At 42.7% G+C, this 576,716-nt stretch overlaps 7 protein-coding genes, 1 long non-coding RNA gene and 1 pseudogene across 13 annotated transcripts in view; 5 read left to right on the top strand and 4 right to left on the bottom strand.

Moving 5' to 3' along the window:
• The first annotated feature begins 60,110 nt into the window (after positions 1-60,110).
• On the top strand, positions 60,111-176,936 carry WNT5B (Wnt family member 5B). The gene is made up of 5 exons (XM_081310882.1): positions 60,111-61,007; positions 161,301-161,437; positions 163,034-163,281; positions 168,435-168,727; positions 175,511-176,936. Exons 1-5 carry the CDS (start codon positions 61,002-61,004, stop codon positions 175,967-175,969), a joined length of 1,143 nt encoding a protein of 380 aa, XP_081167008.1. The 5' UTR covers positions 60,111-61,001; the 3' UTR covers positions 175,970-176,936.
• On the bottom strand, positions 125,127-128,674 carry FBXL14 (F-box and leucine rich repeat protein 14). Of its 2 annotated transcripts, XM_081311144.1 has the most exons (2): positions 126,699-128,674; positions 125,127-125,335 (listed from the first exon to the last, which is right to left on the bottom strand). In XM_081311144.1, the coding sequence occupies exons 1-2, from the start codon at positions 127,895-127,897 to the stop codon at positions 125,248-125,250; spliced, it is 1,287 nt and encodes a 428-aa protein (XP_081167270.1). In that variant the 5' UTR covers positions 127,898-128,674; the 3' UTR covers positions 125,127-125,247. The 2 variants fall into 2 exon arrangements, with proteins under 2 accessions (XP_081167270.1, XP_081167269.1); XM_081311143.1 differs by having other exon boundaries at positions 125,193-128,673.
• A 789-nt stretch (positions 176,937-177,725) lies between the features above and the next one.
• LOC308658987 lies at positions 177,726-238,021 on the bottom strand. 2 transcript variants are annotated; one of them, XR_014024268.1, is made up of 5 exons: positions 237,872-238,021; positions 237,047-237,164; positions 235,108-235,161; positions 234,390-234,556; positions 177,726-177,898 (listed from the first exon to the last, which is right to left on the bottom strand). It is a non-coding gene; the product is annotated as an uncharacterized lncRNA (long non-coding RNA). The 2 variants fall into 2 exon arrangements; XR_014024267.1 differs by lacking the exon at positions 235,108-235,161.
• On the top strand, positions 203,364-204,089 carry LOC308659021 (replication protein A 32 kDa subunit-like; annotated as a pseudogene). The gene has a single exon. The product of its transcript is annotated as a replication protein A 32 kDa subunit-like (transcript).
• Positions 238,022-238,155: 134 nt separating the features above from the next.
• On the top strand, positions 238,156-322,210 carry ADIPOR2 (adiponectin receptor 2). 2 transcript variants are annotated; one of them, XM_081311946.1, is made up of 8 exons: positions 238,156-238,392; positions 285,959-286,216; positions 306,226-306,345; positions 310,461-310,632; positions 313,815-314,001; positions 314,222-314,409; positions 317,294-317,487; positions 319,452-322,210. In XM_081311946.1, exons 2-8 carry the CDS (start codon positions 286,046-286,048, stop codon positions 319,578-319,580), a joined length of 1,161 nt encoding a protein of 386 aa, XP_081168072.1. In that variant the 5' UTR covers positions 238,156-238,392; positions 285,959-286,045; the 3' UTR covers positions 319,581-322,210. The 2 variants fall into 2 exon arrangements, with proteins under 2 accessions (XP_081168072.1, XP_081168071.1); XM_081311945.1 differs by having other exon boundaries at positions 238,157-238,325.
• Positions 322,211-327,542: 5,332 nt separating this feature from the next.
• CACNA2D4 (calcium voltage-gated channel auxiliary subunit alpha2delta 4) lies at positions 327,543-435,562 on the bottom strand (the record flags this gene model as incomplete). Its single annotated transcript, XM_081310768.1, has 38 exons — positions 327,543-327,663; positions 328,436-328,550; positions 328,677-328,814; positions 330,223-330,340; positions 332,786-332,806; positions 333,100-333,152; positions 333,370-333,422; positions 333,943-334,018; positions 334,442-334,512; positions 342,273-342,335; positions 342,569-342,613; positions 345,408-345,469; positions 373,214-373,294; positions 376,987-377,114; positions 379,207-379,302; positions 388,951-389,044; positions 390,542-390,639; positions 390,715-390,760; positions 392,689-392,756; positions 393,817-393,878; positions 403,130-403,201; positions 403,688-403,774; positions 408,058-408,132; positions 409,213-409,293; positions 409,995-410,072; positions 410,484-410,617; positions 411,652-411,730; positions 412,327-412,440; positions 412,550-412,639; positions 413,463-413,537; positions 415,086-415,236; positions 415,788-415,848; positions 427,316-427,447; positions 428,435-428,597; positions 429,792-429,851; positions 430,381-430,497; positions 432,039-432,120; positions 435,387-435,562. The coding sequence occupies 38 exons, from the start codon at positions 435,560-435,562 to the stop codon at positions 327,559-327,561; spliced, it is 3,420 nt and encodes a 1,139-aa protein (XP_081166894.1). The 3' UTR covers positions 327,543-327,558.
• Positions 360,145-367,614, top strand: LRTM2 (leucine rich repeats and transmembrane domains 2). The gene is made up of 4 exons (XM_081310316.1): positions 360,145-360,221; positions 360,759-360,899; positions 363,479-364,069; positions 367,060-367,614. The coding sequence occupies exons 2-4, from the start codon at positions 360,833-360,835 to the stop codon at positions 367,512-367,514; spliced, it is 1,113 nt and encodes a 370-aa protein (XP_081166442.1). The 5' UTR covers positions 360,145-360,221; positions 360,759-360,832; the 3' UTR covers positions 367,515-367,614.
• Positions 435,563-454,127: 18,565 nt separating the features above from the next.
• Positions 454,128-513,810, bottom strand: DCP1B (decapping mRNA 1B). 2 transcript variants are annotated; one of them, XR_014023953.1, is made up of 12 exons: positions 513,611-513,810; positions 507,735-507,775; positions 503,183-503,310; positions 481,820-481,886; positions 479,401-479,536; positions 471,490-471,618; positions 468,657-469,562; positions 466,223-466,471; positions 463,202-463,388; positions 459,109-459,270; positions 458,508-458,628; positions 454,128-454,237 (listed from the first exon to the last, which is right to left on the bottom strand). XR_014023953.1 is itself a non-coding variant. In XM_081309260.1 (9 exons), the coding sequence occupies exons 1-9, from the start codon at positions 513,758-513,760 to the stop codon at positions 463,308-463,310; spliced, it is 1,887 nt and encodes a 628-aa protein (XP_081165386.1). In that variant the 5' UTR covers positions 513,761-513,810; the 3' UTR covers positions 463,197-463,307. The 2 variants fall into 2 exon arrangements, 1 of the variants encoding a protein (XP_081165386.1); XM_081309260.1 differs by lacking the exons at positions 454,128-454,237; positions 458,508-458,628; positions 459,109-459,270 and having other exon boundaries at positions 463,197-463,388.
• A 51,367-nt stretch (positions 513,811-565,177) lies between these two features.
• Positions 565,178-576,716, top strand: part of CACNA1C (calcium voltage-gated channel subunit alpha1 C) — a 634,974-nt gene continuing 623,435 nt past the window's right edge. The window contains exon 1 of the mRNA XM_081309259.1: positions 565,178-566,433. Coding sequence (XP_081165385.1) covers positions 566,385-566,433 — 49 coding nt within the window. The 5' untranslated portion in view covers positions 565,178-566,384. The remainder of the gene's footprint in view (positions 566,434-576,716) is intronic.

A 576,716-nucleotide genomic window follows, 5' to 3' on the forward strand; every position in this document is an offset into this window, starting at 1 on the left:
TGATTATAAATACAAACAGTTGGGTTTTTTTTGTTTGTTTGTTTGTTTGGTTGGTTTTTTTTTGTTGTTGTTGTTTTGGTTTTTTTTTTTTTTTGGTTTTAAAATTTCAAACTTACTTTCAGAGAGCTCAAGGATTTGGGGCCCTGATGTGTTCAGGAGGGGCAACAATGTATTTAACATAAATACTGTGTATGTTTTTAAAAGGCCATACCAAACATATGCTACACATCAATTCCTTAGATTCAGAGAGATACAGCAGGGTGGGAAACTTTTGATATCTGTAGGTGCAGAGATTGGAAAGACCACACTCATGTATGTAATCTTTCTTATAGCTTTAAGTGATTGCATTCAACTTTACAATGGCTGTCTTATTTATGCACTGCTGTGCTATATAACGTGATTTCCCTGTACCAGTAAACTGCAACTTTTCAACTTGTCACCAACGCAGTGGCTCAGATAGTTAGCAAGTGAATGTGGTAAACAACTTGGAACATAATATTGTTCTAGGGGCTAAATAACCTACTTTTGAGGAATGTTATGTATTGCAATTTTATACACATTAGCCAGAGTCAGGTGGTCTAAGTAGATTTGATTTTGGCTACTGATAGTTAATAGTTATTTCACTTGCACTTCAAATATTTTGGTTTGCAATGAATGATACATCCAAATTACATTTTGAAGTCTTGTGTATTTGGGTTCTAGTCCTTTGGTTTTTCTTTCTCTAGACCATACCAAGCATATATTTTTCAAAAAATGAATTCAGAGCCACTTTACCTCTGTGATCTTTTTAGTTCCAACAGCTAAATAAATTTGGACCAGATTAGATTTGATAGTCTTTATGGCCAAGAAAACATTGTTTTTAAATATCTTGTGTACTTGAAGAACAGCCTTTATTTTACCTCTTTGAGATAATATCACATTATATAATTTTACTTCTTTCAAGTCATGTAATAATAGAAACTGGGACTCAGGGTATAATTTAGTGATAGAGCATATACTTAGCATGCTTGAGGTCCTGGGTTTAATTCTCAGCATACACACACACAAAAAAAATTAGAAATTATATTCACAGTATTATATTAGTAGCTTTAAGGTTGCAGGGTTGCATGTTTCAGAATGGCAAATTAAAGAAGCAGAAATTTAGTTCTCAATTTACAATCTTCAAGGTTGAGAGAGTAGTTTGGGAGCAGTGCTTCTCAGAGGTGGTGGTGACCCTTGAACCCTCCCAAAAGAGCTTTCCTCCTCTGCATTCCCATCCTCATAACTCAAATAATCAAAGAGAAAGTGAGAATTTTTTTTAAAAATAAGGAAAAGCCATGAGTGAGCTGTCAGACACTGTCAAGAGGGAAATTTGATTAGTTATGCAGTTTTTATAGTATTCCACAAGGTAAAACAAACCAGTAGTTTAGCAAAAACATGTTTATTTGAATTCTTAGGATCTGAAAGAAAGTTCTTCCCAATGGGTCCTAATAAAGAATCAAGCTATAAGCAACATTTTCAACATCTTTCCATTTTATGCAATAATAAGTTTCATAGATTTGTTTAACATCTCAGCAATATCATAACACCAAAATTCATTTTCATAAAGAAACTATTCTCTAGGAGAACCTAGATATTGCTACCCAAAGTACTCACATCTCTAATGTATAATTTAGTATAAGGAATAAATTTTCAAGTCTTTGGGAAAATGTAGGCAATACCTCCTCAACATTAGTATTCTTGACTAGTTTTTCTCTATATGCAGCAGAAGTTTAAGGATATAGTATCTAACCAATACCACAACGTAAATATCCTGTGTTCCTTCTAAATGAAAAGTCATTTTAAAAGTCTGTTCATCTGGGCTGGGGATGTGGCTCAAGCAGTAGCGCACCCGCCTGGCATGCGTGCGGCCCGGGTTCGATCCTCAGCACCACATACAAAGATGTTGTGTCTGCCGAAAACTAAAAAATAAATATTAAAAAAAAATTCTCTCTCTCTCCCTCTCTCCTCTCTCCTCTCTCCTCTCTCTTTAAAAAAAAAAAAAGTCTGTCCATCTGCCCTTTCCCACTTATGGCCAAGGAGTCAGCTGGCTAGGGCCAAGGATTTGACTGATTTAGCAAAAATGACCAGCAGGACAGAGGCCAAGTGTTTGATGACATAGCTGACATGTTTGGCAATGGAGCTGGATTCAAGCATTGAATTCAAGTATTTGGCAGGACAAAGGATTCTGCCCGCACAGCTGGTATGTGTGACTGGCTAGGAGCAAGGATTTAACCCACATGGCCAGTATTTTTGACAGGGCTAGGGCTCAGGATCAGCTGGCATGAGTGGAAATACTAGACTGGAGCCAAGAAGGTGGCCTCCATGGTTGAGAGAGATGGATTATACCCCAGGAGACTGAGCAAATGAATGTAAGGTTGTGTGACCCAGGTTTATCATAGGAAAAGGGAACAGCAGTGTAGAAAGGGCAAAGACAAACCTTGTGGTGTTTGTTGGGCTGCTATTAAGAAATATTGATGTGAGGTCTGGGCTTGTGGCTCAGTAATAGAGCTTTCACCTAGCACGTTGAAGCACAGGATTCGATCCTCAGCACCGTATAAAGATAAATAAATAAATAAAATGAAGGTATTATGTCCAGCTACAACTAAAAAATTTTTTTAAATATTAGTGTAAAAACACAATTTTAAACAGATAAATAGATTTAAATTCCTCTGTATGTGTGTGTTCATCTACCTGTATACATACATGTATCTCCTAACTTTGTCTGCTGAGGGGATCTGGGAGCTCTGACGTTCAGTGATAGAGAACTCACTTAGCACCCAAAGGTTGGCTTCTAGATGCCCTTTTCCACTAAAAGGAATTTCTGCTCCTTGCAGAAATGACTATGTCTAAGGTTGAGTATGGAAAGGTATAAGATAATCCCAGAACATCTTGTTATACTAGAAAGAAAGGAAGTGTTCCAAGAATGGTGGGTATATATATCAGAAGGACCATGGGATCCCTTTCACAAAATCATGGACAGTTGGGCATCAAAATAACAACCATAGTAACATTATAACACATTGAATAGAATAGAAATGTATGAGTCTATACTGATATTAAGAAATAAATCAATGGAAAGAAAGGAGAATTTGGTGGCAGGGAGGTACTGGGGATAAAATCCAGCAGCATTTTACCACTGAGCTGCATTCCCAGCCCCGTACCTTTTTTTTTTTTTTTTTTTGAAACAGGGTCTCAATAAGTTGCCTAGACTGGCCTCACGCTTGCAATCTTCTTGCCTCAGACTCATGAGTAGCTGGGATTACAGGCATGTGCCACCACACCCAACTTACATAGAGAGATTTATACACACACCTAAATCCACTGAGAAAAATTTTAAATGAGTGAATGAATGATAAAGAGCATGTAAAATGTTAGCAGTTAAGGAATCTGGAGGTATGAGAGCTCTTCATATTATTTTTACAACTTTTCTAGAAGTTAATTGTATCAAATTAAAAAGGTTTTTAAATTTTAAGTCAGTAAACTGGAGTTAAGAATTTCATCCTCTTATGAAAATTACAGTGCACAAGAGTATCAAGGGCTTAAGAAGTGTTATTAGCCTAAATAGTAAAGACCCCAAGGTGATACCCTCAGGCAGCCAAAAAATGGTACAGTAACAGACTCTACCAGAAGAAATGACTTTGTGTATATAAACTGCTTTGGTGTTACCTCACAACCAATGAGTACATATTATAATTTAGCAGATTTTACTTTAACAGAAAGGAAATTTTTCTAGATCTGTCCACAAAAAAAGAACAAACAGAGGATAATTTCTTTTTTACTGGAGAAGCTGCTCAATTGGGTTATAGAAGGAATTCAGGGTTGCAAGATGATCTGAGTTAGATTGTTTGTAAAGTTTTTTCCAGTCCCAGTTGTCTTTTATTCTAGTGTAAAAGGAATGTAAAATGCCCTCCCCCCAAAAATGTAGTACTGTATTTGAATGTGACATACTAACAAAAACTCCACAAACAAATTAGATAAAAAGAATTGAAAGGGGGGAGATAGGAGTAATGGAAAATAAACAATTGTTAAGAAAGGGTAGTTTACATAAAAAAGTTAAAGGCATAAAACTCAATTATAGGATAAATGAAGGCTTTTGCCTTAATGGTAAGGAGGGCCTTTTCCTCCTTTTTTCTATTTCCATTGAGGATAGAATGAGGGATTATATTAAATTACAAAAAGAAATATTTCTTTTAACATGGGGAAGAGCTCTCTAACTTTAGACTTGTGAAACATGGAACAGATTTCAGAACAAATATTATAGTTTCCCTTTGGAGACACTAAGGTTGAATCCCAAACAATAGTGTGCCCCTCCCCAGCCCACTATACTTATCAACATCTCCATATCCTGCTTGCCTGATACAGTTCATCTCAACCAGTCAGTAACCAGAGTGACCTATATGTTGAATGATTGGTTTTTTGAAAATGCAACTTTCAGTTTTAAACCTTGGTGGCTCTAGAATTTTAGGTAAAGCAAATGTCTTTTATTGTAAAATTCAGCCTCCATAACCAAAGATTAGCAACAGGTGGTTGTTTTAAGCCTTAATAAATAAATATGATTTAATTCTAGATATTTAGTCACATATATTGCTAAAACTACCCCAGCTCAGTGGCATAGTGACATGATACTAGAAAGAAGGGAAGTGTTCTAAACTTAGGTTAGCAAAGTAATTAAGTCAGACTTCAACAAAACTTTAAATTTCTACTCATCAAAACTGGGAGAGCCAGGCACTGTGGCACATGCCTACAATCCCAGCAGCTCGGAGGCTGAGACGGGAGAATCAAGAGTTCAAAGCCAGCCTCAGCAATAGTGAGGCGCTAAGCAACTCATTGAGATCCTGGCTCTAAAAATACAAAATAGGGCTAGGGGTGTGGCTCAGTGGTTGAGTGCCCCAAGTTCAATCCCTGGTACCCTGCCCCCCCCAAAAAAAAACACTGGGAGAAAATATTCAAAATATATATATATATGTACATGCAAGTTTATATGCAAGGTATTTTTGAAAACCAGTAATAAAAGACAAAAAAGCATATTTTTTGAAGTGGCCAGAAGACTTAAATAGACTCTTTACAAAATAAAGATAATATAAACACATGAAAAAATGCTCACACATATAAAAACCACAATTAGAATCATAGTCTCACTAAAATTAACAAGATTGATACCATTGGTTGGTGAGGATATGGAGCAACTGGAACCCTGGTACACTGCTGATCAGAGTGCAAATAGTACTATACTTTGCAAAAATGTTGGGCAGTTTCTTAACTAAATTATATATACATCTATTCCACAACCCAGATTTCTCATTCTGTGGTATTTACTCAATAAAAATGGAAAGATATATCCAAAAAGACAAGTGACAGAAGACTATTTATAACAGCTTTGTTTGTAAAAGTCCAAAGCTGGAAACAGCCCGAATGTCCACTAATAGGAGAACAGATTTTTTTTATTACTATATATTGTATAATGGAAAACTGTTCAACAATAAAAAGAAAGAATTTCTAGTATAGGCCTCTTTTTGAATGAATCTTCAAAACCCTGTGTTAAGTAAAAGAAACTAGATACAAAAGAATACATACATAATTAATGTATGTATCCATTTATATGACATTCAAGAAGGGCAAATCAGAATGATAAAAATTACAACAGTGGTTACCTAGAGCAACTCACTGAAGAAAGGTATCAGGGAACCTTCTGAGATAATGGAAATGTTCTGTATTTTGATTGGGGAGACAGCCATGTGTGTTGATATATTTATCAAAATTCATCAAATTGTATACTTAAAGATCTGTACATTTGGCTATATATCAATGCTAGTTTAATTTTTTCAAAAGATCATACCCCACCTCCAGTTTCCTTTCAACCTGTTTAAAACTAATATATTCCACCAAAAAAACTAAAAATGGAATATTTCCCTTGAGTACAAATTCTTTTTTGTTTTTCCACCATAAATGCCAGCCTCCCATCAGGGGCTGAACCACGCTGGAATGAACTTCTATCAGCCAGCCCCCTGTGTGGGTCACTAAGCTTTGGATTCCAAGTCTCTTTCCCAGCACTCGGTCCCTTTTTAATTTTCAGGAAGTATTGTTCCAGAACTTGGCTCAGATCTTGTCCTTTCCTTGGATTCATTTTTCCATTTGTTTTCTCCATATTTTGATCAATTGCTCCTTGGCTTGCACCTCTCTCTTTTCAAAGTGCTGGTTTAGGGGCTGTTAGTGCTGGGGCAGCACTGGGCACAGAACCTAGAAGTCATCTCCCTCACTCAGGGAATATGTCAGTCATCAGTCACAGACATGACATTTCATTCTTCCCTCTTGAATGCATTTGTCCTGTTGCTGTACCACCCAAGTAAGCCAAATGGGCATAGGGGCTGAAGGGGGGCAGAGCATAAGGGGCAGCAGGGAGAGGAAAGAAGAAAGAAGAATGGTTCTTTGTGGGATAACAAACTTTGTTCTGGTTCCCAGCCCGTATGTTTCTGTTCTGGTTTTCCTCTTTTTGTGATGTTTGAACTTGTTTCCTCAGCTCAGATGCTAAATTCTTGTCCAAAAAAACTAAGAGCAGCAGCATGTGAAAGGCCGCAGGAGGCAAGACTAGCAATCCAATGAAAAGAATAGCAGAACTTTGAAGATAAATGTGCGTCTGTATCAGGACTGGGCTTGGGAATGGGGTGTGTGTGTCTGTGTGTGTGTGTGTCTTGACAAATTTACGAGAAATATGCTGTGGAATAGACTCACTTTTTCTCTCCTCTGCTCTCACACAGTCTGGCACTTTCTTTTTCCTCTGACAGCTGCCATTAACCTTTTTATGCAAAGACCAGTGTATCTTGCCAATTAGATGTTGAAATAGCTGGCAAAGAAAAGCTTCTTTTAAAAAATAAAGAGATGGAGGAATTGGAGAAGAGCTAGGCAGATACACCACAGGAGGGGCATGACTGACAGGGTGCTGAGTTGGACCCTAGGGCCCAAAATTCCTACCTTGCTTCTGATAACATGCCCTAACATTAAGTTGAGAAAGAAAGAGGAAATAGGAATTTGACTATAGAAAAAATAAGGAATTTACATACTTGAAATTACATGAACATTAAGTAGTATTTGCAATTTATTTCCAATGTGAGAATAGCCTGTGTATGCATGAAAGGACATACTTAGACACAAAACTATAGGTGTTGTGCTAAATGTATGATAATCTTCTTGTGCAGAGAGAATATTGGGAGACTTGTGTAAATCAAAATTTTATGTAAAAGATCCTTCCAGCTGGGCACAGGTGGTGGCTATGTCTGTAGTCCCAGCTACTCAAGAGGCCGAGGCAGGAAAATTGCTTGAGTCTAAGAGTTTGGGGCCAGCCTAGGCAACATAGTGAGATCCCATCTCATAAAAAAAATAGCAAACAAACCTTCCAGCCATTTCCTTCCTTAACTTGTCTTAGAGAAAGATTATTTTGTCCTTTCTGTCATATTTATCAGATCTTTCCCTCCATTTCTTGACTAGTGGCTTTTTTATTTAGATGGTACTGGGGTTTGAACCCAGGGCCTTGCACAACATAGGCAAGCACACTTGTGCAGCTCCTGATCCTTGTTACTGATGCTACCCCAAACTTACCAAGACAAAATGGAACATAAAAACACCTATTCCAGATTCAGGTCTTAAGTCCCTTCAGCTTTGCAGCAAAGAATGCTAAGGCCTTTTTAAATCTAGCTTTTATTAGCCTGGCCTTGCACTGGATTCTTTGGAGTTCTAAACTATGAATGTGGAAGATTTCATAAATGATAAACTCTGCATTTATAAAGATCTTAATGCATTTGTAGCTGTCTTAATTGCACTTTTTCCCTTGTGTTCAAAATATCCCCATGGGAGAAGAAGGTTAGCACTCCTGAGTCCCCAGAGCTCCTGAAGAGGCAGTTATTTACCTTCATGGAATTTTAACTGACAATGACCACAGTCTAGTACATTAAATCAGGTCTATCATCTCCAATGTCATCTCCCAGAGATAAGGCTCCCCAAAATAAGCAAAGAAGAAGACGAATCCCAGTGAATGCTGAAGAAACACCAACATGACCTAAATAAGCACTGCAGTCCCAAAGCCAGTGGGCCTCAGAAACTGAAAACAACAGTTTCAGTCCATTCAGAGTGTTTGGAATAAATTTGCCTTAGTTTTCTTCCAAACTCTTAGGTTTAGTGGTAACATTCTAAAAACAGAGGTAACATAACTTATTATGGATAATATCTACAGTGATGTATGACAGAGACTATATCACTGCCCCAGCACACAAGCAAACTCCAATTTACATACAAATTAACATTGCCACCATTTCTCCACTTGACTCCCCTGTACCCATAACTCTAAACCTTGCTTCCTCCAGAGAGTCTAGGGAAATAACTGCCATAGCCTTCCTTCTTATAGTTATGTCCTTGCCTAAAGAATCCTAGCTACTTGGATTACCCAACCCTCCACTGCAGCCACTAGCAAGGCATTCTAGTTACTGTTGCTGTTACCCTCAGTCTTCAAGAGAATCTCCTGCCTGTACTAGAACATCCTGCTGGGGGCCACTGCAATACAAGTAGATTTTCCCCCCTGACTCTCTTCTAGTGCAACCTAGCAAAGATGGAACCAGGCTACATTCAGTTTCCACTGGGACAAGTGAGGATATATTCCTGACTATCTAGAGGTACAACTCAAAGGGCACAGTCTATTACGTCAACCATTATAAATAGTGGTTAAGGGTTGTGGCTCAGCGGTAGAATGCTCACCTAGCACGTGCAAGGCCCTGGGTTCAATCCTCAGCACCACATAAAAATAAATAAGTAAAATAAAGATATTGCGTCCAACTACAACTAAAAATAAATATTTTTTAAAAATAAATGGTGACTAAGTTCTATGGCATTGTATACCAACAGCATTCTATTAGTTTATTTGGACTACCTTTAAAAAAAATACCACAGACTGAAAGGCTGAAACAATAGAAATTTATTTTCTCACCATTCTGGAAGCTAGAAGTCCAAGATCAAGGTGTCGTTAGAGTGAGTTAGTAGGTTTGTTCCGAGGCCTCTCTCCTTGACTTTCTGATAACCGACTGCCTTCTCGCTGTATCCATCTCGCTATCCTCAATTCCAGACCATTCCTGGTGTCAGCATTTCCTCTCCTTATAAGGACACTAGTCAGATTGGATTGTGGCCCATCCTAAAGGGCTTAGTTTTAACTTAATCACATTTTAAAGACCCTTTGTCCAAATAAAGCCACACCCTGAGGCTCTGAGAATTAAGGCCTCAACCTATAAATATTGGTTGGATGGGGAGAGGTCCACAAACCAGTTCATAACAAACATTACAGGCAAAATAGTTTCATGAGGATGACTTCAGAACCTAACTGCTACTTAGGGCATTGTTTCAGGGTTTCAAACAACTCTGGAAACTGCATTCCAAATACACCTCAAAGCCCTGCCTGCTCAAAGGTAGGGGATATTGCAGAATCCATTTCATCTGCTAATTATACAATACTCCCTTAGGGGAAATTCAGGAGCTGTTGGTTACTTCCATCCAGCAAATTCTGTGAAAAGCACTTAGTAACTGAATCTTTCCAAAAGAGCTCTGTCATAGCCATAAAATATGAAGCAGATACTTGTTTAGCAAATGAATGAAGTTGGAAATTTTTTGGAGAGAAGATTGTGGTATACTTCTACACTGTATAAATGTTGTCTCACTGCTTGGCTCATTCTGTTTCTTCTAACTTCATGCCTGACATTTCACTGGTTCATTTTATTCCTTTATATTAAGCCTCTCTCTGAGATACTCCCATTTTAAAAGCAGGCACTACTAGGAAAGGTAGCACATTGTCAGTTTCTCTTCAGCATGGCTACAGAACCAAGGATAAGTAGTAGGGAAAGGTCTGAAGGGAAGCAAATGTTTAGTCCCTATTCTACCACTTAGTTTCATCAGTTGCTCTGGCCTTGGCTTCCTCATGTGTAAAAAAAAAAAAAAAGGAGAGATCAGAGGATCACTGAAGTCTTTCCAGGTTTAATAACATGACTAAGTAATAGCGCATCTTGTTCATAACAGGACAAAATTGCTGGATTAATAAAACATAAATAGCTAGGCATGGTGGCACACAACTGTGATCTCATCTCCTCAGGAGGCTGAGGCATGAGGATCACAAGTTTGAGACCAGCCTGGGCAACTTAGTGAGATCCTGTCTCAAAAATGCAGAGATGTAGCTCAATGATAGAGTGTCCCAGGTTCAATCCCTAGTACTGAAAATACCCGTACACAACAGATTAATCTCTTCCGAACCTAACTGCTACTTAGGTCATTGTTTCAGGGTTTCAAACAACTCTGGAAACTGCATTCCAAATACGCCTCAGAGGTATATATGCCACTGAGGCCTGGGCCTCAGTGATAAAGCATCATCATTCTTTTTTTTTTAAATATTTTTTTTAAAGAGAGAGAGAGAAATTTTTTAATATTTATTTTCTAGTTTTTGGCGGACACAACATCCTTGTTTGTATGTGGTGCTGAGGATCGAACCCGGGCCACACGCATGCCAGGCAAGCGCGCTACACTTGAGCCACATCCCCAGCCCAAGCATCATCATTCTTAGGATTCTCTGACTTCAGGCTACTAAGGACATCTAGAGCATATGGGACATCACTCAGCCTTTTGTAAGGCTTTGGTAGAACTCAATCTAAGTCAGTAGACATTTATTCCTTAAAGTAAATCTACTGAAGACGGATGTCAGAATGTAACTAGCAGAAAGATAGAGGAGTCATGGACAGGATAAAGTACTGAGTTTTCTCTGGCCCCAGATGATAAGACTCAGAGAAGGTACAGAGGCTTGCCTTCATGAGAACTAAAAGTCTCCTCTAGCTAGAAATAGCCTGCTGGCTCTCATTTTGGATTGCTGTTCAGCTCTTAATTTATAAGGCAAACCAGGGATGAGCTATTATTTAGTCATGTTGTTAAACCTGGAAAGACTTTAGTGATCCTCTCATCTCTCCTTTTCTTTTTACACATAAGGAAGCCAAGGCCAGAGCAACTCGTACAAGATGATGAAACTAAGCCGTACAACAGGGACTAAACATTTGTTTCCCTTTCATACCTTTCCCACTACTTCCCTTTGCAAGCCTGGGAAGGAAATCCTGTCAGCCTATCAAAGAATGCTCTACAGGAACTATATTCTCCTTCCGCACTGTGACGTTCTGCAGATGTTCTAGGGCACTTGCCTGCCAACTCAGGCAGAGTCAATTTCAGTAAGGGGCAGCAGCAGTTAGGTGCACATCTGTGTCAGTCATTGTGCACCAATCAAATCTCATGGCTTTCTTTAGGGAGAAAAATTAATAGTAGATTATAAAGAGTATTAAGAAGTTGCTTCAACCTCCTACAGGGTTGTAGCTTCACCAGCACCTCACTTGCTCCCTGTGTGGTCAGTAGAACCCTTCGTGTTCTGCTGTTCTGCTTATAAGCATTGTCTAGTGTACTTCAACCCACAGGCAGTGTCCCTGTGGGCACTGGGGATAACTGGACAAAGCTACATGCAGGAGAGACTGGGCTGTTGTTTGTTTGGATTGACCTTCACTGTTTATGTGCAGATGGGTGATTCTAGGACTCCTTGATGTTCTCTTGTCTGTGTAGAGCTCCCTTCCTCCCTTGGCTTTGTCTGAGGATAGAGCCCACTGCTCTATCTCCTTGAAAGGAAAAGTTAAGAGAAAAGACCTGATGATACCTCTCCTCTACCTACTTGCTTTGGTAGGGGCTTTGCCATTTCATGCTTGGCCATGCACTTCACATGGAGGCAAAGCAGCATGAAGCCATTTGAGGCCTGCAATGCCATGACTTTGCCACACTTTCTGGAGTAGCTGTGTTCATGAGTGTAGTGATCCTGCATTCTTTGAGCCGGATTGGACTGGAAATATCCCTGGAGTCTCACTCTCACCCTCACCCTTCATCACCCAAGTAAACACTAACAGCAAACATCTCTGAGCTTTAGGGGACTGTGGGAATATTTTTCTTTCAGTCCCAACTTTCTCCAAGAACTTTCATACAACATGACATACTTTCTTCCCTTCATCCCTCCAAAATTAGTAACACCCAACTCCAGAACCCACCCCATCCCCATCCTTCCCCATGCCAGTCAAATTAGACCTGTCTTGCCATATCTTCATATTATGCTTGCCTCTCAGCACTGCATTTGGCCTCCTTGAGATATGTATACACAGGTTCACTCAGAGCAGCTCATATGACCCCAGAACTTTGGTCATTATTGGGACCCCTTCCATGGTCCTTCTGAGTTACTGTGCCAAGAGTGTATATCATTATGTCACCTTACAAGGGAGTCAGGAAACACCAGAAAACATATCAAATTTGTACTTAAAAAGAGAGAGAGAGAGAGAGAGAGAGAGAAAATCCAGCAAGATCCATAGCCCTCTGAGGGAGCCTTTGCATTCTCTTCCTGACCTACTGGCCCTACATTAGGATACAATGTGCTTCAAATAGCAGCAGTCCTGGGCATAGAGGGTGCATTGAGTAAGTGCCTCAGTTCCTGGGGAAACTTTCTTTCCTCTCCTGCATGGCCAGAGACATGGGCCTTGTGCTAGTTTAGCATTTAAATCTCAACTTCAACAAAGCCTTGTTCTTACTGCCCTGTGTTTCAGCAGTAGATTTCTTATTCATTGTTTGGGTTTATTTGTTTTTTTCTTTCTTCTTTCTTTTTCCATCCTCTCCCTTTTGACACTTTTCATTTCTGGGAGCCAAACCAAATACACAGGGCTGGCCAGCTAACCTGGCTGAGTCTGTATTTCCCAGAACTCTGCTGTTGCTCTGATGGATCCCTTTGTCAAGAAGAGGAATTTTTCTCCATTTTTTTATAATGATGGATGTCATTTGAATGTCTCTATTTACTTCCATTAACAGATTTGTGAGAGATAATGTTAGATATTATCAAATCAATTAGATAACCAAATTGAAATTCTGCCTAGCTGAGAAATTTGCTTCTTTGTTTAGAACATTCCACACTTTCTCAAGCCTACATCAGCAAATCTTTGGTCTAATATGTCTTCTCTAACCATTCATTCATCCTTTGGTCTAAGCATTCTATCTAAGGGTGACTGTCTTGTTTGCATACAGTATTTTGGCTTTTTGTTTTGTTTTGGTTTGGTTTGGTTTGGTTTTTTTTTTTTTTTTGGTGTTTTTTGTTCAGTGCTACATCACAGTTCCTTTGGTATGCTAGGGCTAGATGATTCTCCCTTCTCTTGGCTCTTAAAATTTAGTTCATAAGGGGCCAATCAGACTGATATAAGTCTTATATTGAGTTTTATGGAGTCTCTTTCTTATTTTCACTTTTATCTTTCATAGGCATATTTTCTTTCTATACTCCTTGTCTGTCTACACCCTCACCTTACTTATTCAGAAAAGGTACAACACCTTTATCAAACTCAGATCTCAGCTAGGGAACAATTCCTTATCCAGGAAAGCAGCCAGCATTTTAGAAATGTCTAGATATAAATAGAAATTAAGACATTGGTATGTTCATGACATCTGCAAATACAAAATGGAATCATCAGAAAGCAAAAGTTTGTGCTGATTTATGTACAGGTAACTGAAACCAAATTGTTGCATCCATTGTATCTGCTGGTTCCTGGCTTCTGCTAATATGTAAGATTAATTTGGAGTGACAGGTGTCAAGCAACGTGAGTTTTGGCCATTGACCCCTGTTCATCTGCCCACTTTTACTTGTGTTCTTTGGTCTCTCAGTTGTTGACTTTCACAAAATAATGACTGATTGTAACCTTCAAAAGAGTAAGCAACAGTGATAGATAGAGCAACTCTAAAAGGTTTATAGCTAGCAAGACCAAAAGTCCCTATAAAACTTTCCTCTGAGGAAGCTTTGCTTTTTTTCTCTACAGGGAGCTTATGTATCTAGAGACAATGTAAGTTTGATCCCCTAACCACTGGTTGGGTTTGGTGGATAATCCGTACTAAGTTTCCCTGAAGCAAATACCATCATTCTAACCTACACCAGCCATTGTAGCTCTTTAGGCCTCAGTTATCTTATTCATGTTAAAGGATGAAACTGGTGGCTCCTCCAGTTTCCTTCCAGGCTTAGGAGTTGAAATTTCAGGACTGGCTTTCTCTAACCTAACACTTTTCGGCCTGGTAGTTCTATGGTAGGATATTTGCCTGGAGACAGTCTGAAAAATAAAATGATGAGCTTTATATTTATATGGATTCACTAGAAACGATAGCTATTTTCATTCTCTCAAAGTCAGGGAGCTGATAGTATCACAGAGTTTTTAGTGCCATAGCTACAAAGCAGAGGAGTTCTTGTTTGGTTTTTTGTTGTTTGTTTGTTTTGTGTGTGTGTGTCTGTGTGTGTTGTTCAGTTGTATTTTTTGTTTTTATCACTGTGCTAAGAAGTCAGGGCCTCACACATGCTGAGAAAGGGCTGCTCTACCAGTGAGCCACACCTCTCAGCCATTAATTTGTTTTTGTTTTGTTTTTAACCTTTGAGAAGTAATGGTAAAAATATGTGATGATCTATTGAAAAATCTAGCTACTTTAAATAATATGGCAACATTCATAAGCACCAACTATGTGTCAGGCATTTGTTGGCAATACTAATTACATTAGTTAGTATATGATTTTCATGCTTCAAGGCTTAGTACTTAGTGCTTCTCTTTTAAGTGAAGGAAAAGCAACAGTTCCCTTATATCAGCATGTGCATCTTGAGACTGCTAAGCAGTGTCATACTGTCCAGCAGTGGAACTTAGAGGACATACAGGCCCAAATGGAGCTGAACTTTTGTTTTTATTATACCATTTTGTTCAAGATTAGTCATGGAAGAAAGCTAACACCTTATTTACTTTTGGCCTATAAGAAACCTTTCCTTCTTATAAAAAAAAAATTCAGGCATTGCCTGGCAAAGGAGTTCATCACCTGGTAGTGGGAGGGAGGAGCGAAATACCCACAGCAGCCTCACCATCATCACCACATCCAATCATTCTTGCATAGAGCCAGGCCATGGTGGCAGTGGCTTAGGCTCCGCAGCACAAGCAGTGGGGGATGGCAGAGATAATAGAAATAAACCTAGAAAGGGCTGGGGTTTGGGCTCAGTGGTAGAGTGCTCACCTAGCAGGCATGAGACACTGGGTTTGATCCTCAGCACCACATAAAAATAAAGATATTGTGTCCACCTAAAAATAAAAAATAAATATTAAAAAAAAAGAAAGAAAGAAAGCTAGAGAATTCAGCTGCAAGCTGGGACTTAAAATATCAAGGAAGAGAGGACTTTGGAGTTTTTAATCTGTGAGAAATCATTGTAGGACAAATTCTTCAAGAGTAACTTTAGTTTTCTCTGGCACTGAGTGTTAGAAGGATTCTACAAAGTGAAAAAAAAATGACCATCTGCCTAGACAAGAAATATCTACTGTGTTTTCAAATACCCTCTAACCATACAAGTTTTATTATGGCAACAAGTATTATAGCAAGTAGGCATGAGGCCCCAAGTTCACCCAAAAAAAGACATAATGGCAAAATGCATTTCAGTTAATTCCAGTTGTTTGAAAAGCCAAAATAGGAAGTGACTTTGTCTCTGTATCTTCTAAATAGCTTGCTGATATGAGTTATGGGGCTGTAGGCCAAACCTGGCCAGGATAAGGGACCATTTCCACTTTCCAGCACCTCCAGGGTTCCAGTGTTATGCCAGTCTCACAGTTTAGACCTCAGGTTCTATGCATCCTGGGACCTAGCTGTTAAAACCTCAATTTCAGATTCTTATCTGCTTAAAAGAAACTAAGCATTTCTGTGTAATTTCCTGCCCACCACCAAAACCATCCACAGTTAGGACTTAGAATCTGAGTCACTGCTAGTTACAAAAGAATTTATCCATGGGCTGGGATTGTGGCTCAGCGGTAGAGTGCTCGCCTAGCACGGGCGGGACTCAGGTTCGATCCTCAGCACCACATAAAAATAAAGGCATTGTGTTTTATCCATCTACACCTAAAATTTTAATTAATTGATTAATTAAAAAGAATTATCCAGTGACCTCTCTTAACCATCACTTTTTTTTTTATGTACCCAGGATTGAAGTCGGGGGCACTCAACCACTGAGCCACATCCCCACCCCTAATTTGTATTTTATTTAGAGACAGGGTCTCACTGAGTTGCTTAGCTCCTCGCTTTTGCTGAGGCTGGCTTTGAACTCGAAATTCTCCTGCCTCAGCCTTCCTGAGCCACTGGGATTACAGGCGTATGCCACTATGCCCAGCCAACCATTACTTTTTTATGCTTATCAATACTTATTCCCTTTTACCTCATCCTTTGTGACTATGCATGGAGAGTTGTTTACCTTAAAATGAGGCCAAGTGTTCAGAATACTTATTTTCTCTCTTTAAGAATTTCCAGGACTGGGAGGTATGGCTGAATGGTAGTGAATCCCTAAGATGTGTGAGGCCCTGGGTTCAGTCCCCAGCACTGCACCAAAAAAAAAAAAAAGAAGAAGAAGAAGAAAAAAATGGATTTTTTACTTCATGAATTTCTAGTACTTCTCTGTAACATCTCAACTTGGCTGTGGATAGCCTCTCTAGAATCACAACCTGTGCTGAGCAGTGGATGTTCTAGGGTAATGTCCCTGAGTCATTCTGTTCTTCTGTTCTTCCATTCAGCTCATTTAACTTCCTTATCATTCTTTGTCCATCAGTGTGAGCTGTGTTCTCTGCACTGAAAGCAGAAAAGGGATTGGAGTACTTTCCCACATAGCCAGCTTTTTTTACAACAATGCCCTTGTTTGGTGTGATGCTGTAGAACTTCAGTTTTCCTTCAGAGCTTCCTCTGTCCAGCTTTTTGCTAAGCTGGAGGCTGAGGCATGCTCCCCTTCCCCACTGCTGCATACGCTTCCAGTGCATGTTGCTTTGAGCATTCAGATGGAGTTGCTATTGCATTTGTGATTCTTGGCTCAAGTCCCTCTAGAAATCATATTACTACTCCAAGTTCAAGGAGGGCTGGAACAGCTACTAAGAACAGAATACGTTATAATAACATTCAGCAGACAAAAGCCAGAAAATTCCTGCCAGAGGCCACCTTCATATTCTATGTGTGTCCTATACTCCATCTTTTGAGAATTTTAAGCAGAGTAGAATGCTATAGTGTATAGTTTATGTGTCCCAGTATCTACTAAAGGATTTGTTGTTGTTATTGTTGTTGTTGTTGGTTTCTTGTTTGATTTATTTTGGTTTTGTTGTTTTTTAATGCAGTGCTGGAATTAAACTCAGGGCCTTGCATGTGCTTGGCAGGTGCTCTATCACTGAGCTGCACTCCCAGTCCATTACAGTCTTGATCTGAGAACCCTTCAGAGGTGATCTTAAAAAGCTCTTTAGGGTCTGGGGGTAGCTCGATGGTAGAGCGTTTGCCCTGGGTTTGATCCTCAATATTGCAGAAAATAAAAGCTCTTCAGAAAGTTATCAAGGCTTTTCCCCATGGTCAGTGTCTATTCCTTTATTGCATTCACTGATCACTTTTAAATTGTCTACTATGTGCAGGTATTTTGCTACACAGCATCCATATATAAAAAACAATTTATTGAGGAATTTGCAGAGAGTTGGAGAGTTAAACATATAATCAACAGAAACAGAAGACAGAGTGAACACTATTATCAGTATTCACTGCTGACTAGGACAGGCTTCTCAGGGAAAGTAGATGATTGAGCTCAGCCATTAAGGATGAGAAAGTTAGAGAAGACAAGTGTGTAAGAGAAAAGATTGGCCGCATTCTAGACCAAACGAACCACATCAAAGGAAAATCAAAGACAAGGAGTGGCAAGTTAATGTACCAGGAGATGCATTTGAAACAATGGCTGCCATGCCAGAAAGTGTGCACTCTTTCTTGAAGGTAGGAAGTCATTTAAGACAGTAGAAGAGGACAGAGCCTATTCTATTCTGGTTTAGAAAGATTACTCTTACAACATAATGAAGTGGTTATGAAGATGTTGCAACAAACAATGCTAGGTTGTGAGACCTTGTGTTAGGGTTATAACCAGAACATAAATGAAGAAACAAAATCAAAAGAAACATAATCTTCAAAGGCATTAACAGGAAACTCAAGGAAGTGGCCAATGAGGGCATTGTTAAATGGCCTCAACTTTTGGCTCTACTGCTAATGAAAAGAAATGTAAGCAGAAACAGCCCTACCATGTTGGGAAGATTTGGGTGGTTGGTTGGTTGGTTTAATTCCCCAGTCTATAGTGAGGATGAGGAAAGGGGCCACCCTTATATGCCTTTTGTGGACTAAAAATTAGTACAATTGTTTTAGATCAGTTTGGCCACATGTCTAAAACTTTAAAGAAATATATACCTCTTTGACCCAGGAATTTTAAGTAAACAGTCGTAAACACATGAAAACTTATGTACAGGAAAGAAAGCTCAATACATGAATATTTATAGAAGTAAAAACTTGAAAATAAACTAAATTTCTAATCATGGGAAATAGTTAATTAATGGTACCTCCATTAAACAGATTAAGTGTACCCCATTAAAATTGTGTTTTACAAGAATATTTAATCACACAAAAAACTTTATAGTAATTAATAGGTGAAAACAGTTTATTACATAGTATGATTTGATGTGGAGTATTCATGAAAAGATCTTTATCAACTCCTTAAAAATGTAAATCTGAAACTCAAGAAAGAGAGGGGAGCTAGAGTCATAATTATGTTGTCATACCTGCATGATAGTTATATTTAGATGATATGGACATAGAAGATTCATTATATAATTTTCTTTTGTGTCATTTGAGATTTTTCTGTGATTTTTTTTTAAAGAGAGAGTGAGAGAGAAGAGAGGAGAGAGAAAGAGAGAGAGAATTTTTTTTTAATATTTATTTTTTAGTTCTCGGCAGACACAACATCTTTGTATGTGGTGCTGAGGATCGAACCCGGGCCGCACGCATGCAAGGCGAGCGCGCTACCGCTTGAGCCACATCCCCAGCCCTTTCTGTGATTTTTAAGAGCAAAACTACCTCTAAAAGAAACATTATTAAATTGGAAAGAAAGTATATTAAACATGTTAATACACTAAAGCACTTGGCCTGTAATAAATGCCCAATAAATTAGTTGCTGTTATTATTGTCTCCTTTTAAAAGCTAAAGTTAGACAAGATTACCTAGGCAGAGGGTATAAGAGGAAGAACAGAAGCTGGGAGTTTAGCCCAGTGGTAGAGCACTTGCCTAGCAGGCACAAGGGTCTGGGTTTCATCCCCAGCACCAAAGGGCATCAGGGGTTGGGGGGCATGAAGAATGGTGGAAAGTCTCCTTAGACCTCTAGAACAGAGGGATTGATCCAAAGGAAGAAGAATAGCACCAGAATAGAGAAGGAATGTTGGGATGGGCAGAGGAAGACCAGAAGAATGTGGATGCTTCAGGACTCACAGGGGAGAAACTTTAGAAGGAGATCAGGGTCAGGTATGCATAAAGACTGATGGGTCATGTAATTAGGTAATCTTTGGGGTTTGGTGCTGTTTTGTTGTTGTTGTGTTGTTTTAAGTTTTTAAATATAGCATACACACAGAAAGTCTAGGTAGACAGCTCAGTGAGTGTTGTACATACTCCTATGACAATACCCGGAACAAGAAGCAGAACCTTACCAGCACCTAGCACCTCAGAAACCCCTGTTACCTTTCCAGTCACCCTCATTTTCCAAGGGTGGCCTGACTTCTAACACCACAGATCAGTGTTGCCTGTTTCTAAATTTTACATACCTAGAATTATGCAGTACAGACTATTTTGTGTCTGACTTCTTTCGTTCCACATGATGTTTATGAATGCATTTGTTATACGTGTACTCTATTCATTCTCATTGCCACATGATATTCCACTGTATAAATATAGCATAACTTATTTATCATTCAGTTATTGGTAAACACTTAGGTTACTCCAAGGTTTGGGTAATTGCAACGTTCTGCCATAAATACTCTTGTCCATGTACTTTTTGAATTTACATATCCCTAAAAGTCCAGTTGTTTCAGTCATAAGATGTACTTATGTTCAATTTTAGTAGATGCTACCAGTTTTCCATAGTGTTACACCAATTTGCACTCCAGCCAGAAGTGTATGAGAGGTCAAGTGGTTCTGCACCCTTCCCAGTACTTGGTATATCTGTCTTTTTAGAAGTTAGTCACTATGGTATCTCATAATGATTTTATTTACTTTTTATTTTTTAATATTTATTGTTTAGTTGTAGGTGGGCATGATATCTTTATTTCATTTTTTTTTGTGGTGCTGAGGTTTGAACCCAGTGCCTCACATGTGCAAGGCGAGCACTCTACCACTGAGCCACAACCCCAGCCCTTCATAGTGATTTTAAACTTGCGTTTTCCTGAATTAATAAAAATAGTGACAAATACCTTTTTATGTGTGTTAGTTATTCCAGCACACAGTTGGCCTTTAAATTCAGCTAACCACAGATCAAAAATATTTGGAAAATTTTTCCAGAGTGTTCTGAAGAACAAAATTTGAATTTGCCATGCACCAGGCACTACACTGAGTCCATGAGACTGAAGTGATATATAGGTATACCCTGCTGTAGCCTTCCACCATTCCATACTTCCTTAGTCTCTCTCTAGCACTCATTTGAGCATTGCTTGCCTCATGTCTCATTTGTATACAATGTAATTAGTCCTGCAATAATTGCAGCTGTATCAAAAGTGGATGGACCTTTTTTCTTATCATTTTTCCCTAAACAGTACAGGGTAGCAACTAATTGCATGGTATTTACAATGTGTTAAGTATTCTAAGTGATCTAGAAATGATGTGTAAGGGAGGATACACATAGTTTATATGCAGATATTATGCCATTCAAATAAGGAACTTGAGCTTCAGTAGATTTTGGTATCCACAGGGGATACCAAATCCCTTGCAGATATTAAAGGATATCTCACCTTTTTTTTTATTACTGTTTTTCTTCTTCTTGATGTATAGGAGTCATTTATCACATAATGTATTACAGATATCTTCTCTCATCTATTGGCTGCCTTTTCACTCTTAATGGTGTCTTTTAAGAGAAGTTCTTAATTTTAATATAGATCCTACTTATCAATTTTCTCTCTTTATACTTAATGTTTTTTTGTGTTCTCTTTAAGAAATCTTTGGGGCTAGGGATGTAGCTCAGCGGTGGAACATTTGCCTAGCATCCACAAGACCCCAGGTTCGATCCTTAGCTGCAAAAAGAAAAAGGTGAAAAGAAATCTTTGCATTCCCTAAAGATCTCTCCTATGTTTTCTTTCAGTGCATTATTTTAATCATTCACACTTATATTTATTGTCCAACAGGAATTGGTTTTGTGTATGTATGAATAGGGATCAAAACATTTTTTTCATACAGCCTCATCACATTTCAGAAAATCCATCCCTTCACTGTACAGCATGCCACCCTTGTCATAAATCAAATGATCAAATATATATAAGATTTTGTGGATTTTTTTGTTCCTTTGGTTCTATACATCTGTTCTTATACCAGTATTAAATATTTCAATGACTATAGCTTTTTAGTAAGAGAATTTCTTAACTTTGTTCTATAAGATTGGTTTGGCTATTCTTAGCTCTTTGCATTCCCACCTATGTTTTGGAATCAGCTTGACAATTTACATATGAACACAGCTGCCAGGATTTTGACTTGGATCGCATTGAGCCTATAAATTAGTTTGAGCATAATTAATACAATTAGTGACTTTTCCTATATCCTTGGCCTTGTTATATTCCTCCATTTATGACATTTTTAATTTCTCTAAATAGTTTCATGGTTTTAATTGTTGAGGTCTTTAGTAATTTTTTTAATAAAGTGATTTCATTGAATCATAAGCAGTTCATTTCTAGTTATTAAGGAGGGAAATGAGAAACTGGTAGTGAATATGGACTATTTTTCTAAGATGTTTGATAGTGAGCTAGAAAAATTGCAGCAATCTTGAGAGGGATGCAGATTCTAAAGAGAGTGGGAGGGATTTGAGTGCCCTCCGGAGCCATAGTAAAAGACCAGGGAAGGGAGAGGTAGGAAACACAGATTTGGTTGAAGGAACATGTGGAGGAAAGGCTCAAGCATGTGAATGGGGAGCCCTATTAGCCTGGAGAAGAAAAAGGAACAAGGACCATTGTGGGGTCATTTTGAGGTGAGATGTTTTGTGTGTGGTGCTACCTTATGAACAGTTTCCCTAGGTTGGTTGCTTACACAGTAAACATTACAGAACCATTGTGGGTACTGTGCCCTTTACCACTGATACCACCAGATACTATATGCAGGATGCTTGAAGTAGCCAGACTTGCTGCCCTCATGGTCATCCTAATCCACATTTTGAAATCCTTATTTCTTTAAGCAGAATATATTTTGTCTACTGGAGGTACATAAGCGTACATTTTAGGTCCACTTCCCCAGAGTATTAGAGTAAGGTCTGGGGGGAAAAGCCCTACCACAAAATCCTAAGGTACCTGAGAGGCTGAAGGAACATTTTGTGGATATTTTCTATTTTATGTAGGGAGGATGCTTAAATTATAGGAAGAGCTGGCCAGTCCATGGGACCAAAATTGTTTTTGCAACTTAGTAAAAATTGTTTTACTCTGTGTATGTTCTTAGGCATTTTGTTGTTTGTCTCTAGATGTAAAACTGTCAATACATAAACAAAAAACTGTCTTTATATCTTGAGGGGGGTCATATGAACTTATATGCTGCCTACATATTGTGATGTTTACAGAAAATAAACAAGAAGGTATCATTTTTCACTGTAGTAGTTTCGGTGGTGGAATTAGCCTGCCACTATTAGAAAGTTTAGAACAGGTACGTTAGCTTTCCATTGCTATAAAAAACACCTGAGATAATCAACTCATAAAGAGAAAAAGATTTGTTTTTAGCTTATAGTTTGGATGTTTCAGTCCAGGATTGATTGGCCCTATTGCTTTGGGGGCCCTGTGACAAGGCAGCACATCATGGCAGGAGTACATGGTAAAGGAACATTCTCACCTTATAGCTTACATCCCCCCCACCCCCACCCCCCTCCCCCGTGACTAACTTCCTCCCATTAGGCCTCACCTCTTAAAGGTCCTACCAACCAGTGGCACCACAGGCTAGGGACTTTGCGGGGATGAGAGTCATTCCAGATCCAAACTAATGCTATAGGAAATGGAAACTCTTGCTAGATTGCTCAGTATTACTTCCACTGTGATTGGATTTGTAACCTTAACAAGGAAAGGAAAAGGGGAAAAGGAATTAATTCATTGAAACTGAGATGTAAGAAACATTTTCATTAAATTATAAATGTTACATGTTTGCCATTTGGAAAGTTCTTTTTTGGCCTTAACCCTGAATGGAACCTTTCTTACAAGGGGAGGGAAGGGGAAGAAGATAGTCAGGCAGAGGGGTCATGGGCAGCAGGCAAGGGGTAGATAGCAGCAAGAGGAGTTGGGGGTGCATTCTGTGGTAGTGCAACCGTTTAACATGTGCAAGGCCCTGGGTTCCATCCTGGCACCAAAAAAGAAAGAATGCAGCAAAAACATCCTGAGTGAGACCCGATGTGTTAAATCTCAGAAGCTAAAATACACCTTTCCCAATGTATCCATAGAATCTACTACATTCCAAAACCTTAAAAAAAAAAAACTTCCTTTTTACTTGTGACATACACATTAACAAAATATTTTAAAGTAGCAAGGTACTAATCCATCTCAGGAATTGTTTTCACACCTGTGCAGTATAACATATCTGTCTACATTTTTAGTTTGGTCATTTCACGTGGTTACTTTCCTAGATGATCTAAACACACATTTCTGTACTCCTTTGACTTGAGAATAACCAAAGCTTTGCATTTCAAAGTTGGTGAAATAAACATCCTCATTTTAAAAGTAATCTCAAGGCTGGGCTGCTGTGGCTCAGTAATGGAGCACTTGAAAGGAAGGGAGGGAGGAAGCAATTCTACTTTTACAGGAGAGGGTGATCGCTGAGTTTTATTTCAAGTCAAGAAATTTTAGCATCTAATGGATCAGGTGTCAATGAAACTTCTCCCGGCTCAGCCATGCCCACATATAAAACTGGTAAAATTCAAAAAATGCAGAATCCCTAGAGAACAGAGAAAGGCCTACCAAATGGAAAGCAGCTCCAGCTACTGAAGGAACACTTCCTTCTCTAAACCTTTTGATCCTTCTGATCCCCTCTATTTTTAAATACCTTTTCCCAAGTAAGTCATTCATTAGACTTTGGGAAAAGCAAAGCCTTATAGTCTACCTCTAGTTTTTCTTTTTCCTTTTTCCCCTAATCTCATTCCATCACTTCTAGTTATACTTCCTCCTGTGGCGCTAACCCACTTATTGTTTACACCCTCCTGACATTCATAGGTAATAATCACATTCCCTCCCCTTATTTTTTACTCATTTTGGGTCTATATATTTAGTTCTTCTAATCCTGCCTCATAAAATTATCCTCTCAGCTTCTTAGTCATGCCTGCCATTTTCTTTGAACTCTTTCCAGTTTGCCTCCATCTTTCTGGTAATGAGGTGTCTGAAATGGAATACAGGTCTCTAGGTGTGGCTTCACTGAATCTGTGTAATAGAAGGGGGTTCTCTGAGGGGTAATGCCCAAGGCTGACCAGCCCAGGGGCATTTTGTCATTCTCGAAAAGCTGGGGTTATTCTGTCAAGATCCAAAAATTTCTATATTCCTGCACTGCCAGCAACAGCCAACTGCATTTTTCTACCTGCTGCCATAGTTCATACTGTTTTTCCACTTTAAATTACCCTTTTTCTGTCCATTACTGCCAACCTCCACATTCTTTGAGAAATTTCCTCCTCCCTCTCCCCTTTCTGCTCAACTAAAGACAGTAGTATTTTAATTTCTTCTTCATTGTAGGTATTTACTGCACAATTTTTTTAGTTTTATTGAGATATAATTCACATACCATATAATTTTCCCATTTCAGATATGTAAGTCAGTAGATTCATTATGTTCTCAGAGTTGTGTAATCCTCACCATCATCAGTTTTCAAACATCTTACTGCCCAAAAGGAAACCCATACCCATCAGCAGTCACTCCCAGCTATTCTATCCTGAATGAAGCAGCCACCTGTCTACTTTCTGTCTGCTTTACTTTTTTTGCCTATCTGGCCATGAAAAAAATGAGATCAGTCAAACATGGTAGCATGCATCTGTAATCCCAGCAATTTGGGACGCTGAGATAGGAGGATCATGAGTATAAGTTGGCTCAGCAACTTAGACCCTCAGCAACTTAGCGAGACCCTGTCACAAAATTTAAAAAATAGAAAGGGATAAGAAAGTAGCTCAAAGGTAAAGTGCCCCTGAGTTCAACCCCCAGTACCCAAAGGGGCGTAAATTTGTGGTATTTTATGATTGGCTTCTTTCACTTATAAGATACACTAAATATAACATAGTTTAAATAATGTATCATACATAAGGACTTCATTTCTTTTTATTGGCCACTCAGGTAATACTTTTTGAGTGAATATTTTACATACTTCAGTTTGTCTCTTCTAATAGTCTTAGAATATTAGAATTATAACTTTAAAACTACATGCAGTTATTTATGTTGAAGGGTATTTATATTGAACCTACTGTAGTCTAATTCTCACCCTCAAATGCTCTGGTCTCTTAGTCAACATTTAGCAGAAGGAAGGGTATTAGGTATATTCCTCGACTTTTTATGTTTGATAATTCTTGACTCAGAACATCTAGATTATAACAGCAGTGGAATTAGAATTTGGTTCTCTTTGCTTTTTAATTTCCCTGCTCTTTCGGGTGATCTTATCTATTTGATAACAACAGCAATAATAATTTTAACATCTAACATTCATTAAGCATTTTTAATGTGCCAGGCATTACACTGAACTTTATATGACTGTTTCATTAAATACTTGAAACAACTCTGAAACAATGTTATGGTCCCATTTTACAGATAAGGAGGGGTCAAGGTCATATAAATTAATAATGGGCAGAGCAGCCATTGAAACCCAGGCCTCCTAACCCCAGAGCCAGTGTTCTTAACTACACTTTATACTCAGTTTTTTATTTCCCTCTTTTCTTTACTAAAATCTGCACTTCCTCAAATTGTCATCCCCAGCTGGAATTGTTAAAAATGGTTTTCTATTCTCACTCACTGAACTCAACTTTGAAAAAGCTGATGTGTCTTTGTGTGTGTGTTCCTCCCCAAGGCCCTTGAGCCTCCCTTAATTTTCAGCCACCTCAGCTCTACTGGGCTTGCTACAGTAGCCTCTTGAAGTAGTCTTCCCTCCACTCAATCCAGCATGTCCTTCTTATCTCCTAATGCATCTTTCTAAGAGGATGAAGGTGCTCATGTCACTGTACAGTTTTAAACTTGGACCTCCTCTTTCTTGGAGCTTTGGTTTGGGTTTGGGTTTTAACCAGATTGCATCTGAACTCCCTAGCTTCACGTACACAGCCTGGCCCTCACCTGTCTTTTCAGCTGCATTCCTGTCACTCTTCCCAGTCCCCTCACCTTAGCCTCCAGCCGTGCTGTGTGTTTCACATTTCCCTAGTCTGTGCCAAGCCCTTCCTCACTCCACACATCTGCATTTGCCTCATCTGCTCCAAGGCCTTTTCTGCCTTTGATCTTTCAGACAGACTCCTCTTTGGTTCTCAAGACCCACATGCCAGGCACCTTTTAGTAACACCTTCTCAGTCTCCTCCAAGAGGAAATGGTCATTACATTCCCCTCTCAGCACATGCTTCATCCTGGTCCTTACTGTGCTGGGTTGTAATTTGTCTGTTAATATGCTTGTCTCCTCTGTTAACCTAAATGGGTTTAGGACAAGGACCAAAGTCATTCATCTTTCACTGCCTAACACATAGTATGCACTCGGCTAACATGCTTAAAGGAATGTCAAAGAGGGTGTTGAAAGCAAATAGAAAATTAGAAATATGCTTATTCCTAAACATGTGGACTATCTTATATCTCTCAAAATAATCTCTTTAGGTAAATGAGCAGGCCAAAGAGTCTAGTGTATTAAATAAAAGCAGTAGAGCAGACGCAAAAGTCCTTTTAATTATATGTGTCCCTAGAACAAGGAGCACTGCGATAGCCCTCAAACCGGGATATAGGGGGGAGTTCCCACCGCAACCTGGGTCAAGGGGACTCCTCCCCCAGGGGGGAGAGCCCTCCAACCGGGGTGGCGGAGGAAGCCCCAAAAGCACCCCCCGGTCGAGGGGACTCGTCCTCCAAGGGGGAAGAGCTCTCTAAGGTTAAGATTCTATTTGAGGTCATGAGAGCCCCCTCCACTAACTGAATGTGAGATTGCAGCACAGTGGGGAACAAGACACCACCTGGAATGAGAGGAAGGGTGAATCCCAACTCTGCAGGTCACCAGCTTTGGGCTTGGAACTAGTCATTAATGTCTTCATTTTCATGAACAAATATTTGATGTTTACTTTTTTTTTAGAGAGAGAGAGAATTTTTTAATATTTATTTATTTTTTAGTTTTCGGCGGACACAACATCTTTGTTGGTATGTGGTGCTGAGGATCGAACCCTGGCCGCACGCATGCCAGGCGAGCGCGCTACCGCTTGAGCCACATCCCCAGCCCCTTGATGTTTACTTTTATACTTTTCAATTTTGATGAAGGGAGACTTCACATAGAAAGCACCTCTTTTGTCATTTATTAATAAGCAATAATTCTTAACTCAATATAAATAGTTTTTAATTTTATTTTACCTGAAATCCACTTCTCCTTTCCCTTTCAGCTTCAGGATGAGTTGGAAAAAGGCGAACGGGACAATGCAGAACTGCAGGAATTTGCCAATGCCATTCTTCAGCAGATAGCAGACCACTGCCCCGACATCCTGGAGCAAGTGGTCAATGCACTGGAAGAGTCGTCCTGACCCTGCTTCGTGGGGAGTGACCAGCCCAGCAGCCCCAGAGAGGAGCCAAGAAAGGAAAACTATGAGGAATAGGCATCCAGGAACTTCTTAGCACCATACACTACAAACCACATGATGTCTTGCTCACTTGAAGAAGTGCGATTCCAGCTTGTTTGTACGTCTGTCATCTTGCTCCGCCTTTCTGCTTTAAAAGTTGTCTCTACACTAATGTCCTTGACGTCCAAGGTGGTAAATGACCACATCTCTATGAAGAACTAGCCTCCAATCATCAGCACTGGGGAGCTGGGGAAGCTGGTGGCTCTGCTCTTAGAGGGCCGTGAAGTAGAGTCCACTCACCTTCCGTTGTCCTCTGATGTGAGAACCAAATCTGAAATCTCCTCAGAGTTCAGCATGCTGAGAGAATCCTCACCGTGGGCCAGAGAGTTGAGTGTTGGAATATCACAATGGGTGCTTTCTTCTAAAAGGGTAAAAAAAAAAATCTCAAAATGAGAGGAGGGAAGGAGATCAGAGACAATGGAAACCCAACTCTTCTCTTTACAGTCCTGTTTTCTTCTCCTGTGTAGTGTTTTACACAGGGGGTGCAGACAGGCTTCTTGCAGGCTTAGCAGGCATTCAACCCCAAGTTTTAAATCTTCATCCCAGTCCTGTCTGTCTCACTCTTCTTTGCTGTTCCTCAGTTCACAAGAGGAGGATGTGAGCAGTTCTTCCCCTGCTCTCCCTTGTTTTTAAGACCCTTCTTCTTATGTTACTTCATCACGAGGTCAAATACCTCTGTTTGAAAGAGAAGAGGGGTGTGACACATGGAGCCCTGACATCACCACCTTCAGCCTTGCTGCTCTAGAAAGTGATCTTCTTTGGGTCAGTTAGGCTGGTTTCTCCGGAACATCTCCCAGTATGCTTTCTGCCTCCACACCCATGTCCCCAGCTTCTGCTCTGCTGACATGTATGATCCATCCCTCACCCTTTTACTTTATTCTTGACTTCTCTTTCAGAATCACAGCCCCATGCAATACATAGAATCTTCTTTTGACAAAAGTTGAGTTTGACTTATCCCACCTACATTCCCTCAATTATTTCTGAGAATATTTATGAAATGGCAACTGCATACAAGTCAACATGTTAGACACTCATTGTTGAAAATGTCTTTTCAGTGAGGAAGAGATAGAGTGGATTCTCTGAGACATCTGATCGAGTCAAAGCAATAAAAAGCTTACCTGTCCCCTCCCTCAGCTTTTTTTCCCCCCTTGCTGTGCTAGGGATTGAACTCAGGGCAGCACACATGCTGGGCAAGTATCCCCAAGTCCACTCCCCATCTAGAAAGTATCTTCTAGAAAAGTCTGTCACAAATCAGCATTTCTCAGTATCATAGAATTGGTGGTTTGGGGTGACGGTCTTTTATTTGCCTGCAGGATCCCATTTGTGGTGGTTCAGAATTTTTGCTATTGTTACCCTTAAAGAGTGTCTGCTTGTAGACAGTGATTTCTTAACACATTGCGTTCACCTCATGGAACTCAGCTCCTTGATGAAATCAGAAAGTCAACCCTACAGTAGCAAATCCAGTTGAAGAATTGGCATTTCAGGGGACATTTTGCCCAAGGCTTAGACAATGGTAGTTGTGTAAAATATATATGTCACTGAGAAATAGAGGGCTTAACCCAAATCTGGCCCTTTGACCACCTCTACCACCAGGAACCCCCAAACACACAAATCTTCTCATAAGAGTTGCTGGAATAAATGTTTTTGTCTTGCATTTTCTCCTCTGTCCTTCCCTAGTTACTCACTAAGAGTTTAATGCTGCCTGTGAAGTCCACTGCATTACTTAAGCATTGGCCCATTGATTACCCAATGGGGTCTTTACATAGTCTCGTCTCTAGGTTTCCTCCTTCCCTGCCATAACACAGTCCCTTCCTACTTGAGAAGCTGTGGAGTGTTCCTTATCAGAGGTTTAAATGTACTCTACTCATAAACCTTTCACTGAGATACTTCCTGATGGCTGAGCTGGGCACAGGGGCTACAGGGGTTTGATGGTAAGTGGTGGTCATTGGTGGTCAGTTACCTCAGTTCTCTTTATTTACTGCACTGCTCATAAATCATAGAGAAAGCCCTCAGTATTTCAGAACTGGAGTATTAGAATCTCTTTACCCTCTGTAATGTAAAGAACTGAGGTATAAAAACAGCTTCACAGGGCTACAGCAGAGCAGAGAAAATAGGAGAAGAGCCCATGTCCACAGAAGCAGCCTGGCACAGGCACTGGCCAGCTTCTCTGGCTAGCAAGGGACATCAAGAGGCTTCCCTAGACCCACCACTTTGGCCCTTCTCATCAGAGGCCATGCTTGGCACCTTGCCCATGTACTGTATTTATCACTGTCCTCCTTCCTCTTTCATTTCAGTCTTTCCCATCACTTCCCTCCAGAAAGACTTAGGAAGCCCTTTGTGACAGGTGCTTCTGGGAAGAAAAATTTCTGGGACAGACATCAGCTGTCTGGTATCTATGCACCACAGTGGTAAACTCCTTGATCCTTCTTGGGTGATGATCTGGCATCTCAAATGATTGTGGGGACAGTTTAGCTAAAGTTAACAATGAATATGGCCTGCCTTTATATTGTAGGGGCACAGTTAATTTGGTTTCTATCATTGAGAGCGTCTTACTGAGTTTAGATAATTCATAGAGTTAACACCTACTAAATGCACAACTCCCATCACACTGGGACTTGTTCCATGACCCTCTGTCATTCATAGTTTCACAAGGCCACTCACTGATCCAGAAGGTTTATTGCCTTAAGGACTCACTGCAGGTTGCCTACAACCTTCCTCATATGTATCCATCCCATTGGCAAGTCTGTTGCCCTTTAGCACTTCACGTCTGTACCCCAAATCGAGGTCAGTCATGAGGAGGACTGGAAAAAGAGGGTGTGGAAACCAACCTGGGACTCATGACAGAAGAAATACCAGGTGAGTTTCTCATGTTTTCATATACCTCTGTCCCAGGTATTCATTGAGTCATTGGAAAAGTGTCTGAATTGAGATTTACGAAGACACGTATGCCATTTGAAAGGGAAAAGACTTCAAGTGAGCTTTAACATACTAAGAAATATGAAGGGAATCCCCAGATCCACCTCAGCTCTAACTTTTGTTCTTTTTTGTATCTTACTGTCAAAGAATATCTAAGTGAGTCTCTCTTCCTTAAATGTGGGCTTTAGAAATACTAGGAAAGCAGACTGGACCTAAGACCACATTCAGTGTTGCTAGTGACAATGTGACTTGCAACTTTTTGTCAATTGAAATCTATTTGGTATTCCTTGAGGAGCTCATTGGCTCACCTACTCCCCAGAATCAAAAGAGGGAGGGGAAGTCACCACAGAGTTTAGTCCACTGATGTCCTAACATCCCATCCCTCATTGAGGGTCCAGATTGGCATTTGGACTTGCTATTAGGGAATCCTGCTGGCCCCAGACACATTGTGCCCACCTGTTTGACTGCATTACTTACGCATCGGCCCATTGATCACCCATGGGGTCTTTGAGGAAAGAGCAAAGCAAGAAATACTTCACCAATAGAATGTGACGCTCATGTGGCCTTTCCTAAGTCCCAGTGGACCCTGTGTCAGCAGTGTCAGTGACTTTCACATCTGCCTCCCCAGCCTTATCTCCCTACTGCAGAGATCAGACCTGAGGAGAAAGGGCAAGAAGAGAATGGACTGCGTGGCAGCGAGCCGCCCTCTGCAGAGCCCACAGTCCAACCCTCCACCACTGCCAATCCCTGGGCTTCTCAGGAAAAGACTGGAAACATTCAAAGAAATGTTTTTTAAAGAATCTGCAATTTTCCCCCATGTGAACTAAGACAAGAAGAAAACATGCATTATAGGGGAATCCTTCTGAACAAAATGGCTGTCTTCACCTACTCTTTTTAAGCAAAAACTGTTTCCAAACTTTTTAGTGTCAAAACTGTAACCAAGTGTCTCCTGATTTTTTCCAATGTGTTTGGCGCGTACTGTGACCCTGTTGTAGGTATTTCTCCTCCTGCCCCTTTTGGAAGAGAAGTGGTTTTAAGGATTGATTTGAGGAAGTGGACTTCTGACCCATCCCACCTCCTCTTTCGTTTCTCTGCTTGTTGATATTGTCTGTGTGATCCAGAGAATCGGGGCAATTACTTTGTGTCCATTGTTGAAAATATTAAAATATTAAAAAGTAGTTGTAGAACTGAAAAATTAAAAGAGCTGTGTTTTTAAAATGCAAACCAATATCATTTTAATAAAGGAATTCAAGCTATGGGGCAGCCAAACTCCTCCCCGTCCTCCCTTTGGCCAAGGTGGCAGCCTGGCCAGCCCCTTGGGAAACACAATGACCATTCTCCAGGTAGGTGACTGCCTGGATGCAGCTGACAACTGCTTAGTCAAAGGAATGAGAATCTGGGGGTTCAGAGACTCAATTGTGCCAGGATTTTCCTATATATCCTCAGGACCTCTGAGTAGAGGTTTTAAAGTTGATGACCCAGAAGCACCCTAACCCCCATGTTGGTCCCAGCCCAGTGTGCCTATACTGTGTGGTAACCTGGGCTTGACTCTGAAGCCCCTGCCTGGCAGGCCACAGGACCTCTTTCCTGCCCACTTGGTGCTATATCATCCAGTGACCATCCAACAGGGCCGACATTGGCCTGCCTGGAGCCTGCGATCCAGGTGCAATGGATTGTACTAGAACTCAGTTCCTTCTGATTTCAGACCCTAGACTTCCTTCCCCTGAAGCTTTTTAGACCCCAAGTTGCCTGGGTCTATGCACTCTCTCTTGGCCCCAGAGATGCCATGGTCAGGAAAGGAAGTGAACCATGATAGAGTGAGATAATCCACTCCTGGACCAGAGCACTCCGGCCCAGCCCTTCTTTCCATGCCACAACAGTATTGCATCCATCCTCTAAAGCAGCTAGACCTACCTGGGGCACATACCAACCTTCTGGGCTGGTCTGCCTCACTGCAGGACCAGGAACCTGCCATGTACATCAAGATGTCCAGGATGGGGACTTAGGATTCACTCCCCTGCTTCAGAAGAGACGTGTTGCACTTTAGTGGGGAGCTGGGGAGCACTGGGTACTGGCTCCTTATAGCTTGAGTCCCTTTTGGTAACAGCAGCAGCAGCCTAAATGGTGGTATCTGTGATCCAAACGCACCTGCTGCCTTCAACTGTACATGTGTGTGATTGCTGGAGTCGTGTTGCCTACCAGATAACAACATTACAATGAAATTATGTTCTGTTCAACTTTGCCTTGATAATTATTGTAAACACTTTGTTCGTTTTTTCTTTTTTATTCACAAACTAAATCCATCAGGAAATTATAAAGTTATTTAAAAACAGTGTGCTGCATCTTTCTTTGATTTTCACTTAGTCTCATCATCCAGGCAAGACATTTCCTGCAATGTTGAAAAGACAGGAAAAGGCCAACAGTCCCCAGGACATCCAAGGTTGGGAGGACTCACAGTACCCCCCAGGCCTGCTAGGGTGTCCTCATCAGAGAAAATCACATTTAGGTTCCCTGAACTCCAGTTATCTTTCAAAGTCTTTTCCAGTTTCCTTTTTCTTTCTTCACACCTCAGTGTCCACACCAGGTTCTCCATTTCAGATCTGATTATATTCCAGAGCTTAGAAGAATCATCTGCCACTTGGGTAGTGGAGTTGTTCATGCTGAGGTGGCAGACCAGGCAGGCGTGGTCATGTCTCAAGAGGATTTTATTCAGAACTAAGATTTCCACTTCAGTGGGGAGTGCCCTGATGTGCTAGATCAGCCAGCAAAGTGTGAACACTATGAGTAAAAAGGAGTCAGGAGGCACCAGGTGTGAAAATGGCTGTAATGGTCAGCTCTGGTACTGGTCTGAAGTCTTATGCACAATAAGAAATGATTCTAGGGAATTTATTTTATAGGAATGAGTTTTCTTCTTAGCTTCATGTCTGTGTCTACCCTGAAAAGGAATTGGCAAGCCTGCTTTCTGCATTCCCTTCCTCTCCTGTGTAATCGATGATGATGCCCACTGAGTGGGTGTGGAGGACTCAGGTACTAAGAGTCAGGCATCTTTTTTGTGGGGAGGAGCATACCAGGGATTGAACTCGGGGGTCCTCGACCACTACGCCACATCCCCAGCCCTATTTTGTATTTTATTTAGAGACAGGGTCTCGCTGACTTGCTTAGCACCTGGTTTTTGCTGAAGCTGGCTTTAAACTCACAATCCTCCTGCCTCAGCTTTTCAAGCCACTCGGATTACAGGCATGTGCCACCATGCCTGGCTCAAGCATCATTCTTCTGGCAGGCTTCCTAGTGCCCACTGTCCCCTTCTCCGTCTCTAGACAGGTGGAGGAGCACTTGGGAGGCAGGGCACTATGTACAGGCCTGAGAAACCAGTGTTGCCCATGATTTCATCATGTGAAGCAGGAACAATTTTAACAATTTACTAGCAGAACGTGTATCATCCCACACAACATAAAATCACAACCACAAGCAGATGTGTCCACAGAAAGCTGTCAAACTACACGGTTTCCAGGGTTTTCCATTCATCTTTTTTTTTAATGTTTATTCACTCTGTGGTCTACCAGCATTCAATTGCAGATGAGTGGATACAAGGATCATGGGTTTGAGGAAAACGTATGAGCAGAACTTTCCATTGAAAATTCCATCCATTAACTTGGGGTTTTCTCTAAATTGGGAAAATACCACCATTATTTGATTTTTTTTTTAGGCAGAATATCTCAGGCTGGCCCCAAAATGACTAAGAACTCATTAGGTTCTAGTGAGGAGAGAGGCTCTGAGGAAGCTGGTCTGAGATCCACAGGCTTTCCTGGGTTCTGGAGACAACCTTGGACTTTTGACTTTTCAGTCTCCCTTCTGTAAAATAAAGCCACAAGTCATAATGAAGGTAATACATGATTATGTTTTTCCTTTTTAAAAGCTCCATTAAGAGCATAAATTATAAAATTCATTTTCACATCTACAGATTATTTTAAAATAATACATTGTGTGTTGGAGAGGGGGCAACACAGAGGTTGGCCAATGAGTCAGTCATTGAGGCTGGGCTTTGGGTACACGAGGTTCATTATAAAACACTCTCCCTACTCATGTATGTTCATAGTTTTCCTGAATACGCTATACTTGTCCCATCACCATTCGTGGACTTCCCCCGGTACCCAAGCAATTGCCATTCACAAATTGCCATCAGAGCATTTGGTTCACTACTGGGACTCCTATTTCTAGGCACCAGAGACACAAGGACCAGTAGCTATGGTCTGTTTGCCATCTGCCAGGTTTGGTTCTGAGAACTGGGCATGGTTTATCCCATCTCATCCTCACAGTAACCCTAGGAGGGAGGTCTTGTTACCCCATTTGCAGATGAGACACTGGTTACACAGCTGTCCCAAGGACAGACAGCTGGGATGTGGTAAGGCTAGAGCTCAGACACAGCTCTATCTGCCATCTCTTCTTCACCACAGCTGTGACCACTTCCCACCTGGGGAAAAAACGAGTTCCAGGCACACCTGGGTGCTCCTGAGATCCTCAGCTTGGACCTGGCAAGATGAGTTTTGCCATCAAAGACATTCAAGAGTGAGACGAGGCAAGGACACATGAGCAAAGACAGGGAGGTGGGAAAGTATGTGGGGACGCTGGGACAGCCAGTGCCCAGCATGGACAGATAAAGCTGAAGAGGAAGGAGGGGACATGGTGCCATATTTGTGGTGTGGAAGGAGGTGGGATAGGCCCATATGGTGAAAGGCTCCCAATGCCTAAATGAAAGGCCATCTTGGGAGAGCATCACCTCATGCCTGCTGCCGTCCACCCCTCACTGGCTCCTCATTAAATAGGAGCCTTCCAGGGGCTGATATTTTTTTAAAAAAGAAAGAAAAGGTGCTTCTCCGTCTTCTTCCTCAGAGAAGCACCTGACCTGTCAACACTGGACAGTTAGCAGCCTTGCTGACCTGAGGATGGTGGAAGACCCCTCAGGCCATGAAGAGAGAAGCCAGCTGGGAGGGCAATGTGGAAGGTCTTCTAAGGATCACACATCATCTTTCAGCACAGCTACCACTGCATGCCAGAAAGGTGGGCCCCTAGCAAAGTTTATCTCATTTAATCTTCAATTATTCCACCAGGTGAGTGTTACCACTGATTTTCTGATAGAGAATCTAAAAATCAAAGATTTTTTGGCCTCCTCAACCTTGCTTGTGAGGCCAAAGAGCTTGAGCCATGCTTCTTTTAAAAGAGTTGTGCCAGACTTGGCAGCGCACGCCTGTAATCCCAGGGGCTCAGGAGGCTGAGGCAGGAAAATCACAAGTTCAAAGCAGTCTCAGCAACTTGGTGAGACCCTGTCTCAAAATTAAAAAAAAAAAAAAATACAAAGGGCTGGGGATATAGCTCAGTGGTAAAGTGTCCCTGGGTTCAATGCCCAGTACCAGAAATAAAAAGGAGAGTTGGATGTGTGCAAAAAAATGTATCCATCAGATGTCTGAAACCTCCTTGCCAAAAAGCTGTATCTGGTGGAATTCACTCTCAGGAGATAGTTCCTGCTTGGTTTATCTTGGGTCTGAGTTTTTTGTTTTGTTTTATGATTTTGTTCTTAAGTGTTGTCAGAAATGAGGTTTTGGTCAGGATCTGTTTGTGATCTTAACTTGGACCTGGAGTTGTGCACAATTTAGTGGGTTGGCATCCCTAGGCTCCTTATTGTGCGTTTTGTGCAGTGTACGTGTGCTGGGTATACAACCCAGAAGCAAAAACTTCTGGATGTCAGTTTTGCAGCCACTGCTGTCCCCACAGTGGCCAAGGCCAGGCCTTAAGATAAATAGTATCCCTGAGTGGGTGCCCAGAGGTACTCCACATTTTTCCATCCCAAAGTTTTTCTCTGGTTTTTATCCTAAGTACTGATGTCAGATGATCCTGAAGCTTTTAGGAGCTATCTGGCCCTTTAAGGAAAAAGAAAAGAAGCAGATAGCCTTATTGTCAGACTGTCATCATGGACATTCCTATGGGGCGGGCTGCCTAGACGAGGCCTGGTCCAGGAGGAGCTGTGCCTCTCAGACAAGGCTGTCTCCAGGCTCTATGAGGCCTGTGGGGGACAGGAAGAACAGGATGCTCATCCTGCCAAATAGCAAAGAATCAGCTGCCTGATTTCAGGACAGAGTAGGGACTAGACTGGGAAACTGGGCCTTGAATACAAAGGCTGGTGGGCAAGGAATGGAGAAGACCTGGTTGCCACCCTGGCTTTGCTGCTGACAAGGTGTGTGGCCTTGGAGAAGTTATCAGATTTCTTTAAACTTCAGCTTTCTTATTTTTAAAAGAGGGGTAGCGATGCTCACTTCTAGTTACATAATACCTAAATAAGAGAGGAAGCAAGGAAAGCATCAAGCCCCATGACAGCATTAGATGGGTGCCCAGCAGCTATTCCTTCCATTAAATTTGCTCAGGTGAACCAACACTTGCTTTGGAAACTCTCTGGGCAGCATCGGCCATATGTAGGGAAGGTCATCACCATGGCTGAGAGGAGGTCCACATACTGTTTTGCCTAAAACCTAGATCTTTAGGAATGCAACCACAATCTTTGTAAAAAGTCATCCCAAGCTGACCAGATCCTACTTCAAGGGCCATTTCCAAATCCTCTGTAGATACAGAAATCATCTACGGGTGGGAAGGCTGAGGCCTGGAGTGGAAAGTCTCTTGGAAAGGTGAGGGAATGGCAGACTTCTTTACCCTACCACTGTCCCCAACTCCCTCCCTGTTCCCAGTGAACTCGGGAAAGCTAACTGGGCTTGATGATGTCCACTTGTTAGCCCTCCCAGTCACCCCCAAGACTGAGGCAAGAGCATCACAAGTTCGAGGCCAGCCTAGGCAATTTAGCAAGACCCTGTCTCAAAATAAAATTAAAAGGAACTGGGATGTAGCTCAGGGGAGAGTACCCCTGGTTTCATTCCCATACCCCCCCAAAAAGGCCACTCAGGAAGGCTTCTGGGCCTGTCTTCCTGGGAGGCTGCTCCCTGGGCAGGGGCCACGGTTCCCACCCCCAGGGGAGTCATATGCCAACAATCATATTGTTCCTGATTTAGGAGGGAAAAAACCCAGATGCCAATCGGCCTGCCTCATCATCTGGGGCTGCGTTGTCCTCCTGCAGGGATGGCTCCTGAATAGGCGCTTTGTCTGCCCTGGCTGTTAGTCACCGCAACAAAAGAGACCCAGGGAGAGCAGAGCCCAGCATGGGATTCTTAGGCCAGGACATCACGTCATGGAGTGCAAGCCGCAGCATACAAACAATCCCTAGTTCCAATATTTCTAAACTCTCCTACAGGGACTAAAATTTGCAAAAGGCACTCAAAGTGTCCCCATTCAGCCTCCAAAGTGAGAGGGACTTTGATCTTCACCTCCCTCCACCCAAATCACCTGGCCTGATTTCATTTTTCTGTGTCCTCATTGACCACAAGCCCACTGAGGGCCTGTCCTTTCACAAGCCCGAGCACTGACCTGAGCTTCTCAAGTGCTTAGGACCACTTTGCTTACTGCAGGTTTCCTGCCAGCTTCTCACTCCAAGACACTCTTTCCCACAGCTAGCCCAGTTTTAGCCCATGACATTAGAAATGTATCAGTCCCTGAAATATTAACAAGGATGTTATGAACCACACTTCCCCTGTGGGCAGGACAGGTCAGAACAAGCCTGGCCCGCAGTTACCTGATGTCACGGGGAGTCCCGTCTACTGCCCTAGCTGTTGGATTCCTGGTTTGCAGGCCAGGGTGTGGAGCTCTGTTCCCTCTGGGGGCCTGGCTGCATCCTCCTGTGGTAACAGCTGGGAGAGAAGCAGCTGGGCTTGACCTTAGAGCCTCAGGATCCTGTTTGCTTTTATTATTATAAGGTGTTAAAAATCATCCATACATTGACTGCGGCCTTCTCTCCTCCCCTACTCTGAAATCCCTGCTCCTGTGCCCCAGGCCTCTGTGAATTTTTATTTCCTCGCAGTGGCCCTTGAGCACTCTGCTAAGGTGCCTTCCTTACCTCTAGGGAAGCTGAACCCTGCCTTGGTGAGAGAGCTCTGATGGCAGTGCAGGTATCAGTGGTTCTTCAGAGGAAAATCTTTATACTAAAGGGCTCATTTAATGTTCTGGAAACTTGCCAAGGACTGAAATGCAGCCAATCTTTCTATAGAAAGATTGAGAGAGAGAGAGAGAGAGTGCATATGTGTGTGTGTACAGCTATCCAACCTAACTCTGTGTCCCTCCCCCGCCACACACACACACACACACACACACACACACACACACACACACACAAACTCTGGCCAAGGACGAGGGTCTCCATGTTATAAAGGAAATGAGTAAACAACTTCAACATTTTTGTTTCCCTCTGAGGCTTGCAAAGAAGGTGTTAAGAGCAAAAGATTTAAATCACAAACTTTATTAAAAGCCAAACAGCCCAACGTGTGACTCTTGCCAACTTGGATGGAGTCTTTGGGATAATGCTACACTGAGCTAATCCAGAAGGAATCAAGTGGAGGAAGACAGCAGGGTGGGAGTGAGCCAAAGCGTCCAACCAGGAAAGAACGAATGGGGGCTGCTGAGCCTGAGAGCCACCCACCCGGCCACCAGGGAAGGCTGGTGTGGTAACCCAGACAGGGGCTTTAAACTATGCTTTTATCTACCTTCCCTTATACAATTACCTTAAGAAGAGGAACCTCATTCATGCCTAAGGGGCTCATAGCAAGGTAGTGGAAAGTCTATGCCAAAGAGACCCAGAATTGGCCAAAATTGCCCTTAGAGACACACTGGCTAAACAAGCAGAGAGGGCAGCCCAGGCGGCTCACCCACCAGGCTCCTCAGCCCCGAGGACACCCAACCTGAGGCTCCCTCTCTCCTCCAGAGACTGGTTGCCTCTTCCATGGGACAGGGACCATGCCCAGCATCTCACAAGACACACAACCATGAGGGCTGGGGATGTGGCTCAAGCGGTAGCGCGTTCGCCTGGCATGTGTGCGGCCTGGGATTGATCCTCAGCACCACATACAAACAAAGATGTTGTGTCTGCTGATAACTAAAAAAAATAAATAAATATTTTTTTAAAAAAAGACACACAACCATGAATAAGGTCCTTGCTTGGAGGGAGTTCTAAATCCAGTAAAAGAATCAAAATGCAGACAGGAGGGGCTGTGGCTGTGGCTCAGCGGTAGAGCACTTGCCTGGCATGTGTGAGGCACTGGGTTCGATTCTCAGCACCTCATATAAATAAATAAAATAAAGGTCTACCAACAACTAAAAAAAAAAAATTTAAAAATGCAGGCAGGAATCTACAGTGAACAACATAATTTGGGACAGAGTAGGGGGAAGGGACCAACCAGAAAAGACTTTATGGTGTACAGAGAATCACTCCTTCCTCCAACCCAAATTCTTCTCCATCATGTCTTCCCATGGTGGATCCACCAAGTTCAGGAACCACACACCAGCTCAGCTCCTGGACCTGATGTTTCAACTCCTGAGTACTCAGAATGTATGATCACTGGTGATCTATGTCATTGAACTTGAAAGTGTCTCATGACTCCCACACTGGCCTGAGCTTGCTGAGGACAGGAGGCTTATTCACCTCTTGCCCTGTGGACTTGGGACGGCAGCCACACTAGTCTACACATCATACCACTGAGCTGACCCCTCTGGGTTTTTTGGCTTCGGAGAAACATGAAGACCCAGCATGGTGGCAAGGAACCCATGCAGGCCGTGACCATGGACACACCCCAGTGCTTCTCTCTTTCTGGCCAGTTGGCCTTCAGTGGCTGCAAGATTTCAGGAGGCCCACGGATCTTTCTGCCTTTATAAAAAGTATTGCTATTATTATTATAAGGTGTTAAAAATCATCCACGCAGCTTGGGAATGGCCACTGAATTCTAAATCGACTCAGCATAAACTCCTGGGTGTACAGAGGGACGCCTTCCCCAGAGTCTGCTGCCTGGAAGATCTGAGGCTTGAGGCCCGGGGACCCCATCTAACACCTTTGGAATCGCCCCCCATCTACGTGTGTTTGCAAGTGTCTCTGTAAATAGCCACTAAATACTCTTGGCTGGGAATCTGTGTCTCCAGCCAGGGCTTCTATTAAATGTAATTACTTCCTCCTGGAGTTTCTTTGAATTCTCCTCCTGAGAGGGAGTGGGAGGAGGGGCTGCTCATGCTGGTGGAGAAGAAATGCCTGCCCTCCCTGCGCCCCTGCCCTGCGCCCCCGCCCACCTCACTGCACCTGCCCACTAAGAAGGCTCCTTGGGGACTCCAACCCCCAGCAGGGCAGCCCTTGCCTTATTTTCTTTCTCTCTCGTTTTCTCCTTTACTTAAAAAGATTCCACCACAAAAATGTTTCCTTCTCTTCCTCCATACATAGAGCCACCAGGATCAGGAAACCGCAGGGGCGGGAATGGCACTGGACTGTGGGCCAGAGTCCTCCCTATTGGGGTGTGGACCCGGGGAAGTTTCAAGGTCGGGTCTGTTCCCAGAAGAGCCAGGAAAGAATTTTTCCTGGGTCTCCAGAACACAAAACCCAGCTGTTTGCCACTGGGCCAGGTAGGTGGAGGAGTTTCCTGCCCCAAACCCCAGGATTTATTTTCTGCCTCTCTCACCAGCTCTCTTGGAGATGCCTTTTAAGGTTTGCTGAGATGTGTTTGTCTCCAGGTTTGTGTCAGTCACTGTTAACTGTCAGTTACTTTAGTTACCCAAGCAAACCCACCTAGGTACCCACTTTGCATCTCCCACCCCCACCCACTATGGTCAGCTAACTTACTAGGATCCTCCCACCCTGCATGGGGTCTCCTGGTACTTCCATATCAAGCTTCCATATCCTTGACATTTGCTTGATTTTCTTGTTGTTGTTGTGGCCCTCTTTGGATTTTAAAAATGAGAATTAGAAGGCAGTTATGTACATGACTACCTCAATAGGAGGTTATTTTTAAGAGAACATACAATATTCTTGATCAATCACCAGGCCTCCCAGCTGCCATGTCAAAGAACTATACATTAAGTGCATATGACGAGTTAGGTACTGAGCTAGTCCTTTATGTCTGTTGCTGGCGATCAGTGTCCACGTTGCACACCAACGCTGAATGAGACCACGCCTCCCGTCTGTTTTGTCATCAGTATACCCCTGGGCATAGAAGATGTCTGGAGAATCCTCCTAGATGTTACTAAAAACGCACTCCATGAGTATGGAGGAAACTGAGGCCTCCACTCCTGTGGAGTCACACTGACTGGCAGTGATGGGGCAGACTGCAGGCCAGGCCTTCTGACCCGGAGCCCAGGTTCCTCCTCCCCCGCCTTCCACAGTCCCCACATCTTCTCTGAATGCAACTTGTGGTGCTCTTTCAAAGGCCACTCCAGATGGTACGGTAGTCCCTGAAGAAAAAAAAAAAAAGAAATCAAATACAGAAATCCCACTTCTGGGTATGCATCCAAAAAAACTGAAAGCAGATTCTCAGAGGTATTTATACACCCACGTTCCCAGCAGCAGCATCCACCGTGGCGAAGAAGAAACAAACTGTGGTATAGACATATGTGTAATGGAGATCTATTCAGTTTAAAAGGACTGAAACCTGGACACATGCTACAACAAAAAGGAACATGGAGACGCTGCTGAGAGAAACAGGCCACACAGAAAAGGACAAATATGGTGTGACCTCACTCACCTGAGGTATCTAAAAGAGACAGATTCACAGAGGCAGAAAGCAGTCTTTTGGCCTATTCGTGACCCCTCACATAAGCCCTGGGCACCTGGGGCTGGAGGGAGGAGAGACTGGGGAGTGAGGTATTGAATGGGTACAGTTTCAATTTGGAAGATGAAAAAGTTCTGGAGAGGGATGGTGGTGATGGTCGCACAACTTCGTGAATGTACACAATGCCACTGAATTGTATTCTTAAAAATTGTTATGATGATAAAAATAATGGTTGTGATGGTAACTTTTATGTTATACAAATTTTGTCACATAAAAAATTAATTTAAAAAATAATAAAAGTCGGCTGGGTTGTAGCTCAGTAATAGGGTGTATGCTTAGCATGTGGGGGGCCCTGGGTTTGATTCCCAGCCCTAATAATAATAATAATAATAATAATAATAATAATAGTAGCTAGAGATGGAAAGTGGGGATAAGGGAGGAAGGGTAAGTTGATGGCTAGAGCTGTTGTTGAGGAATAGTTTTGAGTATAGATTGTGGTGATAGTTACACAACATTGTGGATGTTCTTAGTTCCACCATTGTGTATTTAACAATGATTAAAAAGATGTATATATGTGTATTTTGTCACAATAGAACACAAATAAAATAATTTTTTAAGAGACAACTCAGTAGCTGCACAACAAGGCCTCTCTGCTGGACCGGCCACTGGTACCAGCACCCCCAGGCCTGAGCCGCTCTTTTGCCCAGCTGTGGCCCCAGCTTAGGGCTGTATGTCTAGAGTATTGAAAGGATCCTGGGGGTACCTTGCCCACCCAGGCCCTTCCCCGGGCAGCCGGGGACCTCCTTTCCTCTCACTGTTGACACACGCTGTCTGGACATTATTTTGACCCCCTCATGTTTACTTAAAAGTCCACCTGCAGGTTTCCTCCATTTTCCAAATGAGAAGGGGGCACAAAGAGGTTGAGTGACAACATTTTATTAGGTTTGCTTGGTTTAGAGCAGAAACCTCCTGAGAATTCACTTGATGTGAGACATAAGGAGAGGCTGCTTGCCACTGAGGGCAGTGTGAGAGGCCAGTGGGGTCCCCCCAGCTTCCCCCTTATTGAAAGAACCCCTTCAACTACACCCATCTCCTTTAGCTCACTAAAGTCAATTCCAATATGAACAGATTTTTATGGGAGAAAGCTCTTCGTCCTAGATCCATAGATGATGAACTAGAAAAGGTCTTAAGAAGTAATCTTGTCCAGTCTCTTCCGGGGAAACATTAAAAAGGCCTAAAAGTACCAAGGAGTGGGTTCAAGGTCTCATGGCTACTGAGTGGCAGCAGCCGGACCCCTGTCCTTGAACTCTTGGCTGCTGTCAGTGAAGCACACAAGGCTTCTGAGGGAGACAGCTGCGCCCTGGCTAACAGGGACACAAGCCAGGGCCCCCATCCCCACTCGCAGCCAGTTCTGCCTGAGCCTGGACAGTGTGCTCCCCTGCCCTGGGAGCCTCCTCGCCCTCAGGAAGTAAACAGCACATCTCCCCAAGGGTTGACCCCTGAGCTGGTAAACTAGAGAGGCCAGGCACAGGTGGGGCCTGGATCCCACCCTCAGCCTGGTTCTACCTCAACAATATGGCGCTCCTCCACCAGAAAGAATGACAAAGGTCAGTACTATCTGCTCCAACTGGAAATGGAGACACCATTAGGACTTCCCATGGGGAGTAGCATCTCACATTTTATGTAATCAACTGATGTTGTTGAGTGGAGACAGTTGGAGGCTCTGTGCAGCTATAACAGCACCTGGATCCTTAAACTGCCGGCAACCACAGAGATATGAACCTTACAGGGTTCACCCATCCCCCATTTTGGAGCTGCCCCCTATCTGTGGACTAGGTTTGGGCTAAGTTCAATGACTGATAGACTGATGCATGTTCAGCTTCATTCACCACCTCTGAAGATGGCCTAAGAAAAAAGCCCAAGTCACTTGGAAGAAACTTTTTAAAAGTGATCTTTCAACCCATCTATTAGACTAGGAATCCTTTCAAATGAGCTATTATGATATCTGAGAAATAAGAAGGTTTAGAAATAGCTGGGCACAACTGTGCATGCCTGTAATTACAGCAACCCAGGAGGCTGAGGCAGGAGGGTCACAAAGTGGAGGCCAGCCTCAGCAGTATAGTGATACCCTCAGCAACTTAGTGATACCCTGTTTCAAAATAAAAAATAAAAAGGATGGGATGTAGCTCAGTGGCAAAGCACCCCCTGGGTTCAAGTCTCAGTACCACAGGGGGGAAAAAAAAAGATATACACCCTTAAATTTGACTTTTCAACATGAAGAAATGTCACCTTTTTTTCCTGATATTTAAAAAAAAATTTTAGTTGTAGTTGGACACAATGCCTTTATTTTTATTTTATGAGGTGCTGAGGCTCGAACCTAGCGCCTCACACATGCTAGGTGAGCGCTCTACCACTGAGCCACAACCCCAGCCCCTTTTCCTGATATTTTGACATATATATGATGTGACTGCCTGAATGGCAGGACTAATATGGACACCTGTGACATTCACTTGCCTGGCTTTCTGCAGTCACCCTCCACCCTTCCCTTGGATGATTCTGTAAAAAAACAAACAGACTCATCTAATTTGGAATTATTTCTTTTTCGTGAACCCATAATGTGGCCTAATATTTAATAATTTCTTTTCAAAGTTTCCAAAGACCCTTTAATAATTTCTATACTGGGCTGGGGATGTGGCTCAAGCGGTAGCACGCTCGCCTGGCATGCGTGCCACCCGGGTTCGATCCTCAGCACCACATACCAACAAAGATGTTGTGTCCGCCGAGAACTAAAAAATAAATATTAAAAATTCTCTCTCTCTCTCTCCTCTCTCACTCTCTCTTTAAAAAAAATAATAATTTCTATACTTTTGCTAGAGATTGACATTAATGGTAAAAAGAAAAAGCTTATTGTTGGTGTTTGAACTCCAGCAGCAGAGATTAGCAAACTTTGTCTATAGAGAGCCAGACGGCAAGTATTCTAGCCAAGGCTGGTTTCACAGGACCTCAGAGTCAGAGGGTCTCATACTTGACTGAATGCTCAACTGTGGCCATTATGGATTCCTTTTTTTTTTTTTTTTTGGTGCTGGAGATGTTGCCCAGGGTCTCACATACGCTAAGGAAGCACTCTAACACTGAACTATACCCCAACCTCTTTAACAGATATTTTTAACAACGAGCTCCACATTTTTATGTTGTACCTTGAATTACCTAGCTGATCTTGATGATAGGTTTCACAGCCCATACAGTCTCTGCATTGACCCAGCTGAGCTATCCTAGTGCTGAAGCAGCTATAGGCAATAAAACAACTTGTGAACACTGAAATTTGAATTTAGTACCATATTCACAACTATTTTTCTTAAAAAAAAAAATCCCCTCCACTTAAACATGCAAGTCATTGAGCTTGCAGGAGGTCCATAAACAGGCAGTGGAGTGAGCGAGTCAGATTTTCCCACTGTCTCCCAGGAGTGAGTTCTGCAGTCAGCTGGGTTTAACACACACCTTCCTCCCTCTAGCCCCAGCCCCACGGGTGTTATTTATGAAGGGCCGGGAGGTCAGACCCATTCATCCCAACAGCCCAGCCCTCTCCCCAGCCACTAACCAACTGTTTCAGTCACACCTTCTACAGCTCCTTCCTGATTTGCTCATCCCCAGAGAGGATGAGCACCACTGTGAGCACCGGGGTCCCAGATGCGAATTTGACACTCAAGGAGCCACATCAGCCCCCTCCACCAGGAAGGTGATGCCCGCTGAAGGAAACAGCCTCACAGAGAGAGGGTAGAAGGGCCATGGCTAAAAGAGACACATCCTGGCACCTTTGTGAGGTGAGCAACAGGAGGAAGAAAGTCCATGGTAGGTGGGCCCCAGCGCTGTTTTCAAAATTGCTGACCAGCGGGTGAAGGCTGATGTGCAGTGGTCGCCTCTCATTATTAGTGACTATTTTAAAATCAGTTATAAATCGGTCTCAGGGATATTAAGAATACAAAAAAACAAAAACTAAGACATTGATGATCTATCTAAAAAGCAGGACAAATACGCATATTTTTAGTGTCAATGCCAGACCGTCTGTGACAGTTCCCAGTGACTCCATCAGTCAGTCTGTGTTGAGGGCCCGTAGTATGCTGGATAGACCTAAGTTTCTGTTTGTGGTGGTGCTGGGATGGAACCAAGACCTTACACATGCTAGGCAAGGGTTCTACACTGAGCCACGTCCCCAGCCTGAGACCTAAGCTTTTGGGTGTGAGGAAGGGGGACCCCTGGGATGTGGAAGTAGTCAGGCAGGCTCTGTGGACGGAGAAGACGGAGACCATGCCATGGGTTGGGAAAGATGGACAGAATCTAGACAGACTGAGAGCAGTGAAAACTGTCAGAGGAGCCCGTCCACAGGGGGGGCAGTGGGAGGAAACGTTTATTAGGGAGGCTGCTGGGCAGAACCTGGAGTGCCCAGGCACCAGCCAAGGAGGTGAGCATCGCTCAGTAGCCACCACAGGACAAAAGTGGTGCTTAAGGAAGGGCGTAAGCTTTCAGAAGGTCAGGGTTTGTTTTGATTAGCTTCTGTGAATGATATCAAACAGAATGATGAATCATTCAACTGGTGATGGGTGAAATAAGGTACACAGGGCTTGCTTCTGAGATGGTGGCAACTTTGGCAAGCAAAGCAGAAATCTATCTCTCTTTCTTTCTCACTCTCTCTCTCTCTTTCTTTCTCTCTCTCTCTCTCTCTTTCTTTCTTCTTGTGCTGGGGATGGAAATCAGGGCCCCCTACATGCAAAAAACATACTCTACCACTGAGCTACACTCCCACCACCCCCAATTTTCCTTTGCTGTGACTATTTATTCTTCTTCAAGCCCTCAACCTTACGAGCTCATATACACTCCAGCTCCCTAAAGGAACAGGGGCTTTAGGGTCAGAGAGAGTTGGTATAAAACAGTTCTACATCAGGCCTTGGTCTGATTGTCTATAAAATAGGATCTTACGTATTTCAGTTGGTCCACAGAGGCCGCCTGGCTCAGTCCTGGCTCAGGGCAAACATTTCATAATGCTGCCTCCCCTTTCTTCCTTGTCTCTCTCTCTCTCCCTCCCCGCACTCTTTCTCTCTCTCCCCAGTAGGGATAGGACCCAGGGCCTCGTGCAGGCCCAGCTCACGCTCTACCACTGAGTCCGTCCCCAGTCATTCTCCTTGTCTCTTGAAGAGCTGCAGTGGATTTGTCCCAGGCTTTGTTGTTTTTTGAAGTGATTATTCAGGAGAAGTTAGAGACCTAGTACACAGAGGCCCCCTGTACCCTTCACCTTTGAGATTTCTTCCCTCCACACACTGCCTTTGAGACTCATCCACATTCCTGCATGTAAGCTCATTCTGTTTTATTGCTGAGCAGGAGTGCATGGAATGGATATACCACAGTTGATTTAACCCTTCACTTATTGAAGACTATCTGGGCTCTTTTTAATTTTTGGCTAGTGCAAATAAGCGTTTGTGTGAACATAAGCTTTCATTTCTCTGGGGAAGATGTCCAGGTGTGCAATCACTGGATCATCTGGTAAGTCCATGTACCATTTTTTAAGAAACTGCCTGGGGCTGGGGCTCTAGCTCAGTGGTAGAGCACTTGCCTAGCACGTGCGAGACCCAGAGTTTGATCCCCAGAACTGCAAAAAGATAAGATAAACTGCCCAACTATTACCCAAAGTGGCTGAACCACTTTACATTCCCACTAGCAATGCATGAGAGATCCATTTTCTCTACATCCTTGCCTGAGTCTGATGGTGTCACTGTTTTTATTTTAGTTCTTCTAGTGTGTAGTGATACCTCATTGGGGTTTTTGTTTATGTGTTTTGGTACCAGGTTTCAAACCCAGGGCTGCTTAACCACTGAGACACAGCCCTTTTTATTTTGAGACAGGGTCTTGTTAAGTCGCTGAGGTTGGCTTTGAACTTGTAATCCTCCTGCCTCAGCCTCCCAAGCCCCTGGGATTTCAGGAGTGCACCACTGTGCCTGGCACCTCGTTGGATTGTAAATGCACATTTCCCTGTAAGTTTGTGATGAGCATCTTTTCATGTGCATATTGCCATCCATAGATCCCCTTTCGTGAAAAATCTGCCATATCTTTTGCTCATTTTCCAACTGGGCTTTTCATTTTACTCCTGAGTTTTGAGTTCTCTGTATATTCTTACTATAATCTTTTGTCAGATATAGCTTGCAAATATCTTCTCCCTACAAGTCTGTAACTTTTCATCTCCTTAACAGGGTCTCTTACTTTATCAAATTTTTAATATTATGGATCATGCTTTTGGTGTCATGTCTTAGAACTCTTTACCTATTCCTAGTCCTGAGGATTTTTCTCCTGTTCTCTTCCAAAAGTTTATAGTTTCACATTTTACATGGAAATCTATGATTTGCTTAAAATTCATTTTTAACAAAATATGAATTTGAAATTTACATTTTTAATCTGTATATGTCCAATTGTCCAACATCATTTGTTGAAAAGATGTTTCTTTCCCTGTTTTAATGCTTTTGCTCCCCTGTCACAATCATGTGGGCGTGTTTGTGTGGTCGGCTCTGGATTCTCTATTCTATTCCACGGATCTGTCTGACCTTCCGCTAAGACCCTGTCTTGAGTTTGCTTTTGGTAAGTTTTACATCAAGGAAAATAATCCCTCCCATTTTACTCTTTTGAACTTAATGGATTTTAACAATGTTCATCCTAGATTTTATTTGAGGCTAAGACCAAGCATTGCAATTTTTAACCTGAATCAAGTGATTAAAAAAACATTTTAGGTATCTGGAAAAATATGTTTTTTATGTTCTTCACAAAAATGAGCGGACACTTTCTGTCTCTCTGATTCTGGTTTTGTTTGTTTGTTTTGATTTGTTTTTTGGCTTTTGGAAAAATCTACATATCTATCTTTTTAACCACTTTGAAGTATATGATTCCGTGGCTTTAAGTGTAGTCAACAGTATTGTACAACCATTCATCTTCAGGACTTTTAAATCATGCCTAACTGAAACTCTGCACCTACTCAATGCTCATCCTCCATTCCCTCCTCCCCAGTCCCTGGCAACTACCCTTCTACTTTCTATCTCTACAAACTTGACTCTAGGAAACTTATGTAGATGGAATTATACAGTATTTATCCTTCTGTGACTGGCTTTTTTCCCTTACAATAACATCTTCAGGGATCATCCATGTAGAACGTTGCAGAATTTCCTCCCCTTTTTAAGACTAAATAATATTCCCTTGTGTTTATACCACAATTTGTTTGTCTGTTCATCCATCAATGGACAATTGGGTTGCTGCCACCTTTTGTCAACTTTGAATAGTGCTGCTGTCAACATGGGTGTGCAGGTATTTCTTCAAGTCCCAGCCTGGTTCTTTGGTCCTGAAGTGAACAATTCTATCTTAGCCAGACTCTACCTCCAACAAGAGCTTCCTTCCCTTGTTGACAAAAGACCCCAGAGCCATCAACAAGTGGGTCCACTGGGCCACTAGGGGGAGCTCCCCACCCTGGGATTTGGTGGGGTCTTGGCTTTCTCTGGAGCCTCCAGTTTTGTAGAGGTGGAAAAGGACAGGTAAGACTAAAATGGAGGATTATCATCCCCCAAACTTAGGGAGGCCTGTATCTCATGGGGGTGGCCTCATCTTTGTTCCCTAGGGTTCCAAGAACCACATGGAAATTTCACCAGCTCTCTGGCCCCAGGGATGAGAGGTGGAGGTCAGAACCAAAGAGTCACCCTTTTGCCCATTCTTGGTGTGGGAAAAATCAGTTTCCTGCATCACTGTGAACTTGAACAGATTCGATTAAAAAATAAAAATTAAAAAAAAAAACACTTTATCTTATAGGTTTTTCTCAAGTGTTTTTGATAATTCTTCCTCTCCCATAACATAGAATAGAATTTGAGCCATAGTTGATTTCTGGTCCCTGAGTAACTGTAGAAACATAGGTTCTGAAAAGTAGGAATGTGGAACCATTTTCTAATCTGGTGGTTAGGGACAGAGTTTATCTAAAAAGCAACAAGGAATCCCCTAAGTCTCTCCAGACAGGCTCCTCAACAACTGCGTGGAAGGCTGCCCTGGATCCCTGCCGGCTGTGTGATTACAGAAAGGTAACTAGGCCTCTCTAGCCTCAGTTTTTTCATCTGTGAAGTGGGATCATAACACCATTGACCTTGGAGTATTGTTTTCAGGATTAAATTTCTTAGCACATGGTAAAATCTCAATTTGAATTGGTTATTGTTGTTGTCCTCATGCTATTACCATTCAGCATTTAGTCCTAGATAGAGGTGGTTATCCCTGTGTATATTTTCTGATACCACATACACAAAAACCAGCATTTCAGCCAGGCGTGGTAGGATATGCCTGTAAGTCCCGGCTCCTCGGGAGACTGAGGCAGGAGGATGGCTGGAGCCCAGGAGTTAGAAGCCAGCCTGGGAAATGCAACAAGATCCTGTCTCAAATAAACAAGCAAAACCTCCCCCTAAGGTTTCCTTTCAGGGGCTGGGGTTGTGGCTCAGCAGTAGAGTACTCTATCACGTGCGAGGCACTGGGTTCCATCTTTAGCACCACATAAAAATAAGTAAATAAATAAAAGGTATCTTTTAAAAGGTAGAAAATTTTAAAAAGAAAAAGAAAATATTTCCTTTCACAGTGCAATTGATGAAATACCCACCTTTGGGCTGGGGTTGTGGCTCAGGGGTAGAGCGCTTGCTTAGCATATGTGAGGCCCTGGGTTCGATCCTCAGCACCACATATAAATAAATAAATAAAATGAAGGTATTGTGTCCAACTACAACTAAAAAAAATGTTTAAAAAAAGAAACACCCACATTTGGTAGCCACAGAAATGATCCTGGGAGTTAGACTCTAGCATGGTGCTGACAAGACAGTGTTCCTAGATTATGCAGCATCAGCCCGCCACAGACACCCCACCACCAGGCTGGGCCCACAGAGTGGTGGGGGTCACTAGAGGGACAGCAGTCAGGAGGAGAAGGCCAGACCGGCTTCTGTACAGTTTTGTGGCCAAAACTGGGACTGGGCTGTGAGGCGGGTTATGGGGTTATCTGTGTGGGAGAAAATGCTGTACCATACCAGGGAAGGTGGCCTGGCTTCTGGAGCTCAGACCTTCCCGGGGCAGAACAGTAGGCCTGTGGCCACTTAATGGGACTCTCATTGTGAGCCCCCCTCACTGGGTAAGTTCTCATTCTTTTATTTTATTTTTAACAATTTTACAGCGCTGGGGATGGAGACCAGAGCCTCAAGCACACTAGGCAAGTGCTCTACCACTGAGCCACACCCCAGCCCATCTTAGCCCTCCCGGCTGAGATTCTATACTTTGCTGGAAAGTGCTGATAAACAGTGGCCTCTGGGGCAGAGGTCAGGTCCTCCCAGTGGCGCCCACCAACTTTCCTCTCTTGCATCTTCTTGGAATGCCCCATGTTCATATTCCCCCTGTTCCATTCTCCCCCTTTCTACTGTTGATGATTCTTTGTTTCTGTTCCCAGAGAAGAAACTCCCCGTTTGCCAACCTGCGTGATTCACCCTTCACACACAGCCACATTAAAGGCACCCGGCCATTGCTTGTTACCTCAGTAAATATTTATGTGCTTGGCATATGTAGCAAGTGAGTGTCCTGTGTCTGGGTCGCTCTTGTCTGTCATCATTGCAAGCAGAGCCTTGCTGAGGGTTCTTTAAGTGCAAAGCAAGAGGGTTTTAAAATACTGATTGTGGCCAGATTTGTCCTGATCCTTTAATTGTTACAACAAAGCATCTTCAAAACACACAATCAAAACCCCACCCAGGAAAGGAAAATTCGGAGGATTGTGGGTTGCCTGGCCTGGCCTGTTACCTGGCAGGGCCTTTGCTGTCAGCTCCTAGACACCTTTGTCCCTATAACTTACGGCAAGCCCACATGGACATTTCCATTAAAGAAGGTGAGTAAGTAACTCCTGGCCACCTGCCACAGGTAGGGATGGTGGGGGGCCCTGAGGCGAGCCCTCCCCAGGAGTAGACTCAAGGGGCAGGCTGTTGCCTGGGCGGTAAGATCTGAAGGTACCAGGAGGCTCCCAGGAGCTTTCCCACCTCCCTCTGGGGCTCTGAAATACCTCCACCACCAGATGCCTGGTGCCTGAAATTCTACCACTGGATATAGTAGTTTTCTGTTTCCAGAAATTCCTGCTTAAAACACACCACAGACAGCAGCCCAAGAATAAAATAGGCAGGTGGGGATACAGGTATGTTACCAGGCTCTGAGAAACGGAAAGGGAAAATTAAAAGGGAAGGTAGCTGTAGGGGCATAGGAGGGATGCTCAGCATTCTGCACAGGGAGGTTACCAACCGGGCCTTCCCCCAGGCTAGTTGCCTCTTGCCCAGCACTCTCCTGATCGGTCTCCCTCCCATCCACTCAGGTTTGGGGCCTGTAAGCGGGTACCTTCAGTACACCTCTAAGCCTATAAAAACTGATAGTATTTATCTGTTCAAAAATCCCCTTAGAATCAAAGATGTTTAAGATTCATATTTAAAATTCAAAAGGCAGATTACTGGATCTAATTTCCATCTTTTTGCTGGTAATCATCTTTTCACATCTCACTTTATTTTGGTCAGTGCATGAAGTCTTAGGAAAGGAGAAATGTTGGAGACTAATTAATATTGTAGCTGACTGTTATTTTCCTTTTTAAAAAAACATTTTTTATTTAATTTTTTAAATATTTATTCTTAAGTTTTATTGGACACAATCTTTATTTTACATTTATGTGGTGCTGAGAATCGAACCCAGTGCCTCATGCATGCTAGGCAAGTGCTCTACCACAAGTGGTAGAGCACTTGCCTAGCATGCCTGCCTTGACTCTTGAAATTGAGTGTATATGAAGTCAAATTCATTGTCTTCCACTCAAAGTTCCATCTTTCTTGATTTTTCCTTTAACTGACTTGTAGATTCACTTAATCTTGGGGATTATTGAACCCCCATGTTCTTTACAGAACAGAGAGGAACCAGGTGCAGTGGTACATGCCTATAGTCCCAGGCTGAGGCAGAAGAATCCCAAGTTCAAGGCCAGTCTCAGCAATTTAGTGAGACCCAGTCTCAAAAAAAAAAAAAAAAAAAGGGGGGGGGGGCTGGGGATGTGGCTCAGTGGAAAAGTGTTCCTGGGTTCAGTTCCCAGTGTCAGCCCTCTGACTGTTATTTTTATTCATTGACTTTTTGAGACAGTCTTGTTTGTTGTCCAGGTGAGCATTGAACTCCTGGGGTTAAGAGACCCTCCTGCCTCAGCTTCCTGAGTAGCTGAGACTATAGGCACACCTCACTGCCTCAGATAATCGACATATTTTAAAAACTCAAGGATTAATGAAGCCTGCTGACACTGGTTCTATATTAGAAGCTGGATTTTACATAACTAGACTGAAAAATATCCAAGAGTAAGGGAAGGGAAGGTGTTGGGCTAAATCCTTTAAACTTAACATTCTGAATAGTTTACCAATTTTAACTGTTACACTGATACGTTCTCACTTATCACTCACCTGTTATATAACCATTTTTTCTCCAACTGGACAAGCGCTCCACATAGAAACCGTTTAGCCACGTTTCAGTAGTTTATAAATGTGTTTGATGATAATTACAAGTCAGGAGACAGACTGTTACTTACCTTGAGACATTTGGATTACCTGTGGATTTCCCTTAGTATCCTTATTAAGTGCCATTTAGCAAAAGTCGACTTTCCAGCGCAGTGGCAGAACCCGGAACCTAGTCTCAGCTCAGGTTGAGCACACGGCAAGGGGAGGAAGAGCAGGCTGCTGGAGACCACACAGCTCTCCCCACTCCCATCTCAAAGCACTGCAGTCCAGGGAACAGAGCTGGAAGGATTCCTGGGATCCAGGGGAGAGGCTTCTGTCCATCTCAGCAAGCCCACTCACTGGGTGCTGGACTGTTGGGAGCCCACAGCTGAAACTCACATGGGGTTGAGGATCAGCAGGATATGTGGGGGCTTAAAAGTTACAGACTCCAGAGCAGGTGCCATGGTACATGCCTGTAATCCCTGCTATTTGGGAGGCTGAAGCAGGAGGGTGTTGAATTCAAGGCCACCCTTAGTGAGACCCTGTCTCCAAATAAAAGCTAGAAAGGGCTTGGGGTGTATCTCAGGGGTATAGTGCTTGCCTATTATGTATGTACAAAGCCCTGGATTCCATCCCCAGTACAAAAAAAAAAAAAAAAAAAAAAAAAAAAAAAAAAGTTCCAGGCTCTCCAGGGCTAGAAGGGCCAGAGTTACAGCCTGGGAAACTATATTTTTAAAAAGCCAGCAATTCAGCCCATCAGAGCCCTAGGAAGTCCCTTCCCCAGGAGCTTCTGTGATGTTGAGACACCTCTGCCACCTGGGTTCTCAGACCTCCCCAGGAGCCACCCTGACCAGGGGCTCCTTGATGCACTGGGGCAGCCTTTCCCTCCTCTTGGTAGCTGCCTGTCCTGAATGTTAACAGACTCTGGAGAAGGAGGTCCCCAGGCTCTGAAAAGCTGGCCCCCTGGCTAAATTGCTGGCCGCCCTCCCTCCTGCTCCAGCCCTGTCAACAACAGGAACAGCTCACCCCTCCCCTTTTTTGCCGTCTGCTGGAAAACACATTACTTGACCTTCCCGGTGCCCTCCCGTCCCTCCTTCCCTTTTCTTAAACTTGTAGGTATTATCTGCACACGTTGCCCGACTTCTTCACCAGCTCTTCCTGCCTGGACCCCTCGCTGTCTGGCTTTCATATTTATCAGCTCACTTCGCTGAAACTGCATCTCCTGTCACCCTGACCTCTAACCTCTCTTCCATTTCCCTATTTCTTGCTGTCAACACTTGAATGCCCCCCTTGACTCTCGAAATTGAGTGTATATGAAGTCAAATTCATTGTCTTCCATCTTTCTTGATTTTTTCCTTTAACTCACTTGTAGATTCACTTAATCTTGGGGATTATTGAACCCCCATGTTCTTTACAGAACAGAGAGGAGCCAGGGATGTAGTCCCAGGCTGAGGCAGAAGGATCCCAAGTTCAAGGCCAGTCTCAGCAACTTAGTGAGACCCTGTCTCAAAATTAAAAAAATTAAAAGGGCTGGGGATGTGGCTCAGTGGAAAAGTCTCCTGGGTTCAGTTCCCAGTGCCAAAAAAGAAAAGAAAAAAAAAAAAACACAAAAGAAGGAAAGTGATCTGCCCAGCATAAACCAAGCTTCTCAGGAAGAGAGTGGGGAGGAGAATGGGGGTCAGGGCTTGGCACCTGGAGCAGACAGGGGCCTCTGTTGCTCTGTTTTCAATTGCTTCAATCCTGCCTCTGCCACACACACACACACACACACACACACACACACACACACACACCACACGATAGCAAAAGATCTTAGAGGCAGACACTGCCTGTTTCCTTCTTAGTGTCCCGCAATATAGAATGCATTATAGGAATTTAGTCAAAGTTAAGAAGAGGAGAAAGGAGAGATGTGGGGTTCCTAGAGTCTCAAAGGAAAGGTGGCATTTCTTGCCAATCACAATTCCAAATAGTGCCTTATTTGGGTAGGGGTCAATCACTGGAGAAGTTTATTAATAGGACCGCATTTATTCACACTTTTCATCTTCTTATGGGGCATTGATAAGTGGTGAAATGAGGAAAACTTTCCATTCCAGTTGGCTGGGGTTTCCAGGTTTTTCTCATTTTGGGACGGGGGTGTGAAGGGGTACCAGGGATTGAACCCAGGGTACTCAGCCACTGAGCCACATCCCCAGCCCTATTTTATATTTTATTTAGAGTCAGGGTCTCACTGAGTTGCTAAGTACCTCACTATTGCTGAGGCTGGCTTTGAACTCTTGATCCTCCTGACTCAGCCTGCGGAGTCGCTGGGATTATAGGCATGTGCCACCTCGCCTGGCTTTACTGTTTACAGGTTTTTACTGTTTGTTTTGTTTTGCAGTGCTGGGGACTGAACCAGGACTTTACACATGCTATACAATTGCTATACCGCTGAGCTACATCCTTAACTCTCATTTTTGCCAGTTTTTAATGATACCATTGACAGCTTCACCCTAGGTACTTGTGAAGCAGCAATTCATTAAAGGAACAATTTGAGACAGGTGCAGTGGTGCATGCTTGTAATCCCTGCTACTCAGGAAGCTGAGGCAGGAGGACCACAAGTTAGAGGACAGCCTGAGCCACTGAGACCCTAACTCAAAATAAAAAAATAAAAAAGGGCTAGGGATGTAACTCAGAGACAGAACACGCCTGGGTTCAATATCCAGTATAGAAAGAAAGAAAAGAAAAGGAAGAGGGAATAATTTGGGACTCTGTGTTCCCTAACAGAAAAAGAAGGAGGGATTAAAACCTAAAAAAATGTTTGAGGAGAACAACATTAGACTGGCCAAAAGGAAAAATGGAAAATCAGGTCACGTCTATTTAATAGTAATAAGACAAATCAGTTAACATGCATCAAATATGCATTTGTGTAAGAGACAGGGTATTTAGCTTCTACATTATCATACTTATTACTCCTGTTTGCACAAGGTAGGCAGCTTACTACTTACTACTGTCTTTCAGATGAGGAAACTGAGGCATAGCAATATAAGTGGCTTGCCCAAGATCACAGAGACTGCAAGTGTGGATTTCACTTGTCGCTGACTAGGATCTGGCTAGCTCAGCAACCACACTAGGTCCCCTCCCTGGAAGGGACCAGCCTCACTTTGGGGGAGGTGGTCGGAGCAGAACCATTAAAGAGAGATGAGTAGGGCCATCATAATTTTGATGGATCTCAATTAAGATACAGTGGAAAAGCAGTTGATATATAGGTAAGCTCAATGTATATAACAGGTGTTAAGAACTGTCCGCAGGTTGCCCTCCTTCTGCTTTTGTAAAAATTCCTTCATGATTCCAGCATCTTAATAGGAATCCGCCCCCCCGCTCCTGCCCCCATGGAAATGCAGAACCAGATTATAACTCATGCTAATGTGGTTTTCTTCTTACCGACCCTGCTGCCTTCAGCTCTCAGAATTCCCCTGAACCAGATGTCCCAAGTTGTCTCAGCTATTGTGGGTTGGCGGGAGTAATCTACAGATGGTGTCTGGATATTTAGGTCAGACTCTACCAGTTCTTTAAAGCCCTTGTTCTTAGACAAACAGTGATTTCTATGTCACATCCAGAGAACAAGCAGAAAATGAACACTGGATAACAAGAGTGATAGAGGTCAAGTGGCTGTGAAATAGCTGTTGGGATGAAAGGTTATTAGCTTTGCTTCTTGATCTTGTTCTGGGCTTTGACGGCTCATCAGGCTGGTTCCCCCAAGAAAATTTCCATGCATCCTAAATAAGCCCTTTGAAAGGGGCTAGAGAAGCAGCCTGAGGTGGAAAGGACGACCTCTGATCAAAAGGGTGCTGCAGTCTGACCACAGTGCTGCCAAAAGTGCCTTGTCCTAGTCTTGCAGATGTCGACAGGAAGCAGCTGATCTAAGGACACACTATCTGAGGGCCCAAGGAAAACCATCAAGGTTTAAGGATATGGAGGGGCCTTTGTTTCCTTTCTAGACTTTCTGGCTTGAATGGGACCCTGAGTGTGCCTGGCAGCCTGTGAGGACGTTATGCGGGGGTGGGGTGTGTGTGTGTCTGCAACCAAAGCAGGAATCACTACAAAGTTTTTCATAAGGCCAAATATCCCCCATCCTGCTCCCCTTCCCTTCCCTCCACTCACACCAACTTGGGTTATGTTCAATTTGGGGGAGAAGGCGAGAGACCCCACCCAGCAGTCACAGACAAAACATGGGTGAGGTCTGTCCACATTCCCACCACCCTGGCCTGCAGAATGGGATGCAGATTCCCCAGCAGTCTGTGACTCAAGCAGTGGGGCCCTCACCACTTCCCTCGGGCATGTGGCCCATGGATGTGCTGTCTGATCATTCACATGTCTGCCCAGCAATTCAGCCACATGCTCCTTTCCTGGGGGCACAGATCTTCCCTAAAGGGCCAGTTTTGACCCATCTTGAACAGAGAGGATGTCAGGTGGAGGACTTACCAGACTTTCAGTGAAGGTTGCCATCATCTGTCACCTGCTCTTATCCTGGGTTGTCAGTTGGGGCCAAAGTCGCCCTGTGTGCTCATTCTAAGGCTTCAAATTAGAGGTTTGCTTTCCCACACCTCATTTCTCTAGATTCTAAACTTCCCAGGGGTGGGAACGGGTCTCAGTTATCTTGGTGAGGTGAATTCCCAAATTCTCCCAAGTTGCTTCTGGAATGATCAGGTTCTCCTGGACTAGGCCTTCCTTGACCTCCCACAAAGACCCTAACTCCAGAACTGATGCTTTATGCTGAGGAAGACAGGAACTGAGCCTTTTTATAATTTGACAAGGTGTACTCAAAGCTTTTATGCCAGTTCTCCTCCTTGTCCCATCTTTCCCTAAGATGAAACCTTGAACTAGCTTCCCTTCATGAAGGCAGACCCCCATGACAGTTATAAGCCACTCATTTAGAGTTGCTGGACCTGGTCTCATAAACCCTATTCATTCCAATGTGAGAAAAGTCACAGTGCACTTCCGGGCCATGGCTGCACAATTCCAAGACTAATTAGTGGAGCATTCTCTAGAACAACCCTTAGGCTCCTTATTGTAAAATCCCTAGGACAATTGCTCCTCATTGCCTAACCCATATGCTGGGTTCCTGCTCCCATCCACCCCCTGACCCTCTCTGCTGCCCTTCCCCCCAAAAGGGGAAAGGCTGTCATCTTGTTTGGTTACTAATTAAGAAAAGGCAAACTCTTTGATTATTACTATTGCCACCCCCCACCCCTGTACTGCATTCAAAGGCAATTTCTTTAGCAGGGAGACCTCCTACTCACTCAGGGAGGAGGCTGGTGTTTTCAGCATGAAAAAGAAAAGGGATTGGAAAGCTGGCCTCAAATCATGCCGGCTGCAGGTGAGCTCCTGCGACCCTGGGACATCTGCTAATTCTTTTCACCTCCTGGAGCACACTTTTGGGCAGCTCACCAGGTGTGCTGGTTAACAAGACTTGGAGACCTCAATAAAAGCATTTAAACTTTGGTCTGAGCTGAGACCAAACAAATTCAAAGTAACCTTTGCAGGCTACTAACCCCTAACTACTAGGGTTGGTCGTCGCACTTTTATGTGCCTCAGTTTTCCCATAGAGTCAGGAGAGTAATTCAGCCCCCAGGTCCGTGACAGAAGCATTTCCCATTTGAAGCTTCTCTGCATCAGGCTTCCCAGGCTCAGAGACCTGCCCGTGCCGGTGCTGGAGGAAAAGGGACCAGGACTGAGAGGGGAGTGACCTGTGTTTACAGAGTGGAAATAATAGCTGCTGAATCACTCTGCATCTTTGAGGATTCAAAGAAGGTTAAATTGAGTGACCGTGTTCGACGTAAATATGAGATATTGATGTACACTCTCCTGTTCTCAGAGATTCGAGCTCCGTGGCCCGAGAGGTAGGTGTTCCTGGCAGGCGCGCAGGGCACAGGCTCCGGGGCGCCCCGCGAGGGTTAGACTCGGGCAGGTCCCCCGGGTCCTTTCGGAGGAGGGGACGAGTTCCGGTAGGAGGCGGCTGCGGGCCTGTGGGGCCAGTAGCAGGGGCGGGGTGGCTGGCCTGCGGGCAGGGGGGGCTCTCCTCGTGCACCCCCGCGTCAAAGTCCCGGGCCGCTCTGTCGAATGCGTGCGGGTGGCGGGAGGCAGGTGCGGAGGTCACGGTCCCAGCAACGGGGAGGAGCCCTCAGGAGGGGTGTCGCGGGCTCGGCCGGTGGGAAGGAGCGAGCTGGGGGCCGGCGCGGCTGCCGGGGGGCGGGGAGGCGGCGCAGGAGGCGGGGCGGAGGCGGCGGAGCCCCGGGATCCACTCGCCCGGAGCCGGCCCCTACACTCTGAGCTGCGGCCGCCGCCTGCCAGCAGCCAACTTGGGGCCGAAACTTCCTCGGGTCCCGCGCTCGGAGAAGAGCGCGCCATCCAGCGACGGACGACCCACTGCGGCGGCCCACGCCAGGCGCCCCGGGCCCAGGACCTCCCCTGGACTCGGCCCCAGCTCCGCAACCGCGATTTCTCCCGCCCGGCCAGCTCGGGGGTCCAGAGCCCAGCAGGGAGCCTTCCCAGTGGCAGGGGCGAGCGCGGACTCCGAGGGCTGGAAGTGTCCGGCTCGGGCCCAGCAGCGTCTGCTTCAGCACCTAGGGGGCCGGGCAGACGCTCTGTGGGACCCCCAAAACAGGGCGCACTCGCCCGCGTCGCCAGCCCCTCACCCACCCCGGCCGCGGATGAAGAGTCCGGTGCGGCTGCCCGGGCGGCCCGCGCGCTGAGAGGAGCGGGCAGTGTTGGCCCCGGACCCCACCCGCGGGGCAGGGCTCCGGACCGCCCCCGGCCCCCGCGGGCCGCGCCTCCACGCCCCGCGGCGCCCGGCCGATCCAGCGGTGCCGGGCGCTGCGAGAGCCCGGCCGTGTCGCGCAGAGAGCCGGAGCCCGCGGGCCTGACAAGCGGCGGGACATGCAGGTAAGCGCCCGCTGCCAGCTGTGGGAACCCGGAGCTGCGCGGCCGTCCCCTGGCTCGTCGTCCGAGAGACGCCCGGTCACTTCCCGGGCCCCCAAAACCTAATGGGGCTGCCTCCGGCTTCTGGATCCTAGGCGCTCAGCGGGCCGGCTGGGTCTGGGCGCGGCGGGCGCTCACGGACCGGGAGCGGGCCCTTCTCTGGCTCACCAGACTCTGCTGGCTCGGCTTGGTCAGGTGGCGGGAAGGGAGAAGGAAGGCGAAGGAAATTACCCGGCCCCGCTGCGAACAAAGCTGGGGCTGCCTGCCTCTCGGCGGTGCTGCTGCTGCCTCCAGCGAGCGCGCGGCGCCCGGCGAGGAGGGCGCGCTCCCGGCGCAGGCAGGTAGGGCGCGGGCTTCCTCGCCCTCCCGCGGCGGCTCTGGCGCTCGCGACTCTCGGGTCGCAGAGAGGCGGGCAACCCAGACGGTGGCCCGAACAGCGGCCACCTCTGAGCTCAGGGACAGAGCCTGGGCGCTACCCGCGACTGTCGGGGAGGTGTGAGCTGCTAGAGCTTCTCGAACTCTTCCCAGGATTGGCCCGGCCCAGCTGGAACCCTCCACTTGAGTGTGTCCCGGCCTGGAGCGGACTTGGGCGGGACTGCATATGGATTACCTTAACTCTGGCGAGAGGTCCCTGAATTCTTGCCTCACTCCAGAGCTGATGGAGCCCTGAGAGGTGCTGGTGCTTTCTTTCTGCTTTCTTTGATTGCTTCTCTGCGTCTGGGAGAGATGGGAAGCCACCTCTCTCTCCATCCACTCTGGGCACCTCGTTGAATATTTGGCCAAGCGCTCTGGTGAGAGACGAGTTTCCTGGATATTTGCACCTTACAAATCATTGTAAGACAATTCATTTTGCTTGAAGAATGTTTGGTTCTGTTTTACAGAGAGAGAAACTGAGGTGGCTGAAGCCCTGAAATGGTTGTTCAGCTGAGTTGAGTGGGGAGGGGGCAGTTTGCCCTCCACTTTACAGGTGGTCCTTCTTCACTGTTTTTGTCACCTGGTCACATTAGCAACAGCTTTCAGTGACGGTCACTCTGAGCAGAGTTACAGCCTACCTGGAGGAAAAAGGCTCCAGATCATGTTACCAATCCCCTGAACTTCTCCAATGGCCTAGGAATGTGCTCACTTGCCATAGCTGTGATGGGACATCTGTGCTCATGCCATCAGTGTAGGAACAGAAGACTGTCAGCAGGGCAGGGTCACACTCCTGTACTATTACCAGAACTGATACAGGCCCATGGTGCAAGCCGAGGGTGCCCCCTTCTGTGGTTGGCCCCCAAGGCAGCCTAAGTCCCTGAGAGCATCAGGCACACCTCTGAAAGCTTGAGGACACTTTCCTGCATCCAGCCTCCTGTGGTGGAATGCACATGTAATTTACTTATTGAAGGCAAGATCTCGAGCATAGAGGAGTGGATGCCAGGCCCAGAGCCTGCACCTGCACGTCTGTCCAGACCCACACACAAGTCCTGGCAAAAACATACCGACCTATTTAGAGGTGGAAAGCTGAGTGGTGGTTTTCCTCCATTTCAAAATAAGGTCTGTTCTCTCTTTGATACAGATGATTTGTAGTTATAAATAGCAAGGAGGAGGAGATGCACAAGGCAGTGCTGAAAAGAGACCTCTTTGGGGCCATTGTGAGCAGTGGTGCAGTGCTGGGGTCTTCCTGGTGATGTCAAATGTGGGAGTCTGAGGAAAGAGGCACAGCTATAGACAGCATCTCTACTAACAGGTGCAGATGGTGGTGACACCAGGGCAGGGGGTGAAGAGAGTAGGGGCCTAAAGCCACAACATCAGGGTAAGTCTCCAAGGGTAGCTGCAAGAAACACGCCCTTCTTTTCCTTTCTCTTCTTAAAGACAATCAGGCAGAAGACATATGACACACTGTGGGGTCTCCCTGCCAGGGGAGCCAGAGCCAGTCTTTAAGGAGCTTGCTGGCCCCTTTCCACCCATGGATTCCTACTTTCCCAGGTTCTGATGTTCTGCATTTGAGTAAGGGTGTACAGTGTGTATGTTTGCCCAGAGCGTCTGAAACCAGTTCCCTCCTTAGTACATTTGGTGGTTGTAATATCTCCCAAGGTTTCTTTCTTAGCCCTTTCCTGAATTTTTTTTTTCTATCCAAAAAGTTTAAAGAGTGTTGCTCAGTGGTGTAGTATGTATTTAGCATGGATGAGGCCCTGGGTTCCATCCCTAGCAATGATGATGATGATGATGATGATGATGATAATGTATTCCACAAATTGCTGTGAAAAGAACAAAAATCTAGGATTGTTCTTTACCTATGTATTTCATCCTCCTCGTAATCTAGTGGTAACTGGAAATATTTTGTTTGTTCTTTTGTGTTGTGGGGATGGGATCCACGGCCTCACGCATGTGCATGTGAACAAACATGCCAACCATACCTCTTTCCTTGGGCTCCTGTGCCTGACATCACTGCTCGTGGTGGCTCCAAAGAGGTCTCCTTCAGCATTGCCCTGTGCACCTCCTCCCCCTTGCTATTTATAACTACAAATCATCTATATCAAAGAGAGAACAGACACTATTTTGAAATGGAGGAAAACACCACTCAGCTGAAGCTCAAATGATTTTTTTAACTAATTTTAGCTGTAGATGGACACAATACCTTTATTTTATTTATTTTTATTTGGTGCTGTGAGGATCGAACCCAGTGCCTCACATGTCTTAGGCAAGCACTGTACCACCAAGTTACAATCCCAGCCCCTCAAATGATTTTTTTAAGACTTTTTGGTTTGTTTTTCTTCAAGAAAGGCAGAGGACCAGGGTGATATGTTCTGATTTTTACCTCTAGGACAGTTGTGCTGGTTTCTGGATTGCCACAGCCTGGCACCTGTAGCATAGGGGCCCATTTTGCATGAAGTGATAGCCCTCGTCTTCCCTGAAATAGAACCCAGCAAGTCCGTGAAAGCCTTCCCCGTCTCTGCGATTCTGATTTGATTCTCCCTGGCTCCTTTTCAAGCTGTCATTTAACTCCTCAATCTTCTAAATGTGCCTTCGGAGTCCACATTTGTTCCAGCCCCACACCTGAATGGAATCCTCTGAGTGTTTGTTATAGTGGTAGTTGGAGGTTGTTTTTATTACTCCTTCAGATCTCTCAAGACTCAGAACAGCAATAGATATAAAAATCCTGAGTGGCAAGAGCTTATGTGAGCTCCATGTAAGGGCATCTTGGGCTGCTTTCTATCAGACTTCTTTAAACTGTATCTGTGTCCAGAAACATCCAGCAGAGGGTAAGTCATAGATACCATGGTAAAAACAAAAAGGCCTGAGTGTTTTTAATCTGAGCAACCTGTTAAAGTAAAAACAACCCCCTATTGGTCCCTAAGGTGTAGTCTGTGCTTCCCACACAGCCTGTTGGTGAGACCCAGAAAATGGACTTATTTGGTTCAGTTCTGAATTTTTCCCTTCAATGAGAAATGCCCCTAGCACCACAGAGCAGGTGATTGCTCTGTTCCTACCAGGCCCCCTCCACTCCTGGGCGGCTCTGTTTACCTGGCTAAATTTAACCCTCCGCCCGCTCTGTCCCTGCTGGACCCACTGGCTCTGGCTCGTGGTCTGGCTACTGGGCTGGCTGCTGCGGCAGTGTTTCCTGACTTCTTTGCCCCTGTGGTTGCAGTTGGGTCTTTTTGTACTGCATGAATCTTCTTTCAGACTTTCTAAAGTTGGTGTCTCTCCTCCCTGCTTCTCCACCCATGTGGCTTTTTTCCCAACTCTTTCCCCATGGGTAATTTGGAACCTGGTTCAGTACTGGGGGCAAACTGTTCCCTGTGCCTTCCAGCTACCATGCATGGAGTTTTCAGGAAAGCTAGACTCAGGCTGCCACTGAAGGTCCTCAGGGGCTGTGCTAATCATGGTCCAGCCCGTTGCCAGACTCTGGGGTCCTTTCTGAGTCACCGAGGTGCTCATGGCAGAAGTACCACCCTTAAAGCGACGGAGCTGTTTTCTCAGAATATTTTTTTGCCCCCCAAAACCTCCATACCTACAAAGAACTCAACCTGCCCATATGTACTGATCCTTGCATTACTGCCTTTTGAGGTTTTTGTTTTTATTTTTCTTTTAGAGGTGGGGTGCACATGTTAGGTATTTTCTCTGCTATCTTTTCTATGAAGTGAGAACATTGGATTAGATTGTCTTAGAGGCCTCTTCCACTTGTAACTTTCTGTCACTTTGCCCAGCTTTAAGCCCTTTCAGATTTTGGAAATCTCTGCTGAGGCCCAGGTCTCAGTTGGGGCTGTAGGCCCTTGGAAGACCGGAAGTGTGTTCCCACCCTGGGGAGGTGGGGGGAGGGGCGGGACTGTTTCACAAAGCATGGTCTCGAAAGCTGGGCTTGTGGTCGCACTGGAGGCTCAAGTTGGGCTCCTAGCTGTGGGCTGTGGCGTGGCAGGGGCCTCTGTGGTTAGCCAGCATCCAGAGGATTAGGATGAGGCTCTGTCTCCAGCTTCGGGTGACTTGGGGGCTGGTGCTACATTCCTGGGGTGAGGCACCAGGAGTCCATTTTTAAATGGTTTACAGTCCTCCCTCCTCTGAAGTTTCCTTGAGCTCAAGAAATGCAGACTCTGAAATGGTTACTCTTGTCTGGGTAATTTATAAAGGGTCAGAAGTGGACTTAGCAAGGCCTGTGAAATGATAGCTGGGCTTGGGTTAGAAAAGGCAGTGGCTTAGAAAGTTCTGGGTTTACAAACTGTAGTTCCCAAGGGTCACTTTTGAGTTATTTGCAAATGTTCAGTTGTTAGATTTGCCCTGAGTCCTGCTGGGGGAGTGAAAAATATAAGAACAAAAATATTGCGTAATGAAACATAGAAAGTAACAACGCTCTTCTGATAGGAGCTGGTGGTAGTCGGGTTTGCTTCTGAGCCTCACGCTGCCCTTTCCACTTTGACAGGGAAAGCCCCGGATTAAAGGCAAGAAGCCACATAGCAGCCCTAAGCTTCTGGGCTCTGTGACTGTGTTGTGCGGCCCTGGTGTTATGCCCTGGGCCTGAGCCAGTGGACAGAGTGTGGGAAAGAGGCTGGTACACCCCCACCCACTTCTCTTACCCCCTGTGTTGTGGAAAGTTGAGTTGAGTCCCTGTCATAGATTGACCTTGAAGATTACATACTTCACCTATATTTGTTGAGAAGTTTCTCCTGAGAAAAGTTGAGTAATGAATTACTAAATCCTTCACAGAAATTGTGTTGGGGGTGGGGCTGGGGTTGTGGCTCAGTGGTAGAGCGCTCGCCTGGCATGCACAAGGCACTGGGTTCCATCCTCAGCACCACATAAATGTAAAATAAAGATATTGTGTCCACCTAAAACTTAAAAATAAATTAAAAAGAAAGAAAGAAATTGTGTTTGGGGTTTGAGACCTACAGTCAAGGCAATTAAACCCTTAGCAACATTTGGCACGTAAGTTTAGAAGTTCACAGGCAAGAGCCCAAGGGGCACGGAGGTGGCTGGACCTTATCAACTGGGGAACCTTAAACATGGCTGAGTTCCTCTGTGTATGAGTTTTGATCATTTGTAAATTGGAAATAGTACTTTAGACATGTCCCCAGCAGTTGCTGAGAGGTGTTACTGTGAGTAGTGGATGGAAAGCCCCAAGGCCGTGCCTGGAGCTCCTCAAGGCTCTATCAGGGTTGCACTGATGAGAGTCTGAAGGTCAGACAGCTAGAGCTCCTGGGCAGCCTGCCCCAGACTTGTCCTGTGCTAAAGGTGGAGGGTGCTGGCACTGAAGATGTGGCTCAGAGGTCGAGCCCTTGCCCAGCATGTGTGAGGCCCTGGTTTCCATCCCTAGCACCTAAAATAAATAAGGTGGCTGTTTTGTGTGGGTCATTTGCAGCACACCCCCCGCCTATGTCTAAGGAAACAATTCTTATGGATGTCCGCTAGGTGCCAATCAGGCACAGAAGTTGTTTTGATCAGCATATAGAGGGGAATAGAGGATTAGGGAATGACAGGGACAGGACACATGTCCAGAGTTGGCTGTCATGAAAGAAAGAAAAGTAATGTTCCATAGGAGCCTTGGATTCTAATGTGTCCTAACTGGCTGATACTTGACCAAATCCCTACCTGAGGAAGAAGGCATCTGGGGACCACATCTTAAGACACAGTTTCGTTTTTAATTGAGCAAGTGTTGATATATTCCCTGTGTTTGCAAATTGCTCAAAATCTTAGTGTGTGTGTGTGTGTGTGTGTGTGTGTGTGTGTGTGTGTTGGGGGGGTTACTAGGAATTGAACCCAGGGGTGCTCTACCACTGAGCCACATCCCCAACCCTTTTGATTTTATTTTAAGATAGGGTTTTGCTAAGTTGCCCAGGCTGGCCTGGAACTTGTAAACCTCCTGCCTCAGCCTCCCTAGTAGCTGGAATTTCAGGCGTAAGCCTCTGTGCCGCCACTACGCCCAGCTACTCGAGAGTCTTAAAAGGTCAAGCCAGGTGCAGTGGCACACATTTGCAATCCCAGCAACAGGGGAGGCTAAGGCAGGAGGATAGCTTGAGCCCAGATCTTCAGGGCCAGTTTTGGGCAGCAGAGTGTCTCAATAAAACAAAACAAACAAACAACAACAAAAACTTGTCAAATTTGGGGTTTTTCTTAAAAAGGTAGCCTCTGTGAAGTCTCATCTGAAGTCAGATTTAACAGGCAAGATCAGATTTGAGAGCCTTCTGTTTCCCCTCATGCCAGTCTATATTCCACTGTGAGTCAGGGTGGAAAGCAAGGGGATTCAGGAGCCAGGCAGGTAACTGAGAAGAGTGAGGGAAAGGGGAGGGATTAAAAGGCAACTGGGAGGGCCAGGCCTGCTCAGTGGTAGAGCACTTGCATCCCACACCACACACACACACACACACACACACACACACACACACACACACTTTGGGAGAAGGAGGAAGCCCTGTGGCCAACCTGGGAGGGCGTTGTACCTAAAAGCATTTGAATTCATGTATTGAAAACTCACTGAGTCGGCCCTACCAACCCCCTTCCCCCAGGCGTCAGATTGAACTCTGTCAGGAACCAAGAGTAGTGAACTGATGCAGTTGGCTAGCAGGAGCCTTCCAGCTGACAAGCCAGACCCACTGGCCCTTCGAATCCAGGCCCTTTTCCATTGTGGAGCTGATTGCCACACCCAAGGGGCTGGACCAAGTCTTTCAACTTCTCAGGGTCCAGGGGTCACATTCTCAGTGCTGCTCCTATCCTAAAGTCCCAACTTCTGTAACAGGATGGCCTCTCTATAGAGGTGTCAAGAGCCATTATGAACGGATGTTAGCCACATCCTGAGATTCCTCTTCTTACACACTTCGGGCATCATTCCTGACAGGCACAGGGAGTTTTCACACTTCCCTGACAAGACCCTCCTTGCCTCTGTGCTGCTTAAAACAGCCCAGACCTGGCACTGTAGCTGACCAAGCCCTCCCTCTGCAGCCAGCCTGCCCCCTGCCTCCCTGGCCAGCCTCAGCCCGTATCACACCCCATGCCTCTTAGGGCCTTCTTATGTCATGTGCATACCTTGTATTCTTTTAGGACCCGCGTACCTGCACTGCCTGGGCCTGGCCCTCTCCAGCTCCTTTCTGTCCTGGGATGGCTCCTTCTGTCTATCAGGTCTCAGCTTCTCAAAGAGGCCCTGGTGTGGGAGTTAGCCACCCACCCCAGACATTCTGTTCCTGTGTCCTCTAGAGCGCTTATCGCACCACCTGTAGGTCTCCTGTCTATTTATTATCACTCTTGTTAAATATCTGCCCCCCACTGTGTTTGTCCTATTGTCCACTACTTCCTCAGAGCTGAAGCAGTGTCTGAGCTTAAAAGGTGCTCAATAAAGATCTGCTATTGTCGACCTTAGGGCAATGAACTTAGTAAATGTACAGCATGTTCCTTGCTAGAAACAGGCCCCTTTGCCTAATAAGTATGCCATCCTTAATGGATTTCTGCTGAGAATTGAATTAGTCATATAACAAATATTGATTCAGCTATGTCCCAGGTGCTGGGGAGATAAGACTGCTCCTGGCTGGGCATGGTAGCTCATGCCTGCAATCCCAGCTTCTGGGGAGGCTGAGACACGAGAATTACAAGTTCGAGGTCAACCTTGGCAATTTAGCCAGTCCCTGTCTTAAATTTTAAAAATTTAAAAAGGGCTGAGGAGGTAGGTCAGTAGTAGAGCAATTGCCCAGCATATGTAAGGCCCTGGGTTTCACCCCCAGCACTGCAAAAATAAACAAACAAACTCAGGAGTTTTGGTTCAAGTAACTTCTACTACTCACAAATGGCTAATGTGCAGTCTTCCAAAACCTCTGAGTTTGTCATTCCCCCCATATCTTGAGCCAAATTCTGTATTTCACAGCATAATTATTGCAAATTTTATGCCAATTTTTTTTTGGGGGGGGCAAAAAAATGGAGTGTGACCAATAAGTAAAGCTTTATTTTTTTATTTGTTTGTTTATTATTTTTTGGTACCAGGGATTGAACTCGGGGGCACTTGATCACTGAGCCACATCCCCAGCCCTATTTTGTATTTTATTTAGAGACAGGGTCTCACTGAGTTGCTTAGCACCTCCCTTTTGCTGAGGCTGGCTTTGGACTCGTGATTATCCTGTCTCAGCCTCCCGAGAGGCATTGGGATTACAGGCATGCACCATTGCGCAGAGCTCATGAAGCTTTTTTTTTTTTTTTAAATGTGCTGGTATTACTTAAAAACCATTTATCACTCAATTAGTTTTGGGGCAAGGCACAGAATATTCATAAATATACATTTAAAGTGAATAGTCCAAATGGAGGGGTGTCATTTCTTTTCTTTTTTTAAAAGAGAGAAAATTCTTCAATATTTATTTTTTAGTTTTCGGCGGATACAACATCTTTTGTTTGTATGTGGTGCTGAGGATCGAACCCGGGCCGCATGCATGCCAGGCGAGGGCGCTACTGCTTGAGCCACATCCCCAGCCCCATGGAGGGGTGTCATTTCTTTGTGACAATTTAGTGAACATTTTTCTGGTCTGGAAAAGAAGAGTTAACACATTAGTTGTCATTGATTTGTGCATTATAGTCTAACTATTACACTTGAGAAAATTGATTACAGGGTTGCAAAGTATGGACTTACAAAATTTAGTCTTTTGCATCTGAAGATACAACTCTGCTGTCATTGTTTTTTTTTATTTTTTTAGAGAGAGAGAGAGAGAGTTTTTTTAATGATTATTTTTAATTTTCGGCGGACACAACATCTTTGTATGTGGTGCTGAGGATCGAACCCTGGCCGCACGCATGTCAGGCGAATGTGCTACCGCTTGAGCCACATCCCCAGCCCTGTCATTGGTTTTTAACCTAACATCCGTCTCAGTGCCACTCACGGAAGATGTGTTTACAGTCGGTTCTGCAGTGTTCCAAATAAACTCCCAAGTCTGCTTTCAGAAATATACTGAAGCTCCTGCACTGAGAATTTTAGGCTCCAGTCTTGGAATGCAGGAGAAGACAAATGTGCATCCATATGCATCCATATGCCACTGGTGAATACATTGCTGCTCTGTTTTCCTTTTAAGTGGCATGATGAACAGCCCTATCCCATGCAACGATTACATGGTGACAGGTTACAAACCAATTTTTGGACTGAAAAAACAGGGTGTGAAATTACGGCATGTTTCCCTGTGTGTGTGATCAGACTGAGAAATGGTGAGGGAAGCATGAGGCAGTTTCATGAGGGCTCCATCCCCAGTGCCCTGCATCTCAGGCTCTCAGTCACTGTTAAATGACATGAGGATGGCCATCTTGCTAGGCTGTCATTCCAGATGACTGACATCATCTCTTAAGTAAGAGATTAGCACATTTATTGGATACAGCACCAGGATCCAATAAAGCCTTGTTGCATATAATTTGAAAAGAACTAAGAAGAAAAAGGTCTCCTGTTGCCGAAGACAGTGGCATTGTTGCCTCCTCTGCACGGCCATCTCTCGACTTCCAGGGCGCCTCCCTCTCCTAGGCTCCCCTCCCCACCACTGACTACGGATGGTTTCCTTTGTCCTTGGACTCATCTCCTCTCTGCAAAAGGCTGATGCCTGTAAATGCTGTGTGGGCTCTGACAAACTGCACATCTTCATTCTCCTGCCTGCTCCTCTCCCTTGGCCCTGGGCAGGTAGGCAGATTGCTAGGCAGGATCTTCTCTAGGGTTACCTGCTTCTGACCTTCCTCCCTTAGACCTGCTCTTCACATGGACTTTTCTTAGTCTCTTCTACTTATATCTGTAGAATCACATAGATATTCACAGGTGTATGTGTATGGGGTGTGTGTGTGTGTGCATGGTGGAGGGCAGGGGTTGTTGGTTTGCAGAGCTGGGGTTGTTGGTTTGCAAGCATGGTAGGTGAGTGCCACACCCCCGCCTGATGTGTGTTTCTTTCTGTGCTGTCTCCCTGCTCCTCAAGGGCAAGGACCAGCTTACACTTCTGGCTTCTGTGCTGTCATGTGGCCTGGTATACATCAGGTGCACAAGGTTGAAGATTAAACTTATCCAGATGCCTGGACAGGTGTGTGGTCTATTTTCTGGTAAGTCACTGAATCTGTGCAGAGCCAGCCCCTACGGTTTCTTTGCCTTTTTGCTTGCTAGCTGTGTGATGAGCGTGATGTCCAAATCACTTTTATTTTTTATATGTACATTTTTTAGTTGTAGGTGGACACAATTCCTTTATTTTATTTTTAGGTGGTGCTGAGGATGGAACCCAGTGCCTCACATGTGCCAGGCAAGCACTCTACCCCTGAGCCCCAGCCCCAGCACCCCCAAGTCACTTTTTGGTTCCCTAAGGTTGTTCTAAAGCCAGGCTTCTGAACCTCAGCACTGAGGATATTTGGCTCTGATCATTCTTGGTTGAAGAAGGCTGTCCTATGCACTGGAGGATGTTGACAAACAGACCCAGCCTCCACTCACTAGATGCCGGTACCACCCTGTTCCCAGAGATGACACCCAGGGATGTACCCAGCCTTTGTAAATGTCCCTGAGTGGCAGGGACACAGAAGAGCCCCCCCCCCCCCCCCCGTTGAGGTTCATTGTTCTAAACTGTCTCTAATTTTTTCCTGACAACCTTTCTTTGTTTTCCCTTCCCTCAATCCTTGGGAATCGTTTCCAGTTTTGTGTCCTATTTCTGTGCTGCTACCTGAGTGTGGGTGCTGTGGAGATACGAATGATGGCAGCAGCTCTCCCAGCAGGGGTTTGTCCCTGTCCCACCCCACAGTGCTGTCTGTCACCCTGCTTCCAGACAAATCCTACTGCTGCCCTCCTGATCCACAAGCAGCCACCCTGCTGGTTAAAAGGGTGGCTGAGAGTAGCAAGACATTTTGTTTTATGCTATGTAGTTTGATTAGAATATCAGCCTTGCACACTCAGTCTAGGGGTGGTTTTTAACCCTTTAGAAGTCTTTGCCCACCCTGTTGATGTCCTCTGTTCAGTAGAAATACATGGCCTTTAGGGCCATGGACTTGGGTTTGAGCACTAACTCAGCCATTCACAACCCTGGCCTTTTAGCTTTTCTGAGATCTCGTTTCCTTTTCCCTTGAACTGGGATAATAATGCCCCACTCACAAGAGTGGGTGTTTTTCTTTTTTGATAACTAAATGTGATAATTTATGTGAATTCTGGTGAAGCCCTGCACATCATATGAATTCTGTCCATGTTAAGCTCCTTCCTTCAACCCTTCTTTGAAAAAAAGTGAAAGTGTTGAGAATTGTCACCAAAGATGCCTAAGCCCCTACTCAGACTTTGGTGGAGAAGTGAGCATGTTATAACTTGGTTTATTTTGATAACTGGAGAGACAAATGGGGAAATTCACTTTATGACAGCTACTTTAACCAACGAAGCTCTTGAGAGCTCTACAGCTCCAGGCTCTAGAAATTTCCCGAGAAGACCTCCTAATCTGAAGTGTGGGCTCTTGGATGGCAGAAGTGATTCTCCTCTGTGCTCCTCTGCCCACTGGCGATCCTAGCACTCAGCATAGTTGCTGCTCAGCAATACTGACAAAGTGAGCTGGAGATACCTAAGGAGTGCATGATTCCCAATTTGTGAAAGCTGGTCTTGAAATAACCCGACTTCACAATACTAAGACACACTGTTGGAGATCAGTATGCATCTTAAACTCAATATAGAATCATGATTTAATTGGGAGTGCTTTTCTTTCTCTCTCTCTCTCTCTCTCTCTCTTTCTTTTCTTGGTACTGGGGATTGAGCCCAGGGGTGCTCAAGCACGGAGCCACATCCCCAGCCCCACCCCGCCCTTTTTAAATATTTTTTTTTCTTAGTTATAGTCGGACACAATACCTTTATTTATTTTTAAATGTGGTGCTGAGGATCAAATCCAATGCCTCGCATGTGCTAGGTGAGCACTCTACCACTGAGCCACAACCCAGCACCCGCAGCCCCAGCCCTTTTTATTTTTTATTTTGAAATAGTCTCGCTAAGTTGCTAAGGGCCTGCTAAATTGGTGAAGCTGGCTTTACACTTGAGATCCTCCTGAACTTCTGGGATTACAGGCATGCACCACCATGCCTGGCATGTTTCTTTCTTAGTAGTATAAGATAATGGTGCATTTTAGTATCACTTCTTGGTAGTATAAGATAATGGTATATTTTAGAATCAGTATTTGGCAAAATCAGGTTACATTCTTTATCATTGTTTTCAAAGGTGACCTATTGTCATTTCCTGTCACCTACCATGGTGTTCCCATGGAAATGTGCTTCTGATTTTGCCAAACGCAATATTTAGAGTGTTGCCTTCATGTTGAACCTCTTATTGACTAAGAGCTAAAATTGAGATAGGAAATTCTAGGCAAAGACCAGATGCTCCAAGGACCCTGAACCCCAATGTGTAAGGATCCTGGCTTCCCTGCAGCCACCTGAGAATCAGGAGTTTAGGATTCCTGCCTTCTGTTAATAGGGATCTGGGGCCAATAAATGAAGTGCCAACAGTCTCCCAGTGCTTTGTAAATGGATTCATGTACCTCACCCTCTGCCTATCTCACCTGGAGTTGTTTGAAAGTAGTTGAGAAGGACTGTAAGGTGCTGTTCTTTCCTTTAGGACAGGAGGATGTGAAGAGTGGAAATGTGACCCAAAGATTTCTTTAAATCCACTGACAAAACACAGCCTCAGGTGACTCAGGGGTGATTCATACCTGGCACTTGACTTCTTATTTGTCTATTTCTAGGACAAACAAGTTTTCTCTTTGAAAACTCTGTAGAAGCTTGTCTGGTTAGGTGAAATAGTATCCCGAAGGATCAAGAAGAAGTTACATTCTATAGCCAGAGTGCAAGCCCCCTCCCCCTTCCTTTTAATACTTCCCTGTTTCACTGTCTTGGCATCGGAAAATATGTCAGATAAAACATTGCTAACATGAATTTTTTTTTTGGGGGGGGTACTAGGGATTGAATTTATGGGTGCTCTACCACTGAGCCACAAATCTCAGCTCTTTTAAAAAAATTATTTTAAACTTTTGAGAAAGGGTCCCAGTAAGTTGCCCATGCTGACCTTAAACTTGAGATCCTCCTGCCTTAGTCTCCCAAGTGTGCTACTGTTCCCTGGTTAATGTGGAGCGAAGAAGTTCTAATGAGAGAGAAGGTCTAATCTCTTACATGCAGTGTTTAAGTCCTACAGTACATCAGGTGCCAGTTCAATCCTGACTCCAAAAGTTCACACTGACTGTAAGACCACTATCTAGAGGTGACCTTGGGCAAGTCACCCAAACTCACCTGACCTCAGTTTCCCCATCTGTTAAAATCCCCCCAGGCTGGGCTGGGGCTATGGCTCAGTGGTTGGTTGAGCACTTACCTCGCATGCGTGAGGGTTCGATCCTCGGCACCACATACAAAAAATAAATAAATAAAGATACTGTGTCCATCTACAACTAAAAAAATATTTTTAAAAAATCCCTACAGGGTTGTTATGAAGTCTGAATGACATGAATCCTCATAAAAGTGCTTATATTAAATGAATGTAGAACCTCACACATAGGAAGCACTCAGGAGGTGTTCACTCTAATTATGCTTCAAAATAACCTCCAAGAGGAAAAAAAAAAAAAGTGCTATTGGGCAATTGCCAGGAACTAGTTCTGCTGACAAAATCAACCGCTTGGTTATGTCTGGGATGAAGGTGTAGAGTCGGTATTATTTTCATTCTTAAACATGGCATTAATAAGCTACACAGACATGTCAATTTGACAGTAATATGATATGAATAACATTGCGTTATTTTTTGGTTGGGGTTACCAGGGATTGAACTCAGGGGCATTGGACCACTGAGCCACATCCCCATCCGTATTTTGTGTTTTATCTAGAGACAGGGTCTCACTGAGTTGCTTAGCACCTCGCTTTTGCTGAGGCTGGCTCTCCCAAACTGCTGGGATTACAGGTATGCACCATTGTGCCCAGCCTTAACATTGCTTTTTTTTTTTTTTAATATATTTGGTTGTCAATGAACCTTTATTTAATTTACTTATTTATATGTAGTGCTGGGAATTGAACCCAGTGCCTCACACCTGCCAGGCAAGCTCGATACCACTGAGCCACAAACCCAGCCCTAACATTGCATTTTTGATACATACAGCTTGTTATATTATAACCAATCAAGAATCCTGGTCAAACCCTTACCAGATGGCTTTTAAATATTTCTTTACAAGTGAGATTCTGGAAGGGTGCCGTTAACGGTGAGAGCAGAGGAGGAAGAGACTTAAGAGAAAGTTTTCCCACTGTTATGCTTTTTTTTTTTTTTTTTTTTTTTTTTTTTTTTTTAAAGAGAGAGTGAGAGAGGAGGGAGAGAGAGGGAGGATTTTTAATATTTATTTTTTAGTTCTCGGAGGACACAACATCTTTGTTGGTATGTGGTGCTGAGGATCGAACCTGGGCCCCACGCATGCCAGGCGAGCGCGCTACCCCTTGAGCCACATCCCCAGCCCCCCACTGTTATGCTTTAAAGCCTGGGAAGCCTCAGACACCGTGCTACGCTGTGGTTCAGTGTAGATCACGGGCCGCTGAGAAGAAAGCCTGAACCTACTTCCACAGTTGAGGGTTAGGGAGAGCCTAACAGAGTGAAGTTCCCGTGCTTCCTGCACTCTGCTCATTCTTTACCCCTTACAGTATGTTGCCACAGATGAATGGTAAAAGTGCAACTTTTGGGGGGTTGTTTTTAGGTGCTGGGGATTGAACCCAGGGTCCCCTGCACATGTCAGGCAAGCACGCTACCACTGAGCTCCACCCCCAGCCCACTTTTTCTTTTTAATCAAATGTATTGGCGTATAACTTACAGGTAATAAAATCCATACATTGTTTAAGTGTGCAGGTCAGCAACTTGGGGCAAGTATGAATATTCATGCAACACAGCCCTCATCAAGATATTTCTCCTTCCCTGAAAAGCTTCTTGTCCCCCTTCATCATGGGCACATAACACTACCCTGCTGATTCAGGCAACCGCTTATCTGATTGGACTGATTCTGGATTCGTTTTACCTGTGCTAGAGTTTCACATCAATAGAATTGTACCAGAACTAAGGTAGGTTTTTTTTTCTTCTTGCTTTGATGTTCAGCTTCTTTTTCTCAGCACATCTGTGATATTATTTATCTGTGTTGTCAAAAGGATCAGCAGTTTATTCCTTTTTATTGCTATAATTTGTTTATTTACTTATTTTTTTTTTTTGAGAGAGAGAGAGAGAGAGAATTTTTATTATTTATTTATTTTTTAGTTTTCGGCGGACACAACATCTTTGTGTGTATGTGGTGCTGAGGATCGAACCCGGGCCGCACGCATGCCAGGCGAGCGCGCTACCGCTTGAGCCACATCCCCAGCCCCTTGTTTATTTACTTCTAATGGACATTTGGGTTATTCTGGATTTCAGTTAATAAGACAATCTCTGAGGGCTAGGGATATAGCTCAGTTGATAGAGTGTGTCTCCCATGCACATAGGCCCTGGGTTCAATCTCCAGCAACACACACACACACACACACACACACACACACACACACGAAAAGACAATCTCTGTCTTTTAATTGTGATGTTTAGTCTATTTACACTTAATACCATCTTTTAGTTTTCTTATTTTGAAATAATTTTAGACCTGTAAAAATGCTGCAAGAACAGTGTAGAGAATTCTTGCCTTTACTTAGTTTCCTTTAATGTTAACATTTTATGTAACCATAGTACAGTCTAACTGAAAATTAACATTGTTACAGTGTTGTTATAGTCTAAAATTATAGGTCTTATTCCAATTTATTCATTTTTCCCCAACTTTTTTTTTGGTGGGGAGGGGGGGTTACCAGGGATTGAACTCAGGGGCACTCAACCACCAAGCCACATCCCCAGCCCTATTTTGTATTTTATTTAGAGACAGGGTCTCACTGAGTTACTTAGCGCCTGGCCATTGCTGAGGCTGGTTTTGAACCTGCTATCCTCCTGCCTCAGCCTCCAGAGCTGCTGGGATCACAGGCGTGCGCCATGCGCCTGGCCAGTTGGTTCTTTTTTAAAATCAGCATTCCCTGTATATAATGTGTCCTCTCCGCACCTCTACTTTTAAGATTTTATACTTATTTTAGCAGTTGAGTATGATGTGCTTAGGCATGGTTCTTCTTTTGTTTGTACTTTAGAGTTTAGATCTATAAGTTAGCAGTTTTTTTTTTTAATTTGGGAAAATTTTGGTAACTATTTATCCCAATATTTTTTCTGTGCCATTCCCATCCTCTTAGCCTGATACTTTAGTTCTATTAGGCTGATGAATATCATCACTTAGATTCCTAAAGTTCAGTTCATTTTTCTAAAATATATTTTTAGTTGTAGATGGACACAATACCTTTATTTTACTTATTTTTATGTGGTGCCTCCCACATGCTAGGCAAACGCTCTACCAACTGAGCTACAACACTAGCCCAGTCATTTTTCTTTAATTAATTTTTTCTCCTGTTCTTCAAACAATTTGTCAATGTCTTAATGTTTACTGACTTTTTTTCCACCATCTACAATTTGCTGTTACATTTGTTAAGTTACAGACCTATTAGTTCTTGAAGTTCCATATTATAGTTTGCATTTTTCTGCTGAGATTACCTACCTGTTCCCACACTAAGGCCATATTTTTATGAAATTCTTTGAACATATTTTCTTTTAATTGCTTAAATATAATTATGATAGCTGCCTTAAAGCTTTTGTCAACTTAGTTCAACATCTAGGCCACATCAACTTTAATATCTTTTGACATTTTCTCAACATTTCCCTGTTTGTTGTTTATTTTGCATCTAGTGATTTTTGGTTGAACATTAGACATTATAATCACCTGTTTTCTTTTTCTTTCTTTCTTTCTTTTTTTTTTTTTTTGTAGTTGTACATGGATACAGTGTTTTTATTTTTATTTATTTATCCTTAATGTGGTGCTGAGGATTGAACCCAGCCTCACACATGCAAGGCAAGCACTCTACCACTGAACTACAACCCCAGCTCATGATCACCTGCTTTTAAAACTCTAGATTTTGTTATCCTATTCTGAAGTGTGCTGATTTTTGTTTTGGCAGAAAGTTCAACTATTGGCTAATCCCTTTGTGCCAGCATAGGCTTGATCTGACACTTGGCTAATGTGGCTCTGCAGAAAGCACAAACAGCTAGGCACAGTGAATCCCAGTGACTTCAGTGTCTGAGGCAGGCTGATCCAAGTTCAAAGCCAGCGTCAGCAACTCAGTGAGACCCTAAGCAACTTCATGAGATCCTGTCTTGAGATAAAAAAGGCTGAAGCTCAGTGGTTCAATCTCTAGTACAAAAAAAAGAAAGAAAAAGAAACAATGAATGAACAAACATTAACTTGACAGTTAATGTTAACTTCTGACTCTCCTCTTTTCCACAGATCATATTAGGACTTGGTTTTAGTACTACATTTCTTTTTTATGGCCAAATAATACTCCATTGTATAGTTAGCTCACTTTTATTTATGGTTTCATCAGCTGATGGACATTAGTGTTGTTTCTGCTTTGGGGCTATTATGAACAATGTTGCTATCAACATTTGTGTTTAAGTTTATAGGTGGAAATACATTTTCATTTCTCTTGGGAAGATACCTAGGAATGGAATTGTTGGGTCAGGTGGTAACTCTATGTTTAACCTTTTGAAGAAATGGCAGAGAGTTTTTTCAAATGGCTGTATCATTTTACGATCCCATCAGCAGTTGTGAGGGTTTCAATTTCTCTGCATCCTTGTCAATACTTGTTAAAAACTGCCTTTTTTAAAAATTATTATTATAGCCATCTTAGTGGGTATTACTGTGGAGTGAACTGTGTTCTCTGCTATGGGTGGAATATGGACAATGTCCCCCAAAGTTCCAGGTGTTAAAGATTGGTCCCCAGACTGATGCTATTGGAGGCGTGGTAGATCTTTGGGAGGAGGGGCTTTTAGGACTCGGCTCATTCCCTCTATCTGTCATCTATCTATCTTTCTGTTTCCTGGTTGCTCAGCCATGTCCTCCTGCATGATTTGCCACCCTCAATAGAGGCTCATAGCAATTGGCTGCCTGATCATGAACTAGAACCTTTAGAACCATAAGCTAAATAACCCTTTTCTCTTTATAAGTTAACTTCCTCTAATATTTCATAGTAGTAACACAAAACTAATCAACTCATATGTCAAAACCCTAGCTCCCATGTGATAGTATTTGGTGATGGAACTTTTAGGAGATAGCTAGAGTTAGTTGAGGTCATGAAGGCTGGGCCCTGCTTGGTTTGGTTATAGTTTACCGGTATCCCCAAGGTTCATGATGATCTTGGGCGGGGGGGATCTTAAGAGGTGGAGCCTAGTGCAAGGTAATTAGGTCATTAGTATGCTGTCCTTGAAAGTGTTGTAGGACCCCAGTTAGTTCCTGAGAGTGAATTGTTGTGAAATGGCAATATTGGCTCTTCCCCACTCTTTGACTTTCTGTCTTGCGTGTGATCTCTCCCTCTCACCATGATGTGACACATCCAAGAGGGCCCTCCCAGAGGTGAAGCTCATGGGGCCAACTGATCTTGAATTTTAAGCTTATGAACTAAATAAACTTCTTTTCTTTCTACATTATCCAGCCTGGGTATTTTGTTATAGCAGTAGAAATTGAACTAATACAGGCATTCATGATGGGACTAGTGCTCTGATAAGAATAGACATCAAAAGATTCTCTCTTTCTTTCCCTCTCCCTCTCTCCCCCCCTCTCTCCCTTCCCACCTCTCTCTCCCTCTCTCCTGTGTGAGAAAACAGTGAGAAGGCGATGGTCTAAAGCCAGGAAAAGAGCCTTTCAGAAACTGATTATGCTGACATGCTGTTATTGGACTCCTAGTCTCCAGGATCGTGAGAAAATAGTATTTTGTTATGACATCCTGAACAGGTAGGAAGTGGTATTTCATTTGGTTTTAATTTGCATTTCCCTAATGGTTAACAGGATTGGGAGTGTAGCTCAGTGGTAAAATGCATGCCTAGTATGCATGAGAACTTGGGTTGATCCCCAGCACTACAACACACACACACACACACACACACACACACACACACACACAGTTAATGAGAATGAGCATCTTTTCAGGTGCTTATTAGCTGTTTATATATATCCTTTTTGGAGAAATGCCTATTTAGATTTTTTTCCCCATTATTTTTTAAATTGGGTTGTCTTTTTATTGTAGAGATGTAAGAATTCTGAATATATTGTTGCTTAGCAGATATATATGGTTTGCCAATCCTTTCTCCTGTTTTGTGGGTTACTGGCTGTTGGATACATTGTGCCACTGGAGATGGAAGCTGGAAACTTTAAGTAGCTAAGATAGATCTCGGAGGCAGCTTGCATTACTGACAGAGGAAGAAACCTGAACATATTTGGAAAATCTCAACAAATCATGACAAATTGGCAAAATATAAATCTTCATATTTTAGTAGTATTGAATGTTGTTTTCTGACAGAAGTAGAAAATACCATAAATTGTCACTGATGTTATTGGGGTGTCAGTAGCTCAGAAGCTGGGGGACTTCCTTTGGGGACAGATGTCTTGTGCATCCTCACACCATCTTACAGGGAGCATTGCCTGAGGCAGCTCCTGGTGGGAGCTTCAGCATCTTAGGGGCATTCAGATGCCACAGGAACTTGAGCTTATGCCTACAACGTCTTTATAAGTTTAAGGGGAATGAAAGTCCTTCAAAAATAAGAGTACACTTTTTTGGAATGGACACATTTATCATTATATGTGGTGACAACTCTTCTCTCCCTCTCTCAAAATACTATATTGGGTGTCTTTTTATTTTTATTTTTATTTCTTTGTACTGGGGATGGAACCCAGGGCCTCACCCATTCTAGGCAAGCACTTTACCACTGAGCTGCATCCCCAGTCATTAGTGTGGTCTTTTGAATAAATATGAATTGAAATTAATTTAGTTTGTATTTTATGACACCTCTTGAGATAATCGGAGCTAATCAGGGCTCACAAGATCCTCTAATGGAACATTAGTATCTTGTTAAACTCTCTGGGAGGCATTTCTGGGAGTTCCGTTTCAGTGGCACGTCTGCCATTGGTGGGGTCAAGTGCCCTGTGCCAGGCTGATCTTCCCTCCACTAGTGACCTTACAGTCTATGGGAATCATTTTCCTAGAGCAGGTGATAATACGATAATGCTTCGCATGTGTGTGTATGACTCATGCAAATTGCTTTGCTCTGCCATTTGCCCATCTGTGTGGTAGTAAGAATGCTTTGAGGTGCTGGGATGAAAGATGAGGTGGACAGGCCCTGACTTGAGGAGCTCTGGTTTTGAGAGCTAGCTGTGTGACCTCAGGCTAATGCTGGCCTTTTGGGACAGTGTCCTCAGGGGCTAATGTCGGCACTACCGGTCCACCTGATATTGTGGGGATCAAATGAAATGGTATATCTGAGTGAACTGGAAAACTGCACTCATTTCGGCAAAGTACCATGGGAAGTACTTTTGGGTCTGTTTTGCCATCTTTCTGCCCTCCAGAGTAAATCATGCAGCATTGCAAATCAGAATTTGGTCAGGGGTGGCTTATAGGTGCCCATATCAAAATAGGCTAGTGAGAGACCTGGGAGGCCTGAGAAGGGATGATGGAACTTCTCACTCTGGAGCTTTTGCAGAGATCTCCACACTGTTGGGCTCTCTGGCCCCAAGATGGTTTCTGTGCAGACCTATTTACTGAGCTTTCTGTCTCACATGTAACTTCCACCGGATGGTTTCTGTGGTCTCAGGAGATCTATGAATCCTGTGTTCTTAACTTGCTGTCATTTCAGAGCTGCAGGGGCTTGTCAGCATTTCAGCATGGCAGATCCATTTAATCCTCATGGAGTTTCTCCGTGGCTGTTTCCCTGGGGACGCGTTTTCTGTCAGCCTCCCCATATTAAACATACACACACAACCTCAGGTTCAGGATTTAGGAGGGTACACGAGGTGAAGCGAATTAACCGAATTCCTGTGGAGAGCTGTTTTCCCTCCAACATACACCGCGCTTTCTTCAGAAGAGAAATAAAAGCCCTTTTTAGGACAGATAACTGGGCAATGTGGCTCACACCCATGCCATAAGCTAAGTGTAGAAGATTGAGCTTTTACTGTGTTTGGTTGTTAGAGCAGAAATGAAATCGGGCGTCCTGAAATGCAGCTGGGGCTACTCCACAACGCACTGCCTGTAAGCGCTTCTGCCATCGAGGAGCGCGTGTGGTTGTGGATGTGATGGAAGCTTTGTGTTTCCACCGACCAAAGTGAATTCCCCATCACCTTCGCGGAGACCCTGAACGGTAACCGCAGGGACTCGGGTTATCAGACCCTGGCGCTGCGCCTTTGGCTGGCCACTCTCTGCCCTTCCCTGTGGCTGGATTTAGTGCACATGGATTAACTCTTCGGCTGTCCCGTGGACTCAGTTCCACAGTGAAGGTGTTCTGCTTGGGCGGCTGGGCACCAGGGCCTTCGGTGTGTCAGGGCTTGGATCTTAACGTTCCCCAGAAGCTCGTGTGTTCAAGACTGGGTTCCCCAGCCTCTGGCAGACTGGGAGGTGGGGGGAAGTTTAGGGGAGCGGGGCCTAGTTGGAGGAAGTGGGGTCATTAGGAGCGTGCCCTTGGAGGGAATCTCGGGACCCTTGACCCTTCCTCTCCCGCTTTTCATTTTCTAGCTGCCACTTTGTGAGAACTCTGCTCCTCGTCGCGATGTTGGCCTCTCCTCAGGCCCAGAGCCACAGGGTCAAACCATTGTGGACCTCTGAAACCATGAGCTAAACTAAACCCTTTCTCCTTTAAGTTGATTTATGTCAAGTATTTTGCCACGATAGAGATCCGACTAACACAAGTGTGGTTCAAGTTGTCTCCAGAGCTGACTATGGAACAGCAATCCAAGAAGCCTGGACAGCCAGGGTAGAAGACAGACAGCCAGGATGAATAAGCAGTCCTTATACATCAAGGACTTCCCCAGATGTGCTGGCTGCTGGAGGAGGGGCCACCACTTAGGTGACACTTGGGCACCTCTGTTCAGGCTGCTATGACCAATCATCCTTTCTTCTTCCCATTTTCTTTGGTAATTTCCCTTACCGTGCTCTTCAACGTGACAAGCAGAGTCAGCTACTAAAAATGCTGAAGATACTCTAATGAGAGGGGTACTTTGAGTAGAGATTATGTGATTCAAGAATTATTTACTCATGGTTTTGCAGCAAGATGCTCTAACATGAGGGAGACATTGTCTTTGCCTTTAAGGAGCTTATGTTGTGCAGGAGAAATTTAAAATTACACAAAGTACTCTCATACAGGGCAGAACCATTTATTGTCGTTGGGAAGTCACTGAACTTCTCTTGAGCATCAATTTTTTCATCTCTAACAGGGGTTCTGAGAATTCACATTGCAGATTACTTAACTGTAGAACAGAAAAAAAAATTGTTTAATTTATATACATCACCTTTTCAAATGGCTACTAAGTCATTGGAACATAAATACTTTTTTTTTTTTTCTGTCACATTGCCATGGACCAGACTCAGAGCCTCATGCATGCTAGCCACTTATGCCCCTCATAAGTACTTACTAAGTTGATTGGACTGAATTATTTAATAAATAGAACTACTAGGTGTTTGTTGTTCTGGAGCCTCTGTAAAAATTACTGAGACACTAAAGGTGAATGGAACCAAGAATCCATTGACTCTTAGATGCCTTTGGTGTTGTGTTATGCTTTTATTTATTTGTTTTTGAGACAGGGTCTCACTGTGTTGCCTAGGCTGGTCTCAGACTTGTGGGCCAATCCTCCTGCCTCAGCCTCCCAAGTAGCTGGGACTACAGACTGTTAAATAAAAATAGTGCCAATTACCTATAAGACAATGCCTTTAACATAGTCCTTTGAAATGTATGAATTATGCCAGTCTCTTGCTTTAGGATTCTTTCATCTGTTCTAAGGCTTGCTCCATTTTTTTGCCTCCAGGTATATTGTTTAGCTTGTGATAAGCATCTCTTTATAAGAAAGAACCCAGCTTCATCTACCTGTGCAGATTATCCTTAGTCCCATGAAGTTTTTGGTTGTTGCCTTGAAAGAAAATATGGAATCTTGGTCATTCCTCCAATGACAAACATTTGATCCACTAATATAAATTTTATATTATGTTGGCTATTTCTGTGCTTTTCTTTGTGTCATTGAAACGTCACATTTTTCAATGCCAAATCATGATGTCATCTTTTGATGACATGGCAATTAGACTCAGCATGTGTAATACCAACCAGCCACATTATTTAATTGGTGTGACAATATGAACAACTATGACCCCAGGTTCTCTCATTCAGAGAAGTAACAATTCTATCATAACTACTGTTTGACTGATGGCATTAAAGTTTGAATTCTGCTTTCCGAGTTGTTAAACTGTGATAAAATTGTGTGGGGGTGTCATCTCTGGTTGGCTGTTGGTGGCCTCCTGGGATTACATACATTTTTAAGGAGAATTATGAATGGATTTCTGTAGGAATGACTCCACCAAACCATTATTAACTGGGTCCTGGGTCAGGTAAGAGGCAGTAGGGACAGATGTTTGAGGATTTTCCCGCCTGGAATTCGAGAAAAGGGAACATTTAGGAGAGGTCAGGGTGGTGCAGTGAGATGACAGAGTGGCACAGATGGAGAGATGATAACAGAGGCAGATGTTGTAAGACTTGTCATCTAAGAAGGCTTCAAGTCTAGCTGACTTGACACAGTTGCAGCACTTGTGAGAAGAACAAAGTTAGGGGCTGGTTTGAAGGAAACTGGATGGAATCATTTTGGGGTACATTGAGTCTGATGTGGCCAGTCTGTCCATGAAGTTGTGAGTGTGCCCTGAACTCCTTTGAAGAGGTTGGGCAATGAAGGATAGAAATGGGGCAGTAACTTGAGGGGTATCAGAGTCAAAGGAAAACTCAGAGGAAGGCAGGAAAGGATACAGACACATGAGGGAGGAGCATGATCCGTGGAGCGAGGTCCCAGAAGCCTAGGGAGGGAAAGGTATTGAGAACAGGTGACGGGGTTAACCTGTAACCATTCATTCTAAGTGGGTGGCTAACAGCCAGACAGACTCAGCTATCCATGCAGCCTGAGATATCTACTAGCCCTTCTTCTTTCTTCCTTGTCACCCTACAGCTCTCTAATGTCTCCTCTTCTCTGGCCCTGAGGTTGTGCTATACTTTCTTTCTTTATTTTATTTTCGGTTACCTGCACTTGTCAATGGGGTTCAGTGTGATATTTCTGCACATGCATATAGTGTGCACTGATCACATCCAACCTTCTTTAGCCCCTTCCCTCTCCAACACCTTTCCCAGCTTCCCAGTTTCCCAGTCTCTGTCCAGGTCCCCTCATTTTGGGGCTTCCACATATAAGAGGACATGCCGTATTTGTCTTTCTGTGCCTGGCTTGTTTCACTTCACGGTGTCTTCCAGTTCCACCCACTTTGCTGCAGATGACAGGATTTCATTCTTCTCTATGGCTGAATAAGACTCCATTGTATATAAATACCATGTCCCCTGTTTTCTTGCTAGACCCTCCTCACCTTTAAGTGGTCTCCTGACAAGGTGCCTTTTCATGGCTTCTGTGGTCCCATAGAAGAAGTGGGGTTTTTGTTGTTGTTGTTGTTTGTTGGTTGATTGGTTGGTTGGTACCAGGGATTGAACCTGGGGTGCTTAACTCCTGAACCACATTCCCAGCCATTTTATATTTTATTTAGAGACCCGGTCTTGCTAAGTTGCTTAGAACTTGCTAAGTTGCTGAGGCTGGCTTTGAACTTGTGATGCTCTTGCCTCAACCTCCCAAGCCACTGGGATCACAGGTGAGTCCCAGGATTCTTGCACCATAGGTGGAGGCTGTTTTCCTTATAGCCTCCTGATCCTTTATCTCAGCCTTTCTTGGTACCCAGAGGATTTCTATGAAACTGTCTCATGCTTTCCACATTTGTTAGGTCCTTTTTCTTCTAATCCAGGTTTTCCTAGCATTATCTGTCAGCCAGTTTGGTTTCCTCCCCGGACTTTTCTTTTTACTGCTCTCTGTATTATTTCCTCTATTCACTCTGATCCTCTGGGCCTCTCTCGTTTGACCCTTTATCAATGTCATCACACCCTTTCCCCTATCACTGGTTTCATTATCTTAGAACAAATGTTAGTATATCCAAAACCCATTTACATTTTGATTATTAGTTCCAGCTTGATGACTCTATCCATAAAGCAATGGATTTTAGTGACTGAAAGGTAGACTGGAGATCATCTAATGCAGCACATTCCAACATGTGTTCCTCCCTTGGGGTTGTAGGTATTCAGTGAAAAAAAAAAAATGGTGTGTGATCAAAAAGTTTGAGAAAAGCTGGTTTCAACAAAATTAAACATCTTCTTTTTTCTTTTAAACCACAAAACTTTAATGTGTTCACATGCAATGTGAATTCCTCAGGAGGGAGAGTTCTTCCCTCACTTCCTTGGCTTTGGGACCCTCTCTTGTCAGAGCAAGTCGCTTATCTTTAGTAAGATGAGCCAACTCTGGGTGTGAGAATCTGATGTCTCTGAGGTTATTCATCTTAAACAGATCCCAGTGAATATTCGAGGCTTTACTAGGAACCTTGGTGAGGATGCCACTCACCATGATGTTTAGGAATTTTTAGCAATGCACGTAGTGATGGCTTTAACTCTTCTGTGAACTGACGCCTAAGGGGAAAGTGTCCTGAACTTTCCCAGCTGTAAAATAAGAACTGGGTGAGATCATCACCAACTTAAGCCCCTTCTAGAAGGGAACCTCAGGCTGCACCAGGGGAGACTGGACTCTTGCTCCTGAGTGAGGTGTTCTAAACCCTTCCTGATTGGCTTCCATTCCCAATGATGTCTCTCCCAGATGGACTCATGCAGGTACCAGAGCACAGTGCCCTTTTTCTGCCCCTGCCAGCCTGTGGTGCTACCTCATCTACCCCAGATTCCATCTCTTCATGCCTCCTGCCCTCACCTGGCAGCTTGACTTTCTCCTCCAAGCTCCTGAAGACACTTAGGCACAAAAATTCTCATAGAAAACCTTGCACATTCCTTTCACTATTTGGTTTTAGGCGATCCCCTCTCCCGTCTGGGGACTTTCAAGCAGAAACCCCCTTCCATGTACCACTGTCCCCACGGCCAGTGTGGGTAAATTTGGTGAAGTGCAGGCACCCTCCCTGGGGAGGCTGACTGGTCAGGGCAGCCGCAGGAACACCACCAGGCTGGGAAGCCGAGGAAGCCGTTCCGGACAGGCGGCGTCTGAGGAAGGGCTTGAAGGAAACCATCCGACTGACAAGCAAGAGAAGGAAAACTCTTCCAGGTGTGGGGGAGAGGGTCTGGGAGGAGGACAGAGGCGTGACCGGGAAGAAAAGACACAAAAAGGCGGATGACTTATTACCGGGGTTGGGGGTGGGGGAAGAGCCGGAATGAGGGAGGGGTGAGCTGGCAGGACCTGGGCTGAAAGGAAGGCTTTGAAGGAGCGGAGGGCGGGCGGGCTCGCGGGCGCAGAGGCGCACTGTCCATCTGGTCTGCAGCTGCCCCGTGGAGCTTGGGCCACGCCCTCACCCAGATGTCTGCGCAGTGCCCCGGCCAGGCGCTGGCCAGCTCCCAAACGTTTAAATCCGGGAGACCGTCACTGAGGAGGCTGTCCTTTCAACCTGGGCGCTGGCTGTGGTGGGTGGTGACTCGCATCGTCTGGACGGAGTGGCAGGGAGGCTCCGGGTGGAGCAGAATTGAATGTCTGACTTCCCTCCTGACAGACTGAGGTGCCGGGAAAATCACTCGGATCTAGAAAGATCACACTTGGCCATCTGCAGCCCAGAAATCGTGGGAAATTCCCAGACCAGGGATCCAGTGCTCAAAAACTAATTTAGGACATTTTCCAACTAAAAATGCTATGCTCACGTGGCTCTCCTAGGTAGTGAAATTTTAGCTGCCAATTCTTCTCTGCTCATTCATATTTTCTAAAATTTCTGCAAATGGACATGCGACAAAGTAAAACCCAGATGTTATTTTAATTTATTTATTATATTTTATTATTATTTTTTAAACTTTATTTTATCTCCGTGTGGTGCTGAGGATTGAACCTAGTGTCTCATGCATGGTAGGCAAGTGCTCTACCACTTCAGTAGATCTACATTGTAGCATCTACAACCCCAGCACGGCACAAATGTTATTTTTAAAGATGCAAATACTGGGACTGGGGTTGTAACTCAGTGGTAGATCACTTGCCTTGCATGCATGAGGCACTGGGTTTGAAACTCAGCACCACATAAAAATAAATACATAAAGATATTGTGTCTATCTACAACTAAAAAATATTTTTCAAAAAGATGCAAATACTAATTAATTATAATGAAAACTTAAAAATATGTAGTATGAATAGAATAGCAGCTTGCACCTGGTCTCTTTCTTTGAATTTGACATTGACTTATTTGGCAAAGAGCCAGTCACTTAACTTCTCCATACTTTATTCTGTGTATTTAAAGGAAATTTAGAGTGCCAATTATAAAGACAAAATTTAATTTAATACCAATGATAGCATAACATTTGCATTAAATCATAGTGCTGAGGTATAGCTCAGTGGTAGAGCACTTGCCTAGTATGTGTGAGGCTCTGGGCTCCATCCCAAGCACTGAAAAAAAAAAATTCTTTTAACCATTTTTAAGTGTACAGGTCTGTGGCATTAGGTGCATTCATAATATGCAGCTGTCACCACCATCCATCTCCAGAACCTTTTCATCTTTCCCAGCTGAAATTCTGTTCAGGACTAATACTATTGTTTAATTAATATTTTTTAACATTTTAATTTTTTTAGTTATAGGTGGACAAAATATCTTTATTTTATTTTTATGTGGTGCTGAGGATCGAACCCAGTGCCTCACATAAGCTGGGTGAGTGCTCTACCTCTGAGCCACAACCCCAGCCCAACTGTTTAATTAATATTATACAGTAACTACCCATTTATCCTCCAGCACCCCTTGGAAACAACCATTTTACTTTTCTGTTTCTGCAAATTTGACTATTGCAAGTACCTCCTATAAGTGGTCCACTGTGTTATTTTGATATATGTCTACTTTGTAGAATGATTCTATCAAGCTAATTAAATATCCCTCAACAAACATACTTTATAGTGAGGACCTTTAAAATGTATTCTTTTACCAGTTCTGAACTATACATTATATAATTATTAACTATGGCCACCCTGCTGTGCAATAGATTTTGAAAATTTCTCCTCTAACTTTGTACCCTTTGACCAGTATCTCTCCCTCCTTTATTCTACTCTCGCCTCTTGGTAACCAGAATTCCACTCTCTACTTCTATATATTTTACTTTTTATATTCCACATGTAAAGGAGATCCTGCTTGTTTATCTCTTTGTGTCTGGCTTATTTTATTTAACAAATTTTATTTAGCTTCATTCATGTTGTCACAAAACAACATGACTGTCTTCTTTTTTCAGGCTGAATCGTATTCTGTTGTGTATATCTGCCATGTTTTCTTTACCCATTCACCTGTTGGTGGACACTTAGCTCAGTTCTGTATCTTGGTTTTAGTGCTGCAGTGTACCCAGGAGAGCAGGTATCTCTTCTAAATACTGATTTAGATATATAGCCAGGAGTGGGATTTCTAGGTCATATGATAATTCTATATTTATTTATTTATTTTTAATTTATAAATAACAGAAATTTATTTCCCACAGTTCTGGAGACTCAAATAGCCAGCAGATTCGCTGTCTGGTGAGGACGAGTCCTGTTTCTAAGGTGGCCCATTCTTGGTGCGTCCTCACATGGCAGAGGGTAGAGAGGGAGAAAAGGGCTAGAGTGCTGCCTTGAGCCTCTTCTATAAGGGCCCTAATCCCATCTGTGACCCTCATGACTTAATCACTTTCCCCAAAGCTCCACCTCTTTAAGACTATTGCTTGGGGGTTCAGTTACAACACAAGTTTGGAGCAACACTTTCATACATTCACACAGCATTCCGCCCCTTGTCCCCTTAAAAGTCACGTTCTTCTTTCATGCCAGATGCATTCATTCCATTCCAGTGGCCCCAAAGTCTCCAGCACCCACTCAAAAGCCTAAGAACTGAACCTGCATCTAAAGCTCATCGAAGTCAGGCATGGCTGGGATTCAGAGCCGTTTTATCCCAAGGCAAGTTGCTCTCCAGCCTAGAACCTGTGAAATAAAACATGTTATTTACTTCCAAAGTTCAGTGGTGGGATATCCCCATTCTAAAAGGGAAAAAGAAGAAAGAAAGGGGCAATAGGTCCCAAATCCAAAACCCAACAGGGACAAGAGCAGAGATCTTAAAGCTTTAGAACAATCCTCCACTCAGTGTTCCCCCTCTGGGCACGGGGGTGGGGGGAAGTTTTTTGAGAAAAATGCTATGTTGTTGGTTTTTGTTTTTGTTTTTCAAAACTTCTACATGCATACACAACACACACACACACACACACACACACACACACACACACACACTACATTGCAGTGCTGTGGATCCCACTCAGGCCCTCATGTGTGCTAAGCAAGAATCCATCAGGCAGCTGCTCTTCCCACCAGCCCCTTAATATATTTTGAACTATTCAGTAATGTGTCTGTCTTCCCATTAGATTGTCAGCTCCTTGATGATTTTATCCATCTCTGCTATAGCTCAGTGCCAGGTGGCTCACAACATGTTGCATGAATGGCTGGTGTTTTGATTTGAATATTTCCCCAGAATAAAAGCCCAGCTCTCAACATCTGGTTTTCCTACATAAGACTGAGCCACCAATCTTTATTTTTCTGAGCCTTCTGATTAGGGACATAATTTTTTGGTACTAGATTATTTGTCTGATCCACCACTCTTAGAGCTTTTCAAGTTAGGGTTGCTATTGAAATACTCCGCCCCTATTGAAATACATCGCCCCCACCACCCTATCCCACAAGAACCTCTTCTTGGATTTCAGAAATTCAAAAGTTGCTCTACTTGAAAGCACATAAGACTTGTCATGGATTTATGTTTTGTTTTAAAACAAATTGTTATATGGAAAGCAAATAATTTGAAAAGAGTCTCTGTCTATTTCTCATGTGGCTAAGTCCTCCTTGACCTCTCCTTCTTGTCTTATTGAATGCCATTGTGCTCTTTCCTCGCCTCCTCTTTCTCTGTCCTTTTCTGAGACCCTAAATGACAGTGAATCTATGTGTTAGCTCTCTGTTGCTATGACAAAATACTTGAGATAGACAACTTAAAAGCAGCAAAGGTTTATTTTGGTTCATGGTTTTAGAGGTGTCAGTCCACAGTTAGTTGGTCCTGGTCATTTGGGGGCCTGTGGCAACATGGTACATCATATGGAAGCATGTGGCAGAAGAGGCCTGTGTACCTTAAGGTGGCCCAGAAACAAAGAATGAAACTGGAAGGGGTGAAGCCCCAATATTCCCTTCAAGGGCATTCCCCAGTGACCTGACTTCCTTCCACAGGCCTCCTAAAGACTAATAAGGGCTCCACACCTCCCACTAGTGGCACAGGCTGGCAAATATGCCTTCGACACAAGGGCCTTCGGGGACATTCCACATCCTAACTAGAGCAGCATGCCTTTAGCATTTCTTTCTTTTCCCATATGATTTTTCTAACTCTACCTAATCCGTTATCTCTAAAGGGATGATTCTCAAAACTCAATCTCTGGCCAGGACGTCACTTCCAAGTTTCGTTCTGTGTTCCGGCTGCCTCTAGATGTCTCTATCTGATGCTCCTCATGCCTGAAACTGGTTCTAAAATTCTCCCACATTCCCCCATCTTCCTTAATTCCACCATTCTCCCTAAGAATTCATCCTTGCTCTTCCACCAGCATCCCATTCCTTTCTAAGGAACTATTTACTGAGCTCTTGCCGTGTGCTAGACCCCATGCAAGGTGCTTAATCAGCTAGCCAATCCAGTAATTCAGAAACTGGTGATCAAACCTCTCATTCATGTTCTCTCTTCCCCTTACCATTTGTTTTAGTCAGCTCTTTCATCACCGTAACCAAAAGACCTGACAACAACAACTAAAGAGGAGGAAAAGTTTATTTTGGCTCATGGTTTCAGAGGTCTTAGTCCACATTCAACTGACCCCATTGCTTCGGGCCCCAGGTGAGAAAGGACATCATGGCAGAAAGGTGTGGCAGAGGAAAGCAGCTCAGGACATGGCAATCAGGAATCAGAGAGAAAAAGGGGACAAAATATAAACCCCAAATCAGGGGGGACGTGTGTTCCCTCTCCATTTACAACAGACAAGGTCCAGTGTTGCCTATTACCAGGCAGGATAAGGTGGGGAGCCCTGGGAGAGCCCTGGAGGGGAGTTCTTCCTCCTTCATGGGGTGTTCTCTGTGACTCTTCACATGGCCCTCCCTATAGGCCCTTTTTGTAAGGACACCTGACTCATATTGAGTCAGGAACCACCCAATGACCTCACTTTAACTTATCTCTGTAAAGACCCTGACTCCAAATTAGGTCACATTCTGGAGTACTGGACGTCAGGATGCGGGAAACAACTCAACCTATGACACCTGTTATCTCTGCTCTGCTTTCAGCTGTCTGGTCTTGTCCAGCCCTACTGGTCCTCTGGGCTGCTTCCACACTTGCATTACTATCCACCCCCTTCTTCATCATCATCACATCTGCTGAGGGCCATTACCAAGTAGGAAATTTCCTTGCCAGCGTACCCCATGTTAATTTCGCTGTTGACATTGCATGTTAGGTGACCCTGCCCAAGGACGAGGGTGGATCCAGGATTAGGGTGTATCCTGCAGTTTGAGGAAGTATCCCAATCCTTGGGTTTAGGGCGTTCCCGGTTTAAGACAAGTTTAAGGCGTTCCCAGTTTAAGACCTTGGATTTTAGGGAAGTTCGATGTTGAGGATTATTGCTGCTGGAATTAGGGCGTTCCTGCTGCCTAAGCTCCTGTTGAACTCTCCTGAGATTCAGAGAGCATTTTGGGAAATAAGCCTCGTGGAGTAGGTGATTTGGGAGCAGCAGAACTGGGATTGCCCCAGAACGTGTGTGGAGGCCGGTGTGAGTTCGGGAATAAAGAATTGCTGTTTGAATCTACAAAGCTGTGTGGTGGCTCGTGATTCTGTGCCCAGCCAAGACTGCGGCACACATCATCATCATCATCATCACGTCATCGTCATCATCATCATCATCATCTTCTCCTCCTCCTTCTCTTCTTCCTCCTCCTCCTCCCATTTCTTTTTTTTTTTCTTTGAATTCAAGAACTTCATTAAAAGAAAACTGCAATGAAACCCTTCAAAAGCTTAAAACAAAGGGGAAATTTAGACGCCTCTCCTCAGGCACAGGACCAACACTTGCACTTCTTTTTTTTCTTTTTAATTTTTTTTGTTTAGTTGTTGATAGACATTTATTTTATTTATTTGTATGTGGTGCTGAGAATCAAACACAGTGCCTCACACCTGCCAGGTAAGTGTGCTACCGCCCAGCCCCAGCCCCAGCCCACTTGCACTTCTTTAAACTGAGACTCAGCTTCTATGCTGCCCCACTTGGTCAAGCTGCTAGACCAGGACTGTGTCTTCATCCTTCTATCCACAGGGCTTAGCTAGTACTTGCTTTAGCCAAGCATTCCATGTTTAAATGAATGAATGAATGAAAGAACTAATGAAGTTGGTCTCCATCTACCTTGCCAACCTTGCGTTCCATCTTTCCTATTCAAGCAACCAAATGTTTGGCTTTTGTCCTCCACACAGTTTCCTTTCTCTGTCCCCTTAGATTCCAGTCCTCGTCCAAGACCCAGCTCAAATTCCACTTCCATCTGCCACCTCCCAATGTTTGCCTTCTCATAACTACTGGGGTCTTTTCTGTGGCACCTTTAACTTCTGCTTTGTGTTACAATAATTTGCCACAGAACTTTTTCATTAAAAGGCATCTTACAGATGAACCTCATGAGACCAAGATATCTGCATTTGATCACTCTGGGACATTTAAAACATTAAAACATCTGCCTGGTGCATGTGAGATACTGGGTTCAATCCTCAGCACCGCATAAAAATAAATAAATAAAATAAAGGTGTTGTGTCCTTCTACAACTAAAAAAAAAAAAAAAAAATCATTACAAGCCCAGCATAGTGATGCACAGCTATAATCCAGCAACTCCAAAGGCTAAGACAAGGGGATCACAAGTTCAAAGCCAGCCTCAGCAACTTAGTGAGACCCTATCTCAAAATAAAAAATAAAAAAGGATAGGGATGTAGCTCAGTGGTAAAGCACTCCTGAGTTTAATCCCCAGTACCTCCCAAAAATGTCATTACAGATCCCTGAGCCCTATACTAGAGGTTCTGATCAGCAGGTCTGGGCTGGTCCCTGAAATCTATTTTTAAGAGTTCCCCCAGGTCATTCTGTTACACAGCCAAACCTGGGAACCATGAATCCTGTCCAGCCTCCTTATTGTACTGAGGTCCAGAATGGTTTAGTGATTTTCCAAAGATTATATGATTAGTGGCTGAGCCATCCAGTTATGTGGGTCTCTTAACCTTTCAATTAAGCCATTGAGGAGCAGTGTCTGTACCTTGCTTATCTCTGTGACCTATATCGAACCACCAGTGTACCTTGGTCAAGACAAGCAGTCCACAATGAGCTGCTACGTGGCGACTCAGCTGGTGGCTGTACTGAAAGCTCCAAATGAGCAGGTATTGAGCCTGTTTCTAGCACTAAGCACAGTTTCTGGCATATGGTAAGGAGCGTCATTAATGTTGGTTGAATAAATGAAGCATCTGCCATATACTCGGCACCAAGGTAGATGGTTGACATACGTCATCTCATATATTCCAACAATGACCCTGTAGTATTCCCATTTCAAAGATGAGGAAACTGATGTCTGGAGGTTAGATAATTTGCTCAATGTCATGCAGCAAATCTTTGGCATAATTGATTTTTTTTTTCTTTTTGCTGTGTTGGGGCCGGAACCCAGGGCCGTGTGTATGCTAGGCAAGTACTATCCACTGAACCACCCCTGGCCACCATAACTGAGTTTCAAACCCAGCGGTCTTCCAATGGAGCTGTAGAATGTACATGTTCCGTGTTCAGTTCTCTTTGGAAAGCTGTAGGTCCCTCCAAAACAATAAATTGTGCAAAGGTGTTTAAAAGTCTCAGATGTTTAGAAGCCTCAGTGTGGTTCTCAGTGCTGACAGCCTTGCGGCACCATGAGGTAAGAGAAAAGGTTGTTCTGTTGAAATTTTTATTGTGTATATTCTAGAACACGCAGTGCTCTTACCCTCATATGCTTATGTGCACATGACTCAGTACACCAAAAGCTGTATTTTCAATGCTCTTAAAATCCTCTCCTTTTGTAGGACAGAAGTAAGTGCCAGACCCAGGGCAAGCAGGGTTCAGAGAGTGTCCCAGAATGAACTGTTCTAATACCAGGTTTCAAATCTGAGCTAATGGTTGAGAAACCCTAGAGGGGTTGGGTTGGCCTCACACACCTGGTCCCCTGCCCAGATGACTTGCACAGCGAGCGGGTTCCGTCGCACCGGAGGCATCGAGTGCCAAAGACCCAGTCTCTAAGAAATGACAGGGCTCTGATTCCAGCTGTCAGGCATGAGAAGAGGCCTGAGTGGCCACAGTGCAGAGACTGAGTTTCAGCCTTGTCGTCTGAAATGTTTCTGTTATTTTTTTTTCTTTCCGATTCGATGTTTTACTTGGATGTTGGCCTTGAATTTATACTCCATGTCCACGGTTTCCTTGTTCCTTGTGGCCTCCTTTTCACTGCTGTTGCTTCCTCGGTCAATCCTCTTGAAATTGTAATATCACCCCTCCCCCAACTCAGTAGCGTGGGAGGGGGCAGTGAGTCAGAGGACCCCCGCTCCGAGGCACTTTCAGAGACGTGCCACTCCCATGTGATGCCCCATCCCGCCTGCTTCTACCCTGTCCCTGGATGTTTCCAATGAGCACACATACTTCCTTCATAGGCTTGCTTATCTTTCTTCCTTTTAAACGGCCTTGAACAAAGTTACTTCAATAAGGACTCCCAGAGGCAAAGCTGGGACCACAGAGCCCACTCCCATGGGCCACCCTGAGGCCTGGGTTGAGTCATGGCGTGAAGCCTAGGGTGTCTCTGATCCTCTGTAGCAAATTGCATATCAGATCTGACTGCCTGGAAGACAACTAAATGGGGTATGGAGATAAACTCTGTAGGGGTCCTGGGAGAGCCATATCCTCGAGTTGGATTTTGTAATATGCAGACACTTTAATGGCGAGCCATTTAGAAGTCAACTGTCATCTGAATTATGGACTTATCCACCTAAGACCCATATATACACTATAGACCAAATCTTCTTACAGTAAAATCCCCAATACCATCCAGATTCTTTTGTCGTATAATACTAAACTCTGACTGATTAGATCTCACTATAGTTTGTAGATGGTAAGCCGGGCTTGAGTTGTTTAAAAAAAAAAAAAAAGATTTTTTATTGTAGTGATATGTGTTTAATGGAATCTGACCTATATTACTTCTGCCAAGAGGAATTCAAAATTACCAATTGGAGTTAATGTGGCACAAAGAACTAAAACCTCTCATTCTCAGGAAATGGATGGGGGGGACAGTGTTTAATGAAAGCATTGAGTCAGTCATTTCTGTGGCTTAATATTGCCACATGTTGTTCCATGCACTCAGAAAAGATTCTCAGAGACAGGGTGTTATATCAGAAAGAGGGAAGGATTATAAACATCAGGAAACTGGGTTTGTCCCCAGCTCTGTAACCCAGGGCAATTTACCTGCCCTCTCTGTGCCCCCATATCCTCACCTATAAAATGCACGGGTTGAACTAGGTAAGTGCGTTTGTGGAAGTTCTTACATGGGGGGGGCAGTGGAGATCTTTTCTCCAACCCAACTTTCAAGTACATACATGATTTTGTTTCTTTTTTTTTTTTTTTAAAGATAGAGTGAGAGGGGAGAGAGAGAGAGAGAGAGAGAGAGAGAGAGAGAGAGAGAGAGAGAGAGAGAGAGAGAGAATTTTTTAATATTTATTTTTCAGTTCTCGGCGGACACAACATCTTTGTTTGTATGTGGTGCTGAGGATCGAACCCGGGCCGCACACATTCGAGGCGAGCGCGCTACCGCTTGAGCCACATCCCCAGCCCCGATTTTGTTTCTTTTATATCATCACGCAACTTAAGTGGAAAAGAGTTCTGCTTTTAAAAATAAAAATTCCTAAAAAGATGAAAGTCACTGAGTTAGAAAATCACTGTCCCTAGCCCTCTGTGATTCAGTATAAATCTGCTCGTCACATTATCTGCAGTGCTAGGTGGTATTCCCATGTTGTCAGGGAGGCAAAAGCCCCAGGTCAGCAAGGTTCAGTGTGTAAGTGAGCTGGTGCCCCAGGACCCACAACCCAGAAGGTCATTTTGGGGAGCAGGGAGAGAATTCTTATCAGTGAGTCTTTGGCCTAGATGAAGACACCAGTTTTCAGGACAATCAAGAGATGAAGCTCTCCCATGCTTTGACAGTTATGGCTGGAGCCTAAACTGTCCAAGTTAGGACAGGGCAGGTAGAAGGCGTTGGGAGAGAACGTCAGTCTTCCTCTCTGCGCTGTGTAAGCTGAGGAATAAGGGATCCAGTCTCTGTGACTATGCAATGGGATCTGTGAGAATTTCAGTCCCTCAAGTTGACAAGGTGATTTTGCAGCAATAAGAATTGTAATCAGGGCTGGGGCTGGGGCTCAGCGGTAGAGCACTCGCCTAGCACGTGCGAGGCCCTGGGTTCCATCCTCAGCACCACATAAAAATAAATAAATAAAGGTATTGTGTCCATCTACAACTAAAAAAATAAATATTTTTTAAAAAGAGAGAGAATTGTAATCACTGGGCATAGTGGCTCACGTTTATAATCCCAATGGCTCCAGAGTCTGAGGCAGGAAGATACAAGTTCAAAAAGTTCAAAGTCAGCCTCAGCAACAGCAAGGTGCTAAGCAACTCAGTGAGACCCTGAATCTAAATAAAATCCAAAATAGGGCTGGGGATGTGGCTCAGTGGCCGAGTGCCCCTGAGTTCAATCCCCAGTACCACCCCCCTCCCAAAAGATAATAGGATGGTAATCATGGGACAACACTGGCTTATGATCAGTTTGACCTTAGCTTGACCTTTGCTCTTCCAGTCCTGGGGATTCCTCCCCGATACCTGCATCCAGGCTGACTGGTTCACCTCCAGGATTTCTCTCCCGTTCTGAAGAGGCTCAGTTCGGCTGCTCGGCTAATTTCCGGTGCCTTCTGTTCCCCATTTCCTTCCATGTCTTACCCCCAGGCCTCTTTAAATCTTTTTTCTTTAATTAAGTATCCCCTGACTCTCAGAAATGAAGCAATCCAACTGAGTTTATAAAACCAGGAAATTATTCGTCTGGACCAGAGAGAGAGTGACAAAACAAGAAACAACCGCAACAGACCCCCATGGAATATGTAAGAGGAAGACCTCCACATTCTGCCCTGCCTCCAAGACAGTGGAGAGAAGCCCCTGGGGAGGGTGCAGCGTCTGTGGAATGTGGGGTGGATTTCTTTTACATCTGGGCACTCAGTAAACATTATTAATGAGTGATAATGATTTGTCGAGTGATTGAAATTGTTTCAGGGCAGGAACCGGGAATGAAATACAGTGACATTCCTGTGTGTAGTGGGAAAATTGCGAGGCAGGTCATCCAGATGTATTTTCCTTGGGGAGTTGTGAATTCCTTGTGTGTCCAGCTAGTGCTGGGTAATCACAATTTGCTTTCTCAGAAATATATGTCATCATTTTATGTATGTCTGTACATACCCGCATACCGATGTGTGCATGCATGAGTGTGTGTGTGTATATATGTACACATTTTATAATATATAATAAATATACATATTAACATCATATATTAATATAGATGAATATACACACGTATACCTAGAATCAAAGTTTTGAACTTCTGGTTTCTCAGTCAGTATGTAAAGAACTTGAAAGTTGCCACTCTGTCCTCACAACAAGTACTAACCTGAATAAAGTAAAAACTCTTTATAAAGTAGCAACTCTTCTTAATCCCATAGGAGAAATAGGGCCACAGGGCAAACCACCGTCCCCTGTTAGAGAACATCACAGTTTACCATGACAGAAACCCTGAGCAGCAAATCCAAGGGCACCCGTGCTGGGGTAAGGAAACTGACTGTAACTGATGAACTGCTGGAGAGTGGGGGGGGGGGGGAGTATGAGAGTTAAAAACTCCAAGGGAAACCAGCTTTGTGAGTTTTACCTATGGAGCTCCCCCAAGTCTCACAGTGAATAATGGAGAAAAATCCCTTCATGCTTCTGATAGGGGCGGGGGGGGAAGGTCCATTTTGAAATACATCAGAGCATTCTGTTCTTAACAGGGTCTGACCTCAGGAGAAGCCATTTCACTGGAACTTAACTGAAATGGGGGAAGGAATATCCAACCCAAGCCCAGCCTCCTCTGACCATCCTGTCCCACATAGAATCACCAAACTTTGAGAACCCAATCCTAGGACAGTGGCATGCTCCCCCCACCGTGTATTAGTGGTCTATTTTAGCAGCTCTTGTACCCAATTTCTGTGGTTCAATTGTGTCCCCCAAAAATTCATGTGTTGAAATCCTAATGTGGGGGCTGGGGATGTGGCTCAAGTGGTAGCTCACTCGCCTAGCATGCGTGAGGCACTGGGTTCGATTCTCAGCACCACATAAAAACAAAATAAAGATATTGTGTCCACCTAAGGCTAAAAAATAAATATTAAAAAAAAAAGAAATCCTAATGTGGCAATGTTAGGGGTGGGGCTTAATGGGAGGTGTTTGGGTCTTGGGGATAGAGCCTCATGAATGGATGATGCCTTTCTCTGTGAGTTCTCACTTCAGCAAGACTGAATTAGTGACCATGAGAGCAGGTTAATAATGTTATTATTGTTTGTTGTTGGGTACTGGGAATTGAACCACTGAGCCATATCCGCAGCATTTTTAAATTTTTGAGACAGGGTCTCCCTAAGGGCCTCACTAAGTTATTGAGGCTGGTCTTGATCTTGTAATCCCCCTGCCTCACTCTCCTGACTCACTGGGATTACAGGAGTGTATCACTGTGCCTGGCTGAGGGCACATTGATAGGAAGCAAGTCCACCCTTCATGCTCTGTCTCTTCCACACATGCCTGCTTCTTTTTCTGATTCCCACCATGAGTTGAAGCAGCTTGAGACCCTCAGCAGGTGCAACTGCCTGAACTTAGAGCTCCCAGCCCCCAAAACCATAAGCCAAAGTAAAACTCTTTCCTTTATAAATCATCCAATCTCAGGTATTCTGTTATAGGAATCCATCATGTCTGAGTCTCAATAAAAATTTTAAGACATACAGGCAAATAGCACAGTTTGAAGAGATAGAGTGAACATCACAACCAGACTCAGATACAACAGGGATGTTAGTTTATCAGTCCAGGAATTCAAAACAACTCTGACTCAAATGCTAACAGATAAAGTAGACAGCATCAAAGAGAAGACAGGCAATGTAAGCCAAGGGATGTAAATTCAAAGAAAGAACCAAAAAGAAATGTTAGAGATTAAAAAAAAAAAAACCCAACACTATCACTAAAATGAAGAATGCCTTTGATGGAGTGATTAGTAGACTGGACACAGCTGAGGAAAGAATCTCTGAGCTTAAGAATGTTCCAACAGAAACTGAAAAGAAAAAAGATGGGGGGAGGAAAAAACAGAACAGAATATCCAAGAACTGTGCGACAACTAGAAGGTGTAATAACGTGCGTTATGGGAACACCAGGAGGAGAAGAAAGGGAGAACAAAATACAGGAAACACATGAAACAGGAATGATTGAGAGTTTCTCTGAGTAGTCAGACCCCAAACCACAGATGCAGGAGGTTCAGAGAATTCCAGCAGGATATGCCAGAAAACCTACACTTATGCAGATCATGTTCAAACCACAGGAAGCCAAAAATGAAGAAAAATTCCTGAAAGAAACCAGAGTGAAAAAAAAAGGTCCTTACAGACAGAAGAAGAATTACACCTGACTTATCCTCAGAAATCATGCAAGCAAGAGGAGAGTGGAGTGAAATATTTAAAGGATTGAGAGGAAAAAATCTTGAATCTAGAATTCAACACCTGTGAAATATCCTTCAAAAGTTAAGAAGAAATAAAGGTTTTTTTTTTTTTTCAGATAAACAAAAATGGAGGGAATTCATCGCCAGTTAGACCTATCTTACAAGAAATGTTAAGAGAAGTTCTACAGGAAAAAAAAAAAAAAAAAGCTGGGTGCAGTGGTGGCTGCCTGTACTCCTAGCAGCTTGGAGGCTGAGGCAGGAGGATCACAAGTTTAGAGCCAGCCTCAGCAAAAGTGAGGCGCTCAGCAACTCAGCGAGTGCCTGTCTCTAAATAAAATACAAAAAAAAAAAAAAAAAAAAAAAAAAAGGGCTGGGGATGTGGCTCAGTAATTGAGCACCCCTGGTTTCATTCCCTGGTTTAAATTAAAAAAAAAAAAAAGTCAGAAACTCAGATCTACATAAAGAAAAGAAGAACATTAGAGAAAGAATAAGTTAAGGCAAAATAGAAACGTTCATTTTTCTATCTGAAAAGGTAGATAGTTTGTTCAAAATAATAGCAACAATGTATTTGGTTATGTATGCTTACATGTATGTGCTTATGTATAAACTAAAGGAATGATAATACAAGGGAGGTGAAGGAGGAATGAAGATTATTTTGTATGGGGCTGGGGTTGTAGCTCAGTGACAGTGCTTGCCTAGCATGTGTGAGGTACTGGGTTTGATCCTCAGCAGCGCCACATTAAAATAAATAGAAGTATTCTGTCCATCTGCACAACAACAAAATTTTTTTAAATTATTTTGTTATTACTCACACCTCCCTGTGAGTCAGCTTAGTGTGGTTTCAAGGGTTTTGTTTGTTTGTTTTTGGTACCAGGAATCGAACCCAGGTGTGCATTACTGCTGAGGCACATCCCCAGCTCTATTTACTTTTTATTTTGAAACAGGGTCTTGCTAAATTGTTTAGGGCCTCACCAAATTTCTGAGGCTGGCTTTGAACTTGTGATCCCCCTGTCTCAGCCTCCCAAGTTGCTGGGATACAGGCATGTGCCACCACACCTAGCAGCATGCTGTTGTTTGAAAGTGGACTTGGATTTGTTGTAAATGTCTATTGCAAACACCAGGGTGACCACTTTAAAAAGTTTTTTTTAAAAAAGCCAGGCACAGTGGCACACGCCTGTAATCCCAGCAGCTTGGGAGGCTAAGACAGGAGAATTGAGAGTTCAAAGCCTGCTTCAGCAAAGGCGAGGTGCCAAGCAACTCAGTGAGACCCTGTCTCTAAATAAAATACAAAATAGGGCTGGGGATGTGGCTCAATAGTCGAGTGCCCCTGAGTTCAGTCTCCAGTACGTGAGTTCAATCTCCAGTACAAAAAAAAAACCCCAAAGAAACAAGAAGTCGGGGAAAGGTAGCAAATATGGTAGATATTAGCCCAGCTTTATCAGCAGTCTCTTTGAATGCCAGTGGTTTAAGTGCACTGGTTAAAAGACAGATTGTCACGGGCTGGGGGTGTGGCTTAATAGTGGAGTGCTTGCTTAGCATGCACAAAGCCCTGGGTTCCATCCCTGACACAGAAGAAAAAAAAAAAAATTGTTAGAGTGGGTCAACAAGACCCAATATATCGCCTAAAAGAAACTCTCTTAAGGGCTGGGAATGTGGCTCAGTGTTAAGCACCCCTGGGTTAATCCCAGTACCCCTCCCCACACTGAAAAAAAGGAAAGAAGCCCTACTTAAATATAAAGACACATGTACGATTAAAGTGTGCTTCTCAGAGGTTACTTTGGGCCAGACAGTAAAAACTGTAGTCCTGAGACATTTAGAATAACCCAGAATAATTATCTTTAATAATATAATCATAATAATAATCTTAAAATATTAAGATTTTAATATCTTAAAATCTTAATATTTTAGGGAACAAGAAAGAAAAGATGATGAAACTTTATACATGCTATATACATAATCAATATGCTTATAAGGGTTCTATGTCTCATGCTTATGTGTCTACCACGCGGCCTGCGCAGTGGTTTCATTAATGAGGTTCTAGGCATTAAGTTAGTTAGAAGAGATCAAAATAAAACACACAAACCAGTACCTTATTTTACATTGCTAGGTCCAAGACGGCTTGCCTCCCTGGTTCCCGCCTCTAGCCGCCCAGCAGGGCAGCGAGGATTACTCAGGGCTAGCAGGAGAGAGAGAGAGTGAACACGCCTGGGAGTAGCCTTTTATTTGGGGGACAAGAGATTCAGGGGAGAATTCCATCCAATGAAGGTTGAGGGGGGGCTGTACTCCAAGGTCAGGGTCAGTGATTGGGTCTCCAGGGTCAGTGGTTACGCACACCCCCACACGGATGGGCTCTCTCATCAGGAAAGGGTCGGGATAGCTCCGACACAGCCAGAGCGCCTCAGGCCCTTAACGGGAGTCACCCAATCACGTGTCAGAATGGCTCCCCACATATGTGCATTGGTATATATATTTATGGAGACAGTAATGTGAAAGCCAAAGACCTGAGATAGCCGAGATCAGCCCAGCTCCTTACTTTGCCTTCCCTTTTTTCTTTTTTCTTGCAAAGTGGGAGAAAGGTAATGGTGGTTCAGAAGAGGCCATTTCCTTTTATCTTCTTGTCTTTCTTCCATTCTCTTTTTTCCTCCCTTTCCTCCCACCTCTTTCCCATTCTCCACTGTTTTCCTCATTCTTCCTCCCTCCTTCCTCCCCACACAGTTTCATAAATTAAGTAGGAAAATGAAGAAAATAAACCATGTGGTTCTTTATAACTGTTGAGGTAGCTCATCCTAGGAGCCTGTTGAATGCCACAGTGCAGAGCCACTTTCCCTGACGCTGTGACCGTCCTGCCAGGGACACATGGAGCGAGGGGAGGGGTGGGGTGCCATGTGTCCACCAGGAGACAGCACCTCTCAAAAGCTGTGCCCTTTTCCTCAGAACCACTGAGCTGCTTGTACAGGAAGTGAGTTCGTTCTTTCTTTCTTTCTGGCATAAAATAGGGTTTTATGGGACTAGGGCTTAAAGACCAGTTTTGCTGTTGTTCCGTGTTTAGTTGAAGTTCAGGTTTTCTTCCCCCTCTGGAAAGCCTCTCTCAGCTTTGTCTGGTATGGCATCCTGCACAGAGAAGACCTGTTGTCTTAGTTTGTGTTCCCCCAGAAGCTGACCTTCCAATGGTGACTGAACAGCAACTTGATGACGTGTGACATGAAGGAAGTAGGGTTAGGGAGTGGGAAGTGAGGCAGGAGGGGCCAGGCAGCCAGTAAAGAGTGGGCCATTGAGACGGTTACTGGTCACTGCTGGGGGTTAAGTGAGCCAAAACCCACTGGGAACTCAGCCAGGGGAGAGCCCCCGTCTCCAAGAGCTGGGACAGCAGTCCTTACACCCTACACTAACTCCTGCTAGTTACTGGCTGAAGGTACTCCAAGGGGATGTCTAATTCCTACCTTAATTCCTATGAGAGTGGGCAAAGAAGTGCAAGAGCGGGCATTTGAGATGTGCCCTGGGGAGGTGAGGCTGTGTAGTCCAGGTGCGCACCTGCAGTGCCTGTGCTGAGTCGGGTGCACTTCACCTTTGTGAATCTCTAGTCTTCCCTGGATCAATGGCAAGTAGAACGCCTAGTATTTTGTTTGGGTTTACAAGGGGAAAAGTGAGGCAAGAGAGAGGCAGGCAGGCCAAGGACCATGAGAGCCACATGGAACAGTCATTTCTGCCTCTGTTAGCCTAAGCTCTCGCTGAATAGTTCATGAACCTGTGGGGCTATGTCATGGAGACCCAGGGCTGTTGATTGTCCTCCATCTCTGTGGACTTGTGCCCTTTTGGGTATTCATGGTGGGTGTGGACAAGGTGCAGACACCCTGTGTTACCTTAGAAGTCAGCTCATTCTACCCTTGTTTGCAGAATCCCTGGGTCACTGCAGGACAGCTGCAAATTAATATATGCCACATTGACAGTAAATCTTTTCCTGTGTAGCATTTATTTTACCATGAATTATCAATCATTGCTATGAGTGGTCAACTGGACAGTACTCCACACACTGTTTTGGAATCTTGTGTACAGCTTAGCTTTTAGATATACTTGTGTATATCTTCAAAAGCTTAATTTTGCTTTTTTGATCAACAGAACTTAAGCAATACAACTCATCAGTTGCATAAACCTAAACATTGGTTTTTTTGTATTGTTTTGTTGTTTTAGAAAGTGGCTTGGCCAGTCATGGTGGTGCATATCTATAATCCCAGCTGCTCTGGAGACTGGGGTAGGAGGATCACAACTTTGAGGCCAGCCTAGGCAACTTAGCTAGACCCTGTCTCAAAATAAAAATTTTTAAGAAGTGATATGGATATAACTCTGCAATACAGCATCCCTGGATTGAATCCCAGTACTGCACTAAATAAATAAAAGACACCTGCAGGCTAGTTGTGAAGGTGAGCACCTAGAGTCCCAGCTACTAAGGAGGCTGAGGCAGGAGGATCAGTTTAGCCCAGATGTTCAAGGCTGGCTCAGGGAACATAGTGAATCCTTGGCTAGGGAGAAGGAGGAAGAGGAGGAGGAGGAGGAGGAGGAGGGAGGCTGGATGTAGCTTTATGGCCATGTGCAAGGCCCTGGGTTCAAACTCCATCGCCAAGGGGAGAAAAAGACACTTGAAATAGCCTAGTCTCATTTATATATATATATATATAAACTTTAAAATTATTAACTTAGGAAAGGACACAGAAATTATCAGAGAGTGATTTTTGAGTAAATTAAGGGGGATTTTAAGATTGGTACTAGCAAGGTTACTGCAAGCTGGTTCCTATCTTATTTGCAGTCATTACTAATAGCTCTGTCTTCCTCACCTAGGAATCAAATGAGCTCATTCCTCAAATATTTATTGAGCACCTACTATATACCAAGTACTTTGTTAGGGACATGGGTACCAAAATGCAAAGATGGTTCCTGTCTTAAACTCATCACTCCAATCCTATTTTTTCTGAAAGTCTTAAGTTCTTTACCTGCAAATTCTCCTACCAAGGGGATTTCACAGACCTTACCCTCAAGGATGGGGAGGCGTGACTAAAATGACAAAGGACAAGAGATGTAATTTATATACAACAAACACATTCATTTAAAATATATGAAATAGTTTTGTCTGAGTCAGTTTACTATTGCTATAAAGGAATAACTGAGGCTGAGTAATTTATAAAGAAGGGAAGTTTATTTAGCTCACAGTTCTGGAGGCTGGAAGTCCAAGATCAGGCAGCTGCATTCGGTGAGGGCCTTGTGCAGCGTCATCACATAGTGGAAAAATGGAAGGACAAGTGGGTGTGTGAAGAGACAGAACACAAGAGGCAGCCTTGCTTTGTAACTCACTTTTACAGTAACTAAGCCAGCCCCTCCAGAGCAAGAACTCACTCAGGAGTGATGTGGATCCCTCCACTGGGCAGGCCCCTCATGACCGGAGAGCTTGTAAACCATTCATCACACTTTGGGATTTTTTGGTTACCAAATAAGATGCATCAGGCACCATGATTGTCCTTAGGCCTTAGCCCACATGGTAACTCAGAAAGTCCCGCCTCATCCCCAGGTGGTCAGGGGGAGTGGCATGCTGGAGGAACTGTGGCTGAGGTCTGAGAGCCGCCTTGCTCACAGGAGGAGGGAGGATCCATGGGGAGGAAGACAGGCGGATCATGAGGGCTTCAGATGGTGGTAAGAACAAGCCTTTGGGCAACTGGGACCAAGGAAGTGACAGAATCAGATTTGTGCATTTCAACTCTGGAAATTGGGTCCAAATTAGAAATGAGGAGGCTTAACTTAAGGCCCCAGTGGTGGGGGTAGGGAGGAGATGAAGTTCAGGTCAAACTCTTAGAATTTAGGGAGCAGAACTGTGCTGGGCTGTGTTTGAGTGCGCCCCCCAGAGGTTCCTGTGCTGGAAGCTTGGTCTCTAGGGTGGCCATGTTGGGAGGTGGTGGGAGCTTTAAGAGGGAGGGCCTATTGCAAGGAAATTAAGTCACAGGGGACATCACCCTGGGAAGAATTCTGGCCTCAGAGTGACTTGGTTTTCACATGAGGGAATTGTAATAAGAAAAGCAAATCTGATCCCAGATTCCCTCTGGCATCTGGTCTTGTCACCTGACCTCTTCTGCACTTGCTCCTACCACTGTAATAACGTCTACCGTGAGGCCCTCACCAGAGTAGAGCAGAAGGTAGTGCCTTGCCAACCTCAAGAACTGTGAGCTAAATAACCTATTTTCTTTATATATTATCCAGCTTCAAATATTTTGTTATAGCAACAGAAAATATACTAATACACTCTGGTTGGCCATACAGTGCAATGAGAGAGAGAGAGAGAGAGGAGTCATACATAGCTCTCAGGTTTATTGTTTACCCATCGAGGTGGTACCTTTTATGAAGGCTGTAAATCCAGGCAAGTGAACTAAATTTGTGAAAAGATCTGTAGTTTTGGATGTACTAGATTGAGATGTCTGGGCTACACAAGCAGAGATGTTTAATAGTTGGGCCTAGGGATCCAGAGATCTGAATTGAGGGTAGTCAGCATTTGGGTGACATTTCACTTAAGAATTTTGATTCATGATGGGCACAGTGGTGCACACCTGTAATCCCAGCAACTCGGGAGGCTGAGGCAGGAGGATTGCCAGTTCAAAGCCAGCCTCAGCAACTCAGCAAGGCCCTAAGCAACTTAAGGAGAACCTGTCTCAAAATAAAAATAAAAAGGGCTGAGGATGTTGCTGAGTGGTTAAGCACCCATGAGTTCAATCCCCAGTACCAAAAAAAAAAAAAAAAAGAAAAAGAAAGAAAGAAAGAAAGAAAAAATCAGCCATAAGAAAATTGACTCAGAACCTTCCAGTAAGTGCTGGCACTGTCTGGGAGGCATTCTCAGACACTTGGACTAAGCTAGATCATCCAGATTTGGATTCCACTTGTACTGGGTACTTGTCTTATCAAGTCACTGCTCACACATTATGGTAATTACTGACCAATTATCTCTTCCCCAGGAAGCTGTAAGCTCTGTGAGGCTGGAACCCAAGGTTTGTTCATTGCTGTATTCTCAGCCCCAGCCCAGAGCTGGGCTCCTGATGGAAGCAGAACATGTACTTTCATACTGACCAATTGCATGGCACCCTAACTGCCTGTGAATGCATCCTTCTAGAAGAGAGGGGAATGCAAAGAAGATGTTACAACGTAGTGACACAGGTGCTAAGACAACGTGGAGTCTCAGACAACCTGTCGGGACACAGAGGATGTAGCGGAAGGTTTTAGAGTTCATTGAGTCGGGTCTCAAGAGGGTGAGGAAGAGTTCCTCAATCAAACGGGGTGGGGAGAACAGTCTAGGCCTGAGATACAGCATTCACAAGAGCACAGAAGGGGGGGATAGTAGGGGATAGGAAAGGTAGCAGAATACAACAATGACCAATAGGACATTATGTAAAATTGTGGAAGTGTAACCGATGTGACTCTGCAATCTGCATTTGGGGTAAAATTGGGGGTTCATAACCCACTTCAGTCCAATGTATGAAGTATGTTATGTCAAGAGCTTTGTAATGTTGTGAACAACCAATAAAAAAAAAATAATAAAAAAAAAAAAAAACAAGAGCACAGAAGAGTGAAATGCTTGCATGCGACCAGAATAAGAGGCTGGAATTTAGGAGGATGAGGACGAGCAGGAGATCACTGAGGGGTTACAGTACCAAAGTAAGGGGTTGGGACTTTGTTCTTTATGAAACAGGAAGCTAGTTGGAAGTTTGAAAGCAGAGCAACATGATCTGATTACATTTTAGAAAGAAATCTCTCAGGATAGAGTAGAGAGGTTGTGAACCCTGCTCCCCCACCAAACGCATTTTTGGCAAGTACCCAGGCAATTCTCGTGTGGGTCATCCCAAGACCACACCTGGAGAAACAGTGGCGTGGATGAGAAGCTGCAGTGAGTGAAGGCTGGGGGCCCGCAACGCGCCTGAGGAGGCAGGGCAGCGAATGCAGGCCACCTAGCTGGTTAGCCCAAGATGTTACCAGAACCTTCTTTTGAGGGATCTGAAATTCAGGGCCTCAGTGATCCCAGATTAAAAAAAAAAAAAAAAAAAACAAACACAAAAAAACACATGAAGCTTTACAATCCTGCCTTCGTGCCTGCTTGAACAATTGGACTTGGCAGAAAGCTTTGGGAACTCAGCTGTGCCAGTGCCCAGTCAGCAGAACCCTGCCCTACCCAAGGCACTCCATCTGCTCCCAGCCCCTGGTGTCCTGGTCATTATCTAGTATAATGTGAATATTGTCCTGGCTGTTGGAAAGGTCTGGGTAGGAGAGGAAAAGTTAGGATTTTTTTTTTTTTATGAGTTACCTTTGATGAACTTAATAGTGTATTTCAAAAGTACTTTTTGGCCAGTGGTGAATAAACAAGTTGCTCCTGAACTAGATGGGAAAGATCTAAACACATCCTCTAAATACAACAGTGAGTCTCCAAAGTATCTCTGCGTGCCTTTTGTTTGCCTTTTAAAGTCTGTACAAACACATGTGAACAGACTCCGGACTCTAAGAATAATATTTTTCTATGGGCATATATGGACAGATAAACAAAACCCCAAGGGAGAAAAAACTTCTATTAAAGTAAAAATAAAAATCTCCCACAGCAGGATCCTCCGTGGCTTCCTGGGGTTTCTTTATTTCACTTTGAGATAAAAGTAGTTTGGCTTCTCAGCAGATGCCAATGAAGAGTTGAACAAAAAGAAAATATCTATCACCCATCTGTCTATCTGACTAGCTATCTACTTGGTCCCGAAAATTCTAGCCATAAATCACAGACCTTGGTACCTGCCTGGGGTTAATGGCACTTTGTTTTTTTTTTGTTTTTGTTTTTGCTTTTGTTTTTTTTTAATTGCTTTTAGAGTCATTGGGATACAGTGGCACTTTGAATAAACACTAACACGGTGCCACTCAGGATCCCCTGGGGGAAACATCCTCCTCCTCATTGGTCAGTGATCATCAGTACTCCCAGTCTCTGCTCCCCCTCAAAAAGCACCCATCTGAAGCTTGGGCAGAACTTGGGGAAGCGAATCTGTCCTCGCTGGCCCCAGACACACTGTGCTCCTGTGGCGGCAGATTGCTGTTGGCTTCCGTCCATGCCCTGTTGGTATCTGCCGCTGACAGTCCAGGGAGTGCAGGAAGGTACCTGGTGGTTTCTCGGTAGGAAAAGAGCGAGTGGCGTGACTGTGATCTGCCCCACTCGAGTGTCTGAGCCAGGAAGCTTCAGAAGGTGACTTGTCTCCAAGGTGGTGTCTTCAGGGAACTGCCTGGGCTCAGCTGCGGGCAGTGATTACAGAGTGGTGTGCAGGTTTGGCACCATCTCTGAATCTTCTTTCTCCCTTGGCAGGATCTTCAGTAGAAAGGTCCTGTTCTAAAGGATCAGCTTGGAGGATGTGTTTGTGTCAACACCAAAACGCATATGACAAATAGCACGCAATGCCTTGACACAGCCCAACAGGTGTTTTCTGTTTACACTTAACTAGCCTTGAACAGCAGGAGGAAACCTTAAATCTTTCCTTTTCTTCTCACATATGCTTTATTGGAGAAAGCCAAATTTCTGGAGACCAAGCAGGGAGTTGATTCAAATGGTTGTGTGACTCAAGGACCTGGTTTGGCTTGGCCTTCCCTCGAGGCTGTTTAGCTGGTGGTAGGCATGTTAACTAAAATGATGTGGGTGACGGGCCACAGTGGCAGTTCTAGAGATGAGGGCCAAGAGTTGGGGGGGCAGCAGAGGTCCTTACCCGCTCATTTAGTTCCTTGCTCCTCAATTTTTTTTTAAAGAGAGAGTGAGGGAGAATTTTTTAATATTTATTTTTTAGTTCTCGGCAGACACAACATCTTTGTTGGTATGTGGTGCTGAGGATCGAACCCGGGCCGCACGCATGCCAGGCGAGCGCGCTACCGCTTGAGCCACATCCCCAGCCCCTCCTCAATTTTTTTATACCAGTGAAATCAGATGGAAATTGACCTCCAGAACAGCCTCAAGGAGGCAGGGGGTAGGGTGAGGGAACCAAGGTAGCGATTCAGAGCATTGTCACTCTCTGGAGCTACTGCTTCCAGAGGTGAGAAGGAATTTAGTTAGCATCATGTGTATAGGAACCAATTCTGCCTCTGTCGGCCTCTGGCCAGCTCCTTCCTGCACTGAGAATCCAAAGCCAAACTCTGAAGCAGCAATTCCGGACTTTTCTTTTCCTAAAACACACACAAGACACGCCTGCAGATTGCAGCCTGCAACACAGATCTGTCAGGCTGTGGCTTGGGAGTAGTTCCCAGTGCAACCCCACTTCTTTCTCTTCCACTGCTGAGAGCAGACCTCCACAGGAGGAGGTGTGAGGTGTTCCTCTGTAGCTTCGGGCCTTGGCACAGGACTTGGTCTGTAATTGCTGCCAAGTCAATATTGACTAAGTGAAAGATAGCCTTGAATCCACACTCATTTGTGTTTTTAAAAAGTCATTCATAAACTTGAGCATTTTAACTATTTAGTTAGTAAGGAATCCCAGTAAGCCAGCAGGATTTGGGGATGGTGAAGCACTGCTGCAGTGGGTCAGTCAGAAGGAATATTCCTTAGCATTTTTATCGGCTCCTAAAAGGAGCCTTGGCTCTGCAATTGATAAAGTCAGCTACAGCTTTATCAGGCCTGCCACTCGACGGTCGGCAGTGTCAGATACTCCTGATGGCTCTGAGAGAGATCTTTAAGCCGAAGAGTGGGGAAGGGATAGTCCAGTACTGCCTCATTGCCCTCGTCCCTTTGGGGGCTAACCTGGGTGGACACACGTTTCATTGCCAGATCTCATACAAATCAAGAGATTCCTAACAGGGCTGGGGTGTGGCTCAGTGGCAGAGCACCTGCCTTGGACATGTGAGGCACTGGGTTCGATCCTCAGCACCACATAAAAATAAGTAAACAAAATAAAGATATTGTGTCCATCTATAACTTAAAAATATATATGTATATTTTTTAAAAAATAAGTCTCCCAACAGAGCCAGACTAGGGGGAACTGGTCACCTTGCTGCTGTTGGAACTCGGAAAGCTAAAGTTGGGTCCAGGATGCAGCCCCTTCTTAAACCTCAGAAGAATGGGGTTAAATGAGGATTAAAGAGTATCTTTTGTTGTCTTCTAACATTCCTATTCTGGATAATTTCTTCAATAAGAATTCTTATTTTCATTTATTTTGGAGACAGGGTCTTGCTGGTCTTAAACTCTTGTCCTCTAGTGATCCTCCTACCTCAGCCTCCTGAATAGATGGGACCACAGGTGGATGCCACCACATCCCACTCACTATTAAGGATTTTTTAAAATAAGAATTTACGTTGGGTGCAACGGGTACACAACTGTATTTCCAGCAACTTGGGAGGCTGAGTGCAAATGTGAGGCCAACCTGGGCAATTTTTCTCAAAATAAAAATAAACAAAAATTAAATGTGTCTCAAAATAAAAGTTAAAAGGGGGCTGAAGATGTGGCTCAGCAGTAGAGTGCTTGCCTAGCATGCATGGTCCTGGGTCCAATCCCCAGTAATGCTAAATAAGTAAATAACCAAATAAATAAAAATAAGGATTTTTGTATACTTTATAGACCAGCCTTAAATAGGCAGGCAATGTTTTTATAAACATAATTTTAAAAAACCATGGTTTGGGGGCTGGGGCTATCACTCAATGTTAGAGAGTTTGACCAGCATCCGTGGGGTCTTGCGTTCAGTCCCCAGCACTGCAAAAAATAAAAATAAATAAAAACTGTGGAGTGGAGATTACCAATCAAATGCAATCATGGTCACTACTCCTCTGGCCACTACAATCTGCAGGAAATGGAATGTGGGGTTTGAAGGATAGTGGGGACCCCATGGCTGTTAGGAGGTGCCTGAGGTGGGGCTAGAGGGCAGAGCAGGGTCAACTCCAGAATCAGGAGTGCAAAGACAGCCAGCAAAGTCTGCAGATGCTGGGGTTGTCAGGCTGGACATGACTGCTGAGTTAGGTGAAGCCAGTGACAAGGGTACCCAGACATGATGGGAAAGAGTGATCAGAGATCATTTGGACATGAGAAGAAATCCAACGAAGACTCAAACTGTTTGAGCAGGAGTGAGGTATAGACCTTGGTTATCAAGAGCGTTGGAACAGCAGCTAGAAGGGACGCCACAGAGAAGGGAGGCTCTGTTTCTCAGGGCGGGTTACTCCACCTAGAGATGCTAAGATCTCACGTCTTCTTGGTGGAATCAAGGGCTTTTCCCCCTCTTGGAGGTATGCCAGATTGATGCAGTAAACTTGGACTGACAACATTTCAACATTAAGGTATAATTTCCTTCTCTCTTTGGACCTTGAGCAAAATTTGCTTTAATTTGAAAGCTCACATGTTGTATTTCTTAATTCTAATTGTGTTCATCTCGAGGTCTTGTTTTTGTTTTGTTTTTCTGGATTCTTTGTAATCTAAGGAGAGTCCAAAAGATGTTTGCATTCCAAAGCATTAAAGTTTTCAACTGCCCTGAAAAAACTGAGGTGCATAGTTGCCACTGTTTTATCAAATTGTATTGGTTTTGGAAGAAAGAGGAACTTTAAAAATAATTGATATTCCATTGAAACATGGTATTAAAAGGGTAGAGAAGTAGAAGAATAATGATAAATACCAAAACAATGGTGATAGTCATCGGAAAATGACTGAAGGAGTTCTGAGGGAGGAAGCTTTGGGGCAGTTCTACCTGTGATGCAGATTTATGTCACAGTTTGTTCCTTTTTCCGGATTGGGCCCACCCTAGGCTTTACTTTAGAGACACTCTACTGTCTCTTTGGATGCCCATGAATGTGTCACATCTCCTTTCTAATGAAGTTAATCTGCATCTAAAGTAAGGTGAGATGACCAGCAGGCAGAATCCAGCCCTGTCGTTATTTGGGAGGAGGTTCATAGAGTCTACTTTTGGGCTGGGGATGTGGTTGAGTGGTGGGGCACATGCTTAGCGTACACAAGGCCCTGAGTTCCATCCCCAGCACCAAAAACAACCACAAGAGTACACTCTCATTTGTTCTCTTTAGGGAAACTCAACGATTCCCTCCTCCTGCAAAACCCACCAAAGGAAGTGTTAAAGCCATTGTAAAATCCTAATATGATATTTGCATTAAATATTAAATGTAACATACTAGGTGTTATATTTGCATTTCTACCCACCTGGTTCTCAATTGTTTGGGGTTTTTCCTGAGGGAAAACCAAAAAACTGGTAAAGCAAAATATATCAATAAGGCATTTATACTGATGAAAACAAACCAAAGTTTTTTTTAAAATCAGTAGTTATCATATTATTTATTTTTGATCAAAGGTTTAGAGAAAGGACCTGAAAATTATTATTCAGCATGGTATTTAGTTTGAAATATATGCTGACTTTTAACTTTCAGAGATGAATCGTCTAATCCTCCATCATTCCAGAATAAGTTTAGGAATTTGTAATCATTTCCTTTTTACTGGGTATTTGCATACATCACTAACCAGCTAGGATTAGAAGGATGAGCAATCTCTCTATGCTGAAAAAGAAAGATAGAACCCAGGGCCAAGCTGATAGATTCATCTTTATCAATTAAGCCTTATTGAACATTCACAAATAGTTGACATCCAGCAAGGTCCCTCTCAGTATTGACAAACTCCCTTCCATAGTGTACATTTTTAAATGAAGTTTCCAGTAGACCTATTAAAATGGTTAACATCTTATATTTTTATCCATGTCTTGCCCTGAGATGAAGCATCGGGAGTGTGGTGGATATTTGCTCAGTGTTGAGGGGAAGGGTCAGTGTGTATAAATAAGGAGGAGGATATCTGGCAAGGTTGGGAACATGACCTCTTGCCCTCCAAAGCCTGGGAAGCCCCAGTGAATGCTCCCAATCTCAGCAGTGTATGGACACCGTGTGAGCTCTCCCCTCTGCACACAGAGCTGGGGTTAGAGGTTAATGAATGAGAGCTCTCCCCACACTTGGGATCCTGCTCCATAGTAGTTTTATACATAAGGGCTTAAATGAGGTCAAAACAGGCCCTGCATATCGCTTCCAAACTCTCCAAATCTTTTTTATGTAATGGTGTTCAAAGATGACATCCTTCCCTCAGAGAAGGGAGAGGACTGGCTCTCATGCTTGGAGAGGTGGACAGTACTCCTGGCTCGATATGTCTGAAGGCAGAACCAAATGGAAAGCAAAGTGGGGGGAGGTCCTTGCTGCCCCCTATTCTTCTCTAGTAATCCCTTAAAAATAATTGCAGACCCAAACCTCTGGCCTCCAGCACATTTTCCACTTGATTAGAGGCTTTTGTGAGGTAGGGAAAGGGACCTGCAGACTTGTACATTGTGCTGGGGCCTGAAATGTCCAGCTGGGATTTTTTTCCATCAAAAGGGGATTTTAGTAAAACCATTATCAGGGGCTTAGAGGAGAAAAGCTGTTGAGCTGCAAGTGAGGGGGTAGATTAGCATTAGCAGGCTTGTTTGGGGCCTGGTGGAAGGGTGGGAAGGTGTTTGCAACCACTTGCACACAAGTTCCTTAGTTTCCCTGCGAGTTCCTGGCAGGTGCTAAAGTAGCAAGTGGACCCAGGAGTGAGAACTAACGGGCTTGAAAATAGCACATGGAGCCTTTGACTAGCATGGAGCTGGAGGGCGATACAAGTGGCAGAGGTTTGAAAGCTGTGCTTCCTGCCTGTTTGGTGGCAGCCATGGGTCTTGCTTCATTACTGGTTATATGCATCACATCACCTGAAATCCTCCCGCTGGCAATGCTGTCTGTGTCCCTCTTGACAATCTGCAGAGGGGCCAACAAGAAATCAAGAAACTGGGAAGTGGTCATGCTGAATCCCTTTAAAGGGCAAATGGACACCCTGTTTGGGTTGTAGGATGGCTATTCGGAAGGTTAAGATCATAGCAGCCATGACTGTCTAGTCTGCAAGAGAGTATCTGGGCTGTGTGAATTTACACATTGAGCGATGGAAGCCTGCAGGGTGAGAGTTTAGTGAAATTTATCAAACTTCTGTCTCCCTGGGAACGTCGGAGCCTCAGCTATACCTTCGTAAATAACATGGAGTCCTGCAGGATGGAAGGGGAATACTCAGGCCATGGGAGCCGCCTGTTGCCTGGATGGAGGGCCCACGTGTGGGATGTCACACAGTCAGCTTGCCCTAGAAAAGCTTTCCTACTTTTCCATACATACATTCCCTTCTAGCATGCTTTCCCTGTAAAAATGGAAGGATGGATAAGACAATGTTTGTTTTGACTGCTGGGAAGGTGTCCCTAGAATACCAGCTGCACATTTTTGAATAGGACATTTTCTGGCTTGAAACGGTGTTGCCCTTGAGGGCCTATGGCCTGGTGGCCATATGAGTGGGCATTTTTGCATCAAGTCAAAGTCAAACTACTACCGAGAGGACCCCCCATATTGAAAACGCATGCTAGGTTAGGGCACCTGTTCAAAGAGCAAGCCTCAAAAGTCATCCCTAGGACCACCTCTAGGAGCTGCTAGTGGTTTAAGTCTACACTGTCCCCTCATTTAATTGTGACACACCAGTAATGGATTTCTAGTCTATGAAAGAGTATTTGGGCTGTGTGAATTTACAATGTGCAGGCGTCCTCCTGGCTCCTCGGCCAGCTCTGTTTCCTCCCTTTGGGCTCTGTGTACCGTGATACATTCTCTTTTCTTTCTTATGCAACCTCTTTTCTTTATTTGGGTTGTTTCTCCTGAATCTGTGTTCATTTGATATGGTCACTTGCCGATGGGATACTTCAGCTATGGTTTCTATAAAGTTGCCTAGGGAGATTTTCTGCTCTTCTAAGACTGGTGTGAATGGTGCCAGGAATACTCATGCGTTTCATGACTAGCCCCCGAGTGCCAGCAGCTTTTCCTTCCTTTCCTCTTCTTGTTTTTCCTCTAACCAAAAGTGACCACCAGCTCACTGAGATGGGGCTCACCTGGCTAATGCAGCTTGGTGGATATAGCCCTGGGGGATGGCCACCTTCTGCCTTCCACCTTTTAATTCCACTTTTGTGCCAGCTGCCCTGCAGACCCATGCTTTGATTCCCTAAGGCCAGACTATTGTGTGCCAAAAGGGCAAGACCCCCGCCCCCCAAGGCCTGTCCTGCCCTCAGCCTGTCCCTTATTGTGACATTTTATGGAATCTGGCCAAGTTGGCTTAGAAATTCTTTTTGTTTTAATTCTTGCTGTCTTTTCCTAATGTCTCTTTTCTGAATTCAAATCATGCAGGCAACTTCTTTAACAGGGCTTTTGCCATTTCTAGTTTTCTAGACTCCTTTAGATTTTATGAAAATATCTTCATCTAGGCAATAATCAGACTGTATTCCTTTTAATAACTAAAAAATAAAAATACTGGGGCTGGGATTGTGGCCCAGAGGTAGAGCGCTCGCCTAGCATGCACGGGGTCCTGTGTTCGATCCTCAGCACCATAAAAATAAATGAATGGAATAAAGGAAATTGTGTCCAACTACAACTGAAAAAATAAATATTTAAAATAAATAAGTAAAAATACTCCTAAAATTTAAAAATCTTTTTTCCTAAAGGAGCTTTAGAATTTTCATCACAGACAATATGTTTTCTATTTTTCTTCTGTAATAATAATAAAACAGCTAACTTATTTTCTCTGTTAAAATTGTCACCTCCGTGTATGACTATAAAATTTCCCATTTGCCAAACTTCCCGAATATGACATTCTAGCCATATATTGTGAGTACAACATGGTCTTGAAGAATTAGAGCAAGACATGTGATTTCCCTAGTCTCCAAAAACAGAGAGCTGCTGGGCAGCTCAGGGGGACTTTGTGGGACAGTCCGCACTACTCCAAAAGCCGTTCTCAGCATCCAGCTCCTAGGAGGTACTTCACTGATACCTTAAGTTTTGATGTCATCTTTTTTTTAAAAAAGTGAGATTCCTTTTGTCAATTCTCACACCCTATGGGGAACGGGGGACATTGCATAAAGGGACAATGACCAGCTAGGATCTGACAGCTGTGAGGAGGTTCTGTTCTGCTGAAGTAGCCTCCAACTCCCAGACAATGCTGCCGCCTGCTGGTCAAATAAGGGATTGCAGAAGTGCTGGATAAATTAATTTCTACAAATATTTAGTTTTGTATCAGCCCTACTTTATTTTACTGCATTATAATAGATCCTGAAATCATTTTCATAAACTTAGGGCAAAGTAAAACATACTGTTGGACTCCTGCAATACTTCAATACTGTTTGGATGTAACCCATAGCTTCATCAAATGGAGAACCATATATCTTGTGCTTTTGTTTTTGTTTTATTTATTTATTTATTTATTTATTTATTGTTATTGTTGTTTCATAGGAAGGGTCAAGGAACAGTTCAGAAATAGAAAAGAGCAGTTTTCCACCCTTACCTTTCAATAGCATGTAGTGCTTGACTTCTGCCTCCTAACCCACATAAACACATTTTTGTTTCTACAGCAAGCAGTAATGAAACCTTTCTTTGATTGGTAAATCCTGTGTCATACTTACAGTAGTGAATTTCTGCAGTTCCTTTTGTGATTCCATTGAAAATTAGACCCTTCTCTATGGGGGACAAAAAGAGACCAGCTGCCTTTCTGTGGGTCACATGGTTCTGATTGTCATGATTTGACTCTGAGTACAATGGCTGGGCATCTGTCTCAAGTGTATGCAATGTCAGGCAGGGCTGGGAGAGTCCTCACCTGTCTACTCCAGACTCTGGAAACTTGACGACCCTCTCTGCTCCCTGTACCAGCTAGCTGTGAGCCCAACAAAGTTCAGGAGGCCGCAGAACTTGGCCCCGTGGTTTCACAGATTCCTGACTGGCTGAATTGTGTGCATTTGAAATGAACTAGAAGAGCTAGAAATTGTCACTTTCATCTTGTTTGCTTAAGACACACCCACTGTCCATCCATCCATCCAGTTTTTTTTTTTTTCTGATAGTTAATAGCAGCAGGTTTTTGAGCAGTGAAGATTTAAAATATTGAAAGTAGAAAAGGAAGGCACTAAATAGATTGTCCTGCATCTAAGAACATAAGAATTGATTTATTTGAGTGGCTTAAACTCATGGTTTTTCCCTTATTTTAACTATTTGTCAAAGTTTAGCCTCAGTGATTTTTCTAACAGTCTAAAGATGATCAGGACTAATTTTTGTGGTTCCTCCCTATTTAGAGACCAGTTCTCAAAGAACTTTGCCCTGGGCTAGAAGATGAAAGCAGGTTCATATATAAACAATGCCAGTTTGGGGTTAAGATTTCCTGAGAAGAAATATTATTCAAGATGTTTGTGGTAAATATTTTCTCATATCATTTCTTAAAAACATTTTTAGTTGTAGATGGACATAATACCTTTATTTTATGCATTTAGTATTTTTATATGGTGCTGGGGATCAAACCCAGTGCCCCATGCGCTAGGCAAGCAGCTCTACCACTGAGCCACAACCCTAACTAACCCTTTCTTATCCTTTTTAAATGAAAACTACAATGCTTCCCAAACCAATACTGATTAACTCCACACTATTTATGAAAAAAAAAATCTGGTCTTAAAGAACTATTTTCCCATAATCTAATTCCAGAATCCTGGGTCGGTGATGACTAGTAATTATTGAAAGGCAGCTGTGTGGTAGGCTTGGTCCTACTGGAGTGTAAATGAAGGACTAAAAAATGTGAGAAGATACCCCCTACTATCAAATTAGACCCTTTTACTTTTTCTGGACAAGAGGGATTTGTAATAAAACATTTACGAGGTCAAGCCTTTTTATCCTTGAATGAAAGAAAAAAGCTAGGGTTCCTGCAATTCAATTCTACTTTATAAGAGAATGTGATAGATATTTGTAGTGTATTAAATACATGTAAATTCTTGGCTTTGAGGCTATCACAAGCATAGACTTCCAGGATTTGTACTGCACATTACCATTTAAGACAATCCAGTGTTTTGGAAACTGGCTCAAATCCTTTGCAAACAACACATTTGACACGACCAACCACTTTAGACCTAAGGGTCTGTAAGTAGACTATTTGCCAACCTGTTCTGGTTTCTCCGCTTCTTGAGTAACCCCATGTATAATAATGCTTGCAAAACACATCTAAGTTTACCTACTGTAATGCATATTAAACAGCAATGACTTTTGGCATTTGGGGGTATTTTTGTTTTTCTACTCCTGATTCTAGTGCTGGATGTTTCTGAACAGAGGGTGGTGTTTTCCAAAGAGCTACCTGCAAGTTAACTGCCTTCGGATGCTCAGTAAAGTCTGGAGCAGCCTTGGCTTCAAGACTAAATCCTTGTGTCATCTATGCAAAATCTTTTTGACTGTGTCAAGCTTCTTTCCCCACTTGTAAAGTTAAATGTACCATATCTGCCAGATCTGAGACAAGAAAATTTTCAAGACAGAAATTGAACATGCTGATACAACTAAATTCCTCCAGTAGATCACATTCACCTTCCTAACACTGTCTCACCTGGGTTTCTTTCCTGCTGCTGGTTTCTTTTCCTTTTCACAGGACTGGGAAGAGACAGTTGTCAGAAGCTGCATGACATCTTGGTTTTGTTTTACCCAGTTCCCTTCTTTGTAACTGAGACTATTATTTCCACTATAACAAATATAAGAATCCTTGTTTGTTTTTGCAATGCTGGGGATCAAACCCAGGCCCTGGAGCATGCTAGGAAAATGCTCTACCATTGAGCCACTCTCTACCAGAGTTTTTTATAAGGACATGTAGCATTTGACCCTTAAACAATTAAAATAGAAGAGTAATGAGTTAATAAAAACTTAAGTCCTTTTTAGAAAAATAAGAACCCTTTTGCAGGCTAACAAACAGCAGAGGATACACACCTCTGTCACTTTACTGGGGAAGGGGGTTGAACACATCCTGCTCCAGGGCTGCTGCAGTTAAGATGGGAAGCTCACTTTATCTTGTGCCTCAACTGGAAGACCTGGCTTTGCATAGTACCAAGCGTTCTTCGTTGGTAAAGGCAATTCAGAGCAATCCCTGGAAGAGAGGAAAAGACTAACACTGATCATCAGTGGACATTTAAAAATATTTACTAATTGTCTAGAAACACCATTTCTATCTAAGAACTGAAAACAATTGCTCTCCACCAAGTTGTGCATAGATACTTTTGATCAGTTATGAATCATGAATAGTTGATACTGCTCTCAATACCAATGTTTCATCTACTTTACCACATTTGCTTTTTAAAACATTTAATGTGCTACTTAATGTTGCAATAAGAGCATTGACAAAAATGAGGTAACTATATGGTCCAAGCATTAGCTTAGGTTTAAATGCAGTTTTCTAATTTCTAATCCTATGTTTTCCTCATGATTCACATTATTTCATCAAAAAACCTCACCCCTCTGGCTCCTCGGGGGTTCATAATGGCACAAAATTTAGGTCTTGCCCTCTACTAAAGGGATAGAATTAACTTTTAAAAGGGGTGATGTTTGGTGCAGGAAAGAGAAAGAGAACAGAGAGAAGGGACCAGTAGATGACTTACTCCAGTCCCTCCCTTTCCCCAGCAGAACACAGCAAAGATCAGAGGCCAGGGGCTTCCCTTTTCATAGGACTGGGAAGAGACAGTTGTCAGAAGCTGCATGAGGTCTAGGTTTTGTTTTACAAATCTGATCTTTTAATCAAGAGGATCTTATTCTTTGGAAACACAGTGGTCCCCTGGGGCCACAACCCCTTTCCCCTTTGAAAACCTAAGTTCAAATTCTCTTAAGTAGAAAACTGAAAGGTTTAACTTATCTGCCAAGGCCAGCATGTAAGCAGTAACCACTCAGGAAAGCACCAGTCTGGGGGGACAGGCCATACTTCAGTCCACATCCTGTATGTCCTTTTTTAAGTTCTTACCTTTAAAGAGAGACTCCAATAAAAGGAACATTTGCTTTTGCAGATCTTTATTATTAATTTGAACCATGAAAAGAAATGATCAGTTTGAGTTTTCTTCCACCATTTAAGGATGTCCTGATACTGGCTTTGAATTTCAATAAATGTAAGTTAGGCAAGCACCCTTTTGCCAAATGTAGAATAAATCAAATGGGCTTCCCCCTCCTCCCCTGCCAGTTAGGACTAAGGAATTCAGCAGGAAAGTGTCCCTGGCTGGGAGAATTATGCAGCAACACCCAGCATTCTTAGCTAGAGGTCCATTATGGCCCTTTGAGGGCTGCAAAGTTGTCTGTCCCAGTGAGAATTAGAAAATACATGAAGCCTTTTCTTGACTACTATCCAGTTCCTATTGAAGTTTATTACTGCTAAACGATAAGGTTCACATTAAGTTTACATGTTTTTTCCAGTTCTTAAGTTTCAGCAAATACCTGAATCATGTTTTACTACCTAAGAATTTAATGGAAATGCCTTTTAACTTTCATACCACTATGTATAGCAATTCACATCCTTTGGTGTTCCTAAATGCATCTCTGTCCTATAGGTGTGGTGGGGATTAAGCCCTCATACACCCCACATTTACCCTGACCCTTTGAAGTAGTACCTGTGGCATAAGCTTGTTCACGCTGTGTTTACCCAGTTCCCCCTACCTTCTCAGGGGTTACCTCACTGGAAATCAACATCTGATCAGTAACTGAACCTTTTCAGAGCAGAAGAGAGATGACCTTTAGAAGTAGACCTGTGGAATCCCTCACTTTCTGGCTGAATAGCACAAGACAGGTATTATGCCTTATCTGGAAAACAGGGAGACCTATTTTAAAAGGGTGCTTTGAGGATTAAAATTTACAAGTATCGCTGGGCATCCTGGCACACACTTGTAATCCCAGTGACTTGGGAGGCTGAGGCAGGATTGCAAGTTCTAGGCCAGCCTCAGCAACTAAACAAGGCTCTGTCTCAAAGGGGGGGGGGGGGGCGGGCTGGGATGTACTTGGTGATAAAGTGTCCTGAGTTCAGTCCCCAGTACCAAAATAATTTTTTAAAAAAAGAAGAAAAAGAATTATGTCCACATAGGTTCTCAACACATAATAATTTCTTTCCATCCAAAAAGGTTGAGAGATAAGCAATTAACCTTCACTGCTGACAGTAAATGGTTTATTAATCTTTTCCTGAGAAGGTCCAGATACATTAAGTATGCCTAGTTTCAGGATAAGGACATGATACCCATGATCTTAACTTTCAACATTAATTTATCAACCTTAAGTCCAGCTTATATATAACTTTTAACATAAAAAAAATCAAAACAGAAAATGCTTCAAGTGGTGGTAGGATTACTTTGCATGTTAAAATGAAGAATGTGAATAGAGGCAGACTTAGGAGGTGCTCAAATTTTTATTGACTGAATCTGTACAGCCATGCAGTCTCTTGGAAGAAAAATAGGCTAGGAACCTATGGCTTGTGTAACTTTCGGGAATTGTGTCAAATGCTAAATTAAAAAAGCTGGCCCTAATTCAAAGTCCCTGGTTCTTACTGGGGTTCACACATACCCCCCCACCCCCGCCTTTAGGCAATAAGCACTGTAACCTACGTGGAAAGAAAAAGATCCACACCTTCCCCATAGAAAAGGAAGATGGATCTAGTGTCAGGCTCAATTAGACCCAATTGTGATGGCTCTCCAAAAAGGAACAATGCAGCTTTTGTGATATGCTCAAGTCTTAAAGCTTGGAAATTTTACAAAACAATCTTAACCCAAGAGAAACCTGGGTTCTAGCCCTCTTCCTGGAAAGAGATGCTGATCCAGGAAAGTTTGATACTGTTCTTATCAGCTCTCACTGGGATCAGTGCTTTTTTGGTGTTTAAAAAAAGGAAAAAAGTAATCTCAGAAACAACTTAGACAAACCTATGTGAAACCAGGAATATGAATTACTCCACAACTAAGAGCATTTATACTCACCAGTTTCCACAGCTCAATCACTGGGTGTCAGATTATTTGGTTATTGTCTACCAAAGGGAACTCTTTGCTAGAATTGTTGGTATTCATTTATCTGCATGAATTCAGTCTAAGAACCCTCAACTGAGTGGCTCGAGTGGCCAGCCTCCGTGTTGGAAGTGCTTAAAATGCAAATGTACAAGAACTCCTGGCCAACCTCCCCAGCCCCCAGGAAAGTGCTTCAATGCAGCCAGGCCTGGAGGGGAATGTTAAAAAGAGGGGTAGAACTGCCCTCCTCCTTTCCACTGGGACCCTCACTCCCTCTGGGAGATTCAGTATGCATGACTGAGCGAGGAGCAGGCAAGGACAGCAGCGCTCTTTTAACTTTTCTGAACAATGGCTTCAGCTCCCTCCACCCTTCACATCCTCCCCACAGCCGCTCTAAGAGTAGACACCCTTCTTTCTTCTTGGCCACCCCCAAATCTCATGACCCATTTTTTCAGTATTACCCCTAGATCTAATTTCCACTCAAAGAAAAACTGGTCGTTTGAGGAAACTGTGACTTTTACAAGTCGAATTTTTTTAAAGTTTCATTTTGTTCAGTTTCTTTAAATTTCCATGTTGACAGTTTAAAACCAAAAACTATAGATTTCTCCACTCTATCACATTTCTAGAAATGGAACATTATTTGGGTGTCATTAGTAAACCTTACACAGAATAAATTTTTAACCATGAGCTTGCTCACTCACATAGGATGCACCAAATCTATACCTTATTTCCTTCTATCTTAGTGTACAAAGAGCACCTCCTACTTTGGCATGTACCCAAACACACAATGCCTTAAAAATAATTCACAGATACAAGTTTTTTTTTTTGTGCTTTTTTTTTCAAAAACATACTTCATATTTCCTCTTTATTATATAAATATCAGTTTAACCTTTTAATGTAAGAATATAAACGTTTTAAGAGGATCTTTGTTATTATTTATACAAATTCACAAACAGTACAATTAATTGATAAAGGTCTCTGGGTTTCTTTAACTCCATGTTCTCGCATGTTGCTGTGGAGGATTCTAAAAAAATAAACAAACAAACAAAATCCAACAAAAATATACATCCTACTCAAAAGCGATTTTTTTAAAGCCACGAGTCCCAACCCCCACCAAAATAAAGTCATCTATTCCTCCATTTAGAAACGGATCTTTTTAAAACCCACAAACTCCCATTTTATTATCAGAACACAGATAAGACATGAATTTCAGTCTCCTCCCCTTCACATTGGGGGGACGGGGGCAGGGTCTCTGTAGGCCAACTCTGCTCTGTACTTCCAACAGGAAGCCTCACTCTGTGACCTTTTTGTGGAGAAACTTGGAAGAGGGTGAGGGTAGGGCATAATTTGCATATATAATAATCATTTTCAAGACACAATCTGCATCTCAAACAAAAAAGCAGTTCAACTCTCATTTCTCCCACACATTTGTGCTATAAATTAAGTCAAGATTTAAGAACACAGTTGGGTCCTCAAATCCCAATGGACAAGGAGAAAAAGAAAATTATAGCCAGAATGTAGAAGTAGGACACACTGGGTGGATGGAGGTTGGGAAGAAGCCAAAACAAAAAGATGTACAAACCCAATGGGCATCTTTCCAGTCTAGGCACAAAAATGTTTCAGTCTCAAAATATCTCTCTTGTAGAATTCCAGGGCTTCAGAGAAAAAAGTAAACTAAAACGAGGTAGCCAGACATATATATATATATATAATATATATATATAATTTATATATATATAATATATAGAATATATTCAGCAGAAAAAAAAGACCATGATTTCCAATTTCTTCAAAAAACTAAAATAAGGAAAGCAGATAAAAATAAAATGAGTGTTAATAGCCGAGTACTGTAAAAGAAGTGATGAGAAGAGACTGGGATTAGTTACAAAGTGGAAGAAGGGTGAAAGGCCGTTGTAGTTGGGTTTGCTTTTTATACATTTCAAAATAAAAACCAGATCACAGTATTCAAACGAAAGCTTAAGTGAAGGCAGACATTTTCCTCAATTCCTCGGGGTGGAGAGGACTAGTCACTCCCCACCCCCACCCCATTTACAAATGCCAAGCAGTGGGGATAAGGTAGCTGAAAACAGTCCTCCATCCCCTGCAGAGAGAAGTAGGTGAGTAGCAGAATCCATTTCTCCATCCGCAAGGAAAAGGAGAGGAAAATAGGGCAGTGGTAGAAGAGGAACCCCGAAGGCAATGGAAAGGGGCTGGTAGCAGGGAGGGGCGTCGGAGGAGGAGAAATGAGCTTGGGCTTCATGTCGCCGCCCTATCTCAGCCATCGCCATGAACTATGTCTAAATATGCGAGTGGGTGTGTGGGGGCCGGTGGTGGTGAAGGGAGGGTGTACAGGGCAGGACAAGGGGAGCTGGTGCTGCCGCCCTCACCTGACCTTCTCACTGTCCGTCATTTGCCAGAGTCCCAGGTTGAGTACCTTGAGGCAGGGCAGCTGCGTGATGCGCTCCAGGCCACGCTTGGTGATCCGGGTACAGCCGTACAGGTCTATGCCAGTGAGCTGGCTCAGGTGCTCAGCAATCAGCTCCAGGCCCTTGTCCGTGATGCGCACACACTGTCCAATGTTGAGCGTGCGCAGCCCGTGCATCTGCCGCACCATGCGGTTGATGCCATCATCACTGATGTGGCAGGAGCAAAGGGAGAGGGACTTGAGGCCGTCCAGCCCCTGGGCTATGTAGGCCAGACTCTGGTCCCCCACTTTGTCACAGAAGGACACATCTAACCCCGAGAGGCGCAGGCTGCCCATGGCTAGATGCATGATGCCTGTGTCACTGATATTGTCGCAGGAGCGCAGGTTAAGGCTGCGTAGGCTGCCCATGTGCGACAGGTGCAGAAGGCCTGCGTCTGAGATGCCCCCACAGAAGCTGAGGTTGAGGAGCCTCAGGCCTGTCAGCCCTCGGGAGATGTGCTTTAGAGAAAGATCCGTGAGCTTCTGGCAGTCCTGCAGCGTGAGCTGCTCCAGGCCCAGGCAGCCCTCCGCTGCGCTGCGCGTCATGCCGGCCAGGTGCCCGATGCCCACGTCCGAGAGGTGGCGGCAGCTGCGGAGATTAAGGCTCTTGAGGCGCTGCAGACCCCAGGCGATGAGCAGAAGGCCGGTGTTGGTAATATTGCTGCAACCCCCCAGCTCCAGCACCTCCAGGCCCTTGAGGTACTGGGCTATTCGGCCCAGACTGCTGTCGGTGATCTGCTTGCAGAGGCTCAGGTTGAGGGCGCGCAAGGAGCCGATTTCCTGCACAAATGCGTGGCCCAGTCCGTTGTCGGTGAGGTTGTAGCAGCCGCTGAGGTTGAGGCTTTCGATGTTGGCCATGCCCTGGATCACATAGCTGAGGCTGCGGCGGAGGCTCAGGATCTGCACACGGCGGATGCCCCGGGCCTGCAGGCTGGGGAACAGCGACGGGTTGGCCCGGCGCAGGTGCAGCTTGGCCTCCACCCCTCGCCATACCGACTTGTGGTAGGCGGCGTCCCGCCAGGCCGTGCACACCTGCGCCGCTCGCCCCTTGTCCCGCACGTCTAGGTAGCCGAAGATCATGGCCAGCAGCTCGGGGAACAAACACGAGATGTGGGTCTCCATCTTCCTCCTCCCCCCTCCGCGGTGCTGGGGGGAGGAGGCGCGGGCCCCGCCGCTCTTGCCCCGCGGAGGCGACGAGCGCGGTCCGCCCCGGCCGCCGCCTCGGGCCCAACGGACGGCCCCTCCCCGCCTTCCGGCTCCGGCTGCCGCCGCCGCTCCTCCTCCTGGTCCGTCCGTCCTTCCTTCCTTCCTGCCGGCTTCGCCTCCCAGCCCTTCCCTCCCCCCGCCCCGGGCTCCGCGGGTCCTCACATCCCGGGCGGGGAAGGTGCCTCTCACTCCCGGCCGCCGCCGCCTCGGCTCTAAGCACGCCGCGCTCCGGCCGCGCTGCTCCGCCGGCTCGGCCGCCGCCGCTCCCACGCCCCCTGCTGCATCCTCCGCCTCCTGACGCCGCCGCCTCCGGCCGCCGCGGCTGCTGCGCGGGCCGGCGGGCCGGCAAGGGGGCCCGGGGCCGGGCGCTCGGGCTCCGGGCGCTGGGGAGGCTTCCTGCTGCCTTTGTCTCTCGCCCGCTTTTCAAACCTCCCAGCCCCGGGCCGCCCGCACTCGGCAGCCCAGGCGGGGGGACCAGAAGGCCAATCCGGGCCACCGGGCGCACGTTCCTTCTTCCCCCGCCGTCCGCGGGCAGTTGGGAGCTGCCGGCCCCGGCACGAAGGACGCCGCGCGGCCGGCAGCCGGAGCACCGCTCGGCTCAGACCCCAGGGCGAGCAGGCGGGCCGCGCGTTTGGTAGAGTCCGGCACCGACCCCTCGGCTCGACTGTTCCTTCGCGCGTCCCCTCCTCCCTTTCTGGCTCCCCCCGTGCGCGCCCGCGCAATGGTACAAGCCTGCGCTGCCGGAACTGTCGGAGCCGTTACCCTGGAAACCGAGTTCTTCCTAGTCTGGTCGCCCCTGAGGTTTAACCCTGTAGGCGCCATCGGAGAGCAGCTGTCAGCAACGCGCTTCCCCACCCCTTCGTCTTTTCACCCCGCAGCCCGTTATTGAGCCAGTCCCTCTCCCAGCCACGCCCCAGCGCTCTTCCTTCTCTTCTTTGGTGCAGCCCCTTCCCACAGTTATCCTGCAATTCCTGACCCTTACTTTACACCCTTCTCCTTTTATTTTTCTTGCAAGACTTTCCCCCCAATATCATTACTCAGTAATCATCACTCAACTTTCCTTCCTTTATTTGCTGTCCCTAATGGCCCTTATCACATCTCTTATCACACCCCCAGTTTCCTCCGCTGGGACAATTTTTCTACAGTTCCCTTCTCAGCAGTCTTGTGCCTTAAGCTGAGAAGAAATTGGGTATTATGCAGTTGAGTGTAACGCTCCAGTCCATTCTAGAATTTTCTAGAATTATCCATCACTACTTCCTTCTAGCAGCTTCTGGTTGTTTGCAGACACCACTGTGTGTTTGCCTCAGTACTTAATGCATCAAAACTTCCTTCCACTTCCGCACTTCGCTGCCACCCAATGCCTTCCGTCTGCTTTGCTGCTAAAAAAGAGCACCCTTCCCTAACTAGGCTTTGTTTTATCAGTTTCTTGTCATCCTCAGGCTATAAATTCCATGGCCCAATTGTACTGATAGTCAATGTATTTGTATATGTTGATACAAATGTACTTATTAGTAAAATGGAAGGACTGTTCAACTTGATGGACGATGCCCCCGCAGGGTCTGTTGGTTTATGAACTGTGTTTTATGGAACCAGAGCAATGCTTAATTCTAGAATGCATCCCTGGATCTTAAATGTACATGCAGAGGATAGGATTTCAGAGTTTCATTTAATTATTCCCAAGCCAAGTATTTTTTAAAAGAGAGAAAATGACCCTGTATATTGTTAATTAAGTTATGAATTCACACAGCTACATCCAAGACAATCTGATTTATCAGAAAAGGGGATTGATTTCATTGAGTCTTTGGGAACCTGAACAAGATTTTGAATGGATTCCATATTCAGTATATCACATTGCTAACTTTTGGTCTTTTCCTAGGCTACCAACACTAAACCCAAGTACATACAGATTCACTAGTAGCTATAGGACATATTTTATACCCCCACCTACTCCTCCTTCCTAAATCAGGAAATATAGAAGAAAATTCTTACAAGCATTTACCTTATCCATATTACATATACTATGAGGCCCGTAGAACCATATTGTTTTTGTTGTTGTTGTTGTTGGGTTTTTTTGTTTGTTTGTTTGTTTTGTACCAGGGGTTGAATCCAGAGGAGTTAACCACTAAGCCACAAACCCAACCCTTTTTTATACATTATTTAGAACCCGGGTCTCACTTAGTTGCTTAGGGTCTTGCTATGTTGCTGAGGCTGACTGAATTTGTGATCCTCCTGCCTCAGTCTCCCAAGCCACTGGGAGCCACTGGGATTACAGGCATATACCACCATACCCAGGGAGGCCCACAGATTTTTATAACCTTTCTGAAATAACAGACTGTACTCTGAGTCATCAGATGATTCCAGATGTGCAGTGACAATAAGTGTCACAACTCTAGGGTATACCTAGATTTACATTCTTCTGGGAGTTATTTAGGCTTATATTCTTCACAGTCACTTCTGCTTAAATTTTTACCTTAAACTCTACATGAAAGTCACCTTTTTAATGTTACATGGGTTTTTTACGTTTTATATGTTTATGTAAATGTCAAGGTCTTAATCCAAAGCACCTTAATCCCACTTAACACAAAACATTGTGCCAGGCAACACATGGGTGGGGGGACAGGTTGCAGATTGGAGTCAAACCTATAGAGAAGGAGCTTTGTGGTTTTCTTTTTCCTTTTCCTTTCAGAGGTGCCTGAAAGAACTCTCTCCAGAACTTGCCTCTTGGTCTTTGTTCTAGCAAAACTTTTTCTGGAGTTGAACTCTTAAGATTATATTGATACACAGCCTTTTATTTAAGGTATTCAAGTATAAATTACAAGGTTTTTCAGCAATATCACATTTCCTATTTCACATTGAATAAATAAGAAAATACAGCATCAAGAAACATCTTAGGAAATTAATATTGGTGGGGAAAAAGAAGTGAGGTATTGAATGAGCCCTATACTGAGTATGGAAACCAGCTGACTTATTTTGGCATTAAGGAAATGACCTCTTTCTGAGTCTCAGTTGGCTCATCTAAAACTGGTGAGATTTGACTAGAAAATCTTCTAGAACCATCCAATAGTAATACTCTGTGAGACCATGAGCTTAAAATGAGTCCTGCTGTTTCCTTAACTCTGAGATTATATATGATTCCTAATGCAGACTGCAAATTAAGAATAGTTTCACATGCAGTGGCTTCTTAAGAGTTTCAGTTTATTCTCCAATTTGGGACATAGAAATATATGGAGGGCATATGTGGACAAGCGGTACTGTCTGAAAAGATGTATGCCAAGGTAGGAAATTCTGCAAGACCATTCATTGTTTAACATAGGTCGAGATTTTTTGTAAATGGGTTAAGCAAATTGCAACTAGATGTTTTTTTCTGAATGAACTATAAACTTCTGTCTAGAAGCAAAAACGAGTTTTGCTTGGGGAATTTCTCCAAAACCTTACCAAGAATTTTAAAGAAAATTAAATTCCCAGATAGAATGTTTGTCACTTGGGTGTGGCCTGGGAAAATTGAGATGCCCAGCCCAAAGATCAGGCTTCCTTAGAGATGCACACTTCCCCATTCTAAGAGGGAAGATCCCACAAGAAAGATCAGAAGAGATTTGTAGCTCTCAGTGCTTCATTCAAACCTATCAATCAGTCCAAAAACTAGTGGCCCAGAGAACACCATTATGGGTTGGGTCAAAGGGGTTAAGATATTTTGTGACACAATGCCTGCTATATAGTAGGTGCTTCATTAATGTTGAACCAAAATGAATGAATTAATGTCAGAAGTAACAATATCTTCATGACAGACTTTATATGTATCAATACTTCTCCAATATTTGTGGGTAACTGATAGAAATGGATATCTGAGGATTATAAAATGCTGCCTTTCCAATTTTAAGAAAGGCCAAGCATCTGATTCACTGAGTGCAAATAAAAGATTTAAGCAAAACAAAGCAAAAACCCAAATAACCCTATTAACAAATGAGCAAAGGACTTGAATAGACACACCTCTAGAAAAAGATACACAAATGGCCAGCAAGGGTATAAGAAGACACTCAACATCTCTTAATTATTATGGAAATGCAAATAAAATAATAAAGAATCCTCTTTATGCTACTGTTAATAAAATGGAAAGGAAGCCTTGGTGAGAGTGTGGAGAAAGTAGAACCCTGGGGCACTGTTGGTAAGAATGTAAAATTGAACAACTACTCTGGAAAACAGTATGGCCACTCCTCAAAAGTAAACACAGAATTACCATATGATTCCCCAATTCCACTTCTGGGTATGTGCCCAAAAGAATTTAGAAACAGGGTCTCTAAAAATATTTGTGCAATTATGTTCATAGCATTATTCACAATACCCAAAGGTAGCTATCTTAATGTCCACCAGCAGATGAATGGACTGGGTACTGAGGATTAAATTCAGGGGCATTTGGCTACTGAGCCACATCCCCAGCCCTATTTTGTATTTTATTTAGAGACAGGGTCTCACCAAGTTGTGCCTTGCTTTTTTTTTTTTTTTTTTCCTGGGGCTGGCTTTGAAACTCATGATCCTCCTGCCTCAGCCTCCTGAGCCACTGGGATTATAGGCATGTGCAACCATGCCTGGCACAATGAAATATTATTGCAAGGAAATTCTGACACTTGCAACAACATAGATGAACCTTGAGGACGTTGTGCTTAGTGAAATAAGCCAATCACGAAAGGACAAATATTATATGATTCCACTTACAGGAGGAATCTATGGATGTCAAAAGCATAGAAACAGTAGAATGACAGTCTTGGTTGCCCAAGGGCTGGGGATGAAGGGTGGGGAGTTGCTCTTTCATGGGTATGGAGTTTCAGTTTTACGAGTCAAAAAAGTTCTGGAAATTGGTTGCACAATAATGTAAATATACCTAACGCCACTGAACCATACTCTTAAAAAAGAGTTAAGATAGCAATTTTTATGTTATGTGTGTTTTACCACAATTAAAAAATTAAAAGATTCAGCGGCATGAACCTATAATCCCAAGCTGCTCAGAGATGGAGGCAGGAGAATCACTTGAGCCCAGCTTGAACAACATGGTGAGACCCTGTCTCAAAAATGCATACATACAAAAAAAAAAAGAAAGAAAAAAACACAGAGAAAACTATACATACATACATACATAATAAAAATGAATTTTTTGAGGAAATCAAACATTTTGAAATAAGACATAAATAAAAGAAAAAAATGTGAAAAGTGTTCTTTCTCTCATCAACAGATTGCCAGGAACACCCCCCAAAATATTTGATTACTCTCTCCCAAATTATTAGTTTGCTGTATCCTGTGAACACAGGCTTAACATCGTCTGTATCCACCACCATAAAAATAGGGTTTGAGACCTGGAGAGCTAGAGCCCTCTCATTAGGGTGACTGTACACTAACTGTATTGTCTACACTGGAAAACTCGTGACATCAAAAGCTGGTGCTATTAAGAACCACCCCCAGGACTGGGGAAGTGGCTTAGTGGTAGAGTGCTTGCCTAGCATGTGCAGGACCCTGGGTTCCTTTCCCAGCACCACCACACACACACACACACACACAAAATCATGCCCAGATGGGTGGTGCTAATTTTTATTTTTGAAATTAGATTTATTTTTGTAATTTTGCAACTTTTGAGTGTTAATTCTATGTTGTCATATTTTTGGTCACCCAACTAAAGGATTCGAAATAAAGTAATAGAACAATCCCAAATATCAATTATTAATATCAACAAACACCTTAGGTACTTGTTACAAAAGAGAAAGATAGGACAACTTTGGAAAAATAAAATATGTGGGAAATATAGCCATTTCCAGGACACAGAACACTTAGAAAATTGGTTTCCAATGTGTTCACCCATTCAGCAAATAGCGATACAAATTGCATGCATCACTCTGTGCTGTGAAGTAAACAAAGATGTTGAAGAGGATATTTCTGCCTGTAAGTGCTGAGCATTCAGCAGGCGAGCTAGAAAATACCTGCTGACAATGACAGTATTTGTTAGTGTTACAGGTGCCAACAGAGTGATAGAAACAAAATGTTTTCTTCCAAGGCTCCACAGTGAAGCCTGGAGTTTGAATGGATGTTGATGGAAAAAAAGGGCATTATATATAATGGAAATTTTATTATTTCCTCATTTGGAAAAAAGATTAAAAAATCATAATGTCAACCATATATCGTCCTACATTATTATGGTTCTTCCACATTGAGGCATCAGGTTAATTTAAATCACCTTCTCAAGGAATTCTTAGCTTTATTGTACAAGAATAAGTAATCTTTATTTTAACCCTGATTTAACTGAAATTAGTATTCAGTGTCTGAAGTCAGAAAATTTTAGTTCATGATTTGCACTTTTACAACCAAGATTGTCTGGGGGGTAGATTTTCATCAGCTTTCTTCTCATTTTCATCGTGAGCCCCTCTCTGACAACAGAATGTAGTGATACCATCAAGGCAAGAAGGCAGAGGGAGCCCTTCAGTGTGTCCTGCCTGGCCCCTCAAGGAGAGGCCAGTGATTTCCCTGTGTGTGTCTCCCGTACATGCCGGGGACATGGAGGGCTCCTCAGCACAGGTCTGTTCCCAAGGTAACATTTCGGGCTAAATTCACATCACATTTGAAGCCTGAAGCTGTGTATTTGAATCCTAGCTGTCTCTCTACAGTTCACTGCATGACCTGTGGCAAATTGACTAAAGTTTTTTGAGCTGCAATTTCCTCATCTATGAAATGAAAGCAATTTCTATTCCCAGAATTGTCTGATAATTCATTCAGGGGGAAAAAAAATCCACAAGAAAGAAAGGGCCTAATATAGAACTGGCACATAGTAGGGACCTAGTAAGAGCCATTTATGTTTTTTCTTTTATAGTGGGTGGGGGGAAATACCTTGCCAGATGTGCCTCTAAATCATATATATATATATATATATATATATATATATATATATATATATATATATATATACACATTTGCTGACAGTTGAACCTTAAGTTTATTTCCTGTTTTTAAAGAAACGTACAGGTTACGGAGCGGAAACACAGCAAAAGCTCAGAGCATAATACAATGAGCTTTGGGTAAGAGCAAACCATCTGTCTGCACCTGAGGAGCAGCATGTTCCATTCGCCCATAAAGAAATTGTCCTCTGTTACCGACAGACAGCCTCCTGGTGCTGCGACTTAGGTTTTCATTACCAGCTCTTATACTTTCTTCTGCTTAGGGCAGTGGTTTTCAACCTAACTAGGCTTCTGAACAAACCTGGAAGGCTTCTGACTCAGATGTCTGGCTTAGGGCCCACGAAGTTGCTTCCCAGACAGTTCCCATGTGATATTGATGCTACTGGCCTGAAGACCTCAGCGTGAGAACCCCTGACACGACAGCCTCCTAGAGCCCAGGTTTTTTCCTCCTGCTTTAAACAATTCTTGATAGAACTTGTGTGTAGTATGTATGAGGCCCTAGGTTCAGTTCTCAGCACCAAACAAATATGTTCACACACACACACACACATTACACACACGCACACACACCTCTTAACGGGTCTTCCTTTTTAGTAAACTGAAAATGATATATAAAAGAACTTATGGGGGCTGTGGTGTAGCTCAGTGGTAGAGCACTTGCCTAGCTTGTGTGAGGCCCTGGGTCTGATTCTCAGCTCCTTAAATAAATAAATAAATAGATAAATGGATAAATAAATAAAATAAAGTTCTATTAGCAACCAAAAATATATCAGGGAAAAAAAAAGATCTTACGACTCCCCTCTCACCCAATTTTGTTCTTTTTTTTTTTTTAAATATTTATTTTTTAGTTGTAGATGGACACAATACCTTTATTTTATTTATTTATTTTTATGTGGTGCTGAGGATCGAACCCAGGGTCTCACATGTGCTAGGTGAGCGCTCTACCGCTGAGCCACAACCTCAGCCCCCCAATTTTGTTCTTTAGGTTATAAATTCCTTTAGGGCTGGGGATGTAACTCAAGGATAAAGCACTTGTCTAGCAGGCAAAGGCCCCCTAGCACTGCAAAACAAAACAAAGCCTAAGCTCCTTTGGTAGTAAGACTGAATTCCCCACCTGCTCCCAATGGTATAGCAAGAGGACATAATTTTTTTTTAAGTCATAAAGATATCAGGTTAAAATCTTGACTATCACTTACCAGCTCTGTGACTTCAAACAAATTATTTAAACACAAGGAGCCTAGGTTTTCCCATCTGTAAGATGGGGCTACTGATTTTCATATTCTTGGGAGTTTTGAGAAGGTGAATGGGGCAGTGCATATCTCCTCATACTGTCCCAGACTGTCATGAAAGCCAGTTAATGGTTATTGAGTCTTGACTATGCTGCACCATTCTTTTAAGCACTTTACATAGATTGATTTATCTACTTATCTAAACATCACCATAGATAATCTTCACCAGCAATGCAGAAGGTTCGTTATCATCTTCATTTTACAGATGAGCGCAAGGGAGTAGCCAGCTCAAGACCACATGGCTAACAGAACTGGGGTCTGAACTCTGGACTAGATCAAAAGCCCACATTTTAAACCACCATGCTGGGGCTGAGGTTATAGATCAGTGACAGAGTGTGTGAGGCCCTGGGTTCGATCCTCAGCACCACATAAAAATAAATAAAGTAAAGGCATTGTGTCCAACTACAACAGCAACAACAACAAAACTCTACCGTGCTTTGCTGCACTAACAGTATAAGCTTAGCTCTCCAGCTTGCTAGAATGCATCACTATGTGACACCAAGTAAAGAGGGGTCCATACAAGGAATGGTTGGTACTGCATGAGATATTGACTGTCGTTTGAGCAGATCTGTTCACCGTGAGGTGTCACTTTCATGAGAAACACTTTTTGGAGGTTCAGAATGATTTGCTAGGTCAGTATTTCTTTTGATTTTCTTATTTGTTCTTTTTAGTTATATGTGACAGTAGAGTATTTTTGTTAATTTTTTTTTAGTTGTAGGTGGACACAATGTCTTTATTTTATTTATTTATTTTTTAAAGAGAGAGAGTGAGAGAGAAAGAGAGAATTTTTAATATTTGTTTTTTAGTTTTCGGTAGACCCAACATCTTTATTTTATTTTTATGTGGTGCTGAGGATCCAACCCAGTGCCTCCCAGTGCCTCACATATGTGAGGCAAGCGCTCTATCACCAAGCTACAGCCCCAGCCCAGTAGAGTGTATTTTGATGTATCATATATACGTGGAGTATAACTTTGCATTTTTGTGGTTGTACATGATGTGGAGTTATAATGATTGTGTATTCATATATGAACATAGGAAAGGTGTGTGTGTGTGTGTGTGTGTGACAGAGAGAGAGAGACAGAAGAGAAAGCTGGAAAGTGAGAGCGTGCAATGCATGAGTGCACATACATACTTCAGGTAGATAAACTGATACCCTTTTTACACCTCCAGGCCCACATCTGGATCTGTGGCTGTCTCTGGCTTTCAACAGAAGGAAACATGCTTGTCTGTCATTATGTCACCCTCTAGTGGTTGCTTCCCTATTAGCCCTTTACCTGTGAAACAGCCCACTCTGGGTGTTGGTGACTCTCTTGCCAATGAGTTAGTGAGCAGAAGCTAAGGACAGTGCTGAGAAAAGAGTAGAGTGACCTGGGCCAGAAGAGAGCACAGAATCTGAGCAGAGTGAAAGGACCTCTAGAAATAATTATTAGTGAAGTGTACTCCTGGCAGAGAAGATGAGGAAGGCAGACCATCTGAGAGAGGAGAGAAGCAAAGGTCTCAAGCAAGCCAGGCTCTTGCATCCTCTCTCTCTTTCAGTGGGGGGGCGGGGGGGCGGGGGCGTGGGGGGGGGATGAACCCAGGGCCTCACACAGGCTAGGCAAGTGCTCTCCCACTGAGCCACACCCTCAGCCTTACAGACCCATTTTTATCAAGTACAGTTTTATACTTGTGGGATGGATGGTTCCTGCATCTCGAGCTCTTTCCGGAACATCAGTTCTGAGGACTGAAGTGGGAGTGAAGAAGCAATATTTTCAGCTAGTTTCAATTCTGTTTTCCAAGGGAAGTAGGCACAGGCTGTGAGACAACTCAAAACTGACTAAATTCCAAACTTGCAGCGCCCTGGAGTGGACAGCTTGACCCTGCTGCTTCTCCATTGCCAGAGGCTGTGTTCTCTCAGCCTGCAAAGGTCATTTGTATGAGGATCCTCCTGGGCTTGTCATATCTTGATAAATATTTCAAAAGGCAAAGTGGGGGAAGGGAGGGGTCAAGATCAATCTTCCTCAGACTGGTTTGTGACTCCACATCAGGCCTGGGACCCTGCTGTCTAGAGCCTGGCTGAGCAGAGCTTGAAGGTTATTCTCTTTTTGAAAAGGTGCTGGCACCCAGCCAGTTTTCTGGAAAGACCTAGTTGGATGAACCAGAGCATTTGCATTTCTTACATAATGTCAGACCCAGAGGAGTCTTGGGGATGGGCCCTGTTGCAAAGTTCACAGCCAGGTCTCCTGCTCTGCCAAGAGAGGGTTAAAGGTTTAAAAAAAAAATAGCCAGAATCTCACAGAGTAGAACAGCAAAATCTCAGCCTTGCTAGTGTTAACTCCACACACTCTGTGAAAGATGGTGCAGATATCAAAATCACATCTTTTTTGATATCTGTCATTTTGATGCCTCTGCTTGCCAGTTGTTCTTGTTCTTATGTATGGGTAACTTTGTATGAAAAAGCCAACCCAAATTTTTATAAAGTTGGGACAACTTGTCTCAATCTTCATTCCTGAAATTCAGTGAGGTTCTTATTTGTTATTTACCTTTTATTTTTAAACTTACCACATAAGTGTAAAAAGGTAATTTACTCAAATAATCGGTGCTACCACTGTAACCATTAGAATTTCTCAGTGTTCTCTTTGGGATTGGAGAGGATGGGGACCAAACCCAGGGCCTTGCCCATGCTAGAGAAGTACTATACCACTGAGCTACACCCCCAGCTAGAGAATTCCTCAGTGCCACCCACTGGTTGAGAGAACCTAAATTAGAGTTGCCTGTGTTCTGGCATAATAACAAATCTCAAGTAGGCGACACTTTCTTTGTAAAGCTCTGAAAGCACTGTGCAGGCACTTAATGATGATGCTTCTTGTTGTTTACAAATGAAAATAAGGCATAGGATAAAAGGTGCCTTTCTCAGCGTCACATTTCTCAGCGTCACAACACAGTCGGGGTTGAATTCATCTTTCTTCTGATCTGCAGAGTACCTTTGAGTCTTCTCACACAGGTGCACACTCAGGGTTAGAGTCACCTGCTGATATTACCTTTGTGCTCAATGTTTCTATAAATTGCTATGAGTTGAGATGGTAGTGGAGATCAACAGAGTACATAGACATTTGATTACTTTTATAGGCACTAGGTGATTAGAATTGCTCATTCATTTAACTTCAATCAGGGAGGACAAGTAGAAATTTCAAAGAGAGGGAGTATGCATGTCACCCAGGCATGTGATTGGCTATTAAGGTACTGTGGGAAAATGGGAAACATAGTCTTTGGGATCTTTTTTCATTTTCCTGACCTTGCTCCTATAAACTTTTATATATATATATATGGCCTACTTTGGAAAATAGTATATAAGCTGAGAAATTATCACTGCTGGCAGAACTAAAATTGAATTTACCGGCCTTGTGATTTTTGATCAGCAATGTGTCTTTGTAGTGCTTGACTATAGAAAATGCAGAGCAGCTGCTAATGAGGTTTAATACATATTTGCTTCCTTATGCTGCATTTAATATCCTGACTACCATAATTTTCTATTTTCTTTCTTTCTTTTTTTTTTTTTTTTTTTGGCCAATGCTGGGGATCAAACCCTGAGCCTTACTCATGCTAGGCAAACACTGTACCACTGAGCTATACTTCCAACCTATAATTTTCATTATGAACCTATACTTATTAAAAAGACCTCATAAAGTGACATAAACAGAGTTGTGATGACTACATAAATTAATATGTTAACTAATATATTCAGTATTATATAGTAAGTGCTGAATATTTGATCAGTTTCAAATCTTTGACCAACACAGTCACATGGTTAATTACTAGATAATCTTCAATCATCTGTGGCTCTGGGACAGAGCTTTTTGTTCAATTCCAATGCACAGGTCATGTTCCAAACTGAGGGTTTTGCTTATTTTTTTAAATCAAATTTTATTTTTTAACCCTTTCCTTTTTTTTTTAATCCATTTCTTTGGATTCTGAGACAAAGCTGGAAAAGGAAATGGAAGACATGAAAATGGCATTGTCAATCATTGCTGTTCCACCATGAGAAGAAATTTCTTACTCAAGAAAAAAATAAAAAAGCTGTTGATAATTACAAGTTTGTGGTGTTAGGGAAGAGAAAGCACCCAGGTTACACATAAAAGTTAAACTGGGGGCTGGGGATGTGGCTCAAGCGGTAGCACGCTCGCCTGGCATGCGTGCAGCCCAGGTTCGATCCTCAGCACCACATACCAACAAAGATGTTGTGTCCGCCGAGAACTAAAAAATAAATATTAAAAAAAATTCTCTCTCTCTCTCTCTCTCTCTCTCTCTCTCTCTCTCACTCTCTTTAAAAAAAAAAAAAAAAAAAACTGCTTCACACCCTGTTCCTAAACATCAGGGATGCCAACATGTGCCAGCAGTAGGTTGAAACCTGAATGTTTTCTTAAATTTTAGGAATCTCAAGGGATCCCTAAACTGAGGAGAGAATTGTTTCCTAGATTCTTCTTGAGTTGACGTCCCATATCTAAGCCCCTAGAAAGAGCAAACTCCCTGTAAATATCAGAATCAAATCAATGACAGCAATAAAACAACTTATATATTTAGTTATTGGTGCTGGGGATAGAGCACTGAGCATGTGCTCTGCACTGAGCTGAAACAACTGACCTGAAACAACTTTTTAAAGGCACATTAGAGATCCATCTGGATTCTGTTCCCACATTTTTCTGCAGCATACCAGTTTGGTTTGTCCCAGGTCAGATGGTTCTTGATCTGGGTGGTGGTTTCATGGGTATGTGCATATGTAGAAATCCATCATGTTGTATATTTAAAATTTGTGCATTTTACTCTATGTGTGTTTTGTTTCAATAAAACAGTTGTTTGTTTCTGTCAGAGGAGGCTTAATGGGTCAAGGAACGCTTACTTCTATGCATACAAATCATCTCAAAATTCTGTTTGTTCAAACGGGATAACCAAACAGGTATAGCTGCTGCCCAGAATTTAATAGGAATGGTCACTTGGCCTTGCTCCTCAACCCCTCAGTGCTCTCTGGCCTGTGATTACCTCTCCTTCCTTGGATATTTCTGGCCTGGCTGCTCGCACTGCTGAACTAGGAAAAAGATTTTTGTCTTGCTTTTCTTGCTATTTTTCACCTGTCCAGGCTTCTTTCTTTTTTTTTTTTTTTTTTTTTTTTTTTTTTTTTTTTTTTTAGAGAGAGTGAGAGAGGGGAGAGAGAGAGAGAGAGAGAGAGAGAGAGAGAGAGAATTTTTTTAATATTTATTTTTTTTTTTTAGTTCTCGGCGGACACAACATCTTTGTGTTTATGTGGTGCTGAGGATCGAACCCTGGCCTCACGCATGCCAGGCGAGCGCGCTACCGCTTGAGCCACATCCCCAGCCCCTATTTCTTTTTTTTTATTTTTTTAAAGAGAGAGTGAGAGAGGAGAGAGAGAGAGAGAGAGAGAGAATTTTTAATATTTATTTTTTAGTTCTCGGCGGACACAACATCTTTTGTTGGTATGTGGTGCTGAGGATTGAACCCGGGCCGCACGCATGCCAGGCGAGCGCGCTACCGCTTGAGCCACATCCCCAGCCCCAGGCTTCTTTCTGTTCACCCCATCCTTCAACCCTTGGCTCAATGTATTCAGTCAGCACTCAGTAAATAGTGACTTTAAGCAAGGAGGGTATGGTGGCAGTGCCTATAGTCAGCTATCTGGAAAGCTGAGGTAGAAGGAGTTCAAGGCCAGCATGGGCAAGAATGGCAAGACCCAGTCTCAAAAAAAAAAAAATTATACACACACACAACATGCTTTTGAAATCAACAGCATTGTTTTGTTTTGCTGATAGAACCCAGATGGTAGAAGAGGGTTGTTATGTGTGTGTGTGTGTGTGTGTGTGTGTGTGTATACACACACATATACACACATCATTTCTCTTTGGTTAATATGTTAGGGGTGGGAAGTGATTGTGGGAGAGAAGGGAAAAGAAAAGCTTTTTTAAAAATATATGGGTTCACCAATCTACATGTCATGGGGAGTTTGGGGAGTTACCCAAGGGCTGCTTAGGAGTTGGGATAAAGACTATACAGGTAGCCAAATGCAGTGGCACACACTTGTAATTTCAGTGACTCAAGAGGCCGAGGCAGGTGTGCCGCAGTCTGGCTGGGCACAATTCAGGAGCCACTTGTCAAAAGAAAGGAACTTTATTTTTAGAACCACACAAGCCAAACAAAACAGCTCCTCAGGAAAAACCCTCAGAGCCCAACTGCCACCACCGGCTTCCCACAAGCCTCTCCTTCAACCACCAGCCTCTCCACCTCCCACAATCCTCCTGCTCTTGAGGCCGATTGGCTGGGTCATGTGGGCGGAGCCAAAAAAGTCCCCCAATGAGCAGCTCCGTGGTGTGAAAGGGCAGGGAAACAGCCCAATGAGCATCACCGCAGAGGAGCCAATCAGCTAGATGTTGCTGGCGCCGCTGTGAGCCAATCATCAGCCGGCAGCTGGAAGTTTGCTGGGACCCCTTGGGCTGTGGCTCTCAACACAGGTGGATCACAAGTTCAAATCCAGCCTCAGCAACTTCGAGGCACTAAGCAACTCAGTGAGACCCTTTGTATTTTCTAAAGAAAATACAAAATAGGGCTGGGGTGTGGCTCAGTGGTCAAGTGCCCCAAGTTCAATCCCCAGTACACCCCTCCTCCCCCCCACACACAAAAAGACTATACAGCTACCTCTGCTTTTGCCTCTTTGTCAGTGTTTTTTTAATATTGGAAAAATGCAGTCATTTTATCATTTGCCCCACACCATCCCTTGCCTCTCCCTACTGAACTGCATCAGGTCATATTATACTTTCTGCGTGATGCTGTGTGTTTTCCATTGACTTTTCGGTTGTTGATATTGGCTTTTAGTGTTGGGCGTGTGGTTTCTCTCCACACAAACATGAACACATTTCTTACCACTGAAATTTTCCTAGGGGCCCAGGCATTTCAAGCTGGAAACTGTCATCGGGATGCGTTTTTACATTCCCGTTCTTGCTTTCATCTGTGGGTGCCACTCATAGCCTAGGCTTTCTGTGGTGAAGTAAATGGGGCACATATGAGTAGAAAAAAATGAGGCTACTTGAATGCAGCCAGGGAGAGGGGGAAACCATGGTACTGCTGTGTGCCATTAGCACACATTTGTTTGCGGTGCATCATTGCCTCAAACTTAGCCATCCTGGAGAGCAACATCCATGAGGCGCGGCCTTTCTGCACAGGACTGAGAACACTCCTTTCTCCCTATTCTTGTTCCACTAGTTGTGATCTGCTGGGGCATTTCTGCTAATGTTTCCTAGACTTGAACGCTAGGCTGTGGCCAGTGATCATGTTTTGCAAAGGTTCCTCATTCCTCATGTCAGTTTCTTGAAGTTTTTTTTTTTTTTAACTGAATTTCTAAATGCTTTTGAAATCAACAGCATTGTTTTGTTTTGCTGATAGAACCCAGATGGCAGAAGAGGGTGGTTGTTGTTGTTTTCCCATCATCTGAATCACCGCACAAGCACCATATCACCTAGATGCAGAGGGTGACTTCAGGACAGTACTGTGGCTGCAAAGCATGATTAGGTTTGGAAACGCAGGGGGAAAAAAGCCTTCTGATTCAACACTTCCACCGTCCATGTGCTTCAAGTGTATATCTAGTTACAGAGTTTTTTTGGCAAAAATAAATTTCTGTGCTAGAGTTAGCCAGGCAAGGCCAATATCTCCCCAGCCAGTTGAGTTTGAGGACCCTTCTGCCTCACACATCATTAGCAGCATTGTTTGTATAGGGCTCCTCTGTAGAATCTTTATTCATGGAGAAGCAGAAAGAAACTCAAACAGCCCAGCTGGATTTCCAGGTCCTGGGTGGAATTTGTAACCCCTTTGACTTCTCAACTGAGAAAATTGGATGCGGCTGTCACAGAAAGAGAATAAATATGGAACCCCACAATGCTATGCTTGCAGCCACTTTTATTCCATTGAATTTAACACATAATGAAAGGCAGGCATACTCTGGGAGGCACAGGGCTGAACCAAGGCTAGGATCCTATAATTCCAACTAGGCTGAGCTGGCGACGTTTCTGAGCAAGATGCTTTAGCCCCCTTGAGTTGGCGCTAGCTAACAGACACAGACAGAAATGCCTCCTCCTGCTTTCCTACTGTAATGTCCTCATTTTAAAACTAAATGATCTATAAAACGGAAATACAGATGGCTAATAGATACCTTAAAAATATATGCGGTCACTGATAATCCATGAAATGTAGTTTAAAACACAATAGCATTGGACTGGGAGGGTAGCTCAGTGGTAAACACTTGCCTATCATGAACTAACGCCCTGGGTTCAATCCCCAACACTGGGGGAAAAAACAAACTATCATAGGAGAGGGTTTTTTAAAAATGAAGGTATTCAAACATCTTAACTAGATTTGTCCTTTAAACTAACACCCAGCTTAGTGTTTTATTAGGTTTTACTTTCATTAAAGGTTGAAAATTCTAAAAATAACCTATTTGGATAGATTAATGAATTTTCCAATAAACTTAGCAATTCAATTTCACAGATTGATTGACTGGTAAATAGATGCCAGAGATGTTAAAGCCAGAAATTACTATAGGGGTTTTATTTCATTTTATTTTTTTAATTATTTTTTTTAGGTATAGATTGACACTTTATTTATTTTTATGTGGTGCTGAGGATTGAACCCAGTGCCTCACCTGTACTAAGCGAGTGCACTACCACTGAACCACAACCTAAGCCCCACTATAGGGGCTTTATGATTTAGATCCTTCTTTATGGTTTGTGGTAGTGCCGGGGCTCAAACCCAGGACCCTGCATGGGCTAGGCAAGTGCTCTACTACTGAGCTACACCTCCAGCCCCTTCCTTATTTTCTAATTGGGAAGTCTGGGACCTAGAAAAGTTGTGTTTTTTCCTTGGGTCACACAGTTATGTAGAGTTGGAACTGCATTAGTAAATTATGATGTGCCTTTATTTAGATCTTGCTATTGGTAAATAGGATTAATTTTCTTTCTTTCTTTCTTTTTTTTTTTTTTTAGATTGGGTCTTGCTATGTTACCCAGGCTGGCCCTGAACAAGTGATTTTTTTTGGGGGGGTGGGGGTGGGGTGCGGTACCAGGGATTGAACTCAGGGGCACTCGACCACTGAGCCACATCCCCAGCCCTATTTTGTAGTTTATTTAGAGACAGGGTCTCACTGAGTTGCTTAGTGCCTCACTTTTGCTGAGGCTGGCTTTGAACTTGCGATTCTTCTGCTTCAGGCTCCTGAGCCACTGGGATTACAGGTATGCACCCTTGGCTGATTATTATTATTTTTTTTGTAATACCTCAAGGACGTTGTGCTTCTCTGTCTTTTCAGTGAGACGAGATGCCATAGACCTCAAAGAACTGGCATCCAAGCATTGTTCCCTTATTGGTCCCTCTTTAGAGGACCAAGTAGCTGGACACTTCTACGTCTTTTTAATGGGGAATAACAATTCTTGCAAACTGAAGTCTCTTTGATAGACTTAGAAGCCAGTGAAGCAACTACAAGGAAAAATAAGTGTTTACATTCTAAAAGGGGCATTTAGAAAAGTGTGCAGATAAGTCCAATACAAAATAGAGCAAGTGTTAAAAGAGTTTGTGTTAGTTAAGGTCATGCTGGCTCCTGTAACAAAACCCCCAAATATAAATTGGCTCTAAAACTGTAGAAGTTTATTTCTAGCCTGTGTAAATACCCAAATGGATGTTCCTATTATCAGGCAGTTCTCCAAGTGGTCATTTTGGGATCTGGGCTGCTTTCTGTCTTATGACTCTATCTTTGGCATTGGCTTTGAAGCCTTCTGTATTTGTCAGTTTTCTGCCTTTGCAACAACAACAAAAAAAATAACCTACAAGTTAAATAACTTATAAGGAGGAAAAGTTTATTTTGGCTCATGATTTCAGAGGTATCAGTCCACAGGCAATTGTCTCTGTTGATTTAGGACCTGTGGTGAAGCAGTACATCATGGCAGGAACATGTGGTAGAGGAAACTGTTCCCCTCATAGCTCAAACATGAAAGAGAGAAAGAAAGAAGCCTGGGGTCTCATTGTCCTCTTCAAGGCACCACCCTTCCCCAGTGACCTAACTTCCTTGTACTAGACCCCACCTCCTAGAGGTTCTACCACCTCCTAATAGCACCACAGACTGAGAACAAGCCTTTAACGTGTGGGCCTTTGAGGGACATTCAAGATCCAACATGCTTGCCTGCATTGAAAAAGGAAAGAAAGTTTGGAGGACTACTTGTTGGAGGATTTTATGGGCCAGGCCTGGAAGTTGCAGACGTCATTTCCTCTAACATTCCATTAGATGCAACTCAGATGTATGACCAGATCTTAATGCAATGGATGCTGAAAACTGTAGTCAAGCGGTGTGTAATTTTAAGTGGCCATCAAGTGCTCTCCACCACAAACAGCTTTGAGGCTGAAGTAACTTCTAAGACACATATATACCTAGGAATACAGAGGTTTTGATTTCTGCTATTATTTTTAACTTTTTCTTCATTTTAACATAGAGATTTCTGCTGACTCATCCTAGATAATTATGTTAGTCAGATTTTTGTTGCTTTCACCAAAATACCTGACAGGAGGGCTAGGGTTGTGGCTCAGAGGTAGAGCGCTCACCTACCACGTGTGGGGCACTGGGTTCGATCGTCAGCACCATATTAAAAAAAAAATGAAGATATTATGTCCACCTATAACTAAAAAAATAAATGTATGTGTGTGTGTGTGACACACACACACACACACACACACACACACACACACATACATTTTTAATACAAGAACATTTTAGAGAAGGAAAAGTTTGGCTCACAGTTTCAGCGGTTGACTTCATGGAGGGCAGATTCCATTGCTCTGAGCCCACTGCTAAGCAGAACATCATAGCTGAAGGATGTGGCAACCAGGAAGCAGAGAGGAATAAAAGGGGAGTGTAAGAGGAGCCAGAGACAAAATATATAATCCCCAAGGCATGTCTCCATTTCAGTGGGTCCACTTCTTCCAGCCACACACCACCTGCCTACAGTTACTACACAGAAATCTGTGCAAAGTAACAATCCATCTAATGGATCAATCCTCTGATCAGGTTATGGCTGTTATAATCTAATCATTTCACCCCTGCATTAACACAGGAACCTTTGGGGGATGCCTTTACCTTATATCCAAACCATACAATAGTATATATACTTCAAGCTCTTTGTTTTTCAGGAGTGGAGGCTCTTTATGATTAATGGTATGCTTTTGCAAGATGACCAGATCTCATGGAGGTCAAATCTTCTCCATCTGCCTAATGTGACCTGGGAGATGAGCACAAAAATAGTGGACTCTACCCATAGCCACATGCAGATAGAGACTCCAGTCAGTACTCTGTTTTCTTTCTTTTTCATCTTGGGGATGGAACCCAGGGCCTCATGCATGCTAGGCAAGCACTCCACCATTGAGTTATACCCCCAGCCCTATCCCCTTTATTTCAGTTCAGTAGTGACCAAAGGCAAGCAGTCCGAGGGCTGCCCTATGGATAATGGAATGCTATACTGGTGGTTACTTCCCAGCACTTACATTTGTCATATCCATGGCTGGATGACACACAGGCCACACCTCCTTTCTACTCAAGCTGCTGTGTCCTCATTCTGCCCCTTACGTTTCTATTGAATGAGACTCTCAGCTGGGCCCTCGACCCCAGACCCTCACTCTCTACACTCCATCAATCATTATTGCCAGCTCAGGACTGCCAGAGTTCTCTTACATACAGATCGGATGATGCCTCTCTCCTTTTTAAATGCCTTGGACGGCTCCTGCAGGCTACAGAACAAAGCAGAAACTCCTTGGTGTGGCCTCAGTATGAAGATTTTGCTTCACCAAGAATTAATAAAATTAATTAAATAATTAATAATAAATAAAAACAGTTTTGGATTTTGACTTTGCTTCCCTTGCTCTCGCTCTGTTTGTCTAGTTGAATTTCAAACATGAAACTGTGTGCACGGTATTCTTGTCATTCTCAAAATGTGCCATGTGGTTTTCAGGCCTCTGTCCCTACCTACGGAATGCTGAGTATCCTCTTAGGGACAAGTTCAGATACCATCTTCCCTATGAAGTTTCCCTCCTTTTAAATTAAGTCTTAGGCATTGTGAACCTCTATAACTCTCTGCTAAATATTATGATCTTGTACATGTTTGTCTTACCTCTATAGCAGAGAATGTCTGTTACTCATCCTTAGGTAAGATCTAATATGTGCTCAATTATACTAGTTGATTTGAATTAGTCACAGAATAAAAAATATTCTGTGTAAATAAAAAATGGAGTCACAGAAAAAAAATCCATTTAAATTACTTTCTGGCATTTCTGCTGGGTCTGAACTTTTTCCTTGATTCTGAGTAGCAAATACAAAATAGTGCCCACTTAGTTCTGATAATGGAAAATTGCTTCAACTTTATCACAGAGTATCTGTTTTTCCTAATGATTATCTATAAAGATGAGAAGTAGAGGTTGTCATTGGAGTAGAAAAAAGATTTTATCTCTGTGGCTGGACTGTGAGTTAGAGTGGCCATGAGTTAGAGAGTTAGTTATCCCTATTCTGCATGCACATGGTACTTTCCATGTACCTTTATCATAGCCCCTACTGCACCAACAGATTTCAAACGGAGCTTTTGACTTTGTATGAGTGATGATTTGTTTCCTTGTCTGACTTCCATTCTAGGTAGCACTGTTAATAAATTCTACGTGATAATGGAAATGATCTATAAACCACACCATCCAAAATGACAGCCACTAGCCACATGTGGCTGTTGAGTACTTGAAATGTGACTACTGCAACTAGGAACTGAACGTTTAACTCATTTTTTATTTAAATAGCCACTGTGGCCAGTGGTTACCATATTGTACAGCACAGTAATATTGAGTTCTACAAGGGTAACATTGTATTAATTTATTATAATTGCCCATACAATGCTAGATAATCATAGACCCTCAATAAACATTTGTTAAACTGGGTGCAGTAATACACACCTGTAATCTCAAGGACTCAGAGGCTAAGGAAGGAGGATCACAAGTCTGAGGCCAGTCTCAGCAACTTAGCCAGGTCCTAAGCAACTTAGTGAGACCCTTTCTAAAAATGAAAAATAAAAAGGGCTGGAATGTGGCTCAGTGGTAAAGCGCTGCTGGGTTCAATCCTTAGTACCAAAAAATAAACATTTGTTAAATAATGAGCTGTTAAGAACTCATCGAGAGCCTGCTGAATGCTAGGTGCTGTCCAGAGGCTGTCCTTGTGTCACCCTCATTATGGCAGAGCCCCTTGTTGGCGCAGCATAGAGCACAAGACTTGACCCCCATCATCGCAGCCATTTCCAAGGAATTGGGCAACCAAGGGAACAATTTAGCAAGACCATTGGGAACCTGGGGAAGAGAAGCCTGGCAGAGCCCTCCATGAAATTAAAATATCTCAGTGGTGAACCAAAAGCCTCTTTAACCTGCCCGGGCCTGAACTGGGTGATCATCCTTTTTTCTGAAACAGCCACAGAAGTCTTTTAATTTCAAAATTCAGGGTCTAGTGGGACCCACAAACTTGGTCTGAAAACTGCTGGCAATGGTTTTAGTTTTGGCAAAGAAAACGTGAGTCTCATGGCATCTGAGAGGGACATAAGAAGGGATGAGCTGCCTGAGTGGAAGGGAAAACCTTTCACCTGTGGGTTTCATTAGAAAGCTGCTTGGCACCTCTTCTCTCTGAGAAGCAAGCAGCACCCCCTAAGGACTGGTTTGAGACTCAGAGGCAGTAGCTGGGGCTGGCATTAGGAGGGCCCATTTGCTTAGAGCTCCTGATTTCCCCCTGGAATTTAAAAACCAAGTGTCATTTCTGCAATAAGCAGTAAGTTACGAGGAGAACTAGCTTTCAGTCCATCTTTTCCCACCCTGCAGTTAGAATCTGCTTGGCCCAGCCCTTCCTTCCTTGTTTTCCAAGTGTCCTGACTGGTAAAGACTGTAACATGAGCCCTGGACTCAGGGTAGCTGTCCTTCCACTGTTCCTTTCCCTGCAATGTTCATCTCCCACTTGTTTACAAAAATAAATAACTGTCCTATTTCCCAAAATGGAAACTGCTACTTTTTAAAGCAGAAATTTGGCAGCTTAAGGAAGATTTCCAGAAAGCAAGAAAATTAGAATAGGTGAGGCAATCCCTTCTCTTTCAGGGAAAATTACAGAAATATTGGACTGGGGATGTGGCTCAGGGGTGCTTAACCTGTGCAAGGCCCTGGGTTCAATCCCCAGCACAAAAAAAAAAAAAAAAAAAAAAAGAAAAAAGAAAAAAAGAAAAAGAAAAAGAAAGAAAGAAAGAAAAATGAATGGCTGAATTGTTTAGAAAAAAGAAATTTAGCATAACCTACTTTCATAAAGCCCCATGCATGAAAGTCCAGATTTACAAATAATTAAGAATGAGGATGCATATAATAAAATTACTATAAGCTCCATTATATATATTGGGCTGGGAATGTAGCTCAGTGACAGAGCACTTGCCTAGCTTATTCGAGGCCCTGGGGACCTTGGGATTGATTAATCTGCAGTACCACCAAGGGGTGGAGACACACACACACACACACACACAAAAAAAAAACCACATTCTTTCTTTAAAGAACAACAACAACAACAAAGAACAGAGTGACAAACTTGGAGTATGCATATAGAAAAAATGACTGTCATATCTCTGTCTCTGTCTCTCCCTTTAAAGAACAGAGTAGCAAACTCCAAAGCCTTTGGGAACCTGCCAAGCAAAATGGATGTGGGAAGCAGCTGGGAGAACAGCGACAGAGAGCAGTGGGGTTTGGGGAAATGCATGTCCCCTCTCCTGCACACCAAGGCATTCATGTTCCAAAAATTGTAAAAACTGCTTTAGTCAAAGAGATTTGGCTGTCTTCCAGTTGGTGATCTCTGCTTTTTAAAATAGAACGATTTCCCCAGGTCCTTTTAAAATATGCTCCAGTTTGCAAAATCAGGAATACATCTACTTGGTAGCACAAGATATACTTTTATTCTAATTAGTCCATGGCATACAGAGAGGTTGTCAACCTGATTTTGGCGGGGGACCAGGACTCCATTTACTTATTCCACTTCCTCTATATGAACTTAGGATTTTGGCAGGCTGGGGGCATAGCTCACAGGCACAGCATTTGCCTATACCACGAGCCCGGGATTTCATCCCCAGCACCACAAACAGTAAAGTATAAATATACCTGGGAAGTTGCAGAAGAGAGTGGCACATATTCAGATCCACGTTTTCCTCTATAGTACTGGACCTCAAAACTTCAGAGCAGGGAAAAATAGATTACTTGAAAGATGAGAGCATCAAGGATTGGGCTGTAGCTCAGGGGTAGAGCACTTGCCTAGCACGTGTGAGGCACTAGGTCTGAGTCTCAGCACCACATATAAATAAATATAAATAAATAAACAAATAAATAAAGGTCCATCCATCAACAACTAAAAAATATTTTTTAAAAATCTTGGGCTGGGGATAATAGCTTAGTTGGTAGAGTGCTTGCCTTGCATGCACAAGGCCTTGGGTTCAATCCCCAGCACAATAAATAAATAAATATTTAAAAACTCTTACTTTCAGGGCTGGGCTGTGGCTCAGCAGTAGTGTGGAACTGCATTCAAACATCTTTCTCCCCAATGACCCCAAAACCCTTGAAAACAAAGCCCACAGCTTTGACTGCCATGCTCCTCAGAATAATTTCCTAAACCACATTGACTTATGGGTCACACATTGCTGCATTCTTTTGTAAAACATCTTTTAAAAACCATTTTAAATTATCATTATTTTAGAGAAGGAAATTTCTCTTAATTATCTCCTTTTGCTTGGTCCCTGGGAGAAAGTTGTGCTTTTCCAAATAAGACAAGGAGGAATCACCAGCGTCTGCCACTTCCAGAAACTTCACAGAACACTGGAGTCTTTGGGTTTGCTCTACCATCTGAAAATGAGTTGGTCACTTATCAGACTTCCTGAGACACTAAGAGCTGGAGCCCTGCGGAATCTCTATTCTTGGAAACATCAGGAGCTAGATTAGGCCAGGCACGGTGGCACATGCCCATAATTCCAGTGCTTCAAGAGGCTGAGGCAGAAGGATCTCAAGTTCAGAGCCAGCCTCAGCAAAAGTGAGGTGCTAAGCAATGCAGTGAGACCCTTCTCTAAAAAAATACAAAATAGGGCTGGGGATGTGACTCAGTGGTCAAGTGCCCCTGAGTTCAAGCCCCGGTACCAAAAACAAACAAACAAACAAAACTAGATTTTAGTGTGGAGGTCTCAGGATCAATTTTTGTGCCCCCACCACCCTGCCCTGTGATTGGGCATGCTGTCCTTCATACTTCTCAAACCAAACCATGTATATCAGCACTGGGAATATCAACACATTTCTGGCTTAGCATTTTTCTTGAGGGCCATAATTTAGATCTCATCACTATTCTCCACCCTGTATCCCTCCCCACATCCTTAAGGTATTACTTCTCCTTCAATCCAGAAAGACAATGAGAAAAGATACAATATTTGGGAGATGAGACTTCTTAAAGAAAATAATATGGTGAAGCTGATAAACTCCAAAGTCACCCCCACTCCAGGTTTTAATTTTCATATCCACCAACTGTCGGGGAAGTCGATCACACAAAGGATTGTCATGCCTTGGGGCTAAGAAGATTCACTGAGCAAAGCATGGAAGGGGTGTGGGGAGAGAGAAAGAGAGAGAGGAAGAGGTGGGGGGAGACCTAGAGGCAGAGAGGGACCCTTGGGAGAAATAATTAAGGCTGGCAGGGAAAGGCTATGTTAATTGAGCTGAGCAGAAAGATGAGCATCTGGGGATTCTTTTAAGGGGCTGTGGAATTTTCTGATAAAGTCTTTGGTACATTATTACATTAATATTTGGTCACTATAAAAAATGTCTTTTAAGGGAAAAGGGTATGCACACATACTCAAAAGAAACTAGTGCAAAAGGAACAGCTGGTTACAGGACTAAATAGTAATCAATGACCAAAAAAAGAAAACAACAACAAAAAGAGACAGAGGTGGCTTTGCCCGATCCTGGTTTCCCAGAGAGAAAACAAAATGCTCCCGGCATGGTAGAAGCTAGTTTGTGTACAACTGATCCAGGCACTACCCACAGGATGCTATGTGGTCTGCATGGTTCCCAGTCCCCTCCCACCTCCCTGCAGTAGTTATTCCATGTGGATGTCTCTACCTAAATTTTCTAACATCCCTTTAAGGTGGAGGTTTCTCTTTGAGGATGAGGATCCTTTTTGCATCCCACACAAAGGTCATATGCCCCATAAGACTATAGCTGTACTTTCCACTGAGAAAATATGTTCAAAGGCCCCAAAAGATCTTTTTCTGTTTTCCATTTTTTTTTTTGTTACATCATGTAACATAATGCAGGGAATCGAATAAAGCATAATGTATGCACAGCAGAATAAATTGTTACAAAGCATATAACCTCCTACCCATTACTCAGGTTGAACAATAGAGTGCTGCTGACACCCCCAAACTCCTCGAGTCCCTTCCTCATGATCCCTTCCCTCCATCCTTGAGGAAACCACTCCTTGATGTTTATGGTGAGCAGTTCCTTGCTCCTTTTTAATGGATTTTCCACCTATGTATGGATCCCTAAACACAATAGTGTTGCTGTGAATGGCATCATAGTTAATATATTCTTTTGTGACCTCTATCTTCTCAACATTGTGTTGATGAGACTCAAGCATGTGGTTACATGTTAACTGTATGTAGCTAGTTAATTCATTTTCATTTGTGCAAAATATTTCATCATAGAGCGCAATTAGTGGATCCATCCATTCTACTGTTGGTGGGCATTGGTGTTGTTTTCAGCCAGAGGTTAACAGTACTGCTTGTTTGGTTGTTTGGTACTGGGAATTGAACCCAGAACCTTGTGCATGCTAAATGCATGTTCTACCATGAGTATATCTCCAGCCCAGAGATCCCATTCTTAGATAATATTTATATATATGGACCTTTATTTATTTATTTTTACATGGGGCTGATAATTGAACCCAGTGCCTCACACACGCTAGGCAAGTGCTCTACCACTGAGCCATAACCCCAGCCTCCCTGAGATCCCATTCTTTTTTTTTTTTAAGGTTGCATATACTGTTTATTTTATTTTATTTTTTTATTGATTGTTCACAACATTACAAAGCTCTTGACATATCATACTTCATACATTAGATTGAAGTGGGTTATGAACTCCCAATTTTACCCCAAATGCAGATTGCAGAATCATGTCGGTTACACATCCACAATTTTACATAATGCCCTATTAGTAATTGTTGTATTCTGCTACCTTTCCTATCCCCTACTATCCCCCCTCCCCTTCCCTCACATCTTCTCTCTCTACCCCATCTACTGTAATTCATTTCTCTCCTTGTTTATTTTCCCATTCCCCTCACAACCTCTTATATGTAATTTTGTATAGCAATGAGGGTCTCCCTTCATTTCCATGCAATTTCCCTTTTCTCTCCCTTTCCCTCTCATCTCATGTCTCTGTTTAATGTTAATCTTTTCTTCCTGCTCTTCCTCCCTGCTCTGTTCATAGTTGCTCTCATTATATCAAAGAAGACATTTGGTATTTGATTTTTAGGGATTGGCTAGCTTCACTAAGCATAATCTGCTCTAGTGCCATCCATTTCCCTGCAAATTCCATGATTTTGTCATTTTTTAGTGCTGCGTAATATTCCATGGTGTATAAATGCCACATTTTTTTATCCATTCATCTATTAAAGGGCATCTGGGTTGGTCCCACAGTCTAGCTATTGTGAATTGTGCTGCTATGAACATCGATGTGGCAGTATCCCTGTAGCATGCTCTTTTAAGGTCTTCAGGGAATAGTCCGAGAAGGGCAATAGCAGGGTCAAATGGTGGTTCCATTCCCAGCTTTCCCAGGAATCTCCATACTGCTTTCCAAATTGGCCGCACCAATTTGCAGTCCCACCAGCAATGTACAAGTGTACCCTTTCCCCACATCCTCGCCAGCACTTGTTGTTTGACTTCATAGTGGCTGCCAATGAGATCCCATTCTTGACATACTACCAGACGTGATAAGTCCATTCCAAGGATCCACATACATACTACTATCAGAGTAGAAATGGATGATATAGTCATTCATTCTAGAGACAGTGATTGATTTGCATATTTCTTTGGTTCTGTGATTCCCCACCCCCAGGTCTTTGTCCCCCAGGTTAGGATCCATTGGCTTAAGGCAAAGGCATGTAAAAATTTCCATTTAAGACTGTGTGGTGGCACACACCTGTAATCAAAGCAGCTTGGGAGACTGAGGCAGGAGGATCACGAGTTCAAGGTTAGCCTCAGCAACTTATCGAGGCCCTAAGCAACTAACAAGACCCTGTCTCTAAATAAAATATTTTAAAAAGGGCTAGGGATGTCGTTCAGTGGTTAAGTGACCCCGGGTTCAATCTCTGGTTCCAAAAAACCAAAAATTTCCATTTAAATAGGTATGTGTTACTAGAAAGACTTGGTGCATTAATTCATTACATATTACTGTGGATGGCTTCATACAGTAGTTCTCCAGTTTTCTCATGCACCAAAATCATCCAGAAGGCTTGTTAAAACAGACTGGTAGGCACCACCTGCAAAAATTTCTGATTTAGTTGATCTGGGTGGGGTTTAAGAATTCATGTTTCTGGGCTGGGGATGTGTCTCAAGAGGTAGCACGCTCGCCTGGCATGCGCGGGGCGCTGGGTTCGATCCTCAGCACCACATAAAAATAAAATAAAGATGTTGTGTCCACCAAAAACTAAAATATTTTTTTAAAAAAAGAAAAAAAAGAATTCATGTTTCTAACAGGTTTTCAAGTGATGCTGATACTCTTAGCTTGGGGACCACGCTTTGAGAAACCTGGAACTTGATATTACCTTGACAATTGAGAACCGAATGTAGGGAAATCCATTTAGTAATTCAAGAGATAAGAATAAGATATGACTGAAGGTATAGCTCAGTGGTAGAGTGCTTGCCTTCTATGTGAGAGGCCTTTGGTTTGATTCCCAGGACCACAAAAAGAAAAAAAAAAAGGTACATAAGACACAATTCATGAGAGTGAAAAGAGGTCAGTTAGCAGGCTCTTGTGGTAGCTCAGAGTATGGCAGTAAGAGTGAAGAGTAGGAAATAAATTTTTTAAATACTGTAGAGGGCTGGGGTCTAGCTTAGTGGTAGAGCACTTGCTTAACATGCTTAAAGCTCTGGGTTCAATCCTGAGCATAGAAAATAATCATAATAATAATCCTATGGAGACACAGTCAGGAGGCCTTAGCAATTGATTTGCCATCAGGATAAAAGAGTGAGGACTCCAGAAAGACACCAAGATCTCAAGTCTGATCCAAGAAAGGAACCGAAGGGCAAGGAACAGGCAGGATTGGGAAGATGGAGTGATCAATCAGCATTTTTTACCGTTATTTGATTTATTTATTTATTTTTATGTGGTGCTTAGGATCGAACCCAGGGCCTCGCTCGTACTAGACCAATGCTCTACCACTGAGCCACAACTCCAGCCCCTGATCAATCAGCATTTTTACTTCCTACTTCTTAACTCTCTAGGAAGATTCATGGTCAAAAACAGCAGCACCAGGGTAACTGATTCCCTAAGTTTTTGGCCCTGTTCCTACATCATCACGGGAATGTTCCTGGGTAATTGCTCTTGAATGACCCATATCCGATTGTGGAGAGACTACCTGCTTTTCATAATGAATGATTCTGAAAACATTGGGAATGGCTGAAGGCTTCCTTTCTTACAATCTCTCTCTTTCCCTTCCAAAACACCTTGAAATGTTCCCTCTGTGACCGCACCGCGTCATCATGTGAAATCCTTCCTGTTCTTTTCCTTCTGTTTAAAGCCCACACATTCTTCAGGCCCTACGCAAATCCCACATCCTGGCTGCAATTGCTCCTTGGACTCCTCTGGTACTTCTGTGTCCTGCCTGCCTTTCGGAGAGGGTTTTGTTTTCCCCAGCTAGACCAAAGCAGCTCAGGGAGCAACACCTCAGACGTCTCCACATTATCTTGTCAAGTGGCAGCGGCAGGGTACTTTATGCTAGAAGCTGGATGTTACTCGTGTCTTTGAGAAAAGGACAAAGACAAAACTGGGACCTCAAATCTCTAAGATCTCTGTTAGCAGGAGATTCTGAAATAAGGGGATATGACGACAGAGGCCGCTTTCTTGCTGACAAATGGAGTTGGGTCTTATGGAAGTCAAAAGAACTTTGTCTCCATGATAGGCTGGCCTTCACTGTCTGCTTCTTATTTCCTTGAGAGCCAAAAGAGGGCTTTTCTCTTTCAGTCAACAAATATTTATCTAGCACTAGATTGTGCACCATCCGAACCACTGGAGAGAAAATGGTGAATAAGACCATTTCCAGAGATTATGAGGGCAAGAAACAAAAACACAAACAGATTAGTATGTCAAAGGATTCCATGTTAGTTTAAATAGAATTTTATGCTGTCAGCATAGAGTCTTCTCTTACTGGAGAACATTGGTTATTTCACTGTTATGACTGATCTAAAACTTCTGCCCATTTTTTCCCTAAGCCCTCACATAACTGCTCCTGCCCTCCCCTCTGCCAGCGCCTTCATTCCGGGCTGGATGGATGTGGCCCCTTAAGGGAATGAAAACTGATGACCAAGTCCTAGCAGAAAAAGGAAGAAAGCCTAGAATTCCTCATTTCAAATATGTGCTCCTTCGGTTGCAAGGGTAGAGAAAGGCAGTGTGATCTCAGTTAGGGACTTTGGACATGCCACAGAGAGGACTTGGATGGGATAGGAGAGTTACATCCCTGGCTGGGGATGGAACCCAAGGCCTCACGCATTTTAAGCAAGCTCTCTACCACTGAGTCGCATCCCAGACCCATCCCCTCCCCTCAATGCATAAATTTTTCTGGAACTGGGGATTGAACCCAAAGACACTGAATCCCTAGCACTTCATATTTCCTTAGTTTGAGACAGGGTTTTACTAAATTTCCAAGGCTGGCCTTCTGACTCAGTGCTCTGAGTTGGTGGGATTATAGGGGTACACCGCTGTGCCTGACCCTCAATACATATTTGATTAATGAATTTACTGAATGTATGAACAAATGAATGAAGTAGAGCAGAGAGGATGTCTGAGCAGCTCCTTCTGACCTCCCCCCTGAAGGATCCTGACTGAGAATTCTTCATCTTCCCTTCCCCCAGCCCTAGCCTTTCCAGGTACTAGCAAAGAATAGGGACCCCTGATTCCCACATACTTGACCACTCAGTATGTTATGTATGAAATGGCGCTGGCCTCTTCAGAAGGGGGAACTTTTTAGATCTCCCAGGACATCTGTAGTTATGACAAAGGCAGCAGAAGGCATTCAGCTTCCCTGCCTTTTGGGTATTTACCAGATCTTTCTTCCTCCACAACAGAGAGCCACCCCAGGCTGAGTCCTGCTGTAAATCTCACCAGTGATCCACCCACGGGGCTTTCCATCTGTCCTGCTCATTAAATCCAAACCACACAGCTTCCTCCTCCCCAGTGGGCTTGAGGCAAGAAGCGTCCCTTCTACCCACACTAATGAAACCAATCACAACATTTACCTTTCTAAGACATCCTTTCCCCTTTCCCTTCCACCTGGTTCAAGAATGTAACACAGGCAAACAGCTGCCCAGCTTCAATTCTGGGGTGCTTGATGGGGTGGCTCATATCTGTCTGACAGGACAGAGCATCCTGAGACGCTGGTGCGTGTGCACATGCCATGGGTTACTGTAGTGTGTGTGTGTGTGTTTAGTTTCAAGTACCACACATTTGGAAGGCAGTGAAAGAAGCCACCACATGTGCTAGATCTATTTTTTTTTTTTTTTTGGCTAATTGGTAATTTTTAAAATATAATGTTTCCTGGACTGAGACTTTGATAGAATGACCACGGTGGGTGGTGGGAATAGCTTCTGGGAGAGATTCCTGTCTCCCTACATGTTTATAAGGCCTGGAAGAGCAGGATTCACAGCTCTTAGGAAGTCCGACCCTTGTTGGCCTGACAGCTTGTCACTGGGGCAGTCAAAGCCACAGGGACTGTTAGAGGCACTTTGCTCCGGTCCTTGGCTCAGACTCAGTGGATCCTCAATGTGGCCTCAGTTGAACCTAAGAGGAGAGGGGCCAGTAAGATTTCACTGGAGCCTGTTGGAAGGGTGTGAGGGAGGTGAGAGACGCTGGTGTGGGGGGGAGAACAGAGGGATGGGAAGTGTCACCAGTGGGGAGAAAACTGAGCTATCTGGTGATGGAATGTGTGAGGACAGATGTGTGGCCACTGGCCCAGGGAATAGGGTGTTTGGGGGAGTAGTGTTTGAGGACATGGTAGTCGGGATGGACATTCTGGTGGGCAAGAGGGAAGGAAAAGAGAAGGGAGTTGGAGAAGCAGGAGGGAATTAGTCCCCATGAAGGACTGGTAGGTGGAGTTGGGGATGTTTGGACAAGGAAACTCTTTGAAGCTTTTCTCTGGTCCTCCCTACCCTGGACCAGGTCCCCTCCCCTCCATAAAGCCATTAGCTTCTGGTGCCAGCCCTATCTCTGCTCCATCTCTCTTGGTTCCAGTCGATGCATTCACAGACCTCCTGCCCTGAGGGACGGGGGAGGATTTATGGGGGGTCGAGGGGAGGGGGCGGGGGCATCCTTTAGAAGAGGCAGGAGAGGTCTGTTAGGAAAGCAGGGTGTGGGGAGCTGTTAGTCGGCCACGCTAGAGGCCGGGTCATTTCCGAGCTGCCTCTGCATGACAAAGGGAAGGAGCGAGCCTCTTCTTTGATCTGCCCCCTGTCGGCCCCACACACCTGTCTGTTGGTGCCCCCGCCCCAGCTGAGACCTCAAGAAGAAAAACCAAAAGGGGGTGGGGAAAGGCCGTGTCCCAGCGCTCCTGGATCCTGCTCAGGCCACCTTTCTCTCTTGGTGGCCCCAGGACAAAAATATTTCCTAAGCTGATGACCCAAAGCACCTGCCGCCCCCTCCCGGAGAGCCTGGAGACCCAGAACCCACGGACTGGCGTGGTGAGATGGGGGCGGGGGCAGCCTGGAGCAATGCTGTGTGCTGGTGCGTGTAGGGCTGGAGGTGTCAGGGGTCCTGGGAAGAAGACCCATTGGAGATGTGGGGTCCCGCCCCGGAGAGAAGCTAAGGGAGAAGCGAGGTGGGGGTGAGCAGGAGGGGGCGTGTTTATCTGCTCACTCTAGGATCCAGAAGCATGGATTTCCAAAGGCTTTGGGGACGTGGAGCACAGGCATTAGTTTCTAAAAACGCCAGGCAAAGATGTGGAGCTCTCTGGTGCTCCACGGGATGGGTGGTGGCTGGTGAAAGATGCGTCCTCACCACACGCGTTGGATGCGATAGATGCAGCCCAGGAGCCGGCTGTGTCGCTCGCCCGCAGTTGGGAAAGGTGTTCCGCGCCATCCCTGCACCGCCTCACCGTGGGTGCGCCTTTGGGACAAGGGCTCGCGGTTGGCTGCACGGCTGTTACATTTCTCAGAGAAGTGCCTTGAAAAAGTGAAAAGTCCTCGTTCTTCTCTGTGCTATTATTCTTTAAGGGTAAACAAGGGTGGGGATTCAGAAAACTGGTTTGGAGAGAGAAGGATTCAGATGGAGAGGGAAGACTCCTACTTGAGTATGGGTTAAATCCAGTTCACCTATGAAGAGGAATCTGAAGGTCAGAGAAGTAGATCTCCAGGCTGGGGTGAGATGTGGAGGGGATGGTCCTCCTTTCTCAGGATGTTCTAGAAGAAGGGAAAGTGTGCTTTGCAACCGTCAAAGCAGCTTCCTATGCGCAGCACTGCACAGGCTCTTTTCTTGAAATGATTTGTTTTCATTCCTCTTTTTTGGTTTCTCAGCTCATTATTTCCGTTGGAATTAAGTCCCACAGTTTGAGGTAGGAGGCCTAAAAGCCCTATGGTGAGAGGATAAGCAGTAAGAGGTGGAAGTTGGAAAGGGCTGAATTTCCTTGGGGAGGATTTGACTTCAGGTCCATCCCAGAGCCCATCCGAGCGCTTTTCTGCATCCCTCTGCTCCCTCCTAGTCTTCTCTGTCTGTTGCGTTTGCACCCTGATTCTCCCTTCATTTCTCCAGGAAGCCCCACATTGGAAGCTGTCTGTCCCAGGGCACTGGGGCGGGCTGAGGCCGACCATGCCCAGCCTGCTGCTGCTCTTCACTGCAGCTCTGCTTTCCAGCTGGGCCCAGCTGCTGACGGATGCCAACTCCTGGTGGTGAGTGAGAGGGGCTTTGGTCCTGCTCTGTACCCTAAGGTTCCTTGGGTAATCAAGGTGTGGGCAGGGGGCACCATGGGTTGTGATCACACCCTATCCATAGGAACCTGATAGGGCCTCTTGCATCCCAGGCAAAGATGGAGAGCTCCTTTTCACTCTCCAGTTCTTAGAGGTAAAGATTCCCTGAAAATAAAGGATTTGTTCATTTTTTTTTCTTAGATCCTGTTAACAATCCCTTTTTCTTGAACCTTTCCCTATCCTCATGAATTGTTATAAATAGCTTTTTTATTGAGTTAATAAAAATATTGATAGCATGCAGGAGGCTCTGGGTTTGATCCCCAGAACTGGGTAGGGGAGGGATGGGGAAGAAGGAAAGGAAAAAGAGAGAGAAAACCCTCTGAAACTGGGTGTAGTGGCACATGCCTATAGTCCCAGCTACTCAGGAGGCTGAAACAGGATGGTCACTTGAGTCTAGGAGTGCAAGGCCAGCCTGAACAACACAGAAAGACCCTGTCTCAAAAATATATATGTTGGGCTGGGGCTGTAGCTCAGTGATAGAGCGCTTGCCTGGCATGTGTAAGGTACTGGGTTCGATTGTTAGCACCACATAAAAATAAATAAAATAAAGGCATTCTGTCCATCTACAACTACAAAAAAAAAATACTTTTAAAAAAATGGGTATGTTGATATCTGGGGTTTTTTTTGTTTGTTTGTTTTTGGTTTTTTGCCAGCAGCAGCAGAAAGAGTAAAATTCCTGTTTTTATCAGTCTAAAGACTAGATGAGGGATTTGCAAGACCATGTGTGTCCTTCTGAGTTTTTAAGACCACTGTCATTGCCAAGTAACATGGAAATGGCAGACGATCACTATTTATTTTGCATCATCTGTGACCCACTTACATTTTATTCAGATGGCAAGTCTGTAGCTTTCTCATCTAATTTAATGCTTTATTATGTCTAATGGATGATGAGAAAAAGGGAGATCCCTGAACTGATCAATAGTGGGTTAGGGCATGTGTGGAGTGAGATATGGAAGTGAAAATGTTTAGAATACATTGTGATGTGTGTACTTGGACTTCTATTTTAAAGGCATAGGGATTCCATTGAAGGGAATTGATTTCCATCATGTACCCTGCACTAGGGCTAAACTGAACCGATCATTCCTACTCCTTCAACAGGCATGTGTCAACATTTGGCTCTTTTTGCCCTCTGCCTTGAATAACAGCTGCCCTGCCCACCCCACCTCCTTCTCTGTCTTTTCCCCATCCTTTAAGACCAGTACAAATTCTGGCCATCTCCTTATACAGGATTCTCCCTGGGGGAAGAGCTTTCCCTATATGATCATAGCAGATCCAGAATCTTGTCTGTCTTAGGCATTTGACATCTCACGTATCATTTGCATTCACGCCTAGCTTTCCCTTGTGTCCTTTTAAGACTTGAACTCTGTTTTACTAATTCCCCCTTCTAAGTCCTAGGTCCTTCAGGGCCTGGTACCAGAAAATATCCCATAATTGTGTTAGCTGAATGACTTTATGCTGCTCACAGGCACACACTCACTTCTTGTCCTCCCCGCCCTGCTTTCTGGATTGCTGTTGTAGGTCGTTAGCTATGAACCCGGTGCAGAGACCAGAGATGTTTATCATCGGTGCACAGCCTGTGTGCAGTCAGCTTCCCGGGCTCTCCCCTGGCCAGAGAAAGCTGTGCCAGTTGTACCAGGAACACATGGCCTACATCGGGGAGGGAGCCAAGACGGGTATTAAGGAGTGCCAGTACCAATTCCGGCAGAGGCGATGGAATTGCAGCACTGTGGACAACACATCTGTCTTTGGCAGAGTCATGCAGATAGGTAAGAGGCCACTAAAATATGACTTGGCCACAGGAACTGTGTTCACATTGGCTGGGTTCATTTAAGCTGTTCCAGGACTGGCACATCAAGAGCCCAGATGGGGACCTCCTTGGGTTCTTTCTAGGCTTGGCAGCAGCATGCAAAAAGAGAAAGAGGCAGGTACATAAAGAAGCAGCATTCTGGATAATTCTCCATGTCCCTGCAGCCTCTGCTTTCCAGCTTCACCCTGGCAGGCTCTATGTGACTCACCCTGGGTGGAACATCTGAGTTGAGTTAGAGTGGCTTAGGAGACCCGCCCATCACTGCCGCTTTTGTCTCAAAGACAACAAGGGCCTCCCTTTTAGTCTTTTTAGAGTCTTGGGTAGAGAACCCAAAATTGTTGTCCTGAATAGCTGTAAGATGTTTGCCTCTTCCACTTGGACCCTCAAGAGATAGAAACTTTGGACCAAATTGGTGATAGCTGTCATTAACCCAGCCCAGATCCAGTTTTAGCTTTTTTCATTTGTGGTTTTTTTTTTTTTTTTTTTTTTTTTTAGAGAGTGAGAGAGGAGAGAGAGAGAGAGAGAGAATTTTTAATATTTATTTTTTAGTTCTTGGCGGACACAACATCTTTGTTGGTATGTGGTGCTGAGGATCGAACCCGGGCTGCACGCATGCCAGGCGCGCGCTACCGCTTGAGCCACATCCCCAGCCCAGCTTTTTTCATTTGAAAAGGTGTGTGTGTGTGTGTGTGTGTGTGTGTGTGTGTGTGAGAGAGAGAGAGAGAGAGAAGTGGGGGGGAGGGGACAGACTAAAGAAGAAAGATGAGAGGGCCATGTCTTCCTGGATTCCTGTCCCTTTCTCTCTCCCACTGCTGGTCTAGGATTCTTTGGCTGCCCTATTGCTTAGATAGAGGTGTGATCTGAGGTCTAATTGTTTTAGGTCCTTTTGAAATGCAATCCTCCCCTCCCTGGCAAGAAATCGAGAAATCCGGCCCCATTCTACTAGGTCTTATCCCCAGGGCCATAAAAGGAAGGTGTTGGAGCACTGTATTCTGTCCTGTCTCACATTCTCCCGGGACAGCTTCCCATCAGAAGGTCACATTCTGGAGTTACCTGTTGCTGGGCTTTCCCATTGGCAGGGGGGTTGGGGAGCCAGTGATTTAAAATCCTGTATTACCAGGGATGCTTGGGAGGCCCGCTCCCCTCCCACTTATTCCAGACTTCTTTCCCCTATCCCATGTTGAGAAGTAAAAATGGGGGAAAGTATACTTTGAACTTAACTGCTCATTCTCTTTTTGGGGATCAAGGTACATAGAAAGGAATGCTCCTGTGTTCCTGAGACCGCCTTAGGGGACAACTTTTCTGAAAGAGTGGACTTGGGGGTTAAGTGGGATTCACTCACAATTTGTGGATTCTTCTAGAATTCCCTTGGTATTCGTCCCTTCTTCCTGGTGAAAGTCTCAGCAGCATTCCCTATCCTGCCTTTGGGGTGAGGACACTAGCATGATCCCTGTGTCCACAGAGGCACTTCAAGGAATCAGACCATTATTGAGGCCCTAATGTGTGCCTGCCACTGGCTGGATCCTTTTATGTGCTATTTCATTCAGGTAAAGTCTAGAAGGTGTCATTTTTTTCTAGGAATTAAAGTACCGCAGCACTCTTCTGGGTTCAGATTGCGTGGGGGAATGACCCAGGGAAGGCAGCCCCATGGAAGAAAGCACATCCCACTGTACCCTCTTCTGTAACAAACTGGATGCTTTTCCCCATCCTTTTTGTAGCTTTCCTGAAGGCTCATACTTCCTGAGAAGCTGTCCTCCCTTTCTCCCACTGGCCCTAGACAGAGTAGCTCCTGTTGAGAAATCTCACTATCTGGCCTAGGACTTCCAAGAGGTTTCTTCCTTCTTTGAAGCTGCTGCAGAAGTCTATCACCAGAGGGCAGCAGTTGCTTGGAGGAGCCATGGCACTTCACCTGGCCCCTGAGGAGCCCCGAGGCACCTTCCTGGCAGTTAGTTGGGCTGCTGTGGTAGTGAAAGGACACATGTGATGCTGTTCTGCTGTCTGCCTGGAAGGAGAGAAGTTTCAGGGCCTAACCAGTAGCTCTATGGCTGATGGTTTATTAGCCTTGTATCTTTGAAGTGGTTTGAGTTGTAACTCTGAGTTGTTTCACATATAGATAAGCCCCCCACATTGTTCATCCATTCTAAAGCCTCAAGTTCTTCTTCTGAAGGTAGCTCTAGTGCTTTGCTTCCAGAAACCTAAACAGAGCACCATGCAGGCAGAGCTACGCACAGCCAGTGTCTAATGATGTTGCCTCTCCTAGACCAACAGAAGTGACAGCTAATGCACCCAAGGGCATGTTCTGATCCCAAACCATCCTGAGGACTGGAACTATCAGAGTACATAGTATCTGGTGATATGTAACACTCACCTGCAAATACATTTTATTTTAAAAGGCAATTCTGAGAAGGCTGATTCAACTCTGAAAGCATTTAGCTAAAGGATGGTGGAAGAAATCAGACATATGTAGCTTGGAAAAAGAAAGCATAAAAGGCATATTATTTGTTTTCAAACACTGAAGAACTGACAAATGGAAAAAGGATTAGACAGTGTCACTTCAGCAGGCAGAAGTTGTCAGGAGGCAGACTTTGGTTTTTTAATACGAAGAACATTCTGGTGATCAAGTCATTTTAAAAAGATGCAGGCTGGGTGTGGTGGCACATGCCTGTAATCCCAGGGAGTCAGAAGGCTGAAGCCAAAGGAACACCAAGTTCAAGGCCAGCCTTAGCAACATAGTGAGGCTTTAAGCAACTTAGGGAGACCTTGTCTCAAAAAAAAAAGGGCTGGGGGTACAGCTCCGTGGTAAAGTGCCCCTGGGTTTAATTCCTGGTACCAGAAACAAACAAACAAACAAAAAAGATGCAATGGTTTGCTTTGAAAGCCCCTCTGGCTTCCCTGAGGAATTCTGAACAAGGAATGCTGCCAGTGGATGGGCTGTAGCTTCAAAGACTCCTTCCCAGGACACCACATCAGGGAGTTGAGGCTACATTCTAGAAAGATTTCTCAGAGATGAATCCCTCAAAGTGGGACCCAACCTGCGTCACCAAGAGGCTCTTTAGCCATCTTACCATCACGGTCCTCAATGTCACAGTCCTACCTCCCTAGACCAGATCCCTCCACTCTGTAATTCAGCACTGGTTCAAACATCCGTCCTGATGGCTGAATCATGAGCAGAACTTCCTGCCATCATTTGGGTTTTTCTTGGGGCATTCCTAGTCCACTACTGACCAGAAGCTGGCTCCTGGTTAATTGAGAAAAATTGACTCACCCAGTGTGGTCTGGGGGTACACGTCATTGTGGTGCTGAGGTAATGAAGATGTAGGGCCAAGTGGGGGATCACTGCAGACCTTTTAATTGATGGAGACTGCTGCTGTCTGCATCTGCCAAGACGGGACCGTGGGACGTCTATTTCTCACCTTGGAGATGTAGGAGAGGAAGAAAGAGAGAATAGAAAGTTTTGCCCAGTGCTGAGACCAGGATTGGACCTGTTTATTGCTAAGAACCACTCCCCACCTCCACATCTGTGTCTGCATAGGTATTATTGATTATTTCTTAAAACAGCTTTATGGAGAAATAATTCACATCCCTTACAGTTTACTGTTTATTGTTATTGTTGTTTTGTTTTTATAATGCATTGTTTAAAGTATACAATTAAATGGCATTTAGTATATTCACAAGGCTTGCAACCATCACCAATAATTCTAGAGCATTTTTATCACCCCATGGAAAAAGTGCACACCCTTTAACTGTCACTCACCATCCCCTTATCCCCCAGCCCAAGGCAACCACTAATCTGTCTCTATGGATTTGCCTAGTCTGGATTATATACTATGTGGCCTGGCTTCTTTCATGTAGCATAATGATTTAAAGGTTCATCCATGTTGTAGCATGTGTCAGGACTTTATTCCTTTTATGGATGAATAATATTCCATATTCCATTGTATGGACAATACCCTATTTTGTTTATCCATTCATCCACAGATGGATATTTGGGTTGTTTCTACTTTTTGGCTATTATGAATGATGCCACAATGAGCATTCATGTGTGAGTTTTCCTGTGGACATGTTTTCATGTCCTTCGGGTACATTCTTAGGAGTGGAACTGCTAGGTCATATGGCAACTCTGTTTCGCCTTTTGAGGAACTGCCAGACTGTTTCCCAAACCAGCTGCACTATTTAACATTCCCATCAACAGCATGGGAGGGTTCCTTACCCTTAACCAGCTTGTTATCAGCTGTATCTTTGATGATGGTCACCCTGGTGGATGTGAAGTCTCATTTTTATCTTTGATATGCACGTTGGAGGCTGAGCATTGTTTTTTAATAAACATTTTCATTGAAGTAGAACATAAATCATGGGGGGTAAGCGATGTGCTACAGAGATCAAAAGGAATATAGTTGGGATTTTCTGTTGGAAGTGGTCTGGATATTTAGAGGGACCATTCTCAGTGTCTGAAATCGTAGATGCCATTGGTGTGGTTTCCTACTGCTCTTGAGTTAGGAGGCCGTGTGGATCCTGTAGAAAAGAGAGGGAAACAGCTTGGACGGTGAGATTCTAGTTCACTTTCCATTCCTGGTCTCTTCCACTACCTTGCTAGATAACGGCAGCAATAAAAAAGACAGATGTGTAGCTCACAGAGTGGTGAGGAATTGCATCTGTGAGGGAGACATTTTTGCTAGGATGCAGTCTTCTACTATTGATCCCATGATTTCTTTCTCCGTCTCATTCTGCTGGTCTCATGTGGTCCATAAATTTCTGGCTGCCATCCTCCCTCAACTGAGGTCTTCTCCTGGGAATCTTCGAGTCCTATAGACTTCTCTGTAATGAATAGGAGTGGAGGCCAGGCCTGGGGGGATTCCTCTGACTCTGTGTGGCTTCATAGGGTTGAGCTAAGGGCAAGAGGCAGGGGTAAAAAAGAGGCAAATAGAGCTGTGGGAAGAGAAAGTGCCCCTCCAGACAGTGTTTCCTACCCCTGGGAGGGACACAGCAGAGGCTTGAAAATAAACGCATAAAAAAAATAAAGGTATGCTGTCCATCTACAACTACAATCTTTTTTTAAAGAGGAAGTGGAGAAAAGGAAAGGCCTTCTTGACACCATATTGTCTCCTCTTGCAGGTAGCCGGGAGACCGCCTTCACCTACGCTGTGAGCGCCGCCGGGGTGGTGAACGCCATCAGCCGTGCTTGCCGCGAGGGTGAGCTTTCTACCTGTGGCTGCAGCCGGACAGCACGGCCCAAGGACCTCCCCCGGGACTGGCTGTGGGGTGGCTGCGGGGACAATGTGGAGTATGGCTACCGCTTTGCTAAGGAGTTTGTGGATGCCCGGGAACGGGAGAAGAACTTTGCCAAGGGATCAGAAGAGCAGGGCCGAGTGCTCATGAACTTGCAGAACAACGAGGCAGGTCGAAGGGTAAGAAGGACCTCCACCCTCCCCTCCCCACACACCGCAGGCCAGTTGGCCCATCCTGGGCTGAGCCAGGAGCTGTGGCCTGGCCATGAAGGAAGTGTACCTTCGTCCAACCGAGGAGGATCTTACCGTGGCTGACCTAGGTACCATTATTGAACAAATCCCTCTCCCAAGGCTCCGCTTCCCATTGGCCACATTCAGTTGTCACTTTTTGTTGTTATTGTTTTGCTTGTTTTTTGAGGCAGGGTCTTGCTATGTTGCTCAGGCTGGTCTTCAAATTCCTGGGCTCAAATGATCCTCCTGCCTCAGCCTCCTGAGTATGTGCTGAATCTCATGCCTTGGTCCCAAATCTCATTTTTGAAACCTTACTTGACACCTCATAGGACTTCTGTCCCTGTAGAACTTAGGTGTAATATTTGGAACAGGATTCTAGACTAATGGAGCAGAGTCTTTGACCTGAACTGTCCTCCTTTGCAATTAAACAGAGAAGACAATTAGCAGTTTAGGCCATTAGACCTGGCCTAGGATTTATGATTTGTTAAAGGCTCAGGTAAGTCCCAGAGCTGTCTTTTAAGAGCTGCTGCTACACATATCCAGAACACCAGTTGAAAAGCACATTCAAACAAGCATACTTTTCTGCTGGAAGTTTTTTATCTTTTTTTAATCTTATTTTTTAAAAATATTTTTTAGTTGTCAATGGACCTTTATTTTATTTATTTGTATGCAGTGCTGAGAATTGAACCCAGTGCTTCACACATGCTAGACAAGTGCTCTTCCACTGAGCCACCACCCCAGCTCCTGTATTTTATTTTATTTTTTTTTATCTTGAGACAGAGTCTCCTGAAATTGCTGAGGCTGCCCTAAATTTGTGGTCCTCCTGCCTCAGCCTCCAGAGCAGTACAGGTGTGTCAGGTCTCTGCTAAGAGGTTTTTTTTTTTTTTTTTTTTTTAACAAGAGTGGAAATAAGAAAAGACAGCCGTCTTTTTAAGGCTGCAGCACCCTGTCTCATCAATTTCAACTGAAAACAGCCACTTTCTAAGCTTCAATATCAGTAGAAGCTGAAATTAGGGGAGCTTGGCTTCTCGTTTGTGCAGAACATTCTCGGGCAGTTTCCCTTTGTGGAGTGCCGAGAGCATGCCCCTTTTCTGCCTGCAACTTATTCATGAGCATCCTTCTCCAAGCATATGTCTGGCTCCGCCTTGGTCTGCCTCTGCCACAGGAAGCCTGCAGGCAGGAAGCTCTGCCTTTAGCTTGTTCAGTGTGGTGGATGTTGACAGGCACTGGAGGGCAATGTGACTGGGCCTCTAGGATTCCCCCTAGAAAGTGCAAAGGTCTGAACACTGGCAAAGTGCCTCTCAGGAAGCAGCACACACGTCTTCACTGGGATGTGTCCAGCCAGCTGACTGTGAGTCCCCAGTGAGACGCCACAGCAAAACCCAACACAAGCTAAAAAATAAGAACAGCAATTTCTTGAGAAGAAATAAGGTCAGAAGTTTAAGGTTGGTTCACTGGTGATTCAATAACAGGATATAGATATGTTTCTTAAGATGTCTTATATATCAAAAATCATCTTCATATATCAAAAGTTCAAAACATCAACTGATGTTTTATAGGAGTACATATCAAATAAATGGAATTGGACATGTCTTTTCTATGAGTCGGGATCTTGTAATGTTGGCTTGTCAGGACTCAGTACCTATGTAGACCTAGCATCATCCACTGTGTGACATCAAGTAGAAATTAGACTTGGTTATTTATCCATGTCTTCCTTATATGTCCCATCCAAAGGCTAGTTGTTGTTGGTTTTTTTAAGTCAGAAATGGGTATGTGGAGCTGAGTGTGGTGGCACACACCTGTAATCCCAGCTGCTCAGGAGGCTGAGGCAGGAGGATAGAGTTCAAAGCCAGCCTCAGCAAAAGTGAGGCGCTAAGCAACTCAGTGAGACCATGTTTCTAAATAAAATACAAAATAGGGCTTGGGATATGGTTCAGTGGTCGAGTGCTCCTGAGTTCAATCCCTGGTACCAAAAAAGAAATGGTATGTGGGGAGGGGAGGTTGGTCTGTGACATTTGGAGTTCTGGTCCTAGCTTTAGTCTGTGGTTATTATGGAGTAAGCTAGAGCAGAGAGACTGGAACTGTGCTAGTTGACTTCCACTCTGGGTATCTTTTGAGCTGCCAGTCTCCCCAGGCCTCCTCTGTTTGGCAGTCCACCTGGGTGTCTAACTCAGGGAGCAGAGAGTGATCAGTGAGATAGGTGTATCTCCTGAATGCCTACCTTCTACCCATTCTCAAGATCCTAGCTAAGTGAGGTAGTCCCAGCTACTCAGGAGGCTGAGGCAGGAGATTCACTACAGTACAGGAGTATGAGACTAGCCTGAGCAACACAGCAAGACCCTGCTTCAAAAACAAAACAACAAAATAAAAAGATCCTAGCTCAGCTGAGTGGGGTGGTGCACGCCTGTAATCACAGGAGGAGGATCACAAGTTCAAAGCCAGCCTCAGCAAAACTGAGGTGCTAAGCAACTCAGTGAGACCCTGTTTCAAAAGAAAATACAAAATAGGCTGAGTGGTCGAGTGCCCCTGAGTTCAGTCCTTGATTACCCGCACCAAAAATCCTAGCTCAAATACCACCTAGTCCTTAACATCTTTTGCATTTCCCTTAGTCTCACATTTGAACCTCAGTGGATTGTTTTTATACTTTTCTTGGTATCTTATCTCTCACTCTATTTTTACCTTATTCGAGGACAGGGATTGCCATCTATATTTCTTTACAAGAAGTTCCCACATTCCCCCCTCTAGTAAGAGGTCAAATTCATGGAGGAGGCCGCTTGCAGTCTCTGCTCTGAGCTCCCCGTGTGGCACTGTGGCAGATGCTGAGGTGACCAGGCATGTATCCTAACCTGTGGCCCTGGAGGGGTAGGGGGAGACATCTGCTTTTCCCCTTTCAGTCACAGTCTTGACCCCTCTTCTGCTGGCTCCTCACTTTATTGCCCTAAATTGTTTGTTTGTTTGCACTGGGCCTTATCTGGGCACTCCTTCCCTTCCATCTGCCCTGTTTCTCGCTCACACACCTTCTCTAGCTTCCTCTGTCTGTCTCCCAGGCTTGGGGGGGTGGGGGGGTGGGGGCGGCTCCTTCCTCCAGTCTCCACACCTCTTCCCTAGCCCTTTATCTCTCCCTTTGCCTCTGTCTGCTCTAGGTTGGGAATTCTTGTCCCTCTCTATTTTTTATCCCTTTTCCATGAAACAGGCCTCTGCCATCAATCACTATCTGAGGCCAAAGGGATTCACCTCCCACTTCCTCACACCTACACAGAAAGTTCTTCAGGAGGGACTAAGTGGAGGCAGGGATTGAAAAAAAAAAGATCTGTGATCTGACATCTTGACCATTAAAATAAATCCTGGGTATACTCTGCCAGAAATTTCTCTTGGCCTTTAAGAGCCCTTGGTAGCTCCCTCTTAGACACTGATGGCAAGACTAGTGGGTTGGTATTGCTTGGCCATCAAGGGTTTCTAAGCATTTTTCAGATAAAAAGCTTTGTGCCTAATCCTCGTGACATTCCTATCATATTCCAAGCTTGTCACACTGTTAGGTAGATGTGGGAAAGGAACTCAGGGCATTGCCAGAGGGCAAGAAGTAAGACCAAAACATTTTGAAAAGCATTTTGTACTGCTACTACTATTATTATGATCACAGTCCCGGGACTTGAACCCAGAGCCTCTTGCATGCCAGGCAAGCACTCTACCAGCGAGCTATACCCGCAGCCCCACATTTTGTTATTTTTTTGTCAGCAAGCAGGAAAGGCCGAAAACTGAGATTTTTCCCCTCCCTCCTCCTTCTCCTACAAAAGGGGCATATTAATTAATTTATTAATGCTAAATTAATTAATTAGATTAATAGTAAAATATGAAAAAATACAAATATTGCAGTCTCAACAATGTCTTTGGAGTAAGGAAGGTTGGAATGAATGCTCAAATAGTGGAAGGCAGTGACATTCCTCCTCTCCAATTTGTTTTGCTGAAATTCCTGTCCTTACTCCTCAAAGTCTGGCTTTGACTCTCCTTCCCCAGGTCTCCTGAGAGTTTATTCCCCGTTCGAGATGCTTATCCTCTTCCCCTAGTTGCTTAGTGGCAAAGTACACAGTTTTAGACCCTTAATACTTCCTTCTTTCTGCAGTTCCAGGCGCCTGCCATCCCCCTCTAAACCAGGGACCATTTCCAGAGGAATGTCAGACTGCAGCTCAGACCCAGGGGATTTGGGCCAGAGGATAATTGAAGTCCCTTTCTTTGAAGTGCCTGTTGGGATGGGTGTCAGTTCCTTTGTGCCCTGGGCCTAGAGCTGCTGCCTTTAACCTTGGGGTGGGGTTTCTTCCCTTCCCTACCCTAAGCCGCCTTTAAATCCCAAAATTGGAGAGCAGAAGTCATCACCATTCTGGCTCCCTTCTGGGTGGCCCCAGACAGATTACTGAGATTCCCCAGAGCTTCAGTTTCTCCACCATAAAATAATGGGAATAATTCCCTACCAGGAAAAAAAAAATCAGGAAGAGTTTTGACAATAGTCCTATGAGCTGATGATGGTTATGCAATTTCTTGCACCTGCAGTGGTCTCTGCTTAGCTCTGAATAAAGACACAATCTGGGGACTCTTGAAAAGAAAGCTAAGAGAAACCCTTGAAAAACGAGTCCTGACTCAGTTGGTGACAATAGCTGTGGCATAAGAAAATGTTCTGAAGCAGACATGCATTTTTTATCCTGCCATCTGCACTCTGGGCCTGCTGCCAGGGTTATTTGACACAATGCATCAGTATGCTTTCATTGAAAAGCACTTTGTAAGCAGCTTTCTGGTCTACTCTTGCTTTTAAATTTTGATTTGGGATAACCCAAGTTCAAATCCACACCACGTTGTTGAAGTTCAGTGACTTCTGGAGTAGATTTTTTTTCAAATTAATTACTCCGTAGGTAGGCCCACCAGCTTGCTCTCCTATTGCACATGGTCTGCACCTTCCTCCACACTTACAGGATCTTCTGGGGAGTGTCTAGGAGATGCTTTGGTGGAAGACTGTGGCTTTGCTTACAGATGTGATGGTTCATGGGAGGCTCCTGATGACTATGGAGTTAGTGACCAAATACCAACACAGGAAAAGAGACCATTTAATTCTTTCTTGGTTTTCTTCTGACTTGTGCTCCAGATTGTGGAAAAGCTGGGCATATTTTAGGGTTTTTTATTTATTTGATTGAGACTTTGACCAAGACTGAAATTTTGAACTGGGCATGATGGTGTATACCTGTAGTCCCAGCACTTGGGAGGTTGAGGTGGGAGGACTGCTTGAGCCCAGGAGTTCAAGATCAGCCTGGGCAACACCACAAGACTCCATCTCAAAAAAAAAAAAAAAAAAGTGCATAGCATGCATGAGGCCTCAGGTTCAATCCCAATCCCCAGCATTAAAAGCGAGAAAGAAAAAAAGATGGAGTTCTTTTGGGAATGTAGGTCAGTGGTAGAGTGCCTGACTAGCATGCACAAGGGTCCTAGGTTTGCTAAACAGGAAAGAAAGGAAGGAAGGAAGGAGAAGGAAGGAAGGAAGGAAGGAGGGAGGGTGGGTTTTTCTGATTATAAAAATGACAAATTTAGTCTAATGCATTTCATAGAATATGAAATTGATAAACAGTGAAAGTGTCCCAAGTGCTATTCTTTTTGGGGGGGCGATGTACTGGGGATTGAACTCAGGGGCACTGAACCACTGAGCCACATCCTCAGCCCTATTTTGTATTTTATTTAGAGACAGGGTCTCACTGAGTTGCTTAGTGCCTCGCCTTTGTGAGTCTGGCTTTGAACTTGGGATCCTCCTGTCTCAGTCTCCCAAGCTGCTGGGATTACAGGTGTGCACCAAATGCTGTTCTTTTTTTTTAATTTTATTTATTTATTCATTTTAGTTATTGATGGACCTTGATTTTTTATTTATATATGGTGCTGAGAATCGAACCCAGTGCCTCACACATTCGAGGCAAGCGCTTTACCACTGAACCACAACCCCAGCCCCCAAATGTTATTCTTGTAAGCAAATAGAAATGTCTTGTGTTGCCTCTCTAGTGTTCTGTGTAATGCTTTCTTTGTTTTTTTTTTCTTTCTCTTCTTTTTTTTTTTTTTTCTCTTTTCTTTTCTTTCAATCTGAGCAACTGAGGATCCTGGAAAGATTTTTGAAAATTATCTGCCTTTCCCTATTTGCCCTTCTGTGTACTTGGCCCATAGATACCCTCCCCACCTTTTTTATTGATTTATGGTATTGGGGTTCTAACCCAGGAGCACTTTACCACTGAGCCACATCCCCAGCCCTTTTAAAATTTTATGTATTTATTTGTTTGTTTGTTTGTTTTTTGGTGGTGGTAGTGCTGGGGATTGAACCCAGGGCCTTGTACGTGCTAGGCAAGCACTCCACTATATCCTCAGCCCCACCCCCACCACCACCACCCCCCCCCCCCCCCCCGCGCGCGCTTTATAAAATTTTTTGTAGTTTATTTATTTATTTTTATGTGGTACTAAGGTTCGAACCCAGGGCCTCGCATGTGCATGGCAAACACTCTGCCCCCGAGCTACCGCCCCAGCCCTCCTAGCCCCTTTTTAATTTTGAGACAGGGTCTTGCTAAGTTGCTTCAGATGGCCTCAAATTTGCGACTCCCCTGTTTCAACCTCCCTGGGATTACAGGCATGCACCTTGGCGCCTGGTCCTCACCACCCTCTTAACCTCCTCCGTCGGGGATTCTTCTTATTTTCTCTTTCTTCTTCTCCGCTCAGGCTGTGTATAAGATGGCAGATGTAGCGTGCAAATGCCACGGCGTCTCAGGGTCCTGCAGCCTCAAGACCTGCTGGCTCCAGCTGGCTGAGTTCCGCAAGGTGGGGGACCAGCTGAAGGAGAAGTACGACAGCGCGGCTGCCATGCGCATCACCCGCAAGGGCAAGCTGGAGCTGGTCAACAGCCGCTTCAACCAGCCCACCCCAGAGGACCTTGTCTACGTAGACCCCAGCCCTGACTACTGCCTGCGCAATGAGACCACCGGCTCCTTGGGCACCCAGGGCCGCCTCTGCAACAAGACCTCGGAGGGCATGGACGGCTGTGAGCTCATGTGCTGTGGCCGTGGCTACGACCAGTTCAAGAGCGTCCAGGTGGAGCGCTGCCACTGCAAGTTCCACTGGTGCTGCTTTGTCAAGTGCAAAAAATGCACGGAGATTGTCGACCAGTATGTCTGTAAATAATCCGGGAGGGTCCTGCTCTCCCGACCCTCTCCTCCACTCTGCCTCACAAAAGTCTATATTATATAAATCTATATAAATATATTTTATATTTGTATAAATAAATGGATGGATGATAAATAATTAAAAGAAGAAAATGGAAAGGAAAAGCTTATTTAAGAGACACTAGCAATCTTTGAGGAGTGGGCTTTGCTGGTTCTCTGCTCCCAGTGGGAGAGAGAACTGGCTTCTTTCCCTCCTTCTGGTGAGGACTCTCAGGATGTAGGTTCACGGAAATATTTACTGTCTATCCATCATGGCCTTGAGGAAAGAGGCAATGGTTAGATGGAGGAGATGATCCTGTCTGGAAGTCTGGAGCCTCTTGGGTATATAAGTGCCCCATTACCCCAGCCACAAGGCCAAAAGGCCCTGTGCAAGGTGACAGGACCTCAGCATAAATCCTGATGGCTGCAGGGTCTTGCCCAGAATATAAATTGGTTCCGTAAGGGGCCCAATGCTTTCTTACTTTCCTATCAGTATGCACACATAAGAATCCACATTTGCAAGACTGACTTCCTCTCTACGGAAGAGAGGTCTCACTTGGACCTTAGTGACCACAAAGGAATCTGCACCTCTTGAGAGCCCTTGGGGCCTGTCTTTCCAGCAAGAATCATTCTTCCTCCACAGTTCACTAGCTCCTGCTATGATTTCTGTCCCAGGAGGAAAGGGGGTCATGTGACCTGCCATGTCTGGAGAGACATTAACTGAGTCTTTATGCCTGGGCTGCGGAAACCCAGGTGCAACACGGGACCCAGCAAACCTTGCACAGTCCTCCCTCACAGGGAAAGAAAACTTGTACTGCTGCTGCTGTCATCCATCAAGGGAGGCCTCATGGACAACAGGACATGTGGGCAGGTCAGGCCCGGATGGCCTGGCACGCTGTCTTCATCTCTGCTCAGATGTACAGTTTCCCTCTGACATTAAACACCCTTCACCAAGGTTTCTCTCCCTCTCCTTATTTGGACACACAATTATCTTTCATGAGTTTCCTTTTATATTTCATTTTATTTTGGCTGCTAGGATGGAACCCCAGCCCCTTGTGCATGCTAGGCAAGTGTGCTACCACTGAGCCATACTCCAGCCCAGGATAGGTCGTTTCTTAAGAGATCAATATTACCCTTATTTCTCTGATTATTGCTTTTCTCACTATTTTGTGCAAATCTCTTCAAATGGTATGGTTCAATGTCATTTTTTCTTTCTTTCTTTCTCTCTCTCTAGCTCTCTCTCTTTTTTCTTTTTCTATGGTGTTGAGGATCTACCATAGGGCCATATGCATGCTAGGCAAGGGCTGTACCACTGAGCAGCACCCCCCATCTTCTTTGAGTTTTGATTTGAGTTTTAGAGCCCTGCTGCATTGTGAAAGAGAGTAAGGAAATTGAGACTTTTTAGAGTTCTAGTCTGGTGAATGGAGAGAGGGAGAGTATTATGAGAATTAAATAAGGTACTGCATTAAAGGACTCTCCCCCAGGGATAGCACAAAGGTAAACAATCAATGGTAGCCATTACTGTTACTGTTATGAACAAAAGAATTCTAAGATGTTAGCATATGCCTTCCCGTATTCCTACCTTTTTCTCTCCTTGCATTTTGCAACCTCCTGAGTTAATGCTGGTGTGTTTGCAGATTTTTGGTTAAGCCCTGGCAGCCAGGAGGCTCTATGTAGCCTTTTTTTTTTTTTAAGAGTGAGATACAGAGTGAGAGAGAGAGAGAGAGAATTTTTAATATTTATTTTTTAGTTCTCGGCGGGCACAACATCTTTGTTTGTATGTGGTGCTGAGGATCGAACCCGGGCCGCACGCATGCCAGGCGAGTGCGCTACCGCTTAAGCCACATCACCAACCCCTGTAGCCTTCTTTTTGTTGCTATCTTCAGCTTGGGACCCCAGTATCTAGGACCTGGAAAGAGAGAAAGAAAGAAAGACAGAGCTTAGGGATGCAGCAACAGAGATACTATTATTCTAAAAACAAAGGGATATGGCTCAATGGTAGAGTGCTTGCTTAATATGCATTAGGCCCTGGGTTCTATCCTCAGAACTAACTCACACTGTTATTCAGATTCCTTTGGTCCACGTTTTCATGGTGACCATCCATAAAAGAAAGTGATTGAAGTCAGCTGATCTACAAAAGATCCAAATTATGCCCGAGCTTCATTAATAGCCTTTTAATCATCTTAACCATATTTAAACATAAGTAACCAGTCACTTATCAACCACAATAATAAGGCTCTTGAAACACTTTTGTGTGTGTGTGTGTGCTGGGGATTGAACCCAGGACTTTGTAACATGATGAGCACGTGCTCTACCACGGAATTACAAACCCCCAGTCACATGTTATTCTTTTCTATATCACTGTTCTAGAGTTCTGGAGAGTTCCTTATATCAAGTGCTCAAAGTACTTTGGAGTTGAAATCCAAGTCATCCTTACAAATACTGGAAAATTAGTTGGCAGTGACTTGTCTACAGTCCTTGAAAGTCATTTCCATGTTCACAGAAATTCATTTTTTAATTTATTTTTATTTTTATTTTTTTCTGGTACTGGGGATTGAACCCAAGGGTGCTTTACCACTGAACCCCACACACATCCCCAGATTTTTTAAATTTTTATTTTGAAACAGTCTTAGTAAGTTACTGAAGCTGGTCTTAAATTTGCAATCCTCCTGCTTTGGCCTTCTGAGTCACTAGGATTCCAGGCATGAGCCACCATGCCTGACTGAAAAGTCCCATATAAAATATGGAGGTATTTCTACACAGTCGTGACAGGTGGGTGGAGTAAGTTGGTGTTCTCTTTTTGACATGGGAGGAAGTCATATGTGCAAATACCAGACTGCTGCATCCTCTGACCTATGAATTTATAACTATTGTCTCATGCTTGTTGAGTCCTGGTGGAATGGCATCTGTCTGTGGAGTGACCAGTAAGGCAGCAGAAATGTGGCTGACCAAGTTGGAAAAAAATGAGTTCTGCCCAGAACCATAGGTGGTTAGAGCAGGAAGGGGACATGGAAATTTGAGCTCTAGCCTCAGGGATTCTGAATAAGGACCTCCATATCTTGCACAGGGGCAAAACTTTACCATGTTTATAAAAACACAGAATCCTAGGTTTCCAGCACCAGAAATTTTAATCTAGTTGTTCTAGGGCAGAGCCTGTCACTGCCACACCTTTCCTAAGAACCCAAGGGGATCTTATGTTGGTGTCCAAAGACTATCACTGGATTTCCAATCATTAAGAGCTAAGCCAGCAGGGCTGGGGCTGTGGCTCAGCGGTAGAGCGCTTGTCTAGCAGTGTGAGGCCCTGGATTTGATCCTCAGCACCACATAAACACAAATAAATAAAATAAAGGAATTGTGTCCAATTACAACTAAAAAAATAAATATTAAAAAAAAGAGCTAAGCCAGGTGTGGTGGCACATACTTGTAATCCCAGCAGCTCGGGAGGCTGAGGCAGGAGGATTGTGAGTTCAAAGCCAGCTTCAGTAACTTAGCGAGGCCCTAAGCAATTTAGTGAGACCCGGTTTCAAAATAAAAAGGCCTGGGGATATGGTTCAGTGGTTAAGAGCCCCTGGTTCAATCTCCTTGGTACAATAAACAAATAAATAAATATGTGTAAATATATAAAGTATGTGTGTGTGTGTGTGTGTGTGTGTGTGTGTATAAACATCATCATGGTATTTAATTGAAAGATCATACTGCCCAGACCAAGCAGTCCTAGCTATCTCAGGAACTTTTTTGACAAGAGGGAATGGTCCAGAGCAGAACTGGTTGCCCTGGAATGTACCACCTCCCCCCTCTGCCTGGAACTGGTCAGGGAAAGCATATCCATCCAATTCCTATATTCATGTAGCTATTTGTTTTAACCTTGAATTCAAGATGAAATTATGAGAAAAGTATTCCTGACTGCTTCTATATAAAAGACAGGATGGACAGGAAGTAGATGAGCAGGGAGGAAAGCAGACTCAGCCAAGGTTAAGGTTAGGATAAGCCTCCATTTACAAAACCATCCTGAGCAAAGCCTTGCAAGAACTTGGATTCCAAGGCCTACTTTGGAGAGCTCATTTAGTTTTCTTCCACCCTCCCTTCTTTGAGGTGAGAAACAAAAGTTGCTACTTGCATTGAACCCCAAATTGGTTATTGCCTTTGAAATTCTGGCTACTTCCTCTCTTTAATCATCAGCATCTTATTTAACTCTGTCATCTCCTGGAGTTTTAGGAGCTGGCGAGACATCCTGTGCTTAAAGATTGCTCCTTGAGATAGACAGCTTACAGATGAGCTGCAGTAGCTTATCAGGAAAGAAGCCTGTTTCCTTGGGCAGAAAGCCACACCATCTCAAGAGGCTGGAAACAAATAGATGTTTCCATCTTAAAGCAGGCTCCAATACATTGCCAGACACTGCTGATACTAGCATGTGTGTTTTGCAGAATCTTAAGAGTATATGTGTGTGCATGTGTGTGTTTGTGCATGCAAAGATGTGCTTGTATACTCATGCATACCCATATGCATAGAAATGATTTTTTCAAAATTAATTTTGGTGGGGGGGTGGAGAGGCACAGGAGGCCTGGTCTATGTAAAAAATTAAAAAGAACTCATCACTTCTGGCTGAGAAGCTGATGAATATGGATTGTTTTGATTGGAAACCCCTGTCCTCCGATTACCTGATGATGAAAAGCTTCATTTCTTTTTTTTTTTTAATATTTATTTTTTAGGTGTAGCTGGACACAATGCCTTTGTTTTATTTATTTATTTTTATGGGGTGCTGAGGATGGAACCCAGGGCCTTGCACGTGCTAGGTGAGCACTCTACCGCTGAGCTACAACCCCAGCCCCAAAAAGCTTCATTTCTATAGAAGGAACGTTGTGGGGCTGAGGGGGACACGTGAGCCATTGTTGCAAAGTGTTGTTAGTTCTTTATTATACAAGAATTTCTGCACTGTGGATATCCTAAAAGGAAAAGTAAAGGATACTCTGATTCCTGACTTGACCTAGGGAATATGGGTAGTCCTACCAGTGCACTTTCTAGATTGTTCCAGGGTTGGGCGCTTATCAGGTAGACTTGTCATGTCCTTTTCTGTCTGCCTCCTGCTGCTTGCCTTTTGCTCTTCACTGAGTTCATTAGCGACTTCACCAGAGGCAGCATGGGAAGATAGAGCCAAATCAGCTCACTGAGGCTTCCCAATTAGTTTTGATAAATAACCCCATAGGAGGAGGGGTGGTTAAAAAAGATCTCCAAATTTCATGTGTCACCTATGTATATTATCTACTACTTCCCAGATAATTGAAAATAGATTGATATCTGCTCACAGTCAAAGCAAGCAGGAAACTAAAGAACTCATATCCCTGAGGGAAAAAGGATTTGCTTAGTTATGGAAGGAAAGGTGGCTGTCAGAGTGTCTGCAGGGACTTTCAGCAGAAGCAACAAGAAAAGATATCAAAGAAAAGATACTAAGAAAGGAAGCGCCTGTAATCCTAGATACTTAGGAGGCTGATGCAGGAGGATCACAATTATGAGGCCAGCTTCAGCAACTTCGTAAGACCCTGTCTCAAAATAAAACATAAAAATGGCTGGGAGCCGGGGGCAGTGGCGCACACCTGTAATCCCAGCAGCTCGGGAGCTGAGACAGGAGAATCAAGAGTTCAAAACCAGTCTCAGCGAAAGTGAAGCGCTAAGCAACTCAATGAGACCCTGTCTCCAAATAAAATACACAATAGGGTTGGGTATGTGGCTCATTGGTCAAGTTCCCTGAGTTCAATCCCTGGTACAAAAAAAAAAAAAAATTTTGGCTGGGGATGTAGCTCAGTGGTAGCTGCGCACCATAGGGTTAAATAGCCAGTATCAAAAAAGAAAGAAAGGATGGACCCTTTTCACCAGATTTTTTTTTTCTCTAGCACTGGGGATCAAACCCAGGGTTTCACATGGCCAGGCAAGCAATCTACCATGGAGTCACATCCCAGTCTCCTTTAATATTAGTTTAAAGTCAAAAGGAATATATATTGTTCTAAGTGGCCTTGGCTTTGTAGTATATGTTCTCTAAGTTTTGGCACTTAGGTTGTTAGTTGTGTCCACTAGCTCTTTGGTTGGTACCTGATTGGAAAGTTATGTCTTCTATATATTTACTTTATTTCCAGGACCTTTTTAGAAGCTGAGTTTCATAAAGGAATTTTTTAAATTCCTTATGTTCCCTGCATCTTCTCCTAGAACCTAAAATAGTGTCTAGTACATAGAAAGCACCCAAAAAATACTTGCTGAATGAATAAAAGATGATTCTCACTGAATAGATGAGGAAATTGAAGTACAATGAGAATAACTATCCAGGCAACTGTGTAGTTTGTAATAAATCAATTTGAGCCAGATCAGAAGGAGGTGGTCTAAGCGTTCCTGAGAGCCTCATAGACTCTGGAGTCTTCAGGAGCTGAACTGGACACCTCTAAATTTTCCTCCCTTCCTCTTCTCTCTTCTCTGAGGTCAAGTCTTTCTTCATCGCCATCTCCATCTTACTTTCTCTGTGGATCAGCTTCCTCTGTCCCCCATGGTGGGAAACATGGTAACTGACAGCCTCTGAGTTAACAGACTACATTCCCAGTTATAGCATGTGACTCTGAATCTCTCCTGATTCCTATTCCAAATTTCCAGGGAGAGGTTGCTGGCCCAGAGCTCTTTCCACCATCCCATAACTTTTTTAGCAGTTCAAATCAAAGGAGCAGAGGAATTTAAGACTTTGTCAGGAGTGGCCAGGAGTGGGTAATGTAAGCCTGTTATTCCAGGAACTAAGGAGGCTGAGACAGGAGGATCGAAAGTTCAAGGCCAGCCTCAGCAATTCAGCAGGGCCCTAAGCACTTTAGATTCAAGGGCTAGATGGACTGTACTCCCAAATAAAAAAGAACAAAAGAAAGCTAGCTAGAGGGCATAAGCGAGTTTTCAAAAAGCTTGCTCTGTTTCTCCCCAAGAGCTGTGGAATATTCACAGAAAAATCTTTGCAATGCTTACCCATCTCAGATATTTTTTTCTCTGCTCCCCACCTCCGGCCTCCACACTGGGGATTGAACCCAGGGAACTTAACCACTCAGTATTTTATCTCAAAATAAAATACAAAATGGGCTGGGAATGTGGCTCAGTGGTTAAACACTCTGGCTTCAAGTCCTAGAGACTCCTAAGTATTTACTATGGAATTTCTCATAATGTTTACTGAGGGGTCCTTTGTTTGTGAAAGTGCCTAATTATAGGAGAAGTCCTGGGACTTTTTAAAAGAATTGGAAAGCTAGGCATGGTGGGGCAGGCCTGTAATTTCAGAGGCTTGGGAGACTCAGGAAGGAGGATTGAAAGTTCAAAGCCAGCCTCAGCAAACTTAACCAGGCCCTAAGCAATTTAGCGAGATCCTGTCTCAAAATGAAAAATAGAAAGGGCTAAGGATGTGCCCAGTGGTTAAACACCCCTGGGTTCAATAACCTTGGTACCAAAAAATTAAGATTAGAAAATCCAAGTCCACTAGTGTGAAGGCCCTGTTCCCTAGAAAACTTTGTGAATGGGATTAATTCTATAGATAGATGAATACTGTGCCCTATTCAAAGGACCATTCTCATTAATGATTTAAAACATTTTCCCTTTGACAGCACAACTCTACAGTATTCACTGGTTTCTCGTACTTTTCTTAGTATTTCAAGATCTGAGTCCACCAAAAAGAAATATCTGCTGGGCATGGTTGCTCATACCTGTAATCCCAGTGACTCAGGGGGCTCAGGCAGGAGGATCACAAGTTCAAAGACAGCCTCAGCAATTTAGCGAGTCCCTAAGCAACTTAGCAAGACCCTGAATCAAAACAAAAAATAAAAAGGGCTGGGGATGCGGCTTAGTGGTTAAGTTCCCCTGGGTTCAATCCCCAGTGTGGAGGCCGGGGGTGGGGAGCGGAGAAAAAAATATCTGAGATGGGTAAGCATTGCAAAGATTTTTCTGTGAATATTCCACAGCTCTTGAGGAGAAACAGAGCAAGCATTTGAAAACTCACTTATGCCCTCTAGCTAGCTTTCGTTTGTTCTTTTTTATTTGAGAGTACAGTCCATCTAGCCCTTGAATCTTAGTTGGTGGACAAGAAAGATACATTTGTAAAGTAGGAAATAATTTCACTCATACTTGTTTGCTGTTATTTCTTTCCTCATTTTATTTTCTAACTTGAAAAATGGGGTTTTGTTGTTGTTGTTGTGTGTGTTGTAGGGGAGACTGAACCCAGGGGTGCTTAACCATTGAGCCATGGAGCCATTTTTTTTATTTTTGAGACAGGGTCTCACTGAGTTGCTTAGGGTCTCATTAATTGCTGAGGCTGGCTTTGAACGCATAATCCTCCTGCTTGAGCCTCCCCAGTCACTGGAAATTTAGGCGTGCACCACTATGCCTGAGGAATCAAACTAACTGCTTATGTGACAAAGACTATGAACAAGAACATTCTCTGGACCCACCCAGCCTGGGTCCAAACGTATGGGACTTTCCACTTGTGCGGACTAGTCTAGTCTGCAGTTCTTTATTTAGCCACATGGGGTCACTGTCTCATCATTCCAGCCAGAAGTCTGGGTTGCACACCCTAGTGCAAAACTTGGTCAGTGGGGCCTTGTGAATTGATGGCAGAAGACAAAGTGGGGACCTCAGTGAAGTTGAGTTCTAGATTTTTCACTTGGATGGACTGGATAAGAATTAGGTCAACATTATTTTTACTTATTTTTTAAAGATTGAGTGTGGAGAGTAATGCAGTCAGAGGGGATCACTTCATCCTGTTTGGCTAACACCAAGATCACAATGGAGCACAGCCCTGAGAAACATCTGTGTATTAAGCACATGCTTAGTCATGGCTATGTTTATGCTCCTCTCTCACTTCCAAGCAGCTGGATATTTTTACTTGAAGGTTATCATTAAAAAAGTGCGTAAATTATAGCTACCATTTATCTAGTACTTACTGTGTGCTAACTGCTTTACATACATATATATGTACTTCTCTCAATACCTAGGCATTATTATCCACTTATTTCAGATGGGGAAACTAAGACTCAGAGAGATTAAGTAATGTCCTAGGCCTCACACAGCACTTGATACTGGCTCTTCAGTGGATTTCTGGGTAATTAGAGAACGTGGTGATACTTCCCTGGCAGACGAGATCCCATGATTAGGAAGGTGGTATTTCCAGAGTGAGACCTATCCATTGTACTCTGGATGTGCTGACTCCTGTAATTTCCCCAAAAGTGGGAAACCTGACTACATAATTTGTGGTAGTGGGGTGTTATGTTGGTACTCCCCACCTCCTCACCACACACACACACACACACACACACACAAAATGTAGCCAGGCATGGTGGCACATGCCTGTAATACAGTGACTTGGGAAGCAAGAGGATCACAAATTCAAAGCCTACCTCAGCAACTTAGCTAGACCCTAAGCAACTCCACAAGACCCTGCCTCAAAATAAAAGGATTGGGGATGTGGGATGTGGGATGTAGGGATGTGGGATGTAGGGATGTGGGATGTGGGGATGTGGGTCAGTGGTTAAGCACCCCTGGGTTCAATCCCTGATTCCAAAAAAAAAAAAAAGAAAGAAACAATGTAGTTATCTGAAGTAAGAGATACTCGTTTACAGCTAAGTCTCACGATATGATTAATGATCAGCCCTATCTTGCCACCAGGAATTTTTTCCCTTCTGTAGTACTAGAGATTGAAACCAGGGCCTTGTGGATGCTAAGCAAGTGTCCTTCCACTGAGCTATATCCCCAGCCCTTTATATTTTTGTCTTGAGAGGGTCTCTCTAAGTTTCCCAGGTCATCCTCAAACTTGTGATTCTCTTGACTCCCAAGAAGCTGGGATTACAGGTATCCACATGCACCCCCTCACCTGGCACCACCAGGAATTTTGAATGGGAAGAATAATAGAGGAATTTCACTTGATAAAGCATCTGGCTGAAGCAATTGTGGACTACCAACTGAAAGTCAACAACAAAACATAGAGGGCTAATGACATAAGCAATAAAAAAAATAACTAAATATATTGAGATACATTTTAAAGCAAAGAGAAACTGGTGGGAGACTGAGTTTGGAAGGTTACATGCCTAAGACAATAGATAACTCATAAAACAGTAAATAGTTAACTCCCTTTAGGCATGAAATGGAAATCTGCCTCACAGTGGGATCATTTTACAAGAGAGCCAAGGGTGTTCTCTGGGCAGCTTCCCCCAGGTTTACACAGAGGGAAGCCATCTTTCCATTGCCTTTCTAGGGTGTTCTAAGTCTGAGGTTTTGAAAAAGAATGATTTAGACCTAAAATTCGGAAGTGCAAAAAATGTGGGGGGAAAGAAAAAAAGAAGTGCTGGTTGGGGTATGGCTAAGTGGTAGACTGCTGGCCTAGCTTGCATGGGGCCCTGGGCTCCATCTGCAGCCCTAAAACAAAGCAAGACAAAAAAGCAGAAGTGCTCAGTGCTCCAATGTGTCTGCTATTAAGCTGATAGAGCCACAAACTGAGCTTCTGAACTCCCTTTTCTAATTTGCTCTTCTGGCCTCTTAGTCTCCATGCTGGGACTTAAGTCTCCATCATGATAAATACATAATTTTTATCACAAGAAAAGGGGACCAACTAAAATACCATCATACACATATTTTCAGCCACTGAAAGCCCTGTCCCCAAACTCAGTATGGCCGTGGCACATTGCGTGCTAGTGGGTCAGTGTCCAGGCAGGCACAGATGTCTCATGTTGGGTGCAATGAGGGCCAGAAGGGGACAGGAGGTGCCAGGAGGTAGGAAGTGGAGGCAATTATTTGTACTTCCCAGTGAGCAAGCAGGGCTTATCTTGCTCCTCTTCCCAGATATGGCCACTGGAGCATAAAAGTAGGAAAAATAGTTCAGTGTCTGCCTAACTCAAGAGTTGTCACATGGTGCTCAGTGCAGGGGTCAGGAAGGGATAAAGGTGTCAAAGGAGAGAGGTGGAAGGAAGGTGTCCTGGACTCCTTATCCCAGTTCTTCAAATGAGAGAAATGAGCCTAGGTCAAGGCGAGTTGCTCACATGTTATGGGAGAGGAAGCTTGAAATAAACTGAGCAGAGTGGATTGCAGGAATTCATTGGCCCTAAGACCAGCCCTGAGCCCCAGTTGCTAAATGTTTACCCTTGATCTGGCTGAATTAAAATCACGGGGTGGGGGTGGGGGCGGCTGAGAGTATAACTCAGCAACAGATTGCTTGCCCAGCAGGTGCAAGGGTCTGAGGTGGATCTCCAGTACCACCAAACCAAACCAATGACAAACAAATCAAAATGGAGATTTAAGAATTCAGACTTGGGGTTGGGGTTGTAGTTCAGTGCTGGAGTGCTTACCTTAGCATGTGCGAGGCACTGGGTTTGATTTTCAGCACCACATATAAATAAATAAAAATAAAGTTCTATCAACAACTAAAATATATAGATACATATATAAAAAGTTGATGTGTGTGTGTGTGTGTGTGTGTGTGTGTGTGTGTGTGTGGCACTGGGGATTGAACCAAGGCCTTGTGCATGCAAGGCAAGCACTCTACCAATTGAACTATATCCCTATATCCCCAGCCCCCTTAAAGTTGAAGATTATTTTAAAAAAATAAGAATTCAGGGGGAAGATGGTGGCGGGAAGTGAGTAAGCCGCTCCGTGCTCCGCGCCGCCGCGCCCGCAGCGTATGTTGTCGCGTCTTAAAAGATGAAGTAAAGATCATTAAAGGAGATCTGTCGACAAAGACTCAGCACCGTGTCAAGAAAGGGGCCTAGGTGGAGTGAGTCCATCACGACTTCAGCGCGAGCAGTAAGGCTGCAGCCCCCAAGCTGCCCGGCTCCCTCGGCCCCTTCTTCTCCTCTCCGCCTTTCGCTTTGCTTCTCCCTTTCGCTTTCTTTCACTTTTCTCGGTCACTAAATCTAGATCTCAATTTCTTTCTCCCACCCCGCCCACTCTCCCGAGTGTCCAGTACCCGGCCCGCGCAGGCCCCGAGGCGCTGCCTCCCCTCCCCCAGCCCGCACCCCCCTCCCCGGGGGTCCTGAAGGCCACAGCTGGGCCGCCGCCGCTTCCCGCGGAGCACCATAGAGCAGACTCTTCACTGCGCGAGTGAGCTGCTGAGTTAAATTGAACAGCTGATAAGATGAGTGACAATTTAAAATCTAAGTGATCCAACATGGCGGTGGACGCGGAGAGATCAAGTCTCTAACCCCTTCAGCTGCGAGAGCATAGGGAGAAGTAAACTGTCAAAATACTGTTCGCTCAGGACCACTAGGCACTGTTGAGCTGAAGGGGATCCCGGGCGAACAGTCTGCCCCTCTCAGAACACACCGAGCCCGGATTGGGCTGCATTCTAGTTCTGGTTCGCCTGCTTCTCATGACTCAGCACTAATGATCCTGCTGAAATAACTAGTCGGCCCACCTGATCTCACAGAGGTAAAAGCCAACTGAGCACAATAGTCAGACCCAGGGTATCCCTCTGCTGACAACAGAGGTCCCTTGCACCAGCTACCAGGGGAGTTGCTACCTGAGGGCAAACAAATTCGCTGGGGGTCCTCAGCCCCAAGCCCTACAAACTTAGGGTCTGAGGGAGGCAAACAGAAAGGGTGTGCCCAGGCATCCATGGAAACAGGGCTCCCAGGAGCAGCAGACCCGGCATGTAGCCAGTATTGTGGTGAGCGTCACAGGTGAGCGGGGCCTGGCTTGAGGAACCACAAGAGAAGGCCCTAGGCACTCAGGATTGGAGACCCGCACAGTCTGGGAAGAAGAGCTGAGGCACAGTGATTGGCTCCCACCCATCAAGAAGAGAAGCCTGGCCCAGTGGGCATAGCTACACCTACTGGAAGAGAAGTTAACTGAGCTCTATGACTGCATTTATTATTATTTTTTTTTTAATGATTATTATTGGTATATATCTTTTTAATTTTATTTTCACTTTTTGTTGTTGATGTTGTTGTTGTTCTTCAACTTTCTTATTAATGGTTTCAATTTTTTAATTCTTTTTATTCTATTATTATTACTATTATTTTTTAAACTTTAATTTCCATTTGTTTATTATCATTATAATTTTTTTTTTGGTTTTAAATTTTTATTTTTTCGTTTTTTCTTTCTTTCTTTTCACTTTTTTCTTTTGTCTTTTCATTTCTTTTCAATTTTCTTATTTCCCCTTTCTTGAATTCTACCTGCCTACACTCACTCTCTTTAGTGACTTCTTCCCTTCCCTTCTAATATCTCTCCTCCCAAGCATCAAATAAATTTATAAGAGTAAACAGTAACTCAGCAGTTAAACAGAACAAGAAGTATCATGAGCATAAAAAAGCAAGGAAGAAAAGGAGTACAAACAATGAAGGACAGCCTAAATATTCAGGAGGACCTGGAGTCATCAGAAAAATGGCCATATAAAGAACTCAAGGAACACCTTAGACAGATGGAAAGGAACCTTAAAGATCACATTGAAAATGAATTACAGGGGCTGGGGATGTGGCTCAAGTGGTAGCGCGCTCACCTGGCATGCGTGCGGCCCGGGTTCGATCCTCAGCACCACATACAAACAAAGATGTTGTGTCCACCGAGAACTAAAAATAAAATATAAAAAAAAAAGAAAATGAATTACATAAACAGATAAAAGAAGAAGTTAAGCATGTTTATCAGGAGATAGAGATTATAAAAAAAATCAAACAATAATTCTAGAAATGAAGGAAACGATAAACCAAATTAAAAACTCAATCGAGAGTATCACTAACAGAGTGGAGCAAGTAGAAGCCAGAACGTCAGATAATGAAGACAAAATATATCATCTTGAAAAGAGTCTAGCCAACTCAGATAGGCTGGTAAAAAATCACGAGAAAAACATCCAGGAGATTTGGGATAACTTAAAAAAACCAAACTTACGAGTCATAGGGATAGAGGAAGGCACAGAGATTCATACCAAGGGAATGAGTAACCTGCTGAATGAAATAATTACAGAAAACTTTCCAGAAATAAAAAAGGAAACAGATATACAAATTGTAGATGCATACAGGACACCGAGCACACAAAATCACAGTAGACCAACGCCAAGACACATTGTTATGAAGATATCCAATATACAGAACAAAGAGAAAATATTAAAAGCTACAAGAGAAAAGAGGCAGATTACATTTAAGGGTAAACCAATAAGGTGAACAACGGATTTTTCATCACAGACGCTGAAAGCGAGAAGATCCTGGAACAACATATTTCAAACACTGAAAGACAATGGATGCCAACCAAGAATTCTGTATCCAGCAAAATTAAGCTTCAGATACGACAACGAAATAAAAATCTTTCATGATAAACAAAAGCTAAAAGAATTTGTAGCCAGAAAACCAGCATTGCAAAGCGTCTTGAGCAAAACTCTACACGAGGAAGAAATGAAAAACAATAACCAAAACCATCAGCAGGAAGTGCCTCGGTAAAGACAGAAGACGGGGGGAAAGCTAATCATGGAGAAACAAACTAAATTAGGGGAAAAAAAAGATATAAATAATCAAACATGGCAGGAAGTACAAACCATATATCAATAGTAACTCTAAACGTCAATGGCTTAAACTCTCCAATAAAGCGACATAGGCTGGTAACATGGATTAAAAAAACAAATCCAACAATATGCTGCCTCCAGGAGACACATCTGATTGGAAAAGACATACACAGGCTCAAGGTAAAAGGTTGGGAAAAAATATACCACGCACGCGGTCCTCGTAAGCAAGCAGGGGTGGCCATTCTCATATCGAATAAAATCGACTTCAAGACTAAGTTAATCAAAAGGGATAAGGAAGGACATTATATACTGTTAAAAGGAACCATTCACCAACAAGACATAACAATTATCAATATTTATGCACCAAATAATGGCGCTGCGACGTTCATAAAACAAACTCTCCTCAAGTTCAAGAATCAAATAGACCACAACACAATAATCATGGGTGACTCCAACACACCTCTCTCACCATTGGACAGATCCTCCAAACAAAAGTTGAATAAAGAAACTATTGACCTCAATATCACAATCAATAACCTAGACTTAACTGACATATATAGAATATATCAACCATCATCAAATGGATATACTTTTTTCTCAGCAGCACATGGATCCTTCTCAAAAATAGACCATATATTATGCCATAGGGCAACCCTCAGTAAATATAAAGGGGTGGAGATAATACCATGCACTTTATCAGATCATAATGGAATGAAACTGGAAATCAGTGATAAAAGAAGGAAGGAAAAATCCTACATCACATGGACAATGAACAATACGTTACTGAATGATCAATGGGTTACAGAAGACATAAAGGAGGAAATCAAAAAATTCTTAGAGATAAATGAAAATACAGACACAACATATCGGAATCTATGGGACACAATGAAAGCAGTTTTAAGAGGGAAATTCATCGCCTGGAGGTCATTCCTCAAAAAAAGGAAAAACCAACAAATAAATGAGCTCACACTTCATCTCAAAGCCCTAGAAAAGGAAGAGCAAAACAACAGCAAATGTAGCAGAAGGCAAGAATTAATTAAAATCAGAGCAGAAATCAATGAAATTGAAACAAAAGAAACTATTGAAAAAATTAACAAAACAAAAAGTTGGTTCTTTGAAAAAATAAACAAGATCGACAGACCTTTAGCCATGCTAACGAAGAGGAGAGAGAACTCAAATTACTAACATACGAGATGAAAAAGGGAATATCACAACAGATGCTACAGAAATACAGAAGACAATTAGAAATTACTTTGAAAACCTATATTCCAATAAAATAGAAGATAGTGAAGACATTGATAAATTTCTTAGGTCATATGATTTGCCCAGACTGAGTCAGGAGGATACACACAATTTAAACAGACCAATATCAATGGATGAAATAGAAGAAGCAATCAAAAGACTACCAACCAAGAAAAGCCCAGGACCAGATGGGTACACAGCGGAGTTTTACAAAACCTTTAAGGAAGAATTAATACCAATACTTTTCAAATTATTTCAGGAAATAGAAAAAGAGGGAGCTCTACCAAATTCATTCTATGAGGCCAACATCACCCTGATTCCGAAACCAGACAAAGACACCTCAAAGAAAGAAAACTACAGACCAATATCTCTGATGAACCTAGATGCAAAAATCCTCAATAAAATTCTGGCGAATCGGATACAAAGGCGCATCAAAAAAATTGTGCACCATGATCAAGTAGGATTCATCCCTGGGATGCAAGGATGGTTCAATATACGGAAATCAATAAATGTTATTCACCACATCAATAGACTTAAAGATAAGAACCATATGATCATCTCGATAGATGCAGAGAAAGCATTTGACAAAGTACAGCATCCCTTTATGTTCAAAACATTAGAAAAACTAGGGATAACAGGAACTTACCTTGACATTGTAAAAGCTATCTATGCTAAGCCTCAGGCTAGCATCATTCTGAATGGAGAAAAATTGAAGGCATTCCCTCTAAAATCTGGAACAAGACCGGGATGCCCCCTATCACCACTTCTACTCAATATAGTTCTTGAAACACTGGCCAGAGCAATTAGACAGACGAAAGAAATTAAAGGCATAAAAATAGGAAAAGAAGAACTTAAATTATCACTATTTGCGGATGACATGATTCTATACCTAGAAGACCCAAAAGGGTCTACAAAAAAACTACTAGAACTAATAAATGAATTCAGCAAAGTGGCAGGATATAAAATCAACACACATAAATCAAAGGCATTTCTGTATATCAGCGACAAAACTTCTGAAACGGAAATGAGGAAAAACACTCCATTCACAATATCCTCAAAAAAAATAAAATACTTGGGAATCAACCTAACAAAAGAGGTGAAAGACCTATACAATGAAAACTACAGAACCCTAAAGAGAGAAATAGAAGAAGATCTTAGAAGATGGAAAAATATACCCTGTTCATGGATAGGCAGAACTAACATCATCAAAATGGCGATATTACCAAAAGTTCTCTATAGGTTTAATGCAATGCCAATCAAAATCCCAATGGCATTTCTTGTAGAATCCCTTTCTCTTGCCATGCACAAAAGTCAACTCAAAGTGGATCAAGGAGCTAGATATCAAATCAGAGACTCTCCATCTGAGAAGAAAAAGTTGGCTCCGATCTACATATTGTGGGGTCGGGCTCAAAATTCCTTAATAGGACACCCATAGCACAAGAGTTAATAACAAGAATCAACAAATGGGACTTTCTTAAACTGAAAAGTTTTTTCTCAGCAAGAGAAACAATAAGAGAGGTAAATAGGGAGCCTACATCCTGGGAACAAATTTTTACTCCTCACACTTCAGATAGAGCTCTAATATCCAGAGTATACAAAGAACTCAAAAAATTAGACAATAAGAAAACAAATAACCCAATCAACAAATGGGCCAAGGACATGAACAAACACTTCACAGAGGAGGATATACAATCAATCAACAAGTACATGAAAAAATGCTCACCATCTCTAGCAGTCAGAGAAATGCAAATCAAAACCACCCTAAGATACCATCTCACCCCAGTAAGATTGGCAGCCATGATGAAGTCAAACAACAATGGTACATTGCTGGTGGGACTGCAAACGGGTGCGGCCAATTTGGAAAGCAGTATGGAGATTCCTGGGAAAGCTGGGAATGGAACCACCATTTGACCCAGCTATTGCCCTTCTCGGACTATTTCCTGAAGACCTTAAAAGAGCACACTACAGGGATACTGCCACATCGATGTTCATAGCAGCACAATTCACAATAGCTAGACTGTGGAATCAACCCAGATGCCCTTCAATAGATGAATGGATAAAAAAAATGTGGCATTTATACACCATGGAGTATTACGCAGCACTAAAAAATGACAAAATCACGGAATTTGCAGGGAAATGGATGGCAATAGAGCAGATTATGCTTAGTGAAGCTAGCCAAACCCTAAAAAACAAATACCAAATGTCTTCTTTGATATAATGAGAGCAACTAAGAACAGAACAGGGAGGAAGAGCAGGAAGAAAAGATTAACATTAAACAGAGACATGAGGTGGGAGGGAAAGGGAGAAAAAAAAGGGAAATTGCATGGAAATGGAGGGAGACCCTCATTGTTATACAAAATTACATATAAGAGGTTATGAGGGGAATGGGATAACAAACATGGAGGGAAATGAATTACAGTAGATGGGGTAGAGAGAGAAGATGGGAGGGGAGGGGAGGGGGGATAGTAGAGGATAGGAAAGGTAGCAGAATACAACAGTCACTAATATGGCAGTATGTAAAAATGTGATGTGTAACTGATGTGATTCTGCAATCTGTATTTGGGGTAAAAATGGGAGTTCATAACCCACTTGATTCTAATGTATGAAATATGATATGTCAAGAGCTTTGTAATGTTGTGAACAACCAATAAAAAAAATATAAGAATTCAGACTTATGGGGCTCAGTCATAGAAATTCTGACTCAGGGCATCTAGGAAAAGGTCTGGGAGCTTGCCTGGCATGCAGGAGGTCCTGGATTAGATCCTCACACCATGCAAAAAAAATAAACAGATAAGTAAAAATGCCTTGAGTGGTGCTGGGGATATAGTTTAGTTGGTGTAGTGCTTGTCTTGCTTCCCCAGCACAAAAGAAAAAAAAATGCCTTGAGTGTTTATGATCAGAATCTAGGTTTGAAGATTGCTGGCAGGTTACTATACCCGAATTCACCAAGCCTCCTGAGATGTAGGGGCGCTGTTTGCAGAGAGAGTTGGGTTACCAGAGAAAGTGCGGCCAGGGCCTCAGGCTGTTAGAGGTCGGAGGATGGAGATCCAGAGTAAGTCAATAAGGTCTATACACTTGAAGGACCCCAGCCCCATAACCTAAGGCCCGATTATGAAAAGTAGAAAGTATGCAGTAAACAGGGTGAGCTCACCACATAACCAGTTGAGAAAGGGCACCCTGCCCACATCACAGGACATGCTTGAGCAAACTGGGAACGATGAGCGGGAACAGGGAGGAAACAAAATGTAAACCTGTGAGATTTATGAGTTTTTCGGGAACCTATAGTGAAAAACAAGTTTATCATAGTGAAAAACAAGTTTACCCTTTAAGTGACCTGTACGTTGGATTCAAAGGGACCAATGGGACACCTGTCACTGTGCTAGGCGGGAAACAACTCCTTTTTCCCTATAAAAGATCTGTACCCCAAAGCCCGGTGTGCCAGTTCACCAAAGCTTCGGCTGAGGTTTTGCTGTGCACCCGCAGGCGCCTGTGTATTAATAAACTTGCCTCTTGCTTTTGCAGCCAGTGTGACGCTAGTTCTCTTTTGGATGGGGGAGTTGAGGGTCTGAGGGTCTTTCACACTCATGGTTGGACCTAGGAAAGGAAATGGTAAACTGTTCCCGATTAGCATATTCTGACAGATCCAAATCAGGAAAGAGTGTTTCCAAATCCCCCTACATGACAAAATGTGTAGAAGTAGCTTCCTTCACCCAGGTCAGCAGGGCCTGCATTAAATGATCAGATGAGGAGGATGATTTGGGGGTTTGCCTCCCCAAGTCCTAAACTTGGCCTGCTTCTTTGATCTGCTCCTCCAGCTCTTCTGGAGAGATGCATATAGACCCTGCAACAAAAAGCAGCATCTCTCTCAAATTCTAGAAAATCGCATAGCTCCTGGATCTGGACAGACTTGAAGGACAATATCTCAATGGAAGCCTTGAGTGTTGCTGGTTCCCTAGCAGGCCTGAACAGGGCAAAGCCAGCCACTGTACAGTTGCAGATGCTCTGTGGACTCTGCCCCAGAACCAGCTGGCAGAAGCCAACTAGGACTTTGTGTTCTCTTAAGGAAGTCCCCAGGGATCATGCTACCTCTAGCAATCCTGAACTTGGAAACTCAGCTTGGGCACTGAGTTAAGAACACACCAGAATAAAAAGCTTGTTACTCTCTTAAAGTCAACATGAGTTTTTGATGGGTACAGAGATTTAACTTTATAATCCTGGGTGAGGAGACTGGAATTCTAGCCCTGGTTCAGCTGTGGATTTGCCTGGGAGCATTGGTGGAAATTCCCAGGCTTCCATTTGCTCATTAGCTCCTGGCACTGAAGCCAGCTCAGCCCGCCCCCTGGGTTTGTGTGAAGCTTAGCTGCCACAGAAGATGAGAAAGAATTTTGGAAGATGCATATGATCCCATCCTTACATGAGGTTATGTCAGTTCTGCTGTGGACTGTTGTGAATTGACCTAGTAACCAATGGCAAGTTCCTTGTCCTTTTTTTTTTTTTTTAAGCCCTTTAATGCTTTTTTTCCTCCAACAAAGTAGTGAAAAACACTTTCTCTACCAATCTTCTTTCTTTCCTCTTTCTTCTGGTTCTTCTCCTCCTTTTTGAAACAAAAAGACCCAAGATAGACCTAAAGAATGGCTTTCTAATCAGAGAGTGGCTATTTGTTACCAAGCTGAGAGTTATGGATTTCATTCCCTAGAGAAGTTTAAGAAAATAAGAGGTATTGAATGTTTAGGATAATTTGGTCGGGTCTAAAACCAGGGAGAAAACCAGATATTCTCTGGAGGCTCATTTCTGTTCCAGGACCCTGAGAGTCCTGCGTTCCTATGGGGAACTAACCAACCTCTCAAACATCAGAGAGGGTGCAGGATTTGGTGCTCACCTGGCTTCCCAACCAATTAGCTAAGTGATCCCAGGATTCGGGTGGGAGATCTTAGCAGGAAAACAGGGATAATAATGTCTCTGCCTGCAATAAGATAAAGAATGTGAAAGACTTTTGCACAATATAAGCCTTTTAAAAATTGAAATACCAGGCTTGGGGTGTAGCTCAGCTGTAGATTGCTTGCCTAGCATTCAGAGGCCCCGGGTTCCATTTCCAACACCACACACACACACACACACACACACAAAGAGTTAAAAATTAAATTGCTAGTCTAGATACATGGATCTTGTATCTTGGCAAGATCAAAGAAAATATGATTTGTTTTGTTTTGTTCTCTTTGTTTGTTTTCAGGGCTGGTGCTGAAAACCAGAGCCTGTTGAATACAGGGCAAGTGCTCTACCACTGAGCTTTCTCCACCCCAGCTCAGAAAACACGAATTTTTTTAAAAAGTTCAAGTTCATGATGAAGCAAGAACAAAGGTTCAGCAGTTAGTGTAGATAGATAAATCCAGTCGAGTAGGGAACTTGGAAGCTGATTCAAAGAGGAATGGAATGTTAATACCTTCAGGACACATCCTCCCCCACCCCCCACCCCCGGCTTGCTCAGGGCCAAAGACACCTGCTCCTCGGGTATTGGAATGTTAATACCTTCAGAACACTTTCCCCTCCCCAAACCCTTAACCAAATAGTCACCTGCCTCCAGGGAGATTGTCCCTCCCAGCAGGGAATTATTCATGAGCATTCGCTGGGCAGCTTCCCCTGAATTGCCCCTTTCCCAAGGGATTAAGGGAAGGGACTGGAGGAATATAAAACCTGAAAACCGTAAAAAGGAGGAGATTCGGGCTGGGATTGTGGCTCAGCGGTAGAGTGCTCGCCTAGCACAGGCAGGATCCAGGTTCCATCCTCAGCACCACATAAAAATAAAGGCATTGTGTTTAAAAAAAAAAAAAGGATGAAATTCACCCCCTCCCATAGGCACCTATCTCTGGACCCCCCCTTCTCTGTGGAGAAGTCTGTGTTACTATTCTTTAAATAAAACTTGTTTTCTAAACTTGCCTCACATTTCCCGGGTGTTCAATCATGTAAGACGCTGAGAATCATGTCTTGACTGAAGATGATCACAAATGCAAGGAATCTAGCCTTGAGCATCTGGATTTGTTTGGTCTTTTGTAGACCCAGAAATCCACCATTCTTCTTCCTGACTTCTACCTTATTCTTTCCTGAGAGGGACATAAACTAGGAAATGTGCATTCCATCTTTCTCAAATGTGGTTCTTTTTTCTTAAGCCCTCAATCTGTGTGCCATGTGTCTATGGGACGAAGACCTCAGGAAACTTCCAATGGGCAAAGAAGCGGAAAGTCTGTCCCAGGGCCTGGATGTGGAGCCAGATTCTTCAAGGGGTTCTGGGACGACTCCAGGGTCCGGTCACCCCACACCCAGCTCTTTCCATCCACTGGCCTCTACCCCAGGCTGTGGTGACAAGGGTTGGGGAACACCCCTCCTTTCTAATCACAGGATGGAGTTTACACAGGGTGGGGCTTCTGTTACCCTTTGTACAGCCTTTGATTTTAGCCACACAAGAAGTTCTTTGGGGCTGTCCTGAATCATAAAGATTACTCATAGCCTTGTTTATCTGGGAAAATGTCTTTCAGTTGAAAACAATTGACATACAAATTCTTTTGAGAACAATAGCTATTCATGAGATGGGGACATTCTGTCCCAGAGACTTCTGGCTGGACGCTCACAAATTTCAGGAAAGAGAAACGAGTGGTGTGTCAACCCTCCAAAGCTCAAAGCTCCTCTGTGCTCAGATACCAGTGTTTGTCAGAAATTCATGAGCACACTGAGGTGACTGGTCCTAACTTTCTTGGAAGAGCACACATGAGCATGTGACTGTCGTGCATTCTGCCGGCGTGCCACCTCACCTTTACTCTGAGCTGAAGAACATTGGGTAACTGTGTACTCAACAAGGTCACAGTGATACACCTTCGGGTACCATGTAGGCCAAAGAATGTTGAGGAAAAAAAATTCACTTCCCTGTAGAATACTTACCATTTCTCCTGCTAATTGTTTAACAATTCAGGGGTAGGGACTTGGTTGTGAATTAGGATAATGAGGTTCTCTCATGCCTCCAACTTGTAGAGTTGAAGTAGAGGCAAATTAAATTTAGGAGGCCTGAACTTATATCATCAGCATGGGGGTAATTTTTAATATTTTTGATCCAAAATGATGAACAGGATCTCACAAGGCAAGAAAAGGCCCTGAAACTTAAGCTTCATGCTCTTCATGGAGAATGTAACTCTGGTTCTAAAAGAGAAGATTCTGCAGGCACAGTAGTGCACACCCGTAATCCCAGTAACTTTGGAGGCTGAGACAGGAGGATAACAAGTTGGAGGTCAGCCTCAGTGACATAGCAAGACCTTATTTCAAAATAAAAAATTAAAAAGGCTGGAGATGTAGTTCAATGGTAAAACACTACTGGGTTCAATCCCAAGTACTGCAAAAAAAAAAAAAAAAAAAAAAGAGAGAGAGAGAGTGTGAGTGTCAATGGGACAGCCAAGGAGTTCCTAGAGAGGTCACCTTGACTCAGGACCAGTGAAGTTCTTGGCTTACATGAAGGAAAAGAATTTTAGCATGTGCCAGAGACAATAAAGTTTTATTTAGGAAAGCAGAGACCCATTCAAGTGAGAATGTGGGCTATCTCCAGAGTGAGACGATTTTAGGGTAAATCAAGGATGAATGCTGGCCAACTCCAGAGGGAGAGTCAGAAACCGCTTGGTGTGGGGTGTTAATATTTATAGAACAGTTGCTAGTGGCTGGACTAGAGGTGGAGCCGGTGAGGAGTTACACAATTATGTGTCAGTTTTCCCTGTCCTTAAGTTACTTTTTGCAGGGAAGGGAACATGCTGGATTGCTTGGGTGTTGCAACAGTCCATGGGCCTTTCTCTTAAAATTTAAAAAAGTCTGACTTTTCTGTATCCCCAAATTCCTATCTCAAGTCTATTCCATGAAAAGGCAACTCTATATAAAGTTTTAAATTACTTCCCCGAAAATACTCCTGCTACTTCTTGTCTTAACTGAATTCTGAATTTTCCCTGACAATGTCATTTGGTTGAGTTTGTTTGTTTAAGAGACAGGGACCTGCTCTATTGTCCTGGCTGCCCTAACTCCAGGAGCTGGGGCTACAGGCACCTCCAAGCCCTGCATAGTCATTTGGCATAGGTATGGGTTAAGAGCTCTTCCTCTACAGCACCCCCAGGCTGGGGGCTCTCTGGGTCTCTACATACCACTGTCACAGGCCTGTGCTCAGCCATCCCTCCAGGCAGATGTCCTTTCCCTGTTTTGGTCCTAATCTCCATCTACCCACCATGGGGGCCCTCTGCAAGCAGAGGGACAGAGGTGCAGGGCCCATGGAGGAAGCCACTATCTTCCTTCCTCTTAGCCCATCTCCCGACAGCAAGCAACTGTCAGACTGGCCACACCCTGGGAACTGTCATACTACCCCATCTTTGATTTTATTATTTTTTAAATAATTATTTTATTTGTTCTTTTTAGATATAAATGAGAGTGTATTTTGACATACTATACATACATGGTGTATAACTTTCGTTTTTGTGGTTGTACATGATGTGATGAATATAGGAAAGTTACCTTGGAATCATTCTGCTCTCTTTCCTATTCATTCTCCTTTGTCTAATCCAGTGAATAGAAATTCTTCCCTCCCTGCCCCCTGCTTGTGTGTTAGCATCTGCATATCAGAGACAATATTTGGCCTTTGGGGTTTTTTGTTGTTGTTGTTGTTTGTTTGTTTTTTGGCCTTTGGTTTTTTGACACCCTATCATTTATTATGGGAAAACCACCATGCTCATTCATATCCCGTCTCCAAACTCAACCATAACTCTCCCCCACTGCCATTCCATTCCTGGTCCCCAAACCTGGCTGTGGCCTCCTCAGGACACTTCTCATCAACTTTCTGACCTCCTGTGACTTCAGGTCCTTCTTTCCCCTGCCTGGAGCCTCTCATTCCAAGCATCTCAAACCTCCTCCCCAGCACATGCAAATCCTGCTTTGCCCTTCCAAAAGAAAAGCACCCCTCAGCAGCATGTGGGTTCCCAGGGTGAAACTGGAAGAACTGAGCCACTCAGGAAGTGCTTTTTTTCTTAAGCAATCTGATTCCTGCCACCCACAGGGCAGTGATAACATCTTACCTTCAGCACACCTCTTTTGGAGCATTTATAATGCTTAAACACACATTATCTCGCCTGATTTCCTCCTCTCTTGATCCACCACTGGCTGCTTTCACTCTGTACCTTTCCACCCATGTAGAACTGGATGAAGAAAATCCCATACCTGGGCCAATTAGTACAGCACAAATTCAGGATTCCTGACCTGGGCAGTTCTCTACTTGCTCATGACTGTCTTCCTCTCCCTTCTTCAACTGCTTCTGGCCTTTGTGACACACCTGATGTCTTGCCAATGGACCTCACTCCATTCTGGCTTAAAAATCCTGAATTTTTAGCTGGGTGCAGTGGCACATGCCCATAATCCCAGCAGCTCGGGAGGCTGAGACAGGAGGATTTCGAGTTCAAAGCCAGCCCCAGCAAAAGCAAGGCACTAAGCAACTCAGTGAGACCTGTCTCTAAATAAAATACAAAATAGGGTGGGGATGTGGCTCAGTGGTCGAGTGCCCCTGAGTTCAATCCCTGGTACCCCCTGCAAAAAAAAAAAAAAAAAAAAAGAAAAAGAAAAAAAAAGAAAGAAAAGAAAATCCTGAATTTGTTGCTTTTTTCCCTTCTTCCTCCAAATTTGTCCTTTCCTTCCTGAGACCTTCCCTGTGGGAAAGAGAGCATTGCAGAAGCCTCTAGTATGGAAATCGATTGTTTCTCTCCAGTGAGAAGCCCTTACCCCACACTATAGGGCTGTCTGCACGTGTCTTTAGCCTTTTGAATTATGAGCTTTTTAAGGATGGAATTATGTCTTCCTTATCCTTTTGGGGCCCAAGACTATTCTAGCAGCCAGCAGTTAGTAGTTGCCTGATTGCTCCATATCCCCTGCTGCATCTGCTGATGAATGTAAAGAGACAAAAGTATCCTGGAAGCAAAGTACAGAAGAGGTGGCCATGTGAGAGGAATGCAGTCAGTTCTCAGAATGATCATCTTTAGAGCAGGGCCGCCACCAGCCTGGTCTCTTGTCTGGGAAATGGGTCCAGGCATCAGGAGACCCAGGGAAAAAAACTGAAGAGGCAAACAATTGGTCAGGCAAAGTGGCCTTTAATATCTCTCCCAGGGGGCTGGCTCAGTGGTAGAGTGCTCGCCTAGCATGCAGGAGGCACTGGGTTCCATCCTCAGCACCATGTAAATGTAAAATAAAGATGTTGTATCCACATAAAACTTAAGAATAAATTTAAAATAAAATATCCCTCCCAGCTCTTGAGAGACTCTTTTCCTGTTAGCTGGGCACTAACTGGCTCTGTGATCTTAGGCAATTCCCCAACTCTTTGTAAAGTGCAAATCATGATATCTCCCCTCTCCCCATCCCTTGAGGATAAGGGAGCCAGTGCATTTTCATCAATTTTCTAGAAGTAAGGAATAGGTGTTTTTCTTTCTTTTTTTTTTTTTTTTTCACAGTACTGGGGATTGAACCCAGGGCTTCACACATGCCAATCAAACACTCCACCCGAGTCACATCCCCAACCAGAGGACTTAACAGCCCTCTCCTCCAGTGGGAGACAGAATAGTGCTTTCCCCAAGGGCAGTTTGATGCTGGAAGATTGAGAAGGAAGCACAGAGCTATTTAGTGACCAGTCAACCCAAGGTGCCTACTGTATTATCTGCTTGCTGAAGGTAGCACTTGTACCTGGCATATGTTTTACTGCTGGATTGTCAATGTCTGGCAGAGCGCTGGGAGCTCAGTAAGCCTTTGTGGGAGGAGGAAGATGGTGGGGAGAGGGAAGGCGAAGAGAAGGAAAAAGAGGGAGGGAGGAAAGAGAGAAGGAAGGAAGGTACATAGAGCTAGATTGTTTCTAGGGAGGATGCAGCTGTGTTAAGGGCCAGCAAAAGGTGAAGAATATCTGAGGAATGAGGGATGAGCCACTTGGTCCCCGACAACAAATAATAATCTTGTTTTTGTTTAGTTTTTTTCTCAGTCTTATTTTTAATTCCAGATGCTTAAATTATGTTTTTTTTTTTTTTTATGCAGAGCTTTGTATTTGGGTAGAAGAGATGAGGAAAGAACAGAGGGGCCACTCTATATCCCTGCCCTTATGAAGTAGGGAAGAGTAATGAGCTAAATGTGTGTGGCAAATGTCTAAAGCACACACAAAAGCAAATTAAATAAATATGACTTGTTCTGGGTGCGCATGCTTGTAATCCCAGTGGCTCAGGAGGCTGAGACAGGAGGATCGCAAGTTCAAAGCCAGCCTCAGCAGAAATCGAGGTGCTAAACAACCTGTCTCTAAATAAAATACAAAATATAGGGCTGGAGATGTGGCTCAGTTTCTCTGAGTTCAATCCCTGGTACTGCTCCCTCCCACCGCCAAAAAATATGACTTGCACTTGTACATATGCATGTGTTGCTACATCTTTCTCTGTGTATTGAAAACCATCATGGGACTGGGGATGTAGTTCAGTGGTAGAGCACTTGCCTGGCATGCATGAGGTCCTGGGTTCCATCCTCAGCAATTAAAAAAAAAAAAAAGAAAGAAAGAAAGAAAGAAGGAAAGGGAGGGAGGGAGGGAAGGAAGGAGAGGAGTTTGTGGCGCCACAGAAAAGGAGAAACAATGCTGTGGCAGCAGCGGGGTTTTGAGGTGTTCGGTGAGCCTACCGGCCCAGAACTTTTCTGGACTTCTTTCCCAAAGAAATCACGACCAATATGTGAAATAAGAGCCCAAGCCCAGCATATTGTACCCTGTACCATATCTCAGCTGCTTGCTGCTACTCTGGTTGATGAAGTGTTCAAAATTGGGAATGTGGAAATTTCAAATCACTGTTGTGGGAATAATCAGACATGCAGAGAAGGCTCCAACCAATACTGTTTACAAAATAGATGCATGACAGCTGCACCCATGGATGTTCATCAGTGGGTGGACACAGATAACACCAGTGGTGAAAATACTGTAGTTCCTCCAGAAACATATGTGAAAGTAGCTGGCCACCTGAGGTCCTTTCAGAACAAAAAGATCCTGGGCCTTTAAGATCATGCCCCTAGAGGATATGAATGAATTTACACACATATCCTAGAGGTAGTCAACAAGCACATGGTGCTGAGCCAGTCCTCAGAAGGGAAAGCATCTATTCAGCAATCCAGGAATGGGGGAAGCAGGAAGCTTTCATGGAAATAGCTTCATGCTAACAAATGGCCTCACCAAGGCCCCAAACCAGGTGCTGAATTTGATTAAGGCTTGCCCAGACCTGAAGGATTGAACTTTCAGAATCTTGGGACCCAGCTCCAACACATGCTTATAGCTTCAATCAAGCAAATTGTGGATTTTCTTTTCTTTTTTTAATATTTATTTTTTAGTTGTACACAATACTTTTGTTTATTTATTTTATGTGGTGCTGAGAATCGAACCCAGGGCCTCACACGTGCTAGGTGAGCACTCTACTGCTGAGCCACAACCCCAGCCCCAAGTTGTGGATTTTCTTAGGAACAAGGGGCACAACTATTCTACTGTGGAAGATGATCACTTTAAACCCACAGATGCTGGATTTAAATAACTGGATCTCACTGGGTACCTGAGATATTTCCAGCTAGATCTGTTTGCACAGTCTGTTGCCTCCAGCTGTGCATATGTTTGGCCAAGTGACTTCAAGGAAGGAACTTGAAGGAACTTTAGTTCATCTGAAAAAGGTTTCAGCTGGCTTGAAACTTACTGCTTTTCTCTTTTTGTATTTTGTGGTTTTGAAGCTCAAAGGGAGATGGACAATTGACAGGGATGTAAATCAGTGTGGAATTTCTTAAGTAAACTCATTAGGACACTAGGATAGATGCTTCCAAGAGAGTTGGGCAGTTTCTTAACACCTGGGAGTTTCTGCTCTTGAAATGTTTCCTATTCAGGGCTGGGGATGTGGCTCAAGCGGTAGCGCACTCGCCTGGCATGCGTGCGGCCCGGTTCGATCCTCAGCACCACATACCAACAAAGATGTTGTGTCCGCCGAGAACTAAAATAAATAAATAAATAAATTCTCTCTAAAAAAAAAAAGAAAGAAAGAAATGTTTCCTATTCAGAGACAATGAGCAGGCTGAAGGTCTGTGGCCAAGGAACCCACTGCCTTCTGTCTGTGTTTCCCACTCTGGTTCTGTGTTGTTACTTTCAAAATTGCACTTTTCTTCCCCTTCTTGCCTTGTCTGCTGCTGAAGGTGAGTTTATGTGAACATGAGTTTTAGGGTGCTGGCATCATAGAACAGATAAGAGGAAGAAATGTTAAATAAAACAGTCTGTTATTGCAAGAGAAAAGAAAGAAAGGAAGGAAGAAAGAAAGCCAACCAGCCAAACCATGAGTTCACAATGATAATCTCTGATACCATGAAGTCCATTCTTGTTTTTTTTTTTGTTGTTGTTTTTGTTTTTTTTGGTACCAGGGATTGAACCCAAGGGTGCTTCAACATTGAGCCACATCCCCAGCTTTTTTTTTTTTTTTTTTTTTAGAGACAAGGTCTCACTTAGGATTGCTTAGGGCCTCACTAAGTTGCCAAGGCTGGCTTTAAACCTGTGATCCTCTTGTCTCAGTGTTTTGAGCCACTGGGATTACAGGCGTGAGCCTTCGCACCAGGCTCCATTCTTCTTTTCTCCCTTTCCCTTCCCTAACAGTAAGAAACTTAGGTCTGGTGGTGAGGTGTATTTTGTTTGATTTTTTTGTATTATTAAACTGGGGAGGGGCTGGGGATGTGGCTCAAGCGGTAGCGCGCTCGCCTGGCATGCGTGCAGCCCGGGTTCGATCCTCAGCACCACATACCAACAAAGATGTTGTGTCCACCGAAAACTAAAAAATAAATATTAAAAAATTCTCAAAAAAAAAAAAATAAATAAACTGGGGATTGAACCTGATCTGAATACCAGAAATATTATAATCAACAGTCAATAATCCTATATTTATTAATGTGTGTGTTGAATAAAAGACTGGGCCCAGGCTGTAATGTGAACTCCAGAACTTAGGTAGACTTAATGTGATATAAGAGTCTACATCCAGGGCGTACACCCCAAATCTCACCTCAGTTGCAAGCACCTGAACTAGGATTTAAAAACACAGACTTCTCATGGGCTGGGGGTAGGGCAGACACAGGAATAACAGGACCTGGACAGAGAGGCTGAGGCCCCCATCTCTGTTGTTCCCTCGTACCAGACTCCTTCTGCCTAGATCGAGTTCCAGTGACCTGGAATTAAGACATGTCACAAGTGAGCTTCTGGGACCCATGGGTGTAGACTCAATTAGGACTTAGAATTAGGATGTATGTCTGAAGTGTGATGAGCATCAATATAATAGCTTTGATTGAATCTGCACTATTGACTGAATCAATAATAACTGCTCATGACAGAACCCAGGGGCACTTTACCATGGAGCTACATTCCCTAGTCCTTATTTTTTGAGACAGGGTCTCACTAATTTGCTGAGGCTGGTCTCAAACTTGAAATCCTCCTGTCTCAGCCTCCCAATTTGCTGGGATTACAGATGCGTACCACTGTGCCTGGCTAATGGGGAGTTTATGAAGGAGTCTATACCAGTCCCACTAGGAGTACAGGTGCTGCCTCCAAGAGTGTAGGTCAGAAGACGGCAGATTCAATTTAAGAAGAGTAGCTTGGGCTGGGCATGGTGGCCCATGCCTGTAATCCCAGTGGCTAGGAAGGCTGAGTCGGAGGATCACAAGTTCAAAGCGAGCCTCAGCAACGGTGAGGCACTTAGCAACTCAGTGAGACCCTGTCTCTAAATAAAATACAAAATAGGGCTGGGGATGTGGCTCAGTGGTTGAGTGCCCCTGAGTTCAATCCCTGGTACAACAACAAAAAAAAGTAGTTTGGAACCAGAAAGTTCCCTCCAGTTGAAGGACGTCCAAGAGCATTCGTGTTTGTTGCAAATTTAGGATACCCTAGATATACACAGCAGGATGAAGCTGAGAAAAGGGCCCTGGTGCCTCACGGGGTTATGATGAATTAATTATGGGCTGGCTTCTCCCTGTTGATCTGACCCTGGACACAAAAAACTGAGGTATGGTTTAGATTAAAATAGTATTAGATTAATTTTGGTATATAAAGAAATGGAAAGTACTATAGTTTGGCCCCTGCAGTGAAGGCTTTGCTCTTGGAAAGTGGTGGAACATCTGTGAAGGAGAGCCCAGTAAGAGGAAGTTAGGTTACTCAGGGCATGCGCTCCTACAGTACGTTGGTTTCCTTCTTCCTCTTTCTTTCTTTCTTTCTTTCGCATCCTGGCCACTGTGAGGTCAACACTTCTCTCCACCACATGATACCATATAATGTGTTGCTTCACCACAGGCAATGTGGCCAACCAATCATGAACTGAAGCCTTCAAAGCTTTGAGCCAAAACAAACCTTCCCTCTTCATTTGTCTCAGGTACTTATTATATAATAGAAAACTGACAAACACAGAAAAAGAAGGAAACAATAAATTTGCCTGGCTCAGTTGTGCATGCTTGTAATCCCAGTGACTTGGGAGGCTGAAATAGGATTGCAAGTTTGAGGCTAGCCTTAGCAACTTAGCAAGGCCCTAAGCAACTTAGCAAGTGCCACAGTCTGGCTGGGCACAAAATAACCAAGCCACCACAAAAGCCTTGTAGATTCAAACAACAATTCTTTATTCCCAAACTCTCACCGGCACTCTACACGCATGTTCTGGGAAAATCCACACCTCCACCGGGCTCTGCATCCCAAATACCCTCTGAATCCCGCGAGAACTCAAGGGGATCTCAAGGAGTGGGCGCCTGAGGCAGCAGGATACGCCCTATTCCTAGCAGGATCCACCCTAAACCTGGAACCGCCCTAAACCCGTATCCGCCCTAATCCCTGAGCAAGGTCACCTTTCAAATCAAAACTCTCAAGCATTCATGCAATGTCACTGCAAATGACCTGGGTCCAAGGCAAGCCCATTTCCACAATGGAGAGTCCTCCCTCTAAGCAACATTGGGTAGGCTGACAAGGAAATTGCCATGTGTCATTCCTACTTGGCTATGGCTCTCAGCCAGCAAGAATCTATCTCAAAATAAAAAATAAAGGGGCTGGGAATATAGCTCAATTGATAGAGTGCTTGCTTCACATGCACAAGGTCCTGGGTTCAATCTCCAGCACCACAATAAATAAATAAATAAATAAATAAATAAATAAATAAATAAATAGATAGATAGATAGATAAATAAAACTTAAAAAGCTGGAGATGTAGCTTAGGGGTGAAGTACCCTTGGGTTCAATTCCCAACACCTAAATAAATAAATAAACAAAGTAAGATCATCAGCACAAAAGAAAAATGGGCAAAGGATCTTAAAAAAATCTAGAAGAAACATGCAATGGCTTTTAAGCACATCAAAGATACTCAACCTCATGAATAATATGCTATGGTTTGGATATAAGATGTCCCCCCAAAAAGCTCATGTTAGGTAATGGAGCAATGTTCAGTTAAAAGATTAGAGTGTGAACGCTGTAACTAAATCAATGTATGAATCCATTTGATGGATGAACAATCTGAATGGATTTCTGGGTGGGAACTGTAGGCAGGTGGGGTGTAGCTGGAGGAAGTGGGTTGCTGGGGACATGCCTATATATTTTGTCCCTGGCTCCTCACATTCTTTCTCTGCTTCCTGGCTGCCTCAAGGGGAGCAGCTTTTCTCCTCCATGACCTTCTACCATTGTGCTCTGCCTCACCTCTGTCCCCAGCAATGGAATCAGCGGACTTACACTGAAACTTCTGAAACCATGAGCCAAAATAAACTTTTCCTCCTCCAAATTGTTCTTGTCAGCTTATTTTGGTCACAGCAACAAAAAGCTGACTAACACAAAATAGAAGAAATGTGAGTTCAACCTGTAAGATGACATGTAATTTTTTATTTGTTAGATGAGTAAAGATGAAAATTTTGATTACTGTGTGAAAGATGATGTGAAGAAATAGGTAATCCACACATTTTTTTGTTTTGTTTTTTAATATCCACACATTGTTAGTAGGAGTAAAAACTGTTACCACTTCTTCAGAACAAGCTATCAAAATAAAAAGTGTAAGAGCTGTGTATAGAGGTGTGAATTTATAGCCCTGGCTACTTGGGAGGCTGAGGCAGGAGGATTCCTTGGGCCCAAGTGTTTAAAGCCAGCCTGGGCAACATAGTGAGACTCATTTGAAAAAAAAAATGTACACATCTTTTGATCCAATAAACCTTCTTCTACAAAATTATCATACAGATACACTAACATGTATGCACAAAATGTATTGGCAAGAAATTTCCTGCAGCATCATTTGGAGAGCAAAATCTGAAAGAACCTAAATGATTGTCTACAGAGAAGGAATATTAAACACAGTTATTGCATAAGTTGACAAATTGCTGAGGGCCATTGCCAAGTAGAAATGACGCATCAAAATTTCCTTGCTAGCGTACCCCATGTTAAATGGATTCCGCTGTTGACATTGCATGTAAGGTGACCTTGCTCAAGGAAGGCGGATCCGGGTTTAGAGCTGATCAGGTTTGAGGAAGTATCCCGGTCCTTGGGTTTAGGGCATTCCCGGTTTAAGACAATAGGGGTTTTAGGGAAGTTGGAGGTTGAAGATTATTGCTGCCGGGATTAGGGTGTTCCTGCTGCTTGTTCCCCGTTGAGTTCTCCCGAGATTCAGAAGGTAGATTGGAAAAAAGCCTCGTGGAGTAGGTGAATTGGGCGGAGGAGAACTGGGATTGCCCCAGAGCGTGTGTGGAGGCCGGTGTGAGTTCGGGAATAAAGATTGCTGTTTGAATCTACAAAGCTGTGGTGGCTCGTGATCTTGTGCCCAGCCAAGACTGCGGCAACAAATCACAGACAATGATTCTGTATGTTGTTTACAGACAGTTTATATGTACATGAGATATCAAAAACCACCAAAAGAATGTAATGCATCCATGCTATGCTCACCTCTGGGAACAGGAGTAGATGAACAGAAGTGGCTAGGAAGGCCCCAGAATAGTTCAACCTCGTTTATAACATCTGATTTCTTTATGTAAGAAAAATGAAGGAAAGAAACAACTGTGATTAAATGTTTGGTTTTTTTTTGTTTGTTTTTGTTTTTAAGAGAGAGCGAGAGAGGGGAGAGAGAGAGAGAGAATGAGAATTTTTAATATTTATTTTTTAGTTCTTGGCGGATACAACATCTTTGTTAGTATGTGGTGCTGAGGATCGAACCCGGGCCGCACGCATGCCAGGCGAGCGCGCTACCGCTTGAGCCACATCCCCAGCCCCAGTGTTTGTTTTTTTTTTAAAAATAAATATTTATTTTTCAGTTTTCGGCGGACACAACATCTTTGTTTGTATGTGGTGCTGAGGATCGAACCCGGGCGGCACGCATGCCAGGTGAGCGGCGCTACTGCTTGAGCCACATCCCCAGCCCTGTGATTAAATGTTTTCATCAAGGCTGGACAGGGGAACTTCATATTGTACACTCTTTACTGTGTTTTTCCACAAAGCATGATACAGATGAGTGGTTATAAGATGGTATCAGGAACAGGCAGGATGTGTGTGCTTGCTTATGTGTGAACTGCCTCCGGGAAGATCAACAAGGTACCTGCAGTTGACTACAGGGCAGGGCAGCAAGGACAAGCTGGTCATTGCACATTCTTACTGTTCACATGTTCAAGGGGTTGGTGATATAGCTCAGTGGTCTAGCATGAGCAAGGCCCTGGGTTCCAGCCCAGCACTAAAAAAAAAAAAAAAAAGAAAGAAAGAAAGAAAGAAAAAAAAAAAATAAAAGCAGCAGCAGCCAGGTTCAGTGGTTCTAGAAGCAGGAGGATCATGAGTTCAAAGCCAGCCTCAGCAACGGAGGGAGGTCCTAAAGTAACTCAGCAACCCTGTCTCTAAATAAAATATAGAAAAGGGCTGAGGATGTGGCTTCCTGGTACAAAAAAAAAAAAGGAGAAGACAACGACGACAAGGGGGTGGGGGGGACATAAGCACACTGACTGTTTTAGGCTTCTCTGAAGCCTTTGCCTGAATCTGGTAAGTAAATACTGAGGTTGAGATCCTGGATGTGAGGGAGGTGGAAGGAGGAAGGGGGAGGGAGAGAGAGAGACCCGAGAGTCCCTGAGAGGAGCAGTGTGGGCTGAGCTAAGAACTGGAGCAGCTATTACCACACCAGTGGACAAAGCAGGAAAAAACACTCCAGACTGAATAATGTCCAGGGTGGCCAAGGTAAGTATGTTTTAAGATAATGTGAAGGAAGCAAACTTTCCATCTGCTTTCCTGTCTTCAGGGTCAAGAGTCCTCAACTAGAGAACAAAAATCGACAGTCAAATAGTGAAAAACAAAATAGGGAAAACTGAAACCCAGGGAAAACCTGAATAAACCTTTTAGTGTCACTTGCTTTTATTGTTTTTAGTTGACTTTAAAAATCCCCAAGTTTAGGGATTGAGGGTGTAGCTTAGTGGCAGAGTGTTTGCCTAGATGCAGGAGGCCCTGGGTTCCATCCTCACCACACACACACATACACACACACACACACACACACAATCCCTAATAATTCTGGAGGTCATACAGCTGAGCTATACATCAGTGTCCCATTAGCTTTGCTGTAGATAACACCTCTGACTTGTGGGTTATGATGATAATAGTTGCTTAGGAAGCTTTTGAGGGACTTGAACTTTTTTGGTTAAAACTACAAACTTTTCATTTACTTGGACCTGTGCAGTTTTTTGCTTCTTTGTTTGTTTTTTGAGAAGTGACCTTTTGACATCAGGACCCCAAAACTCCACCCTCAGATTACACTAACCTGCCATTCTTTGAATGGGACACCCTGATTACTTCACCTCCAATCGCCTTTCCCCATGCCTCAGAACACCATGCCACACTTGGCTGCCTTGTGAATAAACTTTCTCATTTGCAAAACTCATTATTTCAGTGATTAGCAGAGTGAGCAGAAGAAAAAAAATGGGCCTGGTTTGGTCACAAAACTAAAAATAACCATGGCTGAACTTTGTTATGCTAAGTGAAATGAGCTAGTAGGGAAAGGACAAATATTCTGATTCTACTTGTAAGGAGACATCCTGGGTATTCCTGGATACTTCCAGATGTCAAATTGAGGGAGAAAGTAGAATGGTGGTTGCCAGGGGCTAGGGTTGGGGAGTTGGTGTGTAATGGGTACAGAGATTCAGTTGGGGAAGAAAAAAATATTTTGGAGATGAATGGTTGAATGGTGGTGATGGTGACACCAATGTGAATTTGCCCTATGTCACAGAATTATCAAGTGAAAATGGTTAGAATGTAAATTTTGTGTTACATATATTTTACCACAATTCAGAAAAATAGTTACATACCCTGTTGACTGAGAATCTGGACAAATCTAAAACCTTTAGCTAGACACTTAAAAGTGTGGTGCTTAGGGCTGGCGTTGTGGCTCAGTGGTAGCGTGCTCGCCTAGAAAGTGTGAGGTCCTGGGTTTGATCCTCAGCACCACATAAAAACAAATAAAGGTATTGTGTCCAACTACAACTAAAAAATAAATTAAAAAAAAGTACGGTGCTTAACTGGGCTTATTACCTCCTATGAAGTGGCACCCCCTTTCTCCACTGAAAAGTCTTAACTGGGCTTCTCCAGAAATCCTCACCATGGCTGATTTTGGGACTGTCAGCCAAAAAGTCTCTGAAAAAGAGTTCAATGTAGATAAACTTTCCTATTTTCATGTCGCCCTGTTTACTTGGCCACCGGCCAAGAAGATACCAGCACTCCAGGTGCTGGACATCCCCTTACAAGTTTTTCACAAACATCCAGTATAGTACTTTGAAGAAATGTGCAAACAAGTCCTCTGGCCTTGAGCTGGGCTTCACAGAGATGTCCACATTTTTAAGATAAGTTACAAATGGGCTTCATGGTAATAGCTGGCAGGGGGAGGAAAAAAAGGAGAGAAGAAGCTCTCCCCTTCTCAGGTATTGTCCTTGAAGAGTTAACTTGCCCAGAACAGTGAAAGAAAAAGCTGCTTTTATGTAAGCCTCTGCAGACTGTGAACTTCTGAGCCCCTCCCCTTACATGCTGGGTATAAAACTCTGAAACTACCTGAACTCGGGATTCAGGGGATTAATTGATTACAGCAAAAGCTGTGCCCTCTGAGCCTGGCTGCAGCCAAATAAAACTGTTTCCTGCTATCTTCGGTGCCTTGCTTCCTTTGTCCCTACAACACCTCATTTTCTTAAACTAGACTCTCCTTTATTCTTTCTTTCTATAAATTTTCAACTATAAGCATGACAGATATCTTGTGACACACTCTTATATATTTAAAAGCACCTAAAAATAGCAACAGAACCCAACCATATTAAGTGATGAAGGCATCAAGTCTCAGATTTTTCTCATGTCATGGAAATAAAACTCTCTTGTCCAATAAAACAATCTTATTCTCTGTGCTGGCCAAGTGAGAAAAGTTGCTATTGTGAGAGCCACAAAAACATATGCTTACTTCAATACTTCGACCTGAGAACAGGCATAGCATTTTTTTTTTTTTAAAGAGAGAGTGAGAGAGGAGAGAGAGAGAGAGAGAGAGAGAGAGAGAGAGAGAGAGAGAGAGAATTTTTAATATATATTTTTTTTAGTTCTCGGCAGACACAACATCTTTGTTGGTATGTGGTGCTGAGGATCGAACCCCGGCCGCACGCATGTGAGGCGAGCGCTACCGCTTGAGCCACATCCCCAGCCCCAGGCATAGCATTTTATAAATAATTCATGCTATAAAAACAAAACAACACACACACACACATACACACACACACACATACAAAAACAAAACAAAAAAAAACAACTGAACAAAAAGCAACACAATGTCATCACAGGAAACCTTCACCCACCTTCTTCCACCCAAAGCTATCCCCTGCTAAGCTTCAGGTGGATGGTATTTATTGCTTTTTTTACCTTTTAACCAGAATCCTACCTGAATATCTTTCCAAAGATTGGGTCACAATCTGTGAGAGTGAGCTTATCTTGAGTTCTGGGCCTTAGGGAGAGTCCTGGTCTTTGGAGTTTGAATAGAACTAGGGCAGAGGGACTCTGATATCTTTTTTTTTTTTTTTTTTTTAGAGATAATTTTTTAATATTTATTTTTTAGTTTTCGGTGGACACAACATCTTTGTTTGTATGTGGTGCTGAGGATCGAACCCAGGCCGCACGCATGCCAGGCGAGCGTGCTACCGCTTGAGCCACATCCCCAGCCAGGGACTCTGGTATCTTGAGGAGATATTGCAACTGCCTTTCTCCAGCCAAGTACAGGTTTTGTAACTCTTTGTAGCCAATGACCCAATCACTGCTAGCCCCAACTCAGATCAACCCACTTTTTTCTATTCTTGCTTTTTGAAACAGTCTGGGTGAGAGCCAAGGTGTCCCATGGCCAAGTCACTCTATATGGCCTCTGCTAGTGAGAGGAGCCTTCCAGTCTGCCCTGAGTGGCCTCATGAAATCAGCACCTGGGGTGGAATGGCCTGGAAATGCAATTGCTGTGGAACTCAGAGGAGGGAATTGAAATGTGATATTGATTGGGAAGCTTAGCTTAAAAAAAAAAATCCCTGATCTGGCTTGATCCTTGTCTAAGAAGTCCTCTTATTTCAATTGGAACTCATCTGACTGGTAAATATAAGCTCTGGCTTAGAGAGGACAGGAACGAGGAGAAGTAGACCATTACAATGGGGTAAATGATTTGAATCCATTACACATTTTCATTATTATTATTATTATTCCCCTCAAATAAACTCTAATAAGTTGCTAGATATGTTACAAACTGCTGCTGGGATACAGCCCTTTCAGAGACCACAGATCCCTCAATATAATTTTCTGGTGAAAAACAAGAAGACTAATTCTAGACCTGCCCACCACACCTCACAACAACCATGCTGGGGATTGAACCTAGGGCTCACCATGCCAAGCTACACCCCCAGAACCTGCTAGAATGTGACATGTCTCCCAAAGCTCAGACCATGAGCAATAAATAGTTGGCTTCTCCCACACTCTAATCTGACTCACTTTCTGGAAGAATTTGGAGAGGTGAGCGCTAATGTCACACCACTTTCTTTCTTTTTTTTTTTTTTAAGAGAGAGAAGAAAGAGAGACATTTTTAATATTTATTTTGCAGTTTTCGGTGGACACAACATCTTTATTTTATTTGTATATGGTGCTGAGGATTGAACTCAGCACCCCACGCATGCCAGGCGAGCGCGTTACCACTTGAGCCACATCCCCAGCCCTGTCACACCACTTTCTGAGGCCAAGAATCGGATGAGGCAGGGAAACAGGCTTCTTTTTTTTTTTTTAAATCTCAATATTTATTTTTCAGTTTTCAGTGGACACAACATCTTTGTTGGTATGTGGTGCTGAGGATCGAACCCGGGCCGCACGCATGCCAGGCGAGCGCACTACCGCTTGAGCCACATCCCCAGCCCGAAACAGGCTTCTTGAAGGAGAGAGAATAAACCCGGAGAGTGGTCTCTGAGACCTTTCATTGCTTTCCCTGGAGGCATCTGGAAAATGTCTTCACTTGGGAGGAAACACGTCAGCCCCTTCTCCTCACCGGCCTCTCTGCTTTAATGGTACCATTCTTACTTTCCTTTTTTTCTTTCTTTTTTTTGGCAGTGGGGGGTGGGTACTGGGGATTGAACCCAGTGGTGCTTTACCATTGATTACATCTGAAGCCCTTTTTACAAAGTTTTAAAGTTTTAAGTTGCTAAGTTGGCCAGGTTGGCCTTGAACTTGTGATCCTCCTGCCTCAGCCTCCTAAGTAGCTGGGATCATTGGTCTGTGCCACTGCTCCCGGCTTCATGGTACCTGCTTTCATGTTTTCACTATATGGGGTTGCTAGAGTTTGGATGCTGAATGGGTCCCAAACCCACGTGATAGTCACCAAGGCGGCACTATCAGGAAGTGGTGGAATCTTTAAGGACCTCCTAGTGAAGTCCCTAAGTCACTGAGGGATGCCCTTGAAGGGGATTGTGGGACCCTGGCCTTGAGCTGAGCAGTTTGCTCTGCCACCCCACACTGCCACCAGAGTCCTAAAAGCAATAAGTCTGGCCCATCATGGACTGGAAACTCTAAAACCAAAGCACACCTTTTCTTATTTTATAAGTCGATCATTTCAGGTATTTGTCACAGTGGCAAGCAGCAGTTTTCCACAATGCCCCTCAGGCTGGCACCCCTCCCCCTCACTCATTTATCTCATTCGAAAAGACTTAAGTGTAAGTTTCTCACTTCAACTGTGTTAGGGGGAAAAAAACATTATTTTTCCAATATGAAGTTGTTGATGTGTTCCCAAAAGATGCCACACACTGTGTTCTGAGTCATGAGTTTCCTGGAGCCTGGTGAAAGGTCAGCCTTGTGACCGAGGCTCTCTTGGCAAATGCAGTTCTCCTTTTATTTACCGTGTGATTGATGTCTTAATCTTGAAGTTGGAACAGAATAACTTTTCCCTGAGATTCACATCAATTTATATTTTTCACCTTAATTTTTTTAAAATCAATTCAACCAAACAGAATTGTTTCTCCTCCAATTGCTTTTTTTCTAGGTTTTTCCTTTTTCTTTTTGTACCAGAGATTGAAAACAGTGGCATTTAACTATTGAGCCACATCTCCAGCCCTTTTTATATTTTGAGACTGGGTCTTGCTAAGTTGCTTAGGGCCTTGCTAAATTACTAAGGTTGGGGCTGAGGTTGTGGCTCAGTGGTAGAGCGTTCACCTAGCACATTCGAGGCCCTGGGTTCGATCCTCAGCACCACATAAAAACAAATCAACAAAATAAAGGTATTGTGTATAATTAAAATATATATATAAATTGCTGAGGTTGGCTTTGAACATGCAGTCTTCCGGTCTCAGGTTTCAGAGCTCCTGGGATTATAGTTGTGTGCCACCACGTCTGACTTCTATCTCTTAAAGCTAGGTAGTCACAGAGCCCACGTTTCCACCAGGTGCTGCATAAGTTCACAGTGTGGATGAGAAACACATCAGCAACTGCAGCCTAATTCCCATTGCTGAAACTCAGGTACCCAGGGCCTGGCATTCCTTCCAGGATTTCTTTTCTTTTCTTTTTTTTTTTTTAAGAGAGAGTGAGAGAGAGAGGAGAGAGAGAGAATTTTAATATTTATTTATTTTAGTTCTCGGCGGACACAACATCTTTGTTTGTATGTGGTGCTGAGGATCGAACCCGGGCCGCACGCACACCAGGCGAGCGCACTACCGCTTGAGCCACATCTCCAGCCCCCAGCATTTCTTTACTTGTTTTTTACCTGGTTTTCCTGCCTAGGAACTATGCTGCCTATAGTGCCATGTCTGCACAAAACTGGCTCCTTTAAGTGTCCTCTACAATTTTTTTCTTTTTTTGCACTGAGGATTTCACCCAGGGGTTCTTTACCACTGAGCTACATCCCCAGTCCTTTTTATTGTTTACTTTGAGGCAGGGTCTCACTAAATTACTGATGGTCTCACCAAGTTGCTGAGGGTGGCCTCAAACTTGTGATCCTCCTGCCTCAGCCTCCTGAGCTGTTGGGATTACAGGCATGTGCTGCTGTGTCTGGCTCTCCTCTACAAATTTGTGTGTTCCTCGTGAGGCTGTCAAACTTGACCTATTGCTTTTCCATTCCCAGATAATAATGTGTGGAGATGGGTCAATCAGAGGCCTCCAGTCTCCCTAGCTATGGTGATTGTTTCAGGGATAGGTATAGACCCCATAGCAGCCCAGTCAGAATTCTTCTTAGAGTTTTTTTTTTCCTTAAAATAAAGTTTCCTAGAAAGATGGCCTTTGCCCATTAGGGCTGCTAAGCTTGGAGAAAGTGAGACAGGGACAACTAATAGCCATCTTGCCCTTGGCAGCAGAGTCCACCCCCCCCACACACACCATGCAGTATGAACTAAGCAAATACAAGCAAAGTTCAGAGATAGTGTGGTGGATTGGATGGATCATTCTCAGCTCTTCAGTCCTTCCCTGTGTGTGTCTCTGTGTGTGTGTTTCTATCTTTATACCCTTTGCCATATGACTTTGTAGTGTCTGCCATTAACGTAAATGGAATTCACATCTCTGCCCCTTAACTCTGGATTTGGCTTCATGACTTGGCTGATCAGTGTAATATGAAGATATACATATTTTTAGTTTTCATGCACAGTTCCTGCCTCATAGTACCTCCCCCAAGGGAGGCCATAGAAAGGCCACAGAACAGTCAAGTCTCTTCTCACTCCATGGGTCCTATCTCATACCCCGGAAGTAGGAATGCTGCACAGAGAGGCCAAGAAGAACCTGAACACACAGTTCTTGCTGGGTTTCCCCACCTGGGCTATGAGCATTCATGTCTCTGTAATAGAGGCTCCATGAAACCCCCGAAGGACAGGGTTTTGAGAGCTTTCCAGATAGCTGAGTGTGTGGAGCTGCCTAGAGGGTGGGGCACTTGCATAGAGAATGGAAGATCGAAGCTCCTTCCCTCATCTCTTGCCCTGTTCATCTTTTCTTCTGTATCCTTTGTAATATCCTTTATAATAGACTAATTGTTATGGTTTGGATGTGAGGTGCCTCCAAAAGCTCACATGTGAGACAATGCAAGAAGAAATGATTGAGTTAGGAGAGCCTTAACTCAATCCATGAATTAGTCACTGGATGGGATTGAGTGATAACTGAAGGCAGATAGGGTATGGCTGGAGTCGGTGGGCATTGGGGGCATGGCTTTGGGGTATATATTTGTATTTGGCAAGTGGACATCTCTCTCTGCTTCTGATCATCATGTGAGCTGTTTCCCTCTGCCACATTCTTCTGCCATGATGTTCAACCTCACCTGGACCCCTGAGGAATGGAGCTTGCTGTCTATGGATTGAGACCTCTGAAACTGTGAGCCCCCAAATAAACTTTTCCTCCTCTTCAGTTGTTCTGTTTGGGTCTTTAAGTCACAGCAGGGAAAAAGCTGACTAAAACACTAATAAATGTAAGCAAGTATTTCCCTGAGTTCTGAAAGTTGCTCAAGCAAATTAATCAAACCCAGGGGAGGGTTGTGAGAACCCCCATTTATAGCTGTTTCATCAGAAGCACAGGTAAAACAACCTGAGTCTTGTTGATTGGCATCAAGTGGTGGGGAGGCAATCTTGAGACTGATCCTCAACCTCTGGGATCTCCAGGTGGATAATATCAGAACAAAACTGGATTAGAGGACACCCAGCTGGTACCTGCTGCAGAATTACTTGATGGGTTGGATGTGAGAGAAAATCCAATACACCTGGTGTTAGAAGTGGTCTGTACTGTGAGCATATATGGAAAGAACTAAGTTTGAGTTGTATCCTCAGAGCAATGTACCAGTTCTTTTTTTGGTACTGGGGATTGAACCCAGGGTGCTTTACTACTGAGTCCTAGCTCTTTTTCTTTCTTTCTTTTTTTTTTTTTCCCCGAGGCAGTTTTTTGCTAAGTTGCCGAGGGCTTTGCTAAGTTGCTAAGGCTGACCTCAAACTTGTGATCCCCCTGCCTCAGGCACCCAAATTGCTGGGATTACAGGTATGCATCACTGTGCCTGGCCAGAGTACCAGTTTTAAGATGAGACCTTAAGAGTTTCCACTAACTATTTTGAACCTTCTATATTCTGCCGTGAAAAGAACTAGCTGGGCAGGTGGTTCATGCCTATAATCCCAATGAGTTAAGGGGCTGGGGCTGGAGCAATTTAGTGAGACTCTGTCTCAAAATAAACAATTTAAAGGGCTTGGGGATGCAGTTTGGTGATAAAGCACCCCTGTATTCAGTCCCTGATACAAAAACAAAACAAAACAAAACAAAACAAAACAACTACAATTAAAAAACATGCCCAAGTAGTTGCTCATCCTTCTGCCTGGTTTCAGGAGAAAGACATTAAGCAGATCTGTAGCTAACCTGAAATCTGGAGTCCAGCTGAGCCCAGCCAAGCCCAAATGTTTGTTACTATAGTGACAGATGTATATTTTAAAATTTTATATTTAAAATTTATATTTTTATAAATGTATATTTTAAAATTTAATCAATAATATAAACAACACAAATTGTATAACAACCCTTGTCACAATCTAGACTTTATCATTATTATGATTTTGTCACATGTGCTTTTTTTTGTCACTGAAAATGCCTTTAACTGCCATTCTTGGTCCTATTCCCTCTCCCGCTTCAACCCACAAGTTGATGTTTTTTCTTTTTAGTTCCAACAAAAGTCATTTTACTCTTCTTGTTATTTTGCAACTTGTTTTTAGTCCACATGTTTTGTTTGGCTTCATCAAAATGGGGTCTCACTATGTGGCCCAGAATGGCTTCGAACTCCTGGCCTCAAGCAATCCTTCTCCCTCAGCCTCTTGAGTGGCTGGATCACAGGTGTATGCCTGTAATTTACCATTTTAAAGTTTATATACAGTTAAGTGTTTTTAGTATTTCTATGAGATAGTGCAAATATCACCAGCATCTAACTTTAGAACACTTTTATCACCCCCCACTAAAGAAACACCATATGGGTTAGCAGTCATTCTCCATTTCCTTCTTACCCCATTCCCTAGCAACAACTAATATACTTTCTGTCTCTGTCTCTATGGATTTGCCTATTCTGGTCATTTCCTATAAATGGAGTCAAACCATCATATGTGGCCTTTTATCTCTGACTTCTTAGCATAAAATTTTCAAGGTCCATCCACGTTGTAACATGCATTAGTACTTTGTTCATTTTTATAACTAATACATTTAGTTTCCCCATTTATCAGTTGATGGGTATTTGTATTCATTGTGGGGCTCTTATGAATGCTGTTGCAATGAACATGCATGTATGTGTTTTTGTGTGAATATATATACTATACATATACTGTTGGGTCAATTGGTAACTTTATGTTTAATTTTTTAAGGAACTGACAGATTATATTCCACAGCAGCTGCACTGTTCTACATTCCCGCCAGCAATGTATAGGGGTTTCAATTTTAACACATCCTTGCCAACACTTGGTATTTTCTGTTTTTTCAAATTATAGTCATTCTAGTGGGTATGAAGTGAAGTGGTAGCTCATTGTGTCTTTGACTTACATTCCCCTAGTAACTAATAAGAGTGCACATTTCTCATTTGCTTATTAACCATTTTTAAATATTTTGTTTGGGGGGGTGGTCCTGGGGATTGAACTCAAGGTCACTAGACTGCTGAGCCACACCCCCAGCCCTATTTTGTATTTTATTTAGACACAGGGTCTCACTGAGTTGCTTAGTGCCTTGCTTTTGCTGAGGCTGGCTTTCAACTTGCTATCCTCCTCCTGCCTCAGCCTCCCAAACCACTGGGATTATAGTAATGTTCCACCAAGCCTGGCCACTTTTAGATCTTCATTGGAGAAATACTTATTAAAATTATTTGTCCTATTTTTTTTTTTGTGGGGGGGACATGGGGACTAGACACAAGGGTTGTGCCACTGAGCCATATCCCCAGTTCCCCCTACTGTTTTTTTAGACAGGGTTTTGCTAAATTGTTGAGGCTGCCCTGAATTTGTGATCCTCCTGCCTCAGCTTCCTGATAGCTGGAATTATAGATATGTACCACTATGGCTGGCTGCGCCCCTTATGTTTTTTTTCAGAATTGCTTTGCCTATTCAGGATCCCTTGCCTTTCCACATGAGTTTTAGGATCAGTTTATGGATTTCTGTAGAAAATGTAGCTGGAATTAATAAATCTTTAATTCCTATCAAACTCCCTTCTAAAGTATCCTCCAAGAGGACTGGCACCTTGTCCAACTTGGTCATGTTGTATCTCCAACACCCAGCACACGCCTGGCTTAGAGTAAGCTCAGTATTTGGTGAATGAATAAAAAAAAAAAAAACAACCTACAATTTAAAGAGCAGCAGTAAAATGTACCCAACCTAAGATGGGTGCAGTGGCCCACATCTGTAATCCCAGTGACTCATGAGGCTGAAGGAAAAATTCCAGGCCAGCCTCAGCAACTTAAGTGAGACCCTGTTTCAAAATAAATAAATAAATACATACATACATACATACATATATAAAAAGGTCTGGGAATGTAGCTCTGGTACACAGCCCCTGAGTTCAATCCCTAGTACAAAAAAAAAAAAAAAAAAAAAAAATCCTCAAGCCATGAAATGGAATATTGTTATGCTTTAAAAGCCACTTTGAGTATGTAGCTCCAAATAATACTTTAGCTAGTTTTGCCTATTTAAATTTTTTAGTGCAGGCATGGTGGCACATGCCTATAATCCCAGAAAGTTGGGAGCATGAAAGTAGAGGATTGCAAATGGGAGGCCAGACTCAACAATTTAGAGAGGTCCTAAGAAACTTAACAAGACCCTGTCTCAAAACAAAAGTAAAAATGAAAAATAAATATTTTATAAGTGAAACAATGTTGCATGTTCTTTTGTAATTTTTTTATTTCAAAAAAATGTTTTGAGATTCATTCATACTAATACATGTAGTTGTTGATCTTAATTTTCACTGCTTGGCATTCTATTGAATAAATATATAGCACCCTATTTATCCATATGTTTTTTCCCCTAGGCTTTTTTCTTTTTTGGCACTGTGGATTTAACCCAGGAGTGCTTAACCACTGACACACAACTCCAGTCCTTTTTACTTTTTATTTTGAGATAGATTCTCACCAAGTTGCTTAGGCCCTCAGTAAGTTGCTGAGATTGGCCTGGAACTTCTGATCCTCCTGCCTCAGCCTCCCAAGTTGCTGTGATTACAGGTGTGTGCTACTGTGTCCTAGCCTGCTAGGCCTAGGCCTCTGCTATAATAAACCAACTTAAGGTTTTTTTGGTGCTGGAGATTGAACTCAGGGTTTCATGAATGCTAGGCAAGGTAAGCACTGAGCTATATCCTCAACCTTCCTAGTCTTTGTTTAATTGAAAATGTCTTTATTTTGCTTGTACTCTTTTTTTTTTTTTGAGTGGGGTGTTTACAGGAGATTGAACTCAGGGGCACTTGACCACTGACCACATCCCCAGCCCTATTTTGTATTTTATTTAGAGACAGGGTCTTACTTAGTTGCTTAGTGCCTTACTGTTGCTGAGGCTGGCTTTGATCCAGCGATCCTCCTGCCTCAGCATCCCAAGCCACTGGGATTACAGGTATGCACAAACGTGCCCAGCTTGTCTGCACTCTTTTTTTTTTTTTTTTGTAATCTATATTTTTTTAGTTGTAGTTGGACACAATACCTTTATTTAATTTATTTATTTTTATGTGGTGCTGAGGATCAAACCCAGCGCCCCGCATGTGCTAGGCGACTGCTCTACCGCTGAGCCACAACCGCAGCCCTTAAAATATTTTTTTTAGTTGTTGATGGGCCTTTATTTTATTTATATGTTGTGCTGAGTATTGAACCCAGGGCCTCACACATGCCAGGCAAGTGCTTTACCACTGAGCCACAACCCCAGCCCCTTGCCTTGCGCTCTTTTTTTTTTTTTTTTTTTTTAGTTGTTGATAGACCTTTATTTATTTATACATGGTGCTGAAAATCAAACCCAGGGCCCCATACAAGCCAGGTGAATGCTCTACTGCTAAGCCACAACCTTAGCCCCCATCCCCATACCTTTTTATTTTTTATTTTGAAATAGGGTTTTGTTAAGTTGCTGACAGTTTCACTAAATTAATGATGTTGAACTTGAATCAGTGATCCTCCTCACTCAGTCTCTGGAGTTGCTGGGATTACAGGCCCATGTCACTGTACCCAGTTTAGCTTTATTTCTTGAGTATTTAGCTTTGCATTTATAAGAAAGTTTTTGAGGGCTGGGGATGTGGCTCAGTGGTAAAGTACTTGCCTGGCATGCATGAGGCCCTGGGTTCAAACTCCCCAGCACACACACACAAAAGTCAGCAGTTCTACGTATCCGTAACAGGAGAATTTGAGGTCATCTATCTGCCAACTTGGCAAACTTGAAGTCTATTAATTTTTTTCATTAAAAAATTTCTAACTGTGGCACAATATGCATACTATAAAAATGTTATTTTTTAATAGGATGGGTAAAGTTGAAAACTGAGAGCCCATGTTTGTTGCAGCATTAGGAAAGACTTCTTATCTGGCTAATAAGAAGCAAAGAATTTCTAAGGAATGAAAGAGGTAGAAAGTGAATGACATATATAGTAAATAGTTGTTTTGGTTTGATGATAGTTCATGGCACACGGAGTAATATGAGTAGTATGTTAGGGACAGATTGTGAAGGGTCTTAGATTTCAGCTTAAGGGAATTTGGATTTTGAGAGCCTTTGAAGGTTTTCTGAACTCAACTCATTTTGTTATTTGTTTTTGTTATTTTCTCTCCTATTTTAATATTTATCCCATATTATGACAGTTGTACATAATGGTGGGATTCATTTGCACATGCCCACAATACAACCATGTGATTTGATCAGTATCATTCCCCAATATTTCCTTTTCTCCCCTCTCCTCCCTGAACTTAACTCATTTTGAAAGTTGGTCTTGGCAGCAATATATAGAATGGATTAGAGGGTGGTGAGATTAATGACATAGAGACCAATTAGGAAAGTACTGCCTAAAAGAAGCTTCAAAATACAATAGGGATAAGGTCTAACAGACTCAGAGCTGTTGACATGACCAAAGTATAACTATAGTTATTAGCCAAACTGGGTCTGAGAGAAGATGCCATTACAGACCTATGACAGCATTCTCTAGGGTTAAGTTGCTTTCTCTAGGGCAAAGTTGCTTCCCAGTGGAATAGCATTATGAACTTTTAGAGATTTGCTGATGTCCCCTAATGAAGTCACATGCTATTTGTAAAATGCCTGCTAATTAGTTTGTTGAGCCAGCTAGGGTTCTCTAATCTGAACCTAGACTTGAAAAGCATGCCCTGGGACAGTTTGAAAAACAGTATTAAATAGAGAAAGTAGAATAAAACAGACAGATAACAATTGGACAGAGCATAAACAACTATTCTTAGTATCAGTCGAAAGAATTTAAGTGCTCTCCTGTTCTTTGCTTTTACAATATTTAACAATATTTTCTAAAATCATTGCTCTCCAGCCAGGTGTGGTGATGCACACCTATCATCCTAGAGACTCAGGAGGCAGAGACAGGAAGATGACAAGTTCAAGGCTAGCCTCAGCAATTTAGCAAGACACTAAGCAACTTAGTGAGATCCTGTCTCAAAATCAAAATAAAAAAGGTCTGAGGATGCAGGTCAGTGTTAAAAGCCCCTGGGTTCAATTCCCAGAACTGCCAAAGATAAAACAAACAAACAAACAAACAGGGCTGGAGATGTAGCTCAGTGGTAGAGTGTCCTTGAACTCAACCCCTAGTGCTCCAATAAAAAGGTAAAATAAAATAAAATCATTACTTTGGACCTTCAATCTTCTAATTTTTTAGCAGGACAGTTTAATCAACTGTTCGTACTAGGTTGTACATTCAACTTACGTAGTAGCAATCCATGTGCATTTATTTTCACATTATTCTGTATGTTCTAACTGTATGTTCTAGTATTCTTTTTAATTTTTTTCCTCCCTCTCTCTCTTTGTAGTGGGGACTGAACCTGGGGGCACTTTACCATTGAGCTCTATCCTTAGCCCTCTTTATTTTGAGACAGGGTCTCACTAAGTTGTGGAGGCTGGTCTCAAATTTGCGACCCTGCCTCAGCCTCCAGAGTTGCTGGAATTATAGGTATGTGTCACTGCACCTGGCTCTTAAATTATTTTCATACATAGCCTGCTTGTTAGCCCTTCTTTCCCAAATTGTTTTGGGTTGTATTATAACTAGTTTGTTTGTTTTTTGCTTTCTGTACTGGGGATTGAATTTGGGAGGACTTTACCACTGCATTATATCCCCAAATCCTTTTTATTTATTTATTTTTATTTTTTGATACTGAGGATTGAACCGGGGGGCATTAACCAATGAGCCACATCTCCAGCCCTTTTTAATATTTTATTTTGCAACAAGATCTCGCTGAGTTGCTTAGGCCTCCTGAAGTTGCTGAGTCTGACTTTAAACTCACCATCCTCCTGTCTCAGCCTCCAGAGCTGCTGGGATTACAGGTGTGTGCCACAATTGCCATATTATTTTTTATTCTGAGGTTGACCTGAAATTTGTGATCCTCCTGCCTCAGTCTCCTGAATCACTGGGATTACAGGTGCATACCACTGTGCCTGGCATGAAGCTAAGAAGTTAATTGGAGAACTCAAATTATTTGATTCTGAGAATTGATGTTGATCAAGAAATGGGTCTAGACTAAAGGAATTGTTTTATACATATTTTATATATATAGATGTTGAATGGTATTTTGGAATCACATTTCCTACAGGACTAAAATGCACTAGGACACACCTGCTCTTCTTTTACCACTTTCCTTCCCTCTATTCACAATTATTGAACGCATATCATGGACCAAACATCATGGTGTTTGCTGAGAGTTTCAGTGGTTTACTCTTCCATCTTAAAATAATTTGGCAATTGATGAAAAATTTTCAAGTTTGTTATTTAAAAAATGGCCAGTTCTTGGATTTTGATGACATGGTATTATGCAAGACTTGTAGTGTTATTATTATCCTGAGTCCATACTGAAGAATATAGAAAATGACAACCCCCAGGACAGGGAAATGACAACCCCCTAAAATTGTCTGAACCGGAGGAAGAGGGAGGAGGAAGGCAATCATTAATCCTTTCCCAGTAACAATGGGCTCCAAGGGGGAAAAGCAAACTCTCATCCCTTCCTGGGTTCATCCCCAGCATCTCCACCAAAAGTGAGCATTCAACCCTTCCCAGCCACAGTGGTCCTGAAGGGAGGAGGCAGATACTGAAACGCTGGGCCCTGGGCCTTTACCCTTTCCCATTGTCAACAAGGCCTGGAAGGAGAAAAGCAAATAGTGACGCTCTGGGAAACAACGAATCCCAGGGAAAGAGGATAAGCAGTGAACACCAAGTTCTGAGCTCAGGGACAATAAGTTCTGGGTTTTTTTATAACTCCTTTCCTGACTGTCCAAACTAACACATCCTGCTTCAGTCTTCAGTAATCAAACCATCCTCTTTTTAAACTATAAAACTCAAACCCATCTGTAACCAGTGGCCATTTTTCTACTCAGAAAGTGACCCCTTCCAGTGCCTGATTGATTGACTCCACTGTAGAATAAAGGAAAGCTTGCTGATTCCTTTGAGGTCTGTTTCTGACATGGTTTTTTGTGTTTTCATAATGGTGACAAAACCATGTTGGTTATTTTTGCTTACACATACTTCTCAGTGTCACTAGATTTTAAAAAAGCCTTTGTCTTTGGTAGTGATTGGCATTTTACAGCTTTAAGCAAATTGTACTTGGAATAGGACTGCTTTTTTAAAAATTAAATTTATTTTAGCAGAGTGCAGTAGCATACTACTTGGGGAGTACCTGTAGTCCCAGCTACTCAGGAGTCTGAGGCAGGAGGACTGCTTCAGCCCAGGAGATCCAGGCCAGCCTGGGAAACATATCGAGGCCCTGTCTCAAAACATTTTTTTTAAATTATGGTACACACTTGTAATCCCAGTGACTTGGGAGGGTGATGCAGGCCAGTTTCAGCAAGTGAGACCCCTTCTCAAAATAAAAATAAAAAGGGCTGGGGATATAGCTTAGAGGTAAAGTGCTCCTGAGTTCAACCTCTAGTACACAAAAACAAACAATAATTTCAAGTGAGTAAATAAAAGACATAAAAATGTATAGATTGAGGGGGTAATGTGATGTTTCAATTGGAATAGGAATTCCTAACCAGTAATTGAGTCATAAATGTAAATGTATGGGGGCTGGGATTGTGGCTCAGCGGTAGAGTGCTCGCCTAGCATGGGTGGGACCCAGGTTCCATCCTCAGCACCATATAAAAATAAAGACATTGTGCTGTGTCCATCTACACCAGAAATAATTTTTTTTAAAGTAAATGTATGGTCTTAGAGGAGTAGAGACAGTCCTCTGTGAATTTGTAGATACTTGATGTATGCGTTTATTTTTCTGAGAGTTTTAGATGCTCAAAATCCAAAAAAGGCTGAGTGACTCTATCTGCTTTGCTTAATAAAGTTCTCAGAATAGTGCCTTTGCTACCGAGACTGGTAGTTAAGTGCTCTGGAATTAGAATTTCCCTCTCTGTGTCTGAATTCTGGCTCTTCTAGTTAATTACTGTGTGACCTTAAACAAGTCACTTAACCTTTTGTGCCTCAGCTTTCTCATCTGTAAAATGTGGATAACAATAGTATTTATTATGCCATGGGGTTATGATTATATATAAATAACTAGAAAATGGTCAACACAAAGTAAATGTTCTCCATGTTAGCTATTGTATGATAATTATTACACAGATGTGGCATTGATGATGATGTTGAAAATCATGTGACTTATACCTTCTGAAGCCACTAAAGAGCGAATGAAAGGGCTGGGGATCTAGTTCAGTGGAAGAGTACTTGCCTAGTATGTGCAAGGTCCTGAGTTGGTTCCAAGTACTGACAAAACAAGCAAACACCAAGAACAAAAACAGTGAATGTAAACAAATTCCCACCAACAATATTGACTAAGCAGCTGATCATTCTGGGTCAAGCTAATGTAGTTTTTCTTCTCGTTCTACTTTAGCCACATTCAAGTTGAATCACAGTGGCCACAGCAGTTTTTTTTTTATTGTAATTAATGAATTTTGGTATTGGGAGTTGGACCCAGAGTGCTTTACCACTGAGCTACATCCTCAACCCCTTTTATTTTTTTCTTTTGAGACAGAGTCTCGCCAAGTTGTCCAGGCTGGACTGAAACTTGAGATCCTCCTGAGTTGCTGGGATTGTAGGCATGCTGCATTGCACATGTCTGAAAGACATTTTAAGTCTCTATCTCTACCTACTAGCCTCCAATGCTGAAAAGATTAGTAGAATTAGATCAGATTAGAATTTATTCCAAAAGTCTTTAATTTTTTCTAGCTTTTAAAGCTTTTTTTTTTTTTTAGATAATTGAATTTCTGGGTCAGCTGATCACCTTTGATTGGTCAGTTTTACCTACCCTCAAATGCTAGAAAGTGATTTATTTTTTCCCATGCATTATTTTTGGTGTCTCTACTTTTTTTCTTTTTCCATTCTTGGCCAGAATAGCTGCCAGTTCAGGCTGGCACCGTGGAGGATGCCTGTAATCCCAGCAACTACAAGGCTGACATAGGAGGATTGTAAATTTGAGGCTAGTCTCAGCAATTTAGCAAAACCCTGTCTCAAAAGAAAAAATAAAAAGGGCTATGGACATAGCTTAGAGGTTGAGGACCCCTGGGTTCAATCCTCAGTACTGAAAAACCAAACCAAACCAAACCAAACCAGCTAACTAACTGCCAGTTCCTGCAGCTACTGACCTTAGGAATGTGCCTCTTATAATGACTTCTCTTAGATTCTCTCTCTTTCTCTGAAAAAAAGTCCATTCAGGGACTCCCTGATACCAAAATGCTTTATTGGGCTGGGTTGTAGCTCAGCAATAGAATACTTGCCTAGCATGTCCCAATCCCTGGGTTCTTGTCCCATCATGGCAAAACAAACAAAACACAAAACAATAAAACAAAAGTGCTTTGTAGAAATATTACATACAATGATTTTTTTTCAGATGCTGCCTCTCAGACTAAAAATCTAATAGATCTATGAGTAATTCCCTAGAATATTTTCAGTAGGGGAAGTTTAAATTCTAAGGTCTCACCCCCATTTCAATTTAATGGCCTATGGGGAGGACCCAGTGTAAAAGCAAAACAAGGACCTCTCATTCAAAAGACAACAACAATTTCAACATAGTGAGAACAAAGATCAAACCAAGCATGTGTTTTTTGAGTGTAGGGCCTCAACTAACTGCAAGGTCATCAGCTCAAGAAGCCAGCCCTCATAAATGAAGCCCATGAATCACAGTCTCTGGAATCTGACTGGTAGAAATCTGATTTCTGGGACCTATTGGAGAATCAGAATCTCTGGGATAGTCTCTGGGAATTGATACTCTTCACAAGCTCTCCAGACCTTGATTTTGTACACAAAAGATTGAGAACCTCGCACCTATTTTCTTTATGTGGTAGACAAGAAGAAAAGTTTTAGAATCACATGATTGGCCAATGCAGCTGATGATATCTATGGTGCAGCACCATCACCATTTCTTTTTGCACAGAACTCTTTTTCTTGCGGGGGTGGGAAACAGGAAATTGAACTTGGGGACACTTGGCCACTGAGCCACATCCTCAGCCCTATTTTGTATTTTATTTACAGACAGGGTCTCACCGACTTGCTTAGTGCCCCACTTTTGCTGAGGCTAGCTTTGAACTTGTGATCCTTCTGCCTCAGCTTCCTGAGCTGCTGGGATTATAGGTGTGTGCCACCACACCCAGCCCATAAAAAACTCTTAAAAGTCAATAAGAAGAAGGGAAAAAACAAAAAATTTTAAAAATAGGCAAAAGATTTTAATGAACCCATTGTAAAAGAAAATGAAAAAATGGTCAATAAGCACAGGAGAATGTCTCAACATTATTAGAAAAGGAGAAAGGCAAATTGAAATCACTGGTGAGATAACACTAACGTATACATTAGAGTAGCTAACATAAAAAATCTGATAATACCAAGTGTTGTCAAGGATGTGGAACAACTGGAAATCTCATGAATTGTAGGTGACAGTGTGAATTGGTACAACCATGTTAGGAAGGAATTTACCAGCTTCTCATAGAGTTAAACATAAACTTATCACATGACTCAGCTATTCACCTCTAGACATTTACCTCAAAGAATTAAAAATTTCTGTTCTCTTAAAGATTTTTCATGCATGGTTATAGCAGCTTTATTCATAACAATCAAGAACTAGAAATTATCTAAACATTCATTAATGTGTGAATGGATGGTCAGCCTTCCATCACTATAAAAAAGGTATCTGAGATAATTAACTTATAAAGATAAAAAGATTATTTTGGCTCATAGTTTTGGAGGTTCCAATTCATGATTGGTTGACCCTATTCTTTAGGTCTACAGTGAGTCAGCACATCATGGTAGGAATTCATGGTGGAGCAAAACCCCTCACCTCATGGCCAGAAAGGAAAAGCTAGTGAGTAATGGACTGGTCTCACAATTGCCTTTAAGGGCAAGCTTTTAATGACCTCAGGAGCTTCCACACAATCCCATCTCTCAAGATTCTATCACCTCTGAATAGCACCACCTTGAGAACCAATACTTTAATACATGGGTCTTTGAGGGACATTTAATATCCAAACTATAGCAATCAATAAACAAACTGTCATATGCCCATACAAGGGAATACTACTTAGCAACAGAAAGCACACACTACTTATGTCTGCAATAATATACATAAAACTCAAAGACATTATGCTGAGTGAAAGAAGCCAGACATAGAATAGTGTATATTGCATGATTTCATTAATTTGAAATGCCAGAAGAGGCAAAAGTAATCTATAGTGGCAACAAGAAGCCAGGTGTGCCTGGGGATGTAGCTCAGTCAGGTGTGCCTGGGGATGTAGAGTGCTTGCCTTGCATGCATGTGGCCCTGGGTTCAATCCCCAGCATCACAAAAAAAAAAAAAAAAAAAAAAGAAAGAAAGAAGCCAGCTGTGATGTTGCACGCCTGTAATCCCAGCAGTCTGGGAGCTTGAGGCAGGGGGATTATGAATTCAAAGCCAGCCTCAAGAATTTAGTGAGGCCCTAAGTAACTTAGAGAGAGACTGTCTCTAAATAAAGTATAAAAAAGTGCTAGGTTTGTGGCTCAGTGGTTAAATACCCCTGGGTTCAATCCATGGTGCAAAAAAAAAAAAAATTTTTTTTTTTCTAGTGATTGCTAGAAGCCAGGTTTAGGAGTGGGGCTGTTGACTACAAATGGGCATGCAGGTGCATTGTATTACATGCAAAGCATACCCCAATAAAGCTGGTTTTTATAACTACAAAGAAAGTTCAGAGAAACCTCTAATACATATCCATGTACATATCAGTAAGCACTAATAAATGTAAATATTTTGTTATTTGCTTTATCTTTTTCCATATGGATGAAATAAAATATTACAGGTAAAAGTAACATCTACTTTTCTAGACTTATTCTCCGCCCTTTTCCACAGGCTTCATTCATAAAGTTTGTATATCTTTTTTGTTTACATTCTTTTTTTTCTAAACATCTATTTCTTTCTTTTTTTTTTACTTTTAATTTTTGTAGTTGTAGATGGACAGAATGGCATTATTTTGTTTGTTTATTTTTATGTGGTGCTAAGGGTCCAACCTAGTGCCTCACACATACTATGCAAGCGTTCTGCTGCTGAGTTACAGCCTCAGCCCTAAAACATGCATTCTTAACAATACATAACAATGAATCCCACTATTATGTATAATTATAATACACCAATAAAATTATTTTTAAAGGGGCTGGGGAGGTGGCTCAAGTGGTAGCGCGCTCGCCTGGCATGCGTGCGGCCCGGGTTCGATCCTCAGCACCACATATGAACAAAGATGTTGTGTCCGCCGAAAACTAAAAAAATAAATATATTTAAAAAAAAACAACATTATTTCTCCAAATGATCATCACAATAATATTGGTATTGTCTAAATGAGTCACTTTAAGGCAAAACTCTCTCCTAATACATACACTTTAAAAAAAAATTATTTTTAAAAACTGCATTTGGCTGGGGGTTTAGCTCAGTGGTAGAGTGTTTTCCCAGTATATATGAGGTAATGAGTGTAATCCCTAGTATGGCAAAACAAAACAAAACAAAACAAAACAAAAAAACCATGTATTCAGAGACATCTTAATTTTATTTGACAAGGATATCAAAGCTTAACAAGAGCAAATGCACAGGACATAGTTAAACAATGAGTCAGTTGGCAGCATAGCCAGTAATGATGTTCTGACTTCTGCTCCTTCCCCAGGGCTATGTCACCCAACTTGTGTTTGAGGAGTTACTAATGTAATTCATGTAATTATGAGGGTGTTTATACTGCTCTTTATTTTCAGTTTTAAACATGACTGCAATTTGGCACAAATGGGAACTTAGTGTGTTATGAAGTTTCTACAAGAGCTCAGAACTCCCTGCTTGTAATTTTTTTTTTTTTTTTTTTTGCATCAGGGATTGCACTCAGGGGCATTCGACCACTGAGCCACGTCCCCAGCCATATTTTTCATTTTATTTAGAGACAGGATCTCACTGAGTTGCTTAGTGCCTCACTTTTGCTGCGGCTGGGTTAAACTTGCGATCCTCCCGCTTCAGCCTCCCGAGCCACTGGGATTACAGGCGTGCACTGCTGCACCCAGCCCCTGCTTGTAAACTTTCAAATCTAAGATTAATATGATTTTAAACAATAGAACTCTTTGATACCAGTGATATCTTTAATTATAATTAAGATGGAATATATATATTTATATATTTCCTTCTAATTTTGCCATTTAGATTACTATTTTCAAGGTAGCTAACACCATGGAAGCCAAATTAGCTGACTGGATTTATATATATATGTACATATATATGAATGTATATATACACACATACACACATACATATATACACACATATATGTACACGTATGCGTATAAAATATATACACACGTGTATATGTATGTATATGTATGACAATCACAGGAAATGATCTGACATTCCTTATTCTTTTGGTTTGCTATGTTTTATCATCCACTTTCTATATTATTCACATTTTTTTTCTTCAGTTCTAATGTTTTTACACACACACACATACACACACACACACCCCACACAATTTTTTTTTTCTGGTGCTGGGGATCAATCCTAGGGCCTGGGGCATGATAAGCAAACACTCTACCTGTTAGCACAAAAAGACTGGGCGGGAAGCAAACTTCACAGATCAGCTCAGCTCTTTTATTCAGGAACAAAATTTCATGCAGGAATGAGGTAAGCAGGAACAGTGTGAAGCGCCTCTGAGGCCCCCACTTTCCTGGTGGAAAATGAGCCACTGGCTAAAGGAGGAGTTTGGGCTTATATAGGTTATACTAAGGTGTTTCAGTGAGCATGTCAGTTTGGGTACTCAGGAATTTGGGTTTTTGGGTTGGAGGTTGTTAGTCAGCACCTGGAGAGGATTTATCTTGGAAAAGATCAATGTTTCCCAGAGATTATCAGTTTAGATTTGATGAAACACTTTCTCCCCACCTGTGGCCAGTATCTGAAAAGGATTTATCTTTAAAGAGATGAATGCTATCAATGAATGACTTTATTTTTCACTCCCTTTTCCTAGGTCTATCTTGGGGTTTTTCATTTTCTATAGCTAATACTACCATTAAGCTACATCCCCAGCCTAATGTTTACATCTTGAAAGCTGATAGATATTGGAGGAAAAACTAAGAGTTTAGGTTAGTTTTAGGTGTTTTTGTAATGATGAAACTGTTCATTTCCCTTTAAAAAATTTTTAAAAACTCAAAGATAGGTCTTTCAAATTTTGGTTTTCACTAGCAGAATAATATATTTTCCCCTCAAAACAGTAATTGTTTCTGAATGGGAAAAATACAATTATTTCTCTTTTTTTACAGGAGAAGCAACAAAATCCAATTATAAAAACAAATTTAAATTCACAATGATATGTAGACTGTTTTGATTTGAAAACTGCACCTTTGTTGGTCGATTTAGATACATCTCAAATTCTCATTGGCTATTGCTTTGCATATCATAATGGAGGTTAAGTCTTGTATCATCATGTCAGTAACATTGTAGTGTCACTGAGGCCACACTGGATTATGAATGTTACTCACCCAAATGTTTCCTTCATGTCAACATCTGGTAATTGCTGAGATGACTGCATCAGGCAAGCTGTGCCACTAGGAACTGTTGTGTCACTGGTGACTAGCATGGGGGAAGGGTGGAAAGACATGTCTTTTTGGTGCTGCAGAAGATGGACTCCACTTTCCTATTCAGAAGTCTGACACCATAAAAAATGGAGAGAATAGTAATTCTTAAGATCCCTTGATTTTCGGACAGCTAATTAGAAGACCATGTATAAAGACTGGTAACTGAAGTATGGTCAAGGAGGGAGGCCTGAGAAATCTGCTTTGGAATGCTGACATCTAGGTAAGAGAGAAATGTGAAGTCATCCATGGACATGGGATTTAGGGGAGTGCCCCTCAGCTCAGGGAGGGTGGCAATATCCTTGTTAGCAATATCCTTGTTAGCTAAGAAGGTGTGAGTGTTTTGAAGAAATAATGTGGTTTGTTTCATCATTATAGGAGCATTAGGAATTGCCAGTAGTAACTTGGGAATGGGATCAAAGTGACAGAGAACAAGGTGAGGTGTAAGAAAATAAGATTCTTTTAAAGCTGTTTCAGCACCAGGGACTTTTTCCTTTATAGACTAAAACAGACTCATAAAGAGGAAGGAATGTAGGAAAGCTTTTAGATTTTTTTTTCTTTCTTTCTTGGGGTGCTGGGAATTGAACCCTGGGCCTTGAGCATAAGAGGCAAACACTCTACCAACTGAGGTATATCCCCAGCCCAAACTTTGAGATCTTGAAGAATCTGTTTTGTGTGTCTTTTTTTTTTTTTTTTAAAGAGAGAGTGAGAGAGGGAGGGAGGGAGGGAGAGAGAGAGAGAGAGAGAGAGAGAGAGAATTTTAATATTTATTTTTTAGTTAACAGCAGACACAACATCTTTGTTTTATGTGGTGCTGAGGATCAAACATGGGACATGGGATGCACGTATGCCAGGCGAGCGCGCTACAGCTTGAGCCACATCCCCAGCCCCCCCCCCCCACCTTTTTTTCTATAGCTCTTTCACTTTTAGTAGACCCTTCTTAAGCCTGAAAATCTTGTTCTTCTTTGCTTTATGTGAGTTGGAATAATGGGTCAAATTTATAATCCTCAAATGCCTGCATTTTGTTTCTGATGGGTTGTGGAAGTGTGAAATTGTTTTCCTTGATTTAATCTTGAAGCTTTGTCTTTACCTGGAACAGGGAAATCATTATTGCTATGTCTTTCACAAATTATGTAAACTTAAAAAAAGATAACTTAATTTCCAATGTAAACTATCCTTTAAAGAGAATTAGTTCCCTTAAATTTAGTTCCTTTAATTTTATTTCTACTAATTTTACCTCTTCAAGCTTAAGCGAGTGGGCCTTAGATGGCATTAAGGCCATCTTAGTCATGCTTTGTGATTTTAGTAACTAGTGAATTACTTAAAATTGACATTCTAGGCTGAAGAGTTCTCTATTTTTTTTCTTTCCTTACATATCAGACTCCAGCTTATTGGATGTGAGTCCCATAAAACTATTTCCAGCATCCTTTGTTTTCCCTTCTTGTGGTCCAATAGGAAGGACAATAAGCTGTGGGCATTGGCTTGCTCTAAGAGCTCATGGATTTCCTTCAACCGATATCATGAGTTTTTAATAGTTAGACATTTATTTATCCTAAAGAGAGTGAAAATTCCTCCTAGGACTGAATGTGAAGGAACTGTTTTTCATCTGCAATTCAACCCTTGTACTTCATTTTCTTACAGAATAAGTACCTATACCACTTCCTGATTTCAAAGAAGTTGAGCAGAATTTAAAGCTCACTTGTGGGAGGCAGAGGCAGGAGAATATAAGTTCAAGGTCAGTCTCAAAAACTTAGCAAGGCCCTAAGCAACTTAGTGAGACTCTGTTTCAAAAATTAAAAAGGACTGGGAAACAGCTTATATAGCTTATCTGGGTTCAATCCCCAGTATAAAACAAAAACTCACTTGTAGAAAATCACTTGTCCGGCTGGGGATGTGGCTCAAGTGGTAGCGCGCTCGCCTGGCATGCGTGCGGCCCGGGTTGGAACCTCAGCACCACATACAAACAAAGATGTTGTGTTCGCCCGCCGAGAATTAAAATAAATAAATATTAAAAAAAAATCACTTGTCATGAGTATGCTGTCATTAATGTAGAGGAAACACGTTTGTGTTTTTCTACTATGTCTTTCTACCATTCATCCAATAACAATAAATTCACAGGCTACACCATTTTCATTAGTGGCAGTTCACTGAGTACTTGTGGGTCACCTTATTGTCATAAGCTGGAAAATCACAGGTTCTTTTATTCCAATCTTAATTTCTAATATCTATAACACTCAAATCATACATACTTCACAATGATATATAAACAGGACACAGAAAGGGTTAAAGCAGCTGCAAGTTTAAAGGATGCTGTGCCAAGAGCACAGGAAGAGAGATATGAATGCAGAGTCAAAGGGTCACCGTAGGTGGTCAGATGAGGATATTAATGAACTAACCAGAGCAGAGTTGTGATAGCAGAGGGGCCAGAAGGACAGCAGTTTCAGTTTCAGAATGTCAGCTTGGAGAGGGCCAAGCATGGTCATCATAGGCAGGAGAACCCACACTTTGCTAAATATAGCATAATGGGAACAGGACATCGGACCTTAATCGCTGTAGCGATTTACCTGGGCAAGACCCTTGATGAGAAACCAGGTGATGGGGGTCAAGGTGCTGCGATATCCAGTCTTGGGGGTGGGGTGGGGCGTGCTCTCTTTTACTGGGTCTTGAGTGTGGAGTTCTCACCTGGAGAGGTTGAAAAGCTCCTGTGTCTGGGTGTTCCACATATGATGTGGGATGTCTTCATGTCCAGATACTCCTTAATTTAGTTTGGTAAGTTGGTACATTTATTTATGAATTTGTGCCTTATGATGGTGCCCGGCAGAAGATAGTTGTTTACTTGTAAAAATAAGGTGTGGAGTCATTCTACCTTGACACCTGTACTCAAACTGAAGTAACTTATGGCAAAGTAGTGCTTTACAAAATGGAGTATCTCAAGGTTAGGCACATCCTAAAAACTGATGTTCTATACATCAAAGAGTAATTCAGAGCAGGACACGGCCTGCTCTCCACATCAAATGGCCACAGACACATATTGCTTGAGCAGTTTCTGATTGACCATTACATAAAAAAAAAAAAATTAAAAAAATCATTCTATGAATTTTAAGTACTAATGGGTTCATAAATATATACTTAATAAGTACTAGGGCAAAAATCACTATATGTTAATAAAGTAATGAAAGGTAAACGCTACTGTTTGGGGCAAGAGTTGACTAACGCTTTCGGAATTCGGAAACCTTCACAAGCCGACGCCTAGGCTTACACTGCCCACTGGCACAAACACACGCTCCAGCCTAAATCCCTAAATTGTGGCTTCTGCCCAAGAGGTGTATCCCGTAACCACAGTGACCGGGAAAAGCGTTTGAGAGCCGGGGTGGCCTCTTGCTCCTTACTCTGAACTGCTTCCCTTTTCCGTGACAGGAAAAAAATGAAGAGTTGTGTATACGCTGGCGGAGCGCTCTTCCTCGGTCCCTAGACGCCCAGCACTGTTTACGTTGAGTTCCTGACTGAACCACAACTCCCAAGATGCACTGAGGTTTTAGAGCAGTCAGAGGGGCAGCTTCCGGTTTGGGCCAGCGCGGCTGCGCACGGAATATAGCCTTATTGGCTCGAACCTCCTCGTGCGATGCGCGTCACGGCGACGTGCGGTCGTGGGGGCGGAGAGACGCGGCGGCGGCGGTCGCGGCGGCGCAAGCACGATCTCAGACGCGGTATCGCGGCGGCGGCAGTGGTGGTGGCTACACCGGGTCGGGCCCCCTCCCTCCTCCGTTCCCCCCTCCTTCCCCTTCCCCTCAGCGGTGGTTTGCGAGGAGTCCAAGACGTGCGGCGAGGCGGCGACGACCTCCGGTGAGGCTCTCTGGAGTGCGAGTGCCGTTTCCCCGGCGCAGAGGGGGAGCTCCGTGTCTGGGAGGAGGTGAGGGCTGAGGGGGCAAGTGTGCCCGGAGCGGGCTGGAGGGTGCGCGCTGCTTCCCAGCCTTCAACTTGGACCCGGTAGTTGTGACCTCTGCCCTACACAGCGTGCGATAGCTGGAGGGGCGACCGTGAGGGGCCTGGGTCTGCTCTCCTTGCAACTACTGTCACAGTTGCCCGGCGCCCACCTCCGGCTCGCCCCTCTGGGCAAAGGGTCATAAATCCCTTGCCCCCCTGAGCTGTCGTCGCCTTTGGATGCAGTTGCTCTTCTATACTGCCCGTTGAGAGAATCTGCTTGCTCTTCCTTCTTTTACGTGTCTTTTATCACTTCTAGGAATTTCTTTGGTGGCGGGCTTTGCATGGGTTCTGCTCCGCATTACTTTTACCCTGACAGGAGTAGGAAGATTTTCCTTACCTTTTCTTAGATGGCGCTTCAGATCGCCTGCTTGGATCCTGTTCTCTCAAACTCCCTTTGGTTTATCTGTCAATGAAATTGAAATTGCTGATAACAAGGTTACTAGTTAGTTTTTAGGGTCCTATTGAAAAAGTTTGAGTTGGAAACGGATATATATTTTTTTCTTCTTTCGGCTTTTAACCTTGATTTAAACTTTGAACTCCGGAGCTTGACAACTTCATGAGATAGTCCAACGGCGAATTTTGGTAAAAACATTACATGACCAACTGGGATTTTGTAGAGTACAGTGCTTCTTTGCAGGTTGTTGGGTCTGTCTTTTTTTAGTAGAATGATCTCTTGGTCTTTAAGTTTTTGGACTTTGGCTTTCTCAGCCTATTATCCCCACTATAATCTTCCAAAAACGGACCTCCCCCCTTCCTGAAGAAACCATTGAAGACGCCAAGAAATCTCTCATAACATTTAAAATTATTTGATCAGAAAAATTTCCCTAGTGAAATGTTAAAATAAATAACTTCAACTCAAAAACTTTGTTTATTTGAAAATACAGGGATTGAACTCAGGACCCTTGCACATGCTAAGAAAGTGTGTTCTACTTACCCGAGCAGCACCTCTAGCTATATTTTTTATTTAAAAAAAATTTTTTTGTAGTTGTAGATGGACAGAATGCTTTTATATATTTTTATGTGGTGCTAAGGATCGAACTTGTGCCTCACACATGCTAGCCAAGGGTTCTGCCACTGAGCTACAGCCTCAGCCCTCCATTTTTTATTTTGAGACCAAGAGTTTTGCAAAGTTTCTCTGGTTGGCCTGGGACTTGTGATCCTCCAGCCTCAGACTCCCAAATAGCTAGGATCCTCCGCAGGGGTCACTGCCCCTGCTCCAAGCTTCATTTTTTTGAGGGGAGATTTTAAACCTTGTCATTTCTGAAGTTCTAAATGTCCTTTTGTATCTAAGGCCACCTTAATTTGTCCTTTCACCACTCTTTGACTCTCACACTCAGAAGATAATTCCTGGATGTTTTCATTCTTTTTTACAAATTTGTCAGAGTGCTGATAGTGATGTTCTGTAAAGTCAAATTATTTTATCAGGAGTTGAGACTTTCATAGTGGTGGCAACTGGTGGTGAATTAAGAAATTTGAAAAAAATTTCAAAGTAAATATGAAAGGCATCTTTGTTTTAGTTTCTACTTGTTACTGCTTAACCACAAGTATATAGTTCTATCTAGACTTTTGGCTACTTAGTAGCAGATTTCATTTTCTTCCTGGGTACTAGGAATGAGAGTAGGATTTCCAGAACTTAAAGAGATTTTTGGGCCCTAGGCTCATTGTATGAATTAATACATTAATTTCGTTAATAGTATTGAACCCAGGGGCACTCTACCATTGAGTGACATCCCCAGCCCTTTTTATTTTTTTATTTTAAGACAAGTCTTGCTCGGTTGCCAAGAGTGGTCTCTGTTATCCTCATACTTCAGCCTCCCAAGTTGCTGGGAATATTTTATTTATTTCAGAGGAAGGTCAGTTTTATATCTTGCAAGCTAATTCCTTTGTGCTGTCTTTTGTTGTAAATAAGTTTTTGGTTTTTTCCCCCAAAGAACTAACCCGTATCTAGTAGTTTTAGATATTTTTGTGGTTGTGGCAGCGATCAATATGGCCTATAAGGCCCAAAATTCTTACTATCTAGCCTTTAGTAGAAAAAAATTGTCAAACTGAAAATGATGCTTATTCAGCACAGAAAATTAAAATAAGCCAGGAGTATAAAGGAGGAAGTAAAAATTATTCAGAGGATTTTTGGTGAGTGTGATTATCCTTACAGAGTCTCTTGTGATTTTTATGTAAATAGGCTCATATTGTTAAATGTTGGTTTGTAATATGCTTTCTTAAAAAAGATATCTTAAGATTATTTCTATTGGCTTTTGATTGCTTTTATATTTTCAGCATTGAAGATTTTGCTAGAAAGGATCTTCATGAATCAAATTTTCCTCATCTGTTTTACCAATCAGGATATAAAAAGACTACTCAGGGATAATAACGCTTGCTCCTGATGATAATGATTAACATTTGTTGAGCACTTATTATGTACCAATTTTCTACCATTTTGCATGTACTGTCATTTAATTTCCCCAAAAGCTTTGTGAGGACATACTATTATTCCTATTATACAGGCTAGGAAACTGAGGCAATGAAGAATTTATGTAAGTGTCAAAGTTTATTAGCTAGGTAAATCATGGAGCTGAAATTTGAGTCCATGTAGTCTGATTCAGAATCCAAGCTGCTAATATGCTGCAGTGCTTCTCTTTATATTAATGCTCAATGTAGAAAGTTGAGACAGTGCTGAGGGATATGTTCTTTTCAGTATCATTCTTTGTAGGTGACCACTGGAAGCATATGTAGATTTTTCTAGCTTTTTTTCTCCTATATAGTAGTTAACTTGCAAATCTGTCTCCATATGGGGAATTTAAAGGAATTTATATATTTTATTTTTTAGACCGGTTTTAGATTTACAGAAATTTGAGCTGATAGTATGGAAATTCCTATATTCCCCCTCCTATTTCCTGTATTCTTTACATTTTATATTACTGCGGCATATATATAGCTCAGTTGAATACCAATACCAATCTATTGTTGTTAATTAGTCCACAGTTAATATCATAACTCATTTTGTGTTGCAGAATGTTTTTTTTTTAAATGGGATTAAACTGGTCATTGCTCAGCAGTGTGAGCTTTTTTTCCTTCAAAATATAGTGTTTCCAGACTATTATTATTATTATTATTATTATTATTATTATTATCATCATCATTATTTTAAGGTACAGAGGATTGAACCCAGAACCTTGCATATGCCAGTCAAGCTCTCTACCACTGAGCTATATCACCAGCCCTTTATTTTATTTGAGACAGGGTCTTGCCAAGTTGTGAAGGCTGCCTTCTTCCTCAGTTTCTATGTAACTGGGATTGTAGATGTGTGCCATTGTACGTGGCTACTCCTGGGGGATGGATGGATATATATAATATTTATTTATTTTTTTGGTACTGAGGTTTGAACCCAGAAGATCTTCACCACTGAACTATATCCTCAGCCCATTTAATTTTGAGACATGATCTCCCTGAGTTGCTCAGTTGCTGAGGCTGGCTTTGAACTTGTGATCCTCCTGCTTCAGCTTCCCAAGTTGCTGGGATTATAGGCCACCATGCCCAGCTTCTTCCTGGATTTTATTTCTTTTGTTTTTTTTTTTTGGTGTGTGGGGGTACTGGGAACTGAAGTCAGGGACACTCCACCACTGAGCCACATCCCCAGCCCTATTTTGTATTTTATTTAGAGACAGGGTCTCATTGAGTTGCTTAGTGCCTTGCTGTTGCTGAGGCTGGCTCTGAAAAATGTCATAGTGCTAGCTGTTTTTCTTCAAAGGGATGTGCTTTTTTTGTACTGGGAATTAAACCCAGGGGCTCTTAACCACTGAGTCATATCCCCAGCCCTTTTAATTTTTTAATGTTTAAGATTTTTCAGGGGTGGGGCAGTATTGGGGACTGAACTCAGGGGAACTCGCCTGCTGAGCCACATCCCCAGCCTTATTTTGTATTTTATTTGTTGCTTAGTGCCTCACTTTTGCTGAGGCTGGCCTTGAACTAGCAATCCCCTCCTGCCTCAGCCTCCTGAGCCACTGAGATTATAGGTGTGGGTCACTGTGCCTGGCATGTTTAAAAATTAAAAAAAATTTTTTTAATTGTAGTTGAACAGAATACCTTAATTTATGTATGTATGTATGTGTGGTGCTGAGGATCGAACCCGGGCCTCACACGTGCTAGGCGAGCACTCTGCTGCTGAGCCGCAACCTCAGCCCGTGTTTTAAAATTTTGAGACAGGGTCTCACTAGGTTGCTGGGGTGAGCCTTGAACTTGCAATCCCCCTGCCTTAGCCTTGCAAGTCACTCGGGATTAAAAGTGTATGCCACCATGCCCAGCGGGATACTTATCTTTTGACCAAACATCTTGGCGATTCTATATCATCATTAAGGAACCTGTTTTTTTGGGGGGGGTGGGGAGGAGGAAAGGGGGCTATTTTCTGAATTTGGAAAATGGATTCATTTGGTATTCTTACTCAAATTCTTTTTGATTCATCATTCCAGCCATTTTATTTGCTAGTCTTTATCATACCTTTATTTTGTTTTTATTTTTTTTTATGTGCTGCCAGGGATTAAACCCAATGTGTCATGCATGCTAGGCAAGTGCTCTACCACTGAGCCACAACCCCGGTCTTACCTAGTCTTTAATTTTTTGTCAGACTTTGGCTTTAAAGAAATCATTTTTTTGAGACAGGGTCTTAATATGTTGCTCGGACTGGCTTCAAACTTCTGGGATCAATTAACCCTTCTGCCTCAGCTTCCCAAGTAGCTTGAATTACAGGTGTGTGCCCCAGATTTTGGCTTTATTATGATGACCGTAGGTTCCAAAAAGTAATTTGGTCTTCATCATTATCTTTTCAATATATTTCCATTTTTGGACTTTGCCTGGGGTCAGCAGTGAATTTTTTCCTTAGTTGGGCCATGTAGATGTTCTGAAAGTCATCCTGCAGCTTTGATGCTCTGCTTATGGACATGCTATTCAACTTCTTGGAGATTTCTTGCTGTTCTTCATTGAAACAGTGTTGCACATTAACTCATTTACTGTCAGCATCTTCTTCCCTGAGGCTAGTGTTTCCCCATCCATCCTTATTATTGTTGGCTTCTCCTCTTTCACAACTTCCAATCATGGAATGTAATCTTTAGCATCTAATTCTCCATATTCATGCACTTTTGATTTTATTGAGGCCTCTCTGGGTTTACTCTGAAATTTCTTTGCAACATCTGAGGATTTGGAAGAATGGAATCAAAGTTCCATCAGATATTATCACTTTCTTATCTTTGTGTTTTTTATTGGACCAGGTCATAAGGAAGCTCTTCCAGTCATGGCTAGAGGACACTGAGTTATCTTTTTTACAGCATTGGTTCTTACTGATATGACCTCCCCAGAATGGTTGGTTATAGTCATAAGCAATGACTGAAGGATCTCTGAGACTACTGGGTGATAAGATTCTTGTTCAGCAAACAGAAAGATTCTTCTTCTTCTTCTTCTTTTTTTTTTTTTTTTTTTTGGTGTGCTTGCAGAAACTTTTGCCCAAAGGCATAAAAGCCAGAAAACTCATGAATTTCTACCAACTTGGAGATGAGATTCTCAAGCATTGTCTTCATTTCCTATTTTGCCAGGTGTGGCTCATGCCTGTAATCCCAGCCACTCCAAGGCTGAGACAGGAGGATCTTGAGTTCAAAGCCAGCCTCAGCAACAGCGAAGTGCTAAGCAACTCAGTGAAACCCTGTCTCTAAATAAAATATAATATAGGGCTGGGGATGTGGCTCAGTGATCAAGTTTCCCTGAGTTCAATCCCCAGTACCCCGCCCCTCCAAAAAAAATCCTATTTTTCTTTTAGCTGCTTCAGTGTCTTGTGTAAAACGTTGGGGAACATGAATCAAGCAAATAGCTGAAAGTTTTCAAGTGAACAGGAGAAAGTTAACACCTGGGTTGGTTTTTTAAAATATTTTTTAGTGTTGATGGACCTTTATTTTATTCATTTTTTTTATATGTGGTGCTGAGAATTGAACCCAGTGCCTCACACATGTGAGGCAAGCATTCCACCACTGAGCCACAACCCCAGCCCCTACACCTGGGTTTTAATCTTTTGTTTCTTTGACATTTTCTTCTTCTTTGGTATTGGGGATTGAACCCTGGGATACTTTTTAGCTCAGTAGAGCTACTTCTGCAGCCTTTTAATTTTCATTTTGAGACACGGTTTTGCTAAGTTGAGAGGCTGGCCTCGAACTTGTGATCCTCCTGACTTAGCCTCCCAAGTTCCTGGGATTAAAGGTGTATACCACCATGCCTGGCTTTTTTTTTGGGGGGGGGGCGGGTAACTGGGAATTGAACTCAGGGGCATTCGACCACTAAGCCATATTCTCAGCCCAGCCCTATTTTGTAATTTATTTAGAGACAGGGTCTCACTGAGTTGCTTAATGCCTCGCTGTTGCTGAGGCTGGCTTTGAATTCCCGATCTTCCTGCCTTAGCTTAGCCTCACGATCCTCCTGCTGGGATTACAGGTGTGCCCCACTCATGCCTGGCTTTTAAAGGGTTTTTATTTTTGTTTTTTGGTATGGGGGATTGAAGCCAGGGGTACTCTACAAGGCTGGGGGCTCTGGGAAACTGAGGCAGGGCGAAGGCTCCTCTTTAAAGCCAGATTTAAAAAAAATTTTTAAATTTATTTTTAGTAGAATTATTTTTATTTTATTTTAAGTTGGACACGATACCTTTATTCTATTTATTTTTATGTGGTGCTGAGAATCGAACCCAGTGCTTCCCACTTGCTAGGCAAGTGCTCTACCGCTGAGCCACAATGCCAGCCCTAGTAGAATATATATATACATATATATATGTAAATTTTTTAGATGTTGATGGACCTTTATTTTATACATTTATTTATAAGCGGTGCTGAGAATCGAACCCAGTGCCTCACACATGCTAGGCAAGTGATCTGCCACTGAATCACAGCCCCAGCCCCAGCCCCCCAGTAGAATATATTTTGACATACATACCAAACCCTGATTCTTGTTGAGTCAAAAAAAATTCAGACACGCTGTTCAAGAGTTACAGGCATGAGTTTATAAGAAGGAATCAGGAAGGAGAAAGGGGACACTTTTAAGGGAGAGAGTGTCCTCTCGGAGAGGGGAGATAATGCACACTCTCCTGCCTCCAGTTTTATTGGGGGTTCCAGAGTCTTGCGCAGGTCCATCTGTTAACTTTTTTTTTTTTTTTTGGAAATCTTTTAAAACTTTATTTTATGTTCAAAGAATTAGCATGTTCTCCTTCACTGGGTAATCCATTCGAGGAAGATCACTTAGTCCAACTTAATGAAGCCTATATCCTTCGCGTTCTGCCGGAAATACTGCTGGTACACGTTAAGGCCATATTTCCGTTTGAACACACGCAGCAAGAGCGAGACCAAATTTTTGCAGGTGGCTCCAGTAGAACTGTTGGTGACCCATCTTTCTTTCAAGGGTGCCACCTTTTTTTTTTTTTTTTAATAAGCTTTGGGGGTACTTTATTTATTGGTAGAGGGGATTGAACCCGGGGTACTTTACCACTGAGCTACATTCCCAGTGTTTTTATTTTTTATTTTGAGACAGGGTCTTGGTAAGTGCTGAGCTGGTTTTGAACTTGGCATCCTCCTGTCTCAGCCTTTGGAGTGCTGGGATTGTAGGTGTGCACCACTGTGCCCAGCTCACCTTTTGACTTTTGACTGACAGCAGGATAACATCAGTCTTTCAAGTCCACTCTGCCATGACCACTTTGGCCTATGCTGACCTGTTATAATTGGAACCTGTTCTTTCAGACTTTATGGTTGAGGGTAATTATCATTGTCTCACTGAGTTCTGAGATTTGGTCTTTGTAAAGGTCACAAAGCCCTGGTCCTTCAAGTGGCTTATGTTCTTATCAGCATTTCCAGCCTGCATTTCTCCTGCAGATAACAGGTAGTTTTCTGAAGAATGCAACATATTCTGTTTACTTAAGCAAAGTGGGGTTGCAGGTAAATCGCTTTTTAAAAGTGAAAGCATGTGGGGATCAGCACATTGGGATCAATTTATAGATTTATTCCTTTAATGTCATGTTTCCACCACTCATGTCTGTCTGTCCCTATTACTACTTCTGAGTAGTAGCCCATCCCTTTTTATTAAAAAATTTTTTGAGATAGGGTCTCACTGAGTTACCCATTCAAGGATGACTTTGAATTTTCGATTTTCCTACCTCAGTCATAGAGTCACTGGGATTACAGGTGTATGCCACCACACACCCAGTTCTTTGGCAGTTTCATACCTTTTCACAGTCTTTTGTGTTTGGCACCTCTCTTCTGTATGGTATATTGGCCTAGTAGTTCTCTTCCTGTTGTTAGCCTTTATCTTCAGATTATTATTATTTTTTTCTCCCAGTACTGGACATTAAATCCAGGGGCATTCTAACATCCCCAGGCCTTTTTATGTGACAGTGTCTTGTTAAGTTGCCCAGGCTGGCCTTGAACTTGTGATCCTCCTGCTTCAACCTTCCCAGTGGCTAGGGTTACAAGGATGTGCCACAAAGTCCAGCTCCTCAGATTCTGAGCTTGTGTTCTGTTTGTTTCTTTTTCATTTTATCCTAGGAAGAATATCAAGGCACAACCAATATCTTGGTGACCTTATAGAAACATGCAGTTGTGGTAACATAAGACAGTTTTGGCATATCCCAGATGTGTCTTCTGTAGAGGTCAGATATCTCATATCTTAGTTGCACAGTTGCATGATTGTCTCTTGACATGATGTACATGAAATTATGATATTTTATGATATCTTCTTTGTTCTTGTGTTTTGCACTTACATATTTTCCCCTTATCTTGGGGATCTGATATATTCTTAGTGATGATATGAGTATGTAAAGTGTCAGAAGCTTATGGCAAGAGAAGTTCAAAGAGGAGCTCTTACAAGCTTGATGCATTGATGGGATTCTCATTTCTCTGTGAGATCATAGCTTTGCAAAATATTATTGGAAGGTCTAGATTCAAGGCATGCCAATTGTAGGAGAGTAGATACTTCAGCTCTTGAGGAAAGTTATCTAAATGTTCTGGGCAGCAGTGACCAATCTGGGCTATCAGTATCATCAGTTCTTTCAATTCTTTCCTGGGTTATTTGGTTGTAATCTGAAAATCTTCATATTGGATTTGTAGTGAATATTATATTGCTGTAGAAACACTTTAGGCCAGCAAATCTACTTTATTAGACTCTAACTGCTGAAGGTGGCAGGGTGGCTAGTTTTTGTTTCTGCTGGACATGTTGGTTGCCAACTGGCTGCTGGAGGTTTCTGGGTGGCTAGTTTTAGTTTTTGCTGGACTTGTTGGTTGCCAGCTGAATCTGCAGAGAGAGAACACTTCTCAGAAAACTCACACCTCTGACACTTGCCAACACTTTTTAGTTATGGCATGAGCTGTGCTTCTGAATGTGACCAGAAACAGTACTGGGGAGCTTGGCAGGTGGTCTCATCTTGGCTCATAGTAGTTGTGTTTTTAAAAATTAATATTCATGGGTAACTTTCCAGTTAGTAAATCTGCATAGATTCTTCTTTTCTTTTGTGTGTGTATGTATTTTCTTTTGGTGGTACTGAGAATGGAATAATTCAGGGCCTTGTGTGTGCTAAGCATGTACTTTACCACTGAGCTACATCCCCAGCCCTTACTCTTATAGTTGGATTTTGTTGAATGGATGTGTTGTAATTTACTAGTGTTCTTATTGGATATCTAGATTGTTTAAATGTGTCATATATTGTCCTTATTCATTATAGATACAATTATTGCATGCTAATTTCCTCTTTATGGTAATTTTCTAATAGCCTAATTACTGGATCAAAATACACATTCATCTTATATTACCAGATGGCCACCCAGAAGGTCATAGCTGTGTACGCTCTTAATAGAAATGTGGGTGATATCTAGTTTTTCCATGCCATTGCTAGTTTTTTTTTCTTTTAAAATCTGATAGGCAGTGAATTTGCATCATACTCTAACTGGGAAATAGGCCTTTTTCTTTTTTGTGATATTGGGGGTTGGACCCAAAGGGCATTCTCCCCCTGAGCTATATCCTCAGCCGTTTTTAAAACTTTCATTTTGAGACATATCTTGTTAAATTGCCCAGGCTGACCTCCAACTTGGATTTTCCTGCCTTAGCCTCAGTAGTGGCTGTAATTACAGGGGTGCACCGTCATACCTGGCTTCCCCCCTCCACCCCAAATATAAGGGTTTGAACTCAGGGGTGCTTTACTGCTGAGCTATACCCCCAGCCTTATTTTTTGAGATAGGATCTTGTTGAGTTGCTTGGGTCCTCACTAAGTTGTTCAGGCTGACCTTGAACTTGTGATTCTCCTACCTGAGCCTCCTGAATTTCTGGGATTTCAGGCATGCGCCACCAACTGAAGGGCTTTTAGATGAAGCTACTCCACCTTTTTGTGTTCACTTGGCTCTTGAAAGCACATAACACCACCCCTGATAAAAAAAGAATTTGGATGTCTGCCTACTAGACTAAACAGTCACATGCTACTAAATGATAGAGATGTGTTCTGAGATATGTGTCTTGAGGTGATTCGTTGTCTGAACATCATAGAGTGTACTCACAAACCAAATGGTACAGGTCAGTCACTTGACATGGCCTCTTGATGTAGTTAAGTGATTCAGTAAATACAAACTATATGAGGCTGATGCTGGTGTAATATGGTATATTGTTTTACAGTAAAAATAAGTAGGAATATATTCTAAAATGAGAAAAAAGAATAGTAAATACATTAATGCAAGACCTCATGAGTACTAGGCAAACATTCTACCACTGAACTACACCCCCCCAGCCCTGTGCTTTAAACTACATGTTGTGATTCAGGGGGTTGTGAAATCATTTTAGGGATTAAAATAGAAAAGATAAATATCAGATTTATTGCAGACAATAAAGATAAATTGTGAAATTTTTATTAACAGTACCTGCATTTATCTGTGCTTATTAAGTTTGAAATCAAATTCTCTAGAGTAAATTACCTGGAAGTGCAGTTATTGATTAGGCTGAAGGTTTTGGCAATTGTGGGAATTTTTAACTGTGTTGGTGGGGACAAGTGCATGGAGTACTGCATACATGGCATACGTTACGGGCGTCTGAGTGGCAAACCACTCCACAGTACTCCATGCACTTGTCCCTGCAGTGTTGGATATTGTTAGATTGCTTTCCAAATTCATATTATTTTGCATTTAAAAAATGCAACAGTATATGAGGTTTTCCAGAACCTTGTGATTCATGGCATGGTCAAATTTTTTTTAAATGTTTAAATTAGATGAGAGTGAATTGGTATTGCATTGTCTTAATTTTTATTTTTCTTGATTAATTACGAGATTGAGCAGTTTTCAAATGTGTGACTGTTCAGTTTTCTGTTTTTTCAAATTGGATGCTCTTCACAGCCAGTTGGATTGTCCTTTTAAATTGATTTTAATTTATTACATATTCTGATAATATCTGTTAATTGAATTGCAGATATCTTCTTTTTTCTGTGGCTTATTAACTTTTTATGTGTGATTTACTGCCACAGTCTGGCTGGGCACAAAATTACCGAGCCACCACGAAGCCTTGTAGATTCAAACAGCAACTCTTTATTCCCGAACTCTCCTGGACACTCTGCCCACACTTCCTGTGAACACACTGCCTCTACCTGGCTCCACGCACCAGTTCTCTCAGAACCCTGCGAGAACTCAACGGGAACTCCAAAGAGTGGGCAGCAGGATACGTCCTAATCCTGGAGCCACACTATTCCCAGCAGGATCCACCCTAAACCTGGAGCCACCCTAATCCCTGAGCAGGGTCACCTTTCAACCCAGAAATGCCATGTGTCATTCCTACTTGGCTATGGCTCTCAGCAGTTTACTTTGTTGAATAGAAATGATTATCAGATTTCTCACTTTTTCCTTATTGGTTTGTATCCTTTGTGTTTTATTTATTTATTTTTTGGTACCAGCATTGAACCCAGGGGTGCTACTGAGCTGTATCCCCGCCCTTTTTTATTTTTTATTTTGAGACAGTAAGTTGCTGAGACTGGCTTTGAATTTGGCATTCCTTTCTCTCTCAGCCTCCCAGGTTGCTGAGATTACAGGTGTGTTTTATGTTTTGAGATCTTTTTCGTATTCCATTGTCACTGTTTCTGGCATATTTTTAAAAACATTTTTTATAGTTGGAGATGGACATCATACCTTTATTTTGTTTATTTATGTTATGTGGTGCTGAGAATCGAACCAGTGCTTCACACATGCAAGGCAAGCGCACTACCACTGAGCTATGACCCCAGCCCCTTTCATATATATATATATATATATATATATATATATATATATATATTTTTTTTTTTTTTTTTTTTTAAAGAGAGAGAGTTAGTTTTCAGCAGACACAACATCTTTGTTTGTATGTGGTGCTGAAGATCGAACCCCTGTCGCACACAGGCAAGCGCTACCGCTTGAGCCACGTCCCCATCCCCCCTTTCCCATATTTTTAAAAGAAGTTTTAGAAATTTGTTTTTTATATTTAGGTCTTAAGTCTGCTTGAAAAAATTACCTTTGATATATAATGTGAAGTAGGGATCTAATCTGAATTTTTTTAAAAGAATATTTTATTAATTGTTGATGGACCTTTATTTATATGTGGTGCTGAGAATTGAACCCAGTGCCTCACACATGCTAGGCAAGTGCTCTACCACTGAGCCCCAGCCCCTCTAATCTGATTTTTTTTTTTGTGCATATCCAGTTAGCCACAACATGTTAACAGAGTGTTTTAAATATTTGAATTGTAATTCTTTTAAGCAGGACATGGTTTTTGTTCAGTACAATTAATAGCTTTTTTTGTTTTTTTACCAGGCTGCTTCTTGTGTTCAAGTTTGTGACCTTTGGGTTGGAAAATGTGATTGGTAGATTACTTAATCCAGAAATAGAACCTAGAGGAATAAATAAATATAGAGCATGTTTTGTATATTTCCTCCAAATGTCTTTTCTCTTAACTACTTTTTTAAAAAAAGAAATTGGTTTGCTAATAGTTTTGATGAGGAAACAAGATTGCTTGGTTATTGGTATTACTAATTACTATTCATAGACCTTGGGAACTGGGTAAGCAGTTGGTCAGTTTATATCTTGATCTAAAACTTGCATATATTTAGTCACTCAGTGCTGTTATCACATGTATATTATGAAGTTTGTGGCTTTAAATTTTTATTTTAGGTTAATTATTTGAGTTATTTTTCTGAGGTATCTGATAGGAAGCACTATAAATCAGTTTGGGGCTGGAGGTATAGCTCAGTGGTAAAGCGTTTGTCTAGCATATGCAAGGTTCCCAGTACCATGCAAACACACAAAAATAATGTAAATAACTTAGTTTCAGAATGAACTTTTTTATATATATTTTTAAACTATTCTTTAGTTGTAGACAGACACAATAACTTTATTTTACTTATTTATTTTTTATGCGGTGCTGAGAATTGAACCCAGTGCCTCACACATGTCAGGTAAATGCTCTACCAACTGAGCTACAACCCCAGCCCATGAAAACTTTAAAAAAAAAAATTTTTTTTCCCTTGATGTAGATGGACAGCATGCCTTTATTTTATTTATTTTTGTATGTGGTGCTAAGGATCAAACCTAGTGCCTCATACATGCTAGGCAAGTGCTCTACTGAGCCACAGCCACAGCCTTTTTTTTTTTTTAACAATTTTAATCTGAGAAGAGTTGCTGAGGCCTGAAGATAACTCGTTATATATCCTGGGTTTTTCTTTTTTTCAGAAGGCCTTGTGATTTAGTGGAATTGAGCATATTGAGTTATAGATGCAAGTTTTATTTTTAGATCTGTCTTGTAATATAGAGTGTCAGTGGTGACTAACTGCTTACTTGCATTCTCCATCTACAACATTTTGAAAACATGAAATGATTTGCATTCTTGAGGATACTATGAGAAATGAAATAGGGCCTTGAATGATTGTGTTTTTTTTGATATTTATTTTTTAGTTGTAGATGGACACAGTACCTTTATTTTATTTATTTATTTTTTTATGTGGTGCTGAGGATCGAACCCAGGGCCTCTCACGTGCTAGGCGAACATTCTACCGCTGAGCCATTACCTCAGTCTAGTTTACTAATGGGAGAAATGTAGAGGTTTGATTTTTGCCCCAAAGGACCAAGTATTTGACTTGCGCAGATTTTGTTTCTGAAATAGTTGAACAGTGGGTTATATGGTATTATAGTACAGATGATTTATGGAAGTAAATCTTTGCATATTTTACATGTTTTGGTTCAAAGTAAATAAGTGGTAACATTTATTTTTGGTTTTTCAGGACAGTGTTCCTTTATGTGTATTTGCATGTTGTATGCTAATTTTGTTTCAGAAGCAGCATCCAGTCACTATACATCTTGTGACATGGGAATGACCTTGTAATATGGCTCTAAAGAGACTTTTCTCCTTTAAAAACGTAGCTTTTTTTTTTTTTTTTTTTTTTTGCAGTCCTGACCATAACTATTGACTATTATGCACTCTGCCTTTAATGAAGGCACCACTGTAAGATGGTGTAAAAGCATGGACTTTGGAGTTACAGGGACAGGATACCTTTATTTTGCTTATTTAGTTTTTTTTTTTTTTTCTTTATGTGGTGCTGGGGATGGAACCCAGTTCCTCACACACGCATTAGGCAAGCGTTCTTCTACCACTGAGCCACAGCTCCAGCCCACATATACAAATTTTAATTCAGGTTCTTTCACTTAAGTATGTGTTTTTGATGAATTGCATGATTTCCATATGTCTCTGTTTCCCCATCTCTAAAATGGTATCCTGCTGGGTGCAGAAGTTTAAAGCCAACCTCAGCAAAAGCTAGACACCAAGCAACTCAGTGAGACCTTGTCTCTAAATAAAGTATGAAATAGGGCTGGGGATGCAACTCAGTGGTTGAGTGCCTCTGAGTTCAATCCCTGGTACAAAAAAAAAAAAAAAAAAAAAAAAAAAGCTATCCCATTTCATAAGTATTGCTGGAGGAATTAAATGTGATGGAGCTTCGACAACGAAGGGTCAGTTACTTGGCTTAGTTCCGAATTGGCTTCAGGAAGTGTTAAGTAGCATTTTACCTTCTTCCTCAGAGATAACATCATGGTCTAGGAAGAATGGAAAACTTATCTTTATGGGAAACTGTTGTATAATGGAGAGGATTTACGCTGGGTCACTTCTTACTTTTTAAATTTTGTATCTTGTGTAACCTTGAGAAAATTATCGGTAAAGTTTCTCCCTCACTTTCTCGTTTGTAAATAGAGATAATATTACCTATGTAATAGGTAGGGTTTTAAGAATGAAACAATATAGGACTGGGGTTGTGGCTCAGTGGTAGAGCGCTTGCCTAGCATGTGTGAGGCACTGGGTTCGATTCTTAGCACTACATACAAATAAATAAAATAAAAGTCCATTGACAACTAAAAAATATTAAAAAAAGAATGAAACAATATATAAAACCTAACTTTATTTGGCACATGATGCCCTATAAGTTTTCATGGTAATAGGCAATAATGTTATGCTTCTGAAGTAGGTCACCAGAAGGGCTTTTGTTTGGAGAAACCAGAATTGTTATTCATTTAGTTCATGTTTATAAGACAAAAATTAGGGAGCAATCCTTAATTGAAAGAATACTGTTAGATATGATGGTCCAAAATACAGATGTTATAGTTGTTCAGTTCATATCAATTTGTAGTTTCCTCAAATTTTCTGTAATCTAGAATTATACTTTGCCTTTAAAATTTGGATTTAAAATTAGCTTTATTAAAGTATAATTTAACATAATAACATTTTCATTTAATATATAGTTAGATGGATTTTGGTAATGTATACATTTCAAATAACTTCCACCTCAGTCAAGCTACAAAATTTCCATTGTCTTGGGCCGAGGTTGTGGCTTAGTGGTGGAGTGCTCACCTAGCACGCTCGAGTGAGGCACTGGGTTCGATACTCGGCATCACATAAAAATAAAATACAGGTATTGTGTTCACCTACAACAAAATATATATTTAAGAGAAAATTTCCAGCATCTCTAAAAGCTCCTTTCTGTCCTTTGCACTCATTCCATTCCTCCTCCCCTCATGTCTGGCCCAATGAAACCATTGCTCAGCACAGAGTAGTTTTTCTCTTTGAATTTCTTATAAATAAAATCATGCCCTGATTTTATTTATAAGAATCTTTAATGTCTGGCTGTTACTCAGCACCATGTTTTTGAGATTCATCAGTGTTACTTAAATGCACCAGTTTAATTTTCAGTTGCTGAGTAGTGTTCACTATAGTATATCTATACCATAGTTTTATTTACCTGATGTTTAGATTTCCTGGTGCTTTAGCTATTATAATTAAAGCTGCTGCCAGCTTTCATGTACAAATCTTTCTGTGGATTTTGGTTTTTAATTCTCCTGGTTAAATACTGAGGAGTAGGATAACTGAGTTATGTCGTATGTTTTTCAGTTTCTTAAAAAATTAAACAGTTTTTCAAAATGGTTGTACTGTCTTATCTTCCCATCATAAAAGTACTAGTTTTCATTTAGTGTTTGGTGTTGCATTTTTTTTAAAGTTATTTTTTCAGAGTGAAGTGCTATCTCATTGTGGTTTTAATTTGCAATTTTCTGTTGGCTAATGATGTTTAACATCTGTGTGCTTACTGAACATTTGTATACCTCCCCTTTTTTGGGGGGGGGTACTAGGGATTGAACTCGGGGGCACTCAACCACTGAGCCACATCTCCAGACCTATTTTGTATTTTATTTAGAGACAGGGTCTCACTGAGTTGCTTAGCACCTCACTGTTGCTGAGGCTGGCTTTGAACTCTCAATCCTCCTGCCTCAGCCTCCCTGGTCGCTGAGATTATAGGTGTTGTACCATTGCACCTGGCTTTGTATACCCTTTTATTAGGTGAAGTCTGTCCAGTTTTCAAATCCATTTTAAAAATTAAGTTGTTTTCTTATTATTGAATTGCAAAACTTCATAAATTCAGAATACTTTGTCAGACATGAATTTTGAATGTATTCTTTTATGGGTTATCTTGCCTTTTAGGTGGTTTGTCTGTTTAGTGGTTTGCCTTTCACCACATTTCTTAATTTTGTTAAGGCCAATTTATGTTTTTTCCTGTGTTTTGTGTTTATTGCTTTTTGTTTTCTAAGAAGTACCTAAGGCTCCCAGGTGGTGAAGACTTTTACTTGTATTTATTTTGAAAATCCTATACTTTTCAATGCATTCAGTTCTGTGATCTATTTCAAGTTCATTTTTGGGTTAAATGTAAGTTAAGTTGAGATTCGGGCTGGGATTGTGGCTCAGCAGTAGAACGCTCGCCTAGCATGGGTGGGACCCAGGTTCGATCCTCAGCACCACATAAAAATAAAGACATTGTGTTGTGTCCGTCTACACCTAAAAAATAAATATTTAAATAAAACAGAAGGAAAGAAAAAAAGTTCAGATTCTCCCCAACCTCCCCATTTCATGTGGATATCCAGTTATTAAGCTCTTTTTGGTAAAAAGACCATCCTCCTCATTGAATTTCTTTGGCATCTTTGTCAGTAATCAATTTCTTATATATGAATGGATTCTTTTCTGGGCTCTGTTATTGCGTTGACCTATATATACTTATGTCAGTATTATCCTTCTGGATTACTGTAGCTTTGATAGTAAATTTTGGGTATTCTATGTCCTTTACATTTCCATAAATTTTAGTCTTTGTGTTAATTTCTACCACAAAGCCTGCCAGCAGTTCATTTGGGATTGTATTGACTATATAGATAGTTTGGGGGATAATTAGCATCTTAACAATATTGAGCCTCTGGTTTTTAAATATGGTATATCTTTCTATTTTCCAGGTTCTTTAGCCTCTCTCAGTGGTTTGTAATTTTCTGGGTAGTAGCATTGGACATCTTATAGATTTATTCCTAATTATTTTAGATATTGTAGTAGGTGGGAATTAAAAAAATTTTCAGTTATTTGTTTCTAATATGTAGATTATAATTGATTGATGATCTATCTAGCATGCAGAAATCCTTTAATGTGTAGTCAGATAAATTTATTCTCATTTAACTCTTGGGCTCTTGGAAAAAGAACCATATAAAATAACAAACAATTACTTCTGAATTTTAATGGGTTTCAATTAATCTATATGACTTACTAAATTTCCTTAAATTTGAAACAAAAGTATGTTTGGACTTTATGGAAAAATGTGTAGTAATGGATATGAATGGAGACTATGGAGATCTTTCAACAATTTGAGAGAATGTAGTTGCAGAAAAACAAAGTTGAAAATTTTAATTAATGTGTATTTATTTATTTATACATGCATTACATATATACATACATACCAGGATTGAACCCGGGGGTGCTTTACCACTGAGTCACATCCCCAACCCTTTTTATTTTGAGACAGGGTCTTACAAAGTTGCTTAGGGTCTCGCAAAGTTGCTGAGGCTGGCTTTGAACTTGGAATCCTCTTGCCTCATCCTCCCACGATGTTGGGATTACAGGAGTGGGTCATCACATCCAGCTGAAATTTTAAAATGGTAAAATAATACTCATTATTTATACTAAACGTAATAACTTTTTAATATTTTGAAAAATACTTGATTAATATAATTTTAAAAGGAACCTTGAGCCAGGTGTTGGTGGTACTTGCTTATAGTTCCAGTTACTGGAGAGACTGAGGCAGGAGGATTGTAAGTTCAAGGACAGCCTGGGCAAATAATGAGACCCTCTCTTCATATAAAAATAAGAAGGACTGGAAATAGAGCTCAGTGATAGAGTGCTTGCCTAGCATGCTCAAGGCCCTGAGTTCAATCCCCAGTAGATTTAAAGAAAAGGTGTGTATGTGACTTGTTTTGGCTTTCCAGTATGTCTATTACTGATTTAACTATTTTATTTTGTGTGTACAATTAGATGATGTGCCATTTCCCAGCCCAGCCTGGTATATGGGCCTAATATAGGTATCTTGTCTCTTTCAAGCTATACCCTTGGTACTGTTTGTATTCAGTCTGCCCAGAGATTGTTGGTGTTTTCACAGTTTCTGATAGTTGGTGCCAAAACATGGTATAATCGTAAGGGACTACTGTCTTCTAGACTTTGGAGATTTGACTATGGTGTAATTCTGATGATACTTACAGGCATTTGTCTATTAAGAAATGGGATGAAATTGAAACTTGGCTTAATGCCTTTTTGCATCATCATTTAGATTAAAACTGAAGACAAACCTTAAGAATGTTTATAGTTGTTAATGTGACTGGAGACTGGAACTGTTTCAGTTTGACCTGGGAGAGAATAATACTTCTCTTAGACATTATGTAGGAGATGTTTGAATTTAAACTTTGAGCCTTTGTAGTGTGTCATTCCTAACTTTTCTGATTGAAAGGGTAAATAAAATATATTAGCACTTGCAATTACATTAAAGAAATGATGAAATTTCAACTTTAGAAAATCATACATTTTAGAGAATTGCCCTGCTCTAACTTTTTTCCCCAATACCTTCAGTACTTGAGTGACATATTTAGAAGATGCATCTGGGTTGGCCAAACGTAGTACTGCACTTGAATTATGTTGCCAGTATTTATGAAGTAATTTCCTAAAGATTAATTTTCTTTAGTCTCAGTAATTTTTTCTTCAAACCTTTCCCAGGTTACCATTATTTGCATATTTGATTTTTATGACAAACCATATCCAATAAACTTAAGTCTTTCTTTACCAGAGGATATGTTGAAAAGTGCTTTAATTGATGCCTGACCAAACTCAGCAAGTAAACCTTAAGCAGGTGACAAAAGTTAAGGTGGTAATAGTCTCACTTTGTATGCAAATACTCAAATATAAGCTCTGCTGTTGGAGAGAAAGAAATAAAATTAGTTTTAAGTTGAAATGAGTCAACTTGTTAATCATCTACCTAGTCTGCTGTGGTAGATCAATAAGTTGTATTTCTTAAGAGGGCATAATATTTGGAATTAGAAATTTTAAAATTTAAAAATCCCAAAAATCTCAAGAGAAATTACAACATCTTTTCTATAAACTCTTAAAAACAAAACAAAACAACCTCCAACAACTTTAGAACTTGTCTTTTGGTGATGTGATGAAACAAATTGAGATTTTTTTTTTTTAAACTGAGGATTTAAAAACAATTGTGGGGCTGGGGATGTGGCTCAAGCAATAGTGCGCACACCTGGCATGTGTGCGGCCCGGATTTGATCCTCAGCACCACATACAAACAAAGATGTTGTGTCTGCCGAAAAACTAAAAAATAAATATTAAAAAAATAAAAAAAATAAAAACAATTGTGACGTTTATGGTATTTGTTCTCTTTTTAAAAGAGCCAGGTTTATTGAGGTATAGTTTGTACTTAGTAAGACCCACCCTTTTTAGATGAATAGTTCCATGAATTTTGACAAACATGTCTAAAGTGAACTGCTATCTAATGGGAAATCCTAAAGTAGCGCAGTAAATAATTCTGTTGTTGTTGTTCTTTTTTTAATATTTTTAATTTCAGATGGACATAATACCTTTATTTATTTTTATGTGGTGCTGAGGATCAAACCCAGTGCTTCACACAGGTGTTAGGCAAGCACTGTAGCACCAAGCCACAACCCTAGCTCAGTAAATAATTCTTGTTGCCTTGTTTTCATTTTGGATTTGCAGTGCTGGGAATCAAACTCAGGGCTTCATGTAACAAGCACTCTACCACTGAGGTCTATCTCCAACCACTTTGGAAATCCTTACAGGAAGATTCTTATTGGGTATTTTCTTGTAGATACAGTGAGAGAATGGCAGCATGGTAGACTTTCAGTGTCTTTTCCCCCAATTTTACTTAACCTAATGACAAGATTTGCCTGTTTTCTTTTCAGGAAATTTTGCCAGTAGGATAGGGTAGTAGGCCAGAACAGGTTTCCCAATCTTCTTTGATAGGTTGTTCTACTTAATCCTAGGGGAAATAAAGTAAAATAAATGTTGTAAAGTGTTGCCGATCTGTATATCTTCAAAACAGTCTTTAAAAAAAAAAACATGAAACTGCTGTTGATTTGAAATGTTTATTTATAGCAGTTAAGATTTTATGAACACCAGGGCTATGAGATGCCTGTCTTCAAAGTTTAGGTGCCAGCATTGGAGGTATAGCTTAGTGGTGAAGTACTTGTCTAGCATGTGCAAGGTTCTAGGCTTGATTTCTCACTGCAAAGGCCAAGGTGCTCCTCAGTTTTCAGCTCTTTTTTTTTAAGGACCAGATTAGTGGTATATGTTGGGAACTCTCCCCATTTTATTAGTTAGTTTTTTTTTTCTTTCAGTTAACAAGCTGTGTGTTATGGGCATTTCTCAGAAGTGTTCTAAGTACTTGGGAAGAACTCCACATTCAATTGATCGTTTAACTGTTTCTGGTATATAACAAGCTTCATGTCCTTCTCAGTTTCTTGACTTGAATATTGTTGTAAAGTTCAATCTACTGTTAACCTTAACTCATGTTTGGGGCATTTAAGTACTATCATGCATTTGAGAATAGTTTATGGCTCATTCAGACAGAGGATTGTGAATAAGAGCATTGACTTAGGCCTCAGGCCTAATAGATTGAATCCTCACTCTGGCACTTATTAACTGTATGAACCTCAGATGTGTTAATTATAACCTCTAGCTATTTTGCCATCTGCCAAATGGGGAAAATAATCATATCCTATCTCCCAGGATTATTATAAGGTCTAAAGAAATAATCCATGGGAAATGTTTTTTGTATGTCAAACACTGTATGGTAGCTGCTCCAATCATTGTCATTGTCGTCATTGTCATCATCATCTTCATCATCATCCAGCAAATATTTTTGAGCTCCTATTTTGCATCTCAAACCATGCTTGGTGTGGTAGATACAAACATGTATTCTAAGGAAGGCTAAGGATTTCCACAGTTCAAAAGGGGAAGACAGGAATGTAAACAGATAAATGCAATTAATTGTGACAGGTATAATGACAAACAAGTGAAAAAAATAAGGGAGTTAGTTGTCATAAGCCTGGGAAGTTCAGGGAAATAAATTTCTAATTCTTGAATTTATTCTTAAAGTGAAGTAGTAATTTCCTACTCATGTATTTGGCAAGTGTTTACAGAATAGACCAACTGTGTGCCAGTTGCTAATTTAGATGCTAGAAATATAAATGTAGAGAAGGCACACAGTGTCTCTGTTCCTCAGTTTCAGTTTCATGGGAAAAGATCAGTGGTAAAAAAGAAATAAAAATACCAGACAGGTGCTATTAAAAGGTGGTATAATAAAAAGTGACACTGTGGTTGCTTTAGATGGTGTGACCAGGAAAGATTTTTTGAGTTAAATAATCTTTAGGTTAAAATCTTCATGTCAGAAAGGAGCTGGGTAGGGTAGGGGAGTGAGCATTCCAGGCATGGAGAGCTAGGTTATACAAAGCTCTTTGAACTTTTGGAGTATTTGAGAAATAGACATAAGGCCATTGTGGATAGAAAGGTAAAGGTAAGGGGGAGGTTGGTACAAAAAGAGGTGAGAGATAGGGTCAAAGTCATTTAAGGCTTTGTAAGCCAGGGTAAGTTTATAGCTGTATGAGAAAGCATTTTATAAGCCAGGTGTGGTGGTGCATACATGTAATTCCGGTGGCTTTGGAGGTTGAGGCAGGAGGATTGAAAGTTCAAAGCCAGCCTCAGCCACTTCATGAGGCCCTAAGCAACTTAGTGTGATCCTGTCTCAAATTTAAAAATAAAAAGGATTGGGTATGTGGCTCAGTGGTTAAGCGCCCCTGAGTTCAATCTCTGGTAACAACAAGAACAGCATTTTATAAGCTGTATAAGAAAGCCATTGGAGGACTGTAAGTAAGGGTGTGCCTTTTGAAAAAGAGTAGTCACTGCTTTCTAAGGAATGGATTCTGAGGGTCTGGTAACAACAGGGTTAGAGCCTAGGAGGCCTTTGGAGGCTGTTAGTAAAGAAGAGAGATGGTGAATAAATAGCAGAGAAAAATGGGTAAGTTTGGGCTGTACTGAATCAGCAGGACTTGGTGACTGCATAAGACCCAAGCCAAATCTTAGAACTTGAGCAGTTAGATTGGTAATGCCATTTATTCAACTGGACAAGGGGTGAGAAGCTATTTAGTGAGATAATATTATATATATATATATATATATGTGTGTGTGTGTGTGTGTGTGTGTGTGTGTGTGTGTGTGTGTAATTTGGGGGGAGGTACTAGGAATTGAACCCTGGAGTACTTCAACACTGAGCTACATCCCCAGCCTTTTTATTTTTTATTTTGAGTTAGGGTCTCGCTAAGTTGCCTAAGGCCTTGCTAAGTTGCTGAAACTGGCTTTGAACTGGTGATCCTCCTGCCTCGGCCGCCTCTGAGTTGCTAGGATTACAAGTGTGCACCACTGTATCTGGGATGAGATAATTATATACGTTCTGTTAATTTTGGAGTATGAGTTAGACATCTGTATGAAGAATTTACATTTGGTAGAAGGTTTTAATAGTACTTTGGTATTCATTAAGAGGTTAGGACCAGGGGAAAATATTTGGGAGTAATTGACATGTGTCTGTTAGATTTGGTAATGAGGAGTCTTGGGGTCTTGTCAAGCCTGGTCTCAGTGGGGATATAAGCTAGACTGTAGAGAAAGATTGGGTGAGAAATTAATGAGAATGTGAGGTGGGTTTTGGATACTCTTGGGAAATTTTTTTGTGTGTGTTTAAAAAGGGAAATAGAAAAATAGTTGTGTCTACAAGTGAGACCTAGATTTGAGTAATATCTTTACATTTGCTTGAGTGCAGGTCTTGAGTGTATATGAAAGTTTAAGGTATTTATTTGCCTCATACAATCCTATACTATATTGAGGTAGATGGTGTTTTTTCCTCAGTATACATAAGAAAGTTTAGAAAGTCAAATGACAGTCCAAGGTCATTAGAACTTATAGTCAATAGAACCTGTACTTTTACTCAGTTTGGTACCAGATAGTATCTTTCACTATAGCAAAATGCCCCTTAGATCTTGTATGACCTTGAAAAAGACAAGTTCCATTTACTTCAGAGCTTTTTACTTTCTCTTTTATTTTTTGAGACAGATCTTGCTGTGTGCCCAGGCTGGCCTCAAACTCTCGATCCTCCTGCCTCAGCCTCCTAACTCAACCTTCTGAATAGCCGGAATTACAGGTGTACATCACCATGCTTTTGAAAGGATTAAAAGTGAGAGATGTAAAAAAATTTTTTGTAAGCTGTAAATTGTCACAGAGATATAAAAATTTCTTACTTTAAAGTGCTATATTTTAGGCATTTTAGGACAGAGTAGGCAATGGCCTTTAAGTTCATTTTTGAGTCTTAGTCTTTATCAGTAGTGCTTTGAAAATGTAAGGAGATTGTTAAAACCTAGAACCTGTCAAAGATATTTATAGCTTATGATTTGAACCTAGACCTCGTTTAACAACATCCTTACTATGGTTTGATGATCTTGTCTTCTGTGCATGTTCTGCAAGGTCTCATAATTCTCCCCAAAGGAGCTTTTTCCTGAAAGAATTCTTTATAAAGCATGGAGATTTACCAGCTCGTTTTCTCTTCTCCTTTTTAATATTCATTCATTCATTTGACAGATATTGATTGAACATTTCTTATGTTATTAGATATTAGCTATCATGACATGTTTGAGTATGTCATTGTTCTGCCAGAAAAAAAGGCCTCGTTTTGGTGTTTTACTTGGAATTGGGAAACTTTGTCATGAAGTTTAGCTATAGCTAAAAATTCAGGTGGAAAGCATCATTAGCATTTAAAGTCTTATCAATTATTTTATGAATCTTCTCCATCGAAGAGTTACAGATGAAGGGGCCATCTGACAGACAGATGGTACCAGCTTTGCCTGGAGCAGGACTTACTGCTTTGCTTTTGTAGCCTCAGAAACTAGTAAGCCAATCAGTAAAGGTCATTCTGAAGCTGTGTGTGGTAGCGTTTACCTGTAATCCCAGCTACTTGGGAGGCTAAGGCAGGAAGATGGCCACAAAAGAGTCATCTAGAGCTTTTGTGGGAATTTTAGGGGAGAAAAGTATGCAAACGGTACAGAAGAGAGCTGGGCATTTGTAAGTAGTCTCTTTTTAAAAACTTCAAACTTAGTATTTTACTTTACTTAAAGATGCAAATGTCAATATATTAAATACACTTAATAACTTAGGTTCTTTTTTTGGTTCTTATCAATGTTTATGAATGATGTTTAATTTCATATCTTAACATAAGTGAAAAAAATTTGACTTACATGTTTTCACCTTTACAAGGACATTTCAGCTAATTAGAAGCTTGAAAAAGAAATATTATTTCTTTTTATTTTGAATAAATCTGTTTTATTTTGAATAAAGTTTAGTACTATGAATTATAAACCTTGACCTGATCATCAAAATCACCTAAACAGTTTAAAAAAACAGATTCCCATTTTCCATTCATCCCTAAAAGAATAAACAAAACCAAAAATCTTAAGTGGATCAGACTTTTTGAGGATGAGATTTGGGAATTTTTTTTTTTTTTTAAAAAGATCCTTGGATAATTGTCGATTGTCGCAGCCTCCCGAGTTGCTGGGATTACAGGCATGTGCCACCACATCTGGCATCACTTTCAGTTCTAAATTTGGATTACTTAATGGTGGAGGATAGGCTGCAAAATATGTATTGTGGTTTTGTTGGCCTATCATAACTAAGATGAAAACAGCTGATTTCAAAGTGACTTAAAAGGTGTATCCTGGAATCCTTACCTATCATTCTGTAATAAGTATATGTTTAAGATTTCTAGTATCAAGTAGATGCTTTGATTTGATTGGGAACCCGAATGGTATAAATTGTTGTGCATGGAAGTATCAGTATGTTGTATCTCTCAGTACCTCTTCATTCAGACTTCAGTGAATTAAAATATAGTGGAGACAAATCTGAATCTACTAATTAATGGAATGAAATTATTTTTTTAGAATGGAATTATTTACTTGAGCAATAGGAAGAGTAATTATGTTAGTCAGTTTTTTATCATAGTGACCAAAATACCTGAGGAGGATAAGTTTGTTTTGGACTCAACTGTTTCAGAGGTTCAGTCCATGGTTGGCGCTCCACTGTACTGGGCCTGAGGGGAGGCAGAACACCACAGCAGAAGGGCATTCTAGAGGAAAGGTGCTTAGCTCATGGCAGGCAGGAAGTGCAGAGAGAGTGAGGAGCCGGGGAGAAGATATGATCCCCAAGGGCACGCCCTCAACGATTTACTTCCTCCAGCTCTACCCCACTTACAGTTACCACCCTGTAGTCCATTCAGATTTTTAATTCATTGGGTTAATCTATTGATGAAGTCGCTGCTCTAATCCAATCTTTTCATTCTGAACATGGTTGCATTGTCTAACAAATGAGTTCTTGGGGGGGGGCACTTATTTATTTATTTATTTATTTATTTGGAAATACTGGGAATTAATGGAACCCAAGGGTGCTTTACTACTGAGCTACACCCACAGACCTTTTTAATTTTGTTTTGAGACAGGGTCTTGCTAAGTTGCCTAGGCTGGCCTCAAACTTGGGTTCCTTCTGCCTCAATTTCCTGAATTGCTGGGGTAACAGGTGTGAATCATCCCACCTATGTGGGGGACATATTCAGATTCAAACTGTAGCAGATAGGAAAGGTATCATATTTTCTATTGAAAGACACCCCCCCCCCCCTTTTTAGGTGGTGCTGGGGATTGAACCCAGGGCCTTGTGCATGCTAGATAAGCACTCTACCAACTGAGCTATATCCCCAGCCCCACACAGATCATTCCTTTCTTTTTTTATTTTTAATTAAGGCATTTTTCTTTTTCTTTTTTCTTTTTTTTTAAAGAAGGAGAGAGGAGAGAGAGAGAATTTTAATATTTATTTTTTAGTTTTTTTTTCGCCGGACACAACATCTTTGTTTGTATGTGGTGCTGAGGATCGAACCTGGGCCGCACGCATGCCAGGCGAGTGCGCTACCGCTTGAGCCACATCCCCAGCCCCAGATCATTCCTTTTTTAACAACTGAATAATATTCCATTTATGTTTATAGTACATTTTGTTAGTTTATTCATTCACTTATGTACAGTTATTTCTACCTTTTGGCTATTGTGAATAATGAGGCTATGAACATTGCCTTACAAGTATCTGTTTTAGTCCTTGCTTTTAGTTTTTTGAATATATACCTAGGAGTGGAATTACTGAGTCATATGGTAGTTCTGTTTAACTTTAAAAATTTTTTTTAAAGATGTTGATGGACTTTTATTTTATTCATTTATTTCTTTGTGGTGCTGGGAATCGAACCCAGTGCCTCATATATGCTAGGCAAGCTGCTACTGAGCCACAACCCCAGCTCCTGTGTGTTTAATTTTTTTTTTTTTTTGAGGCGGGGGAATACCGAGGATTGAATTCTGGGGCACTTGGCCACTGAGCCATATCCCCAGCCCTATTTTGTGTTTTATTTCAAGACAGGGTCTCACAACTCAGTGAGTTGTGAGGCTTAGTGCCTCACTGTTGCTGGGGCTGCCTTTGAACTTGTGATCCTCCTCCTGTCTCAAGTCTCCCGAGTCACTGGAATTATAGGTGTACACCACCACGCCCAGCTATGTTTAACTTTTTGAGAAATCTATTACTGTACTTTTAATCATCGTTTGGTAAAATGAAGTTTTGTGCAAATTGGTTTTGGTATCCAGTTGCCCTTAGCATTTATGTTATGTTTCTTTTACTGGTAAATTATGTGCATGATTTTCTACTTCTTGCATTGAAATTTCTAGAATGGAGTATTTTATGTAATACTGTGGACTGGTCATTCCTGCCCCCCTTTTTTTTAATATTTATTTTTTAGTTGTAGTTGGACACAATACCTTTATTTATTTTTATGTGGTGCTAAGGATTGAAGCCAGAGCCTCAACACATGCTAGACGAGTGCTCTACCACAACCCCAGCCCTCTTTTTTTTAATAAAAACTTAAATTTGAGATAATTGTTGATTCATGCAGATGTAATAAATAATACAGAGATACCCCATTTCCTTTGGCACATTTTCCTAATGGTAAAATTTGGAAAAATGTAGTTAATATTACTGTGATATTGATGTTGATGCAGTCAAGATAAGACTATTTCTATCACTCCAAGGATCCCTCATGACAGTTACACCCAGTTCCCTCACGCATCTATCCCATCTGTACCTCCTTAAACTACCCTTTCTATAATTCTGTGATTTCTAGAATACCATATAATCCTTAGTGTATTTGGCAGCTTTCCATTGCTGTGACAAATAACTGAGGAAAAATACTTGAGAAAAACATTCTTTTTCAGCTTGCTCCATTATTTCTGGACCAGGGGTGAGACAGAAAGTACATCATGATAGAAGGGTGTAGTAGAGCATAGTTGCTCACCTCATGGAGGTTGTGAAGGAGAGAGAAAAATAAGCGTGCACATGCATGTGGTACACATCAGGATACGGGAACAAAATATACCCTTTGAAGGCACACTCCAGTGACCCACCTCATCCAACTAGCTCCATCTTCTGAGATTTCCACCTCCAAATACTACCACCAACTGAGAACCAAGTATTTTACACATAAGCCTTTAGGGGATATTCCAGATCTAAACTATAACGTTCTGCCCCAGCTCCCAAAGAATAATACTCATCTCACAATGCAAAAAACATTCAATCCATTTCCAAGAATCATCATAGCCTTAAGAATTCCAGCTTTACTCAAGAGTCCAAGTTCAAAGTCTTCTTTAAGATTCAAGACAAACATTTAGCTGTGAGCCCCTATAAAATAAAAAACCAGAATATATACTTTCAGCACACAGTGGTGGAACAGTCCCAGGGTAAACAGTCCCATTCCAAAGTGGAGCAGTGGGGGGCACAGAAAGGAGAGATAAGACCTAAGCAGGACTGAAACCTAGCAGTGCAAATAACATTTTTAGCCCTGAGTCCAGCATGTGAAGCACCTGGTGGGATATGGACCCCAAAGGGGTTAGGCAGCCCAGCCCCTGTGGTCTTGCCAGCTGCAGTCCACATGGCCACTCTCTTGGCCTAGCTGTGCTCACTGTCTGCAGCTTTCCTTGGCAGAATTCCACATTCCTGGCATTTCTGTGTTCTTGGGGTCTCTACTAAAGCTTCAGCTTTACTCTCACAGCTTCATGCATAGCCCTCTCAGGGGCTGCCTGTAGGAATTCTGAACCTAACCACGCACTACTGAATGGATTCTCCGGCTTTTCTTTAGAATCTGTGTGGAAACCTTGGGGAACCTCTAGCATTTTTTCTTTTTTGGTGGGAGGGGGTACCAGGGATTAAACTCAGGAGCACTCCGCTACTGAGACACATCCCCAGCCCTATTTTGTATTTTATTTAGAGAAAGAGGCGCACTAAGTTGCTTAGCCTCTGGCCATTGCTGAGGCTGGCTTTGAACTCATGATCTTCCTGTCTCAGCCTTCCTTCCAAACCACCGGGATCACAGGCATGTGCCACTGCGCCTGGTGCCTCTAGCATTCTTTTTTTTTCTTTTTAAAGAAAGAGTGAGAGAGAGAGAATTTTTTAATATTTATTTTTTAGTTATCGGCAGACACAACATCTTTGTTTGTATGTGGTGCTGAGGATCAAACCCGGGCCGCACGCATGCCAGGCGAGCGCGCTACCGCTTGAGCCACATCCCCAGCCCTCTAGCATTCTTTATACCTTCAAAACCAACATAAATGGTTGATGCTAATGTCTGCTGCTTGTGGGAGCAATATCTGGGGATGCTTGCATCATGGGTTGAATGACTTCTGAGTGCCTGAGTGGCAGAATATGATAAAATGATTCCTAGGGAAGTAATTTCCTAGTCAGCTCAGTAGGAGCAGGGCACCCTGGTTCTCTCTTCTCAAAATAGCCTTTTCAAAGGAGTTTGTCCTTAAGCTTGCTATGGATGGGGGTTTGGCTAATTTCTGACATGCCTTCAAAACGTCTTTCCTGTTGTCCCTATGCAAAGTACTTGACTTTTTAAAAAGTGTCACTCTTCAGTAAGCATATCTTCCTTAGTCCCAATTTTTACACATGCTTCTTTCCCGGCCAAACTGCAGGTTTTTCCCATCTTTCTGCTCTGCTCTTTTCTCTCATTTCTCACAGTAAACCTGGTTTAAAGCAGCCAGCAATACTCATGCCACATGAATGCTCTTCTGTCTTGAAATTTCCTCCACAGATAAAGTAGTATATTATTTTTTTACTCAACCTCATACAGAATCTTAAGGCATGGCCCAGTGTAACTGAGTTTTTTGCCAGAATATAACATGAATGGCCTCTCTTTAATCCAATTCCCAATGGATTCTTCATTCCCACCTGAAACCTCGAGCACAGTTTTCAGTGTTTTCATTCCTGTCAGCATCCTGGTCTACTAAGCTCCCAACATTATTGCCCATTAAATTCTGCTTAAAACATTCTAGGACTTCTCTGCCCTCTGTCTCCAAATCTTTCTAAGCTCCTCCTTAAGACCACTCTCAACCTTCTGACCTATGTGGTCCCTAGTACCCCCCCCTAAATTGAAGACTCCAAACTACTCCTTTCCTTTGTGGGAGACATTTGTGCAAGACACACACACACATTGTTACCATATTCAAAATTAAAAAAAATTAAAGATAATAAATTTGTTACATATTAATACAAATAACATTTTTAGAAAAAGTAACTATTTTCCAAAATAAAAAAATTAGAAAGTTTTGCAGATTTTTCTAACATTTGGGTTAATTGAAGATAACTGCATTCTCATATCTATTTCTGCATTAAAACTTGAGTTATGGTGGGAGGGAAAGCAAGAGGGAAGGGAAATTGCATGGAAATGGAAGGAGACCACCCTCATGGTTATACAAAATTACATACAAGAGGAAGTGAGGGGAAAGGGAAAAATAATACAAGGGGGAGAAATGAATTACAGTAGAGGGGGTAGAGAGAGAAGAGGGGAGGGGAGTGGAGGGGAGGGGGGATAGTAGAGGATAGGAAAGGCAGCAGAATACAACAGACACTAGTATGGCAATATGTAAATCAATGGAAGTGTAACTGATGTGATTCTGCAATCTGTATACGGGGTAAAAATGGGAGTTCATAACCCACTTGAATCAAAATGTGAAATATGATATGTCAAGAACTATGTAATGTTTTGAACAACCAACAATAAAAAAAACTTGAGTTATTACATATCACATAATCTCTGGGTAACTCCATTGTTCACTTGTGAAAGAATAGAGGCAATAAAGTTAATGTCAGTATTACTAATTTTGACCTGTTAAGACTTCCTGAAAGGGTCTTTAAAGATCTTGGAGGTCTTTAAACCCCACTTTGAAAATCAGTGTCTTAGCCAGTGACTAATCAGCTTTCTTAAATTTTGCTCTTTAAACCTAGCATAGATATGTGGACTCGTCCATTACTTTATATCTGTCTTTATTGTGATTATTAGCGATTTTAGAGTTCTGTTTTTCCAGTCCCAGATTAGTGTGTGTGTGTGTTTGTTTGTTTGTTTGTTTGCTTGCTTGCTTGTTTATTTATTTTTTCCCACTAGAGAAGACCATACATAGGCAGTGGGAATAAGAAAAACACAGTTGTTATTAACATGTTGCCTCATTAAGTTGGTGTTTAGATAGTTTTTTACGTTGGACTCAGTCAGGTTATACAATGATTTGAAGAGGGAAGATAATATAAAGAAATAATGACTTTTAACAGAGAATTTGGGTAAGGAGGAGTTGCCTAGAAAGAAACAAAAAGAATGTTAATGAGTATAGGAATAGTAGCAGTTACAGGGATAACCACTATCCTTAAGTTTGGGATGAGTACCTAAGGAAGAGAGCCTTCCACTCTTACCCTTGCCTGAAATCTAGATCTTGGAGAGGGCATGACTACGGTTCAGAAAACAGTAGAGAAGTTGTTGTGGTCCTGAGCTGCCAGGACTTGATGGAGAGAATACCCTCTGGAATTTGCTGGAAATTTACTCTTCACTAGAAAACAAAGCTCTATTCTGTGTATCTTTGTTGGCAGTTCCCTCTACTGATAAAATTTAACATCATGCCAACTGGCAAAGGAAAAATATTTGAAGGTACCAGATGATTTTCATAGTGCAGACAAAAAAGGTGAATTCGAAATGGAGATACAAAGTTGGTAACAGGCATAATCCACCCCTTTCATAGTCCAGCTTCTATTAAACTCATCTACAGAAGTCAAAAGGTAATTAAGAAGGACATACATATTTGTCATTTTTTCCAAAGATGGGAACCTTAAAAAGCCAGTATATTGGGAGGCATATTATTAACACTATGATGTCATTTCAATTTTTGTTTGTGGGCATTATTTATATGTAACTTGATAGGTTGGAGATACCCTTTTCCAGACTATAAGCTTGGAACAGATTTTGCAAAGTATTTCTGTATTGGTTTACTTGAGGAATCTTGTATTTTTCAAATTCCTTTTCAGTTGGCAGCAAAAATTCACAGCTAAGGATAATTTTTTCATGTCTTTAGGTTCTAGATTTTTGTTAGGAAGTGAGATGAAGCAGACTTTTAAAAAAATTATACTGCGTAGTTACCAAGTGAATTAGAAAAACATTTTTAGTTCAACTTCAAGGTTTGTTTATATACTCATTTCCTGTTTGCTATAGTAACATATCACCACAAATTTTAGAGACTTAAGATAATGCTTTATCTTGCAGTTCTGTAGCTAAAAGATCTGACAAAATTTCACTGGGCTGAAGCCAAAGTGTCATTAGGGCTGAGTTCTGTTCTAGAGGCTTTGCAGGGAAATCTCTCGCTGTGCTTTTTCCCGATTTTAGAGACTCGTTCCTTTAGCGGTATTGCAGTTCTCTTTTCTTTTTGGAGTCATGTCTTTCTGACTCTAAACTCTTCAGTTTATCTCCCCCACTTTTAAAGACCCTGATGATTATAGTAGGCCCACTGGATATTCCGGTATATTTTCCCTGTTCACCTGATTCGAAACATTAATTACGCCTCCATTCCTGGTTCTTTGTTTTGTAACCTAACATATTTGTAAGACATTCACAAATTCTAGGGATTAGCATGCTAACCTTTTTTGGTGGACCATTATTTGACATGTTACAATTCACTTACTTTACAGTTCTTCTAAAAGGTGGGAACATTTAGATATTATGTTCCAGGTGTGATTTTGCTTAGGGGGAGAAACAAACTGAGCAGCTATTTTTTTACTTCCAGGTAGAAAATTTTGTTGTGTAAAATACCCTTAAAGTTTTAAAAAGGATCTACTTTAAGTCTCATACCCATATGCCAATGACTACTCACTGGAGGATGATTCTTCAAAATGTCTTTCGTATTACTCTTTTACCTTAGTTTGAGAATGGGCAAAAAAGAGAAATACACACACACACACACACACACACACATACACACACATACACACATACATATACACAGAGATAGATTTTTTAAAGAATTAAGATAAGTTGGGCATGGTGGCACACACTTGTAATCCTGCCTTCCAAAGGATCATGGCTGTTTTACAGTGCAAAATGCATGGTGGCACACACTTATAATCCCAGGAGCTAAGGAGGCTGAGGCAGGATTGCAAGTTCAAGGCTAGCCTCAGCAACTCTGCACAACACTGTCTCAGAATAAAAAATAAGAAGGGCTGGAGGTGTGGCTGAGTGGTAGAGCACTCCTGAATTCAGTTCCCAGTACTGGGGGGAAAAGGTTTTACTGGAATGTAAGTAAGCACAGTGTTTAGATATCACTCAGCTCATGACAGCCAGGAAGGGGCAAGAGAGAAGGGTGAGTCGGGTGGGAGTGAGGAGAAACAAGAAATGAGCTTTTAGTACACATCATCTGACCTCCAACCATGCCCCAACACCTACAGTTTCTACTACCTTCTATTAATCTAATGAGCGATCAATAGATTAATGTACTGATGAGGTCAGGAGTCCGTTTTGCCCAATAGTCCAGCCTCTGAACATTGTGCACTGGGAACCAGGTCTTCAACATATGAGACTTTGGGAGACATTCCATATCCAAACTGTAAAATTAGCTCCTGCCTCCCAAAGGATCATGGCTGTTTTACAGTGCAAAATGCATTCATTTCACCTCTGCAAATCCCCATAGTCTTGAATTCCAGTGTTTCTCAAAAGTCTGTGTCTCTTAAGAGATCAAAGGCAAACTCTTAGTTTTGAGTCCCTATAAAAATAAAAAAGCAAGATACATACCACCAACAGAGAGTGGTGCAGAATAAATGTTTCTATTCCAAAAGTGAGGAATAGGAAAGATGAGGGGTGGCTGTGGCTCAGTGGTAGCGCACTTGCCTGGCATGTGTGAGACACTGGGTTTGATTTTTAGTAAAGAATAAATCCAAGTGGATAGTTTTTTGTTTCACTATTTACATAGATTTGTAGGCAGAGGTATATACTTGCATTCTAGATATTGGGATGCTATGTTAATTATTGCTATGTAGGGAAACCTCAAAATTTCTTTCTCTGATATGGCAGTGATAGAGTTGTTGCTATAACTCTGAGTTGGCAAAACTGTAGCCAACCCTAGTATCCTGCCTGATTTTTGAATGAGCTGATTGCTTTTTTACATTTAAAAAGTAGTTTTAAAAATAATGCTTTGTGATATTGGAATGAAAATTAAATGAATTGTGAATTTTAGTGCTCATAAAAAAGGTTTTATTGGAATATAAGCACAGTTGTTATTTACATGTTGTCTCTGGCTACTTGCGTGTTCCAGTGGCAGAATTGTGTAGTTTGCAGAAGAGACCTTTTGTGGCTTACACAACCTAAAATATTTACTATTTGGCCTTTTTTCCTTTTTAAAATATAATGTTATTGTATTTTTTATACCTTTATTTTGTTTATTTTTATGTGGTGCTGAGGATAGAACCTGGTGTCTTACACATGCTAGGCAAGCACTCTATTTGGCCTTTTTAACAAGAAGTTTGTTGACCTTGCTTTAGAGTGTTGTGAGCACTGTTATTATCTTGCTCACACATGCTTTTGAAGTAGCTTCTTCAAATTGCTTATTAGATGATTAAAATGTAAGGGTTACCCTACATAAAGGGTTATGATGATGTCTTTTACTGGTAGAAAATGTTGAGAAGCTACTGTGTTTTGTTTTTTTAAAAAAAATTTCTGTAGAAAAATGTTAAAACAGGGCTGGGAGTGCTTGCCTCAAATATGTGAGGCGCTGGGTTTGATTCTCAGCACTGCATAATAAATAAAAAAATAAAGGCCCATTGACAAGTAAAATAAATAAATAAATGTTAAAACGGCATGTAGTTCTGTCAAAAGCTAAATATGTTATTTGTTAGGGCTGCCCATGAAGTACCATAGACTGTGGTTTTAACAACAAACTTATTTTCTCACAGTTTTGGAGGCTAGACTTCTAAGAATAAGCTATTAATAGGTTTGCTTTCTCCTAAAGCCTCTACTTGAATTGCAGGGTGTTTTAGTCCTGGTATGCATTCCTGGTGTCTGTTTTTTTCTCTTACAGGGCCATTATTCATATTGGTTAGGGCCCCATCTTTATAACTTCATTTAATTATCTCTTTAAAGTTCCTGTCTCCAAATACAATTGCAGTCTGAGGTACTAGGGGCTAGGGCTTTAACATATGAATTTTGAAGGGATCAAGTTCATTCCACACCACCAATAAATTTCTTTTGGAAATTTTCATTTATTCAATAAGCATATCTTGAGGATGACAGTGTTCAAGATATAGATGGTGAACAAGACAGACAGGTCTGACATTTAAGGAGTTTATGGTTTAGTAGGGGAAGACAGAAAATAAAAAGGAAAACAATTTCAGAGAGTGGTACGGGCTACAAAGGAAATTTAACAATATTATGAGTAACTAGTATATCGGGGTAATGTTAGGGTTGCCTCAAAAATGTGACTTTCACCTGAGAAGTAAATAACTAGTTAAGTACCCAGACCTGTTTCTGGGTTCTGATGCTGTTCAACATTGGCGTGGAAAAGGATCAAATGGATAGTGAAAACATTTAAATTTTGTAAGTTGTGATTTGAAAGGTCAGCAGGGTTGAAGTCAGGAATGATTTTTTGGACGTTATGGTAAGGATTTTGGTTATCCTCTGCACAAAGAAAATCTGGAGGGATTTTAATAGGGGAGTGACATGATTTTTCTGTTTGAAAGACTATTTGGCTGTTGAATAAATAAAGGAGACTGCAGGTACAAAAGTGGAAGATAGGGAGATCACTTAGGGAACCCACATATTCTAGGATGGAAGTATTTTGGCCTGTGGTAGTTCCAGGGAGGAGGAAAAGAAATGGAAAGAATTTGAGAGTGATTTTGGAGGTCAAATCCATAGTATTTACTAATGGATTGTGTGTGGGAATTTGGGAAAAAGAGAAAAATATCTTTGACAGTAATGTTATAGAATACTGTCCTCTGTGGCAGGTAAACCCTGTAGTGTTAAAAGATTAGGTTATTCCTATAGCAGCAAGATGCAGAATATAATTGAAAAGGTAAAGCTTTCAGTTATGAAATAGGCAAACGTAAGGCAAGTACACAGGCTATAGTTTAATTCAGTGTCCTAATGACAGGCTTATAACTTCTAGAAAGCCTGTAGGGAATTCATAGTTTGTCAGAAAGTATGCCTTTGGGAATAATAACCTGTTTGGAACAAAAAAGACCCGGAGAATATTATAGTGAATGTCAGGTTTGATGGCATGGCTATGCATGCAATTAAGTGATTTTCTTTCTAGAGTTCTTTACTCCAAGATAAATGTTTTTAAAGAGAACCAGCCTTTTGGTGAAAGTGGACAGGATATATGAATTAATGGTAGATAAAAATGAATGAAATAGGTCAAGGCTTCCTATATGAACTTCTTCCTCAAAATTTGAACTTTCTCTGTCAAGAAGAATTTTAAGGTTGTTAAACTGTTAGTGTGAACCCAGAGAGTTGTGAGACTTGGGTCTTGTTTTGACACCCCTAGTTCTGAATCTTAGGGTCCTCATCCATAAGACAGGTCTCTTTGAGATGGGTGATTTTAGAAGGGAAAAAGTATGTATTGTTCCAGATTTCTGAACGGAACATACAGAAGTAAGACAATTGTGATAGTAACCTTCATTTCAGAATTACCAAGTGTCGCCCCCTATTTTGTTTTTTTTTCCTTCTGAAGAAACAGGGATTGATGAGTTTAGTCATGTTACTTTTATTAAGGGAGAAGATAGCAATCCTTATAGTGTTTGCAAAATGTACCTCTTTGAGAAGCATATTTAAAAATTTCCTTATGTAGGGATTTTTAAAAAATATTTTTTAGTTGTAGTTGGATACAACACCTTTATTTCACTTGTTTATTTTTGTATGTGGTGCTGAGGATCGAACCCAGGGTTTTGCATGTGTGAGGCGAGCGCTATACCGCTGAGTCACAACCCCAGCCCTTATGTAGAAATTGTATTATGATAGTACTAAATTGTATGGAGTGGTTTTGGCAGACAGTGATTCAAACTCAGTAAAACATGTAACTCAGATTTCCAGGAACTAGTTTTAATGACTTTTTCTCAAACTTAAAATGGAACTGTATGTGATGAATAGGCTTTTATATGCTACATACAAGAATAAGATTGTGAGGGTTGTCATTTCCTTGTCAGCCTTTATTTTTCCTTTTTTTCCAGACTATCATTACAGGTGTGTGCTCCACCCAAGGAATTCTATCACTAGTTGTTTTTAGCTGTTAATGATGATAGAGGTTATGAAAATAGTCTATATCTAACTGCAGAAAACAGCACTGACTTTACTGTTAATTTTTTAAAATATATTTATTTTTTAGTTGTAGGTGGACACAATACCTTTACTTATTTATTTTTTAAAATTTTTATGTGGTGCTGAGGATCGAACCCAGTGAGTGCCTCATGCATGGTAGGTGAGCGCTATACACACTCTGAGCCTGAACCCCAGCCCCTACTGTTAAATTTTATATGAAATAAAGTGCTTAAAAATTCTTAAAAGATACTTATAATTAATGTTTGTAGAATTATGAACACTATTTTTGGTGCTCAAAGCTATTTTCATTATTTGCTTAATTAAAATATAATTATTAGAATAAATATATGCAGTATAAAATTCAAAAGCTACTAAGTGATATACAACAAAATATTCTTTTTCCTATATTTTCACTTATCCACTTTCCTTTCTCAACTTCCTAAGATTTTATACAAACACACTAACTTGCCTTTTTTGCATAAAAATATTGGAAATATTTATGTAAAAGGGAGTTTTTAAAATGGTTCTTACACATAAAAGATTAAGCCCTTTAGTAAATTATAGATTATTTCTAATTGTTAAATATACCATGAGAAAATAATTTATTTCAAAATAGTTGAATTTATGAGTCGTCTTTTTAATATTTATTTTTTAGTTGTAGTTGGACCCAGTACCTTTATTTATTTATTTTTATGTGGTGCTGAGGATCAAACCTGGGGCCCCTGTATGGGCTAGGAGAGCGCTCTGCCACTGAGCTACTGAGCCCCTTATGAGTCTTACATGTTCTGGGTTTTGCCTCTTAAAAAGTATTTTGAATCTTGGAAAAAAATCTGAATAGAATAGAATATGGTTTGTTTTAGTTCTTAGATGTCTCATTCATTCATTCATTCATTCATATGTTTATTTAGCCTGGACCTTATTGTGTTTTACAGGCCAGCCTCAAACTTGAATTCTTTTTTTTCTTAGCCTCCTTGAGATCACAAATATGTACCATCATAGGTAGATTTATTTATTTTTATTTTTTGGTACTTGAGATTGAACCAGAGGCAGTTAACCACTGAGCCATATCCTCAGCTGTTTTTATTTTTTATTTAGAGACAGGGTCTCACTGAGTGGCTTAGGGCCTCACTAAATTGCTGAGGCTGGCTTTGAACTTGTGATCCTCCTGCCTCAGTTTCCTGAGCCACTGGGATTATAGGCACGCACCACCATGCCTGAATATATTTCTTTATTTTTAAGGTTTATATCTTTGAGTGATTTGTACTTTATTTTGGCATAGAGTTTGAATTAGGAATCCAATTTTATTCTTTCCTGGATGATTATCCAGTTAGTTCTATGCCACAATTAAGCCATCTTTTTTTTTTAACATTAAATAAATATATATATATATATATTTTTTGGTCTATTTTCAGACCACTAGTTGATTCATTGATTTGTTTGCTAGTACACACTTTTTTGTTGCTGTTTTTTAAAAAAAATTTTTATTTATTTATTTTTTGTAGTTGTAGATGGACAGCATATCTTTGGTGCTAAGGATCGAACCCAGTGCCTCATGTGTGCCAGGCAAGCGCTCTACCACTGAGCTGTAGCCCAGCCTAGTACATGCTTTTAATTGTTATTGCTTTAAAATGTCTTTATATCTAGCAGGAAAGTTTCTTAATCCTTACCCCTCAATTAGTGTCCCTTTTTTTCAGAAAAATTTTGGCTTTATATTTGTTACTTTTTCCATTTAGACTTAAAAATCCATAAATTAGGAAGCTCCAGGCTTTCGTTGATTCAAGGAGACATAATCACACCACCCCTAAAACAAAAACCACTACAGAAGAAATATCCTGGAGACTGGCTGAAATGATTTCCATAACCTCTGGAAAACAGTGAAAGGTATATAACAACCACGTATGAATACTCAACCAAGAAAAGGTCACATTTTAAATGGTAGGAAATTTGGACATGTTTTTATTTGTTCTTGTTCCACTTTTCCCAGTGTAGTAGTCGTCCGGATGTAAAGGAGTCTGAGATCCCATTTCCTTCCTTCAAACCAGAGGATCAGAGTAGATCTTATTGAAAAATTCTTTTGCCAGGGTATTGCCTGCAGAAGTGATCCCTGCTTTGTGTAGTTTGGAGCTCAGGTAGGGAAAGGCAACACAATTTGACTCTCAGAATGGGACAAAAGGCAGAAACCTACAAATGCCTGCGTGTTGGAGCTCAGGTAGGGAAAGGCAACACAATTTGACTCTCAGAATGGGACAAAAGGCAGAAACCTACAAATGCCTGCGTGGAGGTGCAAGAGATTTGAGGTGGTTGCATATAGTGGATCATGTAAACCATAAGAGGAATTAAGGTGAGGCTTTTTCAGAAAATAAGACATTCAAATGCAGTGTCAGTATGGGGGATTCATAAACCTACCTACAGACCCAAGCAAGACATATTCTCAAAAAAAGACCTCAGAAGGTCTTCAAGCCTTCACCTTCATCTGAGGGCTCAAAGCATGTCCTTTTGATAAGTAGAGGACTGCCCTGTCACAGAGCTAGACTTCAAAGCTGAAAAGGGTGGCTGGTTTTTTGAATTTTGGCTCTGGGGATTGACAGTAGGCCCTTTCACACATGCTAGGCAAACACTCTACTACTGAGCTACACCTTTAGCCCTGTTTGTTTTTTCAAATGCCAAATTTTCAACAGAAAATCTCACAAGGCGTATAATGAAACAGGAAACCCTGATTCAAAGGAACAATAAATTTCCAGAAACTGCCCCAGAAGAAATACTGATCTGGACTTAACTAGACAAAAAGATTTTAAAATTACTGTCTTAAATTTGGTTAAAGAGCTGAATGAAGGAATACACAGAGAAAGAATTAAAGGGAATTATGGAAGAGATTCATAAACAACCTGATTTTTAATTTTGCGGGGGAGGCACTACTGAAATTGAACTCTGGGATGCTCTTTTACTGGGTTACACTCCCAACTCTTTTAAGACATGGTACTACATTGCTGAGCCTGACCTTGACTTTGGACCCAGCTACAAGATATTTTTGGCAAAGAAAGATTAAAAAAGGAGGGGTTGGGATTGTGGCTCATCGGTAGAACTCTTGCCTATCATGGTAGAACTCTTGCCTATCACCGGCGCTTGCCTAGCCTAACACGGGAGGGACCCGGTTCGATCCTCAGCACCACATAAAAATAAAGGCATTGTGTTGTGTCCATCTACACCTAAAAAATAAATATATTTTTTTTAAAAAGGAAACAGATTCTGAGGTTGAACAACATAAAAATTGAAAATTCATTAGAAGAGTTTAAAAGCAGGTTTGAACAGGTAGAAGAATCAGTGAACTTTAAGATAATGAGTCTGGGAACAAAGAAGACAAAAATGGAGAATAGTCAATAGAGCCTAAAGAACTTATGAAACACCATCAAGCAACCCAATATATAAGTTATGTTAGTTCCAGAAGAAAGAGATAAAGAAAAGAGCATATATTATTTTAATAACTAATAGCCAAAAATATCCTAATTTTTTTTTTTTTTTTTTAGGAGGAGGGTATTGGGGATTGTTTTCAGGGGCACTTGGTCACTGAGCCATATTCCCCAGCCCTGTTTTGTATTTTATTGAAAGAGTCTCACTGAGTTGCTTATCACCTTGCTTTTGCTGAGACTGGCTTTGATCTGCATGCCTCAGCCTCCTGAGCTGCTGGAATTACAGACGCAAAAACATGCTTCCTAAATTTGACAAAAAACCTGAATCTAGAAATCCAGGAAGGTCAATGAGTTCTAAGTTACATGAATTCAAGGAGTTCATACCAAGACACATTATAACCAAACTTGAAATCAAAAGGAGTCTTAAGCAGCAAGAGGAGGATGACTTGTTACACACACAGTGTCACCAGTAAAATTATCAGCAGATTATTCATCAGAAACCTGGGAGGCCAGAATGTAATGGGATAGTATATTTAAACTTCTGGGAGGGGGCCAGGGGAGCTAGCCATGAATTCTGTATCCAGCAAAATTGTCCATCAAAAATTGGAGAGAAGTAAAGGCATTCCCAGGTAAACAAATGCTGAGGGAGTTGGTTATTAGTAGAACTGCTCTATAAGAAATGTAAAGGGAGTTCAAGTTGAAATGATAGTTACTAGGATGTTAACTTTGTACCACCACATAAAAAGATATTAAGGAACTCTGTGAAAGGTAAATAGATGAGTATGTTAAATCAAGCATTATAGAAATCTATACATTATAGAAATGTTATAAGTCAACATTTCTATGGGTTTTACAGGGCAAATGAGTAAAAAAAGTACATTTGTGTTAATGCATGTACAGCATATACAAATAATTTATGACTTGTATTCAAAAGTAAAATGAGGTGAGCTATATGGGAGTAATGTTTCTTCTATGCAGTTATGGCTTTTATTTGTTTTGAGCTATTGTAACAAAATACCTCCAAGTAAGTAATTTTGCAAAGAATAGAATTTATTTTCTCGTGGTTCTAGTCAAGGCACTGACAGCTTTGGCATCTGGTGAGGGCTACTCTCTGCAGATAGCACCTTATGGGTGCATTCTCTGGAAAGTGTGTCCATACACCTAGTGTATGGACTATACTTTTCTATTTCTTTATATGCCTTTTAGTTTTTTTGTTTGTTTTGTTGTTTTTGTTAACTGGGCATGTTAGATATCATATTTTAGCAGTTCTTGGTACTAATTCTCCCTTCCTTCAGGTCTTGTCATTGTTACTTGGTTATTTGATTAGTAGCTGAGTGGTTTATTTTAGTGAAGTATGTTTCCCTTCTTAGTGTTCAGTCTCTGATAACTGTTCCTCAGAGGGGTATAGTTTTGGATATGCTCTTAGTCACCCTGAGATCTTAGTGCTTTTGGTGGGGAGGATATAGAGGATTGAACTCAGAGGTGCTCAACTGCTGAGCCACATCCCTAGCCCTATTTTGTATTTTATTTAGAGACAAGACTCACTGAGTTGTTTAGCACCTCGCTTTTGCTGAGGCTGGCTTTGAACCCGCCATCCTCCTAACTCAGCCACCTGGGCTACTGGGGTTACAGGTGTGTGGCACCATTTCTGCCTATAATGCTTTATTTTATTTATTCTTATTGTATTTGTAAATTTAGAAAACATTGTTGGTAGGAATGCATATTGATTTCAGGGCTTTCCTGGAAATTGATTTTCTTTCTTTCTTTTTTTTTTGTCTCTTACTTTAATTATATATATATATATATATATATATGTATATATATATTTATATATATACATATATATATAATATGTTATATCTAATTTGTTATGTATGACAGCATAATGCAATTCAGTTCATATTACACATACAGAGCACAGTTTTTCATGTCGCTGGTTGTACACAAAGTACACACATTTGTTTTCATACATTACTTAGGGTAATGATGTTCATCTCATTCTGCCATCTTTCCTACCCCTGTGCCCCCCCTCTTCCCCTTCCTCTCCTTTAACCTATCTAAAATCCATTTCTCCCATGTCCCCGCCCCGTCCTCATTATGAGTCAGCATCCTCATGTCAGAGAAAACATTTGACATTTGGTTTTTTGGGATTGGCTAACTTCACTTAGTGTAATTCTCCAACTCCATCCAGGTACCTGCAAATGCCATAATTTTGTTTTCTTTTAATGCTGAGTAATATTCCATTGTGTATATATATGCCACATTTTCCCTATCCATTCATCTACTTAATAGCCTTTGGGTTGGTTCCACAATAGCTATTGTGAATTGTGCTGCTATAAACATTGATGTGGCTATGTCCCTATAGTGTTTTTTTTTTTTTTTTTTTGGTATAAACCAAAGAGTGGGATAGCTGGGTCAAATGGTGGTTCCATTTCTAGTTTTCCAAGGAATCTCCATACTGCTTTCCAGATTGGCTGCACCAATTTGCAGTCCTACCAGCAATATAAGAGTGTGCCTTTCCCCCCATATCCTCCCCCAAATTATTGTTGTTTGTATTCTTAATGGCTGCCATTCTGACTGGAGTGAGATGAAATCTTAGTAGTTTTGATTTGCATTTCATTTGCTTGAGATGTTGAACTTTTTTTTTTTTTTTTAGATATTTGTTGATTGACTCTATATCCTCTTAAAGTGTCTGTTCAGTTCCTTGGCCCATTTATTGATTGTTTTTTTTTTTTTTTTTTGTGTGTGTGTGTGTGTGTGTGTGAAGATTTTTGAGTGCTTTATATATCCTAGAGATTAATGCTTTATCTGATGTGCATGTGGTAAAAATGTGCTCCCATTCTGTAGGCTCTATTCACCTCACTGATTGTTTCTTTTGCTGAGAAAAAGCTTTTTAGTTTAAATCCATCCTTGGAAATTGATTTTCTTCTTTATTTATTTAGAATTCTTAAATTCTTTGGGAAAACATTTCATTTGCTTTCTTTTTTTTAGATCAAGGGCTACACAATGATTATAATTAAGTGTGTTATTCTGTTTACATTTTTACAAATGAGCAGCACTTTTCTATATAGCTCCTGCTATGAGAAATTTGTGGTTTTATTTCAAGGATTCTTTTAAGAAACTTAATTCTACTTGCTACAATTTAAGAATGAAGATTCTGATTCTGTAGTTTACTTGTGTTATAAACCATCTAACCTTAGGGTTCAGGTTCTTATCTTGACTCCTCTACCTAAATCTAATTTTGTTGACCAGTAGAAAGTACATGAGCTTCGTGAAGTTTCAAAAATGGCTTAGAATAAATCCTGGTGGCTCTTTTTTGTATCCTAACAACCTTGAATAAGTTACTTAACTTTCCATCCTCAGTTTCCACATTTATTAATTAGGCAATAATAATATTTCAGAGGACTATATTTAGGAATTAGATGAGATAGTATCACTGGAAACCTAGGCCAGAGACCTACTTTTGGAGGTTTCCAACAAATCAGGTACAGCTACTTGCCCCCAAAACCAAGTGGAAAAAGTAAGTAGTGGTGCAAAGTAGAAAAGAAGCTTTCATTTGGGAAATCAAGGGGACCTACATTCTTAGCGCTGTCTTTGGGGCTACTGACAGGAGCTTCCAGATTATATAGACAAGGGGGACCAGAAATATGCATAGTCAAGCAGTCTTGGGCAAACTGTTTTGGTTGATCACTTAAGATTGGTGGTGATGGGGTGCTTATTTTAGATAGCTGCAGCTTCCTGGGGGTATTCTTTGGATTCAACACAATATATTATATATGAGACACCATGTTCTTGGAATCCAAGGTGACTGAGAGAAAAGGAGACCAGATGCAAATTGTAGGCAGAGGTGCCAGTTTTTTTTTTTTTCTAAAATCCTTCTTTTAGTTGTCTGTTGCATGCTCAAATGAAGAATCTTAGATTCTTGTCACAATACAACATATACATTCTCTGGTACAGTGTTTATCCTAGTTAATAAATGTTAGCTGTCTTTTCTCTTAAAATGGTATCCCTGAAATAGCTTTGTAAGCTATAACCAATTAAATAAGTATATACCATTAGCATTGTTTCTGTGAGGAAAGATGTGAATGAAAGAACTAAAGAGAGGAGAGGCTGCTCAACAGTAACACAGGTTTATTTGGGACAAATATGAGGTGGGGGCCCACTGGTGACTGAGACCTGTGTTCCATTTACAGGTAGATACAGGGGAGTGGTGAATGGAGAGATTTTTGCAGTTGTTAGGGGATTGTCAAGAAAAACTTCTTGTTAGGGAGAGGGTCCTTGTGCTGTCACCTTCCTAAGGAACCTGGTGTTCTTCCAGATTTCAGTCCAGATAACAGTTTCCTTTCTTACGATTATAGAGTATTATTTGAGATTTCTTTGCATAATGGAGTACTGTCTTCTGTCTCTGGTTTAGGTCAGGCTGAGCCAGAGTGACCTTGAGGTGACTCTTGTTCTAAGATGGTAGGATATGTTTCAAACTGGCATTGCCTATGTCAGATTCTTCCTAACAATTTCCTCTTCAAAAATGGTCATTAATATAAACTTCTTAGGCTTGCTTAAGCCGCTAAGTAATAGATGCATGCTCAATTTTGGTGATCCTTATAGATTTGTGTTTGTTCTTACCATAAACTTTAGAAAGCCCGTAAAGAAATGCTGCAGTAAACTCAAGTGACTTATAAAACTGACTGTTGGCTAATATTTAATATAATTTCAGTTCTTTTTTTTAAAGTTTTTTAGTTGTTGACAGACCTTTATTTTATTCATTTATTTATATGCGGTGCTGAGATTCAAAACCCAATGCCTCACATATGCAAGGCAAGTGTTCTACCACTGAGTGAGCCACAACCCCAGTTCCATTTAGAAAGAACTTTTGAATCGCATGGGATTTATGAGTTTGGCATGTATGTTGAGCTCATCATGTTTTGGTATTTTTAATTGGATTGGCTGTGGTAGTCTCCTAATTTGGATATTCAACAAATTGTCCAAAATAAGCTTGTACTGAGTGCCAAGGACTTGAAAAAAGACTTGAACCTCTAAGAAACTAAATTACTGCAGTCCAGTTTAGAGAGAGATTGATTATTTCTGAAAGTGTCTTTGCCACTCAAGAACATTGAAATGTCATCTAGATCAAATATTCATTAAACATTTATATACATAGCACTTTCTGGGAACTAAGATGGAATAAAAGGAGTATGTTCTGGTTCTTTCTTTCTTTCTTCCTTCCAAGGTAGTCTATTCAGAGGTCAGAACAACTAAAAATTGTTGAAATGTCAAACATGAAGCATTTTGAATGTTAAACATTACCAGTAAAAAACCAGGTATGTTGGTATACAGCCAGTATCCCAGGAGGCTGAGTGAGGTAGGAGGATTGCAAGTTCAAAGCCAGCCTGGGCCTTGACTAGTTAGTGAGACCCTGTCTCAAAAATAAAATAAAGAGAGCTAGGGATATCGCTCAGTGGTAGAGGAATTTTTTAGCATGTGCCAGGCCTTGGGTTTAGTCCCCAGCGTTGCATGCATAAATGAATGAATGAATGAATGATATTCAGTTCCCAGCAAATATATAAATAAATACTACATAAATTCAAAGTCCCTGAACTTTGTCTTATTTATTTCATGCAAAATTTGGTGAAATAGAAATAAAAACACCTTATACTAGTATCATTCTGATGTTTTGAGATTGGATATGTAAAACTCAGCTGTAATGTAAAAGCCTACATCTATTCTTTGAACAGTTAGGTATGTTTTTATTTGGAAAAATAAATGACACATGGTAGGAAGAAAATCAGGCACAGCAAGGTGAAAAGTCTTCTCACTCTATAGACTTCACATGTACTTCTTTGCCAAGAACATAGTTTTGAATGCTTTCTAGTCATCTGTGTATAGGTATACTTTATATAGCTAGACATTTTGGTAACATGTAAGTGGGAACACATTAAACATTTTGCATTGTGTCTTGTTTTTTGTTTTTTATTTGCTAAAAATTTTCATGGTATTTCTTTATAGTGTTTTACTTTCTCCTTATTAGTAATGATACTCTTTTTTTATTCCCAATTTTGGAATTCTGAGTCATTATCATTTTTTACTATTAAGTCCATGATTTTTCAATCTTGTTAACCTTTTTTTTTTTTTGCAGTAGTTTAATCTTTTTTTTATTTTTTTTTATTTTTATTGGTTGTTCACAACATTACAAAGCTCTTGACATATCATATTTCATACATTAGATTGAAGTGGGTTATGAACCCCCAATTTTACTGTTTTTTATTTTTTTAAAAGATCTTGGTACTCTTTCCTATCAGCAAATACAGATTTTTATACATTCTTTTATTGTTCTTAATGATTACTGAATTTTTTGTTTTAATGTGTAATATAACTGATATGTTCCACTCAGCATTCACATGTTTATTTTAAAAAATACTTAAGCAAAATTTTTCTCTTTTTAGGATCAACTCTCTATCCTGAAAAAGTCATTCTCCCAAGTAGAAGGGATAGAAAGAAAGACTACTTTGTAAGAAAGGATTGGGTATCCCATGAACGAGCCAGCAGAAAAACGATTGGGGTGCAACAGGACTCCAGAGCCAGATTTAAGGCTCAGAAAAGGGCACCAACTTGATGATACAAGGGGAGGCGATAATGACATCCACCAAGGAGATTTGGAACCCATTTTAGAGGCGTCTGTTTGTTCTTCCGGTCATAAAACGGTAAGTAAAAGTTGAAATTACACGAACAAAGCAAAAATTTTATGAGGGTGTAGTGGGGAGGGGGAGGGAGGATACTTTAAAAAAAATAGACACACACACAGTGCTATTGCTGGAAAGAGGGAGAGGGAGGGGTATTGATTTGTATTTTTTAATTCACAATAATTTGAAATCTTTTAAATTTAACTCTGGTATTATTTGATTTTATATTTTACTTTTCCACTGACACTTAAAATAATGTTTAATCTGCTTTCTCTTGTTTAAGGGAGAAGAAATGCTCTTTTGTATTACCATATAACCTTTCTTATTTGATCCATGTTTAGTTATGATGTTATCAGTAATGTTTTTGGAGAAATTTTAATTGTATGCTGAAACAGCTTCTCCAGAAACTGTTTATCTTCAGTTTATACCTTGGGGGTTGGTAGAATTTTGAAAACAGAAGGTAGATTTTAATTTTTCCTTTCACTTCTCAGAGGAAAGACCAGTCTTTTAATCAGCAGCTGCCCTTAGAGAGCAGAGGTATAAATTTTTGTGAAGAACAACATTAGAAAGTCATTACAGACATTTTGCTATGGGTTTTGGAAATGTTGCATTATGTAGTATATGTTTAATATTGCAGCGCTAGTAGTACACTGTTTCTAGACTGTACTGTGTGCTTGTTAGTAGCTTGTGAATTAATGTTAGTCTTACATTAGTATTTAAAAGTAGGGGCTGGGCCTGTAGCTCAGTGGTAAAGCACTTGCCTTGCATGTGTGAGGCACTGGGTTTAATCCTTAGCACCACATAAAAATAGATAGAGATACTTTGTGTTTATCTACAACTTTAAAAAAAAGTAGAACACAGACTGGGGATGTAGCTCTGTGGGTAAAGCACAGCATATGGGAGGACCTGGGACCCCAGCACTACAAACAACAAAATTGAACAGTAAAAAATAGGATGAAAATATTGAGTGCATATGTAGTAAGTAATGTACATTTAAACTACATGAAAACTACATTAAATTTTATGAAAATTTTTAGTTTTTGTAGTTGGATATATGTGTATAAATATGAATGACATGAAATATATTTCTCACTGAGTTTTGGTAATGAAAACGTTTTGAAGTCTTTGGTTGGAATAGCAGCTTCACCATCCTAAAATATATGCTTATTGGTAGCAGTGTTATTGGGTTGAACTACAGAGCCTTGTCCTTTCAAATCTTTTATAATAGTGAAATTTGTTGTTCCTGGTAACACTTTATAAGACCAACTTTATAATTTTGGCTAGATTTTTTTAGAATAAAAGATTATGTATGTGCATATCTGTGTGCTTACATACGTATCAGCAGATAGTCTGATTTTTTCTCCCCGCTCCTCTTTGATGGTATTGGAGGTTGAACCAGGGCCTTGCAAACCCTGTACCTCTGAGCTATGCCCCTCCTTCCCCAGTTTTTCCTTTTGGACGTTATTTATTTAATTCTTAATTTTAACTGGATTCAGATTAGGAGCAAAAGCTTTTGTAGAGGACAGACTGTGTCTCTTGGCAATCTGTTCTAGCTTTTCTCTGTTTCTTCTTTGATTCTCTTGGCCAAAAGTTTAGCATATTCTGCAGTCATTTCGTTAATCTTCTTTGTAGACTTTTTCTCCAGAACAATATGCCCATGTTGATGTGGCGTAATGAGACACTAATCTTGGTGCTTTGGTTCTGGGTTTTTTATCTTCCTTTTTTAAGGGTTTTCTGACAATGTATTTGTGAGATTGAAAAGTTTGCATGTTCTGCCAGCTCTTTTGGGTCCCAGGTGATGAGGCACAGTAGTATTTATAAGTCCAGGAATATATATATTTTTTAAACAATAACCAAGTTGAGAATGCTCAGGTTGCCATCCATACTTTTTGCAGTTGATTGCCTACAAGGCACTGTGAAAAGAGAACTCCAGCCCTTTAAAAAAAAGAGACAGGGTCTTTCTAACTTGTGTAGCAGACTAGCCTTGGACTTGTGATCCTTCTGCTTCATCCTCCCAGTAACTAAAATTACAGGTGTGTGCCATTGTGCCTAGCCAGTTTATGGGATTTTAAAAGAAGGTTAAGAGTATGTATAGTATGGGGTTGGGGTTGTGGCTCAGCGGCAGAGTGCTCGCCTAGCACATGCGAGGCACTGGGTTTGATCCTCAGCACCACATAAAATAAATAAAGGTATTTTGTCCAACTACAGCTTAAAAAAAATAATATGTATAGTAAATATGGCCTTTAAACCAACATTATTTGTTTAAAAAGAAGTTTGACAGATACTGGTGGTAAGAGTTTTCTTCTATACTTGAGACTTTATTTCATGTTACTGTTTTTAGTGTAGCATATTAGCAGTTTAAAATTCCCTAATTAGGCTGAGCAACTTAAGCTTCCCTGAGTTGCTGTGAGACCTAAGTACTTAGGCCTAAGTAGTTACTCTTTAACTAATAAGAGCTTTTACTAGGTGTGGGTGAGTAACTGGGATTTATCATTTTTGTTGTTTTTTCTTTTAATTGTAATTTAAAAAACCACATAACATGACATGTACCTTTAACAGTTTTTAAATATATTATACAGTATTCTTAGTTAGCTATATATTCAGTGCTAAACAGAGGACCTCTAGAACTTTTTTTATCTTGCATTATGGAAATTATGTACACCCCTATTGAACAGCAATTTCCCATTTCCCCTCCCCCATGATGACAATCATTTTACTTTGTTTTTATGAATTTTACTATTTTAAATACTTCAGATAGATAAAATCATGCAGTATTTTTCCTTCTGTCATTGGTTTACTATTTAATTTAGCGTATAACATCCACAGGTTTCATTTATGAAGCATAGCATCAGGATTTTCTTCTCTTTTTTTCTCTCTCTATTTATTTTGGTACCAGGTATTAAACCCAGAGGTGCTTGATTTCTGAGCCACATCCTAGCCCTTTTTATTTTTTATTTTGAGTACAGGGTCTTTGTAATTTGCTTAGAGCCTTGCTAAGTTGCTAAGGCTGGCTTTGAACCTGCAATCTTCCTGCCTCAGTCTCCCACACTGCTGGAATTCTCGGCATGCACCACTGTGCCCGCTGATTTCCTCCTTTTTTAAGGCTGAATAATATTCATTGTATCTATATGCCACATTTTCTTTATGTATTCACCCACTGATAGACGTTTAGGTTGTTTTCATCTCTTTGCTAATGTAAGTAATGGAACAGGGAACATAGGAGTACATCTCTAAGATGCTGTTTTCAATATTTTAGAAAAATAAAGGGAGATCGTTGAATCACAGTCATTACGTTTTAAAGTTTTAGAGAAACTGCCATACTGATTTCCTTAGCATTTGTACCATATTATCTTGCATAGCTGTTATGCCATTTTATATTCCCACTAGCAGTACAAAAGTTTCTGTTTTTTTTTTTCACATCCTCGTGATCATGGCCATCCTAACAGATAGGAGGCCATACTAATATAGAGTAGCTCATGATGGTTTTCATGTATAGTATAAGAGTCAAGTTTCATTTTTTTTCATATGGTTGTACAGTTTCCCCAATATGTATATGTAATTTTGAAGTCACATTCCTTTTCCTGTTGTGTAGTCTTGGCATCCTTGGTGGAGATTATTTGACTCTATATGTGTATGCTTATTTCTGGGCTGTCTAGTCTGTCTGCACTATTGGTCTATATGTCTGTCTTTATGCCAGCACCATAACTGTTTTGATGACTGTAACTTTATAATATGTTAAAGCTAGGATATAGAAGGCTTCCACCTTATTTCTTTGTAAAGTTATTGTGGCTGTTTGGGTTTCAAAGTTACTGTGTCTTTGTGGTTACATGTGAATTTTAGAATTTTTTTCCTATAACTCAGATTATCTTAAAGGAAGTTAAAATGTAATAATAATAATCAGAATAGAAGGTTGACCAAAATATTAAACACAGATTAGAAGACTTAAAATTTGCTTAAAAACAGGCAAATTATTTGATCTCTCTATTTTTTGTTACATGTAATATGAGAACAATAGATAATCTCTGTATTCCTAACTACAGTAGGATTCTATAATTTTATTAACAATATTAAGAAGATGTCATCAAGTTTGGGGAGCCGCTCTGAATGACCACACCTTCCAGTCCTGATGTATGAGGTATATTTCGTAGTGACTTGGGTGTTGTCCCAGCTTTGATAGCAAGCTGTGGTTCTAGAAGTAAGTGTCACCTGGTGGGGTTGAGTTGCACTCTCCAATTCCTTTGTAATCCTACCCCTTGCCTCATTTGAATGGCTTCTCCCCAATAAAAGGGTTTAGCATGTGCTTCTCACTCCTCTTTCCATGGACCCCTGAGGTCAGAGGAGCCTTCACACGACCCAAAGTAAAAGGTATTTCTATGTCTCTATGTGATTATTTCGTGCTAGCCCAGTTCACCTGGATTGACCTTAAGTGTTTCAAATGTGCACTTTGAACTATTGTGAAATATGCTTATATTGAACTTAAAAATACCAGTGTTGATGAAGAAAATAATTCCTCTGGTAACTTCTAGAGATACTGAATAGTAAAGGATGTGAGTGGGCTAAGAGGAAAGGAGGGAATTTATATAGGGCCTTTCAAGCAACAGGAACAATGTGTGCGAAGTCCTGAGTCTAAAATGAGTTTGCTATTCTTGAGAACTGTGGGGAAAGGAGAGAGGGAGTGTAGTATTAGTCAATTAAAAAAAAAAAAGAATAGGAATGAACTCTTGTAGGTGATAATATGGAAAAATGGTGTTGGAAGCTATTGGAAAGTTTTAAGCAAGGAAACGATGACAACTTATGTAGATTTTGAAAAGTTTCACTCTTTAGCTCCTGTGTAGAAAACTTAGAAGTGAGTTAAGCGATTACTATAGAAATTTATGAAAAAAAAAAAAAAACTTGATAGCTTATTTGGGGTCCATGATGATAGTGGAGTTGTCAAGAAGTAGATAAATTTGAGCTATGGTTTGGAGGTTGAGTTGAAAGGATTTGCTGTTAGATGGGATGAAATAGATTTAAGGAGGAGACCTGGTGTAATGTGAATAACTGAATTGATGGGGATATGATACCGTATTCTGAAAGTGAAAAAACTAGAGGATGAGTTTGGAATTGAAGGTTTAGGTTGGTGGATCAAGAGTTTGCTTTTGGCTATGTTAAATATGATCCATCTTAGTGGATTTGTTATGGTTAGTTGAGTATGAGTTTGGAATTCCATAGGGGTTTGTGTTGGAGATAATATTGAGGAAGTAGCAGTATATAAATAATATTTAAAATTATTAACATAGTTTAGGTTGCTCAAAAGGAAGAGAGTGAAGATAGGAAAAGATGAGAGTTCCTGGGACCCAGCCTGAAGAATACCATTTAACATTTGAGGTGGTAAGACAGTGCAGCCAGTGAGAAGAGGAAAGTATAAAATGAAAAAAACCAAGAGAGTGTTTCTAGAAGGAGAGGAAGCAGGAATGAGTCGGTTATTGTTAGTCCTGCTAGAGAGATCAAGGATGACTACAATAGAAAAGTTAGCATTGGAGGGCTGGGGTTGTGGCTCAGCGGTAGAGCCCTCCCCTTGCACGTTCAAGACCCTGGGTTTGATTCTCAGCATCACATAAAAATAAATAAGTGAAATAAAAGTATTGTGTCCAACTACAACTTAAATATTTCTTAAAAAGTTAGCATTGGTTCTGGCAACATGGTGTTCATTGTGAACTTGAGAACCCATTTTAGTGGAGAAGTGGGAACATAAGGCACACTTTGGAATAGGCCTTTATTTTTGACTTATTTTCTTCTTAAATAAATACATTTTCCAGTTCACATTTGATAGCAAATGTGTAGATGTAGGTATTGTTTTTTAAGATATTTTTGGACCATAAAAGGAATGTTCTTTAAGACTGTTTTATTTTTTAGCCAAGATGTTGTGGCACATGCCTGTAATGTGAGCGATTCAAGAGGTTGAGAAAGGAGGATTACAAGTTGGAGGCCAGTCTCAACAACTTAGCAAGACTGTGTCTCCAAAAAAAAAAAAAAAGATAAATAAATAAAAAGGGCTGGGGATATAACTTGAGGCAGTGCACCTCTGGGTTCAATCTCTAGTAAGGGGAGAGCAGGTGGGCTGGGAGAGAAGTGGAAGATATCAAAGTGTTCTACATTTTAACACTCTGTTTCGGATGTTTCCTGGATTCTGTCAACTTGTATTTGGAATCCATGCTATTCTTACTTTGTACTTGGTATTTTAAATATCACAATGTGGATTATGAATTGTAAAACAACTCTTCAGTGAAAATACTGAGGATAGTAATTTTTTTATTCTAATAATGTTTGTAATTGCATATTCATGTTGAATGGAAAAAAGCAGAGGAAAATATTTTACATGCTTGCAATTTATAAATTCATATACCCTGAAATTTAGAGTTACATAAACATTTAATGTCAGTGTGCCAGAAAAACTTATTTATTCCTATATTAGTCAGCTTTTGCTGCAGAAACTAAACACTCAGAGGTTAGTGATTTAGAGCAGTAAGTACACATTTCATGAAGGCTACTGTCAAGTATGACTGTTCTAGATTGCTAGTCTGCTGAGGTCAGCTCCACATTTTCTCATGTGAGACATGATAGATTGCAAATTCCCATAGACCAAGTCAGATTACCCATTTGCGTTTAAAGTTTCTGCTCATATGTGGTATATGTTTATCTATTAATATTCTATTGGACAAAGCAGTTAAGTGGCCAGGTTCAAAGATGGGGAATATTCCTCTGTGGAGAGAAGTATATTACATTGCTACAGTACTTCTATTACTAAAAAAGTTTAAGAATTCTAGATATACAACGTACTCTCTCTATATTCCTCATGCTCTATGTGAGAACCATAATATGTGAGGACCATATTATAAAATCTGTCAGTTTTCCATTCCAGGATCTTTATACAGGTTAGGTTATTGTACTTAGAGTATTAATTAATTCTCAGTGATGAATCTGATAGATTGTTTTTTATTTTCTTTAAAAAAAATTTTTTTTTAGTTATACATGGACACAATATCTTTATTTTGTTTATTTTTTTGTGGTGCTGAGGATCGAACCCAGGGTCTCTCACTTGCGAGGCGAGCGCTCTGCCGCTGGGCTGAAAGATGGAAGATCTTCTGTTTATCAAGTTTCAGATTATTACTTTATAAAGCTACATTAGTTTCTCTGCAAAAGAGTAAAAATGCTATGTAATATCTTATATAATGATATTTTGATGTGAGGATTTATTTTCATTTTTGTTAGATTATGCTTATGGTTGTTTATATTGATTGACTAGAATTTTAATAATGAGCTTTGGGTTATAAAACAAAAGCAGTTATATATCCAATGGTTTCTTCAGATTATAAAATACTGTGTCTAGTTAAAGTGACTGTACTGTGGTATGTTGAACCCTGTGTGTTAGAGATGAGAAAAAGAAAAAGTTTAAGGGACCTAGAGCCCATTAATAAATAAAGCAACTGAGATATAGGTTATTTTTAACATAGTCCAGTGTTGGATAATTTGGAGCAGTTGTCATACACAGAAGACATTTGGCAGGGTCTGGAGACATTTTGATTGTTATAACAATGGGATTGTGCTACTTTTATTTAGTGAGTAGAGGTCTCAGGAGTGCTGCTAAATATTCTACAGTACATAGCTCCCACAACAAAGAATTATCTAGCTAATAATACCAGTAGTGCTGAGATTGATAAGCCTGATGTATACCTCAGGAGCATGTTATATATCTAGAATTCTTAAACATTTTAGTAATAGAAGTATTGTAGTAATGTAATTTTCAGGCCCAGGCTGAAATTTGTCAACAAATTGTAATCTGTGTAAACAGCCCATCTTAAAATTGTGCTGTGTGTGGCCTACAAGGTGAAACCACATGGCCCTTTTGATCTACTCTGGATCAGGTACCTTTGTAGTTACTAGGTATATAGTGATTCTTGGTGCATGGCTAAAGTGAGAAGTGGAAAATACACAATCTGTAAATCCCTTAAAGAATAAATAAGATAATTACTGTCAGTGATAAGTCCTTTAATTTACATATAAGAAGTTTTTTATTTTTTAAACATTTTTTTCTAGTCAATTTGTGTAAAGTACTGGCTATTGCTGCCAGTTTCAGGTTCAGTTGTATTAGTAAACATGGGAGCAAGAAAAGAAGGAGTAGTTAACAGAATACTATTTAATTTTGAGACTGAGATTAAGGCAAAATATTGACTTAATATCTCCAAGTGATTTGAAGAGTTCCATATATTGATATTTGTTTTTGGAGAAAAATTTATTTCTCGTTATTTTCACTTTCGAAGTTGAAGTATCTAAACCATTAGCAGTAGTGTGTATATCTTTCTTGATAATTCTAATAATGCCCTTAGTTTGTAGATAGTACTTTTTACAGACGTTTTCTCATTAACTTCTCAAAACTGCATTCTGAAATAGGAAGAACAAATAAAATCTCTTTTTGAAAAAGTATAAAAGTAAGATTCAGGAAGGTTTGAGTCATTTGCTGAAGGTCCCATGCTTAAATGAGAGCCTGTGCTAAGTCTTCTGACTTCTCTTTCTGCTAAACAAAGCTGCCTTTAAGAAAATTGACACCAGATTAACTTAATGTTTCTGAATTCCAAACCCTGCCCCTGAGTTGATCCCACAGGTTAGATTCAGCACTTGATTTTTTTTTCTGCGCAGAATTGTTTCATGTGTGTTTTCTGTTAGACCAATATAATTTTGCTTCTCAGGTGTGTTCTTTTTAATGAGTTTTCTCTTTATTTTGAAAATAAATTGATATGTACCATAGTGCAGTATTTCACGTTTAGAACAATTTTGCCTCATTTTCTTTTTAAAAATTTTTTTTGCATCATTTTTGAGCATTTTTTTTCCTGCTCTGTTTTAAAATATAGAAGCTAAGTAGATTATTTAGTCTTCTTTCAACAGAGCCCTCAGGCTCACTGTGTCAAATACCAATCATGTATTTGACAGATAAAAGTGTAATTGCAAGGCAATCAGGGTGTCTTTTTTCTTTAAGAAGTTAAGTGAAATTCTGAATTAATAAAATAAGATTTAGGATAGTCATAAACATTGCAGAATGATGTATCTTCTTATGTAGTGTTTATTTATCACTAGGTTTAAATCAGTGAATTTATTAAGACTGCTCATTTGAAAAAAAAATAAATACAAATTGCCACAATATTATTCCAGACCTACTGAATAGAGGGGGTGGGGAGAGACACAGACACAGACAGAGAGATAAGTAACAAAGATGCTTATGCTTACTAATATTTAAAAGTTAGTACCAATTTTCATTTCTGTGTCCTGCATTTGCTTTACATTAAAATGAGATGTTGAACTAGGTAATAGGTACCTAAGATTTTTCTCATTCTCAATTTCTGTGGTCTTTTTCACAATAGTTTTAATACTTCTTTCTTTCCTTCCTTCCTTTTTTTTTTTTTTTGGTTAGAGGAAAGAAGATGAGATTTTCCCCCCAGAAATCAGTCTTATTAGGTATCTTTGCTTAAGCAGTCCTATTTAATGGGTTTTTTCATACTTTTTATTGAGTTTTGTTTAGTGAAGCCATTTCTGTATACCAGTAGATAAATCTCAAAGCGGGGGAAAAAAGCAAGGTTCAGTCTTCAGAGTCCTGAATTTGAATCCCTGATTGCTTTTACAGTATTGTTACCCAGCCTTTTTGATTAAGAGAACCCTTATAAAGGAAAAACAACAAAAACCTTATAGAAGTGCAATGTGTATACAGATATAAAGTTTTAGACATTTTTTATAAACTGGACACAAGTATGTAAATCTGTACTCCTAGAAGTCCCCTTAATAATGACTGTGTATTTCCTTCCTCCAGAGGTAACCATAATGTCATAGATTAATTTTCTTGTTTTTGTACTTTATATTACTGTAATCATTCCAGATATGTATGTCTAGTTTCTTTGTCTTAGAATCATGTTTTCAATATTTATCTTGTGTTTTATTGCTTCATGGTATTTCATTGTGTTACTATACAACATTTTATTTACTTATACTATTGTTGAAGGCAGTCTGTGTTGTTTCCAGCTTGGGGCTATTATAAATACAATTGCTATGAACATTCTATTTTTTTGTTTATTTGCGCTCTCTCTCTATATATATATGCATTTCTGTTAGCTACATACCCAGGAGTGGAATTATTGAGTCAGGATTATGATCCCATGTCCCTTTTAAATATTAAAAACAATAACAGACCTCTTTATAATAGTCACATTTTAAAAGTTTGAATAACCATATGATAGAAATTGTCTTTGAATTTGAAATGTTCATGTAAGTCAGTTTGTTTTTTGTAAATCACTATAGTACCTACTTGTATTTGAAAAATAATAGTATCTACTACTGTATTATGAGATACTCAGTTCAAACACAGTATTTAATGAGCCTAATAGACTTGTATAGTTATTGAAGTGATTATTCAAGATAATGTCATTAGATGGAGATTCAAGGTACTACTTAGAGCTGTGTAACTTCTCTTAGCTTCTGTTTCTTTATTTACCATGCTCGATCTAGACTTCCGTATTACAAAATGGGAATGGATATACTCAGAAAATTATTGTGAGGGTTTAATTTGCAAAATGCACCTATCAGAGTGTCTGGCATGTAGTTAGTGAACAATAAATAATTGTTGTCCTGTTCTTCCTTTGTAAGGGTACTCCGCTGATAAAATTGGTAAACACATCCTGCACATATAGCCTGATCCACCCCCAACAGTTCTTCCACAAAGGTGATTTCTAAGTCAATTGGACTTTTCACTGTTTTAGATTGAGCTAATTTAACTTAACTTCTCCCCCACCAGCCTTTTCTTCTGATGTCTTAATGTTTATTAAATAGTATTGGCTTGCTTTCAAGTACCCACTTGATTCCTAGAGTGTCAGAGTGGGAAGGAGCCCAGAAGACATTGGGCATGTGTGCCTTTAATTGTTCTTCAGATGTTTTTAGTTTCTCTACCATGTGACTGCCGTAGTCTTGGCTGGGCACAGAATCACGAGCCACTCACACCTTGTAGATTCAAACAGCAATTCTTTATTCCCGAACTCACACCGGCCTCTATACACATTCTGGGGAAATCCCAGTTCTGCTGCCGCCCAATTCACCTACTCCACGAGGCTTTCTTTTCTAATACTTTCTTAATCTCACGAGAACACAACGGGAACTGTAGGATCCGGCGTGCCTGAGGCAGCAGGATACGCCCTGTTCCCCTGCAGGGTACACCTTAAACCTGGAACTTCCCTAAACCCAAGGACGGGATACTCCCTAAAACCTGATCAGCTCTAAACCAGGATCCGCCCTGGTCCTTGAGCAAGGTCACCTTACTAAAGCATACATGCAATGTCCCAGCGAATGTCCTCTAAGCAACATGGGGTACGCTGGCAAGGAAATTTCGATGCCTCATTCCTACTTGGCAATGGCCCTCAGCATGTGACGGCACTTTGGGCATACAAAGATAAGACATGGGGCTGGGGATGTGGCTCAAGTGGTAGCGCGCTTGCCTGGCATGCGTGCGGCCCGGGTTCGATCCTCAGCACCACATACCAACAAAGATGTTGTGTCCGCCGAGAACTAAAAAAAAAATAAATAAATAAATATTAAAAATTCTCTCTCTCTCTCTCTCTCCCTCCCCCCTTAAAAAAAAAAAAAAAAAAACAAAGATAAGACATGATTTCTACCCATACGTAGCTTACAGTATAGTTGGAGAGAAAGATAAATAATACATTTGTGGTGAGTGCATTGTGACTGCATGCATAGGATGCTATGGTAGCAACTCCAGCTGCAAGTGGGAATTAGAAGAGATGAAACATGAGTTTCAGAGGTAGCTAGGAAAAAGGACTGAAGGGCATTCTAGACAGAGAGAAGAACAGTGGATGCAAAGGCTGAAATGCAAGAAATAGTATGATGCTTTTAGGGAATAGTATTGAGAGCTAACATTTATTGAGTATATACTGGTGCATATATACTGGCATTTTTCTGATCCTGAAAAGAATTCAGTGTCCCTGGAATGAAGAATCAATGTTACACAGTGGAGGATACAGTAAGTTTCATCACTTAGGGTATACAATCTAGATCTTTTGGTTTCTGGTCCTGTATTCTTCCATCTTCTGAAATTGTTTTTGAAATGTATAATGTTGTGTATTGGTTGAAGTGAGTAGGCCAGTGTCTCTGGGCCTTTGACCCTAAAGCCTATACTCTTTTAACTATGTTTGTTTAAGTTATAGAAGCATTTTGTAAGCATTGAGACAGGAATACAAGAGAAATTTCAAACTAGGTTGCCTTGATCTACAATTTTATGGCTTTCCCCCCACATCTTTGAATTTTCAAGGTATTAGGTTGAATAAAGAGATCAGCTTTTATGGTTGTCCTACTTTTCCTCTGTTTCAGATTCTTCTTCATAAATCGGGATATTAGGAACTACTTTTTATTTATTTAGCCTAGAATTTATTCCATTAAACTGATTCACTTTAATCAAATTAAGGAGTACCACTGTATTTTAGTTTATTAAGGGAAAGCTAACTTGTAAATAGACTCTTATAATTTTATTTTTATGAAGAAGTCTACTTAGATCTTGATTTGTTTGATAAGTAACCAGATTTGCCCAGTTGAACAATTTATTGTCCTAAGGATCTGGTTGAGCAGTTTATTATTCAGTTAAATGAATTTTTAAGATATTCCTTAAGCTAATTGTGAAGTTATTTACAGGTTTGCACCCTTACTTTCTGAAGTAAGAATCTTCTGAAACAAATAATAAAGTTATACTAACATAGGGACCTTAGATTTTAGTCTTCATAACATAGAGGGTCTCAGTTCTCAGTAATGTCTATAAAGGCACACAAATTTTAATCAAAGATGTGCTTTCCCTATTCCTGTGTATTTTATTTCATGACCCTTTTCTTTTAATTGTGGGTAATGGATGGTAGTATGGTTGTGACACTGTGTACTAACTTCAGCTAGTGTTTTAGTACATCATTTATGTTTCGCTGTTCCTCCCATTGCATCTGAAGCTTCTTTCTCAAGTGGTACTTTTGCTTTTTCTGTCTTCAAACTAGCTATATCTTATTTCTCTGATAGCCATTTACATAGCTAATTCAGCTTCTTTTTAGAATGAGCCCTATGGAAGGTAAAGGCTACATTTTATCTCCCCCCCGCCCTTTTGGAGACAGAGTTTCTCTAAATTGCCCAGGTTAATGTTGAACTTGTGGTCCTCCTGCCTAAGGCCTCCCAAGTTGCTAAGATTACAGGTGTGCACAACCACACCTGGCTATTCATTTAATATTTGTTAAACTGAGTTGGGCTCAAACAGATAAATGCTCAATAGGTTTGTAAGTACCTATTGAGCATTTATCTGCTTGATTTTTTTTAATCAATAAATGTTACCAATGATTATATCTCTAGTGGTCCAATGTATGAAATAAAACAATATAAAACTGGTGATCAGACATAAACATTTCAATAAAGACAAAGTTTCACACATTCCAACATGTCAGCAAAATTTCAGAATTTTTATAAGAGAATGTTTCTTTTTTGGGGGCAGGGGGATACCAGAAATTGAACTCCAGGGGCACTCAATCACTGAGCCACATCCCCAACCCAACTTGAAGACCTTTCTTCTTTATCAGTATGGTTCTCTGTATGATTTTTTTTTTTATCTTGAAAACCTTTCTTCTTTAATCAGTATGGTTCTCTGTATGATTTTTTTTTTAAATTGGACAGTTCCATCAAACTTTGGTAGTAAACATACTCTAGAAAATTATTATTTAAAGTTGTACTTTGTATGAATCATCAGAGTCAGATCTTTTCACAGATGGACTTCATTGAATGTAGGAGGGGAAATATTAAATATTAAAATGTCTATATATGGTAAGTCAGCATTGACTTCTTCGAGATGCCCATTGGGAGGCTGAGTCAGGAAGATTGAGAGTCCAAAGCAAAAGTGAGGCACTAAGCAACTCAGTAAGACCCTGTTTCTAAATAAAATCAAAATAGGGCTGGGGATGTGGCTCAGTGGTTGAGTGCCCCTTGAGTTCAATTTCTGGTATCCCCCTGCCCCCCAAAAAGAAACATTCTCTTATAAAAATTATGAAATTTTGCTGACATGTTGGAATGTGTGAAACTTTGTCTTTATTGAAACGTTTATGTCTGATCACCAGTTTTATTTTTTTTTAAAGAGAGAGAGAGAGAGAGAGAGAGAGAGAGAGAGAGAGAGATTTTAATATTTATTTTTTAGTTCTCGGCGGACACAACATCTTTGTTGGTATGTGGTGCTGAGGATTGAACCCGGGCCGCACGCATGCCAGGCGAGCGCGCTACCACTTGAGCCACATCCCCAGCCCCATCCAGTTTTATTTCATACATAGGACCACTAGAGATATAATCATTGGTAACATTTATTGATAAAAATACTGATAAGCATAGTTACAGCTTAGAAATATAATTCATGGGTAAATTCTTATTCTTGACACAGATTGGCATTCTGTTGAATTCGGATTAGCTTTTGTAGAAGTATGATTAGGAATAGAAAGTGCAGTTGTAATAGATGAAAGAAGAACATGCATGCATATAGGCAGCCCGTGCTTTGCAAAGTTTTAATATGCATGAGTTTCTGTTATGGTTTGGCTCGTCAGCATGGTTCAACTTTCAGTTATCATGGTATATTTAATATGAATAGCTGCATACAATACAAAACTTTTCAGTTGGATTTTCAATCTGCAGGTTGCTGTGCAGGTAATAGGTACACATCCTGATCAGATACCAATCATGTCACTTCTTTCCAAGTCTGTCATTGACTGGTTATTACATATCTGAAAATGCAGTGACTGCACAGATAACAAAGTAGTATTGCTTCCTTGTCTCTCAATAATAAACTCAAATGGCTTCATAAACAAAAATGAATAGTAAAAGGAGGGAATGGCCCACAAATGTAAAAGTGAAGTACAGAAGTCAAAGTGATAATACTGAGAAGGAAGTTAAATCAAACATAATGGAGCTACAGAACATCTAGGGGCCTGTGGGAATGTTGACTTGGCAGTCATTTTAGAAATCTAGATAAGCAGACAGAAGAATTTCATGAAGGCAAGCTTGCCAACGTAAATGAGTAAAATGTTTGCTGGCAAAAACAAGTCACATTAAAGAAATCTCTGAAGATATTTTGTGCCTTGAAAGTGCAAATAGTAAAATTACCTAAACCTAGAAAGGAGTGTGACAGTTTGCCAAGGGGTAGAAAAGATGTTTACTTAAAATCATAAATTATATGAGAAGGCAAGCATTGTTCAAACTATTCCTGATAATTTTTTTAAGAGAGAGAAGAGAGAATTTTTTAATATTTATTTTTCTGTTTTCGGTGGACACAGCATCTTTTTTATTTTATTTTATGGTGCTGAGGATCGAACCCAGCGCGTTACCACTTGAGCCACATCCCCAGCCCATTCCTGATAATTTTTATAGAACACCCATAAATAGTTTTATTTATTTTTTTTTCCATTACCTTGTAGATTTGAAACTGACAGTTTTTCAAGTTCTGGCAAAACTTTTTAAGGTCATGAGATAGTAGTTTTTCATTGATTATTAAGAGTGCTTTACATGTTTTTTGTTCTTTTCCCCCTCACGATTGATTAATTTTACTATCCTACACTAAAATACCAAGCAAGCAAGGCCTGCCTGTGTGTGTTGGTCAAATATTAGTTACCCTCTGCCCATCCAATTGGGCAGTTTCATAGCTAGGAAATGGTGCGAAAACTGGAATTGCATATATGGACATGAATTTAAACATAAAATTCTGTTATTTTCTAAGTGTCTGACTTTAAACAGATCATTTAACCTCAGGGTCATTTTATCTTTAACACAGTAACTGCTTAATGAATACTTTCTAAATATGTTGAACAAATGCAATACTTTTTTTTTTTTTTTCTGATGTGAACACATAATGTTGTGCTGTGGCATATATAATTCATGGTATATAGAACTCTCTTTCAGATTAGGGATTCTCAACTACTGTTGACTTTTTGACCGGATAGTTTTTTATTGCAGGGAGCTCTCCATCCTGTACATTGTAGGATGTTTAACAGTGTCCTGGACTCTCCCCACTAGATGCTTGCCTGCCAGCCTTCCTTCCTGTTTAACCCAGGGATGCTTTGTCACTGAGCTACATCCTCAGCCCTTTTTCTTTTTTCTTTTTAGATGGGTTCTTGCTTAGTTGGTGAGACTGGCCTTGAACCTGCGGATCCTCTTTCTTCAGTCTCCCAAGTTGCTAGGATTACAGTCTGGGCTAAATTCACTCTTAATCCATTATTGCAAGTCATTTTATGCTTTTTGACAGGGGATTACTGGGAATTAAACCCAGAGGCACTTAACCACGAGCTACATCCTCAATCCCTTTTTATTTTAAGACAGGTTCTCTGTAAATTGCTTTTTGCTTTGCTAAGTGGCTGAGGCTAGCCTCAAACTTGTGATACTTCAGCTTCTGGGGCCACTGGAATTACAGGCAAGTGCCATTATGCCTGGCTAAAACTTTCTTAATAAACAGTGTTCATCCCAGATAATACATCCTGCATTCTTAATATAATTTTATTTACTTTCAACAAAAATTTATTAGCACCACTAAGGACACAAAAGTTGTTTCTTCCTTAGTAGTAATGTCATGATTCCTCTTCTCTTCCTATCACTTTGGTTGATCTATTAATCAATCTCTCTTTGTAGAGAGTACCTATTTAAAAAGGTGCTCAGAACAGCCCAGAGTGATGTGCACACCTGTAATCCCAGAGGCTCAGGAGGCTGAGAGAGGAGGATTGTGAGTTCAAAGCCAGCCTCAGCAAAAAGTGAGGCGCCAAGCAACTCAGTGAGACCTTGTCAAAAATAGGCCTGGGGATGTGTCTCAGTGGTCGAGTGCCCCTGAGTTCAATTTTGGTTCCTTCTGCCCCCAAGTGCCCAATCTGCAAGTTTTCTTCATCCAAGTCTGTAAGGGAAGATTGTGTGTGTGAATTGTTCTTTCTCTTGCCAGTGAGGCTAGTTTATTTTTTCCTATCAGTAATCCTCTGTTGATCCAATTGCACATATCTTGATCTCAGAATTACTAAGTTTAAGCAGTCCCACTGACATTTCAGACTCTTTGCAGTCTCACCAGATTTTACAAATAAGGGAAACATTGAACTATGATTGTATCTTATGTGCTCATTTATACTTTAGTTTTGTTTTGGTACTGTAAATTGAACCCAGGGGTACTCTACAACTGATCCACATCCTCAGTCTTTTTTTAAATTTCAAGATAAGGTCTCACTAAATTGCTGAGGTTAGCCTCGAATTTGCAATCCTCTTGTCTCACACACTCCAGTAGCTGGGATTACAGGAACACCAAATTGTGCCTGGTTTATTTATGGCTTTGAAACTGCTGATACAATTTACTTGTATGGCAATAAAAATCGAATCCTTGTTTGTTATACATGTTGAATACGCATACATATTTGAGCTATTTTATATATTATATAATTTTATATTTTAAAATTAGTCTGATTATTTCAGGCTGTTGCCTATTTTCATATAATTCATGTTTTAATGGAACTTCATTTTACATTTAATTAGGCACACTCTTTAAAGCATTCATTAATTAAACCACCATATATGGGGAAGAAGACAAGCAGACACCTAGACCTAATTTTGGTCTAAAAAAGTAAAATTTTATCCAATGTTAAATAAAATAGTAGAAGTTAACAACAAAAAAAAGAGTCTAATTAGATAGATACTCATTAATTGGCCAGTGAAAGACACAGACTTATACGTGCTGAGGAAATTTAGAAGAGGAGACAGTTCCTATGGGTTAGGTAGGGTGTGCATTGTCTGAAAATTGGTCCTTGGTCCGAGGAAGAGTGAAAAACTATTAAATATTACAAGGAATTTAGTCCTCCACAGGACTACCATGTACAGATATGTGTTTGTGTTTAAAGTGTCATGGGAATAGGATAGGGGGAAACAATCTAAAAATGTTCCTGGGGTGGGGGAAGTGGTAATGAAAGAAAGGTTGAGAAATACCAGGTGAAAGGAAGTTAGGGAAGCATTTAAAACAGGAAGTATAAAGGATAGTTGGGCACATTTTAGGTAATCAAAGACCGTGTGTGTTTTATTAGAGAATATACTCTTTTCCTAAAGTCATAGTTTGGGCGTGTTTGGGCGTGTAAATCTAACATGCTATGTAATAGCCTCAAGCTAATATTTTACAAAGTGAAGAAAGGAATAAAATCTTTTTTTAAAAAAAATAGGTTCAAATTCGAGTGCTGTGGTAGATTCCCTATTGCTTCTGTGTGTTTTTATTCTTAATAGTTTTCTGATCAGGGATAGAAGATAATTTTCTTCTTTTCTTAATTGCCAATGGATTTGTGTGTGTGTATATGTGTGTGTGTGTGTGTGTGTGTGTGTGTATAAATAAACTTTTGTGTGTGTATATGTGTGTGTGTGTGTGTGTGTATGTGTATAAATAAACTTATGTGGTGGTGAGAATTGAACCCAGTGCCTCATACATACTAGGAAAGTACTCTACCACTGAACTACAACCCCAGGTGCACCCCCCACCCCAACTTTCTTCATGTAATCATGTTAGCAGCACTGTTTATCTAGCAGAATCTTTGGTTAGATATGGAATTCCAGTTCTTACACTATCATTATTCATTGAATTATAGTATCAGAATTTGAGAAATGTAGGAGGCTATATCAGTGAGAAACTTTAGGCTTAGAAAATTTGAGTGACTTCTAATAAAAACCCTTCATATTTGTGGTTAGAAGTCGCCTGACTTTTTTGTCCATTTCCCTTTTTATTGTTCTATCTAAACTATAAGCTTGGTCTAGAAACAGAAATCTTCATTTTAGTGATTTAAATCGTTATTAGATTGTTACTTTTTGCTCCATGTTCCTGGACAAAATTTTCTTTAGAATGTGGAAAGACACTGGGGTTTTGGATTTTTTTTTTTAACTTTTCTACTTGACTAGCTTTAACCTTGGACAACTTATTTAACCTCTTTCTCTAATGTTCTTATGCATGGTTTGTGTTTTGGAGGGGAGGAGAGGTACTGGGGATTGAACCCTGGGGCTCTTTACCTTTCAGCTAAATCCTCTTTTATCTTGAGACAGGATCTCCCTAAATTACTTATGGCCTTCCTAAATTGCTGAGGCTGGCTTTGAATTCATGATCCTCATACCTGAGGGGGGGGGGCAGTCTCTCAGATTACAGGTGTATGCCACTGTGCCTGACTAAGGTTATATGTTAAATGGGGATAAGAATACTTAAGTAATAAAAAGATGGTTATGAGAATTAAGTTTGATAACCTATATGGAGCCCTTTCCTCTGTTTTGGGCATTTATTTGGCATTTGGGATTGTAGCTGAGTGTTAGAGTGCCCACTACTTATTTTAGATATACCAGGTGGGAGTCTTGATTTTCTTCTTAGTATAATATTATGTGGTTTGTGAAAATCTTAAAACCAAAAAAGAATCCAGTAAATCTCCAAGAATTTGATACTGAAACAAACAGGGATGATGATGTAGTAGATAAGTTCACTTATCTGTCAGAAAATTTGATGCTGTTCTTTTTTTTTAATATTTTTTTTTAGTTGTAGATGGACAAATACCTTCATTTTATTTATTTTTAAATATTTGTTAATATTTATTTTTTAGTTGTAGTTGGACATAGAACCTTCATTTGTTATTATGTGGTGCAGGGGATCGAACCCAGGGCCTCGAACATGCTAGGCGAGCGTTCTACCACTGAGCCACAACCCCAGCCCATTATTTATTTATTTATTTTCATGTGGTGCTTAGAATTGAACCCAGTGCCTCATTCGTGCGAGGCAAGTGCTCTGCCACTGAGCCACAATCCTAGCCCCAATACTGTTTATTTTTAGTACTGATGATGCTATAATAAACTAACTTTACTTACTGTTCTTAAATTTTTTTATCTTAATTTGACAAGCAAACTGTGTTGTGCCATTTAGCTCTTAAGTCTCTTGTTTACTTTTTTTTCCTGTGATTGCCTTGCAGAGCTCTGAGGAACAAGAGTGCAATGATGACACTTCTCAGGAGGATGAAGGGTTTATGGGCATGTCCCCTCTTTTGCAAGCCCATCATGCTATGGAAAGAATGGAAGAGTTTGTTTGTAAGGTAAGATTGTGGTTTCTTATCATTTTCTATGCTCTTTACCAACCCCCCCCCCAAAAAAAAAAAACCAAAAAAACAAAGGGGGTAGTACTTTGACCTTTGGTTTACTTTGGAAAAAATCTCTGGTAAGATAAGGATTGGAGGCTGTTTCTTAACTTTAACCCTGTTCAAGGCATAATGCATTTGTTTGCCTATAGCAGCCTTGATAAAAGTTCTGATAAAACTAGAATATCCATTTGGGAAACAAACTTTTCCTGATAAGAGTTTAGCAAAGTAAAGGTCTTGTTGATTAGATAAGATTAAACCAAGTTGGAAGTAGTAGATATTCAAATGCTGTATTAAAATAAATGTACTCTGCTGTTAGGATAGGAAACCTATTTTTCTTTCTAGGGATTTGATGGGCAATCAGACTACTTTTGAGATTGAAATTTTCCAGTTTTCAGCTGGTATATTTTCTGTCTCTGCGGCCTTTCTTTCAATCCATTGGCTGACTCTGTTAGGAATAATTTTGTTTTGTTTCCCTAAAATGGTAGCTAGAATTGCGGTTGCTTCCTTAGAGAAATAGGGACACTGGTGAATGAATAGGTACTTGATTAATCAGTAAGGACCTTGGCAGGTGTATGGGTATGTATGTATAAATCCACTTATTAAACATTTAAAGAGAACTTTTAACTATTCAGAGAGAAAATTTTATGAAGTGTAACTTTTCATGGGTTTTAAGAACCACAACTTTTTTCTTTTATTAGTGCATTATAATTGTATATAATAATAGTTGGGTTCATTTTGACAAAGTCATGGAATTTAATTTACTCCATTTCAATCTCTGGCTCCCCTATTTTCCCTTCCCTGAAACCACAACTTTTTGGGGGGTTGGAGGTAGACACTGGGGATTGAACCCAGGGATGCTTTACCAGTGAGCCACATCCCAGCCCTTTAAAAATTTTTTATACTGAGACAAGGTCTCACTAAGTTGCTTAGGGCCTTGCTAAATTGCTGAGGCTGGCTTTGAGTTTTTGATCCTCCTGTCCTGGCCTCCTGAGCCACTGGGATTACAGGCAGATTAGATTAGATTCTGAAAACTAAATTTAGTTTTTCCTGCATTCACAATGATGTTGAAAATAATTGAGACCGGTTGACTTAGAATACTATATATTGGGCTAGGGATGAGAAGAGAATGTTATGATTTTAACATAGATAACCCTTCCAGACTAAGTGCTGGGGCGGGGGTGAGGGTAAATATAAACATTTGTAGGTCTCATAGAACCCTGCACATTTTAGTCAGTGTGTAAAAACTGATGACAGAAAAAGCCAAATAAAATAATAAATTCATTGTGATCACTGTCTCAGGAGAATTAACACAAAGAAATAAAATAGATACATTTTGTTTTTCAAAAAATGATTCTGATGTGAAGAAATCTCTTCAAGTCATATAGTTAGTGTCTTAGCCATTGGGGAGTTTTAATATTTATAGACCAGTTGGGATACTTAACTGCCATTTGTTCTCTTTCTGAACTGAACAAAGGATAAAGCAAATAAAACTTAAAAATTTAATAGCTAATGGGAGAATAGATAGGATGGGCATTTGCATGCTACATATGAGTTACTGAAGAAAAATGTTTGGGTATAAAAACTATTTCCATTCCCTTATCTTCTACCAATCTGTTTGTGAGAACAGTCAGGAGGCATCCTGTTACATGGTGTTCCAGTGTTACTGTACCTTGCTGTGGCAGGGCAACTGACCAGGCTTGAAAACTGGCCATGTCTACCGACAGTAAGATTCTGTTTCTTGAACTGGAAGCAAGTAAACAGAGACAGTTTAAAATGAGGTGTGCTTTGGCTTTGCTGGTGTTACCTTCCCTTTTGGGGGAAGTAAGTAATTTTGTCTTTAAAGTTTCCAAGTTTGATCTGATCTCTTTTTGAAGACTTTGATTTTTGCTATTTTACCAGCATAGCCAGGTTTGTGTGGGAATAGGAGGTGTGCCATGGGTAGTGGAAAAAAATTGGTGTGTATATGCATGTATGTTTTAGGGTCAAGTATAAACCCAGTGGACCATGGCTGAGATGTTTGATAGAGGCAGTATCGTTGTCAAGCTTATAAATAAATCTTTTGTCTATTGTTTTATCCCAGGGAGTAAAGGTTGCCTATTTGTGTTGGCAGTATATGATTTTAAGTTGAGAGTGAGGGTATATAGTATCTGTTAAATATGTCACCAAATAAAGTATAATTAAGGAAGTAGTATTGCTCTTTGGCTCAGTGTTTGGACCACTAGAATATTAGAAACAATGGGACAAATCACTGGCATTAAATGCATATGTGACTAATAAACAATATAAAATAAAATTTGGTGAAACTAAAATAAGCAGCAAAATTTTGTAAGGTTAATGTTTACAATAATTATTTTTGCCAAGTTCAAAATAGATATTAAAAATTCAGTGTCTTGATCTTTGTCTCTTCCTGTGGAAGATCTCATAATACAGCCACTTTTACAAGTGGTAATGCAGCCAACCCTCTTTATCCATGGGTTTCATGTCCATGGATTCAACCAGCTGTGGATTGAAAATATCTGGGGGAGAGCAAAGTGTGGTGGTGCCTATCATCTCAGCTTCTTGGGAGGCCAAGTCGGGAAGATCACTTGAGCCTGTGAATTTGAAATAGACCTCTATCTATCTATCTATCTATCTATCTATCTATCTATCTATCTATCTATCGTACTAAGAATTGAACCCAACTAAAATATGTGTGTGTGTGTGTGTGTGTGTGTGTATTTAAAAAGAAAAAGGAGGGTCATATTTGTTCTTAAGTTGGCAGTTCTCATTTTCTTTGGAGTCAGAGGAGGTGTTGCATAGTCAGTTCTTTTGTAGGTCTTAATAAGGAGGTAAGAGCAGAGTATAGGAAACGGCTGTGGGCACAGTGGCTGGGTGAAATCTTTCTGCATAGTAGAGAGAAGGAAAGCCAACTTTCTGTGGCTTAGCTATGTTGTTTTGTACAAGACCCCCAGAGATAAGAAGTGGTAGTCTTTGGAGGTGAGCTCTGCTCATTTGTAGTCTGGATTCTTGCTTTAGGGTAGTAATCTGGAAGCACTGCTGAGCCCACATTAACTGTAAGGTAAACCACATGCCTGGCATTTTCATTACATCTTTCTGGCTAGCAGAAGCAACTTAGTTCTGGATAAGTGATCGTTGTGGTATGAGCTCTGTGACCTGAGAGACACTGTAAAGAAACAACTACAGAAATTGATAGACATTCTAAGGAGGAATGACTCCATCCCTCTGTCAGGGAGAGGGACAACAGGAAAAGGAAGAAAAGGGGGGCAGTGGGAATTGAAGGGCAGTTAAAGTGGAGCTTCTTTGCTGTCTCTCTAGCAGGAGCAAGGGGGACTAGTCACTAATTCTTAAACAGGTAATAGCTTCTAGGGATAATTAAGGACTAGGGGTTGCTAATTTATTTATGAAGTTTTTGTATCATTTTTGTTTGATCCTCATGATTTCCTTCTTATGTGGTGAAACACTGTTTTCCTCAATATATAAATGAGGAAAGTGAAGTTTGGAGATTTTATAATTGATTAAAAAGCCCATATAATTTAGTCAATACTCGAGACCCAAGATTTTCTGACCCCTGTGCTCTGATTCTTTTCTACTTCATCATATTTGATATGGTGGAGAGAGAAGAAAGAGTAAAGGGAAGTGGGGGCCAGGGGAGAGTTTAGCAAAAGGCACAAAAGCATAATTCTATACAATTCTTTTTTTCCCAACAGATAAATATAAAAAGTCATATTTAATGTCACAGGAATTTTTCAGAAGTCTGTTATGAGGGATGAAGGAAGGTCTTTATGGGTGGGACTTTAGACTCCTCATCCGTTCTTCACTCGGACTGAAGTAAAGCTGTTTTAGGGCATGTTGTATAATTTTTCTTTACTCCTTCCTTTTCCTAATGAAAAAGAAATTTGTCAGTCTTAAGAATTCAGGATATGACATTATACATTTTGCATATATTTGCCTTTTTAAAAACTATTTTTTTTCCATCGTACAACAATGCGGTAAAAGAGACAGTTGTTTGGGACTGTTGTTGCTAATAGGACAACTAAAATCACAAAGATGTTCAATAACTCTTCTTCCAGGTATGGGAAGGTCGATGGCGAGTAATCCCTCATGATGTGCTTCCAGACTGGCTCAAGGATAATGACTTCCTTTTACATGGACATCGGCCTCCTATGCCCTCTTTTCGGGCCTGTTTTAAGAGCATTTTCAGAATACACACTGAGACAGGCAACATCTGGACACATCTCTTAGGTATGAAATATCAGTGGTAGATGAATTAGTGATTCACTTGATAATCTTGTATTTGAGGGTAAGGATAGAACTTAAAAATGTATTGTCACTGAGGATTGAACTATGTCCAGAGGCATACTGTGATTTTATTACAACTAAGTCACATTATTCTCTCCTAGATCTTTAGAACATTATCAGTATTTTTCAATAAGTAGAGATGAAGGTGATTTTTCAGTCATTACTTATTCACTATTAAATTTAATTTGGCTTAAAGTAGAAAATGAAATATAATGTTTTCCCCATCATGATTGTATATTAAACGTAAGGTCGGGGAGGCGGGTGAAGAATAGTCTTCAGCAGATGTTGCTAGGATAGCTAAATAGCCATGTATAAAATAAGTTGGACCCTAACCTCACACCATAAATAAAAATGAACAAAGACCTAAACACAGAGCTAAAACTATAAAACTTGGGGAAAAACATAGATATAAATCTTTGTGACCTTGGATTAGACAAATTTCTTAGCATTGACAAAGCACAGAGGAAGAAAAAAACCAGATAATTTAAACTTCATCAAAATAAAAAATTGGTTTATGTCAAAGAACATGATTAAGAAAGTGAAAAGAAGTTGGACCTGGTTGCATATAACTGTTAATCCCGATCAATTGGGAGGCTGAAGCAGAAGGATTCAAGCTTAAGGCCAGCCTTGGTAATTTAGAAAGACCCTTTCTTAAAAACAACAAGAACAAAACAGTTATGGAGATATAATTCAGGGGCATAGTGCCTCTGGGCATAGTTCAGTCCTCAGTTTGGAGAGGAAAAAGTAAAAAGACAACCCTCAGAGTGGGAGAAAATATTTGCAAATCATGTCTGGTAAGAGTCTAGTAAAGAACTGTTAAGGTAACAGTCAGTTTGTCTTTATTGGTAAAACTCAAGAGAGACATCATTTTTATAAAGACATACAAATCAGATGTATTGAGAAATGAGTTGAGGGACTGGTTCACTCCTACCAGGATAGCTGTAATTGAGAAAAAGAAAAATAATCCCAGTGGCTTCGGAGGCTGAGGCAGGAGGATAAAAAAGGGCTAGGGATGTAGCTGAGTGGTTAAGCACCCTTGAGTTCAAATCCCTGGTTTAAAAAAAAAGAAGAAATGCAATATAAGTTTGATGGGGAATATGGAGAGATTGGAACATTTGTATATTGCCAGTAAGATGTAAAATGGGGCAGCCCTATGGAAAATAGTTTGTTGGTTCTTCAAAAAGTTAAAGACAGTTACCAGACATTGCACTCCTAAGTATTAAAATCACATTGACAGAAAAACATGTACATGAAGTTGATAGCATCATGATTCATGACAGCTAAAAAGTAGAAGCAACTCAGATATCTACCAGCTGATAAACAAAATGTGGTGTATAATACAGTGGAATTTTTTTTTGACCTTAAAAAAGGGATGAAACACAGATTATATTACAAGAGTGAGCCCTGTAAACATTTGCTAAGTAAATGAAACCAGCCACCAAAGGCCACATAATTTTATGATTCCATGTACATGAAATGTCCAGAGTGGGCAAATCCATAGAAGCAGAAAGTAGATTAATGGTTATCTAGGGTAGGGTTGAGGGGGGCTAGAGAGTTGGGAATGACAGCAGGTACAGGACTTCTGTTTTGGAATATATATAACAAGTGTTTTTTAAATACATATAGTAATAACATTTTATTTTTCTTTTTAGTTATACATGATAGCAGAATCTGTTTTGATATATAAACATGGAATATATCTTATCTAATTAGGATCCTAGTCTTGTGGATGTACACAATGTTGTGATTCACTGTGGTGTATTCATACATGTACTTAGGAAAGTTACACCAGATTCTTTCCACTGTCTTTTTTATCCTCCCTCCCTTGCCTTTATTCCTCTTTGTCTAATCCAATGAACTTCTGTTCTCCCCACCCCCCACCAGTTGTTGTGGGTTAGCTGCCACCTATCAGAGAACATTTGGGGGACTGGCTTATTTCGCTTAGCATAATAGTCTCCAAGTCCATCCATTGAATGTCACGAAGTCATTATGCTTTAAGGCTGAGTAATGTTCTTTTGTGTATATATACCACAATACCTTTATCCATTCTTCTGTTGAAAGGCACCTAGGTTGGTTCCACAGCTTAGCTACTCTGAATTGAGTTGCTATAAACATTGATGTGGCTGCATCACTGTGGTATGCTGATTTTAAGTCCTTTGGATATATATATCAAGATATGGTATAACTGAGTCAAATGGTGGTTCCATTCCTAGTGTTTTGAGGAATCTTCATACTGCTTAACAGAATGGTTGCACCAATTTGCTGTCCCACTAACAATGTATGAGTGTATCCTTTTCCCATCTGTTTTGGAATTAATGATGGTAGTTATACATTATCATTAATGTAATAATATAGTTTCTGGCTTTACTCCATTTGACTTGCATTTCTCATCACACATTTGATTTCTGCTGTGCCTCTGAGTTCTTGCCTACAAGAATAGTGAAAGTAAACTAGAGAAAGAAAAAAATCCGATTAAATCTGTTGGAGATATCTAAGTCAGAAGTAATTTTTAGGTTAAAACGATAAAATAGGATCACTTAGCAAATGTTTGACTTCTAAATATCTGACCTTCTTTGTGGTAAGTGGTCTAAGCAGTAAGAGCATGGTATCTTGCTGTGGAGAACAGTTCAAGAACTGGTTATGAAATGCCCTGAGTAGGTACTTTGCTGTCCCTACTGGACCATCCTGTAAGGACCAGAGAAGCAGCATGGTGCTTCTTGACAGCTATTGGTATAGGAAAGCTATTATTTCCTGTCAGGATTTGGAGGTGTTGGAATTCACAGTGAAAACAAAAAGGACCTTTCATAGCTGGGCTGTATGTATATACCAAAAATTTCATAAATGAAATTTCATGCCAATTCTAAGAAGTAACAGCATTATCTGATTTCCTTTTGGATTATGCTGTTAGATTAAGTTATTATGTTCTGTAATGCCCAATTTGTGAAACTAAATTTTATATGATATCAACAGTATTTAAAGTAAATTTTGGATGAACTTGGAAAAAATTTATGGAACTTTCGATACAGGTATCATTGCTGCTGAGAAAGATTATAAGCAGAATTAGTGTAGAACACTGTCTCTTCAGAAGAATAATATTTTCTTCGTCTCCTTCATTTTTTTCCTAGGTTGTGTATTCTTCCTGTGCCTGGGGATCTTTTATATGTTTCGCCCAAATATCTCTTTTGTAGCCCCTCTGCAAGAGAAGGTGGTCTTTGGGTTATTTTTCTTGGGAGCCATTCTCTGCCTTTCGTTTTCATGGCTCTTCCACACAGTGTACTGCCACTCAGAAGGGGTCTCCCGGCTCTTCTCTAAGTAAGTATCTGTACCGTCCATAGTTTGATCAGTGATTTAGAGTCAGTGTAAGGTTAGGAGAAGATATCCGTTCTTGATACCATCTGATGAGAATTTTTTTTTTTTTAAATTAAAGCAAGCAACTTGCCTTCAGTTGTTGATAGCTCATGTTATGGGGGATTAATTGGGACCTATAACAGACAGTAATTTTTAGCATTAAATATTTTTTTTTTAATTCTAGACTGGATTATTCTGGTATTGCTCTTCTAATTATGGGAAGTTTTGTTCCTTGGCTTTATTATTCTTTCTACTGTAACCCACAACCTTGCTTCATCTACTTGATTGTCATCTGTGTGCTGGGCATTGCAGCCATCATTGTCTCCCAGTGGGACATGTTTGCCACCCCTCAGTATCGGGGAGTAAGAGCAGGTAAGTCTATGTGGAGGTTTTACATTGGACATTCATTCACCAGTCATTGATTAAAGCTCTGCCTTTAGCCAGGTGTGGTGGCACACACCTGTAATCCCAGTGGCTCAGGAGGCTGGGAGTTCAGAGGAGGATCATGAGTTCACAGCCAGCCCCAGCGATGGCAAGACACTAAGCAACTCAATGAAACCTGTCTCTAAATAAAATACAAAATAGGGCTGGGGATGTGGCTCAGTGGTTCAGTGTTCCTGAGTTCAATCCCTGGTACACCACCCCCACCCCCACCCCGGAAAAAACCACCACCCACAAAACTCTGCCATTACACAAGCCTTATGCTTTGTTTATGATGAAAGAAGAATAAATATTAGTTCCTGTTGTTGAAGAACTTTTAATATAGTAGTCATGGTTGTTTTCAGGGTCACTGGTTTTCTTAAGGCACAGGGTTGAGGGCAGTGGTGATCTGGGTGAGGTCCTCTGTTTCAGGCGTTGTTTATTTGAGGCCAAACACTTTTCATTAGGTGGTTTGAAGGCTCTGCAGCCTTTATGAGGTAATGATTTCTTTATTCTTTCAATTTAGTGTACTTTTTAAGTGACTAATTGTTATTGTGTTTTTCGTTTTGTTGTATATTTTTATTTTAAAATATTTTGTAAGCCATTGAAATAAATAAGGTTTCACCTATACAGCTCATGTTATGTGAATGTAAGCACCACCCATCTCTTCTGATATGGATAAAGGCGCTTTTAATATTTAGGATAATGCCTGTTTAATTGGCATCAGATGAAGTTCAAAAGCCTCTTAGCATCTTGATTGAGTCTTCTTGTTGGAGTATGGAGTTAGCAGAGAGGTTTTTGTTTCCCATTGAACTGGGCCTCCTTGTAGCCATGGATGTGTCTTCAATTTTGTAAAACCCAGTGCCTCTTGAGTTTGAACAGTATTATTACAAGCAGTATGTTTTCTTTCAATCTTTCTTTTTTTCTTTTCTTTTAACCATTTAGTAATAAAATTCAAGCTCTGGTAGATGCCTTAAGATAGTAGAATAGAAATCAACCTCATATTAATGACCATTGTCACCACACTTTGCCTTTTTTTTTTTTTCCTTAAAGCGAGTGCTTCTATGAGTAGATAAACAGTGGTCAGGGTTGGCCTTCAATAGCCCTTCAGTAGTTCTGCAGTGTTAAGCCTGCTGAGCACATAAGATAAGAACTTCTTTGCTGAGTAGAGCTGAGCATTCTGCTATTTATATACCTCAGAAGAACCAAGTTCCTTTGCCTTTGCCTCAGAGAATGAAAGGCCATTAGCAGCCTGTGCTTAGTATGTAGAGAAAGAACTGGATCATGGTACTGTTTCTATATAGAGTAGTAGAGGTAGGAAATAGTTTTAACTTAGGTCTCTTTGGTTCCTATATTTTGTGAGATCAGCATTATTATTTTCCTCCTCACTTAGATGCCCATTTTATTTATGCGTATGCATCCTATATATATATATACACACCTATATGTATTATTGTACCTCAGCAGTTTATTTGGTAACATCCAAATTAAGTAATGGGCTTCTTGTCTGTTGAAAGCTTACCAATGACAGCTTATGTTGTAAAGGTCATTCTTAAGTCTGCCTGTCAAAATGTAGGAGCAGTTGCTGCCTGATTGAGTGTTGCTTTTGTTGACACACAGGTTTCAGACTGGTTTTAGATAAGTAGACTTGAAACTTTTTTTGATCATGTCATTTTCTGTTACAACCCTAAATGTGTATATATGTATGTATTTGTGTGTGTGTGTACTTACTTGATCTTTGGACTTAGGTCATACCTAGAAGTTTGAAAAGTGCTACTTTATCATTATTATTATTTTTAAAAAATATTTTTTAGTTGTAGTTGGACACAATACCTTTATTTTAATGTGGTGCTGACGATCAAACTCAGGGCCTCACATGTGCTAGGCGAGTGCTCTACCACTGAGCCGCAAAACCAGCCTCCAAAAGTGCTACTTTTGATAAATGATTTTGAAGCTAGTAGGCTGTGCTGAGTAATTCTGACAAAAGTGTATGGGAGTGAACCCAGGGCCTTGCACATGCTAGGGAAGTATGATACTGAACCACACCCTAGCCATTCTGACAGAGTGATGTACTTGTTTGGGAGCTTGGGAGCTCTCTTCTTTAATCTGTCATTTTACTTGTTAATGTATTAGACCATTTGTTCAGGGCATTTTAAAAAATGTTAAATACCTATTTTTAGATCGTAAATTTAGATTACTAATACGAGTATTTTAGCTTTATGGTATCACCTCACCAGATTATTTGATCATTCATTGCCTCCCCACCCTAAAAATGTGCGTTATATGTTGCTTCTGCTCCTCCTCTTTTTTTTGTGTGTGTGTGTGAGATATATATATATATACACACATACATACACACATACACACACACACACACACACACACACACATATGCTGGGGTTGAACCCAGTGCTAGCTAAGCACTTTCAACACAGAGCTACATCCCCAGTCCCAGAATGTCTGTTGCTTCTAAGAGAAAATAATGCTCTATATTTAAGCTGTGTTTATAAAATGGCAGCATTTAGAGAAATTTAAACACTCTCGGAGCTATCCCTTTCTAAAGCACATAGCAACGTGATTCTAAACCCTTGGTCTCTGCTCACTTACTAAGCTAAACCTCACTTAGCAGGAGGCTACTTACATTTGTAAATATATCTTTAGCACATAGCTGTGTTATCTGTGTGATGGTGTTCCAGAGTTTGAAGAACCTCCCTTTTCCTTTAAAATAGGAAGCTAATGTTGCATTCTACCTTGGAATTTTCAGTTTTACAGATGGTACTGTGCTGAAATATTGACTCTTCCTTCTTATCTCCCCCCCCCCCCTCATGATTCCTAGGAGTGTTTTTGGGCTTAGGCTTGAGTGGAATCATTCCTACCTTACACTATGTCATCTCAGAAGGATTCCTGAGGGCTGCCACCATAGGGCAGATAGGCTGGCTAATGCTCATGGCCAGCCTCTACATCACAGGAGCTGCCCTCTATGCTGCCCGGATCCCTGAACGCTTCTTTCCAGGCAAATGTGACATCTGGGTAAGTGTAATCAGGGGTAATCAAGCATGTGTACCTCTTAGTGGATTATTGGCAGACTAGGAAGTGAGAAAATCAAAAAAGTTTCAGACTCAAAATTGAGACTTTTATTCTGGTCCTAACTCTGTCCCTCATTAGTTGTTTCTCTGGAGAGCAAAAGTAACAACAATTCCTATTTATTTCGTGTCCAGCACTGTACTAAGTACTGTGTTTGGGTTACTTATTTAATACTTTAGCTCTATAACTGTTATTTATAGTTTCATTTTGCAGATTAGTAAATTAAGACTTATCTAAGGCACATGGCTATTAAGTGGTAGAGTCAGGCTAGTTCTAATCAATCCTGTTAACTACTCTGTAATAAAAAATCATTTAACCATTCTTTAATCTCATTTTCCTCAGTAGTGAAACAAGGTTATGGACCAGATTTTTGCCAAAGACTTTTTTTGGGACCAGATATACTAACTAAGGTCCTTTTTAATATCAAAGCCCGGTGATTTGTAAGGGGAGATTGTGTGTATGAATTGTTGGAGGAGGAGGAAGAGTTAGTTAATTGGACTGTTGTTAGTAAGATAGTAGAAAAGAGGAGGAGAAAAGAAAATATATAAGGGACTGGTATTGATAGGAAATTAACAGAAGAGGGCCTGCAGCATTTCAAATGTGGAATTGGAGTGTTGTTTAATATGAAATCTGACCTTTAGAATTCTGTGGCTTAGCTGTTGTTGATTTTTATAGACTAAGCTGATTATGTAATCACTGTAAAGTTTAGTTTAGCTGTCTATAAAATGAAGATGATCCTGAATTTCAAGCAGTCTTTTGACCTTCAAATTAGCTCATTTATCCCTTTTGTTTCATTATGATTTTGAAATTGATATGGAATAATTTTTATTTCTTCCTGCCTTTTTGGGAAAATTAATCTCCTTTGATTTCTAGGAAACATCTCTTGGGATATGACTTTTTTTAAAGTGTATATATATATATATTTTTTTTTTTTTTAAAGTGTATATATATATATTTCTCAAATCAGTGTCTTTCCCTTAGTAAATACTGCTTTGCCACTGGGCTTTTTCATTTTGAGACTATAATGAGAGAATAGTATAGGTTTTGAAGTGATGCTTATTGAGCACATCAAGCTTGAGATGTGAAATAGCATTCAACAGAACAGGTAAAATTTAAATAGTATCACGTGCTTATAGACCAGCTTCTGACTTGATAGGAAAGTAAGAGGCTCTCTTTACTTAGTCTTTTTTTGGGCGGGAGGGGGCAGGGGTAGCAGGGATTGAACTCGGGGGCACTCAACCACAGCCACATCCCCAGCCCTATTTTGTAGAGACAGGGTCTCACTGAGTTGCACCTCATTTTTACTAAGGCTGGCTTTGAACTTCTTGTGATCCTCCTGTCTCGGCCTCCTGAGCCACTGGGATTACAGGTATAAGCCACCACACCCAGTTTACCCAGTCTTTTGATATATATATGTTGTTTGTATAGTTCCAGAATCTTACTACTGAAGTAATAAACTCTAGGGACTTTTTTTTTTTTTTTACTTTTCTACTAGATCCTGGTAGTTTTCTTTAGTTTTTCTAACAGAGAGCATTTAAATGACCACAGCTCTAATATTCTTGTCCATGAACAAAAGTATTTGGTCATATTCTGCTGCTGGATATCAAAGAATCCCTAGGAACCTTGTGGTCTTATTGCAAGACATTCTGTATGTTGTTTGCTCCCAAGTTCACCAATACTCTAACATGCAGATTTTCATGTCTAGAGCTTAGTGGAAGAACCTGAATTTCTTTGGGGAGAGATGGCTTTCAACTCAGCAGAATGTGATATACCTAATGGTATATCAGGATCTGTGGAATCCTTGAATTTGAACTCAGTCATGTCCATTCCCTATCTTCTGCTTAGCATAAGCCAGGATTAAATGATCCTAAGAATTTTTTACCACTCCTCTTTTTTTTTTCTCTCTCCAGTTTCACTCTCATCAGCTCTTTCACATCTTTGTGGTTGCCGGAGCTTTTGTTCACTTCCATGGCGTCTCAAACCTGCAAGAGTTCCGGTTCATGATCGGTGGAGGCTGCACTGAAGAGGAGGCACTGTGATAATCTACCAGTAGCCAGGGACTGTTACCCTGAACCCAGGCCTGCAGCATCTGCAGGCCTCCCTATTGGCCATTTATGCCAGTACCAGAGGAGCCCCAAAACCTTGATAGCCTCATGGGCTTTGTGACGGCCCAAGGGCTCTGCGTGGTACACGACTGAGAAGAGAAAAACAAAAATAAATCATACCTCAAAGGATGGAGTGCATCAATTTGGAGAAAAGGAGGAATGGCCCATACCCTGACTTATGCTTGGGATCTACTGATTGAGGGCTTTGCAAGACCCTTGGCAAACTGGCTTCTGATCCGTATCATAATTTATTTGTAGAAGAAGGGGAAACAGTTTAGCTGGTGATTCTCTCTTCTCCCTTTCTCTTTAAAACAATAGTACAGTCCAATTTAGGTGAACATTTATATCCAATTAAGGGGTGGGAGTGTGATTTTAGATGCTCTTTTGGGAGAACAAAGACATTAATGTAAATAAGATTTCTAACTTACTGTTTAAAGAATTTATATAAATGTTTAAAACATAAGGGTTGGGGAGGGAGGGAGAAATTTTGTATAGAAACATGCAAGTACCACACACTGTTTCAATTTTGCACAAAATGAGGGAAGATCAGGTGGTAGCCCCAGAATGTGCAGCAGTCTTGGTGCACCAGGGTGCCTTCTAAAGGCCAACACGCACACCTTGGACCCTAGCAGGGCAGAGATATTAGCCAAGCCCAGTGATCACTTGATCACTCTCAATTCCAATAGCCTTTGGGCATCCTGAATTAGAGGTAGGAGGAATTGATGTGTGTTTCTTCAGTGGAAGCAGCACATAAATGACTGACAAGATGTGTTTAGGTAAAAGGCAGTCATTTGAAAAGCTGTCTTGTAGGCCGATAGTGACCCTTTCTAAAGAGAAGAGCCAGCTAGTCCTGTTCTTGATACTGGTGGAGACAGTGGAGGAACCCTGGGAACGTTAGCACAGGGGCTCATCTGATCACTTCCTGGCATCCTGTTCAACTTGGTGGTAGTTTTGGTCTGACTTGAGGCGTGGCAGTTGCTATTGGAGCTCTGAACCACCCTGTAAATTTCTATTAAAAATCATTCTATTAAAAATCCTGCAAATAAAAATTGCCTATTCCCTGGCATCATAGTTCTGGTGTGGAGCCAGCCACAGATGAGATTCTTATTTGTGTAGAGAAAGAAACCTGTCTTTAGACCAGAAAAAAGTTGAGTTTTGCCTCTGGTGTGTGGTCTTGGTAAACCTGGTGTGACGGACACCGAGGTTGTCTTTGAAGAAAGCCTGCAGAAGCCTCCAGTGCCCACTGTGGCATTTTCAGCTTCACTGAGCCCCATGTTGCTGGGGGACATGTTTAGAAGGCAATGGCATGTTATTGCTATTGAGTCTGGTAGAATCCTTAAGTCCATGTTTTTGAATTGCTACTAGAAGTGAAAAACTATTGCTCTTGACCCAGGGCTGCCTTGTTATGGTGTCAGGGAGAGTGGTGGCAGGGAAGGATCTGGTTCTTAGACAAGATGTGTTCTGATCTTGGCTCACAGGTGAACCTCTAAAATAGCACTCAAGTCTCGGGTTACTGCCATCCAGGACTTCAAGAGGGTGTGTTACATCCTGGGGGGTGGTAGGTATTAGAACTGCCACTTAGGTCCTAAGGCAGAGGGGCTGGCATTGTCAAAGGGGTGTCTAGGAGTATGAGAAGGATGTCTGGTTTGTTCAGTAGGGTTTTGTTATTGTCCCCACCCTGCCTTCCTTTCCCTGTGAATCTCCAGCTACAGCTGGGGTCCAGGAAGAAAGAATCAGTGCAGAAACTTGGGAGGAACATAGGAGTGTTTTGGTTCTGGATAAGGTCACTGCCCTAGGTGGCCCAAGCAAAAGACTCAGTGGATGAAGGGCCTGACAGAACGAACAGTATTTGTTTCTTTAGAAAATAGTCCAACAGGACAGTGGCCAACTGGAAGGAAGCTCACTTAGTTTCCTGGGAGCAACAGCACATATCAGAAGCCAGACTTGCTCTTTGGTCATGCGCTTTGGGGTATGGGGGTATGAGATGCAGCCCTGTAACAACACCCAGAGAAGTAGCAGTCTTTGGGCCCAGTCACCCCACACCCCAAAGCAGGAAGATTCTGGTTCAACATAGCACAAACCCTTAGGGAATATGAAACCAACACCACCAATGTGTAATCCAGTCAACTCTCCCTCTTTTGGGTGTGTATGTGTGTGGGTATGTGTATGCCCACTTGTGTGTGTGTGTCCACGTGCAGCTCACTACCAATAGCCTCTATGTGCACTTGACCTACAGTGCCCGCTGAGAACTCACCAGGTTGGCGCCTGAATGCCTTACTCTCAGCAGTCAGAGGCTGGCTTGCTCTGTGCAGATTTTTAATTTTCTTTTTTGGCCCTGGGCTGTTTAGGACCTCTACAGCTTCATTCTTTCACCATTAAATAGTGGCCTTTTTCAGTATTTTCCCCTCCCCCTTACAAATCGCTGAAGCCACAAAGCACATTTTTTGGGATCATAGAAGGTTGGGGTTCCAGAAAGGTATCTGTGATGGTTCCACTCACCATGGGATTTCCCTACTTGCTGTATTCTCAATTTCTCTAATAAAAAGAGCCAAATGGAAAATGAACTTTTGTTGTATTTTTGTTGCTATTTTTTCATCTTACTTCCTTTAGCTCTTGGCATATCCTTGAAGCCTTAATTCAGACACTGAAGTTTAGGAAGTTTTAGAAACTTCCCATCGTAAATACACAAATAAGTGTGCTTGTGCCCTGCTTGCTTTTCCTGACTTTCATTTAACTTGGACCATGTTTAGAACAGAGAGGAAGGCTAACTCTAAGAAGCAGTTCTTAATTTATTGTTGGAAGTTTATAAAAACAACACCCTAGGGGCTTGGGATGTAATTCAGTCGTGGACCACGTTAACTAGCATGAATGTGGCCCTGGGTTTGAACTGCAGCACTACCCAAGAAAAAAACAACAAGAACCTAATATAATGAACACTAGGCCATGAGTTGTGTTAAATAACTTTCTCATAACCTTATCCTGTACCTCGTCCTATAACTGTCAGCTTTTGGTTGCTGTGACAAAATATCTGAGAAAGTCAAAGGAAAAGAAGATTTATTTTGACTCACTGAGAGGTTTCAATTTGTGGTCTCTTGGCTCTGTTGTCTCCTGGTCTGTGGTGAGGCAGAGCATCCTGGTGGGGAGGTATAGTGAAACAAAGCAGAGAGGGACAGAATATACCCTTCAGAGACACAGAGACGCACCTCTTCCAATTAGGCCCCATTTTTATTTTCTACCATCCCTGGAGACCAAGTCTAGCAGTCGACCTTTGGGGGCCCTTTTCAATCTAAACCCTCTAACAACCCTATGGGCTAGTCATGCTCATTTTATACTTGAGGAACCTGAAACCTACGAAGTTTTTCTGTCTGATGCCAGAAGTGTTCACCAGAGAAAAAGTGAAAGAAAATTTTAAGGAGAAAATCGTCGCTTGTCTGCAGTTGAATCTGTTATATCAGACTGTTAAAACAGGTATATTGAAGGTTTGGGGGTTGGTTAACCTGATCTCATTTAAGGTTAGGAAATCTCAACCTTCTTGCCTTAGGTAAATTAGTATTTGCTGGGGAATTTCCAGTACTTGGTTATTTTCATGTTGAATTCTCACTTATAGAGTCTAGTTACAACTTAAGGTTTTCCCGTGGGTTATCCAGATGTAGGTCGGGACTGTGTTAGATTCCTGGCAAAAACTAAACAGGCCTACAGAAAGCCTGCTTTGATTTTTCCTGGTCTCTGGCTGTCTGTGTGCTTTCCATTTCTCAGGTGATGTCCTGTACATATTGTAGAGATGAGGACAAATCTGAATTTTGATTTGATGGAGTGCCAGGGCTCTGAGTGCCCAAGAGAAGCCCGTGGACAATGTTCCTTCAAACTTATCCTGGAAACATCCTTTTCTTAAATACTTTGCACCGTTTGATGCAGTATATTGCATTTCCTTATTCCCACATGGGGCACAAGGGGCATAGGCTGTTCACTCACCACTTCCATGCCTTCAACTGTTTTTTTCTATTTTTTATTGGTGCATCATGATTGTACATAATGGTGGCATTCATTGTGACACTCCGTACATGCAGACATAGCGCTAGAATTTAGCCAATATTGTTACCTGATATTTCCCCTTTACAAGCCCTTATCCCTCCCTGGTCCCTTTCCTCTACTGATATCTGTTCAATTTTCATGAGAAACTTTTTCGCCACACCCCTGCCCCCTTCTTCTTTTTCTTTGCCCTAACTTATGCGTGAGCAAAAACATGTTAGCACTTGACCTTCTGAGCTTTCTGCCCTCAAGTGTTTGACTTGAAAACAAGGCTAGTGTGGTTCATTCTTTGCCGCTGCTTGGCATGGTCTGGATCTGGGAGTGGGAATCATGGGGCCGGGAATTAGACTGCATGCTCAAGTAGCTTTGGACTGTACCCTGCCATTGCCCCTTCATGCTAGCCTAGGAGTGAACAGTGGCAGGCTTAGTCCCTGTTCTGCCATTTGCCATGTCACGTGGGCAAGAAATTTTTACCTCCCTAGCCTCTGTTTTCTCACCTTTCAAGAGAACTGATGACGTATCCTTTGCATCCTTCACTGAGATGCTGCTGCTCTTAGTGATGACATTCATTCCCCACGGTGATTCTGCCAAACCCTTGCTCCAATCCTTCCTTTTGTGGCCTTTGAGCCCCGGCCACCCCCAGACTTATATGTCTGTACATGCATACATAGTGCTAGAATTTTCTTGACCTAAAGATATGCCACTCCCTTAATCTTCCCGAGTCAAAACTTCACTTGGCATCACAAAGTGGTTGTTGAAGTGTTTTATTGAAAGCCCTGTTATTAAAACACACACACACACACACACACACACACACACACACACGTTAGGTGGATTTAGTAGTCAGTGTATTCCTGGTACTGAGGAAGGGGAGTCTGACAGCAGCCTTGAGCTCTTCTCAGCCGAACAAAGGGGTACAGCACTGACAAGAGATGCCAAGATTTTGGACCCCTGTTTACTAAATGACTGAGGTGCCAACTTTGCCCCTCTGAAGTCAAGTTGACGGTTCTGCTGTGTGAGCCAGACTGCCACCTGCTGTCCCTTCATGGTTCTGTTAAATGTGGAAAGAGGAAGAATAGCCCTGACCTTCAGAGGCATCTATAGAAGAGCAGTGCTGGTTAATCAGAAATGATTTCACGGGTTCAGAGAGGGTTCCAGATCTCACAGGCCACCCTTGGCTGTATAGAGACGAGGGACCCAGAGGAAGGCCAGCACTCCTTCTGCTTGCGTCTTTCACTCTGTTGCCAAGATAGTTGATAAATTTGCCTGAAAATACTTTCCCTGGTTGGGTGGGAAGACAAGCCCTTCTGAAGACAGCACTGGACAACACTGTCCTGGAGAGAGGCTGGAGGCGGTGTCTGTGGTCATGGGCCACAGCAGGGAGTGGCTGGCCCAGAAGTCAGGAGATGCTCATCCTGCCACGCCTGCCACAGTTAGGTCTTTTTTTTTTTTTTTTTTTTTTTTTAAAGAGAGAGTGAGAGAGGAGAGAGAGTGAGAGAGAGAGAGAGAATTTTTTTTTTAATATTTATTATTTTTTTAGTTCTCGGCGGACACAACATCTTTGTTGGTATGTGGTGCTGAGGATCGAACCCGGGCCGCACGCATGCCAGGCGAGCGCGCTACCGCTTGAGCCACATCCCCAGCCCCACAGTTAGGTCTTCATGATGTAGGGAGGCACTCAGCTATGGCATCGCCATGGTGGGAGAGAGGGCTCCCTGCTGTTCCTAGCCCACATGGGCCAGGTGGGCACCTAGGACCTTTGGCCATTATTCCTGGTTTCCAGGATGTAATTTCTTTGTCCCCACCTCCAAGAAAAACGTAGTTGATAATCGTAGTTAACTGCCTACGCAATTTTAGGCAAATTACATGAGTGTATTACATTTGATCTTCCAATAATTTGGAGCCAGTTTTCAGCTCTCTAAACCCCAGTTTCTCGTCTATAAGATGGGGTAAACATGTTACCGACTTCAAAGGGTTGCTGCAAGGAGTAAATGAGTAAATGCATGTTATTTTCCTGGTACATGTAAATCGTAACCATTGCTTATACTTTCCTGCCACTTAAACTGTCTTCTGCAAACGTCAGTGACTTTAGCTATAAATGGGAAATTGATCCCTTCCTCACAGGATTGGTGTGAGACTTAAATGACAGAGTAACAGTGTGACAGTCTGTAATGTAAGGCACTTTCAAACGTTCTAATGAACACATGGAGTTGGCCTGCCTTAGAGGGAAATTGGAGCTGTTTGCTGGTGGGGAACTGGGCCAGCTGAGGGTTGTGGAGGATAGGGAAGAAGAGACCTCTGAGTTCCTGTGTGTAAGCCACACCAATTCTTGTGGGGCTGGGCCAGGCCTTCTCATCTGAGATTGTTTTCACTTCAAGGATCTGAGGCACCCCAGAATTTCTACCTGGGTTCTGCTCGTATTATTGCTCCTACAACAAAGTCTGCTGCCTTGGGCTGGGGTTGTGGCTCAGCAGCAGAGCACTTGCCTCACACATATGGGGCACTGGGTTCAATCCTCAGCACCACATACAAGTAAATAAATAAAATAAAAGTATTGTGTCCATTTACAACTAAAAAATATTAAAACAACAACAACAACAAAGTCTGCTGCCTCTTGGGATTCAGATTTGGAGTAGAGGAAGCTCCAAGATGTCGGGACCCTGGGGGGAGATGGGTGTATAACTGTGTGTGAGGGGTGTTTCCAGATGCAGCTGCCTTACCAGTGGACTCTGCTTTGTACACTGAAATGTTCCCCAAAGTTCCACCTTCAAGGATTTGGGACAAAATCAAGTAATTTTTTTTTTTGTAGATCCCTGGCCAGCAGATGCCCATGACCAGGACCTGGACCTCATGGGGAGTCTGGAGTTGATGCTCAGGAGATATCTCACCATGCCTCTGTGAAGGTCTGTGGGTCACACTGAGACCTCAGTTTGGTGGCCCCAATTCCTGCCTCCACCCCTACAAGTACATCATTGTCCCATGCAGCAGCTGCAGAGCTCAGCCTGTTTTATTTTACTTTATTTGTACCTGGAATTGAATACAGGGATGCTTTACCACAGAGTCACATCCTCAACCCCTTTTTAAATGTTTTATTTTGAGGCAGAGTCTCTCTGAGTCTTTAGGGCCTTGCTGAGTTGCTGAGTTTGGTCTTGAGCTTGCAATCCTCCTGCCTCATCCTCCCAAGCTGCTAGGATTACAGGCATGTGGCTCTGCGTCCAGCCTGACTTTTTATTAGCTGCAAAATTTCCTTTAGCTAGGAATTTTTAAAAAGAAACAAACAAGCAAACAAATTTTTCAGAAGTTCTTCAGCAGCAACAGTCTGAAGACATCACACACAGGCATGTTGATAGTTTCCTAAAAGGGTTTGATACATATTCCTATCCTGTTCTTGGTCTTTCTTTTTACTATTCCCCCCCCCCCACACACACACACACCAGCAGCATCTAGGAAATGCTCCATCCTCCTTTTCAGCCAGGCATGCTCTTGCCTCAGTCTCCTCCCTGCCCTTGGCCTCACTCGGCTCCTCTTGCTCAGCACCTGTAGGTCCGTGGGTTCTGAGGATCAGCTTCATTAGAAACAGGTCTGATCTGCAGAATAGGTGGAACTAACTCTTTTGTCTTGGTCTAAGTCCGGCTCATGCTGGACTCCTGAAGAAAAGAGACGAAGCATAGCAGGATGCCCACAGAGCCTGGGTGAACCATACCAGGCACCCTGGAGGGTCTTTGGAAAATGGCGTCTGGGGCTTTGTTCTCTTGTTCTTCCAGCAATCTCTGGAAGCAGGATGAGCACAGGCCCGGGAGGTAACCCAGCTGTAGTGAACTGCAGCCCACACCAGAGGCTAACTTCTTAGAATGTCTCTGGAAGGATCCCCTTGCAGTGAGTGTCACCGCAGAAGCTGAGGTGGCAGCACCCAGGCACCCAGAGGCAGCAGGAGCAGGGGGAGCCAGGCCGACGTGTCCGAGGCACCGCCACAGTCCTGAGCGTTCTCCTGTGAACCCAGAGCAGAGGTGAGAGGGCGGCATCTACAGCAGAGGCACCTTCCCATCCAAATGGGCAAGGATGGCAGGGGTCTCTGGGACTAAAGGGGGTCAAATCCTGAGAGAGAAGGAAGTTTCAGAAAGTAAAGCCGCCATCTTTCTTAGACCTTTCAGGGGAAAAGTAGAGGCTTCACACTCACTGGAAGCTGAGACCAGGTCTCCTGACCCTGTTGCTCAGGGGTTTCATGGTGGGTTCCTTATGTAGCATGATCGATGAAGTCATTGGCCACTGGTGGCAACTCCATCTCCAATCCCCATCCCTTGCCCAGAAGTCAGGGGATGCGGCTCAAGTCCCAACTCTCTAATAGGCCTTGGTCTTTCTGGTGACTAGGCCCCATGCTGGACCTAGGGGTCCCAGACACCAGTCATCTCATTAGAACACAAATCACTCTTATTCCAAAGGTCTTAGAAGCATGGTGTCAGGAACCCAGAGACTTAGGCCAAGTGTTGTAACAAAAGATGTCCTTCTCACTCAGGTCACCCAGGAAGTTACAGGGGTTTTAGGAGTTCTGTGCCAGGAACTGTACAAAGACCCCTTGTGGTGTCCCCATTTCACATGATATAAATATGAATGCACAGGTATGGACACTTCCCAGTGAGATGCACGTGTACGGTTGTATTCATCAGTGTCCAGATATGCTGGCATCTACAAGGGCACACACACTTGGCAGAGAATGTGGAACCAAGACCAAGACCCATGCCACAGCCCACCCAGCCTCGCACCTCTGGATGAAAGGCATGGCAGGAATCTGGTCTCCGGCGGGGCTTCTGAGAGCGCATCCTGTCACACTTGACAGAGGCATTATGTATAGAACTCACAAGGTCAAGGTCAACTGCTCTGAACCCCTAGAAGAACCTGCCCCTGGTGGGCCCAGCTTCCAAGGATCGGGGAGGAAGGAAGGCTGGCCTCAGCCCTCAAAATCTGAGCCCTCAGTGACACCTGAGCCCACCCTCCCCACCCCACATATCCTGGAGGATAGGAAGGATATATTTGACTTCTGTGGCCTTCTGCAGGACTGGTGGGAAGACGCTGCAGTCACAGGTGGGATCTGTCACCAGCAGGAGCAGGTTGGTCTTGGGAATCTGCTGCATCACAAATATCCTGCAGCAAAGAGGGGGCGGAGGTCAAGGGCTTCCCCAGGCAGGCACGGCAGCCACCAGGAGGTCTCTGAGAACTGGAGGCTCGGAGTGTGAAAGTAGGGGCACGGGGGAAGGGGCGGAATAGCCCGGGACCAATGACCCAGCCCTACTGACTTACTTTACCACAGCTTTCAAAGTCACATCTGTCCTTTTCTAGAAGATGGAGAAGGTGAGGAAGGAGATGTGAACGTTTGCAGGGACACTAGGATGCTCCTGAGCAGATTGGGCTGTAGGGCTACTCTTGCTTGGGGTGTATGGGGAAGTGCAGTGCAAGGATGGGCCACTAGGTGGCACAATGCCACCGCACAGCTCAGGAGGTCTGAGGACAGAGGGGAATGACTGGGAAAGCCAGGTCGGCACAAGGTCCCAGGGCGTTACATAACAAGGACAACTGCCATTCACTGAGCGATTCCTGGGGGCCGGGTGATGTCACACAGACACATTTGTTTGTATATGCGTATACACACATATGTAGACGCTTAGCCTTCACAGCACTCTGTGAGGTTGGTATGGCCCTGTGTGGTAGAGGACAAAATGGAGCCTAGGAGAAGTGATTTTTCCCCAGGTTTCACAGCGAGGGTGTAGCAGAGCCATTTTTTAAACTCAAGTCTGTCTACTGGAAAGCACTTGCTTGACACATCCCCATCGACTCTGTCCCTACAGCAAGGCTTTGAGATAAATGCACAAAACAGAAATTGTTCCAAGAAAACTGCTTTGTGTGGTCAAAATCTTGCCTGACATTACGTAGTAGGAGGAGATGGAAACTGAATTTGTCAGAGGCCAACATACGAGGCTTTACACTACAATAGTTAGCTTGGGTTTGGCTGTCTTAAGGGACAGCCCGGCGGTCCCTGGGGAACAGGAAGTCTGGCTGAGGAACAGCCTGGAGGAGGACATTCCTCCCAGCCCAGGGCAGAACTCCCTGGGGGGGTGTGTGTGGGGGGTCCTCTGAGGTTTGGGAACAGAAAACCCACCCTTCCGGTGGCCTCTCTGCCTTCTTGGGCCAGGGCTGGTGGGATCTAGGGGTCTTGACCCTGGAGCAAGACTGAGGGGCTCCTGCCCGGAGGCTCTGGCCTGGGGGTAGGACAGACCACAGACAGGGACAGCAGTGGGAAGGCCGGTCTAGGACCCTCTTCTCTGCACTAGACACATTCTAGGGCAGACCTAGGTTTATTTGTTGCTTCTTTTCTCAGATCTGTGGTGTTGAGTGCATGGCCCTGCTGTGGGCTGACCTGTGCCTCAGCGTAAGGGATGAAGATGGCAGAGGTCACTGAGGGAGGCTGTGGAATCCTGGCTGTGGGGCCTCAGGCTGGGGCTGTCTTGCCAGGAGTGGGAGCTGGGGACAGGTCAAGCTGCCCAGGGGGTCTTACTTCTGGCAGGCCCCACACTCGATGATGCCGTTGGTCTCCTGAATGGCTGTCTGGTGCACAAACACGGGGTACTCTGTGTCGCAGGGATGCAGCAGCTCCTGCTTCTTATGCTTGTGGGCTGCAGTGGACAGAGGTGCCTCTGTGAGGAAGGGCCCCACAGCCTCCTGAGGGCCTTAGCACCTCATGGGTGGCTGCAGAGGCCTCAACACTTCACCCACAGTGAGCCCCCTACTCCTGGTCCATTGCAGATGCTGTCTGGTTACAAAGGTCTCCGGACTGTGCAGGACGGGGAGGTGGGGAGAACGGAGAATAATTGAAGCAGCCTGGGTGTCGGGGACCGTGGAACTCGGGTATGAGTGTCACACTAGCTCCTGACCCTGAGGAAGCCATATTCTCTTTTTGGAAGCCTACATCCTCATCATAAGCTGGGGGTGGGAAGTGCCCCATCTCAAAGGTTCCTGAGAGGGACCTGGTGCACCCTTGTTCTTGCATCCTCTCTCCTCCAGGCCCTCCCCCGTCCCTGCTGGAGGGCCCTGGGTGAGCAGATGTCCTGCTAGGAGCAGCCTTAGTGAGGGGATGCCATATACACCTGGGCCCCACCCTCCTTCACGAGGCGAGGCTAAACAGGAGGGGTGGCTTAGTGGGTGGATTGTGGTCCCTTCACTCTGAGACCTGACCCCTCCCTTGTGGACACACCTGTGTCCAACTCTCAGGTAGCTAAAACGCCATGCAAGGGCAGCTCTTAGACAGGCCAGGCCCTGCCGGCCCACCCCTGCCACCAGGCCCCAGCTCCTGCTACTGAGCAGTGAAGGGAGGGACAGATCTCTGCACCCAAGGCCACCTGAGCCTGGAGGCCCAGCTCCCGGATATTGGCGCTCCTTGGTGGATATCAGGTGAGTGTGAAGCCCCTTAGTTCACTGAGACAAGATAGGAGCCCTGGAGACCAGGCAGCTCCTGCAGAGGGGCGGAGAGCAGAGCAGGCCTGCGCCGGCCCAGGGCTGGAAGCAGCACTCCTATTTCTCCGTCACAGGCATTTCCTTTGCTTCTCAGATTAGGGGTGAAATAGGTGGGGCAGGTGGGTGGACACAGGTGGAGCTGGGACAGGGGCTCTCCTACTAAGGGTTAACAGGAGGACCGTTGGTCTCCCTAACTCCTGGACCTAGAAGTTCCCTCCAGACTTTGAAGCCAAGAGGCAGGGCCAGTGGGCAAGGAGAAGTCCTCAGGGACCAGAAACATCCGCTCAGGCTCCTTCCCGAGCTGACCCTCCAAGGAGGGAGCTGGGTGGCCCTGGAAGTCTCCGGACCTGACTCTTCTCCTCCTGCGGGGTGCTGACTCAGCGCTGGGCCTGTCTGCCTGTCACCTGAGCCACTTTGGTGGGTGAAGTGTGTCAGTGATAACACTGCTCACAGCCACGATAGTAATAGGGCTGGGCAGCTTCCCAAGGTCACATTACCCCCGGCTGGGGCCTTGGGCTCCAGGAAAAGCTGTCCTGAAGAAGTGAAGCTCTGAGCAAGCAAAGGAAGGGACGGTCCTCAGCTTGCCAGATGACAGAGGTTGCGTCCCCACCCCATAATGAGGTCCTCTGTTCCTCGCAGAGAGAAGAGGGAGCTGTTTCTAAATGGGCTGTGATACATGGTTCCTGGCTCCTGTCACCAATGTCAAGTGACTGTCCCCAAGCAGTCCTGTTCTGAGTGTGCCCGGGGCCTCCTAAAGCGGCCTGGAAATATGGCAGGGGAACGTGGAAATGTGACCCCAGGTCAGAGGTCACCTCTGGGGCCAAAGGCAGCCAGCCCCAGGGGGCAGCAGGAAAGGGAGAGGGCGGAGCAAACCAGAGAGAGGACAGCGGTGGACATGATTCCTTATCATGAAGCTTAACGTTGAGGAAAAGACGGGGCCGGGCTGAGGAGCTGCCCAGGCAACGGGGAAGTTCCAGAGCCCCCTGGAAAAGGTTCTTTTAACACAGACAAGTGGAGCGAATCCTGCTAACAGGAGGTGGCCTTGTGTGGTCGGGGGAGCTCTGAGCCCCCGAGGGGCAGCGCATCTGTCTGCTCTCACATTCAAGCTGGGCTCCTCCTCTCTGGGCCTTGGTGAGTGAGCCTCAAATCAGGTGAGAGAAGCTCTTCCTCGCTCTGTCAGGACCCTCTCACCATGCCACTGCCTCTAGGGGACTCTGTCCTCAGACAGTCAGGGGAAGGGTGTCATCCTCAGGGCCTCCTGGTGACCACTCTCTGGAACCCAGAGCGCTGCCGAGGGCTGATGGACCCTGGGCTGGAGTGCCTGGGGAGACCTGGTGGCCAGGGCCACTGGAGCACACCCTCTTCTCCTCCTGGAGTCTCTAACGTTCCCTGCAGCAGGACCATGCTCCGTGGGGTGAGATCTGGGTCCCCAGGAATGGTGCCTGCAACTGGATGAGGGACTTGGGGTCCCCGAGTCCGGGGTGTCCCAGGATGAAGAGCACTCAGCCCTTCTGGGGATGGTTCCTGGGGTGTAGGGTTGAGGGCAGGCCCTTCTCAGCTCCTCAGCCCAAGGGGCCGCCAGGATCTGCCCAGATGAGGCTACTTACAGTGATGGAAGACGGTTTTGGCTGCCCGGGGTGTGGGCCCGGCACAGGGTGGACATGGCACGGCACATGGCATGATGTCACACGAGGGCAGGATGTCACAGGGTGGTGATGATGTCACATGGAGGGGTGGTGTCCCGAGATGATGTGGTGTCACACCGAGAGGTGAGGGACCCAGGGGTGAGGGGGACGGTGAGAAAAGGCCAGGCGAGATGAAACGATGCCTCAGAGCTGAGCCCACTCACCCACCCACGGCCCAAGGCGTCCAACGAGCTGTCTCAAACCCCCCTGCTACACTGTCCTAGCCCAGTACTCACCCTCTGCCACTCTGTCATACCAGGAGCCCCAGGCACTCCACTCCAGCAGGAGCCTGCCAGACACAAAACTGAGTCTTGGGGACCTACCCACCCTCCCCTCCTGGTCCCTGAGAGGGCTGGAGGGCCCTAGGTGAGCAGAGGTCCTGCTAGGAGCAGCCTGAGAGAGGGGAGGCCATACACACCGGGGCCCCGCCCTCCTTCACCTCCTGAGCAGCTCAAAGGATTCCCTCATGAAGGCCTCTCCCAGCCCCCACCTCCAGCCCCACTCACAGCAAGAGCTCACTCATCAGCCACTTGGTCGCCATCAGGAGGGCAGAGATTGGCTGGAGTCGGGGAGAGAAAGGACACACCTTTTGCAGCAGGTCCAAGGGCAGAGCACTTGCTCCGCTCAGCTGCCCTTGGACCAGATGGACGGCTGCCTCGGCACCCTCCTGACCGACAACCCCCCTCCCCTGCAGAGGAAGCATCCCAAAGCTGACTTATGTGGGCAATGCCTTTTGTGGGTCAGACATCTCTGGCAGGATTAGAAGTGGCCTTCCATAAGGCTGGTCAAGTTCTCACCCTGATGGGCTCATTCACCAAGGATCCCTGAAGATTTTTGTGGAGCACTGGGCATTGAGGTGGGGGACAGACCCTGTCTCTAAATAAAATATATAAAAAAGGCTGGGGACGTAGCTCAGTGTGTAAGGACCCCTGGGTCCAATCCTTGGTACCAAAAGGGGGGAAAAAAAAAGAGTCAGCCCTGGGGCCTGATGGTCTGCAGCTGGGTGGGAACAGTGTCCAGGTGACCTCTTTGGAGGACAAGGCAGAGGATGTGCATGTGGGGGAGAGAAGGTCACTCACGCTGGCCAGGGGCTGGGCTGCGCTGTGGTGGTGATCCGGAAGCTTGCACATGGCCTGGTAGTCATACATAGTCACCCTGTAAATCAGAACCAAGGTGGACTGAGGCCAAGAACCCCTGCCACGCCCTGCCCCTGCTGGGGATGGGGTGGGATGGGCATCGTAGAAGAGCTTGCGTTCACCAGGATCCATGACGGTGCCTGAGTTAGACATGGACTGGGCATGTTCTGAAACGCTGCTTTTGCACTTTAAATGGCTTCAAGAAAAGAGCAGTCCGTGGCTTGCTCTTTCAGCTGGGTGGCTTTCCCTCTAGTGCTGAGCTGGGGCTGGAGGGTCCCTCCTAGGAATGTCCACGTGGCCATATCCCCCTCTCTGCCTCATGTTGAGCCCCTGGATCCTGAAAAATTCCTTCTGGGCTCTTTGGAGCTGTCATTGAGGGTTTTGGAGTTCAGATGCCGAGATCTGGCTGGTTTGTTGAATATCAGCTCTGTGCCCCACTTACTGGTTGAATGCCCCCATGTTGAGCAGCTGGGTCATGACAGCGCCGTCCACCTCCCCCAGAAATCTTCCCATCTGTGAGGGAGAGAGAGAGAGAGAGAGGAGAGAAAGAGAGCAAGCAGATGAGCAAGCCCACTGAGCCACATCCCCAGCCCTAGTTTGTATTTTATTTATTTAGAGACAGGGCCTCACTGAATTGCCTAGTGCATCCCCGTTGCTGAGGCTGGCTTTGAACTCAGGATCCTCCTGCCTCAGCCTCCCAAGCTGCTGGGATTACAGGCATGTGCCACCGGACCCAGCTTGTCATTCATTTCTGGACTCCATAGACACAGCCTATCCTGACCCTGGTCCTCTCTGAGCTGCCCGCCCCCTCTACCCCAGTGTGCTGCCAGAACAGTCTCCTCAGACACAACCTGGGTTTTGTCACACTCTCCATTATCTAAGGGAGGGATCCTCCCCTCTCCTCTCCCTCTCTCCTTTCACAATCAACCTTGTCTGGGGGGCACCCGTGGTGGCCCCGCAGCACCCCCCAGGGCAGCAAAGCCCCGGGGCTTTAGTTTAGAAGCCAGGCTTGCCCCTGCCCTCCAAACCCACCCCCAGTGCCTGGCTCCAACCTTCTCTGGCCTCTGGATTCTGCTCTTCTCAGCATGGCGGGACGGAAAGAGCTTGGTGGCTGGCCTTGGATTTGATTGGAATTCAGGTTTAGACTGGGAATAATGTGTGCCATACGGTGGCTCACAGTGAGCGGCAGCTGTCATTACATGAATGTGGGTGTGCCCAGTGGGCCGTTGTCTCTGCCTCCATTACCCTTTCTCAGTCCTCTTATCAAGGAACTTTCCTTCTCTTCCTCCTCTGAGAAGCACTTCAGCAACATGTGGCTGCATGTCCTAGTTCTGTTGTCACCCTGCCTGGGGTATATCCGGTCGTCTTAGGCCTCCATTGCATGGAAAGCTGTTTGGGGTCAGGGTCCATGTCTCTGAGTTCCCCACGGTGCCTGGTACCTGGGCATAGTGTGGAACTTGGGCAGGGAAGGGAGGTGGGAGCCTGAGCCCATGGCCACATCAGGTTCTTGGCAGAGTGCTTTCTTGGCTCATGGGCCTGGCTGGCCTTCCCAGGCCTTTGTGAGGGGAGCACTTCCATGGGTCACACTTTGGCTGGAGGTGACAGGAGATGGCTTGGAGGAGAAAACCGGGTCAACTGAAGGAGGGGCGAGAAGTGAGGAGGAGAGCAGGCCAGGCCGTGGCAGGACCCCCATCACACCTAGAGTCCCTGCTTCTGTGAATTTCCTCCGTAGCCAGCACACTCTGTGAAACACCTAGAACAGTGACAGGTGTTATGGCTCCCGATACCAGGAAACCCTACCCTGGCATAGATGGGGGGACTCGGGCCTGACTGACCTCAAGGAGAGCCAGTGTTGTCCAGGAACCCAGGCAGGGCCTGCGCTGCATAGCTGGGGAGCCTCGGTAACCCTTCTTAAGGAACAAGATTAATTGGAAACAAAGGTCAGTGGGAATGCAGGGCTCCTGTGCACCAGCTCAGCTGAGATTCTCTTCCAAATAAGAGTTGCTGCTGCCATATTGGATGACAACCTCAGGGATGCTCCCTTAATGTTTAACCTGCAAATGGGCCCACTTTGAAAACTGGGATAAGGTCAGGAAATGTCATTTTGTAAATTGGAAATAAATAAGAAAATATAGCCCTTGCATCCTACAGCCAGCCAGCCTGCTTACCTGCCTTTCTTCCTTCCCTCCTCCTTCCTTTCTTCTTCCCCTCTTTTTTCTTTATTCTCTTTCTTTCTTTTTTCTTTCTTTCTTTCTTTCTTTCTTTCTTTCTTTCTTTCTTTCTTTCTTTCTTTCTTTCTTTCTTTCTTTCTCTCTTTCTTTCTTTCTTTTTTTGGTACTGGGTATTGAAGCCAGGTACTCTCCCACCGAGCTACTGTTCCAGCCATTTAATTTTTTTTTTTTTTAAATTTTGGGACAGGGTCTCATTAAGTTACCCTGGCTGGCCTTGAACTTGCGATCCTCCTGCCTCAGCCTCCCAAATTGGGGAGACTACAGGTATGTGCTGCCATACCCAGTTTCTATGGTATTCTTTGTTTGGAAATAGCTCACTTATAAAATTAAAATGTAATGATACAAGCCACTGAAAATGAATGCCAAAAACATGATCTCAGAAACTGACAGGTTAATGACAGAAGCAAACAGGAGAAAAACTAGAGCTGGAGGCAAAGACTTGCCTGAGCTCTGCTGTCTCTTGGCCTGAATGCCTGACCACCTTTCAGTCACAAGATGCTTACTCATCAGGGGGGTACAATGCAAAAATGAAAGAAATGGACAATAACCAAGAGCACAGACCAGTTTGGACAGACAAGGGCACATTTGCTGTCACACAGGACAACTGATGATCAGTGCCTCCGGTGGTGGTATAAACAAGTGAGTGTCCTTTTGTTCAGATTAGGAGGCCTGACGGGGACAGGCATCACTGAAGAGGAAGTGGATAAAGCAGGGGACAGCAGAGAGGAATCAAGGGAATTCCAGGGACAAACACATGGAAAGGCAAGAGGCATCCAAATCCTGCTGCTCTTCAAGATCCAGCAGTAAGGCCAGCTGAAGTTCTTCCTGATCCCTCCAGCTTGAGTGTCCTCTCAGCTGGGTTTGCTCTTTTCTACTCTAGTTCCTGTGTATGCATCGAACCTCCATCACTGGACAGCAAGATCCTAGGGGCAAAGACCCTCCTCTGACCTCCCTCCCCAGCCTGCAGGGGCTTTATGTTTATTATCCATATTTGCTGAAGGAATGAGAGGGAATGAATGAATGACCTGTGTCTCCTGCTTCCTGGGACAGGGTAGTGGGGTGGACACCAGGCTCCTGATGAGGCTGGCCAAAATTACTACAAGCCTGTAATTTTAGTCTCTTTCCTAATTCTAGGCTTATTCATCAGTAACCAGTTGTTCAAACATTTTTTTTCTGAGAAGCCAGGTCTCTGACCGATGTATCCTGGACATTGGAAAAAATGTATCTCTGCAAATAAACAATTCTGTTTCCCAGAATATGTCATTCAGCAGAAGGTGTCCATTCTCTTCTCCTTATTTAGTAAGGTAGCCTGACTTTAACAATGCTAGCTATGTGCTCAGCTAAAAGAACTACATTTCCCAGAAGCCCCTGCACTGAGGTCTGGCCAATGGAACATGAGCAGTCACAAGAAGGACTTCCGGAATCCACTTAAAGGGAGAGGACTCTGTAGAGAGGCACCGCCCCCCACTGACCCAACCCCCCAGTTATACTCCCTTTTGTCTGGGAAATGGACTAGAAGACAGTACCTTCCCTAGCAATGTTGTCCTCTTGAGGGTAGAGACAGCTGGGGACTCCAGGAAGCCATGCTAGGAGCTTCATTGAGTCTTCTGAGAAGAATCAACCAGTGCTTTGCCTAAGCCACTGCAGTGGGGATTCTATTCTTGACTGCAGAACACACTTCCTAACCGGTAGTTTCTTTTCATTTTTGTTGGAGTGGATTAGTGCCACTTCGACTTTGGGTACCTTGCAATTCAGGACTTGGGGTGGAATATGGAGCTGCACCCACAGCACAACCCTGTAGAGGGGTCTGGCTGCCCAGTGGTGCCTCTTTCCCGGGGGTAACACATGCATAAGTCATAATCCACGGGTTGATGCATCTAAAGGGCCTGGGGCTCCCTGAGTTTAAGTCTGCAGTGAGTCTGGGAGGGAGGTTGGGAGGGAGGTGAGGTCCTTTGAGGTACCACCCAGGAACCTGGAACAGGAAGCAGATGGGCTCTAGGCAGCAAAGAAGCAGAACTAATTAGATTCCTGCTGATTGGGTGATTGCCCCTGGACCTGGGCTAATTTCCCTGTCATGTGAGGCTGTTGCTCATATGTCCCCTGTCCCCAGGGAGAAAGGGTAGTCTCAACTCTAGTGATAGAATGGAAAAAAATGCCACATGTCCTCCTTATACTCAGGGATAGCCTCAGTTTCTTCTTCAAAAATGGGGACAAGTATCCTCTTAAGGGGTGTGAGGGTCAGATGTGTCACCGCATGTGAAACTACTGTGCCTGGCTTCCACAGGGATTATTGTCCTTCACTCCCTTCCTCATCTGGCAGCTGAGCTGAGCTTTAGAGTCCCTTGATAACTGCCTTGGGTCACCAGAGAGCCTGCCTCTGCCTAGTCGGGAGGTTGCAGGGTTTTACTTCTGAAGCACTCAGAGGGGCAGGGCCATTTGGGAAGCTGGGGGTAGGGGGGCGTGTGGGGGCTGCTGCTGAGTACAGGGGAGCCCCAAAGACTCAGAGACGGTGGGGGGGACTGTGGATTAGGGAAGGAGAGAGGGAGCCCAGGCCCAGGACAGGCACATCTGTGGTGGCAGAAGGTGCCAGGGAGGGAAGGAGGAGAGCACAGTGCTCTGAGAATTCAGGTCCCTCAGAGGAAGGTGCTGGAATGGAGCATCCCATTGTCTAAACTTTGTTGCCCTGTGAGGACCATTTTGAAAGCTCTGTGGGTGAGTGTGGTTGGCAAACAAATGATAGGAATCGGAGTCCCCAGGCCCCGGTGACAGATCGCTGGAAGCATTATGATGCTTTACAGAGCTCTTGGCACTCCCCTGGCCCAGTTATGTGCCTCTGTCTCTAGACTCCAAATTGAGGGCTGTGATCCTGTCATTCCTGGCCCTTTAAAAAAAGAATGAGCCCTGAGCCTGGAGAGGCCTCCTGATAGCCGGCCTGGAACTCCACCAGGAACAGGAGAGAGCCTCGAGTCACTCCCCTGGGCTGGTCGGCAGACTGCAGAGGGCTGCCCTGGGACAGGAGCACCCAGGATGAGGAAGGGCTAGGCAGGACTTTAGGAAGGACTTTTGCACCTAAAGCAGCAACAGGCTTAGCTCCCCAAGCCCCTGATGGACCTTGGCAGGGACAAGGAGCAGCCTGAAACTCCTGGCACGTTACCCAGCCAGGAAGGCAGGAGCAGCCAGCCGAAAAGCCCCAGCCACAGCAGCTCGCAGCTGCCCGGGCACTGCTTCTGAAATCTAATCCCGCTCCGAATCACTCCCCGGCGAGCTCCTAAAAGCACAGATTGCCTGAACAAGTCCCTGGGTCTGGGGTGGGGCCCTCAGGCAAGCTCCCAGCCACTGATGCACTGTCCTCCAGGGATAAGTGGGGAGGAGTGGGGAGGAGGGGGTGTGTTTGTGTTTGGGGGGAGGGGCATTGAGGGGGTGAATTGTTTGGGGGGAGGGGCAGGTTTGGTAGGGGGTAGGAGTCTGTGGTGGAAGATTCTGAAATGGTTCACAGTGACCCCAGCTTCCTGGTAGTTGTGCCTGTCCATGAGGTTGAGTGTACCCTGGGCTTAGCAACTGACTTCTAGCTAATAGAAGATGGGAGAGTGATGGGATGTCATTTCTGAGATCACGTTTCAAAGGCCAGTGGCTCCCCTGTTGCAACCCTCCCCCGCCCCCACCATCAGGCTCATCCACTTGTTGCTCTGAATAAAGGGGCTGCTCTGCTGTGTAAGCTGCCCTGTGGAGGGACTTGCATGGCCCCAAGCTGAGAGGGCTTCAGGCTAACGACCTTGGGGGAACAGCAGCTGTGCAAGTGTCTCTGCCCTTGCCAGCATCTCTTGAGATGGGCCCAGGGTTGGGCAGTGTCCTCTTCAGAGCCTAGCTGGGAGGTCCCTGCAGCCTCTAGATCAGGGGTTGGCCTATGAGGGCCCAAGGGACAAACTTGGCTCACTGCTGGCTTCTGTGGGTCCTTGATCTAAGAATGGTTTATTTTCAATGGTTCTTAAAAAATCAAAAGATTAATAACATTTCATGACACATGGAAATTATGTGAAATTTGATTTTCAGTGTCTAGGATAAGATTTTATTGGAACAACGCCACATTCATTTGTTACGCGCTGCCTGTGGCTGCTGTCTCCCTGCACGAGCGGAGCTAAGTGGTCCCCAAACGTGAACTATCTGTCCCTTTACAGAGAACGTCGCTGGCTGGGCACAGTCTCTGCGACGTGGCCCTCCTCTCCTGTTCTCGCCACCCTTCCATCCCAATGTCCCAGCTTGGCTTCACCCTCTGAAACTCTTTAGGCCCAGGCTTGGTCCTCAGGCCCTCGAAAGCCAGTACCACAGAACCTACAGGGCCGCTCTGGATTGCCCAGGCAGCAGGGAGCAGAACATGAATGACTGAGGGCATCAGATGGTCCCGAGCCTGGTTCTAACCACTTGGTTTTGATTTCTGTCACCATCCATTTTTCTGTCAGAGCAAGTGGGAAATACTAAGAAGGACTGGTGCTCAGGCCAGGGAAGAGCCCCGTGGCCAAAAAGAGGCATGAAAAGGAAAAGGGGAAAGAAGGGCAGGCAGAGGAAGGTGGCCAGGGAACCTCAATGGCTAATGAGCAACAGGGGTCCTGTGAAGCATCCCTTTCATGGGCCCAGCCCCACCCCAGCCAGGGGAAAGCCAAGGAAACCACATTTCTCTCTACTACTCTTGCTGCTGAAGGCCATTTAAAAATTATCCTTAAGGAATCAGATTCCAAGACCCTTGGGCTTCTCCTCTTCCTCAGTTGCCACTTTTCTCAGTCTCCTTCGGATGCTCTGGCTCTGGTTCCTGCCATATCCTGACACCTTCTTTGGGCTTAAGCCCCCTTCCAGTGGGGCCAGACCGCTGCCTCGAGGGGCAGAGAGATGGCCTCAGCCCTAACCCAGGTCAGCAACATCTCCAATTCCTGCAGCCCTGCCAGTACCCAGCACCCAGAATCAGGCTCCAGAGGACCATCGGCATTACCCTGATTTTTCCGAGGGGGAAACTGAGGCACAGATAATGGAAGTTGCTTGCCCAAATCATGTTTTGAATAAGTGGCAAATCCCGTGCTGAACCAAACACCATATCCCTTCCACTGAGGTTCAGTTAGAGGCCATTTGGATACTTCTGGGCTTGGTTCAAGGAAATACTTCAGGTGAATATATTCAGATTTGGTTCAGGTTTGAATAGGCTTCTTTTTCAGTTTGATTCCTGAATAAATAAATATTTAATTTGGGGACCCAATTTGGGGCTCAGCAAATATGCCTTTGTAAACACATAGAGGGTCCAGGGAGTGGTCCACGGCCACAGGGAGGATTGAGGGGTGCAAGGCAGGCTGTTGGGTAAGAAAGGATCTCACCCATTTCCTTGCTTCCCCTGTAAGGGTCAGGTTTGATGTCTAGAATAGAATTTTCTAGAAAGGAAGTCCAGAAAGGAGAAGAAATGCAGGGTGGGGAGGCCCAGTCCTTCTGGGGCCATGGTGGTGGAAAGGGTGGAGGAGGGATAGGGGATTGAGATGGTGAGCAGAGGGCTGCTTAGAACTGTGGATGGAGGACCCTCAGGAAACACGGTGCATGGGCTGGGGTGGGGGTCAGTGGGAGAGCACTCACCTAGCACCATGTGAGGCACTGTGTTCGATCCTCAGCGCCTCATAAAAAATAAAGAAATAAAATAAAGATACTGTGTCCATCCACAACTAAAAAAAGAAAACATGGTGCAGTGCCGCCCGGCAGGCCCCGAGTGGTTTATTTATGAGCTGTCTCATCCCTGTGTGGTGGCGACACTTTCCCTCCTAACCAATGGAGGTGAGTTACAGATGAAATAAAGAAGTGATATTTGCTCTGACCACCTGAGTGGGAGGCGTTCCGAGTGTTGTAATCTCACTGTGTTGACTCTGGGCTCGGGAGAACCCTGCCCTTCAGACCCTACACCCCAGTTCCCTCAGAGGCAGGGTCCCTGGCCCTCTCTTGGGCTGAGGCGACTACTCGTGGTCTTGATTCCTCCTCCCGCCCTTTCTCCCCAGGTCTAGCTCCCCAGCAACCCACCTCCTGCGACCTCTCCGAGATCAGAATGAAGCCATTGTTGTCCACCACGAAGCAGTCCAGGTCCTGGGGGCAGTCCGGAAGGGAGGTCATGGCCGACCCTGCCACAGACCTCCTCCTCCTGCCCGTCCTTTGTTTGGGAAGGCTGGTTCGGTGTTGGATGAAAAGATTACCCCTTTGAAGCCCAGCACTGCTGGGAAGGAAGGAGGGCACTCGGGCCAGAGGGAAGCCAGCCCATGGAGGGCACCTGGGGAGGGCCACAGCTCCCACCCCACCCTCTTCACCTGGGAAGAACTTACACTGTCCCCGCAGCTCTTTGGGCATGGCTCACCCATAGCACTGCACTGGAAGGAAGAAGAGAAACTATTAAGTGGCAAACAACTGTGTGTGTGTGTGTGTGTGTGTTGTACATATGTGGTGGGTGTGTGTGTGTGTGCATGATAGGTATGTTTGTGAATATTGTATATGGTTCATTTGTGGTGTGTGGCTATATAGGGAAAGGTAGAAGTGTGTCTATAGGATACTTGTGTGTGTGTGTGTGTGTGTGTGTGTGTGCATGTCCATGTATGGTGTTTATTGTGAGGTGTGTGTGTATACGGTACGTGGGTTATGTGGAGGGTCTACGTGTGTGTGTATATGAGCATGCTGTGTGTGGTATACGTGTGCTATGTATGCATCATATGTGTGTCTGTACGATACTGTGTGTGTGTGTGTGGCATGTGTGTTGTATGTGGAGGGTCTACGTTTGTGTGGGGTGTGGGAGAGCATGCGTGTGTGGTATACATGTGGTGCATGCTGTGTGTGGTGTGTTTATTACATGTAGAGGGTCTACCAGTGGCGTGTGTGTGGTGCGTAGGATGGTGTGTGTGTGGTAGGTGTGTGTGTGTGGTAGGTGTGTGTGTGTGGTAGTTGTGTGTGTGTGGTAGGTGTGTGTGTGTGTGTGTGGTAGGTGTGTGTGTGTGGTAGGTGTGTGTGTGTGGTAGGTGTGTGTGTGTGGTAGGTGTGTATGTGTGTGTGGTGTGTGTGTGGTAGGTGTGTGTGTGTGGTACGTGTGTGTGTGGTAGGTGTGTGTGTGGTAGGTGTGTGTGTGTGTGTGGTAGGTGTGTGTGTGTGGTAGGTGTGTGTGTGTGGTAGGTGTGTGTGGTAGGTGTGTGTGTGTGGTAGGTGTGTGTGTGTGTGGTAGGTGTGTGTGTGGTAGGTGTGTGTGTGGTAGGTGTGTGTGTGTGTGTGGTAGGTGTGTATGTGTGTGTGGTGTGTGTGTGGTAGGTGTGTGTGTGTGGTAGGTGTGTGTGTGTGGTAGGTGTGTGTGTGTGTGTGTGTGTGTGTGTGGTAGGTGTGTGTGTGTGGTAGGTGTGTATGTGTGTGTGGTAGGTGTGTGTGTGGCAGGTGTGTGTGTGTGGCAGGTGTGTGTGTGTGTGGCAGGTGTGTGTGTGTGGCAGGTGTGTGTGTGTGGTAGGTGTGTGTGTGTGTGTGTGTGGTAGGTGTATGTGTGTGTGTGTGGTAGGTGTATGTGTGGTAGGTGTGTGTTTGTGGTAGGTGTGTGTGTGGTAGGTGTGTGTGTGGTAGGTGTGTGTGTGTGTGGTAGGTGTGTGTGTGGTAGGTGTGTGTGTGTGGTAGGTGTGTGTGTGTGTGTGGCAGGTGTGTGTGTGTGTGGCAGGTGTGTGTGTGTGTGGTAGGTGTGTGTGTGTGGTAGGTGTGTGTGTGTGTGGTAGGTGTGTGTGTGTGTGGTAGGTGTGTGTGTGTGGCAGGTGTGTGTGTGTGGTAGGTGTGTGTGTGTGGCAGGTGTGTGTGTGTGGTAGGTGTGTGTGTGTGGTAGGTGTGTGTGTGTGTGTGGCAGGTGTGTGTGGGGGGGTAGGTGTGTGTGTGTGGTAGGTGTGTGTGTGTGGTAGGTGTGTGTGTGTGTGTGGTAGGTGTGTGTGTGGTAGGTGTGTGTGTGTGGTAGGTGTGTGTGTGTGGTAGGTGTGTGTGTGTGTGGTATGTGTGTGTGTGGTAGGTGTGTGTGTGTGGTAGGTGTGTGTGTGTGTGTGTGTGGCAGGTGTGTGTGTGTGTGTGGTAGGTGTGTGTGTGTGGTAGGTGTGTGTGTGTGGTAGGTGTGTGTGTGTGTGTGGTAGGTGTGTGTGTGTGGTAGGTGTGTGTGTGTGGTAGGTGTGTGTGTGTGTGTGGCAGGTGTGTGGGGGGGTAGGTGTGTGTGTGTGGTACGTGTGTGTGTGGTAGGTGTGTGTGTGGTAGGTGTGTGTGTGTGTGGTAGGTGTGTATGTGTGGTAGGTGTGTGTGTGTGGTAGGTGTGTGTGTGTGTGGGGGTAGGTGTGTGTGTGGTAGGTGTGTGTGTGGGGGGGTAGGTGTGTGTGTGTGGTAGGTGTGTGTGTGGGGGGGGTAGGTGTGTGTGTGGTAGGTGTGTGTGTGGGGGGGGTAGGTGTGTGTGTGTGGTAGGTGTGTGTGTGTGTGTGGTAGGTGTGTGGCACTGAGTAGCAGACCCTTGCTGGCTGGCAGCTGCCCAGGCCAGCGGGCAGGCTCTTCTAAGGTGGCCTTGGCCCCTGCAGCCCACAGGCCTCCTGTGCTTGGTGAGGGGAGAAGGTTGGTGGCATTGCTGGAAGCCTCCTGGGATGGCTCCATGTGGCCTTGGGGCCCTGGGTGGCTCTCCCCAAACTTGCCCAAGGTGGGCACACAGCAGCCAGTGAGTGGGGAGCAGAGGAGCCTCACACAGGAGGAATACGTAAAGGCCAACTGGGGAGCCCAGAGAGGCTGAGGCCAGGCGCTCTGCAGGGCAGAGGGGAGGGCAGGTGGAGAGCAAGGCCAGCAGGCATCTGGCTTCTCAGGGGCCTAGACAGCAGTGGGTCTGGGCCTTGGAAGGGAGGAGGACAGCGCAGGGTGGGCAGGGCTGTGAGGCTCTGGGGCAGCAGAGGGTGCCATGGTCTGTACTGAGAGAGAGCTCTGGGGTGAGGAGGCCCAGAGGTGGAGGCCTGGCCTGCACATGGGGGAGCCGCAGGGAGCAGAGAAGGAAGGATCCAGGAGACACCCCATGGTGGTTCCTGACGGGGCTGAGGAAGGGTCCCAGTGGCGGGTGAGAGGCAGAGCCCTGCCTCACGGGAGAGCTTGTTGTGTCGTCTATCCCTGACCTGGCCAGGAGCGGTCACCTACCTGCTCTGTGGCTGCCCAGAACTGGCGCTGGAGGAATTCCACCTTCATTTGGATTCCCACCGCTGCAGGGAGGCAGGAAGAAGGAGGGCAAGGCCAGGGGGGTGTTTTTGGGGAGGGGGTGGTGGGAGGGAAGAGAGAGTGAGAGAAAAAAATAGAATCAAGTTAGAGAAGACGCATCAGCAGGAACTGAGGGGGGGATAGCACCCGGGCAGGCAGGGAACGGATGGAGGGCTGAGTCAGACGGCAGAGTGTGAATCTGAGGCTCTTGGGGAGTGGGAGGGGTGGGGGGAGAAAAGAAGACAGGCTGGCAGTGTCTATCTTCCCCTGGGAAGAACAATACCAGAATATGTCCCAAGAGGAGAGAGATGAGGCTCCAAGAGTCCAGAGAACAGTAGGGACGGACTTGTCCTCACGTCCCTGGGAACTTTACCCCCCCTTCTCACAGATGGAACAACAGAGGCCAGCAAGACCAAGCCAATTGTGCAAGATCAGGAGACCCAATGTGGCAAAGTGAGACTGGAATTCACGTCCATTCTGCGTTGGGCACCTCACAAGGTTACTTAGATCTTACTCCTGGTTTGACAACCTCTTACATCTAATTCCTGCTCAGAATTTTCACCATATTGGATAAAAACTCTCCTTGCAGAAAATCCTGATCAGATTTACCCAGATCTGCAGGCAGTTCCCAGGAAACCAGAGATGCTGTCAGTGCACAAATATTACTCCTTTGATGACACCTTGTACCGGGGCCACCCCTGTCTCTTTGATTCCCAAGCCAGCTCGGAGAACCCAAGCAGCTGCTCACACAGTCAGAGAAATCCAGGACAAAGAGCTCCAGGAAAACTTGGGGCCAAAGAATAGACAGAAAAGTCAGGTTTCTACTGAACAGAAAAAGAATTTAAAAAGTAGGACAACTTCTTGGTGTCTGGCATAACAATATAAAAATGACTTGGGTGCTTAGGATGCGTCAGACACTTTACAGGCATAAGCTTCTTTAATCCCTCCAGCAGACCTGGACTGTTACTCTGACTTTCCAAGCAGAGGAAACAGAGGTTTTGCAGCAGTTATATCACTTGCATGGGTCACCCAGCTAGAAAAGGACAGAACCAGGGTCTGTCTCTAAGGTTTTTTTTTTTTTTTTTTTGATATCAGGGATTGAATCCAGGGACACTTAACTACTGAGTCATATCCCCAGCCTTTTAAAAATATTTTATTTAGAGACAGGGTCTCACTAAATTGCTTAGGGCCTTGTTCAGTTGCTGAGGCTGGCCTCAAACTCACAATCAGCCTCCCAAGCTGCTGGAATTACACGTGGGCACCACCATGCCCAGCTGTCCCTCGGGTTCTTGACCTCTCTACTCTCAGCACCTGGATTCCAGTCCTGACAGTCAAGCCCGGGCTGCAGAGAACGGGCAAGCCTCTCTTCCACTCTGAGTTTTGTTTTTATCCTCTGTAAAGTGCACACGGATCTGGGTTCTCAACCATATGCCACATGCATGAGAAATTCTCAAGTGAACCCAGTGGCCATGGGAGAGATTTCCCATCACCATCACCCTGAGTTCCTCAGTATCCAGGTGGCTCTTCCACAATGCACTAGCGTTCCAGTACTGCACAAGGTGCAGAGCTGCCTCAGTTTGATCTTCAGTCTGGAAAGAGTCCAGAGGAATATGATGATGGGGTGGGGGAGAAACCAGGGAAAGGTCAAGGGGCCAGAGTTCTAGGTTGCATTTTCCCAGGCTTGTGATCTCTGGATTTGTTTCTTCAGGTGTAAAATGAGTTGTGATTATTGTTACCCTAGAAAAGCAGAATGAGATCAAGTGAGATGATGGGTGAGTCCACTATTCCAGACTGGAGCCTTGTTCTTCAAACTTCAGTGTGCATCAGAATCACCTAGAAGGCTTGCTAAGCCCCATCTCAGAGTTCTCATTTGGGAGGTCTGGGGTCGGGGGGCGCTTGAGAATTTGCATTTCTAGAGTGTTCCCAGGTGATGCTGCACTGCAGCTCCTGGGACTATATTTTGGGAACTATATTTTGTTCAGAAGCATCCTTGTGTAATGGGGCTTTCTAAGATGATGGAGGTGCTGTCCCAAACGGGAGCCACAAGCTGCATTCCTGAGAACTTGAAATGTGTCTAGTGAGACCAAGGACGTGAATTTTTGAAATGTTATTTAATTTTAATTTATGTCTATGTAAGAAGCCACATGAAGTTGATGGCCATCTTGTTGGACAATGTGGTGCCAGAGCTAATCTGAATTTGCAGATGAAGAAACCAATGTTCCGAGAGGCCCCTCTGCTCCCTTGAATCCCAAACAGTCTTGTGGCCGCTCCTGGCTAGCTAACTGGGGCGGTCCTGTGATGTGGGAGCATCTGAGTTCTTTGGGGACTTCTTTGTTGCTTCAAGGTCCAGGTGGCTGACAGGACTGGCCATGAAGGGATGGGGGAGCCACTGTTGGCTCATGGCAATGACAAAGGACGCAGATGGGGTACACTCCAGCAGGTGAGGGATGCTTGGGCCCTCCTGCCACTCACATGTCTCCCTAAGGCGGCAGCCCCTCCCTCTCCTCTTGATGTTCGTTTGCACAGATTTCTTTCTCCTGTAGAAACAGCTGAGTGAAAGACGATGACCCTTCCACACGTTGTCAGAGGGGAATTGTACCAATGCTTAAAACAAGGAAGCATATTTGACCCCATCCTTGACTCCGCCGTGGTCAAAGAGGTCGCAGATTATTCCTGGAATGAGACTCTGCCTTTATCCCCAGGTGGCTCAGGGCCAAGTCTTGAGGAATCACGAGGTTTCTGAGCTGAAAGAAGTTGTATGACTTTAACACAAGGAGCCCGGAGAAGGTGGGGGCCAATTCTTCCCAAATCAAGGTCAGGTTTTGAGGGTTCATGGGCAGAAATGTGGGGAACGGAGCACAGAGCAGGTTTCCCCCCACCAGGTTCCATTTCCTGAGCTGGACCATCAGCTCCAAAGCAAGGTCTGTGTCCTTGGCACCTGGGAAACCTTCCCCAAATTCAGGACATTCCAACTGCCTCCGGACATGTTATCTCCCCCTGGGTCACCCATGGGCATTTCAACCTTGACATGCTCAGAAACAAACTCCGGGCTTTCCTGCCAAGCCCTGGTCCTCCTTGGGACCTTACCATTTTAAAACACATTCTCAACCTAATCGTTTTCCCTCAGTTTACCCAAGTTCAGCTGACTGTGGTTCCAGAACCCTGTGTCCACCTCTCCCTACCTCCACTGTTACCACCGATGGCCAAGCCAATCTCTCTCCTGCTTGGATTAATGCAATAGGCTTTTAAGAAGTCTCCCTGCTTCCCACTCTGGCCTCTCCGTGATCCACTCTCCTCCTAGCCATGAGAGTGATCTTTCTGATCAAATTGCACCACTCCTTTGCTTAAATGGCTTCCGTTGTCCCTAAAACAAAATCTAAACTACTGTGTAATGTGGTCTACAAGACCCTACGTGCGCCAGCCTTGCGGGGGGAGGGGGGTCTCTGATTTCAGCCTGAATCACTTTCTTCCACAAACATGTTGACATTATTCCTACCCCAGGGCATTTGCATCAACTCTTCCTTTTCCTTGGAATGCTCTTCCCTTGAACTCTACATGGCTGGCTTCTTATCATCAGATCTGAGCTCAAACATCATCTCCCGGCATAGCTCTCCCTGACCTCCTCAGATAGAGCAGTACTTCCCTTCACCATTCATCTTCTGTCTTGTCATTCTTTTTATTTCTCAATGGCATGATTTATCTGTTTTTGTCTGTCTCACCTCCCATTGGAATGGAGCTAACAGCAGGCAAAAGGAATCGAGTTCCTTCTGAGCCCCTAGTACAATACCTGTCATATAGTGGGGATCCATATATATTTCTTGGGCTAAATACATAAAATCAAATTGAGTCACCTGCTTGACTGGAAGCAAAATTCTACTAGACTCTCTGTCCCTTATCTCTGAGGTTCAGGACCTCCTTCCTCCCTGCTGAGCCCTGCCCTGTTGCTGATAATGGACTTGTCATCTTGAAGATTTAGCTGTGCTCAGAATTTCTTCTTGGAGGCAATGCACTATGAAATGGGAGATTTAAGTGAGACATGAAGAACAACTTCCTTCTGGTAAGAACTATAAGATGCTGAAAACAGGACTTGGTATAGAGGAGAGAAGATAGGGAAGATAGTGATTAGGGAACATGGAAATCTCTTTGGCAATGGATCAGCTGTGCTCTGCCATGCCCACAGGCGTGCACACCTTCCCTTTAATGATTTCAAATTCTCCTTCTTTTTTTGGTACTGGAGATTGAACCCAGGGGCACATAACCATCTACACCTCTTTTAATTTTTTATCTTGAGATAGGATCTTGCTAAGTTACTTAGGGCCTTAAATTGCAGGAGCTGACCTCAAACCTTCCATCCTCCTCCCTCAGCCTCTAGTCATTTCAAGTCCTTCTGTTCCAACCCTGCTTCACACCACAGGGTGCTTTTCCTTCCCAGGCCCAGAGAGAGCTCAGTCCTCTGTCCTGGCTGAAGCCTCACCCGGGAAGAAGACCACCCTAGGAGCCTCCGGCCAGCCTGCAGGAGTTGGGCTGTTCCTGTGTTTGCAGAGGAGTGCAGAACTCTTGGTGAGGGAAAACAGGGAGTTCTAGACCTTTCCAGGTGGCTTCCCCCAGGGTGCTAGGAAGAGACCTTCTCTGAGCCTGTGCCGGGTGGCTCCTGTTTTAGACCTTGACCTTGACCTTGGTTCTCAGGGAATTGGCCATAGCCTGATAGAGGAGGACAGATCCCAGCCTCCTGCCCCAGTCTGCCTGGATCCCCTCCCTGCCCAGCCTCTTGCCTTCCCTCTCTTGCTGTCTCTCCACGGTGCTGATCTTGTGCCTCAGCCCTGCTCACAACCTAGCAAATCACCTCAATAAGGCCATCGGCGGCAGACGGCCTGTCAAGCTGTGCGTCTTCGCTCCACGTCCTGGCTGGCACTCGGTGCTGCTTCATCATGAGGACAGGAGAACAAAACAGCCCCACCCACACATGGGCATGACCCACACATGACCACACACGTGTACGCAGACATGACCACACACGGGTGCATACCCGGGTTCACGTGTGCAGAATGACCCTTGTGGAGGGCCATGGTCTCCAAGAGTCAGAGACTCACCCTCTTCCCTCCTGGCCCTTGCATCTGCTCTGAGCTTCATCCTCTTAACCCAGCCTGTGGGGTCAACTAGACCTGGGTGGTGGGGTGGGAGGGGCTCGCTTTCTATAACCCTGAGCCGGCAGGTGCACAGTGAATACCTGTGTCACAGAATGTGGGGGCCGGGGCAGACCAAAGACCTCGTCCACCTGCTCATTCCATAGGACAGGTTTGAGGAGACCCAGGGCTGTGGAGCCAATCACCTAGCCAACAGCTACTGAACAGTAAGAGCAGTTGACAAGAAGGTGCTGGCATGGACATGGACTGGGGGAGGCAGGGTCCCTCTTCTGGAACAGGACACAATACAGGAAGGAGAAGAAACCACCCACACAAAGCCACCTCACAACTTCCTCCCAATAACGTGGAAGCAGACCCCAGTAAGGGGGGAGAGGGGAAGAGAGATGTTCAGTAGGGTTGGACAAAGGGAAATGAAGGGAAGGGAGGGGAGAGAGGGAAATGGAAGGCAGGGGGATGAATGTGAAGGTATTGTGACTTATATGAATACACCATAGTGACTCCCACCATCACATATAGCCACAAAAATGGGGTCCTAATTAGAATAAGATGTATCCCATGCTTGGATAATTATATCAGAGTGAATTCTACTGCCATGTATAACTAAAAAGAACCCCAAAGAAAAAGATCAAAAGAGAAAGGAACCACAAGGGTGGCCTGGAGAAAATGCCATAGATCAGAGAAGAAGGCTGAGACCTGTTAAATCAGCAGGGCCACTTGGTAGCAGAGGTGACATTCTGGTTGAGGTTTTAAGAAAGGAGCTGCCCCTGGGCAGGAAGAGCACTGTAGCTCAGGGAAGACCTGCTTTTCCTGAGGTGGGGAGATGGGGGCTGTTTGGGGGAGATGGGAGCCTGCCTTGTTGAAGGGCAGGATGCCTGGGACAACTGTGCAGGGTGAGAGGCAGGGACTTCCCCGGAAGTGAAGGAGGTTCTCCACTCCTCCAGGGATAGTAGTCTTGCCTCTGCTTCCTGGAGTCACCTGACAGAGGGGACAGAAAAAAAAAAAGGTGTAGGAGCACTGTGTGCCGCATCCTGAGTTAAGGAGGGTCTTTGACCCACAGCCCCAGTCCTAATGGTGAAACAAAAGAAGGGTATGGGGATACCCATATGCCCCATGCTGAGCCATCTGCTGGCCAGGAGGCTCTCAGGGAACTGGCAAGGTGTCACATGGGGGTCGTGCTCCAGCTGGGAAGTAGGTCCTGGCTCCTCTTCTGGTTTAGTCCCTGCCTGACTTGGCCTTTAGATCAGCCGCCTTCCTCTTCTTGGAATATCAGTTTCTCTGACTTGCTTTGTTCTGATTGGTTAGGAGAGAGGCCTCTGAGCTCTTGAATGACCATCTATTCCCTTCGTAGGCCTCCCCCTTTTTGGATAAGAGCAAGAACTAGCTTCCACATATTGGAGAAAACATTCCACCGTTGGCTTTTTGAGTCTGGCTTAGTCCACTTAGCATGAAGCTAGCCCAAAATCAGGAGGAGAAAGAGAGAGAGAGAGAGGTTGGGGCGGGGGGGGGGGAGAGAAAGGGTAAAGGGCAGGGGAGGGGGTTTCATCAAAAAAGAAGGAAGACCAGTGGGCTAGATGAAGGGGACTGAGATTGGATAAGGGAAGAACAGAGGAATGAATCTCACTAACTTTCCTGTGCACATACATGAATACACCACAGTGAATCTCACCATCATGTCTATCCACAAGACACCAACCAAAAAGAAATAAATAAATCTAAAAGTAAACAGCAGAAAGATCAGTGGGAAGGGAACAGGGTAAGGAGGAGGGAGAGGAAAGGGGAAATACTGGGGACTGAATTTGGTCAAATTATATTCCATGCTTTTTAAATTCTGTCAAAATGAATCTGATTGTTAGGTATAGCCAGAAAGAAACAATAAAAAATATTAAAGAAATAAAGAGCAAGGACCCACGAGGAGCAGGGTAAAAGGCCAGGGACTAAACTTGCCTCTGGTTCCCTGAATGCTCTGTCCAGCCGGTCCCCAAGGCCCCCAGCCTGCCTGCTCTGGTGTAGTCCTGGCCTGGGTGGACATAGCTTTGAAACTCTCTGACCTCTGTGTGGCCATATGGCCTCTGGCTTTGTGGGGCTCAGCAGCCCACTGTGGAAGGCCCTCTGGTGCCTCAGAATCCCCGGGCACCCTCAGTGGTCCTCGCAGAATGAATCAGTCTTTGAGCGAAGGGGTGGATTTTTCCTTCTCCCACAGGCAGGATGGGAGACACTGCCCTGTTTGACTTTGAAACAGGAGACAGAACCAGCTTCGTGGGAGACCTCAGGGACCAAAGTCAAACCACTGGTTCTGTCGTCTGGGTCTTGCCCCTCTTTCACCAAATCAAAGGGGGAAAGAGGAGGGACAGATAGAAGAAAGGAGCATCCAGGGACGAGGGACAGCCAGGAGGAGCCCTGGGAAGGAAAATGGAGGTACATGATAAAACAGCTTTCCTCCTCCCCGGAGTTGGAAACGATTAATCCACAGGCGCTTTTTTTTCCCACTGAAATGTGAGCATTGCAAGGGTGAGCGCTGCCCTCGCGGCCGTGAGCGCCTGGGCGCGCGCGCCTGTGTGTGCCGCTGCCGCTGTCATCACAGATGTACCCCCAGCTGTCACTCCATTGCTCCGGCTCTCTGCTCTGCGCACACGCGCGCGCTCTCCTCCCTCTCCCCTCACTTCCCCCTCTCTTATCTGTCTTCCTCCGTCCCTCCCTCTTTCCTTCTCAGTTTGTTATTGACCCAACAGCCCCATCCCCTCTCAACGCAGTGCCACGGGCACTCCGCCGCCGGTGCTGGGTGCTGCGCGCTGCGTGCCAGGCCCGGCTCCCGGACTCCGGGACTCTGCATCCGGAGCCCACCAGGCTCTGCTTGGCGCTCGTGTCTGGATTTAGAGCTACCTGATCTAAGGGGCTTAGGGTCCCAGTGAAGAAAGGTGAGTGTGAGTACCTGGTGGGAAGGAATGGGGGTCGTGGGGGGTGCATGTTGGTTGGGCATGCAAACTGGGGACCATCTTTGCTGGGTCTCTTGGCTCTGCACAATTAGCAGCGGGTGCCTCCTGCCTGGGGCACTTGCTGGGGCTGGGGAAGCTGCTCAGAACCAGACACCTAGGCATCCCAAAGGTACAGAACACTGGGAACTCTGACCCCACAGTGTTGGGGACTTGAGCTGTGCATTCTTCCGAAGGGGGCAGGGGGGAAGGGAAAGGGGGAGGAGGGCAGTGCTGGTGCCAGATGACAACCCTGGGTGGCATAGAAACCGGTCCCTGCAGCACGAGGAGCAGCAGCCAAGAGCCTTGTGCTGTCTGCATGCCCGGTTCCTTACCGGCAGCGCCAAGGAACTTGAGTGCTATGGGAAGAGGGGTGGGACGGCAGTTAGGTGCTGGTGACAGGCTGGTAGAGGAAGTGGAGGGTAGCAGGGTGGAGGGCCACTCTGAGTGAGGCATGGGAATAGACCGCAGGACCAGTGCCCCTTTACAGGTTGCCTTGAGCCTTGGGTTTCTGGCCTTCAGGTGGCTGTCCTTGGACAAGGGTGCAAAGGGGGACTTCCCCAACTGGACACTAGTCCACATAGGCATGGGTGAGGCCTCGCTGGTGGGGGTGTGGCTGGAAGTGGACAAGGGGGAGTGATCTTACAGCCCTTCCTTGCAAGCTTGGGTACTGCTTCTATCCCACCTGAGCGTCAGACTGGGAGCTGGGCTGTGAGGAGAACCCACCTGGTGTCCCATGGCTGCACACCTGCCTTTTGCTGCAGAAAGATCAGGTGCCTTAGGAGGACTGTGTGCAGTCAGGCTGTGTCTACCTGGCTGCCTGGTTCTCAGAGGCATGGACACTCAGACTTGGAGCAGGACAGCGGTTCTCAGTACCCCTAAGGCCCATTTCAATACTGCTGGCTTCTGACCAGAAATCTGCAGTTCAAATCCCCGCATGGCAGATCTGGGGCTGGGTTCCAATTGGCTGCTCTGCCCCTCACCCCCAGCTGTCTGCATTTCTAGGGGTGGCAGTGGTGATGTTGGCACCAGGCTGTCAGGGCTTGTTGGGCATTGCCTCGTGTGACTCAGATTGACAGGGCTGCAGCTTAGATAACTACAGCAGGTGGGGGAGGGGAGGGAGCAGAACACGTGGTGAGGGGCGGGGGAAGTCCAGCTGGTAGGGAAACCCAACAGCAGCTTAGGTGCCGCCAAGAAGAGCCCAGCTCTTCCCACCCCCACCTCTCCACTGGCAGAAAGTCTCTGGCACCGCCAAAAGAGGGAGCCCAGGAAAGCCAGGCCTGGGGGCGGCAAGAGAAGGAGGGAGGTTTCTTAAGCAACCGATCTGGTTTCTTTGGGGTTTGGCTGGAAGCAGGGTCTGGGGCCCAGGGCAAGCCAACCCTGTTCCCATTTCCCAGGCACCAGGGCCAAGAGGCCACATGGGGGGCGGTGCTGTGGAGGAGCGGGTGGAGGAGGGGTGTTTATGCAATGACTGGGGGTATTGGGGAGCTCTGTGGGTGGGGAGAGGAGGGGTCTGGTCAGAGGCAGTGTGTCCCCTCTATGGGTCTCCCTCCTTCTAACCCCAGGTCATATTTCCCTTGCCCCCTGCTTGGGGCCGCAGGCAGCCAATGGCAGGAGCTGGCTCTAGGGCTTCAATAGACTCCAGCTCATTCATCAGAGAGGAGAGGGGTGACTCAGGGGGCTTCCCCCCACCCCCACCCCCACCCCCGTTCCACTCCCCAGGGTGCCCTTTTGGGATAGAGAATTTTGACAAGGAAATGCTGGTGCAGGAAGCTGGGAGTGAGAAGGGGGCAGGTGTTCTGAAATGAACTAGGAAGGTCTGTATCTGTTCCAACTACAAATATAGAGATTGCTTTAGAACCAGCTTCCTTGCTGCCTGGGCAGTGTGTGTTAGGGGTGATGGGCATGGAAGAGATCTGGAATGTTTCCTAGAAGGGCCTGATGGCCAGACAGGTGGCAGCAGCCTAAATGACACTTGCAGCTTCCCTACTGTCCCAACCATAGAGAAACCCATGCCATCTCTGCACAGGGCTCAAGCCTGCTGCCCAGGCTCCCTTGCAGCCCTCTGGGGGATGGGCAGGACTGCCCTTGCAGGCTCATGGCCCTCTGCCTCTCACTAGCTCTGGAACCTCTGCCTCTGCAGAACAAAGGGTGCGGTGGAGGAGACTCTGAAGACCCTTTTTGCTCCTGAGTTCAGTGGGTCCCTTATTCTGAGGGGGTGCATAGGTCTTGTCTCAAGTCCTTGACATTTGACCCCTGATCTAGTGGAGATACCAGGGGAGGGAGAACACAGCAAGGCCCACACACTTCCCAAGAGACCTGAGGGGCACAATGACTGCATGACTTGCCTTGAGGGATGATGACAGAGATGCTCAGAGAAAGGGCAAGGACACAAGGCCTGGGGTGAGTTGGTGGTTTCTAGCTGTCTGAGCCAACCCCACCTGGAGGGTTACTTTTCATGTGTAGGAGAAATGAAAGGGGCTGGTGCACCCCTGCCACCCTAACCCTGTCCCTCTGCAGTGAATGAGTGCTGGCAGACTGCTCCAAGCTGGGGGAGGGGCAGTGGTGGTGGCTGAGGCAGGTGCTCCAGGGGGAAGCAGCTCCCGCCCTCCAAGTCTCAGGGATGCAGCAGCCCACTCAGTCGGCTGGAGCACGTGGAGCCTTCTGCTTCTCCTGCTGCCTCACTACCTCCCCCAGCGCTGGCATCCCCAGAGCTTCCAGCCCACCCCTGCCCCCACCTCAGCACCCAACCCTGGCCAGAAAGATCTTGGGCTCCTAGGACTTGTCACCATACCTGTGTCACTACTGAAAGAGGGGAGACTTGCAGAGGAGATGCGGCTTGCATCTCAGTCCAGCAAGTCACAGAGCTTGTTTCTCCATGGAGAGGATGGGGACCCACTCAGCTCCACTGAGACAGTGGATGAGGAAATGCCAGGTAAACGGTAAAGTACTGCACACATTTCCCTGTTCCTGTCTCTACCTTTCTCCACCAGAAGCCTCCACATGTGAGAGGTTGAAGAACAGGATGAACGTAGGAGCTTATAAGGGTAACTGAATCAGTAATTTTGTCACCAGGTGGCTCAGGCACGGAGCAGTATTCTCCCATTTACCTAAGCTTAAGTAAATGTTTCCTCTCACCTATCATGGGCTCAAGTCCACTTAATTTCCTGTGCCTCAGTTTTCCCTATCTACACAATGGTGTTAATAATGATAACCAGAGTTGTATGAGCATTAAGAACTCTAGGTAGGTGTTTGACTGTGGCCACTGTCTCTCTCTGGGCAAAGGCTTCTTGGAAGAGATACAAAAGTCAGAGCCCTGGCCCTGGCCTAGGCCTGGTGGGTCCTCCAAGCTCACTAAGGCCCATGCTATTCCTGACTGGTATCTGGCCCCAGTGACAGACCAGCATTATTTCCCAGGTGGCTGTTTGTCCCTGTCTGGGAGGTACCAGCCTAATACTCCTCAAACTTAAATATGCATACAAAGTGCCTGGGATCTTGTTAAAATGCAGATTCTCATTCCATCTGCCTGGGTGGGATCTGAGATTCTGTATTTCTAGACTTCCAGGCTAGACTAATGCTGTAGATCCATGGAGCACACTTTGAGTAGCAAGGGGTTAGAGCCAAAGCCCCATGTTTCTTGGGGGCTTTTGGGGTTTTCAGCCCCATATTCTCAAATCAGGAGCCTAGTGAGGGAGTCCCAGGGACCCTCCTGGGTCCCAGCCCCTTCCTTCTGGTCTGTCCCTGAGACAAAACCCAGGCGAGCAGTCAGAACACGTCTAGTGAAACCGAGAGAAGGGGTCTTTTTGGCAGGACCCTAGTACTTTTCTGCCCTCCATTCCCCACCCCAGGTTGGGACTCCCCTCAAAGCTGTTAATTTATTCAGCAGTCGGCCAGCACCTCCTGCTACAGCTGTTCTCCAGCCTTGCAATTAGGTCACCCCTTTCCCGAGGAGACTCTGATCTTCTGGGGGCAGAAAGGAGTCCTTTGCTTGGGGGTGTGTGGGTGGGCAGAGGATTAAGGGTCTAGGAAACTCTAGTTCCCCCCATATTTCCCTGTGGGTTAGGAAGGCTCTGAAGTCCAGAAAAAGTCCTCCCCCAAAGCAGGATCGACTACCTGGAGAGCACAGTGTGTGTCCTCATAGATCAGGGAGCTTGTTTAGATCACATTTCTCCAAAGCACACACAGTGTCCTGCCACCTTGCCAGGCAGTGACAAGGGTCTGTGTTGTGAGACTGCTTACCCTGGTTTGTGCATGGGCAACTGTTCAAGGCTGGGGATGGGCATCAGACCCTGTACTTAAGGGCCCTTCTCCACTGAATGCCTCTTTGCAGGTCAACCCTGGGGCTCATTTGTTGGGGTGACCCTGAGCAGAGTCAGGTGGGAAAGAGGAGCCTGCTGGGGGAGGGTAGGAGCCTCAGGCAGAAGTCAGGACTGAGTGTAGTGGGAGACTTTTCTCCACAGCCTGTTTCCCTCAGGAAATCAGAAGAAGTGGGGACAGAAGCTGGACTGGGTTTCCAGCCCCCCATAAGGGGCTATGCATGGAGAATGTCCTGGGTTAGGGACTGTCCTGGGTGGGGGAGGGGGGTCTCTCCAGATCTTGCTTCCAGGCTGGCAGTGTCCCTGTACATCTGCCTGCTGAGGGTACTCAGGGAGGCATCTTGCTCTGCTGCCCAAGTGTTGGCAAGAGGAGATGTGCTGGAACGGTGCCAGCCAGGCCTGCATGTGTGTAGGTGCGTGCATGTGTTTGGTTGCACATGTGCGTGCACCTGTGCAGGCATGCGTGTTAACACATGCCCAACTGCACTGTGTGTGTTTGCACCACGTGCTGTGGACGGAGCTCCAAACACGTGTCTGAGAGGCCTGTGGGTGCGCGGCCCACTCTATGCACACATAAGCATCTCCCCGTGAGGGCCATTGCTGGGTGACAGTCACCAGGGAGTGGTTGAGCAGCCTGACTCAGAAGCCTGCAATCCAGTTCCTGACATACTATGTGACCTTAGGCAAGTTGGTCATCACGTCTGTATCTCAAGTGGCCACTAACCTGCCTACTGTTTCACAGATGCTGCAAAGTTCTTGGTTGGTGTTCTGAGGGGCAGGGCTTGAGAGACACAGTGGGGATGGGGATTGCCACCTGTGAAGGCAGGTCTGTGGTGTGAGCCTGCCGCACACTCAGCATCATGTGACAGCGCACAGCCCCAGGACAAGCTCAGGTGCCATGTGCTTAGGAATAAGAAATAACCCAGAATGTGAGGTTACTGGGACCAGGGAAGACAGGTGTCCTGTGGACCTGCTGCTGATCCCTCCCGGTGAGGAAGGTATGTTTCCTCACACCCATCATGGCTCCAGTCCAAGGTGTTGTGAACTTAGTCTGTGTTAACTCTTAAATTCTACCCACTAAGTGTCATGTTCATGGCTTTTAGAGTTAAGGAAACAGAGATGTGTAGAGTGTAAGCAGTTTGTTTGAGGGAGTAGCCAGACGGGATTCACAGAGCCTCAGCACTTGTGCAACTGAGCCAGGAGCCTACAGGCACCTGCCCTGAGAGCAGCTGGAGAATGACAACCTGGCTGCTCCTCCTGTTGAGCACAGAGGACCCACTCAGAGAGCAGTGTGAGGACGAGCTGCTCCCACAGCCCACAGCAAGCTATAGGTGAGCCACTCTGCCAGCCTCTGCCCAGCTTTTCACAAACTGGTCCTCACTATATGGAGGAAGTGGGGGCAAAGACAAAGCCCAGACTGACACGGAGGGCTGCTAATTCCTGAGAAGCTGCCACACCGCCAGGCCACATAAGCCACAGGCCACAGTGGAGGCCTCCTGAGGACCACCAGAGGGGGGAGAAAGAGGGTTGGGGGACAGGGTGGAGGGGAAAGGCAATAGGAGCCTCAGCGAGATCCTAATGCCTGAGGGGAACCCTCAGCATGCTTCCAAGCCGAGCACGGCAAGCCAGCGTCCTGACGGCTCCTTCCACCTCCTCAGCTATCATCTTCTCTGCCATTGGCTCTCAGGCTCCCAGAATTAAACCAGCCTACGGGAGGCGGGAGGGGGAGGCTGCAAACAGGAATTACCAAAGACGCTGAATTTGGCAAACAAGGAAGGTCAAACTTTGGGAGCCTGACACAACTGTGCCCTTTGGGCACCCAGAGGGGACTGGGGTGTTGGCACAGTCTTCACAGCCAAGCCCCATCCTGGTCCCTACCACCAGTTGGGAGATGTCACCTCTGATGGGGCTAGCAGGGTGGAGGCTCTGGTCTCCCTTGTAACAGCTCTTGGCCACATGCAGAAGGAAGTGGGAATGCAGAGGAGGCCTGTGTTCCATTTAGGAGACACAGGGTTGGGGCAGACCCTAGAAAGGGTGACTGCCTCCTTTTCCCCCTAGAAGAGCAAGCTGCTCTCTGCACACCTGGCCTCTTCCCAGCCCTTGGTGATCTCACCCTCTCCTCCGTGGCCCTGTCTCTCCTGTGCCAGCAGCTGTTGCAGCATGAACCCCTGAGCTGATGAGTCTTATTATAGACTGGCTGGCGGAAGAGGGAGCATTGCAATTCCCCCCAAGGCGACTGTGGAAGCGGAAGCAGGGCCACCCAACGGCTCTCACCTGACCTGCCAGCAGACACCGCAAACGATCTGGCCTCTGTCTCCCTGAGCCATGGTAAGCAGTGGTGGGGTGGGGTGGGGCACTGGTGAGACCGGGATTGGGGGGAGGGAAGCAAGCAGCATAGGTGGGCACTGTACCCTGAAACCTCACCCTGCTCACCTAGAAGAGATGGGCTTCAGTTTCCCTACCTGTGATGTGGGAAAGCCCAGAGGAGACCATATTGTAATGAAAACATTTTAGAGGTCACCATTCCAGAGAGGCATCAAGAAGAGGCAAGGAGAAGCCGGGTGGGGACATTGGGGAGGGAGTTCAGGTGGCAGTTCCTGCATCCTGCAACCTGGAGCCAGGTCTGAGGGCTCTTGGGCAAGCCTAAGGCTGCCCTGCCCATCCCCCCAGGGAGTTGAACATTTCCTGCCTGCTCTCTTTCTGCTCCCCCTTGTTCCTCTTCTTGCCCACACCCAGGGAATCATAGCTAAGGGAACAGGAGAGGGAATGAGGAATGTAAAGAGACACCTGGGCCCTCTTCCTAACCCCTGGGTTGGAACAGGGCCTCGAACACCTGCCCCGCCCAGCTCTCTTTCTTTCTCTCAGGACTGACAGGCAGAGCACCCCAAGGGCTCCTCTCTCTCCAGAGCTGCAGGGCCTGGAGAGCCGTGGGGTTCACCATGCTGGCACCGGGTAATGGCTCTGAGCAGAGGACCAGGCTTGCCCTGCAGTGGAGGCAGGTCTCCTGTGAGTATGCCCCTGGCCACAGGGTGAGGGCACAATTGGGGCGAGGTGGGAGCTCAGCACAGCATGGAGGGAGACTTCTCAGGCTGCAGGGAGGTTGTAGACATACTTTCCCATGATGCCCAAGGCTCTGCACTGGGAAACCAGGCTCAGGCCTGTGATAATGGCATCTGGGGAAGTCAAGAAAAGAGCCACTCTGAGAGCTTTGGTGGCTGGACTAGGAGCTGGAGGCCATGACAGTTGGTCTTGTCTCCCTAGGTAGGTCTGTTGAATCCTTCCCAGTGCTTTGGGTTCTCTGAGAGTCAGTAAATTCTCTGTTGGAGAATGGTCAGGCTTTCTGAATTTTAAATAGCATGGATGGTGCCTGGAGTGGCAGTCTGCCCCAGCCCACCCCGAAGTCCCAGCTCAGGCTGGGTCGGGATGTCTAATGGGGAGCTACTCTTCATAGTCATCAGCTGATGGAGCTGGGGACACCTCTTAGGCTCTTTATGCCTCACTCAGTCCTTCCAACTCTAAATAGAGCAACTCCTGGGCTCTTGGGGTATGGTGTTGGAGGGGACCTTAGGGACTGGATCCATTATCCTGCACACAGGCACATTGAGGTGTAAATGCTAATGACAGCAATGCTCACAGGTTGTCAGGGGAAAAGAAAACCTGAGCATTTCTCTTCATCTTAGGGAAAGGGACAAGGTCAACAAGGCCTGGTTTGCCCCAGGCTACATGGTAAGAGGTAAGAAATGTCCCTGAGGGACATTATTCTGCCTGGCTTCTCCCCGCCTCAGTCGGCCTGTGATCCAGCTGCCCCACGACAGGAGCAACCTGAATTATTCACCAGGCGAGAGTGGCTGATCCCTGAGCAACTCAGATCCCTTTTCAGCCTCGCTCTAGGGTCACTCAGCACCTCGCAATACAGGATTATGTTTTCTTGTCATTAGAGCTTCTATGAGTTTCTGGGGCGGGGGTGGGGAAGGAAAGGAGCCACTCTTTTCGAAACATTCCCACCTCGTCCTCCTAGTCTCTTCTCCGGGAGGGGGATCCTTATGTTCATTCGTCTGAGAGGGGAGCTTGAGGGGTTGAATATTTTTCCTCTGGGGAAACTAAAGTCTGAAGAGCGCTGATGTCAAATGACATGGAGGGGGTGGGGTGCCGCAGGCTGACCTGGCCGCAGATGGGTTCAGAGAGGTGACAGGTGGGCAGTGACCTCATGTAGCAGACAGAGGTCTTCAGTTGGCTTCTGTGACCAAGCCAGGGCCCATTTCTCATCAAGAACAAAGAGGCTCAGGTGTCAGTCTTACAGAACGTCTCTGGGCTGTCACTGATCCTCAGTGGGGGACAGGCACATCCTGTTCCTTCAAGCTCTGCCCTTTGGGACACTGGATGACCTACCAGACAGAGACTCAAGACTGTCCCACCCAGGCACCCAGCTTGTGTGGCTGTTAGCTGTCTGGGTGGCTCTGACCACACTACACACTAGGCCTGTACCTTGCCAGTTCTCTAGCTGGGGTCTTTCCTCTGGGCTGGGTGGAGCTGACTTCATGCAGCTGAACTATTTTGAGCTCATCCTTTTTTCCCTTCACTGTGAGCATATTTCTCTGATATTCAGGAGGACAGCTGGGGAGGTTTCAGGTCACTGTTAGAAAGGACTGGCTCCACAATGGAATGGGATGTTCTGTTGGATTGTTCTCTGAGGATTGTTTCTCCCAGCTCTTCCACAAACCAGACCCCATACTTGCTACTCAAAGGCATCTTGGGCAAAAGATGGGATCATGAAAGGAATTCTGTCAATTGATCCATCATGCAGAAATGCTGCCCTGAGGCTGCTTGGAACAGAAACCAGGCTAAGAGCATTGGTGGCTCTAGGATAAAAATAAGTCAGGGAACCTGTCCTGGGTCCCATTAGTTGTCAATGTTGCAGGGGTGTTGCACATCTTATCCTTGTCATTCCCACAGTGCTCTCCAGAACAGGGACCTAGGTGGTCCTGGGTTCTAACCCTCTATCCCTCCTACTAGCCCCATCTTGGTTGTGTGATTCTGATAAATGGGAGAGCATTTGGGAAGTTGTAGGGGGCAGAGTTAGGAGTGCCCTCTTATTACCTGCCTTTCCATGCACAGAATATCTTAGCCTTCCTCATGCAGTTCCAGGCTGGGGTGAAGTGCAGAGGAAAATGACCCAGCATGGGCTCTTGTCTTTTGGAAAGAGGGGAACAAAGGAGCAGGCCTCTCTGATATCCTCATATCTCTGCTCCCAAGGAAGTCAATCACTGTGGACCAGCATGGCTTGTCCTCTGGGCTCAGGCCTGTGAGTCGGCAGCCTCACACTCCACTGAAGTGGCTTTTGTCTGATGTGCGGTGAGGCAAAGACCTGCTGGCACAGTGTGATGTCCATTAGCATACAAGTGTCTCTGGATTTGTTAATTAGCTTTTTGTGTGGTTAATAAATGTTTGTGCATTGGTTTTGGTTTGTGCCAAGGGCGATACAGCCAAGAGGCCATTATGATATGAACCTGGAAGGAGGGAACGGGAGCTGGAATCAACTCCTAGCCTGTTGCTTTTTCCCACCTGTCTGTCCCTCCTCCCCAAAGGGATCACCTGCTGGATCGCCCTATATGCTGTGGAGGCCCTCCCCACCTGCCCTTTCTCCTGTAAGTGTGACAGCCGTAGCCTGGAGGTGGATTGCAGTGGCCTGGGTCTTACTGCTGTGCCTCCGGATGTGCCCGCTGCCACCCGAACCCTCCTGCTCTTGAACAATAAGCTGAGCACCCTGCCAAGCTGGGCTTTTGCCAACCTGTCCAGCCTGCAGCGGTTGGACCTGTCCAACAACTTCCTGGACCAGCTGCCCCGCTCCATTTTTGAAGACCTGACGAATCTGACAGAGCTGCAGCTGCGCAATAACAGCATCAGGACCCTGGACAGGGATCTGCTGCAGCATTCCCCGCTGCTGCGCCACCTGGACCTGTCCATCAACGGCCTGGCCCAGCTGCCCCCGGGGCTTTTTGATGGACTCCCAGCTCTGCGCTCCCTCTCCCTCCGCTCCAACCGCCTGCAGAACTTGGACCGACTGACGTTTGAGCCCCTGTCGAACCTGCAACTGCTGCAGGTTGGGGACAACCCCTGGGAGTGTGACTGTAACCTTCGAGAATTCAAACACTGGATGGAATGGTTCTCTTACCGAGGTGAGTGCAGCCCTTCCTGCTTGGGCAGGTGAGGCTCAAGGAGATCACCCCTGGCAGAGAGTCTTTCCTGGTGGCTGAGACGAGGTCTGGGGAAAGAACAGAGTGACCCTACCTCTCTGCCAGATAGGCTAGTCACAAGCATCACCCCCCATGTGCAAAGCCATTCCTCTCCCTACTGGTAAGTACAGGCTGCTGATCCCCCTCCCACACTGCACCCCTTTCTTCTCTATGTCCCTCTCTGTGCTTCTGACCTTCATTTTTTTTTTCTCACTGTAATTGATCTCAGTTTTGTAGGATTAGTAAGGAAACTTTAAGACACAGGATACTTTCTGGGGGGCTCTATATCCCACCAGGTAGGCTTCTGGGTTTCCCGGATGTGCTAAAAGGAACACGAAAACCTGCCCTTCTTTCCAATAACACCACTGCCTCTGCAGTATCAATCTTTTACAGAAAGGTGAAATGTAACAAGCCTACAGACACAGCCAAATTGTCCTCTGGATGATGATGCCAGCTTCCTCTCCCATGAAATTTTGTTATCAAAACTGTTAATAAGAAGCCAAGTGGGAGCTCCGGTGCAGCTCAGTATAGAGCACCTGCCGAGCATGTGTGAGGCTCTGGGTTCCATCCCTAGCATTCGGGAAAAAGCCGCATGGTTTGTTTTACTTTTTTTCCCTTCCACCTTTCTTTCTTTCTTTTCTTTGGAGGGGGGGAGTACTGGGGATTGAACTCAGGGGCACTTGACCACTGAGCCACATCCCCAGCCCTATTTTTATTTTATTTAGAGACAGGGTCTCCCTGAGTTGTTGAGCACCTTGCCATTGTGAGGCTGGCTTTGAACCCGCAAATCTACTGTCTCAACCTCCCGAGCCACTGGGATCACAGGCATGCGCCACCGTGCCCAGCCCTTCCGCCCCTTTTTAATCTGGGAAAATTTTGCAATGACCTATAAAATGATCAAATGAAATAATAAAATAAAAGGGAAGTGGGGGGGCAAATAAGTAAGCACAATGGTTAAAGTGCCAGGCCTGGGTTTGAATTTTGACCCTGCCACCCACGACCTGTGTGACCTTGAGAAAGTTGATTAATATCTCTGTGGCAGTGTATCATCTGTAACATGGGGAGAAAAGCAGTACCTATTTTATGGAATCATTGTGAAAAATTTAAAAAAGCAATGCATACAAAATGTCTTGAAAAGTGCCTTAGCATACTCTCATTTATTTGCTCATTTGCTATTAGTACTGATAAGATGCAATTTGGTACCCAGCACAAAGTAGATGCTCAATGAATGTTTGCTGAATGAATCAACATTGAATTGTGTGAAAAGAATGCTAATGCTTTTCACTAGCCTTACTATTTGTATTTCCTATCCAGCCACTAACTCAATTATTCCTAAGCAGTTCTGACGTGTTGGTTAATTAAAAACATTTTACAAACTATGAAGTGCAGTGAAATGTTAGTCACTATGATAATTTCTCCTGTTTTCATGAGTGGAGAAATAATGATTAATACTGTTGTATAGTTTCCAGTTTACAAATGTTTTTTTTCATGTCCCTCATCTATCTTAATCTCTCTAGCAGCTTAATTGAGATAGGTTCTTATTTTATAGCTAAGAAAATGAAAACTCAGATGTAATTAAGTTAAGCAATTTTCACAAGATGCAGCCAAGTTCCAACCTCAGGTCTCCTGAGCAGGAGAAAGAGGTGGCTCTACTCTTAGTCATCAGTTCATGTGCAGATTCACTGGACTTGAGTGACCTAGGGGGTTGGTGGCACAAAGGAGCTAGGTATCTGCACATCCAGACCAATGCGCCATCCTTAGGAAATGTCCTTGCCCTTTCACAGAGAAATCAGGAAGGGAATTCTCTGCACAAAAGGGCCTGGAATAGGAATGCACATTTTTCAGAATTTTTCAATAATTGAATTGTTTTCAACCTTGCACTCCTTAGAAACTAAATAAATAAATAAAGTAAAAATCCTGGGAAGTTCTCATCAGGGTCCTGGGGTAAGACTGATGTCTACGGAATAAGGAGACTTGTGGTGGTTGGGCTAGAAGAGGGAGCTGGCAGTGAGGGAGTGGCTGGAGCCCAAGCCCATTCAGCAGTCAGCAGGGTGTCTATTGCCTGCATCTAGATTTCACTGGAAGCTGAAAAGAGGCCAAAATCCAAGTTTCACTTCCCAGGGGACGTCCAGGCAGCTTCATCTCCTTAGCTACTGTCCCTCACATCTCACCCCGGCTCTGCGTTTACATTCCCTGTGGTCCTCTCTGCCTTCACTGCCCATCACCGCCCACACAGCCTCATCAGCACCAGCCTCCTGTCTCTGGGATTCCCTCCCAAGATGCTCTTGCACCTGAGTCACTGTGGGGGGACACTGAACTGTTCCTAACAAGGAACAGGGAAAACTTTCTTGCTCCCCATTTTTCTCCCTGCTCTCAGGAGGTAGTCTCCTGCATAGAGAATCAGGAGCTAAGGCTTTTGATTCTTGTCCCTTTTGTGAGAGGGAGGAACCCCCTGGAGGGATAAGATACTGTGTTGTGGGTTCCCAGATGGGCATGAGCAGGCAGATTCAGGGCTAGAGAAAGCAGAGCTGGGGTCTGGCTGGGACACTGACTCTCTTTCACTGCAGTTCTTTCCTGAGCATCTTCCCCAGTGGGCACTTCCTCCTGTGGGTCAGGCTGACCCAGGAGAGGGCAGGCTTGAGGGAACTGGCTGTGAGCTTCTCTATAAAATGGGAATAATGATAATATCCATTTCATGTGGCTTCTGCGGGGATGAGATGGCCTGATATCTCTAACTCATCCACCGTGCTGCCTGGCTTGGTCAATGCTGATTTCTCTCCTCGCCTTCCTCTTCTATAGACAGTGATTCCAGGATTGACTGCTTTGCTTGAACTATAATCTGGGTCTTCCATATTGGGGAACTAGGGATGGAGAGAGGGAGTCCAGGTTCCTGATATCTACTCAGACCCTCCTTTCTTCTCCACTGGATGCAGGGGGGCGCCTGGACCAGCTGGCCTGCACCCTACCCAAGGAACTGAGGGGGAAGGACATGCGTATGGTCCCCATGGAGATGTTCAACTACTGCTCCCAGCTGGAGGACGAGAACAGCTCAGCTGGGCTGGATGTTCCTGGGCCACCCTGCACTAAGGCCAGCCCAGAACCCGCTAAGCCCAAGCCTGGGGCTGAGCCTGAGCCAGAACCCAGTACAGCCTGCCCCCAGAAACAGAGGTACCGGCCAGTGAGTGTGCGGCGAGCCATCGGCACAGTGATTATCGCGGGAGTCGTCTGCGGCATCGTCTGCATCATGATGGTGGTGGCTGCTGCCTATGGCTGCATCTACGCCTCCCTCATGGCTAAGTACCACCGGGAGCTCAAGAAGCGCCAGCCCCTGATGGGGGACCCTGAGGGCGAGCACGAAGACCAGAAGCAGATCTCTTCTGTGGCCTGAGAGCCCCCCACCTAGCCCAGGTAGGAAGGGCAAGGGAGAGCTCACCGGAGATGGCTCTGGAAAGGGCTGGCTCTTCCTCCCATCACGGTCCCTGCCTTGGCCTGACAGTGGCCACTGCTTCCCCAGTGATATTCTCCTCCCCAGCCCTCCAGCAGCGCAGCCATGGGGTGGCCATCTCCATGAACTTCCAGGTCTCCTGGAAGCTGACGTTGTGCTGAAGTCTCTTGTGCGTGCTCCTCTTAGGGCCACCGAATCTTTGGAACACTTGGGGGTTCTCCTTAAGCTTCTGGCCACCAGAAGAAAGAACATGTGTGCAAGAGGAGCTTTCTGGACTGAACACACCCGTCGCCCCTCCTGCCCCGGGGGTGGTCGCAGCTGGGTGACTCTCCCTATCTCTTGCTCATTCCCACATCATCTGCACTTAGTGGGCAGGGAGGGAGTGATTTGGGAGCTAGGGGTAGATTTCTGTGACTCTTTTCTAATCCAGAAAGGTATTCTTAGCCCCTCTATTGTGTGAAAGCTGAGTCCTGCCTTTAGTGGCTAGTACTAACATGCAGAGACACCAACCCTGTGATCTGGACACAGCACTTAAACACATAACGCTGTGATTACAGCATCCTGCCCCAGCAGATGCCAGTCTGTTCCTGTATCTGCTACAGATCACTCTGACCACCCTGCTCCAGGATTCACTGAAATTCCCTCACACACATTCACAGCATCACCAGCACCGTCTCGTGTATTGAAATCACACACACACACACACACACACACACACACACACACACACACACGTGTCACATGAAGACAGAGGCCATACCAGCTCAGGTGGCAGAGATAGGCTTCCCCCTCGGGTCTCTAACCCTGGGACCACAGAACTGCTGCTGGCCGCAGTCTTCTCAAATCAACGGGAGTTGGGGGAGGAACCCAAACCAATGACACAGGATTCCTTTGAGATCCCCTAAAGTGGGCCAAAGTGGTGCTGCTGAAGGAGCCTGCCGTCACCATGGTAACTTGCTCACACCTCTCCTGCTGGGTTTTCCAGGGACAAGGCCAAGAGGCCTGGAAGCTGCTGTATGTGTGGACGGCAGCCTCCTGAGAGCCCAGCCACACACTGGGTGTTCCCTCACGAACTGTGAGTGCAGCCTCACTGCCAGGCCGGTGGGGACACCCACCAGTTCCATGCCTGCAGCCTCAGCACTGCTACTCCGCACCTCCCACCTGCTCCATCTCCAGCATCTTCCACCTGTGACCATGGGGCTGGGACTGGGCTGTGTTCTAGGATTGGTGGCCCCCCCCCCTGAGGGAAAACAGGTGGCAGGCAGACGGCATACTGGTCCTCTCTGAGGCTCGGCGACTGCCAACACCTCCCTGTAAGACTCCAGGACAAGGGACAGAAGAGCCCCATTCTGTTCGGATCCCTCAATGCAGGCTTCCTTTCTCAGGGGTTTGTCTACTCAGTCTGGCTCCTCAGAGCTTCGGATTGCCCCTAGACTAGGGTCTGAACTAAAGAGTGTGCCTGGGGTCCTGTCTGGGACAGACACACCTGTCTCTGGGGCTGTGCAGGTTTTCAGGGTCTTTGTTTGAGGCTGTCCCTGTCCTTGGGAGTCTGGTGTGTGGTGAGTACCTAGGTCTCCCTCTACTGGACTCTGGCTTCCTCTCGCTCAAAGAGGACCAGGAAATGCCACGCTGGCTCCCGGCTCTACGATGGGGGTCCTGGTGTTGGCACTGGGGGAGGACAACCTCGAAGGAAGGGTCCAAGGAGGGTATCAGGGCAGGCCTAGCTTGCCTCCTCTTCCTCCTTACTCCAAGAGTGGGTGGGGGGTGTGGAGAGCCTTCGAGAAGGTCGTTCTCCAGCAGGTGGACAGAGAACACCTCGGCTCGAGCGTAGGCTGCTGTTATCAGATCACATGCCCACCCTGGCTGGGGGCACAGTCTTCCTTCCTCTCTTGGCTTGCAGACTGACACCAGAGCTGGGGATTTTCTAAGGGAATGGGGGAGGGGAGGGGATTGTCAGTGGTGGTATCTTTAGCCTGAGACAGAAGATTTTTAAAGGCAAAATTATATTTCTGGTTTGTTGTTTCAGAAGACCAATAAAGACTGTATTTTCCTATGTACTTCCTGGTTTCATTGGGTGGGAAGGGGAGATGGGTGCTAGGAGACTTGCACCCTGCCCCCTCACACCTCCCCAGGCAGTGGAACACAATGCTGAGGGACATCACCCTGATGCACAGGGCTCTAGGTGACAGATGGGTACCTCCCGCCCAGGGCCCAGGGCCCAGGGCCAGGGCCTCACGGCTTCACTGGGAGTCAAGTGGAGGCAGCATCTTGGGTTAGGAGGCGGCCGAGGGCGGCTAGCTCCCGGCAAGGCTGAGCTGGGATTTTAAGTCCGCCCACGCTCTGGCCTGAAGATCTGGCTGCAAGAGCCTTGGGGTACCTTCACCGGGCAGCACCACAGCTTGTGGAGTGAAGAAGGTAAGCTGGAGACCCCGCAGTGGCTCTGTGCCCTGGGGGTGCTCATCCACCCTGGCTTGATGGAATTCGTCCTGGCAGTCAAGGTCAGATGGGCCCGAGTGGCAAGAGGCCTGTTTTTGCCCAGAGGATCCTGCTCTGTACCAGGAGGTGGGGAGGGCTCCTTTCAGGGACTTCTCTGCTGACTGGGTTTTATTTATTTTTATTTTTTTGGTATCAGGGATTGAACCCAGGGGCGCTTAACCATTGAGCCACATCCTCAGCCCTTTTTAATATTTTATTTAAAGACAGGGTCTCGTTGAGTTGCTTAGGGACTCAGTAAGTTGCTGAGGCTGGCTTTGAACTCATGATCCTCCTACCTCAGCCTCTCGAGTTGCTGGCATTACAGGCATGAGCAACTGCGCCTGGCTGGATGACGGGGTTTTGTTAACTCACTGAGATTGACAGGATTTGCAGAGGCCCTGCTTAACCCGTTACCACCATCTTGGCTTTCTAGGAGTGAATTAAGCACAAGCAGATCACACTTCAGACTTCAAGCATGGATCCTCCAGGGGACAGAGCAGGTGGGGGTCAGAATTAGGCCTGGAAAGTTAGAGGCAGGGGACTGAGGAGAGGGCAAGAGTGGAAGAACAAGGCCTCTGGGATTGTTACTTGGCCAGTCAACTTCCTGGCTGCACTGGCCTCTGGCTGAGTGGGTCTGGGTTATATGGCACATCGGTCTTCAAAGACTAAGAGGGAATTTCCTCCTTCTGGGAACTTTCCTTGGATGGCAGGCCAGCAAGCTAGGAGCAAACCCCAGACAGAAGTGAACCATCAGGATCCCCTTCCCCGAAGTTCAGCTCTACTCTATGGCAGAACTGGGTGGCCCACCTTCCCTAGGAAGTGGTCAATGTGGGATGTTGCCCTCATCTAGCCCTAATCATTGTAGTGGACCTGAGACAAGTCCACTGTCCAGAGGGGAGAGCAAGGCTCCCAGGAGCTTTGCACATGTCTTTGTGATGCATGTTATTCAAGTATTGGAGTTTCCAGGGGTCTGAAGGCTAAGTCCATACTGAGGCCAAAGGACCCCTAAGGAAGGAAACATTGTGCATCTCCAGATAGCAGGAAAGGCCTCTGCACAGTATGTCTTGCAGGACACACTGGAAACCCAGCAGCAAGAAAAACACATTCTATCATGGCACCACTGTTGCTATCATTCCACTTGACTGTGTTCCTCAACTGGGGCTTCGAGGATGGGGGAGTGGAAAATGGAGACTTACCCAAAGCTGTCTTTTTAGAAATTTTGCATGCGCTGCTGATAAATCACTTGCTTAGGGATACAAGGACCCCCTTCATCCACCTGCCCTCCTGTATAGGCCCATGGCTTCATGAATGCTCTTCTCCTGTCTTCTCCCCCTGCTCAGTGCACAGATACCACAATGCAGCCCCCAATCACATACACTGTGGTCACCCACTCCTGGAGCTCACATGCACTCAGGGCCACTAGCTTCTAGGGACAATGAATAAACCCCCTATCCCTCCTTGAGCAACAGGAACCAGCTGGCCCTGGGATCAGGGAGGCTGAGCCACACAGGTCAGGAGAGGAAATTACAAAATGAAATTAAAAATATATATAACAAAACAAAGCAAAAAAACCTGCAGTGTCAGTTCACCAGCGCCTCAGCCTTTCCCCATCACATCCGTGCAACCCAGAGCGTCAGAGCGATTGTCTGCAGCGAGTTAAACTAGAGGCACTGGGACACGGTTTCTATGGCAACCCCTCACGGCTCTAATTCAGCCCTGAGTTAAAAATGATATCAAATAATTGGAGAGTGCAGGAAAGCACAGCCAGCAGCCAGGCCCCATGCCCTTTCTCCTTTCTAGGTCATTAGGGGTGGAGGAGCTGAGAAGGCCACATGTGGGAGGCGGGCAGACACAAGCCCTGCCGGGGCCACAGGATGGTCTTTAGGGAGAAAAGTTTAGGTTTAACATTTGGTCTGGAAGTGGGACTGGGACTTGTGTGCTAGGGGCTACAGAAAGAAAGGTGCTGGACTGTCCTGAGTCCCTTCTGAGAGCCACAGTCGGGGACATGTCACAGACTACCAGTGATGCATGAATTTCCTTGTGACAACATGGAGCAAAGTCAGAGTGAGCCTTTCTCTCCCTACCTCCTAGTCCAGAGTGGCAAGCAGCCTAGGACCTGACTCAGGACAGCCTTGCACCCTATGTGAGGCAGGAGGATGGATCCCAGTCTGCCCCTTGTGCTTTCTGCCCTGAACTCAGCCTGAGGACCAAATACACCAGCCCTACCTGCCCAGCCCCAGCCCCAGCCCCAGCCCCAGCCCCAGCCCTGCCACAGGGGGCCTCCCACCTGGCCAGGTCAGACACTCCGCAGCCAGGCTGATGGAGCCTTGGTCGTCAATGCCACAAACACCCAGTGACCAATGGATCACACAACTTTTCAGAATACAGCTGAGTCAGGGACATGGGAGCTGAAACCATGGTCAGGAGGGTTTCATCACAGAGGCCAGATAGTTCTAGATGAGGCAGAGACACCAAAGACTTTTTTAAACACCAGAAACAGCAGAGTCAGGAGAAGCTTGTCAAAGTCATTGGGTGCTCTCGTTCTATAAGTTGGGACAAATTCAGCATCACATAGTGATCTTAATCTTTAAAGACAGGCAATCTGAGTTCAGATTCTAGCTTCATTAATTCTTAGCTGTGGGACTTTGGGCAAATAACTTTTCTGTATCTCAGTTTCCTCATCTGTAAAATGGAGCCAAAAACATTGCTGTCATGAAGTCACCCTGAGGACTAAATGAGAAAGTGCTTGGTAGGAGGTTTCCATGGTGTCTGGTACGGATTGAGCATAACATTGAGCTTTGGGGATCTATTTCAAAAGCTCAGTCTTGGAACCCAAGGCAATGGAAGAGGGAAGCAACCTATGAAATGTGAGAAAGAGGTCAGTGTTGCAGTCTCTGTGCTGTGTGATCTTGAGCACATCTCTTCACCTCTCTGGGCTTCATTTTACTTGCTTCATGAATTCTTTGAGGTCTCGTTTTATGGTTTTATAAACAAATGACTTAGGAAGATTCCATTTCCATCCTTCTCACATTTCACCTGGAAAAACTTACAGCTGGAGCCTATGACCCAGCAGATCACACACAGGGTCTTCCTGTCATCACTGTGTAAATATTTCTTGCATTGTCACACAAATTTCTGGCCTCAGTGGCACCAAGGGCAGCTCTTACCTGCTGCAATGGCTGTCTTCTTGTCCACCATCACAGTTACAGCGGTGCTGGCCGTAACTGCCACTGGTTCACCGGGGCCCTCTGGGGAAATGAAAATCAGCGAGTCATTTTCTTGGTACTCAGGGAGGAGCAGTGGGGTAGGCTGATCCCTTACCCTGACTTGTGTAGAAGAAAAATATACACACTCTGCTAGGACATTGCTTGAATAATGGTGGGGGTGCGGAGGGGTGGAAGGCTCGTGTGGTCTCTTGCTGTGACAGGAGGTTGCCATTCACCACCTGTCTCTGCAGGGTACCTTCAAGGGTCACCTGTGTGCAGATCTGAACTTGCCAGATCAACATGTGGCCTCTGGCTGCCTGAATGATGGCATGCTATTGGTGTCACTGACACAGTGGTATTTGCTCTGTCTCTGGCTGCTCGCTGCCCTCCTAAGCTCTAGGTAGCACCTGCTTAGGAACCCTGCCATGGCCCCTCCTCTCAGCACGGGTCCTCCTTGGAAGGCTTGACTTGCATCCAGTGCTCCTTCTGATTGAAGGGACAGGCCGTATTCTGGGACTGGGTGCTTGATGATCCTGGGTTGTTCCTATGAGTCACCATGAGTCAGAGGTGATGCTGACAGTCCTGTTCAGGAGGCACAGTGCCTGGGATGAGCGACACAGATGGCGTCTGGCACATGCGAGGTGCTCTGTAAATCTTGGTTAGTGGTGACCAAGCTGCCACAACCATTCCGTCTTGTTACTGCATTTCTGGAACATTCTGCCAGTCTCTTGAAGGCAGGAGAGCTTTCCTGTGTTGCTTTACCCACTTCTTTTAGAAGGCCACCACAGGTGTGGAATTTAGAGGGCAGCACTTTCCAGAGCTTTCTGGCTCTGGAATGGGGGCAGCCACTATATGACTTTGGGCTTCTTAATTTTATCTGTCCACAACTCTGGACTGGCTTTCCAAAGCACTCTTTTTCTACAGGTCAAATTGCATTATTAAGAGTTCCAAGAACAGGCAAAATTTTATCACATGCTATCCTATTTTGTCAGAACGTCTTGGTAGCAAACGCTGCCTCAAACAAACAGCTCCTGGGAGCCTCGGGTGGAGGCTGTTACTGCAGCAGCGACAGTTGTAATGGGACTTAACCACTGGTTTCTCGTATCTGCTATATTGTTACAATTACCCATCACACCTCTCTGTCACCAAATATCTCACAGAAATCTAAAATTATACTCTAATTCTAGGAACCTACAATACGCAAAGCTGTTCTCGATTCTGGAAATTGGCCATAACACAGTCAGAAGGATCCCAATAGACACAGAAGCCGCCTTCCTCATCTTGCTTCTAGAAACATTTAGAAGACGCCAATATGCCTGACCCCCTACAGTATTCCCTGGGCTCTGCAGCTGGTTTTCTAGGAGAGAGTTTCTATTGAAATATACTCTAGCCAGTATATGCTTGTAGGAAACACCCAGGTGTGGGTGTGGTGGCCCTCACGACCCAGTCTCTGGGGACATCAGCAATACCATTGCCTGGGTCACAGTGGCTACCTGGTCTGTGCCTGGGTGAATAAGCAGGGTACCAAGTGCTGGTGGGGTACCTGAGGCTGGCTCAGGGAGAGGTGGAATGTGGAAGGGGGGAGTACCAGGCCTGAGCTACCTGGGCACTGGTGGGGCTGCTGGGGCCGGCAACTTCTGCAGGCGCTGGCTGCCAAAGGCAGCTCGATGTGGGCAGAGCTTCGCCCACCAGGCCCTGGGCAAAGGGTACCAGTGCCATCCTGGAGAGACAGGGAGCCTCTACTGCCCCTAAGCCAGCTCTTTCCTTCTCCTCTGCCTCCTCAGGGTTTCCCCGCCCCGTTAGAATGAAATTGTTTTCTTTCTTTTGGGGGTGGATGGGCGTGTGCAGAGGTGTCTGTGTGCATGAGCCTGGCAAGTACACAAGGGTGTGAAGAGGGAGGGAGCTCCTCCTCCCCCCTCAGCAGTCCCCCTTTTTGGGTTGCCTGCTTCCCTCTTCTTATGGCTCAGCTCCACCCACCCACCCAGCCTCCTACCTCACCAACACATAAAGCTCCCTGATCAGCCAGCAGCCATAGTCACCTGGTGACAATGCAGGCAGGAGGGAGCCAGTCACCATGGCTAGGGGCAGGGCTCAGGGCCTCAATGAGAACCTCTCGTAGAGGAGACCTTTGTGCAGGGCAGGGAGCTCTTCTCTGCTTTGGGGTGGGCACTGTGGAAAGGGGAACTTCACCTTGGCTTTGAGAACCTCCCTCAGGGGCTTGCACTGGGAAAAAAAATTCCCTGCCTTCTCTGCTCCCTGCCTTATATTCATTATGGTTAAAAGGCCTGGACTTTGGAGAGGCAGACCTGGGTTCTAGTCTGCTTTGCGCCTTCCTTGCTGTGTAATCTGGGGGTGATCACAGGGACCAGATTCTTTCCAAGTAAGACAAGGGATAATAGCAGCTCTTATTTCATGGAGTTATACAGTTCGAATGAGTTGTGTGGGAAAGTGTTTTGTAAAGCACATTAGTTGCTGGAACATGGGTAGAGACAGCAGGCACAGGATGGAGAGGCAGGCACAGTGCAGGGTGAGGAGGCCTTCCACACAGAGGCAGACTCCTTACTGTCCACCTTCCCAATCTGCATCCCCCAGGAGAAGCCCCTGGGAACTTGGGCCTCCCTAGCCATCAGCCCCAGGGCAGCTCTCATCATGAGGCCTGAGGATGGTTTTGGCAGGAGGGTGGTTGGAAGACCTTTGGTAAAAGGGCATCCTTGAGGGGAGATATGACACTGCTTTCTGAGGTGACACCCAGTCCATCATCTCTTTCCATCTCCCTCTGCCTCCTACTTACCCCATCAGCACTGTGGAGAATTGTAGGCCCCTGGCTCCACTGTGCTGGGCTCAGCTTCTTAGCTGAACCAGGTGGAGAGCTTCTTCGGCCACAAACACGTAGGCTCCTGGACAAGCCCTTCTATCCCTTCCCCTCACTCTAGCCACACAATTTCTTCAAGTGACAATCAAAAGACTAAGGCAAGGCAGACTGTAAGGTCCTTCTTGGTTCTAAACATTTTGTGATTTTCTTAGTGTTTTTTGAAAGTCATTTAATTTTTCTCTTCTTGGCCATTTTCCACAGGGGGCAGGGCTGAGAGTTGGATATCAGCAGCTCTTAGACTCCACTTGGTCCTTGTCCTTGTAGAGACTTGTGACTTACTCTGTGAAGACCTGTCCTGGCTATTTTCCTTATATCCTGGGTACCTGCCTTGCTGCTCCTGGGTGATCCCAAGGGATAGAGATCCAGTTGCTTCTTGTTTGTTTAGAAGGAGTTATGGTGGCCCTGTAGACTTGCTAAGTACAGCTAAGTACAGCCAACGAGACAAAGCTGGCACTTTCATTTGCGTAGTCTGAGGAACTTTCAAAGGCACTCAGATTTTTAGAAATAGAAGAATCTTAGTGATCAACCCTTTTGATCTCATATTTGGAATTTGGGTTAGAATCTAACTCTCTTGACTTTTGGGTTAAATCTTTTTCTTTATTCCATGCTGGAGTTTTAAATGACCACTTTGGCTCCTGGCCTGGGAATGACCAGCCCTACATTCTACACAGGGACCAAAGCATGGGAAGGCTCAGAGAGTTTTCTCAAGTTGTTAATGTGGGTCAGGAGGGAAGGTAGGAAGGAAACCCTGGTGATCTGGATGTTCTGTTCCATATTTCATTCCCATTTTCCACTAAGGGCACAGCAGAAGAAAAACATCCCCATCCTGGTCACAGCTCCAAAGCACACGGGTGTGGATTACCTGGTCCCTCTGCCCAGCGCAGATTGAAGACAAAGCTACCAGCAGGCTGCTCGGAGGCCTGGCGATACCACAGAGGGAAGTTGTTCATCGTGAACACACTGGTCTCATCATCAGGCATCAGGAACATCCTGTAAAGAGGAAGATTTGGCACTTCCTCCAAATCTGGGAATATATTTATCCCTCTTTCCTTTTTCCATACAAGGTCATCTTGGCTGAGCTAAGATAGCAATTCCTCTCTGTTTTGGCAGAGTTGCAGGTAGACCGAATGCAGTAGCCCCTAAATTAGTATTGCTCCAGATACTATTCCCCAGCAAACCTGTCAGGAAGTAAAAACAATATCACATCTGATGGTCCATCAGTAATTAGAAGAAGCATGGGTTCTGTCCTAGGAGGACATATGCAGACTGTTTTGCCTGAAGGGTTTAATTCTTTTGAATACAGCTTAACTTCTTTTTCACTAACATGGCTGTACAGTCAACCTCCATCAGTTCTATCACAGCACTAATAAGAGGGGCATACGTTACCCAAAAATGGTTACTTAGAAGTTATTGCCTCTAGGTTTTTCAGAATGCTTTGGTTTCCTTTTTCTGAGCAGCTTTACCTTGCTAATTATGGCTTTGTATTCCCTGGACGCTCAGCAGCCTACAGAAGGGAGTGTTGGTCTAGAGCAGACTGGGAGGCTGGGAGAGGCTGGGTGGGGGTGGGAGATTCAAGTGGCCCTGGCTGATCCACAAGGTGGGGTATTGATATCTGATTTTGAGAATGACGGCTTTGCATATTCCGGAAGCAGATCTGTTTGGTTGCACGGTTCCTGGGCTGCCAATCACACCACGGTCTAGGTGAAAGGAGTCCTTTAGGGATCGTGCAGTACACCTGCAGCCCTTCGTGGTGATTGTGTCTGCAGGAGGCAAAGGTATTCTGCTACCTGGGGAAATCCTGTCTGTATTGAGAGCTCCTTTTTCCATTCTTAGACGCCCTTTAGAGGGGTGCCGGGAGTCATTGAGATAGCCAGCCGTTTTCCTCTTTCCAACTCTCTCAGAATGAGGGGAGTGGGAAGAGAAGGAAGGAGGAATGGAGAGGGAAGAGCAACTTAATTTGTTTTCCTAGAAAGCTTCAGCTTTGCTTAGCAAGTGTGGATTTGTCACAGAGTCCTGGAAGAAGCTCAAAGATGGCGCTTGGTGCCTGAGTATGCTTGGAATTAGCAGGAGGAGCAGGGAGTGGATGGGAAGCCGGATCCGGAGGTCAGGTTTCTGCGGTTCTCCAGGTACCCGGTGGCCCTCACCTGTCTGAGTCTCCTGGTTTGCAGAGCAGTAGGTGGCGCTGCTCCTTCACCTCCACTCCCACCCCTACTCTGGACTCCCACCCTCCTGGCAGTACCTGGGCCCCTGCAGACAGGGTTCTCCCAGAATCTGGCTTTTTTTAGAGCAGAGTTTCTCAACCTTGGCACAGGTGACACTAGGAACCAGATAATTGTTGTAGGGGCCATCCTGTGCATTGCAGAATAATTAGCAGCATTTCTGGCTTCTACCTGGTAGGTGCTAGTAGCAAAATCCCTATCTCTTCTAGTTACGACAACCAAAAATATCTCCAGACATTGCTGAATGCCCCCTGCAGTGGGGGCAAAATCACACCCCCCAGCCCCCTATTGAAAATTACTGGCTTAGAATCCTTAGCCTTCCATGACCCCCAGGGTGTTCCATCTGGAAGTCCATCAGATTAGAGTTAGAATCTAATGATTTACTAAAAAAGCGGGGGGTGGGGCATAGATTGTTCAGAAAACTGCCATAGGGAAGCACCATACATACTGGGCCCCAGGAATAGCCCCTCTTCCCTTAGGTGGAAAAAATTTTTACAAAGGAGGGGACACAGCCAGCGACTGTGTCCATCACACAGAGACTGGTCCTAAAGAGGAAAACAATTTTGGGTTTCCCTCTGAGTGAAATCTCTGTTCAACTTTCCCAAGCTCAAGGACATAGCTGCTTTCTTGCCTGACTGGACCACTTCTGTCCTCCAGGTGTGTCCAAGCTGGGGTAGAATAGTAACTCTTCATGTTTTCTCAATGTGTAAATCTAACCCTTCTGCCCATCCTGGACTCCCAGGTCCCAGCATATCGAAACCAAGTCTCTCCTCTGTCCAGCCATGTGCCATGGAACACCCTCGAATGTTGTCCTTTCCCACCCTGCAGGGATCATGTTCACTGGGGTGACTAGCAGGACTCACCTGTCGGAGACCTTCTCGGAACCCACGAATAAGCTGCTTCTGAGGAGGCCAGCCCGGGTGCCCAGGAAGGCCATGTCCACTCCTTGCTCTGACTCACTGTGAGGCAAGCAAAGCAAGAGGAATGACCATGTAGATGCTGCTACAGCAGGTCTCCAAGAAGGTCACAGAGAGCTCAGGAAAGACCTTCAGGACTTTCTGGGCCTCTCCTAGCTTGGCTTAGGGGGAACTTTGTAGGAAGGCTAAGTTCTTGGGGAGTTGCATGAGATGCCCTTGACTCCTTGTCCCACTGTTATATCAGGTCCCCCAGCTTCTAGGCAGCATTGTTCTTCTTTCGGTATTCCTCCTGACCCTGTCTTGGCTCTGCCAAATCTGGCTCCTCTAGCTTTAGGAGAGTTGGGCCTGGAGAGCAGAGGAACCCAGAAAGACAGATTTCATCTTGAGACCCATGGAATGGTAACTTCTCATGAGCAGCACATCCACAGCTTCTCTCAATTGTAAAGCCATTTCCACTTATTACTCATGAGATTGGAATATGAGGGAAGGAGGAGCAGGCACTGTCTCTATCCGTGAGAAGTCCCAGTAGACTTTCTAACTTGGCAATAGAATATTAAGCCACAAAGAAGAATGAAATCATGGCAATGACTGGTAAATAGATAGAACTGGAGACTATTATGCTAAGTAAAATAAGCCTATGTCAAAGAACCAAAGGTCGAATGTTCTCTGTGATATGCAGATGCTAACACACAATGAGATGGGGGAGGGGAGGGAAGAATAGAAGTTCACTGGATTAGACAAAGGAGAATGAAGGGAAGGGAGGAGAAATGGGAAAAGGAGAGACAGTGGAACGAATCAGACATAACTTTCCTATGTTCACATATGAACACACCAACCAGTGAAACTCCACAACATGTACAACCACATGCATGGGAAGTTGTACTCCATGTATATGTCAAAATGCATTCTACTGTAATGTATAACTAAAAAGAACAAATAAAAAAATCAAGGAAGAAAAGATTGGAAAAAAGAATGATCCATAAGGTGGCTCAATGGAATTAATTTTTTTTCACAGTCTCAACACCATCAGGCAAAGAATGACAGCAGGAGAATGAAAGGGAATGACCCAGGGTGGAGGCCATCACTTCTGACTCGGTCAATATTCTTGTTCTAAGCCCAACTTCTGGGCAGCGGTGACCCCATTTCTCTCTGGTGCCTGGGTCTGTGGGCTTCCTGAGCATCAAGGTGAGCAATGCCAAAGCATCGCCAAGGGCAGCACTTTTCCTTGAGGCTAGGAGGTCGTGGGAAGAGGTGGCACCATGCAGTGTCCATGGATGGTAGGTATTTGGAACTGGATGGTCTCAAGTGTGGAAAGTCACTGAGTAGAAGGGTCTGGAAACTTCTCTCCCCGACCTCAGGGCTGCAGAGAAGGGCTCCTGTAGGTTTTTCCTGGGCATTTTGTAGGTCTTAAACATCACAGATACCAGTGTCTGGCAATAGACCCACTGAGTCAGGCCCTTGGGGTGTCTCCAGAAAGCATCCGGATGGCAGTCTCTGTTCAAAAGTCTAATGAGCTCTTCACCCACAATTCAGTCTCAACAGTAATCAAGTAATCAAGTTTCTTGTTTCATCTATAGCCCCTCCAACTGACGACATTATTTTGAAGAAAATCCCAGATATTTCATCAGTATTTTAATTTCTATCATTAAAATAAAATAAATTTTGAAAAAAACTTCAATGTCATTATCATACCTTTATAAAAATCCTATAATTTCTTTTCTTTTCTTTTTTTTTTTTTTTTTTGTAATGGGAATTGAACCCAGGGGTACTTCCCCACTGAGTCACATGCCCAGCCATTTTTGTTTTATTTACAGACAGGTTCTTGCTAAGTTGTTTAGGGCCTCACTAAGTTGCTGAGGTGAGCTTGATTTTGCAATTCTCCTGCCTCAGCCTCCCAAGCCACTGAGATTACAAATGTGGGTCACCATGCCTGGCTCTGTAGCTTCTCAATATCATCAGATAATCCAATTGAAGTTTGGTTGAACCAGAATCTAACTACTGGTTGATCTCTCTCTTCAGTCATCGGTCTGTCTTTATTGAGATCTAATTCACATACCATACAATTTACCTAGTTCAAGTGTACAATTGAGTGCTTATGTAACCATTGCCGCTGTGAATTCTACAACATTTTCATCACCCCAAAAAGAAACTCCACACCATTAGCAGTCATCACTGTCTTTTAACCTGATTCCCTTTCTCCTTTCTCATTCTCTGCTTCTCTTTTCCTTGCAATTTCTTTTCTGAACAAACAAGGTCATTGTCTTGTGGAGTTTCTCACACTCTGGATTTGGCTGTGATGCTTTGGTGTTATTTAGCATGCTCTTCTGTACCTTGTACATCTTATAAGCTGGCACTTAGACTTGGGGTCCTGCTTAGATTCAGGTTTGAGCTTTTATAGGTTGCTATGGTTTGGAGAATGACATTCAAAGGTCAAGGTATTAAAGCCTTGATGCCCAGGGTGGCACTATTGGAAGGTTCTATGGACATTTAAGAGGTGGGACCTCATGGGAGGACAGTTGGTCATTGGGGTGTGTCTTTGAGGGGGATTGTGGGGGCCCTGGTGTCTCTCTCTTTCTGCTTTCTGCTCATTATATAAGTAGTTTGCTCTGCTATGATGTGCTGCCCTCACCAGAGGCCTAAAGCAATGGGGCTGCCTGATGAACTGGAACCCCCCAAACCAAGAGCTAAATAAACCTTTTCTCTTTTAAATTAATTGGCTTGGGCATTTTATTATGGTAAAGAGAAGCTGATTCATACAAGTGGTGCACTCCCCATCCAGAGACACATACTATCTGATTGATAAAGGGTTGTACAAAGTATACATCTTTATTTTTTCTATATTTTAGAAAAACTTCCCCTCATCAATATTTGGTTGTCCTGTAGTACAATTTGTGTAGAGGCATAATAAATAATTGCTATTTTTTGTTTATTTACCAGTTTTTAGAATGAGTTGTTTTCCTAACATCTTCCAAAGCTGACCTATGAGGTTCCTTTTCTTTCCCAGTATGATTATGAACCCAAGGATCTGAACATGTTTAATGTGTTTTAACCTACTATGGTTGCTCTTTTTGCTGCTCTCACTATCCCAATCTTAGCCTGTGAGGCCTCTTCACATTGGCTCTGAGATCTTTTGGGGACAATCTCATTAGTCTTTGGTAATGGTTTACTTCTTAGCATGACAAGATGTTCTGGGTTCATTTATCTACTTAACTTCCCCTGTCCTGGAATCAGAAATTTCTCCATGGACTCATCTTTTTCTTTTTTTTTTTTTAAATGTTTTTATTCCAAAACGCTCAGTTTTTAATCTTTGCAGAAGGAACTTCACTTTTATTTATTTTTTTTAAATTTTCTTTTTAAAATTTGTTTTAATTAGTTATATATGACAGTAGAATGCACTTTTATACTTTGATGTATCATACATAGATGGGATATAATTTCTCATTTTTCTGAGTATACATATTGTAATATATCACATTGGTCATACAGTCACATACATACAGTAATAATGTCTGTTTCATTCTACTATTTTTCTTATCCCCACATCCCCTGCCTTCCCTCCAAGACTCATCTTAATGAGGCTCATCTTAATGAGGACTAGTGTTGAATCTAGTTTGGGGTTGGGGGCGTTCACTGAGGCTAGTCCTTTCAGTGGAGAGATCTTTAGCAACCATTTCAGGTAAAAGACAAAGATATTCTTTCTAATTCTCTAAGAGAAAACATGTCTTGGGTTCAAATTGATATTTCCAATTCATATTTAACATTATATAAAACTTCTTTAATTTTAAAAATTTGCATCTCTTAAAGATAGCCTCTTCAACAAATGGTATTGGGAGAACTGGAAATCCATGTGCAGCAAAATGAAACTCAACCTGTCTCTCACCATGTACAAAACTCAAAGCAAAGTGGATCAAGGACCTAAGAATTAGACCAGAGTCCCTGCGCCTATTAGAGGAAAAAGTAGGCCCAAATCTTCATCACGTGGGATTAGGCCTCAACTTCCTTAATAAGACTCCTAAAGCACAAGAAATAAAATCAAGAATTAATAAATGGGATGGATTAAAACTAAAAAGCTTCTTCTCAGCAAAAGAAATAATCGATGAGATGAAGAGAGAGCCTACAGAGTGGGAGCAAATTTTTGCCACACCACATCAGATAGAGCACTGATCTCCAGGACATATAAGGAACTCAAAAACCTTAACACCAAAAAAACAAACAACCCAATCAATAAATGACTAAGGAGCTGAACAGATACTCTCAGAAGAAGATATACAATCGATCAACAAATATATGAAAAAATGTTCAACATCTCTAGGAATTAGAGAAATGCAAATCAAACAACTCTAAGATTTCATCTTATGCCAGTAAAAATGGCAGTTATCAAGAATACAACAACAATAAGTGTTGGCGAGGATGTTGGGGAAAAGGCACACTGATACGTTGCTGATGGGACTACAAATTGGTGCAACCAATCTGGAAAGCAGTATGGAGAAAACTTGAAATGGAACCACCATTTGACCCAGCTATCCCACGCCTCAGTCTATACCCAAAGGACTTAAAATCAGCATACTATAGTAATGCAGCCACATCAATGTTCATAGCAGCTCAATTCACAATAGCTAAACTGTGGAAGCAACCTAGATGCCCTTCAATAGATGAATAGATAATGAAACTGTTGTGTATATATATACAATGGAATGTGTATATATACACAATCTAATATTATTTTTTTTTAAAGAGAGAGTGAGAGAGGAGAGAGAGTGAGAGAGAGGGAGAATTTTTAATATTTATTTTTTAGTTCTCGGCGGACACAACATCTTTGTTGGTATGTGGTGCTGAGGATCGAACCCGGGCTGCACGCATGCCAGGCGAGCGCGCTACCGCTTGAGCCACATCCCCAGCCCACAATCTAATATTATTCAGCATTAAAAGAGGATAAAATTATGGCATTTGCAGGTAAATGGTTGGAGTTGGAGAATATCATGCTAAGAGAAGTAAGCCAATCCTCCAAAACCAAAGACCCAATGTTCTCTATGATAAGTGGATGCTGATCCATAATGGGGGCTGGGGCATGGGAAAAATGGAGGAACTTTGATTGAGCAAAGGGAAGGGAGGGGAAGGGAGGAGGTATAGGGGCAGGAAAGATGGTAGAATGAGATGGATATTATTCCCCTAGGTATATGTATGACAGCACATATGGTGCGACGCTACATCAAGTACAACCAGAGAAAAAACACTTGTGCTGCAATTGTGTACGATGAATGAAAATGCATTCTGCTGTCATGTATAACTAATTAAAATTAATTAATTAATTTAAAATTTGCATATCTTTTTCTTTTGCTGAAAATTTTCTAATGACAGCAATATAATAAAATTTGTCATACCTCCTATTTTTAATAACAATGCCAATACAATTTCTAACACTGTAATTACTTAACATAGTTTAAGATTTCATTTATTTAGTGTTTAGAGTTCTAATGCCCCTTGAAAGACTTTCCCTGTGTCGTTATTTCATGAGCTTGATACATAATTAGGTTTAGTAGTTTTATTTGATTTTGATTTTTTAGATTATTTTTAAAAATACTTTTCATTGTTGACAGACTTTTATTTTATTTATTTACATGTGGTGCTGAGAATTGAACCTAGTGCCTCACACACACCAGGTGAGCACTCTACCGCTGAGGCACAGCCTCAACCCCTAGATTAATTTTTAAATTTAAACGTTTCATAATTATATAAAGCTTTGCAGGGTTCCAAAGTCCAGATTAAAAATAAGACATATGCAGAGAAAATGTAATATATATATCTGTCCCCATGTTCTTTCATTCTTCCTAGAGTAACATCTTGTTTTTTTTGTTTTTTTTTTTTTTGTACCAGGGATTAAACCCAGGGGCACTTAACCATTGATCACATTTCCAGCCCTTTTTCATATTTTATTAGAGATAGGCTCTCACTGAGTTGCTTAAGGCCTCACTAAGTTGCTGAGGCTGGCTCTCACTGAGTTGCTTAAGGCCTCACTAAGTTGCTGAGGCTGGCTTTGAACTTACGATCCTCCTGCCCCAGCCTCCTGAGTTGCTGGGATTACAGGCATGCACCACTGCCCCTGACTTTTTACTTGGTTTTTCATTTCATTAAAAAATATGTCTGTGAAGAGTAGAGTGGTGGTTACCAAAGCCAGGGAGAGTTGTGGGGAAAGATGGGGAGAGGTTGGTCAATGGGTATGAACTTGTAGTTAAGAGCACAAAGTTTTGGTGTACAATGGAGCAGTGGAGTGGCTACAGAAAACAGCAATGTGCTGTCCATTTCAAAAGTTAGAAGAAATGATTTTGAATGTTTTAACCATAAGGCAAGGATAAGTATTTGAAGCAATGGATATTCAAACATTATGCAATGTATGTGTTTCAAAACATCACATGGTATTCCATAAATCTACAGTTTTTCTGTGTCAGTTAAAAATTAATTTATCTGTGTGTGGTGGTGCGTACCTGTAATCCCAGTGATGTGGGAGACTGAGCAAAAGAATCACAAGTTCAAGGCCAGCCTCAGCAACTTTGTGAAGCGCTAAGCAAATTAGCAAGCCCCTGTCTCAGAATCAAAAATAAATAGGTCTGAGGATGTGGCTCAGTGGTAAAATGCCTCAGGGTTCAATCCCTAGTACAAAAAAATTAAATTTAAAAGTTTGAAAAAACAAGTAAAACACAAACAAAAAATGAATATGTATATACCTACATGTCTATGTATACCTGTGTAGGTAATTTTGAAAATATATTTTTATTTTTTCTTTAGATAAATGGTGAGGGGGATTAAGCACACCTTTTTTCTATCGCTAGAAATAATACCATACAGCATATAGACAAATGTATCATTTCTTATAGTTGCATAGTAAGTATTCCATTGTATGGATCTACCATAGTTTATTTAACTAGTGTTAAATAAACTGGTGTGCATTTAGGTTGTTTCCAATCTCTTATTGCTATAAGTGGTACTTATGTGTACAACTTCTCATCTCTTTCAGTGTATTTTTGAGATAACTTCCTGTGTCTTTGGGATTGCTAGGTTATAAGCTAAATGTATACATAATTTTGCTAATTATCTCACACACAGTACATGCTGACAATCTTAGATGGTTATCTATTTAATGGATGAGAAGTACCACCTTGGTACAGGTTGAGTATTGTTCATTTATGTAAGGAATAAGTGCATTTTTTCTCTATGAACCGTTCGTATGTCTTGACCACTTTTCCTATGCAATAGTTGGTCTTTCACTTCTCTATTTTTGAAGTTCTTTATTTATCATGAATATACAACATAACCAACACGTTATCTGTTTCATAATTGTAAACATTTTCCAGTTTGTCATTTCTCTTTTTACCTTGCTTATGTTTTTATTTTTGCCATACAAACATTTTTATGTTGTTAAATTTATTAGTCATTCCTTTATTGCTTCTGAATTTTGAGTCATTGTTGGGAAAGATTTCCCCACTCCTAGGTTTTAGAGCAACTAGTTCATGTTTTCTTTTAGTACTTATATAGTTTCATTTTTTTTATTTTTTACATTTAAATCTCTGAGTCACTTGGACTTCATCCAGGTGTATGGTACAAGAAAAGAACACAATTTTATCATTCTCCATATGGCTTTCAAACCAGTTATGAAAAAACCCCATCTTCCCCTCACTGATTTGACGTGATGCTTTGTCATAGACTAAATTTCCACATGCATGCAGACGAAATTTCTGAATTTTCTATTCTGTCCCCTGGGTCTGCCTGACGTTTTGCATGCCAGTACCACACTTCATACACCGTAGAGGCTTTGTAATATGTCTTAGTACCTTGGCAGGGTTGTTCTGGCTTCATTGCTTTTTTATTTTCCAGAGATTTTTGCCTATTCTTGCCCATTCTTCTAAATGAAATTTATAATCCATTTATCTGGATGCAGAAAAATATTGATGGCATTTCCATTGGGATTGCATTAAGTTTATAAATTAACTTGGGAGGATTAACATCTTTCTAATGTTGTGTCCTCCTATTCAAAAACACCGTATGTCTTTCCATGTGTTCAAGTCTACTTTTGTGTCTTTCAGGAGTGTTTCATAATTTTCTTTATATAGGTTTTTGGACAGTTCTTATAGTATATGCCTTATATATTCTTATACTCTTATAAATTTATTACATTTTATTTCTTGCTCTTTTAAATAGATTTGTCTTTGCACGTTATGTCTTCTTTCATTTTTGAATGTTGATATTATAACCTGCTACTTTACTAAATTCTTTTGTTGGCCACGGTAGTTTTCCTGTTAACCCTTTTGGAGTTTCCAAGTGTATGATCTTGTTATCTTTATTGATTTTGCAGTGCTGGGGACGGAACCCAGGGACCCATGCATACTAAGTAAGCACTCTACCACTGAGCTACATCTCCAGCCCTAATCGTATCATCTTTAAATAGAGATGATTCTACCTCTTCCTTTCTAGCCCTCATTGCCTCTAAGTGCTTTCTCTTGTCTGATGGCACCTTCTGACCTTGTGGCTCGGGGTGGGGGAAGGCCTCCTTTCTCTTGTTCTCGTCTTCAGTGGGAGAGCCTCAAGCCCTATTAACATTCTGACTTTAATCGTAGGCCCGCTTTGTTTTTATCAAGTATTTTTTGAAACCATGAATGGATACTATTACTTGTTCAAATCCCTTTCCTGCATCTACAGAGGCTGTTGTATCATCTTTCTCCTTAGCTTTATATTATTTCATATTCATTTCCCAGGTCATCTTTCCTAACGCACAACCTGGCGAAGAACATTTGCTCCTCAATGTTTCTCAATGTTAAAAAATATCTGTGATTCATCTCTGAACTTGAAAAGAGGAAGATCATGCTCCTCCTCTCCAAACGTCGGGGTCCAGCCTTTTGCAGAAGGGCCTGGTGGCTGGATTCCCGCTGGGTTGTTTATGAGGTATAATACCCTGGGTAAGCTGCTCAGTATGACCATGCCTGTGAAATGAGAGTAATGATAGCAGCTATATCACAGGCTTGCTGTGAGGAGCAAATGGATTCATAAACAGGAAGTTCTTAGTGCTTGGGCTACTGAATTCTTTTTCTTTATTTATTTCAGGTTTAATTTTGTATAGAACTTATATCTACAGGATTCAAAATTATACCCAAAAAGTTATAGAGTGAAAAGTGCTCTTTCCAACCATGTTTTACTTACTTATTTGTAATCAGACACCGAAGGATCTAGGAAACACTGAGGTCAAGTTCATGGATGCTGTGACCTTACTTACTGGAAACAAAGCTCTGACCCATTTGAGCTGCTCTTACCAGGGCACTTTAGCTAATGAGGTCTGATGGCTAGACCCCAACCCAGAGAGAGGGGTTCTTGGAATGGGGGCTGTCCTGGGGTAGGGATACCAACCTGTGCCTCAAGGGACCTGAACTCAGGAGCAGGCAGCAGCGTGGGCTGTGCGTGGAAGCTGTGCCGAGCCCCTGCCTTGCTGAGGCTGTGCGAAGGTCGTTCTCACCCCACACCCCTCCCCACGTGTCCCTGTCTTCGTCATCGTTCATGTTCATCTTGGGCCAGAGGGTGTGGGTGCTCCTGAGCTGCCAGCCAGGTGGTAGGAGGGGCCCTGACTCAGCCAAGGGAAAGATGGGGGCCTGCAATAGGCCTGGCTGCTTTTCCTCCTGGGAACCGTCAGCCTCTCCTGTTACCTACTCAGAGATGTTGAGAGCCAACGCTGTCCAGTAGGCTTCCATGGGGGCTGTCACCACCGCGTCAAACAGCACCTCTCGCACCAGCTCTTCATCACCTGGGGGCAAAGCCAAAGGAAACCAAGCCACTTGAGGCCCCCTGATTACGACCTCAGCTCACATGCCCTTCTAAAGTTCAGGGAGCAAGATGCACCTCGTGAACATGCATCTGGGATGCATAAAACCACCACATGAGTTTGAGGAAGTGAAATCACCTCTTTCAGCTTCTAGTCTTCAACTCCAAAACAGATGTTAGCAGAACAGAATAATGTCGAAGGTTCTTTCTAATATGGACATTCTATGAAGTTAGGAGACTCTCTCAATGACATCAGGTTGGGATCTGCCCCCTGCCCCCTCCCATCCCCCATCCTCCATCTGCTCCTTGACTGGCAGGACACCTTGGCTTTTATCAGTTTGTGAACTTGACCTTGCCAAGCTCTTTCCTGTCTAAGCACCTCTGTATATTCTGTTCCCTTGGTCTGACTCTGCATGGGCTGCTCTTTCTTTTCCTCTCTTTTAAAATGTTATTTTTATTGACATGAAATTCACATAGTGCAAAACTAACCAATTGATAGTGAGTGATCCAGTGGTGTTCAGTACGTCCACAATGTTGTACAAGCACCATCTCTATCTAGTTTCATATATTTTTGTTACCCCCAAAGGAGCTTCTACTAAGATACTCAGGGGCTCTTTTTCATCCTTAGCCTAAGTGACACTGCCTGACAAGGTGGTCTGCCTTGCCTGTCCATTCAAACAGGCCCTGTTTCTCTCCATGCAATACCCTATTCAAGGTGCTTATCATGATTCTAACAACTTACATCTACTTGTATATGCCTAGTAGATTAATGTCTGGTTTTGCCACTAGATTAAGCTCTGTGACAGCAGTGGCCTTGCCTGGGTTGTCTCTGTAACTTTAAGGCCTCCCTCGGAGCCTGACACAAGGTGCAGGCTCCATTCAGATTTCTTTGATGGAATGAGTGAATGAGCAAATGAGGAACCTGGTGGGCTGGCTTGAGAGGCAGATGGGGAGGACACCTAGGTAGCAGGTGACCAGGCAAGAGGACGGAGGAGCCTGCTGAAAGTGTGGCCCAGTGAGCTCTCCAGCTGCCTTTGTGCAGGAGAACTTCAGGTTGGTCCTCAGACTTAGAGGCTTAGAAAACACCTGCGAGCCACGGGCTTTATGCACCAACTGGCCAAAGGTTCTCCTCTACAGAGCTGAGGACTTCACTTGCTGGGGCACACTGTTAGGTGGCAGTGGGGACAGATCTGTCAGGTTGGGGGTGCCCTTAACAATGTTCAATTGATAGAGGCTTAAAAGGATCCCAGCCCATGACATGGGGATATCCTGACGTCACCACAGTCCCCAGAGCTTGGCCCTATAGTTAAGATGGTTGTGCCCCTTTCTTTGGGAGTCTCCCTAAGCCCTCCATGTGCTCAGGGATAGGGCCGAGTGGCAGCCTCCTTTCCCCCTTCATTCCCTCCCTTCCCTTCAGCCCTGAGCTGTGGGATCCCAGAGGCCTAGCTGACCTCCATGGGCATGGGCAGGCCCTACTCACACTCCAGGTCTGGATCCTCCCCCGTCAGGAAGCGGACCATGGCCTCCAGCTGGCTGAGCTTCCGGTGGTCTGGGTCAATATCTGTGATGCAGTAGATCCTGGAACCCCGGAGAGTCTGTGTTACCTCAATATAAAATCCTCCTCTTCCCTCCCATCCTCTGCTCCCTGCTTACCAGTCGTTGGCCACGGTCAGATCTGGGTGAAGCAGGTCGTGCAGGCCTGAAACCAGAGTGCACGTTCAGGACGATGCCCGCTGTATGGGCTGTGCACACAGAGTATGTGGAAGGGACTGGCCCATGTGCTTCTGAAGGCAGGACTGCGCTCTGGTCTTTCTCATTCTTAGCCCAGAGGAGGGGCTCACTCAGGGGAACAAGCTGGGTCTGCACAGGCATGCCTTTGCCCACGTGGGCCCAGCTCCCTGGAACGCTTTTTCTACCCATGGCCTCACGTCTGAATCCTACCTATTTTTCAAGGTTCAGGATGAATATCACGTCTTCGTGAGCCACCCGGCCAGCCAGAGGCCACCTTTTCCTTCTCTTTCAGCTTTCACATCACTCTTCCCTCTCCAGATGGAATCTTAGTTATTTTAGACAAGTCCTAATGCTTCCCCTAGACAGCAGCTCCTTGAGGAGGCCATGACTAGTCTCTCTTAGCATCTCCCTCTAAGGCGCTAATATTTTGAAACCAGTATTTGGTCTTCATTGGCTCCATTGGAACTGACCGAGCTCAGTGGCCAGCAGACAAGAGCCCAGAAGTGGGCCATGTCTGTCTTGTATGCTCCCAGGAGCCTCTTGCCTAGCTCAGCACCTGAGCTCAGTCCATGCTTTTGAATGAACAAATGAGCAAATGCCCTCCTGACACCTGCCAGTGCTTGGTCATAAATAGGTGCTCAATAAGGACTTTTTAAAAAATTTTATTTTAGGAAAGGAATATAGAAAGGCCAATAGGGCATGTGGGAGACCTTTGAAGGGGTACTGAATGGACACAGACCACAAACAGCTGCAAATATTTAGAGAGGGGAACTCCTTCACCCACAGAGGCCCAACTGACTCCAGGGCTCTAAGCCCCTGGACCAGAAGTGGGTGGGGGATGGCTCTCTCTGTCTCCTGGAGCAATCTAACCTGGGAGTATCTAGGTAGAGGAAGATGAGCATAGGGAAGAAGAAGGCACAGGGAAGGCTGGGGAGCTTGATGGCTGGGGGACTGTGGAAGACAGACAAGGAGGGCTTTCCAACATCGCAGAGCTCCAGGTAAGCACAGAGCAGAAACCTCACCTAGGCTGGGGCAGGGGCAGGGGCAGGGTAGCCCCCAGAAAAGTGTCATCTGAAGTAAACTTGGGGTAAAGAGTGGGGTCAGAAAGGAGAGCCTTCCAGGAGAAAGCGCAGCACACAGGAAGAACTAGGAGCTTGGTGCAGGGGGAGTGAGAATTCAGAGGTGGTTAGCAGGGATGCTGTCAGATTTGGTATTTCTAGAAAGATCCCTTGGGAAGAAGTTCAGAGAAAGAAAGAGGCAGGAAGACCAGTTAGAGGCTGCTGTGGTTGTCCAGGGGAGAGGGGACAATGACTGGGGTGGTGGCCGAATGATGAAGCGATGAATGCATTAAAGGGCTCAGCAGGAAGAAAGTACAGAATGTGGGTGCTAAACAGCATCATGGCCACTCCTTCCCAGGACTCCCTGAGACCCTGCCCCAGGATATAGGTTTTGTTCTCTCAAGGGGCCCAGGCAGCTGCAGGTCATGGGCAGGTTGGGTTCCTCCAGTCTCAGCCTCCCTGGTAGCCGGGGGCAGAGGTGAGCAGCACCACATCAGCTTGCTCCCACGTTCTTCCCAGCCTCCTCTGCCATCCCCCGCTCAGCCCTTCTGACAGGTAAAATGCATTCCCTGGGCGGCCTCCTCCTCCTCCTCTGGTCCAGCAAGGCCTCCCTGACCCGATCATGCACAGGTGGTAAGCCTGGCTTTGACCGTTTGACAGCTGACTGGCAGATCCTGTGTGTCCTGGGCATCAGGGACACACATGTCCTCCCTACCTGGTGGCACCACCCCTAGGGGCTGCTCTCAAGCAGGAGGATGGGGAGGTGGTCAAACAGGTTCCACCCTGGGAGAGTCCATTTTCCCCACTTTCCTGTCCGTTGGTCCTTGACCTGACCCACCTTCTTCCACAGACGTGTTCCCCAGGAGGACATATTCCCCGTGGCCCTGAGACAGCACCACTCCCAAGCTGCAGAGAGAAGAGAAGACACACAGAAGCATGTGCCCGACAATGTCCCACTGCACCCACTGGTTCTTAGCTCAGGTTAGGAGCTCTTCACCCCAACAAGGAGCATGCAAGTCAAACCCCCTTCTTCAGCCTTGGCCTCACAAGTTGTCCCCTCTGGAACTGAGACAGCACCACTACTTTTAAATTGGGCTTTCCTCCTGAGAAAGCCCTGGAAGCTCCAGACCAGGAGCCCCTCAGATCCCATTTTAAACAAGGCACATTCTGAACCTCACAGTCCCCTCCTCCCCCGGCCCAGAAATGTGGAAAGGTCTGTATGTCTCACTAGAAGACTCCTTTCCCACCTGGTGAGTCCTACCATGCCCACCTCTCCTGGTAGAAGTCAGATCTGAATCTTGGGAGCTTTAAAAGACGTAATGACTGGGATCCACCCCAGAAATTTTGATTACATTACAAGAGGCTTGAGCATTGGCCATTTTGCATAATTTCTTGGGTATTCTAAAATTCTGCAGTCAGGGCATGGTGACAGGAATTTATTGGGAAAGGAAGCAATTCAGAGATAAGGATCATTTGTTTACCAATTTGTCTAATGCTTGGAGTCAAATATTTGTACAGTGGGAGGGAACCTAGGAGATATTTCAAATAGATCCTTTCATCTTACAAGAAGTTACTGCTCTGATCTTCTAAGTACATCATGTCATTTCATCCTCACAACACTGCCAAGAAGCAGCTATTATTATTACCCTCATGTCACAGATGAGCAATCTAAGACACAGAGAGGTTAAATAAGATGATTAAGGTCACACAGCTTATAAGTGATAGAGTCGGGATTCAAACCAGGAATTTGAGTGCAGAACCAGCACACTTGGCTACAAGGGCAAAGCAGGTCTAGACCTTTCCCTGAATGCTGACCTGGGTCTTTTGCTATTACCACAAAACTGCCAACTCCATATGAGAAAACCCATCCCTCAGTTCCGGAAGTTCTACCCTGAGCTGTTGGTATTCATGTTCCACCCTGCCCACCCCACCCCCACCCCTGCTAATAAGGCGGGGGGTCCCTCACCTGAAAGGCGTGTCACTGATGTCTGTGAAGAAGTAGTCATGGGTCAGGAAAAGAACTCGCTTCTGAAAAGAGCAGAAAGGAGAAGGTGTTTGCTGGAGAGGAGAGTGGCCTCTGGGACCACGTAGCCCCTTGCCTGACACCCTTGGGGTTTGAGTCACCTCTGTACACGCCCCTCACTCCCCATACTGCTTCCCTGACAACCACCACACGCCCCGTCATGTTGACATCCACCAGCAGAATCATCTCAGGGTCCAGCAGTTTGCGGCCTCTTGGGGAGGGGGGTGCCTGGCTTTAAGGACCAAGGTGTGGAACTGGACCTACCCCGTCCATCACAGCTGCCTGTGGCTATGGAGCGCTTGAAATGTGCAACTGTCAAGCGGAATACTCCAATTTTAGTTAACCTTAATTAACACAGGTTTAAATTTAGAAGTCCAGTCTGGCTATTGGCTGCCATATTGGGCAATGCAGACAGATGGTGACTCTGGGGTTCCTACGGGATCAGAGAGGAGCTGGCTGTCCACGCAGAAAACTTCTGGAGCTCATAAATAGACAGTCTGCTGATGACCCTCCTTCTCTCTCCATATAACCATGGAAGAAAGAAGGGGGACACCCACCCCTCCCCACTGTGCCTCCGGTCCCAGGCCACATCATCCTCTTTCCAACTTCTCTTTCCTGCTAAGCTGCTGTGTTCTAGGTTGCAGTTTAATTTGTACCATTAGGTCGTGTGCATACAGTGGCCAAGGGCACGGGCTGGGCTGAGACAAATCTGGATTTGAGCCCAGCTTGGCCAAGCTGTGTGTTCCTGGGAAAATCACTTCATTGCTCAAAGCATCAGTGTTCTCATTTATAAATCATGACTCATGTTCATATCTCTTGCGTGAGGTTGCTGTGAAGTTGCCTGCTGGGCTCTGGAGCTCTGTGGATTGTCCTGCCCATGGACAGAGGTTCATGTCATTGGGAAAGCTGCATTCTGCAGATGGCTCAGGATCTGTTCTATTCCTTTCACTCCTGACTTTTCTTCTTTCACTTTGGAAATTGGAGTGAGATGTTGGAAGGAATGTAGAGGAAGACGGACACCAAAAAAAAAAAAAAAAAAAAAAAAAAAAAAAGGTTTGCTTTGGTAGGAAACTGGCTTTATACCAAACCAGAGGAGTGGGTTCTCTAACCCTGGACTCACTGACCAGAGAGTCCCTCTGCCTCCTCTGTATCAGAGTGCTCCTCCCTTAGGGTCCCTTCAACAGAGCAGTCATAGGGATGTCCTGGGAGATGTCCTGGGGAATCAGGAACCAGCGCAGGTGATGATGGGCTCAGGAGCTCTGTGCTCTGAGGTGGGCTGACTTGAGCGTTGGAATTGGAGATCACTTTTAAAAATTTTCCTTCTTTTTTTGCGGGGAGAGTGGGGTGGGTAGCGGGGATTGAACTCAGGAGCACTCAACCACTGAGCCACATCCCCAGCCCTATTTTATATTTTATTTAGCCACAGGGTCTCACTGAGTTGCTTAGCACCTTGCAGTTGATGAAGATGGCTTTGAACTCATGATCCTCCTACCTCAGCCTCCCGAGCTGCGGGGATTACAGGAGTGTGCCACACCACACCTGGCATCCTTCTTTTTCATTTAAAAAAAATTTAGCCATTATGGAGGGTATGAAATAGAATCTCTAAGTTTTAATTAGCATTTCTCTGATGGCTTATAATGTTAAGCATCCTTTTAAGTGATTATTGGTCATGTGTATATCTTCCTTTTTGATGTGTCTACTCAATTACTTTGACAATTTTTTTTTTTTACTGCATTGTGAGTCTCCTTGTTATTGCTTGGTAGGAATTATTTACATATTGTGGATACAATCTATGCTTGTTTTTGAATTTCTTATGGTTGTCTTTTTTTAATATTTGTTTTTTAGTTGTAGGTGGACACAATAACCTTTATTTTATTTTTATGTGGTGCCGAGGATGGAATCCAGTGTCTCACGTGTGCTAGGAGAGTTCTGTACCACTGAGCTACAACCCCAGGCCCCTTATGATTGTCTTTTGATGAGCAGAACTTTTTGTTTTGATGAAGTGCAGTTTATCAAATTTGATTTTCTAGTATTTTTGCCTAAGAAATCTGCATACTATCATGTTGAGAAGACCATTTTTAAAAAACATTTTCTTGTTAAAAGCTTTATAGTCTTAGCTTTGACATTGAGGACTAGACTTCATCTTAAATTAATTTTTGTGTGAGGTCTGAGATATAGCTTAGTAAACAGACCTCACACAAAAATTATCCCATTTATTCAGTTGTAGTAGCAACATTTGTTGAAAAGACATTCCTTTCTCTATTGATTTGCCAAAGTGTTTTTATTGAAAATTAATTTACAGTATGTGTGTGGCACTATTTCTGGATTCTCCATTGATCCATTCATCCATTCTTTTGTCAATACTACCCTGTTTGGCAACTGTAGCATCAGAAATTTATAGTAATTTCTGAAGCTAGGTTGTATGAATCATTCAAATTTGTTGTTTTATCTCAAGATAGTTTGGCTATTCTAGGTCTTTTGCATTTTATCACATCAATTTTAGAATCATCTTGTCTATTTATAGAAGTCTGGTAAAATTTTGATTGGGATTATGTTGAATCTGTAGGCCAATTTGGGAAAAACAAACATCTCTCTTAACAATTTTGATCTTACAACTCATAAATAAGGTTATAGTTTTCTATTTATCTAATTTTTATTTGATATTCTTTCAGCAATGTTTGGTAGTTTTCAGTGTAGAGATAGGACATTATAAACTTTTTTTTACATTTATCCCAAAGTATTTTATACTATTTGATGCTACTAGAACTTAAAAATAATTTAATTTTCCAATTATTTACTGCTAACTATAAAAATAAAATAGATTTTTATAATGTTGGCCTTGTGCCCTGTAAACATCCTAAAGTTATCTACCAGTTGTGGAAGTCATTTTGTAGATTATTGAGATTATCTAGGTACACAATAATCTTGTCTGTTAATGAGGATAATTTTACTTTTTTTTCTATAGTGTTTGCATTTATTTTGTTTTCTTGCTCATTTCACAGGCTTGGAACTATGGTACAATGTTGAATGAAAGAGGCAAGCAGATATCCTTGCTGGGCTCTCAGTTTTAGGGAGAAGGTATTCAGCATTTCATCATTAAAGTTAGCTTTAGGTTTTTCATAGGTGCTTTTTTATCAGATTGAGGAAATTTCTTTTTGTTCCCAACTGAATTTTGTTAAGTGCTCTTTTGTTATCTATTGAGATGATCATATGACTTTTCTCCTTTATTCCGTCAATGTGATGAACGACATTGCTTGATTAGTTTTTTCTATGTCAGATTAAACTTACTTTGTTGGGGTGACCACACTATATACATTTCCATGTGTATTATTCCATTATTTGCTTTTAATAGTCAATTGGCTTTTTGAGAAATTAAGAGAATAAATAACAGATAGCCTTATATTAAGCTACGTTATTTGCCCTTTCCAGTGTGGTTCATTCTCTTCTGTAGGTCTCGGTTTACATTTGGTTTCATTTTTCTTCAGCCTGAGGAATATCCTTAGGGATTTCTTGTAGTACAGGTCTCATGGCGATGAAGCCTCTGTTTCCTTTATCTGAAAAGGTCTTTATTTCACCTGATTTTTGGAGGTTCTATTCTCTACATATAGAAATCTGGATTGGCAGAATATTCTCCCCTTCCAGCACTTTAAAGGTGTATTTCATTGTTTCTGAATGAGAAGTTGACATCATCATTATTATTTCCTTCTATAAGATGCATCTTTTTTTTTTCCTTCTAGTTTCTTTGAAAATTGTCTCTTAGCTTTGATTTTCCATAGCTGGACTATGATGTGCCCAGATATGGTTTTCTTTTTCTTTTTCCCCTGCATAGGGCTTGTGGATACTATTGGATCCATAGGTTGATATTTTCATTAAATTAAGGACATTTTTGGGTATTTGTTTTTCAAGTTCTGTTTTCTGCTCCATCTGTCTCTTTTCCTTCTGGGACAACAGAAACATATATCACTCGTTACTGTCCCATGGCCACTAAGTGTCTTCCCTCGTTTCCTTTCTTCTTTTCTTTCAATTTCCCTCCTGTTCTTCAAACTGAGGAATTTCAATTAATCCATATCCAAGTTGACTGTCCGTTCCCTCCCACTCTGCTGGTAAACCCATTTAGTGAAATTTCATTTTGATGATGGTATTTTGTGATTTTAAAACTTCCATCTGGAAGCACAAGCCACAAAAGCAAACATAAACTAGTGTACTACATCAAACTAAAAGGCTTCTGCACATCCAAGGAAACCATCAACAAATGAAGAGGTAACCCACGGATTAGAGAGAGCGTCTGCAAGCCAGATATTTGATAAGGGGGAAATATGTAAAGAATTCACACAATTCAATAACAAAAGGCCAAATAACCCAATTTAAAAATAGGCCAAGGACCTGAACAGATATTTATCAAAAGAAGACATGAAAATGCCAATACGCATAGGAAAAGATGCTCACCATCACTAATCATCAGGGAAATGCAAATGAAAATCACAGAACTGTCATCTCACACTGATTGGGTTGAATTTTGTGGGGTGGGTACTGAGGATTGAATTCAGGGGCACTTGACCACTGAGCCACATCCCTGCCCCTATTTTTTATTTTATTTAGAGACAGGGTCTCACTGAGTTGCTTAGTGCCTCGCCATTGCTGAGGCTGGCTTTGAACTCTCGATCCTCCTGCCTCAGCCCCCCAAAGCTTCTGGGATTACAGGTATGTGTCACTGTGCCTGGCTGGGATGGCCTTTTATCAAAGAAGACAAGAAATGACAAGTGTTGGTGAGGATGTGGGAAAAAAAGAACCTTTGAGCACTGTTGGTAGGAATATACACTGGCGTAGTCACTGTGGAAAACAGCATTGAGGTTCCTAAAAGAAAAAAAAATAGAACTACCATATGACCTTGCAAACCCTCTGCTGGATATATGTGCAAAAGAAACTAGCACCTTGCAAAATTATCTGAAAACTCGTTTTCACTGCTCTATTATTTACCACAGCCAACATATGCAAACAACCAAAGTGCCTGTTGATGGATGAATGGATAAAGAAATTGTGAGAATGTGTATTCTTACATATACAATGGAATATTATTCAGCCTTTAAAAAGGTTATTCTGCCATTTGCAATGACACGGAACAAACTAGAGGGTATTATGCTGAGTGAAATAAGCTGGACACAGAAAGACAAATAAAATGTTGCATGATCTCAATGGAATCATGTGGAATCCTATAACAAACAGTCAGATACACAGAAACAGAGTAAAAGAGTGGTTACTAGAAGCTGAGGGATGGGTGGGTAGAAAATAAGGAGATGTAGGTCAAAAGCTACAAAGTGGCGCATGCCTGAAATCCCAGTAGCTTGGGAGGCTGAAGTAGGAGGACCGCAAGTTCAAAGCCAGCCTCAGCAATTTAGTGAGGCCCTAAACAACTCAGTGAGACCCTCTCTCTAAATAAAATACAAAAAAGGGCTGGGAATGTGGCTCAGAAGTTAAGTGCCCTTGAGTTCAATCTCTGGTACAAAAAAAAAAAAAAAGCCACAAAGTAGAAGTTTGGAAGGATGAATAAGTCTAGAGATCTATAGTTAATATTATACTTATTATGGTTTGGATGTGCGGTATCCCCCAAAAGATCATGTATGAGATGATCATGTATGAGATGATCATGTATGAGATGATTGGGTCATGAGAAATGTTAATCCCGATGGGATTAACTGAGCGGTAACTGAAGGTGGGTAGGGTGTGGCGGGAGGAGGTGGGTCATTGGAGGCGTGGCTTTGGGGTGTACCTTTTGTATCTGGCCAGTGGAGGTCTCTGCTCTCTGATCATTATGTGAGCTGCTTCCCTCTGCCACACTCTTTTTCCATGATGATCTGCCTCACCTGGAGCCCCCAAGGGGTGGAGCTGGCTATCTCTAGAGTGAGAACTCTGAAACCGTGAGCCTCCAGATAAACTTTTCCTCCTCTACTATTATCCTGGTCCAATCTTTTAGTCACAGCAGTGACAAAGCTGACTAAAACAGTACCCCAGTGATTATCCAGGAGGGTAGAGTTTCCTTAGGAAAAGCTGATAAAAAGGAAAGGTAGCTATATATGAGATGATGGGCACAGTCATCATGCTTGACTGTAGTAATCTCTTTGCTACGCATGTATATTGAGGCGTTATTTGTACATCTTAAATATACAAACAACAGGTCTAATGTTAAAAGAAAAAGTTTCCATTTGGTTTTTGTAGAGAATTTATACTGTGTCAAATAGCTGAGCTGGAACTACATTTCTCCAAACTGAATTCCCTGCATGGCTCAAAGTTTGGGGTTGGCCAAAGTGAAGTCTGCATGAGACTTGGGGACAGAGGCCAAGTGGCAGCTGTTACACACACTGATGGCAGGTACAGTCCACCAGCACTGTGCAGTTTGCTCTGATCTAAAAGTGCCTGCTGCTGCCTTGTTATGTGTGTGTACACACGTGGGCACCCAGGTCAACAGGGTCACGAATTTGGAAGAACCCAAGAGCTAGCAAAGAACATTATGCCTGCCTCTCTCCTTCCCTCATTGCTAATTGTTTGTTCCAAATGATCGACACTGTGCAATGACTAAAAGGCTCCTAGGTTATGTGCACTAGGTTAGATGTGCTTGGATACTTTTGCTTTTCTGGATTATTCTTTTAAACATGTGTCTAAGGATACCTGGCCAGGATGCTGCTGATAGATCAAAGGTATGACACCTGTTATTGGTCTACATTTTGGAGAAAAAGGCATACAGGCTGAAGCTGGACCCCTGACAAGTTTGATATCCTGGATCTTGGCCCAGGCTGTGCTTTTAATATTTTTGGAATTAGCTGGACATATTTCAAATTCCATTTTTGACTATGTCCTTTAGACAGCACGTATCTCTCCAGTTTGCCCTAGCCCCAGCACCCCAGCCCTGAAACCTCTGTGCTTCTCTCATTCACATTTCTTAACCTGATCTATTTGGCCCTGCAGGTTTTTAAGTTTGCAAGTCCTGCTCTCCATCACGCTGTGGTTTCTACTACTGTTCTTGGGGATGCCACTGTGGCTGCACATCTGCAGATGGGGAAAGGTCTGAATTGATCTGTGGGATGTAAGGATGTTTATAAAGTCTGAAGGAGAAAACAGCAGAGCCAGTGACCACGTGCCAGGACGTGGCTCGAGCCATAATAGATTTTCCCCCAATGCTTTAAGAAAGCTTTCCTTGGCTGAGACCTGGACCTGAAGATTGTTTCTATGGAGGAACAAGCTTGTAAATTGAGACACACCACGGAGCTGGGAGAGAGGGCTGGGATTGACTAGCAGCAAGAAAATAATGACACTGTCTGCTGACTGTTAGAGAAGACGTGGGGGAGACAAAGCAGTTGGTGGTGAACACAATGTAGCAATACCCGGGAAAAGTGGCATCATAATAGATCAGAGTAGTCAAAGGCTGGCTGCCACTGTGCTGGCCGCATACCAGCAAAATGTCCCCCACACAGTGTAGGTGCAGGAGCTTCCGGGGGTGAAGTGAAGAGAGAAAATGTTAAAGAGAACTGAGAGAGATCTGATGGGGCAGAAGGAGACGGGACAGTGAATTGTCTTGCTTCAGCATTGCGAATTCACCCTGGACTCTCACACAGCAGGTGAGTGCTCTTCCATTGAGTCACAGCCCAGGCCCTAGGACAGTGGATTTTAAAGATGAAATAGAAATGCTAATTCCAAAGAGGCTATGGGGAAACCTTTAAGGCTGGAGAGTTGAGAACTCAGGCCAGTCCTTCAGAAAGGCCCTCTGCAGCAGTGGTTTGGGAGTGGGTTCTAGAATTTTCAATTTATCATGTAGGTGACCCCAGGCAAGTTTTTGGCCTCCTAGGATTGTATTAAATGAGCGCTCAGTCCAGTTCCTAATAAATGTGGTTCACCATTAGTAGTCACAGTAGTAGAGTAGCAAGACACACACGTCTACATGCTATGAAATATCCATCATCATCTTTGTCATTGCAGTCATCCTACTTTATGTCAAAGTATCCATATGTCATGAAGATGGTTAAATTGCAAATATGTAGCCTGGATGGTTTATTAGTAGCAGTGAACACATTTCAAAGGGATGGAGCAGTGGTTTCAGGAGAAGTTGGGCTGCTGGGTCTGGTTAGGCCTCTGCCTTGGTGTCTTGGAGAAGTGTTTGGCAGCTCTACACCCATTGCAAACATCGATGTAGGCTGGGTATAGCATAGCCAGACTCAAGTCTCTCTTTAAGTTGCCTTGGGCCATGTGCATATTGAAAGTTTCATTATTGGTGAGATACTCTGGCAGGCCTGAGCTAAGTGAGAGCCCGGGTGCATGGAGGGGGAGTCTGGGCTAAGGATGAGGGTGCATGAAAGAAACCTCAACGTCTTGGGGGACAGCTCTCACAGGTAGCCTGATATCAGGGATACTGCCTTGTCTGCTGGAAGGAGGCCCTTCTCAGCTCAGAGCTTGTAAAAATCCAGACAGATGTCACAGAAATCAAATATTCCCAGTGAAAATCAGCGCATGACCTAAAAGGGACACTTGAATTGCTTGCCCTTCCCAATGCTTTCTTGTTTGGCCTCCACGGAGGTCTGCGTTTGTGGAAGAACTTGGGTCTAATTGTTGCAGACAGATGCTGTGTTCTCTCAGCTGAGGCAGATGGGCAGCAGGAGGAGGAGGTGGGGGTGGCTGTGTGGGAGGAGGTGACATTTGTAAATATGTCAAGGGACAATGAGAATTCAGTGGATGCTTCGGAACCTTCTATGTGAGAAAATGAAGTGGTCTTTTCTAGATGATGTGCAGTCTGTAAAAATGGTAATGGTACCAATGAAGGTATCGGTCCTTGATTCTCCGTGGTGAGAGTTGGTGGAAATCAGCTACAAGAAGTAGCGAGGATTTTCAACCTCTTCCCACAAAATGTGTTGTAGCAGATCTGCTGACAATTTGCAAAATGGACTGTCACATTTCCCTTTCTGTCATAAACAACCAAGGGGCCCAATAGCAGGCAGCCTGCGGAGGAAGAAGAGCTGTGACTAGGGCTAACCCACCCCACCCGGCAGCTTCTGAAGAGCCAAGCGTGGGTGCGAGCAGCAGTGCAGGCCTTGGCCAGGCGAGTGCCCCTGGGGCTGCGGGCCTTGGATGGGCCCCTGAGCAAGTACTCCAGGCTGCAGAGAGCATCCACTTCCTAAGATCTAATTAAGCTAAGTCCAAGGCAAACCTCAGTGAAATGCCAAGAAGCCACCCTCCTCGCCCATCCTGGCTCCGTCTCCAGCTCCTTACTTACCCCTTTGTCCAGCGGAGCCTTCACGTCCATGGTGAAAGAACCTGTCTCCCTATTGATCATGGCCGTTCTCAGCTTGGAGAGGAAAGACAGTGGCATGAGTTCCTTGGCACACAGTGGGGTGATCGGACAACAGGGCATCCCCTGGGACACTGGCTTCTTCCAGGTGTCCTCTGAGCAGAATACCAGGGGGGGAAGACAGACCCGATTCTGGGAGTCCTTAAGCTTGTCACTCTGAGTGGGCACCAAGGCAATGCTCTGAAGCCAATGGAGGCACTGGGGGACACCGGTGTCATGCTGCTGAGACATAATTCCCTCTGGGATGAGACCAAAACAAACTCAGTCGCTGATAGATATGCTTTTGCTCCACCTCCCTAATCCGTGTTACTCAGGAAGACAGTGTTACGTTTTCATAGTTGTTCAAGGAAGTGCCCCTTATGGGAATTGCCTCCGGCTTGGACTTGGAAAGGCTCTGGGGCCCAACTGCTCTGTGTGCAGGGAACAGTGACTCCCAAACTCATAGCCTCTCACAAGCTTCTCCTGCCCAGTGTCCCCACTCACGATTTCAGCCTTGTCTTCCCACTCCACTTCAGACAGATCCACGCTATTGTAGTTGGGTTTGGGTTTCAATTTCTTCCCCTCTCTGTACTGGAGTGGGCCGGTCAGGAAAGAAAGCACGAGGTTAGCTCAACAAATCAAAGAATCTCAGCGATTTCTTAAGTTTTACTTCTACCTCTACCCAGGGTAGAGCTTCCCCTGCCGACATTTGCCACAGATGGGCTCATGGCCTCTGGGTGAATATGTCCCAGGATGAGGCCTTCCCTACTTTGTGAGCCGGCTTGGACAGCTCTAATTGTTAGAAAGTTCTTCCTCCTGAGGAGCTGAAATCTGTCTCTCTGCAACTTTTACCCACTGATCTCAGTTCTCTCCCTGGAGCCACACAGATGTGTTCCTCCTGGCAGCCCTTGAGATCTCACAGGCGCGCGTCACTCCCGAGATGTCTCCAAGCTGAACATTCCCAGTTGGCAGATGTGTTAGCTGCCTCTGAATAGGCTTTACTGTCAGTGTCACTCCCATAGTGAAACCCCAAGACAAAAGTCAGTATTCCACCTAGGCCAATGGGTGGGGGTGTGGTCTGAACTAGCACAAGGCTGCTCTGACCCCTGCCTAGGATTCTGCTGGGCTTCCCGACAGCAACGCCACCTTGGCAGCTCAGAGGGCGATTTCAGTAGGTCAAACCTTATTGGGCTTCCCTACGTGATACACTGTTAACTTACACCTTCACGGTCTTTTTTTAAAAAATATTTTATTAGTTGTTGTTGGACCTTTACTTATTTTTATGCAGGGCTGAGAATCTAACCCAGTGCCTCACACATGCTAGGCAAGTGCTCTACCTCTGAGCCACAACCCTGGCCCACGTGCTTTTCTTTTTTTTCTTTTTTTTGAAACCAGGGGCACTTAACTGAGCCCCACCCCCAGTCCCTTATTATTATTATTTTTTCTTTTGAGACAGGGTCTCACTAAATTGCTGAGGCTAGCCTTGAACTCTCCATCCTCCTGTTTCAGCCTCCTGAGTTGCTGCCACACCCAGCACCTTTATGGTCTTTCACAGAGCTTTCCTTGCATCCCTAATATATTTAATCTCATGACTTTCAGCCCTTTGTTTGAGAAGAATGCCTTCTGAGTACTGATTTTTCTCACTTACTGTATTAGCCAGACCTTCCAGATTTGATGGCATCTGCCTCCTGCATTTCCATCTTGTTGATAGGATTTCCAATGCTACAGAGATCTGCAGTGCTTAATAACGACCTCTCTCCAACTTGACATCGTGCCATTAATCAACACTCTGAGTGTCATTATTTTCTAGCATCGACACCTCTGTCTCCCTCTCTGTCAAGACAGATATTGTCAAGTTTTCTGCAATTAGGTCTGTAACGCTTCCCCGGTTGAGTTTAGTAATCCCATCAAATAAAGGAGAGAGGCTAGTTTGTCATCAGGGTAAATTAAAAAATAGAGTGTCTGCTTCAGTAGGATGAGGCCCCCAGCAGATGCTTGGCTGGCTGAAGTCCTTGTCATTATCTTGCTTCTGCCAAACTTTTTTTTTTTTTTAAATCATTCACTCAGCTTCTTCAGGAAATCATCATTCTTATTTCTTGTCTCTCTGGTAGGTCTGTGGTCTCACTGTCACAGTGTTGTCCCCCTTCCATTCTTCTCCTTTTCTCCTCACTCTGGCTTGCACAATGCTCCTGTTCTTGGCCTCCTTGATGTCCAAACTCATTGAACTGCACTGTCCCTACATCTCTTCCAAGGGATCTCTTTCTTTGGCAATAGTCCACTGCCATTTCCTAAATCCTGATGGTACCTGAAAGACTGCCTTCAGTCCCTTATTTTAAAACCATGATTCCACTTTCTTAGGGGCACTGATATAGAATGATTTCAGGTCAACAGAATGGCTTTTGACTTCCTTGACTGTGGGAGACCAACCTTGCACGTGACTGAGTCACACTCCCCGGCTGGGTGCTGAGGCGCTCAGTCACAGAAATGTGGCAGAGCTTTCCCCACCCTTCTTGGGTTCAAAGGTCCGTGTCTCGTGCATGGATGTGTCTTGCTACAGCCCCACGGGTGGAGCTACGCTCTCCTGTTCCTTTGTAATATAACCCCTTGCCCTGTTTAGGACAGAATCTTCCATGGAAGTGCCTTGTGTGTGTCCCCTCCTCTTACTGTGCCCTTGGGTGTGGCCTACCCAGGTGTCAGTCAACCTGCTGACAGTGGACATCATGAAGATAGACTCAGCCCCTGAAACCTGACCCCTTGCCTCATTTGAATAGCTTCTCCTCAATAAAAGGGGTCAGCACGAGCTCTAGCTCTCTTTCTCTTTCTGTGGACCCTTAAGGTCAGAGGAGCTGTCACAGAGACCCCAAAGAAAAAGGTATTTGTGTCTCTTGTGTGGTTATTTTGTGCAGCCCAGTTAGCCCAGTTCAACTGGAGTAACCCCTGAGCCTTTTAGTCGTGAACAGAAACCTAGCACTTGACTACATTACTAGCCATATCCTTCATGACTTTCCTGAGAGTGTCTTCCAAGAGATCTCATGACATTGGCTTCACCATACCTTTTTTTTAATTTTTTTTTAAAGAGAGAGTGAAAGAGAGAGAGAGAGAGAGAGAGAGAGAGAGAGAGAGAGAGAGAGAGAGAATTTTTAATATTTATTTTTTAGTTCTCGGCGGACACAACATCTTTGTTGGTATGTGGTGCTGAGGATTGAACCCGGGCCGCACGCATGCAAGGCGAGTGCGCTACTGCTTGAGCCACATCCCCAGCCCTTCACCATACCTCTTTTGTTGTGTAATTGAGTCCCATGTGCTATCATCCTCTATTTGTTTCATTATGCACATCTTATTTCCTTAATTGGATATACATTTCTGGTTCTAGAATTCTTCAAAGCATCATAAGGCCAGACACACAGTAGGCCCACAATATGAACCGATTGGTGGAAGCCTGATATTCATCTTGATTCCATAGGTGGTGATAGGTGGGTTTCTCATCAGGGCCCCTTAATTCTACAAGTCAGTGCCAGGATCAACATATGTGTCCCCCACCCCCAATAATTCATTTGCTAGCACTTGGGATTGTCCCCTGCAGAACTTACTGGTCCAAGATGGTGACATGCCATGGATTCAGATGCTTGCCCCTCAGAACTGAATTGTGAAGACAGAGGGGACATGGTGGTCGCCAGTGTGTCCTGATGTCTCTCTACCTAAACCCTTAAGTAGCAGGTCAGTCACCTCATGGACACTCAGAATCCATTTGAACCAAATGGAAGGGAGCATGGCTTAGAGAGGTCTCCAAATGACACCGGGGCAGAGGAGCCCCTTGGTAGGTTCTCCTGCTGTTGGTTGCCCCGAGATGCAGCCCCTCCTCAGTAGAAGACTGGAAGGGGGCGAGGCTAAGATTTCCCTAGGACTTTGACTCTCCTACCCACAACCACTGCACCGAGAGGTGTGGCCATCATTGCTGTGGCTTGTGCCCAGTGCCATGACCAGAGGCAGCAGGGAGCCCTTGTCCCTGGAGGTAGAGATTTCAGATACAGCCATGCAGCGCTCTCTCTCAGCCACCAGGGTGAGGAGAACTAGGAAGAGGACGGGGTACTCAGGAATAGCCTGAGAAAAACTTAGGGGGACCCGCAACCTCCCCCGGTTCACTCCCCATTTGGTGGAGCCCTGGTGCTCTGCTCATGTGTCTGTCACACTGCAAGCCACTGCGGCAGTGAGGGGACCATGGACTTACAGGCCCACGTGGTAAAGGCTTGGTCCAGGTACGCACTGGCTGGGAGGGGGTGGAGCCTTTAGAGGTGGAGGTCCCTGGGGGTGTGTCCTCGAAGGGAGTTTATGGAACCCTGGATTATTCTTCTTCTTCTTCTTCTTCTTCTTCTTCTTCTTCTTCTTCTTCTTCTTCTTCTTCTTCTTCTTCTTCTTCTCTCTCTCTCTCTCTCTCTCTCTCTCTCTCTCTCTCTTCCTTCACAACCATGAAGTGAACCAGTTTGGTCCACCATGATGTGCTGCCCTCACTCACCAGAGGTCTAACCTCCAAAACCAAGGAAAAATAAATCTTTCTTCTTTATAATTTCATTATCTCAGGAATTTTGTTATAGTAATGAAAAGCTGATGTCCTACAGGACTCGTTGCCCTCAGAACTGCAGCCTTCATCACATGCTCTTTGGACCGCACATCACCACTTCACATATTTTTGCCTTGTCTTTCTTGCTAGATTGCAAACACTTTGAAAGCAAAGACAAAAATGTCTATGTATTTTTTCTCCTGTGACCCTCTAGGATCTTAAGTGGAGCCCAATATACGTGCATTGTTCTACATTTATAAACTATCCACAAATCCCATATCATTAGGATCCCAAGGCAAATAAGATCTGTACCTACCAGGGGTCGGAGGTCAGGATGTGAGAGGATGTAGCCATTGTTAGTATTCATAAAGGCATATCCGTGTACCCCAAGCTGCCAAAGTCAAGGAAGAAAGGGAATGAGACTGCTGCTGTGTTGGACAACTACAGGGGTTGGGTCTGCAGGATGGCTGAGGATGGCCGCTCACAGGAGTTTTTCAAATAGGAACAGCAATGTACCAATAGCATGCTGACCACTGGCCATGAAGTCCCTTCCAGCTTCTGCTGTTTGCAACAACCATGATGACGCACATCGTTTCCTGACTCTTCCAACACGGCCTCTAGGTGCTTTTTTTTTTAATATTCACTTTTTAATTGTGGTTGGACATGATATCCTTATTTTATTTATTTATTTTTATGTGGTGCTGAGGATCGAACCCAGGGCCTCACACATTCGAGGCGAGCGCTCTACCACTGAGCCACAGCCCCAGCCCGCTTTGATGACATCTCTCATTCATTCTCACAGCAGGACTGTGTGGCATGGAGGAGCAGATTGGGAAAACCAGGGAGGGAAAGAACTTGCTGAAGGCCACACAATAAGTTGTAGCTAGTGGTGACAAAGGGCTCCTGAGGACAAGCTGCTGTCACCATGCTCAATGCCTGCACCTGTCTGGGGCTTAAGTGTGTGTGTGTGTGTGTGGGGTCCATCCTACTCTAGGCTTGGCTGCCATGGCCTGGACAGAGGCTCTTGGGCCTGGGTGGGGCAGCTCCAGGGGAACATGTACCTGCCCCATTACAGTTGGATCTTAAATGTCTCACAAAGGCCCATCTGTTGAAGGGTTTGGTTGCTAGCCTGTGGCACTTTTGGAAAGTTAGTGGAACCTTCAGGAGATGGAGCCTAGTGGGAGAGAGTTAGGTTATTGGGGTGTGCCCTCAAAGGGGATATTGGGACCCTGGTCACTTCTAGTCTTTCTTTTCTTCCCAGCTACCATGAAGTAACATTTTTTATCCACCATGCACTTCCACCATGATGTACAACCTTGGCAAAGCAATAAGGCCAAATGACCATAGACTAACACCTTTGAAACCATAAACCTAGATAAACCTTTCCTCCTTATAAGTTGATTTTCTCAGGTAATTTGTCACAGCAATGAAAATTTAACACATTCCCCTCAGAGACTTGACCCATGCTCACCTTGTACCTGGGTGCCAGCTTCATCAGCTCTCTCAGGGTCACATCGGAGCCCACCACACCCAGGAGAATGCCATGGGATCTCTAGAAGGAAAAACAGGAGGATTAAGGAGACTTCTCGTAAATGAGGCCAGACCAGACCCTAGGCTTCTCCAGAGCTCCAGAGAGGAAGCCATTTAGGCCTTAAATGAATCTTCCTCTGCAGTTAGATTTTAGACTGAGCTCTTTGGAATAAAAATTTAGAATCCATCAGAAAAAGCCCCAGGAGTAATCTTAGCTGCTGCGAAGATTAATGCCCAGTATTAATATTTAAGTGGTAATATTTAGATGAAATCCAAAGTTGAATGAAATATTAATCTTCACAGAAGAGGCTGAAGTACTGGGATCCTGGGGACCATAACTTACAGGTGCTCTGAGCACAGGGGACCTGTGAGAAAGTATTTCCTGGCCAGACAGAGAAGGGAAGTCTCCAGAAATCCCCCCACCTGAGACTTAAACACAAGCCAGAGTCTTTCCAACATGGTAGGATGAGTGTTTTTGCTGGAAGGCTTGCAGAAGACCCCTCTAACTTTGTGTCCCCAATGCAGGGGGTCCTCAGGGCAGAGAGGGAGCTTTGAGAAGGACAGACTCCGGGCCCCACTCTGACCAAGAGGCCTGGGCGTAGCCACTCTGGGACAAAGCATGGGAATCTGCGTTTGAACGCTCCCAGCGTGGCCCTCGTGGACTCCCTGGTCTACAGGTGCCAGGTTCTGATCCCTGCTGCCTCACGGGGAGACGCCACTCACTGTTTCGTTCTTTTTGCTGAAGACAGGCATGGCCACGGTAGTGAGGAGCATCAGGCTCTGTGACTTCGAGGTAAAGAGCTGCCGGGGGAAAGGCAGAGGTCAGGGGGGAGGCTGGGGCCCCACGGGTTTGCACCTCTGAAAGCAAGTGGGGAATCACAGTCGTGGAGCCAACAACTCAGAATCACCTTCCCACAGGAAGCGAGAGACCTTAGGTGAGGTGTCCCCTCTGTGCAAAAAGGGGCGCTGGCAGGAATGCTGGGCGAGCGGTGGCTGGAGAGGAGGACGAGGCCCGTGTCCTGAGCCCCCAGCCCAGCTCCCGCGCGTGTTCACCTAGCTGTCTCACCCTGGCCAGGCCAAGGATGAGCATGAGCACGGGAAACAGGCCAGGGGCAAAGAATCTTGGGATAGCATGAGTTTTCCCAGAAACCTCTGATATGAACTTGAGGTTGCTACAAACCATCGCCTTGTTCTCCTCTCCTCAGGGCCCACCTTGCTGTCCATGTAGGCCTCCGTCCAGATGATGTCATGGTCGTGGTTAATGACCATGGGGCGGCTCAGCACATGCAGATATTCCATCACGTTCTCCTGGGCGTCGGCCAGCGTGGAGATCTGCGTGTAGTAGCCTGGTGGCGGGGGTGGGGGTGGGGTTCCATGGTTGCAGAATGAGGAATGACCTTCCCCAATGTCATTCAGAGTTTCTGAGCAGGGCCCACAGGACCTCCTGGCTCACAGCTGGGCCCCTCTTGGGACAGCCCAGGCCATAGGAAACTGTTTCTCCAAGGTTATACCCTGTCCACCAGGGGCAGCTGGAGGCCAGAGGGAGACAAAGGCCCACACTGCCTCCACTGGGGACATCTCAGAGGGGTCTCCAAGCTCCAGAGCCCCCATAGGAGTAGCAGGGGCCTTGATTTCAATCACAGTGCTCCCCATTAAATATTCTATCTTGTCACTCCATCGTAGGGTCTGTTTTCAGGGCCACAATCAAAGCCAGCAATTCTTGTCCTCCTCTACTCCACAGCCTCTTAGTTTCCCTGATCACCATCCTCCCTCAGGTCTCTGGGGTTACGGGGTGGGTTCCTACAGCCTCTTCTCTATAGCAGCCATAGTGTGATATTTAAAAGAGCAAATGGCTCATAAGGCTACAAATGGTTTAGTGCATGTTTACCTCTCTGGTCTCATTGCTCATTACTTTGCACAAAACATTCATTCTTCATGCCAGTAAAAAGGAACAGCTCTTAGGTCCTCTTTTCTCAGACCCTGTGAGCATACTCTTCCCTCCATCTGGAATACTTTTCCTTTCCATCTCCCAAACCTGGGTAAGTGTCTCTTCCATTGTACCCCTAGAACAGACCAGCCAGTCTGTGCCCTTCCACCATTACAGCACATTTTAGATTATATCAGATTCTAAATCTATTCTGATCACTCCTGATTCCCTAGCACCTGGAAACAGTATTGGGTACACAGTAGATGCTCAATGAATTTTTGTTAAATTAACAGAGCTTAAGGTGACACCGAAAAACCCAGGTCTTGGGTTCTGGTCAGAGATACAGAACTGATTGCACACAAAACATTATCCCCAAGAAAACGGTGACCCTCTGTTTTTTCCTTTAGAGTTAATGGCTTAATTTGCATGTATGAAGCAAGGCACTTTGCTCACCTTTATTGTTGCAGGCGATCCACTTCAAGCGGTCAGCAAAAGACACTTCTCTCCCAATAAGGTAAGTGAAAACTCGGACCTAATCCATAAGACGGGGTGGGCTCAGCAGACAGAAATAGTGTTATCTTCACTTTTGTGAGGCTTAGATGTTGGGGCAAGCCACTCTCAATTTGGGGTTCTCCAGTCACACCCACTTTTGGTCAGAGAAGATCCTGAGGCCAAGGCAGCAATGTGGCTTTCCCTGGGCCACGGTGAATATGGAGGAGGTTCAAGGGCAAACAGTTTGGCTGTTCTTCTATCTCAAAACCGTGTTCTGGGGTGGGGTTGTGGCTCAATGGTAGAGTGCTTGCCTCACATGTGTGAGGCACTGGGTTTGATTCTTAGCACCACATATAAATAAATGAATAAAATAAGGTCCATCAACAACTTAAAAAATAAATTTTTTTTAATTAAAAAAAAACCCACAAAAACATATTTTGGTCTCTGAAGTCCTTACACCAGTCCTCGGGGCCCAGGGTGACCCTATTTTGGAACTTCCAATTAGGACATACCTGAATTTATGAATGAATCTAATGGGAAAGAACATTGAACTTGAGGCTCTTCTGCCATTGTCCTCTCCATGGAGGTAGTAAGACAAGCACCCTCCTTCCCCATGACCTCCCGCAGATCAATCACCTTGCGGTCCGGCCAGTTATACTTCTTGAATATTGGCTCATAGCCCTCCACGGCCCCATCAGTGATCAGCATGATGGCTTGGTTGCAGACACTTCCTTGCCGGGCCTCTTGGAACTGTGTAGGGCAGGAGGAGTTCAGTCTCCACAGAACAGGACTATCCCACCTCTGTCTCCAAGCTCCCTCCTAATCCCCTGGCTCTCCAGGCCTCACCGCCTGCAGGTACCTTCTTCAGGATCTGGAAGGCCTCATTCAGGGCCTGGTCCACGACCCCCACACCTTTGACCACCAGCTCTTCCACCAGCTGTTTGAAATGCTGTCAGGGTAAACAGTAGAGGGGGGCTCAGTGGATTGAGCATTCTAGGGAACCTTCGTCTCTGGTCTGAATTGAGGAGGCTACTTGGAACTATTGCCAGAAGGGCATGGTTGCAGGGTCCTAGCTGGATGATACTGCTAATCACATGGGGGGGACCCCTACAACAGACGTTTCTCAAATGCCCCCAAGATAATGAGAATGAATGGCATGGCACAGATCCATCCTCCCACTGGAAGGAAGTGCAAACACGAGGCCAACCAGATGGAGGAGGACAGTCCAGGGCTGGAGGCAATGAATGACCTCCGCATCAAGCCCTTGACTCAGTCACAAGCATGTCACAGGAAGACTGTGGGGGTGCCAGGGACTGAGGCCAAGGCTCGAGAGGACACTAAACCCAGACTCCCTGCAGACGGACATGAAAATGCTCCCTTTTAAAAATTGTTGCCATGTCCTCTTATCTTTTTCCTTTTATCAGAGGAAATGACTCAACCCTATGCATTGGAATTTGTCCTCCCTTCAGGGAAACTGTCACGGAGACTGACATGAAGAAAGGCCCACATGGGAAGTGAAGGGGGAAACTGAGCCTGGATCCTCACAGAGAGAGACTCACTTCCCCAAGGAAGGGAGACCCTTTGGATGTGAGGTCTGCTTGCTCACACTTTGATCTGATTAGCAGCAACACATCGATCAGGGTGATTTCTGGGGTGTCTATGAACAGGGTCTACCATCCTGCTTTTCAAGTAGGCAAAAGGAGCCATGAAGCAGTCTTCACAGACCCTGGTTCTGTCCTGACAAGGGCACAGGGCCACGCGTGGACACTCACCTCTCGGTTGTCTCGATCCGCCTGCACCAGGATCCCTTTAAAACAGGGCTCAATATAATGCACGTAGTCATTGTACTGCAGTCGCGGTGAGGAGGGAGGAGAGAACAGACGGGTCAGGGTGGGAGTCAGGGCCCAGCAACAAGGCTCAGGAAGTCCCAGCTGCTCAGGAGTAGGGCACCTGCGTAGTGTCTCGGGGTGCTCTGAGCTTTTTGCGGTTTGTCTGACCAGAGTAATAACAGAGCCTTTGCTTTAAACATTCTCCCTCAAACCTGGCCCTGGTACGCTTCCTCAGTTGGCTGCCTCAGTGACACCTTCCTGAGCCTACAGAGAGACCCTGAAGTTACCGAAAGAATCTCTTTGTTCTCTGCTCCCAAAACCAGATGAGGTGCTGGTCTTGCACCAGAATCCCACATGCGGGTCCCTCCTTAATGGGCCTGAGTAGGGGATTAGAAGATGCGCTGTTTTACCTTTGCCCTGCATTTATGCAGAGGGTCCTTTAACCATCAACAGTGGGTGGAGTAAGGAGAAAAATGATCATCTCTGCTCCCCTTTTCTTAATTACCCCACAATTGGGATACCAATTTTCAAGGTGTCCCTAATCCACCTTCTGCTTAAGTAAGGGACTGTGATGACATCACAACAGAGCTGCATGGGTTCTGGGGACACTGGGGGGAGGATGCTTCCCTCTCTAGCTACTTCGTGGCAGCTGGGGAAGCAGGACAGGAGGCGGGAGAAAAGGGCTGGGCAGGCTGCGAGGGACGAGGGTGCTGTCCCTCTCCTGTGGGATGTGGAACCTATATTCTGTGGTCCTCCTGTCACTGTTGCAGGTCTGGGGTCAGGGAGGAGAGAAGGGGGTTAGGAGTGATGCAGGTGGGTAAGCTGAGGCCTCGGGGAGCAACTCAGGGACTGGGGGGCATCCTCACACTCCAACAGGGTCATTGAGAAGTTAGACAACTTTTTCTTGACATTTCATTACTAAGTCAACTCTAGTAAAGAAGAGAAATGCCAGTAATGTGGTAGACCGGTAGAGGAGGTTTTTGGATCATGTGGCCCTCAAAAGAATACCCCCCGTAGACAGTCTACTGTGCGTCTGTTGAGGGCTGAGCTGGCCAACCCCTTTCATTGGATTTTTAAATCATTTGCCTCACTTATGTCTCCCCTCTTCTTTCCCCCACTGTGTCTGGATTTGGTGGGATAAAGGAAGTGGGAGAACTGGAATTGTCAGAGAGGAAGAACCAGGGATCATTTGTCCTCCAGCAGCATGGGAGGCTGTTCAGGGACAGGCATTATTCAAGAGCACGTGGATGTGAATAAAGTAGGTCTAACTTGGCCAGTGCTTCTTAACCAGTATCGGGTCTAGAGTCCTCTGAAAAACTAACAAAAGATATGGACTCAGAAAACCAGATGTGTACATTTTACATAAGATTTTAGAAACTTCCCGGACTTCCTGAAGCCCATCCTTAGGCAAACCATGCACCTTATGTTGGGGGCCCCAGTTACAGAGGAAATAATTTTTGCCTGATGAGAGGCATCCACTGGCTGTAAGTTAAAGTCCTGACACAGATGGAGGAAAGTTTTCCTAGAGCAAGTGAGAGCTACCCCAGCAAAGGGAGGCACATTTACCGCAATGATATTAACAAAGTCATTCTCTCCCAGGGTGTCCAAGATGGTGATGATGGTGTGCTTGGCAATAGCCATCCTTAGCCCCTTCATGCTGCCACTTATGTCCACCAAGATCATTATGTCCTTGGGAGAAGTAGCAGCTTGTATGTACCTTTAGCAGAAAGAAAGGGACAGGTCAGAAAAAACACTTGACCAAGGGCCTTCAGCTATTTCTATTTAGATTCTGCCCCAAGGTCAGTCCATGTCCCCTCAGTGACAGGTTTTATCATGCCCCATAATCACTGGATTCTGAAGCCATTCAGGGAAGTGAAATGTGTCCACTTGATGGGACTGGTCAAGTCCCTCATCCTTTTTGACTTAGACCAGTGAGGATCCCTGAGAGGCTGGCAGCAGGAAAGGAGAGAGCTGGATTCCAGCCTGGAGTGGATTACAGATGTGCCGGAAGGAGGGTGTTGAGAGAGAGGAGTACGTAACACAGGGTGGAGTTGGGACAGCCCCGTGTCCTGGAAGGGGTCTGGTTTGGAGAGACACTACAGTCCATGCTGGAGCACACATGGCTGTGGAAGGGGGAGTCCCGCTACCTTAACTCTTCCTGCTCTTGTGTGGGATTAGGCTTCTACATACCCAAGGCCTTGGGTGGTGCTGGGGACGGTGGGGATCGTGAGTGGAGCAAAACCAAAGCACTTCCCTGTGAGCTCTTACCAGCCACGGTTTCGACAGTCGAAGGTAATGACTCCATTCTCATCCGGTGTCCATTTTATACCTGGGGAAATCAAGGCTGGTTCTTTGACTAGCTCAATGAGGTCACCCCAGAGCCCCTGGCTAGGTGCTAAGTCCCAGGACAGTTAGGATTCCCAGGGCAGGACCTGCTTTGGACATGGGCAGGAGGGCAAGGAGCACCTGACCACATCCTACAAACTGAGGCAGCTGGAAAGGAGATACCACCCAAAAATCAAAGGGACAAAATTGGGAATAAGTTCACAGTCAGAAAGGACCCATATATGTGGAGCCTTGGGCTTTTTGTGAGGCTCAATGTCCTATCAAATAGTGGAAGGGGAAGCTCTGGAATGGTGTGATTTTAACATCCATTACCATCTAGCAAAGTATGGACAAAGAGAAGAAAGAGCCAGGCACTTTGGCTTCTGCTCTGTACTCGGGTTAAGCTCATTAGCACTCCTGATATCACCTCCCTGGACTGGGAGAAATGATGTGACTGCACGATTATAAGCTACTTGAAGTCAGGGATTCCTGGACCAAGCAGGGCTCATAATGTCTGTCACCTGAATGAAAGAATGAACGGATGGCCAGCCATCAAAGACGTTGCTTTGACCACTAGTAGAGAACCTGGGATAAATTTGTTCTATTCACCTAACCCAACATTTAGATAAAGACACACAAAGCACAGAAAACACCTAATGTGATCCACAATAAAAATCTCTCTTTGGAGTGACTTTCACAATTTGGAACAGAGGGTTCAAAATAAGATTTAAAAATTGTAATTATTGAAATTGTAATATATTGTGCTTGCACTAGAAAAGAAAATGTGGTGGTATCATGACTATCTAGAAGCTTCAAGGGATCTTCTAATTTCACAGTAGTTTGACTTTAGATATGATGTGCTCTTTCAGACTCTGCTAGATTACAAGGGTAGAAAGAGGATTCAGGGCCCTTTGAGTGAGAGGCAGCAAAACTAAGAGCCCAGGAATTACAGAAGTCGAAACCACCAAATACAAAATAAAGGATAGGTGTGTTTGAGAAATCACAAAGAATGTTCAATAAGAGAAGATCAGTAATGAAGAAATAGTCTTAAAAATATAGAACTTTGAGAAATGAAGAAAATATTTAGGTAAAAATAAATTAAGTGGCTAGCGAATTATTCATAGGTAAAGAGAAAATTCACTCAGTTAAAGGAGTTATCCAGGATTGTATACAGGGTAGAATGAAAAGGTCTAACACATGTCTGATTGGAGACACAGAAAGAGGAAAGTTTGAGAAGGATAACTTTAAAGAAATTATGTTGGCAAATGTTCTAGAGCTGATAAAACACAACTCCTCAGACCAGGGACCACAAAAGATGCCAAGCAGGATGAATAAAAAGACAATATCACTCAGCCATAAAGTATGAAATGAAATTATGGCATTTGCCAGAAAATGGATGGAACTGGAGACTTATCATGTTAAGTGGAACAAGCCAAATGTTCTCTCTAATATGTGGCCAAATGTTCTCTCTGATATGTGGATGCTAACACACAGTAAGAGAGGAGAGGGAAGAAGAGAAGTTCATTAGACAAAAGGGAATGAAGGGCAGGAAGTGGGGATGGGAATGAGAAAGACAGAAGAATGAGTTGGACATAACTTTTCTATGTTCATATATGAATACACGACCAGCATAACTCCATATCATGTAACCACAAAAATGGGAAGTTATATTCCATGTACGTATGCTATGTCACAATACATCCTACTGTCATGTACAACTAGAAAGAAGAAATAAATAATCTAGTTAATAAAAAACAAACAAGACACTCACACACACTTAGTGAAACTGCAGAACTTCAAAAGCAAATAAATACATATCTTGAAAAAAGCCACAAAGACCAAAACACTCAACCCTGGTGGAAGCCACAAGCCAGAAGCAAACAAACAAAAAACCAAACAAATAAAAAAGAAACCCATCACCACCACCCCAAACAACAAAAGCCAGTCTTAAATGTTGAGAGAAAAGAAGTTAATTTAGAATTGCACTCCCAGCAAAAACATCATTCAAGAATGAGGACAAGGGGCAGGGGCTGGGGCTAGGGCTCAGAGGTAGAGGGCTCACCTCACACGTGGGAGGTGCTGAGTTCCATCCTCAGCACCACATAAAAATAAATAAATAAAATAAGGGTACTGTGTCCAACTACAACTAAAAATATATTTCTAAAAAAATGAGGAGAAAAAAAGCATCCGTAGGTAAACACAATGGGCAGAGCATGTTGGGTCGGCTCTGTGAACATCAGACAAAGGAGACTTAAAATGAAACGTGTCACAAGTGCTAATGAGATGAAGGAAACCAAAAAATGAACGAAGATAGAAAATTTAGTCAGTACTATTTTAGTTGGTGACCAAAATACCCAACCAGAACAACTTAGAAAAGTTGATTTTGACTCCTGGTTTCAGAAATTCAGTCCATGGTTGGCTGACTGCTGTGCTCTGAGCCTGAGGTGAGGCAGAACATTATCACAGAGCAGAGTGGGGAGGGGGATCAAGGCACCAGAAACGAAATATAAACCCCAAAGGAATGTCTCCAGAGACTCACTTCCTCTAGTCATACCCTACTTGCCACTCAGTACACAAGACCAAGGTGGAGTGACAGTTGCCAGAGGCTGAGGGGAAGAAATAACAGAGAGTCAAGATTTAATGAGCCTAGAACTAAAGCTTTGCAGAATGAAAAGGGTTCTGGAGATGGATGGTGTTGATGGTTGTACAGTGACAGCACACTCAATCCCAGTATGCACTTAAAAATGTACTCAAAGATGAAAGAACATTTTATGTTATGTATATTTTTCCTCAATTTAAAAATTAAAAAAATTACAAACTCTGTACTGATCAAAACTTGTGAGAGCAGCAAAAGTAGAGCTTCGGGTGGCAGGGTACAGCCTTAATACTTATTTTAGAAACACAGAAAGGCTAAAAATTTAAACTAAGTGTCCATTTAAGAGGTTAGGAGGAGGAACGGCAGAATAAATCCAAAGAAAGGGAAAAAAGAAAAAAATTTAGATCAGAAAGTTAGAGCCAAAATAGATCAAATATGAAACAAAGAACTAATAGAGAACAACCAACCAAAACAAAAGACGATTCCTGAAAAGATTAACAAATAGAGAAACCAATGGAAAAATTATGAAAAATACATATAATTATACAAATAAAAAGATACATAATAATAGATATAGCAGAGATTTAAAAGAGAATAATAGATTCATATGAATAAATCTGAAAACTCAGATGAAATGAATGGATTCTGAATAAAAGTATTTATTAAATTTTAGGAAGAAATAGAAAGTCATATTAATGTTTCAAGAATTAAATAAATTGAAGTGATAATTTTATATCCCCATATAGAAAACCTCAGGCCAATGTGGTTTTATAGATAACTTCTATGAAACTTTCAAGGAAGAGATCTTATTCAAATTCTTCCCAAAGCCAAAAAAAAAAAAAAAAAAAAAGAGAGAGAGAGAGAGTGCACTCCAATTTATTTTACAAAGCTAGTATAACTTTGAAAATCCAACATGTACAGAAAGAAAAATTAGAAGACCATTTCACTTGTAAATATAGATGCAAAAATCCTCCTCTTTTTTTTTTTTTAAATGAAGCTGGGAATTGAAGCCAGGGCCTTGTGCATGATGGACAAGTGCCCCCAGCCCTAGATGCAAAAAAACCTAAACAAAATATTAATAAACTGCCAGGCACTGAGGCACACGCCTGTAATTCCAGTGGCTTGGGAGGCTGAGGCAGGAGTATCATGAGTTCAAAGCCAGCCTCAGCAAAAGTGAGGCACTAAGCAACTCAGTGAGACCCTGTCTCTAAATAAAATGCAAAATAGGGTTGGGGTTGTGGCTCAGTGGTTGAATGCCCCTGAGTTCAGTCCCTGGGACCTAAGAATAATAATAATAACAACAACAATAATAAATACAACCAATGTATAAAAGGATTTATTATAATCAAGTTAGGGTAGTCATAGGAAGGCAAGGATAGATTCACATGAGAAAATTCAATAGTTAAGTGGGCAAAATATAATATGTATTACACAGAAGAGGAAGAACAGGGAGCTAATAACATAAAATAGTGCTCTACTTCATGAGTGACCAGGGAAATGCAACGTCAAGCCACAGTGAAATGCCATTTTTTTTTACTAAAAATTCATCAACAAAAATTTTAAAATTTAATGATATCCAGAATTAAAGAAGATGTGGATCTCTTAGTCATTGCTTATTGGAATGTAATTGGTGCAAGTTTCTGAAACACAATTTGAAATTTTTTGTCAAAGGTGAACTTCATATATCTTAAAACTTAGCAAGGAGCTGGGGTTGTGGCTCAGTGGTAGGGCGTTTGCCTATAGCATGTGTGAGGCACTGGGTTTGGTTCTCACCCCACACATAAACAAATTAATTAAATAAAGGTCCATTAATAAAAAAAATCTTAGCAATTTTATTCCTAGGTATAAAACTAAGGGAAACTCTTATATCTCAGGATATAATATATCTCAGGAGACAAGAGTCTTTATAACAATATTGCTTATAAAAATGAAAAACAAAGATGGGAAGCAATTCATTTAGGATCAAAAGGATGGATAAACTGTGACAAAGAAGATGTGACAATATAGATGAAGAAGTAAGCTCCAAATATCCAAATACTAAACTACTTTTATGTATTTCAAAGAACAAGCAAAGCAGAAAGAGGATTCTGGAAGATGGCAGAGTAGGCAGCACCAGAAATCCATCTCCCCATCTAGGGAAGAACTGTGCTGATAGAATCTGTCTGATGTAACTATTTTGGAACTTTGGGGTCTATTAAAGGCTTGCAACTTGTAGGGGAAGTCTTTGATGGTATATTGCAGTTAATTTCTCTCAATTTTAGCTCCTAGCATAATAGCAGCTATCCACCCCCAACACCTCATCCCCTGGCTCTGTGGCAGGCAGCTGTGCATGTGTTCTCAGAGCAGCTTGTACACAGCTTGCAGGAGTCACCATGGGCAAAAATGGACCCTGTTGTATATGGACCCTGCATATATGAAGTTCCTCCTTATCAGCAAATACTTTAAATATGTGCATATATGAAGAAAATTATTCCTAACCATGCCTGCCCAGAAAAATGCTCAGAAGAGACTGAGAAGACCTTAAATTTACACCTCAGGCTGATCTTCATCCCAGAGAACCTACCAAAAAACGAACAAACAACAACAAGCACACAATCAAACAAGCCAAAAACCATCACTAAAACAATAGTAAAACCCTGGAGAAGGGAGAGAGTCTAGTTTTCAGGATTATCACACTGTTAGATTTAAATGTTCAGTTTTCAATTTAAAAAAATCACTGGGTATACAAAGAAATAAGAAAGTGTGGCTCAGTCAAGGGGAAAAAACTGAAAAATATCCAATGCAAATCTATTAGACAAAGACTTTACAACTATCTTCAAGATGCTCAAAGAACTAAAAGAAGATGGGGAGAAAGTCAAGAGACAATATATAAACAAAATGGAAGTATCGGTAAAGAGAAAATCTAAAGAAAATTTTAAAAAAAGAAATTCTAGAACTGAGACTATAATAACTGAAATGAAAAATTCGCTAGAAGGATTTAAAGGAAATTTTGAGCAGGAAGAAAATAAAACTAGTGAAATTAAGATGGGACAATGAAAATCATTGAGCCTAAGGGACAGATAGAAAAAAAGGTTGAATAAAAATGAACAGAGTCTCAGGACTCTGTTCAAGTTGGGACTCCATCAAGTTGACCAACATCACTGGGGAGTATCCCAGAAATAGAAGAGTAAGAGAGCAGGTAAAAGAGAGTACTTGAAGAAAGAACAGTTGAAAACTTTCCAAATTTGATGAAAGACATGAATATAAACATCCAGGAAGCTCAACAGACTAAGTAAGGTGAATTCAAAGGGATCTATATTAAGACACATTATAATCTAGTTTTCCAAAAGCAGAGAAAAAGAGAGAATCTTAAAAGCAGCAGAGAAATTAAGACATTCCCATAACTGAGGGAGTTGCTCATTACTAGACATCCCCTGCAAGAAATGCTCCATGGAGTCCTGCAAAGTGAAATGAAAGGGCACTAGACAGGACTTGAAGCCATTTGGATAAAGACCTCAATAAAAGTAAAGACAAAGGCAACCATAAAACTAGTACTTAACACTAGTTTGAACTCTATTCTTTGTTTTCTGCATGATTTAAAAGCCCAATAAAAATTTTTAAAAATTATTAGTCTAAAGCAAGTATTATTATGACTTTGGCAATTCCACACTGAGTTTTCTACATAATTTAAGAGACTAATTCCTTTAAAAGAATTGTTGGTTTATTTTGAGGCACATGATGTATAAAGATGTAATTTTGTGGCATAACTCACCAAAGGGGTAGAAAGGGAGCTGTAAATGATCAGGGTTTTGTATGTTATTGAAGTTGATCTGGTATAAATTTAAATTGGAATATTATAAATTTGGGATGTTAACTGTAATCCCATTTGTAACCACAAACAAAATGGTTATAGAATATGTACAAAAGAAAATGAAAACAGAATTTAAAAGATCAACATAAAACAAGACAGTAATGGAGGAAATGAGGACAAAAAAATTATAAGGAATATAGAAAACAAATAAAAAATAGAAAAGGAAATAGCAAAATGATAAAAGTTCCTCCTTATCAGCAATTACTTTAAATATAAATGGATTAAACTCACCAACCAAAAGACGAGATTAACAGCTTGGATAAAAACATGATCCAACTATATGCTGCCTATAAGAGACTTCAGATCCAAAGACACAAATAGGTGAAAGTGAAAGAATGAAAAGAGATAGTCACAAAAATAGTATCCAAAAATGATAAAGATTGGTATATAATATTAAACAAAAATAATTTAAACTAAAAAGTTTATGAGACAGAGAATAATAATATATATTAATAAAAGGTTTAGTACAGCAAGAAGATACAACAGTTGTAAATATGCACCTAATAGATTATTAAAGCACATGAAGCAGACACTGACAGAATTGAAGGGAGACATCTCTGCAGTAACAGAGACTTCAATACTCAACCACACAGAAGGTAAAAGGAAAATAGAGGACTTACACAACATAATAACTCAGCTGAGTCTAACACACATATACAGAACACTCTACCACCAACATACTCTTCTCAAGTGCACATGGGACACTTTCCAGGATAGACTGTATGTTGTTAAGCCATAAATTTAGTCTCAGTAGATTTTTAAAGATAGCTAACATATAAGGTATTTTTTTAACCACAATGGAATGAAGTTAGAAATCAATAACAAAAATTAACTAGAAAAATCACAAGTTTGTGGGAATGAAATAATACACATTTAAAGAACAAATGGGTCAAAAAATTAGAATAAAACAAAAGAATGAAAATGAAAACAGCATACTAGAGCTTATGGGTTAAAGTGAAGGCAATGCTTAAGGGCAGATTTATAGCTATTAGGAAATAAGTGAACTAAAAAGTGGATTCTTTGTAAGGATCAACAAAACTGACAAAGCTTTATTTAATGAGAGGGAATAAGAAAAAGAAGACTCAAGGTATTTATAATTAGAAATGAAAGTGGGGATTTTGTTACCAATTCTATAGAAATAAAAATGATTGTTAAGAGAAGGTTATGCACATTTGTATGCCAACAAATTGGATAACTTAGATGAAATGGACAAATTCCTAGAAAATAAAAAACTAAGACTAAATCATGAAGAAGTGTGAAATATAACCCAACCTATAACTAATAAGGGGATTTAATAAAAAAATCTCCCCACAAAGTGAAGCTCTGGACCTGATGGCATCACTGGTAAATATGGCCACATGCAAAAAACCCATACTAATACACAAAAAAAACTTTAAAAAATTGAAAAGAAGAAAATACTTTTTAACTTTCCTGTAAGGCCAAATTACCTTAATCCAAAGTCAGAAAAGATATTATGAGAAAAGAAATCTACAGACCAATATTCCTTAACATTGATGCAAAACTCATCAATAAAATACTAGGAAAGAACCAAATAAACGACAAAACAAAACAAATTCAGCAGCACATTGAGAGTTTATGCCAAGGATTCGTTTTTGAGATGCAAAGATTTTTCAATGTACAATAATTGACCACTGTAATATACCACTTTAACAGAATGAAGAAAAAAAATCCACATGATCATCTCAATTGATGCAGAGAAAGCATTTGACAAAAGCCAACACCCTTTTATCATAAGAAAGACTCAGTAACTAGCAATAGAAGGAAACTACTTCAATATAATAAAAGCCATATATGGAAAAAGCCACACAGTCAACATAACACTTGGTGAAAATTTGAAAGCTTTTCCTCTAAGATCAGATATAAAACAAATAATTCTGATTTTTCCATTTCTATTCAACACAGTACTGGAAGCTCTAACCAAAACAAGTAGGCAAGAAAAAGAAGCAAAAAAACATACAAGGTAGAAAAAATAAAATGATCTCTTCACAGACTATATGATCTTATATGTAGAAAGCCCTAAAGATCTCTCTCTCTCTCTCTCTCTCTCTCTCTCTCTCTCTCTCTCTCTCTCTCTCTCTCTCTCCCCTCTCACACACACACACACACACACACACACACACACACACACAGTTAGACTGAATAAATAAATTCAGAAAAATTGCGCGATACAAAGTTAGTTGAATTTCTATTAATTAATAATGAACAATCTGGAAAGAAAATTACCAAAATATTTATATTTATAATAGCATCAAAAAGAATAAAATAGGAATTAACCAATAAGGTGAAAGATTCATTTTGTACAATGAAAACTGCAAATATTTCTGAAAGAAATTAAAGACAGGGATGGGAATAGGAAAGACAGAATGAATTGGACATAACTCTCCCATATTCATATATGAATACATGACCAGTGAAACTCCATATCATGTATCACCACAAGAATTGGATCCTAATTAGAATAAGTTATATACTCCATATTATGTATAATATGTCAAAACACACTCTACTGTCATGTATATCTAAAAAGAACAATTTTTTAAACTAAAAAAATTTTTAAAGAAATTAAAGACAGAAATAAATGGAAACACACACCCTCTTCATGGACTGGACTATTAGGATGTCAACACTACCCAATCTACTGATTCAGGGCAATCTCCCTCAGAATCTCAATGACATTTATTGCAGAAATAGAAAAACCCATCTTTAAAATCAGCATACTACAGTGATGCAGCCACATCAATGTTTATAGCAGCTCAATTCACAATAGCCAAACTATGGAACCAACATAGATGCCCTTCAACAGATGAATGGATAAAGAAAATGTGGTATATATACACAGTGGAATATTACTTAGCCTTAAAGAAGAGTGAAATGATGACATTTGCAGGTCAATGGATGGAGCTGGAGAATATCATGCTAAGTGAAATAAGCCAATCCAAAAAACCAAAGGATGAATTTTGTCTCTGATATGTGAATGTTAATTCACACTAAGGGAGGGCTAGGGAAAAATAGAGGTACTTTGGATTAGGTAGAGAGGAGTGAAGGGAGGAGAGGGGACATGGGGGTAGGAAGGATGGTAGAATGAAACATACATTATTAGCCTATGTGCATATATGACTATATGACTGGTGTGATTCTATGTCATGTACAATCAGAAGAACAAGAAGTTATACTCCATTTATGTATGATGTATCTACGGTCATGTATAACTAATTATAACAAATTTTAAAAATCTTAAAAAAATCCCATTTAAAATTCATAATGAATCTCAAGGGATTTCAAATAACTGAAATAATCTTGAAGAAAAACAAACTAGAAGAGTCACATTTCCTGGTTTTTGAAACTTCCTACAAGGTCACATTAATCAAAACTGCATGTTATTGGCAAACAGCAATGAAATGGAATAGAGAGGCCAGAAATAAACCCTTCTCGTATGATTAAATCATTTTGACCAAGGCACTAAGACTATGCAATGAGGGAAGGGCATTCTTTTCAACAAATGGTTTGGGAAAACTGCATATCCACATGCAGAGGAATGAAGCTGGACTCTTATCCAACATCATCAATACAAATTAATTCAAAATGGGTAAAACACTTTTAAGTATAGACCTACAAGTATAAAATTCTCAGTGTGGGGGTTGGGGATGTGGCTCAAGTGGTAAGCATTCGCTTGGCATGCACGGCTCGCTGGGTTCCATCCTCAGCATGACATAAAAATAAAATAAAGATGTTGTGTCTGCCGAAAACCAAAAAATAAATATTAAAAAAATTCTCTCTCTCTCTCTCTCTCTCTCTCTCTCTCTCTCAAAAAAAAAAAATTCTCAGTGTGGCTTTGTTGTGCTGTGGTAATTTCTTTCTATTGTTTTCTATTGCTTGGTAGAAAACAGAGGAAAATCTTCATTACATTGGCCTCAGCAATGATATTTTGGGTCTGACACCAAAGGCGAGACAAAAAGAAAAAAAAAACAGACAAATTTGACTTTGTGAAAGATTTTTAAATTTGTTCATCAAATGACTCTATCAATATGTTTGAAAGCAACCCACAAAATGAGGGAGAATGTTTGCAAACCACATGTCTGAACGGGGATTAGTATTTCAAATGTATAGAGAACCCCTAAAACTCAAGAACAGCAGCAAACAACCCAATTGAAAAATGGATAAAGCATTTGAATAGATACTTATCTAAAGGAAGAAGATATACAAGTGACTAATAAGCACATTAAAATGCTTGACATCATTAATCATTAAGGAACTGCAAATCAAAACCACAATGAGATACCATCTCACGTCTATTCCTCATGCCATCCTGATACAGGTGACAAGTGTTAGCATGAAGGTGGAGAAATGACCACCCTGTCACTCTAGATGGGAATGGAAAACAGTACAGCCTTATAGAAAACAGTATGACGGTTCCTCAAAAAATTTAAAAAAGAAATACCATATGACACAGCAATTTGACTTCTGGAGCTACATTCCCAGCCCTTTCTGTTTGGGTATATAACCAAAAAAATCGAAATTAGAGTCTGAAAGAGATATCTGTACACCACGTTCTTATCAGCATTAGTCACATAGCCAAAAGGTGGAAGGAGCCCAAGTGTGCGTTGAAGGATGAATGGATACACAAATGTATCCCATATGGACAATGGAACATTATTCAGCTTTAAAAAGGAAAGGGATTCTGACACATGCTGCAACACAGATAAATCTTAGGGGCATTAGGCTGAGCAAAGTAAGTTGAGCCTGAAAAGTCAAATGCTATGTGATTTCATTTCTGTGAGGCACTTAGAGCAGTCCAAATCATACAGACAGACTGTAGAGTGATGGTAGCCGGTGGCTGGGGTGCAAAGGGGAGAATGGAGAGTTCCTGATATTGGGTGTACAGATTCTGTTTATAAGATGGAGAGAGCTGGTGGTGGCCGCTCAACCTAATTTACTGAGGGGCTAAGCCCCAGGGTTCCAGAGAACAAGCTCAGAAGATCGTGGAAATGCCACCAATGTCCTCACCTGGATAGATCCTGAAGAATCCAGTTGCACTGCCAAAATACTGCCAGGTCAGTGTAGGGTCTCTCTGAAAATTCTCCACAAAAACAGGGTTCAGGGCTTCAGACATGTAGACTCCATTTAAAATATCTGGATCTGAAGGGCAAGATGATAGAAAGAACTTCAGGGGTGACTAAGGTGCAAGCAGAAGTAGCCAAATCCTCACATGCTAAATGGGCATGTGCATGCACACACACACACACACACACACACACCACACACACCCTCTAGTACAGAGACTGAGTTCTTTCCCTACTATGGTTTGGATGTATTTGAGGGTGTCCTCAAAGGTTCATATGCTACAAGTTTGGCCTCCAATGCAGCAATTTGAGAGGTGGTGGAGTTTGGTGGGAAGCAATTGAGTTACTGAGGGCACTGTCCTTGGGAAGGAATTTTTGTAGTTCTTATATGGCCCTGGTTGGTTCTTAAAGGGGGGTTTTATAAAAGAACAAGATTGGCTCCTCCCTACTCTTTTTTTTTTTTTTTTTTTTTTTTTTTTTGGTACTGGGATTAAACCCAGGGATGCTCTACCACTGAGCTACACCCCCAGGCCTTTTTATTTTTTATTTTGAGACAGGGTCTTGCTAAATTGCTTAGGACCTCACCAAATTGCTGAGACTGGTCTTAAACTTGTGATCCTCCCAAGTCTCGGGGATTACAGGCATGGCATGCACCACCATGACCAGCTCCGCCCCACTCTTTGACTTCCAGTCTCATAGGCACTTCCACCATGACGCCATCCACCATAATGTGACACAGTCTGGCCCCCAGCCCAGTGCCAGTACTATATTGTTTGGACTTTTAGCTTTCAAAAATGTGAGCTAAGTAAACTTCTTTTCTTTATAAGTTGCTTGGTCTCAGATATCTTGTTCTACCAATGAAAATAGACCAATACACCATACTGTGTAGAATAATTTCTTTACTCATCCTTAGTTAAGGAGATTGGAGAGACGATTTATAGCCTGCAGTGCTACTGAGGCCAAGGAGGCAAATTCGTTGATAACACCAGTATCACCACCCCCACCCTCACAACTCCAAAACAGTTCCAAGAGAGTGATAGCCCACGGGAGCTGTGGTGGCAACCTTTGTTGTACACGTTGGTGGGCAGCTGCACGTTGCTGATGGAGGTGTTCACACGCAGGTTGCTGAAGTGTGCGTTGGACTCCAGGACAAACTCGGCTCCCAGCTCCACGTAGTTGCCATTCTCATCCTTCTCATTGATCAAGACTGAGTTGTAGTAGTCAAACTAGGGACAGAGGGGCATCAACCCAAGAGAAATAGAAGACACGGAGGACACAGAGCCAGAGAGAAGGAAATGACTTCAGTCAGAAGGATGTGAAAGAGAACTGGACAAACTGGTGGCCAAGTTCAGGGTGATGTGGGGACAACACATGTCCAGATAACTGGAACTGAGGACACTTCAGAGTAGTTTTTGGTGTAGCTTGTCCTGATTATTGCCAGGTTGTCTGCTTGGTTTAGTGTGGGTCAAAGCAGAGTCAGAGGCAGGCAGATAGAGATTCAAGGAGAGATGGAGACAAAGAGCCTCATCAGCACCATTAGTTTTCTTCAGGGTGGGAAGGGTGCGGGAGACCAGAATGGTGCCCGGGTGGCCCTGTGCCCTCAGCCTGTGGTTCCCATGTCCCTCTCTGAGGGACAGTGGTCTTATTTCTGTCTCTTCCACACAGTGTGGGAGGGTCCACTTGGATTAGTACCCATAGATCCATAACCAGCCTGGCCTCCCCATTTCCTCCATACTACAGGGTTACACCCTGCCACCAGGGCTATTACTGCAACACCCCACACCCCTCCAAGCTCCAGCTCCCAACGCTGCAGCCAGCATTAACTTTCTAAAGCCCATGTCCAGCCATGTCTCCCCCAGCTCCAGGCTTACCATTCCTTGCAGAAGGAAAACCAGATCCTGAGCCTGGCATTCTAGGTTCCTACCATATCTCCCATCACCCCTCCAAGGCCATGTTCTGAGTCACCTTCCTCTGGACACAAAGCAGGCCACCCACTGCTTCTTTTCGGTCTTCTCTTTTCCCTTAGCCTAACGACTCTCCTCCAGGTCTTGCCTGCCCAAATCCACACAACCTGTGGCCCAGGCCTCGTGCAGCCTGCCTGCAGGAGTTTCTGGTGGCCCTCCCTCATCTAGTCCTCATTCTCCTGTTGCCTGGTTGACCTATCCTTGTGGACTGGTCACATGCCTTCCATGAGAGCAACGTGGACTGTGAGCTTCCTGAGGTCAAGACTATGCCCACTCTTGAGCTCAGGGCTTGGCTTTGCCCATGGGGGCGAACATTATGTCTTACAAAATGAGTGGATCACCACTCTACACTCCACCCCCGTATCCAGTATCAGACAGCTGGATCTAGTCACCTTTGGTGGCCACTAGGTGTGTGGTTGTTAAACCCTCCAGTGACAGCTCTGGCAGAGGACTTACCACCAGAGATGCGTTGAACTCATGGTTCAGGTCTGCCTCCTCAGCAGCCTCCACCAGATTCTAAGGGACAGGAAGGCAAAGGGGACAGAGAATGGGTAAAGGGGGTCATGGGTCCCTAGTAGGTTAACCATAGGATCACCATGTGCCCCAACAATTCCACTCCTAGCTGCTACCCGAAGCCAAGCACCCTTGCTTTCCTCCTCTCCTCTCCTTTCCCTTCCTCTCATTCCTTTGGCCATGAGGAACCACTTTCATGGTCCCCAAGTGATCTGGGAAGCAGAGGTACTCATACTGATGGGCCCTGTGCTAAGGAGACTTTGTCACCAGAATTCCACCAAGCTTAGCTGGGCCAGGTAGGAACAGAATGTCTCCAACTCTGGCATGAAGTGTCTGCTTAAGGAATCCTGGTTGGTGTGAACCAACAGATACAGCAGGGCTTGAGAGGCACAGGCCCACACTCCCCTGCTCAGGAATCAGACCATCCCAAACCAGTGTGGTCTCTGAAAGGACTGATAAGACCAGCCACATCCTCTGGGAAGCCCTGAGAACAAAGAGAGAAGAAATGGGGCAGGGAGGTGGGCTGGCAAACCTTGACAGCTTCGACCTTCCTGCGTAGCATGTTCTTCATGTCCTCCGAGAACTTCCTCACCAGCTCCAGGCCATCCACCTCCTCGATCTGCAGACTGGACTCCACATCCTTGTATTTCTGCTCAGGGCAAAGTGGGAGCAATGGGCACACTTTGTTCTGTACCAGGATGCTTGTGCCTGACCACAGGAGGCCTCCACCCTCAGAAAAGCCTGGTTCACTCAGCTGGAGGGAAGGTCAGGCCCTCTCTTCTTTGCATAATAGCACCAATAATAATAATAATAGCTGCCTCTTTTCAAATGCCCTCGGTCAATGAACTTGACCAAGGTCAACAGCCATCTAGCAGGGCAGCCTGGATGGGACCAAGGCTCCCAGAATTCCATGCCCACTGGAATGGGCATTGAGGATCACTGCCTGACAAACTGTCAGTGAGCCCAGGAGAGCCTGGAGAACTGGGTTCAAATTCACTTTCTGGGCCCAGGAGAGACCATTTCCCACTGAGTATTCATGAATGCCTGTTTAACTAGCTCTGCAGTCTGTTGGCCCTGTGACTTTAGGCAAATCACTCAGTTTCCTCGCCTGTAAGACTGATGTTTTCATGCCTTAGAGAATGCTCTAGAACGTGGAGTCTCTAAAAAATGTTTTTACCTAAAACTGTCACACAATTACTGCTCTGTCTTCCTCACCTGGGGCTGGAGGGTGCAAATGAGAAAAACAAATGAGTTGGTGTTTGCCACATAGGTATTATGAGGGGAAGCTGGGGTCTTAGCTGTCATTGTGGGGATGGCAAGTGGTGGGGGGTCCAAGTACTGTAGGGGAGGGAGATAAGAGAGCGAGGACTGCAGTGTGGTCACAGGCAGGCATGGAAGCTGCGATTCGGCATCACTTATGAGATGTGAAGATGCCTCACGGAACTGTGGTGAGAAATCCATTGTGAACATAAAGCTCTGACTGCATGGGAATGATAGAGAAGGTGAGCTATTATTAAAACTGCTCTGGGAGTTTTAACTCCTAGAGAAAAATGAAGTTTCTTATTATCTGGCACAAGGACAGGCTAGCCATACATCTGCACAAAAAGAACTGAACAGATAAAAGATGGAGGTGCTGCAGCCCTGTCTCCTCCACGAGGGCTTTCTGCCTGTGGGCTCAGACCACTGCTAGGGCACCACGTGGGCACTCCAGCTCCTGGACATGGCTGTGGGACTGAGGGCAGGAGGTAAGGACCACTCTTTCTGCCCACCGGCTTCTACCTAGGGCCCTTGCACTGCCCTTTGAGGCTCCGCTGCCCCCTCCTCCTGCCTGCCTCCCTCTATCATGTGTTAGACCTGCAGCCAAGTCTGCCTACAAACTGCTCCCCTTCGTTTTGAGCAGCCTTTCTGCCCACCCAATGAGGCTCTTGTGGGTTTAGTTCCATGTTAACATCAGCTTCCCAAGGAGCTGACTGACCATGCCACCATACTGTCCCCGTTGACTGGCTCTGGAGTTGAGCAAATTATTCACCTCCCTGGGCCTTGGTTTCCTTATCTGAAAATGAGGAATTTGGACGAGATGATCTCCAAGACCCTTCAAAGTACTGACATTTGAGGACTCTGCTTCTCTACCAGGGAGGAGACCTGACTGACTGCCCTCTGACCTTGACCACCCCATGATCAGTTACTGACCTTCTGCAGCAAGAGGGAGCCGGAGTATCTGGTCACGGTGTCGTATAGGCCCCGGCCAAAGGTTTCTGCCCACAGCTTCACTCTGCCAGGGATGAAAGTCAGTGTGTGTATGCAGCCCTCCAGGTACACGCATGTGCAAAGCAAGTGTCTCACACGGACACACACGGGACACAAGCACATAGAAATACACATGATACACACAGAAATCCACACACAGGTATGAGTATATACACACACACACACTAACACACACTCAGAAACACACAGAGAGAGAGCTCTTGATCCTCTTCCTGGCCCTGAAGCTGCAGCCCTGGCCAAGGCAGAAGACTGGAGAACCCACCAGGGCCCAGCAGCTGCACCAGGGTTCAGTGACCCCCGCTACTTGGCTGGTTCTCCTGCTGAAGATCACAGGACCAATGAGTGTGACCCCACGGCCTTGCGTACACACAAGGCCTGGGGTTTTTTTTTTTTGTTGTTGTTGTTGTTTTGTTTTTTTTAGTAGAAAAAGGGGAGAGAGGAAGGGAAGAGGTGATGCACAGGTTCAGGCAGGGTGGGGAAGACCCCAAGAACAAAACTGGAACTTCCTGGGCACAGCTGCGTGTCTCCATGAGCCATTTATACTTGTGTTTACTTACTCAAGGTCACTGGGGACCACTGAGCCTTCCTCAAAGACAGCCTGAGGAGAGGGGCTGGGGGGAAAGGCTCTGGGTGGCTTCCCTGAGGCCCAGGGCAGGGCAGGCTGGAAGGGTGAAAGGAGGCCACACCTAGGTCTTGGGTAAGCTGCCAGTGAGGAAACCCTGACGTCTTCTCCACTCTTCAGAAGTACGCTGGGATCCTGATATCTGGGAAGGTCCTGAGGTTCTCCAGGTGGAGCAAATGTGATTGGTCTGTGTGATTATTTCAAGATCAGCATTTAATCAGTGACTCAACCAAAATTTATCGAGGTCTTATTATGTGCACAGCCTAGGGTCACACCACAGTGCAAAACCTTCACTTAGGAGACAGCCCTTCCCATATATATAGCATAATACAAATTTGAAGGGGGTCCCATGGAGCTGGAGGAGTGGCAGTGATGGTAAGGGAAGATTTCCTGGGGGGGGGGGGCATCTGAGGTCAGCGTTATGAGCTTTGGTAGAGCTTAGCCTGGCAAAGAGATTTGGAAGAGGATTCTAGGTAGAGAGTACAGAAGAGTTTGGAAGAATAAAAAGTGATTCCAAGTTTCCAGCTTGGATTGTTGAGCTCATAGTGGTATCACCAAATAAAATTAAAAACATCAGGAAGATCAGGAGCATGTTGGGAAGGCGGATGGTGTGACTTGGGTTACAGGGCTGTGGAGTGACATTGGGTAAATTGTGCACTGCCCAACTCCAGACGGCACCAATCCCGTTGTATATTGAAAGACATGAACTTGAGGTTTAAAACCTCACGTGATGTCAGAAAGAGATGTACACAGGCATTGGAAATGTGAGTTTCACAGACAGGATTGTGAGCCAGTCAGTACATGAGCAGAAATTGCATTCTGAGGGTAGAGGAGTTTTTGCAAGGAGAATGTATAGCATAAGAAGATCCATGAAAGATGCCAAATGTTGGGGAGTGCCAACAATTTCAGGGGCATGCAGAAGGAAAGGGGCACTTTAAGAAGACAACAAGTAACTCAGAAGCCCCCAGGAAACCAGGAGAGTGTGACAATATGGAAGCTGGGACTTTGGGGTTCAATAAAAGTGGGTAGCATCTGAAGCAACGGGGTCCTGACAAAACTTAGATTTGGGAGGGCGGGCGGTGAAGACTGGAGGCTGAGTGGAGCTTGACATGAGCAGGGTGAAGGGTCTTTGGGGTGGGAAAGATTGAAAAGAAGAACTCAGCAGGAGAGAGAGGGAAGATCCAGGGGAGAGGAGGGTGGGGAGAAGGCTGGGAGGGGGATGTTTGCAGGCTGCGATCTCAGTCTGCTGTTGAGTTTCCTACATAGACCGCCTGCCCTTGGGTTCTCCTCTGCAGAGAACTGGATTCCGGCCATCTGGACTTGGCCCTCAGCCCGTTCCTGGAGTTTGCCTTCTACTATTAATTGGTGTGCATTCTGGGGATGCAAAGTATTAACAGCTCCCCCAGCAACATCAAAGTATTAACATCTTCCTCAGCAACGCGCACTGCACCGTTGTAGAGCCCGGCAGTGGGTGTCATGGTAAAAAGCAAACCCAGGCTGAGTTCAAATTCTGGTACTTGCATTTACTGGACTTGCAAACTTACAAGAATATCTAACCTCTCCCAGCCTCTGTACCCTCAAAAGCAAACTAGAAATTATATCACTCATCTCTCTGAATTGCGGAAGGGATTACAGGAGTCATGGGTGAAGCACCTAGCACAATGCTGGGCCGAGAATAAGGAAGGAAGGGGATACCACTTGAGGGAAACCAAATCCACTGCTACTCAAGATCAAGTACAAACTCTGTGCATTGTTTGGGCTCCCCCATCCCCACCTCTGTTCAGGCATGTATTTGGTAACTGGATGTACTGATAGCCTGGCTGTCATGTTGGGCTCAGGTGGCTGGACTTAGATGTGGACTGGGCAGTCAACACGTTTAATCTAGAATGCTCTACTCCCCACGTGTAATGGGAATTCCTAGGACTGAAAAATAAACACTCCAGGGATATCACACAGTGATTTATACCAAGGTGTGAATGACTGACACTAGAGTCTTACCTGGAGCTGGTCTTAATGGTGGGATATAGAATTAAGGCCTGGAAGGAGGCAGAAAGTCATAGAAAGGGAAGAATGAGGCCACAGAGACAGGAGTGTGAGTCAGCACACGAACAGAAATTGATATTCTGAAGGCAGAGGGACTCTCTCAAGGAGAATGTCTAGCATAGAAAGATCTGTGAGGGATGCCTGATCCTGAACACACCACCTTCTGTTCGCATGAGCCATTCTGTCGGTTTAGAACTGCCTTCCCCTTTCAGGATGTCACATTACAAGTTTCCCAACAAATCCTCTGGGCAGCCATGACCATCTCTTTAAGGGTCTACACAGCACCCCTCCGCGCAGCCTCGTCAGGCGGCCATCCTGGAAAGGGCATCAGCCCTGCAGGGGCTGGACCTGCGACTTGCCATGCTAACGAGGTCAGAGCCGGAAGATCAGTTCTACGCAAAGCCATCAGACTCTGGGGACTCCAAAATCAGCAGAGATTTGGGGAGGAGAGGAGGGCAGGGAAGAAAAGGCCTTGAGAGCAAGACAGTGGGCAGGAGCAGCCCCCAGGAGAGTGGAGAGGGAAGGGAGTAGAGGAGGGAGGGGTGCTGTGGGGAGGAAGGGAAGCATAAGGGGTTTTCTGGGGTGAGGCTGAACTTGATGCTTACGTTTCCAGAGGAATCTTGGTCTGACCCCACGTGGGGGCCAGAGAAGTGCTGGACAGCAGCAGCCACAGGATGACTGTGGTCTTCTGCAGGAAGGCCCAGGCTCCTGGCTGCTGATGGCAGGGGGCCCAGTTGTGTGTGGAGCCAGGGTTTGGGTAGAACCTGGGTAGCCCAGGCATGGTGATCCTGCTGGGGTCAGGATAGGGGAAGAGGAAAGAGCAGCCCCAGCCCATCAGGTCTCTGGCCTGCCTCCCAGATCCCTGGGAGGTCCAGAGCCTTGGGACTGCAGGACCCTGCAAGCCTAGAGGGCTCAGCCTCTCAGCTGGATCCTGGTAGGGGAGGGCTGCCCCACGACTACAGAGGAGCACACCTGACAGCAGGCCTCCTGGAGAGGTTGTGACAAAATGGGCCTCTCTAATCCTCTGGCCTCTCCTCTAATCCCTGTCTGACAGCAGAGAGGGGGGTGAGCAGAAGGTGTGGGCAGTGACCTCAGCAGGATTACCCTGATCTCAGCTCATTCCATTAGGGGCTGCAGCATATCCTTCTGCTTTAAAGAGGCAGACCTGTACCAACAGAAGAGCTTCTGGACCCAAGAGGACCAGGATGCTGTGAACCCAGCTAGGGGACAAAGGAAGGGCAGCTGGGTTTGTACAGTGGTCTGATTGGCCAAGACTGTAGCAAACCTTCTCTTTGACTTCAGAGCAATCCTAGGAGGACAGAAGCATCAGCCCTGCTTGGCTGGGCCTCCGGAGGCTCTGGGAGCCTGAGATAGGGGTCGGCTCATGTTTCCAAGCCTGCTGCCTTTGGGCTAGGTCACTAATAAGGTAATCTCTGGGCCCCCACGCCCCACACCTTACTTGCTCATGGCTCTGGGAAAGGGACAGGTTTACTGTGAAGCTGATAATATTTTAGGTCCTCCCTCTTGCATGGACTCCTCCCTTTCCAGGGAGTTCCTACAGTCAAGTGTTTTTGTAAAATTTAGAAAAGTCAGATAGTTTAATCACAATGAGTGAAGTCCCCTATCTCTGCTTGCTGACTTCTTCGACTTTCCTTTAGTTGGGTTATGTTTGTTTGAATGACTGTGGGCACTTGCACTATCCAGCTCAGTGAAAGTTGAGTTGAGGAAACACTTAATTTTGGGCTTAGTGGAATGTAGTTCGGTCACTCACAGTCACTTCCTTGTATAGACAAGTCATCTGCAATCACCCAGGACCATGCCCCCACCCCCAGGTCAAGTTGTATTGCGATGTAAATATGTTCTACAGCGCCTACTGCTGGCTATATGTGGTAGGTCAGGGGAAAATAAGGCTCCAGGCCCAGAGCAGAAGCTAGTCTGCAGAAACTCATCCAAAGGATCTGGTTCTCATATAGGCCTGACCAAAACAAGAATTCTCTCCCATTAGGAAAGGTTGAGATTGATGGATATAATTGCAATCACACCATACACTGGTTTCTTTTCTGATGGCAATTATGTAAAATAGAATTGATCAACATTTTCATGTTTGTGAAACTGGTGGTGGTACAGTGTGAAGTGAAGCCACACACTATGCATCCCATGTGCTGGACTGCAGCTTCTTCTTAGAGTGATTGATTTGTCTTTCTTGAGGAAATCTGGTGGTTCCAGCAAAATGGTACGCAAAATTGCCACCAACGCAGTAAAATGCTTGAAGAAGCAAGTGTTCTAGTGACAAAACTCCTACACATATTCATCAATAAGTCAATGTTGTAGTATCAGAGGAATCTGGTTACACAGTTATGTGGCTCAATACAATGTGGCAGTGATTTTAAAAATGCATTTGAATTGTTCCTATGAACGCCTTCATTTCAGATTAATGTTGTATAACATTAACATGTCTCAGGACTACAAATCATACACATTTAGTATAAATACTACAGAGGTGTGTTGGGCGGTTTGTAGATAAAAGAATATGTACTGTTTCTAGGCTTTGTGAGTTTTGGGGACTTCTTCAGCTTCTCAAAATTTGTAATTGGGAATGATTTTTTAAATTATAAATAAATTTTCACCCTTTCAATTTATTTATTATGGCAAAATTATATAACATAAAATTTGTAATTATTAATCATTATAAGGGTGTAGCGCAGTATTATTAAACACATTCACATTAGTGTGCAACAATTACCACCATCCATTTCCAAACTCTTTCATCTTATAGAACTGAAACTATGTGTCTGCATTTATACATTGTGTGTGTGTGTGTGTGTGTGTGTGTGTGTGTGTGTGTGTGTCTGGTACTAGGGATTGAACCCAGAGGCAATTTACCACTGAGCTACATCCTAGCCCTTTTTATGGTTTTGAGACATTGTCTCATATAGTTGCTTATGGCCTTAATAAGTTTCTGAGGCTGGCCTTGAACTTGCATCCTCTTTCCTCAACCTCCCAAGATTTTTGGATCACAAATGTACACCACCAGGCCCAGCTATATCTTTTTTTTTTTTTTTTTTTAAGAGACAGAGTCTTTCTCTGTTGCCCATGCTGGAGTACAGGGACTTTGCAGGCTATTCTCACTACTGATCTGTATATGAATTTTGACCTGCTCCATATGGAACTGCAACACTATACCCCTAAACAAGAGCTCCCCGTACTCTGCTAGCCCCTGAAAATCACCAAGTCACATTCTATTTTGTGGGGTATTTTTTTGTGGGGGGGGAGTACCAGGGATTGAACCCAGGGCCATTTAACCACTGAGCCATATCCCCAGCCTTTTCCAATATTTTATTTATAGACAGGATCTCACTGAGTTGCTTGCGGCCTCACTAAGTCACTGAGGCTGGCTTTGAACTCACCATCCTCCTGCCTCAGCCTCCTGAGCCACTGGGATTACAGGAGTGTGCCACCATACCTGGCACATCATTCTACTTTCTGTCTCTATGATTCTGACTACTCAATCTCATATAATAAGTGAAATCAGGCTGGGCACACTGGCACATGCCCAAGTGGGGGCATGCTAAACATAAGGGGTAACTTTTTCTTCTAACAACCCACTCTTAGGTAATCCAGTCCTGTAAGAGTGAGATCTCTCACCTGAGAACTGGCAGAACCCATTCCCCTGACCCAAGTACCTCCCACAGGCTCTACCTCCCAACCTGGCCTCAACTTGAGTTTTGATAGAGACAAAACCATGGGTGAGTCACTGCAAGAAGAGATGGCAAACTTGGATAGGGTACTTGTTAGGAGTTTAATAGAACGACTATTTACTATTTACTAAATCCTAGTGACTCAGGAGGCTGAGTCAGGAGGATCACAAGTTCAAGGCCAGCCTCTGCAACTTAGCTAGATGTTAAGCAACTTAGTGAGCCCCTGTCTCTAAATAAAAAATAAAAAGGGCTGGGGATGTGGCTCAGTGGTTAAGTGCCTGTGGGTTCGATCCCCAGTCCCCCTCTCCCTGCAAAATACTACTGAACTATACACATAAATCTTACATTATATGTATTTTGTGCTGTATGCATTTTACCCCAACTTTTAAAAAGAAGCAGGAAGTGGGGGTGGAGGTACAGCTGCCCAGTCTGGACCCCTGCTTTGTCTTCCAAAGCCTGCTTCCCATTTTTCAAACATTGATCACAACAAATCCCTAGCTCTGTCTGTATTCTAGCACGGCTTTGAAAGGGAAAGCACATTTTCAGATTCCTAAAGCCTTTAAATCATGACTCAGCCAATTTTTACGATTAACAAAGGAGGAAGCAGGAGCAAATCAGGCCATTAAGCAAAACACTGCGGTCTAGCGCGTGCCTCTCAACCGATCACAAAAGAGCACAGCCTGGATTCAGGTGATAAACAAGCACATCAGCCTGGCATCAACCTAGATTTGCAGATGCAGGGGGCTGCAGTGCAGCGGGCGGTGGGACATAAGCCTCCTTCTGCCTGGAGAGTCTGGGGCACATCAAAGTCCTGGGAGCAGAGGGCAGGGGGTTAACTTGAGGTGGGCCAGGCGGGCAGCAGCTGCACGCACAGACTGTCTGCCTAGGAGAGGCTTCCCGGGGGACCTGCCGGATCTATAAATACACGGAAGTAACCCCTCAGAGCAAGAGGGGCGCGCATGCGCTCATGGGAAGGAATGTCAGAGGAAAGACTGAGGCCGGAAGCCACACAAAGAGGGGGATGCTGAGGGGATGTAGGTTGTAGGGGAGGACCTGGACGTGCACAGGAGCTGGTGAATTTCCACAGCTCTCTGCATGCCCTCCACTTCCCAGCCCAGCAGTAGCGCAGGGAGAACTCCTGAAGAGGCTTTCAGGAGCAGGCTTTGAGGGTTAAGACCAGAGATGCCAAGGGGTGCTGGCCACAAACCAGTAGCTCCCTATTTGACCCACAAGTGAGCCCTGACCCAACTCCAGGTCCTGACCTGCTATGGGTGGGCCTGTGCAGACAGGGAGTGGAGGCCATGTGGCAATGTGACAATGTCCATATCAGAGACAGACCCACAGCTCCACTGTGGGACACTGTGAGGACTGGGAAGGCTGGGACCCAAGCCCAGGTCCCAAGGCCAGTCTGACCCAGTGGGCTTGGAGTTGTAGCACGGGGAAGACAGAGCCCTGCCTTGGGAAGCTGCTCAGCTCCCTTAATTCTAGTGTGCCTTTGGGCAGAGTGCAGCCCTCCCTGGGCCTCAGTTTCCTGATCTGTAGGTTGGAGGGACTTGTGTGCTGGAGTCCCCCACAGGTGGCCTTGATCTCCCTGCCCTGCTGCACATGGCCCTGTATCTGAGGAAGGTTTGCATTTGCTCAGTTCTGGTGAGTCACAAATCTTCTCAGGAAGGCCTATCCAAGTGATGGTGGCCAGAGAGAGGTCACCAGCAGTACTGAGAGCGAGGGCCACTGTGCTTAATATAATATAACTAGGATAAATTCTCCTTGAAGTCTTATTCATATTTATTATTTGCTTCACAAACTATGGAAAACGTGGGAACTTGGGGGCTCTGGCTTCAGGAGATCTGGTTTGAACACCAGCACTGTTCTTTCCTAACTCTGTCATTGAAGACATCTCATTTTTCTTACTTGTAAAACAGAGATGGTTCAACCTGTCTGCATTAGGCATCAATGTATTCTGCTTCAAATAACAGAAAACCCAACTAACTTACAGGGATTTGTTAAAACTAAGCAAGAAATCTGAATAGGCAGTTCCAGCACAGCTCATTTGGTTCAGCTGCTCTGGAATGCCTGCAGACCTTCTTTCTACCTTTCCTTCCTTTGTGTTCTGACTTTCATCCTCATGTTTGCCACCTCATTATCACAAAATGGATGCTGCTATTCTAACCATTACATTCAACTTCTCCGTGGGAGGTAGAAGAAAAGCCATGCCTCACCCCCTGCACCAGCATATGTATGTTTCTGAGCCACTGGCCAGAAGTGGGCTGTATGGTCACCATGAGCTGCAAGGTAGGCTGGAAAGACAGGAACAGGTTTACCCTAACTGCTTGCAGCCGGGTATTGTTATCAAGGAAGAACAGAGTGATGGATATTATGTTGCCAACTATGTCTACCTCACTCTCAAAGCTCTTAGCACTGGGTCTGGCACTAATGCATTCCCTATTATCATTCACATTTAAGTTCTCGTCCTATAAACACTAATGGGCAAACCTTTATTCTCAAGGCACTTTAAAGGGAGCTGGTAAAGGGTATCCCCTTCTTTTCAGAGGAAAAATCAAAGTTATGCAAGAAAGGGCAGAGACCAGGGCAATGACTCTTTTGCAGACCGCAGGGGCCTACTGGAGCCAGGACTTGCATGGCCTTTTTGGTTTGTTGCGGTGGAAGACCTGATTGCTAGTCCACACTGTGATACTAACCACCTGTGTGACTTTGGCCTTTCATCTCTTAATCTTGTCATCTATGTACAAGAAATGGTCGAGAGGATGGTCTGAGTGGTGGACGTGAGCTCCGGTGCTCTATGAAAATCAGGACGTTTGAGCCTCAGGGAACAGAGTGGGCTTAGTGACTGGGAGCGGGCAGTAAGCATGTGCACACAACAGACACACATGGGCACACCCATGCACACACACCACACGGTGCCACTTCAGACATGGGTATGCAACACACAGAGGTAGATGCAAATTCCGTGCATGTTAAGCCATCTGCCAAGAAGGGCCCCAGTGACACAGCATAAAAAGCTTGTCGAAGGAGAGGGAAGGATGAAGGACAGGCTGAGATCTGCTGGCCTTGGTGGCACCTATCACAATAGGCCGACAGGCAGAGTTTCCAGGGTCCTCCCTGCATACGATACAGAAAGGTGTGACTATGTCCATGCTCCTTGGAAACTACCTCCTTGGTCACGTCACTGGAAAGTCCAAGCCACTTGCACTTGCTGTATTTCCATTCCAGATGGAGGTCAGATGGCCCAGAGGAGGAAAAGCAGAGAGGCCTGGGAAGCCCTCTGGGAGAGACCCCTGGGCACCCCAGCAGTGGGGGAAGGAGAAGGAATTCCAGGAGTGTCGCTTCAAAATCAAGAGTCCCGCCAGCCTCGCCTTCACTCCCTGCCTTCTCTTGAACTTACACTTCTGTAGCCACAAATGATCAGAGCCCTGAAGAGGTGGGGGCACCCTGCAGGTGACAGTGCACATCAAGGACGTTGCAATGAGTACTTGGCCAGGTGGACAAGAATGCAGTGGAAATAAATACCGCAGGCCACCCCACTACCTGGGCCGGAAAAATGGCATGAACTTAAATTTAGAATCACTAAATATCCTGGCAGTGCGATTCTCAAAATCGCACTGTTGTTCAAAATGTTGGGGCCCCAGGGCTGGGGTTGTGGGTCAGCGGTAGAGCGCTCAATCCTCAGCACTACATAAAAAACAAACAAACAAATAAAGGGTATTGTGTCCACTACAACTTAAGAAAGAAAAAAAAATGCTGGGGCCTGTGCCAGTGAGAGCAAGGCTCTGGAAACAGGTGCTGAACATGGTGGTGACAGGCCACAGAGGCCGGAGGGTAGAACCAGAAGCGATTCCTTGTGGAGAGGGGCTGGCCCAGGGCAAGGAGCAGGTGGTTTCCCTGTAGACCCAGCCAGGTCCTGCGAAGGAAGCCTGGTCCAGGCAGCTGCTTGCTCAGAAGTTGCTGTTCTGAGCTTCCCAAGGACAGCATCCCTGAAAGGCCAAAATGGGCACTTGTCTGATTGTGGGAAACGTCCAGGGTTAGCATCATCCAGGGCCAACAAATTAAGACAAGCTGGGAGCCCAGGGATGCCGTCTGGGTTTTTCTTAAAGCAACTTTGTATTAAAAACAGTAAGACAGAGGTTGAAAGAAATCCTGTGGCCCTTAGGAAGGGTTCATCTACTTCATCCAGAAGGGGAAATGTTCCAGAATATTGTAGAGGTTTTCTAATAAAGAAATTGCCTGTAATCCCAGTATCTCAGGAGGCCAAGGCAGGAGGATCGCAAGTTCAAAGACAGCCTCAGCAAAAGTGAGGCCCCTAAGCAACTCACTGAGACCCTGTTTTTAAGTAAATAAAATAAAAAATAGGGCCAAGGATGTGGCTCAGGGGTCGAGTGCCCCTGAGTTCAATCCCTGGTATCTCCCCACCAAAAACTTGCATTAAAGGAAGTCAACATTTTGTCATAGTACTTGTCTTCAAGTGACCTTGTGTACACTGGCCTGCCCTCCCCAGTGGAACAGCCCTGTGGCATGCCTTGGTTGGGCTCAATGCTCCCGTTCAGAGAACCCTTGGCTGTACCTTGGAGGACTGTTAAAGAGGCTCCTGGCTTGCCTCAGGAACACAGTGGCAGAAGGAGAGGCAGCAAATGGGAGTTGGAGCCTCTGATGATCATGCGCAACGGGGCTTCTGGAGACTTCTGAGTCCAGCCCTCTTTTTTTTTTTCCTGAAATATCACTGGAACCGGGAGAGAAGGGACTTCCCCTGTGTTGTGCCTAAGATGTGCCCTGTTTCAGGGAGTGTGGAGGGAACAAGATGGGCATGCTCATAACTGTGGATCTGTTCTGGTCACCTGTCTGTGACCAGTGGCCTCTGGGTCCCTTGAGCCTCCACCCCTCTGTTTATATCTCCTTGTCTTCCTTCATGGGGACTCCATTGGTGCCCCAAGGCAGCCACACTCCACACACTTCTCTGTAAAGCGCCCTCTGGAAGCCACTCCTCATTGTCTCCTCTTTCCCATCTCTAACTGTGGTCACTTTATGCCTCCTGTAGCCCTTGCTGTCCTGCCACCGCAACTCATTTTTAAGTGGACATGTTTCTTTCTCTCCCTGCTCCTCCCTAATCTCTCCCCTCCCTAATCTCAGGGGAAACAGGATTGCCTTTCCTATTCATTTAAGCAGATTTATCTGTCCTTGAGTATACAGCCACCCGAGGAAGGAAGTAATCCAGACTTTGGGGATGGTACCAGAAGACCTCAGAGAGGACTGTCTCCCAAATTAACAAGTGAATTTCAACTCCAACAGAGAACAGAGAATGTAGCCTTTGAATCACCTCATTAAAAGCCCCCTGTTCCTGCCGATGGGCAGAATCACAGGCTTTGGGACAGGAGTCCCCTGTGTTTCTCCTTTGCTAGCAAAGCAATAAATCTTTTTCCTTTTTCTCAAAACCATCTCCTCGTTATCCGATTGGCATGGGGACACGGACTGAGCTTCTGTGACACGTTCACTTCCCTTCCTCCCCTTCCTCTCTGGTTTCTCTGCAGCCCACACCCCACCAACCTTTGTTTGGTGCCCACTGTGTACCTGGAACTGCGCAGGGTCATACAGACTCAGCGGAGGACACTACGGAGCTCACAGGCTACTGAGAAGACAGACACAGGGACACTCCTATCCAAGAGGCCAGAGAGGGATCCCTCTCTGGATCTTCACAAAATTGTGCTCCTGTAGAGGTGGGTTAAGTCTGATAGTAAGCCCAAGTACATTGCAGGGCCCACCAAGTCTTAAGAATAGTGTAGACTCTGGGGAACCATCCCAAGAATTTCCCAAACACATAGAGCATGTGAGGTCAGGCTCTGGCTGAAAGTAACAGAAAACCCTACTCAATTGATTTAAAAATAAGAACAATTTAGCTGGGCACGATGGGAGTCTGAGGCAGGAGGATCACAAAAGTGAAGCCAGTCTCAGCAATTTGGTGAGGTCCTCAGCAGCTTCGTGAGACCCTGTTTCAAAAAATAAAAAGGACTGGGGATGTAGCTCAGAGGTAAATGCAACATTGGGGTAAATTCTCAGTACAAATAATAGTAATAATAATAATAATTTAATATCTCATAAGAGAGCTAGAGGTAGGTGATCCTAGAGTTAGTTAATGCAGCAAAAGATGTCACTGAAGATTCAAGTTCCTTCCCTTTTTCTTTCCGGACATACTCAGTATTTTGGACTGTCCTCAAGCCAGCTCGCTTCCTGGTGGCAGGATGGCTGCCACTGTTTCAGACATTACATCTGGACATAATATCATCTTGATGGGGAAGAGAGATTGATTTTTCTATCTCTCTCTCATTCTATCTGTGAAAGCATGTGTTGCAGAAGCCTCCCAGCAGACTTCCTTTTACTTATCAATGACCAGGCATGTGAATGGGGACAGTCATAACTAGCTCAAACCAACTGTGACTCTCTTCCAGGCTGGGACTGGGGCCTACATCCCCAAATAAATGTGGTCACGCCAAGGACACCTGAAAACCCAAGGTCTGATGGAATGGAGGAAGGGGAGTGGTGGGTGGTTGTGGAATGCCCTGGGTTGGGGGGTGCCTGTAGCACGTGCATGGAGGCCTATCTCCAGTCAATGGGTTCTGCCTGCACAGCAGGCGGGGGGGGGGGTGTATTTGGGGATTTTTTTTTGCAGAACCAGAGATGCCCATGCAAGGATAGAAGAAGGGAAAGCAGCAGCCTCCTCTGCCTGGAATGCCCTTCCCACATACTCACAGGGCCCCTCCTGAAGCCCCTTCAGCTCTTTTTCACTTGTTCCCTTCCCAGGGAGACCTTCCCCTGGACCCTGTCCAACCTGCCATCTGTGCTGGGCACCTCTTTTCCCTCCCTGCTCATTTCCCTCCTTGACATTTCCTTCTCTAGCTTCCCACATATTTTGTCCCTCTTTTTCTTTCTTTCTTTCTTTCTTTTTTTTTTTTTTTTTTTGGTATCAGGGGATGAACTCAGGGGCCCTCGACCACTGAGCCACATCCCCAGCCCTATTTTGTATTTTATTTAGAGACAGGGCCTCACTGAGTTGCTTAGGGTCTCACTTTTGCTGAGGCTGGCTTTGAACTCATGATCCTCCTGCCTCAGCCTCCTGAGCCGCTGGGATTACAGGCGTGCTCCCCTGCACCTGGAGATTTCATCCCTCTTGCTTAGTGTCCATGTTCTTCTTCTCAGGGCTGGAGTACTTGCTTTGTTCACTGCATTTCCAGTGCCTAGATCCGTTCTTGGCATGGAATAAGAGCTCAGCACTTACTAAATAAATAAAACCTGGTTGTTCACAAACTGTAATAAGAAATATACATTTGGGGAGATGGGGTTGTGGCTCAGCGGTAAAGCGCTGACCTAGCACGTGTGAGGCCCTGGGTTCGATCCTCAGCACCACATAAAAATAAGTAAATAAAATAAAGATATTTTAAAAATTATATCTAAAAAAAAAAGAAATATGTATTTGGAGTCCATCCCTAGCTTCTGGCTCTGAGCTCCTAAAACCCTGGGAATTTCCTAGAGATGCAGCTCTAAGAGCATCATTTGTTCTGATGTTGCCTCTGACCTCAGGTCCTGCCACAGATCTCACAGATGCCTTGGAATTCCCTGGGAGCATCTTCTGTGGCAATAAGGCAACTGTTGGGGGTCCTGGAAAGTCACAGGAAGACCAAGCCATGAGTGGGAGCTTGAAACTTCCAGCCCCATCCCCCATCCTCAGGGAGCAAAGAGGGAGAGGCTGGAGATTGAGTCCATGATCCATTGTGCCCATGGGATGAAGTTTCCATAAAAATTCCTGAAGCACAAGGTTCGAAGAGCTTCTAGGTTAGTGAACACATCCATGTGCCCAGGAGGGTGGTGGGCCCCAATCCCATGCAGACAAAAGCTCCTAAGTTTAGGACCCTCCCAAATTTCACTCTATGTACCTCTGTGTTAAGTGTCCATCTACGTCCTTTCTCATATAGCACATGTGTTTCCCTGAGTTCCAGAAGGTGTCGTGGAAAATTATGGAACCCAAAGAAATGGTCATAGGAATCTCTGATTTGTAGCCAGGTCAGACAGGAGTGTGGAAGTGTGGGTAACCTGAGGGTCCACTGCTTATTACTGGCATCTGAGGTGGGGAAGTGTCGGTAGGACTGGGTCTGCTTCACTCCAGATAGTCGGTGTCATAATTAAATAGCAGCGTGCTTTCTGTTGGTGTTCCGAAAGTAGAAATGATGGTTGTGGAAAACCACCCACATCTGGTGTCAGAAGTGAGGTGTTCTGAAAATACTGAAAGTAATATGAGTGTCCTGGGGAAGGGTTGCCTTTTCCCATACACCTACCTGGGGAGTTTGTGGAAGATCACATCCCTAGGCCTTGGCCCCAGGTCTCCTCGGGTGACCCTGGTCCTGGCTCCCTGTGCAGATACAAGAATGTTCTGCCTTGAATCAGAGACACCTAGGAAAAGCAAAAAGAAGGGGTGAAAGCTGCCACATAAACCGTCAATTGGGATGTGATCCAATGTGAGGACAAAGGTTTTATAAAGTTCACGAGTTTGTTGGATTGTGCATTTTCCCATCCCCAGGGCAACACAGGGTGACACAAGGTGACAAGGTGAGAGTGTAGCAAAAGGACAGTCACTGTGGGGTGGGCAGGGCCAGGAAGGGAATTCGTGTGCCTGTCCTGAGAGGAGCAGGTCGATGCAGCGTGGAGTATTACACACGGATGAGAAATGGCCGGCTAGATATCTGCATGGCAACGAGGATGAAAAGTAACAGTGCAGCATTTGGTGAAGGAAAAAATAGAATCAGATTCCTAACACAATATCATTAACATAACTGTAAAATGCATGCTTGAGGCTAGGCAATGATGTCTTAAAATGCAAAAATTACTAATAATAAGAGAAAAAAAATAACTGCATTAAAACGAAGAACACTTGGGATGGTGTCAGAAGAGACCATTAAGAGAGTGAAAAGGCCAACAATACACAGGAAGTATTTCTCCCTGTATCCAATAGATGATTCATAGGAGAACACAAAAATAACTAAGACAAATCAACATAGAAAAGCAAATAGCCCAGTATAAAAATGGGCCAAAAAACTTGATTGAGCATCTCACAGAAGACCGGATACAAATAAGCCACATATACACGGACAGGCTGTGTGCTCAGCACCATAGTTATCTGGGAAATGCAGGCTAAAGACTTAACAGGAGGGCTGGGGATGTGGCTCAAGTGGTAGCACGCTCGTCTGGCATGCGTGTGGCCCGGGTTCAATCCTCAGCACCACATACCAACAAAGATGTTGTGTCCGCCGAGAACTAAAAAAAAAAAAAAAAAAAAAAAAGACTTAACAGGAAACCACACTCCCACCAGCAGAATGGTTGAAAACTAACACTGACAGTGTCTCACTTTGGCTACGTATGTTGCTGGAGGAAGTGTCAAAAGGCGCTAAGAAGGCATGATAGGGAGGGGACGTATCTGCTTCTCTATGACCCATGGTGCTTCCCCTGTACATACCCCATGGAGATAAGCTCCATGGCCACCACAAACATGCACCAGAAAATGTTCATTGTCACAATGTTCATCGACACTTCATTCATCAGAGTTGAAGGATATGGAATAACAACCCCCGGGGAAAAAGAAGGCAAATGGTGAGATTTGGGCTCTAGACTTTCATCCCAGTATCAATGGGTTTCCAACTCTTGCAACTGTTTCCCTGATTGACACTTTGAGCCTGCACAAACCAGTTTCCTGACTGCGCAACCAACACATCCTATGTCTCTCATGGTTAATTCACACTAAACATTCTGCTATTGTTAATTCTCCTTGAGACCTATAAAAAAACAGACCCCACTGAGCATGGTGGCACACGCCTGTAATCCCAGAAGCTCAGGAGAATCATGAGTTCAAAGCCAGCCTTAGCAACAGCAAGGCGCTAAGCAACTCAGCGAGACCCTGTCTCTAAATAAAATACAAAATAGGGCTGGGGATGTGGCTCAGCGGTCAAGTGCCCCTGAGCTCAATCCCTGATACCCCACCCCTCAAAAAAAAAAAAAAAAAAAAACCAGACCCCTCTTGTAACCAGTAGCCGTTTTCTCCCCTGAAAATGTGCCATTTCACTGCTACTTAACAAAAACAGCTTGCTGATCAGAGGTCTGCTCCCGTTCTCAGTTATCTTTGCCTACAAGAGTCAAAAGCTGGGGGCTGGGGTTGTGGCTCAGTGGTAGAGTGCTTGCCTAGCGTGGGTGAGGCACTGGGTTCAATCCCCAGTACCACATTTAAAAAAAAACCTGAATAAACAAAATAAAGGTATTGTGTCCATCTATAACAAAAAAAAAAAAAGTCAAACACTTGGAAAAATCCAACAATTCAAAGTTAATGAAACTTTGAATACTGCACAGCAATAAAAAATAACATAATAATAGTGAAAGAGAAGACTATGTAACTCTATCATGTGAACTTCAAGAAAGTCCCATCTATCTAAGATGGTAAGAATCGGAATAGTGATATCTGGGGATTGGCTTTGACCAGGAAGGATCAGAATGGACCTACCAGAAGGCTGGAGGTATTCTATATCTTCATCTGAGTGATGAGTTAACACAGGTACCTCAACATTCATACCCAGCTACTAATAAAATTAATTGAATTGTATACTGTTATGGTTTGGATGTGAGTTGTGCCCCAGCAGCTCATGTGTGAGACAATGTAAGAAGGATCAGAGGAGAAATGATTGGGTTGTGAGAGTTTTAACCCAAACAGTGAATTAATCCCCTGATGGGGATTGACTGAGTGGTAACTGAAGGCTGGTAGGGTGTGGCTGGAGGAGGTGGACACTGGGGGCGTGACTTTGGGTATCTATTTGTATCTGGTGAGTGGGGACCTCTTTCTCTGCTTTCTGATCATCATGTGAGCTGCTTCCCTCTGGCACACTCTTTTACCATGATGCTCTACTTCACCTTGAGTCCTGAGGAATGGAACCAGCCTTTTGAGACTACTCCTCTACAATTGTTGTGGTTGAGTCATTTAGTCACAGCAGTGAAAAAAGCTGACTAAAACATACATTTAGGATTATGCATACTTTACCTGTATGTGTTTTACCTCCATTAAAACTGAAACAAATTCTTGCACAGAAATCAATATGCACTTTGTGAGAATACCTGGAAATAGGAAGGAATACAATGAACAGATGAGCAATCATGGGAGTTTGTTGGGGAATGGGAGGGGATAGACCTAACAGGGAAGACATGAAGAAAAGCAAAAAGGAGCCTTGTCCAAAACAATGATGAAAGTTTGTATAAACTAAGGAGTGTGATTAATTCAATTTTCTGTGAACTCAAGGTACAAAAGCAATAGCAGCAGAATAGGGGAAGTTGAAGTTAAGGCAGAAAGCATAGGGCTTTAGAAACTTGAGCTGAACAAACACTAAGAGAACTGTGGGATCATTGTAATCCAGAGTCTCTTCTTCCCTTGCTCATGTATTAGTCAGTTTTACATCATTATAACAAAATGCCTGACATGGGCTACTTATAAAGTAAAGAGGTTTATTTTGGCTCATGGTTCTGGAGCTTCAGGTCCAAGATTGGGTGGCCCCATTGGTTTGGGGTCTCTGGCCAGGATGGCACGCCCTGTCAAGAGCATATGTCAGAGCAAATTCTTACATCAGGAGCCAGGAAGCAGAGACTGAGAGCTCAGGGCCCCATGGTCCTCTTTGAGGCACACCACTAGACCTTTGGACTTCCCATGAGTGCTGCAGTCTTGGCTGGGCACAAGATCACGAGCCACCACAGCTTTGTAGATTCAAACAGCAATTCTTTATTCCCGAACTCACACCGGCCTCTACACGTTCTGGGGAAATCCAAGTTCTGCTGCCGCCCAATTCACCTACTCCACGAGGCTTTCTTCTCCAATACTTTCTGAATCTCATGAGAACACAATGGGAACTCAAGGATCGGGCATGCCTGAGGCAGCAGGATACGCCCTATTCCCCCGCAGGGTACACCTTAAACCTGGAACTTCCCTAAACCCAAGATTGTCTTAAACCAGAACGCCTTAAACTTGTCTTAAACCGGGAACGCCCTAAACCCAAGGAGCGGGATACTTCCTAAAACCTGCAGGATACACCCTAAACCTGGATCCACCCTCGTCCTTGAGCAGGGTCACCTTTCTCAAACACACATGCAATGTCACAGAGAATTTCCAAGGCAAGTCCATTTAACATGGGGTACGCTGGCAAGGAAATTTCGATGCGTCATTCCTACTTGGCAATGGCCCTCAGCACATGAGATACTACCTTTTTTCTTTTTTTAATACTTTATTTTTTAGTTATAGTTGGACACGATACCTTTATTTTAAATATCTATTTTTATGTGGTGCTGAGGATTGAACCCAGAGCCTCACACATGCTAGGTGAGTGCTCTACTGCTGAGCCCCAGCCCCAAGAGATCCCACCTCTTAAAGGTCCAAAGTGTCTCCCACTACTGCCACCTTGGGCCCAAGACTTTGAGGACACCCATATAAACTATAGCAGCCCATTACCAAGAGCAGCCCACCCTGGTCTGCTCAGTGTCACGATGGGATCCAAGACAGTGACAAACCTAAACAAGACAAAGTTCTTGAGTTGGATCATTCAGGGCCAAAGCTTCCCATGTCGGTGACAACCTGGCACTTAAGCCAGACTACACCTGTGTCCGTCCACATGTTTTTCAGTTGGTACACCACCTTGTCAAGCCCAGTTTGGAGGAAACTCACACATAGCAAACTTTGAGTAAGGTTTAGGTTCTCCTGCTAAGAAACCATCACCCTGGTTCATGGGCCATAATCCTGGTGTCTCATTGGAAACATTTTTGTGTGACACCAGTGACAGTTGCTGGTGGGACAACCATTGGATCAAGAAGAACCCCCACTTTAAAGAATTTCAGTAACAATATTGTTTTGAGTTGAATTCTTATGTCCTTCCCAAATTCCTATGTTGAAGCCTTAACCTCCAGTACCCCAGCCTGTGACCTTGTTTGGAAATGGGTTATTACACGTTATTAGCTAAGCAGAGCAGGCCCCTAATCCAACAAGACTGGTGTTCTTACAGAAAGGGAAACTTGAACACAGAGGGAGAGCAACATGTGGTGATGAAGGTGGAGATCAAAAGTGAAGCTTTGTCAGGCCAAGGAACCCCCAAAATTGCCAGCAAACCACCAACAGCTGGGAGAGAGAACTGGAACAAATTCTTCCTCATTGGCCTCATTGGACCCAACCCTGCTGACACCCTGGATTTCCGGCCTATAGAACTATGAGGTGTTGTTTAAGGCCTCCTGCCAGGGGCACTTTGTTAACAGCCCTAGGAAATGGAGGCTGTGGTCTGATGCAGATCCTGAACTACCTTCCTCTTTGGTCCCAGTCCTCTCTTAGGAGTCCCTCTTCACTCTAATAAGAGAAAAAAGGATTTCTTCTCTGCAGCATGGAAATAACTTCCAGTGAACATTCAGAACATTTGAGATTGTTTTTAGAGGTGGAGAGGAGTGCATGGGGTGAGGGTCATGTGAGGTGTCATGAAGAGGTCCTGCAGAGCAAGCACTGGGCACTGCTGGTGAAAGCCAAACCTCAGGGGATCAGGCTCAGAGATGCTCAGGATGGAGTTGGCAGAGGTTGGTGGTGGAGGATGTGGGAACAGCTGGGGAGTGTGTGTTTGTGTGTTGTTAGTACATGCATACGCAGGTGCATGTGTGAGTACATGCATGTGTTTATGTGTGCAAATGTGCCTGAGTTTGTGTGTGCATGTATGTGTTTGTGCTCTAAATAGATTGAGAAATTAAAGAACAAATCAGTGGAGGCACCCAGCAGGAGTAACTGGTCCTTTAATGAATCCCCCCAAACTCCTCCTTCTTTCCCTCCTGGGCTTGCTATGAACCTTCCTTAATTAATGCCTGCAGAAGGCTTTCAGATGCTAGAAGCAGCAGCAGCAGCAGCAGCTTTATAAATAAACACAGACTTCTAAAGGTTGACTAATGCCTTCACCCCTTAGGAGGGAGCTGTGCTGTGTTGGGGGCAGGGGCCTCCCAGTCAAAGGAGGCAAAGGCAGTGGCAGCACCAAGGTTTGGGGCCCAGTTCCACCATTAAATAGTTGCTTCTCCTTGGGAAGGTTACACCCCTCCCTGGGCTTGGTGAGCTGCAAGTGTTGGACTGTGACCTCACCAGATCCTTTCTCATGCTCACATTTTATATAGTGCTTTTGGCCAAGGCCACAGAGTTGTGTCAAGCTGAGTACAAAAGGGTATTCAAGAGAAGCAAGCAGGGGCCATGTGGCTGCTCCTTGCCAGATGGGCTTCCCTGGCCTGGAACCACCCACACAGTGACCTGTTTATGGAAGACCAGTACTAGGCTCTCTCAGGGAGGCTTAGGAAGGGTCCCTAACTAAAATCTGGGTGATGGCAGCCACAGAGGGACTGCAAAGTCATTCTCCTATGCTATGAGTGAGGCACCCTGCCCTGGCCCTGGAGGGGCCTGTCTCCTGGTGATGGAGACAAAGAAGGTCGTGACCATTTTCTACTTGAGGCTGATGGCCACCTTTGACAGTGGCCTCCCCTGATCTTACATCCTAACTCAAAAGGAAAGACCCCAAAAGATAAAGGGGGCTGAATGTTGAGATGGAAAATAACCACATCTGGTTCATCCTTTCATTTGCAGAGGAAGCTGTGGCTTTGAGTGTTCATATGATGGGGGTTTTGTCACATGCAGCAATGACAGAGGTTAACCCAGAATGCAGGCTCCTGCCTCTAGGGTAGCTACTTGTCTGCGGCCTGATTTCTTTTAGGTGTTTATTCTAAGCTGGTGCATTAATTGGACAGCTGAACAAAGGGGATCCCTGGGGTGGGATGTTTGGCTAGCCATCTACAGTGATATATATGGTGACCATTTGGCCCATTTTCCAATGACAGTCTAAGTTTATGCCTATTGTCTGGTGGAATTATTAATAGTTCACATTCAGAAGTATCCTATTTAGGATGAATTATGTGGTCATCCCACTGATAAACAATAGGATGACACCAAATAAGAAAGAGGACTGAAATCCCCAGCATCTTTGACTTATAGAACAGAAAAGAGGTACAAAATCCCTCCAAAGTTGTTCTGCAGTTTTCAGCTTAAGTTGTGTAATGGAAAATCATTCTGTATTTTCCTCCATTAGGTGGGTGTGATGGCAAGTATTTGAGCTGGAGAATATTCCCCAAGATCTTCAAATCAGGGCCACCCCCACTGGACCAGTAGCTGTCTAAGGTAAATGCCAAGTAGTTCCCAATTCCAGGGTCACTGAGTCTGAAGTCATAATGAGACTTTATTTTTTAAATTTTTTTTTAGTTGTAGATAGACACAATACCTTTACTTTATTTGTTTATGTGGTGCTGAGGATAGAACCCAGTGCTAGGCAAGCTCTAGCTCACACGTGCTAGGCAAGCGCTCTACCACTGAACTACAACCCCAGCCTTGAGACTTTATTTTTATTATCAAGTTCTACCACCTTTTTCTATAAATAGAGGAACTGACATCCAGAGAGAGGAGAATGGGGAGGAGGGGAGATCACATAACAGATCATTGGGTCTTGCTCTTTCTTCTGTAGGAGACTGACTCCAAGTGTCTGGCTGTTTACATGCAGAAGTGTCTGGCTGTTTACATGCAGAAAGGCAGGGGAGAAGAGGGGAGCAATCCCTGGCTCTCAGTACTTCCGCTCCCTGTCCTGTGTCCCTCCAGTTAGCCAGGAGAACACCTGCAGATCCCCCTGCAAAGGAGAACAGAATATGAGATCTGGAGCAGGTGGAGGGGTTGAGGGCTCTTGGGGTAACTATCTGGAAAACATGGGCAGACACACAGCCCCACCCACCCAAGGAGACAGAGAGAGTCTAGGAGAGGTTTTGCTGAGAGCCACAGGCCATCGGGGAGCTGTGGGACCCTTAGTTGACGCCTTGTGTTCAGTGTTGGATCAGACAGTGTAATGTTGTACCTGGGCCCGTGGGACCCAGACCCCCTCATTCCTGTGATGGACCCTGTCCTGTTATCATCAGCTGCAGGTGAGGATTTGGGTTTTGGGAAGTACTTGCTGTAGGTTCTTCTTTTCTAAGTCTATGTGAGCCTGCAACCTTGGCCATTCTGCCTCTTGTTTCCCCGCCCAGGGTGTAGCACAGGTCAGTAGAAGCAAACTCTACAGGCACTGAGTGAAATGGTGAAATTAAGAAATCGACTTCTGGCTGGGTGTGGTGGTGCATGCTTGTAATCCCAGCAACTCAGGGGCTGAGGCAGGAGGATTACAAGTTTGAGGCCAGGCTTGGCAACTTAGTAAGGCCCCAAGCAACGTAGAGAGAAGGGCTGGGAATGTAGCTCAGTGGTAAAGCATCCCTGGGTTCAATTCCCAGTGAAAGAAAGAAAGAAAGAAAGAAAGAAAGAGAGAGAGAGAGAGAGAGAGAGAGAGAGAGAGAGAGAAGAAAGTAGACTTTTTTTGAATTTCAGATCACTCAGCTATAAAATGAGAGAAATAAAATATGCCTTGCAGGGTTTTAGTAAGGGACAAAGGAAAGAATAAAGTCTGATAATAGGGTGTCTGTACAAATGCTTGATAGGTATATCTGTTATAATTATTGTTATTGCTGCTATTATTATTATTATTATTATTATTATTATTATTATTATTATTACTCTAGTCTGTATGTTCTTATTTAATCTTATCATCATGAACCTAGTCAACCAGGCAAAAAACATGGTGGTCACCCTTGACTTTTCCCTTACCATGCACAGATGATTCATAATGAAATCTTACCGATTTTGATTACTAAACCTTTTTAAAAATCTGGACCTTTTTTTGTTTGGTTTGGTTTGGTTTTGTAATCACCCTTGGATCAGGCCATCATCAGTTCCTTCCTGACCATGGGCCCAGACCCCAGTGGTGTCTCTGTTGCTGTTATAGCTTGGATCTTGACTATCTCCCAAAGGCCCTCTGTTGAGGTGTGGTTTCCAGCCTGCACACAAATGGGAGGTGGTGGAACCTTTAAGAGGTGGGCCCAATAGAAGAAAGTTAGGACACTGGAGGTATGCCCTTAAAGGGGACACGGGGATCCCAGCCCCTTCCTGTTCCTCTCTTTGCTTCCTGGATGCCGTGAGGTGAAGAGTTTCTTCTGCCACATGCTCCCACCATGATGCACTGCCTTACCACAGGCCTAGAGACAAAGAGCCAACTGACTATGGACTGAAACCTCTGAAATCATGAACCAATGGGAACCTTTCCATGATAAGTTGATTTTCATCAGGTGTTTTGTGGTGATGACAGAAAGCCAACAAAACTGCCCACCCTCTCTTATATTCCCCCCCTTTACTGAGCTGCCAGAGACCTATAAAAAAAAAAAAAGAAGAAGAACTGACTATATCCCTTTGATTAAATCCATTAATGACTCCCCTGTGACTACCAGGTCTAGATTATGCTTTTTCCAGCCACATCTCCACCAGTCTCTTAATTCCAGCACAATGAATGGCTTATATTCTGGTCTAATTTCCATACAATTTCTCCCCACCTATTCCACACACACCAAGGCTCACTGTTTCTTGTCTTTCTATCTTTGCTTATGCTATTTTTCCCCCCTTGAAACATGCCTCCCCCATTTTGTCATAGATTCTCAGTCATCACTCCATTTTGGAAGACTTCTCTGGGCCCTGTAATATCCTATGCCTATCAATTATCACCCTATAATGTTGTCTTATGATCAATCTACCTCCAAGCTAGACTGTGAGATTCTAGGGGCAGGGACCAGTTCTTATTCATGTTGGTGGCTCCAGTGCCATCCATGTCCCACGTACACAGGGCTTAATGCATGTTTACTCAATCAATGAATGAAGTGACTCCAAACTTAGCATGTGGTAAAGAGCTTGGGGAAAGGTAACTCATTTCCAATGAATGGAAAATATAGACACACTTTTTGGACATATGAAATTGAACAAAGCATGCTTCTCTGACATCTTCAGAATGAAGGATGGCAAAGAGGGTTGGGAAAAGCACTGAGGAGGATAAAAAGCTTCCAGGAACCCAAAGCTAGGGGTAGCTCCCTCTCGGCTCACATTACTGAGTTTGACCTAGGTAAGACCCCAGCATCTGACAGGATATGGACATTGGCACAGATGGCACATTTTGCTGCAGAGTCCCTCATCCTTCTGGGGGTTCATTCTTGATGGAATGTCTGTCGTCACAGTTTCTTAGCCTCTGGAAATACAGGGGGAACTACTGTTTCCACAGTGCATAATCAAACTTAAGGAACTCATGACCCTGGAAAAGCGGCATGAGCAGAAAACATGGAAGCATCAAAAGTTATTCCAGACAAAATGTGACAGAGCAATAAAGAAAAGCTGGAGCCAGGTATGGTGGCACACACCTGCAATCCCAGTGACTTGAGAGGCTGAGGCAGGAGGATCACTAGTTTAAAGTGCCTTAGAGAGGCCCTGAACAACTTAGCAAGACCCTGTCTCAAAATTTAAAAATAATATTTTAGTCGGGTTTTTTTTTTCACTGCTATGAATAAATAATCTGACTGGAACAACTGTAAGGGGGAAAAGTTTATTTGAGGGCTCACAGTTTCAGATGTCTTCTTTTGAAGGCCAGTTCCATTCCTTGGGGCTTGAGGTGAGGCTGAACATCATGGCCAGAGAGTGTGGCAAAGGGAAGCAGCTCACATCAGGAAGCAGAGCGGGAGACTCCACTCTCCAGATATAAATATATACACCAAAGCCATGCCCAATTCCCACTCTACCACCTTAGTTAATCCTATCTGCATTGTCTCACATGTGAGCTTTAGGGGGACACCATATCTAAAACATAACAAATAATAATAATAAAAGGGTTGCGGATGTGGCTTACTGGTTTAGTGCCCCTGGGTTCAATCCCCGGTACCTCATCATCATCATCATCATCAAAAGAAAGAGAAAAAGAAAAGCTGGTTACAGCTACTCTTTGAGGCTGAGTACTGCACATTCCACTGGACAGCTGTCCATAGAGAAACACCACTGGGAGCATGTCTGGTTCTGAGCCAAGTGACAATTTCTAAGCTCCTATGAAAAACACTACAGAGAAAAAAATTCCTTTGATTCATGGTAGAGAAAGAGACAGGAGAGGGTGGGATTAGAATCCAGATCTTTGTAACTAAGGGACAGTGTTCTTTGTACTTCTGCACATGGGATAAGGAGCTCATGGCAGCCTACATCCTGGGACTGCTGTCTGGGTCTTCTGAGCCCTTAAATGATGTAGGTACTAGATGTGTTGTAAACAGACAAGCCTACTACTACCTGTCAGACAGCTGGTGGGAAGTGGGAGTGAATCTCTGGGAGGAGTTAAGTTTGGACAGGTCTGGCAGCTTCCATCTTGAGACCCACTGAGAATGTCTAGATTGCGGTTGGTCGGCATCTCTAAAGCACCCATTTCAGAGCCAGCCCACCTCAGTGGGATGTTCTACCTTGACTTTTCTCCAGGTACTTGGTGCCTTTCATCAGTCTGAAAGTCCTCAGACTTCCAGGGAGATTTATAAGTTTGGGCTCACAACTCTAGGGTCTCCCACACTTTCTTTTGTCTGTTTTGAACATCTTCTGCTTCCTATTGTGTCCTCAGTTAACCTTTCATGGTTTGGATTTCTTGCATTTCCCTTCTTCAGCAATTCTGGGGGCTTGGTCCAAGCTGTGGATTGCTGGCTCAGAGCCTCTGAGCTTTCTGCAGCACCCAGCCCCTGGAGAATATTAGCTACCAACAGTTATCTGCTTTTCACGCCCCTCTGATGTTTTAAGACTGCAGTCTGCACACGCAGCTTTTATTTGTGCACTTTTCTCAAAGCTCTTAGCTGTTGGGAGGCATTACTCATATTTCAATTTGGTGAAAATCTATCTGGATACCCAAGTTTGAGTTAAATATACCAAGGATTTGTATCTGCCTCCCTCACTCCCCTAATTGTAAGAGGGAGTAGGGAGCATAGCATTTGGAATCTGAAAATCAAGTATTCAGCAAAACACTGGGGAGGGAGGCTCACCAATATGTGCAGCCAGCCAACTTGACATGACGAAGCGTTGCTACAACCTGCTGGCTGCAAATGATAAATTTAACCTTAAAGATGACTTGACGTTCCAAAGCTGGGAAGCAAGCTGATTTCTCTGAAAAGACAGAAAGAGGCAATATCTGGGTAGAGCAGGTATTGTTTGCAAAAAGGATTCCTCCCTCTAAGAAGGAGTGAGCAGCCACTTTGTCTACAGGGTCTGGAGAACTAATTCCTAAAACTCTCTCCTATACCTCCACCCCGTCTGTCCCACCCCTACAAACAAAGAACTGTCATTATAATTCTGAGCTCTTCACCTTCTCCGCATCTGCACTGACATATGGTTGAACCCAAGCAAAGACTGGTGGTCAGAGCACTCTTTTATTTTTTTAAAGTCTATTTTTACACACACACACACACACACACCACATTTCTTTTTCTTTTTAATCTCTGTTATTATTTTTTTATGTGGTGCTGAGGATTGAACTCAGTGCCTCACACATGCAAGACAAGCACTCAACCACTGAGCCACAACCCCATCCCAGAGCACTCATTTTTGATGTGACACCCAAACCCCCTTCCTCAGTATCACACTCACCAGGGAAATAGGATTTCATGGGTAGGAACTGTTGGTTTTCTCTTTAACACCCAAGAGAATGGAAGAGAGCTGGTGTATTCAATAGCTGGGATTTCTTTAGGGGGATTTCTTTCTTCTCTGATTTGCATCTTTATCATTCAAGAGAAGAAAGCAGAATCCTGTCTGGTATGTGAGATGAAAAGAAAAAGGATATGAAGTTTGAAGAAACCAGATGCCAACAATCTGTGCCTTCATGGGGGATCCTTTGGTCTGGTAATATTTTATCCTAGGCCTACCTTTTGAAAGATCTGGAAGAAGCCAGTTGTAGGTGGTTTTATACCAATAGGCTGGGTATATACACCAGAAAGTTCTTGCAGATGCTAACAAAGGTTTCTCACACTGAAATTATTACCATGGTTGGCCTGCTAAATGCAGAGACTAAGCAGTGTCAGTGTGTCTTCAGAAAAATGTTGAGGTCCTACCAATCTTATTGAATAACATTGCCTTCTTTGGCTTTGCAAGTAAACCACTGCTTGGTAGAGTTTAGATCTTAAGTGTCCCCAAAGGCCCATGTGCTAAAGGCTGGGTCCCCAGCCTGTGGTGCTTTTGGGAGCTGGTGGAACCTTTAGGAGGTGGGGCCTAGTGGAAGGAAGTTAGGTCATGGGGGTGTGCCCTTGAAGGGATAGTGGGACACCAGCCTCTTTCTGTCTCTTTCTTTACTTTCTACCACCACGAGGTGAGCAGCTTTGCTCCACCATGTGTTCCCACCACTGTGTACTATGATGCAATAGGGCTAAGTGATTATGGATTGAGACCTCCCAAACCAAGAGCCAAAATAAACATTTCCTCCTTTAGGGTGATTTATCTCAGGTATTTTGTTACAGCAATAGAAACTTAACTGAGCTTTACCCATAAATGCATGGGCAGTAACCAGCAATCCTATCTTGGGTTATGCTGACAACTTTGTCTTAAAAGAGCTCATGACATTTCCTTTGTTGGGAAGGGACAAGTGTTACTGTTTTCTTTTTATTGATGAAGGGGAAAAGACAGTGTGTTAATTAGCTTTCTGTTGCTGTGACAAAATACCTGAGGAAAACAGCTTAAAAGGTTTTGGCTATGGTTTCAGAGATTTCAGTCCATGGTTGATTGACTCCAATTGTTTCTGGGCCTGTGGGAAGGCAAAACATCATGCCAGAAGGGCATGGTGGAGCAAAGCTGCTCAACTCATGATAGCTGGGAAGCAGAGAGAGAGAGTATACAAGATAAACCCTTCTGGGGCATGCCCCCAGTGACCCACTTCCTCCTACTAGGCCTCAACTTCCTAAAGTTTCTACCATCTCCCAGTAGTCTCTTTAATTATGAACCCTCAATGGATTAACCAGCTAATGAGATCAGGGCACTCATGAGCTAATCACTTCCCCAAAGCCCTGTCTCTGAACACTGTTGCAGCTGGGACCAAGTTTTCAACACATGAGCCTTTGGGAAACATTCCAGATCCAAACTGTAACAATGATATAGCAAAGTGGCCCCGGATATATAAGTGCCAACATCATACTGAACACTCAGGTCATGGTAGATGTTAAAGTGCCTCCTGCAGGGGGAGCCCACAGCTCCAGAGTGCCTGGTATGGAGGACCTGTTTGACATACATTGCTCCTATTTAGTCCTACAGACCCTGTGAGGGTCTTATGTTTCATAAACAAGAAACAACATCTCAGGATGTCCACTTGTCCAGGAACTGAAGGCAGACCTGGGACTCCAAGGTTAAGTGCTCTGACCTCTACTCCAGACAGCTTGACTTCTGCAACTCCAGGGTGGACATCACTACCTGAAACTGAGTTAGGTTACAACTGATGCTTGGGAGCCAGAGACACCTAGGAGTGGCATCCAGGAGGGTCTCTGAATTTGGGATGGGAGTGGGAAGAGGAAAAGTTAATTTAGATATGAAATCTAACTTTGGGTGCCTCAGATAACCCTTTTGATCTATTTTCTTGAACTCTCTAGAGAAAGCTCTTTGTACAAAGACACTCTCATCTGCTTTGTGGTATAGAAGAAATAAGCATTCCATCCCCAAATGCCCTTTAAAAGGGTGACTTAGTCTTTGGTCTAGATGAATTGGGGCTGTCACTTTTAAAGTGATTCATTCCAGTCAAGGATGGAGAACGTATTATTTTTCAAAACAGACCACTGTGGTGTTGACCTAAAAAGGCCCAAATGAAGCCTGCATGTGTCTGAGCACTCTGGGCTTGGGCTCATTCCTCTCTCACATCAGCACATGGGCGCTGTTTCACAAGAGATGCTGCAACTGCTATTTCTTTTTATTTTATTCAGTGCCGAAGTAGAAGGAATATTTCATGAAATTAGCCATTCACCACTGCAAATATATTAGGAAATCTTGAGAATGAAATTAATCTCTTTCTACCTAGAGAAGTTATTTTAAACATGTCATTGCCATCAAAAAGAATTTTTTAAAATTTTTATTACTTTTATTTTTATTTCATTAACTTATTTTTCTGGTGTTGGGGATGGAACCCAGAACCTCATGCATGCTAAGCAGGCACTCTACCATTGAGCTACATACTCAGTCCTCAAACAAATTATTTTTAAAGATTGGCCAGCAGGTAAGCATATCATTGATTTTGTTCCAATTTCAGTAGATATGTTGCCAAAGCAACACTGTTAGCATTGATTTTGGGATAACTGATCAATATATGCCTCTATCCTTGTCTTAATCTCCTATGAGAATATGATATAAATGCAATTATTAATTTCAAGTATTTGAAGAGAGCTTCACATGGATTTATCACTATGTCAGACAATGTAAGAGACATCAAAGAAACAAAGAACCCATCTCTTCCTGATGCTGGAAGGTAACACAGTAGACTCCTCAAAGCACAGTGTGGAACAAGGGTTCAGTAAAAGTCAACTCCTTCTCCACCCACCTTTTCTCCTTAGAAGAAAAGTTCTCTCATGCAGGAGAGTGGGGGAGGTGTTGTTCTAATAGAACTTTTGCCTAATGTTTGGCAGAACAAAGGTCTAAAGCTTCAAGTTCAAATAGGTATCAGAACCTGCAAGGAAACCTATTTTCTTCCTAGGCCTCTATTTATGATCTACAAAATGAGAATAAAACCTGTCTGCTGAGCAGTAATCTAAAGATCTTTTATGATCCAAGAATAAAAAGGACTATAGAAATGCAAAGCTTTATTTATTGCTAATACTCAGCAGGGAATAATTCCCATGTGGACCCTATTGGGCCTGAACAGCTTGGCAAGGGCTCTTCTGCCTCCTTCCAAGATTAAGCTCCTTGTCTCTGTGAACACAGAAATCAATCTGCTGCAGAGCTTGAAGAATCCTTATCATTATGCCCCTGTACATTTACCACCTATTCTCCAAAGCTAAGAAAGGCTTTGCAATCTTCCCTCAGCATTTTTTTTTTTTTTTTTTTTTTTTGCTAAAAATGATAGAATGTTTCTTTGGAAGCACAGGCAGGCATATCCTGCTGCTTGGGCCCCAAAGAAACAACATGAGCTGGGTTAAATGAAGTGTTGCTGGGAATCTGGGCCATTTGTTGTCTCCTAGAACAGCCATCCTCTAGAAACTAGCTATAAATACCTTCAGAAATAATTTCCCTTTAAAGTCCTGGGTAACACATGCTAACTAGATTTCTGCAAATGAAAGGGTGACTTTGGTAAAAGAAAACAATCATTACTTCCAAAGGCTCATGAACAGCTTTTTAGGTTAACTTGTGGGAGGATACTGCCACCTGGTGGTCAGCAGGTGCTTCAGCAAAAAGAGCTCAACACTAGGAAATGGCGCTCTGAATAACTAGACCTGTTAATAACAAAAAAAAAAAAAAAAAAAAAAAAAAAAAAAAAAAAAAAACAGCCCAGAGAACAGCCCTTCCCAAACAGAGCCAGATTCTTAAAATGGCCCCATGAATGTAAGAAAAAAGAAAAGGCTTGGCATTTTCTGTGTGACCTGAGCGAAGACATTTTCTACCCACTCAATTCTTAGTTCCACGTATACTGAAGGATGTGATTCTTAAAAAAACAAAACAAAGCAAAACGAAAACACACTTAACTATACAAAAACATTTTACTTCATATTACACGTACTTTTTTAAAAAGGCAGAAACATTTTAGTTTATACCACTTCACACAAAAGAACCTTGTGCTGGAATTCTAGAAGGACCTTGGAAATCAGTTTTAAAATGATTTGCTTTCACATAGTCTTTTTCAGGGCTGCCTGTGTCATGGTGAAGAGATAGGCTTCATAGATTATATTTAAGAAGTTGTCGTCATTCTGAAAAACAAAATCAAAAGGCACAGCAAATGTAATTGGGTGGCAGAAACCAAGGCTACCTATCTTGGAGCAGAACTGGCATCAGATACTAAGATGCTCACCTCTGCTTGTTCACTTGAACATCGGGCAGGGTTTAACAGTAAGTGAGGCCGTCAAATGAAGCTGAAGGCAAGGCGGGGATGGGGCTGCTGGGTTTCAACTCAGTGTCTGAGGTAGCAAGTGCTCTTGGGCAACAGAGCCACATGGCATCATGGAACAAGGTTTACTCATGAAAAGCCAGAGTCTGCTGCATGAAAAGACGCATTTCAGCCAGACTGGTAGCATTTGCCTGTAATCTCAACTACTCAAGAGGCTGAGGCAGGAAAACAGCAAATTCAAAGGCTCGCCTGGGCTAATGAGACCCTGTCTCATTTTTTTTTCCTTAAAGAACTGGAAGTATAGCTAGTGGTAAGTGCTTGCCTAGCATGTTGAGGTCCTGGGTTCACTACCCAGTAAACCTCCCCAGAACCCCCACCCACAAAAAAAAAAAAAAAACAGGTCTCCAATGGATGGGTTGAAAGGAAATGATTTAGGTTACTTAGCCACATCCCCAGCCCTTTTTATTTTTTATTTTGAGACAAGGTCTCACCAAGTGCTTAGGGCGTTGCTAAGTTGCTGAGGCTGGCTTTGAACGTAGGATCCTCCTGCCTTAGCCTCCCGAGTCGCTGGGATTACTGGTGTGTACCACCACTCCCAGCTGCAGATAGTCCTTAAAGGTTCTCCAAGTTGCCCACAATATGTATGCTTTGTTTGGGGGCAATAATTAGCATGTTATCTGCAATATGCTTCATTGGTCTCTTACCAAAGCCAAAATAAATCTTCCCATGAGTGGTGGAAAGTTTCTGGCCTTGGCAAGTGGGCAGCAGTTAGACTGATAAGTCTCTGGATTCTTTTGCCAGGCTACAGGGTGAGAGAGAACCACAGGTCTAATTACTGGTTTTCTTGATTTTTAATGCTAGAAACATCTCCCTCCTACTCAAACCCTTTAAAGCTTTAGCGACTCACACACATTTCATATCTTCCCTCTACCCCCTGCTCCCACCACACACATAGACAGCATTATTCTCACGAAATGAAGGCAGTAATGTTATTCCTGTTTTTCCTTTAAAAATAAAGTCCTATGTATGAGATTGTGTCCTAACAAATGAGACTAAAACCACAATGCCTGAGTGACTTCTAGCGGTGCATCAGGAAGGCGATATCTAGAACACAGAAAGAAGTGAAATAGGCCTGGGGTTGTGGCTCAATGGTAGCGCGCTTGTCTAGCATGTATGAGGCACTGGATTCAATTCTCAGCACTGCATATAAGTAAATGGATAAAATAAAGGTCCATCAACATCTAAAACATTAAAAAAAGAAAGAAAGAAAGAAGTAATACATATGTGAAGTGTAGAAGGAACAGGAACAGAATTTCTAAGTAGCAATGTATAGAGTCTTGGGACAATGTGATATAATGAAATGAGCCAGAAAAGTACAGATCTTTAAAATTCAAACTTAAATTTATTTTTCTTTATTGTTCACAGTAAAGAAGTTTATTCTCTCTAAACTCTCATGAACTTGTCATGGATAGTTTAAAAACATGGAAAATATTCTTATTCTGATATTTATGAATTAGCAAGCCTCAATCATTTGTTATTGATCTTATTTTATATCAGTTTGCTATTAGGTTTTTGCACTCAGATGCTGATTTCTAGCCCCATTCTTTTCATTCTTTCTAAAATGTGTTCTTTTTAAAAAAATGCCTTTTACTAATAAGAGACTCTTGTCTCTTTAAGTAGAATGAGACAACTGCAAAAGCCCTAGCCTACTCTTTTGAAAAGACATCTGGTGCTTAAACAAAGTACCACAAACATTTTTCTTAAAGAACATTCAACACAAAGATACCTAAGTACATTAAAGACATAAATTGAGATGTCTGAAGACTGTCTGGATGAAAGCAAACCCCCCTTTTCAAGTCCTATCCTTTACTCTGTGTGTGCTTTGCTAGGTAGGGCACTAAATGCTCTTCTAGAGACTGGTCCCTTACAACACTTGTGTTATTAACATGCCCATGACATAACACAGGGGCATGGGGCTCTAGGAGACAGATAAGGTAGAATCCCAGTTCTGCTTATTTACTGTCTATGTGACCTCAGGCCAGTCACTTACCTCAATTTCCTTGTTTGTAAAAATGGGACAAATAATAAGGTTTTGTATAGGATTAAATGAATTTAAATATGTAAACAGTGCCCAGCACAAAGCTCTATATGAGTTTCAACTATTATTCTTATTGTTGTTATTTCATAGAGACAAGTGAGACAAGGAGTCCCATCATATCACCCTGTCCTAATTAGCAGGTCTCAAAGCCATTTATAAAATGTGCCTGAAGCAGTCACAGCCAGTACTTGCTTCCCTGCCTGTTCCCTACATGTCTGATAGTCTGCTGGACTCAAGACTACGATTTCCAAGATGGGCCTTACGTCTGTTTCCCACAGTGAACTCTCTGGGCACCCTGCAGTGCCCAGAGTCCCCTCAGTGTTGGCCTTCTTTTCTGACAGGTGACAGCTTGGAGGCTTTAAGTCAATTCTCCAAGTCACAAATCCCTTGAAGGGTACAGACATCCAATGCCACAATTAGTATTCTAAACATTGTCCAGCTGGCTGAGTTCAGAAGCCACTGGGGTGCACGCTGAGTTGTTACAGGCTCCCTTCTTGTTCTTGGGAGGACTAAATAGGCATCCGCTTATATCTCATGGCCACAACCAATAGGTCCACAGGTTGGGTAAGGAGGGAAGGGAGATGACAGGGCCCTCTTACCTGAACCAGATATAGCAGTGCTTCTTGGAGCTGCAGCCTGGTGAGTGGGCTGCCGGCTACCACAGAGGGCTCCGGGTTCTGCAGGGGCAGGAGGAGGCTGGTGGGGGTAGCAGGCGATTCTTGGCCTCCCAGGAGCAAGAGCCCATTATCCCTCTCCCTTGGTGGGGTGCCGGAGGCTTTTGTGAACACCATGGGGGACATGAGCAGAGAAGGAGCCACTGTAGCAGGAGTGCGCTGAGGTGAGATGACCTGCTCACAACAAAGACATACACACAGGCAGGATTAAGGGGGAGCCCACCAAAACTCAAGATGCAGAGGCCCCTTGTGTACAATGGTGGATATCAGTGAATCTCAGTATTAATTGTTCACAGCTCCACCAGGTGGGAAAAACTTATGAGATAATTGATGTCTGCTCAATTCTTTAAGTGTTTTCCTTTGGCATCACTAAGCAGCTCTGGAACAGTCACTCTGCCAGCTGTTGTATTCCCACTGCATATAAAGCTTGGCTTTGGGATAATATGCATTTAGGAATGCTGGTCTTCCTCAAGGATGCTGTCCATTGCCCCAACCTAAAAATCCAAGCAACCATGCGAGTTGCTGCATGTATTTATTTGGGGGCACTTCTCCCGCTCCTCTGCTGCCTCACTCATTTGTTACAAGGAGGGACCATGATTTGTGGGGTTTACTCCCTCGGGTCCCTTCCTGATAGGACCCGCCTGCTTGTGGAGTGTTTTCTGTTTCTCCAGGCTGATGTGCTGGGAGCACTGCTGGTGACCTGTCTGGGTAAGTGTGTCTAACTTATTTGGCTATAGACCTAAAACCAAGTTCCACGTTTCCCAATGGCTTTTCCAGTTATGCAAGTGACATTCTGATCCCTGTCTAACTCCTACAGTTATCATGTGTTTTTAACTCAGGTAAGAAAAAGGGATGTTATTTTTCAGCTTCCGAATACCCTCAAAGAGGTCATGAGAAGAGGTAGAGAAGCCAGCGATATAGAAATTGCTGTAATTTTATAATCATTCCCTTGGCATCTTTTTTTAGCAGAAACTGGCCTAGAGGAAGATGGGCTGTTTGTTTCTTTTAACTTGTCCCTATTTGATATTTTGAGGAGAGGTGCTGAGAACTGATGCTCCCCAGGGGAGGAGTCACAGCATTAGGAAGAGCACAGCGTGGGCTGCCAGAATGTACACTTTCCTTACTTGGCTCTTGACATTTGTGAGTACTGAAGAGAGAATTATATATGCAGAAATCTAAATCAGACTATTAATCCCACTTTTCTAATTCTAAGTCATCAAAGAGAAAAAAAAAGACATTTTAAAAGGGGGACAATATCATGCTGAAATGAGGGTGAAGGTGAGTTATAAACGTCATTCTACAGTTAGAAGGCACTCAGATTTGGGATTTTAATTTAAAAAAAGGGAAAAAATCTGGACACAGTATTTCATGTACACAGAGTTATGGCACACAGCCAACATCTTTGTTTTCAAAAAAGCAAAAGCTTTCTGAGGAACTGTTTTAAGTTACATTACACAACATGTCAAAAAGACCAGTGGTAATATGTGTAATAAGTAGGGGGAACTTTTGATTTAAAAGTTTTTTTTAAACCACTATATTTTCAGTGATTTTGTGGTCATCCAAAGGGAACATTATCCCAAGCCAGATCTCCAGATATCACCATAGGCAGATGAACCAGCAGCTTCTGGTTTTCTCACAATTCCCAGTTATTGATGGGTATACAGAACCATCTCCCCAGAAGGTTAGAATATTTCTAAAAATTCTAAGATTCTCCGCTCTGTGGCAGTTTGTGTATGGAGAGCAGAGGTAGGTGGCACACTTAACCCTTCCCTGATCTTCATTAAGCTATGATGATTTAGAGGTGGATAAAATAGGTTGTTACTTTTATGAGGTGTTTTCTGCTTACTTAAGGAACTACATGACTGTGGGCTCTATAGGGGATAGGGAGTTGATTCTCTCCTGTTGTAGAGCACAATGCCCAACATGTAGGAAGTGCTCAAAATAATTTACTAAATCGATGAACAAGCGATAACTGTAGAGAGAAAAACAAGAAGTCAGATGTTTGATATTTCAGAGTGATTTTAAACCAGGCCATTTTAAGTTTCCATAGGTAAAGATAGGTTCTTTTCTATGTCTGTGCTGGTCTTTAGACCTTATAGCTTTATGAGGATTTGACTTTACAAATAAACAAATGCTAAAGTGTGGGGGTTGGGGGAGCTTCCACACTGCTAAGCAAAGGAAAGTTTCTCCTTCCAGGCAGAGAGGTAAGGCCAACAAGATGCATAGGGGTGGCTTTAAACAGAAATGTGTATGATACCTGGCTCCTACGGCAGGAGCAGATTGCAAATTTCACTGCATCATAGTGATAAGATATCTGGTGGCAGGGGGTGGTGGTGGTGGGGTGGCAGTCGATACTTACCTGCAAAAGAGGAGCCTGCTTCTCTGTGCTGGATGTCCTGTTGATCCATGGCTCCAAGGGTTTGCCTGTCCTAGAGCTCTGGGTCACCACAGGGAACTTGGCTGCCAAGGCTGGACGGTGAGAGGTCTGTAGCTGCTGCTCCTGTTGTACAACCTGGAGCTTTCTCAGTAACTCCTGGGGGGAGATCACCCCAGGGCTGCTCGTCTGACTGTCAGAGACAGGGAGCATTTGTCTTGGCAGGGTGGACTGTCCCTTTCCATGAGCCTGATGTCCTAGCATCTGAGGTGGAAGGGAGCCATTGAAATACACCAATTGTGGCTGGGCCAGATCCTTGGCTGGAGTCACAGGAGTGGCAGCAGAGAAGGTTCTGCTGCTGTTGGGGGCAGCTGGGCTCACAGGGCCTGGTGTACTAAGGTCATACTTGTTCGCTGCCCCTGGGGTACTCTGGAGCTTCTCTAACAGGTTCTGCGTTTTGGAAGTGCTGTGCCCAGCATGTGAAGTCCTGATGTTATGGGGAGACCCTGGCTGGAGAGGTCCAGGAATAATTTCCCTGGCAGAATAAGAGCTTCCATTCTCACAGGGCCGCTGTTCAGGCAGCTCTGACAGTGGGTGCAGGTCCGTGTTTCTGATCATGAGTTTTTGAATGGCTGGACAAAGCTGCTTCTCCATCAGAGGTGACTGCCTTCTGGGCTCCTCATAGGACAGGGAGCGTACAACTCCCTGCTTAACTGGAAATTTCTCTTGCTGCTGCTGCTGCTGCTGCTGTTGCTGCTGCTGCTGCTGCTGCTGCTGCTGCTGTTGTTGCTGGGGAGTGTGGGGGAGTGCTACAGTTTCTGGACAGATAGCTTTGTCCTGCTTCCCAAACAGAGCTGTCAAGGATAAGTGTTGGGGTTCAGGGTCTAAGGTCTGGAAAAAATAAAGATATCTGAAAATGGGTTCACACACAATTTGGTTATGGAAGAGGGATACAAAACATAACTTACCTAACTGATGATTTATTCTATTTAAAAGGATCAATTAGAGAAAATGAAAAAATTATAAACTTGAAAATTTTGAGACTTTCTTTTTAATGTCAAATACTTTCATACCCTCTTACCCCTAAGATAGTCATTATATTTTCATGTCTGCTGATTGATAAAGTAGACATGTGATCCTCGAGGGGCCTGGGGTTCATAGATTGGAAACTACTATGGGACAAAATTACATATACTAACAGATAAACACTCTCTACCACAGGAAGTCCACCTAAGCCTGTAGAGTACAAAGGTATTGAGAATACACAGAATAGGAGGAGTTTAGGTTCCCGATAGCTTTTCACAGAATTACAGAAATCTAGAGCTGGAAAGAAACATAAGTCATTTACTACAACTTGATCTTTTCAACTATATGCCAGTGGCTTTTTAAAGAACAGTTATCAGATACGCACACTGTGTCTTGGCCAGCCAGCTAGAGAGCTCCTCTTTTCCTCTCTGGATCGACTCTACCTCTTTCAGCCACCTTCTGCACTGTCGCATTAAGAAAACATGAGCTCCATTCTAAAGTCAATATATTCTGGTTTCTCTATTAAAATATAATAAAAATTTCTATGGAAAGCAATAAAAAGAAAGCTAAAAGAAATGAGAAAAGACTTCTTAGTCTTCATCTTTGGCTCCCTGTTCATTTTCAGAATTTTGGTTTAAACTAATTCCTTGAAGAAAAACCTTTAATCAGGAATAACCATAATTAAATGACAGACACTATATTTGCAATAAATGAGGCTTTCAGATTAGCAAGTTTTGTTATTGCTGTACTATTCTGAAATATATATGTATATATATATACTCTTACACACACATATATATAATACATAAACATACACTGACAAAAAATCTGCTATTTTTTACGTTTTAAATTGCATATAAAGCTGCCACATTTATGTTTTAAATTGCAAATACAGTGACAAGTTATCAGGTCTACAGGGGATTTTTATTTTAAAATTTTTTATTGGTGCATTGTAATTATATATAATGTTGGGATTCATTATTCCATATTCATACATGCACATAACTCTATCATCTCACTCCTTTTTCATTTCCTCCCTTTTCCCTCCCCTCCTCCCTCTACAGGAGGTTTTTTCATCACTCCTTTAAACACTGAGCTCATCAAGAACAAATACCCCATTCTCTTCACATAGTTCCTACCTAGCCCTATGCTTGGCATAAGGAAGTGCTCAGAAATATTAACTTCACTGCTGGGCATGGTGGTGCACGCCTGTATTCCTAGCGGCTTGGGAGGCTGAGGCAGGAGGATTGCAAGTTCAAAGCCAGCCTCAGCAAAAAAGCGAGGCTGTAAGCAACTTGGTGAGACCCTGTCTCTAAATAAAATATAAAAATAGGGCTGGGGATATGGCTCAGTGGCCGAGCACCCCGAGTTCAATCCCTCATACCCCCTCCAAAAAAGAAATATTAAATTCAGTTTTGCAGCTTTGGTGGTTGTTCTTTCAGTGACCTTGAAAACCACCTACCCCAGAAAGAATATAGAACCAGTGGGAAATGTTTCTGCTGCCTCAGACAATGTTATTGGTCATCTGATGATGGTTTTTAAAACTAGCATCTTCTAAGGCGTTCAAGTCCACAAGACATGAGCACAGAAGGTGGTAAATACACAAAGTAAAAACTTTAACCTCTGTCTAGGAAAAATAAATCATTAATAATAAAAAACTTTAACTTGGAATTTTTCCTAGATTGACCTTCAGCATTCTTCAATGGCACCAGGCCCTCCGCTGATATACTCTGGGTAAAAGTTCTTTAAGAATTTCACAGAGAGGCTGAAATTAAAAAAGCAGAGAACTTACCTGGTTGGGCTGAGGTATGAGCTGCTGCTGGTTGTCACTGGGTTTTACTGGGATTGGTTTGATGAGATTAGGGTTATCATAGATGGCAGATGAACTCGTTATCTGTTTTGGCTCAGAACAGGTTTTACACTGAAATGGAAAAAACAAACATCTCAATCTTTGGTGTAAAAGATTGCCTTAGTGTTTTTGTTGTTGTTGTTGTTGTTTTGTTTTTTTAAAAAAAACACCTTCTGTTTCTTATCTAATTGGTAGATGATTTTTTTTTCCCTTTTGGTTAGGTCTCATGCACAAGGGATAATTTCTTAAATTTCTTGGTTTGAGCTATATTTGGGTATAAATCAAATTTTAACTTTAATTTTTCTTAGTTGTACAATTCAGTGCCCTAAACTATTGCCAACAACATCAGCCTGAGGGTCTAGAGTTCTCAAATACTTGTATAATTGAAAGGTAATCTACTTGTTTAAGTAATAGTCTTAAAAGATATGCTCTAATGCTTTTCAATGATAAATAGTTACAGAAACTATTCTTTAAATAACATGTCTGGAATAGAATAGAGGTTTTTCCCTCCATTTGTGGGAGAGTTACTGAATATATTACATCAATGCAACTAAACCAAGAATAAGAGCTGACTCAAACCACTGATTTAAAAATTACTAATATCATCTTTATTTAATAAATGGCTTCTTGCATAAACACAATAATTCAAATCTGAGTGTTCTGAGCCACTCACTACAAATTAGATTTTCAAAGAGAAAGAGACAAGAGACAAGCCTTATCATTTCAAATGCTGACTCATTAACATCCATTAATCTAACCAACCATGCAATTGCTAACACAGTGGGATTCATAACAAAAGGAGAACAACATGATGTTGGTGTCTACTTTGCTAAAGCATCAAATAAAACACTATAAAAACACTACCTTCTGTACTATAGATTCTCTACAGCATCATTAGTTTCAACTGTATAATCCAGGCCTCAGGCTACAAGACATTTCACACTGTACCTGACATAGAATGAGCTATAAACACAATCTTATCCCTCAGGAACCCAAGGTTCCCATTGTGTTTTCCAGTTATTGGGGTACATTTTTAAATTCAAGGATATAGGAACATGGGATATATTACTACTGAGTGTACTTAAGATTTATAAGGTTAACCATACAACATTCTATTTTCTTTCAAGAATTCTGTCAATCATTTGGGTGTGTGACCCTAGTATTAAATGGGATGTGAAATCACTTTATGAGTCATAAAAGTGTTATTTCTTATTCTTAGGTGAATGATGATGGTGATGGCCAGCTGGCCTAACTATTCTACGACATGGATAACCAACAAGGCAAGACAAGAATATTACTGAGATATAGTCACTTAAAAGATTTTCGTGTGAAATACCTTTCATTTTTGCTTTCTATTTGCAATAAAGTAGATATTTACTTTCACTAATTTTCTATGAACTAAATTTCAAGCAAAGAAAACATATTTTTCCCACCTTCCCCATGCTGATATCCAGATGGGCCAAGAGGCTGTTTGCCTCTCTTTATGCTCCTAGGTAGCTTTTTCCACTTACTGTGTCTCTAGAAACTATCTTCTATGTTACTACAACTGTCTACTTCTCTGAGAGGCATTGCTTTATTAAAATTGCTCCCTATCAAATTGCTCAGAATTAAACATTATTCACCTCAGTACTTTGTAGCTAATTTTCCAGTTGTTTAATTTTCTAGGCTTCCTTTAATCCAAATAACTTTAAAATACTTGGGAAAAAACACAGCTTTTGAAAACATATGTAATGGATTCTTCATGGAGAACCTGAAGCATTTCTTTAAAACCTAAAAAGCTACGTCCCATTTTATCAATCACACATACACAAATATATGTGTCTGGGCCAAGAGATATGTCTGAAAAAAAATAAAATAAAAGTGCCAAAAGCAGACATTTTGGGTTATGGATTATAGGTGCTTTCTCTTTTATTAACTAAAAATTTAAAAGTTGATACATAACAATTGTGCATACCTATGAGGTACAATGTAATGCTTCTATACAATATATATTGTTTAATGATCAAATCAGGTTTATGAGTACATCTATTCCTCATAGATTTACCATTTCCTTGTGTCAAGAACATACAAAAACCTCCCTTCTAGCTATTTTAAAATGTTCATTATTGTTCACTACAGTCACCTCACTGTATCATAGGACCCTAGAACTGATTTCTCTGAACTGTAACACCGTACCCATTGACCAATCTCTTCCCATCCTCAACCTCCCTCTCCTCCTCAGTCTCTGATAACCACTATTATATTTTCTGAGGTTACCTTTAGATTCCAAATGAGTGAGATCATGTAGTATTTGTTTTTCTGTGTCTGGCTTATTTCACTTAATGTAATATCTTTCAGATCCATCCATAAAAGGATGTCATCTAAATTTATGGCTGAATAGTATTCCATTATGTATATGTATCTTTTCCTTTTATTTTTCACATTTTAGAATTTCCTCATTGAACATCAAAAGAGACAATTAAATAAATCACAATTCTATCTAAAAATGAGGGACTCTTGTTTTAAGTCAACAAATACAGTCCACTACTAAATATCCAGAACCTCACTGTACAACCCGCACATCACTGCTGAAGCTGGTTCTTTTTCTTATTGAACTTTTTAAAGGTTATTTTACTATTTGCTTGAATTTCAACTACAAGTTAAATAAAGAAGAGGTAAAGGGAGATGGCACACAAATTAATATTGTCTTAAGCAGATTCATAGAAAGTTGTTTCTAAAGAAGCATAAAATATTAGCAAAAATTAAATGTTTATATTGTTTTATTAGCTTTCTGTAAAAAGTTGTGTCACTAGGCCTTACTTTACCAATATCATATACCTAAATATAGCTCAAAACTTTTCTTCTTTTACTTCTTGGGATTTTCATGAGGAATTCTACAGAGACTTAAGTTTAAAACTTAAAACTGCAAAAATACTAGACAAAAATATATGGAAAAAGGTTTACGACATCAGTCTGGGCAATCATTTATTTATTTATTTATTTATTTGGCTATGACCCCAAAGGACAGGCAACAAAACCAAAAATAGACAAATGGGATTATATAAAATTATAAAGCTTCTGTACAGCAATGAAACAACAGAGTAAAGACATAACCTATGGAATGGAAGGAAATATTCTGCAAACTATACATGTGCTAAGGGCCTAATACACAAAATATGTTAGGAACTCAAACAACTCAAAAGTAAGAAAACATAACCTGATTTAAAAAATGGGCAAAGGACCCGAAGGAACATTTTTTTAAAAAAAGATATACAAATGGCCAACAAGCATATTTAAAAAATGCTCAGGTTGGGGTGTAGCTCAGTGGTAAAACTTTGCCCAGCATAGGTGGAAATGCAAATCAAAACCACAGTATCACCTTACTCCAGTTAAAATGGCTGTTATAAAAAAGACAAAACATAACAAGTGTTGGTAAAGATGTGAAGAAAAGGGAACCCTTACATTATTGGTTGGAATGTAAATTAGTACAACCATTATGGAAAACAATATGGAGGTTCCTCAAAAAATTAAATATAGAACTACCATAAGATCCAGCTATCCCACTTCTGGGTATATATCCAGAGAATACGAAATCAATATGTGAAAGAGATAACTTCACTCCCAAGTTCATCGCAGCATTATTCATAATACCAAGATATGGAATCAACCTAAGTGTCCATCAACAGACAAATAGAGAAAATGTGGTATATATTCATAATGAGATATTATTCAGCCTTTTAAAGAAAGGATATCCTGTCATTTGTGAAAACACGAATGAATCCTGAGGTCATATGTCAAAGAAAATCAACCAGGCACAGAGAGACAAAGGCCACATGATCTCACTTTTATGTGGAATTTAAAAAAAAATGAAACTCACAGAAGCAGAGAGTAGAATGGTGGCTATCAGAGGCTGATGGTGGGGGGACTGGGGAGATGTTGGTTAAAGGATACAAAATCAGAAAGGAGGAAATAAACTTAAGACATCTAGTGTGTATCATGGTGACTATAATTAAAAACAATATATTGCATACTTGAAAGTTGCTAAAAGAGTAGATTTTAAGTGTTCACAAAAAATATTACATATATGGGGTAATGCATATTAATTAAGCTTGATTAACCACTCCATAATGTATACATGTATAAAATCACGAGATACACAATAATATATGTAATTTTATTTTTCAAATAATAAAAAATAATTTTAAAAATAAAACTGACCAAAAAATTCTAGAATTGAAAAGGATCTCAGAAGTCTTAGTTTAACAGTTACCTAGAAAAGTGAAATTCTTTTATAACATTCCCAATAGGTAATCTTTCCATCTCTTCTTAGACACTTCCAATAATGGGGACTCACTTCTCCACAAGAATTCTGAAGAAAATCTTATTTTCTTTCTCTCTTTACTCTCTTTCCATTTCCCCCCTTTCTTTATACCTCAGAACCACTTTACTTACGATCTTATTTTCCTGAAATGCTGTGTGTGGTAGAGGGGACAACCAGATGGAAGAAAGGTTACCTGACAGTGGAAGTTAATAGGGGACGCACATCTCTAGTTGTTTAGGTCAGGTTAAGTGACAGAGAAAAAAACACTTGAAATGGGCCTTGAAAGGTTGATCGTATGTGACTGGGTGAAGAAAGGGAGGGGACAGCATGAGAAAAGACAAGAAGGCACTTTCTGAAAGCGAAATTGCTATTCTGTTTGGCAGGAGTTTCAAATATTTGTAGAAGATAATGGGGTTAAGAATAACCTGAGGCCATGTTGTCAAAGGCCTAAAGAGCCCAAGGGTTCATACACCACCCAGTGAAAAACTAAGCATTTAGACCCCTACATGATTATGCAGGTGCTTCTAGAAAGTTACATTATATCATATGGCTGCTAATGGAGAAAGGAATAATTTCTTCTATTATTTGTCTCATAGTGGGAGCAACTGACATTATGTATTTCATTTATTTATTTTTATTTCTTACACACATGACAATAATGTATTTGATTTTTATAGAAAAACAGTCTGTACTCTAATTAAACATCTGCATTTCATGTCAACATTTTATAACAACAAAACTATGGGGACATAAAGATAAATATAATGTTATTTTGATCTCAATGAATTGATAATGTTGTGGGAGAAGCTGACTTAAATGTAATAAATGAGAAAGAACAAAATAAGTTCTACAGAGAAGTGGACTGTGTGGGGGCGAGAGAACAACACAGATGGAAGAAAGGTTTACCGGGACAGTGATTTGAAGAAATGTGGAAAAATTCCATGTAAAAAATGGCCTGGAAGGATATGTAGATTCTGAAAGGCCAACAAAATGAAGGAGGAAATAGTCCAAACCACAGGTATAGTATAAAGTGATGTGTGGCTTTACTATCCCAGACCTGCAATTTGAAATTTCTCCAAAGACCCCAGATACCTTTTAGGGAGAAATAATACTTAGAAATAACAATCTGGGTGACAGAAGTGTTTAGTGCTCTATCTAGAATTCATCTAGGGGTAGGAAAGATGGTGGAGTGAGATGGACATCATTACCCTAAGTACATGTATGAAGACACGAATGGTGTGACTTTACTTTGTGTACAACCAGAGATATGAAAATTCGTGTCGTATATGTATAATATGAATTGTAATGCATTCTGCTTCATACATAACAAATTAGAATTTTAAAAAATCATGTGAGTAAAAGCATTGGAAACTATTAAAAAAAAAAAAAAAAAAGGACAATCTATTACAGAATCTCCTCTAAGGAAGAATCCTGAGAAGTTGTTCCTCTGGATTATCACAAATCCTTGCCAGATTCTACATAGACTAACACATTTCTCTCATTGCATTTTCTGTATTGTTATTAAGGTGTGATTATTGGTCCACTCAACTGTAAAATTCTGAAAGGCAGGAGGCTGTGTCATCCGCTCCTGGATTCCCAGCTCTAGTACTCCTTACATCTGTGGGCATCCAACATGCTGTCAAGTGAGTCAAAGGAGTAAGGGCAGGTACTGAGTTTCTTCGCTTCTTAGACACTTAATCACGGGTATGACATAGATATGAATTGTTGAACAAGATATTTTAATGATAAAAACACTCTTAAGATAAAAATAAAAACAAATTTTCACTGTGGGACAAAAAATACTTATTGCTACTGGGTTGTCTTGTATTTCTAGATCTTTTCAGGGGATTCAGTATTCTTTGTTTCTATAGTTAAGAAAAAAAATGTGAACTAATAATATTTAACATTATGCAGTTTTAACTTAATTTATTTGATTTCTTTTTTTTTTTACTCTTACACCGAGGATTTGGCTCCAGACACATTAATGTAATTTCTTATTTATTATATCCATGACAATTGAGAAATTATAATTCTAATATTCCTACTAACAATAAAACCACTTAAGTTCATAATTTCTTTGTAATTCTTTGCCCCTTAAAATATAACCCACTAACACTATTTTGAAGTCATTCTTTAATATGATATTCAGTTACATATACTTATTTTAGCTAGTTTAATAAAAATTCTAAGATTTTTCTTTTCTTCTTAATTTTATTTTTGTCCATTTTTCTAGAGAGGGTTAATCTTTTACATCTCAATTTTTGGTAGCTCTTTATAAAATAGGGAAATTAGCCCACTTCCTATTTTTTAGGTGCAAATTTTTTTCTCTGTTGTTTTTATAATTTTTCACTTTGCTTCTTTTTTAAAACTTTGAAAAAATATTCACTGTTTATTTTTATGTAGTTGAAATTAATTGCTTTTAAGGCACAGTTAGGAAGATTTCTCTATTCCTAGATTGCAAAGAAATCCTTGTAAGTTTTCTTTTGTTATATGAATTTCTAACACATTTGAAATGTACCCCAGCATATGGTATAAAGTATAGATTCAATTTTGTACTCTTCTAAATAATACAAGTTGCCTAAACAACTTGTTTATTTAAAAATCCATTTAAGTAACTGAAATAGTTACCTTTATTAGATCCTAAATTTCTCATATACTTGGGTCTAATTCTGGACCTTCTCATTGGTCTATTCCATTGGTCCATCTGGCTGTTTGTGTATCAATACCATCAATTCATATTGTTTTAAAAGTTTAGAACTCAATTTTAATATCAGGTAGAGGTTGTTCTGCCCCTGCCTCCCGCCCCTATCCCTTTGTGTCCCTTCATCCCCACCCTTGCCAACATTGTTGTTCTTTGCTAGGGATTTTCCAGTTATTATTCCCTGTATATTTCTTTACATGAACCTTATGGTCAACTTGTCTAGCTCTACAAGGAGGAGGAAAAATAGGAGGGGGAGGAAGAGGAGAAAAGAAACCAGTGATACTTGCTTAGGGATTACTTCAAATTTATGGACTTAAGGAGAACTGAGAGCTTTATGTTGAATTTTCTCATCTGAAAACAGGGCATATAATTATATTTGTTCAAGTCCATTTTTATGCTTTCCAAAAATTATTAGGTTTTTCTCTTCAGGTTTTGTCCATTTTTTGGATGAATTTTATTACAAAGGATTTTATGCAATTTGTCACTACTTATTTAAAAATTTTTTTTTTTAGTTGTTGATAGACCTTTATTTTATTTATTTATATGTGGTGCTGATAATCAAACCCAGTGCCTCACACATGCCAGGCAAGTGCCCATAGCCCCTTGTTACCCTATTATTGGTGTCTTCTTTCCTAGTGCATCTTCTAACTGGATGCTGTTTGTTTATATAAAGACTATTGATTTCTCAATAGTCTTTTAATTCACTTAAAAGCAGTTTCCGTTAGCCTACTAAAAGCAAATAAACATTTTGTTTTCCATGCAATTTTACTTGGAATAGTGACCAGTCTTTCTTAATGACAATATTCCCATAATGGAATTGAAGTATGTATCACAAGAAAGGGTAAAAGCTCACCTTTGTGTATTCATCTTTGGCTTTGGTAAGCATTCGTAAGATATCTACTTCTTTGCCCTCTCCAGAATTGGGCATCACTGGGGAAATTCCTGCTGCAGCTCCCCGATGGGCTTTCAACTGTTCATACTGAGTTAGGCTAGAAAAACAGAGCGAAAGAGCCACATAAGGAAAACTGATTTAACACAAATGGCTTTAAAAACCATCCCAGTTCTTACCCAGTTGTTTTCATCCTCTTACAACCATATTAGAAATAACACTTCAGGAATTCAAAGAAGAAAAATGAGAGGTGAGGTCTTAATTGACTACATTATGAATATTGAGTAGGGGTCAACAAACTATAACCAGCAGGTCAAATTCAGTGCCCCACCCATTTTTGTAAAGAAAGTTAGAAACACAGCCCTGCTCATTTGTTTCTGCATTGTGTAAGGCTGCTTTCCTAGTACTGTAGCAGAGCTGAGTAGCTGCAAGAGAGATCATATGGCCTGAAAAGCTTAAAATATTCACTATCTGCTCTCTTTCAGAAGTTAGTTTGCCAGCTCCTAGTTTAGAGCACTTGAAAGGACTCTGTCATTCACTGCTAAGAAAGCCCTATTTAGAGTTTTCAAGTAGTGAGGAAACTGCACAACAAAGAGAATTTTTTTTCTCCTTTCTTGTCTCAGAGTGCCTTGAAGCCAAAGCAAGTTTGAGTGTAGCGGCTCAAATCCTATACTTCCTTGGCAGTAGAGACTCAGTGCAGAATCCATCCCAATTTTGAAAAGAGGAGCATTTTAAAAGGCGCTTACGGCAATGAAATGAAGAGTGTATTTTGTTGCCCTGAAAACAACACAGAGGGAGACCAGATTGCTCCTACATGTTGCAAGGTAATGTTGAGAAAAATGCCTTTCACTTTGTGTGCTTTGACTTTCAGCTCAAATTCTTTTATTATTGTCATGAAGTTTATGGTAAAAAGAGATCTGAGAATTTACTGAGAGATTTAATTCTAACTGGGACAGGGGTCTGTTCCCACAAGTTGGCTGCTTATTGCTAGTAAATAATCAATTTCCTGACCGAGCTGTTAAGCAATTACTGCAGAATGCTGACAATTTTACCATGGCCTCTTGGCTGAGTTACAGGGTATTTTTTAATCTATATGAAAAATCCTGCTATTATTATCCACTGCACGATTTACAATAACGTGAATGTTCTAGGAACTCATTGTTATGGTGTTAAATACCAGTTTGAACACACTTAATCACCATCTGCAACTTGAGCTAGTTATCTAAAATTAGCTCTTGCAAGCTAGATTTTCAGGAATCAATTTTTTTTAATAAAAAAAGGGTTCCCCATTTTTCATTTTCTTGGGGTCACTTTTTAATAATTTTCTGCCTCAGGATTTTAAAATGGAAATTGGTTCTTTTGCAGACAAAGCTGCAGCATCACATTCATGTGGGCAGCAGCTGTCCTATGTGCTTGACTTAGTCCAGTCCCAGGCTGAGAGCCAGCACCGTAGGAAACTTATTTCATTCTGAGTCTCTTACCCATCCTCATAAATATCAGGGAAATAACTGCCTCACAGTGAGCAGCCCTAGGCTCAGGAACTGATCAAAGTAAACCAATCAGAGAAGATAGCATGCTTACTTGGGCTCTCCTTTCTTTTTTTTTTTTTGATACTGGGAATCTAACCCAAGAACACTTTACCACTGAGCTACATCCCAGCCCTTTTTTATTTGTTTATTTTGAGACAGGGTCTCACTGAGTTGCTGAGGATCTCACTAAGTGGCTGGAGCTGGCCTCGAACTGGGAATCTCAGCCTTCCAAATTGCTGGGATTACAGGCCTACACCACTGTGCCCAGCTACCTGGGCTTTCCTTTCAATGCAATCAGGGAAGCTAAGAGTGGGAAGTCAGGCAGTAATGTAAACCGTTTTCCAGAGATAGAACAGGAAGACTATCTTAAGTACTTGGTGTTTGACACTTGAGACATGGGAGGATATTCAGAGCTCCTACAAACATGGACATATAGTTAAAGCAAGTATTTAGGAAAGAAAGGAAATGGAAAATGTTAGAGGATCTGGAGCAGCCTTTTAGGATGGCTCTGAATGTTTTTTTTACTGATAACTTTTCAAAGCAAAAAAAAAATGCAAATTTACAAATGAAAATATTAAGGAAAACTGCCATATGGAACAACTTATATTTCATGTATTTCACATAGGCAGAACAAAATGAGTTGAGTCGCTCTAGATGATAAATCTAGTGAAATGTAGCAAATCATTTCTTATGTCTACTTTTCATTCATTAATTAGTAATAAATGTTTTCTTGACCACTGTGAAATGATTGCTATAAGAGATGCATCCTGTTAAGATTACGGCACAGTTATAGACACTTAGAAATAAAACAAAAGCATTAGGTCCTGAAAAATATTTAGCTTTTCAACACTTACTTTTTCATAAGCTCTGCAATTCTTTGGCATTCTTCCTTATCGTAAAACCAAATTCCATAAATGGACACTGCAAAAAACACATTGAACAAAGTATGAGCATCCTCAAAACCACAAAATAGAAAAAAATTTCCTTTCCATCTTAAAATACCTAATAATTTATGTATTAAATTAATCTATTCAATAATTATGAAATAAATGAAGGCAATATTGGAGTGAAGCTTAAAAATCTAGCACTAGAAGTCATCACAATACCTGACTTCAAATGATACTATAGAGCTACAGTAACAAAAAATGCATGATATTGGCATAAAAACAGACACACAGACCAATGGAACAGAATAGAAGATAGAGACAAATCTACACATCTATAGTCATCAGATCCTTGACAAAGGTGCCAAAAACATACATTGAAGAAAACACAGACTGTTCAAAAAATGGTGCTGAAAAAACTGGTTATCCTTATGTAGAAGAATGAAACTAGACCCTATTTCTCACCCTGCACAAAAACCAACTCAAAATGGATCAAAGACCTTGGAATTAGATCAGAAACTACAAAGCTCCTAGAAGAAAATCTAGGGTCAACATTAGGACATAGGCACAGTCAACAATTTTCTCAATAGGATCCCTAAAGCTCGGGAAATAATGCCAAAAATTAGTAAGTGGGACGATATCAAATTAAAAACCTTCTGCACAGCAAAGGAAACAATTAGGAATGTGAAGAAAGAGCCTACAGAATGGGAGAACAATCTTTGCTAGCTTCTCTTCTGACAAAGGATTAATATCTAGAATATATAAAGAGTTCAAAAAACTATACCAAAAAATAACCCAATTAATAAATGGGCAAATGAACTAAACAGACACTTCTCAAAAGAAGAAATACAAATGGCCAATAAATATATGAAAAAATGTGCAACATTTTTAGAAAGTAGGGAAATGCAAATCAAAACTACACTGGGATTTCATCTCATATATCAGTCAGAATGGCCGTCATCAAGAATACAAACAATAATAAATGCTGGAGAGGATGTGGAAAAAAAGAAATATTTTTACATTGTTGGTGGGATGGTAAATTAGTATAACCACTTGCAAATCAGTATGGAGGTTCCTCAAAAAGACAAGGCATGGAATCACCATAAAACCTAGCTATATCACTCCTTGGTATTTATCCTAAAGAATTAAAGTCATCATAACATAGAGACATATGCATACCCATGTTTCTAGCAGCCCAATTCACAACAGCCAAACTATGGAACCAGCCTAGGTGTCCATCAATAGATGAAAGGATAAAGAAAATGTGTTATATGTGCACAACAGAATTTTATTCAGCCGTAAATAAAAATGAAATCATGTCATTTGCAGAAAAATGAATGGAACTTGAGACCATTAAGTTAAGCAAAATAAGCCAAACTCAGAAGGTCAAGGTTTGTATGTTTTCTTTCATATGTAGAGGAAGCTAGAGAAGAAGAAGTAAAAGAAAGGTGCAGAGGTCAGGGGAAATCTCATGAAAGTCAAAGGGAAATCACTAGAGGAAAGGGACGGACGTGGGACCGGAAGAAGGGAGGGAGGGGGAAATGCTGGGACTGATATTGGCCAAATTATATTGTTATATTTTGTGTGTGTATGAATATGTAACAACAAATCCCATCATTATGTAGACCTACAAAGCACCAATACAAATGTGGAAAGAAAAAGCAAATAAAATAAAAATCTAGCATTGGAATTCTTTTTTTTAAACATTTATTTTTTAGTTGTAGTTGGAAACAGTATCTTTATTTTGTTTATTGGAATTCTTTAAGTCCATACAGCCATGTGTAGTAGTCCTGTTCTTGTGCGCGCGCGCGCGCGCACACACACACACACACACACACACACACACACAAAGTCTAAATAAAGTTATTTCCTTGGAAGTATAGCACCTTAACACAATAGGCATTTGGTAAATGCTTCTTACACAAATGAATATAGATTGAAAATGAAATTAGGATTTCTAAACTTCCTGGCTTCAAGACATCATTGTTTTTGTCCTCCATTTGCATATTTCATAAACACATTTCATTTTTATTTTTAAATATTCAGAAACCTGATGCTCAGATTATGCCTAGAAACCTCTCTCCATTCCCCTTCTCTCAGAAATATGTTAACTAAAAAACTGGCTTTATGAGCTTTAAGATAGGGTAGTTGAAAAAAAAAAACTTAATAACAAATCTAAAATGTCTGTACAGTAAATTTACAACTGTTGAAAGATTAGATATGACTATAATTTAATCATTTAGTACTGAAAGAATGTATAATATAGTCACTAGACTCCAATAATTTTTCAAAATGAGTTATATAGTAAATTTAGTATATGCCTATCTCCACCATCTTTATAAAGTAAAGGTTAAAACAGTTCCAAAATACATTTATAAATATCTAGTTGAGAATCTGGTGGTATTAATCATGTAAATAATGTATTAACTATACATGCATTTTTGAAATCTTCATTGAAAACAGAAACAATATTATGATAGAACAATGAAGACCAACAAAATAAAAATTTTAAAGGAAAACATTTTTAAAATAAAAAAATTCAAAACATTTATTTATATTAATATTATTTTGTCATTAAAACAGCTGGGATATTTAAACTCTACCATCCCCCCCCCCCCCACTTTCCTGGTCAATGCCAAGGTATGAAACTTCTGCTTCTTGACAGTAAAAACTCAGAGAGCAAAAGTTATGAAAATGTTTTGTGAGTGCTATTTTAAGCAAGGATCTTAAAGAGGAACCTTACGAATCTGAATTATTAACTTGCCAAGAGTTGGCAATGAGGTTTTAAACTCTGTGTAATTCTCAGTGTATGAGGAATCTTTATTCTACCCACCTATATTTGAAGGGGATAAAAGTGGACACAAAAATCCCAGCTTTTTCTTGATGCATGTTAACCTCTTAGATAAAATTCAGACTAAAATTAAAGCCACCCAAACACACAAACTAATTCCAGTTTATTAAGTGGTTGAACATCAATGTATTCCTCCTTAGTACACTGACAATCTTTTAAGGAAAACAACATCTGAGTTCTGAAGTTGCTGTGTTCCCTTCCCCCACCCTCCTTTGGTAGTGGGAATTGAACCCAGGGGCGCTTAAGTGAGCTACATTCTCAGCCCTTTTTTACATTTTATTTAGAGACAGGGTCTCGCTGAATTGCTGAGTCTCACTTTGAATTTATGATCCTCGTGCCTCAGCCTCCTGAGCCACTGGGATTACAGGTACATGCCACAATGTGATGTGTTCTTGGTGATAGTTTTTGTATCAAGACAAAATTCTTTCATCTCAAGATCTTTAAATGCTTATCTGGAAACTTCACATTCAAGGTTGTTTCCAGTCCACAGCACTCATTCCCTGCTCCTGATTCCCTACAAAGATTCCTACACACCAACCCTCCTACTCTCCTATTCTTGTAGGTAAAAGCAGATTGGATCATTGATGTTCAACCACTTAATAAATTGGAATTAGTTTGTGTGTTTTGGTGGCTTTAATTTTAGTTACAATCCTAGAAGCCTGCTCTGTTCTTTTTTTGGCTCCAGGGAAAACATTCTTTCCTTGGATACTGAGTTTCCCAAAACTATTAAAGGACAAAGGTGATAGAAAGGGAGAAAAACACAGTATAAAACAAGAAACAGAAGGCCCAATGGCAGAGGAAAAGCCAGCTATTGGTGTTGTTAACTTTATTAGCAGAAACATTAGTAGGAACATTTTGGGTGTCATTCTTCTCAATATTAGACACTTATGGCATTAGACATAAGCAACTAGATTTTCACAAGGGTAGGATGCCAAGGAAACTGTTGATACAACAGAAAAGCAGCTTGACTTGACATTGACACTACCATGAGATAACTGGAATACAGATTTATGGAGAGAAAATGCTAGAAAAACATCTTTCAAATGTCAACTCAGAGTGAAAAAAAGAATGGGTTTGTAGTAATTATTTAAGACACCACGGAGACTGCTTTAGGACCCGAACATTTATCTTTAAAGCAACATGGTTTTAAAATGGGATCATTTTGAAATAACTCTTCTCATCCCAGTTAGGATTTAGTTCGAACATAAAGTTTAAATAGCTCGTGTGCGTGTTGGTGGGGTGGGGTGGATAAAAAATAGGTTTATCAACTGTCCTGGCCATTGAAAGGTGGCACCAAGATAAAATTTAGAACTGGTTCTAAATTTTTTTTCCTCCCTAAAATAGTTTTGCAACTTGAGAGGCATTCCACTGGGAAAGGGGCTGTGAATTCCATTAAAGTGCACATTCCAACTGAAGTTTTCTGCCCAAGGTCTACCAACCTCTGTACAAACCTATCACTCTTCTACACAAGAGGGCATATCAGAACAGCTCGTGGTGATATACAAAAACCAGAGTTCATCATGCCTTCTGGAGGTGATGAACTGACAGGCTGACAGAAACCATTAACTTCATATTTCAATCCAAGGTTTCCTGTAAAGCCACTGGGTGAGAGGCCTGTCCAGACCCTGGCAGTAAGCACAGCAGGGAAGGTAGGAAAAGACAAGAAACAAAAAGGTGTGCTTTTAGAATTCTAAAGCTTAAAAATAGTCTAAATTTGCAGCCATTGTATGGACCTTGTAAACTTTTGTGGCTCCAAAATGTCACTACAGGAATAGTTTCATTACAAGGAGAAAAGATCACAAGCAGGATATTTGTTTAGTTTTAAAATCAACCTATTAGTACACATCTGGGAATTTGCAATGCTCCGAGCATTTGTTCAGCCCTCTACACCTGCATATCAGCCGCTCTCCAGTCACCTGTCTGCTGAAACAGAGGTGAAGTTCAAGGGTACATTGGTGCATGAAGCTCAACTCAACTGTTTCTACATTTCTCCTGGAGGTAAGAAACCAAAAGTGAAGTGAAGAATAGGAAGAACATGTTTACAAATTTACTCTTTACAGCCTAATGATACCTAGTCACATGCTGATGGCTTTCCACTCTAAGGACTCATCTCTTCAGCAGTCCTCTTTTATTTAATGGGGACTTTAGCAGCACAGTTGTGAAATTTTGCCTAAAATTGCACAATCCTGGTTAATGCTATTCTTTGAAAATTTTCAACTGAAAAGATGATATTTCAGGTAACAAGGAATGCAACACTGCCTTTATATAGTAAAACACCTATCTTCTATTTTCCTTTTAATTCTGTGAGAAAGATCAGGGAGATGAAAATTTCTATATTAGCTTTCATGTCTGAACTTTGTGTGTACACACAGATAAGATAGAGAGCAAGCTGATTATATTCAATAATGGAATTTTCTTCTTTTAAGTTTCTTTAGTGGAAAAATAGCAAGCTAATCAAATTTTAAGAGGAGAGTTAGGAGGTCATTACAGCCAACATCAAATATCACTTAAATGCACATTTTCATTTGGAACCCTTTGATTCTCATTAGCATGGTGCATTAGTTCATTTTAGATTTACCCCATTCTGTCTATGTTTCTAACAAATATTTCTATTCAATCTGCCCAAGATATTTAGCATTTGTTCTATATTTTACCCCAAATACCTTTCCACTCCAAATCATAAATGGTAGCTTGTAATCATTTAACAAGGATTCGGGCTAATGTTTGTGTAAATTTTAAAAAGAAGGCATGTTATCGTTAGTTTAAATGATGCCTGGTAAAGTTTAAATAGTCAGGCTGTCTGCTTTGGTGGGGCTTGGGCTCACTGTTTCTGTCCGTTCTTGCTTCCTTCCCTCCCTTCACTTATTCCTGTCAAAAGGAAAGGGAAATGTGTTTTTCTTGGAAGGCTGACAGGTCCTCTCTTTTACTAGCAAAAGCCATGGAAACATGGTAGTGACGAGTTACACAAATCTCTTTTGGGCATTTTGGAATAGAGCAAAATTCTAAGAAAATTTCTTCAGACTCCATTATTTTCAAGAAGTCTTTCTCAAATGACTAGAATAATAATCTCAATGTAAAGATGAAGGCATCTAATCATATATTTGGTGTGAATGCCTATTTTAGAGACTTTGTTTAAATACAGTATTTCTTGATTAACTGCACCATTTATTTTGTTCAAGCTTTTACAAGTTGGACGATACTGATGATGACTAGGATTTGGTGGTAAGCAGCAGGCACATGCAGTCTCACCCTTTGGAAGACTGAAAGATACTTTAACAGTTAGGAAGCTATAACCGTGAAATTTCAGAACTGCTAGTCAACTAAGAAGTGTGCAGTTCAGTAACCTATTTTGCTAAGGAAGAACCTGTGATCTAACAAGGCTCGAAGGGTTAGCCAGTCATTTTCTTGATTCTGTTTTCTCTAAAATATGTGCCCCTTCCAGCCTTCCAGGAGAAATAAATGAAGTAGTAAAAAAAAAATCATTTTAATATTTGATTGATTTCTAGGTTTGGCTATAAGATTGGAAAAGTCTTCTTTAGACCAAGGTTCATGTGGACTCTCAAAAGGAAAAAAGGAAGGATAGAAGAAAGGAAATGAATGAGGAAGGAAAAGATGGGAGAAGAAGGAAGGAGAAAAGAAAAAGCAGGGGAATGGAGGTTTCTAGTAGGGGCCGTATTTTTACAGCAGTAAGTGTCAGAACAGCAATTTCGTTGCCTACGTAACTGGCATCCATAGATGGGAAACAGGCCATGCTTGGCTGGCTCTGTGCTGATTCTGTGCTTCTACCCAGTTTGGAATGTCTGTGCTAAAAAATGCTTTCCTTTGGTGTGTTCTTTAATGCCTTTAAAGTAATGTTCTTTCATTCACCTTCTAATTTGGCTTTACTAACCAAACACGGACACATCTTGTAAAACAAAATCTTCACCAGCCACAGAGAGTCTACATAGCACTGTTATCTTTGGTTCTGGGTCTGGTTCTTTTCATGTGACATAGTTTTACTGCACCTCACAAATCAGGGATCCCATGATGTTGGGATATTGGAAGGTTCACAGCAGATGAGAAGCAGTTTCTATTTTATGGGTGACTAATACTCATGAGCTTTAGGGGGGAAACAGTAGAAAACCTGAACAGTAAAAACAACCCTCCCCTTTCTAAATAAACTTCATTAGAAAGTTAAGACCATTAAAAACAAACAGGTAAACAAAAAACCTGTAACTAAAGTATTATGCTAATGTGGATTAAATTAATATGTACTAGTACACTATAAGTATACTAGTAAAAGATGGATTTATCTTTCAGAAAGTTTTCCTTTATAACAAATGCATGCTAGGTCATTAGATCTTCTAATCCACACAGAAGCCATACCCTCCCCAATTGAGAATGTTGACTTTTGCTATTACCTTCAGGGTCACAAAAAGTCAGGTGGAATCTTCTACCTTGTGTACTGATTCCTAATTTTATTTCAGGGGAAATCTCTAAGAGATTTAAGAGTCAAGAAACTTCTGAAAAAATTAGGAAGTAGGAAAACCCACAGTTAATAATAAATAGAAATATCAACAACTTAATCTGCTTTTTTGGCCACATAAATTTATATTTTCACTTTGTTTATAACCTTGCTGGTTAATTTCAAAATTTCCTAGGCCACAAATTCCAAACAGGGATTTCCTTAAACATCTTCCTTTCTTTGAACCCCTATTCATCCTTGAAGACCCAGTATTTCTCACTCTTCTAACTACCAATTTTTACTCTGTTCCCATAGCTTCTTTTGTACATTTGTGTACTTTTATGTGTGTGTGTGTGTGTGTGTGTGTGTGTGTGTGTGTGTGTGTATATATATATATATATTTATATATGTATTTATATATCTGTTCCCTTCACTAGGCTATAAACTCCTGGAGGGTAGGGTTATGTTAATGTATCCAGCACAGCAACTAGTGTGGAACAGAGTTATTTGTTCAAATAACTGCTGAGTTAAACTGAAAGTGAAGACTTAAAGCTCAAATCATGGGCAATCCTTGCTAATATCAATTCTGGCTTCATTAAGCATTGTGGCCTATATGTGTTAGACACCTCTACCATTCAATGACACCTTCTACCAGAGATTACAGAATGAGGATTCAACTAATAATGTCCCTTCTATTTTCCTTGTAACTTCACTTGGGTTTCTTTTGCCTCAAATACTTCACATCTGTAGGCATAAGTATTGTTGATGGGATTTTGCCATTAGGATATGAGTGCAGGCACTAATATACTCATTTTATGTGTGTTTATTATTACAACAATTCTACCACATATCATTCTTCTGAACTACTTGTCAGGCACTAGCAAGGAAGAGCTCAAAGTATACAACAAATCTGCAAAGTCAAACGCATTTCTCTTCATTATGAAAGAACACAGAACAAAGTAACCAATAGTAACTTGGTCTAGAAGAAAACTACTATATTTATATTCCAGTCATGTCAGATAATAGTAATCTCAAGTTTACATGTACAAGTACCTAAATTATCTTAAAAATATAAGATTTATATGCAATGTCAATTATTCCAGCAACACACTGAAAATTCTTTAAGTGAATCTTAATGTAGGGAAATAAATCCAGTTTTACATAATTGTAGTTTGTCAGAAAAGTATGTTTAAACTAAATATAACACAGAGAGTATTTCTACGGGTAAAAGATATATTACAATGAAGAACAGACGTCCTCATATTTGAATCAGATGATTTAATCAAGTGTTTAACAATGACAGAAACAGCTTTGCTGAAAATAGCCTAACTATAAAACACATGGTCACTGAAAAATTTCTAAGATTTTACATAGCACTGGTTTAATCAGAAGACTTTATTGCTACTTTCTAATACAAGAAAAGTGACTCAAGAGTTTCTGCACTTTTAAAATTTTGACTTTAATCCATGAATATGGATATAGGACACACCACTTTTCCAAGTCTTTTCAGTTGTAAGCAGTTAAGTCATGTTTTGGTTCTACTCTGAAATAAAAGCCCTTAGGTTGTATATAGAACAATTCTAACATCAGTTCTTGGTCAAAATAGCTTTTCTTCCTCCAAAACCGATAAGAATGTGGAACAATTATAAATTTTCCTCCTGTGGGTTTAAGAAGTAAATTAAACTTGATTCCTGAATTAGATTATTCGAAACCATTTTCTAAATAAGTTCTGGACAAAACCCAGTAACATAAAAAACAGAATGTAAAAGAATACACATGAACAACTTAATACAGCCATAATGACCACTTACAATATGCAAAGTACTGTGTTAGGGCAGACAGACTAAAGATGCTTCACTCACTAAGCGTTGAAGAAATGTTTTGGAATTCAAACTATCTCTGCCAAGATTTAAACTTCTTCTAGGCCTCAAACTGGGCTTTCTCAAACAAAAATATAAAATATCATACAATTCTAAGCCTCAACTGCAGTGTATGAATCCAAATAGCATTACTACATGGATGGTTCCTTGGTAAAGCCAAGAATCTTAAATATTCATGGTTCAGGGACTCAATTTGATTATATTCTCACATAGTAGCTATGTCACCTATATGATTCTCACATAGTAGCTATATGTCACCTATATAATTTTGCCACATGGGTTCTTCTTCATCAAAGCATGCCAGGTTGTTAAGTTAAATAAGTGTGTGTGTGTGTGTGTGTGTGTGTATTTTTCCCCCCACTAAGGTGACTGTCCTATATGTGAGTCCCTACTCGTTTATGATGGAAGTGTAGAAGTTGTAGAAGTTGTGTGGTCTGGATGAAAAGAAGTATGGTTTACCCATTATCATACACATGCTTGTGTGTGTGTTTCAAGGAGTTATCAGATATCACCACTCAACACATGGAAAAACAAACTATGAAATCCAGATACCAAGGCTCAAAAGTGAAATTTTACTTGAAGTCTTTAAGAGCATTTTTTTTGGGGGGGGCAGATACTGGGGATTGAACCCAAGGGTATTTTACCACTGAGCTACATCCCAGGCCCTTTTAATTTTTTTTTAATATATTTATTTTTTAGTTGTAGTTGGACACAATACCTTTATTTATTTATTTATTTATTATTTTTTATGTGGTGCTGAAGATAGAACCCAGGGCCCCTCATGTGCTAGACTAGCACTCTACTGCTGAGCCACAACCCCAGCCCTATTTTTTTGGAAACAGGGTTTTGCTAAGTTGCTGAGGCTGGTCTCAAACTTTTTATCCTCCTGCCTGAGCCCCCAAGTCATTGGGATTTACAGGCATGTATCACTATGCCCAACAGAGACTTCTTTGGCAGTTCTTTAGATAAATTGTCTCCTTCAGAGTTTAGATCCCTTCTTTTCAGCATGAGTGGAGTACTGACAGAGAAGAAAAAGTTAATTCTGGATTTAAGGTCAGAGTGACAAGTTCCATCACTCAAGTCATAGTAGATGTGTAACCCTTAATCATATATTAAAACACACTAGCTCTCTATGCAATGGGGCATAATAAATAGGTCAATTTTTCAGTTAGAATGGTAAAGGAAGATTAAAGACACAAAGTGAATTCAGTGATCACATTATAATTTTTAAATTTCAGTGGCCTTCTTTTCTTTCTCATTAAGAAGCACAGACTTAAAGTTCTTGAAGGTTACCTGGGGCAACCAACTACTCCTCTCACACGCAGTAAGAGAACTTCAAGATTGTATAGGTTGCCTAGTCTGGATATGACATAACAAATTCCTTGTCTCCCATTCCGCATTATTCATAATTTGAATGAGTTTACTTTGAAGATCTATATTGCTGGGTAATCCTAAAAAGAAAGGCATTCTATTGTTATTCCTGCAAATACTAAGTTTCTGCCTGGCAAGAATGTCAAGTATTTTTAGCTGTATAATTATATTTAAGCTGTTTCTTGACCCTAGAGCATTTCAGAAGTTCAAAAATAATATCCCTAAAATTATCTGTTAAATGGTATGTATATATGCAAATAGGTATTTCAGAGGATGGAGAGGTACAAAGCATAGGCCTCCTGGAACAATACCTGGTACATGGTAGGCAATTAAAAAATATTTGAGGAAGGGAGGACAAGAAGGAGAGAGGAGGAAGGAAAAAAAGAAGGGAGGGGGGCTGGGGATGTGGCTCAAGTAGTAGCGCGCTCGCCTGGCATGCGTGCGGCCCGGGTTCGATCCTCAGCACCACATACAAACAAAGATGTTGTGTCCGCCGAAAACTAAAAAATAAATATTAAAATTCTCTCTCTCTCTCTCTCTCTCTCTCTCTCTCTTTAAAAAAGAAAAGAAAGAAGGGAGGGAGGGAGGAGAGGAAAAAAAGAGGTGGGAAGGAAGGGGGAGGGAGGAAAAAAATTTATTAGATTCTCAAAGGCTTTTATGACCTAATGAAGATTAAGAACTATTTGAGACTATCAATATATGATAAGTATCTTCAAATGGAAAAATAAACTATCAATTATTTATGGGCAGATCATGTGGCTTTCATTTTCTTAGTAATAAATTTATACATGGTTCACTATTAACCTTACAAATTGCTTCTGTAATAACTGTTTAAATTGATTCCAAGATTAAGAAAAGAGTGATAAAATCTCAGGGTCTTAGAATTTGTTAAATTGGAAGAATTTTTTTTCTCCCATGTAGCCTGAAGTCTAGAAGACTTAAAAAGCATGGATTTGTCAGTATCCTCAGCCACAGAAAGGGCAAAGTACACAGTTCCGTTTTAATTACTGCTTGGTAATAGTTTAAGAGATGGTATTTTCAATCTCTACCATTAAGTGGGGAATAGGAAGGAATTTTTGAAAGCTGGGCAAATGTTTAGCTCTTTTGAATCAATCACTCCAAGCAGAATATTTTCAAAGCTTTATCTTAAGCATACTGATGCTTCAAAATGCTAGACAAAATCATCAGACATATATACATAAGTAACAATTCTAGAATTAATGTAAATGATTTGTGAATTACCTTAAGTCCGTTGTACATGTCTCTCTCATATCCAGATCTATTTGTTTTCTGTGTCCATTTGGTATCAGAGAATATAAATAAAATATAAGCTATGGTCTCAGTCCATAGGGGCCTATAATTTATTAATCATGCTTACATAATCAGTAACCAATTAATTAATGATATATAATGGCAGAGAAAAGATTTCATAAAATGCATTCTAAGTACAGTGAACAATGTTGCTTCCCAATTATAACCTATCATTGCAAATTTGACTCTCTCATTGGTATTATTTATTAAGGGTATATACAGGTACATTTTAACTGGAGCTGTGGAAGAAATTAATGTTTACACTTTAATCATTTGTTATACATTTGCTTTAGGGAAAGGATTGAAATCTAGATGCTACAAATCTGACTTTTTGAAAAACTGACTCTTAAGACCAAAATAGAAGATCAATTCCTTCTATTCAGGAAAAAGATTAAGTTGTATTGGTTTTCATATTTTCTACAAATAGAAGACTTTTTTTCCTCTGACCCTGTGAAGACAGAAGATGTCTCAAGCTAAGGCCAGGGGGTATATATTAAGTGATCTGGAAATGAGAAATGCAAACTGAACTATGTCTTTTACCCCACATTAGCTCAAACTTTCAGTTGAGGTCAAGCTACATCGAAGGCTTTTGGTATCCTACTGGTTAAAAGGACTGTGGATATGTTTTAGAACAAGGATTGCTACATTTCCAGGTTGAGGAAGCCAAGATGCAACTCCAGGAGAGTTAGTGTGATATCCTAATCAACCTATGAGAGATCAGAGTTAGATGAAATAGTGGTTAACGAATGTCAGGATCAAAAAAGAATGGCAAGGGCTGGGGGTGTAGTTCTTGCCTATCATGTAGGAGGCCCTGGGTTCCATCACCACATGGCAAAAGGAAAAGAAAGATAACAAACTATACTTGAGTATTCGTTTCTTTAAAATCTTATTTTATAAGGTTCAATTATTTCTACTTTTTAAAACTGGGAAATAATTTATATACAATAAAATATGATTCTAAAATGTTCTCTGTTCAGTGAGTTTTGAGAATAGCACACTCTCATGTAACTACAACCCAAAACAAGATCTAAAACTTCTTATCATCCTTTTCCAGTCAACACCTACAACCCTCACTTCTACCACCAACCCCAGAGGGAACCATTTTCTGACTTTTATCACCACAGATTAGTTTTGCCTATTCTTAGACTTCATATAAATGGAATCATGTAGTATATACTTCTTTGAAGATGGCTTCTTTTGTTCAACATGTTTTTGAAATTCATCTGTGTTGTTGAATACATCAATAGTTCAATTATTTTTATTGCTGAGTAGTATTCCATTATATGAGTGCACCACAATTTGTTTATCCACTTATTGATAGCCATCTGGGTTACTCCCTTTCACTATTATGAATAAAACTTCCATGAACATTTGTGTAGGAGTCTGTGGATATAGTTTTCATTTCATTTCTCTTCAGTAAATACCTATGAGTGGCAGTTGGCTGGATCGCATGGTAATTATATGCTTAAATATATAAGAAATTGATGACTCCAAAGTGGTTGTAGCATTTTACTCTCTCACCAGTAATGTGTGAGTTTCACTTGCTCTTCATCCCCATTAACATATGGCAATATCAGTCTTTTAAATTTTAGATATTCAGGAGGTATTCCTGAATAACTTTAATCTTTAATCTACAATCCAGCTTTAATCTACATATTCAAATTTAGTATTTGATATTACTACCTGTTTATTATAAAAAGTTATATATTTGTTTTTATAATGTCCAAGAAGCATAAAAGAAATGCTCAACATGATCAGTTATGTAAAAATGCAAATTAAAACCATAATAAGCTATCATGTCAGAATTCCCAAGAAAGCTAAATTAAAAGAACCAATAATATCAAGTTTTAAAAGGATATGGAGCAACTAGAACTCTTACACATTGTTGGAGAGAATATAAGTAGGCACACAACTTTAGAAAACCATTTGGCACTATCTGCTAAAGATAAACAAATCCCTACACTATGACTCCACCAATTCCACTCCTAGGTAGAAACCCAAGACATATCAGCACCTAAATATAAGTGCTCAATATAAGTGCTATGTAAGCTGTATGCATTCCCAATACTTTTTCCCAGTCTGTGTTTTATCTTTTCATTTTTTAAAAAGGTGTACTGAGAAGAATAGAAGTTTTTAATTTCATGAAATTGTTATTTTTTCTTTTATAATAAATGCTCACAAGATTCTATTTAAACTGAGTGTTTGCTAATACTTACTACCTCCTTTTTAAATAAAGAGCTACATATTTGGTTGTTTCTATAAGAAACAAAAAAGTGTCTTATTTCATTTGCAGATAAAATATCTGTAACATAAGCCTTACTATTTGAACTTCATTGCCATGGTTTAATAGAGCCATGGGAATACAAGGATATGACTTGTTTTCATATATGATAATTAAAATATCAAGTTTGTAGTGAATAAACATCTTAAATCATAATATTTCAATGAGAGTCTAATAATTTTAAGGCTACATCCCTAGAGATTTTAGAACCTAAATAAAATTTCATAAAGAACACATATTACATATATATGATATACACACACACACACACACACACACACACACACATATATATATGCATTGTGCATTATTTTATTCACACAGATGAATCAAACATTTTCCAACCTTATATTTCATCCTAGAACTATCAGATATCTCACATCAATCTAATAGGATAGATGGCATTCTCATACCTCACAATTATTTCCAGCAACTTTTGGCTGTTACTACTATCTATGTGAAATTAACCTTAAGGAACAGATTAGTTCCTGTGTAAAGTGCTAAAATTATTTAGTGCTTTGAGTTTCTATTCAGGAACCACACAGGATTTTTTAAAAAATTTATATATGACAGAGGAATGCATTACAATTCTTAATACACATATAGAGCACAATTTTTCATATCTCTGGTTGTATACAAAGTATATTCATACCAATTCCTGTCTTCATACATGTACTTTGGATAATAATGACCATCACATCCCACCAACATTTCTAACCCCATGCTCCCTCCTTTCCCCTTCCAACCCTCTTCCCTATCTAGAATTTGTCTATTCCTCCTATATTCCCCCTCCACCCCCTATGAATCAGCCTCCTTAAATCAGAGAAAACATTTGGCATTTGGCTAACTTCACTTAGCATTATCTTCTCTAATTCCATCCATTTACCTGCAAATGCCATGATTTTATTCTCTTTTATTGCTGAGTAATATTCCATTGCCACACAGGATTTTAAGGTTGCTTAATGCCTGCTGATAATGTCCAATAAGAAAAAGACTAAAGAAATAGTTGTGAAATTTTTGGTTAAGATTTATTAGTTGTCTTGATAAAGAAATCCAATAAAAACAACTCAGCACTAATTGCCAGCATTTAATTATGCACACTTAATGCAAGAAATTAAGTGCTAGAGGTGAATACAGAGATATCTGGTCCTGAAGGTGTTTGTACTCTTAATAGAAAAACTATGACTAATGTTATACATAAGGTAAAATAGAAGTACAACTAGTAAGTACCTTTTATTTATTTCTGGGTAAGCATTTAAAACGTTATTTGAAACACATATGTTTATATGCCTGTCTTTTGTGTGAGGATGCTAAACTTGGAGGAAGGGACTTATCTTATTCATTCTTGAACTTCCAGGCTCTGGCATAGAATCAGTACCAATAGGCAAGTGTAGAATAAATGCTTGGGAAAGTTAAGAGATGTACAGTACAGGGATGAAGGTAGAGCTCATTGGTAGAGCTCTTGTCTGGCACACACAGGTCCTGGGTTCAATCCCCAGTACTGCAAAATATATAAATAATAAATAACAATGTGGGGGATCGGGGAAGGGGGGTAGAGAGAGAAGGTATATGTTGTAAAGAGATAACCAGATAGTGAAATTACAAAAACATTCAGGAGAGGGAAAATTTAGTTAGATTCTGAAATATAAGTCCAATTTATCTGGTAAAGATTGGTCAGGAGGAAGGGGAGAATTCAAGGAGGAAAAAAGAAGACATGTAAAAGCATAGAGAGAAAAGCATTCTGGAAAGCCTCAGTTGTGCTACAGCATCACACAAATATGCAAGAGGGGTAGTAGACTTGGTCAGAAAAGTAAACTGTGACCCAACTATAGCAAGCTTTGAATGTCAGGTGAAAAAGTTTACTTGGTAGATTGAAGATTTTCAGAAGGAAAATGACTTGATTAGGCATGTGCTTTAAAAAAGTAAATCTAGCGGTGATTTTGTATGGAGGAGCTAAATTATAGCAAATTATAAGGTCCATAACATATCCTCTTTATGAGGTACTGGATTCAGCGTGCTGGTACAGGACCTGCAGGTAATCCTTTCATTTTGATGCTGTTTATCTGCAGAATCCTCTCTCTCTCTCTCCCCCGACCCCCCGTTTTTCCTTGAGCAAACTTCCAGGGGCTTATTGCATTGGTTTTATTGGCTACTTTCAAAGAAATCAAGCATCTAAAAACTTCATCTTTATCTGAGATGCTAGGGTCCAGAAGTGTTTCAGATTTTTGAACTTTTTTGAATTGGGAATATTTGCATAAACTTCACCAGTTGCATATCTCTGACCTAAAAATCTAAATCTAAAATACTCTGAAATTTGAAACAGTGTCATGGTAGTGCTTAAAAAGTTTTGGATTTCAGGGTATTGTAGATTTTGGGATTAGGAATGCTCTATCTGTTCTTTTTCCTATTTTATTGTGGTAAAACATTTAAAAACATAAAATTTACTGTTTTAAAGTGTACCAGTTCAGTGACTAAGTGCATTCACAATAGCTGGAATTACATGTGTGCCACCATGCCCATCATCCTTCGCCAAAACTTATTCCTCATCCAAACTAAAATTCTATACCCATTAAATGAGGACTTCCCATTCTCCCCTTCTTCATAACCCTCATAACCATCCATTCTACTTCTGACTCCTATGAATTTGAATACTCATAGTGCCTAATAAAAGTGAAGTCATACAATACTTTTTGTACCTGGCTTATTTATTTTTACTTACTTAACTATTTATTAAATATTTTTTTTAGCTGTAGATGGACACAATATCTTTATTTTTATTTATTTATATTTCTGTGGTGCTGAGGATTGAACCCAGTACCTCACGCGTGTGAGGCAAGTACTCTACCACTGAACTACAACCCTAGCCCCTGGCTTATTTCACTTCACTGTTCATCCAATGTTGTAGCATTATAATTTTGTTTCTTCTTAAGGTCAAATACGTTATTTGAATGTATCACATTTTTTTTTACATTGATAGACATTGGGTATTTCCCACCATTTGGCTATACTGAATGCCACTGTTACAAACATTGTTTTGCTCACATTGTGTTGAGTATATTTGTATTTATATTCAAAGGGGATATTAGTCCATAATTTTCTTTTCTTGTAATGTCTTCATCTTATTTTGATAGCATGGTAATGCTACCCTCATGAAATGAACTGGGAACCATTCCCTTCTCTTCTATTTTCTGAATGAGATTGTTCAGAATTGGTATTATTCCTTCCTTGAAGGATTGGTAGAATTCACCAATGAAAGTAGCTGAGTCTAGAATTTTCTTTTTCACAAGTTTTTTCTTCTTCACAAATTCAGGTTCCTTAATAGATATGGAACTATTCACGTTGACTAATTCTGAGTGAATTTTATGATTTTTATCTTGCAATCATAAATCAGTTCATCTAAGTTGCTGAATCTATGTGCATAGAATAGTTCATAGCACTTCCTTATTATTCTTTGACAGATAATCCTTTCATCTCTGCTGTTAATTCGCAGAGTCCTCTCTCTCTTTCTCCCGTTTTTCCTTGATCAGTCTCACCAGGGGCTTATTGATTTTATTGACTACTTACTTTAAAAGAATCAGCTTTTGGTTTCACTAATTTTCTTTATTATTTTTTTGTTTATTTCATTGACTTCTGCTCTTATTTTTATTTCATTTCTTCTGCTCCTTTTGGGTTTAATTTTTTTATCTTTCTATTTTCTTAAGGTAGAAGCTTGTATTAGTACTTAGAGACCTTTCCTCTTTCTAATAAGAATTTGATGTTATGTTATAACATATTCTTCGGTTGCATCTTAAATGTTCTATTTATGTCAACTATTTCTAATTTCCTTTCCTAATTTGAAATCTGTCATTTCTCTCCACAAGTAGTTCAATATATTTGACAAAATATACCTCTAAAGTATACATCCACATATTATAATTTTATTTAGTTGTGAAAAGGAAAACATAGTAAAGAGTTATGCTAGGAGAATAATATAAAAGACATGGTCAAATTCAGCTTTGTTAAATTATTTTTTATTTGAGAGTCTCCTCAGGCATAAGGGTCTCTTTTTTTCTTTTTTTTTTGAGAAAGGGTCCCATGTTGCCTAATCTGACCTTGAACTCATGATCCTCCTGCCTCAGCCTCCCAAGTAGCTGGGATTACACATGTATGCCACGATGCACAGCTGAGCCCGGGATCTTGAAGTTGATTTTTCCCCATTCAAATGATGTTTCCATCTCAAAATATCATGGGTATACTACCTAATCTCTTTAACCTCATTATCCTTAGTTATAAAACAGGAATAACACTATTTCCAAGAAAAAGTTATGGGAATTAAATGAGTTAAAACCATATAATGTAATATAATACCTGGCAGAGAGTAAAAGGTTCAGTAAACATTTGTTGAATGAATGAATGAAATTTCATCCTAACTTTAATGAATTTTCACCCTATTTCTTTTACTCTTCCTCTGTTTAGTTCAAATCTCATTACAGTAAAGTTTAAAGACTTTTTCCTAAAATAAAATAATCTACTTTGTGTTTGATCAAAATTCAAAATTTCTTTATTCATCAAATATTTATTGTTTTGGCTAAATGAGGAGAATTTGGGATTTTTGAAACCTTCTTTATTTTGCTTTTCTAAATTCATCCTATTCAAGAGAAGGACAGCTATAGCTTTAGACACTACTGATTTATTTTCCCATCTAAAAAACTGAGAAAACTCACTATGAACCTGTTATCAACTTCACTACTGTTTACCTGAAATGCCTAAATATGGTCTATGATATACACAAAACAAAGTGAAATGCCAGGACACCAACGTGAGAGTCTTGACTACACAGAGCTTGAGGGGATAGAGTCTTCTTGAAAGACCAAGAGAGCCAGGTACCATGAAGCTTTCCTATAATCCCACCTACTAAGGAGGCTGAGGTAGGAGGATCACAAATCCAAGCCCAGCCTGGGTAACTTAGCAAGACCCTGTCTTTTAAAAAAGAAAAGAAAAGAATATGTCATCAGAGAATATGAAAACTATATGCAATTTATGCAATTATTATATAAAATATTTGAATTATAAAAACATCTAAGAGGCATCTGAGACCTTGACAGCAACTGTGAATACCTTTCTGTGTACCTGTGATGCCAGAGACTGAAAAGACTTTTACAAATAAATAAAAACTAAAACCAAATGACTATAGATACAAAGGCAATCACTATTGACTATTAAGTGTCGGGGGGTGGGGGGGAAATGAACACAGAAGATTAAGTAGATCCATTCCCTTCTATTCTGTGTTCAACTGATTTTAATTCTTTTATATAAAAATTATTAGAAACAATTAAATCCCCAAAGCTGCCTTCAATTTGCATTCATGTTTAATAGTAGAGGGAGCAGTCCAGGGGGTATAGAAAAAGCAAAGAAAAGGAAATCAGAATTTGTAGGTTTGTATATGGGTCTGTCACTTCATTAAATCTCAGTTTTCCCAATTATAAAATGGCAGTGAAAATGTTTACCCTATAAAGTTGTGATTATTAATTTGAAAAAATAAATGAAAATATGGAAAAATGAATAAATGGAAATAAAACAGTACTATTTGATAGAAATGTAAGGTGAACCACAAATGTGAGCCACATATGTAATCTTAAATTAAAAAATACAAAGAAGCAGGTGAAAGTAAGTTTAATAATATATTTTATTTAACCCAATATATCCAAAATATTATCATTTCAACATGTTGATCAATATAAAATTAATGAGATTTTGTTACATTCCTTTTTTTTGTGCCAAATCTCTGAAAAATGATGTATATTTTACATGCACAGCACAGCTCAACAATATTAGGCACATATCAAGAGCTCAAAAGCTACAGACTACTATAGCAGATAGCAAATATTTAGAACCAAGGTGAGGCTTAATATATGTTTATTAGATTCAAATAGTATTTCCTATCAGATAATCCCTGTGGGACTAACGAAAATTATTTTTAAAATTGATATATTAAAGAGATTTTGTATTTTTATATTTTTGGTATAGTATGTGATATGCTATAAAAAAGAATTTAAAATATGATCTATAATGACTAGACCAAGTATTTATACAAAATAAAAGAACAAAATGATTTTGATAGGTCACTAGTATTTATAATTCTATAATTTTGTGGGTTTTTTTAAGGATTTGAATCATTCATTAATTTGACACAAAATCTAATAATGTCAAAAAAGAAAACCTGACATAACCGTAAGCACATAAACAATTCAAACTATATGCTATGATTAATAAAGTATACCAGCTGACAAAGAAACAGCAACAGAAAATATATTTCAGAATGTTTCTCTATAGTGCAAAACTTTTCACTCTATAGGACCTTTCATTGGTAGGTCATATCAACAGTATTTTTTCAATCATAAATTACATTGAATAGTACACAGTAGGCAGATTTTTATATAATAAACTTAAAGCAGGATGGAAAACATATAGAAGACATTTCTTAACTTCAAGACCTTTTTGAAAGCTATCTACAAAGCCCAAGTGCATGTGTGTATACACACACACACCCATATATATTTATATACTGAGTAGTATGTTCTTGTTTTCTAAGTAAGGAGATGCCTCTGAAATTGATATAATTCCATCAATCTTTCTCTGGCCCAACACAAGTGGTCAGATAAGCCGTAAGAGTAAAATGAGGATACAATATTAGACAGATGATCACTACCTCATTTCAAATCTGACAAGGACGTTTTGATTACCTAGTATAATTTCAACATAATAGGATTATGAAATTCTTAAGAACTGAAACTCTTTGGACTTCAATTTTTCACTTACTATATATTCAAAGACAGCCCTTCTAGAATACAGGCCCTCTCCCTTAAACATTTTATCAGTGTGCTCAGTCAGAGGTAATACATGAGGAGATAAAGTACCACTGGCTGAACTGTTAATTCTATGTTTGGTGGCTCCTACTATGTGTCGCTCTGCAGTCTTCTGACTAAGCATTCATCTCCCGGCTCAGCCTTAAGATCAGTAATAAGTTCACATTACAAACAAGACAGGGTTGACAGACTCATTATTTAAACTTCTCCCAATAAAAATGAGGCACCCGTTCCCTCCTAACCCCTAGAGTCATTGATACTAAACAAAAACACAAAGGCATACTTTGTACAATTTTAAACACTTGGCCAAACTTCAGAAGTAAAACTACCCAATGTATTAAGAAACTCACATCTGGCATTTCTGTAGAGGAGGAAAGGGTCCTGGAGTTGGAAATCCAGGTCTTTAGTAATGGGTTCTGTTCTATTTTCCATGCTCAGCCTATTCATAATGGTGAATCCATGCTTTGGAGAAGCAGACCTGAAAATCACAAAGAGTGTGTGTGTGTAGAGGGGAGCCAAAACACAAGTTGCTTAGTATATTACACTTGTGGTGTAACTACATTCTGATGTCTCTTTGTATATACACATAAACAAAAGATTATGAAATTCTTAAGAACTGAAACTCTTTGGACTTTAATTTTTCACTTACTATGTATTCAAAAGACAGCCCTTCTAGAATACAGGCCCTCCTCCCTTAAACATTTTATCAGTGTGCTCAGAGGTAATACACGAGAAGATAAAGTACCTCTGGCTGAATATATATACACAAGCAGACTGTATCCATACAAAGCAACACTTCTTTATAATTGGCATCATTATGTATTAATTCATATGTAAGACATCACAACTGTCACAATCAGTTCTTGGTTAAAAAAAATTGTACTGTGTGTATGTGTGTGTGTGTGTGTGTGTGTGTGTATCTTGCCTGTCGATATATATATCTTGTCCCTGACCTATGTTGTAATTCCTTTAAGACACAGATGGTAACTTTTAAAACCTTATAGACAGATGCTTTGAAAGGATCTTAGTAGTTCATATAGAGTATACCTCACAAGTACATAAAGAAATTTTTCATAGAAAATATTAGTGTTGGTCTGAAATTGAGAGCTGCAAAATCTGTTAGAGAAATGAAGCAACTCAGGTCAATGAACTTGTGAGGAGATGTAGTACCAACTAAAAATTTATGTACTGTTCTAAAGGGTATATATTTTGTTTTTTCCACCTAAAGCAAACAGTTTCATGGATAAACTACAAGTTTTTCTCAATAAAAATGTGGCATTTAGTGACTTGTTATTTTTCATTTCATTCAATAAATCTTGAATGCCTACTCTATCGGGCAGAACTCAAATTATACAGAGTATAAACACTAACAACTACATGTGCAATTGTTTACCCTTGGGTGACAGCCATATAGTAATTCAACTGTGCAACTTCTGGTGACAAATGAAATGCCACATACTTACACAATGAAACTGAAGCAAGCAGAATTCATTTATTTACTTTAAACTACGGTTCTAGGGTTGTTATTAACAAACCCACAGAAACATTATGAGCAACAGGAAGAAAAAAATGTTTATATCTTAGCTTCATTTCACCAACCATTTGATGCTGATAAAGAAATAAAACACAGCTATGTTACCACTTTCATGATTTTCTTTAAAACCTCCAATTTAAAAATTGATGGAAGGCAATCTTTTCCCAGCTTATTTTAAAAAGAGGTAAAGCGGTGGTAAGTATATACTCAATACCAGAAATAATCATGATAATCATTTAGACTTAGATTCAGAAGAAGGATGAAAATGTACTCCTTAAGAGCTATGACTGAGGATCATCTAGAAAGTTAACTCCAGAAATCATCAGTGGGTCTCTATGAACTGTTATTACAGGTAGGAAGACATGAGAGGACATGAAGAAATCATTCTTCAATTAGGAGTTTCTATAGAAGAATTAGAATTTGATTCTTCATGTATTTCATTATTACAGAAAGGATCTCATATCTTTAGCAGTATGGGTACTATACCATTTCACAGTTTATAAAATAAGCTCAGGGACAGAGAAGCCAGTTGCTCTAAAGAAAACTTGGAAAAGAAGTGAAAGTATATTACTTAGGAGCTCCACTACTTGCAACCTAAACTCCCTTTGAATTTTTCTGTCATTTTCTGCAAAAAGTCCTCCACATACCAGAATCGAGGAGCAGAGAGATTATAGGAGGGGGCCATGTTGGGTGTGTGGAGACTGCAGGGACCTATTCTTGAGGAGTTTGATTTGGGGAAGAGATTAAGTAACAGATTTTTTCCCCTCAATTTAATAGTATGTTTAATTACAGCTCCATTAAAGACTTGGAGTATATTAAGAGGTACTTGAAAATACAAAGCTACATTTGGTCTAGCTTCAGGAGAAAATATCTGAATAATTTGTTACTCTTCCATGCTTAAAAAAAGCCCACTAATAATCCCTAAAATCAATCATTAATAAATCTTACTTTCTTAATAACACTTGTGAAAAATGAAAGAGAACGCATACTGTGTGTTGGCACACATCAGAGTTCAATCATTTGGTTTTCTCTTTACATTTCAAAATTTCTCAGAAGAAGTCACACTGTACTGAATAAATTCACTTGGTGATATGCTCTGGTGCTTCTAGGATGTTTTGGAACATAATGTAGCCTAATATGCCAATGATTCTTACATCCTTCTGCCACTTTTCTGAGACAATCTGACCTCCATATTGTCCTGGCCATCCATTCCTTCCTTCCAACTGTTCCTGCTGTCACCACTCAAACTGCTTTCTTGCTGCTTACCCACTGCTTACTTGTCCCCACCCCCAGAGACCACCACTGTTCTTGCTCTGTGCCCATAACTGGCCTCTCCATTCTGTTCTTGTTCTGCTTGTTATGGCTGATTCTTCTGTGTCCTTTTTGGCCCTAAAACCCAACCATTAGTCCTTATCAATTTCCTCTTTACACTCACTCCTTCTCTCATAATTTCAACTACCAAATTATTTCACACAACTCTAAACACTCCACCTCTAGCCATCATCCTATCAGAAGAGGCTGAATACCTCCATTTGAATGTCCTGCTACCATTCCAACATCATTACCTCAAAAAACTGAAGACTAAGGACTGGAGTGGTAGCTCAGCTGTAGAGCATGTGCTTGGAATGCATAAGGCTCTAGGCTCCATCCCTAGCACCATAAACAAACGAAAAACTTACCTTCAAAACAGATTCTTGACCTCTGGTCTTTCTATTCTGACTATGACTTTGCCTTTGTATTCCATATTCAAAAATATTTATGTTGATATTAATTTTACCATTCCCTCTATTCATACAATCCTTCAATGTCCTTTCCATTTCAATTTTGGTCATTCTAGTCTCAACTCTCATCATCATATCTACTCCATGGCAATAATCCTAACCTAATCCTAGTCCTCCCTAATTCCAATGCCTCATAACAATGTTAATACATTTGCATTCCCCTTATTTCCTCTGATACTCTTGTTTATAAACCTTCAGTGATTCCCTACTGCTAGGAAAACAAACTGCAAAATCCTCAGTGCCATTCCATGCCAGAAAATTTCTTTACTTGTCCTAATAAAAACCCGTTGCAATAGATTCATTTTCCTGCCACATGAATGGCACATGCCTGTAATCCGGGAAGCTCAGGAGGCTGAGGCAGGAGAATCATGAATTCAAAGCCAGCATCAGCAACTTAGTAAGGCCCTAAGCAACTCAGCGAGACTCTGTCTCAAACTAAAAAAAATTTAAAAAGGGCTGGGGATGTGGCTCAATGGTTAAGTGCCCCTAGCTTCCATCTCCAGTACCCCACCCCAAATAATGAAATAAGAATAATTTTCCTTACTGTCCCTTTCATACATTAGGTTCTATGCCTGGCTTTGGCCATTCTTCCTATTGAGACTGCCTGTCCCTTTCCCCTACACACGTTTAGTTCTACCTCATTTCCTACCAATTCTATAAAACTTATCATCAAAGCATCCCATTCATTGCTTATAACCTATTAAATGGAACTCACGATAGTCTATTCTGTTTTTATATTTTGTGTATGTATGTGGTGCTGAAGATGGAACTCAGGGCCTCACACATGCTAGGCAAGCACTCTACCTGAGCTATACCCTCAGATTCTTGGTTCATCTTAAATGTGAATAAATGTGTAAAGAAAATATACTTGTATTTCCTTTTTCCCAGTGAAATTGCTTCCCCAAGAAGGGTTTGCATTTCATATTTTATCTTTGCATTCCCTCACTGAAGGTGGATGGAATTTAGCAAAGACATTTTATATGAATGTTTATATGAATAAAACTTTTAGCTATTAAGACAATATACATACTATAAGTCCCTGTGTATGTGAGTGATGGTCAACAATATCTAAGAAAAAAGAATAACTAAAAGCATGAGTTTATTAAATCTATCCTGATGCATATCACTAACTACACAATGGAGGATGAAAGACATCTTCAATTTTTGACCATAATTTTTTAAACAGTCAAGGGTTGGGAAAGGTGATCAATAAGCCCTTTTCCAAATATTGATTAAATAACATTCCTAAAAGTGCACTTCTAGTTCTTTGCCAATGCATTATATTAAAAAACCCTGTACCATTCATTTGAGTCAAAGGATAATTATTTAATACTATTCTAAACAGAAAAAGATTTAAGTTCAGCTATACTGAAGTTTTAATTATATCCTAAAATTAGTATTCCCTAGAATATACCAGCTAACATTATGCAGTATTCCCTTTCTCCTGTCAACTTATAATTTCAAACTAAGATTCTATTGTTTCATTTCTTTTTGAAATAAAACTGCACTTGAAGAAGAGTGACATAATTGAACAAAAATATTATTTTGAAGATTGGCAGTTTCTTTTTAAAAGTAAAATACTCTTACCTTGTATACACAAATAAGGTTCCTTCCACATCAGTCTTCTCCTAAAAGATAAAAACCACAATGTGTGCATGTTCTCTTCTTTCACAGAGGCAGAAAAAACATTAAATTCTTATAGAATACTATAGGAATGACATTTCATTTCAAATTGGTGGATGTAACCCCTGGAGTTATTCTTAGGAAAAGGAGAAAACAAATTCTCTGCCCTAACTGTGACTCTGTTAAGCAGCAAGAAGTGCTCAATCTTTTAACATTATCTGTCTTTCCCAACCACAGGGTTAACAACATATCACTATCCAAAACAATAAAAAAGTTAAGTGTGCTCCATGGACTTCATTTAAAAAAAACAGATGATAACAAGTGTGCTGCCTTTTCCTCCACCCACGAAAGTGGGTATATAACAAGCTGCACAAATTACTGGTGTCTGCACTTCATTATCCTTCACTTCATTTTTTGGGTTCATCTTCCTTGATCTGCTGATAAGTGCTTTGACTGCTAGAAGAAGAGGGCAAGGATGCTGTAGTTTTCAGATGAATAAATCACCTACTTGGTGTGCAATATTTACAGGCAAGTTCGGATCCAAGACCTTTAAAATAAGAGTCAGAAGTATTACCAAGTTAGGACTCAACAACTGCCTGAGAAACTCTGGGGGAGGTGATAAAGTTAAAATGATAGTTTAGTTAGTTAACTTATATTTCTTTTCAATTTCTCCAAATGCAAGAACCAGGCCCCTGAGAATAATGGTTATGAATAAAATGCACATAAGTTTCTTTTGTTTAACTAGTAATCAGACTATTTTAATTCTGAACTTAAAAATGTACTTTTGTTACTTATGTGGCTTAATTTCAGAATTCTATTTAAACCCCCAATATTTTTTGTGTTTTGTTTTGTTTTTGGTGGTGCTGGGGATTGAACCCAGGGCCTTGTACATGGTAGGTAAGCACTCTACCAACTGATCTATATTCCATTCCCAGACCCCCAATATTTTATTTTTAATATCCATTTCCATAATCACTAAAAATTAAGCACTGTTTAATTTGGTTTAGCATGCACTCATTAAAGAAAAAAGGTTGTTAACAAATTTTTAAGTCATACAAAAACTGAAAACTTGATCCTTTCATATGCTAAGGTAATTGCAGCAATTTTCATAGTCCCTTTAGTTCGGTGAGTCTCTAAGTATGATTCACAGCTCAGCGGTGGCAGCAGCAGCAGCAGCACCACCTGGAAACTTGTTAGAAATGCACATTCATGGGCTCCTGCCCAAACCCACTGAATCAAAATCTCAGGGTAGCACCCAGCAATCTGCTTTTTATTAAGCTGTCCAGGTGATTCTAAGGCACGGTAGTTTGCAAATAACTACCTAAGTTCAATACCATATTCTCTGCCCATAGAACACTGTGCTTTGAAAAATACCTTTAGTTGAAATGAAAAATATTAATATACAGAAATATTATTTTTCTTTATAAACAAATGTGGTTAATTTCTGTTGAGAAATCTACATTCTAAGTGCACTCTAAGCACTAAGAATTAATTAAAACTTAAACCACAACAGTGCAAATCACTAAGAAAAGGTCACTAGAGTACAATGTTACCCCTCCTAAGAATTTGTGAGTGTCCTTAAAATTTAATAGTTGGTATTTACTAGTTCACATGCCTTTAAAAATAAATTTGCAAAATCTGAGGATTTGTTATTATTCATTACACTGAGAGGAAACTGAAGCTAAGAGTGATAGACTGTGTAATCAAACAAACAAACAAAAAAAAGAGTGATAGAGCCAGGAATGTGAGGAACCTATGTGCAATGCCAGGAACCCTTGCCACAGGCCAAAACACTTCACTGTCTTGGGGGCCTGGGACTGTTTTAACCTTAGAGATGCAAACTGGAGTTTCATATGTTTCAGCACACATAAGCTAACAGCTACCAACTTCTTTTATGCCACTTCAGCTTTGAAAAATCTAAAATCAGAAAAGGCATGTTTCTTCTGGAATTACTCTCTAACTCATAACAAGCTTTTTTATTGGTACCAGAGATTGAACTCAGGGGCTCTCGACCACTGAGCCACATCCCCAGCCCCATTTTGTATTTTATTTAGAAGACACCTGGCTTTTCCTGAGGCTGGCTTTGAACTGGAGATCCTCCTACCTCAGCCTCCTGTGCAACTGGGATTACAGGCATGGGCCACCCGTGCCCAGTTACAAGCAATTCTAAAACCTAGAGTTGTTCTACAAGTTTGTTCATGGAAAGGAATTGTTTCAACAATTACAATATGGAGTGTTGCTCTTGCCAGATCAGACTAGGCTAATTAGTTTATTGTTCTAGTTTCAGTTTTTCCATTGGAAAAGAGATAACCAGCCTACACCTCTCAGAGCTTTTACTGAAAGAGAGAGAGAGAGAGAGAGAGAGAGAGAGAGAGAGAGAGGTTTTAAGAACTCTATGATACCTGGATAAAAGAGGTTCTGGAAATGTAAATTTCTGTTCTATTATGGCTGAGCCAACTCAAATTCAGGGATTTTCCTGATCCCTCCACCATTATCCAAGGGCAACCAGGTTTTTTTTTTCTTTCTGAGCAAAGTCTAACACTGGGAGTTAAAACAGAATTTTATTAGATCTACCTTAGATCCTCCAAGTAAGGAGGACTTTCATGTTAAAGTATCAGCTCATAGTTCTGGGATCTTTTAAAGTAAATTTGAAGGGTACAATTTAATGATGTAATACTATACTCTATTATGAAATCTAAGTGCTAAAGAAATAAGCAGTTGGAATTTCAAAACAAAAAATAACAGTGGAATATATAGTAATGCTGTTATAAACTATTGGGACTCAGCACATGCATGACACTTTACAAACAACTCAAAGCAATCTCTATTTTACTCATTATTCTAAGTTAAAATATTGAAAATGCAGGCCTCCATTTGTCTTTCTAAATCTGTCTCTCTCCATCATGCATGTAGCACCTGAGTCTCCTTTGAAGCTTTCAATAGTATCAAATGACTAGGCCTCATTTTATCCAGACGTTCTGATTTTGTGGGTTGCACTTCTAAAAACTCCATGTTATTCTGATACATATAAACTTAGAAAACCATTAGCCAGAAACATAAGACACTAGTCACTCTAAAATAGTTTCTCAGGCTTAGCACTTTTGAGGTTTTGGACCAGTTTGTTGTTGTTGTTGTTGTGGGGTGCACAATAATGCCTATACATTGCAGAATGTTTAGCAGCCTTCTTGCCCCTCTTCACATTGCCAGATGTCACCTGGGGGCAAAATCAACTCCAGCTTAGAACCACTGTTCCAAAGACTGAGATTATAAAAAAACAATACCAGGGTTATACCCTTAAAGTTTCACAAATGTATTTTGGGAGAGCAGTCCTTCTTGGCAATGGGGAGGTCTATCTCAAAAATTCCTAGTCATGACATCTTTCTTATACCTCTTTTTTTTTTGGGGGGGGGGTGCTGGGGATCAAACAAACCCTGGGCCTTGAGCATGCTAAGCACATAATCTACCACTGAGTTCCATCCCCCAGCCTCTTGGTCCAGGCAGTTCATTCTTTCTCCACCCTTCATTTTCAATTTCTCCTCCTCTGAATGCCTGCTGTCATTCCTCATCTATTTCCAGTGTAATAAGAATACCCCTCCTTTATATCTCACCAGTCTTCTTCCACACACTTTCTCTTCCATTCTCAAGAATGTTCTTTATACTTTTATTAGGTTTGCATTCAGAAGGCTCCCAGCCAGAGACTTGAGTGATGCCATCTGGAAAGAGTAGTGACAATTTACTTGCCCCCAGTCACTGTTTTGCAGCTGAACCTAGGTCTCTCTCTTTTGCCTGGCTACCACAGCCTTGAAGATTAGTACTTTGAAAGAATGACCTTTTACTGAATGAATTATGCCCTGTCTGAAGGCAACAAGTCCAGGAAGCAGGAAAACATAACTCCTGTAAATAATGCATTGTGACACTTCTGCCTTTTGATGAGGCTTTTGTTGATGGGCTTCACTGGATATCTAGTAAATCTCTGCAAGGATTTTAAAAGATCTCTATCACACAGATAACTGTCAAGGGCCTTTAGGCAACTACTGTGATTCAAAAGAAATGCTCTACTATATGTTAACAATTTCCAGGGATTCTCAACTCAAAGCCTAATGTCAAATCAGCTAACTGTCCTTATCAACTACAGAGTAACTGTTACCAAATTACCGCATTATACCTTCAGCATTTTTTTATAGAGCAGTAAAATAGCCACATGTAACTATACATTTTTAATAATTACCTTGGAGAAAATTGTCTGCTATATTGCTCAATCCTTTTTATATAAAGACCCAAGTGATAAATTCTCCTGGGAATTAGGGGGAAATGGTCCCTCTCCTGAGTAAGTGGAACACTTCCTAATTACAGAATAATAATTATAGGGTCTCCATATTTTAGTTTTGGATTTGGCTACTAGTACAGCAGATCTTAATTCTTTGCCTCATTTAAGAACTTAGTGCAAAACTCTCAAGAATTTTGTTATGAACTTAGGGCAATGGGCTGAGGATGTAGTTCAGTGGTCAAGTGCTGGTCTGACATTGATGAGGCCCTAGGTTGGAGGCTCAGTACAGCACACACACACACACACACACAAACAACAACAACAACAAAAAACCCTTGGGGCAAAACTGTCCTCCTTCTCCAATTTTTGATCCTTTATTTACATATTTAATTTTGTGGAGCTGGGGATTGAATTTAGGGCCATGCACATGGTGGACAAGCCTAACTTCCTGCTAGCCTTTCAGTGTCTTTTTATGTTAATCATTTCCAGGTGTTTTTATTACAGGCCACTGAAGATCCACACTGGAAACAATGTAGGCTAATGAATGTGTTAAAAAAAAAAACCATAATATTTGCTCAATATGGATGTTTTCTTTGCTCCAATCTTGATGTTTCTCACTTTGAGAACACATCAAAAAAATTCATCAGAAATCCTTTCAAAATAAGTTCTTTATACCGTTTTGTAACTTTTTAAAAATGCCGGATGGTTACATAATGGATAGATGAATATTATTTGGTAGGAAAATCACCGTGAGGAAGCAGAAAAGTACTGTCTACTGTCAAAGGACGGGGTGTGTAAAACTACAAGAGGCGATTCCAAAGCGGGGGGGGGGGGGGGGGGGGAGGGGGGGAGGAGGGAACCGTCCTCAAAATGTCTTGCACTCCTATGCCATTCTAGTTGTGAGGAAAATTAAATTGCACTGCATTACTATTTACTGGGGTTCAGCTTTGAGAAAAGCACTAAAATAATTCGGCCCCCAAATGGATCAAAGGCTATGCAACATTAAATCTTTCTGAGAACCGTCAGCCTCCTTCTAAGTATCTGACCCAAAAGCATTTTGTATTTTATTCCCCCCCCCCCTTGCTTCGTGTTGCCCCTGAGTTTGTAACTTCAGATTCTCCCCTTCCGTCAGGGTTGGTTTCTCTTGGCCCCCTCTAGGACTGAGGCTCCAGAACTCTTCCCATTCGTCTCCTATCCTGCCTCCTCTACCGCCACCGTTTCACAGTAACAGTGGCCTTTTCTCGGAGCACAGCAGTCTTCCGGCCTCAAGGCATCAGGTGCTCTCCATCAGCTCTCAGGGTCTGGTTTCCCAACGTGGGGTACTTCCGATATTTAAGTCTTTCCCCCAACTCCAGGGGGGTCGGCCGGTCAGCCTCCCTTCCCCCCAAACCCAGGGGTCCAATCTCCACAACTTGGGCCGCAGGACCCAGATCTACCACCCGCCACCTCCAGTGCGTCAGCGTCTCCTCCCCTCACCCGGCTCCTCGAGCCCGCAGTCGGACCCCCCTCCCGCCCCCGCGCCCCGGTCCCGCCCCAGCCCTGGACTGCACCACCCCATCGCGTCCGCACGCACCCACTCGTTGGCCCGATGGCCGAAAGTGTACAGGGCCACCTGGCTAGCCACGTCCACGATGCGGTTGATATAGGGGTCGTGGCGCTGCAGGGCTGCTAGGCTGATGTCGCGCCCCTTCCCCACCAGGCCGCCCGCCGCCACAGCCGCCATCTTCCCTCCCTCCCCGACAGATACCGGGGCTCTGTGAAGCCACTCTCAATAGATCGCGGAACAAGAGAGCGGCCTCGCAACTAAAAACCCCTGGCGACCACAAGTCCCCGGGAGGCCTTCCGCCCTAGCCGTCCGCCGCCCGCCGCAAGGCATTACTAATCGATGGCCGCGCCCCCCACACCCGATCGTTGCCACTGGCAACGACAAGCCGAGACGTGACTCTGGATCCCCGTGTGATTTTGTTGTTGTTGCTGTTGTTTTACCTCCTAAGCTATTTTCTTCCTACTTGAACCTTTCAATTGTGTGTGCGGTAGGGTTTCCCTCTTGGATATGTTCGACGACTTGTCATGTCTCTTCTTTGGCGCTTAGACATCAGACCTAGAATAAATAAGCTTCAAGCATTAATAATTCTGAATGTGATTCTGAATGTGCTACACGCAGTGGTTTTCTCTTAGTGAGGTCTCCAAGCCCCTTTGTGGGAGTGGGGACGGTCTTTGAAACCCTTTCAGGCGTTCTGCAAGGTCAAAACAATGTTCAGGACTATGCTAAGACTTACTTGATTCGTTCACTGTGATGACATTTGCACCAATAGTGCAAAAGCTGTTGATTGGTAAAAGTGCTGGTAGCTCAGTTTGGACCAAGGCAAGGCCACCAAACTACAGTCACCGGTGAATATATTCTTCACTGTTGTTTATTCTCAGTTAAAAAGAAAGGGGAAAAAAATAGGAAGAAGATCAAGTCAAATGTCGCTTGATAAAGCAGTAAAATATATTAATTTTGTTAAAGTTCAGTCCTTGGGATTACTTCTTAATATTCTGTGTGAAAAAATAGTAAGCATGCCTAAAGCAGATCTCCTGAATACCAAAGTGCCCTGTTTGTCTCCAGGAAAATTCTCCCATGCTTGAGTTGTGAGCTGAATTAGTGTCTTTTTTCCCCCCAGCCTTTTTACTTTTTATTTTTTATTTCTTTGCCATTATATATGAGCTCTTTTTTGCATTATAATTCTTAATATGCCTTTATACCACCATTTATTATATCTGTGTTTGTATATAAGGTATGTTGATACCAAATTCACATCTTCATACATGAATTTTGTACAATGATGACCCTCTCCTTCCACTATCCTTGCTATTCCCTTTCTCTCTCTCTTTCTCTCCCACCCCTGCTCCCTATCTAGAGGTAATTTTCCACCCATGCTCACGTTCCCTACCCCACTTTGAGTCACCCCCTTATATCAGAGAAAAATTTGGCATTTGTTTTTTTGGGATTGGCTAACTTCACTTAACATAATCTCCTCTAATGCCATCCATTTCCCTGCAAATGCCATGATCTTATTCTTTTTTAGTGCTGAGTAATATTCTATTGTGTATAAATGCCACATTTTTTTATCCATTCATCCACTGAAGGGCATCTAGATTGGCTCCACCATCTAGCTATTGTGAATTGCGCTGCTATAAACATTGATGTGGCTGTGTCCCTGTAGTATGCTGTTTTTAGGTCCTTTGGGTATAGTCTGAGAAGAGGAATAACTGGGTCAAATGGTGGTTCCATTCCCAACTTTCCAAGAAATCACCATACTGCTTTCCATATTGGCTGCACTAATTTGCAGTCCCACTAGCAGTGTATGAGTGTACCTTTTTCCCCCATCCTCGCCAACACTTGTTGTTTGTCTTCATAATGGCTGTCATTCTTACTGGGGTGAGATGTATCTTAGAGTCGTTTTGATTTGCATTTCTCTGATTGCTAGAGATGATGAGCATTTTTTCGTATATTTGTTGATTGATTGTATATCATCTTCTGAGAAGTGTCTGTTCAGGTCCTTGGCCCATTTATTGATTGGATTATTTGTTTTTTTTTTTTTTTTGGTGCTTATCTTGTTGAACTTTTGATATGCCCTAGAGATTAGAGCTCTATCTAATGTGTGAGGGGTAAGAATTTGTTCCCAAGATATGGGCTCTCTATTCACCTCACAGATTATTTCTTTTGCTGAGAAGAAACTTTATAGTTTGAATCATCCCATTTGTTGATTCTTGGTTTTAATTCTTGTGCTATGGGAGTCTTATTAAGGAAGTTGGGGCCTAATCCCACATGATGAAGATTAGGGCCTAATTTTTCTTCTATTAGATGCAGAGTCTCTAGTCTAATTCCTAGGTCCTTGATCCATGAATTAGTGTTTTAATTTTTACTTTCATGGAGCACTATTTTTACTTGAAAGATGGGTCAGCTATAGTTATTCAGGCAGGCGTTTAACCGACATTTTTCAGAAGTAAAGTTCACCCATTACTTCCAGGAAAACAAAGGACAACTATTGTTGCCAATGATAATTTTTGAGCCTTCAAGTGGGAATTAACATATGTATCTACTGCCATGAGCTTGACAGCTTCTCAATAATGAAGCCTTTTCCGATGAGATCAGTGGTGATATTGAGTGTAATTTTTACAAATATTACATAACGAAAAGTGTCAGCATTTGAAAGATCTCCTTAACTCAGTGACCTAATATTTCCTAAATGACCAAATGTCTCATGTTACATAATCATGCATAGGTAAAAGACACATTTAAGGACAAGGTGGACTCATAGATTTTAATGTACCAGAATATAAAAACAAATTATTAGATAGGAGGATTCCAGATAACACATTGCAACCAACCTTTGAGAAATTTCCACATGACAAGTTTTTCTGTACTATCAAAGAAGGATATCCACATTTTTTTGAAAAGACTATTAAAATAATCTTTCTTTTTTCAACTACATTATCCATGTGAGGCTAGAGTTTCTTCATATACTTCAACCAGAACAGTGATAGAATATAAGTAGAAATATAAGTGACAGATTATAAGCAGAAACAGGTATGGGAATCTAGTTGTCTTCTATTAAGCCAGGAATTAAAAATATTTGCAAAAAATGTAAAATGTAAAAGAGGATAAAGAGGGCTTGAGACTAAAAATGTTGAGAACCATCGATGTAAGCCATTTACTTAGCACTAAGAAATCTTTACCCACATTCATGAACTCAACCTATTTGATACAGATAGGGTACATATGGATTCTCAATAAATTGTAATATAATCTTTTTAGTGACAATATAAATTTTATTGAAATTCTTGGTTAAGCTCCATTTTGGATCTTGTGTCCTATCTACATCAATCCTGACTTCCCAGTGGTGAAGAATGCTATAGGGATGTCCAAATATTTTTTTTTTTTGACTGGGGCTGGGGCTCAGTTTTAAACTGACCTACATCATGCATTTATGTCTGATATTAACTGAAAAAAAGTTTATTCTAAGTGATATAGATAAATGTATATATATTTCATTTTTAAAGTACTGTTTTTGACTCTTTAAATAGATTTTTTGGTTACCTAATGCATTGTAACTTGAAGTTGAAAACCATAGGACTGTAGCAACTGAGAAACCCTAAAAATATGACTAGAAAACTTCCCGTGATAGTCAGCTGGCTTGTTTGCAGTATCAGTGAGATTTCTTTGCCCTTGATCACATACTTCTAAAAGTGAGCTTAATTTGTCATATGGGCAATGGGGAATTTTCTGATTAACTCTTGGACTAATCTGATACTCTCTCACACTATTAGCTCTTCTAATTTTGATTATTCACTATGAACCCACAGCTTCTACTTTGCATTTTTCTCACCATACAATGGGGTATTGCTTTCTCTTTCCTCAGCTTCTGCCCCTTAGGTTTCATGATCCTTATGCAGATAAATTTTTTTTTTAACTTTTCAATCTTTCCATCTTTAAAGAGTAAAGTACAAATTCTGCCCCCAAAAGAACCAACTGCTTTGGGCTCAATAGAGAAAGTAGGTAAAACTGAGGGCCATTATAGTATGTTAAAAATTCATTTAAAAATGCCCTACAGTCACACAGCACTTACTGAGAGCCCACTGGATGAAATCCATTCATTCATTCTCCATGATTTATTATTGCTTGCTGTGTCTGTGCTAAAATTACAGGGTGATAGCCTTCCTAGACCCTCATCTCACAAGTGAGTATGATGTACATCCTGCTACCTTGCGTATTGGTAGGTTTACATCTGTGAGCACCACACCAACCTGATTCTTATTAAACAGAGTTGATTTTTGTTCTGCTTAGAATTAGTGAAGGAAATGAACCTGTCTCCTGCTTCTGTCTTCTTGTCTCCGAACCCTTTTCTCCCAAGGATCTTACACATTGTCATCCTAATTCCTTTGTCCATTTGTCCCCTTACCCTAGAATGAACTTTTCCCAGAAAACTTACCTGCTGCCTCTTTCTCTCATACAGTCTTTTTTTCTTCTTTGATTTCCAGTGCATTCTTGTTGCTATTGCTGTTTTTTGGGGGGAGGGTATTTAACTTTCTTTATCTGAAATGACAGGATTTATTTAATTATTTAGTATGCTGCATATATCTTCCCCAATTCTAAAAAGGATAAAAATAAGAGTCACCAATCAGAGGGTGAGAGGAGGGGAGGGAAGGGAGAAGTGCTGGGGAGTGATACTGGTCAAATTCCGTTGTTACATTGTGTGCATGTACAAATATGTAACAACAGTTTCCATCATTATGTACAACTTTAATGCACCAACAACAATTTTTGAAAAAAAATGAGTCACCATAATAACAAAATAATTGTTTGCTTTTCTTGACAGATAAACAGAAAGGGGGCAAATAGTAAGTTTCATGCAGTAATTTTAAAATTTTTATATGCTTGTTTATTTTTTATGCCCTTGCAGTTTCCCAAGCACTTAGTCCGATGCTTTGTGCATAATAGAGAGTCAATATGTGCTTGTTCTATTGAACTAAAACAGGAATCAGTTGACTTAACTCATTAAATATCAGCCTTTATTATTTTTTTCCTTAAAGAACTCTTGATTTATAGAATGCTGAAATGCAAACTGGGATAAAAGAACACACAATAGTAAATTCTGGCCTTTTTGTGTTTATATTCTAAGGGAGATAGAAATAGAAAAGTCTTTATTTTGTTATTTTTGCCTTTAAATATCATTTATAAAGACTTAAAAGACTAAAAGTCATACTTGGAAAAGATAAATAATGTTGCAGCGACTTTAGCATAGCCATATTATTTGTGTCCCTGGCCCACAGAGCTTCATTATTTTTCTTTTCATTCTCTTTTTTCCCTCCCAAATGCCCAAAGCTCTGACCTTCTAGGATGACGCCAGACTTCTGCCTACTTTCTACTTGAATAATCTTTGTTTGTAGAACCAATTCATCACCATGTATCCAAATAGACTACGTCGAAAGCTTGACATTAGTAAAAGACCATTTCAAATAGGCAAATTCTTCTCTAATCCACATCACTTCTATTTCTATTGGCTTCTGCGGGACTGGCATCCTTCCACTGTGTTTCCATTAGCCTCATCATGATACCTTGGACAAACATTGGTGCCTTCGGGTTTCATGATTACTTTATAATTGTCATTATGAGATTAAATATGTGCTAGCACCTGTTTTTGTAAAGTTGGATACTGCAATTTTAAATGAGTTTCTGATATGATAAAAAAATCATTACTGGATCTTGGATTTTTATACCATTGCAATGACTAAGGCAAAATTCATCACCTAACTAATCAAGATAACATAAGAAGATGTTGAATTACTTGAAAACAGGGATAAGACTTAAAAATGTTTGGTTTTATAGCTGTGTATGAATGTTTGTATGTAAATATAGATCAACTATTTATGTGATAATAATTTTAAAATACAAGTGCAAAGCCTGTTTTATTACTACTCTTTTCTTTGTTGTGTAATTAACCTCTAAGGTTTGCATTTGTCCTATAGTAGGATGTGTTAGAATGGAGAGGAGAAGAAGAGCTTCCAGGATGCCCCTGAGAGTTTGAGTTTGTGATTCTAAAGTGACTTCAACAGCTTCTGAGGCTCTGCTTGTGCCATCTGTCTGAGTTGCCCTTTTTGCTAGGAATTTTATTCCAAAGGATGATGGAAGTGAAGAATTAACTCCCTCTCCCAGTGGAGAGAAACAGTTTGATGCAGTGTTATCAGGTTTTCAATGCACGGTTCATTTATTTTTAAGCATCAGAGCATGGTAGAAAAGGCACCCCGTAGAAAAGGAACGTAGTTTACCCTCTTTCTATCTACATGATCTTCAACAAATGACCTCACCTGGGCCTTGGTAGTCATAATATGGGCCCTACCAATTTCAGGGTATAAATATGATCAAGTGAGAAAATGTTCCTGAAATAGCTTTGCCATCTATAAACTGTTCTGCAAGTGAAAAAAATCCCACTATTATTATTACTACTAGTAGCTTCACCACATCATCATTATTATTAGTTTCATCACCATTATTACTTCTTAAAAGCAGCTTTATTGAGATATAACTCTTATTATTATTATTATTATTATTATTTCTAATAGAAGCCCAGAAGGGATACTTCTAGTCTCATTACTCAGCCAGTGCTCAAATCATCTCTACAAAGTTCTGCATAATGACAAGGAACACATTAATCCCAGAACAGATCATTCCCAATAATTTTATAAGATGTAGGACATGGGCTACAATTATCAGAAACTTCACTAAAGAAGAAATGAGATAGGAGACATAGTTCTGTGTTTCAGGAGGTTGTACAAATGGATTAAGATTGAAATAATCACTTGGGCGATGGAGTAGAATGAGAAGGTGCAGAAGTAGGGTGAAAGCTGGGGACCATGAGGAAGGAAGAGACCTGCTGGGTGGGCTTTGCCAGGGTAGAAGGTAAGCTGTGGAAAGTCAGAACTTCTCCAATCTGAGCCCAGCCCCTCCCTGGACTTGACCTCTGTTAACCTGACTTGGAGAAGGGCTGGGCTAATCAGAGCTTTTTGGAGCACAGAGACCAGACACGCACGTTCTTTTCATCTCTCTTTGCTTCTCTTCACCAAGTCCCACAAAGTGCTTGATTTTGCTGTCTGTCAAGGGTCAGTCAGATAAAGCCTTCATGGGCCTAGAGGTCTCTATATTAAGACCTTTTTAGTTGCTTCCTCAATGCCCCCACACACCAAGACATGAGGAAGTACCTTTAAGTCTACATGAAGTGCTGATTGGCTTTAACTACAAAGACCTAATGTCCACGAGTCTTAGTCAAAATAATCAGTTACTTAATTACTGAGAGGAAGGAAAGATGTGGAAAGGACAAGTTGAGACAGCAGAAGACAAATCACACTGTTTAATTTTCAGTGCACCAAGGAAGGGACATGGAAGGTGAGTGGAGGTCACCTGCCATGGCTCTACACACCTTGGGAAGATTTTACTTAGTGTGAGTGATTTCACCTGAAGGAGTCTTATTCTGGGATGGGGATGTGTTGGGGTCCTTACTGAATCCCCTTTCTTTAACTAGGTGTGTGCTATCTAGTCCATCATCATAACATGATTATCATAAAGGAATGGGCTGTGTAATTACCTGATTTGAGCAAATAATCCACATTGTGAGGCATGTCACTACACTTCTCTGTGGAATAAAGGGATTGAATTAGAAGGATGCTTCTCAGCTCCAAATTCTGTGATTCTGTATTAAACCATTTCTGTTCATATCGAATGCACATCAAATCTTTACAAACATGTAGATGAGCCCAGAAACAATGCTGAACAATCTGTTCAAAGAAGCATCCTATAAAGAAATTAGGTCAGGGTGGCAGCCCATTAAAGACTTTTATGTGCTATCAAAACTGAGGTCTAAATTCTTTGATCAAGAAAAAATAATTTTTCCTCTTTCATTTGTTGTGCTCCCTCATTGTATAAGGAAAGTAGTTTCTCTTGGGAGGAAGAAATATTTACTCTTGCAATGCTTTGGGTGGCTTTCTTCCAGGGGTGATTGGTCCTCTTCATGGATTTTTAATACAGGTGAGAGCATATTTCAAATTTTCTGTGATGATTTATACAGCAATCTATAAGAAGCAGTCAAAAAGAATGTCGGAGACTTGGGTAGAATGTTTTTGAAGAATTTTCTAATTAATGATTGTTGTTAAAACCTACTACGTTAGCTTTTTTACTTTGTGATTGATTATTCTCCTTTTGAATTGATACATGAGGCCCCAGAGTAAACTGAACTGCAAAATACTGTGCTGAACCAAAGTTTAAGTCTAAGGGGACAGGTGTTGGAAAAATACTTGGTCAGAAAAATGGCTTGGTCAGAAGCTAGGACTCTGACAGTGGGAACTGGGAACTGAGGGATAAAGGGAGGCACAGTATCTGCCTGCTTATAATGCCTGGTCCTTTGAGCCTTTCATAAGTAGTCTGTACTGGCTTGCTCAACTATAGCCTATAAGGCCAAATCTGGCCCTCTTTCTGTTTTGTAAATAAAGTATTATTGGAACACAGCTATTCTCTTTGTATTGTCTGTTTTCTCCTAACAGTAATAGAGTTTAGTAGTTGCATCAGAAGCCATCACTTGCAAAACCTAAAATATTTACTATCTTGTTCTTTACAGAAAAAATTTGCTGATTCATATTATTTAAACAAATTAATAAAGTTGTCAAGGATGTGGGGAAAAAGGTACACTCATACATTGCTGGTGGGACTGCAAATTGGTGTAGCCAATATGGAGAGCAGTATAGAGATTCCTTGGAAAACTGGGAATGGAACCACCATTTGACCCAGCTATCCCTCTCCTTGGTCTGTACCCAAAGGACTTAAAAACAGGGACACAGCCACATCAATATTTATAGCAGCACAGTTCACATAGATAAACTGTGAACCAAAGTAGATGCCCTTCAATAGATGAATGGATAAACAAAAAAGTGGCATATATACACAATGGAATATTACTCAGCAATAAAAGAGAATAAAAACATGGCATTTGCAGGTAAATGGATGGAGTTGGAGAAAATAATGCTAAGTGAAGTTAGCCAATTCCAAAAAAACAAATGCTAAATATTTTCTCTGATTTAAGGAGGCTGATTGATAGTGGGGTAGGGAGAGGGAGCATGGGAGGAACAGACGAACTCTAGAAAGGGAAGAGGGGTGGGAGGGGAAAGGAGGGGGCATGGGGTTAGAAATGATGATGGAAATCATCCAAAGTACATGTATGAAGACACGAATTGGTGTGAATATACTTTGTACACAACCAGAGATACGAAAAATTGTGCTCTATATGTGTAATATCAAATGTAATGCCTTCCACTGTGATATATAAATTTTAAAAATTAATAAAAAATACAAAAAAGAGAGACTACACCAAAAGCAGGGGAAAAATAATAAACGAGTTATACAGAGAACCTTCATACTCAGTAGGCATCCAGTTTGTGCACAATGTAAACACATAATAGGTTGGAAAGGGTGACAAATATAAAGCCCAGTCTCTATTCTTAAGACCTTAAAATCAAGTTGAGGATACAAAAACTAGCATACATGAAAAAATGTAGTGAACAATAAATGGTAATATGTAATCAAGAATTAAATTGCAATGAGCAAGCAAGTACAAAATTCAGAGAAAAGAAAGAAGGATCAACGAGGCCACTAGTAGTTGGTAGTAGACAACATTTAATATAATAAAGTTCCAGGACACAATAAGAGCTTGGATCCTCCCTTGAGATCCACTGTAATTGGATTTGACCTGTATTTCTACTCCAGTGTCATTTAAGTCATTGATAATATTTCTGGCCTTGTGCTTAGGGGATACCTTAATGACCAGAAATATTTCTGAGTAATTTTAGCCGACTGATTTTTCTGGGATTTGGGATTCCTTCAATCTCCCTAAACTACACAGAATTTGATCTATCATAATGTCTTTCTTTTGTGGAGATAATATAGTATAATGATTAAGAGCATGAGCTTTGGACTCAAAGGGACTCAGGGCCACATCTTGGCTTCACTTCCTCCTACCTATGTAACCTGGGTGAGGCAGGAGGTGTCTGCAAAACACTAGGCCTCATTTTCTTTACTTATAAAATTGAGACAATGATGGTTTCAACCTCTTAGGATTGTTATGAGAACTAGATAATATAAAGCCTGTGAAGTGTTTAGAATAGAAAGTGCCTGGCACACAGATAGGTCTCCTTGAATATTTCCTCATTGACCATTGCTCCCAATAATAGCAAGATACATATCCTGCACAAGAGGGTCATGCTTACTTCCAGAACTAAAATTAGTAGTTTATTTGTATAGTAACAAAATGTGCTAATGTAAAGTACAGAATTATTGTCCCCTACCTTTTAGTTTACTAATGGTTGTAATTTTTATTTTTCCACATTATTGCCATTGCCAGACTGACTTTCGTTTCTGTGATGTCCTTGGACAACTTGGGGCAGAGTGCTGTACATAAAAAGCACAAATACAGCCTGTCATGTGGTGCATACCTATAATTCCAAACAATTGGGAGACCAAGGCAGAAAGAGCACAAGTTCAAGGCCAGTCTGGGCAACTGAGAGAGACCCCATCTGTGGGGAGCCACATTAAGTTACCACACCTTCCAGTCCTGATGCACCATGGGCATCTGAAAGATCACTGTAGTCTGGCACAGTAGAGCCATGACTTGTTACTGGGTCTTTTCCTCTGCTGGGATAGCAAGGCCATACCCCTGGGGTTGAGCTACACTCACCTATTCTTTTGTAATCCTACCCCTTTGCCCTGTTTGGAATAGAATGTTTGTGTGTGCCCTTCTCTTGCTCTGCCTTTGGGTATGGCCTTCCTAGATGTCAGTCAACCTGCTGACAGCAGACATTATGAAGCTAGACTCACCCCCCTCCCAAACCTTACCCTTTGCCTCATTTGAATGGCTTCTCCCCAATAAAAGGGTTTAGCATGTGCTCTCTTGCTCTCTCTTTCCACAGACCCCTAAGGTCAGAGGAGCCCTTGCCGGGTTTCTGTTCACAACTAAAAGGCTCAGGGGTCACTCCAGGTAAACTGGGCTAACTGGGCTGCACAAAATAACCACACAAGAGACCTTTTTCTTTGGGGTCGCTGTGAAGGCTCCTCTGACCTTAAGGTTCCACAGGAAGAGAGAGAGAGAGAGAGAGAGAGAGAGAGAGAGAGAGAGAGAGAGCGCACACACACACACACACACAAGCTGATCCCTTTTATTGAGGAGAAGCTATTCAAATGAGGCAAGGGGTCAGGTTTCAGGGGGCTGAGTGTCTTCATGATGTCCACTGTCAGAAGGTTGACTGACACCTGGGTAGGCCACACCCAAGGGCACAGTAAGAGAAGGGGACACACACAAGGCACTTCCATGGAAGATTCTATCCTAAACAGGGCAAGGGGTTATATTACAAAGGAACAGGTGAGCATAGCTTCACCATGGGGCTGTAGCAAGACACACCCATTTCTGTGACTGAGCGCCTCAGCACCCAGCCATGGAGTGTGACTCAGTCATGTGCAAGGTTGGTCTCCCACAAGCCATCACAGGACCCAAAGAAAAAGGTATATCTGTCACTTATGTGATTATTTCGCGCAGCCCAGTTCACCTGAAGTGACCCTGGGTGTTTTAGTCATGAGAAAACACGACACTTGTCTTGAAATAAAAAATAATAAGGGTAGGGATGTAGCTCAGTGGTAATGTACCCCTGGGTTCAATCCCCAGTAACAGAAGAAAAAAAAAGTGCAAATACAGACCTATATTTGAAGTTGCTGCAGGAATCAGGCTTTTTCAGTGACTGTCTTCGGAGGGTAGGCTGTTGGCAGTGGCCCTAGCCTTCGGGTTGGGAGGCAGGCTCTGTAGCTCATCCCCCATCTCTGTGGTTATGGAAGAAATCATGAATAAACCAGACTAGTTCTCCTAATCTGTAATAAGGAGATAATAACATTTATTTTTGTGACTGTTGTGAGTATTGCTGAAAGAGCTCTTTGAAACACTTTAAGTGTTTTGATATAATCATAAAATATGAGGCTTTAAAAGCAGGATCTGAGAGTCCAGAGAAGGCTCTGCTTTCTCTGTGGATAATGTCTAATGTTTTCTGTTTTCCTTGAGGTAATTTGAAGATTAAAGGGCAGGGTGTTTTCCACATTTCCTGGTGCTAATAAAGGGCCCTTCCCCAATGCTTTGACCTTCACCGCTGTCATGGAGACTCCTGGGAGCAGTGACCATGATTCTGGCCAGCAGGGTTCCCACTGCTAACAGGGCCTTTAGCCAATATATTAAGAACCCCCAATACAGAAACCATTGTTTGGTTTTGCTCACTCTTATTAAAAATAACATGGGACTTAAAAAAATAAAATAAAACTGTCAGAAAAACAGACATCCCTTTTTAACCCAATAAGTCACACTTATTCTACATGGCAATAGCTCTTATGATACACAAAGCAACTCACGGCTCACCACTTCCCCTCGAAGAGGGTAGCAAATATTGCTGTATTCATTTGTCAATCACCTTTACACACAGTCATTTGTTCACAGATGCACATTTATTAAGCTCTTACAGTGGCATAGGCAACACATTAAGCAAGATAGGCATATTCCCTGCCCTCCTGGAGCTTAAAGTCTCCCTGTGAAAACTAACATATGGATAGGCTATTGCAATAACATGGAGTGAGTGCTACGTGAAAAGTTTGGCATGTTTGGGAGAAGAGCAGAGACACAAACAGAGGCTTCAGTTTCTTTACTGGAATTACCAAGGACAACAAAATGAAGACACTGTGCATCCTGTCTTTGTGGCCAGACCAGGGTAGAATTGTCCTAAGGGTGTAGGCCTAGTCATGGTTATTCTTGGATATCAGACTTTTTTTTGGATGGCTTGGGCTTTAGGTCTTACAGAAGAGCTAGAGACTTATCTGAGTCAGAGGTGTCATTCTAAAGCCACTTTGGTCTCCATTGGCATTGAAGCAAATGAAACTAAGTAAGATCCTCCCAAGAGCACATGGAATAGAGTCTTGGCCCAAGTATTCACCTATGTGAAGCATACATACCTGAACCACTAGCAGCTTTCACCTGCTCAACCTTCTATCAGTCTCCTTGGAATCTCCTTTCCTAAGAAAAAAACCAAACTGGAATCCCGCCTTCTTCATACCTTCATTCACTCGGAAGCAGGGAGAAGACCAGGTCAGCCTATGAAAAGGCTCCTTTGCCAGTCAGAGAGTTCTCCTGTGCTCTCTATCCCTTTACCAGAGCTGAAAGCTCATCTCCAAGCATGACTGGCAAGGTTTATCCACTGAGCTATACTTACTATTCCTTATATTTTTTGGGAGGGGGCGTGGGGAGGGTACTTGGGATTGAACTCAGGGGCACTCAACTAGTGAGCCACATCCCCAACCCTATTTTGTATTTTATTTAGAGTCAGGGTCTCACTGAGTTGCTTAGCACCTTGCTTTTCCTGAGGCTGGCTTTGAACATAAATCCTCCCAAGCCACTGGGATTACAGGCACTACTTCTTGTATTTCCAAAGGAGCTATACATTATGTTTCCTTTACTGTTTCTCACAAATAAGATAGTGCTAGTCTATCATAGCCCCCAAGTTCTTTTTAGTAGAGGCTGAAAAAAATCCAGGGGGAAGGCTGGTTGGAGCTACATATGGAGATTCCAGGAGCCCCCTCTTTTCCTGGGCCTGAGGCTGGGGGTGGAGGAGGAACAGAGATAATTCCTAGTGTTCAAGTCAGAATTGTGGTCAAGATAAGTGATTTTGTTTACCTCTCTGTATAGAAGAAAGAAGCCCAGAGAAATGAATTTTGGGTAGCCACATCAGCTTATGGTACAGAACACCTACCCACACACACTACCCTGGCCACATACTAGAATTGCTGGAAAGCATTTTAAAAGAAGAACTTAGCGATCAGGGCTTATGCAGATGAGTCAATCAAATTCTGAAGTTAGACCAGGGTAAATCTCATCAAGTAGAACCAGTAGATGTAGAACCAGTAGACAAGATTCTTGGCAGCCTGTTTGTCAAAAGCAAGCTTCTTGGGTTTGAATCTGGCTCAGCTGATGTGGAAACTTGGGCAATTCACATCTCTATGCAAACTTCTACTTCCTTCTCTACCAAATGAGGATGCTAATAAGGCCTGCTTTATAACAGGCCTTATAGGACTATAATCCTATAATCCTTTATAGGATTGTTGTTGAGGATTAAATAATAAAGTAATGACTCTGTTATTTGGTAATGACAGGCAGGGCTGAACTTTAGGCCTCCCATTTCCAGGCAAGGCTCTTTCAACCCTGATTATTCATCAGGCTCTCTGGGATGAATTCAGTGAAACATGGGGTGCTCCAAGCTTCTCTTTATAAAAACAGACATGAATGACTTTGTTTCTTAAATAAGGAAGACTATTTCCTGTTAAGACCCCTTACATTTTATTCCTATTCAATGTCTCCTGTTTAATATCATTCATTTATTTATATATTCATTTATTTGTTGAGTGTCCATTAGGTTCCTAATACTATCTAAATATCATCAGTACAACAAAAATACAGATCCTGTCTTCCAGGATCTTAAAGTTGAATGGGGAAGGTTTGGGGATTTAGATCGGGGCAGAGTGCTTGCCTAGAGTGTGCAAGACCCTGGGTTCGATCCCAGCATTGCAAAAAAATAAAAAATAAATGGAGAAGACTAAAGCTATTGCACAATATGCTTACTATGACAATAGGTTTTTTTTTTCTTTCTTTTTCTTTTTTTGTAGTGCTAGGGATTGAACCTGGAGCCTTGTGCATATAAGGCAAGTACTCTATCAACTGAGCTACATTCCCAGCCTGACAATAGGTTTCTTTAAAAAAAATGTCTAAGAATACTCTCTTATCTTCCAGCAGTCTGGCTGACCAAAACACTATTACAGTTTTGGTATCTCCTAAGATGCCAAGTGCTGCTTCACCCCCAGACAATCTGATTTATTTTATATGTGATATGAGTTGGGCATGAAGGTTGTTTTAAGCTCCCTAATAATTATAATGTACATCAAAGTTTAGAATCACAGACTTAGACGTTTCTTGTTCATTAAGAATATAACTAACTCTGAAGTTGAGTAGTTACGTGTCTTCTGGGATCTGACTCGAGCTTTGGGAATTTGCAGCTTTTTCTCTAGGAAAAAGAAAGTGCAAAGAAAGGGTTTTAAAAGAGGGATGTGACATTTAAGTTTCAGAAAGATAATTCTGGCTGCAATGTAGAAAATGGGTAAGACTGGAGACAGGGGGAAAACAAAGACATCCAGGTCCTAACTTAGATGGCATGGGGGACTCCAATGCCAGGTATCAGCGGGGTACCTGGCACACAGGAGAAAAAGGGAATAAGGACAAGTAAAATGTTTTGCTTCTGCTGGTTTTTCAGCTTTGAAATTTAATTGTTGCCTTCTTGGTAAACTTCCAAAGAATTCCAATGATTCTTATGAGATTGGCCTTAAATGAGGACAGCCCCCTCAAAACTCCTGATCATTTATGACTTTCAGAATGACACAGGGATGAATTATTGCCTTTTTAAAAAAAGTAATAGTTAGATTTTATAATTATACCCAGTTAATTTTGGCAATGTAGATCATTAAACAATGTAGATCATTAAAAAATCTATTAAACATAGATTTTTCACAGAGAAGGGTGGAAAAGGGTGGTCTAGCTACTTACATTGATCCAATTACCTGGATAATTGCCAGCTATCCACTTAACTTTGTGATATGAAGATGGTTTCAGTAATTTATTTTTTTCTGTCCCCCCCCCACTTTATTTAATGTTTCTTCTAATCAAAACATTTTTACTGTTATTGGTTCTGTGGTGCTCATGTGACTGTGGTGGTGAAACGATTGGATTCCATTTGCCATGTGTTCCATTAAATTCAGTTGTCAGTGCAGTTCTAACACCAGGCTTATCATCATCAGTAAGGAGGTACAAGAAGGCAAGAAGAACCCAGCAGGAGGCTCACAGTTTGGCTCAAAGGCATAGCACAATAAATTAGAGAAATCTTTTGCCTTCTAAACTCACTGAGCACAATATAATGTTCTCTACAAAAGTGAGGTTCAGAATATTATTTTTTGCAACCCTTTGAAACACAAAAATCATTCCTAGCTACAGAGACATACAAAAAAACAGCCCATTGGTCAGAATTGGCAGACCCCAGGTCTAATCAATGAGTACAGTAATGAAGTAAGCCCTATTTGCTGACCTCTCTGTTGTAAATAGTCTGTGACTTGGTCTCAAAACAACATGAAAAGCCAGCCTCAGCAACTTAGTGAAATAAAAAATTTAAAAAGAACTGGGAATGTGGCTCAGTGGTTAAGTGCCCCTGGGTTCAATCTCTGGTACAAAAAAAAAAAAAAAAAAAAAAAAAAGGAAGAAAGAAAGAAAAGAAAAAACCAACATGAATGTTACTGAATGTGAAGTTAGGAAGAGAAGTTCAGAAGCAAACCATCATATAATATTTCCACCCTATTGATACCGGAAGATGTAAATAACTCTGAGAACAAAGATGATGGTAAAATAATTAGAAAGTGATGAGGTTTTGAGGAGTTCTTCCCTTTGTTGCTAATAGAATTCATTTAATTGTAAGTTTACATAATTTGGTTTTCATATTGGCTGTGTTTAACAATTGGCTCACAACATTTCTGAAAATTTAACAATCTTCTCTCACAAGCTAGTACGAATTGGTGCCAGAATGCTACTGCAAGGAGAAGGGAAGTTGGAATGTGCAGAGGCAGCTGGGATCAAAGCAAAGGAGAGAGGAAAGATGAAGTTCATGGCTGTGGACAAACACGTGGTCCATCCCTTGAGACGCAGCCAAGCATGGTCTTGCCAAAGACAGTCACTGATGGCACAGAGCTAGTTTGGGCCTTCTATCTTGAAAAGCACAAGTCAATTGATCTCAGCTCCATTTGACCAGTATCTGGCAGAGAGGAGGATGTGACTTAATACATGGTGAATCTGATTTTAAAAATATAACATTCAAAATTCACATTTGAATAGAACCATGGGAGGTAAAGCAAAAGATAGAGGTTTTCCTTTACAGTAATGTTGGGGTTTCTTTCCTAATCTAGTTCTTACCAAAGTGCAAATAAATGAAACCAGTTAAAGCAGTGGTCCCTAGTCCTTAATTTTTATGAAGTTGAACTCTCCCTTAAACATTGTCTGACAAAGGAGTGAAATGTATCACTCTCCATTTGCAGATGGGATTCTTATGGATGTTATTGAAGTGGGAAAAAAGTAGAAGCTGAACAAGGCACTTAATAGGCTTTACTTTGGGTTTCAACTCTGTATGTCAAGTGCCCCTGGGTGGTGTGGATGGAATGGTTTGATAAATAGGCAGGGACAAAGGGGAAAGCAAAGGTGAGATGGTTGAGATTCATAAATAGAATTCCCTGTAGCTCAGTGGTAGAGCACTTGCCTAGTATGCATGAGGCCCTGGGTTTAATCCCCCTTACCCACTAAAAAATTAAAAAATAGGGCTGGGGTTGTGGCTCTATGGTAGACTACTTGCTTAGCATGCATGAGGCACTGGGTTTGATCTTCAGCACCACATAAAACTAAAATAAAGGTATTGTGTTCAACCTACAACTAAAAAAATTAAAATTAAAAAATAAAGAAAGGAATGGCCTCTAACATAATATCATATTTTTGTAAGGAGATACTCTTAACTATGGTGGTCATTTGAATTGCTCACAGATTGATTTAATGTATAGTACCCATGATATGTTAAATATATTTGACATGAAATATTCATCTACATGTATTTAATACTTACCATTTAATTGTATCCTTAAGATATCAGTGGTAGAATGGTTTCATGTTTCTGTTTATCTCTTATGTTCTTAAAACTTTCTGCTGGGAGCAATCGTCTATTAAATGTCTTTTTGTGTTACTTGCTATGTATGCAGAATGGTTCCATGAGCATGGAGGACAATCTTTAAAATTGTGTTGTTGATAAACATAAAAAGGCATATAACTCTTTCAGAGAGCTTTCTCTACTTCTCTCCCTATCTCTCACATACATATGCGCACACACATACACTTTTTAGAAGCTGAACAAAAAGCAGGAACAGGATCCTCTTAACAACTGTCTTGGTGAAGCTCAATAATGATAATTGCTAGCACCCATTGAGGACTACCTACATGCTAAACACTTTACTGCATTAAAATTTGAACTTCAGAATAACCCTATAAAGTAGGTACTAATATTATTCAGATTTTTCAGATAAACTAATGGGAGTGAGGTAGATTGAATAAGTTGCTCAGGCTCATACCCCATAGGCTGGAGGACTGGTGAAGGTACTTAGGTACAGGCGGGAGGGCTGGCCACAGGTCTTCAGGCCCGTGCTCTGCTCCATTTGTGCTCTAGCACCTCCTTTCTCAAATCTCCTAATCTAAAGTGGGAAGATAGGAGACAACACAAGAAGGAAGGAAAGAAAATAGAAAGACTAGGGAATGGGCAAAGGTGGGCTGCTTACGGCAACAGAGGGTTCGGTGGGAAGGAAAATAAGGGCTCTGGGTGGAGTTTCCTGAGTCTATAAGTGCACTTGGCTACAAAAAAAATGGTTGAGCAGGAAAGAAGGGAAAACAGAAGGGCTGATTTGGTGATGGGCCATGGAAGGAATAAAATTAGACATTGTAGCTGCAGAATAGAATCACTGAAACTACACTGAATCTATAGAATCTCGGGGATGGAAGAGAAGTTGAATGCCATCTGCCTAATACATAAATTTACTCTGCATCTTGACGAGGTGGTGGTTCAGCCTCCTTGGATGTCCTTGGAAATGGAGAACTCATTAGATCCTCTCCACATATGACATAATAGAAAATTCTTCTCTTTGTGGAACCCAAATTTGCCTACCAGTGACTTCTACTCAGTAGCCAGGAACTGGCTTCATGGGATGATACACAAGTCTTTTACAGAATCAGTTCCAGGGTAAATATGGAATTACCCACACATTTGACTATTCTTCCTCAGCAGTAATATTATTCCTAAATACTAAGTTTTCAAATGATTCCTAATGACTATCACTCAATGCATTTCTTAACTGACTACCTTCCTGCTAGGTATTAAAAATAGCTGATAACAGCCAATTTTGTTTACTCTATATCAGTAGCTTTGTAAATGTTGTTTTCTTTTTTTTTAATTTTTTAATATTTATTTTTTAGTTCTCGGTGGACACAACATCTTTGTTGGTATGTGGTGCTGAGGATCAAACTCGGGCCGCACGCATGCCAGGCGAGTGCGCTACGGCTTGAGCCACATCCCCAGCCCGTAAATGTTGTTTTCTATATTGTCATTTTTGTCTTACATTTGAGGAATCTGAAGCTCAGAGAGCATAAATAACTTGCTCAGGACCACCCAGGCTCTAAGCAAAGGGGTGGGATTTGCATCAGACAGCTTGGATATTGAGGTGGAGTGGTGTCTTGATCTGTTTTGTGCTGCTATCACAATTTTTAGACTAATTTACAAAGAACAGAAAAATAGTTTTTTCCTTCTCAAGGTTTTGGAGGATGCAAAGTCTAAGATCAAGGCACCAGTATCAGGTGTGGGTCTTCTTAGTGGCAGAAGGTGGAAGAGCAAGAGAGAAAACCTGCTCCTGCAAGCTCTTATATAGTGACATTAATTCATTCAGAAGGGTTCTGCCCTCATGACCTAGACCCCACAAATATCTTACCACTCAACACTGTGGAATGGGGTTAATGGATTTGGGGAAACAGATTCAGACCATAGTAAATACCTGACAATAAACTATTCATTCTACCTGGTATAAAAAAGAATGTTGCTGGATGTGATGGCACACACCTGTAATCCCAGTAGCTGGGAAGCCTGAGGCAGGAGGATCACAAGTTCAAAGCCATCTTCAGCAATTTAATGAGGCCCTAACCAACTTAGTGGGATACTGTCTCAAAATAAAAAGTAAAAAAGCTGGGGATGTGGGTAGAGCGCTAGCCTTACATGCATGAGACACTGTGTTCAATTCTCAGCATCACATAAAATAAATAAATAAAGATATTGTGTCCATCTCAACTTAAAAAAATTGAGAGAGAGAGAGAGAGAGAGAGAGACAGACAGACAGACACACTGGACTGTGAGCTGGAATGTGGCTCAGTGGTTGAATGCTCCTGTTCAATCCCTGGTATATTAAAAAAAAAAAAAAAGTGTTACAGAGAGTAGAGTCTACCCAGCACTGGTTTATATGAATGTGCAATTTGCACAGTCCCCCTGGAAAAAGGACTTGGTTTAGTGTCCTTCTATCAAAATCTTGAAATCTTAAAATTTTAAACAGGGAGCCCTGCTTTTCATTTTGTACTGCGTGATTGAATTGCTCTGGGTCTACTATGAAAAACGAAAGGAAGAAAACAACCAAGCAGGCAAATCAACCGCCTTTTTGGTGGCATGGTGCATGCAGTGTTTGTAGTCTTACAGGTTAATCTGTTTCTGAGTAATCTTTAGAATCTACTCTCCACTTGGCAGCTCCTGTTCTTACCATGGAGAAAAGTCCCAGGGGCAGCTGTACAAACTGGGGTGCGAGGGGTGGGGGTGGCTCCTTTTTTGTATCTTTAATGTCATGCATGGAGGCTGGACTGAGTTCTGGCAGGAATGCTTTTATATTTTTGGTTTTTGTCACTTTCTACTCCTTTGACACCATGTTTCCTGTCAAATGCAATTTACAGGCACATGATAGTGGTTGACAGGAACAGCGAGCCTCCAGGATTTCCCTGGGAGAAGCTTCCACCTGTTCTGTGAGTGCTTCCTCCTCTTAGCTAATGTGGAAGCTCTCTCAAATTACTTCCCCAGCCTGCTGGAAATGCCAGGAATGCAGACTTCACACAAAGTAGGCGTAGGTGTGGTGTGGAACTGCAGCTGGACCTTGCTTGTAGTAATTGTTCCAGGAAAGTCAGCTGGGACAGGTCATTGATGGTACTCCTTAGATGTCTGCTTCCAGTCATCTCAGTAACTCCAGCTTAACAAAAATGTGCCTTTCTCGGTAATTATGGTTCAGTCCCCAAGAACACATATCCACCTAACACTCTTCTTATTCTTTTTTTTTTTTTTTTTTTTTTGTACTGGAAATTGAACCCAGGGCACTTAACCACTGAGCCACATCACCAGTCTTTTTTCATATTTTTATTTAGAAACAGTTGCTTACGGCCTTGCTAAGTTGCTGAGTCTGGCTTTGAACTCTCAATCCTCCTGACTCAGCCTTCCAAGCCACTGGGATTACAGGCATGTGCCACCACACCTGGCATCAACACCTTTCTTTATAACATCAGTTCCTTATACCCTGTTTTACTGCTTAATAAGCTTCAATTAGATTATGAATACCTTCCAAGTGGCTGTAAGGTATCATCTGGGAAAGAGCAGTGGACGGAGTTTGGGAACCTGGATTTCTGTCCAGTTTAATCTTCCCAGTAGGCAATGGCCAACTCCTGCACTTAGTATCCAGCTTAGACATTTTTTATGAGAGGCGTTGTGTTTTGGGAATGGACAGATGTTGAGCTTGGGTTCCCTTCCTCTTGGCTCAAAATGAATAGGCTTTCAATCGATCAGGAGATATTTACTGCACTGTGAGCACTGTGTCAGAGTGATATGCAGCCTTTCCTGGCACACTAGAGGCTCATTATAAGAAAATTGCATAAAGGGCTGGTTTTTCTGACTTCTATTTAAGGCCATGGAGTCTTGGCTTTGATCATCAAGCAAGATCTACCTGGATCAGGTGGTTGTATATGACATCCTTAGATGGGGGTACAGATTCAGCTGCTATAATAAGGTATTAGGCAGCTTTGTGTTTATAACAAATACCTAAGATAACCAACTTGTAATTTATTTTGGCTCACATTGGGTGGTTCCAGTCATTATCAATTGGCCCCACCATTTTTGGGCCTGTGGCAAGGTAGCGCCTCATGGCAGAGAGCTTATGGTGGAGCTGTCGTTTACCTCATGGCCAAGAAGTAAAAGAGAGAAAGAAAAAAAGAGCTTGGGATCTCACTCCCCACTTCAAGCGTACACCTCCAATGACCTGAAGAACTCCCACTGTTTCCCACCTCTAAAAGTTTCCACCACCCCCAAAAGCACCCAGCTGGGGGCTAAGCCTTTAACAGATGGGCCATTGGAGGAGCATCTAACCTGCAATTTCTGCAAAGTCTTTTTGGGATTCTGTGGCTGTAGTAAAAGGAAGGGGCCCCTTTTCGGGGAAGACCTACTTTCTACTTTGAGTCAGAAAGGAAAAATGACCAGAAACAAGTTCTATGGTTCCATGTTCCATGCAACTACTCAAGACAGCTGTCTCAGCACAACTGGGGCAGCGCTCTCTGATCCCTCTATGGCCAACGGCTGGTAGGTGAGTGACCATGGGTATTGTTTGGTTGGAGGCTCTAGAAGTGGGTGTGGTGGTAAAGTTTTCTCATCCTAAGTACTCTGCAGAATGGAGGGGCAGGCATTTTCTTGTTGAGGACCAGTTTATGCTAAGCCTCCAAGATTGTTTATGCTAAGCCTCCAAAACTCAGTGTGAGCCTTCCTACCTCTTCGCTTTCTTCTCTCCAGAATGCTGTCCCCTCTTCTGTCTTCTTATTCAAATCCTCTTTATCCTTTGTAGATTCAAATACCTCTGACTGGAGAAGATTGCCTCCCAAATACCAGCCTCTGAATATGCATGTCACGTGTTGGTTCTCCCTCATATTTCTTTTATAGGTCAAATCAAACTATTACTTATCTCTATTGTTAAATATTCAGCTTCACAAATTTTTTCTTTTTTCCCCCCTTGGATTATAAACTCCTTTCCCCCCTGATACATTTATCAGTCTTTTCCTGGGGCCTGTTCTGCACTGGATACTGTCCCAGGCACAGGGCACACAAAGACAAATACATCCCCTCTCTGCCACCTCCTGAGGGAAACTCAGGGAAGGCCACTATGGGCAACAAGAACAGAACATACTATGGTTTTTCTAGTAGATGTATGTGCAAAATGCTGTCAAAGACCAGAGTCAAGCCAGCTGCCTGGGGATGTGGTAGAATTCTGTGAAGGAGCTAGCATATTCATTGGTCTATAAGATTGTAGAGAAGGGTGGGAACAGTTGCTGGCCGAGGGGGCATGAGTGTAAACATTCAATAGCCTGAGGGAAGTGAGGTCTAGGTGTTGGGGTGAGGGAAGGAGAGATGGAAGAGGAGAGTGAATAGGAGACAAATCTGAAAAGGTGAATTGGGCACAACACGGAAGTACTTACAGGTTCTGCTAAAGCTTTAGATTATCCTGTAGGTAACAGGGACCCTTGAAAGTTTGAGGGGGAGTGGCATAGTCAGATGTGGGTTTTAGAATGATGATGTTTGGACTTGGGGTAAAATATAGATTGATTGGGGTTGAGGAATTAGTCTAGACAGATGGATCAGTTAGACACAAATTCCTGACCGACAATGACGTTGGCAAAGATAGAGAGGAGGAGGGGATCTGAATGATTAGCCTTGGATAGGAATGAAGGAAGCAGCACATTAGAGAGATCCTGAAGGTGACTAATTAGATGCAGAGGAAGTGGCAGCTGCCAGAAGTCTTTGTTCCTCTGCAGAAGATCACGTCTTTGATAAACATTCAATAAACATCAGCAGGATTTAAACCTTATATACAAAAGTGTATATTTTGGAACATTTAATTTTTGATGTTAACTCCTAAGAGTTAAGCACCACATGGATGGGGGCTGGGGTTATATAGCTCAGTGGTCGAGCACTTGCCTAGCACATGTGAAGCACTGGGTTTGATCCTCAGCACCACATTAAAAAAATAAATAAATAGAATAAAGGTATTGTGTCCATCTACAACTAATAAATAAATAAATTTAAAAAGAACCACATGGATATTCTTTTTCTTTTTCCTTTTAGGTCGGTTATTCAGATTTTGTGTTAGAGTTTGTTGTGTGAGTACAAGAATCTGCAGTGCTGATTATCATCCCAGTTGGTGGTCAGAGTATTTTCTTATTAATACTTGTGACATTTGGGGGAGCGCACAGATTATGTTCTGGAAGCACACAATCAGAATTTATACCTGCCATTTTGAAAGAGGAACTTGGGGTGCAAAATGATGCTTTTTTCCTTTAGGTTTTGTGGGTTTAAAAAAATCAGCAAAGAGTAGCTTTCTAATTTCTTCTGGTCATTCTGCAAACAAAGGCACTGTGATATTTTACTAAATTCAACCTGTGTTATCTTTGTTGCTTTCTGCTGTCAGCCCAGCAATCTAAACAAGGATTGATGTGGGGGGCAATAAAGGAAAGGAAAATGCTTCTTGGTATAATCTCTGAAAAATATTTTGCCCTTTGGGTAGTATATGCCACCCAAATGGCAGCACAAGGGGTTTAGGGGAACATCTTTTCCTTTTTGCCTGGTGTTGCCCGTAACTGCATAATCGTTTTTTTAGTTAATTGGTTCAGATGCTACATTGTTTCCAAAGGAGACCAATCTTTCTTCTCTCCTCCCTCCCTCTGCCTTTTTCCTCCCCCTATTTGTTCCTCTCTTTCACTTTAATGCTTAAATGCTTAATGGTCTATCTGCAGATCTTCTCAGTTCCCAGATACTGAAAATAAATTATCTTTATGTTATGGCTGCTATTAATATATTCCTGTTTGTCTTGGCCTCCGTGTTCTGGGTAGCCGTCTGCCTAGGGCATTGCATCAGAAGAATTGTATAACCTCTCCTAGCACTGCAGCAAACTTCAATCTGTAAATGCCTGTGGAATGAGAAGAGAGCAGGGTTGAACTGACTATAGACATCGAAAACACACATTCCCTTCCCTGGACGTCTCTGTCAGTGCATCTTTCTAGAATATCCCTTCCCTGGAGGTCTCTGTCAGTGGATTTTTTCTAGAACATCCCTTCCCTGGAGGTCTCTGTCAGTGGATCTTTCTAGAACAAACCCAAGAAACTCATACTTTCTCTGACACTTCTCGTCCAGTTAGTTGTTGACTAAGTTTTTAATTATGGGGACTGGGTGAGATATCAGTATTACATTTTATGAAGAATGAAATGGTACTACCTTGATGGATGTAAACCTCGAAGAAATGATCTGGCTTAATAATTTCTAGAGTTTTTTAGAGAAAACACACACTCAGAATTGAACAGCTTCCCCAGAGGGGTCCATTGGGTTGGTGACATTTAGCAGTTTGTTAAGAGGGATCCTGAGCCCCTCGGGAGTTTCAGGTTTTGACCAGGCTTCTGTCCTCAGAGGGATCCCCTTGCATGTCTTACCTGCAGCCTTTTCTTCCTTGGCACAAAGCCATCAGTCTAAACAAATGTCTCTGGGCAAAGTGATTAGAATAGTATAAGTTTTCCCACAGCGTTTAAGAACACCTCAGGATGCAGTATTTGAATTTAAGGTTTTTGGGTTTTATTTGTAAAAGAACCCTCAGAGTATCTAGTCAAGTGCTTTTCAAACTGTGTTCCCCAAAGACAGAGGTTGCAGGATAGCATCTCAGAAACTGCTCTGAATAGGAGGGAGGTCCTGGATCTTCCCTCCTCCACTTTGAGCCAGAAAAACTCCACATTTGATCTGTTTTAGAAAAAGGATTTCTAAGTAAGATTGAGTTCAAAGAATGAATTCTGCTGCTTAAGTAATTGGAAAACTATTGGTATAATCCAACTTCTCATTTAATAGATGATACTGAGGGTCAAAAATGTTCTACAATACACAATACTTGTCACGAAGATGGACCTGGAGCATTGGTCTTCTGTCTCCCGTCCAGTACTCTTAACATATCCCATGAACTACTGGATTTCTTGGTTTAGCTAGGACCAATAGGGGCCTATCTGCATCAATCCCAGAACTAAAATAAAATGGGTCCTGTCTTTGGAGAGGCTGTGGAGCACAAGGTTGAGCACGTGGGCTCTGAACTTGGACTTTCTGTGCCTATCACTATGACTTTTCCTTTCCTTCTTCTCTTTTTCTTTTTTCTCTTTTTCTTTTTTCTCTTCTTCTTCTTCTTCTTCTTCTTCTTCTTCTTCTCCTTCTCCTTCTCCTTCTCCTTCTCCTTCTCCTTCTCCTTCCAAGAGGGATTGAATCCAGGGTGCTTAACCACTGAGCCATATACCCAGTCCTTTTTATTTTTTACTTTGAGACAGGGTCTCACTAAGTTAATGAGGCTGGCTTTGAACTTGCAATTCTCCTGCCTCAGCCTCCTGAGCCTTGGGGATTACAGCCATGCGCCACTGCACCAGCATTAGCTGTTGGACTTTGCATAAGTTACTGAAACTTTCAATATCTTTTTTTTTGTCTGCAAATGACTGTTATCATAAAATAAGTCAATGCACATACAGTGCTGAGAGCAGTGTGTTGCAAGTAGTAAATATTAGCTTTTATTTAAAAGTTTGTATCATGAGACTTTTGGGATCCTGGGCTTTCTGTAACTTTTCCTTAGATGCATTATAGACTGTTGATTTTTCCACATTTTGTCTTTGGTGCTGTGAATGACCGGGTCCCTCTTGTCTGTTAAAACTTTTATCACCAGGATGGGAGAAATAATAGGATCACAGAGTTTAAACTGGAAGTTTGCTCTATGTTACACATAACTGACAAGAACTGAAGCCCCCTGATTGGAAATGACTTGCTCAGTCTTATGGAGCTTTCCAGATGGAAGGCAGGGAAGAACAAACAAAGCAACCCTGAGGACCCTCATTCTACCAAAAACCATTTCTCATTCATTGGTCCAATATGTTTATGTTGCATTAAAGTTTTTTTGAAGTAAATTTCACTTAATATAAAACTAACTAGTTTACAGTACAAAACTCAAAGGCACCTTCATAATGTTGGCCAACTATCACTATTTTCAAAACTTTTTAATCAACCCTAAAGTAAACCTATACCCATTGTGAACTCACTCTGCAGTCCCCTCCAGCCTCTGTCAACCATTGCTCTGCTCTCTCTGTGGATTTACCTATTCTGAATTTTTCATAATAAATGGAATCATACAATATGTGAACTTTTGTGTCTGGCTTCTTTCACTTAGCTTAGTGTTTTCAAGGTTCATCCACATTGTGGCATACATCATTGCTTCAATCTTTTTTATGAATTTTATGTTGCATTTTGGTTAAAGAATTTCATTCTCATCTTTTGTCTCCCACCACCTCCTAAGATGAGGCTGACTTTAATACAGTTACATTGTTTCTTTCTCTCCTTCCACACCAAATTTCAGTCATTGATGAGGAAATAATACTATGACTCCTCCATTGCTTTTTACCTTTTTCTTTCTTTTCTTTTTTCCCCAAATACTGGGAGTCAAACCCAGAGCCTTGCATATGCTAAGCAAGTGCTCTACAACTGAGGTAATCTCCATTCTGTTTTTTTTTTTTTTAACAGAGATGCTTAACCACTGAGTCACATTCCCAGCGACCCCCTCTTTTTTAGTTATAGATGGACACAACGCCTTTATTTTATTTATTTATTTTTATGTGGTGCTGAGGATCAAACCCAGTGTCTCATACATGCTAGGCAAGCGCTCTGCCACTGAGCCACAACCTCATAAAAAGTCCCCCTTTTTTATTTTTTATTTTGAGGCAGGTTCTCACTAAGTTGCTTAGGGCCTCACTAAGTTTCTGAGGCTGACCTTGAACTTATGATCCTCCAGCTTCAGACTCCTGTGTAACTGGGATTACAGACATGTGCCATCATGATCAGCTTTAGAACTCCATTTCTTTTATTTTCTTTTTTCAGAGAGAGAGAGAGAGAGAGAGAGAGAGAGAGAGAGAGAGAGAGAGAGAAAGAGAGAGAGAGAATTTTAATATTTAGTTTTTAGTTTTCGGTGGACCCAACATTTTTATTTGTATGTGGTGCTGAGGATCGAACCTGGGCCACACGCATGCTAGGCTAGCGCGCTACCGCTTGAGCCACATGCCCAGCCCGGAACTCCATTTCTTATGGCAAACCTGTCCCTTGTCTTTCAGGAAAGGCCACCTCTATTCTTGTGTAGTCTACTTCATTAGGCCCCACTGTCTGTTATTTAGACAAATGCTTGTGCCCAGGCATTTGTGACTACAGTGTAAAGAGGGGGCTGGATGACTGAATTTTGTGCAGAACTCATGTGGTAGCAGAGTGGCTCTCCAGCAGTTGATGCCACCTCTAGCAGTAGTCGACATGTACAGCCTGAAAAGGGAGTCCTGAGGATACATGGGCCCATTGGGTCCAATGCAATGTCACAATGCATATCACCAGAGCAATGTCACAGTGTCACTTTGAGATGTTGAGGTATTCCATTTGTTAATGGGGTGAATCCTTGTCTGTAAAGATGAACATCTGAACTGCAGAGAAGATATTAAAAAAAAGAAGAAGAAGAAGAAGGAGGTCTGGGGTTGTGGCTCAGTGGTAGAGCGCTCGCCTCGCACGTGCAAGACCGTGGGTTCGATCCTCAGCACCACATATAAAAATAAACAAGTGAAATAAAGGTGTTGTGTCAAACTACAACTAAAAAATAAATATTAAAAAAAAGAAAAAGAAAAAACACTGCACAAATCAGGTCTAATAATTCCTCTTTTAAGCATGGATCTAATACTGAGGAATCCCTGGCATCCTTCCTTAGAATCAATTACAGTCAATTTTTTCACATTTTACATCATTTAGAGGAATATTGTCAAGATAAAATCTTGCCTGACATGGATTTTTTTTGTTTTAATTTCCTTACTCTCATAAATGCAAAACTTAATAGATTATTTTGCCCCAAACACACTTTGCAAGCCAAATTGATGAGCTGTCTCTATTTGGGCTCTAGTGATCTTGATCCCTCACTGGGAAGTTGAGCTGCTTGGATCCCTTCTATGGTTCCCAGATGTGCCCTCAAGGCTGCATTTTGTCCAAATGCAGGGGACCATGTCCTGGTGCCTTGAGTGCTTGTGAAATGATGTCTGTCTTGCTAATGGGATTATTTGTGCTCATCTTTTTAAAGCATGGGTACACAGCAGGGCAGAATCACCTGGGAGGGGTCAGGGCTTATAGCAAGAGATCTGACAGGCAGCCAAGGCCAGGCAGGCATAAGACCCATTCTATGGGTCTGAAGAATTAGGTGGTACCAGACATTTGACCTCAGGGAACTTAATAAAAAGGATGAAATGGGTACCAGAAGTGAGGAAGGTGAAAACTGGAGAGCCAGACAAGTTGGGGACATTACCCATGAGTATAGGTTATGAGTCAGAAGTGAACTTTGTTGCTAACTTCTTGGACCTTCTCTTTTGTTCTGGTGTTAAGCAAGAATCCACAGATGTGCATTTGTGCTTAAAGGCAAGCCAGGTCTCTACAGGTATAATTTGTCTCTGATTAAGGATGGGCAGTAACCTAGACCTTCTCAGAGGTCACCTGATGTGAATTACTAGCAAGAGATTTTGTTCTTTTATAACAAAGGGTGCAGAGACCTGCTGCTTAGTTGCCCATGGTCATTCTTGGTCCTTTGCTGCCAGGCAGACCCTCTCCTCCTCCTCACATTTGCAGCATCTAGTTGTGCTCTAAAGAACCATTCTGGAGTTAGTCCTTCTCAGCATTATGGTCTCAGTATGAGGAAACCAAGATTCATGCCACATAGGCCTTGTCCAGGCCTCCCTTCTCTGAGCCCTTTGTAAGATGTGAGTGTACAACAGCTAATTGGTGGGTCTGATTCCTCCACAGGAAGGTAGGCAGCATGATCCAGGCACCTGAGCTTGTCCTCAGGGATTAGAACCCTTACAGGCACCCACATCCTAAACACAGTTCTTTTCCTGTCTCCTCTCCTTCCTTCCTTGCCCCATGTCTTTGGTTTGAATAAAAGAGGATTAAAGAATGTGTTTCATTTTCATTTTCACCCTTATTTCATTTGGAAGTAAAGCTTTAAAATCATTGAACTCTGTTCCCCATCTCTCTACGTCTCTTGCCTCCCGTGACCCTAGAGCAAAGTTTCTGAATGCAAAATAGAATTGCTGGGGAGATTTTAAAATCCTGATGACTAGGCTATACCCCAAATCCAATTAATCATTAGATTTTCTTTTATATAATAAGGAATGCTTTGGTACCATTTTGAATATAGATGGGTCAGTGGCTTTCTTGGGCGGGGGGCGCCTTTTTGTTTTCTAAGTTTCCTTGTAGAGTCCTTCAAATTCTGTACAATCCTTCCTGAGATGCCCTGAGAATAATGGCCTCCCAAACAAAAGCAGATTGGCATGGAGAGAGGGTGGCAGTAAGCAGTTTCTATTTAGTCTTACCATTAATATGTAATAGTCATGTTTGTTATTTCTCCATCCTAGGATAGATAGGTTGCTCTTTCTGTGTGTGTGTGTGTGGGGGGGTGCATAGGGTAAGAGTGGTGTAATCACAAGCTCCCATCTGGAGTTCGGTGATGCAAGTCTGTGGAGGGTTGACACTGGTGGGCACTGCCTGCTGGAGTCCCATTAGCTGGAGATGAGGGACATGTTCTAGGGCACAATCTGTGCCCCCAAATACCCATCCATTTCTACTTGAGTTCTTTGCCTTTTAGCTTCACATACATGTTCTATCATTATGACTCACATTGGCCTTAGTATCATGAGTGATCTCTTAAATGAATGCCAGTCACAGTATCCCAGCATTTTAGGTGTACCCTCAGCACATTTAGTACATTGGCTTGGAGCCTCATGCCCCTGTTTGTGGGTGGTACATATTGAGAATGGCCTCTGCTGCTCTTGAAAAATAGATTTTAAAAAAGAGAGACATTCTTATTTTTTCTTTCTTTCTAACTGAACCTACCAAAAGCATCTTTAGCTGAAGTCAAAGTGAAGACAGTTGATGCTTCAGAATAACTGACAAGCATAAGAATCTGCTGGAAATGGGAATGTTATTAGGTGGCTCTGTTTGAAGATGTTCAGATGTGAATTAGACCAATCCATTACACTTGCTTAGTGTTTGTTGGGGCTGCAATATTTTTATGCAGAACCCATGAATGGAGACACAGTTCAGTGGTGTTTATTAGTGACCTTGTCTTGTCTTCTGAATTATGGACAGGAGGCTCAGAACATTGGGGGCTGGAGTGAACAACTGTGCAGTGTTTTCTTCGTATTCCACATCTCTGAGATGCTGCTGCCATCTCGGGCTTGGATTTTGAAGTAGAGGATGTGAATGTGGCTTTTCAAATCTGAAATATTTATAGAACTAGGTCTGATTGAACCATCGCTGTAAAGCCCTTGTTCTGGAAATAATAACACAAGTCAGGAGGGGGGTGTGTGTGGAGAGAGAAAGAGAGAGTCCTGTCCTAAAAAATATCCCCACCCAGTGGTTTTCTTGGTTTTGGGGTACCTTCTTTGTGAAGAATCAAGGATTTGATCAGATTGTCAATCTGATCAAACTGGTTTCAAACTGCAGATGGGGACAATGGAGGAGAATGCCACGCGAACCCTATGGCTTAAATGAGGTGCATTGGCTTGCCATGGTTACTCTGTTAAACCATCCTTGGGAGTTCTGATGACCTGGTATGGTTGGGCTTCCTGATCATTGACTCACAGAGAACTCTGAGGACTGTGTGGGCAGAACCTCCCATAATGAGTGGAGCTCAGTCTGTGTCCAGCTGGGTCCTCTTCCTATTCCTGGCATAGGAGTTTGCATGATGCTACTCTTGATGTCTTCAGCCCCCTTCCTATGCATAGCTGCTGCCTGGGCTGTAACCTGTCCTGGAATGCTGAGCAGGGGGTCAGCATCTGACACTCTTAGACCCAGAATATTGATCCCTTTTCCCCTTCACACCCAAGCTACTTTATAATACTTTCAAAATAGGAAAGCCCAACTATAACTCTTTCTTGGAAATTGAGCTTCACGGTCCTTCCTCCATGCTAAAAATCCCCCAGGGTCTCACATTGTCCTGTGGGTGCAGGACATTATCTTTAAGGCTTTAACTATGACTCATGCTATAATCCAAAGGACAGAGTTTTTCCGGTCATCTCATGCTAAAACAGACAAGAAAAACAACCAGAACAAAATTCCAGCTCCCCCTCATTTTGAATCACCCTCTTCCAGGTCAAACTTCCAGCAGTGGTCCCAGGAGAGAAACGAGAGCAACATGGTCTAAATTCCCTGTGACCTCAAGAGAAGCAGCTGCAATAAAACTAAAGTCACCATAGGCACCATTAATACAAGCATAAGAGTCCAAAGCAAGAGTGGTGATAAAATGTTTACATCACCCTGGTCACACAACCCAAGAAGCCATGCTTGACTCTGGTGGCATATTTTGAGAAAAACACTGATAAAGAATGAGAGATGAGGATGGTAGAGGATGTGAAATTATCTCATGTTTTGGCCCAAAGAAGAAACAATTCATGGTGAGGGGAGGAAGATATATTAACTGTATTAAAACACTAATTAATAACAGCAATCACATTTTGAGTATCTACTATGCCTTAGACCTTTGGAACATATTTACTCATGTTAGTGGGACCATATCAGTCCCACTGGGTATTTTTGTTCCCATTGTATAGATGATAATGCCGAGACTTGGAGTTTCTCCATAATTTGCCCAAATTCACACACCTGGTAAGTGGCAAATTAAAATTCATGGCCAAATCCTTTGAGATCCAAAGGCCATTTTTTCTGTCTCCCCAGTGAGTGGAAGAGAGAGTGCACTTTCTATGAGTGATGCCCCAGAGCTGAATCAGAACTTCAGGGAATACTGCAGAGGAACAGACCCTCAGATCAGTCTAAGGAAGAGCTTTCTCATGGAGTCGTCAGGAGATGGAATGAGGACTCCAACTGGAGCTGAGCTGCCCATCCCTCCAGGATCTTCAGGCAGGGACTGAGAGACTAAAAGGGAGGGTGAACCGGGGTTATTTTGATCTTATAAGAGAGGGTTACTAGATCACCCCTAGTGATCCACCCTTTTTAAGATTACTCTAGAGTAAAACCTCCAAACACAAAAGTTCAAAGAAAAAGTCAATGTAAAATGCTGGGCCACTCACTCATTCATTCAACAAATATTTTCTTAGTGTCTTCTGTGTGTCAGGTTCTAGAGATACAGTGGTGAATAACACATAGTCCCTGGTCCACAAGGAATCTATGGCTTGGAAGGGCAGAGAGATGTACAAACAGGTAATTTTATTCTGTTGTAAATATAATTAGGAAAGTACTGGATGCTATGGATACCTAATGCAACTTTGTGGGAAAGGGGAGGAAGATTTGGGAATTAACGAGGTTTGGGATGAAGTTAAAGCAATTAAGCAATTAAAAGCACTAAAGGCATAACAAGGCTCAGATCAGAAATTTTAAGTGACAGGGGTGTCCACTTCAGGAGTGAGCGCCCCCTGCTGGTGCACAAGGACCTGACCACCCTGGAGGGCAAGGCCTTCCCATTGATAGAGGAGCCTCAAACCAACAAAACCAAACAACAACAAATGCAGGTGGCTATTCTAAGGCAATGTCTCTTATTGCTCCAAAACGTCCAGTGTCAATGTCATGAAAGGGGCCAGCTTCCCTGAAGTTTTTCACTTGGCCAGAGTCATTCTGTAATTTTTTTTTTTTAAATGGGAAAACTTTGTTGCTCTTATTGGGTGTTTTGCTTTGTCACTGGAAACCTAGTAGGGTGTTTGTGGCTCTGTGTTTGTTGGTGTCCCTTGGTTCTGCCTACATCAGCTGCAGTCCATTGTCACATGTTAGCGCATGGGTAGGGTGGTGTTGCAAAGGGCCCATGAGGTGGTGGGGGCCTGGGAAACAGACCTCTCCATTTCTCCCAACTCCGTTTCTTCCCCCTGAAGATGTCTGCCACACAGGCACCTTCCCACCTTATCCAAACAGAGCCCTGTGGCTTCCCACCCTCTCCATAACAGACTTATCCAAATCCCAGTAGAGCACACAACCCAGATTCAATTTGTATCCCCATAACACATGCACCTACATCCAGGTATGAGAGTAGAACCCCAAAACACGACAGGTGAGGGAATCATCTCATTATTTTCCTACCTCCAAGGCAGGACTGTACTTAAACCATCTCAGACAGATGGTTAACTGTCCTATTTTAAAAGATCTCTAGGGAGGACGATTTCACAATTCCCCGTGGCTGTCTGTTCTAGTATTTAATCATCTTCATTACCAGTGAGTTCTTCGTCATGCCGAATCTAAATCTCTTTGGTTGTGATTTAAGTATTTTTTCCTTGAGGGTAGACACCATGGATCTTGTGCTTCCGGGGAGGGGAGGATTCTGGTCCTAATTTTGCTGCCTTGGGAATCATTTATTTTAACACCCTTTGGAGTTTGTTTCCTTTATTGCTAAACAGGGGAATGGAGTTAGGGATGGTTCTCAAGGACTCTTCTAGCTCCAATATCTATGACTTTTCAAAGTAAAAGTGCTGCATAGCTATGCTGTGCTATTCAATGTTTCATGGAAATAATAATGCCTGGTTGCATGAAAAGCTTGTAGCTGAAATTTGAAATGATATCACATAAACCTTGTCCAGAAAACCAGGTTTCTCTTAGTGACATGGAATGGGACTAGGAAGGAATGAACAGCTGGAAACTGGGGGAGGAACCCACTCTCAGTTGAACCTTACGGAAATCACTGTAAGGAGGCCCTCTGGTCACTTATTGAACAGAAAAGGGATACCATATTTTGAGAGTGCTTTTCCAGCCTCTAACTCCAGAGAGTTCAGAAAAGGAAGACCCAGAGGAGGGTGCTTTTATAGTAGGTTATATTTTCATCCTCTCTTCTTTCCTATCTTTAAAAAGCAACTGCCTAGGACAGGGGATACCTTAAACCATTATCAGGTATTCCTCTGGCAATCAATTAACTCTTTACCAGGAGGAAGGAAGCAGGCCACAGAGGAGGTAATTGGTGGACACACAGGAGGGTAGCACAGCAGAATTCAGGGTGCCCCTACAAGACAGGTTTGTCAAGGACCAATACACAAAGGGTCCACACAAAGAAACAAGAAGATGCAGAAGTTAATTTATCTTTCCCCTATCTTTTTTTCCCCAAATGTTCTCATTTGCTACCTTTGGTATGTGTGTCCTAAGAAACTATTCTTATTCCATACAGCATTTGGTTACCTCACTTTATGGGAGAGTTGCCTAGTTCATCCTAGGCAAAGTTCCACCAGCCGAAGCTCCCCAAGCCTCCGTCCTCATCTGTACATAGGAGTAAATACAGCTTCTGCCAATGACTGGATCACATCATGAGACAGATGAATCCGCCAGTCATTTGTATACTCTTACCTCCTCAAGCTCTTTAAAAGCGGAGAGAAAAAAAGACTTCATTGTTGGTCAGGCTTGTGAGGAATTTTAATCTTCTGCACATGGCAATGTGAAGTGGTAGAATTTCTCTTGCCTTTATTAAGTGGTATCTTCAAGCAGTGCACAGGACTCCCTGTCTTCGGACAACAATTCTTGTATTGTTATTTCAGAGTGAGCTGGGAGTTAAAGGGTAACTAGGATTAAACTCAGTCTTGAAATTGTTTGTTAAATGGCATTGAGAACACCAAAAATGACCTTGGGTTTTTGGAGGGAAGATGGGGGGATGGGATGGTCCCAACCCAGACATGACTTTCCTGGGAAGAGACAGTGCTCTCTACTTTGTAAAGATGAGTCAATGCACTGCTGAATGGGGTCTCATCATTGCACCAGCCAGGGAAGGATTTACTTTGACTCAGGATTCTCATTATGTCCCCACTGGATGAATAGTAAAAATTTTGAAGGTACTTGGGACTCCTAGGTAGCCCTCCATTTTTCAAAATATGGTTTGGGGAGCAGCATCCATCTCACTTGAGAGTTGGTAAGAAGTGAGAGATCTCAGCATCCAGATCTGCTGAATCTGATTCTGTGTTTTAAGGCTGGGAATGCAGCTTGGTATTAGAGCACTTGTCTAGCTTACATGAGGCCCTAAATTCCATCCCCAGCATCAAAAACAAAACAAAACAAACAAACAAAACAACCCCCCCCCCCAAATCTGTAGTTTAACAATCCTCAGTGGATTCCTATATACATTAAAAGCTGAGGCTGTCTGGGTTAATCCACTGGCAAATAGAACTCTCTGAATCTGTGTGCATGGTCCTAGGCAAAATTGTGAATGTTCTCTTTGAGGCTCTGACTCTAACTTCTGATATTCTTTTCTTAAGTTAGTGTTCTTTTCCCTCCATTCCCATTCCCTCTCCCTACAAAATAAAAATAAAAAGACATATAGGCACTAAGGCTGTGTTCTCAGTATGGCCCAGGCTCCCTACATAGTGGGGAGAAGAGTCATGATGAGACCATTCATACTGACTTGTTAGTGACTTAGAAAGCCAAAGGGTTCTTTCTCATGGGGATATTACACTCTAAAATAGGATACTTAATGAATCACTGTTTAACTTAAAGATTCAGTTTCCATTCATGGAATTTGAGTCACTGTGGCACTCTGTGGAGATTGTAGATATCTGAGGGATCGGAAGACTTTTTTACTATGCGTATGACAATGTATGAGTGACCTCTTAAATCCAACTACATAACAGTCTGCCCCTTACTGAAAGGGTGACCCCCCAAACTTTTTAGTTTAGTAAGTCCTCCTTATTGTTCATGGACACTAAATTCTTACAGCTGCTTCTCAGATACTTCTTTCTTATCTTTATTATTTTGATATGCTTGACCATTTAAGATACAAAGACCCATTTTCAAAATAAGCAATGTATTTTAGGAGAGTTTTTGATAAGCCTAAGTAACATAAAAGAAGAGAATTGTGGAGATATGATTCAAGAACTATTTCTGGAGATAGCTGGACCCAGATTTAACAGTGTGCTAGGATTTGCTGGGCAGCTTTGACACATGATGAGTGTTAATATAGAGTCAAGAGTCCATTTTATTGCCAGGTATTGTAGGAACAGATCCAGCTTGCATGGTATTTCTCCTTTTTCTTGCTTGATCTGATTTTTTTTTCTCATCTAAGTCACTTCCTAAAGATCCAATCCACCATCACAGCAATACCCTTATATTCCCAGGTCAGGTGTTTTCAAAGGGAAGATCCCTTGACATGAATTTTGTCAGTAGGAGCTTGTAAAAGACAGATGCAAGGAGAATGAAATGGATAAATCCAGGTGTTACAGAAGGGACATTGGCAAATGCAAGGATTGCAAGTGTTATATAAATAAACACACCTTTTATAGGTGGGAAATTGCAAAAGACAGATGCTGTGAAAGATGGTCTATGGGACCAATAGTCAGCCCCTTGCACATAACATGGGCCTCTTAGTGGAAAAATATAAACGAAAACTTTCATGCAGAGTCCCAGCCCCCTAGTAGAGGATCTGTTTGGTTAAGTAACTTACTAAACAATGATGAGAGGACAAGTGAGTTAACCTCCCTTTGAACTATTCTCCTTGGGGAACCTACCAGGGAGATTTTCCAGGAACATTAGCTACCAGCTCAAGCCCAGCCTTTCATGTAGATACTTTTGTGAAATGATTGAGGGAAGTAGGGCAGGTCTCTTGGTACCAAAATTTATCCTCTACCAATATTCTTGCAATCACACCATTAGCAATATATTTCTTTGAATTAACTCCCAACTGCCGCAGTCTTGGCTGGACACAGAATCACGAGCCACCACACACCTTGTAGATCCAAACAGCAATTCTTTATTCCCGAACTCACACTGGCCTCTACACACGTTCTGGGGAAATCCAGTTCTGCTGCCCAATTCACCTACTCCACGAGGCTTTTTTCCCAAAATACTTTCTGAATCTCCCGAGAACTCAAGGGGAGCTCAGGCAGCAGGAACGCCTTATTTCCAGCAGCAATAATCTTCAACCTCCAACTTCCCTAAAACCCATATTGTCTTAAACCGGGAACGCCCTAAACCCAAGGACCGGGATACTTCCTCAAACCTGCAGGATACCTTAAACCTGGATCCACCCTCGTCCTTGAGCAGGGTCACCTTACATGCAATGTCAACAGCGAAATTCCAAGGCAAGTCCATTTAACATGGGGTACGCTGGCAAGGAAATTTCGATGCGTCATTCCTATTTGGCAATGGCCCTCAGCACCCAACTATCTCCAAAGATTAATAGGCATCCATGTTATTAAGCGCTTCTTACGAGCCAAACACTATTCTTGGTAAAGAAAATTCAAAGGTAAATAGAATATGGTTCTTGACTTTGAGATGCTCAAAGTCTAGTTGGGGATACAGGATAAACACATTACTGTAACACTATAACTTGTGCTTTGATTAAAGTAACTCTAAGTCTTTTTGAGAGCCAGAGGAAGAGGATTCAGATCCATGACTAGATCCTAAAGAATGAGTAGCAGCCTGCTGGACAGATGCAAAAAGACAATAGATGGCAATTTGGGTGTGGGCAGGAGGGACAATTTTGGACCATGAGGCCCCATGGGTAGGGGGCAAGCATCTCTGTGCCTGGGCTAGGGATTATAGCTCTTGGGTTCCCATGAAATATCATGTAGGATTGGATGTGCAGAGTGTTCTGAAGATGGGAGCAGGGTTTATGAAGAGGGAAGCCAGAGAATGGCAAAGACCAGTTTGTCTACTTGGACACTGTAGAAAGCATGGCAGTACCAGGTTTTTCTTTCAAGTTGTCACCTCTTTATTCAGCTTGCTTGGTCATCTAGATGGTTTCCTACATCTTGTTTGCTCACTTAATGACTTTGGCAGTAAAAAGAGTTAACCAGCAGATTTTGAGGTTGGATAGCAAATCTGGGTTTTTGTTCTTTTTTGTTTTTAACATTCATGATTTGGGCATTCAAAGAACTATTGAAGATGGCTTAAGTGAGGTCTTTGTGTGTGTGTGTGTGTGTGTGTGTGTGATGGAAAATATTTTTAGCCCCATGCTTGTCAAACTTCTGTACCATTGATCAGTTCCAGGAAATGAAACTTGTTGCTTGGCTCTCTGCATAACATCTGTCTTGGAGGGCCTTAGCTAAATGCATAGATATAAAAGCAAATAGTAGTTAACTTAACTGATACCACTATAGGATTTGTTTTCAGAGTTTTAAAAGAAAAATTTGACCATCAAAATGGTTACTTGGATAAAACTGTTGAAATTATATTTGACTTTTATGATAAATTTGGCAGAATTTGGTTATCAAAGTCTAAGTGGTAGCCTGGGCAATGTGGAAGTGTTGAATACCTTTGACTTCTACTTCCTTTTAAAAATTTTTTATTTTTAGGTTCCAGGGATTGAACCCGGGGGTGCTTTATCAATGAGTCATATCCCCAGCCCTTTTTTTATATTTTATTTAGAGACAGGGTCTTGCTGAGTTGCTTAGGGCCTCACTAAGATGCTGAGGCTGACTTTGAACTCGAGATCCTCCTGCCTCAGCCTCCGGAGCTGTTGGAATTGTATGCATGTGCCACCATGCTTGGTCTTCCACTTCTTTTTTTCTTTTTCTTTTTTCTTTTTTTTTTTTGAGAGAGAGAGAGAGAGAGAGAGAGAGAGAGAGAGAATTTTTTAAAATATTTATTTTTTAGTTTTCAGTGGACACAACATCTTTGTTTTTGTATGTGGTGCTGAGGATCGAACCCAGGCCGCATGCATGCCAGGTGAGCACACTAACCCTTGAGCCACATCCCCAGCCCCTCTTTTTTTTAATATTTATTTTTTAGTTGTAGGTGAACACAATGACTTTATTTTTTACTTTATGTGGTGTTGAGGATCAAATCCAGTGCCTCATATATGCTAGGTGAGTGCTCTACCTCTGAGCCACAACCCCAGCCCCTCCAATTCTTAAGAATTGATTTCAAATACCTTCTCTGCAAATGTAGTGGGTTCTTAAATAAGAAATAGTGACCAACTGTGCCTTTTCCAAAAGGGCAACAAAGACAAAATGACAATGGTTGGAATTTTGTTTAGTGATACTCAGTTGGAATCAGGAGAGGTTATTGGATACTATGACAGGTTTTCAAAGAGGATGGAAAATTCTGTCTTCCAGATAATAAATACCCTGCTGTCTGTACACTTTCACTTACCAAGTATTTTTCTACTAGTATTTTATTTTGCACCCCAAAACTTGCCTTTAGGAGTTCACCAGTTTATGATTTATGGAACTGATATTCAAGAGGACATAAGCCAGGCAGTAATAGATACAAGCTTGAGCCCAGAGTTCATTCGAATACCTAACCCTTTGCCTTCTCCACTGTAAATAAAAATGTAGCACCTTCAGATCTGTCCAATAAATCCTGATGGAAGAACAGAACTGAAATAATTTCTCTGAGATTGAGAAAATTCAATCTCAGACTATTTGAAAATGTAAATAGTGAAGCCCCAGTGTCTGCTTTATTTGGCCTTTCTGAATTAAGTCAGAATGATTATGTCATAGATTAAAATACAAATAATCTGGGGTTAAAAAGACCTTCTCAGGATTGTGGTATTCTGGGGATGTTCTCTATGTCTTTTGGGATAGTGTGACCACATGAAGTCTCATGTTTCTTTCTACAAGAATCTCAAAAAGATTACAAGCCTTAAGAAGGGAGGAAAATTGTTCAAAATCATGTTGGGGATGGAAGACACAGTGAGAAATGAAAAAGCAGAGGTGTTCATTTGTTTCACAAACATTTAGTCATATGCCAAGGTCTGTAACTCTGACCTTCCTTATGCAGAACAGCAACGTGGACAATGCTCAGAGGCAGCACTGGCCATCAATCAGGCTCTTGAGCTTGGGCCTTCCAGGGCCTCAGCTTGGGCTGAACCAGGGTCCTCCACATTGTTTTGCTCGCATATCTTGCATTTTAAGAGAGTTTTGGAAAAGTGCATGACTCCTCATACATTTTCAAGTTGACATCCCCAAATTTTCATGATAAGTTTAAATGGCTGCAAATGATGCAATTTCTGGTGCTTTGTAAATCTTGACAGTTTAAAATAAAACTGTTGCATCATTCTTTAAAAAGTTTCCAATGAAATATAAACACCATAGCTATTTGATACCTTCTATTATCCTTTCAAAATATATAAAAGCCATGTTTTTAGCAAAGATTTTGCGTCATTTCTTTTTCTCCTGGGAAACATATTTACATTCTATTTCCTTCTTAAAGTTTTACCCTAATACAATGAATTTTATGCTTGAAGGTCTTTCATTGATCACCCTATTATATGGTTTTGAAACAAAAAGTGGTATGTAAATGGAAATATAAATAATTTTTTTCTGTAACCTTAAGACTTTGTGTTACATTTTTTTGACAAAAGCCTTTATAATGTTTTCCATTTAAAATATTTTGATTTTTAATTGACACATCATGTTTGTACATATGTACGGGGTACAGTATGACAGATGCATATATGCTATGTGTAATGATCAAATCAGGATAATTAGCATTCCCAGCTCATCAAAATTTTTTTATATCTATATGTTGAGAATCTCTCAACTCCTCTTTTCCAAGTATTTTGGATTATATCATAACTTGTTTTAGAATAACTCTGCTGTGTTATAGAATACTAGAAATAATTGCTCCTATCTAATGATATTTTGATTTTGATACCCATTTTCTTTTTTTTAAAATTATTTGTAGATGAACACAATACCTTTATTTATTTATTTTTATGTGTGCTGAGGATCGAACCCAGTGCCTCACATGTGCTAGGCAAGTGCTATACCACTAAGCTATCACCTCATCCCTTGTTACCCATTTTCTAACCTGTCTTTATTCTCTCTTTTCCTTCCTACTCTCTTGTGACCACTATTTCATTACAAATACAATTAATGTATAATTGAGCAAAACAAAGTAATTATATTATGAATTTCACAAAGTGATTATTAATATAAAATTAAGATAGTATTGGAAATATATATTTTAAAAAGACGGATGACTGGAGGGGTGTTATGTATGTCTGATTAAAGAAGTTTTCTGGAGACCATTCCTTGGTTAGTGCCTAGAGTTATCTATATAGGCTTATGCATGATGAAAGCAAGTGGGATGAGTGACAGGTGTGCTTTTCTTCTGCACAGTAGGAGATGGATATCTGTGAGAGAAAGGAGAAGCAGTAAGTGGGCTCTGACCTCTTCCTCAGGTTGTCCTTCACCCAGGGTTAAGATTGAGTATATCTGAAAGCTGGGGGTTTGGAAATGGAGTCTATTAGACTAGCCATGTCCCAAGAGGATTACTTGTACACCAGTTTGAAGATGCCCTAAACTACTCCAAACACTTTCCAAGTCCACTTGGGAAATTATTAACATGCTCTTGATTCATCCACATAGGAATAGTTTGCATAAGCTATTCAACATAAATAGAGGCATAAATATGCTTAAAATTTCGGCAGATTTTCAGCAGAGGGAAATGCATTCTGGGGTAATTCATCTGTAGAATCAGTTGCAATGGATATGCTCACTGATTTATCTAGAACAAATAAAAAGTATTATATGCTACATAAATTATAAATGCTGTCAATATTATTCCATCACCAGATCATTATGGTTATAACCTGCCCTCTTACAAATTAGAAACATTGACTGATATTATGCTGGTTGGAACAGAAGTCAATTCAGCTAATCAGAACTTGGCAAATCCCACGTCACACATGGGTCACACACACAGAGTTGTTGATTTATAGCAGTCTGTTAGGATACAAAACCTTGTGCTATGGCAATGACTTCCAAATTCTTGGGGCTTGATACAATAAAAGTTCTTTCTTTATCACACTATATGTCCAGAGCAGGGATCAGTGGGAGTTTTTGCTTCACAAAGTCACTCAGAGATCTAGGCTAATGGATGCCTCTCCATCTTGTAGCTGCATGATATGGATTAGATGGCAGAAGAGAAAGATAGAATTGTGACAGGTTTTTTTTATCACCACAACTGGAAGTGATACATATCATTTCTTCGTACATTTCATTAGTTAGATGTTGTCCAAATACTTGTGTCCAAATGCAGAGTGATTGAGAAGTATACTTTTCCATGGGCCTAAAAGATGAGAAAAGAAGAATATTCTTGTTAATTAAACTACATTTGAACTTGATATAGGTGGCACTTTATACATGACATTGGTCTATTTGAAAAATGATAATCAAGGATTAGTGATAAATAATAAAATAATGAAGTGATATTCATTACAAAAATGAGTACATAAACAGTACTAAACATGAGAAGTACAGACAATTGGAATCATCTATGGAAAAAAAAGCAAAAATAATAAGCTTTGGAAGAATGAAATGTGCATTCAAGTATGACTGACCTCAGATCTCTTTAGCAGTAGAGTTACTTCTGCAGGGTGATACCAAGAGATGGTTGGAAGTGTCCTGCTGTACTTGAAAACTCGGTGAGGTTCTTGGTTCCACCATGCACCACCTGGCCACTGACTGGAAGTCTTTTGGCAAGTTACTGATAGTCACCACTAAGAAGATATCTCTTTGGTTAGCCATGTGAGACCTTTGACTTTGCTTTGTCTATGTTTTTATCTAGATGTATTATGGAGCATAGACCCGACTCTGAGGCTGGTGATGATTAGCTGTAAATTCCCCACCTACCATGGAGTTGAAAAATGGCCTACTCAGAAACTAGTTCATAGTACCAAATGTTAATTAGGTATTGGTCATTCATTTGTGTTCATGTTCTGAGAATGCAACTATTTGGAATTATTCCATCAGTGTAGCCCACATTCTTTTAGATTTGAGACAAGGACAGGACTATTGCAGTTTGACCTAAGGATCCCTATTAAAGATTCTTGGAATCTAGAACCATAACAGAGGGGCATCCTTTAAAAAGAGGTCTTAGGGAACAAATATGCTTTTTTTTTTTTGTCTAATAAGGTGGCCTGATTCTAAATGTTATATCAGACAAAGGGCTATCTGACCTATGTCAGACTAGGAACCAGAAATTTTCAAGGTTGCAGAACTTTGACCTAACATGATTTCCAGTACTGTAGGAAAGGAAGCTAGAAATAAATGTTATGAAATTCTAGGAGGGGTGCATGCAAAATGGCCAGTTATGAAAGAATCATCCCAAGTACAAATATGATCTGAGCCATCATGTATTATTCATCCTTGGGTCATAAAGAGAAGAACTAAGGGTCAGAAACAGAAGACATAGATTGAATGCCCCCTGAAATATTGAAGGAAAGCTGAAATTAGTATGAGCTATATTAACAAGAGGGCTGTGAATGGAACAAGAGAATTGATGGCTGACTTCTGATGACCAGAGAAATGCATTTGCTCTCAGGGCTGCATTTTGAAGATGACAGAGAACTAAGATGCATTCAAAGAAGGGCAGAAGGAGAGGAGAGAATGTTGATAAAGTTGGTTAGTAAAGGAAGGTTCTGGAAGGCCTATCAAAGAGAACATTTTTCTGCTTCCTTTGAGAAAACATTTTCTGTCTATCTCCAGAGAAGACCTTTTGAACTGGACTGGAACAGTTACAAAGACAAAGGAAGACCATGGAGCAGAATAGCTGTGGGGTTTAAAGTTGGGTTCACTCCTACCTAGTTGAGTTGGTTTGGTCAAGACACTTCAGCTCTCCAAGCTTTCCATTTCTCCAATTAGAAAACTGATGCTAATGTTCAACCTAAAAAGTTACTGTATTTGTGAGATTGAATATTAAGAGAAAAGATTACCTTCTTTTAGTCTAGTAATTATGCTGTACTTATTTAGTCCTCATTTAAATCTTGGCATATGATCTTAATACTATTTCATTATTGAAGGAATTGAACATTGGAAAGAGTCAGGGTTTCAGGAACCACTACATGTTTGATTTGAGATTCAAACAAAAGTGAGTGAAGAAATGTTAGTGCAGATTAAAGTAGTGCAGTGAGTTGTATGATGGTCCCCCAAATGTGTACGTCCATGTCTGAATCCCCAGAAGGTGTGAAGGCTAGCTTATTTGGATAAAGGATCTTTGCAAATGTAATTAATTTAAGGATCATGAGATTAAGAAATCTGCTCAGTGAGCCCTAAATACAATGCCAAGTGTCCTTGTAACAGTGAAGCAGAAGGAGATTTGACATCCAAGAGAGGAGAAGGCAATGTGACCACAGAGAGGGTGACTGGGGTGATGTGCCCCAAGTCAAGAATGCTGCCAACCACTAGAAGCTGGAAGAAGCAAAGAACAGATTATTTCCCAGAGCCCGTGAAGGGAGCAAGACCCTATCTGATTTTGAACTTCTAGCCTCTAAAGATGTGAAAAAATAAATTTTTGTTGTTTAAACCATTCAGTGGTAATCTGTCACAGCAGACCTAGGAGACAATAGCTTCCACTTTGTGATGGCCCTTGGGCACCTCAAAAAGTGAACATAATACTGGACTGGATCTGAATGCTGATTGGAAGAGTTCTTTTTGGAGGTCAGCAGAATACCCATACACCTATATGAAACAATCTTTCTAAGGGCCTACACATGCAATTAGAATATAATTTTCATGATTTAGCTCTTCCCTTGGTATCAGTTCCTCTTTGCAAAGAATCACAGGAGATGAAGCTACATATTCCAATTTTTCGGGTGAGAAAACAGGATATAGGCTAGTTATCTGGTAAGTCTGGATCATGAAATTGCTGAGGTAGAAAGAGAGCACCCTGATTTGAATTCACACATGGTGTATGGATTCTCCCAGCAGGAGAGCCAGTCCCCAGGAGCAGGCCAGAAGCTGTCCTGCTGCTTTCTGTCTTTGGGGGTTAAGTATTGCTGAAAATCACTAGGGTTGTCATGTAACCACAGTGCAGTTATCCAGCAATTTAGGCTGCTATAGAATGAGGATTGAATTCTTCTCACACTCCAAAAACACTCTGGCTTTCCCTTGGGACCTAAATTGGGGCTAAGCTGCAAGAAGAAATTGGGGCTGAGCTGCATTTCCTTAAATGCAGTATATAAAGATGGCCTGGTGGTTAGCAGGATTTGGCTTCCAGATGAAGGGACCAGAAGGCAAGATTTAGATGTGATAAATGGGAGAATTTGGCCAGTCAAGATTCTTAAACCATTGACGTGGTTTGTGAAGGCATTGCTGTTATGCTGGATCTTTCAAAAGAAGAAGGGATGGTTATTCTGCACCTTCTGTTCTCTGAACTGTCAGTTGGGGGAAGTTGGGGGACTTTCCCCCAATCCTTTCTCTCCCTTCCACTTCAGTTTTAGAATCTGAAATGTCTTGCGTAGTAGTGGACTATGTCTGACTTCTGGATTTGTATAGACTTGAATTCAAATCCTAAGTTTATCATTTGGTAAGCAAGCAATCTTGGGTAAAAAGTTAATCTCTTAAATACCATTCTGAACCTGCATTCTTATTGACAGGTCTGTGTTGAGTTCTAGGCTCCTAGTAGGTGCTCAACAAATCTTTCTTGTGAGAATAAAGGAAGGTAACAGCTAATATTAAAAGAATACATTGCATGTGCCACATGTTTTACCTGGATGATTTCATTTAATTCTTAAACCACCTTATGGGACTGGAGCTATAGCTCAGTGGCAGAGCGTTTGCCTAGTATGTGTGAGGTACTGGTTTGATCCTCAGCACCATATAAAAATAAACAAAATAAAGGTATGCTGTCCATCTACAAGTATAAAACAAAAAATTAAAACCACCTATGGAGGTTGGTACCATGATGAGCTCCATTTTGCAGGAGTGTTAGAAAGTAAAGTTAGGGGTCCAGGATATCATAGCTCATAGAGGGAGAGCTTGGCTCTATCCATGGCATGACTCCAAAGACCAGGCTGTTAGCTGCATTGAAAATACTTATCATAATATCTGATAATTACTAGGTTCTATTAATTGGTATGGATTTAACAAGCATATATTGAGAACTATGTGCCAGGCACTAACTACTCATAAGAACAGCTAAGCGATGGGGCTGGGGACGTGGCTCAAGCGGCAGCGCCCTCGCCTGGCATGTATGCGGCCCAGGTTCAATCCTCAGCACCACATACCAACAAAGATGTTGTGTCTGTTGATAACTTAAAAAATAAAATATTAAAATTCTCTCTCTCTCTTAAAAAAAAAGTAAGGTTTGAAAACATTAAAAAAAAAAAAAAAGAACAGCTAAGCGAGTAGCCTGGTAAAACAGGGGAACACTACGCTGCTGACATGTAAGTGAGGTTTGATCAAGGAAGCAGTCCCACCAGGAGTGACAAGGAGTAAGGTGTTGAAAACAGGGATTAGCCTTTGCCTGATTGCTTGGGGGCTGGTGAAGAATCTATGGAATGCTGTGGCCTCTACCTCCAATGATGAGTCTAAAGTTGCTGTAGATCAACAGGACCAGAAAGTGAGAACAAAAGCCAGAGAATGTGGGAGAAGCGAGGCCAAAGTAGATTCCACAAGGACAGACAGAATCCCCAATAGTCTCTCACCATTTCAGACCTTGACATTGAAACATAAAGCTGTAATGCTTTACTGCAGAACTGGCCTGTGCTTTCCTCAGGATTCAGAGTAGCTGAAGGAGATCTGGTGGGAGCTAGAGAAGCTGTGGGCAGCCCAACGGGATAAGCCAGCAGATGGGTGACAATGTATGCATGCTGAAGATTCACAGGATGAAGGCAGCTGTTTTACTTCTACCTTTCAAATACTCCCCAAATCCTTCTTGTGAATAACCCCGACTCAGGGCCACAAAAGGAAGGCGATTCTAGAAAACATGACTCCCATTCAGTTAAGTTGAACCATCGCAAAACCACTGCAGTAATGTTTGAGTCTCTGGCTTCTGAGAAGGAATGGTCCTGTGGGGCCTTAGGAAGAGATAAAGAAGGAGGCCTGTAGGAAAGCAAAATTAAGCTGAACCTTCTGGTTCATCACTTCCTATTCTTGTTTGCCAACCACTTTTATCTGCTTCAAAATGCTTACCTTATATGTGGACAATCCTATGGGTTAAGAATTAAAGAATGATGGGCTGGGGATGTGGCTCAAGCGGTAGCGCGCTCGCCTGGCATGCATGCGGCCTGGGTTCAATCCTCAGCACCACATACAAACAAAGATGTGTGTCCGCCGATAACTAAAAAATAAATATCAAAAATTCTCTCTCTCTCTCTCTCTCTCTCTCTTTAAAAAAAAAAGAATTAAAGAATGAAACATGTTCTCAGAAGGACAGTGTTAAAATTTGCTTGGTGCCACTAACTCTCTGCCATCAGCACAGAGTGATTGACACTTTAACCATGCACATTGGAATGCAATGAAGAAAATGTAGTGCATTTGGACTTGAGACACTGGACAGGTAATTTTTACAGGTGGGTGGCAGCATTTAGTGCTGCCAGGGAGGAGGGGCAGATGGAGAGAAAAGGCTGGGACAACTTGGGGCTTTGATGGGAAAGCTAATCCAAGGACATTTGTTAGAGGTATCATCCCTGGCTAGGAGGTGGAATGAGCTCTCTGCACTGAAAGTACAGGTGCCTATGGAAGAGAAGGAGCCTGCTTTGTAACCCGGCTTTTTAAGTCTTTGGCTGGACAAGGAAACAAAAGAAGAAAAATCAACTCCTTACCTCTCAGAGAAAACTCCCATAAACACTTTGGTGTGACCCTTTGTAGTTTTTTTTTCTTTTGTTTTAGTTCAGATATACATCTGTTCTTATAAAAAATGGAATCATACCTTATGTAATATTTTGTAACCTATTTTTCTTTTTAAAGTAGTCTTTCCCCTTGTCAGTTAACATTATTTACATCTGTGCTAGATTTCCTTGTATGAATGCACCTATGTAGTGGCAAAGAGAATAGATTTTGAAGCCAGGCTGCTGGGGTAAGTTCTAGGTCTTCCAACACCTTCTGGCTGTGCAAATGGGAGCAAGTGAATTGACCTTTCTGTGCTTTAGTTTACTCAGCTGTAAAATGGGGATAATAATACTTTCTTCATAGGGTTATTCAGAGGAACCAATGACTTCATATATGTGAGGTACTCCGAACATTCTTTCAAAGTTATCATTTAACCAATATTTTTGTTGACTGTTTAGTTTCTAAGTTTTTCACTCTTACGAGTACACTGTAATTAACAAATTCAGTGCACTCTTAATTACTTCCAAAGGAAATATTTGTGGTCACAGTAAGAAATCTTTTAAAGAATAAGTAAATCATGCACTAAGAGACATTGAATGGCCATATACAAAGCATCATGTTATGTTCAAGGAGGATTGAGCATGCTTCTCTTTCTTAAGACATTAAAACTGTGAGTCAGTGGGGGAGAAGAGACACATGCACATACAATCTAACATCAGGTAGAAAGAGGGGCATGAATGAAGGAATGTGTGATGGCGAGGAGAAGGGAGAGTATCTATAGCTGGGAAATCAAATCCTTCAATAAAAGAGAGAGACAGACTCCCTCTTCTGCTCTCACCACCTCCAAAATCCCCAAATCAGATTTCCAAATGGTCTCTGTTTGGCATGCCAAGAATTTGTTACCTTGAAAGAGAACACCCAGGGCTGAGTTCCAAAGTTAGAAGCAGGGATATGGGCGTTCATTGCAAGACCAAATATTTAGGAAATACCTTTTTCTGGAAAGGAAAGAACACATTTCACAGCTGAAAAGGGAAGTGAAAAATGAAACTAAAGAAGCATGAAGGTAATATTTACTTGCTGGATTTATATAGTGCCTACCTTTAGAAAAGCTGGGCTATAAATCCATCCTGTGACCCCCTAACACATATACAATCTATTCCCAGTTACATGGCTCTCTGTGAAGCATATTAGCAATCATTTTGCAGCCATTATAAACTTCCATCTACCTGCAGCCTACCTCGGCCAGCTCACCTTCAGCCATCCCCTCAGAAGAGGGAGCTGGATAATAGAAGTGTGAGTTTCATATCAGATCATCCTGGGCTAAGTTCCAAGCTCTACATTTACTAGCTGGGTGACTCTGGACATGAATCTTAAGTTTCTAAGCCTCAATTTCCACATCTGTGAAATGGGGATAATAATATTAAGCTTTATGGTGCTGCAATGTGGATCAAATGAGATAATGCCTATGAAACACCCATCAGGGCAATGGGCACAGACCACTTGCACATGTTAGCTATTATTATTCCTGTACTACAGTATGTAAAGGAATGCAAATCACCTTTACTATTGGTTTAATGAAATAATCAAAACATATCAATCTCAGAAACAAGGACCTAGAATGTTTCCTAAAACAAATAGGGAATATTTGCATTTGCATCATTTTAAATTTTGATTATGAGGCTAAAAGTTGAGTATGAACACCCCTCAATGCCAAAGAGGTCAGATTTCTCTTGTAATTAACAAAATATAGACTGCTACTCATATTAGAATGAAGATGATTGATAAACCTTAATACCTATCCCAGAGGACCTTGCATTTTAATCTGGAGCCAAAACCACTGCCCAAAAGAAAGAAGCAGGAATGGTGAGGTTTCAGGTATCAACCAGAGGACAGAAGGAGGCACTTTGATTCAATACAGTGCATTGAAGCATTCCTGTTAGTATCTTGGGCACTTATTCATTCATTCAATACATGTTTATTACATCCTCACTATCTGCCAGACATTGCTCTGTGCCCTGGTAAGCAAAATGGACAAGCTGCCTACCTTCAGGTTGTTTACATTTTAGTGGGGGTTACCAACAATAATCAGTAAAATTAAAGAATAAGCTATGCAAGTATGTTAGCCAGGGATTAGATGCCACACAAAAGTCAAGGGAAAGTTCTGTGGGAGTGGGCGGTTGGCAGTGCTAACTCAAGAGTGAGGCCTAGGTGAGCCTCATTGAGAAGGTAGGATTAGAGCAAGGTCTCCCAAAAGGCGAAGAAGTCTGCTAAGTGGATGTTTGGAAAAGATGTTCTGGGTATATGCCCCTGGATTGTGTGTGTATGTGCCTCCCACCCAAGAGGAGACAATCACTCCTGGAATGTTTAGGGGACATCAAGGAGGCTAGGGAAGCAATAGAGAAGCAATAGGAGATGAAGTAATGAAGTTTATCATGACCATTTCTTTTAAGGACCTTCAGCTCTGACTGTAGTACTGAGAAAACATCCAAGAAGGGTACAGGGAAGGTAGACCAGCATAACAGTTACTGCAGAAACCCAAGGAAAGGCTGTGCAAGGAGCAGGTTTGTATACACTGGGTTTGAGATGCTCAAGGAACAGTTTTGGACATACTAGGTTTGACTGGAGTCTGGAATTTAGAAGAAAGGACTAGACTGGATGTCAAAAGTAAAAACAAAAACAAAAAACTAACAATGTATTATTCATTTACTTTTAATATTTTCACAATTAACACATATTAATTGTACAAATTTACGGGTTTCACGGTGACATCTACATTAACGTATATATTGTGCATTAACCATGTCCCCCTACCCTTCTACATTTGGTAAAGACAGTTGTTTAAAGACATGGAATGGTGAAGATCACCCAGGGAATGAGAGTGGATGGGGACGAGTCGGTCTAAGGGCAGGTTGGTCGAGGTTTTCCTGGAGAGGGAGTTGTAGGGCTCCAGAACAGGCTCAGTAAACCCCACAGTAAGGGAGCCCGGGCCTGCAGGGGGTGCCCTGGAACTTGCTGTATCTTCCAGTGATGAAAAGAAGCATTTGCTTCTCTAGGAAGGAGAGGTGTTCCACAGATTCCTGCCAGAGTGGCAGAAATAATTAAGAGAAGTAGCTAAGGATATCCTAGTAGAACACGTGCTCCGCTGCCTCCAAGGAATCAGAAAACCTGGGTCTATTAATCTGTTCAGACATCTGGGCACCACTGCCTTGCCCAGAGGCTCCGCCTCTCGGGCTCCTCTTCTCATCCCCCTCCCCTCTTTCCACCCTCGCCTCTATATGTCACTTCTACAACCGCTCTGATTATAATTGATCAAACAGAATCACGGAATCACGGCTCATTTTGCCGTTTTGTTCAGTAGCCCGATATGAAAAGAGACTGGTAGTTGGGCAAATTGTATTCCCTCTTCTTGGAATTCTGCTCACAGAGGCCTTCCCGGCGTGGCGGGCCCCGCAGGGACACGCCACTGCTGCCGAGGATAACGAGGGCTGGGGGCTGTAGGCCGGCGCGGGGGTGAGCGACACCAGCGCCGGGGCGACAGGGGGTGTGTCCGCGCCGCGGCCACCACGGCCCGCGTCCGGCCCCCCGCGCGTACCAGCCTCCCCAGGGGCTTCCCACGTGGCCCCTCCCGCAGACCCTTTCGCGGCCTGGGCTCGCTTTCCTTGACGTCATGTGGGTAGAGGGCTTTCTCCCGCGGCGCGGCCGACGGTACTCAACTTCGGGTTCAAGTCCGCCGCCGTGCGCCCTGCGCGTTGCGCCCGCTCCCTGCGCGCCGCCGCCGCCGCCGCCACATCTGGAAGCGTTCAGCGCGTCTGCCTCCAGCGCGCCGGGCGGGCGGGCGCGGGCAGGGGAGGGCGCGGGCGCGGCGGGGCTTGGCTGGGAGGGAGTGAGCGCGGCGCTCTCTCGCGCGCCCGGTGTCTCCCTCTCTCTGCCTCTGCAGAAACAGCTCCCTGCCAGAACGGCGCTCGGCGCGGCGCGGCGCGGCCCGGAGCGGCGACGGCGGCTCTTCCTGCCTCCTCGCCCTCAGGAGTTGGTGGCTCTTTTTAACAGAAAAAAACCGGGAAGGGGCCTTGGGGAAGACTCGCCAAGAGTGGGCAGAGACATCTCAGCCCCCTGGTGGCCCGGGCGGACCCCCTTCGCCCCCCGTCTTGGGGTCCATTGCTCTCGCTTGCCCCTCCTTTCCGCCTCTTCTTGCTCTGCCTCTCTCGATTTATTTTTTCAAATGGTGTAGCCGCCAGAGGTGCGGTGCTAAATTCTTGGAAGGGGCCCGGATGTACTGAGGATGCATTACAATCTCACTAAAGGAGGCAGTAGTGGAAAGGAGCAGTTTTTGGTGTTCGATGCAATAATGGGAATCAGGTAATCATCAGAAGGGAAGAAGAAATACTGCGGATCCACGGCTTCCTTGAATTGTGCACGAAAGCCGCCGACCTCGGAGGAGGGATTAATCCAGACCCGCTTGGGGTGTTTTCACATTTCTTCCTCTTTGTGGCTTCTTCTCCTTTTTCAAACAATTTTTGGTCAATGGTCAATGAAAATACGAGGATGTACATTCCAGAGGAAAACCACCAAGGTAAGGCTGGACTCCGCCGCCTCGCTGGGCTCCAGCCCAGGCTCCCCGCCTTCTCCACCCCGTTCCTGCTCTCCCCGCGCGCTCCCCGCGGCTCCGGGGCTGGTCCCTGCGGAGTGGCCCGGGGCTGCGTCCGCGAGGGGCGCCTCTACCGCGTCGGAGCGCGCGAGAGCCCGGCGGGACCTGGGGCCCGAACCGCCGAGCGAGACGGAGCGGAAAATTCCCGCCCCTCCCCCTCCCCTCCCCTCCCCGGCCCCGGCTTCTCCAGAGCATGTGTTTCCTATGAAATTCCAGGCGAGGGGGGAAAAGTTCCCCAAGTGTCTGCTGCTGCCTCGCTTTCTCGCGTTTGCCTTGAAAGCCCAACTGCCTGGCCGGCCGCGCCTGGGGGAGGGGGCGTTGGCGCCGCCGAGCCCCGCGGCCCCAGAGCTCCGCGGCCTGGGGTCCCTCGCCCTGCCACCGCGCGGCGGGGAGCGCGTGCGCACACCCCACACCAGGCCGGCCCCGCGCCCTCGGGCTGCCGGGTGTCCACTCTCTTCCTGGCGCCCCTTCCCTGGGCAGCGTGCTCCAGGTGGCGGGTGGGAGCGGGGGATGCAGATGTGAATCTCATCGGGCCTCCCTCCCTCCATCTCTTCCCTCGTCTTCCCTCCTCCTCGGCTCACCTACACCCACCCACCTCTCCACTGCCATTGACCCCGAGCGCGCCCACGCCTCCTGTGTTCAGATTCTCACCCCGGTGTGGGCTAGCACCTGAGGATGCAAGCGGTTAGAATCCAGGCGATGTGTGGGCTTTGCTTTTTCTTGTTTTAAGGAAATAATGAAAGGGTGTGACTAGCTCACGCGGCTCCATACTATTGCCCAGTGTTTTCTGAGCATCTCCATCCTGGGCATCAAGTGTTACCAGCTCTCCTTGTGATGGTGAAAGGCATTCAGGTAACTCCCCACTTCCTGGAAACTTTCTCCCTAACCCCCCATATTAACAAGTTATTATTTTTGGCATTCCTCAACAATTAAGGCTATGATGGGGGTGTAGATGGAGGGGTCCTGCTGGAGTGTCCCGCATCCTCCAGGTACCTCTCTTTAGCTGTCTCTTGGGTGTAGTCTCCCTTTTTTCTCCTGCTACCCAGCTTCCATCTATCTCTTTTTCCTCTCTGCTCCTTCCTCTGAATGCCTGTGGCTGTTGGTCTCTGTTCCTTCCAGGGTTCTTCAAGTTACCCTCCAAAGAAAGACCTGGGGAAAGGAGTAGTCTCCATGTCTTTTAGGTCCGTCCTCTTCTCTCCTTTTGCCCCCATCTCCACCATCTGGGGACAGGGCCATTGCCCTTTCCAGGCCGGAGCTGCCCTCCAGCCTGCCTGACTGGTCTTCCTCCATCCTGAGGCTGACGTTGGATCCGGCTGTCTCTCTGCTTTCCAGCTTGGGTTTCAGGGTGGGGATTTTGGCCTCCTTTAGGGAAGAAAGTCAAAGATCACCCTTACAGGGTGAGACAGGGCTTTGGGGTCACAAGGACAGCTTCTATCTCCCTACCCAGTGCTCCAACCCCTCATCTGTCCCCCTATCCCTTTCCTAGCCAATGGAGTCATAGGTAGATTAGGAGGGAGGGAATAAGACACAAAAGACAGAGTGACATTTTTGAAGAGTGGGGATGGATTACTCCCCCCCAGATTCTACCCACATCCTCAATCTAAGCAACCTTGCAGAGGGAAGCTCAGTAGTATTGTCCCAACTATTACTACCAATGGCAGTATACTGCGGTAATAATAGTTATTATTCACATAACGATCATCTTAAATAGTTTACAAGGTCTCTGTTCTAGTGTAGGATAAACCCCTTCTTAGCCATTTCCTTACTCTGATTCTTTTCTTTTGCCCCTCTGCTCCTCAATACCCCCTACCCGCTGTGCAAGAGGCAGGCATTAAAAGTAGGAGCACCAACCTCTGAGCTTCCCAGGAAGGATGGAGAGGAAGGGAGCAAGTGAGCGGGTGGCCCAGAGCTCTACCTTTCCAGCAACATGCCAGCAAACACTATAGCAACCTGAAATCCAATTCTCTCCCTTGAAGCTGCAGTGGTTATATAATTCATAGGAGCAAATTTGCCTCCATTCCTAGATGCAGTTCTCAGGTGAAAGAGCACCAGGATCCTTGTCCCCCCTCTGCTTTCCATCCCCTCTTCCTTGATTGGTTGGTATCACTTAGGTTTCTTTTTTTGAGGGGTGGTTGGGGGAAAGTGGCAGAGGTGAGGAAGACAGACTTGGAAGAGCATACATATTTATAAGAAAGAGGTGGCTTGCTTAATAACCCATGGGGTGATGAAACATAATTGGATGTTTAGAGTTTCAGGAGACAGAGAAGGGGAGCCAAGTGACTACCTCAGGTCAGTAATGGTGGTGATGAACTAGAGAGGAGGTTCAAAAAAGTTGCCAGGTGACTGGGGCTGTGATTTTTTCTCTTCCCAACACTTGAAAACACTGCATGCACCAGATCCCCCACACCCCAGCTTTTCTGTGGGATATGTTTTGAGGGTTAGGCCATGGAGGCCAGAGGCCAGTAACTTGGAATAGCCTGGAAGTTCACAGAAAGACTGGCATCTGACCCTGGGTTTCCGGCCGGGGGGTGGCACAAGCAAAACGTGCCTCACCTCCGGGGCACTATCTGCTCTGGTACCATGCCAGCCTCCCACTTTTCTGGGATGATTTTCCATTGCAGGTTCCAGCTAGCAAATGAGTTTCTTAATAGTCAACCATTTAACAAATAAAACATCAGAATGTCCTTTATTTTCTGGAGACAAGGAAGAGGGGAGAAACATGTGTTCTGGGAGTGGAAGACACACTGTGCTTTTCTTTTAACTACTTAGCCATACAGCAGACTAGTAATCATCATAATAAAGTAATGATCACAGTTAACTCTCTTTACAAATGGTCAGAACAATGTTCCTTGCTCCTCAGCATGTGCAGGTTAAAGAAGGCTTAACACTAGCTTCCCTTTCTCTGGATGCTGCATGGAGAGAATGGAGAATAAGGGTACTGAGGTTTAAAATGTTATTCCTAGTATTGCCCAGGTACTTTTCAGTGTATCAGAATATGATATAATAGAATATATTTAAAAGAATTATTAAATATTTCCATAGAATACATGCATTGAAATGAGTGCCTGTACACATACACACATGAGTGTGTACACACAAACTAAGAAAAAGCAATTTTAAGAGGATTACACTGGACCTAATGCACCTCACTGAGGAATATTGACAATGCGGTCACTTAAGATAGTTTGGACCTTTCTACAGTTTTGGACATTTCGTGATAAGTAGAGGCTTGTTTTGGCAGGTAGAGGCTACAGGTATAGATAGTACTTATAAATGCAGTAGTGAGCCATTAGTCCCCTGGAGCTGTTTCTTAGTCTTGGTGATGACTTTAGTTAGACACCTTCAATTTTCTTTTCCACTTAAAACTGCTTAAGGTGTTTTACTTTTTTATTCTTTGAATAAGACCTACCAAAGGATTTCAAGGAACACCTTAGTAAAGTTCTTGCCTCATGCTAGGGGCTGGACACATGATTGAATGCCTGCAATGAACAAATGAATGAATGCAGACCCTGTAAGACCAACAGTGGATGTGGCTTCTGCCTCTTCCAGTAGGTGGCGCTACAGGGCTTAGGAGTCAGTGAGGGTCTCCAGGGCCAGTCAGGTGAGGAAAGATCTGGAGGGGAGCTTGGAGGCAATTTCCTGTTGGTGATATCATCAGTTTCACGAGGCCCACACCTGTCGGGTGCAGAGGATCAGAAAGACCAGAGTTTATTTCCATGGCATCCCACACACCAGCATGAGGGAGGCACCCCAGTGCCTCAGTGATCTTTTCACCTCTTGGTCATGATAACCCACTTTGGATTTCTCCTGTTGTATCTCAGACTTACGTTTACCTTTAGCACGGACAGCATCCTGCAGGGCATCAAGGATGCCTTTGGGCCAAGTTTTAGCTGAATTTGTCATGGCCACATATTGATTTTCTCCCTGATTTACCATGGATGGTTTAGAAACCTGAGGGTCCAGTGGTTCCCAAGCCTGGTCTAGCCTAAGCGGAACTGAAGTTTGGGATCTGGAAATGTTAACCTGTGGGGTTACAAAGCTCATCAGCTCAAAGATGGGACATTTCCCTAATTTTATTAGGGAGAAAAACTCCACAAAAACAGTGGCATATATTGCAGCTGATTTCTGTTTTTAAGTCTGCCTGGGTCTCCTGCTGGGTAATAGCACAAAAACTCGGGAGACCTAGGTTAGGGAGCCACTGAGATTTGTTCTAATTTTTAGTGATGTTTTCTACCTCCTGTCCTTTCCTTTCCTCTCCCTGTTTTCCTTGGTTTTCTGAGTTGTTGTGGTGAGTTCTGTGAGGTCTGGAAGTCCTGCCACCGTGTTCAGAAAGGGCGTGTGGCTGGCTGCACTTTCTCCCTTTTACAGTAATCCTTCCTGCCTGATGTTGCAGCTGTCAGTGATGCAGGAGTTCCAGGTCAGCCTGCCTCATGCCAGCGCCTCCTGCCCGGTTTCTGAGATCAGTGGTCAGTGTCCAAATTCAGGAAACAATTTTGTTTTCAGTGTGGACTAAAGAAAGCCCATAGGTGATTTGGGAAACACCTGGGGACTTACCAAGACTGATTAGCAAAATAATCATACTGATTTAATCTATTTCTAGATTTTGTCCTCATGGTTGCCTAGGTTAATGTTGGGCACTGCGGAGAAGAGCAGAAGAGTGATTAAAAATTAAAAAAAAAAGGCATGGGGAATTGTTTTGCAAAATATCAGGTGCTAAATATTTAGCGACATAAGTGCTAAACGTTCTGATAATGAAACAGCACTCCGAGTCACGGCTGTCAGTATTAAACTAATTTAGTAAACACCTGTTTACATGTACCTCAGGGTTAGATACTGTATAAAACAAGTAACAGTGACAGGCTCTTTCTGGGAAAATGGAATATTTTTCATTGCAATTTCAAATCCAGACACTTGGACTTCAACTGAACCCATTATGGACAAAGCATCCCGGAGGGGTCAAATGATTAATGATGTGATTGGAACCCAAGTCCTGGGTACTACAGAAGAAGTCTCCTATGTGTTTTAATGTCTAGATGTGGTACTGGACTTTTATGACCCAGTGTGGACACAGGCCAGGAGTGCTTCAGCAGACCCTAGTTGCTTCTGCAGTTTGGGAGCTCTTGGAGACAAATGCTTCTAACTGCGAGAGGAGTGGAGCAGTTCCTGTGTTGTCCCCTGTTTCCGTTGAATTCAGGCTGGAGCCTTGGGACCCTCAAGAGCTTTGTTTCAGTTCTAGCCGCGTGTTCTGTGGGGTGTGGGAGCCCCACTGGGAGACCTGGAGCCCAGGTCGACTTCACAGAGAGGTGCAGTTGTGAAGTGGCTGGGGTCTCAGAAAGTGAGGGAAGGTGGTAAGAGGTCCAGCCGATTGGGCTGTCTGGTGGAGGCAGCTTGGGGAACAAGGTTTCAGGGGTACTCACTTCTTATGGACTTGAACTCAATTTAAGTAGGGATTTGAGGAGGGCAGTTCAGGCTTGCAGCTCAGTCAAAGAAAGTTGAAAATAGGCTCTTGCTTTCCCAGAGACTGAGGGAATAGTTTGTTTAGTTTTGAACAGAGGACAAAAGAAAGGGGTGTTAACTGGCCTGAGACCCAAACACGTAACCTCCACTTCTGAAAGTCCCACAAAATAGCACTCTCCATGATGGGTTTACTTGGAGATGGGCTTCTGGTGTTGTATTTGGGTGGGGGTGTTCTAGACTCTTTACTGGGGGGTATATGTGTTGGGTTGGGGTTCTACACTCGTGTTCTTGAAAGGCTTATCAACAGAATAAATGTAATGTCTCTTTGTGAATTTACTTTCCAGGATCAGAACATTTTATGGGTAAAGGAACCTTAGGATACATTCCATTTCTAGATGAGAAAATGGAAGCTCTGAAAGTGTCTTTCAAGCACGGAAGTGACTAGAAATACTGTCTTTGGTCTCTTTATCCTCCCACTTTTTCTTGACCACCCTCCATGTAGGTTAGGCCCCCTGAGAGAGCATCACTTAATATTTCTGGTTAAATTTTGCCTAATAAACTTCTATACCTCTCTCTATTTTCCTTCCTCCTGCCCCTGCCTTTATACTGCCTTAAACTAATTTCTGAGATGTTAGATTTAGGGACAGAGTTGGAAGGGTGAGGGCTAGGGGAATCTATCATTGGAAAGGTTTAAAAGTAATTGCTTAAACTACAGAATGAAAGTTCATAAATGTCTGCAAGAAATTCCTACCAAATTCACCTCACTATTTTGTCTGCAAACAGATCTACCTCTAGGCCTTTCTTATTTGCCTACTCTCTTTTGGTCCCAATGTCAGTTCTTTTCAGCCCCTTCAGGGGAGTAGGGTGGAGATGAGAAGCCAGACTGGGATGTAGGACTCCCCTTGGTGAACTGTTAGGGGTTCTCTGTGGATTGGCTAGCTTAGATGTTGGCCAGGGCATGGATACAAGATCAGCTCCAGGGTAGAAACCATGGGGACGTTTAAGTGGCAGCTGGCCAGAGCTCAGGCTGCCATGGATTTTACTTCAAAGACTTCCTTCTGCTTCCTGGTCAGGGTTGGTCTTCTAGGATCCCCTAACTATTCCCATGAGACATTCCTTGGAGAGGGGGTTTAGATCCTACAAGAGAATTTACCTAGGACCTGCCTCTGACATTCCCATCATCCTTGAAGTGTTCATTGGCATCTCCGAGAAACTGGAAGGTTTCGAGGCTGATTTGGTTTAACTTTAAGACAGAAGCATGAGCCAAACTCATGCTTGGAGATGTGGCCTTTGAGATCCCTGGAGGAAGCCACCATTTCAGAACATAGCGTTGCGATAATTTCATGAAATATTCAAGCTGCCAATTTGCCAACAGGGGTTTCTTTTAATACACTTGGCTACACTTGGTGCTGCCCGCTTGAACCTATCTAAAAGGAAAATAAAATGATCTTGTCTCCTGTCCGTTGGAGAACCAAGCCAAAATCCAGACAGTAAATGAATGTTCTTCCCCGTATTGCCTGTGGGCAGAAATGTTGACTTGATTACTCAATTAAGCTCTATTTACTTTATAACCATTGTGTCATGTTCAGTCATTTATATTGTTCCCCCCCCCCCCTTCCAAAATAATCCGTGTTGGCCTGAAACCTTTCAAAGACATTAGTTAGCTAAAGTAACAAAATAAATAACTAAATGGAAATAAATAAGGCCATAGCTGGAGAGGCAACTTGGGGCATATTCTTTGACTTGATCTCTTTCTCTGTTTTGAAAGAATCAGGTCTCATTTTTTTTTCATCCATAAAAGGGAGATGATAATTCTTAGCCAATCGATTTCAGGGGTAACCATGATACTTCACTTGAGAGGATGAGTGGAGGTCACTTTGCAAGGAACAGTGATTCTTGTCCCCCACCCGGGAGCCGAGCATCAGAGTTTGAAAAGATGACACCATGGGACAACTTTTACAGCATTTCAGACAACTTTGTAGGTGTCGTGGGAGGGACGATGTTATTCAAAATTTAAAGATGAAAATGTGAAAACAAACAGGAGAGTCTGAGATGGGCTGTCTGAAATCAGAATAATTAAGGGAGAAGTGAAAAATCAGTCAAGCTCTCTTGAGAATCCAGTTGAGCCTGGTGTTTTGGCGTATAGAATATCTAGTGGTTTTCTTTTTTTTTTTTTATTGGTTGTTCAAAACATTACAAAGCTCTTGACATATCATCTTTCATACATTTGATTCAAGTGAGTTATGAACTCCCATTTTTACCCCAAATACAAATTGCAGAATCACATCGGTTACACATCCACATTTTTACATAATGCCATATCAGTGACTGTTGTATTCTGCTGCCTTTCCTATCCCCTACTATCCCCCCTCCCCTCCCCTCCCATCTTCCCTCTCTACCTCATCTGCTGTTGTTCAATTCTCTCCCTTGTTCCCCCTCCGCCCCCCCTGCTTTCCCCTCACAACCTCTTATATGTAATTTTGTGTAACATTGAGGGTCTCCTACCATTTCCATATGCTTTCCCTTCTCTCTCCCTTTCTCTCCCCCCACTCGTCTCTGTTTAATGTTAATCTTTTCTTCCTGCTCTTCCTCCCTGTTCTGTTCTTAGTTGCTCTCTTTATATCAAAGAAGACATTTGGCATTTGTTTTTTAAGGATTGGCTAGCTTCGCTTAGCATAATCTGTTCTAATGCCATCCATTTCCCTGCAAATTCTGTGATTTTGTCATTTTTAGTGCTGCGTAATACTCTATTGTGTATCTTGACAGCTGTTAACCACCCTGTGGCCAGTAGGATCCCAGGACTGTTGATGCCAACCTGAGGGGCAGGACCTGGGATGCAAGTTTCCGTATGCCCCCTGCAGTATTGCGTCATCTCAGCCATGGCACAAGGCTCCTTCAGATCCAGAGCCAAACTGGCCAGCAGCCCTTTGATGGACAGAATATCTGCACATTTGATATTTGGGCCATCGAGAACAAAAAGGACACCACCTGGGCAAATGAGTATTGTCTTTCTTTTCAATGTGAATTTTCCAAACCTTGACACAGCTTCCCAGTATGAGAGGACAGACTGCCTGGAAAAGAAAACTTGTCTTCAAAAATAAACCTTGGCTTTAGAAAATAAACTAATTTTTTTAAACTAATTTTTTTTTATAGCAAAAGTGATGGAGGTTTGTAGATAAAGAGAAGAAATAGCTCCATAGGGCTTCTTGAGACACTTATCAAAAGAGGAAAGGACTTTGATATCCTATTGTAAGTTGTGGGATTAGTCTTTGATTTCTCCAAGCAAAAATGATCTCAATCATTAAAAAGTACCCTGGGAAACTTGTGCATTTCACTTAGCATCTTTCCCTCCTCGCAGCTTCTGGTTCCTATAATCTGTAGAGCCATCCATGTTTGAATTTTTATTTAAGGGAGGAAACCCCCTATTCTGAATTATAACATCTATGTTTTTATATTTTTAGAATGGGCCAGGAGTAATATCTACCATGTGTTAATGTCTAACATTTCTTAGTCAATGTTCTTGGTGCTTCATGTGCTCAATATAATTTCATCTTTACACTAATCCTATAAGTTGAGTGTTAACAGTATTTTTCAGATGAGGAAACTGAAGACTAAAGATATTAAGAAATGTGTCAAACATCTTCCGATAATAGTGGAGCTAGGAATTCAATTCAGGTCTGTTGAATTTTTAAAAAACATTTGCTCTATTATTTCTCCATATGTTAGTCAGCTTTCTGTTGCTGTAACAGAAATCCCAAGATAATCAGCTTATAAGGAGGAAAGATTTATTTTGACTCATGGTTTCAGAGATTTCAGTCCATGGTCTGTTGGCTCCATTCCTTTTGAGCCTGTGGCAAAGCAGAACATCATGGGGAGTGTGTGGAGGGGCAAAGCTGTCACTTGATAGTGGTGGGGAAGCAAAGAGAGACTGGGGTTCCAATATCCCCTTCAAGGGCACAACCCCAATTACCTAATCTCTTCTATCAGGCCACACCTCCTAAAAGTTCCACCCCCTCTCAGTAGCACCACAGGCTGGACACCAAGCCCGTAAGCACATGGGCCTTTGGGGGACATTGCAGAATCAAACCAGAGCTCTCCATTTGAGAAAGAATAGAAAGAGGATCCCACTACCCTTCTATCTTGGGAAAACTAGCTAATCTTAGCCTCATGGAACCTCACTTAATTTGTTTTGTGGCAACTTCTGCTGCTGCTGTGGATAAAGAGCGGAATGATTTTCTTACTTGACGGCTGCTGTGCCGTCATTCTACTCAGCCTCCATACCTAGTCCAAATTCTAGCTCTTAATGTATTCCCATGGTTTCGACAGGGCTCTCTGGTTCCTCAGATCGTTAAGCCTGGTCATGGTGTCACCTTGCTCTACGACACATTCCTGGAAAGTCTTCTGAGTAACTCCCTCCTGGAATATAGGCACTTTCCATACTCCAGCAAGGTTCTGATGAGTTCAGGGGATCATTCTTGGCCAGCTGAGCTCCCCAGACTTCATGCATTATTTATTGATTGATTTATTTTTAAATAGCAGCTTTGATGAGATATAATTCAAATGCCACAACATCCACCATTTTAAAGTGTACAATTCAGTGGTTTTCAGTATTGTAAAATAATCAACACTATCTTGTTCCCAAACATCCTTATCACCCCCAAAAGAAACCCTGTACCCAGTGGCAGTCAAGTTTTGTTCCCTCCTCTCTCCAGTCCTTGGCAGCCAAGAATTTACTTTTGTCTGTATGGATT

The sequence above is a fragment of the Spermophilus citellus genome, assembly GCF_964194105.1.
Source record: "Spermophilus citellus genome assembly, chromosome: 10".
In the NCBI taxonomy this organism is placed as follows: domain Eukaryota; kingdom Metazoa; phylum Chordata; class Mammalia; order Rodentia; family Sciuridae; genus Spermophilus; species Spermophilus citellus.

Coding starts and splice junctions, on each gene's coding strand:
- WNT5B (XM_081310882.1), top strand. Junction 161,438..163,033: donor ACGGATGCCAACTCCTGGTG/GTGAGTGAGAGG, acceptor TTGCTGTTGTAG/GTCGTTAGCTATGAACCCGG. Junction 163,282..168,434: donor TGGCAGAGTCATGCAGATAG/GTAAGAGGCCAC, acceptor CTCCTCTTGCAG/GTAGCCGGGAGACCGCCTTC.
- FBXL14 (XM_081311144.1), bottom strand. CDS start 127,897: ATGGAGACCCACATCTCGTGTTTGTTCCCCGAGCTGCTGGCCATGATC. Junction 125,336..126,698: donor ACGGACAGTGAGAAGGTCAG/GTGAGGGCGGCA, acceptor TTATTTTTTTAG/AATCCTCCACAGCAACATGC.
- ADIPOR2 (XM_081311946.1), top strand. CDS start 286,046: ATGAACGAGCCAGCAGAAAAACGATTGGGGTGCAACAGGACTCCAGAG. Junction 286,217..306,225: donor GTTCTTCCGGTCATAAAACG/GTAAGTAAAAGT, acceptor ATTGCCTTGCAG/AGCTCTGAGGAACAAGAGTG. Junction 314,410..317,293: donor GTATCGGGGAGTAAGAGCAG/GTAAGTCTATGT, acceptor CATGATTCCTAG/GAGTGTTTTTGGGCTTAGGC.
- LRTM2 (XM_081310316.1), top strand. CDS start 360,833: ATGCTGGCACCGGGTAATGGCTCTGAGCAGAGGACCAGGCTTGCCCTG. Junction 360,900..363,478: donor GCAGTGGAGGCAGGTCTCCT/GTGAGTATGCCC, acceptor TCCTCCCCAAAG/GGATCACCTGCTGGATCGCC. Junction 364,070..367,059: donor GGAATGGTTCTCTTACCGAG/GTGAGTGCAGCC, acceptor CACTGGATGCAG/GGGGGCGCCTGGACCAGCTG.
- DCP1B (XM_081309260.1), bottom strand. CDS start 513,760: ATGGCGGCTGTGGCGGCGGGCGGCCTGGTGGGGAAGGGGCGCGACATC. Junction 507,776..513,610: donor GCCATCGGGCCAACGAGTGG/GTGCGTGCGGAC, acceptor TTTATCTTTTAG/GAGAAGACTGATGTGGAAGG. Junction 466,472..468,656: donor AGCAGGCTCCTCTTTTGCAG/GTAAGTATCGAC, acceptor TGTTGTGAGCAG/GTCATCTCACCTCAGCGCAC.